At 41.8% G+C, this 463739-nt stretch overlaps 33 protein-coding genes and 7 long non-coding RNA genes across 49 annotated transcripts in view; 22 read left to right on the top strand and 18 right to left on the bottom strand.

Annotated features, from left to right (window-relative positions):
• LOC306966740 (cell adhesion molecule CEACAM6-like) overlaps positions 1–3407 on the bottom strand; it is a gene marked incomplete at its 5' end in the record, with an annotated part of 6982 nt that extends 3575 nt beyond the window's left edge. The window contains one exon of the mRNA XM_079561555.1: positions 3353–3407. Within this exon, the coding sequence (XP_079417681.1) occupies positions 3353–3407 (55 nt within the window). The remainder of the gene's footprint in view (positions 1–3352) is intronic.
• A 2348-nt stretch (positions 3408–5755) lies between these two features.
• LOC306967099 lies at positions 5756–8654 on the bottom strand. The gene is made up of 5 exons (XR_013793165.1): positions 8565–8654; positions 6259–6513; positions 6054–6174; positions 5923–5954; positions 5756–5844 (listed from the first exon to the last, which is right to left on the bottom strand). It is a non-coding gene; the product is annotated as an uncharacterized lncRNA (long non-coding RNA).
• A 49842-nt stretch (positions 8655–58496) lies between these two features.
• Positions 58497–60454, bottom strand: LOC306966741 (cell adhesion molecule CEACAM5-like; the record flags this gene model as incomplete). The annotated part of the gene is made up of 4 exons (XM_079561556.1): positions 60207–60454; positions 59695–59967; positions 59360–59611; positions 58497–58612 (listed from the first exon to the last, which is right to left on the bottom strand). The coding sequence occupies exons 1-4, from the start codon at positions 60331–60333 to the stop codon at positions 58497–58499; spliced, it is 768 nt and encodes a 255-aa protein (XP_079417682.1). The 5' UTR covers positions 60334–60454.
• Positions 60455–74334: 13880 nt separating this feature from the next.
• Positions 74335–76973, bottom strand: LOC306966742 (cell adhesion molecule CEACAM6-like; the record flags this gene model as incomplete). Its single annotated transcript, XM_079561557.1, has 8 exons — positions 74335–74450; positions 74910–75161; positions 75236–75327; positions 75406–75505; positions 75674–75847; positions 76029–76307; positions 76585–76911; positions 76967–76973. 8 exons carry the CDS (start codon positions 76971–76973, stop codon positions 74335–74337), a joined length of 1347 nt encoding a protein of 448 aa, XP_079417683.1.
• Positions 76974–83884: 6911 nt separating this feature from the next.
• LOC306966053 (cell adhesion molecule CEACAM2-like) lies at positions 83885–90122 on the bottom strand (the record flags this gene model as incomplete). Its single annotated transcript, XM_079560687.1, has 6 exons — positions 83885–84210; positions 84283–84561; positions 85276–85408; positions 89537–89619; positions 89694–89785; positions 90118–90122. The coding sequence occupies 6 exons, from the start codon at positions 90120–90122 to the stop codon at positions 83885–83887; spliced, it is 918 nt and encodes a 305-aa protein (XP_079416813.1).
• Positions 90123–91651: 1529 nt separating this feature from the next.
• LOC306966054 (cell adhesion molecule CEACAM1-like) lies at positions 91652–93171 on the top strand (the record flags this gene model as incomplete). The annotated part of the gene is made up of 4 exons (XM_079560688.1): positions 91652–91808; positions 92152–92427; positions 92520–92777; positions 93047–93171. Coding segments are annotated over 4 exons (816 nt in total), but the record flags the coding sequence as incomplete, so codon positions are not given.
• A 582-nt stretch (positions 93172–93753) lies between these two features.
• LOC306966056 (uncharacterized protein) lies at positions 93754–95548 on the top strand (the record flags this gene model as incomplete). The annotated part of the gene is made up of 4 exons (XM_079560690.1): positions 93754–93902; positions 94013–94044; positions 94114–94154; positions 95114–95548. 4 exons carry the CDS (start codon positions 93754–93756, stop codon positions 95330–95332), a joined length of 441 nt encoding a protein of 146 aa, XP_079416816.1. The 3' UTR covers positions 95333–95548.
• A 6164-nt stretch (positions 95549–101712) lies between these two features.
• Positions 101713–103026, top strand: LOC306966489. The gene is made up of 3 exons (XR_013793112.1): positions 101713–101745; positions 102593–102844; positions 102922–103026. It is a non-coding gene; the product is annotated as an uncharacterized lncRNA (long non-coding RNA).
• Positions 103027–104064: 1038 nt separating this feature from the next.
• On the bottom strand, positions 104065–104834 carry LOC306967141 (uncharacterized protein). The gene is made up of 5 exons (XM_079562048.1): positions 104744–104834; positions 104631–104675; positions 104485–104559; positions 104321–104395; positions 104065–104240 (listed from the first exon to the last, which is right to left on the bottom strand). The coding sequence occupies exons 1-5, from the start codon at positions 104802–104804 to the stop codon at positions 104149–104151; spliced, it is 348 nt and encodes a 115-aa protein (XP_079418174.1). The 5' UTR covers positions 104805–104834; the 3' UTR covers positions 104065–104148.
• A 1671-nt stretch (positions 104835–106505) lies between these two features.
• On the bottom strand, positions 106506–108836 carry pafah1b3 (platelet-activating factor acetylhydrolase, isoform Ib, gamma subunit). The gene is made up of 5 exons (XM_079561817.1): positions 108418–108836; positions 108260–108349; positions 108040–108156; positions 107814–107936; positions 106506–107154 (listed from the first exon to the last, which is right to left on the bottom strand). Exons 1-5 carry the CDS (start codon positions 108496–108498, stop codon positions 106894–106896), a joined length of 672 nt encoding a protein of 223 aa, XP_079417943.1. The 5' UTR covers positions 108499–108836; the 3' UTR covers positions 106506–106893.
• A 244-nt stretch (positions 108837–109080) lies between these two features.
• Positions 109081–111230, top strand: LOC306967181. The gene is made up of 4 exons (XR_013793170.1): positions 109081–109134; positions 109455–110743; positions 110816–110922; positions 111018–111230. It is a non-coding gene; the product is annotated as an uncharacterized lncRNA (long non-coding RNA).
• Positions 111231–111741: 511 nt separating this feature from the next.
• Positions 111742–114848, bottom strand: tlr21 (toll-like receptor 21; the record flags this gene model as incomplete). The annotated part of the gene is made up of 1 exon (XM_079562097.1): positions 111742–114848. The coding sequence occupies one exon, from the start codon at positions 114846–114848 to the stop codon at positions 111930–111932; it is 2919 nt and encodes a 972-aa protein (XP_079418223.1). The 3' UTR covers positions 111742–111929.
• A 1122-nt stretch (positions 114849–115970) lies between these two features.
• Positions 115971–116523, bottom strand: cnfn (cornifelin; the record flags this gene model as incomplete). Its single annotated transcript, XM_079561719.1, has 3 exons — positions 115971–116094; positions 116180–116316; positions 116400–116523. The coding sequence occupies 3 exons, from the start codon at positions 116521–116523 to the stop codon at positions 116002–116004; spliced, it is 354 nt and encodes a 117-aa protein (XP_079417845.1). The 3' UTR covers positions 115971–116001.
• Positions 116524–118653: 2130 nt separating this feature from the next.
• cxcr3.2 (chemokine (C-X-C motif) receptor 3, tandem duplicate 2) lies at positions 118654–120355 on the top strand. Its single transcript, XM_079561818.1, has 2 exons — positions 118654–118810; positions 118923–120355. Exons 1-2 carry the CDS (start codon positions 118775–118777, stop codon positions 120018–120020), a joined length of 1134 nt encoding a protein of 377 aa, XP_079417944.1. The 5' UTR covers positions 118654–118774; the 3' UTR covers positions 120021–120355.
• Positions 120356–121601: 1246 nt separating this feature from the next.
• Positions 121602–124674, top strand: LOC306966478 (C-X-C chemokine receptor type 3-like). Of its 2 annotated transcripts, none has more exons than XM_079561246.1 (3): positions 121602–121700; positions 122471–122832; positions 123686–124674. In XM_079561246.1, the coding sequence occupies exons 2-3, from the start codon at positions 122476–122478 to the stop codon at positions 124412–124414; spliced, it is 1086 nt and encodes a 361-aa protein (XP_079417372.1). In that variant the 5' UTR covers positions 121602–121700; positions 122471–122475; the 3' UTR covers positions 124415–124674. The 2 variants fall into 2 exon arrangements, with proteins under 2 accessions (XP_079417372.1, XP_079417373.1); XM_079561247.1 differs by lacking the exon at positions 121602–121700 and adding an exon at positions 121912–122023.
• Positions 124675–127520: 2846 nt separating this feature from the next.
• On the bottom strand, positions 127521–129977 carry cxcr3.1 (chemokine (C-X-C motif) receptor 3, tandem duplicate 1). The gene is made up of 3 exons (XM_079561693.1): positions 129890–129977; positions 128954–129380; positions 127521–128329 (listed from the first exon to the last, which is right to left on the bottom strand). The coding sequence occupies exons 1-3, from the start codon at positions 129901–129903 to the stop codon at positions 127586–127588; spliced, it is 1185 nt and encodes a 394-aa protein (XP_079417819.1). The 5' UTR covers positions 129904–129977; the 3' UTR covers positions 127521–127585.
• Positions 129978–136053: 6076 nt separating this feature from the next.
• On the top strand, positions 136054–138658 carry LOC306966224 (nuclear factor 7, brain-like). The gene is made up of 6 exons (XM_079560906.1): positions 136054–136493; positions 136858–136953; positions 137029–137259; positions 137350–137372; positions 137452–137570; positions 138036–138658. Exons 1-6 carry the CDS (start codon positions 136083–136085, stop codon positions 138572–138574), a joined length of 1419 nt encoding a protein of 472 aa, XP_079417032.1. The 5' UTR covers positions 136054–136082; the 3' UTR covers positions 138575–138658.
• Positions 138659–138862: 204 nt separating this feature from the next.
• On the top strand, positions 138863–154122 carry LOC306967215 (zinc-binding protein A33-like). Of its 3 annotated transcripts, none has more exons than XM_079562141.1 (8): positions 138863–139084; positions 139161–139569; positions 139845–139940; positions 140008–140238; positions 140422–140444; positions 140525–140643; positions 140722–141559; positions 153997–154122. In XM_079562141.1, the coding sequence occupies exons 2-7, from the start codon at positions 139168–139170 to the stop codon at positions 141273–141275; spliced, it is 1425 nt and encodes a 474-aa protein (XP_079418267.1). In that variant the 5' UTR covers positions 138863–139084; positions 139161–139167; the 3' UTR covers positions 141276–141559; positions 153997–154122. The 3 variants fall into 3 exon arrangements, with proteins under 3 accessions (XP_079418267.1, XP_079418268.1, XP_079418269.1); XM_079562143.1 differs by having other exon boundaries at positions 138872–138996; XM_079562142.1 differs by lacking the exon at positions 153997–154122 and having other exon boundaries at positions 140722–141625.
• LOC306967139 lies at positions 142432–145072 on the top strand. The gene is made up of 5 exons (XR_013793167.1): positions 142432–142557; positions 144097–144286; positions 144363–144526; positions 144615–144824; positions 144897–145072. It is a non-coding gene; the product is annotated as an uncharacterized lncRNA (long non-coding RNA).
• On the top strand, positions 147127–148000 carry LOC306966946. The gene is made up of 3 exons (XR_013793139.1): positions 147127–147197; positions 147324–147471; positions 147817–148000. It is a non-coding gene; the product is annotated as an uncharacterized lncRNA (long non-coding RNA).
• Positions 152844–153932, top strand: LOC306967259. Its single transcript, XR_013793174.1, has 3 exons — positions 152844–152862; positions 153013–153130; positions 153209–153932. It is a non-coding gene; the product is annotated as an uncharacterized lncRNA (long non-coding RNA).
• A 280-nt stretch (positions 154123–154402) lies between the features above and the next one.
• Positions 154403–170983, top strand: megf8 (multiple EGF-like-domains 8). Its single transcript, XM_079561073.1, has 44 exons — positions 154403–154794; positions 155316–155505; positions 155582–155745; positions 155834–156043; positions 156116–156296; positions 156387–156475; positions 156567–156780; positions 156904–157087; positions 157182–157327; positions 157419–157529; positions 157690–157841; positions 158004–158105; positions 158232–158379; positions 158725–158888; positions 159189–159392; positions 159480–159677; positions 159763–160011; positions 160101–160219; positions 160297–160428; positions 161302–161415; positions 161529–161612; positions 161705–161944; positions 162070–162254; positions 162332–162545; positions 162621–162858; positions 162932–163064; positions 163140–163390; positions 163482–163592; positions 163689–163807; positions 163885–164110; positions 164255–164426; positions 164511–164674; positions 164761–164896; positions 164977–165208; positions 165493–165619; positions 165695–165905; positions 166168–166382; positions 166592–166787; positions 166866–167034; positions 167109–167301; positions 167383–167553; positions 167641–167771; positions 167840–167972; positions 168067–170983. Exons 1-44 carry the CDS (start codon positions 154771–154773, stop codon positions 169570–169572), a joined length of 8652 nt encoding a protein of 2883 aa, XP_079417199.1. The 5' UTR covers positions 154403–154770; the 3' UTR covers positions 169573–170983.
• A 159-nt stretch (positions 170984–171142) lies between these two features.
• Positions 171143–172522, top strand: LOC306967131. The gene is made up of 3 exons (XR_013793166.1): positions 171143–171254; positions 171487–171776; positions 171855–172522. It is a non-coding gene; the product is annotated as an uncharacterized lncRNA (long non-coding RNA).
• Positions 172523–208831: 36309 nt separating this feature from the next.
• On the top strand, positions 208832–262856 carry erfl1 (Ets2 repressor factor like 1). 2 transcript variants are annotated; one of them, XM_079561928.1, is made up of 7 exons: positions 208832–209151; positions 221802–221949; positions 251313–251386; positions 252588–252822; positions 254748–254925; positions 258045–258174; positions 260460–262856. In XM_079561928.1, exons 3-7 carry the CDS (start codon positions 251326–251328, stop codon positions 261263–261265), a joined length of 1410 nt encoding a protein of 469 aa, XP_079418054.1. In that variant the 5' UTR covers positions 208832–209151; positions 221802–221949; positions 251313–251325; the 3' UTR covers positions 261266–262856. The 2 variants fall into 2 exon arrangements, with proteins under 2 accessions (XP_079418054.1, XP_079418053.1); XM_079561927.1 differs by having other exon boundaries at positions 208840–209151; positions 251313–251419.
• A 2042-nt stretch (positions 262857–264898) lies between these two features.
• On the top strand, positions 264899–300510 carry arhgef1 (Rho guanine nucleotide exchange factor (GEF) 1). 4 transcript variants are annotated; one of them, XM_079561868.1, is made up of 32 exons: positions 264899–265164; positions 280236–280313; positions 280390–280503; positions 282165–282263; positions 284626–284668; positions 284931–285036; positions 285159–285299; positions 287169–287198; positions 287611–287722; positions 288670–288748; positions 288889–288921; positions 289211–289390; positions 289622–289766; positions 291760–291771; positions 292316–292480; positions 292959–293149; positions 293219–293365; positions 293449–293531; positions 293757–293882; positions 293957–294071; positions 294350–294450; positions 294596–294670; positions 294765–294840; positions 295352–295516; positions 295622–295709; positions 295837–295938; positions 296021–296073; positions 296169–296312; positions 296404–296529; positions 298069–298250; positions 298681–298785; positions 299935–300510. In XM_079561868.1, the coding sequence occupies exons 2-31, from the start codon at positions 280263–280265 to the stop codon at positions 298753–298755; spliced, it is 3159 nt and encodes a 1052-aa protein (XP_079417994.1). In that variant the 5' UTR covers positions 264899–265164; positions 280236–280262; the 3' UTR covers positions 298756–298785; positions 299935–300510. The 4 variants fall into 4 exon arrangements, with proteins under 4 accessions (XP_079417994.1, XP_079417992.1, XP_079417993.1 ...); XM_079561866.1 differs by lacking the exon at positions 264899–265164 and adding an exon at positions 276528–276594; XM_079561867.1 differs by lacking the exons at positions 264899–265164; positions 288889–288921 and adding an exon at positions 276528–276594.
• Positions 300511–302631: 2121 nt separating this feature from the next.
• Positions 302632–305346, top strand: cd79a (CD79a molecule, immunoglobulin-associated alpha). The gene is made up of 5 exons (XM_079561253.1): positions 302632–302738; positions 303445–303768; positions 304678–304793; positions 305022–305084; positions 305196–305346. The coding sequence occupies exons 1-5, from the start codon at positions 302699–302701 to the stop codon at positions 305310–305312; spliced, it is 660 nt and encodes a 219-aa protein (XP_079417379.1). The 5' UTR covers positions 302632–302698; the 3' UTR covers positions 305313–305346.
• Positions 305347–305628: 282 nt separating this feature from the next.
• Positions 305629–327923, top strand: lipeb (lipase, hormone-sensitive b). 3 transcript variants are annotated; one of them, XM_079560964.1, is made up of 15 exons: positions 305664–305757; positions 309699–309745; positions 313382–313623; positions 314248–314532; positions 316107–316197; positions 316492–316518; positions 318633–318778; positions 318924–319109; positions 319501–319653; positions 320253–320397; positions 320486–320713; positions 321016–321195; positions 322685–322872; positions 323783–324049; positions 324805–327922. In XM_079560964.1, the coding sequence occupies exons 3-15, from the start codon at positions 313384–313386 to the stop codon at positions 325204–325206; spliced, it is 2538 nt and encodes an 845-aa protein (XP_079417090.1). In that variant the 5' UTR covers positions 305664–305757; positions 309699–309745; positions 313382–313383; the 3' UTR covers positions 325207–327922. The 3 variants fall into 3 exon arrangements, with proteins under 3 accessions (XP_079417088.1, XP_079417089.1, XP_079417090.1); XM_079560962.1 differs by lacking the exon at positions 309699–309745 and having other exon boundaries at positions 305629–305757; positions 324805–327923; XM_079560963.1 differs by lacking the exons at positions 309699–309745; positions 316492–316518 and having other exon boundaries at positions 305629–305757.
• A 1718-nt stretch (positions 327924–329641) lies between these two features.
• On the top strand, positions 329642–385012 carry tmem145 (transmembrane protein 145). Its single transcript, XM_079561220.1, has 15 exons — positions 329642–329835; positions 344839–344913; positions 345560–345637; positions 350822–350908; positions 351708–351809; positions 365741–365825; positions 367085–367156; positions 368880–368948; positions 372115–372195; positions 372474–372552; positions 375359–375452; positions 378940–379112; positions 379863–379983; positions 380872–381060; positions 383081–385012. The coding sequence occupies exons 1-15, from the start codon at positions 329725–329727 to the stop codon at positions 383321–383323; spliced, it is 1659 nt and encodes a 552-aa protein (XP_079417346.1). The 5' UTR covers positions 329642–329724; the 3' UTR covers positions 383324–385012.
• Positions 385013–386172: 1160 nt separating this feature from the next.
• On the bottom strand, positions 386173–387736 carry mrpl17 (mitochondrial ribosomal protein L17). Its single transcript, XM_079561464.1, has 3 exons — positions 387369–387736; positions 386654–386722; positions 386173–386562 (listed from the first exon to the last, which is right to left on the bottom strand). The coding sequence occupies exons 1-3, from the start codon at positions 387540–387542 to the stop codon at positions 386308–386310; spliced, it is 498 nt and encodes a 165-aa protein (XP_079417590.1). The 5' UTR covers positions 387543–387736; the 3' UTR covers positions 386173–386307.
• Positions 387737–390879: 3143 nt separating this feature from the next.
• Positions 390880–392123, bottom strand: LOC306966867 (trypsin-1-like). The gene is made up of 6 exons (XM_079561683.1): positions 392028–392123; positions 391804–391951; positions 391492–391739; positions 391247–391383; positions 391068–391169; positions 390880–390995 (listed from the first exon to the last, which is right to left on the bottom strand). The coding sequence occupies exons 1-6, from the start codon at positions 392065–392067 to the stop codon at positions 390948–390950; spliced, it is 723 nt and encodes a 240-aa protein (XP_079417809.1). The 5' UTR covers positions 392068–392123; the 3' UTR covers positions 390880–390947.
• Positions 392124–396134: 4011 nt separating this feature from the next.
• On the bottom strand, positions 396135–397397 carry LOC306966869 (trypsin-1-like). The gene is made up of 6 exons (XM_079561685.1): positions 397325–397397; positions 397101–397248; positions 396789–397036; positions 396512–396648; positions 396333–396434; positions 396135–396260 (listed from the first exon to the last, which is right to left on the bottom strand). Exons 1-6 carry the CDS (start codon positions 397362–397364, stop codon positions 396213–396215), a joined length of 723 nt encoding a protein of 240 aa, XP_079417811.1. The 5' UTR covers positions 397365–397397; the 3' UTR covers positions 396135–396212.
• A 2433-nt stretch (positions 397398–399830) lies between these two features.
• LOC306966219 (trypsin-1-like) lies at positions 399831–401096 on the bottom strand. The gene is made up of 6 exons (XM_079560901.1): positions 401024–401096; positions 400800–400947; positions 400488–400735; positions 400208–400344; positions 400029–400130; positions 399831–399956 (listed from the first exon to the last, which is right to left on the bottom strand). Exons 1-6 carry the CDS (start codon positions 401061–401063, stop codon positions 399909–399911), a joined length of 723 nt encoding a protein of 240 aa, XP_079417027.1. The 5' UTR covers positions 401064–401096; the 3' UTR covers positions 399831–399908.
• Positions 401097–403932: 2836 nt separating this feature from the next.
• Positions 403933–405185, bottom strand: LOC306966852 (trypsin-1-like). Its single transcript, XM_079561669.1, has 6 exons — positions 405114–405185; positions 404890–405037; positions 404578–404825; positions 404313–404449; positions 404131–404232; positions 403933–404058 (listed from the first exon to the last, which is right to left on the bottom strand). Exons 1-6 carry the CDS (start codon positions 405151–405153, stop codon positions 404011–404013), a joined length of 723 nt encoding a protein of 240 aa, XP_079417795.1. The 5' UTR covers positions 405154–405185; the 3' UTR covers positions 403933–404010.
• Positions 405186–406422: 1237 nt separating this feature from the next.
• LOC306967365 (trypsin-1-like) lies at positions 406423–407689 on the top strand. Its single transcript, XM_079562359.1, has 6 exons — positions 406423–406479; positions 406556–406703; positions 406768–407015; positions 407156–407292; positions 407370–407471; positions 407544–407689. The coding sequence occupies exons 1-6, from the start codon at positions 406440–406442 to the stop codon at positions 407589–407591; spliced, it is 723 nt and encodes a 240-aa protein (XP_079418485.1). The 5' UTR covers positions 406423–406439; the 3' UTR covers positions 407592–407689.
• A 1274-nt stretch (positions 407690–408963) lies between these two features.
• Positions 408964–410975, bottom strand: LOC306967364 (trypsin-2-like). Its single transcript, XM_079562358.1, has 5 exons — positions 410894–410975; positions 410659–410812; positions 409738–409997; positions 409260–409396; positions 408964–409189 (listed from the first exon to the last, which is right to left on the bottom strand). The coding sequence occupies exons 1-5, from the start codon at positions 410931–410933 to the stop codon at positions 409037–409039; spliced, it is 744 nt and encodes a 247-aa protein (XP_079418484.1). The 5' UTR covers positions 410934–410975; the 3' UTR covers positions 408964–409036.
• An 891-nt stretch (positions 410976–411866) lies between these two features.
• On the top strand, positions 411867–414180 carry LOC306967363 (trypsin-like). Its single transcript, XM_079562357.1, has 6 exons — positions 411867–411948; positions 412331–412487; positions 412782–412880; positions 412967–413130; positions 413629–413765; positions 413947–414180. Exons 1-6 carry the CDS (start codon positions 411909–411911, stop codon positions 414097–414099), a joined length of 750 nt encoding a protein of 249 aa, XP_079418483.1. The 5' UTR covers positions 411867–411908; the 3' UTR covers positions 414100–414180.
• A 189-nt stretch (positions 414181–414369) lies between these two features.
• On the bottom strand, positions 414370–431731 carry cblc (Cbl proto-oncogene C, E3 ubiquitin protein ligase). The gene is made up of 14 exons (XM_079561915.1): positions 431606–431731; positions 430937–431495; positions 422869–423015; positions 422635–422791; positions 420425–420546; positions 419993–420130; positions 419411–419498; positions 418901–419032; positions 417078–417260; positions 416563–416676; positions 416387–416433; positions 416180–416266; positions 416039–416079; positions 414370–415163 (listed from the first exon to the last, which is right to left on the bottom strand). The coding sequence occupies exons 2-14, from the start codon at positions 431302–431304 to the stop codon at positions 415030–415032; spliced, it is 1758 nt and encodes a 585-aa protein (XP_079418041.1). The 5' UTR covers positions 431305–431495; positions 431606–431731; the 3' UTR covers positions 414370–415029.
• A 4437-nt stretch (positions 431732–436168) lies between these two features.
• bcl3 (BCL3 transcription coactivator) lies at positions 436169–453446 on the top strand. Its single transcript, XM_079561929.1, has 9 exons — positions 436169–436840; positions 437177–437297; positions 447329–447434; positions 450905–451106; positions 451406–451494; positions 451576–451653; positions 452354–452521; positions 452761–452851; positions 452925–453446. The coding sequence occupies exons 1-9, from the start codon at positions 436450–436452 to the stop codon at positions 453107–453109; spliced, it is 1431 nt and encodes a 476-aa protein (XP_079418055.1). The 5' UTR covers positions 436169–436449; the 3' UTR covers positions 453110–453446.
• Positions 453447–454769: 1323 nt separating this feature from the next.
• On the top strand, positions 454770–459175 carry tomm40 (translocase of outer mitochondrial membrane 40 homolog (yeast)). The gene is made up of 9 exons (XM_079561191.1): positions 454770–454835; positions 455216–455442; positions 457201–457361; positions 457466–457567; positions 457636–457741; positions 457934–458056; positions 458147–458223; positions 458307–458409; positions 458501–459175. Exons 2-9 carry the CDS (start codon positions 455235–455237, stop codon positions 458638–458640), a joined length of 1020 nt encoding a protein of 339 aa, XP_079417317.1. The 5' UTR covers positions 454770–454835; positions 455216–455234; the 3' UTR covers positions 458641–459175.
• Positions 459176–461160: 1985 nt separating this feature from the next.
• LOC306966057 (meprin A subunit beta-like) lies at positions 461161–462671 on the bottom strand (the record flags this gene model as incomplete). The annotated part of the gene is made up of 2 exons (XM_079560691.1): positions 461161–461618; positions 462575–462671. 2 exons carry the CDS (start codon positions 462669–462671, stop codon positions 461161–461163), a joined length of 555 nt encoding a protein of 184 aa, XP_079416817.1.
• Positions 462672–463739: the final 1068 nt, after the last annotated feature.

Raw genomic sequence — 463739 nt, forward strand, 5'->3', positions numbered from 1 at the left:
TGGGATACATATGGCTAATTAATAAGTGCTTAGGTTTGGGGGTTAGGGCATTGAAGATGGACCAGGGGCGGGCAACATCGGGAAGTGTGCCATATCCGGCCCCCAGCATGTGTCCTCCAACCGCTCACAAATGTATTACCACCTTTAAAGGTGCTATATGCGACTTTAGAAGGGGAAAAAGAAAAATCTTAGTATTTGGGTATATTTGACCTTTTAGTGACTCAGTGGCTTAATAGGAGCAGCGCGGCACCTTTGCTTTCCCTCACCGTGGCCTTTATGACACTCCAGGATCAGTTGCTTTTATGGTTTCGTACCAGAAACTGGCCAGAAACCCCTAAACAATGGATTCTGGAAAGCAAAGGTGCCATGAATGCCACTGAGTCACTAAAAGGTCAAATATACACAAATATTAAGTTGCATAGTGCACCTTTAAGCTCTCCAGAAATACTGAAAATAGGGTCATTTATTTTCTTTTTTTAAATTACTGCAGACGACCCCAGGACACTGCATTTAGTCTACACAATATTTCTACACAATATTGTATTGTTGTGTTGTTGTGACTTAGGACCATATCTGTAAAGTAGTAAAAATAATTAGCCCGACATGTATCACACCTGCTTACACCTGCTGTCGGCATTGATATAGGGAAGTGTGGGTGAAGTGTCTTGCCCAAGGACACAGCATCGGTATGCACTGCTGGTAGAAGATTGAAGTAACAATGTCTCGACCAACTGAGCAAATTCCTCTACAGATCAAAGACATCAACATCTACCGAAAGGCCTCAATAAAAGAAAAGAAAAAATAGACTTTCGTGTGAACCTTTATCACTACTGATTTAACTCAACAGTGTTTCATTCAGGTTATGGGCGCTACCATTATCAAAGAGTTCACTTTGGATAACCTAATGGAACAAATACAAATGTATAGTCAACACTTCGGGTACAAGCTAAACACACATAAAACAGAGGCTATGATGATCGGAGCGGTGGATAATGAAACTAAGAGTACATTTAATTTGAAATGGGACTGTGACCATGTAAAGTACCTGGGGGCATATATACCAAAAAGCATGCAATATTTAATAATCATTATAAGAAACTAGTTAACTAATAAACTAGTCAGTCATACATTACAATGGAAAGAGCAATAGTAATCAACGTTAAGGTAAAATGGGAAGAAGAGTTTCGTAAACAAATAACTGAAAATGAGTGGGAACAGGTTTGTGCTGGAGTCAATAAACCCATGGGTTCCTTATTTTGGAGCGAGTTCCCTTGAAAAATAGTTATGAGATACTTATTGACTCCAGAAGGTGTGAGTAAATATAAAACGGCAAACAGCAAATGTTGGGGGAAAATGTTAATTACACACATATTTCCAATACTTGTAAAATAATATAACCTTACTGGAAAATATTATATTACGAAAAGTTCCAATAAATACAATTTTAGACGAAAAGTATATTATTAACATTCTTAGAATTACAGCTTTAAAGATCATAACTAAAGAGTGGAAAAGAGTAATCCACTGGATATTAAAAACATGATTAATATTGAACAAGAAGTAAAAAAAAAGAAGATAACTCACAAAATAAGGAATATGGACAATGAGTTTGGCAAAAAATGGTTTATAGAAGAAATGGACAGTACACATTGATTATGCAGCGGCTGTTGATTATATTGTTATTAGGCCGTATTTTTGTTAAAGGGGTTCAATAAATGGAGAAGAGAAGAGAAAAACATGGCTGAACCTTAGAACAGTGTTACAAATGTATAGTGTAAAGATCATTCGAATAGATATAAATAATAATATAAAAACAAGCATGTGCAGTAGGCCAGGATTAGTGGGAGTGTGTTTGGGAGTGCTGGTGAGGGACGACTGGGGCTGCAGCCCAGTGTGGCATGTTTGCATGCATGGTTCGCATGTGGCATGTGTGTGTAAACAGTGGTACAAAAGACAATCTAAACTAAAACTCTTTCCTCATTGTTATTTTATGACTGTTTTTTTTGTTTGTTTTTGTTTCGTATTTTTGTGTGTTTTTTTGTATATAAATTATGGCATATTTGTTTAAAAAATTTTAAAATGAAAAAAAGGTCTCTCTCACATGGTCTTTGAAGGTGCATTATGAAACTTTTCTATGCAAATTTTTTTTTTGTGCTAATGCATATTTGACCCAGTGGCCGTCTGGGTGGTTAGAATGGCGCCTTTACTGTATCATTAGAGTGGCCTATATGACGCTCCAGGACCGATTCAATTGTTGTTGTTTTTTAGAGTTTTTGGCAGGTTTTTCCCTCCTGATGGACCCTCTCACCAGAAAACAAAACAACTGATCTTGGATTGTTGTAGAGGCCTACATGATCGAAAGTAAAGGGCCTATGCTAATCACCCATACAGCGGATGGGTCACAGAAGGTCAATTATGCATAAATATCAAGTTTGTTTCCATATGAAAAGTTCCATAATGTATCTTTAAAAAAACAGTATTTTTGAGACATTAAATAAATCTTTTAGTAACATCAACAGGCTAAAACAAACGTACAGTATAATGCATGGTTGTTTCAGATTTACTGCTCATAACTCTCCAAGTGTTGTAAAGGGTCACACAAATATACATGCAAAAATATTTATTTAAACAAAGGCATTCTGTATTTGACATTCCTCTAACCTTATCTTAAGAAAGCCTTTTACAAGCTCTTAACTGGCCATTAGCCAATTCTGCAAATGTAGCCAACTTTATGTCACTATTGTAATGTAAACACAATGAGGCAACTGTGGTCAACTGATACTTCACCCAGAACTAAACAAACACTCAGTTGTCTTTGCAGTAGTTTTCATTTTCTCATTTTGCATAGAAATTGTAGCTTTGACATTCTGCAGTTCTTCTAAACACATCAAAATGAAATAGGCTCCACGTACAAGAGGAACATTTCGCTCCTAAAGTGTTTTTCTGCTTCCTTGAATCTTGGCAAAGAACAAGAACATTTTGATAGTATCAGAAATGTTGAAGACTAAAGGTGAAACGTGTTCTCTATGGATAAATGCTGTGAATTGTTTTGTTTACACAGTGTTCTGAGGCAGAAGGAGTTATATGATTATCTCTGATAGATAAAAGCTATTGATCTTTGTTTATGTGTGTCGGGCTGGTCGAGCTCTGACCTCTCTGCTGTTTCTAACTCTTATCAGAGAGAGAGAAGCTACTGCCATATCTTATCTCTTAAATAGACACCTTATCAAGTCAATCCCTATTTAATTCTCCTACCTGATTTGCATTTGTTGCATTGAATGGAATGTGAATTATAAACATCATAGGAAAGGCCTTTGGCACTGTAATAACTAGGATGGAACTACCATGGTACCTATGGGGATAGTGGGGGGCAGAGGGAGTATTTCATTCTGCAGCTCAGTTTCCATATTATTCGAAATACTTCCAGAGTTTTCGTGCAATTTGCCTTCTTCATACTAGGTCAGGGTTTGGATTAACCAGGTTACCATGACATTTCTGTAAATAGCATGTTATTACCCCAGGTGTAAGTTTGCTGGCTGGCAAGATGATTTTTTTCCTCATCCAACCTTGGAGCCTCCCCACAGTGACCACTTATTTCTAACACTATCGTACCTCAAGGAGTTTTTTTTTTAGGTCTATATGATTAAACACTCTAACACATGTTTAATCACGATTGGGCGCAATTACATTTCTCAAAATTATCTTAGGGACAAGAAGATATATGCTTCAGGGCTGGATTTGGCTCACTGCCCCGTACTACACGTTTGGTACCACACTATCCTCGTGCCATGCTATAAATTAAAGTACTCCCCTTGTTTCTTTCTCTTCACTCAGCAGCATTGTTCACCCAGTTTGCCCTCTCTTTGATCAGCGAACCAGACCAACCCCTCACCTTGCCTGCCCTTGGCCCAGCGCTCGTCCCATCAATGATTCACTCGTGCAGTAATTGGCCGATTGTGGCACAACGATAACATCAGGCGAACAAGGCATCAGAACAACTCCAGCAGATGTAGCCGTGATGAACTGTCGCAGAATATCTACATTACACAGCATCGTAAATAACAAAGTCCATTTATTTTCACACCACGAGCATCGTAAAGTATTTATTTCGCACATAAATTATGAACTCAGATGAACAGTTATTGGGCCCACAAATAATAATTAACAAGGGAGGAGATGAGGTGCGATTTTCCATTTGATTAAGTGCCGACCCTTGGAGCGTTTGAGAGAAATAAATAAACATAAAGATTTGAGACAAGACTAAGCCCAGTAAAACTGCGCTATAAAAAGTTGCGATGTACAGTACAGTAAACGTTACTGGGAGACGTTGTGATAGCCCACATGCTAAACCCATACTGTAGAGGCAATTGTTTGTTTTACGCCATATAAACCTGGAATGGAGCCGTGAGATATAGTCAGTAAAACAGATAAGTTCATTTATGAGAGAATGGTTCTATAAAAAAGCAAAAGATTTATGTTTTAGTCTTTGCTTGAGGTCAAACGATAGGGATTTGTCTGAGCTGATGCTGATACTTAAACTCCAGAGCAGCTGACAGCCTTTGAGCTCTGCTTATACTTTGGGGCCAATATGAAGTGCAAATTTGAAGCAAAATATTTTAGGGTAAAGTAAAAATGTTGGGTACGCCTACATTTTTCCCTTTCTGGTGAAACTCAGAAATTTAGAATATCGTGCAAAAGTTCATTCATTTCTGTTATTCAACTTAAACTGTGAAACTAGTATATGATGGACTTATTACACGCAAATTGAGATACCTATATATATACAATTTTGAAAATGGCCTATATGCCATAATCATCAAAATTATAATGAACAAAGGCCTGACATATGTCACTTTGCATGTCATGAGTCTATATCATATATTTACAATGTGAAATGGGTGCGTGTATCACATTTTAAGTTGAATTACAGAAATGAATGAACTTTTGAACGACGGAGTTTCACCTGTATGTGCACCAGGACGTCATTTAGGTGTTCTACTTGAAAACACTCAAAAACACAAAAGAGGTAATTGCCAATAATTCAATATTACTTTCACGATCTATGTTGTTTGGCACTTCAATTAACTATGACTTTAAATCTTTGATAAAACCATTTGAGAATGAACTTGAAAGAAATCAAACTGCATTATTATTTTGAGCTAACTCTCTCCCAGAAAAACAGGAAGATTATTACTGTTTTTCAAAGTTACACTTCGCTCTACACGATGAGGAGCCGACTGCTGCAACCAGAGAAAGAAAAAAAAAATACATTGACACAGTGCATTTGCTTCACAAAAGTATAATAATCTTTTGTTATACATTTTTAATGCGACGCAGTGAGGATAATATGAGTAGCAAGGTTATGAAAAAGTAAAATAAAATGAAGTGTTCAAAGTAGTGATAGTCACATACTGTAAAAGTTGAGCCTGAACAATAGCTGATAATCTATTGATCTGTTCTTTAGTTTTGTCGGTAGCTTTAATCCCAGCCACAATTTGAACTTGATCTAGAAACAATCTTGTTCTTCATAGAGGAAAAAAATTACGTCAACAATACATTGATAGACTCTTACAATATGTTTGGATAATAAAAAAAAAAAAAGGCTAAAGCTTCAGAGTGTAGTTTTCTCCGTCTGGTCTTGATTTCCCTTTTTCTGCAGAGGCAAACACTCAGATTAGAAAAGACGGCACAATAGTAGACACCCTTGCGCCGCCCTGCTCTTACAAGATGTGAAAACACAGAAGATCTCACTGACCTTTAAGGGGACAGCGTACAAGTCGCTCTGTTCTGGCCGTGTGATCTTATAGATATCACAGTACTGCGGCTCCTTCACGCTCTGCTTTTCTACAGACACAGAGCACATGCAAAGCTCAAGCAAAGGACGCAACAAAACAATAGCGCCGAATTGCGATCGATGCAAACCTTTTAGATGCGCTGGATAATTGCTGTTTAGCCTGAATGACAACGTGAGGAACATGAGGAAAAAGTCAGTTTTATGATGTAATTACAGTGACATGGCCCATTATGCGAGCGAGCATTAATGTGCTTTCTACCTTTTTCTATTTTTTATGCAGAACACAAGCGTCGCGCACAGTATTGCAATCAGGAGACAAGCTCCCGCTGTTATAAGTATAGCCTTCACAACCACAGCTGTACTGGCGCAGTTTGAAAAGTCTGCAAAACAGGAAAAAAAAAAAACCCACATTTGTAATTTACCTTCTTGCCACACATGTATGCATAATTACTTTTGTCCACGACCTTGAACTTTCAACTCGTGGCTGGCTGTCTGACTGCGACTCGTAGCCAGGTTGACCGCGGTGCAGGCGTAGGTCCCGCTGTCTGACTCTCGTGCCGACCGGATGACGTAGATGGGGCTCTGGTCGCCGGTGGGATTCCCGTTGAAGTGCCAGGCGTACCGGGCCGAGGGCACGGATTCGGTGGAGCAGTGGAGCGCGGTGAAATCTCCGGCGCGCACCGAGCCGGGGCCGACCACGGTCGTCCTGTCAGGCCCATCTGTAACACGGAGAGGAGCGATCCCCGCTGAAGCGCTTTTCACAATCAATATGCGATGTAAACAGGGTGTAGTCTTGTTAGGGAGCATATACGCTACACCACTGCTGCGGAGGTGGGAATAACATTTGAGACCGCGGAGATCTCTTGACATACGAGAGACCGTGCTGCACTGAGGATGCACGAAAACAACAATGTTTTTTACAACATCGTGCCTCTCAACTTCATTGCACGGACAGAATGTGCTGTGTGTGAAGATATGGTTGTGTAGGCTCTCAGGAGGCCAGGGGTTTTCCATCGTAGTACAACTGAATATTGTCAACTGGACTGAGTAGATAGATTTAAGGAGGTTTTGCTTCTATCATAACACGATTCTTTTTTCACCCTGGTAGTGGTCATAGCCTGAACTGTAGTGGGGCCTTGGACATAATTTGTTGCCACTGGGCTATATTCCCAGATCACAGGAGCAGCAGGGCAGTGTTAATTGAACTTGGGAACTAACAGCTCTCAGTTTTTCCCCAGCCTGAAACAAAGTCTATATTAATGAGGGAAAGTGTTTTAGTACTAGCAGGAATAGGTGGGGCTATGGCAGCCCTGATTTCTCCTCTCTGAAGTGGGAAGAGATTAAATAGCTTTGTAGCGTTCATAGTATCTATGAACGCTATCTATTTGTGTTACTAGAATAACTTTCAAGGTTGAAGTCTCTCAGCTGCTCTTTCATCCAAGGTGTGGCCAGTGTGATGCACCTGACAGGTACATCGCACTGACCACGCCCCCTCCCACTCGGGGGGGGGGGCGGCGGCTATTTGGTCAAAGTTGATGGTGTCAGTTCTCCATTTTCTGATTTTGATGGCTTCTTTTATCCGCTTGAATTTGTTGGCTTCAGATCCGGTGACCCATGTCTCACTCCATAATGGGATTATTTATTTTACAGTGATCGGAAATAGCCGATTTGAAATTCTTGACACTTGACACAAAAATTGACACTTCACCACACGTTGGTGATACTTCTGTGGACGGCTTGCAGATTGCGGCTGAAGCATGTAAAGGTAAAATAACTAAATATCTCTAATCCTAGTGTCTGACTAAATGAACCTTGAAAGTTATAAGAGGTAAGACTACAAGAGTGTGAAGAACTTCTGAAGATAAAAACGAAATGTTCTCTTCTCAATCATTATCTTCAATCAGAATAGTGTGAAAAGTTTGAGAACCACCGCTGTAGTATATAGAGGGTAGATGAAATGAAAAAAGGAGGGTGTCAGCCAAGCTCACCTCCATCATGTTCAACACCTCCCACCCACTGCACGGGACTGTAGAGGAGCTGTGCAGCTCTCTCAGTGGCAGACTGAGACACCCTCAGTGCAGGATGGAGCGCTACCGCAAAGCCTTCATCCCCACTGCTGTCAGACTGTACAATAAGACTGTAAAGTAACATGTGCAATAATCTTTGTATCAGCTGCACTTTATTAACTCTTCTTCTTGAACGCCGACTGTAAACAAGTGAATTTCTCCTTTGTGAGATCAATAAAGGTTTATCTTATCTTATCTTATCTTAAATGATTTGCTTTGACTTGGATTGTTGAAGGTTCCGTTTTGAATGAAAATGATGAAGGGAAGTGCATTCCCTGCTATATATTTGGAGTACGTAAGTGAGTGTTTTAATCTCATTGCAGTCATGTTTCTCAAAACCATCTCGGGAGCCATAGGGTACATACTGTACGTGGTGGAGCCTGACATCACAGCGGACTCTATCAGCGAGTATCCTTGTAGCACTTGTTATCCATTAAATTTATTCTACAGACAGGGTGAGCAGCACGGAGTAAACAAATCAGACAGGCAATCCCCATTTGTACAAAGTGAACAAACTTTCCGTAACCTCGGGCACCATCTTGATTTGAAAAAGGGAATTTGGCCAATAGGAAAATTCCCTTCGTCGCGACTGAGCGCCGGTGCAAATATGAGTGGCCTTTGGGAGCACTGAGGGAGAGGAAAGGCTGTGGGCGGCTGAGGGACCGCTGGGAGGTCCTCTGTATCGAATATTAATGTAAACTCACGTTGGACGAACAGTGGGAGAGGCTGGCTCAGTTGGGAGCTCACTCCGTTTGACACGTTGCATCTGAACGGCCCCCGGTCGTATCTGCTCACATTCAGTACGGTGAAAGAGGCGCCTCCGTCAGTGAAGTGGACTCTGTCGCTGGACGTAACTTCAACAGTGCCGTTTAACCAGAGGAAAGACAGAGAGGAGCCAGAGGCAAAGCAGGACAGGCTCACAGAACTGCTGTACTCCATCATCACTGAGAGGTTTGATGCCACTTCCACAGTGTGTATCGGCTCTGCAGGCGAATGTCATGCACAAAAGTATCGTTATCATGGACTTCTGTGCCTATTACAGCAATCCAACCTTACCTTGTACAAAAATAGTTGAAGTGTGTGATGCTGCGTATCTGAGAGTTTTGTTGTTATGGGCCTGGCAGCTGTAGTTACCACTAAAATCGACATTCACGTTCTGTAGCTGGAGCTCTGGCTTAGTGTACGAAAGCAAGCTGCCGTTAACAAACCAAAGCACTTGCGCTGGTGGTTTGGAGTCAGCCATGCAAGAAAATGTCACATTTGCACCTCCTTGATGGTACTGTTGTGGCGGGAATTGCTTCATGTTGACGTTCTCCGGACCATCTGTACAAATGAATGCAAAGAAATGAGTTGCATTCACGGATTGAAGCAGGCGTAAATGGCAGAGAAAATTAACTAGTCATGGTTGTCATTTATCGGATGTGTATGTCACTGGTTTCACACATGTAACACAATTCTGCAAAATTAAACAGCAAGGCGCGCAATAAAAAGCAAATTAGCGTCAACCACTCATGCCGTGATGGTTGTAATAATCATGAATCACGGAGCACATTTTTATGCAAATGGTGTCAAACCCACGGGCAGACGGTACATGCGGCGGGGCAACTCACAGCTGACAGAGAGGAGCAGGGCATCGCTGGTGCCATTACTGAAATGATTAAAGGCGCGACACAGGTAAGGGCCCTGGTCAAAGTGGGTCGCGTTAATTATGGTGAGAGAGGAGCCGTCGTCAGTGAGGTGGACCCTGCCGCCAGCTGTGAGCTCGGAGCTGCCGTTGAACCACTGGAATGATGGGAAGGACCCGGAGCAGGAGCAGGAGAGAGTCACAGAACTGTTGAACTCAACCAAGTCCGTGCTGCTGGGAGTTATGACCACGTCGGCAATGTTCGCTACAGAGAGAGAGAGGCAAAAAAGTTCAGCTTAGTTAAGTACTAGGGATAAGGGTATTATACTCTTGATTTTGCATAAGAGCATTAACATTTGAGAGAAAAAAACTACAGCATAAGTGGGTTTGAAACATATTAAATCCTACTGCAGATGGATTATTTTGTTGTTTTAAATCAAAGGTGCATTATGCAACTTTTTATGTGGGGAAAAAAATATATATTTGTGTGTATATGACCTTGCAGTGACCCTACGGCTGCATGAGTGGTCAGCATGGCGCCTTTGCCTTCCATCAAAGTGGTCTCTAGGACGCTCCAGGATCAGTTGTTTGGAAGGTTTTCACTGCAGATGGACCCTCTCCCCAGAAAACCTAACAAAACAATTGATGCCGGAGAGTTGTAGAGACCACTGTGATCGAAAGTAAAGGCGCCATGCTGACCACTCATACAGCCGGTCACTGCAAGGTCAAATCAGCGCATATATCAACTTTTTTCCCCACATAAATAGCTGCATAATGCACCTTTAAATAAATAATTCTAGCCTTTGAATTTTGCTAAATGCAACCATTCAAATTGCTATTTAATTTCAATTGCAGATAATTATCCAGCTCTGGGCGGTAAATCTTTGGGCTTCAACTGATGTTAAACTATGATTATGAAACATTGCTGTTCTTCTCACATAGGTGTCAATGTGACATCAGGAAAAGGTCATGTCATGTCCCTGAAACCATGAGACATGAATATGCTCCTAGCCTCTTTCCTGATGCATTTCTCTTTTGGTATTGCTACAATAAATCAAAGTAGTGACCACCTTGAGCATTTTGATTTGAAGTTTTATGACAGGAGTTTGTTCTGGTGCAACCTTCTCTATGTAACACAGACTTCGGATTACATTGTGAAAATGGACACGCTTAAGCCCTTTGCAGAAACCTGGACCTCTAAAAAGAGACTTATCAACTGATGCACAGTAAGTTTGGCCTTCAGTGTAGCAAGCATTGTTCTGATTTGCTGTTTATTTTGGTTGGTTTGTTCACAAGGCTTGCCAGCAATATCAGCGATGTCGAAGAAGATTTGTTTAGTTTTCTTCTTCTACTTACACTTCACCACAGTTATGGAGGCAGATTGAGACGTTTCATTCCTCATTGTTCTGTTGTTGTAGGCCTGACAGCGGTACTCTCCGCTCTGGCTCATCTGGAGGTTCACCAGCCTGACCTCTGCTCCGGTGTGAGGCAGGAGATCTCCATTCACATGCCACTGGATGAAGGCGGGAGGCCCAGACGCTGTCAGGCACAACAGGCTGACATCTGCTCCTTCATCGTAGAACTCTTGTGATGGAGACACGGTGAGGTTAATCTTCTCTGGACCAACTACAATGGAAAAATAAAACGTCCTGTTTAGTTTTCAGGAGGTGATGTAAAATACTGGACTTACAGTCATGGGCGCTGTAAGGGGGTGGAAGGTTAGGATGATTCTAAGGTCCCAGGCTGAAGAAGGGCCAAGAAGACCAGACTCTTTTTATTTTAATTTTTTAAATGTGCTAGGGCCCCTCATGCACAAATACATGTGTGTATTTTGTCTAACAAATGGGGAATACTGTACTGTACAAGGTTTGGATAAATATGAATTAATATAAATAAATCATAGTAACAGCAGACCCATTTCTTTGCTCTCAATCATAGCTGCTTTGGAGAGTTATAGGTAAAGATGTTGCACATATGTGAGTGTAGATCACATTTCACCAAAATGACATAGAAATAAATGGAGGGACTTCCTGAACCCTCTGAATACATTACTTACAGATGACAGTTAGGCTGAATGGATCACTGGTCTGGCCACTGACAGGATTAAAGGCACGACATGAGAAAGGTCCTTGGTCAAACCGGCTCACGTCTACAAATGTTAGAGTGGAGTTTCCTTCACTGAGCTGGACTCTGTCACTGACTGTGACCTCAGAGCTGCCATTGAACCACGTGTAAGACAGAGAGGACCCAGAGGCAGAGCAGGACATTTGTACAGTTGAACTGCTGTGTTCCCATATTTCTGTAGCGTTGGAGACCAGCTGGACGTTCGACACTGGCTCTGTGTGAGAAAAAAGAACACAATATCATACAACGTGCAGTAAGTGTGTGAGCTTTCAGGCCAGTGTTAATTTACATATTTTATTTTAGTTTTAGTCTTAGTCTTTTGACTAAAATGTAATTTAATTTTAGTCAAGATTTAGTCAAAAAAAACTTTTCAATTTTAGTCTAGTTTTTGTCGACTAAAATTGCATGTCAATTTAGTCGACTAAAATGAAGACTAATTTAGTCGACTTTGTATTTATAATATTCATTATAATCATATTTAATCGTGGTCCTCGGCTTCATGCAGCTGCTCCACATGAACAAAGCTCAGAGCTGATCATTTGGCAGTGATTGTAAATGATATGAGGCTCTTTCAGACGGTCAATAGAAGTTTGGATGATTTTAGTCTCTCCCTTTCATTTTTATTTAGTCTTATTTTAGTCTTAGTCTTAGTCTTAGTCTTAGTCTTAGTCTTTTGTCGACTAAAATATCTGGACATTTTAGTCATAGTTTTAGTCTCATGAAAAACTTTTAATTTAGTTTTAGTCCAATTTTAGTCGACAAAAATATCACTTTGACTAAAATTAAGACTAAATATTTTAGTCGACGAAATTAACACTGTTTCAGGCACTTTCAGACCAACAAATATGACTTGATTCTGACACCCAATTTTATAATAGGGCCCTGGATTTGTTAAAAAAAAAAAAAAAGCCTATCCCCTGAAAATAAATCCTCAACACACTAAGAGAAATTGCATAAAAAAATATAATATATATAAAAGTTCTAAACCCTAACTTGCCCAGTACTGTGATGGCTAAAACAGCAGAAGTTGCAGATCTCAGAGTTTTTCCGTTGAAAGCCTGACAGCTGTAGCTCCCACTGTCACTCATCTGGATGTTTTGGAGAGTGTACTGTGGTCCAGTATACGACTGCAAGTTCCCATTCAGTAACCAGCTTATTTCTGCAGAGGGTTTGGAGTCCGCAATGCAATTCAAATCCAAGTCCGATCCTTGTGCAATCTCTTGTGATGGAGATGTCGTAAAGCTAAGATTTTCTGGCCCATCTACAAGAAAAACAAACAAAACATACCATGAATTGTTATACTGTGTTTTAGTTGCTTTTACCAGATGAAATACTCACAGCTTATGGAGAGTTGCACTGGATCACTGGTGCCATTACTGACTGCGTTTGTCGCCTGGCAGCTGAATGGTCCCTGGTCATAGCGCCACACAGAGGCTACAGTGAGAGTGGCGCCTGTGATTTGGACTCTGTCGCTGGCTGTAACTTCAACACTACCATTGAACCAGAGGAAAGACAGAGGAGAGGAGCCAGAGGCAGAGCAGGACAGACTCACAGAACTGTTGAACTCCACCAAGTCTGTGCCACTCACTGTGACCCTCACGTTAGAGACGGGAACTGTGGAAGTCAGAACCCAGATGTTGAATTAATGATCTTTAACTGTGTTTGTCCAACTGTGGTACCATAGATTTAAGCGGCACTCAATAGGCTTCTCAATGGGTCTAGTCTTGGTTTCATTTATAGTCCATATGTATTTTTGTGTTCTCTTTTGGGCTTGTGTAGAACAGATTATTGTTTAGGCCAATTTCAGACTTAATTTAGCCCTTGATTATTTTTTGCAACAGATCTGTCTTCAATCTGGTGCTTTTTCAAAAACTCTTACATTTTCATAGTTTGTTTAGATAATTTGACAACCACTGGTCTACATTTTTCATACTGATTGCAAGCCAGCTGGAAAGATGCCACTGGATGTTTTGTAAGGTTGATAGCACACTCACCTGAGACCTGAAAGATCTGTGTTACGGTGTAAGTTTCTGCATAGTAGTTGTTATTATTCACAGAAATGGTTGTTATAGCTCAGATTTTACAGTGCCTTACTCATTTTCACTTTTACTATTTAACATACTGATTCTTTTACTCTGACAGTTCTGTTTGCACTGTATGCATCTGATAGAAACATAAAGGGACTCACCGTACACTTGCAGCTTGCACAGTCCTTTAATGGCTCCTGCTCCTGGCGGGACGATGGTGACTGAGTACTCCCCATCATCGCTGACTGTGAGGTCCCTGAGCTCCAGAGACCCGGTGGATTTGAACAGAGTGATCCGATCTGCATACGCTGCGTTCGTGTTGTTAGAACTACTGGACACTATTATGTTGTTGTTGATTCCAGATGTATCAACAAAATTCCAAGTAACAACCAGGAAAGGTGACGCCGGTGGAGACAGTGTAGTTGTAAAAATAAGTTTCCCTCCAGCAGTAGCCGTCAAGTCGTCTGGGAGCACTCCTGCCCCGTGGCTTAGACCTGTGGTAAACATTTGTTATACTGAATATAATGATAGTAAGTCTGTACACGGTTCACATGCAAATATACAGGAGAATCTCAAAAAGCTCACCAAGGGTTCCCAGGATAATAAGAACTATTGCCGGTGTTTCCATGTCTGTGGCGGGCTGCACATGAGATTGAGATGCCTTTGAGATACAGGTGTTGTAAATGCGTTATGAGGAGGAGGGGATGATTATGCCTTCACTCATTACCACCACACACACTGTACACACTGCATTCTCCAACATACATATCAGATGCACGTATTATTGACTACACTGGGGATTTTCATATAAAAACAAGTAGTGCATAATGCCACTATAATATGTATATTTTTGACCACTTTATGTTTCATTGTTCACACAGAACGTTGCCGTCTGCGTTTGACATAGGTGTACTTCAGTTGTGATGTTTTGTGAAACTGCCGGTTTGAATGGATGCAGTGTAATGCTGTGTGATGCCAGGTTGATGGTTAACAGTTTGCATAGTAGTAAAATGCACTGCAGATGCCAACATTTTTGTTTGTTGCCATAGTTGCTCTTTTAAAGCTTCATCTCCAATGAAACTCAAAGACCTCATTTATGAAGTAGATTGCCATTAATTTATTGGGCACACTTTGATAAGGTATCAAGTTAGATGACAATGTAAACTATCCCTCCTATCATCTTGTACATTTTATCAGGCTGATTACACCTTCACTGGCTTTATATGTTTGGCTGCACTGCAAATAAGAGGTAGCTAAAAACAAGATAAAATACCAGCATTTCAAGATAAAAATACTTAAAACTAGTCAAATTATCTGTCCATGCAGCAATTTAATTTTACTTAGTAAGAAATCTTAAAATAAGATATCAAAATCTTGAAACAAGCAGTACAAAATAAGCACTCCCAAGACTTATTTTAAGCTCAGAAAACTTATTTTTAGATTCAACTATAAGGAAAATATACTTATTATGAGCATATCAACTTTTGTTTAAAGTTAACCTTGCTTAAAAAAAAAAGTGGAAATTATCCTGAAACAAGTCAATATATCTTAAAATGAACCAAAATTGATCCTAAAACTAGCTCTAAAAACCTGAAACCAGTGCTTGTTTAAAGGATGTACATCTTACTGAAATCAAAACCAGAAGAAGCAATATGAAAACATCAGCATTTATTTTTTTCCTCAATGTGTCATGTGGCAGTAATTTTAGAACAATTCAAACAAATTGATTCTTTATGGATCAAAATAAAATACAATTTGTTACCAGAGAGTCTGGTCATAAGGGGGGCGTCAAGGAAAAAAGGTTGGGGACCACTGCTGTATCCTATACTCATGGGAAATGAACTTCTTTTAGACTTTCAAACTTTTAGACACCTGTCTTATCATCCTACACACTCAGACTTTTCTATAATACTAATGAATTAAATGTGCGTTTTGTACTGAGACACTAAATAGAACAAAATAAAGAATGCACAACAGGGCCATTCCTATGAAAATAATATATTGCAAATTGCAAATTCTCATAAGTAGTTTTAGGTTTCTCCTGACAGACTGCCTTTCTAAAATAAATCTAGTGCCAAACACTCATTTTGAGTCCTTGAATTAAGTCTTTTTTTAGCTCCAAAAATCTCTAATCAAGATTTTCGACGTTGAAATAAACAATATCTTATTTTAACTCCTAAAAAAACTGATTTAAGATTTCTGAACTAAATAAGACAAATAATAAAGGTCTGTGCTAAAAATAAGACTATAATGCAAATTCGATGGCTTAAAATAAGTGAATAACTCTAAAAGTTAGTGAAATAATCTAGCATGACTAAAAATAAGATTTAAAATCTTGCCAAGTTGTTGGGAATTTGCAGTGTGTACTCAGTCACTCTGCTGGGTGCTGTTGAAGAGGCAGTGCAGGAGCACACCCTTGTGGAAAAAATACACTCATGCAATCTGATAACAGTTATGGTTTATTGTGGAAACTTGTTGATAACATAGTTTTAATCTTAGTGGCACATGATTATTGAACCTTTTATGGTGTTACATAACAGCAGGAGTCAGTTTATGTGTGTTGCCTTTTAAAGTAGATTAGTTTTCAAATAAACTTAATGGATACGTTGCTGAATGCTGCACCAAACTTCTCTACTCATTTTCCATGATAAGTTTAATCGAGGTCAGCACAACACAAAGCATCATGGACACAGACCCAGAGGTGGGAACTGCAGAGTCTAGATCAGAGGAGAAACACATTAGTCTCTCTCCAAACTCACACAGAAAATATGGGAGCAAGAGGTGCTTAAGTACCGCGCAGTCTATGCACAGCTGAGGCCGAGTGTCCAGTGGCAGGGTTTGTTGCTGTGCAGGTGTACTTCCCCAAATGATGCTCCTCCATCTCATCAATGCGGATGACATTTCCTTTTATTGACACGTGTTTGAATGTCCAAACGAATGAGGCGGAGGGCAGAGAGTCAGCTGAGCAGGTGAGGGTCACCCTGTCCTCCAGTTCAGCCCCATTCGGCTTCTGCATGATGTTTACAGGATCGGGTCCATCTGTGAGCAGAAATTCATCTCATTCAGATCATTTGTTTACTTATTTATGCACCAAGCAGCACACACTGATTCACTTCACAAATCAAATGCTGTGTTTCTTATGCCTACTACAGTATTTGGAAACTTACTTGGTACACCTACCTACATGCAACTTTAAGTATAGTTTCACTAATTGTGTTTACTTACAATAAACCGTAAGCTTGCATGAAGCCACAGCAGAACTGGCTTCGTTGCTTGCATTGCACTGAAACTGCCCTGAGTCTCCTCTGTCCACGGCGCTGATGGACAATATTCTGTTTCCCTTAGAAAAGCTGAATTTGTCTCCAGGAAGAAGCGGCTGTCCGTCCTTCATCCACACTCGGGCCTCCACGCTGCCCTCCGCATCACAGGTCAGATTCAGAGAGGACTGGCCTTCGACCACGTCCACTGTGGGACAGTCGATGGAGGGGCTTGACACCATACCTGTGCATATAAAATATGACAATGCATGTGTTTTTCTGGCAAATCAAATGGCTTTAGCTCAATCATTAGCTCAGAAAACTGAAATCATCTGCTTTATAGTATGTACTGCAGCCTATATGCCGTGTGAAGGATGACCAAATTGTTCACTTTTGGTTGTATAGGCTTTGGGACTTGGGGCTCACTTCCCAATTTGACCAAAAAGTGAGAGTTACATATACGACAAGTTAATTTGTAAAGGCCTTTATAAAGTGAATTAATTGTTGTTTAAGCCTGTATGCAGTTACCACATTTTATAATACAAACTCTCAAAACTCTTACCCTATCACATGACTACAATTATCTTTCTCTGGGTATATTTGATTAAGTCCATTACTTACCGAGCACCTTGAGCTCGGCGGTTCCATGAAGCTGCAGTGCATTATCTGTGATGATGATTAACTCATATTTGCCACTGTCTTGTTCCGTCAGGTTCTTCAGCACCAGAGAGCCCGTGGTTTTGTCCAGACTGATCCTGTTCTCATACCCGTTCCCCACCACATCCACGTCTGTGGAGGTTATTATGTTGACGGTGCCGTTGAAACTCCACGTCACGGCCACAAACGGCGTAGCGGTGGGTTGCACTGATGTGGTGAACGTGACGGTCTCTCTCGTTGGCACACGCAGCAGGTCAAAAGTGATGACTCCAGCTCCGTGGCAAATGCCTAATGCAGTGGAATGCACATTAGAAAAAAGTGGTGGCTGAAAAAAGGCTACACTTTCTTACCTGAGAAGAAAAGCAGCAGCAAAGTTGAGCCGAGTGTCCTACCCATGTTGAACGAGGCAGTGTTTACGCACGAATGGAAAGTGCAGTGTCTCCGAGCGTGTCATCAATAAAAGCAGCCTGACGCTCAGAGGCCTAATATGATTAATTATTACCCTGCTCTCCAGACCTTTCTGTCACTAGGCCCATTAAATAAACAATGCTTACAGCAAAGCAGATTCAAGTAAAATAGAAATAGTTGTTTCTGAATCTGTACCTCATGGGCCCCTCTATGTCCAAAATGTTATAGCACCAGAACTGCTGCTTTTTTTCACAAGGGGTGAGAAGAGAAACGAAAATATGTTTGCAAATAAAAAGACTTGAACTAGAAGTAAAAAATAGAACAAATAGAAATAAAACATTTTGTTAAAACCCTACCTGAGTGAATGAGTGCAACAGTCTGAATTATGTTTTAGCGTTGATGCAATAGGACAACAACTGATGAAAAAAGATGAACAAATATATATAACCAGATAAAAGAAAAATAATATTGAAATGTTTATTTGACCCCCCCCCCCCCCCTTTTTTTTTACATATCTGCCTTGAAAAGGCAAAAGAGAAAAACAAGAAATCATTTACAGTACAATGTCAACATAAATAGCAACAGAGCAAAATCGAGCATATGTTGATTAACCCCCACCTGAACAGAGCACATTTTCTCCAGTTTGGCTTTACCCAAATCTAAAAGCTTCTTGAAACGAGTGTCAAATTAGTGACAAAAACAAGACGAAAATGAGGATGAAAATGTAACAAAAATGTGACTGAAAAGTGATGGAAAAGCTACGAAAGAGGAGGAGAAAAAGGACGAAAACGGAATAAAAAAGCCACAAAACAGCAACAGAAGAGTGACAAAAAGTGATGAAAATGTGGGGAAAAATGTCAAAAAACATGACGACAAAAAATAAGTTTAGATGACTTTTAGCTTAGCTTTCAAATGAGGCGTTACTCTGGCCTGAAGGCTGTGACCTTATGGATTTGGGTAAAGCTGAACTGGAGAAAACGCACTCGGTTAAGGCGGGGATTGAGACATGTTCTTTCACTAATTATTGCTTACTATAAACACAACATCTTCCCATATAATCACTTAAGTCTTTATTTGAGGTAATGTAAAAGTAATTGAGTGATGTTATAGTAGATCCATGAGGGGTCAACGTGCTTGGCTCCATGGTTTGGCTGCTAATCAAGTCCACTAGAGGGCAGCAAAGTGTTATTATTACATCTTCAGTCGCTATTTCCCCAGACCTTTTCTAAACAATAAGATGTCATGTAAAAACGTAACAGGTTATAGAAGTATGAAAGTAAAAAGTGAACAAAGAACAATATAAAAATTCCTTAAAGTGAGGTTATAAGGTTGTAACATTGATACAATAATAGCATACACTGGTGTTACTTTAACTTTGATTGTAACGTGTCATATAGAGCTTGAGGTACTAACCAAATTAAAACTAAAATATAGTTTAAAACAATAGATTTCAGCATGCATTCTAACTAAAGCCATAGAAAAACAACACTTCCCTCTGTAAAGTTTGAAATAATACCAATCCTTCTTGAAACTATTACACTGTGTAGGCAGTGATTTACTTCATTGTGGCTCATGGTAGTGTTTTTTTCTTCTTTCTTCTCATTTCCTAACAGAGACACACAGGAAGACTTTCTCACACAAGGTCAATCACGAGGTAAGCTGATTTTTATTGTGAACGTACCTCTCGTAGTAAACATAGCAGCCCACACCGACAGTAACTCCTACGATCAGCATGCACGCTATGACAACTCCTGCGATGGCTCCATCAGAAAGACATGGATCTGGTAATCAATTTAAACAGATAGGGGAATGTTGACACCTTTGCTTTTGGCAAGAAAACACTACATTCATTATCACAGCAAAGAGATGCTGTACATTGTCAGATCACTGAGACGCTCCACCACACTGTGATTTACAATGAAAATACTTCAAATAAAAATGTGGAACGTTTATTACAGCCACTAGTTCCCGATTTTAGCCCAATTCAAGCCTTTTTTGGCCTCGATGTAAACTTTTTAGTGTTGTTTTTGTTCTCATTGTGCAGCCCTGAAAATAATGTTCTCCGGTGTTCTTTACCTTGTATAGACAGGGTGTGTTCCCCAGACAGCGACCTGCCTGTGACTGCGTTGGATGCCTCACACTTGTATTTGCCGCTGTCAGATTTGTCAAGGCTGGGTATAACAAGCACCTCTGAATTACTAAGTAGCAGTTCATCGTTGAACATCCAGGAGTAAGTCGCTCCTGGCACAGATTCCGCAGAGCACAATAGGGCAAGAGACTGTCCTACTTCAAGCTGCGCCGGACATGTGATTGTAACGTCATAGGGACCATCTGAAAAGAAAACAAAAATCAGTTTGTTAATCTTAATATTCGTATTAATAGGATTTACACTAATCTCTCAAGACAAAGAGCAATAAGCTAATTATTAATCAAGGACCATACATTGGTACAACTGAGATGAATTATCATATACAGTCACCTGTAGCCTGAATACTAATGCATTATGTTCAGAGACAAGCTTGAGACATTACCTATGTTATAATATAAATACAATCTACTGCAATATGTGACTGGCATCACCAAAGGGACAAGATACAAGCGAAAATTAATTTCCTTTTCAGGGTGGCTGAGTACGCCCTTAGAGATGGTGAGGAGCTTGGAATAGAGCCGCTGCTCCTTCACAGCAAGAGGAGAAAGCTCAGGTGGCTCGAAGAATTGCTCCAGATGCCTTTTGGCTGCCTCCAGAAGAGGTGTTCCAGGTGCATCCCATAGGAAGGAGGCCTTATGGAAGACCTAGGACACGCTGGAAGGACTATGTCTCTGAGCTGGCCTGGAAACGCCTCGGGATCCACAGGCGCAGGTGACACGTCTGTGCATAGAAGTCTGGGCACCAGACTCAGATTACTACCCCTGTGACCCACCTTAGATAAAGCGGCAGAAAATAGATGGAAATTCATTACCATTAGTTTAATTTGTAACTAAACTGTGCGTTGTTTTCTAAGGAGATCCCTACATTCTTCGTTATCTTTGCAACTTTCAAAGACATGGTGAGTCTGTAAGTCTAAAACTTGCTAAAGTGACTGAGAGTGAATGGTTCATCTGTCTCAATGTGTTGGTCCTTTGTCGCGTATTATTTATTAACCACAGGCTCCAGTCGTCTATAGCAAGTGCTTTAACATGAAAGAGAGCAGTGATCAATATTTTACAATGACTGACTCACGGATAATCGGCAGGTAAACTTTTCCACTGGTGCCGTTACTGACTGCATTGGTCACGTGGCATCTGAATGGTCCCTGGTCATAGCGCCACACAGTGACTATAGTGAGAGCAGCTCCTCCATCAGTGATTCGGACTCTGTCACTGGCTGTAACTTCAGCACTGCCATTGAACCAGAGGAAAGACTGAGAGGAGCCAGAGGCAGAGCAGGACAGACTCACAGAACTGTTGAACTCCACCAAGACTGTGCTGTTGACATTTACTGTAACATTGGACACTGGATCTGAGGGAGGGAGAACAAAACCTTTTAGAAAAATACTAAAATTGCGATTAGGTAAAAATGCACTTCTTGAAGCAATAAAGTTCACAATGTTTAGATATATATAGAGGAGCATAAACATTTGAGAAAATACTGAAATGTAAAGTACTAAACTAATCTCATGAATTTAAGAGCATGTTTGTACAGTTCTTGTGATTTGATACATTTGCATTAAATGCAGCTCTGGCTTGAACCAGAAACACTTTGACAATTAGGGCTGTTTTGTAAACTACTCTCCACATGTGTACTCTGCGAGGAAAAACTTTCTCTTATCAACTCAGTCTCACTCAAATGCATATACATTGCACATACATCACATACATTTAAGAAAGGTATATAAATGCAATATCTGTTGTTATATTCAAATACATCAAACAAACAATAGTGAAACTTTTCCTTACATGTTTAACCTCTTAACCTCAACCTGAACATTTTCTCCAGTTCAGCTTTACCCAAATCTAAAGCTTCTTGAAAAAAGGCATTAAAACAGCGACAACAACTAGATGAAAACGAGGATGGAAACACAGTAACAAGAGAAGGAAAAATATCCATTGACATCAGTTGTGTAGGTCTGCAAGAAGCTTTTAGATTTGGTTAAAGTTAAACTGGAGAAAAATGTGCTTGTTTCAGGTGGGGGTTAAGACATTAAAACTGTGGGATGTTTATTCTATTACTATGCAATTTCCACTTGCCTTGTACACTAAGGGTTGCTGTGCCGACCATTTGTGGTCCTGCCGCTGGAATGACTGTAACTCTGTAAGTCCCAGCATCTTTCTGGACCAGGTTTCTGAGCTCCAGAGATCCAGTCGAGATGAGCAGAGTGATCCTGGCTTCATACTCCGCCGAAGTAAAGTTAGCTGTATTGGAGGTGATGATGTTTTTTGTGCCAATTTGCCAAGTTATAGAAATAAATGGAGTTTGTGTAGGAGCCAGTGATGTTGTGAACATCACAATGCCTCCCACAGGAGCTTCCACAGAATCAGGCAACAGCCCCGCTCCTGATGTAAAACCTGCAACAATAACAACATAGAACATTAGAGTTTTGTGCTAGACTTGTGATGTTAAACATGAAATAATTTAGAAACATTTCTTACCCAAAAGACCTCCAAGGATTAGCACTTGTATAGTTCCCATTGTGCACAGTGTGAAGAATGATGGTTTATGTCATACACAGAGCACAAAGCCTGGACTGAGAGGAGTTTTTACAACCTCCCACCCCTCCGTGTTATCCTGGGCCTTGTGTACCCTGGTTACTTATTGTGGAAGTACCCTCTTATAACATACATGTAATGAGACAAGACAAAGAGTGTTTAATTACAAAAGGAAAACAAACTAAAAATATGATTATCATCATATTATGCTTGTTTGTGTATGGTTGGACATATAACAACAGTTATACGCGTGAGAATTATTACATCCTGGCACATTTAGATACAATCAATCAATCAATCAATCAATCAATCAATCAATCAATCAATCAATCAATCAATCAATCAATCAATCAATCAATCAATCAATCAATAAATCAATCAATCAATCAATCAATCAATCAATAAATCAATCAATCAATCAATCAATCAATTAATCAATGGTTTTGTATAGCCCAATATCACAACAGGAGTTGCCTCACAGGGCTACCCCGAACATTAAGGCAGTAAAACAGAGCAGTAAAAAGTTGACAGCAGGTGGGGACGAGCGGTGCGGGTGTCCCCTGTCCTTAGACTCTCCAGCACTGCAAGGAAAAACTCAAAAACCCAAAAACCCAGGGGGAGAAGAGAAACCTCGGGGAGAACCACAGAAGGAAGGATCGCAGAACATCCAGTCCTTGTTGGAGCTTCAGTTCCTCTTGTCCAATCCCAATAAAATACTAACTATAACAAATACCAGATAATTTGCTGAACTTTCCAACATTTAGTGAAGTGCTACATTTCAGTAAAACAGACCGGCAGAACTGAATACTGAACTAAATAAGTTCCTCTGAGTTGTGGTGCAGCAGGACTAATGTGGACAGGCCCATGTTACAGAAGAAGCTTATGAGGTTAATTTCTTCAACACAGTTACTATTGTAACTTTTTTCTCCAAAGTAAAAGTAGATCTACCACAGTCTTGTCCAAATCTGTCATGGTCCACCTTGACCCACCATGACTCAGAGGAACTGGGACTAACATGACTCTACAGCAGATACAAATGACAAGGGTTTGTTTATTTAGAATGAGAGTAATTCATAATTAAGTAATATTTTAAAAAATATACAGGATTGTTCACAGTAATTACAAAGGGATACTTGAATTTCAATCTTTTATTCTTAGATCCAGCAAGAGTATGGGAGTTCTGTCTAACACAGAATCTCCATGACTTCCTTCTTCACTTCTCAGTCTGTGATTGAAGAGGCCTCAGCCTTTTTGCTGGAAACAAAGAGCACATTGTATATAGCGTCATGATACTCTCACTCATGGTGTCTGACGAAAGTTAATTCACATTTACACTGAGAAGGCTGGAAGGGCGCCCCGTTGTGTCCAATTGCGTCCAAATTCCCGGATCTGAAGAGTTTAACCTCTTAACTCCCGCCTCAACCGAGAGGATCTTTTTCCTCACGTCATCAGATTTTTTTCCATCATTTTTTTGTTGGGTGTTCAACTCATTTTTGTAACTTTTTTGTCACATTTTTGTCATCTTTTCGTACAAATGTTTGTAATTTTTTTTTCTAATTTTTATCACATTTTTGTAAAAAAAATTTAGCACATTTTTGTAATTTTTTTGGTCACATTTTTGTCATTTTTTTGTCATTTTTTTTGTCACATTTTAGTTCACATCTCAGTTTTATTGCTATTTTCACAGCTTTTTTCCAGAAGCTTTTGGACTGGGGTAAAGCCAAACTGGAGAAAATGTGCTCGGTTCAGGTGGGAGGTAAGGGGTTAAGAGTGGTTCAGGATACATTTCCATAAAATAGTTTCTTAAAAACTGTATACATTACGCTTCATCTGCTTGGAGATAGACAATACAAAAGTCATTCAGATTCTCATCATTTTAAGACAGGATGAAAAAAAATTGATACTGTAGTCTAAATATCCTGGTGTGTATGGTACTATACAGCAGTATGTCAGCACTTGGCACAGTGGCTGAGTGGCCACTGCTGGAAAGATGTCATTTACCTGCTATAACCTACAATGATTAATTATAATTGCTGTATACGCTGCAACTCTTAACATTCCTTCTTGTGCCGAGGTTAAAGTTCTGTGGATGCACTTTATTGTTATGTATTGCTTGGTTAAAGTTGAAGCTTCTCCAACTGTTGTGGGTTTAGTTATAACCTCCAACTGTAGTTTATAAAAGACCAAAAATTAGTCATTTGTACAATACATTTTCTCTCCTGTCTGTCATAAAGTAAAAGGTCACAAATATCTTTGAAATGTAGTTTATACGTGATTTTTTTTTTTTTATGAATAAAAAACTGAAAAGTGGGATGTGCATAAGTACCGGCCCCCTTTCCTTTTAGTGCAACCAACTGCCTTCAGAAGTTGCCTGATGATTTCTGAATGATCACATGTTGACCCAATGACTAAATAAAGTCTACCTGTGTGTAAGCTAGTATCTAGTATACAGCTGCTCTGTGATGGTCTCAGATGTCTGTTAAGAGACTATTGGGGAGCAGACCAGAGCTGTTACCAAGAAGCCTATGATGACCCTGGATGAACTGCAGAGAGCTACAGCTCAGGTGGGGGAAACTGTTCACAGAACAACTATTAGTCGTACACTGCACAAATATGGCCTTTATGACAGAGTGGCATTTTTAAAAGAAAATCATAAGAAGTCCCATTTTCTGTTTGCCAGAAGCCACATGGAGTTGTCCTGTGTACAGTTTCCCCCACCTGAGCTGTAGCTCTCTGCAGTTCATCCAGGGTCATTATAGGCTTCTTGGTAACAGCTCTGGTCAGTGCTGTCCTTGTTTGGTCAGTAAGTTTAGGAGGACGGCCGGGTCTTAGGTTTGCAGTGATGCCATACTCTTTCCATTCTTGGATGGTGTATTTAACTGTACTTTGAGAGATGTTCAAAGCTTTGGAAATCTTTTTATAACCTAACCCAGCTTTAGGCTTCTCAATAACTTTATCCCGGACCTGTCTGGTGTGTTCCTGGACTTCATAATCCTGTCTGCTCCTCAATAGTCTCTTAACAAACCTCTGAGACCATCACAGAGGAGCTGTATTTGAAGTGAGATTAGATTACACACAGGTAGACTCTATTTAGTCATTAGGTCAACATGTGATCATTCAGAAATCTTCATTCAACTTCTGAAGGCAATTGGTTGCACACAAAGGAAAGCTTCTTCTTTTGCACATCCCACTTTTCAGTTTTTTATTCATAAAAAAAAAAAATCTAAATCATGTATAAATGTCATTTCACTTCACTTTGTGTGTCTTTCACATAAAAAAATCAATTAAATAAATGTATGTTTATGGTTAAGAGTATGGCAAAATGTGAAAAAGTTATAGCATACCACTGTATGAACATGTCACATGTAAATGCCTACATTTCTTCATGTCATAACAATTGCGGATTAAGAAAGTTGACAGATGATGGTGATTTAATTTGACAAACATTCTGCATAAGTGCGTATTCGGATCACATGTCATGATTATTCTCAAACACATTCGTATTTTTAGTCAGTGTTGATTGTGTTAAATTGTGAAGTATTTGAAGTACTCTTGACAGACATGCTCCATCTTCAGACCTGTGTGTGAGACATGAAACACTTAACCTGTGTCTTTTTCTCAACATGTTTGAAAAATTACATCTGAATACTCACTTGTGTTCACCTGCTTTCTGTCTAATCTAAAATACAATCCATAATACTGTCAATTCACAGAACATAGTTACATAAGAAACTATTTTGTTCTAATACTTACTTTTGTTGAACATGTAAAACACTCCTGCAGCCGCTCCAGCAACAACCACTACTGATGCAACAGCTATTCCAATGATGGCCCCAGTTGAAAGACCCGTTTCTGGTCCCTCTGAACAGAATGAACCAATCACAATATACAGGATATCATGAAAGACTTACTATAAGACAAAAGTGCATGAAGGACAAAAGTTATTACTCAATATAGAGATTTTTGCAGGTCGAGAAGATGTGTATCTCTTAGTGGTTGGGTTAAAAGCCTGACAGCTGTAGTTTCCACTCTGCTCCATCTGGATGTTCCTCAAGTTTAACTTTGCTCCAGTGGAAAACAACCTCTCTCCATTTAAAAACCATCGAAGCTGAGCTTCAGGTTTAGAGTCAGCTGAGCAGGACAGAGAGACGTCAGAGCCCTCGTCATAGAATTCAGCTGATGGGAAGGTCGTCAAGTTAACATTTTCAGGTCCGTCTGTAGAAATATAAATGTTTCATATTAGTTTGCATAATATTAGTGTGGAAAGCGTAAGTATTTTTGAATGAATAACTGTATAAATAACAACTCACAGCTTACATAGAGTAGTTGTTCATCGCTGGTGCTGCTGCTGGCCGGATTAGACACGTTACATGTGTATGGGCCCTGGTCATAGCGCAGCACACCGACTATAGTGAGAGCAGCTCCTCCATCAGTGATTTGGACTCTGTCACTGGCTGTAACTTCAACACTGCCATTGAACCAGAGGAAAGACAGAGAGGAGCCAGAGGCAAAGCAGGAGAGTCTGACAGTATCGTTGAACTCCACCAAAAATGTGTTGTTTGCTTTTACATATACAATAGTGACCCCATCTGTGTGAGTGAAGATTAGACATAATTAGGAGAATATGGGTAAAGTTGGGCATTTTTTGTTTAGAATAAAATGCTAAATGCCTATATTTAAAAAACTTTAAATGTGTACATTGCAGCAGTGGAAGATAAAAGGTTAAATATGTAACATAGAAGTTATAATTTAATTCTGCCTTAAACACATGTAGGTCCTATGACACATTTTTCGCGGTGCCATGGGTAAAGTGGGACACTGTTATAATCAATCAATCAATCAATCAATCAAAGTTTACTTATATAGCACCTTACAACAACACAAGGAAGACCAAAGTGCTTCACAGACAGATAAAACAATATTAAAAAATCAATCAATCAAATAAGTGCGATTTAAGTCTTAAAAGCTAGTTTGAAGAGATGTGTCTTCAATCTAGACTTAAAGAGGGACAGCTCTGTGAGAACACGCAGACTGAGGGGCAGGCTGTTCCACAGTTTTGGCGCTACAACCCTGAAAGAACGATCCCCCCACTGTTTGTACCGGGACCTGGGCACGTCCAGAACCATTTGATCGGCAGACCGGAGAGTTCTGCTGGGGCGATGTACGGTAACCAACTCAGTCAGATATAACGGAGCGAGACCGTGGAGGGCTTTAAAAACAAACATTAAAATTTTGAAATCAATCCGAAAACGGACCGGGAGCCAGTGCAGGGAGGAGAGGACGGGAGTGATGTGGCTGTGTCTAGATGAACCGGTGAGAAGACGGGCTGCTGCATTCTGCACTAACTGTAGCCGGTGGAGTGACGACTGTGGAAGGCCAGAGTAGAGAGTGTTGCAATAGTCCAACCGAGAACTGATGAACGCGTGCGTTGCCTTCTCCAGGTCTTGGCGCGAGAGAAAGGGTTTAACTTTGCTCAAAAGGCGCAGCTGGAAAAAACTGGCTTTGACAACAGCATTTATTTGTTGTTTAAAATTCAGCTCTCGGTCAAAGATGACACCCAGGTTCCGAACTGCATCGCGAACTGGACCCAAGACCCTGGAATGGCATTGAAGGACATCCCCGGAACCAAAAAGAACAAATTCAGATTTTGCTTTGTTCAGGTGGAGAAAGTTCTGAGCAAGCCATAGTTTAATGTCCAAAAGGCAGCTATGGAGTGATTCGAGAGCAGAGGCAGTGTTGGGGAGTACCGGTAAATAGATCTGGACATCATCAGCATAAAGGTGAAAGGACAAGTTATGTTTAGAAATGATGGACCCGAGCGGAAGCATGTACAGTGAGAATAGGACCGGGCCAAGGATGGAACCCTGTGGCACCCCAGATGACAGCGGGGCAGAAGAGGAGGAATAATCGCCGACCATCACAGCAAAGCTCCGGTCCGTCAGGTAGGACCTGAACCACTGCAGGGCCGTGCCCTGAACACCAACATGCTCCGCGAGCCGGGAGAGGAGAACTGCGTGGTCTACGGTGTCAAACGCCGCAGTCAGGTCCAGCATCATTAAAAAGCATATACAAAAATGGTACTTTTTGTATATATAAAAACATGATTAATATTATTGTAGAAACTACTTTTATTTTTATATTAAAAGGTTATAAATAATAATAACATTAGAATGACTGCGTGAGTGAGACTGTGATGGACCCGTGTTCTGTGCTGTTGGGGCAGAAGGGACCTGTCACTCATGTCCCAGTGTAATATCAAACCAGGAGCCTAAACTAAAAACAAGTGTGGCTGAACGATGGAGAAGAATAACTTAATATTGTAAAGTTGCTCAATGGGAAGAGTTCATTGTAAACAAGAGCGACAGGACATGGAGTGGGTGGTTGGGTGGGCGGGAACTGCTTTTAATCTGTAAAGCACTTTGTGTTACAACCTTGTATGAAAAGCGCTTTATAAATAAAGTTTTGATTGATTGATTGATTGATTTAAATCTTCAGTCCGAAATCAAATAACTTAATAAAAAAAAAAAAAAAAAAATGTTGCTCAATCAATCAGTGAATTCATTAAAACTTTATATATTGAGAGCTTCTCGTATTATATTGCTACGATTTGAAAACATTTAAATAAATAAAGAAAATAAATAAAATCCACAAAAATGCACTGGGACCGATAATTATGTGATTTTGAGTTGTAAAATGTTAGATGGATTCCCTTGTATAATTTATAAAGAAAACTCTAGTGTCTGTTAGATCCAAAAGTTATACAACCTAAAGATCATAAAGCTGAAAATGCTATGTCATTATACTGTACTCTCAACTTTTGTACTACCTGCTATAGATTATGGTTTGTCACGCCCCATACAGTGAAGTAATATCCACAAAACTGTTGTTTGATCCTGCATATTCCAATTATTGGGTAGGTTATGTGTGTACTTTTAGTAATAAAATATGACACATAAAAAAATGATTATTATTAAAGTTAAGTGTCCCATTTTACCCACATTCACTCTGTCTAAATCGTAAAGAACTATTGGGAGCGATCAATAATCATCAAACAAAACAAATCTACTAAAATGAAATATGTAAAAATAAGGAATTGAAAATGTTAATTACCGTATACGGTCAGTGTGATGAATCCAGTAATCGCTGGATCACCTGCTGTCCGTATAATGCTTACATTGTAATCTCCACTGTCCTTTACAGTCACGCTCTTGATAGCCAAAGTTCCAGTTCTGACAAGCAGGGCAACAATAAGCCTGTTTTCATACTCTGGATCAGTCGCGATACTACCATTAGTAGAATTCACAATGATTTTACTGCCAAAACTCCATGACACAGAACTAAGCCATGGTTGTGTTGAATTCAGAGACGTCTCGAATAAGGGCAAGCCTCCTGCAGATTCAATCATAGAGTCCTCAGGTAACACACCAGCTCCTGATGATAAACCTGTTAAAGGAAATAACAGCTCTGAGTTGACACTTAATACAAAACAATACAGTAAACGATGAATAAATCTTTAATTAGCTCGAGGATTCTGTTCTTACCAATCACAGCATAAAGAATAACCACTATAAGCCTCATCTTGTAGGTATAGCTTTACCTTTAGTTGCACACAGTGTCAATAGACTACAGATAAGGAAGTACTTTTATACTACTGTTTGCCTGCCATAATATAGATTAATGATTATACACGGCGAGAAATATCAAGCTCATCACAGCTCAGGTCTGTTTTTATTTTGTGTTTTGTTTTGGGCTCGAATCTTTTCACAAAGCTTCACTCTAGTCCATCCGTATATCGTCGTGTCATTTCATGTAAAAAAGCATAGCGAACTTTGCCATGTATTTTACATGTGCATATTATAACTTTGATGAGACAGCCCCCTGCTGGAGAGGGACTGCCTGTTCAGTCCTGAGCCAAAAAGAGAAATGTGTGATCCTCCAGGTTATTTTATGAATAATCCCCACTCACGCCCCCTGGAGGAAAGAGCATCGTCCTAGTCAGAAATCACTGGGCTCAAATTGTTTAAGAGTGGCTCAGTGGTTCAGGAAACATCAGATCAAGGCTAAAACAGAGTGATTTTCAAACTATTTTTCTATTACTTACTTTTCAACTGCTTGAAAAAGTATGTGCATGAATGAATAATATACCCTTCACATAATCAGATCTTAATTTTAAGACTTAAAATGCTGAAAAGAAACATTACTGTAGTCTAAATATTCAGGTGTGTACAACAATATAAATCTCATTTTATCTGCTAACTATAATTGACATTGACAATGACAATGACAATGACAATTGACAATTGAGCTCAGGTCTCTTTTTGTTTTGTGTTTTGTCTTGGGCTTTAATCTTTTCACACATTTTCTCTCTGTCATGTCATTCACTACATGTAAAAGAGAACAGCAAACTTTCCCAGATATTTTACATGTCCATATTAAAACTTGGATTAGTGAGCCCCATGCTGGGTAGTGTCAGTGTTCAGTTAAGAGCCAAAAAGAGAAAAGCGTGATCAAGGTTGTTCCATGAATCATCCCTCCACGCCCATCATGGAAAGAGCATAGTCCTATAATCATTGGGCTCAAACTGTGCAGGAGTGGTTCAAAAGGCATCAGATCTCAGCTAAACACAGTGATTTTAAACTATTATTTGAATGATATATACATTCTCTTCATCTGCTAGTAGATGAATAATAAGTCCTTCACATAATCAGATCTTAATATAAAGACAGGACTATAAAGGTTGCGTGTCTAAAGGCTTAAATGCTGAAGAGAATCATTACTGTAGTCTAAATATTCAGGTGTGTACAGCAATATAAACTCCTTTTATCTACTATCTATAACTGGCAACGATTAATCACTATTTATACACAGCAACTGTTGTTAGTTTTTGTGCCGAGGTTAAAGTTCTGGTGATTCACTTTATTGCTATTGTATTGCTTGGTTTAAGGAAACAGGCCACCGTTTTAACATACTGAGATATGTTCTTACCTGAGCTCAGACGAGTTGAGACGTAACTCTCTGGTCTTTGTGCGTGCGCTCAGTCACGCAAAATGACCAAAGATGTTGTTAGCATTTGGCTTCTCCCGACATATTCCTGTAGCTCCAAACGGGGGTGAAGTTGGGAGCTACCAGGCTCTTCCACGGGCACAAAGACCAGACAGGTACGTATCAACTCGTCTAAGCTCAGGCAAGAACATATCACCGTATGGAAAAAACGGTGGGCTGTTCCTTTAAAGCTACAGCTTCTCCAAGTGTTGTGGGTTTAGTTATAGACTCTCACTTTAGTTTAAAATAGACCCAAACTTCTTTTCTCCTTTCTGTCATGACGTTAAAGGTCTCTAATATCTAATAAACAAACACAAAATAAAATTCATAGATTTAATTATGTCATTAAAATGAACTAAACAAACACATTCAAGTATTAACAAGTTGCAAAATTTAATCAGTTAACAATTTTACATTTCTATTTCATAACTGAAGGAACTTCATTTTTTTCCCCTCTACAAATAGACTTTTATTATACACGGTACAATTGTAGCCACAGGCTAATTTTCATTGGTTTTCTCACACTCACAAACACACTCTCATTCATGGCCTATTGTACATATTTTTAGTCTGGCCCAGGGATCGTACTTGGGACCCTCTAGCTGTGAAGCACGAGTGCTAACCGCTGCGTCCTGTCACCTGTACTGGGCTGTTAGTGGACGTAGTGGACGTTTCACCATAAACAGCTTGTCAAGCTGAATTGTAAGTTGCAGGTATGTGTTGTGTTAACTTTGACAACATATTTTAATTTAGTTTTAGTTTTAGTTTGTTGACGAAAATATCCTCTAATTATTGTCAAGTTTAATTTTCTTCAATTTTAGTCTAGTTTTACTTGATAAAGATAAGATAACCTTTATTGATCTCACAATGGAGAAATGTACTTACATTCAGTTCTTAGAAACACTCAGGGTGTGCAAATAGGCAGAAAATGTGAGAAAAATAAACAAAAAAGAATAAATATTTTAGTCGTTGAAGATTACACTGCATTTCATACAGATGTAGGAAGGTTTAATCTTGTCATTGGCACCAGCGTTTACCCACAGGTGGTCCGGCTCCTGAATTTAAATAGTGCAGAACAAATGAGAAGTCAAAGGATGATTTGAGCAACATGCTTCCCTCCTCCTCTCTCTTTTGCACTTTTTAATATGTGAGTGTGGCTGAATGAAGACTGTTGTGGACGATACGTTTTTATTATTTTGATATAAATGAGTTGACAGGTTTGTCTCATCCAAACACATTTCATTGCATTGTTGACTGCGTGTTGACCTGCACATGACAAATAAATCTAAATCTTGTTTACTCTGAAATCTATGCTCAACTTTTTGCATCTGCTTCACTCAAACACTGTTTAGATATTGGCTTCTTATCCTCGATGGTGGAAGACTCCCATAAGACTGAGAGCCTACATAAACATGTAAAATGTATCTACACCAAAAGCAAATTACTGTAAATTCCTTTCTTCATGTCAGAACGACAGAATTATCAGCCAATCTAAATTCAATGTACAATGGCAGTGCTCCCCCCAAGGCCTGCTGTATCTCAGCCGCTACCCCTTCGCTTTCCACGCCTTGGAAAACTGCTAATGTAAGACGTTTCAGCCACTTAGAACAAGTGCTGGCTCAGTCTAAATCTTCACCTAAATCTAAATCATGCTACAGCCCATGTATCATCTTTCCTTTTAATCCACAGCCAACTGCTTTTTTTCCGCAACTGCAGACAAGAACTTGATGGCATGTAGGAGATGATGACCCTTTTACCCCAAGCTTTTTTAGTAGGATGGATTTTAGTCATGGATGTTGCCACAAACCCCCTACATCCCACTTCAACTGGAAACACATTTATCTTCCAACCTTAAAGCTAAGAGTCTTTACCCAGTGTCGTTGTGTCCTTGGGCGAGACACTTCACCCACCATGCCTCCAGTGTCTGCGTACATTGGTGCATGCATAGGTAGGACATGGCTGGAACCTGTAAGGGGAGGATAATAATTTTAACATTTTTAAACTGTATAGTCCCTTTAAAGACAGATGGACCCTGTATTCGTACTCTGGATCAGTCACAATACTACCATTAAGTCAGAATGTTTTTACTGCCAAAACTCCACAATACAAAACTGTGGCGTTTGTGTTGAAGCCAGTTAATTTCCAGATGGGAAAGAATATAAGGATTTTACATTTGTATTTAATAATTTAATGACTCACTTTTTCTCTTCAAAGGGACACTTCGAAACATTTTGGACTATACTGTTGCCATTAGTACAAAACATGCTCCTGTTGACCAGCTCGACACAGAAAAATACTATCACTGCAAGGAATAATCAAAGAATAGATTTGGATGAGGACCTAGCCTATTTTGATCTCAAATTCTATTGACTTTAGTCCCATCTCCATGGAGACGAGCTGGAGATGCACCCCCTCCCGGTAAAGATACAGTCATGTCTTATGAGAGCTGAGCCGCTCACAGCAAAAACACATGTTTGTGTGTACATTTATGACGTGTTTTTCCAATGATGAAATGATCTATCATAAAATAAATGCTAGTATTTCAATTTTATTTTTTAAGTACAATTCTACGCGGTGTGCCTTTAACTAGATATTGTACAGACGACTCTACACACACACAGTATAGTCAGTGTTTAATAAAGCTTAATTGAAATGTCAAAAAAAAAAACATAACACATATAAATACATTACACTGTGTACATATTATCATCGAGGAGGCTAGTTCAAATTGTCATCTGTACTGGGTAGTAGATGTTTCACCTTTCACCACAAACAGCTTGTGAAACACTGGGATTATACTTTGTCGGTGTTTATACAGATTTCGAGGGGAAGGCTCAATCTTGTTATTAGTTGTAACTCTAAAATCTACTCCGCCATTCGCATCTGCTACACTCACACACTGACTACATTTTCTGCCGATTGAACGACCCTCCTCAAGATGGAAAGCTACGCAAACACAAACATCGCAAATGACAAAAGCTGAATGTGAAATAAACCTACATTTCCTTTGAGTCACAATGTTTGAGCAAAACATTTTTGACGGACCACACTGGTGATTCACGACATGATTTGAGATTTGGTTCACACAAGTCATGATCATTCTTGTACTTGTTTGTTTAGTTCGTCTGTGTTGCAGTTGCCTGTATTTGAAGTTCTCTCATAGACATGCTCCATCTTCAGACCTGTGTGTGAGACATGAAACACATAACCAGTGTGTTTTTATCAACAGGTTTCAAGAATTAAATCTGAATACTCACTTCTGTTCACTTGCTTTCTTTCTAATCTAAAATACAATACACAACATTGTCAATTCACAGAACACAGTGACATAAGACACTATATTGTACTAATACTTACTTTTGTTAAACATGTAAAACGCTCCTGCAGCCGCTCCAGCAACAACCACTACTGATGCAACAGCTATTCCAATGATGGCCCCAGTTGACAGACCCGTCTCTGGTTCCAGGGGTCTCTCTGAACAGACTGAACCAACCACAATATTCAGGTTCTCATTACAGAGTTATTGTAAGACAAAAGTGCATGAAGGGAAAAAGTTATTACCTTTTACAGAGATTTCTGCAGGTCGAGAAGATGCGTATCTGTTAGTGAGTGGGTTAAAAGCCTGACAGCTGTAGCTTCCGCTCTCCTCCATCTCGATGTAAAACAAGTTTAACCTTGATCCAGTGGAAGACAACCTCTCTCCATTTAGAAACCATTCAAACTGAGTTCTAGGTTCAGAGTCAGCTGAGCAGGACAGGTAGACGTCAGAGCCCTCCTCATAGAATTCAGCTGATGGGAAGGTCGTCCAGTTAACATTGTCAGGGCCGTCTGTAGAAATATAAATGTTTCATATTAGTTTGCATGATGATGGACTGGAAAACTATTTGTGAATGAATAACTGTATAAATAACAACTCACAGCTTACATAGAGTAGTTGTTCATCGCTGGTGCTGCTGCTGACCGGATTAGACACGTTACATGTGTATCATCCCTGGTCATAGCGCAGCACAGTGACTATAGTGAGAGCAGCTCCTCCATCAGTGATTCGGACTCTGTCACTGGCTGTAACTTCAGCACTGCCATTGAGCCAGAGGAAAGACAGAGGAGAGGAGCCAGAGGCAGAGCAGGAGAGTCTGACAGTATCGTTGAACTCCACCAAACTGGTCTTATTTGCTTTTACTGTCACACGACCTATTGGGTCTGTTGCTCAATGGGAACAGCTCATTGTAAAGCGACAGGACATTTTTTTTCTGACTGAAACGAAATCTTCAGAAAACTCCATCAAAACTTCATTTATTGTGAGCATCTCATGTTATATTGTTTTAATTTGAGATGTATAAATAAAAAATAAATTAAAAAAACACACATAACACTCAGGATTTTCCTCAAACATTGGTAAAGTGGGACAGTAATAAACATGGGATTTTGAGTTTTATTTTAGAACTAGACTTTTATTATACACGGTACAATAACAACTATTAAATAAAGTTTCTTTGCAATGTCAAAAAAACAACAACACAAATCTGTAAATGCTTAAATGTCTTCATGTAGAAAAGTAAGTTGACTGACGATGGCGATTCACTGCTTTGACTTGACAAACATTCTGCATAAGTGTGTATTCGGATCACATGTTATGATTATTCTCGTACACATTTGTTTTTTCCTTCTGTGTTAAAGTGGTACATTTTGAAGTATTTGAAGTTCTCTCATAGACATGCTCCATTTTCAGACCTGTGTGTGAGACATGAAACAGTCAGCGTCTTTATCAAAATGTTTGAAGAATCATATCTGAATACTCACTTGTGTTCACCTGCTTGTCTTCTAATCCAAAATACAATCCATAGTATTGTTAATTCACAGAACACTGTGATATAAGACACTAGTTTGTTCTAATACTTACTTTGTTAAGCATGTAAAACACTCCTGCAGCCGCTCCAGCAACAACCACTACTGATGCAACAGCTATTCCAATGATGGCCCCAGTTGAAAGACCTGACCCTGAACAGAATGAACCAACCACAATATACAGGTTATCATTACAGAGTTATTATAAGACAAAGGCGCTTTTAGGAAAAAAGTTAAATTACTTGATACTGAGATTTTTTCAGGTTGAGAAGTTGTGTATCTAAGAGTGTCCGTGTTAAAAGCCTGACAGCTGTAATTTCCACTCTGCTCCACCTGGATGTTCCTCAAGTCTAAATCTTTCCCAGTGTAAGGCAAGTTCTCTCCATTTAAAAACCATTCAATCCAAGCTTTAGGACTGGATGTAGCAAAGCAGGACAAAGTGACGTCAGTGCCCTCCTCATAGAATCCAAAAAATGGATATGGACGGGTGTGCACACGTACATCGTCAGGGCCGTCTGTGGAAATAATAATGTTTCATATTAGTTTGCATAATATTAGAGAGGGAAACTTAAGTATTTATGAATGATTAAGAAATACCAACTCACAGCGTACATAGATTGGTCCTCCTGAACTGCTGCTGCTGACAGGATTAGACACGTTACAGATGTAAAATTGCTGGTCATAGCGCAGCACATTGAAGATAGTGAGAGCAGCTCCTCCATCAGTGATTCGGACTCTGTCACTGGCTGTAACTTCAACACTGTCATTTAACCAGAGGAAAGACAGAGGAGAGGAGCCAGAGGCAGAGCAGGAGAGTCTGACAGTATCGTTGAACTCCACCAACCTGGTCTTATTTGCTTTAAATCTCAAATTAGTGATTGGCACTGTGGGAGTGAAGATAAGACATATTAGGGGAATATGGATAAAGAGGAGCACTGTTTGAAAATTCTTCATTTTTTAGTTTAGAATAAAACGCCAACTGCTTGTATTTTTTTTAACCTCTTAGCCACCACGTGAATCGAGCTCACTTTCTCCAGTTTGGCATTTCCCAAAGCTTCAAAAAAAGTGATAAAATCGCCCCAAAAACACGACAAAAAAACAACAGTTTACAATCAGTTTTCTTTCTAATGAGGTGTTACACTGTTGCTCTCCAGTCAAGCTTTTAGATTTGGGTAAAGCCGAACTGGAGACAATGCGCTCAGTTAAGGAAGGGGGAAAGAGATTAAAAGCTTTTCAACCAGGAGCCTAAAGTAAAAACAAGTGTGGCTGAACAATGGAAGAGAATAAGTTAATGTTGTAAAGTTGCTCAATGGGAAGAATTCACTGTAAACAAGAGCGACAGGACATTTCAATCTTCAGTCCGAAATCAACTCAATGAAACTCAATTAAAACAAAAAAGCATTGGTCAATCAGTTAATCAATTAAAAACCTCATTCATAGAGAGCTTCTCGTGTTATATTGCTCTAATTTGAAGATGTCTAAATAAAAAAACACCTAGTACGCAGGGTTTTCCTCAAAAATGCACTGTCAAACAAGTGGGACAGCAACAAACATGGGATTTTGAGTTGTTTTATTTTCCCTTTCATTCCCTTATTTCATTTAATTACAAAAGTCTACGTATCTTACTTTTAGATTAAAAAGTTATATAACCATAAGATCATAAACCTCAAAATGCAATGTCATTATACTGTCGTACACACCGTCTCTTACTTGTTATGATTATAGTTTGTCACGCCCCATACAGTGAAGTAATATCCACAGAACCATTGTTTTGATCCTGCATATTCCAGTTATTGGGCTATGTCTGTATTTTAGTAATGAAATATGACACATTACACAAAACATTATTAAAGTTAATTTTCCCACTTTACCCATATTCACTCTATCTAAATCATTAGGATCAGTCATCATCACCATCATCATCATCAAACAAAACAAATCTACTAAAACTAAATATGCAACAATAAAAAAATGAAAATGTTTATTTACCGTATACTTTCAATGTAGTGAATCCAGTACTCGCTGCATCTCCTGCTGTCGGTATAATGCTTATGTTGTAATCTCCACTGTCCTTTACAGTGAGGCGTATGAAACTCAGAGTTCCATCAAAGGGATCTAGTCCATGGGCCAGACCAAATATCGGTACCGAAAAGGTGGCAAAGGCTATCGTTGATTTTTAAGTAGGTCCATGTCTGAGGTTTATATTTTTGTATGATAGCCTTTTCAGAGTTACAGCTTTATCATAGTTTTCAGCTGTTGAAGTGAACCAACGCCATGTCAAAAAAGTCGCTTTTGACACTGGTCCATATTTTGGTTGAGGCCATTTCCAGCCCATTAGATACTGATTTACACCATTGTATTTGGTATCATTGTAAAGAAGACATTTTCATGTTTCATTTGAGCCCAAATGTACTACGCTGTGACTATTACCGTGGTAACCATAGCTCCTCAAACTCAAACCTGAGGACGTTTTTTCACCATTTTCACAAAAACAGTTTTACTATGTTTAACGCTGTTTCTTCAAGGAACATCACAGAGACAAATGTTTGATATTGGGGAACTCTCTAGACTCCGAGGATTCAGGAAATGTATAACATGTCAGTACTTTCTCAACTTAAGGCCTCACTGTGAGCCACGAAGTAAAAGAATGTCCACCTCACATGAGCCTCTCCCATTGAAATAAGCCTATATCTGCCATTCTAAGGTTGGAACAGCTGGTGAGACTTTCTGTCCAGGACAGGCCAATGCAACTTTAAATTACATTTGTGGAGAAGAACAGTTCTGTATTTTCACCAAAAAGTTGTTCATATATTATATATATTACAGCTATTTGCTTTCACTACTATACGGAGTCCTGTACATTTGTCTAAAATGTCTCAATAATCCAAGATAATTCCAAAGGTTTGTCTTTGTAGACACCACATGGTTATGAAGCTGAATTTGCCATAAACCACACGTTTACTATGAACATCACCCTTTTTTACTGATTAGTAAATTAATAAAGTAAATAATTTGGTAAGGTCATTTCAGTAAAGTTGTTTTACTTCATTACTAATAAATCAAATATAGTAGTATAAAGATGGTGAGGTGTGAGGTGTTAAAACCAGGACATGAAGAGTCAACACAAAACTACAGCTTAGCCTCATCCAGAACTAAATCACAGAGGCAGTCGACTAAGCAAAACAGTCCATATTTTTATTTGATTAAACAATTTCTCTTTTTTTTGTGTGTGTATGTGCTGTATTAACGTATTTGAGTTAATTTTTTATGTTGTGTAATTAATTTATTGTCTTCCCAGGCATATTGAGTCTGTGCACATGAAATATGCTGAATAAATGAATAAACAAAAGTTTACTTGTTAGTTGTTAGAACTTAAAGACACAGCCAGGAACCGGAGGGTGTCCGGTTTGGGAACCCCAGGATCTCAGGTGTTGTTCTGTTGGCTTCATCAAACCAGGACCTTCAGCTGCCCTGGGGCGGTTTGCAGCCGAGTGTGAAGTGGGATGAGTATCAGCACCTCCAAATCCGAGGCCATGGGTGGCTTTCCCTCTACAGGTCGGTGGAGAGGCCTTGCCTCAAGTGGAGGAGTTCAAGTATCTCAGGGTCGTGCTCACAAGTGAGGGACGGATAGAGCATGAGATCGATAGACGGATCAGTGCGACATCGGCAGTGATGGTTGTTACTGTGACTGTTGTGGTGAAGAGGGAGCTGATTTACTGATCGATTTATGTTCTACCCTCACCTATGGTCATAAGATCTGGGTAATGACCAAAAGGACAAGATCGCAGATACAGGCGGCTGAAAGGAGTTCCCTCAGTCAACTAAGAGGAGCTTGGAGTAGAGCCGCTGCTTTTCCCATCATAACTTAGCAGGTAACAAACCTGTTGATGATTGTGGAGGTTTAAATGTAGAGTTGTGCCCATATCCTGAATTGTTCTTCATGCTCTTCAGAAAATGCTGGAAACAAATCTTTTGGCGATGGCACTTATTGAGTTGTCATCCTGGACTGTGCCACCTCTGCAGGGTTCAGTATCACTTCAGGCTGACAATAGTTATATCGAGCCCAGTCAAATGCAACTAGAAAACTGTCCCTCGGAAGCTCAGCTGGCTCCACCTCTGAAACCATTCCTGTTTGGGATTGTCTCTTGTTGCCTCTTGTGCACATTTTATCTCAACACCTCAACAACTGTAGAGTGAAAAAAGAACATGCAAATTGTAGCATGAGAATACTTTATCCAGCACAAGGAATGTATCACAAGAGTCCTTTTGTTGAAATTTGTGTTTTTGAAGATACTTCATATGCTCAGACTGGACTCAACAAGGTGCACATGAATGTTGTATGAGGAGATGAAAAACAGCAAGTATGCAGGGAAGTGGTGAGGACAATGCAGAAGAACAAGGGTCTGAGGCCGATTGATTCTAGATTTGGACATGCACAGAGTAGGGATCGAGGTCCAGAAGAAGACAACGAAGTGAAGATTTATGGATATTCCAAACTTTTACAACTGTTTGTGAACTGTAATTCAGATAATGCATTTCAATTGGGGCCACAGATCGAAGTTGTACGTTATTGTCCCTTTGCAATAATTAACCATTTAACCCATCCATCTGCCCCTGGAACATGTCAGGAGCAGTGGACAGCCATGCTCATGTTCAGAATCACCAAGTTAGAGGATTATCTGCATCTTTTACGTTGATGGAAGAAACCAAAGCACCCCAAAAAAATCTGTCCTGACACAGACAGAGGATGTAAACTCCACACAAAAACACCTAAATTGAACTTCATGCTGAGAGGCAAGAGAACGATAAGCACTAAGACTAACCACTGAGGGTATGCAATCTCTCCTGCGCATTCAACACTATTTGGGCCAGATCTTCCACCTGGCGCAAGGACAGCGCTGCTCCAAACAAGACAAGACCCACATTATTTTCCTAGGTTACATCGTGCTGCTTCATGTTCTTCCTTTAGTGTTATGAGCTTCTATAAGCTCTATCAGGTCAAACTAAAAACTTGAGTTAACCACTGTCCGTGTCTGAGAGAAAAGATGTGAAGCCGGTCCTGTTGTGGTTCCAGTCTGTACTTAGCCGTAATTCACCCCCACTCTTACACCACTTTTCTCCCTCGACCCTTCCCGGTCGCGGAGTCTGGTTGGAAGAAAACACAACATTGCCATTGGTCACGAGTCGCCATTGTCAACTGTTGAAGGAAAAGCTTGGTTCTTGGATAACCAACCGTCTAACCAACTGCAGTTTGTGTGTCTTCTTGGACATAAAGGTACTCCCTTCACTCTTTTCTATCAGCATAATGTTTTTTGTACAAGGGGATTCAAGAGTGACTGAATGTCTAGCTGTCACCTCACAGCAAGATGTTCCTGGGTTCCTGATATCCCAGGCCATGTGGGACCTTTCTGTGTAGAGTTTGCATGTTGTTCTTTTCGTTTCATGTCCCCTGAGTTAATTTTCTGTAGAATCCAGTTCTAGTACGGTAGAACACCTTGGTACTTCTAACCTAGCTTTTGACTCAAAATCTAGCGATAGTAAACCCCCTTTTGTCTTTGTCCCCAGGGCCATTCGACGGCACAACTCTCTAGAAGCAAAAGATAATGGTGTCTGCAATGTTATATCGCTAGAAATATTATTCATTTACCAAATACAAATGTAAAATGATGTGGTTTCAGTAGTGAATGAGACTGTCAGTGAGTGCATTGTGTAGGCTACATAATATGGATATTTTTTTTTACAATTTAGGATACAGTTTATACACTGCTCACAAAAACTTAGGGCACACTCAAAAAACACAATGTTTCTCCAAGTCAGTCAAATTTCTGGGATATCAGACTGTCCAGTTAGGAAGGCACGCTTATTGTGCATCAATTTCACTTGGTGTTTTGGAAATGAAACAGACACAGGTGGAAATGAGGCAATTAGCAAGATCACTCCAAAAGAGGAATGGTTTTGCAGGTGGTGACCACAGACCATTTCCCTGTCTTCATCCTTTGTACCGTATTTTTGGAACACTTTTGCATTTGTCCAGTGTTCTCACCACTAGAGGCATCATGAGGAGCATCTACAACCCACAGAAGCTGCTCAGGGAGTGATGCTCATCCAAAATGGCACGTCCATTCGTGCTGTGGCTAGAAGGTTTGCTGTGTCTCCCAGCGCAGTGTCCAGAGCATGGAGGAGATACCAGGAGACAGGCCAGTACACCAGGAGACCTGGGGGGGCGACCGAGGTCAACAACCCAGCAGCAGGAGCGCTATCTGCTCATTTGTGCACGGAGAAACAGGAAAAGCACTGCCCGAGCCCTACAAAATGACCTCCAGAGGGCCACAAATGTGCATGTTGGTCCTCAAACGGTCAGAAGCCGACTCCATGAGGGCGGTATGCGGCCCTCCATTTCATTGGAGGGCCGCACAGCCCTCCATGTGCGAGCCAGAGGTTCCTGACTGGCATTGGGGACCGGGATGAGATCCTCAGACCTATTGTAAGACCATATGCTGGTGCTGTGGGCCCTGGGTTCCTTCTGATGCCTGATAATGCCAGGCCACATGTGGCAAGAGTGTGTCAGCAGGTCCTGCATGATGAAGGTATTGATGTTCTGGACTGGCCTGCCCGTTCCCCAGACTTAAATCCAATAGAGCACATCTGGGACATCATGTCTTGGTCCATCCATCAACGCCACGTGGCACCACAGACTGTCCAGGAGCTGACTGATGCTCTAATCCAGGTCTGGGAGGAGATCCCTCAGGAGGACATCCGTGGTCTCATCAGGAGCATGCCCAGGCGTTGTAGGGAGTGCATTCAGGCACGTGGAGGCCACACACACGACTGAGGACGATACAGACTCGTTTGGAGGAATTTCTACAGAATTTGGATCAACCAGTGACCTGAGTTGTCACTTTGATTTTGACTATAATTTTGGATCCAGACCTCCAGGGGCTGAGAATTTGATTTCCATTCATCATTCTTATGTTATTTTGTTCTCAACACATTGCCCTACACTATGAATAAAGATTTTCATCCGAAAAATCGAATTGATTGACATCTAGGATGTATTTTTTGAGTGTGCCCTAAGTTTTTGTGAGCAGTGTATTATACAGAATAATTGTAATTTTTATAAATGTATTTTCAAGTTGCATTGGCCTGTCCTGGACAGAAAGTCTCACCAGCTGTTCCAACCTTAGAATGGCAGATATAGGCTTATTTCAATGGGAGAGGCTCATGTGAGGTGGACATTCTTTTACTTCGTGGCTCACAGTGAGGCCTTAAGTTGAGAAAGTACTGACATGTTATACATTTCCTGAATCCTCGGAGTCTAGAGAGTTCCCCAGTATCAAACATTTGTCTCTGTGATGTTCCTTGAAGAAACAGCGTTAAACATAGTAAAACTGTTTTTGTGAAAATGGTGAAAAAACGTCCTCAGGTTTGAGTTTGAGGAGCTATGGTTACCATGGTAATAGTCACAGCGTAGTACATTTGGGCTCAAATGAAACATGAAAATGTCTTCTTTACAATGATAACAAATACAATGGTGTAAATCAGTATCTAATGGGCTGGAAATGGCCTCAACCAAAATATGGACCAGTGTCAAAAGCGACTTTTTTGACATGGCGTTGGTTCACTTCAACAGCTGAAAACTATGATAAAGCTGTAACTCTGAAAAGGCTATCATACAAAAATATAAACCTCAGACATGGACCTACTTAAAAACCAACGATAGCCTTTGCCACCTTTTCGGTACCGATATGCCAGATTTTGGGGTTTGGCCCATGGACTAATCCAGCTTAACCTTGTCTTCATACTCTGAATCAGTCACGATACTACCATTAGTAGAAGTCACAATGTTTTTACCGCCAAAACTCCATGATATAAAACTAAGTGGCGTTTGTGCTGGAGCCAGAGACGTCTGCAATATGACAGAGCCTCTTACAATTTGAATCCTAGAGTCCTCAGGTAACACACCAGCTCCTGAAGATAAACCTGTTAGAGGGAATAACAGCTATGAATAAGTAAATACAAAACGATGAATAACTTTAATTAGAGGATTCTGTTCTTACCAATCACAGTATAAAGAATAACCACTATTTGCCTCATCTTGTGTCGTTCGCTTCACCCGTTTCAGTAGCACACGATGCCAGTGTAAAGTGCATATAAGGAAGTACTTTTATACTGCTTTATATTTGCCTGCCATAATGTTCTATGGTTAATGATTATACACAGCACGAAATGTCAAGCTCATCATTTAAGTCCTATTTCTTTTTGTGTTTTATGTTGGTAACTGGGTTTGAATGTTTTCACAAAGCTTCACTCTGATTGTCATGTTACATGTAGAGGAGCACAGTGAACTAAGTCGTTGCCAGATATTTTACATGTCTATTCTCAAACCTGGATAAGAGAGCCCCCTGCTGGAGAGTGACTGTCTGTTCAGTTATGAGCCAAAAGGAGAACATTCTGATCGTCATGGTTATTCCATGAATCATCCCTCCACACTCCTGATGGAAAGAGCATAGTCCTATAATCATCGGGCTCACATTGTTTGTGTAAGAGTGGTTCAGGTGGTTCAGATCAAGGCTAAACCATTTTTCCATGAATGATTTTAACTATATGTGGCATTACATGCCTGGAGGCGGGCTTTCCGCATTACATGCCTGGAGGCGGGCTTTCCACTTGAGGGCCCGAGTCCTCATTGGTTGCTAGCGCTAGTCGGCGAACCATAAAAGTGCCCCCTTTTTGTCGTTCCCCCTTTGACCTCACGCATGTGCCCGCCCACCGGCACTCCACTTCCGTGTTTACAGACGCCGCACGGCAGGTAAGAGGAGCTCACTGCTTCTCTCCCCAAATTCTAGTCTTCATTTACTAATCAGACACTCTATTTTTAGCACGGACAGTCGCACGTACACACGCGGACCCGCGCATCTCGCTATAAAGCCGATGGTAAGCATTTCCCAAGTTTTGGAGCACTAGAGTCCCGCTGGTGGTTAGCATTAACGTAGCATTCTATTGTTATAGGCAGCCAGTGTAGCTCTCTAGTCGAGTTTCTCCCCTCATAGGAGCTGCATTTCAGCTCAAAGTGGTGAGTAATGTCTGTGTCTTTGGTGTAAGGGCTCCAATATTCCAATCTAATGTTTCGTCCTCCACTTTTCACTCTAGACGCTGCTGTTTTGCTCTACCTCACAATTGCTGTACTGCTGCAACCGTTAACGCTGCTCTCGCTATACTTCCAAGTACTGCTTCGCCTGTTCTTGCCGCTGTCCAAACCTGGCCGTGCCTGTTCTGTAATACTCCGTCAGTTTCCTCTCCGCGACTCCATCGCGGGTGGACCACGTTTCCTGTTCCAGTTATGAACCGCGTTTTGAGCGCTGTTCGGCCTGTGCATTGACAATCGATGCCTACATCAGAAGAACTCAAACGTGCGCCTAAAGCAAGGAGCGCTGCCACGTTGCCGTGAACTTTGTTTCTCGGACAAGCGACTGGGGACTGTGGACTTTTGCTTTAAAACGCAATTTTAACATAACTTTGTTCCCCTAGGAGCGGACGGCCAAGCCCGTGGTGGTGGTGGTGGATCCCCTGGTGGTGGCCCCTTTTGGTTTGTGTTGCACTATTTATTGGTTTGTTTTGCTGTGTTTTGATCTTAGTTTTAGGTTGGCCCACCCACGGTTGTCCTCACTCAATCCCCAGCTAAGCCCCCACTCCCAGGTACTTATATCAATTGTGTCTTTTAAAGGACTTGGTACCATTTTAAGAGAAAAGAAAGTGCATTTAATAAAACTACATTTTAACTTTGTTAATACAAATAAACATTGTCAAATTAAACTGAACAGTCTCCTGCCTCTCAGTAAAAGCGAACCTGTGTGCTGTAACGGTAACTAACTTCTCCAGGCGAAATTCCTGGAGTGGCGTTGTTGGCCCTTGTATCGTAGACACTAAGAGCTGTACCCAACAGTTCGCAAAATCTACACACCCCCCTCCCGCCACATTTGGCGCCTGTCGGCAGGATTTACTGTGTTGAGGCGGAGACTTGTTCTGTTCATTGTTTGTTCCAAGCAGCAGTATTGGTTTTTGTGTGTTATTTGAGGGGCAAAACAGCAGCCATCACTCTGAGCATCCCACTGTAAAAAGTGTCCGTAGCCATGGAGGAGGAGCTACGGCAGTTAAAAGACATGATCGCTCAGCTCCAAACCGACAATGAGAGGTTGCGCTCGGAGCGCACGCCTGTCGCAGCCGGCCCCAGTGCTGGAACCTCTGCAGATTCCGCCCCTCCTTCCCAACTTGCCGCACCAGTTACTGAAAGGTTAGTTTTTATACCAAGGGACCGTAAATGTCCCATGTTTAGGGGAAGAACAGGGATCAGTGTGGGCGAGTGGGTCGAGGAGGCGCGGGCCTGCATGAGGGCACGACATCTGTCACCCGCCGATCAGGCATTCTTTTTGATCGACCACTTGGAGGGAGAGGCACGAGAAGAGATTAAATATCGTCCTAGTGTTGAGCGTGGTGACCCTAACCAGATTATTTCTATACTCCAAGAGCTTTATGGGTGCACTGAGTCCTACGTTGCTTTACAGGAGGCCTTCTTCTCCAGGAGGCAGCAAGAGGGGGAGACCTTGTTGGAGTTCTCCCTCGCTTTGCTTGGTCTCATGGAGAGGGTAAAACAACAGGCCCCGGGCGATATCCCAAATGCTGAAGCATTACTGCGCGACCAGTTCACAGAACATGTGCTGGATGGTTCTTTGCGTCGTGATTTGAAAAAATATGCGCGCCAACACCCGCGGGCAACTTTGCTTGATGCAAGGGGGGAGGCCATGAGGTGGGAGCTGGAAGGTTTGCCGGCTAGTATGCGGGGCCGGAGCAACTCGGTGCCTTCTACACTCGGAATACAATACGCTATGCGTACTGGGCCTCGGACGGAGACTACTCCCAGCCAAACAGAGGTAAGTGAGATGAAGGAGATGCTGAAAAAGCAGCAGGAACAGCTGGATCTTCTGACACGGAGTATTACCCTGTTACAAACTTCTGCACCTCAGCGCAGTCATTCGCCCCGGCGTGGCCCCCTTATTTGTCAACGGTGCCAGCAGCCAGGTCATTACGCCAGGGAGTGTGATGGAACTCGCGTTCTCCCCGGCTCTCATCCCTCAGCGCCGGTACAGTCCCGCTTTCATCAGCCTTCGGGAAACTAGCGCCCCCCGTGCTGCAGGGCCAAAGCTCGGGTGGGGCACTATCGGGCTCGACTAATGCTTTTAAGGAGCTGTCGGACGCCTCCAAGTTGATTGCGTCTTGCCCACACCTTGATGTGGGCATGGCGGGTGTAATTGTGCAGTGCTTGGTGGACACCGGGTCAATGGTTTCCACCATAACTGAGAGCTTCTTTCATAAGCACTTCGAACCATGGGGAGAAGAGCGCCTGAAAGCCTGTCATTGGCTACAGCTAAGGGCAGCCAATGGCCTTGCCATCCCGTACATTGGCTACCTGGAGCTCACAATTGAGCTGTGTGGTAAGATTATGCCCCACTGTGGAGTATTGGTCGTTAAGGACCCTCACCGTGGTGGTACCTCCCAGGTTCCCGGGGTTTTGGGGATGAATGTTCTCCGTCGGTGTTATCAAGAGTTGTTGGGACAGCATGGGGCGGCTCTGTTTGATACCGCCCCTGTCACCGCATCCCCTACACCTTTAGTGGAAGCCTTCCAGAAATGCCATGCGGCTGATGCGAGACCTCTCCGGGAGGAGCCGGGCAAGGTCCGGGTCAGAGGAAGGGGGGGCAGTTCGCATCCCTGCAGGGTCAGTTAAGGTCGTGCCCGCTACCTGTTCCGAGCAGTACTCGGGTACCACTGCTCTGTTTGAACCATTGAAGTCTGGTCTGCCCGCTGGATTGCTGGCATCCCCAGCACTGGTTCCAGTGATCAGGGGAACTGCCTTCATTCCAGTTGTAAACGTTGGAGACAATGACATTCTCCTTTACTCACGGACTTTAGTGGGCACTTTAGATAACGTGAACGTGGTTAGTCTCCCGGCCGGGGTGACTGAAATTCCGCCAGTTACGGCTACCATCTCTTCTCAGACTTCCGCGACTCCGGTACTAGACCCACTTGATGCGTTGGACCTGTCAGTTCTGTCTAGTGTGGAGCAAGAACAGGTACGGTCTTTGTTGCAAAAGCATGTTTCTGTCTTTGCCACCCATGATCAGGATTTGGGGTGTACAAATCTGATTTCCCATGACATTCCCCTGCTTGACGATGTTCCCATACGGCAGCGATACCGTCGCATTCCACCCTCTGAATACGAGCTGGTGAAAGAACACATCAACCAGTTGCTCGAGGCCCAGATTATTAGGGAGAGCTGTAGCCCATATGCGTCCCCAATCGTATTAGTCCGCAAGAAAGACGGCAGTCTGCGTCTTTGTGTTGACTACCGCCAACTTAATGCTAAAACACGGAAGGATGCATTCCCCCTCCCGCGGATCGAGGAGTCCCTTGACTCACTGAGTGGTGCCCGTTGGTTCTCGACGATGGACTTGGCCAGCGGGTATAATCAGGTTCCCGTCACAGAGGCAGATCGCCCTAAAACGGCATTCTGCACTCCATTTGGGCTCTTCGAATGGAACCGCATGCCATTTGGGTTGTGCAATGCACCTGGCACCTTTCAAAGATTAATGCAGCGAATCTTTGGTGACCAACAGGGCCAATCCTTGCTCCTCTACATAGACGACATTGTAGTGTTCTCGGCTACTGTGGAGCAGCACTTGGAGAGGCTAGACAAGGTGCTAGGTCGGTTGCACACTGAAGGGCTCAAGGTCAAGCTTCCCAAATGCAGCTTCTTTCAACGGCAGGTCAGCTACTTAGGCCACGTCATTTCTAACGAGGGCGTGTCGCCAGACCCTGGGAAAATAAATTCTGTTGCCAATTGGCCAATCCCTGCCAATGTGTCAGAGCTCCGCTCATTCCTGGGATTCGCCAGCTATTACCGGCGTTTTGTTGATGGGTTTGCCAAAATGGCCGCTCCACTGCATCGCCAGGTGGCCGAACATTCCGGGAAGCACAAGAAGAAAAACTCCCCCGCTTGTGCTGTCTTTTGGGACGATGAGTGCCAAGGGAGCTTTGACGCACTAAAGGCAAAACTTACCAGTGCCCCTGTGCTCGCGTATGCCGATTTCTCACTGCCCTTCATACTGGAGATAGACGCAAGTCATGTTGGCCTTGGGGCGGTACTTTCCCAAGAACAGGGAGGCAAGGTGAGACCTATTGCCTACGCTAGTCGTGGTTTGAGGCCCCCTGAGCGCAATATGTCTAACTACAGTTCCATGAAACTAGAGCTGTTGGCGCTCAAGTGGGCCTTGACTGAGAAGTTCAGGGAGTACCTGCTTGGCCAGAAGTGTGTTGTCTTTACTGACAACAATCCCTTAAGCCATCTGGGCAACGCAAAACTTGGAGCGGTTGAGCAGCGCTGGGCGTCGCAGTTGGCCTGCTTCGATTTCGAGTTGAAGTACCGGTCAGGAAAGTCTAATAAAAACGCAGATGCTTTGTCCCGGCAACCACGGCCCACCCCCCAGGAGGGGATTGTCTCGGCCCCAGGCACTTCCTTGCCCTTGACATTGCAGCAAGCTTTTCAAGGAACAAGGTTAGAGGCGACACAGTCTGTAATGGCCGTCTTTCCCACTCTGGCCCCTGTTGACCTGCAGGCGTTACAGAGGGCTGATCCGGTTATGCAGGAGATCTGGCCTTTCTGGCAACAGAACCAGAGGCCCACTCGTGAAGAGCGGCAAAACTTGTCTCGCCCAGCTCTGACCCTGCTCGGAGAGTGGGACCGCCTTGTTGAATTGGGTAAGGTGCTGTATCGGCAGGTGTTTCGCCCTGACGGTGGCGGAGCTTTCCATCAAGTTCTCTTGCCCAGAGCCTTAGTGGAAGATGTGCTCACTCAGGTCCATCAGGAGCATGGCCACCAAGGAGTGGAAAGGACTTTAGCCCTGTTGCGCGCCCGCTGCTACTGGCCCGGTATGACCCGTGAAGTCACGCAGTGGTGTCGGTCCTGCGAGCGGTGTCAGTTTAGTAAGGATAACAACCCCACTGCACCTGCCTTTATGGGACACCTACTGGCTTCCAAGCCAAACGAGATTCTCGCGGTTGATTTTACCTTGCTCGAACCTACTTCGGCAGGCCTGGAGAACGTCCTAGTGATTACGGACGTCTTCAGCAAATACACCTTAGCGGTTCCAACCCGCAATCAGCTTGCCTCTACGGTAGCACAAGTCCTGGTTTCAGAGTGGTTTGCAAAATTTGGGGTCCCAGCCCGCATCCACTCTGACCAGGGCCGTAACTTCGAGAGCTCGCTAATCCAGCAGCTATGTAACTTGTACGGGATTGTCAAGTCGCGCACCACCCCATACCATCCAGCTGGCAATGGGCAGTGCGAACGTTTCAACAGAACGCTACATAACTTGCTGCGTGCACTGCCTACAACTCGGAAGAGGGACTGGTGTTCTTGCCTGCCACAGGTGCTTTATGCTTATAATACCACTCCTCACCAGTCAACGGGTGAGTCCCCTTTTTTTCTGATGTTTGGGCAGGAACCACGCCTCCCAGTTGACTTTTTGCTGGGTCAAGTGCAAGACCCTGTGGGAGGAAGTGTTCATGAATGGGTGCAAGAGCACCAGGCCCGGTTGCAGATTGCCTTTGACGGAGCGAGAGAGAAGTTGCGACTCGCTGCAGCTCGAAGAAAGGCTAATCATGACAAAAACGTGCATGAGGAACCTCTTAAGGAGGGTCAGCTCGTGCTGTTGCGAAATTGCGGCACTAAGGGTCGTCATAAGACCCAAGATCTGTGGCATCCAGCTATCCATGTGGTTATTCAACCTCCACCGGAGGTCGGTGTCGTGTACGCTGTTGCCCCCGTAGACCAACCGACCAAGGTTAAAAGGGTGCATCGTTCGTTGCTGAAGGCCCTGGTTTGCGATGAGGCATATCCCCCAGCCCCGGTCTTAAGCCCTCCGATTGCGCCCGCAGTGTCTGTCTTGGAGGACGAGCCTCCTGCTGAGGGTGATCTGTTCCTAACGCTCCAGCAGCCGGTAAACCCGCGGCTACCGGCTGGTCAAGTGGCTGTCCCAGCCTCAGCAGGACTTCCCCCACCCATCCCGAGTCCATCGGAACCTCCAAGGGTTATCGTTGCCACCTCTGCTGTTCCTGGCCCCAGTGAAGAGTCTTTGCGTAGATCTTCTCGGCCAACAGCCGGTAAACATCACAATCCTCATAATCTTCCTAGGCCAGTTGTCCGGCAGCTGCCGCCTTGAGACCCCCGAGTTCTTCCTCTGTGTGCAGTAGAGTTGGTTGCTGGAGTCATCGACGGGCCGCCGATGCAAAATGGAGGGGGTGAATGTGGCATTACATGCCTGGAGGCGGGCTTTCCGCATTACATGCCTGGAGGCGGGCTTTCCACTTGAGGGCCCGAGTCCTCATTGGTTGCTAGCGCTAGTCGGCGAACCATAAAAGTGCCCCCTTTTTGTCGTTCCCCCTTTGACCTCACGCATGTGCCCGCCCACCGGCACTCCACTTCCGTGTTTACAGACGCCGCACGGCAGGTAAGAGGAGCTCACTGCTTCTCTCCCCAAATTCTAGTCTTCATTTACTAATCAGACACTCTATTTTTAGCACGGACAGTCGCACGTACACACGCGGACCCGCGCATCTCGCTATAAAGCCGATGGTAAGCATTTCCCAAGTTTTGGAGCACTAGAGTCCCGCTGGTGGTTAGCATTAACGTAGCATTCTATTGTTATAGGCAGCCAGTGTAGCTCTCTAGTCGAGTTTCTCCCCTCATAGGAGCTGCATTTCAGCTCAAAGTGGTGAGTAATGTCTGTGTCTTTGGTGTAAGGGCTCCAATATTCCAATCTAATGTTTCGTCCTCCACTTTTCACTCTAGACGCTGCTGTTTTGCTCTACCTCACAATTGCTGTACTGCTGCAACCGTTAACGCTGCTCTCGCTATACTTCCAAGTACTGCTTCGCCTGTTCTTGCCGCTGTCCAAACCTGGCCGTGCCTGTTCTGTAATACTCCGTCAGTTTCCTCTCCGCGACTCCATCGCGGGTGGACCACGTTTCCTGTTCCAGTTATGAACCGCGTTTTGAGCGCTGTTCGGCCTGTGCATTGACAATCGATGCCTACATCAGAAGAACTCAAACGTGCGCCTAAAGCAAGGAGCGCTGCCACGTTGCCGTGAACTTTGTTTCTCGGACAAGCGACTGGGGACTGTGGACTTTTGCTTTAAAACGCAATTTTAACATAACTTTGTTCCCCTAGGAGCGGACGGCCAAGCCCGTGGTGGTGGTGGTGGATCCCCTGGTGGTGGCCCCTTTTGGTTTGTGTTGCACTATTTATTGGTTTGTTTTGCTGTGTTTTGATCTTAGTTTTAGGTTGGCCCACCCACGGTTGTCCTCACTCAATCCCCAGCTAAGCCCCCACTCCCAGGTACTTATATCAATTGTGTCTTTTAAAGGACTTGGTACCATTTTAAGAGAAAAGAAAGTGCATTTAATAAAACTACATTTTAACTTTGTTAATACAAATAAACATTGTCAAATTAAACTGAACAGTCTCCTGCCTCTCAGTAAAAGCGAACCTGTGTGCTGTAACGGTAACTAACTTCTCCAGGCGAAATTCCTGGAGTGGCGTTGTTGGCCCTTGTATCGTAGACACTAAGAGCTGTACCCAACAGTTCGCAAAATCTACACACACCCCTCCCGCCACATATATATAGGCCTACATACTTTTCATCTGCTTATAGATGAATAATAAATCCTTCACATAATCTGATTGTATTAAAACAGGGCTTAAACAGCTGTGTGCCTCATGGCTAAAATGCTCACAAGAAACATTAATGTCGTCTAAACTTTCAGGAGTGTACAGCTATAGATCTCACCTTATCTACTAACTATAACTGACAATGATTTATCCCTATTTATACGCTGCAAGTCTTATTAGTTTTTCTTGTGCCGAGGTTAAAGTTCTTTTGATTCACTTTTTTATTATTGTATTGGTTAAAGCAACAGCTTCTCCAACTGTTGTGGGTTCAGTTACAGGCTCTCACTTTAGTTTATACTAGACCCACATTTTTCTGTCCTTTCTGTCATAAAGTAAAGGTCACAAATATCTAATAAGCAAATGCAAAACAAAATTCATTTATTTAATTACCTCATTTAAAATGAACTACACAAAACACATTCATGTATTAACAAGCAGCAAAAATAAGCTCAGATAGCAATTTTACATTTCTATTTTATAATTGAACAAATCACTACAGTTTTCTTTTTTCTACAACTAGACTTTTATTATACACGGTGCAATGCGATGTCATAAAACACAAAGCTCCGTTTAACACGTAATTTGAATGAATACACAGAGGGTTTGTTTATTTATTTATTTGGTTGGGATGTATCTGTGCAAAAATACTTTAAATGCCTAAATGTCTTCATGTCACAACACTTGGGAAATAGAAAGTTGACTGATGATGCTGATTCACTACTTTAATTTGACAAATATTCTGCATACGTGTGTAGGAGATTCAAAGCAGGAGATTCCGACAGTATCTTTGAACTCCACCAACTTGGTGTCGTTTACTTTTACTTTGACCCAATGGGCTCGTCCTGTGTGACTGAAGATAAGACATATTTGCAGAATATGGGTAAAGTGGGGTAATTTTTGAAAATTCAGTTTTCGCAGAATTTTTTGTTTGCAATAAAATGCCTATATTTTTTAAGAAGATTCAAATGTCTACTTTGCAGCAGTGGATGAAATAAGGTCAAATATTTAACATAGAAGTTATAATTCAGCGTCAAACACGTGTAGGTCCAATGACACATTTTTCAAGGTGCCAGGTCCACCTGTGTTCTGATGCTGAAGCCTGTGCTGTTGCTGCAGAAAGAACCTGTCACACATGTCCCAGTGTAATGCATGTCCCTTCTGCATGTGGACCCTGCTTTTATACTCTGAATCAGTCACGAGACTATCATTAGTAAAAGTCATAATGTTTTTACTGCCAAAACCTTTTTATTTTGTATATGTTTATTTGATAGGGACAGAACAAGAGGCATTGTTACAATAACCAATGCCATGTTCATAGGCCTTATAGCTAAAAGCTAGTTCGCAGACCTGCTCCCTAAGACAAAATAGTAACATTTACATAAATCATTACAAATAATACAATACAACATTACATCACAAATAATACAATTTAGAAAAGGTTTGCAATAAAATATTATAAACGTCTGTTGTGTCCACAAGTTTGATTCAGTTTGAGCAACTGTTTAACTTTACTTTTAAACTCGCTCAGGTCTGTTAAAGTTTTCAGATCAGCAGATAAAGTGTTCCAGATCTGTGGCCCTTGTACCGCAAACACTGTCTGTTCAAGAGCTGTTTTGCATCTGGCTGGTCTGCAGTCTCCACTGACAGTAGACAACTGACAATGATATAAAACTAAGTGGCTTTTGTGCAGAAGCCAGAGACATCTGGAATTTGGCAGCGAATCCTGCATCTTCATTCAGAGAGTCCGCCAGTAACTCACCAGCTCCTGATGACAAACCTGTTAAATGGAATAACTATGAATGAGTTGATACAAAAAAAAAACATGAATAAAACTTAAATTAGCTTGAGGATTCTGTTCTTATCAATCACAGCATAAAGAATAACCACTATGAGCCTCATCGTACGTAGTTAGCTGCACCTTTAGTAGCACACAGTGTCAAATGATTATAGAAGTACTTTTACACTACTGTTTTACTGCAATAATATTCTTAGATTAATGATTATACACAGCACAAAATGTCAAGCTCATCACATCATCAGGTCTGTTTTTATTTTGTGTTTTGTGAGTGTGAGTGAAGATAAGAAGTATTATCTAAATCGTAAAAATGTCTGATGGCTAATGGAAAGGATCGACCAACCGAAGATTAGATGACATAGATCAAACAATGCAAATCTACTAAAATAAAAATGTAAGCTTGAGAAATGCAAAATGTTGATTACGCTGAATCTCCTGCTGTCGGTATAATGCTTACGTTGTACTCTTTTCTGTCCTCTAAAGTCAGGCTAGTGAGACTCAGAGCTCCAGTATTGACAAGCAGAACAACCTTGTCTTCATAGTCTAGATCAGTCACAAAACTATCACTTAGAAGTCAGAATGTTTTTACTGCCAAAACTCCATGATATAAAACTAATTGGCGTTTTTCAAGAAGTCAGAGACGTTACGAATATGGCGGTGTCTCCTACGCTATCAATCATCGAGTCGAATCGGGTAAGACACCAGCTCCTGAGGATAAACCTGTTAAAGGGAGTAACAGCTATGAATGAGTTAATACAGAACAAAACAATGCTTAAACTCTCTCTAGGATTCTGTTCTTACCAATCACAGCACAAAGAATAATTGCTGTTGTGTCTTTTTTTGCTTTACCCGTTTCAGCAGCGCAGTGTCAATATACAGTTCATATAAGGGCGTGCTTTGCAATATGCCTGCCATAATGTTCTTGGATTAATGATTATACACAGCACCACTAAACCAATCTTAAATGCTCCGAAGACATTACTGTAATATAAACATTCAGGTGTATATGGTAATTGACTGGTAATACAGCAATCTAATCTCATTGCATACCTGCTATAACTGACAAGGATTTAATCTATTTACATGATGTAACTTTTCTTCTTGGGGTTAAAGTTCTGTGGATGCACTTTGTGATTGTATTGGTTGTTTATGATACAGGTGAAATTCGGGAAATTAGAATATAGTTCAAAAGTGCATCTATTCAACTCAAAATGTGAAACTAATATGTGATTATTGACTCATTATATGCAGAGTGACATAAGTCTTCTGATGATTATGGCTTACAGTCCATTTTCAGAATATCCTAATTTTTTACAAGCTGAGCCATATAATCGATATGACAACAAATAAAGGCCACAGACTTTAGATGTAATGAGTCCATCATATATCAGTTTTACAGTTCAAGCCGAACTACAGAAACCATGCACTTTTTAACAATATTCTAATTTTCCGAGTTTCACCTGTATAAGTAAATAAAAGGTCACAAATATCACATAGGCAAACACAGCGACACAAAGACACATAAGAAGAGAAATTAAATACCATGTGACATAAACAAAGATTTTAATTTTGTATTTCATAATTGTATGAATTATTTGGCTCTACATTATTTTAATAATAGACGTATGAAAAACAACGATAGAAAAGTTGAAATATTTAACAGTATATTCATAACTATTAAAGTTTATTCTCTACTTGCACATGACCCATAATGCTTTGCGCCTTGGGGGGTAGCTACGAGCTGGAGGCCTTTGAGTGCGAGTGACGCTACAGCCAAACAATGATGAAAAACAACTTCTGCTGTGCTCGTAATTTCTCCAACAATCGAAAACGGAATCTGGAAACACAAAGAGCCCAAGAGCTTTTTCCCCGATCGACTTTTCAAAATCAATAGGTAAAAAAGGTACAGATTTTTTTAAGGTATTTGGAAGATTCATATATTGTTTGCATTAGCGACCCCCATTATGGTATGGCACAAGTAGCGAATAGCAACTTCATATCCACATTTGATTAACACAATTTGAAATGATGAAGTTGTGCATTCATCGTTCATCATAGACGAGGTTTGTTCAAGTTGTCATTTGCACTGAGTCGTTTAGAGCAGTAGTTTCCAAAGTGGGGGTCGGGACCATCCTGTGGGTCGCGAGCACTGAGCTGCGAGATGAGTTCAAGATGTAAAAAAGAAAAATATTGATCATGTATAAATAATAACAACATAAATACATGCCATTTCAAATCGAGCAGGCTGCCCATTAGACAGGAGGAGGGTTTAATCTCGTCACTCACCTCCTACATTACCCTGAAATCTACTCTAAACTTGTATTATGTAGGAATCTGCTACATGTAAACACTGACTAGGTTTTTGCTCGTTTGGAAATTAAAAAAAAAAGTCTTTAGTGGAAAACTCCAGCACAACTGAAAGCCTGCACAAATGTATCTATGGCAAAAGCTTTTGACTGGTGATGTTGACTATTCACTCCTTTAACCTCTTAACCCCCACCCGAACCGAGTGCACTTTCTCTAGTTCGGCTTTACCCAAATCTAAAAGCTTCTCGACTGGAGTTTACAACCTACATGCCAGAGTAATGCCTCATTTGAAAGCTAAGACCTACAAAACTGATAGAAACTCTTGTTGCATTGTCGCCGCATTCATGTCACATTTTTTGTTGCTTTTTTGTCATGTTTCCGTCACTTTCATGTCGCTCTTTTGTCACTTTTTTGTTGTGTTATTGTTGCTTTTCCGGCACGTGTTTGTTGTGTTTTCATCGTTGTCTTCATCGCGATTTCTACGATTTTTTTCAATAAGCTTTTAGATTTGGGTGAAGCCAAACTTGACAAAATAAGCTTGGCTCAGGTGTGAGTTAAGAGCAATGGGCGAGGAACATTCTTCTGCATGGTCCTTATGGTGGGGAGCTGACATTGCTGTAATACCAACCTCTGGTGGCCGGGGGCGACTCTAAGAGACACTTGAGCGCGTTGTTTCTAATGGGACTTCAAACCTCCCAAGAACAGTTTAAAAGCCTGGCCCCTAAAAATCGCTTTGACAAATGTGACAACGCTGGTGTAAGTGAAATATTTTTAACCACACTGGTTTTTGTTTATCCGCCCAAACTTTGGAAGCATCTTCAGTACATTGACTGGCTCCAGAACCTGTCAATCAAGCTCTTGAGCTCTGTGGAGGCACCGCCCGCCCCGCGAGTGCAGAGCTTCCCGCCTTTTAGCCCTTTTGAGGAACAAGCTGCAGAGGAGGAGACAGAGCGGCCATTAAGGTTCGCACAGGACACGGGAACCTTTTTTCAATGAATGGGGCTGAATGGGACCCGCTCATCTTTATTATATTATATCTATGGCTAAGAGGTTAATTCTACAAACAGTTCATTCTACTTAGTCACATGTTTCTGTCATATATGTCATGAGTATTCTCGTATACATGTTTGTTTTCTTCGTCTGTGTTAAAGCTGCCAGTGTTCGAAGTATTCTCGTAGACATTCTCCATCTTCAGATCTATGTGTGAGGCACAAAACACATAAGTGAGTGTCTTTTATCAACATGTTTTATGAATTACATCTGAATACTCACTTCTGTTCTTTTGTTTTCTGTCTTTTCTAAAATAAAATCCATAACATTGTCAATTCCCAGAACTTGTATAGTAACATAAGAAACGATTTTGTGTTATTAATAACTTACTTGTGTTTAAACATGTAAAGCGCTCCGGAAGCCGCTCCAGCAACAGCCACTAATGAAGCCACAGTTATTCCAATGACGGCCCCAGTCGACAGAACGTTCTCTGGTGTCTCTGAACAAAATAGACCAATCACAATACACATGTTATCGTTCCAGCCCAAGTGTTGTGACATGAGTTTCGATTATGAACATCTTGATGCTCAATTTGACGTGACCATTTCAGAAAGAGGACAGGAGCCACTGAACTCTACCAGTGATTGTTGTTGATTGGGTCCACAAACCTGCAATATGATTCTTGTGACTTAAGTCCTTTCAATATCAATCTCACCTGCGAGACTGAATAATGACAATGAGCCTCGTGCCTGTTTTGTAATTAATGTGGATAGCACCATTTAACCACATCCAGATTACGTTATAAGGAAGAATTCTACCACAGACCACTGACCTGTCCTCCATCTCAGTTGTAAACTGTTTGTGTAAATATTATGTAAATATTATGTTCAGTTTAATTCTACAAATTAAACTGAACTTTACAGAAGGAAAAAAATGATCCAGTTAATTTTTTACCTGTCACATGTAATGCGTGTGATGCCTCTGATGATTTCAATGTAATATCATTTGTAGCTCGACAGATGTACTCTCCACTGTCTGAAGATTTGATATTTTCTTTAGTGTATTCATGTGATTGAACTAGAATCGTTCCATCCTTTATCCAGGTGTATTTAGCCGTTGGCACAGACTCAGCCGAGCAGCTCAGTTTTAATGTTGATCCTTCTTGAACCTTCCCTGGGTCTGAGATCTGAACATTTTCTGGTCCATCTGAAAAGTAGGGAACCATTAAAATCTATTTTCTTTTTCCCAATATGAAAAGAAATACCAAATAAGGAACACTTAAGACTCACAGTTTACATTCATTGTAAAATCAACACTCTGGCTGCTGAAGGAGTTACTGATTCTACAGGTGTATCTTCCAGTGTCTTTTTGGGCCAGGTTTCTAAAGGACAGCACTCGCTTTTCCTCATAAAAGACAATGTTTTCAGAGGGTTTTAGCTCGACTCCATTGATCATCCACTCTCTGATGAAGATGGAGCCAGAAGCATCACAGGTTAAATTCACTGATGCCCCCTCGACTGGAACATTGGAGGATGACGTGATATAAATATTTGTGATATTCTCTGTAGATGAAAAAACAACAAAAAAATGTTCTAAACATTTATAGATTAAATCATGTCTCTGCCAAATCATGTGCACAGTCTTAATTTAGTGGGTTGAGGAGACTCAGATTTCCCAAATGTTGCAGTTTTTGTTTTTGTTTTTAAAAATGGTGAATTCAGTGTTAAATCATGTAATCATCATGTAATTTCAAAACAAAAGGGCATGAAAAAAAAATGCACAAAACCGCTGGTGTTCTTACTCAACACTGAGATTTCTTCAGGTTGAGAACTTGTGTATCTGAGAGTTTTGCTGTTAACAGCCTGACAGCTGTAGTTTCCGCTCTGCTCGATCTCCAGGTTTATCTGAGCTCCAGTAGAAGAAAACATCTCTCCATTTATAAACCATCTGAACTGAGCTTCAGGTCTGGAGTCAGCTGAGCAGGAGAAAGAGACGACAGAGCCTTGTCCATAGTATTCAGCTGATGGAGAGATTGTCAAACTGACTCCTTCAGGGCCGTCTGGAAAAATAAGATGTTTTCACATAAGTTTGCATAATATCACAGTGGGTGACAATTTGTGAATATGCAACTGTTGAAATAACCACTCACAGCTTACAAAGAGTTCTTCATCACTGCTGCTGCTGACAGGATTAGACACGTGACATGTGTATGATCCCTGGTCATAGCGTAGCACAGTGACTATAGTGAGAGCAGCTCCTCCATCAGTGATTCGGACTCTGTCACTGGCTGTAACTTCAACACTGTCATTGAACCAGAGGAAAGACAGAGGAGAGGAGCCAGAGGCAGAGCAGGAGAGTCTGACAGTATCGTTGAACTCCAACAAGTCCGTGTTGTTTGCTGTTATACTCACAATAGAGACTCGCTCTGTGGAAGTGAAGATAAATTGTGTTCTTCTATTTTAACAAAGTTAAAAAGTTACACCATCAACCACTACAGAGCAAAACAGAATTATTAAGAATTGAATCACACTGTGGAATCTTTGTCCTCTCTAAAAATATATGTAACCGGTGTAGGGTTTGTGCCTTGTGGGACACCGTATTGCGTCACGCCCCTTAGCTTCCGCATTCCTATGCAGCCGGTGTTAGCATTTAAGCGGCTTGTAGACCGGTAGACGCTGCTCTCTCCCTCGCCAGACTGCCACCCGCTATACTGCCCTTTCATAGCTGCTGTAACCCGGGTAGGTCTGCGTGTTGTAGTGCTCGCGGTGAGTGCATATATTGGTGTCTATGTGTTGCCAATCCCGTTACTATGTTGTAGATGCTGACACGGGTGGCCCGATGCATGTCCGTGGCTTGGAGAGCTAATGTGGCCAAAACATAGGTACTCGTAGGTAGGCTACATAATACATATGTCATTGTCATGCCATGGTCACATTGTCGTGCATGTTCGTTTTTGTTAATATTATGTGTTTGCTCCGTAGACGCTGTTGGCCATTGCTGTTTTTATTTGGGTCTAATTAATGATTGATTTACATGTTAAAACTATAGGTTAATGTGTTTTGTTTTCGTTTTTGTATTGTAATCATTTCGTATTATTGGTTCGATTTTGGTTTTGTTTCTGTCTCCTAAGTTTTGTCTTCTGCTCCAGGATCTGGTCCGGGCGTGGTTGCCCCAGACGGTGGGGGGTTTGGTGGTAGTCCTTCACTCCTGCTCCATCACTCCGCGTGTGTTATGGTATTTTTGCACTCCCTCACATATTTGCACGTTTTAGTTTGCCCTAGTTTTGATCTGTTTTGCTTGTATGTGTGCGCGTGTGTGTGTGGTACACGGAGCGTGGTGAGTACTGTCCCCAACTTATTGCGCCCCCACTAGGTGCATCTGCGGTCGGCCAGTCCAGGGCATTTTTAAGCTAAGTAACTAGTCATTTTTCACTAGTTATCTCTTTTAACACTTTAGCTGTGTTTAAATAAATTATGCAGTAGAAAGTACATAAATAAATGAAATATTTTTACAATCCTAACTCGACTGTGTCTCTTTTTGACCATCTACTGCATCCTTTGTACTTGTGTTACCATCAGTCTTCACCCTTCGGTTACATATATTTGATTCTTCTTTTTGTTATAGAACATAGAACCTCAAAATTAAGGACAATCAATAAATTGGTATAGATCAAATAATACAAACACAATAAAATTAAATGTGGACAATTTTTAAATAAGCAAATTGTTGCTGTGGGGTCAAGTAATGCAAAACATTACTTACCGTATACGTTCAATGTAAGATCCCCAGGAATTGATTCATCTCCTGTTGGTCTGATAATAACGCCGTACTCTCCAGAGTCACTTAGAGCCAGGTTCCTGAGCTCCAGAGATCCAGTGTGGGGATTCAGAGTGACCCGGTCTTTATACTTCGGATCAATAGCGATATTACCACTGATAGAAGTGACAATGTTTTCACTAGCACCAGTATTCCATGATATGTAATTAAGTGTTGTTCCTGTTGAAGTCAGTGATGTGGTGAAAGTGACTGATCCTCCTTCAGCTGCATTCACAGAGTCCTCAGGCAACACACCAGCTCCTGAGGTTAAACCTGTCAAAGGGGAAAAACAGCTCTGAATGACGTAATAGTGAACAAAATAATAAATTAATTAAACTTAATATTCAGATGATTCTGTTCTTACCAATTATAGCCCAAAGAATAATCCCTGTTCGCCTCATCTTCCGTGGTTTCTCACTTCAGCAGGAACAGAGTCAGTGTAAAGTTCATATACTCTGCTGTTATAAAGCCATTTGTCTGTCATAAACTTCCTGGATTAATTATTATACACGGCGCCAAATGTCAAGTCGGTCATTTAAACCAATGGCTTTTTGTGCGTCGTATTAATCATTGGACACAATTTTTTTATTTTCAAGCAGCTTCACTCAGATTGTCATTAAAAAAGGACGGTCAACGATCTTTTTTTACTCTGCCCGACTAAAAAGCTTGATTTATGAACCTAAACAAACAGATAAGAGCCGCCTGTTGGATAATCACTGCCTGTTCAGGTATTTGCCCCACGAAAGAAGAAACACTGTGATTTTCAGGCCTGTTTCATAAATGTCTGAAAAAAACTAGTGTGGAAATGTTTAAGTCTAGTTTTATAGCGTATTTACAGTTTTATTTACACTTTAAATGCAATTAATACAAAGAAACGATAGACATTTGTAAAATAAATTATCAACTAGAAATGGTGATGAATTAAGACAATTTTCCAGATAACTTCCTCATCTTTGGGCAAAGCTTAATAAGTTTTGTGCTGAACTTCTGAGGTTTTATACATAATCACATGTTTCTGTCATATACATGATCAGTGTTCTCGTACACATGTGAGTCTTCTTTGTTTGTGTTTGTGTTGCCTGTATTTGAAGTATTCTCGTAGACATTCTCCAGCTCCTGATCTGTGTGTGAGGCAGAAAACACAAAAATCAGTGTCTTTGTAATCAACATGAATCACATCTGAATACTCACTTCTGTTCTTTTGTTTTGTGTCTTTTCTAAAATAAAACACATAAGATCATCATGTCACAGAACACAAAGAGTAAAATAAGACACTGCATTATTAATAACTTACTTGTGTTTAAACATGTAAAACGCTCCTGCAGACGCTCCAGCAACAGCCGCTAATGAAGCCATAGTTATTCCAATGACGGCTCCAGTCGACAGACCTCTCGCTGGTCCCTCTGAACAGAATGAACAGAATCACAACAGCTATAATTTTACTGCAGATTTTAACTTCATTGTTTTGTGTTCACAACTTGACATACAGTGGTCATATAACCTTGACAGACTAATCTCACATCTTTAAGTGTTTTGAACTCACTCCTGTGATAAGGCAATACACCTCTTAACAAAACTATAGTGGACGAAAAAGATCTATTTGCGCTGACAAATGATACATCCGGATTTTGTCTGTTATAAAATAAATTATATCACAGACCCCTGACCGGTCCGTCACTTCAGCTATAAATGATATGTGTCAATAATAATCAAAGTAGTTCAACAAACCACACTGTACAATACTGATGAAATAACTTTACAGTTATAAAATCTTTACCTGTCACATGCACTGCACGTGATCCCTCTGCTGATTTCATTGTAAAATCATTGATAGCTTGACAGATGTACTCTCCACTTTCTGAAGATTTGATATTGTCTTTAATGTATTCATGTGATTGACCCAGAGTCGTCCCATCCTTTGTCCAGGTGTATTTAGCCGTTGGCACAGACTCAGCCGAGCAGTTCAGCTTTAATGTTGATCCTTCTTGAACCTTCCCTGGGTCTGAGATCTGAACATGTTCTGGTCCAACTGAAAAATAGCAATGCATAAAGCAAAAGTGGTGTTTCTCAATAAATGACAGAGCAATAATGTAAAGTGCACTGAGACTCACAGTTTACATTCATGGTATAATCATCACACTGGCTGCTGAAGGAGCTACTGATCCTACATGTGTATCTTCCATTGTCTTTTCTGGTCAGGTTTCTAAAGGACAGCACTCGCTTTTCCTCATAAAATACAATATTTTCAGAGGGTTTTAGCTCGACTCCATTGATCATCCACTCTCTGGTGAAGGTGGAGCCAGAAGCATCACAGGTTAAATTCACTGAGCCGCCCTCCACTGGAACATTGGAGGATGGTATGACAGAAATATTTGAAATATTGCCTTTAGAAGAAAAAACAAACAAAAAAATATTCATAGAGGTGGTGCCAACATTTTTTAAATGCATAATAATTACATTGAATCATGTCTCTGCCAAATTGCCAGTGCATAATCTCAACTTAAAGGAATAGGCCACCGTTTTTGCATACTGAGATATGTTCTTACCTTAGCTTTGACGAGTTCTTTAGGACCTGTCTGATCTTCACCCGTGCCTTCAGTCACGTAAACACAGCGCAGACGGCGTTAGCATTTAGCCTCTCCCTCTCTCCTCTATAGCTCCAAAACAGGTCAAGATAGAAGCTACCAAGCTCTTCCACGTTTTCCCTATTTAAATATGGTTACATGACGTGTTACACTACAAAGTGTAATTACACAAAATTAAACAATGCGGATTTTCTAAGCGGATAAAAGGGGGGACTATATTGTAAGGCGTAATAATACCAGGAGTAGTTTGGCATCCGCACAGTAAAGTGAAGATTACTGCGCAGTAAAGTTGTCGAAGCTAAGGTAAGAACATATCTCAGTATGTAAAAACAGTGGCCTATTCCATTACTGTGTTGACGAGACTTGGATTCCCGCGTCATCATCTCTAATGTTAACGAACTATCAATCAAAGTCCGGCCCTCATTAGTATATGAGATTTCTAAAATGTTTCTAACAAAACCCTGCCTGGTCCGTTTAATTGTAACTAACCCAGTGTTATCACAGGAGCAATATCTAGCTGTATAAAGTTTTTTAAATATTAGGCACCAGGCTTTACAGTTGTTTAGAACATGTCTAAAGTGCATTGCTATCTAATGGAAAACTAGCTTGTTTTTCTGCCCACATATGAAAGTACAGCAATGTCGGCCCCCGAGCGTCGCGGTCACAAAGCAGTGCAACCAGTGGCCATCGATGCAGACTTAACATGTGTGTGTTACACCTGTAAAAAAGTAACTATAAAACAATACCGTCATATAGACATTTATTGTTGAAAAAGAAAGAGGCCATGAGACATAAAATGATATCATTATGAGAGGAAAAGGCCTCATTGTGAGTTTTGAAGAAGCTAAACTATATAACATGTTTAAATCTGAATTACGTTGTAAACTCATGAGGACATTTAAAAGTATGATCAGTCGAACTTATGATTTTTGCAGGGTTAGTGGGCTGTCCAGTCCGTGGGTGCGAGGGAGAGTGCGTCTGAAAGTCACAGCTCTAATTTCTCTGATGAGTGAACCTTTGAAGGTGCCCTCACTGAGGTCTGAGTCAAAGGGTGTAGGCTGGGAAGCGGTTTTGGAAAGGCCCGCCCAGTCCAAATATGGAAAATATGGACGTGCAACCGTTTTTGATGAGCTCCAACTGGTCCTGCAGGTGGGTCTGATAGAAAGGAGGGGAGATACTTCTGTTGCTCAAAAAATCCAAAATGTAGTTTGGGATTTTCATGATTCATTTAAAACCTGGAGTTTTGGATAATTAATGTTCTGTAATAACCCTAGTTCTGTAATGAATGTCTGTGGAAAATGAATACCTGTCACATTCACTGTACGCGAAGTCTCCATAGATTTCTGTGTGACATCATTTGCAGCTCGACAGATGTACTCTCCACTGTCTGAAAACTTGATATTTTCTTTAGTGTATTCATGTGATTGACCCAGAGTCGACTCATCCTTTGTCCAGGTGTATTTGGCCGTTGGCACAGACTCAGCCGAGCAGCTCAGTTTTAATGTGGATCCTTCTTCAACCTCCATTGGACCTGAGATCTGAAAACTGTGTGGTCCATCTGAAACATAGCATTACATAAAGTCAAAGCTATGTTTTTCAATACAGCATACGCAAAGTGCACCGAGACTCACAGTTTACATTCATGGTATAATCAACACTCTGGCTGCTGAAGGAGTTACTGATTCTACAGGTGTATCTTCCATTGTCTTTTCTGGTCAGGTTTCTAAAGGACAGCACTCGCTTTTCCTCATAAAACACAATGTTGTCAGAGGGTTTTAGCTCGACTCCATTGATCATCCACTCTCTGGTGAAGGTGGAGCCAGAAGCATCACAGGTTAAGTTCACCGAGCCGCCCTCCACTGGTGGATTGGATGACTTGACAGAACTGTTACTTATTTTACCTGTGAAGAAAAAAAAAACATGACACGTTTGCAGATTAGTAAAATATGACAGTACATTTTTCTTAATTAAATTTGAAAGTGTCACTGTGGCGTCACTGACAAATTCTCTGCACATCTCATACTTGATTAAGTTTTACCAAATCGTACAGTGAAAAACACAACAGTTTCACAAGCAGTGATTTTACTGTTAAGACTATGGTGCAATTCTAAAACAAGAGAGCGTGAAAAAAAATGCACAAAACCGTTGGTGTTCTTACTCAACGCTGAGATTTCTTCAGGTTGAGAACTTGTGTATCTGAGAGTTTTGCTGTTAAAAGCCTGACAGCTGTAGTTTCCGCTCTGCTCCATCTCCAGGTTTATCTGAGCTCCAGTAGAAGAAAACATCTCTCCATTTATAAACCATCTGAACTGAGCTTCAGGTCTGGAGTCAGCTGAGCAGGAGAAAGAGACGACAGAGCCTTGTCCATAGTATTGAGCTGATGGAGAGATCGTCAAACTGACTCCTTCAGGGCCGTTTGGAAAAATAAAACATTTTCTCATTACTTTGCATAATACAGTATTCGAGTGTAGACCCTTTTGTGAATATGTAACTGTAGAAAAAACAACTCACAGTTTACAAACAGTTCTGCATCGCTGGTGCTGCTGCTGACCGGATTAGACATGTGACATGTGTATCGTCCCTGGTCATAGCGCAGCACAGTGACTATAGTGAGAGCAGCTCCTCCATCAGTGATTCGGACTCTGTCACTGGCTGTAACTTCAACACTGTCATTGAACCAGAGGAAAGACAGAGGAGAGGAGCCAGAGGCAAAGCAGGAGAGTCTGACAGTATCGTTGAACTCCACCAAAACTGTGTTGTTTGTTGTTATTGCCACATTAGTCACTGGCGCTGTGGGAGTGAAGATAAATTGTGTTCCTCTATTTGAACAAAGTTACATATTTTTGTTCCCCTTAGAGAACATAAACCACTAAATAGCAAAACAGAATTACTATGAATTGAATCACACTGGGGCATCTTGGTCCTCTCAGAAAATATATTTGATTTTTTTTTGTTACGTTAGTGCATAGAACCTCAATATTAAGGATCAATCAATAAAATGGTATAGATCAAATAATACAAATAGAATACAATTAAATGTATAAAAATAAGTAAATTTCTGCTGTGGGATCAAGTAATGCAAACCATTAATTACCGTATATGTTCAATGTAGCTTGTCCTGTAATTGGATCATCTACTGCTGTTGGTTTGATGGTAACGCTGTACTTTCCAGAGTCACTTAGAGCCAGGTTCCTGAGCTCCAGAGATCCAGTCAAGATATTCAGAGTGATCCTGTCTTTAAACTCTGGATCAATCAAGATAATACTGCCAGCAGAAGAAGTGACAATGTTTGTAGTGCCCTTATTCCATGAACAAAAATCAAGTGTTGTTTCTGTTGGAGTCTGTGATGTGGTGAAAGTGACTGATCCTCCTTCAGCTGCATTCACAGAGTCCTCAGGCAACACACCAGCTCCTGAGGTTAAACCTGTCAAAGGGGAATAACGGCTCTGAATTATTTAATACAAAACAAAATAATAAATGTATTCAACTTCATATTTAGATGATTCTGTTCTTACCAATTACAGCACAAAGAACAGTCACTATCAGGCTCATCTTCCGTAGAGGCAGTGCTCAGTGTCAATATAAAGTGGGTAAAAGGAAGTGCTTTTATACTTGATTCAGTATTATACACTGCTCCTAATGTCAAGCCAATTACAGTTTGTGAGAGGTACAGGACACATATCTGATTTACATGCCACTCTTCTCCGATTGTCAATAATGAAGGACAGTCAGCTTTACCAGATATATTTAGAGTGTCTGACCTAAAACCTGGATTTACATACATTAACAAAACAAATAGATTAGCTGGATAATAATCACTGAATGTTCAGTTATGTTCACAAGAAGGAGGAAAAGCCTGATGTGCAGTTTATTCCATCAAATATTTTTTTAGCAGAAGCATATTTATAATTCTGAACACAGTATCATTCATCTCCTTATAGACAGATAATAATCAACATTTTAGCTTGTTAAAGTTTCTATCGCAGTGCATTCATTATATATGTTTACAGTATGTCTTCACTGAAAATGTGTCCCCCTCTTTCACATCAAACAAACCTGATGCTGCCTTTATACTTTTTTAGACTGGACAAAAAAGTCTAAATGCCCAAAAGACACAGTACTAAAGGCCATGTCACACTGGTTTAGACGGAAGAAGGGTGTTCTTGTCACAGGCACCTCCTTCTTTATCCTGAAATCTACTTTAAAATTGGATTATGTGGAAATCTGCTATATGTAAGGACTTCGGCTTGTTTTAACCCGGCAGTGCTTTGAAAAACTCTCTATTATGGAAAACTCATGTACGACTGGAATCCTGCACAAATGTATCAGCGAGAAAAGCTTTTGCCTGTTTTTTATTAATTTACTTGTACAAACAGTCCATTCTAATTAGTCACATGTTTCTGTCATATATGTCATGAGTATTCTTGTAAACATGTTTGTTTTCTTCATCTGTGTTAAAGTTGCCAGCGTGTGAAGTATTCTCGTAGACATTCTCCATCTTCAGATCTGTGTGTGAGGCACAAAACACATAAATGAGTGTCTTTTATCAACATGTTTTATGAATAAGACACTATGTTGTGCTGTGAATAACTTACTTGTGTTTAAACATGTAAAACGCTCCAGAAACAGCCACTAATGGATGTCCCCTGTTGACAGAACATTCATTGGTGAATCTGAACAGAATCAACCAATCACAATGTACAGGTTTTCATTACTCCCCAACACCTTGATGCTCAATTGTTCATGACATTCTGGAATTTGACGGAATAATTTCAGACAGAGGCAGGAGCCATTTAACTCTACAGGTTTGTTGACTGGGTCCACAAACCTGCAATAACCTTGAATTATGACATTGATGCTTGTTTTTTAATTTCATGTGGATACATCCAGATTATGTCCGTTATAAGGGAAAATTCTACCACAGACCACAGACCTGTCCTCCATCTCAGTTGTAAAATGTGTAAATATGATCTAATAAGCCCAATAGTTCAACAAGCTATACTACACAAAAACATGATGCCAGTTGATTTTTACCTGCCACATTCACTGTATGCGAGGCTTCTGAAGATTTCTGTGTGACATCATTTGTAGCTCGACAGTCTGAAGATTTGATATTGTCTTCAATGTACTCATGTGATTGAACCAGAGTCGTCCCATCCTTTATCCAGGTGTATCTGGCCGTTGGCACAGACTCAGCCGAGCAGCTCAGTTTTAATGTGGATCCTTCTTGAACCTCCATTGGACTTGAGATCTGAACATTGTCTGGTCCATCTGAAAAGTTGGGAACCATTAAAATGTTCTATTTCCCAATGTGAATAAAATACCAAATAAGACTCACAGTTTACATTCATTGTATAAGAAACACTCTGGTTGCTGACGGGGTTACTGATTCTACAGGTGTATCGTCCATTGTCTTTTCTGGTCAGGACTCTAAAGGACAGCACTCGCTTTTCCTCATGTAAGACAATGTTGTCAGAGGGTTTTAGCTCGACTTTAAAATCTCATCCTTTCTACTTACCATAACTTATGATTATTATTTACAATAGACCTGCTGCAGTTCTTAACAATGCACTTTATTGTTGTGGTGTTGTTTGTTTCATTGTCCCTACTTCATTTTGGACCTGACAATGACAATTCTGTCTCCTTTCCGGCATCTGATAAAAACACTCAAAATATCTATGAAAAAAAAACAAGAAGCACTCATGTATTTATGTCTTTATACTTTTTTTAGACTGGACAAAAAAGTGGTCTCAAAACGGTGGTGTCTAAATCAGATGCAATAAAATAAATCACACATTGACCAAAGATGTAAAATGAAATGCATTTTCAGGCCTATTTCATAAATGTCTGGAAAAAAAACTAGTGCGGAAATATTAAAGTATAGTTTTATTGTGTATTTGCAGTTTTATTTACACTTTAAATACAGTTTATACAAATAAACAACAAACATTTGTAAAATACATTATCAACTAGAAATGGTGATGAATTAAGACAATTTTCCAGATAACGTCCTCATCTTTGGGCAAAGCTTAATAAGTTTTGTGCTGAACTTCTGAGGTTTTATACATAATCACATGTTTCTGTCATATACGTGATCAATATTCTCGTACACATGTGTGTCTTCTTCATTTGTGTTTACATTGCCTGTATTTGAAGTATTCTCATAGACATTCTCCAGCTCCTGATCTGTGTGTGAGGCAGAAAACACAAAAATCAGTGTCTTTGTCATCAACATGAATCACATCTGAATACTCACTTCTGTTCTTTTCTGTCTTTTGCTTTCTGTCTTTTCTAAAATGAAACACATAAGATCATCATGTCACAGAACACAAAGAGTAAAATAAGACACTGCATTATTAAAAACTTACTTGTGTTTAAACATGTAAAACGCTCCTGCAGACGCTCCAGCAACAGCCGCTAATGAAGCCACAGTTATTCCAATGACGGCTCCAGTCGACAGATCCTCCTTTTGGTGTTTTTTTGATTCCTCTGAACAGAATGAAGCCATAATGAGACACATGATGTTTTTACTGCAGATTTGAACACATTGATGTTAATTTTTTTTGCCGTTCACAGTATTAGAATTTCAAACTAACACTTTTCTTTAGACACAATTTTAGCCTCTCTGTTCTCAAACAGAGGTCAAAGAAGCAACTGTTGTGAAGGAGATGCCATCCATGAACAGAAACAGCGGGCTTCGTTTTAACCTTTCTCCAGTAGACAACTATCTGCTTCACGTCAGGCCTGGAGGCTCTGTCATGTTAATGAGGCTGCAACTCAGCCCAGGACAGATCAACAGGCAGGTAATGAGCAGTGATCAGAGGAAATCAGGGCCGTTCAGATTAAAACTCAGGTGTGAGTTGGTTCATTTACTTAGAATTACAAAGACTCATAACTACAAAGATGTTTACCCGCAGGTGAGAGTAGCTGTTAATAGAGGGCAGGACTGAGCTTAAACTTTAGCGTCGCTGACGAAGCCTTTTGGATGAGAGGCGAAAAAGATGGACAACTCCTGTACGACTGAGAGCCTACACAGACATTTATTTGTTGTTGTTTTGACCTGAATATAAAATGATAATTGCTTAACATGAGGTTAAAAAAAAGTGTCCTCCAGCCTTAATTGAATTTATGCAGAAATTAATACCTGTCACATTCACTGTACGCGAAGCCTCTAATGATTCACCCGTAATATCATTTGTAGCTCGACAGATGTATTCTCCACTGTCTGAAGATGTGATATTTTCTTTAATGTATTCATGTGATTGACCCAGAGTCGTCCCGTCCTTTATCCAGGTGTATTTAGCCGTTGGCACAGACTCAGCCGAGCAGTTCAGTTTTAATGTTGATCCTTCTAGAACTTTCCCTGGGTCTGAGATCTGAACATTTTCTGGTCCATCTGAAAAATAACAATACATAAAGTAAAAGTGTTGTTTCTCAATAAATGACAGAGCAATAATGTAAAGTGCACCGAGACTCACAGTTTACATTCATGGTATAATTAACACTCTGGCTGCTGACGAGGTTACTGATTCTACAGGTGTATCTTCCAGTATCTTTTCTGGTCAGGTTTCTAAAGGACAGCACTCGCTTTTCCTCATAAAACACAATATTTTCAGAGGGTTTTAGCTCGACTCCATTGATCATCCACTCTCTGGTGGCGATGGAGCCAGAAGCATCACAGGTTAAATTCATTGAGCCGCCCTCCACTGGTGGATTGGATGACAGGACAAAACCATTTGTAATTTTTTCTGTGGAAGAACAAACACCATAAATCAAACATGTTTTCAATATAGTTTTTGATGTAGGTTGTTTCAAAATGTCAAAATAGTGAAATACTATTGTTAGAGGGGCCAAATGCAGTGGACACATTTTTTGACACATTAACGATCTTAACCCTTAATCTGCAGCACAGTGACTATAGTGAGAGCAGCTCCTCCATCAGTGATTCGGACTCTGTCACTGGCTGTAACTTCAACACTGTCATTGAACCAGAGGAAAGACAGAGGAGAGGAGCCAGAGGCAGAGCAGGAGAGTCTGACAGTATCATTGAACTCCACCAAGTCTGTGTTGTTTGTTGTTATTGCCACATTAGACACTCGCTCTGTGGAAGTGAAGATTAATTGTGTTCCTCCATTTGAACAAAGTTAAATAGTTAGAACCTCAACCACTACAGAGCAAAGTAGAATTTAATCACATTGGGGCGTCTTTGTCCTCTCTAAAATATATATTTGATTCTTCTTTTTGTTACGTTAGTGCATCTAATCAAACAGTAAATTGGTAGATCAAATAATACAAATAGAATACAATTAAATGTGACTTTTTTTTTTTTAAATAAGCAAATTGCTGCTGTGGGGTCAAGTAATGCAAAATGTTAATTACCGTAAATGTTCAATGTAGCTGTTCCTGTATTTGCTGGAGCTGTTGCTGTCAGTCTAATGCTAACACTGTACTCTCCAGAGTCACTCAGAGTCAGGTTCCTGAGCTCCAGAGATCCAGTAAAGAAATCCAGAGTGATCCGGCCTTCATAGTCAGGATTAATCTGTATGGCACCAGCAAAAAATCTGACGATGTTCACCACGCTAAAATCCCATGCTATATCATTAAGTGGTGTTCCTGTTGAAGTCTGTGATGTGGTGAAAGTGACTGATCCTCCTTCAGCTGCATTCACAGGGTCCTCAGGCAACACACCAGCTCCTGAGGTTAAACCTGTTAAAGGGGAATAACAGCTCTGAATGACCTAATACTAAACAAAAGAATAAAAAGATTAAACTTTATATTCAGATGATTCTGTTCTTACCAATTACAGCCCAAAGAATAATCACTGTTCGCCTCATCTTCCGTAGTTTCTCGCTTCAGCAGGAACAGAGTCAGTGTAAAGTTCATACAAGGAAGTACTGCTATAGAGCTATTTGCCTGTCATAATCTTCCTGGATTAATTATTATTCACTGCTCCAAATGTCAAGCCGGTCATTTAAACCTATTACTATTTCTTGTACTTTGTGTTATACTAGATCCAAATCCTCACTCCGATTGTTAATGAGAAGTGACTGTCAACACTGCAGATATATGTATTTAAAAAAATTGATTTGAGAAGATCCACTTATGCCTGTTCAGTTTTGTGCACAAAGAAAGACTATCAGGGGAGGTCTGGCTAAACAATGAAGCTTTATTGTTGATTTATGTTGTGATGTTTTCAACTCAACGCACAATACTACTCATTGACAAATAAGAATTAAGAGATGAGCTCAGTTATTGCTTGTTAATGTTTCTATCTCTTTGTAACTCTGCATTAATTATATATGGACAAACAGTTTGTCTTCACTGAATACATACTTACTTTATATTTTTTAGACTTGACAGAAAAGTAGTGTCTAAATGTCAAAAAGACGAGGTATTATAGAAGTGCACATGATCAGGTGTAACTGGAAATACAAAAATTAAAGGCTGATAAAGAAATGTCAGCAACAATGAATTGGGTTCAATTTCACATAATAAATATATACAATACGAAAGTGAAGTCTTAGATAACTACAGATCCCGGTCATATATTCTGGGGGCATTTTCGTAGATATGGTCGTCTTCAGTGTAAAAGTTGCTCCCTCTAGTGGTATTTGGAGGGTCGCTCCTTTTTGCAGTATCTCCTCCTGTGTCAAAATGAGTAACATTGTAAACAGATCTTTTTACCAATATTGAATGGAAATACTTACTGTTTTTATGTGGCCCTTTACCAGCACTAAAGGGAAAGATTACACCATTGTTGATATTACTTAAGAGTATGTATAATTGTTTATTATTTTATGTGATATAAACACTGTAATGAAAGATGGAGATGACTTACTGATATCTATAAATAAAGACACCTCCGACAGCAGCTCCCACAACAACCACCAAACATGCAATAGTTATTCCTGCTATGGCTCCAGGCGAGAGACCCTGAGGAGCTTCTAAAGACACAGAATCAACCAATCATCATCAAGTCTTGCACATATTTGAGAGTATCTTTCATTTATCAAAAACAACAATAATGAACTTGTGGGAAACATACTTGTCAAACCTTACTCTTAATGTTCCAGCGTCTAGTCCAGTGTTTGTAGTACATTTACCTGTTATCAGCACCATGTGTGATGCTTCAGATGTTTTAGTTGTGATGTCATTTGTGGCTCTGCAGATGTATTCTCCACTGGCTGAAAATTCACTCATGTTTTCAGTGAATTCAGATGAATCAGCAACAGTTGTTCCATTCTTAGTCCAGATGTAACTCGCAGCTGGTACAGATTCAGTGGAGCAGCTCAGTCTGAACGCTGTTTGTACTTGGACTTTTTTTGGACCTGACACTTCAATATTTTCTGGTCCATCTGTAAAAAAACATAAACAAAGAAGTGAAATGACCAGAATAACTTTATAAGCAGTGAGTTAATGCCGTACATACAAGTCACCACCATGTAGTATGTGTCCTCCTGGCTGCTGACGGGGTTACTGATGTTGCAGCTGTACCTCCCACTGTCTTTTCTGCTCAGGGATCTAAAAGACAGGACTTGATTTTGATGATAAAACATTATGTTTTCAGAGGAATTTAGAGGTGAACCGTTCTTCATCCACTCTCTGGTGAAGATGGAGCCAGAGGCGGCACAGGTTACGTTCAGTGAGCCGCCCTCCACTGGTGGATTGGATGACAGGACAGAACCATTTGTAATATTCTCTGTGGAAGAACAAACACCATAAATCAAACAAGTTTTCTTACTAGTCATTGATGTTGGTTGTTTCAAAATGTCAAAAATAATGAAATACTACATTGCTACTTTACTATGGTGTAAATTTAAAACAAACGGGCATGAAAAAAGATTCATATAACCAATGATGTTCTTACTCAACAGTGAGATTTCTTCAGGTTGAGAACTTGTGTATCTGAGAGTTTTGCTGTTAAAAGCCTGACAGCTGTAGTTTCCGCTCTGCTCCATCACCAGGTTTATCTGAGCTCCAGAAGAAGAAAACATCTCTCCATTTATAAACCATCTGAACTGAGCTTCAGGTCTGGAGTCAGCTGAACAGGAGAAAGAGACGACAGAGCCTTGTCCATAGTATTCAGCTGATGGAGACGTCGTCAAATTGACTCCTTCAGGGCCGTCTGGAAAAACAAGATGTTTTCACATAAGTTTGCATAACACAGCGTATTAGAGTGGAGAACCTTTAGTGAATATGTAACTGTAGAATTAACAACTCACAGCTTACAAAGAGTTCTTCATCAGTGATGCTGATGCTAAAAGGATTAGACACGTGACATGTGTATGATCCCTGGTCATAGCGCAGCACAGTGACTATAGTGAGAGCAGCTCCTCCATCAGTGATTCGGACTCGGTCACTGGCTGTAACTTCAACACTGTCATTGAACCAGAGGAAAGACAGAGGAGAGGAGCCAGAGGCAGAGCAGGAGAGTCTGACAGTATCGTTGAACTCCACCAAGTCTGTGTTGTTTGTTGTTATTGTCACATTAGACACTCGCTCTGTGGAAGTGAAGATAAATTGTGTTCCTCTATTTGAACAAAGTTAAATAGTTAGACCCTCAACCACTACAGAGCAAAACACAATTATTAAGAATTTTGTCACACTGGGGAATCTTTGTCCTCTCTAAAAATATATTTGATTCTTCTTTTTGCTACGTTAGTACATAGAATCAATAAAATGGTATAGATCAAATAATACAAATAAAATTGAATTAAATGTAAAAAAAAAAATAGCAAATTGCTGCTGTGGGGTTGAGTAATGCAAAATATTAACTACCGTATACGTTCACTGTAGCTTGTCCTGTAACTGATGCATCTACTGCTGTTGGTTTGATGGTAACACTGTACTCTCCAGTGTCACTTAGAGCCAGGTTCCTGAGCTCCAGAGATCCAGTATAGACATTCAGAGTGATCCTGTCTTCATACTCTGGATCAATCGAGATTCCGCCAGCAACAAAGGTGAGAATGTTTGCAATGCCCTTATTCCATGATATAAAATTAAGTGGTGTTCCTGTTGGAGTCTGTGATGTGATGAAAGTGACTGATCCTCCTTCAGCTGCATTCACAGAGTCCTCAGGCAACACACCAGCTCCTGAGGTTAAACCTGTTAAAGAATAACAGCTCTGAATGACCTCATACTAAACAAAAGAATAAAATGCCATCCATTCCATTTTCTTCCGCTTTATCCGGGGCCGGGTCGCGGGGGCAGCAGTCTCAGCAGAGATGCCCAAACTTCCCGATCCACACACACCTCCTCCAGCTGTTCTGGGGGGACCCCGAGGCGACACCAGGCCAGCTCGGAGACATAGTCCCACCACCGTGTCCTGGGCCTTCCACGAGGCCTTGTCCCACTAGGACATGCCTGGAACACCTCCCGCGGGAGGCGACCAGGAGGCATCCGGAACAGATGCCCGAGCCACCTCAGCTGGCTCCTTTCGACGTGAAGGAGCAGCGACTCTACTCCGAGCTCCTCCCGGGTAACTGAGCTCCTCACCCGATCTCGGAGGGTGCGCCCAGCCACCCTGCGAAGGAAACTCATTTCGGCCGCTTGTATTCGCGATCTTGTCCTTTCGGTCATTACCCAAATCTCATGACCATAGGTGAGGGTGGGAACGTAGATCGATCGGTAAATCGAGAGCTTTGCCCTCCGACTCAGCTCCCTCTTCACCACGACAGACCGATACAGCGACCGCATCACTGCTGACGCCGCACCGATCCGTCTATCGATCTCACGCTCCATCCGTCCCTCACTCGTGAACAAGACCCCGAGATACTTGAACTCCTCCACTTGAGGCAAGGACTCCCCACCGACCCGAAGAGGGGAAGCCACCTTTTTCCGGTGGAGAACCATGGCCTCGGATTTGGAGGTGCTGATCCTCATCCCGGCCGCTACACACTCGGCTGCAAACCGCCCCAGAGCACGCTGAAGGTCCTGGTTTGTTGAAGCCAACAGAACAACATCGTCCGCAAACAGCAGAGATGAGACTCTGAGGCTCCCAAACCGGACACCCTCCGGCCCCTGGCTGCGCCTAGAAATTCTGTCCATAAAAGTAATGAACAGAACCGGTGACAAAGGGCAGCCCTGGCGGAGACCAACACGCACCGGGAACAGGTCTGACTTACTGCCGGCAATGCGAACTAAGCTCCTGCTGCGGTCATACAGGGAACGGACAGCCCTTAGCAGAGGGCCCCGGACCCCATACTCCCGGAGCACCCCCCACAGGGCACCACGAGGGACGCGGTCGAACGCTTTCTCCAGATCCACAAAACACATGTGGACTGGTTGGGCGAACTCCCACGAACCCTCGAGTACCCGATGAAGGGTATAGAGTTGGTCCAGTGTGCCACGACCAGGACGAAAACCGCATTGTTCCTCCTGGATCCGAGGTTCAACTATCGGCCGGATCCTCCTCTCCAGCACCCCGGAATAGACCTTACCGGGGAGGCTAAGGAGGGTGATTCCTCTGTAATTGGAACACACCCTCCGATCCCCCTTTTTAAAGAGAGGGACCACCACCCCGGTCTGCCAATCCAGGGGCACTGTCCCCGACCGCCACGCGATGTTGCAGAGACGTGTCAGCCAAGACAGTCCTACAACATCCAGAGACTTAAGGTACTCAGGGCGAATCTCATCCACCCCCGGAGCCTTGCCACCAAGGAGCTTTCTCACCACCTTGGTGACTTCAGCCCCGGTGATGGGCGAGCCCACCTCCGAGTCCTCAGCCTCTGCTTCCTCATTGGAAGACGTGACGACGGGATTGAGGAGGTCCTCGAAGTACTCCTTCCACCGCCTGACGACATCCCCAGTCGAGGTCAGCAGCCCCCCACCCGCACTGTACACAGTGTTGGTGAAGCACTGCTTCCCCCTCCTGAGGCGCCGGATGGTTTGCCAGAATCTCTTCGAGGCCGACCGATAGTCTTCCTCCATGGCCTCCCCGAACTCCTCCCAGACCCGAGTTTTAGCCTCCGCGACCGCACGAGCTGCAGCACGCTTGGCCTGCCGGTACCTCTCAGCTGCCTCAGGAGTCCCACAAGCCAACAAGGCCAGGTAGGACTCCTTCTTCAGCTTGACGGCATCCCTTACTTCCGGGCGCCACCACCGGGTTCGGGGATTGCCGCCGCGACAGGCACCAGAGACCTTACGGCCACAACTACGAGCAGCCGCATCGACAATGGAGGAGGAGAACAGAGTCCACTCGGACTCCATGTCCCCAGCCTCCCCCGGAATCTGGGTGAAGCTCTTCCGGAGGTGGGAGTTGAAGACCCCACTGACAGAGGGATCCGCCAGACGTTCCCAGCAGACCCTCACAACACGCTTGGGCCTGCCAGTTCTGACCGGCTTCCTCCCCTGCCAGCGGATCCAGCTCACCACCAGGTGGTGATCGGTTGACAGCTCAGCCCCTCTCTTCACCCGAGTGTCCGAGACACGCGGCCGGAGATCAGATGACACGACTACAAAGTCGATCATCGACCTCCTGCCTAGGGTGTCCTGGTGCCACGTGCACTTATGGACACCCTTGTGCTCGAACATGGTGTTCGTTATGGACAAACTGTGACTAGCACAGAAGTCCAATAACAGAACACCACTCGGGTTCAGATCGGGGAGGCCGTTCTTCCCAATCACCCCCTCCCAGGTCTCACTGTCGTTACCCACGTGGGCGTTGAAGTCCCCCAGCAGAACAATGGAGTCCCCAGTCGGAGCACCATCTAGTACCCCTCCCAGGGACTCCAAGAAGGCCGGGTACTCTGCACCGATGTTGGGCCCGTAGGCCGAAACAACGGTGAGAGACCTGTCCCCGACCCGAAGGCGTAGGGACGCGACCCTCTCGTCCACCGGGGTGAACTCCAACACGTGGCGGCTGAGCTGGGGGGATATGAGCAAACCCACCCCAGCCCGCCGCCTCTCCCCGCGGGCAACTCCAGAAAAATGGAGAGTCCAGCCTCTCTCCAGGAGTTGGGATCCGGAACCCAAGCTGTGCGTGGAGGTGAGCCCGACTATATCTAGTCGGTATCTCTCAACCTCCCGCACAAGCTCAGGCTCCTTCCCCCCCAGTGAGGTGACGTTCCATGTCCCGAACGCCAGAAGCTGTGCATGCGGACCAGGTCGTCGAGGCACCCGCCTCTGACTGCCACCCAGTCCTCTCCGCACCCGACCCCTACGGATCCCTCTGCGGGTGGTGGGTCCACAGGAGGGCGGGCCCACGTCGTCCCTTCGGGCTGGGCCCGGCCGGGCCCCGTGGGCAGAGACCCGGCCACCAGACGCTCGCGTTCGGGCCCCAACCCCAGGTCTGGCTCCAGGGTGGGGCCCCGGCTGCGCCATGCCGGGCGACGTCACGGTCCTTGAATATTGTACGTCCATAGAGGTCTTTTGAACTGCTCTTCGTCTGACCCGTCACCTCGGACCTGTTTGCCATGGGAGACCCTACCAGGGGCATAAAGCCCCAGACAACATAGCTCCTCGGATCATTCGGGCACTCAAACAACCCCACCACGTTAAGGTAGCAGTTCATGGGGTTGAAGAAGAATAAAATGATTAAACGTTATATTCAGATGATTCTGTTCTTACCAATTACAGCCCAAAGAATAATCACTGTTCGCCTCATCTTCCGTAGTTTCTCGCTTCAGCAGGAACAGAGTCAGTGTAAAGTTCATACAAGGAAGTACTGTTATAGAGCTATTTGTCTGTCATAAACTTACTGGATTAATTATTATTCACTGCTCCAAATGTCAAGCCGGTCATTTAAATCTTTTATTATTTCTTATTCTAGATCCAAATCCTCACTCCGATTGTTAATGAGAAGTGACTGTCAACATTGCAGATATATGTATTTAAAAAATTGATTTGAGAAGATCCACTTGTTGGATATGTCTGTTCAGTTTTGTGCACAAAGAAAGACTATCAGGGGAGGTCAGGCTAAACATTGAAGCTTTATTGTTGATTTATGTCGTGATGTTTATAATTCTACACACAACATCATTCATCTACTCATTAACAAATAAGAATTAAGAGATGAGCTCAGTTATTGCTTGTTAATGTCTAAATGTTAAATGTTAAATCTATTTGTAACTCTGCATTAGTTATAGATGGACAAACAGTTTGTCTTCACTGAATACTTACTTTATATTTTTTAGACTTGACAGAAAAGTAGTGTCTAAATGTCAAAAAGACGAGGCATTATAGAAGTGCACATGATCAGGTGTGACTGGAAATACAGAAATTCAAGGCTGTTGATAAAGAAATGTCAGCAACATTGAATTGGGTTCAATTTCACATAATAAATATATACAATACTAAAGTGAAGTCTTAGATAACTACAGATCCTGGTGCATTTTCGTAGATATGGTCGTCTTCAGTGTAAAAGTTGCTCCCTCTGGTGGTATTTGGAGGGTCGCTCCGTTTTGCAGTATCTCTGCCAACTCCCGTGTCAAAATGAGTAACATTGCAAACAGATCTTTTTACCAATACTGAATAAAAATACTTACTGTTTTATGTGTCCCTTTACCAGCACTAAAGGGAAAGATTACACCAATGTTAATATTATTTAATAGTATGTATAACTGTTTTTATTGTTTTGTGTGATATTAAATACTGTGGTGAAAGATGGAGATGACTTACTGATGTCTATAAATAAAGACACCTCCGACAGCACCTCCCACAACAACCACCAAACATGCAATAGTTATTCCTGCTATGGCTCCAGGCGAGAGACCCTTAGGAGCTTCTAAAAACACAGAATCAAACAATCATCATCAAGTATTGCACATATTTGAGAGTATCTTTCATTCATCAAAAATCAAAATAGTGAAATACAATATTGCTACATTACTATGGCGTCATTTTAAAACAAAAGAGCGTGATGAAAAATCCACAAAACCGCCGGTGTTCTGACTCAACAAAATAATACATTCATTAAACTTCACACTGATTCAGTTCTCACCAATGACTGCAAATAGAATAATCACTGTTCGCCTCATCTTCCGTACTTCTCGCTTCAGCAGGAACAGAGTCAATGTAAAGTTGCGCTGTTATTATTCACTGCTCCAAATGTCAAGCCGGTCATTTACACCTATGGATTTTTTTGCTTTGTATTAATCATTGGACACAAATCTTATTTTCAAGCAGCTTAATTAAGATTTTCATTAATAAACTATCTTTTTACTCTGCCTGAACATAAACCTGGATTTACCTAAACAAACAGGTAAGAGCCCCCTGTTGGATAATGACTGCATATTCAGTTATGTGCGCCAAGAAAGAGGAAAAACCTACAGTTTAAACAAGACATTTTCGAGCATGTATGGATTTTTTATCTAATATTTATAATTGCAATAACTTTATTATGATTATTTGTTGACTAAACTGCAGCACTAACATTTCCAGTTGTGTGATGAGGGTAAAATGCACTTTATTGTTGTGGTGTTGCTTGTTTGGTCTTTGGTGTTTTGGACCCTACAACGCACACTCTCTCCTTTCCTGTCATGATTCGTCTTTTGTTCCCCTGTTTTTGTGTGTTTTCTTGTCTTTGGTCTAGTCCTGTGTTTTATTTTGACGTGTGTTCTGTCCTTGTGTTCGTGCTTTACTTCCTTTGTGTTAATTGCCTGCCCCGCCCTAAAGTGTTACACCTGTGCCCCGTTTCCTTATGTATTTATACCCCTGTGTTTCATTTGTCCTTTGTCGTGTCATTGTCCACGTCAGCCCCGGTTTGTTTGTCTTCTCTGGATTTTATTATTTTGTTTTTTGTCATTCATTAAACTTCACCAGTTTTGTTGCAGTCCTGTGTTTTTTTTCCTCACTCCACCTCAAACCATGACATTTCCAGCATCTGACAAAAACAATGGGAAAATTATGGAAAGTTTAATGTGTATTTACAGTTTTATTTACAGTTTAAATACGGTTTATTCAAACAGACATTTGTAAAATACATTAGCAAATAGAAATGGTGATGAATTAAGACAATTTTCCAGATAACGTCCTCATTGGCCAAAGCTTAATAAGTTTTGTGCTGAACTTCTGAGGTTTTATACATAATCACATGTTTCTGTCATATACGTGATCAGTATTCTCGTACACATGTGTGTCTTCTTCATTTGTGTAAAAGTTGCCTGTATTTGAAGTATTCTCGTAGACATTCTCCAGCTCCTGATCTGTGTGTGAGGCAGAAAACACAAAAATCAGTGTCTTTGTCATCAACATGAATTACATCTGAATACTCACTTCTGTTCTTTTCTGTCTTTTGCTTTCTGTCTTTTCTTATAAAATAAAAAGCATAAGATCGTCATGTCAGAGAACACGAAGAGTAAAATAAGACACTGCATTATTAAAAACGTACTTGTGTTTAAACATGTAAAACGCTCCTGCAGACGCTCCGGCAACAGCCGCTAATGAAGCCACAGTTATTCCAATGACGGCTCCAGTCGACAGATCCTCCTTTGGTTCATCTGAACAGAATGAAGCATCATGACAGACATATTGTTACTGCAGATTTTAACACAGTTGTTTTGCATTCACAACATGACAGAGGTCATGTGACTATGTCGGTGATTGACTTTCATTGGTGATTGTGTCCACAAACTTGACATACTAAACTCACATCAAGTGTTTTGAAATAATTGCAGTCACTCCTGTGAGACTCCTGTGATAAGGCCATGATATACATATGTTTCTCATCAATAATAAATATAGGACCAAAAAAAGTGCACTGAGACTCACACATTACATTCATTGTATAATCAACACTCTGGCTGCTGACGGGGTTACTGATTCTACAGGTGTATCTTCCAGTGTCTTTTCTGGTCAGGTTTCTAAAGGACAGCACTCGCTTTTCCTCATAAAACACAATGTTTTCAGAGGGTTTTAGCTCGACTCCATTGATCATCCACTCTCTGGTGAAGATGGAGCCAGAAGCATCACAGGTTAAATTCACGGAGCCGCCTTCGACTGGTGGATTGGATAACAGGACAGAACCATTTGAGATTTTCTCTGTGGAAGAACAAACACCATATATCAAACAAGTTTTCTTACTAGTCATTGATGTTGGTTGTTTACAAATGTCAAAATAGTGAAATACAACAGAGCTATATTACAATGGTGTAATTTTTATAACAAAAGAGTGTGATGAAAAATGCACAAAGCTGATGGTGTTCTTACTCAACACTGAGATTTCTTCAGGTTGAGAACTTGTGTATCTGAGAGTTTTGCTGTTAAAAGCCTGACAGCTGTAGTTTCCGCTCTGCTCCATCTCCAGGTTTATCTGAGCTCCAGTAGAAGAAAACATCTCTCCATTTATGAACCATCTGAACTGAGCTTCAGGTCTGGAGTCAGCAGAGCAGGAGAAAGAGACGACAGAGCCTTGTCCATAGTATTGAGCTGATGGAGAGATCGTCAAACTGACTCCTTCAGGGCCGTCTGGAAAAATAAGACATTTTCATATTAGAGGGGAGAACCTTTTGTGAATATGTTGCTGCAGAAAAAACTCACAGTTTACAAAGAGTCCTTCACTGCTGCTGCTGCTGCTACTGACCGGATTAGACGCGTTACATGTGTATCGTCCCTGGTCATAGCGCAGCACAGTGACTATAGTGAGAGCAGCTCCTCCATCAGTGATTCGGACTCTGTCACTGGCTGTAACTTCAACACTGTCATTGAACCAGAGGAAAGACAGAGGAGAGGAGCCAGAGGCAGAGCAGGAGAGTCTGACAGTATCGTTGAACTCCACCAAGTCTGTGTTTGTTGTTATTGTCACATTAGACACTCGATCTGTGGAAGTGAAGATAAATTTTGTTCCTCTATTTGAACAAAGTTAAATAGTTAGACCCTCAACCACTACAGAGCAAAGCAGAATTGAATCACATTGGGGCGTCTTTGTCCTCTCTAAAAATATATTTGATTCTTCTTTTTGTTACGTTAGTACATCTAATCAAACAGTAAATTGGTAGATCAAATAATACAAATAGAATACAATTAAATGTGACTTTTTTTTTTTTTAATAAGCAAATTGCGGCTGTGGGGTCAAGTAATGCAAAATGTTAATTACCGTAAATGATCAATGTAGCTTGTCCTGTATTTGCTGCAGCTGTTGCTGTCAGTCTAATGCTAACACTGTACTCTCCAGCGTCACTCGGAGTCAGGTTCCTGAGCTCCAGAGATCCAGTAAAGAAATCCACAGTGATCCGGCCTTCATAGTCAGGATTAATCTGTATGACACCAGCAAAAAATCTGACGATGTTCACCATGCCAAAATCCCATGCTATATCATTAAGTGCTGTTCCTGTTGAAGTCTGTGATGTGGTGAAAGTGACTGATCCTCCTTCAGTTGCATTCACAGAGTCCTCAGGCAACACACCAGCTCCTGAGGTTAAACCTGTTCAAGAATAACAGCTATGAATGACCTCATACTAAACAAAGAATAAAAAGATTAAACTTTATGTGGTAAGATGGGCTTTGGAGGTCTGTGTTTGGGTGCGCTCTTACCTGTCGCCCCGTCGCGCTGGCTTGGTGGACTATATAAGCGCTCCCATTCTCGTTCGCTCCGTCTTTGCCCCACACGCTCTTCCGGGTTCTCTGTGTTGGCCGCCTTGTCCTCCAGCTTCAGGTAGTTCCCAATCTATGTCCAAATTCTTAACATAACGCTTTAACGCAAAATCCGTTCCTTAAGCAGCCGCTTTGTGTCACTTTTTAGTGCCGCTGTTGGCCGTGAGCTCCGCATCGCTGCGCTATATTGCTTGGCACCATTACTGTGCGCGCAGCGTGACTCCTTCGTGCAGGTAACTATCACTTCAGCCCATTCACTTGTCCATGCGGACTTCCAACAGTCTTAAGAGTCACTACTAACCAGCGCTTTGGTTATAGCCACGCTGCAGGCCTAGCCAACGGCTTGGCACTCTGCTCTCCAAGTCAACCAGCCGTGGTCCGTGCGCATCCACGCATCCTCAGCGGTATGTTTTTCCTTATGTGGCATGGTGAGGAATGCAGGTCAATAGTTAGTCAAAACGCCACCTAGGATAGGCCTAGGACCCTGCACAAGGCAGACACAGGTTCGTTTTACCTTTTTAAAGTAGGGCAGAGACAAAACCTTTAATATAAAAATGTATATTTTTATTTGACAGTTAAAAGGCCAATGTTCTTTAAAATCGCACAGTGGAACAAAATAAAGACAACCCAAACAAAAATACAAACCATGCAACAAACAAATTGCAAAATAAATCAAACACCCGTTATATACAGTTAAAAATATACAATATGTACATGGAACTGTTCCCGTTGAACAGATGGGAACAGTTGTGGGAACAACTGCGGAAACTCGTTGGTCGAAATAAATGGAACTCAAAAAGGTTTTACCAGTTTGTGTCATCCAGAACAACAGGGTGGGAGGAGTTTCGCTACTGGAGCAGCGCGTGGATGGTGTGGGCCAAGGCTGTATCCCCAGCTGACGCGGGAGGTGGTCCCGCTATGGTGGAAACGCACCATGTTAGGAGACCGTGGATTAGAATTTGAAAAAGAGGAGTCAGGCAGAAACCAGCAACTTACCGACAGGAAAAGCACCGGTCTCTAGACCCCGGCGGAGGTGCACTCCCAGCCTCCGCAAACAACGTGCGCGATACGCACCACACTAAATAGACGAGGAATTAGGACGGGCAGGGCACGGCCAGACGGGTCAAAAAGGCAAGACGTGCCGCTTACCCAACGTCCCCGCTGATGGCACAACGAGCCTTGTCGCAGCCTCTACGGGCCGCAGTGACACTGGGGAAGGAGAAGAACACTCGTAAGTGTCTGCCATGCACAGTACCGTGGCATGAGAAGCAACTATGTGCCAAACTCACCGGAGAGGAGTAAGCGGTGATTCCAAAAGCAGCAGCCGAATATGACAGCCGACCAGGCGTCAACATGCGCCAGAGCACTGGAAAGAGCACAGTTGAGCGCCAAGTGTGCATGAATTGTGCATAACAGGCGGCATACAAAACTCACCAACGTAGGGTAAAAGCAGTGAGTACTGCGGTGACCACGGCGTGTGAAGCCACCACAAACGCTTCCCAAGGCGCAACTCCGTGGACCCACAAACCAGCGCGGGGAAGAGGCAAGAGGGATCTGATCCGCCAACCCAAGCCTAAATCCCTTCGGGTCTCCACCCCCCAATCATTGCCAAGCCAGGTGCGCGAGGAGGAGCACCAGGAGGAGCGCGAGGAGGAGCGCCCCAAGAAACAGGTATGGGGAGGGCAGATGCCCTCCACACTGTCACACTTAGATGTTTTTGTAGCTCCTGTTTTCACTTGGGTTTAGTTTAGTTTAGTAATCCAAATTCATTTTTTGTAGGTGTCCTCAGTGGTCTGCAGTAGCACTGGCACGTTTTTTTTTTTTTTCTCCTGTGTTGCGCTCTTTTGCGCATTACGCACTAGTGTCTTAAAACGGACACGTCCTGCTGCGGTCTCTGGTGTGCCTGGAGATTGGCACCGCACTCCAGACCGCTAAAGTGCGTCCACTGCTTACGCCCTGGGTTCTGTTTGCCAGGTAGGCAAGAGGTTTTAAATATCTGAACCTTTATTTTGAAAACGTGAGCTCCTTTTAAACAAAGGGTATTTTATTAAGCAATTGTAAATACATTGAACACAACTGAAATTGAATGGAATGTTTTCTACTAATGCAAAATAAAGTCTGTAAACTAAATGGAACCAGTGCCTTTGCTTCAGTATACTTTCTTGCGAGCCTCTAAGCTGTAGTACTCTTTCCCCAGAAAGTCTGGGGTGGCGTTGTTGGAAAATCTATACTATTCTAAGATTATAATTATAAATTATAGCCTGTTAACAACGTGCCAGTGCCACTGCAGACCACTGAGGACACCGCTGAGGATGCGTGGATGCGCACGGACCACGGCTGGTTGACGTGGAGAGCAGATCCAAGCCGTCGGCTGGGCCTCCAGCGTGGCTGCACGAAGGCGTCACGCTGCGCGCACAGTAATGGTGCCAAGTAATATAGCGCAGCGATGCGTAGCTTACGGCCAACAGCGGCACTAAAAAGTGACACAAAGCGGCTGCTTAAGGAACGGATTTTGCGTTAAAGCGTTATGTTAAGAATTTGGACATAGATTGGGAACTACCTGGAGCTGGAGGACAAGGCGGCCAACACAGAGAACCCGGAAGAGCGTGTGGGGCAAAGACGGAGCGAACGAGAATGGGAGCGCTTATATAGTCCACCAAGCCAGCGCGACGGGGCGACAGGTAAGAGCGCACCCAAACACAGACCTTCAAAGCCCATCTTACCACATTCATATTCAGATGATTCTGTTCTTACCAATTACAGCACAAAGAATAATCACTGTTCGCCTCATCTTCCGTAGTTTCTCGCTTCAGCAGGAACAGAGTCAGTGTAAAGTTCATATACTCTGCTGTTATAGAGCTGTTTGTCTGTCATAAACTTCTTGGATTAATTATTATTCACTGCTCCAAATGTCAAGCTGGTCATTAAAATCTATTATTTCTTGTACTTTGTTTTATACTAGACCCAATTCCTCACTCCAATCGTTAATGAGAAGTGACTGTCAACACTGCAGATATGTGTATTTAAAAATGGATTTGAGAAGATCCACTTGGATATGCCTGTTCAGTTTTGTGCACAAACAACAACTATCAGGGGAGATCAGGCTAAACATTGAAACTTTATTGTTGATTTATGTAGTGATGTTTTTAATTCTACTCACAATATCATTCATCTACTCATTGACAAATAAGAATTAAGAGATGAGCTCAGTTATTGTTAATGTTTCTCTCTCTCTTTGTAACTCTGCATTAATTTTACATGGACAAACAGTTTTTCCTATTTGACTCGTTCACATCAGGAAAAACTTACTATATATTTTTTAGACTTGACAGAAAAGTAGTGTCTAAATGTCCAAAAGACGAGGTATTATAGAAGTGCACATGATCAGGTGTAACTGGAAATACAGAAATTCAAGGCTGATGATAAAGGAAATGTCAGTAACAATGAATTGGATTCAATTTCACATAATACATATAATACTAAAGTGGAGATAACTACAGATCCCGGTCATATATTCTCGGTGCATTTTCGTAGATATGGTCGTCTTCAGTGTAAAAGTTGCTCCCTCTAGTGGTATTTGGAGGGTCGCTCCTTTTTGCAGTATCTCCTCCTGTGTCAAAATGAGTAACATTAAACAGGTATTTTTACCAATACTGAATTGAAATACTTACTGTTTTTATGTGGCCCTTTACCAGCACTAAAGGGAAAGATTACACCATTGAATTGTTAATTTTTATTTTATCTTGACATTAAATACTGTAGTGAAAGATGGAGATGACTTACTGATGTCTATAAATAAAGACACCTCCGACAGCAGCTCCCACAACAACCACCAAACATGCAATAATTATTCCTGCTATGGCTCCAGGCGAGAGACCCTTAGGAGCTTCTAAAGACACAGAATCAAACAATCATCAAGTCTTGCACATAATCGAGAGTATCTTTCATTCATCAAAAACAACAATAATGAACTTGTGGGAAACAATGCTTTTAATGTTCCAGCGTTCAGTCCAGTGTTTGTAGTATATTTACCTGTTATCAGCACCATGTGTGATGCTTCAGATGTTTTCATTGTGATGTCATTTGTGGCTCTGCAGATGTATTCACCACTGTCTGAAGATTCACTCTTGTTTTCAGTGAATTCAGATGAATCAGCAACAGTTGTTCCATTCTTAGTCCAGATGTAACTCGCAGCTGGTACAGATTCAGCGGAGCAGCTGAGTCTGAACGCGGTTTGTACTTGAACCTCTTTTGGACCTGACATTTCAATATTTTCTGGTCCATCTGTAAAAAAACATAAACAAAGGAGTGAAACGGCCAGAATAACTTTGTAAGCAGTGAGTTAATGCCGTACATACACGTCACCACCATGTAGAACGTGTCCTCCTGGCTGCTGACGGGGTTACTGATGTTGCAGCTGTACCTCGCACTGTCTTTTCTGCTCAGGGATCTAAAAGACAGGACTTGATTTTGATGATAAAACATTATGTTTTCAGAGGAATTTAGAGGTGAACCGTTCTTCATCCACTCTCTGGTGAAGATGGAGCCAGAGGCGGCACAGGTTACGTTCAGTGAGGTTCCTTCTTCTGGCAACTGTGTAGACGAAGAGACCAGGAGATCTGAAATAATCTCTGTTGGAGAATACATGATTAAAAAATATGATCAGTGTGTCCTTTCAACTTAATAAAATCACATATCTAACTATTCTAGCTCTTAGATTATATAGTTTGTTTCTTTTGACAGGAAGAGGCTTATTAGTTATATTAAGTTTGTTTCACTCACCCCATACGTTCAATGTTGTAAGTCCGTTTACATGCTCTCCATCAGCCATTGTAATAGTAACATTATACTCTCCAGTGTCACTCATTGTCACATTGCTGAGCTGCAGGGATCCAGAAGAGATGAACAGAGTGATCCTGCCTTCATACTCTGGAGCAGTGGTGTTAGTATCAGCAGAAGTGACAACGTCTTCAGTGCCAAACTTCCATAGTATTGAAGTAAAGTTAAGCGATGTTTGTGTTGTATTGAGTGATGTGGTGAACATTACAGTATCTCCCACAGCTGCATCAACAGGATCATGTGGCAACACACCAGCTCCTGATGTTAAACCTTAAGGACAGACAACATAACACTGTACTCAAATGTTTAACTTAGCTTAGTACAGTACAAATGCCTTCCAATACTGGGTTAGAAAAAAAAATAAGCCAATGAGATAAAATGTCAGCTAAGCAGTGAACAGTCCCATCAATCCCATAGCCAGACAAGCTCTCTGATAAAGTTGAACAAAGTAGACAAAGTAGAACTATACTTCATTACAAGGGTTTCTTATTTTTGAAACAAATCGACAGAATCATTGCTCTTACCGAATGCAGCTCCAAGGATAAACACATGTAGCAGGTCCATGATAAATACAGACTGAGAGGATTTTTCTGTTATTTACCGTCAGCGAGACATAAATGCAAATTGAAAGGACTTTGGAGGAGGAAGAACAATGTTCACTTTTACAACAGTTACCAGCACTGGCCGTATATCTGTCCATCACAGTGTACTTCATTAATTATTACCTATTATTGTATGTGTATGTGTATATGTTGTATTGTATTGTATTGTGTGCCGTCCAGTTGTAAGAGGCATTCATTCTTTGTTAAATGTTACAACAAGGCAGGTTTGTTGAAATATTTATAGCCTTTTGTATTTTATGCTCTTTAAGGTTTATTATTTTGATTTCCCTCTCATGTAAGTACGTCTGAAAGATTGCAACATTACGAGAGAAAGAGGGAGCCTTCTTGCTTTCTGATGTGGTTAAATGTACACTAAAATTGCAATAACAACTTGCTACTACTAGGGGGCGCTCCTCTGCTGCACGGATCCGGACTTCGTTCATTCTCATGAGTCATTTCATCTGTAAGAGCACCTTCACTCTCTTTTACTGTCACACTGAGCACTGAAAGCAGCAGAGTGAAGCCGTCTGACATACAAATGGGACTACTCACGTTGTTCTGTGTGATTGGAGTCGCCTTTACAGGTAAAACAGATTGTGCACCAGCAAGTGTAAATCTGTTACTGAAACAAAGAAAATACTGTGTTGATTTTGCAGCCTGGTCACAATTTTAACACACCTCTATGTTCTTTGTACTTTGTTGCAGGTTTAACCTCAGGAGCTGGTGTGTTGCCTGAGGACTCTGTGAATGCAACTGAAGGAGGATCAGTCACTTTCACCACATCACAGACTTCAACAGGAACACAACTTAATGATATAGCATGGGATTTTAGCGTGGTGAACATCGTCAGATTTTTTGCTGGTGTCATACAGATTAATCCTGACTATGAAGGCCGGATCACTCTGGATTCCTTTACTGGATCTCTGGAGCTCAGGAACCTGACTCTGAGTGACACTGGAGAGTACAGTGTTAGCATTAGACTGACAGCAACAGCTGCAGCAAATACAGGAACAGCTACATTGAACGTATACGGTAATTCATCCTTACATGTGCATCATTACAGACCAATTTAAGAGAGCAGTAATTCTTTTAGGTTTGTCTTCAAGGGTAGAATTAAAATTTTTGCTTGAGTTGTTTACTATATTTTACACTTTAAGTAGTCTAATAACAGTAATTAATTTTTTTTTGCAAATGAAATACTGTCATTAAGTATTCTCATGTAGCATACATAAGCTGTTGCTAGAGAGGACAAAGATGCCACAGTGTCATAGCATTTTTTCATGAATATGTTTTGATTGTAGTGGTTTGTAGTCTCCCCAGGGAACAGAAACTTTATTTGAGTACAGAGGAATACACTTTATCTTCACTCCCACAGAGCCAGTGACTAATGTGACAATAACAACAAACAACACAGACTTGGTGGAGTTCAACGAAACTGTCAGTCTCTCCTGCTCTGCCTCTGGCTCCTCTCTGTCTTTCCTCTGGTCCAATGGCAGTGCTGAAGTTACAGCCAGTGACAGAGTCCGAATCACTGATGGAGGAGCTGCTCTCACTATAGTCACTGTGCTGCGCTATGACCAGGGACGATACACATGTCACGTGTCTAATCCTGTCAGCAGCAGCACCAGTGATGAAGAACTCTTTGTAAACTGTGAGTGTTTTCTTTTTTACAGCTATGTATTTACAAATAGTCAATTTACCCACTTTAATATTATGCAAACTAATGTATTATTATTTCTTCAGACGGCCCTGAAGGAGTCAGTTTGACGACGTCTCCATCAGCTGAATACTATGGACAAGGCTCTGTCGTCTCTTTCTCCTGCTCAGCTGACTCCAGACCTGAAGCTCAGTTCAGATGGTTTATAAATGGAGAGATGTTTTCTTCTACTGGAGCTCAGATAAACCTGGAGATGGAGCAGAGCGGAAACTACAGCTGTCAGGCTTTTAACAGCAAAACTCTCAGATACACAAGTTCTCAACCTGCAGAAATCTCAGTGTTGAGTAAGAACACCAGTGGTTGTGTGCATTTGTCTTTCACGCCCTTTTGTTTTAGAATTACACCATAGATTTAACGCTAAGTTCTTGCAAAACCTTGTTGTTTTTAACTGAAAGATTTGATAAAACTTTTTTCCAGAGGCACAACAATGACATTTTCAAATTAACTGAAGACAAAACTTTATTTAATGTAATATTTCAATAATAATTTGTTTGGTGCCACCATTATCAGTGACCAATAAGAAAACATGCTGATTTTGCTTTTTCTTCAACAGTGAATATCACAAATATTTTGGTCACGTCATCCTCCAATGATCCAGTCGAGGGGGACTCATTGAACTTAACCTGTGATGCATCTGGCTCCAACTTCACCAGAGAGTGGATGATCAATGAAGTCGAGATAAAACCCTCAGAAAACATTGTGTTTTATGAGAAAAAGCGAGTGCTGTCCTTTAGAAACCTGGCCAGAAAAGACACTGGAAGATACACCTGTAGAATCAGTAACCCCGTCAGCAGCCAGAGTGTTGATTATACAATGAATGTAAACTGTGAGTCTCAGTGCACTTTGCTTTATTGTTCTGTCATTTATTGAAAAACATAGCTTTGAATGTATGTGATTGTTGTTTTTCAGTTGGACCAGAAAATGTTCAGATCTCAGACCCAGGGAAGGTTCAAGAAGGATCAACATTAAAACTGAGCTGCTCGGCTGAGTCTGTGCCAACGGCTAAATACACCTGGACAAAGGATGGGACGACTCTGGGTCAATCACATGAATACACTAAAGACAAAGTCAAGTTGTCAGACAGTGGAGAGTACATCTGTCGAGCTAAAAATGATATTACGGGTGAATCTTTAGAGGCTTCGCGTACAGTGAATGTGACAGGTATTAACCTCTATAAAACCTATATAAAGTAATTTAGGGCTGGGTGAATTGGGGGAAAATACATAACTGTTACTGCCACTTCATGCTTGTTAAATAAATATGTTTTTAAGCTTTTCTAATGTGTTTGTTACAGTTTATGTAGAGCAACTTAGTGGCTGCTCAACCGGCTGCATCGTTGGAATAGTATTGGGGTGCATTGCCGTCATATTACTCGTCGCTGGTGGAGTTTTCTACGCACTCAAGAAAAAGTAAGCAAAAACCAAACCAATCATTATCATTTTTATTTCTGCGTAGTTCTGTTGGAGCTGTTCAGACTCTGACATAATGTAATGAAAACAGTTATCATTATTCCTTCCAGGAAGCAGAAGCCAAAATCAAACACTCGCACAGGTGAGGATGATATGGACATTAAATACAGCTAAAAATCAATCATCGTTAATATTCTTCGCCTGTTTATAGGTGGTGAAGGCCAGGACAACTCCACGTTTGCACAAAATCAGGTAAAACATTCATATAATTGACATAAACACATTGAAGCAGTTCAAATTGGTCTTGACCCTGGTTTGTAGTTCGTAAGAGCTACACGACATATCGGCAAATTATCGCGATCCCAGTGTTAGATCCTATTATGAAAAGACGCAATATATGGAAAATCTTTCATCTGATCGAGAAGTGGGCAGTTTTTACACAGCCTAGAACAAATTAAAAAGTTCAGTTTTAAGTCAATTAATTCCATTTAAGCCTTGTTTTGATCCTGCTGCTTTTAGTCGCCTTTGACATTTGACTTAGAATTCATGATTAGGCTAAATGGTCATATCATGAACCTGGTCCTAAGTCCTTCATGATTATATTGTACATTCTAATTTTATCAATCTCATTCTGAACTCTTCACATACAATGGTTGGCTTGATGGCCTGTTTTATTACTCTTTTTATTCCAGTGCATGAGCGTTTATTACAGATACTCTCAGACTTTGAACCAGGAAGCAGATGTTGAGATAAAGCTGTTGCTAGGTGATGGTTACTATGCAAGCTAGTCAAGGCTGTAGGTTATAGTCGGAAAAACCTGAGAGTTTACATATGGAAAACTTTATCTTTATTACAAATTCCCATGAGTTACTACCACAGCATTAGATATTCTTCCTGGGGTCCTCTGTGTGAAATACGGCATTTTATGAGTAAAAGGGGCTTAAAATCAGATATATGGAAACATTTGGGTTTAATTTTGTGAATATATTTGTTGACACAGTTCATGCAAAATGTATGTGTATACTTAAACTACTACTTAAAGGATAGAGTGAGGGGAAAAATTGCTGTTACACATTAGAAATGAGGAAAGTTTATTCAGTGAAATGATAAAACGGGTCCTATGCAGATTGGACTATTTCTTTCCAAGTTAAAGATCCCTCCTGTGTCTCTTCTAAAGATAAAACATAATGTAATTTCTGTGTTTGTTTTAGGAGGTCAATTACGCTGACGTGAGGTTTGTGAAGAAAGGCGGTGCCGTCGTGCAGCTCGGAATGCAGAACGGGTCGCAGGAAAACACGGAATATTCAGAGGTGCGAAAAAACAACAACCCACCGGTGTCCCGCCTGCCGACCTACGACGCGCACATGCAGCAGGGGAGAAGGCACGCCCCCGAGCCCCCCACAGAGTACGCCCAGGTCCGTCCCAGATAACACCGCTGCATGGGTTTGCAGCAGACACATGAATGTGAGCGGAGAGAGGCAGAGGGGCAGTTGGACTTGAGTCTAGCAGGTTAATGACTGACAAGGTCTGACTGTTTCCCATGCACTAGAGTTGAGCTGTACATAAACATAAATACTGTCTGAGGACATGATATTAAGATTATGCAAATTCTGTTATGTGACACTGTTTATAGCAGTTCTGTTGAATCTTAGCACTCCTTTGAAAATTATTTATTGTTGGATAAAAGAAGAGATTTCTATTATGCTGCCTTGTTTTTATTTTTATTTTATATCAGGCTATGTTAAGTATTTAATCTCAGAATTCTCCATGCCCATTCGAACGTCACATTCTTTTGGGTAATAATTATACATTGGTTTCTTTCTAACCCGGATATGTTTGTGAGTGGTGAAACAGCAGGTCATGATTTGCTTTGTGCCATTAAACGCCTTACACGTGACACAGTTCAACAGACTCAGGATAATTACAGTGTATATACATTGATGATTTGTAAGCACACCATGGCTGCTCTGTGTGAGTGCGTGAAGTTCACAGTTTTGGTTGAATGGATGATCTGACTCTCAGACTGTTCAAACGCCTGTCATTTATCACCACGGCTGTGAAAATGTAACGCTGCGTTTTCCGTGACATGTTTCCATAACATGTTCAGCAGGTTGTATATTATTCCCACAGCTTATTTTTTGAATGGAGAGCAAGTTGTACACATTTTACTGTTATAGCCTATGATCCAGTTTTCTAATTCGACATCTATATTTTTTACGAAAATGTATAAATCAATAAAGAAATACTGTGGCAAATACAAAGCCTATTCTCTTTTTCAATTAAACAATGAACATCTGATGTAAGGGGAAGTTCAGGGGAAGTACAGACTGACTAAATAAACGGTGTGAACTTTTCTAGTCATGTGAACGTTTTAAAGCAAGGTGATCGGAATCGCTAAATAGAGATAAGCGGGAATATGAAATAAAGATGACCTTCGTGCAAATAATAAAAGTATAGATTGCATTTATAGCACTTATTAAGGTCAGTGCATTTGAATGGCTTATCAGTCGTTCTCAGCTGGTGTGGCGTCTGGACCCACCATCACTCCATGACCACAAATAAGAATTTTGCATATTACAGTGTTACAAACCTTGAAATACTGCTCACTTTGCATCTGTTAAACATTACATACAACACTGTGTTTTCCCCATAGAGTGTTGTTGATTTAATCATTGAATAAACCTACAAAGCTGAAACTGTGGTCAAAACACATACGGGAGGCCGGGTATGGTTGTAACACTTTTTGCTTCAGCACCTGCAACTCACTGAATTTTCGAGCTCGAGCTTTATACAAAGCACCCACATTTGCTTATACTACAAATAGCACCAATTCAAGCCTCTGCAAGAATATCACAGACCTTGTGAGTTGATGTCAAATTCATGGTGTTCCTTTGTTGCAAAATACCTCACTACCGGGGGAGGTTGTAACACATGATGGGGTAAGTTGTAACAGTTAGACATAAGATATAAAAACAGAGGCCACGTCATGTGATATGCTTCAAAGACAGGTTTATTTAGATAAAAGAACAATCCAGAACAATGTCTCTCGCTCTCTCTAACCTGTCATATGCTTAGTTTACACTCCGTAATACAGGTCTGCTGTCTGAGTCAAATAGTCAAATAGTCTGAGTCAAATAGTCAAATAGTCAAATAGTCAGCCAACACCTCCTCCTGCATCTCAGAGAAAACTCTGTTGATGCTTCAGTAACCTGCACAGGGAAGATCACTGGACCCCGGTCTCTCAGCTTCTGCTGTGTTTTGCAGCATCTGCTCAGTTTTATATGACAGATCCCATGTGCCTTTACAAACTGATCTGACTTGCCATTCTTTCTGACCACATCAGATGCTTTATTTCAAACATTTGCAGGCACACCTCTGTCAGTCTTCCTTTCCCACTGTCTAGGCATTCTGTAAAAGTATTAAAATCAAGTGTTATTAACTGTATCTAGGGTTTGAAATTAGCAGGGGAAATGTGCATCACATTTTGCTTGAGAAACTACAATTTAATCTAATGTAAGTCATATGGTTTAATGTGCAATAGTATAAGCATTAAACAAAATATAGTCTCGGTCAAAATATGTACTTACCCAAAATCAATTTTCCCTATAGAATCTGCATGCACCTGTTTACAACCTTGACAATCACCATGTGGGATCTGATAGGAAGTGGGTAAACACTGATTTGACCATTTGACTCCTATCTTACCCCTGAATGGTGGAATTGGTGGTGTTACATCTCTCCCCATTTTACAACCACACCCGGTCTCCCCTATAGACACAAACTCAGGTGGTGTTTTTCTGTTAATAAAATAGTGGTGAAAAAATTGTTTCAGTTGAGAACCACTGTGCTTATCACTGTGACCAGACAGATCTGCATTTAAGACTTGTTTCAAAGATAACACATGCATTTGTACATCATAGATAGATCACAGATTGCCAAAGAACAGACCCTTCCTCTTTAAATGTGGGCTGCTGTTCACTAACTAACTTCCCCAAACTGAGGTGATTCATAGGTCATCACGTTGAGGTTGAGACAACAGGAGAGAGAGAGGACTTTGGACAGAAATGAGGTTACCACCTGAAGTGTCGTGTGAAACAGAGACATCTAGTGTAAATGTAAAGTCACTGCGGTTCAAAGCGTATAATGAAAGAATGGCCTTGGGTGAAAGGTTTTGACAGATGTAATCTCGAGATTCCAGATGCATGCAGGGAATGGCCGATGTATTTGTGAAGCAGTGCAAAGCCGATCCGTGTCATATTAAGAATAACTATTTGACAACTTAAAGGAAATGTGCTGCTGTGTGGATTAAAAAGGCACTACACCTACAACTTAACCAGGGTCGCCTTAAATCAGCAGTAGATGAAAAGGCACCAGCACAAAATGTATTATATGGGGAAATGCCATCTCTCATTTGAAAGCTAAGAACCTCCAGAACTGGACCTTAACAGCTTGAGACCGCTCTAACAGCACTGATTAAGGCTTTATTTTGGACAGATAGTGATTGTGGAAATAGGAGTGAGTCCCTTTATGTTTTCCGAGCTGAAATTTGGCCCTAGGATATATTAGCAACCCTGATAGTGGAGCTCATTTGACTTCCTGGTTGGGTAATCATCTACAGAAACAAAACTAAAACTAAACATAAACGACCTCTAAGCCTGTATCATGCAAAATGCTTCTGTACTTGTGTTTGCTTCAAATGCAGAGACACAGATAGGTCATGTTTATATATTATGCCCTTGCTATCCTGCATACATTTAAACTCTGCATTTTTCGCGGTTTGTACAATAACCCCAAACCACCAGAAGAGGGCAGCATTATGTTGTTTTTTTCTGAACCAGAGTAACTACTGGAGCACTGGGATAACCCTAACAGGCCCTGTAGCTGTCGCTGTTCACTAACAACCCTAAAGATAACGCATAATAGTCATTCATTCATTCATTTTTGTGTAAATGCATGTCTGTGATAGAACTATAAGATAAGAAATGGGAAAATATGGAGCCCATCTTGTGATTGTCAGAACAATCTGTTTTTGTACCTTTTCTTCCCTTATAAAAATAATAATAATATTTTTTTCAAAAGCTAGATTGTATTTAGTTTGGTCTATGTGACATGGGAAATGTGTTGTTGAGCCTCATGAAAATCTCTTTTTCTGCTTATGTTGAGGATAAAAACCTTCAAATTAAATTGAAACATGAATAAAATATGTTCAAATCCAGTCTTCCTGTTTGACATTAGCTTAACAGAGGCACACTTGTTTATTATGTAGCCTGAATATATGTAAGTGCTGGAAACTTTTTGGCTCATGAAATATGTTCTGCAAATTTATGCTGATGTAAAAGCAAAAACACATCTATGAGTCAACCAACTGTCTTTTTTATAATGATGACAAACAAGGAAAAGGTTTTGCCAAAGGAACATTAGGCTCTCATTCTTTCTCAAAGTTGTCATAAAACTGTCTTCAGGCCTGTTTGTGGCTCACAGCATGACTATCGGTAATATAAAAAATATTTTGTGCACAACATATATTTCTATTAAGGACCAGGGACAATTTGAAGATTTCTTGATTGAGATTATCATATATATACAGAGATGTTTGGAGTAATCTATTGCGAGGTAGAGTGTATGTTCTCCCACTCCTTCTAGGTTTAATCTGATTTATTTCATAACTTTTCTTCTATTATTGCAGCGCGTCCTCTTAAAAAAACAAATGTGTTTCATAACCCGGGTGATGTCAGAGTGAAAATACTCCGACAGTAGTCACAATAACTCTGTCATCATTTGTCATAGTGTGTTTGGTCATTTGCAGAACTTCACCCAGCTCAGTAAACTCACTTTGTAAGGTTCCCTTTGTGATCCGGGATGACTGAAGACCAAACAACCATGAACACCTGCAGATAAGACGGTGGGTGCAGTGGTCATGGGTGGTCATGGGTGGGGGGGTGGACCGTGTATAACAGAGTGGAACGGGCATCAGCATCAGAGAGAAAACACAGTGGGGATGAAGAGACTCGCGTTTGCCACTGTTGCGTTGCTGCTATTGTGTCAAGGTAGGATTTGGCGTTATGTCTTTCAATGTTCTCATAGACTCTCAAATTTATACCATTTCACCCAGTAGCCTATGGTATCTGAGCAGTTGCCCTATTGTGGGAATTTGATAGCATAGTTTTCTCATGTCTTTGTGTATTATTGTATAGGCCTACATATTTATAGTACATAACAATTTGAGAGTAATAGTATCTTCAGTATGTTCAGCCTTTTGTCACAAACTGCATTTGATTCAGACCCAAAAGGAATCCTCTCTTCTTCGTTTTTTTTATCTCCACAGATGCTGGTGCTCTGCAGGTCAAAGCCTCCGCTAACCCAGTGGCAGCGGGTCAAAGCGTCACTCTGTCCCTGTCCCCTCTCACCGCTCTGAACAGTGGGAGCTGGGCCGTGGGGGACATGCTCATTCTGACATGGAATAAAGACCAGGTGGCCGTGTTCTCCAACCACTCGGGCCGGGCCTCCCTGGACGACGAGAGGGCCCTGACGATAAAGTCCCTCAGTGTGGAAGACTCAGGCGTGTACACCATGGAGAGCACTGACCCCGAGCTCAGCGCATCTGTCAGCATCACTGTCCTGGGTAAGATCACTCTTTAGACATGCTCAAGACCTTTGTTTGGAATTCGAAGATATCCTAGAGATGCATAGTTAAAAAAGAATACATTATGTGCATGATTGCCAAGATTTTTGTAAGTAGTCACCTATATTGGGTTGTTGATGGCTACTTTTCTTTTTTAACCCTTTAATGTTACCCCCACAACCATTTTAAAAAAAAGAAGCATTTTCTAACCATTTGGGAGACAAACAACTTTTTTTTTTAACTGGTCCAAACCTGATCTAAATCAATCTAAAACTGGTCTAAACCAGTGTAAACCAGTCTGTACGGGGTCTAAACCAGTCTGGAAGTTGTCAAAAGAAGCACAAACCAGTTCAAACTTGATCTAAACCAGTCCAAACTTGATCTAAACCAGTCTAAGCTTGATCTAAACCAGTCTAAGCTTGATCTAAACCAGTCCAAACTTGATCTAAACCAGTCCAAACTTGATCTAAACCAGTCTAAACTTGATCTAAACCAGTCTAAGCTTGATCTAAACCAGTCTAAGCTTGATCTACACCAGTCTAAACTTGATTGAAACCAGTACAAACTTGATTGAAACCAGTCTACCCAAGTCCAAACTAGCATAAACCAGTCCAAACTAGTCCAACCATTATCAAAACTTGATATTTAGAGTATTACACACTTGGTAGAGAATGGTAGAGATTGGCAGAATTAGAAGCAACACATGATTCAATAAAGTGTGCTCTACCAAACAGTTGAGCAAACTATTAAAATGTTTTGCCTTAACAGAAATCTCCTGAAGAACTGCCAAGGTAGAATCATTTTGCTGAGGATTAAGAAACGAAAACTAAAAACAATATTAAGAGTAGTTAATGGACACTACTTCCTCATGTAAAATACGTTATGAAGTTATTTAGTGATTCTGTAATCATGTTAAAACATTTTTTGTAATCCCCACAGATCCTATATCAAATGTGACTGCGAATGCCAGCGATGTTCCTCTGATTGAAAACTCCAGCACGGCTGTTGCTTCCTGTTTGGTCTCCTCTGGGTCCACTGTCTCACTCGTGTGGTTCAATGGCAGCTCTGAAGTCACAGCCGACAGCAGAGTCCAGCTCACGGAGGGAAACTCCACTCTCACCATTGTCAAAGTCAACCGCTACGACCAGAGCCCGTTCACGTGCACTGCTTTCAATCCAGTCAGTAATGCCACCAGTAATGCAGTCAACCTCACTATATACTGTGAGTACAATGTGATTAAAGGACCTGTACTTGAGTTTTTTCCCCTTATTGTAGTAAATTGGTATGGTCTTCCTTCAGTATAGACCAGAGATGGGATGGAATCATATTTCTCAGCAATGTAAGAGGGTAGGCCTACAGAGCAATCAGCTAAAGACACAAGGTGAACAAATACACTGAAATTTGAAACTTGAAACAGACATAAGTTTGAGAAAATGATGTATTGCAAGTTTTTTTCAATGTATGTTTTCATATAAAAACTAAGTAGGGAGAAAACTAGTCAAAAAACTCAAAATAGACCACTGTGAATGATTGATGTTGGGCAATCAATCAATGCTACATTGTTATTGTCATTTTTATTTATTCATTGGTTTATTTGGTCGTGACAGTGCTTGTTAATGAACATACATGCGCACTCTTGCACATGTTTTAGTGATAGGGGAAATCGGAGTACCCGGAGAAAACCTTTGCAGACACAGGGAGAACATGCAGACCCCACACAGAAAGGCCCTGTCCAGGTGGGAATCGAACCCGGGACATTCTAGCTGTGTGGCATGAGCGCCAAACCACTGCGCTTCTGTGCCGCTCCTTGAAAAACAACAATGAAATTCCGTCGGAGCATCACAATGTTATGAAAGTGCATAATAACATGTGCAGAGATTTTGATCAAACATGGCCCTGCAGGCTTTTATCAGTACTGCGAGGAGTAACTCATCCCTGCGAAGAACTGGGATGTTTGAAAAGGGGGAAAATTGAGAAGTGTAACATTTACTTGCCCTCTCTTTCATTGTTTGTAAATAAGAAAATCAGGTACAGAGCCTTTAATCTCAAAATGTTTTTTTTTCCACAGATGGGCCTGATAACATGAACCTGACACTTGGATCCCACATTACTGGATCCACTGTGACCGCGGTGTGCACGGCTGAGTGCAATCCTCCTGCACAAATGCGTTGGGCTTTCAAAGATCAGTATTTGAACACCACAGGCCCAGTTCTGGTGTTGATCAACGTCACTGAAGACCAAAGTGGACCTTATTCCTGCTTTGCATCCAACAGTGAGACAAACCTCAGCCACAATGTCACAGGACACCTCTACATAAAAAGTGAGCAAGGAAGTAAAAAGTTTAAATACTGATCTCATATGTATTTGTATATAATGTCCGGTCTTTACGTTCAACAGATGCCAATTCAGGATTGCAACCAACTGCTGTGTGGCTTCTGACACTGATCTCTATTGCTGGGATGCTTTTTTACAATCGGTAATATATGAAATGTACAATTATGGATATTGTTAATCACTAAATTAAATTTCAAATACGGAGGAATTGGGATCGAGAACAAATTCTGTGATCCTGCACTACCTCATCTCCTTGCACATGTTGATAGCTGTAGCCAAATATGATTGTGTGTATCCACATAAATCCACATAAAATACATTTATTTTTTATCACAAATGTAAGTGTTGTTTTTGGAATGATGTTACCGTACTATCCTCATAAGGCATAAGAAAATATCTGGAGTTGCACAGGATTCATTCGCCCTGTTACCAATCCATCCGCAGCAGTGATTTGCTACTGCGCTTGACTGGATGAGTACCCATGAAGTTTCTAAGGGAAGAAAAATGTTTCAACACACACACAAAAAAAAAGTTGTTCAAGCTCTGACATGTATATAATGTCAAGTATTTGATAAGTTGTGTCAGAGATAGCAGAACAATAGCACCAAGAAGGGATAAGGGCTTCTCTTTCGTCCCCTTCGGGAAATAAATGGACGTTGATATTGAGCAACATGTGAAAACCCCTGAATGAACTGAAAGCAAACAAAAAGAGGCACAATCCAAGTACAGACAAAGATCTAAGATTCCTATGGGGGAAAATGTAGTTTGTGTTACAACTAATTATGTGCTTCTATGTCAGTGCTTCATTATGGGACCCCAGGGTATAAATATGAGACGCCAAAATAACCATGTCTTATAATGATATACTTGACTTCTCTTTGTATGGGGAGTTTTTGTAAACTAACCTTTTAAGTTGAATCAAAAATAATGGGAACATTGAAACAGTACGAGGCTATTGTTTACTCTAGATCAGGCGATATCAAACACGGTTTGTGTGTTTTTTACATTGTGGAAACAGCTATAGTTAATAATCTCCTCTCAGTCAATAATCTTCTTTGCAGCAGACCATTCTTTATTATCTTGCTTAGTTATCTTAACACACAATAAGTCTGTATTGTACTAAACAAGAACCACAAACACACTCTTCTAGGTGTTTATTATAAAAAGAGATGTGACGCATGCTTACAACAAAGAAAATGTACTACTGCTATTAATATGAACAAGACGTTTACAGTTTATAGGCTATACCTTGAAAGAGGAAAAAGAAAGTAGGCTTTGACTTCTTGTGCTTCAGATGGGGACAATGGGGGGTAAGTTCCTCTGCCTCTCCTTAAAAAAGCGGCATTTGTGTTTCCTGTTTGTCCCTTGGCACAGTTTCCTCCCTTTTCACAATAAGATTAGATAAAAATAGTAAAGAGTAAATTATGCAAAATGAGTTCAAAAATAAGGGGGGAACACTCACAATTCACACGTCTGTTTTTGCGTCGAGCATGCTTGGCACAGAAGCACAGGTTCTTCTCCTCCCATCTTCCATGCACTGGTTAAACAAAAAGTACCAAGAAAAAACTAAGAAAATTCTTCATGTACTTTTTTGGGCTTATTTGTTTTTCTGTTGTTTTTCTTTACCTTTGCATTTGCACAGTGAGTCAGGAAAATGTGTGCTTGGATCCACAGAGATGACTGTTTTTCCAAAAACAGATTCTACAAAACAATGCACATCTTAGCACATAAGGCACAAAGAATTCAATTAGAATAGACTTAAATCAACGTACCATCATTGACTGGCTTTAAAGAGGTGTCGTGCTTCTTATGATTGCCTGAAACATAAAGAATTATTTGAGGAACTGACCAACATTGTAAAAGAAATTGGTATATTAAATATTACCTTTAACGTGCTCTGCGTATATTATAAGCAAAAGAGGGAGCCAAATCCATTGTGGTCCCATGGTCTTTCAAAGTCCTGTGTGCAGATCAGAGTACAAGTGTGAAAGGTGTGCCTCATACCTCTTTATAAAAGACAGTGTCCGTGTCAGTAATCGTAACCGGGTCTATTCAGTGCCTGCCAGTACTTTGAGCCATTTGAGTCAAATCTTTTACAGTAGGTGACAGTGAATGGGTAAAAAGCAGTGTCTTTGCCAGAAAACCTGCATGATTTTTATGACTAATGATCTTTGATGATGGAAAAGAGAGATATCAATATTGTGTTACATTCCAGTGGTTTTGCTTTAACAGAGCTCATAAATCAAATGTACATTGAAGTTAAGCCACGGTAAATATTTCTCCTTTTTTGTCACCAGTCTTAACTAATGCAGCGTCGTCCAACCTGAACCTGGGAGACCTCAAAAATTCCCATGGCTGTCCCCTGAGATTCTCAAATAAAGAAAAAGAAATGCAAACAATCTCGAGAGAGAACTGCAATGAACGGATGACATGTGTTTTACGAGGTTTAGTGGTCTAGCATCCATCCATCCATCCATCCATCCATTTTCTTCCGCTTTATCCGGGGCCGGGTCGCGGGGGCAGCAGTCTCAGCAGAGATGCCCAAACTTCCCGGTCCACACACACCTCCTCCAGCTGTTCTGGGGGGACCCCGAGGCGACACCAGGCCAGCTCGGAGACATAGTCCCACCACCGGGTCCTGGGCCTTCCACGAGGCCTTGTCCCACTAGGACATGCCTGGAACACCTCCCGCGGGAGGCGACCAGGAGGCATCCGAAACAGATGCCCGAGCCACCTCAGCTGGCTCCTTTCGACGTGGAGGAGCAGCGACTCTACTCCGAGCTCCTCTCGGGTAACTGAGCTCCTCACCCGATCTCGGAGGGTGCGCCCAGCCACCCTGCGAAGGAAACTCATTTCGGCCGCTTGTATTCGCGATCTTGTCCTTTCGGTCATTACCCAAATCTCATGACCATAGGTGAGGGTGGGAACGTAGATCGATCGGTAAATCGGTAAATTGTGATGTAGCATAACTTCATTAACCTTATTAACTTCATTATTGATATTGCTGTAATAGTGTAACAGAAGCGGGTATTGCCCTTTCATATTGCCCAAGTGCGTGTTCAGGAGTAAAAAAGGGTAGCCTACTTCTTGGAGTAGCTTTATCTCACAATACTTTTCTTGTGTAATATTGTTTCTGAAGTAACTGTGCTTGAGTAGAGCATCTTTCCACCATGAGTAAATGTGTAATGAGAAAACCATAACGTTAACATTTAAGCCTTAATTCACACTAAGATTCTTTTTTTTTTCTTCTTCTTCTTTTTTTAGCAAAACACCAACACTTTTTACACTCAAATAGCTACTTTAAAAAAAAAAAAAAACTTTTGTTATAATTTGGGTCACTACTTTTTACTTTGATTTGATCAAATATACTTTTAAAGAAAAGTTACCCTAACTTGAGTTTTTTGCTACTCTACCCACCTCTGGATAACTTTCCAATAAATTATAGAAATTGCAGGAGTGCTGGAGTCAACATTATATCCAATGGGTCACTATGAAAAAGGCTGGGAACCACTTAACTTGAGCAATGAATGATAATGTTTGAACAAACTACTACAAACTGACATTGCCTAATCCAAAACCTGATCCAAACTGAGCACATAGAACAGGAAAAACAAGACGTTGTCATTAAGTAACACATCATCTTTATTATCAGCAAGGGGTAATGCATATTCAGGCATGTAGTTTTTGCAAGCTTATATTTATTTCAATAGTAAGGAAAAAAAGCCCTGTAATATAGTGCATTAATCTGTATAACATACAAAATTGATCCAGCTCAGCAACTCATCAACATACCCACACAGTACAACAAAGGAATGAATAAAAAAAATGCAAGTTTGTAAAGAACATGAAATAATAGTGAAGAGAAGTGTAAACAAAAACCAAACGTTTGTTCTTATGAGTTCTTTAACCATTAGAATGATGTAGCACAGTATTTATGTTAGGATATGTTAGTCTAAAATATGGAATTGACAAGAGTGAATACAAATGGGAGAGTATTAGTGCACCCTTGAATAAAGGAGGTTTCTTCAAGATTGTTCAGTTTTCTGAACGCTTATCCAGCAGAAACTTGATATGTGAGTGTAGAGGTTCACACACAGCCTGGTAGCCTTTGGGAGTCAGGTGAAGGTAATCGTACATGTCTTGGTGGGAGATGCTTCCGTTGGAGTGGACAAAGCCAGGGTCAATGTTGAGGAAAGAGGCGTATGGAAGAGAAGATAAGGCCTCCTGCACCAGCTTGTTCACACTGGCATTCTTCTCACGCAGAGGATTTGGCATTTTTCCTCGGGGCAGGACACCCTAAAAGTGCAGGTGGAGAGGAAAACATTATTGAGCCAAGTTCATAACCAAAGTATGATTTACAGAGATAATATCTCTTGGGGTGTTAATAGTTTGTCGAGTGACAGGGGCAAGACACTGCAGCTGAATGTATAAAAAATAAAATTATAACTTGTGCTGTTTTATTTAATACTTTCATGTAGAAAGACGTAACTTTTTCAGAGGGGATTTTGAAGGCTTTATTCAGTGTATAAGTTAGATAGCAAAATTCCTATTTTGGCTTGTTTTATGGGGTTCAAAGCTCAATAAATCAGGCTAAAAATTAGATAAACAAATCCCTCTGTCAAAAATACAAGACAGGAAAATGTTGTGGGGTAGACTATGTAATATGGAGATGTTGTTGCAATGTAGCAAAAGTAAGTTTTGAGAAACTGCCTTTGAAGTTACATTATATAAAATACAAAAAATATATATAATTGAATCAGTCCAATAATCTAAGGCCTTGTGACACTGAATAACCTATATTTTTCTTATTTCCAGGTTAGAGTATGATAAAAGAGCAATTTGCCCAAAACCTCAAAATTAAAACACACATTCGTTTTGGAACTTTTTGGAAATATTTGTAATTTTGCTGATGAGGATTGAGAACGGACTGTGTAGAAAACAAAAGTATGACATACGAGTACAAGCGTGTGAGCCTGCGGGAGCTTGTTCTTGATAACTTGGACAATGGCCATAATGCCTCCACAGATTTGTTCAGCCGTGTGACCATGGTTGTTGGTCCCTACCCATAGGATTATAACCTAGGGGGAGAAAGCAAAAATAAAACAATAACTCACTTGAATAGGAGAAAAAACACAGTTAGTGTAACCACAAAGGATCAGTTGTTCAAAGAAACATTCAGACCTTTGGGCTGATGTTATCAAGTTCGCCATTGGACAGTCTCCACAACACATGTTGCGTTGCATCACCACCAATGCCAAAATTAAGCGAATGTAGAGGAGAAAACAGCTCTCGCCAGATCTGGAAAAGAATAAGACACATAAGACAAACACACAGTATATTAGACAATAAACATCAATAACACACTTCTGAAATAAATGTATGGAAAATAATCTGTATTCACCCCAAACTGATGCAGCAACTGAACAAGAGAGTCCCCAACAAAGACGACCTCAGGTTCCTTTCCTTTCCCGTCAGACACAAAACGTTCATGCTGCAAAGGCAAAATGCAGTTAAGAAGAACACTCTTAAAAGGTTATTAATGACTTCATTGTTACACACCATAGACATCCATCGTCCATCTCCATGAATGTCTCCACAAGGGGTGGGTGTGGCGGCAGGATTTGGCTCCTCTGCACTCATAATTTTTCGTTTCTAGTTTTGGTAAGAAGCTGAAGCCGTTTCTTTGGTGTTCTTGCTCTTACATCCGAAATGTTCACAAACACATTGCTTCAGAAACGCACAAGAGGCTATGAGTCCAGCAGAATTAGCTTCTATAGCTAGCCCTCTGATGAATGCCAGCAGCACACAGTACCTGAATCTCCTCAGATTTCTACAATATCATTTCTAAATGGTTAACTTAATACTTAAATAAATTACGTCTGATGCCAGGTCAAATTATACTTCTGCACATATAATAGTCACAAACAAAAATTATCGATTGTATTAACATCACCCAGATCCAGGAAGTACACGCTTGATCTTTGTCGGCTGTACCATAATTACGGAGGGAGGGGGGGTGGTGTAATACAAAATTAGTACGTATATATTTAATTATTTATTAATTTGAACTTTAACAGTTTTCTAATAAAATAAATAAACGGACGACAACCTATACATTGCGTACTTAAAAGTGTAGGAACAGAGAACATTTGTCCCCTGCCCGTGTATGAATGGACTCGTCCGGTCTGATGTAGCTAGCTGCTCATGCGCACACCTGTGACACGATGTTGCTGAGCAACGAGACCTTTTCAGGAGAGAGTCTACTGTGAACTTGAGGTACAACTTTTTAATGATTTTATTGGCACCAAACGCTTACTAATTTGTGTTTGTGTGCTGTATGATTCTATTTACCAAATGAGCAATTCGCCTTCCTCGTAATCTGTAAATTTGAGTTCCAAGCTCACCTGTCATGACACCTGTTGGAAAACTGACATTTAGAAATTGTGCTGTCGCTAGTATTTTGAATATAAACTTTTTTCACTGTTGTCCAAACTGCTTGAGTTAGCATTTTTAACCGTGGGTTTGATTAGCTTTAATCAATGTGCAAATGTTTTACACACTACAAAATATTCTAAGATTATACTCTGTATTTACAGAGTCGTGTTCAGCATGAGTCATGCGTGTGGAAGAGCATCCTCATCCAAAGACAAAGCTTCTAATGTCTTTTATAGAAAGATTAAACCCCCCATGAAGGATATCGTGACAAGGAGCAAGGTGGATGCAGACTGCAAATGTGGGAAGTGCAGAAAATCAGATGGCCAACACAAAATGAAAAAACTGCGCACGCGGAAGGAGAGGGATCAATTGCGAGATGGTGGAAAAGAGGTCTCAAAGGCTAAATCTTATCACCCTTCCTATTGTCATCCTTTCAGCAAAGATGTGTCCCATGTCCACCAGTGTTGTCATAACACTTCTACAACAGGTAGATTTCCAAATATTGTCACACATGAGCCAAGCGTCATCACAGACAGCCGTCTCATAGGGCATCATGGCCTATTTAACCATGAGGTCAAGTCTATTGATATTGAACGCCTCCTGAGTGAGCAGAGAAAACTGGACAGAAATGAGAAACTGGCAGTAAACAGAGTGAACAGAAATTCCAGGTTACATATTTCAGCATTTGCCGCTGATCCACCTTCAAATGAGAGACAGTGTATGTTAGATGAAGAGGCAGGACGATTTAAAAAGAAAAATCTGCCTACTACAGAGACTTTTATTCATTCCCAGGAGCAAAAGAATAAAACATTGGAGTCCAATAGTCAGCGTTCTGATCTCACACCAGGGCAGAGGCCAAAGAAAAGCCAGACTTCCACTGAAACAAACATAAATGACGAATCACCAAAGCGCAGCTCTTCTGACGCTGTAGTTAGTGAGGTTAGGGAGGCTCAACCTGCCTTATTTGAAAACAGCAGTGAATCGCACCAGACTCCAGGTAGCTTTATCAAAAACAATGCTTTACCAGGATCTGTGGCATCTGTAATAGAGCACACTCCAAAGAAGCCTTCTTCAGCTACTAAACCAACCCAAGCCAGTCATCCAAGCCCTCAGCTGCCTTCCAACCCTACCATGGCAGAAGCTTCTAACAGCCTTGATGCACAAGAAGACAGCCTGGTCTCTGATTCTACCGCAATGTATGTGAGGGCCATAGCGGCAAGTCTATGCAATAACGTGTCATTCTCCCTACTGAGGAAGAGAAACCTGGTGGCAGAGAGCAGAGATACGCTTTTGAAAGCACTGCGGCAGAGGCATGGACCTCGACTTCAGAGGAACCTTTTGAAAATCCAGCAGCAGTTATATTCCTATGGGCGTGAGGAAGGACGGGGAGAGCTCTCGGAGCCGTGCCACATCCCAGAGTTTGCTGATGATGAAGGGCCCTTTGCTGCAGGTCTTGTGAACTTTGTTATTTGTTTCATGAGTTTGTAAATATTCTATTTTTAACTGATTTGTTCTTTTTCAGATGAGTTCACGACACAAGCCACACGTTTTGCCACTTCCTCATTCCCAAAAACAGAAAGAGTGCACTTTGACTGGAACTCCCTAGATTGGTCCAACCCACTTGATACGGTAAGATTCCACACAACACAGAAAACATTTTAGTATAGATAGGTCATATTTTTAGGAGAAAGTAATATTTGCCCCTTTATTGTTTCCTTGTAAAGACTGCCGACTGGTTAGGGATCCCTGCTGAGAATCCCATTGATCTTGATGACACCTTCAGTCGTAGATGCTCCCCGCTGTTTCCTGTGGATTTTGTGTTGAACAATTCAAGGGAGACGGAGCATCTGTTCCCTCCGTCTCCCTCATCCTTTGGAGATGCTCCTAGAAGCTCTGGTCATGGGGAAGACTTTTTTATCAGCGCAAAAGGCAAAGAATTAGCCGACATGAGGACACTAGGATACAGAAGAAGCCCCCGTGCCAGTGTTGTGAATGACCACTACAGCTTTAACCCTCGCCATTCAGGGTCAGTGCCCTTTCCCCAGGTGCACAGCTCATTTGACACTCGCAAATACTCTTATGGCAAATCTTTCTCGGAGGATATTCCATATTTTCAGCGGAACAGCTCGCACTTCAACCACTCGAATCTCCCTTCAGCTTCCCCTGTGCTCAGCCATATTAACATAGCGGACTACCCTCCATCTTACATGGTTGAGAGAGATCCTTCACTGTCTACAGGCTCCGGTGTCCCAAGCCCTGGGCACTGGTCCTTTCCTCCTATGAGACTGTACTGAGCTTATTATTAAATGTGTTTTTGTTCCCATCTGTCTTTCAGTATTACATGTAAAAGAAATGTCAAAGAAAAATTATGAATATTTCACATTTTTTTAATAGTAATGTTTTGCTCAAGCACACAATTCAGAAACAAGGGATATGATCGAAGTTTTGCCAAATATTGTATGAAGCAAGCAATGACGATAACTATACCATTGGAATATAAACTATGAAACACATTGCATATTGTCTACTCTAAGTTAACATTATAAAGAGGCATTCTGGGCCAAGGTGGCTTTCATTTGTATTGCTAAAATAATACATCACAGTTTTGTTTGCACAGCGGTCAATAAAAATTCTAGTCAAGGTAACAAGTACTTTGTGTCATCTGACATTTCACTCTCAGAATGTTGTGCTCTGTTGTGGGAACTGTCGGTACTTTCAGTTTCACATTGGCTGTTGGCTTTCATCGCTCTCCGTAACTGACTCCAAAACAGCTTCTGTGCCTGTGCTGGATCCGTGCAGTCGGAGCCAGGCCACTGCAGATAGGTCTTCTTGAGCATGACCTTCCTCATGCGATGGTAGGAGGACATCTGCCTCTCTGTAATGCCCTCCAGAAAGACGAGCAGCAGGACGTCCCGGTGCTCGTCGAAGAGCCGATAGCTGGCCAGCTGAATTTCCAGTGAGCACCACTCGCTCTGGAGAAAGTTTCTGCTCACCACACAGATGGTTTTGCGGCTGCTGTAAACTGCAGAAACAATGTTATCCACAATGTTGCGTCCGACTTCAAAGTCTCTGTGATGCAGGCAGAGTTTGAAAGAGGAGCCGTTTCCCTCGAGATTTGGCACCAACTGCTCATAAACCCACAGTTCATCAGAGGAATTGTAGGAGATAAAAGCATCGTATACACAGTTTTCTTCCTCATCTCTAAGCCTGCGCCACTGCTCACTAAACCATGCTCGAAACACAAAGTAGCTGTACTTCAAAGTCCAGTAGAGCTTCACAAATACAATAGGAACAACTGTAAAAAGAAAAATCACAGCTGCAGTTGTGAAACAAAGAAACTGTCCAAGATCCACATAGCACACATTGGTGGGAAAATTGTAGAATCTGACTTTTGTGGTGTCTTGGCAGGGGTGATCAAGTAAATACACCACCTGAACTGAAGGATTATTAACGGTCCAGTTTTGCAGCAGCGAGTTCTCACAGGTGCAGGTTAGAGGGACACCGCGTATGTCCATGTACTTCAGGTTTTTAAGACTTTCCAAGGTATCCACGTCAATGCTGTGCATCACATTGCGGTTAAGCTGTAATGATTGTAATTTGGTGAGGTTTCCAAAAACTTTATTTGAGAAATTCTGCAGCCCCATGTTTTCAACAATCAGTCGTGTCAGATTTCTTAGGTTTTTGAAAACTCCCGACTGTAATTGAACTCCACCCACACAGCAATATTCCAGATTTAAGAAATCTAGCTCTGTCAGATCATCAAAGGCATCAGGGGCAAGGTGAGATATGTGATTGTTAGTGAGATGCAAGGTTTTCAAAGAGTGGAGGCCACGAAAGAAATTTCTTGGCAAAAGAGTGAGTCCAAAGGGCTGCTGTCTGCCTAAATTAAGCTCTCTGAGTTGGTTGAGATTTATAAAGGGTGAACTGGTAGTTTGAGAGAGAAAGCGAACCAGATTGCTCTCGAGACTCAGCACTTTGAGTTTATCAGAGAATGGATAATAAAGGGAAGTGTCTATTTCTTTGAGACTGTTGTCATTTAAGAATAGTTTAGACAAACTTGCCAGTCCGTGTAAGCCCTGTTTTTCAATATGAGTGATTTTATTGTCCCCAAGGTCCAGTGTTTTCAGATTTCTTAGACTCTTAAATGTATTGTTAAAAATCACAGAAATGCGATTTGAAGCTAGGTTGAGTGTTTCAAGGTTGAGAAGGTTTTGAAAAGTTTCCCTGAACAAATCCGTCAAGAGATTATTGTCTAATCGTAGATTTTTAAGCTTTGTAAGACCATGAAGGGCGTTCCTGCCAAACCATGCGATCCGGTTGATGTTCAGACTGAGATTCACTAAATTGGGCATGGGATGAAAAGCATAATCCTCAACAATGAGAATGTAGTTGTAACTATAACTCAGATATTTCAGATTTTTAAAGGGCCTTTGTCCCTTGCAGAACTCAAGTTGTTTAAGATTATTATGCTCCGCCTTTAAAACTTTAATGCTTTTGGTGTAATTGAGAAACAACAGACAGTTCGTTTTGTTCAGTTTGTTCTCGGACAAATCCAACTTTTCAATGTATTTAGGACAATACTGAAGCGAGGTTGATGACAGACTGTGTATCCCGTTAGACTTCAGTGTCAGATTTGTCACATTATCCACCTTTCTACCTAAGACTTTGCAAAACTCTTCAAGCTGACTGTCGTTATTTAGACCAGTGCCAGAAAAATCCACACTGTCAGCGCTTATATTGCTAATATTTAAAAAGTGTATTATATTTACATTTGTGGCTTGCAAAGACAAATGGTTTAACTGGGCCAAATCCACTCCTTGAAAAGCATCTGCCGAGAGCCTTGGGTTAAATGATAAATCTAAATATTGTAAATGACTCAGAAAAGACGGATGGCATCCCAGAGAGGACAGGTTATTCCTACGTACATATAGGTTTGACAGTGAACGGGGTAGTGATGCGTTTGAGTGCTCAAGTGAAGTCAATTTGTTCAAAGAAACCTTAATGGTTGTTAGATTTTGCAAGTGAGAAACAGAGGAAACGACCTGTGAAAAATCAAAAAGATAATTTTCCTCCAAAATTAACATGTTCAATTTCAAAACGGTTGAAAAAATGTGGCTCGGGAGGACTTTTATCTTGTTCTGTGCGAGTGCAAGGTGTCTCAGGTTGTGCAGATCTTGGAACAACAAGGGTTCCAGATGGGATATGTTGTTAAAGGTTAAATTTAACATCTGAAGTTGCTGCAGGTTTTGAAAGGCGCGTTCATGGAGGGTTGATATATTATTTTGATCTAAACTGAGCTGCATCAGATTTGGCAAATGAGTAAAGCTTTGGCCTGGGATCTGTTCGATGTAATTAAAACAGATTCTGAGATCAATGGCAGACGGCGGCAGGTCAGCCACAATTGTTGATACATTTTCCTCCTTCCTTCGGTGACAGATGAATGTCTTGTTTTCGCTGTGCGCAGTGTCGCAGTTCTTAAAGCTGTAAGTCGTGACCAGTTGAGCAGCGTGAAGCACAAGAGCGACTGTCAGCAGCTGATGAGTTACTCTCTTCATTGAATTCATTTTGCCCTTTATATCCCTTAATGTTACAGCTGTTTCCACAATTGAACGGCACTGAAACATAAAGACAAACAGCACTTTGTAAGGTTGTACAGATAAGTATACATGGTGAATAAGAGTAATAACTGTACACCTTTGACTCAAATTTAAAGCATTCATTAATTCAGTAATCATTAATACTACTTAATACTTAATGGCACAATGTCCTTTAAACATTGTGCCATTAAGGACAGATCCAACTTTTTTGTTACTAAAGGTAATTTTGTATTGACTTCAATATTTGCATTATGTCACATTTATCAATTTATCAGATGCCTTACCTTGACAAGATGCTTGGGCAGTTTCCAGGGAACAGCAGAGCTTTGTTGCTCATGTCCAACATGCACGTCCAGTTTTGTAATGCCTTCAGTTCCTCATCAGACACTTTCATTTCTCTTTTATCCTCACACACCTAGATCTGTGGTTTTCTCTTTCAGGGCTGGCATCAGTGAAACATCACCATTTTGTCCAAATCCATATGGGCTTTATACACTAATATGTCCGGAACCTATTTATTTAATGCAGGACTGCGCAATATATTGTTACAGTATCATTGCCACGATATAAGGTGACACAATAGTCCAATCTTTTTTGCAAACACAGCCTAAAACAAAACACACAATGACTTTAAATGTGCAAAAACACGTCAAAAATCAATTGAAAAGCTTTAGTTATATATGGTAGTGATATTGTTATCGCAATGCTCAACACTTATCAGATATTGTATTTTCTTTCTCATATTAAAGTAATGAAGTTTTCCGTCTGATCTACATTGTAGAGTGTAAATCTTCATTTCTGAGAGAAAAATGCATACAAGTCTGCTAAAAGGTTTTATTTCAGCATGTTCAGATAAATTATGCCATAAAAATCTTAACATTGGTACATGGTAAATCTTTAAAAGTTGGAGCTGCAGTATTTACAGTTTCAAATAAATAATCTGTGCATTTCAAAATAAAAGCTGTTTAGGAAGGTAATGTCATACATCTGACAGTTTTCTACTGTTTATTTGAACTCAGACAAAAATAGACGTAGCACTTCCTACTTTGTAGTGGTCTTTGTTCACGTGTTCAGACAGCTGTACAGAGGTGTTTGTTTTTGACTCTATATTTTAGTGTCCTCTCAACTTCTGCTCCCGGGCCATCTGACATAATCCACACAATGGACAGCACGCCATCACCACCCAGTCGTCACACACCGAGCCCTGCATTGAAGCACAGCCATCTCATCATAAACTCTTGGGAAATATCTTTTAAACAATCTTTATGCAGTATTTCCGTAAAACTTACACTAATGTGGTATCTGCTGCGGATGCTTGTCCTCAGAGCGATCATGGCCCCTGGGAGGAAGGGAATGCAGCAGCTGTCATCGTTGTCCTGAGCCACCTTACAGCCCAGGATGCATGGGATGAAGAAGGCACACAGACCTGTGGGGAAGCGGCGTGTTAAAGAACCAGTGCCAAGCATGAATGAACACAACAGGTGAGGGCATCCGCAAAAGTGCACGTACAGATCCCACAGTCGTCACAGCAGTCACACACGTTGGAGTTCCACTCTGAAGACCCAGAGGAGACGGTGTACTGTGTCACCGTGACCTGAGGCTGGGTGTTGATCACATTCGGTTGGTATGCCATGGCTGTAAAAAAGAATAGGGAAGAAAGCATGACATCAAATCACAGTGTATAAAATCCACAGCGACATAAGAAAACATTTCATCAGCCTTCAAGGAAATAAAAACATTCTCCCGAACTCTCATAAAGATGACATTTCTTGGTTGTAAGAAGCCTTCTAATTGACTAAGGACACCCAAAACCACCCAAAACACCTAAAAATGCAGCAACAAAATCTCAATTTGGTCAAAAATTTACTGAAGCAAATGTGAAGCGAGGCTGACAATGTTAATCCTACCTCAAAAAAAAAAAAAGATTTCTCCAAAATATGCCGTCTGCTCTTTTCTAAAGCCGCTTATAGAGCACTGACCAGGCAAACTAGAGGTTTGTCCATAGCTCTTATACCCCGATATGACATCACCTGGAGTCCTCTTGAGTCCAGTTTCTATGCTGATATGATGTGGCCAACAATGAGAGCCAAGCCTTTGGAAAGACACAACTGAAATGTTTGATTTAGGGGTGGATATGCACTCTTTTCATGGGAGCACCTGTGATGGCGTATTTCTTATCGGTGCTCCTTAATTATCCAGCAAAGCAGACATATTGTGCATATTTGCCTTTAAGTGGCTTTGCTTTTAGTGCAGGTGTGGTGTGTGTACACACGGCGGGCCCTGTACGTATACGAAAGATTCAAAGGCACCATCCCCATTGAAGCAGGTTCATGAAAACGTGTGTGTTTATTAGGAAAGTATTATGTAAGGTATTCAATGAAACAATATGTAATTCATTTCAACATTCAGAGTCAGCATAAAGGACATGCTGCATGTGTACATTTCCTTATCAGACAGAACAGTATATAGAGTGTATATCTCTATAGTAGTCAGTGTAAATGAGAATTGGTTCTCTATTGACTTTCCTATTAAATAAAGAATAAATCAATTAATATTGTGAACATGGGGAGAAAACTGTTGTGGGTCAATCTCACGACACTGAGGCTAGCACAAGGGCACAGCTGAACCCACGAGTACAAGTAAGTCCCTCATCAGTCAACAGGATTTGTGTCTGTGCAAAAATATCAGTGATTTTAGAAGGCAACATTTGTCAGGGATCTGTCTGTATTTTTGTACACAGAAATAACAGGAATAAAATGTGTCCATGACGACATAACTCGAAATATTTCCACTCACAGCAAACACACAATTGTTTAGTCATTTCCTTAGTTATTTTTATTTTTTATAAAATGTCTGTAATAAAACATTTTAATGGGTGAAATTTTACAGTGTGTGGCTTTAAGTAATTTATATTGCAAATACTTTCACATAAATAAGTAATAATTCGACGGAGCAAGTTTTATATTTATTTCATTATTTTTAGTCAAGTAAAAAAAATCGCCCTCGTTGATCAGAAATATTTCACAACATTAAAAATACCAGCTTTTCAGACAAGACAGGAAACTACTGCATATTATTACTCAATCAACTTCTAAAATCGAAAGTATCACGTTGCTCATAGCAAATATGTTCACGTTTATGTAGATTACAAGTTTTGACTTCAAATATTCTTTCCCCCAGTCCTCGAATAATACAAAACAAAACAAAATCAACTGTAGTGACTGTGTTTTCATTACCTTTAATATTAAATGCAAGAGTAATTTTACCTTTTTTATGTCATTATGCCTATTTTGTATCTTAGCAGTTGACAATCTTTACAATCATTTCCTGTTTGGACATTGATGCCTATATCTGTACTTTGTGGGCTCAGTGTGTTCATCATTCTTGCATCGGTTTCTTGTCATATTAAACGTGAGTTACTGTTCTTTATTTCTAAACACTAATCTGTATTTCTTAAGACCGCTTACATGAATGTTTCTCATCTTCGACATAGTTTCTGTTCTTATTTTCTCACCATAGATTATTGACACTGCTGAGACCCACTTCTTCTCACAACTGTCACACTTTGCAGAAACATTTGTAGACAGCAGTTAGTCATGTGCCGCTGTCTGTCTGAGAACAACTTACAATTGTTTTTCTAAATGTATGCTGCACTATTTTTCCTCACACAGTCATCAATTCCTACTATGCCTTTGTGTGCATCTGTCTAAAGGGCTCGGTTCCTGAATTTACTTCTCCTTTTTTCTTGGCGCCTCAACTGGACAAGTGGGACAAATATAGTGAGAAGAAGAGGATCTTAGACCATAGTTTGTTCATGAACAGCATGCATTCTCTCATCTCTGATTAGGTTACAGGTGTTCTGCTGCGTGCTTCTCCAGAAAACCATGGATCCGGCCACACCAACCCCAGATGATTACTGGGTGAGTTCTTTATGCATTACACAGCATTGCATGATTTATTAACATCTCTTGGTTTGATTGTCTACACACAACATATTCAATTAATGTAAATCTTGTCTGTTCTGTTTGTTAGGAGGATATAGGCGACTATGACAACTACACATATGTGAACCCAGGCTTTGTTGCTACGCCCTGCAGTCAGGCAGATGCCTATGGCTTTGCACAGAAATACTCCCCTGTGATGTACAGCCTGGTGTTCGTTTTGGCGCTGGTCGGGAACATTCTGGTGCTATGTGTGATCCGGCGCTACAGAAGTTCCCAGAGCGGAGGAGCCTGTGCCTTCTCCCTCACTGACACCTTCCTGCTTCATCTGGCTATTTCTGACCTGCTGCTGGCATTCACCTTACCCCTGTTCGCTGTGCAGTGGGCTCATGAGTGGGTGTTTGGGGTGACTGTTTGTAAGATCTCTGGAGCCTTGTTCTCTCTCAATCGCTACAGTGGCATCCTGTTCCTTGCGTGCATCAGTTTTGACAGATACCTGGCCATTGTCCATGCCATTAGCTCTGGCTGGAAGCGCAACACATGCCATGCTCAGATTGCCTGTGCTTTTATTTGGGTCATTTGCCTGGGCCTTAGTGCTGTGGATATCATTTATAAACAGGTTGTGCCAGTGGACACTGGGAAGACCAGGCCTTTTCTCCTTTGTCAGGTGTGGTTTCCAGAGAAGTCAACACAATGGCAAATAGGTCTGCAGCTGGTCAGTGTGATCCTGGGTTTCGGACTCCCTTTGTTAATAATGCTCTACTGCTACATTCGGATCTTCAGATCGCTGTGCAATGCCACTCGCAGACAGAAGCGCAAGTCCCTGCGCCTCATCGTGTCCTTAGTGTCTGTGTTTGTCATCTGCTGGGCTCCTTACTGCTGCTTCCAGCTGACTGACAGCCTGCTGAAACTGGAGCTGCTCACTCCCAGCTGTTCTCTCGCACATGTGCTTGATGTTGGGACTTTGATCACAGAAAGTGTGGGACTGTCGCACTGTGCACTCAACCCTGTCTTGTACGGCTTTGTGGGTGTGAAGTTCAGAAGGGAGCTGGCCCGAATGTGCAAAGGTTTACTGATAGAGCAAGGCTGGCTGGGGATGGAGGCATGGAGGCCCAGGAAGCCAAGAAGAACCACAGGGTCATGCAGCTCTGCAGAGAGCGAAAACACATCTTATTCAGTTATGGTGTGAAGACGTTAAAGGCAGGAAGTAAAGAGAGATGGGTATTCAACCACACATGACAAAGTACGTGAGGGTGTGAAAACTGCAAAACTGTGTTAAGTGTGCGTCATCTTTTAATGATTACAACATAATATGTGCAGCTGTGAGTTTGTACCATCATTTATGATTGTGACTTGTTGAATGCAGTTTTATAAAATAAAAACTTTACCAAATGAAATACATTTACTAGAGCCTAAACGTTACTTCACTTTGGAGTCATCAAAAACGTAAGGCAGATGTTGTGAAACTTCTCTATTTCATATTTCAGAAAGGCTTATTCAGCAGTTACATGTTGTAGTTTTAGTGCAGAAAAGCATTGCAACATTTGCAACAATGCATTCATTACCTAAAGTTCTCACAACTGATGTGAAATATGTGTTACTTATTGTGCTTATTCATGTGAAGAACAAATGAATGTAAATATATAAACTTGTGTGTGTGTGTGTTTCTTTTGTTTAATAAAACACATTTTGTATAAATAATTCTATACCACAGTTGTTGTTTTTTTCCAATTGGATTCCATTTCATTTAATTTTATTTTGTCAGGTGACAATTGAAAATCCTCTAAGATATTCAGAAAACGTTTGAAATAGATCAAAGAACTATTTAACACGTGTATATTTAACCTCTTAACATCGTGTGTCACTAATTCAACGTACCTCTTCCTGCAAGAACTTAGCATTAACTTGAAAGCAAAATCTCTGAGTGAGAGGCGGGACATGGCCACACTGCAGACCCTCCAGAATATCCTGAAGACACTTTCTCTCTGCACACCTTCATGACTCAGACCCAGAGATGTTTTTTTCCTATACGCAAACTACGCAAGGTGCGTAGGGCCCCTGCAGCCGCAAAGGGCCCACAAGCCTTAACGTTGTTTTATAAATGTGTTTTTTTCTTCTATTGCTGTTTTTTTTTCTATTATAATTGACACATTTCAGGTTGAACATTTTGTTATTTCCTGCTATGTCAATGTTCAATAAACCTAAACCTAAAAATGCTGATAATATATATTCTTTTTATATAATTGGAAAATTATATAATAATAATAATAATAATAAAAAATTCTGGGACAATGTGACATCAAGCTCATAGAGAGATTAATATAAATAGATCCATGATAGAGATACACTATCACTAGCTAGTTATACTGTACACAAATACACTTACTAAAGAGATTGTTAGTGAGACCAAATCCCATTCAAACAGAACAAAAGCTCACCAACAGCGCCATCTGGTGGAACACTTTGTTGCAGAACACTGTAGTATCTGCTTTGTGTCCAACGCTGTTTTTTCTTGCGTCAAACAAAGCAAAATAGTGACGATACCGGAACCTTAGCCAGCCCTCCCTTCAAACTAAAAGCACATTTAGAAATTAAAATATATATATTTTTAATATTTTTGTAATTTTTGTGATAACTTTCTTCATCCGCTGGGATCACTTTAGTCTAAAATACGGTGCATATCGATGTCAAGCCCGGAGGAACTTATTCAAATGTAATATGGACTTTATTCTGAAAATCACCAGCACGAGTGTTTTGTTTTCTAGACTTACTTGTAGTCAAATGAACCGAGCTGTGCGCGGACAACCTGTACTGTCGGACTCATGTCTGGCTGACCCAAACAAACCTGTGGGGATAATCTGAGTACCTGGTAAGGGATTTCAATCAGAGACATAGAAGACAATAAAACAAGTGACTATGGGCTAATATTTAAGGCTCAGTCGCAAGTCGTCGGTTTCTGCCAGTGCCATGCGCGCGCTGGTGTGTTTTTACACTTCAGTCAATCCACGTAAATGCTTTTGGCTTTGTTCAACATACTATGTCAAACTGTATTCCCGCCCTCGACACCCTCTTATACATTTTTTTCTGGGTTGACGCGAGCACGACAGCTGCAGAGTCGCTCCAAAAACAGACGTCGTCGATCGTTCATAAACTCTCTGCCCTCTGAGACACATCAGTTTCTGTTTACATTCTGTGTAGGTATGCTATTGTCACTGTCAATATTATGAAAGCGATTATTTACAGTCTGAGAAGCTTTTGAGAGGAAAAGATAATGCGACAATGGGGCTTATTCTTCAGTTATTGCACTCATTTGTATTTTTTATTGAACTTATTTGTATCTATGTATACGGGGTTGTCCATCCACTTCCTGTTTCATCTGATCCACCACTCATAGAAAAAGTACACGTCCTACTTTGCATTACGTGATGAGGATTAAGAGGTGTGTGGAAATTGGACTTTTCAAGCCCCCACTTCAGCTGTTGCCTCATCCCAGTGACATCACACCATGTGAGCGCTCTGGATCTTCCCAATAGGGAGGTTTTGCAAGATTTCACGCTCATGACAAACAGAAAGCAACCTATGTAAGAGTCATAAAAGAACTACTGTGTGCTCAGTCTGTCTCTGTTCTTGTCTCCACAGAGCATATGGATATGGACTTGGAAGTTGAACTTGGGGGCATATTTCTCCACAATGGCTCTTACAACTATGACAGCGACTACACATATGAAGATGACCTGGAGCCAAGAGGAGCTGCGGCGGTGCTCATCCCTCTCCTGTTCTCCATAGTGCTGGCTGTTGGTGTCCCTGGTAATGTTCTCGTCATGGTGTTTCTGGCCCTGAAGAGACAGTGTTGGAGCATCTCGGACATCTTCATACTCCACTTGGGACTATCGGACGTCCTTCTACTGATTACACTCCCTTTCTGGGCCGCCCAGGTTGCTCAGCCTCTTGGATGGTGCTGTGGTTTGTTTTGGTGCAGGATCAACGGAGCGTTGTTTAATGTAAGTACTAAGGTTTAAGTACAGACGAGCGTGATTTCAGGGAGTTGTTCTGACAGTTCTTCTTGGATGTTGACCATTTTTTGTCATGTGCTAGTTTATAATGTCAGAAGTGATACATGAACTCTTGCTTTAAGTAGAAGTAACGTGGTTTTAAGTGTGGGTTTAAACTTCCTCACCATTATTTTCTCTTTGCAATCTTCAGCAGTGCATAATGTTGCTGCATTTCATTATCCATTAGAACATGTTTTTAATATAATATACACTTTTGTAATAAAGGAGAAGAAAGAAAGTCAGAAAACTTGCTGCAAGAGCTTACACCATACAATGTGTCTAGATAGTCGGATATACGTTACCAAATTCGAACATTATTGTCATTAAACTTCCTTCAAAAGTGAAAAACACATATATATCAGGTGTACACATAGTGGTACGGTGAGCTTTTCCAGGTGGTACTGAAGGTTATCTGCAATTGTGGGGTTTATTTACATAAAGTAGATGTCATTCATGCTTTCAAGTCAGGTGTTTTCCCCCAGTTTAAACAGTAATTTGTCAAATTAAGCTCTGATTAAACCCTTTTTAGATCCAGGTTAGTCCTGATTGATTTGATCTTGAACTAGGCCTGGCGGTACTCGGTAGGCTAAGTATATTATAAGAGACTACTTGGTGTGAAAAGTTTGAGAACCGCTGACATATGGTGTCCGCTATCACTTCCGTAATACTTCTCTTCTACTATTTGACTCACGTTTGACCCCGAATGCATTTCTCTTCTAACACCCCTTGTGAGGATTTCTGGGAACTGATGTGAGAAAAGCAGAAGTGGAAGTCAATGTGTCCCCTTATTTTCTCTCTGTAGATCAGCTTCTTCGGTGGACTGCTCCTGCTGGCGTTCGCCGCTGCGGAGCGTTACCTCAGTGTCATCCGCTCGGTCCAGCTGTTAACCCAGAACACACCTCGCCTGGCCCACATCACCTGCGTGCTCATCTGGCTCGCCTCCATTCTCCTGAGCATCCCTGACTGGGTTTCACTGATTTACTCTGAAGAGCTGAATACGGATGGTGAAAAAGTCTGTTCATGCTTTGCCAATATCTACAGATCAAAATGGCAGGTTCCATCCAGGGTCATACACCATGTGACCTACCTTCTTCCTGTCATTGCTCTGATCGTCTTCTTCTACTACATCCTGATGCGGCTACAAGAATCAGCTAAGTTTCGGGCCATAATGTTACTCCTTACTCTTGTTTTAGTCTACTTGCTGTGTTGGACTCCATACAACATCACACTCATCGTCGACACGTGGAAGGGACGCTCAAAAGCACACGTCCCAGAAAGAACTCCTCTCCTGGCTACATTGGCTCTTGCCTGCGTCCACGCCTGCCTCAGACCGCTCGTCTATTTTGCGCTTTGTGAAAAATTCCGAGGGAAGTCTTTAGAGATTGTTAGATGCCGGAAAGAGGAGTGTACGGGGGATTTGTGGGAGTTGGGAATAGGAACTGAAGATATGCCAGAACAGAGCAGTGATCCGGAAGAGATGAAGCAGATGAATAACAGCGGGGAGCAACAGTTACAGTCAGGTCAATGCTGACGAATGTGGAGCGCTTAAAGACTGTTACGCAGCGGTGGCCTTTAGAGGGAAGGGAAGTCAGGTCATGAGATACAAGAACCATTTGTAATGGTGACACGGAAATATTTATCTAAGTTAATCATGCTTTGCACTTTACATGGGGCAGTTGACACAACGTAAAATATCAGGTAGCACTTAACAACAACTTGAGTATGAAACAGAGGTGGGTAGTGTAGATTACATTTACTCAAATACATGTACTTGAGTGACTTTTTGAGTAAAGCATGAGTAAATGTGTAATGACAAAAGTTTACATTGAGAAAAATGTATTTGATTTTAATTAATCATGGGTATTAATCATTTTTTCGTTATTAATGGTTTTAGAGTGTCTGATCCCATCAACACTGAAACATAAATCCGACTTTTAACTCAGTTACTTTTTACTTTAAGCTATAAAAGATATTGTGTTACTTGAGTAAATGTTTAGGCTCATCGACCCACCTCTGGTACAAAGCAACAACACCTACAGTCATTCAGTGTTAAAACACATAGCATTATAGAACAGTTTCAAACCTATTGAAAATGTATAAATGTTGGTTTTGCATAAGTTATTTGAACATTGATTATTTTTTTTCTGTTATGCAAGTAAAAGTAAGCAGTGGTTCTCAACCTTTTTCTCTCAGTGACCCGTCTGCGGCCCCAGCACCCCTTTTCCAAGAGGCTGAATAACTATATTTTAAGGAGAAATAAAGTTAATTTCAAAGGTTAATTATGATAATCCAGAACAATAATTAATTAAACAAAATGTAAACTAAAATGCTACTCCAGTTTAGGGTCCTAAGGGTTTAGGTTGGGAATCACTGCATATCATGGCTTTTTTAATCCTGAACCTCTTCCGTTTAAGCTGAACAACCACAATGAAGAACTATGTACAGTATTGCATCTTTTTGTCAGATATTTGGCATATTTTGGCACTACCATGTTAACCATTGGGATGTGCTTGTACCTCCCTCGTGTAATCTAACCAACAACTGGCACCAAAATGAATAGTTTAGATAAAGACTTGGAAATGCCACTGAGGTCACAACCATAAAAGGAAAGTGAAAATAACTCGTAGCTTTATCACTTTGTACTGTTACTTTTATTTTGTTACACTATTTGAATGTATTGTCTTAATTGTTACGCAGGAGTTATGCTGTTTGCTTGTTGCAGGAGCGTCTTTGTCAAACTGGCCTGGTTAGTGCGTGTTCTCTTTAGACTTCTTAAGAGTGCACAGCATTCTTAAGAAGTCTAAAGATATGGCTATTATTTTGTCATACATGTTTGAACAGGAGAAGATTATTCACTGGGAATTTCCCCTCCGGTACATCCAGCACGTTAAGAGTCTTTCTGTGTGTTTCAGAAATACACATGATGTCATTAATCAGGTGACCATGAGCAAAAGCCAAGGAGAATCATGGGAAACGGCAGCTTCTCCTGCCTTCCCATTGTACGGAGAGGACTGTCGCTTCCTTTGTCTATTCATACGTTCATTGCATGTTTAAGAAGCCTGGACTGAGAGGGGAAAAAAAACATGTAAAAAAGGGTCAGTTTTGCGGAATACAAATCAGGTTTTGTTTTACATGGGGAAAAAGTAAATATGGGTAAATAAATATTTATGTACATTGTATTTTTTCACTAAATAAACTTGAAAACTGTATAGCTCTGATTGAGCCATCTCATTTTCTATATACTGATGTGACTGATACTGACTGTAAAAGTAGTAAAATTGACTACACTTATAGTAAATGGAAGTAGGCTTATAATAATGAAGTAATATATGAAGAAGTAAATGACAGCCAGTAACAGACGAAGCAATAAATCACTATCACTATCACTAAGCTATACAATATTCACGGGGCACTTCTTGTTTAACATAGCGACAAACAATTACTAAAGCTTTAGCAGGAACACCCACAGTCAGAGAAGAACTGTGTCCTCAGAGCACTGTGACTCATGGAGGTACGAAGCAACAACAATACATTACTACAGTAAATGAGAAATTGTAGCAAAATGCATTGAAATGGAGTTAATGTTTATTGAATAGGTGCAGGAGCAGGACCACGCCTCAACCACACTTTCAAGCATTCACCAAACCACGCCTATAATTACCCATGAGCCATATAAGCCTCGTCTTCTCAGTTTGTTTATTCAGTGCTATATAATTTCAGCACTGATCCTCCTGCTTCGAGGGGGTGTCCCAAAGAGCAGGAAGACTGTGGGTGGGGGCCCCTGTGAAGGTTGGGATTTTATCAATGAGTTAGACCCGTTAGGATTGTGTTTGGACTATACAACAAACTATTACAAATTTGCAAAAATAAATTAAAAAAATGTTATATATATATATATTTCATTGTGCAACCTCCAGTTTAACTTTGTGCATTAAGGCTGTGCTTCCTATATGCCCTTTAACACTTCTGCTCGCGGTGCTCGGTCTGTGGTTTTCGCAGCTGAAAAGATGAGTAGTTTGACTAACCACCCAGATGCGGATGGGGTGCAGATTTCTGATCAATTGCTTCTATTTCCTGTTTAAAAAGAAGAAGACAATACAAATGTTTCTGCTCAAACCTCTTGAGGTTTTAAGCAGTTCTTTCATGTAAAAAAAAGAAAAAAAAAAGCACACTATTGAGGTAAACGAAGATCTGCTGCTGCAATAGGAAAAAAAAAAACATGAGTGGTGGAAAATATTCATTTATTGACATAGAGAGGGGGAAGTCACTTTTTAAGAAGGTAGGCATAGGTAAAAAAGCATTTAAAAAAACAACTTTACAAAATATGTACACACAAAAATGATACAAATACTATATCAAAACAAGTATTAGAAGTTGTCAAAGATGCACAAAATAGCATAAGTCATAGTACTGCATGCTGTGTTGGGGAAATACATCTAGAGTAGACTATAAAAGATACCAGATGAAAATATTTGCAGGCTATATACAGAATTAAGAAAGGAAATAAATGTAATATACAATTGCCTTTTTCCTATGAGTCCAAAGAGGTGAAGTAACCCATCCAATGAAAAAAAGAAATATCTAAAATGTTGCATCTTTTGAACCGTGAAAATTCCTCAAAATGACAGCCACAACAGGAAAAAAATAAAATAAAAAAACTACCTCTGCTTGAGCAAGTGCCACTGTTCATGCTTGATCTCCTTCAGACGGCGGTTGAGTTGGAAGTGTCTCCGGACTCGGACCACATGGAGCTCTTCCGACTGCTGGCCGCGGACTGGAAGTGCATTCTGGTCTTGATGTTGCAGCCCATGAAGCTCAGGATGTCCAGGAGCTGCCGGCGGAACTTCACCCCCACAAAGGCGTACAGGATGGGGTTGAGGCTGCAGTGGAGGTAGCCCAGAGACGACGTGATCATTGTGGCTTTCTCCAGCCCGCTCCTCCCCTCGCACGTCTGGTTCTCACTTTTGCCAGAGATGAGGGTGTCCACCATGAGCGCGATGTTGTAAGGCGTCCAGCAGATGAAGAACACGGCCACCACAGCGACTATGACTCTGGACGCGCGCTGCTTCTGAAAGCCATGGGTGCCGCAGCGGAGCCGGTGCAGGATGCAGGAGTAGCAGAAGATGAGGATGATGGAAGGCAGCAGGAAACCCACAACGTGATAGATGAGACGAGTCACTAGACGGACCGTTCCGGATGTTTCGGGCCCGAACATGCTGTAATTGTGCATGCACTCGGTTATGTCGTGCCGTCTTACATCCCTCTGAGCTTTGTAGAACATCCAGTCTGGGATAGAGAGGAGCAGGGAGAAGAGCCACACAAGCAGACAGCTGGCATGGACCACACGAGGGTTCCTCCGCGAGTACATCTGCGTGGCATGGACAACGGACAGGTACCGGTCCAGACTGATGCAGGCCAGCAGGAAGATGCCACAGTAGAAGTTGATCTGAGGAGAAAGGGGGGGGAGAAATGTCAAGAAATGAAACACAACTTACAGATAATATCATGAAGTGAAAACATTAGTTTCACACCTTTGTACATGTGTCAAAAAAGAACTAGATTTGGCCTAATGAGTCAGTGACAGACAGAGCTGACTGATAAAGTAACCTTTAAATGCGTTGATGTGATGATCACTTCACTGAACTGTCTGGGTGTACACTGCAAAAAGTAATTAACTAGATCAGTATAAACATCTCAATTTGAGCATAATAATCCAAATTTTAGTTGTTTTGACTAGTTAATAAGTTCTTGGGCATTTGTCCTAGATTATTTCACTTGTTCTGAGATGTTTCTGACTCGTTTCGATACATTTCGTCCTTATTTCAGGTCATTTTCTTTGCCAATGGGGTAAGAAAATTGATCTTGTCTCATTGGCAATTTTGCTTTCTTATTTCAAGCGAGATTTACCCTAGAACTGGTCTGAAATGTCCTCAAACAAGCAAAGTAAACTTGGTCCGATCAGATGTCTAAATGAGTGAAAAACAACAAAAACAGGATACATTTCCTCAATTCAAGTCATTTAAGCCAATGCTTGATATTTACTTTTTGCAGTGTAGGATTTACATCTTACCGTGAACACTGCCCCAATAACCTTGCACATGGGTGTCCCAAAGGTCCAGCCGCTCACAGCCTCTGAGGCCCAGAGAGGCAGTGAAAGCAGCAGCAGCACGTCAGCCACGCACAGGTGCAGGATGAAGGTGTCCGTCACACTCCATCTCTTCCGGCTGCGGAACAGCACTCCCAGCAGCGCCCCGTTCCCCAGGATGCCCACCACAAACACCAGCGAGTACAGCACCGCAATGAATGTGGCCTTGAAGCTCATGCGGTCGGCAAGATCACACAGTTCATCAGAAATATTTAGCATCCCAGTTCCATTGTTAATGGACATATTAGTTCCATTGGTTTCATAACCAGGCATGTAGTTGTAGAAGTCGTCATCCCAGAAATCGAGCAGCCCGTCATCTGCACTGATAGAGATCTTATCCTCCAGGGATCCCCTGAAAAAGAGATTCTGAATGTTAGGTGGACTGATTTAGTATGGTCAAAAAAGGGGAATTGCATTTGAATTAGAATTGATGCATGGTTGACAAGGGGAAAGTGCATTTCCCAAACATGAGTGAATGCTCTTAAGTGTAGAAAAATGAACTTCAATAAAAAATACAAATAAATTTACAATTTACACGCTTCACAACGATTCAATAATGATACTATTTTGATGAGGAATTGAGAATGCACAGGAGGAAGCCACTGTAGGTGGTTTGATCAGTTATCTGCATGAAAGTGTTGATTTTGTGATACATCACAGTCGACATGTGCCACATTTTGACAATAGATATCATACAACAAAATCTATGGTGCCGTAAAGTGACACCTTTTTATGATTTTTTTCCCCCCAGTGTATATGAAATTAACAGCCATATCAAAGTAACATTGTGCTGTATGTGATATTGGTTATGACAGAGAAAATATAATGCAATATAAAAGCAATAAAATGTAACTAACTTACCCTAAACTATCCATTGCTCAATAACAGGTCTGTCTGTGAGGTACTTCAAAAGACGATATGACCAAAAGCTCTTTCGAGAGCCTCTTTTGAGAGCCTAGAGGAAGTCGAGAGGGGAAAAAGTCACCACATTTGTATGCTATATAGGTGAGGGTATCACTACAAAGAGAGCAATAGAAAAAGCCTCATATCATTTCTGACTTATTATGAATTTTGATTGATTGAGCAGTTTCAAATTTCATTTAACAGTTTCTGCACATGTAATGTTTTGTATATTTGCAGCAGACAAAACTGTCCCGACAAGAAACAACAGCTACTGACATCAATACTTTAAAAAAAAAAAATTAACTAATTATGTATAATTCATTTTAAGTGTCAAATAAGTTGTTTTTTAAACTTGCCTTAGTATTTCAACTGCTGCCTGCAACTAGACTTCAAAGAGCCCATACTAATAAATGTTTGACTAAAAGAATTCAGTTAAATTGCAAAAACACAAAAACCAAACAAACAGCAAACCCGCTTAATGATCAAGACATAATTTCCATGTTTTTGCCCTTTGCTTTGCACCTATAGGGACTTTTCCACTGAGGCGAATACTTTTTAATGTGTGGGCACATGGGCTGTCACTTTCACCAACTGTGCTCAGTTTCCATTGTTGTTTCACTTAAACTGACTTAAGTTATCTGGAAAGTGTGCTGAATAATAACCTTTTTTAATTAAATCACTACTTTATTTGATGCAGCTCACCTCTTCCGGCTCTTACCCTTTCAGAATTGCACATTTTCACACCTTTTTTTAAAGCACGCAAACATGCACAGACTACACCTGCACCGACCGAGGTTTCAGTATACAGTTCCTGTTATTAATGTCTCTTAAGCACTGTGTACTATTCATTATACATTTAGCAGATAAAAACATGAAGAAATAATTTTAAAAAAAGTTCTTTGTGTGTAATGTTTCATGTTGATGTAAAACGGACAAAACATAAACTGTGTATCGTTCCAAAAGATTCTCCATACACAAGAGATGAAATAATAATTCTTAAGATAAAAGTCTACAAGAACATGTATATATATTTTAAAAATTCATTAAACCTTGCTCTTCATATGTCACATGAAGCTTTTACCCAGAGCGCTTTAAGGAAACATTCACACTCTCATTCAAACACCAATGTACGCAAACACTGGGGGCAAGGACACAGCGACAGTGTGAGCCAGGATTAATAAAAAGTACTTCGAAAAGTTACTCCAGTCCATACATATCAACATAAGTACCTAACATTGGTGGAATGACAGCTCAAAGTGTTTGCTGAAGTAAAGCTTCAGCTACAGGAACAAAGAATTTCCTTCTTTTGTTTTTTTCTTTTTAAATGAAAAAAAAGGATGAGGAGACAGCGGTGACTGTGTGCACAGAGCACATATAGTGAGAGCAGCTGATCATCAGTGCTCCTCTCCCCTCCAATCACAGGTAATGCTGTGCATCCTCACAGTATCCTCAGATTACTGCCTTCAGGGAGCAGACTGAGCATACGGCACAGGTCCAGCCGACTGAAGAAAAGCCTCATCCATGGCAGGCTGTTTGGAAGCTGATCTCTCCCTTTTCTTTCCTAATTTCAAATGTAAACTGTGCATGTGGTGGGCTAGGACCAGGCTACTCTGCGCTACATACAACTGCCTGAACTCTCTACCTTCCCCGTCCCGCCCTCTGCAATCCTCTATGCATTCACACACTGTGGTCCTCTCCAAGACTCTCAAAGACACAACATAAATTTATTATCATATTGTTTTTTCTTTAGAGTCCCTTTTTGATCGTTCAACTCTTGGTAAGTTTAAACATGCTCTATAAATAAAGTTGATTTGGAGGATTTAAAAGTAATACAAGTTCAATGTATAAAGATGTATGTGGTGCTGCCCACTGACTTTGTTATTGTGATGACCTGAAACACAGAGACCAATGCAAAAATAAAAGCGTTAAACCGTTCAAAACAGTAATGTGGTGAAGCAGAAAGGCAGAAAGAAGTAAAGGCACTAAAACGTAACAAAGTAAGTTTTCATCATGGAAAACAAATGTACCACAAATATTTGTACTTTTTACTTATAATTTTCCACTATTGCTGATCTCTATATGCCTTTATGTTATTTGTTTGCATGGAAACGCCTTTAGGGAACTGAAATATCTTGTTTCTGTAAAGACTAAAGGTGTTGCTAAGATTTAGGACACCAACGTTTTTAAGTTTACATCAGCTTCTGGTTTGCCTTTGCTCTACATTTACCTGCATGTGCTACTTCTGACAGCTGTCTCTCAATGTTTTTTTTATACATAGTGAGCTGCATTTATCTCCTTATATTTTACACTATTACTATGTCACTCAGTACTAGTATAGTCAATAAACATTAGTATGTTTTGCTTTAGTTGCTGCTCTCTACATTTAACCAGTGGTGGTCAGTGCTTGATTTAACTTCCTGAAGAAAAGTACAGTCTTTGCTGTAGAAAAGAGCCACCACTATCTTTTCATCATAGGCTTTTAGATTTGAGAACATTGTCGCCTTTTTGAGGGCCTTTCTAGAAATGTAATGGAGTAGAAAATGCCCTGTCTTATGTGATGATCTGGTCTGTAGCAAAGTCACAAGCAAATGTGTCAAGCTGATGCATTTAATATTGAATTACAACAAGATGAAATTTTAAACTTCAATCGATTTTGGAAGCTTTTGAAAAGTCTGAAGTGTTTCCTTGTGTTGTGGTGACGTCGTGATGAACACTGGGGTTTTGTGAGTAACAAGGTCGACCTATGACTTGGCGCTTGTCATACCATTAAGTTGGGACACCAGTGAGCCACATCATAAATATCCTCCGCTGCCTGCTCCGGTGGCTTCCTATATAAAGCATTGTTATCAATCCTGAATGAGTTCATTGTGGTCTATTACGTGAGCAGTCTATTGTGTCTTGACACTTGTGAAAAGTGCCCCCTAACCTACCTTATAAACTCACTGTGAGGAACTGGGACGTTAGAAATGTGTTATGAAATCTAAAAAATGAAATATCAGGTAAGATTGGCATAGACTTTTTGCCCTGTACATTACAATTACAATTTAAATGTGTTAACAGCAACAAATATGATGAGAGAGAAAGAGAGTAGGGCTAGTGATTCTCAGAGGCGCAGGTGGGTAGTACTCTGATATAGAGAAGAAAAAGTAAGACTGAAAGAAAGACTGAAAGAAAGAAAGAAAGAAAGAAAGAAAGAAAGAAAGAAAGAAGAAAAGAAAGAAAGACTGAAAGAAAGAAAGAAAGACTGAAAGAAAGAAAGAAAGAAAGAAAGAAGAAAAGAAAGAAAGAAAGACTGAAAGAAAGAAAGAAAGAAAGACTGAAAGAAAGAAAGAAAGACTGAAAGAAAGAAAGAAAGAAAGAAAGAAAGAAGAAAAGAAAGAAAGAAAGACTGAAAGAAAGAAAGAAAGAAAGACTGAAAGAAAGAAAGAAAGACTGAAAGAAAGAAAGAAAGACTGAAAGAAAGAAAGAAAGAAAGACTGAAAGAAAGAAAGAAAGACTGAAAGAAAGAAAGAAAGAAAGAAAGACTGAAAGAAAGAAAGAAAGAAAGAAAGACTGAAAGAAAGAAAGACTGAAAGAAAGAAAGAAAGAAAGACTGATAGAAAGAAAGAAAGAAAGAAAGACTGAAAGAAAGAAAGAAAGAAATAAAGACTGAAAGAAAGAAAGAAAGAAAGACTGAAAGAAAGAAAGACTGAAAGAAAGAAAGAAAGAAAGAAAGAAAGATAGAAAGAAAGAAAGAAAGAAAGAAAGACTGAAAGAAAGAAAGAAATAAAGACTGAAAGAAAGAAAGAAAGAAAGACTGAAAGAAAGAAAGACTGAAAGAAAGAAAGAAAGAAAGAAAGACTGAAAGAAAGAAAGAAAGAAAGAAAGACTGAAAGAAAGAAAGACTGAAAGAAAGAAAGAAAGAAAGAAAGACTGAAAGAAAGAAAGAAAGAAAGAAAGACTGAAAGAAAGAAAGAAAGAAATAAAGACTGAAAGAAAGAAAGAAAGAAAGAAAGACTGAAAGAAAGAAAGACTGAAAGAAAGAAAGAAAGAAAGACTGAAAGAAAGAAAGAAAGAAATAAAGACTGAAAGAAAGAAAGAAAGAAAGAAAGAAATAAAGACTGAAAGAAAGAAAGAAAGAAAGAAAGAAAGAAAGAAATAAAGACTGAAAGAAAGAAAGAAAGAAAGAAAGACTGAAAGAAAGAAAGAAAGAAATAAAGACTGAAAGAAAGAAAGAAAGAAAGAAAGACTGAAAGAAAGAAAGACTGAAAGAAAGAAAGAAAGAAATAAAGACTGAAAGAAAGAAAGAAAGAAATAAAGACTGAAAGAAAGAAAGAAAGAAAGAAAGACTGAAAGAAAGAAAGAAAGAAATAAAGACTGAAAGAAAGAAAGAAAGAAAGAAAGAAAGACTGAAAGAAAGAAAGAAAGACTGAAAGAAAGAAAGAAAGAAAGAAAGAAAGAAAGACTGAAAGAAAGAAAGAAAGAAATAAAGACTGAAAGAAAGAAAGAAAGAAAGAAAGACTGAAAGAAAGAAAGAAAGAAATAAAGACTGAAAGAAAGAAAGAAAGAAAGAAAGACTGAAAGAAAGAAAGACTGAAAGAAAGAAAGAAAGAAAGATAGAAAGAAAGACTGAAAGAAAGAAAGAAAGAAATAAAGACTGAAAGAAAGAAAGAAAGAAAGAAAGAAAGACTGAAAGAAAGAAAGAAAGAAATAAAGACTGAAAGAAAGAAAGAAAGAAAGAAAGACTGAAAGAAAGAAAGACTGAAAGAAAGAAAGAAAGAAAGAAAGAAAGAAAGAAAGAAAGACTGAAAGAAAGAAATAAAGACTGAAAGAAAGAAAGAAAGAAAGAAAGAAAGAAAGAAAGAAAGATAGAAAGAAAGAAAGAAAGAAAGAAAGACTGAAAGAAAGAAAGAAAGAAAGAAAGACAGAAAGAAAGAAAGAAAGAAAGAAAGAAAGAAAGAAAGAAAGAAAGAAAGAAAGAAAGAAAGAAAGAAAGAAAGAAAGAAAGAAAGAAAAGCTACATTGATTTAAACAGCTGCAATTAATCTACTTGTATTAAAATCCTGTGTAAGTGTTTCCCAGTGGGGCCCCTCAGTCCCTCTGCTGCCTGTGTCAGCTCCGCCCCTGTTCTTCGTCCGTCTGAGAGCTGCGCCGAGCTGTGAGGAGACACAGGCTCCAGACAGCCTATATAAACTTTGGCCAGGAGTAATGACTTTTTTGTTGCTTTTACACCGCGGGCAGATTCAGAGGAGCAGATTAGAGGAAAGATTGTGTGGGGAAAACCGCACGTAGTAACCCCGCAATGTTTTATCACCGTTTCTCTTCATGCCTCCTGAACTAATATCTAAAACCGAAAAAATAAGGCCAGTTGTTGTGAAATAAAACGTGGGCAAAAGAGTGGGAAGAGGAGACTCAGTTTGTGGATCAGTAAAGTTAGTGTTGAGGCGCGTTACACCCGCACATACTGGGAGTGGACCCTCTTACGTGATTATTGATCCAGTTTCTCCTCTCTCCAGCAAAGCTTCAACGAAGTCACAATAATTACCATACGCACCTCTTCTTCTTCTTTGTTTAGGCCCTATTTGGAGTTGATGATTGTCTGTCTAACGCATTTTTTCCATTCCCCAATACCCAAGGTGGCGGAACTCGGTACCGGACGGCTCCATGTTCTGTTCGAGTGGGCCGAACCTCTTGATATTGAGTACATATTTTTGGCTACTCTACCCATCTCAGCTCAGTTGTAATATGTCAAAATAATGTTCTAGTTTTAGTGGCCCGGATGAACTCCAAAAACTTCAACTTTGTTAAAATAAAAAAACAATACAGTTGGATTGGGGGGAAAACAACAAAAACAACAACTTTGTACAAAGGAAACAAACACTTGTAATACCGTGAGTAGCCGCTAGAGGGCAGTGCTGTTGCTGTGTCTTAGTGCGTCATACACGGAAATAGAACTTTCCAAAGAACAACACGAGTAAACTCTCTGTTTTATGGTTCTTTCTGTCACCGAATACCTAATATACATTTGTGCATCGCAAAAGGGGAAGGGAAATGTGAGTATACTAAGTAGGCCTAGGTGCTTGGTGTCATTTGTTGTTGTGTCTTCGGACGAAAACGAAACTATTTATCGGGCGCCTCTTCTTTCCTCACAGCCACAGACCTCGCACACAGCATGGACGTGGACATGGAAGACGAGGCTTCAGATGCCCTGCGACAGGACCTGACCTGTCCCGTGTGCAAGAGCATCTTCGACGACCCCGTGACCCTGCCGTGCACCCACTCCTTCTGTCGGGCGTGTCTGCAGGCGAGCGGTCAGGTCAACAAAACGTGTCCCGTCTGTAGAGAGCTTTTCACTGACGACAAGGCTGTAGGGAATCGTGTCCTGAAAAACGCCTGCGAGACCTTTGCGACGCAGACCCAAAGGAGAAGCCCCCCCAGGCCGAGTGAGTTCAGCTGCGCCCTCCACTTCAAGCCTTTGGAGCTGTTCTGCGAGTGGGACGAGAGGCCGGTGTGCGTGGACTGCGCCACTCTGCACGGCACGCACCACCTGCTCAGCGTCAAGGATGGGGTTCCCCTTTGTAAGGTATGACAATTGTACAGATTCTCATCACACATCACTCCTTTCTCACGTTTGTTATCAAGAAAGTCTGCATTTCATAAGCAAGGAGTCATGTGACACACGGCGCATCCCCTGGGATCTGATTGACCACAAACAAAATTGCCATATAAGAAGAAATATGCCTTACAATGAAAGCTGAAATCTTTCTGTGTGTTGATCTCTAGAATGCACATGAACACATGCCTATTTTCATGTGTAGGTTACTCATGTGAACCCTTGTAAAAGTAAATATCCCACCCCTCAAGGAGAAAACAATGCATCTTTATGGACTCATCTTGTGTGGATACAATGGATGATGTTTTACAATTAACTCGCATCATTTTTACAGAGTGACCTGAATGAGAAAGTTGAGTGTTTTGAAAGAAAAATCGAATCTTTTGAGAAAATGCGGCAGAAGTTCGTCAAAAGTGCAGAGTATATCGAGGTGAGCCCGGCGTCGAATAGTTGCATTGCGTTATTGGGTGCGTGCAGAAAATGTAGTGTCTTTTGTTCTGTGCAGCAACAAGCAGGGGAGGCAGAGGATCAGATCAAGACAGAATTTGAGAGGCTCCGCAACTTTCTTCGCGCTGAAGAAAACAGGCGACTCGAGGCTCTGGCCACTGAGAAAGAGCAAAAGATCATGAATATGCAGGAAAAGATATGTAGAACAGAGGAGGATCTAAAAAGTCTTCATGAACATGTGGAAACTCTGAAGAAGGGGCTTGACTGTGAAGACCTCCCACTTCTGATGGTAAGGGCAATCTAGAAAAAGCTACAACGAACTAATAAATCTGTTTGTTTTGATGTCGCAAGTTGCTCCAATCTTTCTTTTTTTTAACAGAATTTCCAGAACATTAAAATACAGTAAGTACTAGTAATAAACACAACAATTATTTGCTCCAATTGCTTATAATATTTTTTACATTGCATTTGTGTCTGACAGAACACACTGGACAAGGAGCCTCCCGCAGTTTGAACCTAATAGTCTCCTGCTCATGAGCAAGCATGTTGGTTCTTTAGGCTTCAACATCTGGAAGAGCATGAAGGACTGTGTTCAGTATTGTAAGTACATCCTGATCATTTCAGGTCACTTGGTATTGTAATGATCCTCCACTCCGCTCCTTTTTATTCTTCATCAAACTAACAAGCAAAATGCACCATCTTTTCACTTATCCATTCATATAAAATATGCATCTCTATAAACCTAAGCAAACTGTATTGATGCTTGAGGGAAAATGCTCAAGATCGAGGTTAAGGTTTTACAACAAATATGATGAGGCTGAAATATAAAAAAAAGATTAGTTGGTAGATACTAAGACAAAATGCATTACACCTGTGCACATTTACAATATGAATATTCAAGAAATAGTCAGTATAAATACACGCTATAGAAGGAGGTGGGATAGATAATGCATCTCTCTGCCATCTCCACATGCTGTAAACCTACTACCGAAGATGCTGGAAGAGATATAGGAAAAACAACAGTGTAACATTGTTTTTATAGAAGCTGAATTTTTGTGTTTTCAGATCCAGTTGTGCTAGATCCCAACACTGCCTCCCCGTGGCTGTCCTTGACACCAAACCTGACCGGTATAACGGAAAGTCCAGAGCGTCTCTCTATCCCTGACAACTCGGATCGCTTTGACCCGTGTGTATTTGTCCTGGGCGCTGAAGGATACAGCTCCGGGAAACACAAGTGGGAAGTCACTGTTCACGACAACCCCAAATGGATTGTGGGAGTTTGCAAGAAATCAGTTGCTCGGAAAAAGATGTTTACAGTTTCAACTAGTGCTGGAGTGTGGGCCATAAGGCTCAGCAAAGGAGTGTACAGTGCATTAATGAAAGAACCTAAAGAGCTGCAAGTCAACTCGCGTCCAGAGAAGATCCGTGTTAGACTAAACATGGACAGGGGAGAGGTGTCATTTTATGATGGAATAGCAGAAAAACACTTAGTCACTGTTACATTTAAACTAGAAAAGAGTGAAACACTTTATCCGATTTTTGGTCCAGGCCTCCAGAGTACGCCCATGACTATTGAACCAGGAAAAGTAACAATACACACCTGATGTTGATGAATGATATTAGGATTTAAATGATGGCCAAAAACATAATAGTAGTATAATAATTTATGAGAGGCAGAAATATACAATCATCATTTTTATTGTGCACAGATCATGTATTTTAAGTGACAACCTCTACTGGCTTCTTTTGAGCACCAATGATTGTTTTTCTTTAAGGATGTTTGTGTGTGTGAATTAAGAAGATTTGTTTTTGTTGTATATAATGTGCGCTCTATTGTAATTAAAGTTTTGTCACTATCAACAGTGTTGCCAGTGTCTGCTCATTACCGCCGCCTGTAGTGAGTGTTTGTGGCCGCCAGAGGGCAGTGTCGGTGCTCTCTGCGCGCTGTCATCGCAAACGTGAATGCGGAAATAGATCCACACCCACATCGAAGAACGCAAAGCAAGTTGTTTCCTCATTTTGCTCGGTACATTTTATGATTTTAGTCTATTTTTGTAATCCAGTTTGTCCTTATCCATCCGCTTCGTGAATCCCTCTTGAGGCTTTTTCTTAAGGTGAGTTGTGTATCCAATGGCGCTATCCTGGGTTGGCTTGAAAACGAAACTAACTTTGTGAGACTCCATTACCTAGGGTCAGCATGGACGTGGACATGCACGACGAGGCCATGCGACAGGACCTGACCTGTGCTGTGTGTCAGAACATCTTCAGTGACCCAGTGCTCCTGCCATGCACCCACTCCTTCTGTCGGGACTGTTGGCACAGGAGCTGGCAGGTCAACAGGAGCTGCCCCATCTGTAGACAGTCTTTCACTGAAGACCAGGCCATAGCGAATCGCGACCTAAAAAACGCCTGCGAGACCTTTGAGAGGCAGACCAACTGGAGAGAAACCCCCAAACCGAATGAGTTTTGCTGTAACTTGCACCACAGGCCGCTGGAGCTGTACTGCGAGAAGGACGAGGAGCCAGTGTGCGTGGACTGTGTCAAAATGCACAGCACGCACAACCTGCTCAGCCTCAAGGATGGAGTCCCCTTTTGTAAGGTGTTTATTACACACACACATACAGGGCTTGACACTTTTTACTCATGGCCACTGTGACAAAAACACATCCAGAATCAGTTGAATTAGTTTTGCTTTTGTTTTGTTACTTACATGTAAATTAATCTACAACATAAAACAAATATGGTACTTGCAGATCTTGTTTAGGTGTATCACACTTCATATTCTTATTGTAAACAAATTCAGATCTTAATAAACTACTGGATCAAATCAAATGCGAGCAATAATGACTAGTCATTTTGATTTAACCTTTTCAGAAAGAGCTGCAACTTAAACTTGACATTTTCGAAAAGAAAGTTGATTTGTACAGAAAAATGAAGTACAGACTCAGCAAAGCGGTGGAGTACGTCAAGGTAGGCACAGTGTTATCAATAGTCTTTTTTGACGCTGTTTTAAACATTGTTATCAACAACATCGCAGCAACAGGCGGGAGACGCAGATAAGCAGATCAAGCAGGAATTCGAGAGGCTGCACAACTTTCTTCATGCAGAAGAAAACATGCGAATTGAATCGTTGACCAGGGAAGAGAAGGAAAAGATCGCAAATTTACAGGGAAGGATTTCCAAGACAGAAGAGCACCTAAAAAGTCTGAAAGAACATGTGGACACTCTGAAAAAAGAGATGGGAAATGAAGATCTGCCTCTTCTGATGGTAAGACTCTAGAACAATCTTAGCACAAGTAAATTCAACATTCCAGTTAGGTTGATTAGGTTTTGTAAGAATGGTTCTGTTCTTATAGCACACACAAACATAAAGGTCTGGCTATAGGAACAAAAGTAGCGTAAATTCAACATTATTTAACATGCTGCTCTGTTGTTTTTTTTCAATTTACAGAATTTTCAGAAACTAAAGAGAAAGTAAGTAGTGGTTGTACATAATAAATGAATAATAGTGAAATATATTCATGATGGTCATAATTATTATGATTTTTTATTAGTGCTGAGTGGACAAAAACTGACCCCAAGGTTTATCATAATGACCTTCTGGATATGAGCAAACATGTTGGCAATTTAGGATTCAATATCTGGAAGAAGATGAAAGAACATATTAAATATTGTAAGTCAAAAGCAACAAATTCAATTTATAGAATCACAATATATTACTAATATTACATTTGATCATACCTTCGTGCAGATCCAGTTGTGCTAGATCCCAACTCTGCCTCCCCCTGGCTTTCCTTGAGTCCAGACTTGACCAGTATAAAGGAAAGTCCGGAGCGTCTCTCTGTCCCTGACAACTCCGATCGCTTTGACCCGTGTGTATTTGTCCTGGGCGCTGAAGGATACACCTCCGGGAAACACAAGTGGGAGGTCACTGTTGGCGACAATCCCAAATGGATATTGGGAGTCTGCAAAGAATCTGTGACTCGGAAAAAGAAGATTACTGTGTCAACCAGTCGGGGGGTGTGGGCCATAGGGCTTATTAAAGGGGTGTACACTGCACTAAAACCAGAACGTCAGGAGCTGGCTATAAGCCCACGTCCAGAGAAGATTCGGATTAAACTAAGCATAAATGAAGACCAACACGAAGTGTCTTTTTGGGACGCAAAAATAGCTAAATTTTTGTTTTCTTTTACTTTCAAGATGGAAGAGGAAGATAAAGAGAAGATTTATCCAATATTTGGGCCTGGGCTTGACAGTACACCTATGGTTCTAGTTCCAGGGAAGATCGCTGTATACACATCCTAAATAGAATTAGTCATTTAAATAAGCCTGTTTCAAAAATTGCACGGATTTTGATTTGTTTCTGATTTTTTAATTAAAATGCCAGGGCTTTTTTGGGGGGACACATTTTCGTTTTGTTCTTAATTTCTTATTTCTGTGGGTGATGGATCTGGCAAACATGCCCAGTATAGCCTACTTTATAATTGTGTGTAATAGGCTATTTCTGTGTCAGTAGACTGTTTTGACTTGCTCACATCAAGAGAGTTAAAGTCCCTCTGTAGTGTTTTACAATCAAGCAAATTTAACAGGCAATGGGGATACAATGTCAAGAAGAATAATGTAGCACCTGGCCTGCTCAGTATCTGAGGATGAAACCCGTGTGCAATTCCCATTAAATACCTATTATAAACTGATACATTTGTGTGTGTTTTTATTGTTTATGCTTCAGATAAGTTAACAACTGCAAATCAAGCATTTGTGATTTGTGTAGGATGCAGGGCAACCCATACAGATGTTGATTTTGATGTGATGCCTCTGGAATGCAGTATTTGGATAGTGCTGCTCCTCTGTCTTTGTGTTTGTAACCACCAGAGGTCACTGTTAGCCATAAACAAACGGGCTCTTAGCTAGAGCGCTTGGTATGTAAACAGAACGTGGCCTCAGAGAGACGAGAACTGGTCTCCGTCTCATTTCTTTTGCAGAGAATGCAAAAGAAATGAGTTTGATACATGTGGTACTTTCTGCTTGTTGTTTGTTATATATAGCACAGGTATGATACTGCATTTGTTTTGCATTCTCTGGTTTATGAGAGTTCTTTACTGAGACTCAAAAAAACAAAAACAAATCAAAATACACTGCAAGTCATCTTCATATTATTGACTTTTGCTTGGTTTAAAATATACCATTGTGGTATTTTGTCGAAATGTGGACATTTCATCTGTGGAAGACTAATATAAGATTTGTGTCATTGTGTGTTATTCGTTTCCATATTATTTTTGGTATTTAAGTTGTGCTTTGTTTTATCATTCTTTTGTCTGATTATATGTTGTTGATTTTGCTTCTTGCCTGCTCTGTGTCCAAATTGTTTTCCCACATCGTTTAGAGAGAGACAGAGACAGAGAGGAGAGCGCGTGCGCTCCAGAGGAAGTTGGTTTTGAGCTGCGTGGAATAAAAGTAAGCTGAAACTTAAACAAAATTATTCAAGAAACAAAGATTTCTAACTGTAACCCGCCTGACCCACAGATCACCCAGTCAACAACATTTAAGGGTTTGTAAACCGAACTTGGCCACGAAGAGAGGGGAATTGGTGAGTATGATCATGAATACAAAGTACACTTTTCATGAGGCTCTATTAATAACGGTGCTCGCTGGGGAACCATACAGTTTAAGCCTACCTAAGCTTAGCTATTTCGATCGCTATTAACTAACGCTATGGAGTAGTTACTGTTGACTTAACACGTGTGTCCCCATTAGCGTGAACCTGGCCCCCATCATACTCAAATTTAAATGAAAAATATGTCAATCGTTTGTGCTGTTTTGTGCTGTAAATATCTTTGTTTGTGCTGTTATCGTTTTTGAGATATGGATGATTGTTTTTTGCATGCAGTGTGTGTTGCCGTGCGCCTCTGACACGTGCGCGCGCCTCAGAGGAGGACGAGGGTGACGCCTCAACAGGGGCGGATGTAGAAAAAAAAAAATCACGGGGTGGCAAGCAGGGTCAGGGATAATTTCTGGGGTGGCAACACATTTTACAATGTTGAATGTTTTTTGCTTGATCGCAAGGTCATTTTTCCGTTTAGATGCAGGCTGAGCCCCCTCAAAAACATTAAACAAATTGTTCATGATGTATGTAGGGGGTTGCTAACTCAGGTAAAATGTAAACTTTTGTAATAGAAAATAAATGAATAAAATCATCATCTTTGGAGCCACCTGGCTCTAAGTTGTTAGAATTCTTGTCCTTCTTGTCCATTCTTGTCAAAAAAGTAAGAACTAAGAGTGAGGCCTCTGTAAGCACTCAAGCAGCTTCTAGAGCAGATGTGAGACATCACATGACAATGGGGTGGCAGCTGGGACCCTCTAGATCCGCCCCTGCGCCTCAAGGCTCTAAAGTTTGTATTACTTTAAAAACCAAACCAGCACAAACGGAAATATTACAGCACAAAACAGCAGAGATGTAGAGGAAGCGGTAGACGCCATTTTTTACCCGTTTTGGAACTTTATAACGAGCAGGGTGACCTTAGATCTGACCAATAAAACAATCATCTATATTTAAAAAACGGTAACAGCACAAACAAAGATTTTTACAGCACAAAACAGCACAAACGATTGACATATAAATAGAACGTGTTAAAACTTCAAATTTTCTAATGAAAATAAACTGTCCTGGAAACCTCAAATATCCAACATTAAAACAAAGATTGCCAAATGCATTTCTATCATGATTAGTCTATCAGTCTGTTGGTCCTTGGTATTGCCATATATTACCTACGGCTTTGAAGTCAGTCAAATGTTCATGATGTGGTACTGCATGTACAAGCTCCTTGCTTCTGCCTACTCCTTTTGAGCATCATACCTGTTATTTGTTTTTTTTTGTCATGTCATTTGCTGAATACTCAGCTGCTCAAATAAAAAAAGGATTTTTGCTGCTGTAGCTGTTTCTGTTAATAACTAATTTTTCCTCCAAACCGGCTTGCAAAAACTGTGTAATCATGGATGTTTTAGTTATAGGACAGTAAGAACAGTCTCAAAAATAATGCAGCACAATTGTGTTATCAGGGATATGTTGTACAATTGAAAATGTGGATATGACATCTTTGGTCTTGTTTTATCCATCGGTATCTTGCAGGCTGTGCCAGCGATGGCCTCCCCCCTCCCTGTTTCTGTCATCCTCTTGGTTTTGCTTCTGGTCGAGCCACCGGTGTGTCATGCAGGTGACTGTAAGGGCCACAGACAAGTACTAAGGGGCCCACCAGGGTATGTCACGGATGGACCAGGGAACTACTCTGTCAACGGGAATTGTGAATGGCTCATAAAAGGTACTGGTGTTTTAGTTAATTCTGTTGATAACAAAGTAACACTGACATTGTTAATACGTTCCTTTCTCTCTCCAAGCACCCAGTAATGGCCACAGGATTGTGTTGAATTTCACCTTTATGGACACAGAGTGTACTTATGACTACCTGTTTGTATATGATGGAGACTCATACCAAAGCCCACTTCTTGCCAGTCTCAGTGGCAACACTCTGCCACAACCTATCGAGGCAAAATCTGGAAAGGTATTTTGACATGGCCTCTATAACTGTTGGATATTGGGTACATTCTTTTTCAAGTTTCCTATTCATAATTATTCTAATTTTCTTTCAGATGCTACTCCATCTCTTTAGTGATGCCAACTATAATCTATTAGGCTTCAATGCGACATACACTTTTTCTCAGTGCCCTGGAGCGTGTGGTGGTCATGGTCGCTGTGACGCTTCAACATCAAAATGCCACTGCCAGCAGGGTTGGGGAGGAGCTTCTTGTGCAACCCCTCTGTGCACTCCTGCCTGCTCTGTACATGGACAATGTGACAAGGTTGGGAGCGATGAATGAGAGTTATATTTTCATAACAATGCAATGGGGGTCATTCATAATGCTGTCTTCCAGAAAGGGGAGCGATGTCTGTGTGAGCCGGGCTTTCTGGGGCACAGCTGCCAGCTTGGTCTCCGAGATGATTATGGAGCAGGAGAGTGGTGGCGTGTTAGTGAGGGCAATCCTTACACTCCTCCCAGAACTGGTTCTGCTGGGGTCTACCTCTCTGCCACCGGATCTATATACTTGTTTGGTGGTAATAATAATAATAATAATAATACATTTTATTTCAAAGCGCCTTTCAGAACACCCAAGGACACTGTTCAATGGACACATTAAAAACATTAAAAACAAGAGCAACAGAATAAAACAGTACAAACGATTGAGAAGGTGAGCGCGTGGCTAGGTGGTGTAGGACTGTCTGAAAAGGTGAGGTTTGAGTTTGGATTTGAAGAGTGGCAGGGTTCAGAGGTCGGAGGGGAGAGAGTTCCAGAGCTGGGGAGCAGAGCGGCTGAATGCTCTGTGCCCCAGAGTTTGAGTGTGGAGGAGGAGCGGAGAGTGCGGGCAGGAGTTGCGATGTGGAAGAGGTCAGATATGTACGGAGGGGCCAGGTTATGAAGTGCTTTGAATGTGATGAGGAGTATTTTGAAGTTGATTCTTTGTTTTATTGGAAGCCAGTGGAGTTGTTGTAGGACAGGGGTGATGTGATGAGAGGTAGGGGGTCCGAGTGATGATTCGAGCTGCAGAGTTTTGGAGGAGCTGCAGTTTCTGGAGGGATTTGGAAGACCGAACAGAAGTGAGTTGCAGTAATCAATGCAGGAGGTAACGAGGCTGTGGACGAGGATAGCGGTGGTGTGGGGGGTGAAGACGAGAGATGTTGCGTAGGAAACATGCAGACTGAGTGATATTATTGATGTGAGACTGGGAGGAGAGTGGACTGTCAAGGATGACACCCAGACTATTAACCTGAGGGGAGGTAAGGACAGATGAGTTGTTGAAGGGAATAGGAAAACTGTTAGATTTGGAGAGAGTGGAGGAGGTGCCTACGAGAAGGACTTCTGTTTTGGAGCTGTTCAGTTTGAGGAAGTTGGAGGAGAACCACGAATGAATTTCTTGTAGACAGAGGGCAAGGGAGGATGGAGGAAGAGATGAAGATGGTTTGGTAGAGAGGTAGAGCTGGTTGTCATCCGCGTAGCAGTGGAAATGAATGTTGTGTTTACGAAGGTTGTGACTGAGTGGGAGAATGTAGATAATGAAGAGGAGGGCCCCCAGGACAGGGCCCTGGGGCACACCAGCAGAGACAGGGAAAGTGAAGGACTTGTGGGATTTGGGTTGAATGAACTGTGTGTGGCCAGAGAGATAGGAAGTGAACCAAGCAAGGGGAGTGTGGGTTATGCCAATGGAAGAGAGTCTGTCAAGGAGAGTGGAATGAGAAATGGTATCAAAAGCTGCGGTGAAGTCAAGGAGGATAAGGAAATGGCTTGAATGGAGGGGAGGATGAAGCTGGAAAATGTAGTTGTAAGAGAAGAGTAGGGGTGTAGTTGCTGATTTCAATTTCAGGGCGTTTTCACACAGGCTCTAGTTACGTCGACCTAAAGGGGATTTCAACCTGAGAGCAGCATTTTTAGGCCAGTGTGAATCCAACCGCAGCACTTTACGTCGGTCTAAACATCCGCTCCGAGAGGTCGAGTGGTCTGAGTCGCTCTGTGGATCCGTGTGGGTGTGGTGTGAATGCGGCCGACATTGTCTGGTGCAGGCGCGTGTGAACGGGCTGAACTAACTTTGGGGTAAATGCTCTTGGAACAAGGACGGCCTCGGGCTGACCTACTAGGCGCTCCAATATGTGTGAAAACGGCCTAAGATTAGTGTTGTTTCACAAACATTAAACATTGTACCAGCATCATTATTATCATCATTCATTTATTTTTGTTATTTTATATATATATTTTATATATATATATATATATAAATAAATAAAAAACTCTTCCTCACCCTCCGCGGGCGGTCTCTTTTTCCTCCTGCTCGGGTCCTCTACCAGAGGCCTGGGAGCTTGAGGGTTCTGCGCAGTATCTTTGCTGTTCCAAGAACTGCACTTTTCTGGACCGAGATGTCTGATGTATTTCCTGGGATCTGCTGGAGCCACTCCTCCAGTTTGGGGGTTACTCCCCCGAGTGCCCCAACGACCACGGGCACCATATATATATATATATATATATATATATATATATATATATATATATATATATATAACCGGTGGTTACAGTGGTGTTGCCCGTGGAGATCTGGTGGCTTACAAAGTCCCATTGTATGTGCCTTAAAAACCCAGAATGTAGTTGGTGTGAAAGTCGCTGTAGAGAGTACCAGCCTACTAATCCGGTAAAAATCTGATGAACCTTTCTAATACATATTATAATACATATGAAGTAATTGCAATACCTAACATAGTACTTGAGCATCTTGTAATGTTGGAGCTTGATAGAAAATCATATATCTTCTCCATAGTGTGGGAGCACTGGTTGCCTGGGCTTAGCACGCTTCCTGTCTGACTGCCAGTCCTGTGTGGTGTTCAGTGGCACACCGGCCTCTCTAGCCGGTGCCCCTGGTGAATTTGGCTGGTGTGTTCAGAATGAGTCCTGCTTACCTGTGTCAGGTGAGACCTAGGAAGGGAGGAAGGAGTTTCCTTAATAGTTCCTCACATAAAAGCTTGTATAAAATAAAGGGAGTTTGGACCTGGCTCTTGTTACAGGTGCTTTAAGTGAAACTGAGTGACTTTACTACACTGAGCTGAAATGGCCTTGACAACTCACTGCCTGTTGCCGTTCCAGTTCCATGCTGTGATGTAGTTCAGTCATGTTGTTTCACCTCTTGTATTTGTATGTACATGTAATAAGAGCAATTGGTTACCCCTGTTATTGAACACTGATGACAGACAGGGTTGTTTGTATAGAGGTCAGATGTATCTATGTGTGCTGACCTCTCCCTCTTGGTCTCACAGAGCGAAGTGCGTGCCGCGTGGACCAGATCTCGGGGGCGTATGGCTGGTGGGGGGAGCGTACCCTTTTCTTAACCTCCCTCCACTCCTGTCGCACCGAGAACTATGTCCCGGGACTGCACCTGCTCACCTTCCAGCACCCTCGCAACGACTCCCAGCCTGACAAGGTACGGAGTTGTGATTATACATGTGCTCGTCATATAATTAGAATATCATTAAGTGAAAGTTGTATTTTATATCCATTCATTACACAAAGACTGATATATTTCAAGTGTTTATTTCTTTTATCTTGATGTTTATAGCTGAAAACTAATGAAAATCACAAATTCTGTATCTCAGAAAATTTGAATATTACTTGAGACCAATACAAACAAAGGTTTTTTAGAACTGTTAGCCAACTGAAAAGTATGAGAGCATTCAATACTTAGTTGGGGCTCCTTTTGCCTGGATTACTGCAGCCATGTGGCGTGGCATGGAGTCGATCAGTCTGTGGCACTGCTCAGGTGTTATGAGAGCCATGCACGTGGGAGCACGCACACTTGTGCAAATAGACTCCTCCAGAAACTCTTTCGTTCAGGTGTTTGTGAATGAGTAAAAGTGCGAGTGGCTCGTCTGTTTGTTCAATACGATGTCGTTACGTTTCGCTTTTTACAGTGGGTTAGCTGCAGCAGCTCGGTTGCCTGGTAATACTCATGCATGATATAAGGCCATAGTCCCCAGGCTGCTCTGCACAGCGGCCTTCGAAATAATTTGAGCGCGCAGAGCAGCCTGGGGACTATGGCCTTATATCTTCGCATGGATTTGGGGACCAATCACAGAATGAGGAGGAGATGATGGCGCCCTATTTGACATACGGAAGCTTGTAGTTTGTTTACTGATTATATATATATATATATATATATATATATATTTGTGGTGGACAAAGAGCAGAGGAAAGCCGTTATGGTCGACATAGCGATACCAAGCGACTTCAACATCAGGAAAAAGAAACATGAGAAACTAGAGAAATACCAGGGGCTCAGAGAAGAGCTGGAGAAAACCTGGAGGGTGAAGGCATCAGTGGTGCCCGTGGTCGTTGGGGCACTCGGGGCAGTGACCCCCAAACTGGAGGCTCCAGCAGATCCTAGGAAATACATCTGACATCTCGGTCCAGAAAAGTGCAGTTCTAGGAACTGCAAAGATACTGCGCAGAACCCTCAAGCTCCCAGGCCTCTGGTAGAGGACCAGAGCTTGAAAAAAAAAAAAAAAAGAGAGACTGCCTGCGGAGGGTGAGGAAGAGTTTTAGTTTTAGTTTTTTTTATAATAAACTCTTCCTCACCCTCCGCGGGCGGTCTCTTTTTCCTCCAAGCTCGGGTCCTCTACCAGAGGCCTGGGAGCTTGTATTTCCTGGGATGTGCTGGAGCCACTCCTCCAGTTTGGGGGTCACTGCAGATCCATGGTCACTGCCCTGAGTGCCCCAATGACCACGGGCACCACTGATGCCTTCACCCTCCAGGTTTTCTCCAGCTCTTCTCTGAGCCCCTGGTATTTCTCTAGTTTCTCGTGTTCCTTTTTCCTGATGTTGAAGTCGCTTGGTATTGCTATGTATATATATACATATATATATCTATTATAGAAAACGCTATCTCAATGGCCGCCGCCTGGGCGCCGCCATGTTTATTTCCCATACCGACTTTGAAGCTAAGCAGGGAAGTGCCTGGTTAGAACTGGGATGGGAGACCGTTCCTCGGATGCTAAGCAGGGAAGGGCCTGGTTAGGACTGGGATGGGAGACCGTTTGGGAAGACCAGGAAGCCTGGCGACAGTACTGACTGTGTGCGTGGTTGGTGGTGCTGCTGTCCGAAGACAACCCGCTGTCACAAACACGCGAGTGCACGAGATCTGACTGCCGTGCGTGTGCGCGCATCCAAACAGGGCGATGTCTGTGTGCGCGCGTGTGTGTGTGTTCGTGCGTGTGTGTATGTATGTGTGCGCGCGCATCCAAACAGGGCGATGTGTGCGTGTGTGTGCGTGTGTGTATGTGTGTGCGTGTGCGTGCGTGCCCAAAACCTGCTCAAACACGAGCCTCTAATCACACGCGCTGCTCCGACTGATTGTGTGAGTCAAAGCGAAAATGAAACTACAACTTAACGAGCGCATGGCCTGCACTGCGTAGTTTTTTTTCTTTTTTTTTTCCTTTGCTGCTGTACCATTTCTTTTCTATTTTGCTTTCACGTATTGTGAGCCCAGAGGTACATTTTATTCTAAAGCAGCTTTGCACACATTGCCCATTTTATTGTAAAGTTATAAATACTGTCTAATAACGATCATTAGGCTATTTCAGTTCAAAACCTACCCATTATTTTTTTTATTGTACACTACCGTGATGCACCAAACCACGGGTCCTGCACCGTGAACCAAACCGTTAAAGCTGAACCCCTAATATTTATCAATAATTATTCCACTGTCTCTTCAATCCTGTTCCCCGAGTTTTGCGAAAATATTGCCGTAGTTTATAAGAAAGGAGCACGGGTGCATCAAACACTCCAATTGCAGTTTGTTTGAAATTGTTTTTTGCCTTCATTCTTTTACTACTTATTTGTAGTGGCCATAGTTTTTGGAATGGGTTGGGAACCACTGGTCTACAGCTCAACTGTGTGACGGGTTGGACATTTCTTTGTAATCACTCACAATCTCAGAATATCAAATGTGGAGACTACCGAGGCCCGGCCGAAGGCCGGGTCTCAGCTAGTATATATATACATGTATAAATATATATATATTTTTTTTAGGGATCCAACATGACAGCAGCAGACGCGACGCGATCTATCTATTGTTAAGCTCGAAAGTTTACAGCGTGTACGTCATCGGATACAATTGATACGATGATATGATTGGCTATGGAAACATGCAGACACATATGATAGACATTCGTAGCGCCCAATTAACGGCTATGGATGATCGAAGACCACATCTTTCCTACGAGAAAATGAATTGGTGGTCCCCAGACTAAATATAACTTGTGATATTTTGCCTCGCGATAGCCAGGCTTGCAGCTTGGGGGGTTTCTGAGTAGTTTTGAATGTTTAACTCCGTGTGTCTTTCCCACATGCACCTGTCTCGCCGCGCACACGACTGTGGCGGGAGGAACAGCACGGGGATGGGTGGGATGGGCCGACTGACTCCGTGCGTTCTTGTGCGGGGTAGGGGGAATGCTGCCAATGCAGGGAGCCTTTTATTAGTTCATATTTGAGCATGCGTGCTTAGTGTGGCCCCGTTAAGAAGACCGATAAGGCTGGAGCTTATCGGTCCAGATGGACAGGCACAAGTGGCCCTGGGGCCATTATGATACCGGATGGTTCCGTTGATTTGGGTGCAGAAACTATGTACATAAGTTGAACATCACGTCTAAATGCTCTAAAAGTATGCCTTTTTTTAAGCAACTTATGACACATCTACTGGAATTATGTTGTGTCTTCTTTCAATAGGTGAAACAAGACGAATCCTGAGTGTAAACCCCACTTACGACTGGACATGCTTCAGCTATGCTCTGCTTAACGTCTCCCCCATGCAAGTGGAATCCTCTCCCCCTTTGCCGTGCCCGCCGCCTTGCCACACGCTTCAAAACTGCAGTCTCTGTCTCGGCTCACGTGGCTCTGACGGCGGCTGGCAGCACTGTGTGTGGAGCATGGCTTTGCAGCAGGTGAGGTCATGTCTGTTCCAGTCTTGTTTTTGTACGAAATACTTTCCTGCATCATTGGCAAAGATCAAATTTAACACTGACTTAAACTTGTATGTGTATTCCAAACCAACAGCAAAATACATGTACATGATTGAAATTCCAGACTTATGCATGAAGACATTTCTAAAAGATTTCTGGAGACTTTCTGAAGCCACTGTCTTATTTTGTTTTTTAGTGCATGAGTCCCTCTTTTGTGCCGCTGCGGTGTGAGGCGGGACAGTGTGGTCGGCTGCTCTCTGGCGGGGACTCCTGCTCTCCCCAGTGCTCTCAGCTCACTCAGTGCTCTCAGTGCATCGCTCGGCCTCAGTGCGGCTGGTGTGCGGCAAAGGGAGGCAATGGGGCTGGCCGCTGCTTACAAGGGGGACTTGAGGGTGAGTGGAACAACTACACAGTGTTTGTAAGGTACTAATTCTTTGCTAAATCAAATGAAACATCTCCTGACTTTCCAGGTGTTAGCGAAGGTGTGTGCCCTCAGAGGAACAGTAGCTGGTCTTTTCTCCGCTGTCCAAAGGAGGATGAATGCGCTAATGGGCACCATCACTGTAACAGCACCCAAGACTGCCATGACCTGCCAGAGGGATATCACTGCACTTGCAAGCAGGGTTACATACTGAGCAGGTAAGATTACGTGCATATAATTGCAATAAGGTTAGATGTCGTTTTACTGATCATCTTCATCTTTTTTATCCCAGCATTTCTGGACAATGTGAACCAGTGTGTGCCCAAGGCTGTGTAAATGGGACATGTGTATCACCTGGCATTTGTCAGTGTCACTTCGGCTTCGTAGGAGATAACTGCTCCTCCCAGTGCAGCTGCAACAAACATAGCAACTGTGCTGGCGTGAGCAAGCCGGATGTTTGCCTCGAGTGTCACAATAACACTATGGTATGTATTAATCAGTTGTAAATATTTGCACAGTTTTTGAGCTCCAGATGTTGCATCACTCTTCATTCCATTTTGTTTCAGGGTAAGCACTGCGAAAAGTGCAAGCCTTTGTTTGTGGGCTCTGCTAAGGGGGGAGGAACCTGTCGTCCTTGTCGAGAATTTTGCAGAGGAAATAGTGCAATATGTCTGTCTCATGATGAACTGAAGAAGGCTCAGGAAAATCCCAGACTCTTTCCTCTGGATCAGAGCAGTGTACGTTTATTTTCAAATCTTTATGCCACGGAAGTTCAAATGTTTTAGACTCTTTTTGTCATTCTGAATGTTAATTCTTTTTTCAGATTCAGAAGTGGGTCTCAGAAGGCCCAACGGAGGAAAATGCTGTGTGTGTAAATTGTCAGAACAACACTTATGAGGACCAGTGTGAGAGAACTGCCTCTTCTGATGGTAAGAAGTAAATTCTACATTATTTAACACTGCTCTGTCTGTTACAACATAATAAAATTTTCAGAAATTAAAGAGAAAGTAGAATCGTAATAAATTAATAATAGTGAAAATATATATTCATGATGATCTTAATTTATTTATTTTTATTAGTGCTGAGTGGACAAAAACTGACCCATGGTTCATCATAATGACCTTCTGGATATGTGCAAACATGTTGGCAATTTAGGATTGAATATCTGGAAGAAGATGAAAGAACGTATTAAATATTGTAAGTCAAAAGTAACAAATTCAACTTATAGAATCACAATATATTACTAATATTACATTTGATCATACCTTTGTGCAGATCCAGTTGTGCTAGTTCCCAACTCTGCCTCCCCCTGGCTTTCCTTGAGTCCAATCTTGAAAAGTCCGGAGCGTCTCTCTGTCCCTGACAACTCCGATCGCTTTGACCCGTGTGTATTTGTCCTGGGCCCTGAAGGATACACTTCTGGGAAAAACAAGTGGGAGGTGACTGTTGACGACAATCTGAAATGGATATTGGGAGTCTGCAAATAATCCGTGACTCGGAAAAAGAAGATTACTGTGTCAACCAGTCGGGGGGTGTGGGCCATAGGGCTTAGTAAAGGGGTGTACACTGCACTAAAACCAGAACGTCAGGAGCTGGCTATAAGCCCACGTCCAGAGAAGATTCGGATTAAACTAAGCATAAATGAAGACCAACACGAAGTGTCTTTTTGGGATGCAAAAATAGCAAAATTCTTGTTTGCTTTTACTTTCAAGATGGAAGAGGAAGATAAAGAGAAGATTTATCCAATATTTGGGCCTGGGCTTGGCAGTACACCTATGGTTCTAGTTCCAGGGAAGATCGCTGTATACACATCCTAAATAGAATTAGTCATTTAAATAAGCCTGTTTCAAAAATTGCACGGATTTTGATTTGTTTCTGATTTTTTTGTTAAAATGACAGGCCTTTTTTGGAGAACACTTTATCGCTTTGTTCTTAATATCTAATTTCTGTGGGTGATGGATCTGGCAAACATGCCCAGCATAGCCTACCATATAATTGTGTGTGTTGCTCACATCAAGAGACTTAAAGGCCCCCAGTTTTGCTTTATCAAGCAAATTTAACAGGCAACTGGGGCTACAATGTCAAGAAGAATAATGTAGTACCTGGCCTTCTATTGCCAATATCTGAAGATGAAACCCATGCTGTGTTTGCAATTCTTTTTCTACCATTAAATTCCTATTATAAACTGATATATTTGTGTGTGTTTTGTTATTGTTTATGCTTCAGTTCAGTTAATTACAAATCAAGCATTTCTGTTATATGTCTTATTTTTCACGTGTGCAACAAGAAAACATCTTAGTTTGTGAACCTGTTCTCAAACAATGGCAATAAAAAATATTCTGAGTCTGCTTTTTGTAGGATGCAGGGCAACCCAAACAGATGTTGATTTTGATGTGATGCCACTGGATGGCAGTAGTTGGATAGTGCTGCTCCTCTGTCTTTGTGTTAGTAACCACCACAGGTCACTGTTAGCCATAAACAAACAGGCATCTCTTCATCCAGCAATGCCCTACTCCTGTTCATTAGTTATCAGTCCTCTGTCGGCCACTTCTTGCTTCTGGCATGATATCTGAAGGTTAGAAAAAAGAAAGGAACCAGGCACTGATGGATTTAACCTAGTGATCTCTCAGTCTTCAGGTTGCGCATCTGGATTTGGCCGAGGACGGCTGCTAGCTGTAGTCGGCTATTCGGTATCTGGCAGAGCTCGGTTAGCTCCAGCCTCCAGGCAGCGAAAAGCTGCTCGTTAGCTTAGCCTTTTTAGCTAGCGCGCTTGGGGGGACACCAGAAGCTACGCGAACCGTGCCACTTTATAACCTATTCAAAAATGTAAACCGAACATGGCCTCGAAGAGACGGGAACTGGTGAGTATGATTATAAATACAAGGTACACTTTTCATGAGGCTTAATTTAGTGACGGTGCTGTGCTAGCTGGGGTACCTAGCATAGCGGTCTTTATTAGCATTGTTTTGATTGTCTGCAGAGGCAACTTTCAAAGGACACAAGACTTTGTTAGCCAGATGTTGCATTGATGTGATACAATACAGTAATAAAACTATAACGATCTCTATTAACTAACGCTGTGGAGGAGCTACTATTGACTGAACACTGTTGTCCTCATGATGTTGATCTGACTGACTGTCAGTAGGGTGATTCATTATTTTGGTTTCAACTCAACCTATGACGTTTATTACTGTCTTTGATTATCCTTTGCTGCTGTAGCAGTTTCTGTTAATAATTCATTTTGCCTCCAAATCGGCTTGCAAAAACAGTAAGAACAGTCTCAAAAATAATGCAACACAATTGTGTTATCAGGGATGTGTTGTACAATTGAAAATGTGGATATGACATCTTTGGTCTTGTTTTATCCATCGGTATCTTGCAGGCTGTGCCAGCGATGGCCTCCCCCCTCCCTGTTTCTGTCATCCTCGTGGTTTTGCTTCTGGTCGAGCCACCGGTGTGTCATGCAGGTGACTGTAAGGGCCACAGACAAGTACTAAGGGGCCCACCAGGGTATGTCACGGATGGACCAGGGAACTACTCTGTCAATGGGAATTGTGAATGGCTCATCAAAGGTACTGGTGTTTTAGTTAATTCTGTTGATAACAAAGTAACACTGACATTGTTAATACGTTCCTTTCTCTCTCCAAGCACCCAGTAATGGCCACAGGATTGTGTTGAATTTCACCTTTATGGACACAGAGTGTACTTATGACTACCTGTTTGTATATGATGGAGACTCATACCAAAGCCCACTTCTTGCCAGTCTCAGTGGCAACACTCTGCCACAACCTATCGAGGCAAAATCTGGAAAGGTATTTTGACATGGCCTCTATAACTGTTGGATATTGGGTACATGCTTTTTCAAGTTTCCTATTCATAATTATTCTAATTTTCTTTCAGATGCTACTCCATCTCTTTAGTGATGCCAACTATAATCTATTAGGCTTCAATGCGACATACACTTTTTCTCAGTGCCCTGGAGCGTGTGGTGGTCATGGTCGCTGTGACGCTTCAACATCAAAATGCCACTGTCAGCAGGGTTGGGGAGGAGCTTCTTGTGCAACCCCTCTGTGCACTCCTGCCTGCTCTGTACATGGACAATGTGACAAGGTTGGGAGCGATGAATGAGAGTTATATTTTCATAACAATGCAATGGGGGTCATTTATAATGCTGTCTTCCAGAAAGGGGAGCGATGTCTGTGTGAGTCGGGCTTTCTGGGGCACAGCTGCCAGCTTGGTCTCCGAGATGATTATGGAGCAGGAGAGTGGTGGCGTGTTAGTGAGGGCAACCCTTACACTCCTCCCAGAACTGGTTCTGCTGGGGTCTACCTCTCTGCCACCGGATCTATATACTTGTTTGGTGGTGAGCGTTACTGATTTCAATTTGAGATTAGTGTTGTTTCACATTAATTTTTAAACATTTAATTGCTGCATGTTTTTTTTTTTCTATCAGGCTTTGACCTAAACAGGGCTCTTGGTGACTTGATTAAGTACAACTTCTCATCTAACCAGTGGGACAGCAGATCTTATGGTCACTCCCCTGTAAGTGCCATGATATTAATTTACTTTTTAGTTTGTTTATTTTTTCAGTGTCTGTTTCTTTACACCCAGTACATTTGTTCTCGGTTTGCAGGTGGCCCGGCATTCCCACACAGCTGTTGAATGGTCTGGCAATATGGTTATCTTTGGGGGGGAACTCGCTAATGGCTCCTTGGCTAGTGATGTCTGGATGTATCGTCCACTACAAGATGACTGGCAGCAGCTTGGATTTTCCTTTTCACAGGGCGCTCCTAAACTGGCCAATCATGCAGCAGCTGTAGTGGAGAACCATCTTTATGTTTTTGGAGGTGAATTTTTTGATTTTATTACCAACATTGTACCAGCATCATTATTATCATCATTATTATTTAAAACATTTATTTTTGTTGTTATGGTATATATATTAATTTTTTTTTACCCTTCTTGTAAAGGACGCACTGAAGAGGACATGTTTTCTGCAACTTTGTATCGCTTTGGCCTCCATGGGTCAGGGCGATGGGAAACCGTTCAGCCCACTGGCGGTAAACCTCCTGCAACTGCTGGTCACTCTATGGTGTTTCACAGCCCGTCGAGAACGCTGCTGGTGTATGGCGGGCACAGACCCACCACGGCCAGGTATATAGCCTACTGCATATGTCTTCTGTTAATCAACATTAACCCACTGTTGATGACATTTTTAACATTTGATATGAATCTTTATTTTGTTTAGGTTCAGTGTGAGGGTGAACAACACTGACATTTTTCATGTAGACAGGCGATTTTGGACATCATTGCGTTCCCGCTTTCCAACCACAGGTCCCAGAGAGAGAGCCTTCCATTCAGCCGCAGTCATCGGAAATTACATGGTCGTTTATGGTAGGCAGATTCATTTGTAAGAATCACAGGGGGTTGTCCTGGCCTGCATGAAGGTACATTCATTTTTTTTGTTCATTCTTTCTGTTTTTAGGAGGAAATGTGCACATCCACTACCAAGAAGAAAAGTGTTTTGACGAGGAGATCTTTTTTTACCATCTTGGCTGTCACCAATGGGTCTCTGCTGGGGAAAGTTTTTTACATGGTAATACATTACATTTGGCCAAAAATAAAAGCATTTAGCTTTTATTTAATGTTAAATAAAAGCGAAATGCATTTTGTTATAGTGAATGCTATAGACATTGCTTTAAAATAAATACCCATTCACCCAAAGCTCATGTGTGCTTATCTTTATGTTTACGAAGGTGGTGAGGCAGTGAGAGGTCGTTACTCCCATGTCTCTGCTGTAATGGACGGACGAGTGTTGCTTGTCGCCGGTGGTTACAGTGGTGTTGCCCGTGGAGATCTGGTGGCTTACAAAGTCCCATTGTTTGTCACCAGTGATCAAGGTGACAGGGTGAGTAAAGTTTAAGTCATAGAGAAATGGAGGAAATACATATAAGGTTCTAATAAATGCCCACCCCATACCTTCCTTGTCTTATTCTGTCGACATGAAATTATTGACATACTTTTATTGTTATATCACAAATAAATGGACTAAGCTGTCTTTTCTTTACAGGATGCCGTCTGTGCTGAGGCTTTAGATGAGAGTATGTGCCTTAAAAACCCAGAGTGTAGTTGGTGTGAAGGTCGCTGTAGAGAGTACCAGCCTGCTAATCCGGTAAAAATCTGATGAACCTTTCTAATACATATTATAATACATATGAAGTAATTGCAATACCTAACATAGTACTTGAGCATCTTGTAATGTTGGAGCTTGATAGAAAATCATATATCTTCTCCATAGTGTGGGAGCACTGGTTGCCTGGGCTTAGCACGCTTCCTGTCTGACTGCCAGTCCTGTGTGGTGTTCAGTGGCACACCGGCCTCTCTAGCCGGTGCCCCTGGTGAATTTGGCTGGTGTGTTCAGAATGAGTCCTGCTTACCTGTGTCAGGTGAGACCTAGGAAGGGAGGAAGGAGTTTCCTTAATAGTTCCTCACATAAAAGCTTGTATAAAATAAAGGGAGTTTGGACCTGGCTCTTGTTACAGGTGCTTTAAGTGAAACTGAGTGACTTTACTACACTGAGCTGAAATGGCCTTGACAACTCACTGCCTGTTGCCGTTCCAGTTCCATGCTGTGATGTAGTTCAGTCATGTTGTTTCACCTCTTGTATTTGTATGTACATGTAATAAGAGCAATTGGTTACCCCTGTTATTGAACACTGATGACAGACAGGGTTGTTTGTATAGAGGTCAGATGTATCTATGTGTGCTGACCTCTCCCTCTTGGTCTCACAGAGCGAAGTGCGTGCCGCGTGGACCAGATCTCGGGGGCGTATGGCTGGTGGGGGGAGCGTACCCTTTTCTTAACCTCCCTCCACTCCTGTCGCACCGAGAACTATGTCCCGGGACTGCACCTGCTCACCTTCCAGCACCCTCGCAACGACTCCCAGCCTGACAAGGTACGGAGTTGTGGTTATAAATATCATTCTTTCTATTTAAACTTGCCCCCCTTCCTTCCTTCCACTTTACTCTAAAACTAACAACACTCTTCATCCTAAGATAATTGTTGACTTTTTACTTTTTTACTCACATTGCTCACAATTCTCTTCTTTTCTTTTCTGTTTTCCAATACATATGCTATATTTCCTTTAATAGTGAAATAAATAGTTTTGTAACTTGTGCCTTCTGTAGAGAATAGTGCTTTCGTTGATGTGTCTCCATCCTCTGCTATCCTACAACCAACACACCCCTCCCGCTAGGTGTCTATTCTCCGCAGTACCAACATCATCTTGAGTCCTACAACAGAAATGGATGTAGCTCTCCAGTTTAGGGGCTTTATCCACCCTTTGTGGGGCGCTCCTCCACCTGCAACCCCTCCAACAGAGACAGTTTTCATGTGGGCTCGCATTCAAAGACTGCATTTTGAAGCTAAAATGGCATCTGGACCAAACTCCAGTCATCTGGTACATTTTTTGTTTTATAATAAATTGTTTATTGTTGTCACCACCTGTTATTTCTATAACTTTGTCTGCAACATGTTGATTAAACAGGAGGTGGTGGGCCGTTGGGCAGCTCAGCAAGAAAGGGAGTCAAAGGTTTTGGCTCGCTCAGATGGAAGTAGACTGTTTTCTAATCTGACCAGAGGAAACCATTACCTTGTTCAAGCTGAGGGATATCTAAATAACTCTGGCTCGGGACAAACCAGTGAGATGGCTCTGACCTGGAATAGAACATTGTCTGGTGGAAGCGTGAGTTCTGACACAGTTTAGTCTGCGCTAGTCTAGTTTTATATTATTATTTATATTTACTTTTCCCACGTTTTTCACTCTCCAGGAGATTTCCTTCCTGTTCCTCGAGCCGTATCGCTCAGGTTCCTGCTCTGGCTACATGTCCTGCCTGGCCTGTCTGTCTGACCAATCCTGTGGCTGGTGTCCTTCTCTGTCTCGCTGCTTACTTCGTGACAGCCCGGATTTGGAGCCTTGTCCTGAAGCAGATGGCGGTGTTGTTCAGCGCCATCTGCTGTTGGCTCCACAGCACTGCACACTGTGTGAAGAGTACAGGGACTGCTCAGCTTGTACTCAGGTATAAACAAATGTCTTTGTCACTACAACTTCACAAATATTAATACTTTTACAGAATGTTTTTCAACAAAGACTAAATGTGACTTGCAGGACCCTTTCTGCGAGTGGCAAATTAACTCCAGCAAAAAGGGAGACTATCAGTGCAGCCGACGTGGACGGTTAGACGGATCTATACGTGACCCAAAAGGATGCCCTAAAGTCTGCAACCAGTGAGTGATATTAGATAAGAGTCATTAGATGTGATATCACTCTCTAACCTTTCCTTTATTTATCCTTGTATTAAAAGGAGAAAGACGTGTGGAGAGTGTCTGTCTAATTCCAGTCAGTGCGCCTGGTGCGAGTCTGCCCAGGCCTGCTTCTATTTTGCAGCGTACCTCACAAAATACCCTTATGGCGAGTGCAGGGACTGGTATGACAGGTAAATATGTTCTCTAAACATTAACTCTTCAAGAAGCTGTTTTAGTCACACAGTAGGTTTTATTTTCTATAGCCCTGAGTTATCCCGGAGTGCACAATATATCGTAAAAAAATATTGGACCACAGTATATGTTGATGCAAATAGCTGCAATATATTTCAAAAGTTGTCCACCGAACCCAGCCTTAAAGGAACAGGCCACAGTTTTTCCATACTGAGCTTAGACGAGTTGATTCGTACCCGTCTGATCTTTGTGCGTGCCCCTGGAAGAGCATGGTAGCTTCCAACTTCACCCCTGTTTGGAGCTATAGGAATATGCTGGGAGAGGCCAAATGCTAACAACAAATGCCCTCAGTCACGCAAAGACCAGACAGGTACGGATCAACTCTTCTAAGCTCAGGCAAGAACATATCTCAGTATGTAAAAATGGTGGCCTGTTCAAAAAATGTGTGGAACTTATAAATGTGCAAAGTTCAGTTTTAGAAATCATTTTCCTAATTAAGCCCATAATCTACTTTGGCTGTCTGTGGATATATTATTTTCTCCATTCACTGGAACACTGGCTACAAAAACACAATGACAATTATTTCACTTACCAATTTAATGCTATGTGTCCATTTATGATTTCACTTAATTCATTTCATAATCGTTTCTCAAATAACTTGATATCAACAGTAAATTGAACTTAAATGAATTGAGCTTGTATTGATTGATTTTATTTCATTCTGAATATTTGTTTTTTGGCTTTGTTGTTTTGGCTTTCTTAATTCTGAACAGAGAACTCTGAGTTGAGTCAGAATGTTAGTTCAACCTGCTCTGTGAAATAAGGGCAAAATGTCACATTTATTACCATCTTTATTTACCCTGTTTTTTCAGTGTTCATTCAGTCCCTCAATGTAAGCAGTGTTCGGCTTTGAGCACTTGCACAGACTGTCTGCGGACCTTCCAGTGCGGCTGGTGTGGTGATTATAACAATCCTACTATTGGAAAGTAAGTTTTGTGAATTTAACAAAGCACTGCACAAATCACTGTTTTTAACATATTATTGTGTACAATAGCTGTTCACAGTTCCTAATCATTTCTTGTTAATTTTTCTTTGTCAGATGTCTGAGAGGAGACTGGGCAGGAATGGATGACCCTTCAGTTTATAACTGCAGTGTAGCTGTGGCTGAAGCTCGAGCTGCAAAGTAAGACAAGATGAATACCATGCAATATCTTTAGATCTTTGCAAACAAAACTAATCTGTAAATTAATTATTATTGAAACTTTTTCATTTTAGCCCCGAGCCTCAAACATCAGCTCCGCCCCGACCTTTGGAAATGGAGATAGAACTTGAACATCTGGAAGATGAAGATCAGGATGCGATCTGGTCCTATCCCACCTGCCCAGACGTTGAAGAGTGCAGACTGGGTTTACACAACTGCCATCCGTTTGCCACCTGCATTAACACCCCAACGTCTTATGAGTGCCATTGTGAAAGAGGATTTACTGGAGATGGCACACTGCATTGCAATCAGACGTAAATCATTTCTGTTGAGCCTCTGATATTATAAGAAATGATTAGTATTATGAACATAAAGGTCAAAAATGGGATGATTCTTCTCAAAGGGGCATTTTCTAAATTGTATAACTTTGTTCCCTCAGCTGCTACAATGAGTGCCGTGAGGGCCAGTGCAGTGGCAGCCCACGTTTCGAGTGCGAGTGCTCTCTCGGCTGGACGTCAGATCCTGCCACTCTGGTTCTCAGCGGTGTTGAATGTGACGTGGACTGTGGCTGCAATTTCCACTCCACTTGCATCACTGCGCCTGGGATCTGCGATGAATGCCAAGGTACAACTAGTTCTGTAAGTTTTGTTTTCAAGCAGCCTCTGTGTGTTTCTCTCTAACCCTCCTGCTGACTGTTCCAGACTGGACTACAGGCCCACACTGTGAGCACTGTCGCCCGGGCAGCTTTGGGTCAGCTCTGGCTGGAGGAGGAGGTTGTGTGCCCTGTCAGTGTAACGGTCACGGTGACCCACTCCGAGGGTACTGTCATAACCAGACAGGCCAGTGCTACTGCACAGACAACACCCAGGGACCGCACTGTGAGACCTGTCTGCCTGGTTACTATGGCGACCCCATGTAAGTATTTGGGAAAAAAAGGAAATAATCTAATTTCATCATAACAATCGTTTTAAATCCTATATTTTTAAACAGGAACAATGGCACATGCTACCGCCAGTGCCAGGGCCGTTCTGTGCTGCTTTCCCCCACCTCCACCTCGCTCCCTCTTTCATCTTCGTTGGGTTGGCGAAGTGGCACCGAAGGGAAAGGAGGACTGTCACATTGTCTGTGGGTTCTGTCCGTGACTCCAAACTTGGCTCCTTGTCTTCCTCGCCAGCTCTGCCCCCCTGTAGCCCTCACTCTACACCCAGACTCCCATACACATTGCAGAGTGAGTGATGTTGAGTTTAAATCACGTGCATTCATTTGTACACATTTGTAACTTGAATGAATATGTTTTACAGAACTCTTATGTTTACGTCTTTGACGGGCTGCCTCGTTTTCTGTCCAATGGTGTTGTTCACTCGGATCACAATTTGATTGGAGCGTTTTGTGGTACCACCAGGACTGAGCCCATAACTGTGGAAGCAACCTCAGGTAAGTAAGGAATGGTGCAGTGGCTAAATGTACTACGGTTCATCATGACTTATTGGAAAATGTGCATTCTTTTAGGTGTTATTTCAGTTTATTATGAAGCAAACGTCTCTTCAAACAAGCCTCAAGGGTTTAACGCCTCCTTCTGGATTCACCGATGTGACCAGCCTACCGAGGAGGGTGAAGACGGGGCATCAGTTTGTCCAGGCGAGGCACAGTGCGTCAGAGGGGTCTGTCAGTGCCCTCAAGGATATGGTGGCCCTCGTTGTGACCGCCCAATTTGCCCACAAGACTGTGGAATTGTTGATGGACGAGGCATTTGTAATACGGTAAAAACAAAACACTTAAAATAATACATCCGCGCCTTGTTTGTATATATTGTAGTTATTGACAAAATGCACTGTATGTGTTGTTTCCCAGACGTTAGGAGTTTGCATGTGCTCACATAGCTGGGCTGGCTCTGACTGCTCTTATCCGCGGGACTCCAACAGCCTGATTTGGGAAACATTGTTTGACACACAACTCACAGCGGTAAGTGTAGAATGTAGTTACAGTCTATATTAGAGGATATCACATTGCACGGACAGTTCAGTTCAGCGAAACAACTTTTTTTATTTTATACCACAGAACCAGGCTCATAGGTTTCTCCAAAGAATGGGGCACTCTCTAGTGTCTGGACCACAAGGCAACCTTTGGATGTATGGAGGGCTGTCGCTATCAGAAGGCATACTAGGGAATGTGTACAGGCAAGTGTCTGTCCTACTTTATGTTGACTGTTTTATTTCTGTTTTCTTAACAAACTTTAAATTGTGTTTTGGTTTAGGTATGCAGTTGCCGAGCATCGCTGGACCCAGATGTTAACCAGCTCAGTGGAAGAGGGTGCAACTCCAAGCCCGCGTTACCACCATGCATCTGCTTTACTGACCAGCTACGACTTTGGATCTGGAAGTCACAACTTTATGCTTGTGGTCGGAGGGGTCACTCACAGCGGTGTTGCCATGGATACCTGGAGCTTAAACCTCAGCAGTCTAGTCTGGAGAGAGCACAAGGTTTGGACTGCCATGTTTTGATGCCACCTAAATAATTACAGTTCACAGCATATTCTAATTGTAACTAAAACGCCTACTGATTTGTATACATCAAATTAAGGTTTAAGTTGTTCTCCATTGATGTAATTATTTATCTTTTCACAGAGCTCCGTTCTTCCCTCGGTGGCAGGTCATACGCTGACCGTGCGTAGAGACTCCTCTGTGCTATTAATTGGGGGCTACTCTCCTGAAAACGGCTTCAACCACCATCTGCTGGAGTTCAGCCCTCATTCTGGAAACTGGACAATTGCCCCCCACACTGGCACACCACCTACAGGTATTTGAGATACAAAAATGTATCATTTATTTTTGAACAATTTGGAATATGTTGTTTTGAAATATTACTTCTTCATCTTTTTAGGTTTATATGGCCATTCTGCTGTGTACCATGAGCAAACCGATGCAATCTATGTTTTTGGAGGCTATCGCTTTCATGTGGAGACTGTAGAACCCTCAGGAGAACTTTATAGCTTGTACTACCCCAACCTTACCTGGTCTTTGCTGGTTCCATCACAGGGTAACAAGGTAAAAAGTGAACCCTGAAATAGCATTTTTAGCCAGTGGGCATTTCTCACACTGTGTCACTGAATTACATTTGTTTCCTTCGACAGCCACTGTCTCGTTTCTTCCACGCTGCTGCCCTAATTAAAGACACCATGGTGATCATTGGTGGCAGGACACAAGCAGAGGACTATAGCAACTCTGTGTCTTTGTACCAGATCAATTGTAACACTTGGATACACCCAGGTACCATTTTATAATCAATCTTAAGAATATGATGTCTGCCTTGTACATAAGTTGACTGTTCTATGCTTTTACATTTTCAGTTTCAGTTGTTGGAGATCCAGTAAATCGCTCCGTGTCTCTTGCCGTGACCAGCTGGGGAGGCCGTCTTTTCTTGTCTGGAGGCTTTAATGGCGTCACACTCGGAAGACTTCTCACCCTCACTGTCCCAGCGGATCCCTGTGCCCTTTTGCCCACGCAAGACGCCTGCAACAGCACCACAGGCAGTTGCATCTGGTGCAGAGGAACCTGTGCCTCTTCAGATATTGCAGAGAGGTAACTATATCTAAATATCTGTGTATTAAAGATCAAGGTCAGCTTTAGTGTCAGTTCCATCACATGTAGAGCTGATACAGTGAAGGGAGGGAGGGCGAGAAAGGGATTATGCACTATGCTGAGGGTGAGACAGGGGGAGTAAATGTCCTGAATGGAGGGATGAGGGGCACTGATGATCTTCTCATCTGCTCTCACTATGCTCTGGAGGCTCCTACATGCAGGCTCCATATTTTTCTACATCCTGAAATGATCAATTATGAACATATTTTTGTGATTTTTTTTAGAATGGGCTGTTTGGCCGGGCTGTCTCCGTGTTCTCCGACCCCGCGTCAGGCCGATCAGTGTCGAAGATTGAAGACCTGCAGTGAATGTCTCGCTCGTCATCCCAAAACATTTACAAGCACATCTCAGGTATTCTCCCGCATCCGTCCTCTTCCCTTTTTAATAAGTAAGCAGTTAATAGCAGTTCTTGTATGACTCTTTCAGCAGGCTCTGCAGTGCAAATGGTGTACCAACTGTCCGGAGGGCGTTTGTATCAGCAGTTCAGTAAGCTGCACATCTGAACACGACTGTCGGATCAACCAGAGAGAAATCTTTCTGTCCAGCAACTGCACTGAGACCAGCTGCGAAGCGTCTGACTGCCCCAAGTGCACCGCCTCCGGGAAGTGCATGTGGACACGTCAGTTTAAACGCACAGGTACTTCAGATGCTCTATTGGTGTTTTCGTTTAGAAGATTTGCTTCGTGGTTAATATAGCTCTAATAGCCTTCAGACATCGCTGAGGAGACTAAATCAAATGGGACATTGCTTACAAAACCTGTGATAGAAAGAAAAACACACACTGCCAAAGAAAAATGCACACTGCCAATGGTTCTGGAAAAATCACTGCTCTAAAAGTATGCCTTTTTTCGATACTCATAATGCATCTAGCACAATAATATTGTGTCTTCTTTCAATAGGTGAAACAAGAAGAATCCTGAGTGTAAACCCCACTTACGACTGGACATGCTTCAGCTATGCTCTGCTCAACGTCTCCCCCATGCAAGTGGAATCCTCTCCCCCTTTGCCGTGCCCGCCGCCTTGCCACACGCTTCAAAACTGCAGTCTCTGTCTTGGCTCACGTGGCTCTGACGGCGGCTGGCAGCACTGTGTGTGGAGCATGGCTTTGCAGCAGGTGAGGTCATGTCTGTTCCAGTCTTGTTTTTGTACGAAATACTTGCCTGCATCATTGGCCAAGATCAAATTTAACACTGACTTAAACTTGTATATGTATTCAAAATACAAAATACATGTACATGATTGAAATTCCACACTGATGCATGAAGACATTTCTAAAAGATTTCTGGAGACTTTCTGAAGCCACTGTCTTATTTTGTTTTTTAGTGCATGAGTCCCTCTTTTGTGCCGCTGCGGTGTGAGGCGGGACAGTGTGGTCGGCTGCTCTCTGGCGGGGACTCCTGCTCTCCCCAGTGCTCTCAGCTCACTCAGTGCTCTCAGTGCATCGCTCGGCCTCAGTGCGGCTGGTGTGCGGCAAAGGGAGGCAATGGGGCTGGCCGCTGCTTACAAGGGGGACTTGAGGGTGAGTGGAACAACTACACAGTGTTTGTAAGGTACTAATTCTTTGCTAGATCAAATTAAATATCTCTTGACTTTCCAGGTGTTAGCGAAGGTGTGTGCCCTCAGAGGAACAGTAGCTGGTCTTTTCTCCGCTGTCCAAAGGAGGATGAATGCGCTAATGGGCACCATCACTGTAACAGCACCCAAGACTGCCATGACCTGCCAGAGGGATATCACTGCACTTGCAAGCAGGGTTACATACTGAGCAGGTAAGATTACGTGCATATAATTGCAATAAGGTTAGATGTCGTTTTACTGATCATCTTCATCTTTTTTATCCCAGCATTTCTGGACAATGTGAACCAGTGTGTGCCCAAGGCTGTGTAAATGGGACATGTGTATCACCTGGCATTTGTCAGTGTCACTTCGGCTTCGTAGGAGATAACTGCTCCTCCCAGTGCAGCTGCAACAAACATAGCAACTGTGCTGGCGTGAGCAAGCCGGATGTTTGCCTCGAGTGTCACAATAACACTATTGTATGTATTAATTGGTTTTAAATATTTGCACAGTTTTTGAGCTCCAGATGTTGCATCACTCTTCATTCCATTTTGTTTCAGGGTAAGCACTGCGAAAAGTGCAAGCCTTTGTTTGTGGGCTCTGCTAAGGGGGGAGGAACCTGTCGTCCTTGTCGAGAATTTTGCAGAGGAAATAGTGCAATATGTCTGTCTCATGATGAACTGAAGAAGGCTCAGGAAAATCCCAGACTCTTTCCTCTGGATCAGAGCAGTGTACGTTTATTTTCAAATCTTTATGCCACGGAAGTTCAAATGTTTTAGACTCTTTTTTGTAATTCTGAATGTTAATTCTTTTTTCAGATTCAGAAGTGGGTCTCAGAAGGCCCAACGGAGGAAAATGCTGTGTGTGTAAATTGTCAGAACAACAGTGTTGGGGACCAGTGTGAGAGCTGCCTCAGTGGATTCTTCCTGTTGCAGGCAAAGTGTGAAAAGTGAGTAGAATTAGTTTCTGTTGTATTTAAAACCTTGAATCAATATTAAACCATACATTGCTGTGCAGGTGCCAGTGTAATGGACATGCAGACACGTGTAATGAACATGACGGCACAGGTTGCCCCTGCCAAAACAACACAGAGACGTCATCGTGCCTCAGTAGCTCACAGAGTGATCGCAAAGACTGCTACAGGCAACAGGTATGCGTTTATGATAATTGCATTATTAATAGAGTTTGGCTAACTTACAGTTTGCCTACTGCTTTCCTTTTCTTTGTTTTTTATCTGTCCCCAGTGTGCCAAATGCAAGGACTCCTTCAATGGCACCCCAGTAAATGGACGACAATGCTATCGCCAGTTCAATGTGGACACAGAGTGCTGCTTTGACCCTACTTCACAGACAAATTGCTTTCACGATCCCAGCATCCGCAATCTGCCTATGGGACGCACTGTGTTCTTTGCAGCCCAACCAAAATTCACCAACGTGGATATTCGGGTCACAATCGATGTGACGTTTGGTGAAGTGGAAGTTTTTGTGTCCAACTCGCATGACACCTTCATTGTGGACGTGAGTACCAACACAGGCATTCACACAATCAACATCGACAGAGGAGAGGAATCTGCAACTCGTTTAGCGACTACTGGGATTGACAAGGACTCGCCTCCATCTCCAATCAAAGTGTATGCGAACGCCTCGTCCAGCCTTGGGGGTCCTGTGCTTTCTCACAACCCCCTGCAGCTTCAGGCCAAAGCACCTGGAGGAGACAGAGAAATACGGGAGGAAAGAGCAGAAGGACTTATCACCTACATTACGGTGTGGAAACCTCAGACTGTTTTAATTGTCCGTAGTGTTCGAGATCGAGTGGTGATAACTTTTCCCCATGAAGTTCATTCTCTGAAGTCCAGTCGTTTCTACATTGCCCTCAAAGGTGTAGGAACTAAGGAGCGATATGGGGAGTCACAAGGGCTTCTGTTTTTGAGACAAGACCAAGCTCATATAGATCTTTTTGTCTTTTTCTCTGTTTTCTTTTCTTGCTTTTTCCTTTTCTTGTCAGTTTGTGTGCTATTGTGGAAAGTCAAGCAGTTTTTGGATTTCCGTCGGGAGCAGCGTCGACATATCCAAGAGATGACCAAGATGGCATCCAGGCCTTTTGCTAAGCTGACTATATATCTTGAGCCCGAGGAGCCCCAGCTTGTATACCTGCCTTCAGCCGGTGGAGGCGTTGGGGGCAGTACTGTATCTCTAGCTCATGCTCGCACCAGTAAATTAGGGGGAGTGGTGTTGGGGCAGAGAGGTCGCGCAGGAGCTGTTACCTATAAACATGAACCGGGCTCTGGACCCACTGGCCATCATCATCATCACCTGGCCTTGACTGGAAGTGGAAACAGCGGTCAACACTTACCACTGCACTACCTGAACACCCACCATTACGCCGGTACGACATCTGGCACCCCTGGGTCTCATCACCACCACCCGTCCACATACAGCGGTTATCAGCACTTCTGCCGCTCAGACCCCTTCCTGTCCCAGCTCATGGGCTTTTCATATTCCTCCTTTAAAGTTGGTCCTATCACACTGGAACCCACAGACGACGGCATGGCCGGGGTGGCCACTGTACTCTTTCAGCTGCCTGGGGGTCTGTTGGCTCCAAATCGTGCCTGTTTGGGCTCAGCACTAGTAACTTTGCGCCAGAACCTGCAAGAATATTGTGGTCATGGCAACAATGGTGGGCATCCGGGGGCAGGTGCAGGGCGCAAAGGTCTGCTAGGACATCAGCACCTAACCACTATGGCAATGTAAGAGTAAAGCTATAGTTAAAAGAACAGGAGAGATGAACATGGATGTAGTGCTCATAGTAAATACATCACTGAAGAAACATGGCTAAAGGTCTAAGCTAGGTCTGCCATAATAAGCATTCTGAACAAAGTTGTACATACACTGTAATACGTGCTTTATATTGTTTTATGTATTGCTTTACTGTATTTGAGTGCTTCACACGACCAAGTCAGCAATCTGCTTTCTCAGAGTTTATCAACCGAAAGGAGTTGCATTCTGTGTTTGGTAAGATTTACAAAAAACTATGGGGATGACTGATACAGCCGCTGTTATATAAATCTGGTCCTATTGGCACCGACTTGCATTAGAACCAACATGTGCTTTATACATGAGGAAGTGACAATCAAACGGCCCTCCTGTCAAGCAAGTGACACAAGCAATGCTAAGAAAAATGGACAGGATTTTTGATCGTCAAGTGCAAGAAGAACTTTGATCATAAGAGGTTAAGAATTCATTGTGTGTTTGGCATATGCATTTTGGTTGAGCAGACTTAAACTTAACTTATACCTAAATATTAGTATACTGTATCTTAATTTATTTATCGTTTTTGTTTCGCTCATCTGCCTTCACTTCTTGCCTTGTCAGTGAGTCAACTGGCTATTCTTGTGTATGGTGCAGCTCCCCATGAACTGAATAGATTTGAATTATCATTTCATTTACAGGTAACGAAGGAAGTTTTTGGTGTTAAGTAATGTTTGTAATGTTGCTACTCAAAAACGATTGTTCTAAAAATGAAGAATTAATGTGGCATTTTGCAATATGTGATCACAATGTTGCTAGACATATATTGGTGTGTGGCTAGTTTTACTGGACTGCTTTCTGCTGGCACCCTGCTTGTCTAAATAACCGTCATTGTAGCTACAAATTATGCCTAACTTGGAAAAGGTTTGAGGGAAAACAGACTGGACATTGTTGATATTACAGTTAATACATTTGTATTTTAAGTTCTCCTGGTGAGAAATATTTTGAAACTTGGCAGAATTTTTAGTGCTTCAAGATCAACTGAACCTGCTCACTGTTTTTTTTTTTTTCTTTCTTTGAATACTGTTACATCTTCTATTTCTTTTTATAATTTGCACTGCATGGAGGCAAATGGCCCCCAGAGTTCTTGTGAAACACTAAGAGGGGTCAAAGATCATTCACAATAACAGTGAATGGTGCTGCTGGAATGTTAATATTCCAATACAAAAAATGTAAAATAAGTCACTGCATAAACCCTAATACCCCAACTTTCACCCCGCCCAAATGAGCATCGTCTGTTTTTGTTGTGAATGTTCTTTTCAAACCATATTTTTGTACATATATTTGTGTTTTGAAATAATGGAGCAGTAATGTAAAACAAAAATGTGCATACAGGCTCTTTTTAGGGTCAAATAAAATCTATATAAAATACTATGTGCATTAATATATTTTCTATATTCCATAATGATTCAAACAATTTTTTGATATTTTGTTTATAACACTTGGCTGTTGAGGCTGTTACCTTGGCAACAGGAACCCGCTCATCTGATTGGTCGAAAATTAAAGGAAGTATGTTCCTCTTCCTGTGTTATCATTGCATCTGAAATGACCCATCAGACCTGCAGAAAATGCAAGCCTCTTCCTTTGTAGACTGACTCGGTGATGGACTTAGGTCCATGGTTAATGTCGTTTTCATTCACGCTAGGGTAGTTTGCCGCAGCATGCTTTCTGTCGCACGTCACAGCACAAGCTTCCAGCTCGCAGGTAACAGCGACTGTCTAGAACCGAACCAGAGCTAGTGCAGGCGGCTAATGTTTGGTGCTAGTAAACCCATCCCACGAATAGGACGTTTTCTGTACATCCTAATCCTTAATGTGTTTGCAATGTGTAAACGCTTCGTGTTCCTCTGATCCACAGCATAACGATGAAGGCTGTCAAAATCAAATGCGAACCAGAAGAAGATTACAATGAGGTTTGCGCCAGTGAAGGTGATCTTGACATCCAAATCAAGGAAGAACCTGAGCTGCACGAGATCAGCGAGGAGCAAAACGGACAAACGGCCCAGTCTGATGAATATGTGAGGACTACAGTGAAACGAGAACCAAAGACATTACTGAAAGAGGAGACACACAGTGACTCCGAGTCATACACCAAGGACTGCTGTAGCAGCACAGCAAATACTGATTTAAAGGAAGAAGTTTGTTCACGTAAGTTTGAAGTGTAAATGAAAAAAGCTCTTATTTTACCTAAATAACCTGTTTTTTTAATTTTTATTCTCTTCTTAGAATCATCAGACTTCTATCCGTGTCCATATTGTGACATTTCCTTCACTGACGTCAGCTTTTTCGAGAAGCATGTCAAGTGGGTCCATCAAAAACAGTATAGAGAAAACATGAACAATTGTTCTGTAACCCTTAATCTGCCTCAGCACACATGCACCAGCTGCAGCAGCACTTTCAAATCGAAAGTGGAGCTTCGGAACCATGTCAAGGCAGCTCATTCTTCCCCTCCTCCTCGCAGACTCTACCCATGTCCAACTTGTGCTCGTAGCTTTCAATACTTGAAAAATTTAAAAAATCACTGCCAAAGCTGGCACGATATGTCTGTAACTACAATAGGTGGGCATCTCAGTTGCGGTGACTGTGGAAAGAGTTTCAGAAACACCTGGGGTCAAGGGCCTCATCTGTGCAATGAATCCAACAAAGAAGCCACTGAAGAAGATGGAGATAAGCCTATCTGTTTGGACATAGGTGTGAGATGTCCTAAATGTGGAAAAATACTGGGTACACCTCAAAGCCTTGAGGTCCACATGCGCATACACACAGGGGCCCGGCCCTATGTCTGCAAGGACTGTGGGAAAAGGTTTGTGGAGCGAAGTGCTTGGAACCACCACATGAAAATACATACAGGGGAGCGGCCTTTTAAATGTCAGGTTTGTGGGAAGACCTTTGTACGTTCAAATCACCTTACTAACCACTTGACTACACACACAGGCAAGAAAGAATTCTCCTGTCCAGAATGTGGGAAAGAATTTGGACTAAAGGCTACTTTAAATCAGCATATCAAAACTCACTCCAAAGAGAAGCCTTTTGCATGTCCTGTGTGCTCAAAAACATTTCGAATGCGCAGAAACCTGAGAATTCACAGTAAAGTCCATAATACAGAGAAAGCCCACCAATGTGGGGACTGTGGGCTCAAGATTGGGGATATAGGAGCTTTAAGAAAGCACTTGCGCTCACACACGGGCGAGAGGCCATACCACTGCACTGTTTGTGGAAATCGATTCATCCGCCTCACACATCTAAGGAACCACCAACGCACGCACACTGGTGAGAGACCTTACAAGTGCAATGAGTGCGACAAGAGTTTTGTGCAGTCTGGCGACCTTGTGAAACATAAGAGAATCCACTCGGGGGAGAAGCCTTTCAAATGCCCAGAATGCCATCGCTGCTACACTTCATCTGGAGACTTGGGAAAGCACAGGAGGATTCACTCTGACCTGCGTCCCTACACCTGTCAGGAATGTGGAAAGACCTTCCGCTTGTCAGGACACCTGAAAGCCCACACACGGACTCACACTGGAGAGAAACCTTATTCCTGCCCCATTTGCTGGCGCAGGTTTGCCCGTTCTCACCATCTCTCTGGGCACATGGCAAAATGCTGCTGAAACTAGATTCACCTTCTATTGGTACTTTATTCTATGTTCTCAACTCTTGACTGAGTTTTCTAAATATTATTTTGATGTGAAAAGCAAAACAAATAATTAGTTCTTGTGTGTACTACATACCATAAGGCCTTTAAAGGTTTTCATTAAATTACACTATGGGAGAACACAAGGTCGGTTTCTGTTGTGCATGTTGTATTTTTAATGCATTTGAACTTGTGTTGCTGTAGCTAAGTTGTTGTCTACCCTGGCGTAAGTTATTCATTTGACAATTTCAGGCACTTTAGAGGCCTTTTGGCCATGTTGTTTGTTTGTTTTTATTCTAACAAACCTGTCATTAAATAATAAACAAATTAAAGCAAACTGTACATTTTGTTCTGTAAGATTGTGTAAGATTATTACGATTATTAAACGAGAGTCTCAAGTCCAACTCAGCTTCTTAATTAGCCTTTACGACCTTTGACTGTTGAGGACTGTAGTTAGTTACATACTATACTATGGTAGTTACTGTCAGTCTCCAACAGGAGCGTCGTAATCATTTACGCACGTGCTGTAATCAACAATGTGCGCGCGCACTTGGTCCCTCCCAGAAGCCAGGCCGTGAGGAGGAGGCGAAGAGCGAAGAAATGGAGGATTTGAAGAGGCAAGGTTTTGTGACTTGACTTCGACTGAAATATATATGCACTTATAGATGTCCACACTTTTTTAATCGATAGTGCAAATAAATGCATGGTAGACATAACTTAGGCCTACAAACTAGTGTCAGGGACCTTTTTGATTATATGCGCCATGTCTCTTGCCCTCAGTCTCCTACATGAAACTTATGCTCGTCGATAAAACAAGCTCCTCTTGACCCCGGGACTGTTGCGTGTGAAAGGTGAAACATTTAATTGATGTATGTGAAGTGTGAAAAAAACATGACATAACTAAAATGTAACAGGTCTAGGCATAGCCTATTATGTAGCCAAGCCAAAAAGCAGAAATATCTTAGCACTGTTTCACCTCAGGGTGAAATACAAGTGTCAAATACAAGCGTCAAACCAAACAACAATGTAGAGTTGACACTATTGCAGCTGTTGCTGTGCATAACCTATAGCAAAAAAAAAGGGAGAATGGCAAAGGCCTCTCGTCAGTTTTCCCAAATCTTGTGAAATGTAAAATGTGGGTGTATTTGCATGCACTTACAGGTAGTGTTGCATGCGTAGTGGTAGCCAGTTTGTGGGCAGCAACCACCTGATCAAGATTTATTGTGAAATTGTTTTGTCCACAAACGCCCTGATAATGGCTTCTTGATGTTACTGATGATTAGTTTAGTTTAGTTTAGTTTAGTTTACACTGATCTAGTTTAATTGTATTTTCTGCCAATTTTCAGAATATACCAGAGGTTCGACCCACCGCAGTAGCCCTCATACTAGAATTGTACAGAGGTAGGCTTGACTTTGGATGGCTTGACCTGTAACATATTGTGTTTCTGGTGGATCGGTGGATCCTAATGTTCAGTTAATATACAATAAACATTTACCTTCAGAGCAGAAGGGGGCGGTTCAATACTTGCTCCAGGCCCATACTCCTGTGGCCAGATATAGCTCACTTCAGTCACTGTGTGGCAATGTGGCATCTGATCTAAAAATCTGCCACAGTCTATTGTACCTGATTTGGTATAAACCTATATGAACCTATGTGTATTTTTTAGGACTGATAGCAATTTTTTTGTGATTTTTATGATTGTCATGATTACTGTATTAATCTATATTTGACTTCAAGCAAAAAGAAAAAAATAATGTAACGTTTCAATTGTTTATTATAATGTCATAGGCCAGGTGTTCCATTGTTCCCTTTTCATATGAATCATGAAAGTGCAAAGGTATATGATGGAAAACATTGAATTTTTCAGGCTTATGCTGTATTTTGTTTCTGATTCTTTCTCCATTGTTTGGGGACAAAAGTGAATTCTGTTGGTAAGTGGTCACGGTAAAGCATGACTCACTTTCATTTACACTGGATCAGTAGGACAAGGGCTATGGCTGAACTTGTCTCGGTCAATTCTGCCTGAATTGGCCTATTATTTTTATGTCCGCAATTACGAGGACAGAGCAGTAACTACAAGTTCTGTGCAGATAACAAAGATATATTTAGGGGTAAATAATATCGACTGTACCTTTGTTTAAAGCTGGAATCAATACTTCTTAAAGCGTGTCCATTTTTCATTTAGCAGCGTCATGTCTGTGCGGAGGAGGGGTGGAGAGATGAATGGGTGGATCCTCTAATTCCCCCTGTTGCAGTTATCATAATTGTTGAACAACCACGGTTTTTAAAGATCGGGCTCCGGGAGAGGCAGGCCGCACAAAGAAAGTTAATAGATTTTGAAAATTGAGATAGATTGCACGGCAGTCGTTTTGGGAATGTTCCATCGGCGTGGCAGGCAGATGGACAAATATGATCTAGGGCCGGAGTTAGGGGGGCAATGCTGCACTCAAAAAAAACAAGGCAGCAGAGATTGTATCCTGGCAAATGAAGGTGTTAGTGTTTACTCTTTCTGTGCAGTGTGTCATCGTTTGGAGCCTGATAGCCGGATACATCACCGTCAGAGGCCTATTCCAGCTCCCGAGCAGATGAGTCTTCCCATAAAAGAGCCGCACTGAAACCGAAAAGCAGTTCCTCTTTCCTGGCACCAGGGGGAAATGGATAGCTGTGCAAGGCAAGTTTCTGTGAGCAGGGAAGCTGAAAGTTTGGGCCATTTTTTCACCCCCTTTTTTTTTTAAACTGTGGCATCTATGTGGGCTGTGCTCTAAAGAATGCTATACAGAAAATGAGCGGCACCTCCTCTGTCATCATAGCCCGGTCATTTGTCTGCAGAGGAGGCTTTTACCACCGCAAAGGGATATTTTACGGCACTGATTTACCCAGAGGGCTCTTTATTTGTTTCCATCCGTTTTGATATCGGTCATTGTTTTCATATTTACAGCCTTTTCTCTCCTCTCTAGAAGTCTTTCCCATATCCAATTTTCACCTTTCCTCGCTCCAATTTTCTGTCATATTTCGGTGATTATGGTGTGGTCCTTTCCTCGCCTAATTCTGGCTTTTTAGACTTGCTCCCCAGCTCCTATTTTCTTCTGCTTTCCCTGTGCTTTCAAGGATATTATGTATGATAGCCGTATATAGACAGAACACATGGGCGTATCAGAAATAGAAACAAAAAATGTATTAATGCTTCCTTGTTTCAATTCCAAATGGTGAAACACATTTTCAATCTTTACCTCTTGACGGACAGTTGCTGGTGTTTTTAGGTTGCTGTGTGCGGATTGAATTACCCCATATTGGATCCAGTTGCACGGATTTTCTTTTTGTAATGTAATTTGAGCTATCCAATTTTCCTTGTATTTACTGTCTATATTTTGTCAATTTGGCAGTGGAACGGCCTGCGTGCGTTGGCGCTGGGTGTCACCGGTGTCGTCGCGCTACGGTGGTTTTGGTGTTGGCTGGCCTCGGAGGTCAGTGTGTGGGAAGAGGAGGTGGCTCTGCAGGGCTTTTGCTGCTGCTCTCGGCCTGTCCCTTTGGGCCCGCATGCACTCCTCTCATTCATGAAGGGGTCAAAGCACGGGTCAAAACGCACTGTTTGACTCTCCGCAACACACCAGCGCATGTGGGCGGACATGAAACTGGGTATTTTGTGGGCCTTTGGTAAGCGGCAGCTGGTAGCGGCTTTACTTCTCGCGTCTCAAGTCCAAATGTGCCTAAAAGCATGGCTCACACAAAGGGAGAAGAGAAACAGCGCCATTAAATTGTGCTGAGAGTGGGTTGAAGAGTTACACATAAAGGGATCGAAAAATGCTGTTTATTCCCTATTAGTATCACCGCGTTGACAGGTTAGAGAAAAGGCAAGGAAGATTTCGCCCTCCCTCAACCAACACTCGCAATAATAAAAAAAAAAAGAAACTCTATCTTTCCAAGACCAATGTTTTCCCCAACCACTCATTTGGCACAGTGGCGACCAGCGGAGGGGATCTTTTGACCAGGGCCAACCCTCCTCCTCTCATCCCGCCGTAACCTCTTGCTCCCTCTGTCTATTTAGCAAAAGGGGATAGAGATGTGGCGAGTGCCCGGGACTGACAGTGTGCCCTCCCTGCTCAGTAAATATGAACTGCACCCAACAGACAGCCTCATTCATCACAGGGGAAGGAGAAGAGAGGAGAGGAGTGGAGGGAGGCGGGGTGGGGGGGGAGAGGACCAGGAGAAATGTCCCAAAGACGGAGGCACAGAAAGGATGGTGGGAGGAATAGGAAGTAGATGGAAAGAAAGGAGAAGTGTCGGGGTGAGCTGAGTGGGAGAGAGAGATAACATGCTGAAAAGGGGGGAGAGAGGCCGGGGTGATTGAAGGATAAATAAAGGATAGCGGATGTGCATGGGGAGAGCGAAAGAAACCTCAAGCTGATGAAATACAGAAGGACATTTTCTATCTCATCACCACCAGATCTTCTGTTGTGATTGCTGCCCTTAAGCTGCGTGTCATGCGAGCAACATTAAATTCTCCTGCCCTCAAGTCCATGAGCCAGTTTCTCTGTCTGACTTGTTGCATTTCGACCTTGAATTTTCGCTCCCAAGACCTACCAAATTCTCACTGTCGAAAGTTATACCAAAGCCTGGAGTTTAACTTGGGGCTCTGAACGACTTGAATGTGTTTTAATGTGATATAGTCTTACAATATGTTTGTTTCAGTTAAGACCACACATTATTTTAGGTTCAATTCCTGTGAATGTTTTGAGAGATGTTCATGTTGTGATTCGGTGATAAATGATTTGGTATTGTCTAACAGCCTGATGTTTGTGTAGGCTCTCAGTCGTCCTTGCATTTATCGTCATAATAGAGAATGAGATTATGAGAATGTCTAGTTGAAGATATTAGAAAATCTCTTGTGTGAGTGGGGCAGATATAAACAATAGCGAAGCAGCAGATTTGCTATAGTTACCTCTTGAAATTCTATATGAAACTATATGATGAAAAAAAGTTGGAAGAGCGTAGATTAAGACATAGTGTATTGAATTTCTTGCTCTTTTGTCCATTACCAGTTTCTTTCCTTGTAATATATATATTTTTTAACATTTTTAGATTGTTTGCATGAAGATGTAATTAGCATCTCTAACGCCACAAGAAGACAAGAATCTCTGACGATAGTGGAGGTGCTTTTCACTGTACAGGGTTTACCCCAATAATAATTTTCCATAGTTACCAAAACTTCTTTAGTTTGTGCTGTTGCCGCTGTGTAGTGCCTCAACCAAAAGACAAATTCAAAACCATACCTCCTCAAAGGATATATAAACACAGATAATTTCATATGATGTCTTTACATTTAAAAATAGCAAAAGAACTGTCTTTGCCCTTTATGGTCCACGTCCTCAATTTCCAACAACTTCCCCCTCTTCACTCCCACCAAAACCACGTCCTCTCCATCTTTTTCCACTTCGGCGAGAGACAGGAGCGAGGGAAGATGATGTGTGACAGATGCCACATTTCGACTTTCTGTCAGAGAGATTAATATTGACACAGTGTGTTTCTTACCAGAGGCCTGTGCTGTGTGTGTTGGGCTTTGATTTCATTACCCTCTGCTCAGCCACTTTTTTCTTAAGAATCAGACAATAACAGATGTGCTGACTGAAATGGAGACACTGATATCGGAGGGGCTCAGTGAGCAAGGCATATTGCTGCGTGCGTCGGCCATCAGTCCTGTTTGCCGTGGAAGTGTAGACCCCCTAAGGATGCCCAGAGCACATAGATCCTTCATTTTATCAGCCCCTAGAGATTGACAGCTGCAATACATGAAGTTGTCCTAGTACTAGAAAGCCTCTTGCCTCGCTATGACCCCATACAATCAAGTTATGCAATTTGTTAACATAATTTCTATTAGTTGCTACCAGGGTAATAGAGCTCGGGATTGTGTCATCAAAACCGCTAAGATGTTTAGGATTCCTGGCACTTACCCAAAGAAAACTCAAACATATTGAAATCATAATGGGGTTAATCTCTGTTCCATACAGAGCCGTGCACCCAAACCTAGCAAATCAATTGTTATAATTCCTTGTTGATTTTTACGGTTGCACTGTACACTCCGCCTCTTGTTCTCGGGCCAAAGCTCATACCCGCGGCCCTCATTACCAACTTGTAAGCCTCTGAGAACTTTCTGCACCGTTATCGAAACATTTCTGAGCTGGATACAAGAGATGGATCCTACAGCTTCCTGATTTTGTAATTTCAAAGCAAGGGGTTTGCTGTTAGTGGGAGAATAAAATCAATACAGCTCTCTGGAGAGGTACTAGGTGTAGGCTCGGCGATATGAGAGACGGGATCCGAGCATGGAAGCGCCGCCGAAGGAGGAGGAAGAAACAAGGGAGGAGCCACGCAGGCACGAGTGAATAAACAAATAGAAAGCAAAGCAGGAGAGATAATGCAAGAAGGAGACAGGCGAGTGGTGGGGGAAACAGTTGTCGCCAGAGACTTTTTATTGACTTTCTCCCCCCCCCCCCCCACCCCTTCGCCGGCTCACGTGACTACCAGATAAATTCACACACACCGCGAGAGAAGGCTACTGAGGAGAGTGAGAGAGAGAAATGAGAAAATAAATTACTCTGGAAAGATATGACGATAGGCTACACGCAGCTTTAAATCTAAAAGGGAATTCACGACACACTCCACCAATTTGTCACTGGGCTTTTTGCCTCTTCTCATTTCTTTTTTCTTTTTTTTTTTTGTACTTTCCCCTTATTATTTTCCACCCCCTCAATACCCCGATGCCCTTAATTTACCCCACTTTCCCCACAGTAGGCCTGCTCAATCCTCGCTTTTCCAAACATATGCTTTACAATCCGTGCGTTGCGGCCACTGTCACATGAGAATTCTGTGCTTTTGTTTTCTCTCAAGGAGCGTACAAGTCTTCACGTGTCTTGTTTGTAATTTATGACTAATCCATAAATCTATCTACCTGTGCCGCTCTTTCAATAGGCTTCCCCTTCGTCTGTAACTACCGTCAGATCTGGACCCCTCCCCGCTCCCCCCACCCGCACCTAATGCTCAATCAAAATTGGAGAAAAAGGAGGAAATGAGATGCATCGTAGGGGGAAAAAAAAAAAGAGCAGTCCCGCGGTAAAGGATGGCTGGAAAAGAGGTGGAAGAATGGAATGGAAAAGCACGAAAACGCAGACTTAAAGTATACCCCCCTCTCTTTTATTTAATTTAGACGCCAGGCGAAAATCGATCCTGCCATTCGATACGCAATCCGAATCAAGGCGAATTAAGCGGGCGGAAATTAACTCTGAAAATATTTTTGATGGAGTGGCTTGTAGTCTCTCGGCCAAATGGACTGCAAAGTGGAACAAATGACAGGGGCCTAGTGGTGGAGACAGCGCCGCTCCATCTTCCATTAGGCCGTAATGGGATAGGTCCAGCCCCCTAGCTCGACTCGGCTGCATTAATCAAAACAGCCGCTATATGAAGATTTATGGTTCTCCACTCCAGCGAAGCCAGCGCCGGAGCCAGTTCTCGGTGTGTATGTTTGAAGGAGGAGGAGAAGGGGGGTGGGTCGCCTGCCCCTCTCTCTCTCTCTCTCTCTCTCTCTCTCTCTCACTCTCTTTCTCTCACACCCTCTCTCCCTTTTTCCGTCCTATAGACTTTGCCCCCTACCTGTGGGCCTGCACGCATGCCGCACACATGCAGCTTTAATCCAGGCGCTGTGTAATCGCATCTTGTCATTTTATGTCAACAAGCGTGACAAGGTCTGATTCCCCGGCTGACGCGGTAATACACTGTAATAGTCTGTTTATATGCATACGACCACGCCGCTTAATCTGGTATTATGTTAACTGATGTGGGGGGAAGTAAAATATATGGCTCTTGTGACCTTCAGGTGACATTATCATTACATTTTTTTAAGGTAGTTGCCCTTCCTGTGCCGCCTGCCGTCATGTTGGGTGAGAAGGATCACAAAGCACTGTTATTATTCACAGGAACATAGTTAGGTTTGACATTTTTTTACCCAACTTATCTTCTCCACTATAATACCATGAAGTTAACTAAATATGACATCCTAACTAACTGTTATCCTATAACTGTAGGTTTCCCCTTACGCATTAAATGTTTGCTCAAAATATTGATTCGTACTTTACGAGGCAGTAATAGCATGGTAATAGGATAGCAATACTATGGTTACTAGGGGTAACGGGGATGCATTTCTCCTTATTACTACCAAGAAAGTACTAACAGTGTTTCCTTGTAGTTTACAGTCTTTATATGGAGTTAGCTGAGCATTAAGATGACCATGAAATAAAGTTAGTGTGTGCGTGTGTGTCCTGTTTTATGTGAGTTTTATGTGAGTTTCACTTTATAACTGTGTGTGTGCTACAGGACGTTTTTTACTGAAGAAATGTTTGCCATCCGCTTTTTACAATACCCCAAAAGAGTGAATTCAGAAGCTGCCCAAATCAGACCACACTATGATAAACATGTTTAAGACCATTTTATAATTTGCCGAGCATAAACGTGCGTTACTGTAAAATAGATAAAAACACATTCTATAGGCTTCACCGCTCTGCCATCCCTGTTCTCTCCATCTCCAGGGCGTATGGCTTTCCTCTCGTCACCCTTCACCCATCCTAACCAACATAACAAACAGCCGACGGGCCAAATGGGCATCCTGAGGCGTCCAGCGGTGAGACTTTAGATTACAGCTGCCGTCGCCGATGCACCTCTCTCCGCAGCGGCAGCCCATTAAGGAGCGCCTCGCCCGGTGATCTGGCCACTGCTGTGACGCGCCGGAGGGACAGACAGGGGGAGACAGTGTGACGGGGAAGAGTGCACAGCCTCCACGCAGCAGCAGATTGGCGCTGGGATCGTTCCAAAAAACTTCTGGCAAGTTTTGATGAGATGGGACTGATCGGACCCACTGCTGAGAGACCTTGTTTTACTTTCTCTTTTTTTTTTTTTTTACCCCTATTGTCTTTGAGAGAGTGTGTGTGTTTCTCTCCTGGATGAACTCCAGGATAGATGGATCACACTTCTATCTATTCACAGGCGCGATTCTCTATTACCTAACTTTCACCGCTCTCTTCCATTCTCCCCTCTCTTAACCCCTGTATCTTGTCGGTGTTTTTTTCCCTATTATTTGTGTCCCCTCTCCTTCTCCCCTATCTAGTTCCCTATCCTATTCCACTTCAGCCTGCATAGTCTCTCATTCGCTGTCCTCTGGCCCCCTAACTCTCCCATGCGGATAACCAAATCAGCGCGGAGACATCTCTATATCCATCTCTCCTTTCCCCCTCTTCCCCTTTTTTCTCCTCCACCGCCACCTTTTTTCCTCACGCGCACAGGGGAAACTCGCTGCCAGTTTCAGTCTGCCGAAGGGTTTATTTAAATTAGAAACGCTTCAATCTCCCCACTCTCCCTATTTCTTTCGCTTTTCTTTTTTCTCCGCTCCCAACCTCTTACACTAAGCTGGGGGTTGACTCGCACCTTTCCTTAGCAGCACCCTCTAGAGTCCCGTCAGCGGCAGGCAACTTTGTTTTGTTGGATGGAGTGGGCTGAAAGAAGCGGGCCAGGGGATGTAATGAGGAAGACGAGAGGAAACGAGGGAGAGGGAGAGGTGAGGGGTGGAAGAGAGGGACTCCGAGGGGTCAGTAGAGACCTGTTAGTCAGCGGACTTTAGTTCCTTCTTTCTGGCACGGCTCATTCCACCCAGATTAAGACCTGCAAATGGCTTTAGGCGAGTGCACCTGGTTTTGGATCTCTTCTCACACAAAACTGTTACCTGCACTGTTTTTCATTATCGCCCTTCTTCTGCCGTGTAGATTACAGCGGTGTCTGTGCATTATATCATATGGTGTAAATAACTTTATGCAGATTTCGTATCTGTTAATATTGTATTTATATTTTCAGCTGTACCAAAACATTTGACAAGTGACAATAAATTCATTTCTGATTATCATAATATCATCTGTAAAAGAGCATGCACAGTCTGAGAACTGTCTGAGATTTGTTTCCAGCAAAAAGACAACACGTGGCCAGTGGCGGCAGCATAATATGTCAAATACAATATACTACAGTATTTTCACTGGTCAGAATACGTATATGAGCAAATGTACCCATCACCTGAAAATGTCCATTCAATTTGAGCATAAACTCAAATGTTAAAACTACAAAATGCTAAATTTAATCCAGAATGTCTAACAATGGAATTATGCACATCACATGTAGAGGTGTCTCGTCTACAACTGAGTCTCAAACAAAGGTCTAGAATTTACTTCTATGACAAATAAATGTGTTTTTGCCATGTGTTTGGCTTAGTATTTGTTTGGAATTACTTCAGTCCTATTTATTTATACCTGATGCCTTAGTCCTATTCATACCTGATTCAAAATACCAAACTTTATCTTGGTAGGACACCATTTAGGACAAACAAAAGTATTAGTTACTGTGTGTGTGTGTGTGTGTTTGTGTAGAGTTTTACTGTAGCGTAGCACGGACATCTTTCAGTGCATCAACTAATCTCCCTTTAATTGCAATGAAGCCACTGGGTCATATGAAAACTGTGTATATTTAATTAGCGCCCCCTCATCTTCTCCCTTCGCTGTGTAATGACTGACCAGGAAGAGGTCAGTCATCTCACCTAATCATCTCCTCTGTTAACAGTGACCCCTCTCTCCGATAATCCTCCAAGACTCCCACAGCGGGCTCTAATCCCCCCCTCGCTCCCTTCGCAACCAGCCGTGGGACTACCCCTCTTCTCCCCCCCTCCTCCTAACCCATTAACACGCAATTATTTTGGGGGTCTGACACGGCGCGCGCGCAGGGGAGGAAACGAGGTGTGGAGAACACAGGGGGGACCGCCGCTCTAATCGCTGAGTGACACCAGACGAGCTCATAGATCATGGACATTATTAATACCACTGTTAAACACCCCATTCAAGGACCGGCAGCAGTCAGACCCCTCCCCTCCCCAATCATAGCTCATTCCCGGGACACATCTTAATACGGGCTGTCATTCATGCTCGGTGAATCGGCATCTATTTCATTTGAGGCGTTTAAACAATGCCGCTCATTACAGCACGCGTTTGAATCAGATTTGCAATTACAACTCTCAATTGGAAGTACGGGTTATTACTCACTGACTAGTTTTCCTATGACGGCGCCGCTGCTAATGACGGTAATTCCAGGTTTTGGAGGTGATTAGCATGTATACAGTGAGGTGAAAGATTTGCTGTGACTCGCCGGTAATGACCAGGGAAATGTGGCCTTTATGCGGCAGAGGGGGCCCATCCAAGGCGAGGGAGATTGAAAAGGCGGAGTGCGCGCGTGTGACCTGTCCGTTTAACCGCCGCGGTGCTGGGGAGATGGCAGGGGGAGAGCCGGGGCGTCCCTCGAGAGCAGGGTCTGGGGAAATCACACTCTCAACCAAACAAATAGCAGCTGGCTACAGAGGCACACACATGCACAGTGTTACTTTCCACATCCTGGTTTTGTGAAGTATCTTCAAAACACAATGCTCAATATATTGCCAAATGATCGGTGTGGCAATTCCATTTCGCAAGAAGTCACAATATATCACAAAGTCACTGAGGTCTGAGTTTTACACTGTTTCTCTCTACACAGCCTAAAATGCATAGTAATTTAAAAATGTACTGTGTTGAAATGGTTTAGAAATATTACAATAATATCATTATAGCAACATTTAAGACAAGTTATTAAATTGTATTTTTCTCATATCATGCAGTCCTAATTTAGCAAAAGTATTCAGTGCCATAAGCAGTCATATGTTGTAGGGAAGTTGCCGTCATAAAGGAATCAGATCTCTTGAAAAACTGACGTCAATGGTTTAAACAGGTCTCATTTGTGAAAAGAGCCTTTTTCATTCATTTTTCCATGAAATTTTACCCTGAAGTAACCAATGAACACAAGAAAAAGCAGATCAGGCAACTGCAGACAAAGCTTATTTGCACCAAGAATGATCAGACATATTGTTATTGTTTTATGTTGAAGTGAAAAATCAGTCCAGCTGTACATTTGGATGACTTTCATGTGATGATTTCTTCAGTGATTATTTCTCAGATTGTACCATTTATCAGACAGACTTTTTAATAAAAATCGACACAACAACAATGAGCCGGTCTTTTTAACGACTCTTTGAACAGAACGGACCCCTGTAAATAGCCATAAATCCCACCACTGTTTTGAAGGATCAAACAATAGTTCCACAGGGCTACTTGATTTGTCATTTATTGGACAGTCAAGGCCATTGTTAAATCATAACAAGCCATTATATCCCTACACCGTCAGGAGTGGTGAATGTCTTAACAAAACGTTTTCCTTCCTGTTCTTGGGCTCACCACAGTGGTTTAAATTTAAAACTGTTTATATTTTGTACTTTTCATGCAGGCACAACAACAATATGAAATGCGTAAAGTTCGCAAAGGTGCATAACATGTGTCGCTGTCCGTGGTGCTGAAACATAGTACTCAAGAGGGAGTCCCACGTGTGACGATAAACAATAACTATGCACTCACGGGTGTCCAAATACCACGAACAAATACTTTCCATATGTCACAAGAACCCCATACTTTCCAAAGTTACCTCACCTGCACCAACAAAGGACTTTGAAGCCGGGTAAACGGTTACTTTAGTTTCCCCTGCTCCATTAGCGCTGCTCAGATCCCTTTAAGCTCCACTTGTGCCAGCTCATTGATTCCTTAACTAATCACTCTAATTAAACTGCCTTTTATTCATTCAGTGGTTTACATGCAGCATATACCGCAAACATTTATAGGATTAATTGCCACACAGCGCTAGAGAAAATTCTCTCGATGTGCCCGGTGGATTTTAGGACGTGTGACCCCCATGTCCTGTTATAGTTTCCAAAACTTTTCGCAAGTTGAAAAACCTCCACGCACTCACTGCTGCAGCCGCCGCCACCACCACCACCAGCCCCGGCCGACCGGTCTTTGAAACTCCCTTTGTCACCTGAGGAAATTGGTTTCCTGTTGGCGCCGCGTGTTATAAATGCGCGTCTTTGCCTATGAGTGATTCAGCCCGAGAGGATGCGCACCCTCATTATTTGAAGAAATTAGAACAACGCTCTCGTTAAATAATGAAATAACATCGCCAGAGAATTATACGTTGTCTCAAGTGTCTCCTCTTGATGGATGCGTGTTTATGACTCGTTCCGCCACGAAAATCCCTACAACGTTTCTTTCCTGATAATATATCAATTTATCAGCAGAGATTTTTATGTTAATTTCCTCCCCCCCCCCCCTCCTCCCCCCCTCCTCCCTGTAAAATAAAGTATCTTCCTTCCAAACGATCTTGAACTAATTAAGCACGCGTTAATTAAAAATGCAAGAGAGACAGAAAGAGAGGGGGGAGACGAAGAGGATAAACGTCGAAGATTGTTATGCAAACGTTGAAGTTAATCAAGCTTTCAAATTATTGATAACATCCTTAGAACAGTGATCGATAAGGAAGACATTAAGTGGCAAAATAAAGCGGCAACCATTGAGCTCTGAAAGGGTGCGCGCGCGCGTAAAAAAGGCAATGCGCAAAAACAATTAGGCCCGTAATACATAATCTCACTCCGGATGACAAATAGGAGATGTTTTTGTGTCTCCTCAAACTTATGGCGCCGCTCTTGGGAGACAGTGGGTCTTTATCACGCGCGCAAACGCCCGTAATCAAATGTGGGCGTTCAAATTGCATTGTGAACTCCAAGAGACCGAGTTATTGACGGGCGCTGATATGAATATTTCCCATTTTGCACCGCTTTCTTAGCAGCCGGCTTCCCCTGTGTGTTTCCATGTTTTGTCCCCGCTGCTGTTTACGCCCGTGTCAGAGCCTGTGTGGCATGTACTTACAAGGCGCTTCATCATCCCACCAGCGATAGGAGCAATTCACCCATAAAGTGGGTCTTTCGCCTATAAATAATATTCAAGTCGCTCTATTGTTAAGTGAAAAGTTGACTGGTGTTTGATTTTTTCGTATTTTTTTCCTTCTTCTTCTTTTCCGCGGCGACCTCGGGTTAGGACTCATACATCACGGGATGACAGCTATAGAAAGGCCCTAAATTAGCAACTAAATCGAATATTGATCAGCTATGTGCGGCCCTGCGAGTCGCGCCTCCTTGCCGTTTTTTCAGAGAGAAAGAGAGAGTGAAAGGGGGAGAGGAGGGGGTGAGAGCGGCAGATAGAGGGGGGAGAGGGGCGCGGGGGGCGGTGAAAGGTGCTTCTTTCTCCTCGCTCCTCTCGTTCGCTCTCTGTGTGAGTTTAAGTGTTTGTGTTGTGGGCTCAGAGCAGAAAATGTCCTCAGATTGGATAGAGGTTTGCTATGGAGTCACACGTGCATTCATAATGTAAGTTTTGGGAACTTCACGTCACATGGCGCTGGATACGTCCAGTTTCCCTTCACTACATCATGATTTACTTCAAGTTTAAATGGAGACCCTACTTACGCACTCGCCTACTCCGCTATTATGTAGGCTGTAGGCTGTGTTGACGCTGTTGAATCGACTTCCCTTTATCCCCTGCTGCTCGTGAGGAGTGGGAGGTCGGTGGCGCGCGCGGCGGGGACGTGGTTGATGAAACGATCAAGAGCAACTCCCCCTCTTCCACTTTCCCTCTCCCGGGGAAACGTTGTGTGTCCGTGGCGCCGGAGCCCAAGGCCGGGGGGAGTGGGTGGTCAAGGTTGCGCCGGGTCAGTGAGATTAGCCCCCGCGCGCTGTGTAACAAAGGGCTACGATCGTCAGGTGACGCGGAGGCAGTATCAAAGTATCGGCTGTAGGACAAGTGGGCCGTAAGACAGGGATGAGCCGCGGATTACTGCGGCCTAATTGGAAAGGATGCTTTCACTCCATTAAAGGTGTTCAATCGGATCCCTGGCTGTTTGCTCTCTGGTCATTTAGTTGATTTAGTACGCATCAACTCCTGGCCTGTCCCGACTCTAGCACTGCGCACTCAGTCGTTTGGGGGTCGGTTTTAAAATATGCATAATAGTGACCGCTGCAGAACAGCCGCCAATATACTGATCCAAGCTGTCGCTGTCCGTGGTGCTGAAATACACTGACCGTTCATTGCATTGGCCTGAAACTTCTTGGAAAACTTTCTTTGAATTTATGGTTTGTTTTTTTCTGAATCGTCATAAGATATTTTAACAAACAACAGACTATAGCCAAATATTGTGTGCGTGCATTTTTATTCTTAAGATTTTGCCCCGCTAACCCCGCTGAGAGAAGCAAAACAGTGGCAGACAACACGGCTAAGTCAAATGACAACGGTTGATGCAAATGTGTTGTTGGTTATGCGGAAGCTCCCCGTCACACCTTGTGGTAGTGAGTTTAATAATTATCAGCCTCTTCAGCTGAGAGTTGCGTATGTGGAAGGCAGAACGCTCCGCACTAAAGCAAATGAAGAAAAGTTTGTCGATAAGACGCCCTCTCTTCCTCCTCCTCCTCCTCCCCCTCCTCCTCCTCCTCCGCCGCCGCAGCCCTCAGTGCACACCTCACGCGCCTCGCGGGCTACTCACAGCTCTTCGGAACTCAGCTCGAGGACATTCCGGGAACCATCTGTTTCCGGCTGAGCACGGGCTGCGCAGGAAGCCAAACACACAAATTTGCGAGGAAAGGTGCTTGTCTGCCAGAACGTGTTGTGAAGCGTCTCCCTCCCCCTTTGTATAATGTGACTTATAGAAGTAAAATGCTACAAATAAACCACACGTAACTTGTCAACAGCCAGAAAGACTAGGTTTCTACTGAGATCTGCGACTAGAGGCTTATCACACCCCACTAAATTTCAGGTGTCTGTTTGCCCTGATAATTTGTGATGTTGCAGCTCGAGGAAGTTAAATGATACAATATGGCAATAGGCCTAGAAGGGATTGATAGTTTACTACCTATAGTAGAATGACAAGGCCGAAATAAGTGTGAATTCAAAGTTGAGCTAAGTGGAAGCTAACAGGATATCTCCATGTACATTACTCAATAACGGATGCACACCACACAAAACACAGTGAGGTCTCACAGAGACTGAAAGTATCTCCAACAGGGAAGAGAAGGAACAGAGGAATGGGGGATAATTGCATTAGAAGGAAAGAGGGCCAAAAGGAAGGAAATGATTAGAGGAGAAGGGACTAATATCCGATAAAGACAGGGAGAGGTGGAGGAAGGGACGGGCCAGAGAGGAGGCTCACTTACCGCCCGCCGCTCAATACATACTGACACTCTCCCTTTGTGTCAATACGCAAACACCGCTGCCTGTGTGTGTGTGTAAGTCTCACAGCGCTCTCCGCTCTGTCCACAGTCTCAGAGGGACTTAACTGTCATCGTCCTGCATACCTGGCATCCATCTTCAACTTCTGTCATGACATCTTCACTTTCAATTTGGTTAAAGTAGGGCAGCAAAATTTCATATGTCATTTTATGTTTTGAAAAATGTGTAAATGTTCACCATCTGTATAGAAAATCATCAATGTACTTTTAGACATTTTATTTGGACTGTTCCCTGCTAATAAGTTGGACACATGATCATGACAAGTAATATCAGCATAAACACAAAAATCCTGTTTTTACAGTATAGTGTATGTTTTAAACATGACATCCACATCAAGCTTGAATAGCAATAGCTGAGGTTATTTTTTTTGGTCATTTTGTCAGATTAATCACTCATTAAAACCAACAGCAATATTTAGACATATGACAAGAGTGAATTGTGAATAGGGATTGAGATCTTTCCTAAACAATCCTAAAACTTAACTCTATTGTTTCTCATTGTCTCTCATTGTTTGACATTGTTTACTTTGTACAAAAACAGCTTTTAAAGAACATTTTGGATAATAATGCACTGATAGCACTTTATTAGACTCTCAAAGACATTTTTATAACTTTATGCATCATTACTTTTCCACCATTCTCAATGGTAGTAAGCTACACATATATAGCCAGAGAACAGAACAACAGAACAACAGAAGTTGCTTTCAAACGGCTGCATAAATATTACTGATTAACAGTGATATCAAACAGTGAAACAAACAGTGAAGCAGCAGTTTAATAGTTGACCAGGCATGTTTCGACTCGCTTTCACAATGTTTAGGCCCACGGCTCGTGGGGGTCTGTCTGCAGATAACATCCAGTGTGACCATTGCCAACCACTAACACATCATTAATAGAGCTTATAGCAGTTGGTATTACCACACTGTACCGTACCGTACCGTACCGCACCGTACCGCACCGCACCGCACCACACCATTCCATAGTAACCAGTCCAAGATCAGATGGGTTTAGGCATTGTCAAAGTATTATGCCTTGCCTTGTTTCGAGTGGATAAGTTCATTGGCGATCTTCTACCAGTTAGCATTTTACTGGACTTCAGGCAACAATTGCCTTTTCATCACTTCTGAGGTTATTTAGATTATTTTAACCACAAACATTTAGCATAAACCTCTTCATAAGATATAGGATTGAATACTGAGTATTTGCTTTGTTTGGGCAATTTATTCTCTCAACCTCACACTCCTCTGTTTCACCTTGGCTTGATCCAGTAAAAAGTCGTCCTATCTCTGTGCATATCTCCCCTCGTGGCTCCCATCTATCACCAGCCTCCCCATTCTCCCTCTTCTTCCAGGCGGCCTACCTTTCTTGTCATTGACCCCTGCCCTGGGTGTCTGGGCATCGACTCGCCTCTCTCCGTGTCACTGGAGCTCCCTGTCAATACTTACCAGGTTTGGCCACCCTCTGAGCTGTGGTCAGAGAGAGGGGGAGCGCGGCAGACACACGGGATGCTCCACAGCTTCGCCAGATCAAATAAAAATGAATGAGAGCGAGAGTAAAACAAAGAAGGATGGGGAAGAAAATGATAGAGGCGGGCGCTGTGCGAATCCTATTAGGTTGTTACACTTTGCTAGAGCCTACTTCACTTTTTGGCAGAAGAAGCTTTATATGAGCCGTACTTTGGAACTTTTTTATAGTGGTCTTTGTCTCCCTTTCCTTGGACAGACAGGACTCTAAATTAGACTGTGTTGCTGTTCATAAAATGTAAACCTCAAAGTTTCCACGGTGTAAAGTAACCTCAGTCCGCCCATCTCGAAAACGACTCTATTTGAGAAGAAAAATCTCCTAACACATTTATAAACTGCTTTTATAACTAATTGGTTAAGTCTCAAATTAATATTCTAATCAATGTTTTATGTTTTATCATCACAAGTTTTAGATCATAAGTTACCACGTATCAGAATAGCCTCCATCATAGGTCATTGTCCTCCCATGTAGATTGACTTTCTGTCCAGATTGGAAATTATTATTTTACCTAGTCTGTGAGCAGTTCGGAACAGTTGGGACCAACTTTTAAGCCGATGAAATCATGGAAGAGTTAGGCCTATGTACCTTTCCAGGTAAATCTACCTGGATTTCTTCCCCTTATTTCCTTTAGAGGTGAAGATGTTTATTATCGTATAGAGAAGAGGTTTGCAAGTGTTAATATTGTCCTATTTCCTTATGTACGGTGCCATGATTATAGCGCAAGTGTCACTGCCTGTTTTACAGTCTGGTCCATCTGCAGCACATTCCCCCTTTCCTCCTTACGCTTTTCATTTCCTCTAATCTCTCATTCTGCCCAGCTCCGGCTCGTGTCACTTTGATTTCCCTATCCACTGGCCTGTGCTGAGTGCTGTATGTGGCCAAGCATGTGTGATGTCTGCTAAAAGAGCATGGCTTAATTGTGTAACGCATTCACAGATTCTTATGTGTATCAGCAGTGTTTGAGCCTCCACATGTTTTATATTTGTATATTTATGAATGTGATGTGACACAGTAGTTATATCTCTGAAATGACAGAGTCACCAATTGTTTCTTTATCATTTTTACAAAGATATTCTGTAGCTCATGCAAATAAAACTTGCAGCAGATGTGCATGTTCATGCATACATATGAGGTTTTCGTGGTACATGGGACATATCCCTGTGTGCTTCAGTGCGTGTGTGCCTGCGTCTGGCCTGGCCTCTATATGAGAGTAGACAGTGTGTGCTGGGAGCAGAGCAAAGAGAAGGACGGGGCGGCTGTGGGGGGAGAGGCAGCGACGGCCGGGGCCCCCTCTCGTAGACAGTTTGACTGATGACATGCATTAAACAGTTAATCTGTCTGATTGAATGTTTGCTTCCTCCAAATTGAAACATTAAACAACAAGGCGAGAGAGAGAGGCACAGAGAGGCCGGAGAGCAGAGAGGGATATGGCTTCATCTATTGCCCAAATCATGCAAAGCATGAGACTGGAATATATAATACTGTCCTGAGAGCTGCAGAGGCAGCGGCGCAGGAAGAAGCAGATTGGAAGGGACAGAGAGAGGAGTGTGAATGAGGGAAAGAGAAAAGCAGTGAAGGAGAGGGCTGTGGAAAGGGTTACGGGCACAAACACATGAGTGAGATTGAGAGGATGCAGTACAATGGGCCCGTGGAGAGGCTGTGCAGAGCCAACAGAGCAGCTGACACAGGAACACTGTGTTAATAGAGCTGTGAACAATTAAAACATTAGTCTCTTTCAGATCCCTGTAAACAAACTCACTTTACCCTGAGCTGCGAGTGTCCAGACACCTTGTGGTCCACCTCTGTGCTGACAGGAAGAGAAAAGGCAGTCGTCAGTGTGTGCTGTGTGGCTTTTACTTCCTGGGGTCACGACCCCTCTCAAGAGCCTGGTACCTCTTTATGCTGTCAGCCTGCTCCCATTGGGACAGACAGAGATATGTGCACCCTTTCAAACGGACCTCCAAGACATAATTCAACTCAACAATTTGGCTGCGCACTAAAATAATAAACAACAAAATAGTTTCATATCTATGGTAGTTCCTCCTGAAATAGTTTTTTGACATCTGGTGGCCCTGCACCAGTGAGTTTGGTTTCGTGATTTAATTTTTACGGCGCCGCAGAAGAAAAGATAGACGGAGGGAGCGTGAAGCCCAACAATCAGACAGATAAACGATAGGTTAGCTTTTAACAGAGCTGTTGCCACAGAAATGCTGCTGGTAGATTGGGAGAAATTGGGTGACCCCTGGCTGGTAATGTGATATGTCATTTAGCCTTAGCCTGACCCTGTCCCCTCCCCAGGTTCAACGCTGTCCCTCTGGCCAAAATAGGCTTCCCTTCCCTTTGTCTCAAGTGCATATTCTCCACAGACCAAATGACCATCATTTTCCCCACCAGCTGATTTGGTGCCGCTCTGTACGGAGGTATAATTGCACAAACAGACATCCACTAGGTCTTGATGAGCACATGAGCTCAGAGCCACTTTACCATCAACTGTCCGCAGCGGCACACAAGGGGAAAAAAAACAACAGAGGAAGATGAAAACATTAATGGATAGGTTGCAGGATGGACGGATAAATTGATAGATCTTTTAGAGAAGGTCAAACTTCTGTGCCCACACGCGGGACCATCATGAAGAGAAGAGAAATTGATTGCGGCTCACAAAGGCGCTAAAATGACTAGAGAAATTATTTTCTGGGCAATGAACATTCTCGGAGGTATGGAGGGGGAAGACGAGCGAGAGAAAGAGCAGTGGAAAAGTGCAGGCGTTTCTCAAAGGAACAAAGTGGCTGGAGCAGGCGGCTGTCAAGTGGCTGTTGTGAGAAAGCTCATCAGGTGTGTGTGGGCACTGGTGGAGAAGGACATATGTGGATATCTCTGTGCTCTACTGTACATTCCTCTGCTGTACATTTGATTCATAATTTACTCAATATATTATTGGGTTACTATAAACGTACATTTATTGACTGTGTACATTGTTAAGTAATGTGGAAAATGTACTTGAACAGTTGAATAATAATGTTTAGCACATTAACAAGAAGGTGTGCAGCCTCCAGGTGTGCGATTTCTGTATGTCTGATATCAAATAACATGCACAATAGGATAATCCTTCAGCCATCGGTTCCCCTCCCCATGATCCAGTCTTAAGCTCTAGAGTCGAGACTCTGGCCTGGTTATCTAAGCTCTTCCAACAATGCAAGGATGGCTCAAACCAATTTCCATGAAGAATGAAGAATTCAAGTATTGATTGGATGCACACTTTTCTGTCTCAAAAAGACAGCACAATCACAACTCGACCCGGCTCCATATTGAAAACACTATCACCAGTTTTACCTACTCAGTGAGTTCCCTATATGAACATCATACCTAATTTGAAAGAACCTTCAGTCACTGATCTCTAACTACTGGAGGCCTGTACAGCACCTGTCAGGACTTGATCAGGTACAGGTGCTTTATGTGGTCAGAAGGGACAACAACCTAAAATATGGGCCTGACTTTTCTTTTTGATCGAATAATGGACTTGAAAATACACACTACCCGACCACAAACAGGTCAATATCTGGATGTACAAACTAACTGTTCTGATCTGGGGTTGCTGCAGTTGGCCAGGTCTAGATTCAGCAACACTATGTCCCCAAAGAAAGAGATCATCTAATGACTTGAACATCCTGAACGACCAGGTTATTCCAACAGTGGATTTCTTCTTCCCTGATGGCACGGGGCATATTCCAATATGACAATGCTAGGATTCATCAGGCTCACATTGTGAAAGAGCGATACGGGGAGCATGAGACGTCATCTTCACATGGATTGGCCACCACAGAGTCCAGATTTGAACCCCATTGAGAATCTTTAGAATGTGCTGGACAGGCACAAAAATGAAAAATGATTTATTAAACATGTATGTTATCCATATTCAATATTTAATGATATCCTGACCTACTGCGTATGTCTAAAATAAAGTTTAAAATAAGCTTTACTGACTGACATACAATGCAAAACAGTGGCATTGTATACCTTTTTTTTGTGTGAATTGTCACCATTTGCTTTACACTCTGATGCCGCCTCCTCTGGTACATTCAGCACCGGCCTCTTGGGAAAGCACGAAAATGCAAAACAATAAACTGAGTGTCCCCAGAGAACGAAACTAAACGAGTCTATCACATTACAAGAAAGTCCTCACCTCCTAAAATTGCCACAATAATGAATTAATCTTCTGAGCATCTTTCCTCTGATGAGTGCTATAAAAGTGACGCTTCCAAATATTAAGTCTTATTTGCTGACAATTAATTCTTGTTATTGCACCACTCAATTCTTTGTGTTCCTTTTCGTCGCCAGACTTCACTTATCTTCTGTTGGCAAAGATGAACAAATAGACTGAGCTTCCCCAACTCACAAATGATATGCAGATGCCGACAAAGATGTATCTGGTGCTCGTGTGTGGATAAACAGTGCGAGCTTGATTGCCAGCACGGAGAGGGGCCATTACTGCGAATCCGTAAGCTAATCATAATGAATCACTTACTTATTAAGCGTTAATTATGGCGCTCAAAAGCATCCCGTGCAGCCGAGGCGGCGTTCAGAAAGTGGGGGTACGGGCCACGTTAATTTATTCTTATTTATTAATTTCCCTAATTAAAACTACAAGGCTGTGCAATAGAAGTGTTTTCTTTGGTGGAAACAAATGGAGGCTCGGGTAAAGCGAATCTGAAACCAGGCGTGACGCAGTGTAAACATTAAATCATGTGAAGTGATGGTGCTTGTTCAGCTGTTCATTATTAAAATGGCTTTATCCAATTGGGCTGTCCCGTTATTCTTTATGGTTGTATCCTCTGCCGGCCGCCCGCTCCCATGATGTGCATGGCAGGTTTTACTAGAGCATTATTGCCAACATGGTTTTCTTCCTTCAGAACTCGTGAGGCCCAGTGAGATTGACTCGGATGTGAAATCGTCTTGTTCAGGAGTAAATCCCCAGTCGTTACATCTTACATTGGTAATTTAACAAGACTCAATCAAGATAATGCATAACAGAGGCCACTAAATCGGCACAGATGCACATTTTCTGTTCTTATTTAAAGGGCCAGATGTTAAGTTTCATCAGGTTGTGAGTGTGAGTGAGTTTGAAGATGAGAAACAGATGATGTCTTATCCTGGATGACTGAGAATTCTCGTTAAATTCAACCTCTTAACCTCCACCTGAAATGAACACATTTTCCCCAGTTCAGCTTTACCCAAATCTGAAAGCCTCTTGAAACGAAGCGTCAAAGTAGCGACAACAACAAGAAGAAAACGAGGATGAAAACGCAACACAAAAGCATCAAAACACAAAAAGCAAGTGACAAAAGAGAAACAAATAAGCAATAAAAGGTGATAAAAAAGCGATGAAAGTGAGACAAAAAAGTGACAAAAATATGATGAAAAAGGCAACAACACAAGGATAAAGTGCCGTTTAGATCAGTTTTGTAGGTCTTAGCTTTCAAATGAGGCATTGCACTGGCCTATAGGCTGGTCAGGATCAGTCTGGATACCAGGGGGATCAGTTTGGATACCAGGCTAGCTCTGACTAGCAACGTTAAATATTCCGAACACAGTTTAAATGTTTCTTTTATTTGTGGCTATTTATGTGATGAATTTAGGCAAGGTGAATTACAGATTTGTATAGATATTTATACACTAGATGGAAAAAAAAAAAAACAACTAAAGATGTATATTAACAATAATCATTATTGCCGCTGCTCAAAGAATGGTTCCACTTAAGATACACAGACTGCAATCACTTTCAATGAATGAGTTCAAGATGGTTTTGTCAAGAGCCAGTCAATTGCCTATTTTCAAAGCCTTGTTTCAAAGCATTAACAGACACATTGATGCATAGCCTTTATTCACCTTGAAGAATGGGTAATTTGGTTTAGTGACTTCGTTTTTATTTTTATACTTGTTTAAGTCAATATGGGTAATTTTGCCACAAACAAACCCATCACTGATGCACCTTCATATTTCATTATTGACGTCTCCGGTAATCATGTTATTTTTCAGATATCACGTGTATAAACAAACCAAGCAACATCACCCAATAATTCCCATGGTGAATGTAATAATAATCTCTGAATACATCCTTTTGATAATCCATAAAATCAGATACAGTTGCCCCTATTAGGACACCGACTTACTCTGCCTCTTTAGACCCTTTACTGGCGCTAAACAGCTTCTCCTATTTACTCAAATTCATTCATCTGTCTCATTGTTTTCCTCCCTCTTTTCCACTATTCCTTCTCTCAATTTCCTGGCCCTTCAGTGCGTCCCGGAGCGCTGCACCTGAGCGGGTGGGGTGTGGTAATGGCGGTTAATGCTCAGTAATATGGGCCAGATATTATAATCTCAACACTGTCACATTGCGTTAGGCCCAGGAGACTGATGTGTCAATGCCACGGAGAGCAGGTGACGCACGGGGCTCAGGAAGCGTGGCCCGGTAATCGCCCAATACAGACACACTGATTTTAGGATGGGAGATCTGCAGTACAGTGCTTTGGTTTCAGCACAGTGAGGGGAAGTGGACAGCTGGAGTGCACACAGGACTACACCTAAGCTTCTGGGCCTGCTATACTTTATGTGTGACCTCTAAAGAAGGGGCCTCATTATGTCCAAAAGTCAGATTTAGTTATTGAAGAAGGATTTTACTAAGTCAGTTCTAACTTTTTTTTCACAATCATCCACATGTCTTTATCCGGCAACCTTTCAATTAGGGGTATAAAACATTATGCAAGAATATGGGTCATGCAGCCACTTCTCAGCCATAAGCACCTGTGATAAAATGGATCATGAATCCGGCGCTATGAACTACTATGAGTGCAAGTGCTGTTCATAGCAGCATTAAGGCCATCAGAGATGTGGAAGGTGAAGAAAGACAACCGAGTATCGGGAGTTTAGCACACAATTGTGGTCCTAGGGTACAAACCATTTTGTTGGGTCCACACCACAAGTACTTAAAGTGATAGTTTGTAAGTTGAAATGTTTTACAAATGTGATAGATTGCGAATAATTGACCACCTGGGCCTGCAATTTTATGCAACATAAGTAATACTAGGAGACAGGAGCTTTATTGTTTACTTCTGAATCGACTAAATCAAAATTAATCAAGTTTAAATTTAGAGATGACCCTGAGTACCACCAGAAGAAGCCCAAGTTGTACACATACCTCAGTTTGAGAACTACATGGGGATTTAGCAATCAGAATACATTTTCCACAAGGGGGGTAATAAGCTTTCCCTGCTCACATTTTGGTGTTGAAGTTGCTATTTGTCTTTTGTAGTGCTTTCCGTTTACCAAGGTGACATTTATTGTGACGCATTGTCAGGATACGATTGGACACTTGCCCCTGAATTAGAAAGCATTGGTTTTATAGGGCCGACTACTAAAACATGAGAAATAGGCCCGCCTGGATCTTACACATCTTCATATTGCAAGTGACAATATTATTTGGTCAAGCCATGGATTATGTTTGATCAACTGTCCCTTCGCTTCCCAATACAAATCCACTCATTACGGCAGCTCTGGTATTGTTCAGCTGGTCCACCACTAAATAATCTGTGGCCTTTGTGCGCGGGATGGCAGGGGAGAGCGATCCATCACTCCGGGCTGTGCAGTTCCGCCGCGGTGGCTGCTCGGCTCGTCAGTGATTTATGCGTGTGTGTAATTGAGTGTTAATAAAAAGTGTGTCCGGAGCGCGTGTAATTGTGTGTTTTCAGGCCCTCCGAGTGTGAGCCGGGTGTAATTGGCTGTTATCGATGTTGTGAGTGCATGTCATGGCGAACGCGCCGATGGACATCTTACCGTCTGGTGATGCTTGTCCTAAAAGTTTTTTTTCTTCTTTGATCTCTGTATTTTGTCTAGAAATCTTAAACTCACCCATTCACTGTTGGTGAATAATACTTGTTAAGTGATTGAATCTACACCCTATTTGTTTACTATTCATTATTTAGTTAGAAGCATTTAGTGGCTCTGGTTGTGGACCTAGTTTGTAGAACCCAGGCCGCTCTGGTGCATGTGATGTGCTCCTCCAGGTGAAGACACTACAGGGTCATAATTCAAACCTGATACATTTTTAGGTATTCCTCAGTAAAATAGGTGTAGTGGTGCAGCATCAGTTAGAGCTAGAGCAGGTTTGGCTCCTGCACCGGTGGCATCTTTCCAAGTAGAGTTTCCATGTTCTCTTACGCTTGATGTCTTGCCGTAGTCAAGTTGCACCAAACATCACTAGATGCAAAGCAACACAAAAATTAAACATTCTTCGCAAATACTCCTACATTAAAGCCACACTGCGTCATACTTCACCACAAAGAATAGAAAAAAGTGATCATTGAAAAAATGCCAAAAAAATGAACTCACTAATGATGTGTCTTTGCTGTGACCTGACTAACTTTACACTTTACTGGGAGTGCGACGTCTCCAGCTCGTCTCCACAGAGATGTTGAGTTAAGGCAGCCAAATATTAGACAGTTTAAGCCCTTATCCAAATCCATTCTTTGATTACCCACTGCAAAAATAGCCTTTTCTATGTCCAGCTTGATGCATGTTTCGTATTGCTGGCAAGTGGCTACAGTAGAATCCAAAATCTTACGCAGTGTGCCTTTAAAGTGCTCTTCTTCAGGACAATACTGGCCGTTGGTGGTTTGCTCTCCCCTCGCACCAATGCTTACAGTTGCCCACTTTGAGTTCCCAGTGGAGGTAGTAAAGCGCAATATAAATGTGTACATTTTGTTAATGATGGGAATAGTGTCTCTAAAATAACTTTTCTATAATACCCATACATTGCTTATCCTGTTAGTCATATGCAGCCAATAGGAATGACAGCTTGTACTGCACTTTAGTCACAGAATACTGAGTAGCTCTATATGTGCCCTGGGCTGTGTGCTAGTGTATGGCATAAGAGTGTGTGTACATATAGTGTGGTGCGGCTGCTGTTTAATTGATGCGGGCTGGCCATCGATCCCTCCCGCCCAGCCTAATGAAGCCCTGATTGGTTTGTGAGCGCTGGCTGGTTCTGCTCAGCTGCCTCTGCCTCCTGCCCCTTTCTGCACACATACACTCACACACACTCACATACACACACACACCCTCTAAATTCACCATCACTCTCTCCACCTCTGTCCCTGTCTCCCACTTTACATCTCCCACCGTATTTTCTTATTTTTGCACTTCTTTTGCCTCTTTGTTGGCTACAAAAGAAATCAATTCTGAGGCCGAATCCTAAAATGACATTTCAATTCACAGTTATTTGCCAGAGTAAGGACTGAGCTCATTATTTCTTTTCTTTTTTACCCAGCTAAAATTTTCAAGATGATTCCACAAGTCTCAATGATACATTCCAAAGTTGTGTGGTTGAACTTGACCCCAACTTTGCAGCACTTTTCTGATTGATTTGTAAAAGTTAAGCGCCATAATGTCACATGTGAAGCTTCTTGGGCAGATTCCTATGTGTAACTATATGACGATCATACTCTCGATTGGACACAGTTTTATTGCTTTTGTCACTAGTAAACTCATCTGCCTTCATTATTATGCTTCTGCCAGTTCTATTCTTTACCAGTGCCAGTGATCAAACTGACCACCTTGTGAAAACTTAATGTTGTGTGATCTCAGGAGCTAAGCAGGTTGGACGTGGTTTAGTACCAGGATTGGAGTCCTACTGTATGTGGGTGGTGTGTGGATGAATGGTTGGTGATGGTTGGACTTGCCAGTGGTACAGATTGGTGCAGCCACGCCTCTGTCAGTCTACCCCAGGACAACAATGGCTATACTTAAACGGCCTATCTCGAAAGAGTATGGTGTGAATTAAATATTGTCCCCTGTGAAGCACTTTGGGTCACTTGTTTCATGTGAAAAACACGACACAAACAAGAATCGCTTCCCAAACTTACAGTGGGAGGAAGATGTATGTGAACCCTTTGGAATTTCTTACATTTCTGCCTTCATTGGTCATAAAATGTGGTCTGATATTTATTTAAATCACAAGAATGAGTTAACAGTGTCTTCTTAAACTAATACCACCCAAACAATTATATGTTATCATATTTTTATTGGCCACAACATGTAAACATTCACAGGACAGCATGGAGTAAGTAAGTGAACCCTTTGATTTAATGACTGGTTGACATTTATTTGGCGGCAATAACTTCATCCAAACATTTCCTGTAGTTGCAGATTAGACGTGCACAGCGATCAGGACGAATCTCGGACCATTCCTCTTTACAAAACTGTTGCAGCATTAAGATTCCTGGTATGTCTGGTGTAAATCTCTTTCATGGTGTTGTGTATTCCGCCCAAACTATTCAACTTTGGTTTCATCAGCCCACAGTATATTTTGCCAGTAGTGCTGTGGAGCTTCCAAGCGCTCTTTCGCAAACTTGCAACGTGCAGCAATGTTTTTTTTAGACAGCAATGGCTTCCTCTGTGGCGTTCTCCCATGAACCCCATTCTTGTTCATCATCTTTACAGAGCAGCCTCCCCTTGGAAGTAGAGCTGAACTGTCTGCATTTGTAGATATTTTTTCTAACCGTGGATCTATAACATTAAGACTTTTGGAGATGGTTTTGTAACCTTTTCCAGCTTTATACAAATCAATAATTCTTGATTGTAGGTCTTCAGAGAGCGAGGCATGGTTCACATCAAACAATGCTTCTCAACTCTAGTGTGTGTTTTTCAGTGCCCAGGGCAGCTTTAAGCCAAACCTCAGTGATTGGACTTCAGGTTGGCTCACACCTGACTCTAAATGTCTACATAGCTTTGTCTAATTAGCTCTGGGAGGATCCTTAGCTAGGAGGTTCACTTACTTATTCCACACTGTTCTGTGAATGTTTACATGTTTTGGCCAATAGAAATATTACAACATAATGATAACATAATTGTTTGGGTGGTATTAGTTTAAGCAGACACTGTTTACTCATTCTTATGATTTTAATAAAGTTCAGACCACATTTTATGAGCAATTTAGGCAGAAATGTGAGAAATTCCAATTCCTTTTCCTCCCACTGTATCTCTATCTGTGCCCTGTTTCAGGCTATCAAAAACATAACTAAACTACCACTAAATTCACAAAGCGTTTTGACCAAAGAAGCAATGGCAGTGGAATCTGTGGAGGTAGGAGTTTGAACCACCAAAGAAGATCTCACCAACCATTCTGTATCCCGTGAATGTATTGTGTATAGATATTTGAGACGTAGTTGAGCACACTGGGCCTTCACACCTTTATTTATAAATCGAAGCATCAACAGAATGAGTGAAGCCATGCAGACTAATCCCTGCGTGTGATTATATGACAGTCCTGTGAATCTTGTCCACTTTGTGTCATGATGTGTTCCCCTCTCCCTCCTCTGCTCGCCTCCGTGGCGTCAGTGGCTGTCGGAGCTGGGAGCTGTCACACATGCGGTTCGTCAGATGCCCATCCGTGTCTGTGCGTCAGTCGACGGTCGCAGACACAGGTATTACAGCACACAGTTAATGGCTTTGTCAGATGGCCTTTTCACAGCCGCATCAGGGAGACAGACAGGAGTGCTATCAGTCTGTGTGTGACACTGTGCAGCCACTCAGAAGGAGCACCAGGAAGCACAGGGCCGCACTATCCTACAGAGTCACACGTGAACTGGGTCTTCTCTCATCGCCCTCAAACAAAGACGCCATAATTGTGGGAAATCTCAAAGGCTCTTAACTATTTTCTTTTATGAATTGTGAATGTTGTGAAATCCTCTGATAAACATAATGCAAAATGCAAAAGTCGTGGCCCCATCTCATTTCTCACAAACGTGCACCCACATCCAAATTCCGCCTGTGCATGAACTTATGTGCATCTTTTACAACTTTTAAACCACAAAGTGAAAGTGTAGCTTACCTTCACTGCAATGCCAACAAATCCCAGGGCTTTCTACCAGGTCGATGTTTGATTCAAGTGATTTATACAGAGTTTGTGTGTGTGCTTAAAAAGTTCTATTTATTTCTAAATAATTCTATACATTCTGGTGTAGTTTCTAAAGTTATATCTTTCTTTTGCACTTTCTCTGTGTAGGAAGGAACCAGCACCGGAGTATCTGCTGGATGACTTACTTATGAGTGTACACCAAACGCAGAACTCATTTTCCAGGAGCGTGTGTCTTGGTTTACGGTATGTATCTACGGTTCGTGAAGCAATCTTTGAGGATGTATTTTTATCCGGAGATCCTATATTATTATGTCAACTTTAACGGTGACTGATGATTATTATGAGCACATTCGTTCAGTTTTGAGCTGCACAGTTTTACATCAGCAAATAATTGTGATTGTAATAAAAAGCGACACAATAAGCCACAAGACATTGTTAAGTAAGACATACACATTCTTTGCTAAATCAAATAAAAACTCACAGTAAGTTAAAGATGTTTTTGGCCACGATTATCCTAATTTTGTTTCACCTTGTTTTATTTTGGACACAGTTTGTTGAAAGACACTTTATTAAGACAGTATTCAAGCCTTTATTGATTGTCCCTATAATGTGCAACCCTAGTTTTATTGTTGTATTTGTATTACACTATGTGAAGCACTGAATTGGATTGGATTCCATAAAAAGAAGCAAACAGAGAAGCCATGTCACTAACGCTCACTTCACACTATCTGTTCACACGCCGTTTTGGAGGAGAAGCGTGTTGCCAGTGACCAACAGCGCATTGATCCAACTGCCTCCCCGCCAGCCTGTGCGGTGTCTTTATTTTGTCCCTCTGATAAGGTGCCCCACACCTCTGGCCTCTCATATACCACCAAAACCCTTCGCCGCGGATTTCACCCACAAGCACCGGCAAACCCCAAACGCGGCGACTATAAGTGGTGTGTGTTTACAGCTTGTTCATTTCCACTCTCCCAACTCTCCGAATGGGCGCAGAAAAGAGGCTCAAAAACAAGGGACGTGTGGGGAGGGAGAGAGAGAAGAGAGAGAGAGAAAGAGCGCAAGTGTTTTTTTTTGTCCTGGAGAGAAATAGCCCTCTAGGTTGTAATTGGAGGCAGAGAGGGAGAGCAAAGGAGTGAGGGAGAGGAGGGAGGAAGAGACAGGAGAAATTGCTTGGCTGGGGCTGTGTGGGATGATAGTGTTTTTGACAGGTAAATAAGGCTGTGATTGTCGACAGTTACACTGCACCTCGCTGACCCGCGCGCGCACGCAACACCGGCCTCTTCCATCTATATTTCACTCTGACACACGTGCTGCTGACTCGCGCGTCTCTCCGGGTCCGCCACCGCCGCACACTACTTCAAACACACACGCACGGGGCTGCACAACACCACTTCCAGGTTTAATATACAACAGTGCATAAGGCGAAGGATTTACAAACGGGCCTGGAAGTTAAGGTGAAGTTGATGCGGGACTTAATGCTTCACAGTGCTGCAATGTTATTTATCTTTTCTCCCATAGCCATAGGTATACAATAGCCAAAGCGACAAGGCTAAGTATTTCCCTAATTTGACTTTCGTCTTTGGCCCATCCTTTAGAAACCAATAGCTTAGGTTGGTCAGGACTGCTCAGCTGAAGGATTTATCCCATTGTATAGTTTTAGCTAGAACACTGTCAGCATTAAGTACTGACCATTGTTCAGAGTGTATCAGCCTACAGGACCAAAGAAGCAGAAGCATAGAGACCAGATGATAGTACATTCAAGAACAAATGGCAACCTATTAGTGTTATTATAGTGACAATTTAATGTAGGAGACATATATCTCTCTGTACAGTATTTGAAGTAAAATGGTAGAAGAAATTGGTCACATTTATACAGTATAGTGAGCGTCTGCCTCCACAGGGAACTCAAAGCGCTTTATATAAAGGAACCACACACACATTCATGCACCACAGTGTAAGTAGACACTGAACCAAGGAAGGGTTAAACGTGTAGCCCATGGACATAACGACCATAAGTATACACCAGCGGGAGCCATGATTCCAGCCACCAGTTCTAACTCATCTGAGCCCATGTCTCCCCAGTGTTACTCAATACTAACAGGGCATCCTTTTCCAAATCACTTGTTACTTTTGGTTTTGTAACTATTAATGCTCACAAGTGACACCTGAGTGTATGGTCACTTAGGGATTCCATGATAGTTAATGTGATAAAAATGTTGGTTGAATTTCTAATTATCACAACATTTAACTGTCTGATCAAAGTTTTAGCACATAATACAAAAACAAAAGGTTTAATGAGTTCTCCAACATACATTTGTTTACACTAACACCCCTTGAGATGGATCATAGAGTCACGGGATCAGTCAATGAAAACATTAGACAAATAACTGTATTACCAGCAGAAGCACAGCGAGTTTCATGATGTCATAGAGTTCATAATAACTCATTTCATCCTCTAGAGTCTAGAGGTATTGGTATCTTTCTACTATATACTGTAGTGCTTTAGGTTTAAAATGTACTATTCACTCACCCTGACAAAGCTGACAAGTTCAATAATCACCTTGGATAAAATATTTCTAGCAGTAAAGTGTTGGTGTGTGATTTGAGTTTCTTCCCTCAATATTCTTAAACAAACTGTCAAATGGATTACAGTACAATCTTACGCCAAATATTTCATAAAATCAACCACATCCAAGTGATAAATATAACGTGATATCATTTTACTACAGTTTCCTTTATTTATTGTTCAGGGTGTTTGGCCTGTAAGCTTTGACCGTATAAGCACAAAGGTGTAATGAAGAGGCAATGCTGACCCCCCTCAGGCCAGTGTTGTCTGAAGTATAGCCTACATGTGCCACAGCTTCGGGACAGCAACGGGAGGCACAGCTTTTTTGTTTTGTTTTTTGCTTTGGCACAGCTTTGTTTAATCAATAGATGATTGACATATTTGCATTTAAGGTAAAGGCAGGATTAAAGAATAACTTTCTACAGATAAATGAACATTAATCCTTCAGATTAAATTGCAAATGTACCCTATTAGAAAAGAGAATAAGAAATGATTTCACATTTTTTACTATATACCTGCATATTTGTGTTAAAGTCTGAGATCGCTATAACCTATGACCATATATGAGACAGTTACAGTGTATGGATATAGGTGAGCAGACAGATGTGCAGCAGCAGCAGCTCCTCTTCCTCAGCTCCTTCCCTTTCCTCCCATCTTCCCATTCTCTTTTATCAAGTCAACAGCCGCCTCCCTCACCCCCCTCCCTCGGCCTGCCTCCTCCCCCCTGCCGCCCCTCTCCTCTCTCCCTCTCTCACTTCAATCTCAAGTGTTTTCAATTTTATTCTAGAGTGGAATTAACTACCCCCGATGTCAAATTGCCCGACGAAATCGATAATAATATCTTTACAAAAGAGGATATTCCAGTCTCTCGCGTCGGCTTTTGAAAAATGGAAAATTTAGCCGAGATTGATTCATTAGTGACACGTTATAGGACGGTATAAGTATTGATCGCGGCCTGTCATGTCCCATCTCGGCTAATCGAAGCTGAGGCGCTCTGTCGATGGGCGCATTTTTTCATAATTCCGTCGCCGGGGAGAGAGAGAGAGAGGCTGAGGGAAGAGTGCAGCCGGCAGAGGCGACTGGCGAGGCACACAGACACGAGCAGGGGATAGGGGGCATCTCAGAGATAGGCGGGGGGAGAGGGGCTACTTGGGGGGAAATAGGTATGGGGGCAAAGAGTGGAAGACAAGAGAAATAGCCTACAGTTTAAAAAAAAAAAAAAGAAGAAGAGAGAATGGAGGAGGGATAGGTCCGTCCGTGCGCTTTTCTGCATGTGTCCAGCCGGCTCTAAAGATACGGCCTTCGGCGTGAGCCACGGGGAGGGACTGTCCGTGTTAATGGGGCAGGTATTGGGGCGTAGATAATTAATGCATTAACTAATTAAAGTCAAAACCGGGGGAGATAACGAGGCAGAGGGTAGAGAGGGAACCGGCAGAAAAAGACGGCGGGAATGAAAAAAGCGGAGAATTAGGGCGACAACAGGGGGAAGAATGGGTTTTAATAGTGCGCACGGAGCAGTGTGAAAAGGGTATGAGAGGGGAGGGGTGGGAATAAATAGAAATTGAATGGCTTGGGTGCGAGCTGAGAGAAGTTCTGAGGCGGAAAAAAAAAAATATCAAGATGGGAGTGAGCGAGAGAAGACACAACGACAATGATGGAGAAACTTTTGATAGTTGGTGCAATTCGTTTGGAAAGTTGGCATTGGCTGCGCTCGCGGGGCTTATTGGCCCGACATAATGCCACTCCTTTGGGAGTCTTGTCACGACCAGCGCAAATCCAGGGACCCGTCAATCAACAAAAGAGTGTTGTTGGGAAGGGGATGGAGTCCACCTGTTTGTCATGCGCCCCCGAGCATCCATTGTCTGTAAATCCCATCATCAGCAAAACTATATGTCAAAAACATGACCATTTCTGCTCGTTTCTGTTTATTATGTGGGTGCAGGCCAGAGTCATGGGCAAGTTTGGGCATGGAAGAGGATTCAAGACGTAGGGTGCAAAGGTCTGAATAATGGCCTGGTCTGACAAAAGAATTCTATTTGCACTTTTTAAAAGTTCTGTTTACCAATTTAGCATTTAGAAGAAACTTTGCAGGGGGCAGAGAGGACCTGAAGATCCACTTGAGGGAAAACAAGCCAAGCCACTTTACGCTTGGGAAGGATACTGTATATCTAACTTCCAACACAGTGGGCTTTACAAGTGAAAACAATTGATTATGACCAACTAACATGCGTGGTCAGAGGAAGTCCTTTAGGGCAGAGAGCATAGGTGTCCGGGAGCCACGAGAGTCAAGAGGGGAGGACGACCCCCAAACCTAAATCACCCCCATGATCAAAAAGTGCAGCTTGTGGAATGGCTTGCGGGATGGAATCAAGAGAAATGAGATACGCCGAATTAGACGAGATTGGCCTGATGGGCTTGGATTAGAAGGTAAAGGAGGAATGGGGATGACGAGAAGAGGTGGGGAGGCAGTGCATATGTGCGGGGAGGAGGAGGAGGAGGGGGGGGGGGGGAGGGGGGGGGGGGGGGGGGGGGGGGGTGGGGTCCTGGTAACTTGGCAGTCTCAGGGTATCTCAGGTTTTCCTCCGGCCGGAGAAAGCGGGTCGATATTTTAATTGTTATTGCTAGCATGGAACGCACGGAAGCGGGGGCCTGTACGAAAATTTCTCATTTATTTGGTATTCTTGTTTTCTCTCTCCTCTTACCCCCCCCCCCCCCCCCCCCCCACCCCCCCCCCCCACCCCACCCCCCGTCCGCCCCCCCTCCATGTGTCTGAGGGTTGAATGGGGGGGTGGGCTAATGGGGAGGGGGGTTCCGCCTTAGCACTGGGGGCTATGAATGAAGATGTACGGACTGCATGGGTAAAAATCACCGTTCTTCTGCCCAAACTTTATACTGACGCCCCAAAGCGCATCATATACCCCCACCACCCCACCACCCCATCACCCCCTCCCCCAACCAGATGGCACCCCCCCCACCTAAAATGAAAAAAAAAAAAAAAGTCTGTCATTTTCATCAGCCGTCCAACCAAATATTATCAACACTCCATTCCCAGAGATCGAATCTTATTTAAGGGGCGACGGGATTCGCCATCTGTTTTCAAAATTTCATTCCTCCATGAACTTTATTTTCCCTCGACTTCGGACAAAATTATAACCCGATCGATCCGCTGTTTCTGTGGCCACCAGCCGACCACCAGCCGACTACATATAGCCTACTCTCCACGGCTCTCTCCTCTCACACACATTATTTCGACCTGGAACACGTGCGTAACGGCGTGTGAAGCTGATAGAAACTTAAACGCTCGGGAGGTCCGGACTCGGCAGCTACCATTCCCTGCTCACCGTGCGCGCTCTGATCCCAGTTTCATCTCTCGCCGTTACGCACCACCCTCTTTCCCGTGTTAACTTTTGGACAACTTTTCCTTTTTCACCCGCTTCCTGCTTGTCCCAACACACCGCTTTACCCCCTCCTCACCCCACACGCGCTGCATTAATAATTCGCCCATCCCAGCCCCGCTGTACACCGCGCGCTCCCATTTGTTAAAGTGCTCAGACTCCCGGCTCTGCACGTCGGCAGGATTCCCAACAACCCAAGAGAGAGCCGCACAAGTCAATGAAGGTGCATCGGTGAAGGTAAGCAGTCCACTTTACTCTTCTCGTAAGGACATGTGGCATTAATAATTGAAAAATACGCACGGAATTAGATTCTCTTGACAAATATGATACACTTTGGCGCGAGGGGAAACACATTGATTGATGTTGAACGCGCGGAGGAGTTGTCAAACTGCGCGTTTACCTTTATTTACGGGCACATACTATTCCTAATGTGGTGTTCTGTGTGTTTAGAAGGCATTTTGTGATGGATTTGAGAGGTTATTGGATTGGGAAAGTGACGTGCGAGGAAAAAGTGGTGGTGCGTGTATGTATTGCTAAAAGTTGCTTCAAAACGGTTCAAGGGGGCGTGCCCTGGGTGTGCATCTGTCTGTTTGAAACTTAAGAGCTCTTTAGTGACTACTGCATAAGAGGTTTTTTTTTTAGAATACTATGTCATCTTCGTCATTCTCAATTTAGTTTAAGCCCAATAGCTTTCTGTCTCTGCCACCTGTTTATACAGCCGCACAGCTGGTCACATTAATCTTGTTTGATGTGCGGTGATAAAGAATAAAATACTTTTTCTCTCTATTCAGATTCTGTATTTACGACCAGGAAATGATGAATATTAAATTTGGTCTGGATTTGGAGGACAGTGACTAAACCATATCGCACGTTGTGAAAGATTTTCTTTGCACATGTCTTGTTTTTGGAGACATGTTGTTTAGACTAGAATTAATTTTGTGTGAGATCTATTTGAAATCTTAACTAACATTACCAGTGTATACCATCTACAAAAGATTTGTCATTGACCATCAATATTTAACGTGATCCAAACAGAGAAATAGTAAGAGAATGTGAGTTACTGTATGTTGCCCATGATGCTAATTACGGCTATCACTACTGCTCTGCCCCAATAATAAAAATCGGTCTAAATGAATTAAAATGTGTAATTTGAAAAAAAAAAAAAAAGCATTTCTCTTTCTCTGGGTAACTGAGATGTATGCTGCAGTCTAGTTCATTCCGACCTCCAAATATCTCCCTTCATCACCACAGACTTTCCCTTTGTCCACTGGGGAACCTTTAGATTTCCTGAGCTTATTGTAACCTGGACTCTGGGTGACCTGCTGCATGACCCCTTGAAACTTGCAAAGCTGAAGATTTTTCTCTCTGTTTCTTCCCTAGCTGCTGTCTTCCCCCCCTGTGACTCCAAAATAACTTTTCACATTGGCGCTGATGATGAGTTCATCAATATGACAGTTCCATTCTAAACAGCGTTATAGTCAAGCTCGCTGTATGAATCGAGGCGCAGTGAGGGCCCACCACGACAAAGCATCCTTCCATTGATTAGGTGTTAGCTTCTCCGCCCCCTGTGCCGTTTGCAAACAAGCGTCTCTTCGCGAGGTATTCAAACGACCACTAAGCGCAGCAGCCAATATTTATAGAGGCTTTAACAGGTTGATTATGGTCGCAGGGGATCGTTCTGCTGGGGATGAAGACTCCATAAAGGGCCCCGGCGGAGTTAGTCCCATCCACCGAGCGTCTGACAGTACAGTCAATGGCCCCAATCATTCCTCATCTGCTTTATGGCCATGCAGACATTTATCGCTGTTATGGGGTTAAAACACAAACATTAACAGCGGCTGAGGGTGTGCAGCATTTAATCAAGAGCCACGCTGTGTAAAGTCCATTATCCACTTGGTGATAGTTTTAGCGCGAGTGTCTGTACGTCATCCATGCATATATCTATTCTCTGTTTTCCCTCACCCTCTGCCAGGGCAGGCCCTCATTGACAGCAATCTAAGCAGATGCCCAGATGTTCTTCTCCCTGAACAATTGCTACAGCTCCCATGGCTCAAGCCCAAAGTATTGGTATAGGCCAATCAAGAGATTACCCTTCATGTGCCCTCAGTTTGCTGGGTCAACTCATGGTGCAGCATGGACAGAGCAGCAGCTCTACTCCAAGCTCCTGCCCATCAAAACAATCTCAAAGAGAACACCCCTGCACCCTAGCCTGACCAGCCAGCCCCTTAACCTTTGTTTAAAAGCAGAAGCTTTTGGGTCTGCTTTAGTGGTTCACCTGAAGCTTAGCAGAAGACAGCGTTGTTTCTCAGTCTTATCTTTGGGGGTGACAGTGGCGCAGATAGTAGATTCGAAAACCCACAGGAGCGTGATTTCATTGTTTCCTTTTGCAAGACACTTCACCCACCTTGCCTCCAGTGTCTCCGCACACTGGTATATGAATGAGAGTTTGAATGAGTGAGTTGGTTCCTTGATGTAAAGCACTTTGAGTGCCTGAAGCACGTAGAAAGGCACTATATAAGTGTGACCATGTTACCATTTTGTGTGTATTATTTGTTAATTTTTTGTTCTCTGATTGGTTCATCCGCCTGACAACCATGCCCATGCAGAGATGATGCCAGGTCCTAGACTGCATGCAAAGCGTGTAGTCTGACTCATTGCATCTCATTTTGGCTACACATGGGCACAAATGACGAAATATGGAGACCGTTGCCATGGAAAATAGGAATTCAAAAATAAATATTTTGCAAATGGTGAAAGGATTTCAAAATGGCGACAACAAAAGAAAAATACTGTATATACTGTAGATAAACATTTCAATTGAGAGCTTTGCTTTTTTTCTACAATATGACAAACTAGTGCATCAACATTTTACTTTGACATTATTTCAGTGTTTCAGTTTCCCGCTCCCATGGGCTTGTGCCAAGACATTGAAACTGTTGATTACTTGGACACAGAATTGTGAATTGTCCGTCATCCATTGTGTGGGAGACAGTTGGTAGAGTGGGTCGTCTCATGAGCGGAAGGTCGGGGTTTGAATCCCAGATCCTGAAGATGCACACTGTCATTGTGTCCTTTGGCAAGACATTTCACCCACTTTTCCTCCAGTGTCCAGGTGTATGAATGGGTGACTGGTTCCTTGCTGTAACGTGCTTTGGGCCTGTTGAAGGTAGAAAAGCGTTATATAAGTTTAGACCATTTACCATTTCACAACATTGTCCTCGTCTTCCAACGGTTTGTTCTGGTAATGCAGCCCATCTGTACTTTCATCCCATCCACAGCAGTTTTCTTTCAGAAGCCTCGCCCCTGTTTTGGAGTTAGTGACCCCCCTCGGCTCTCCTCTCCTCTTACCCCTTCTCCCACTTAACCCCATATTTCACAGCTGAACTACGGCTAATTTCCCCCCCAAGTCCCACGAACACTGCGCTATACTGCTGGAGCACGCTTAATTACCCACAATTAAAGGCGAACGCTAACGAGAAAATTGCTCTGTTATGAAATGACTTCAAAAGAACTAGAGTAAGTAGAATAGATTGGAGGAAAGTTGTGCGGTATAGCCCCGGGTGGCAGGGAAGAGCTGGTGTGCGCGTGGTTGTCCCCGAAGCTGTCTCTGTGGAGGCTAAGCTAAGAGTCCGACGGCAAGACCCACAGCTGTAGACTCCAGTATTCAACAGATCAACTCGTGCTCCAATGTGCACACTGGTGATGGGGAGTGGGTTGTTGTGAACTTGCGAGAAGACGATCGTTCCTATTTATGAAGTAGTGCTGAAAGAAACATATTATTCATTTTTATTTGTCACTTTTTAGACTAACATTACACTAAAGTTTAAAGCTAGAACGCCATATTGTAAACAGAAAAAGAAAAAAAAAATACGCTCATGTATATTGTTTCTAAATGTTGGACTTACAGCGATGAATTATAGAATAGACTATGTTTATAACAATGAAATGATTATTTCTAAACCTGATGTAAATTACTGATGTATACAATATACAATATACAATACACAGCATGGTAGCATGTCAAAGTTAGTAAGTTAGTTAGTGAGGATAGTTTCAAAGGGACCGTGCATGTTTCTCTTCTTGAGCCTATGAAGCAGGAGACGTCCAGATTGCTGACAATTGCTTGTAGCTTAAATATTTGGAGCATTTTGTGTGTGTCTGCTTTGAAATTTTCCCTAATACAGCATCACAGACTATACATTGTTTAGAATATATATTTACTATTTTGTTTGCCGTTGTGTCCATGTTCAAACATTTGAATATGTCCCTCTAAGCCTCAGCATTTTCCTTCGGTTTGATTGACACATTTCTGCCAATCATCTTCCTGATGTTAAAATGAAACCACATTGAGATACTTTGTAGAAAACCTAGTCCATACAGAGTCATTTTGATCGTCATCCTCTCATACCATAACCCAGTCTCGTGTTCCTGCACAGTGAGACCTCCAGATGTTATTCCCTGTCCATCGCCTGCCTCCCCCGCCCCCCTCTCCAACCTCTCCACCGCAATCCAATCTAAAGCGGCCAAAATGAAACAAATAAACACTAATTCGGATTATTTAAGTCCAGTTTACCTCGCTTGGCATTGGTATAGGAGACAGGCCGACGGGAGCTATGGTTTGGTGTTCGGATAATTGTAACAGTGCTAGTAATAATTGCGGCGGCTACAGTGATAACAATTAGATTTGATTTCATTTGAGAATGCCTCCACAGCTGCTCCCCGCTGCACCCCCTTAACCCCCTTCTTCCCCTCGGACCCCCTCCCTCCCTTCCCGCGCCCCGCTCCTCTTCCCCCTAGATTAAAGTGGGTGTGTTAATTCCGTGGTGTAGCGATCGAACAGCTCTGGCAACAATGGGAAATGGGCTATTGATCAGAACAGCTCAGATTAAGACTAGGCACTCGAGCTCTTTCTTGCTCTCTTCCCCCTTTTCCTTTTCTCTCCATTTCCCACCTTCTTCTTCTTCTTCAGCCTGCCGTCCTGTCTGTCCTGCTTGTGTCATCTCATGCCCACTGCCCCCCCCCCCCTCTTCACTGCCTTTTACCCTCTCAAAGGGGAAGAGCTTGTTTGCTTATACATTGTTCCATTTCGACACACAAGAAAAGCCTTCTTAGCACTTTGTCTTGAAACATCTCACTAGTGCTTGGACTCCACCAAGGCTTTGGGAGCTATCCTGCATAGCAACCAGTTGTGGGCTCAAAGCAGCCATCCCCTGACCAGCGCCACAATATATGCTGCCCGGACTAAAACAGAAATTTGATATATACAATAGTTGGTCCACCTTTGATTACAGCACCCATTCAACGTTTCAATAGCCTAAGCTTCTATGATGTTATAACATTTATTTCTGTCCAGTGCATTAATTTTTCACCAAGATGTTGATGTGATGGAGAGTTGGACCTGAACTGTGTGAAGTCCAGCACATCAGAAATATTCTCAGAGGGAGTTAAAGGATGGAAACTGTGATGGCCAATTCATGCGTGAGCCCAATGAATCCTGGCATTGTTATTGTGGAAAATACCCGTGGCATTAGGGAAACAAAATCATTTATGGAATAACCTGGTATATATTTGGGTTTTGTCGGGTTAATTCTCTCCATTGACGAATACCATGTCTTCAAAAATACTTAAATTGTCTCGAATTAAAGATTTTATTTTTATTTTTATTTTTATTTTGAGTAAGTTTGGGCTAGTCTAAAACTAGATACAACAAAAAAGATGGCTAATGGAACAACTCTTGAAATAATACTATGTACAAAGGTGGTCATTTTCCCAGTGCATCCTTGATACAAGAAATTAATGAACAATTACTGAAAAATGAGCTGCAGCAGCTGTTATGAACATATTCACTGCCTTACCCATTTACAAACATGCAAAATCACACAATGTCATGCTCAGATCAGACTGTCCTGCGACAGAGGCAGCTTTAGCTCTGGAAACATTTGACCGATAACAGCTGGATCCTTGTTACAGCTTTGGGAAACACTCTTTACGCGTCTTGCTTGTGTAAAGGTGTTTATGCGATGGTTGTCAGTGGAATAGAAGGCACCAAACAAGAAATAAATGCCATTTTAGCCCGTTTTTTCTTTAATCAAAATGCAGCAATTACGTTACAACTTACGAATTGGAATTACGATTATTCTTCCTACCCACCATGCAACAAATCAGAAAAATCCAAGCCAGATGAAACGTTGTTGATAGAAAAACACTTTTCCATGATTAGGGCAAGACAAGGCAGTTTCATTTATAAAGCAAAATTCATACATGAAGCATGAAACAGAACTACATCAACAACAACAATAAAGCAACAAAAGAACAATAAAAGAAGAAAAAGGGTTAAAGAAGGGAAAGCAGCACAACTTCCAAAGATTAAAACTATTGTGAAACGTTAAAGTTTTGAGTTCAGTTTGAAAATTGTAAGTTAATCTGGCAGTAGTTTCCAACGCCTGATTGCATAAAGGCGGAAGAATATAATATGGTTGCATTTAGCGGAAGTCCTCTGTATAGTGCTTACATGCAAGTCCATTAACAAACCAATATGCCGCCGTATGACATCCGCTCACATCCAATCCCACGCACGTCCGTCTCGGCTCGGCCTGCGCACTGCCACTATTAAAACCGTCCCCATCAAAAAGAGCCGGCACGCCAAAATTAGCTGTCATGATAAGGCTCCGGGCTGGAACACATTGGATTTGCATTGAATAGATATAAAACATACCAAATGTGAGGAGACAGCAAATCCATACAGTGAAAAGTGAGCTAAGAATCCCCTGCTCTACTTATATTAATTAAGTCGGTCAATGGGGATGTGATAGGTCAGTTATTCATCCTCTTGCAGCGCGGGGCCACTCTGTCACGCGTACCTCCCAGGTGTCAGAGCAGAGCAGCGGTGCAAGATCAGTGGTTGGAGGTTAGCGGCGTGTTTCATATTTGTTTTTGCCCTTTTGGTGTTCGGGGATGACACAGACAAATGCCGCTGTAGGGAAGAGTGGAGAGAGGACAGTGGGAGGCTGTGAAGCAGTTGTGATCCCGATAAAAAGTGGCTGTTTGTTAAATGTGGTGTCTTTTCTGGATGCATTTTTTTCCCACCCATGTTTGACATTGCAATTACCATACGATGTGTTTTAACATGAGTGTGTCAGGATTCTTCAGGACTTGTTATTTGGTTATGGGTCCTGTTGTCCCTGTTGTACCTGCATGTCTTCAAATATGAGCACATTTTGTTTTTACTGGTTTCAGATTGTTTAAATTTGCCTTTTCCTTTGACTAAGAAAGACAAAAAAGTTTGCAATAAATCAACATTTCTAAAGTTTCAATTATTGTACATAAGAAATGTCAACTAAATATGGTTGTCTGTGAAAGGCGCTATACGAATAAAGTTCTTCCTTCCTTCTTCCTTCCGACATAAGTCCAGTGAGTGGTTTGCACTCATACCTTAGTTTGCATGTTCTCCCTGTTTCTGGGGGCACTCGAGTTTCCCCCATGAACCTAATACATGTGGCTAAAAGATCCAGGATATCATATCCAAGATCTTGAGATGGGTGTCCGAGCATTGCACTGCGGTTGCCGACATTGCTGGGGACAAGAATATAGTATATACGATAAACATGTATTAGCTTAAGATTCAATAGACGACATATTATTTTTTACACCAGTAGTTCTCAAAAAGTCTATATTACACTAACGTTTGTCTAAACTGTGTGAATTATCTCTACTCAAAAGTCTAAAATAGCAGACCCTTCCAAAGTCTGCGAACCACAGACTTAGACAATCATTTATACTGGCTTGTCCCTGTTTGTGAACCGGACTCTTTTCTAGGCTGGTCATGTGTATCTCAATAGAAAGAAAAAGAAATTTAGGAAAGTAATGAACTGTTCTGATACTGTTCTCAGTCGTCCTGTCAATCACCAGCCCTTACTGTCACAACAATCGCTTCCATAACGGCATAAGTGTAATCATTATTCCCTACTCCGCGTGATATTTTCTGTCTCGCCGCGCCACACACCGCGCGTACACAGGCAGGGACATGCACTGGCACCACGCACACACCAGTGGTCACGTCGATACAGCCATGACCCCCAGGGGAGCCGGCGTATTGGCAAAGCTTTCATCTGGCGCGTGTGTGTGTGAGAGTGTCAGATATATCCCCAGCTACGCCGATACAATGTAGACTTACTGTAAAAAAGAACGAACATAAAGAAAAGAAAAGAAAACGCCCCCCTCTGTCAACGCTGAACACCCCCAAAAATCTGATCTGGGGTGCACGAGGGGTGCGTCAGGCCCCTGCTGGAGTGGGCTCGCAGCCGTAACGAGCCGTGATTTAAGGCGCGCGTCAACAGCGGGCGCTAGAGGGCGGTAACGAGGTGCGCGGGCTGCCTGTGGTGATGATGAATGTGTGTGGCTCTGCCTTTGACCGTGGCCAGGGTTTATCGCTGTTGCATATTTAGTGGCTCGTAGTTCGATTTGATCAAGTGTGTAAACAAGGGCAATGCGAGGCCCATGCATTTAATGAAGCAGGCCCTATTTTGATTTAATCCCATCAGCGGAGGGAAAAAAAGAGAAGACATGGGGAAAAGAAGGGGAATTTGTGGTATAGGCTATTATTTGAGTTTTGATCTATACTCGACAATTCGGTGCAAATTTTGGTGTCAGCCGAAAAACACAAATTACCTGCTATTTATAACAAGGCGAAATCAATGAATATCTTAAATGTTGTCTTTCCTGTCAGCAGGTCAAGTTAAAGCCTAATCATACCCCCATTACTGTCACTTCAATTAATTAGGCTACTTCAATTAACCTCCCTCATTGGCTACGGGCCGCGGATGTGAATCTCATCCCTCTATATGCGCAAGGGGGAAATAATATTCTTCTGAAAAGTAAACGTTTGATGAATTGAAGACGTTTTGGTCTTTACATTACATTGATTGTCTTCACTATCATTAATAGAGCAGCCTATGTTGAAATCAAATGCTATTGAGTCACGTTTTCTTTGCGCTCTTTCCAGTCCCGTTTGTTGTGCGCGCGTGTGTGTGTGTGTGTGTGTGTGTGTGTGTGTGTGTGTGTGTGTGTGTGTGTGTGTGTGTGTGTGTGTGTGTGTGTGTGTGTGTGTGTGTGTGTGTGTGTGTGTGTGTGTGTGTGTGTGTGTGTGTGTGTGTGTGTGTGTGTGTGTGTGTGTGTGTGTGTGTGTGTGTGTGTGTGTGTGTGTGTCATGCTGTGGCTTTGTTTGCTAAAGTGAGTTCCAAAGGTTTACCTAATTGATTATTAACTCGCTGATTGGGAATCAATTAAATAATTAAAGTTTGTTAAGGGCAAAGTCGATTTCCTGGCACAGGCTCTCTCCACGATCCTCTCCTTGACCATGCGGAGAGTGTGTCTTATGGCAGAAACTCATGCCCAGTGGTTAAAAAAAGAAAAACGCGGAAAGTGCCGCTTTTCGGGTGATTTGTGTCACTATTGGTCGTATGGAGTCAATTGGTAAGATGGCACCATATAGATATAATTATCACAATTTTCCCTTCAAGAATTACGTGATCTAAGTTGCATATGTTGGTGCCCATGATGTGAAGCAGCGGCTCATGTCAAGCCTAAAGGTTGCTTTCACTCTGTCTTCAAGTTGTCGACGTCGCCGATGCAAACCGGGACTTTTCTTGGCGGCAAAAGTGTGTGAGAGCCGGCCTTAGTCCCTCGAAAACTCTCGAGCACCTCATATACGAGACACAGGAGCGGAAACGGGTCGAATCCTACTTCAAATTCTCTTTCCTCTCGGCTTGTCGACCGGGGAAAACAAACCGACCCGAGGCGCAGCGAATGGGGATTTACTAATTAACTACACACACACACACACACACCACGGTGAAGGAGAGAGAAAGAGAGAGAGAGGAGAGGGATAGACAAAAAGGAGAGCGGGAGAGGGATGCACTCCTCCTCCGCCTCCTCCTCTTCACTCCCTCCCCCTGAGCTCTCGTGCGCGGCTGGCTCGAGCTGCGAGAGTATAGAACTGCCTCTCACGGTCGCTTGGCTCGCTGCGCTGACAGTGCGTGTGGATAGACTGGTCACGGAGCTTCAACTGCGCTTTCAAACCCAGAAAAAGACTCCAGGTATGATTTATAATCAGTCTTCGAAACTGTACTTTTAACTTGTATTTTCTGCAATGGTATTGGCATATCCCTCTGTGCGCAGTATGTCTTTGTAGAACTTCAAAAGTTGTGCGTAAAAATGTCAGCATGATATAATTCTAAAGGATGATCAGAGTGCATTATCTTTTAAAGAAAAAAAGGGTCATACATTTGTCTGAAAGCATGTGTTTCTGTGTGTTTTTTCCAAAGTTGAGTCTTTTGGCACATTCGTGTTGGCGCGCCGTGCCACGAGCGTGTGTCTGGATAAACGCGAGCGTGGCTCAGTGGGAATACTTCTTGGGCGCGTTGAGCTGTCGGCGTTGGCCCGGATTAGCCTTTAAATGTCTCTATTTGTTAAGGCGCCCGGCTCTCACCTCCACGCGGCCGTATCAATCAGTCAATTAAACAGTCAGTCACACGCGGCGCGCTCCCGCTCACCCCGCGCATTCACACTCGACTTTCAGTGCGAAGTTCTGGCCTTCCTCTGCACTCCTCACTGACAAGTTCATGCAAATCCCACCATTTTCTCTTCCCCCGTGTGGAATTGAGGTTTACGTGTGTTTTTTTTTTTTAGTCTGTTTTTCAAGGCATTTCTCGTGAACGTGTTTGATTTGACAAAAATGTGACCCCCTTGTGGATTTAATGCAGTCGATGCTTGTTTTTTTTTTTTGCGTTGAAGTTTGGCTCAGCGGTTTCACACACTCGCCAGGGAGTTGCCTCCTTTTGAGAAGCGCGCGCGTCAATACAGAAGCAGAAAAATATTGGGAATAATCTGTATTTGGACTCTCTGCTCTGCACACATTTGATTTTTATTTTTCATTTGAGGTGTTTACCCCTTTACAACTTTGATGCATATTTATGCGCGCCGTGGGTGTACTCCATCAATTATTTGTGGCAGTATATTTCCAGATAAACAGTGTTTGTGAATCAATACTCGCATGTAACTATTGCAGATTAAGAGATCGATCAGTGGATCAGTGTGGTGTTTTTCCCCCCCTATGATTATTATTAATATATTTATTTTACCAGCGTCAATTCAACTTTACCAACCGCTATCAAGTTGACCTGCGCACGAGAGGGCAGTGAGTCCAAGGCATCGACTAATTCATGCCTTCATGTAATAAAATAATGATAATCATAGTAATAGAACTGGTAATGATAATAACATTAACAATCATCATCATCATCATTATAATTCTAATAATCGTAATTAAAGGGACAGCTGATGTGCTGGAGTTGCGTAAAAGGTCAGTTTCCAACGAGTTTGAAGGCCTTGTCGTCGTATATGAGCATTTATTTCAACACTTGTCATTATATTCCCAAATCTACAACCCCCCGGCGCATTTCTTTACTGATCCTCACCCGCCATCTCTTCTCTGTTATCGATGTTTGGGAAATAAATCAAATAATTAAACTACTGTAAGAAAATAAGCCTTCGCTCGTGGCGCATGCTCTTCGTTCACGCTCTCCTCGGAATTCGTTCATTCAAAACGATTTGCAATTTACGACTAAAACTAAAAGCGTGTGGAGTTTTCAGATCCCCTAAAATGTTTAATGAAAATTACAGTTTGTTTAGACGACTTGTAAACACTTGGATCTAATTACATATAGGTACCTAAATAATAATAATAATAATAATAATAATAATAATAATAATAATAATAATAATAATAATAATAATAATAATAATAATAATAATAATAACAATAGGCTAATAGTAATAGGCTAATAATAATAATGATAATTATTTTATTATTATTCAGATCACTCAGATTAATTATATTTATAACGTCGTTTACGTTGTTAAAAAAAAAAAAAGTTTAAAAAAAAGCCTATAATTTATAATTCCCCCACATGGAGCAAGTGACGTATTTTTAGTGAGTTTCAAATTAAAATGTTTGCAGTTAACTTTTAGATTTCATATGGGTTAATTGCCGGAAAACATGATGAAACAAATATTTGTTTGTTTGTTTTGTTTTGGGGGTTTTTGGTGAACCGTTTTAATCTGAACGGGATGTGGTTGAAGCTGGAGGCCTGTAGTTTCCTGTGCCTGTTTTAACATGGCTTCTTTTACGCCTTGCTTTGTACAGATCTCTCTTACATCTAAATTTCGTCTTGGACTTAATTCCCCTCGTCTGGCTGTCGACTTACGTGCCTCTCTCCTCTTCCCTTTCCTGTCTCATTCGGAACACAAACTTCTGACAGGTGTTTGATTTTTTCCCCTTCATTTTCCCTTTTCAAAAAAAGCTCTCATCCTTAATGTGTTGTCATTTGGAAAGCAATTTCGCATGATCAAAGTGCGGCTAGTTAGTGCGCTCAATATCCTCTCCAGCGCGCTTCTCATACATCGATAACGAGGCACGGGAGGCTCCCGCGCGTCGAGCTGCGTCCTGGGCCTCTCTTTCTCAGCACACTCACCTCGAGCGTGTAACGCGAATATCCTCATACCAGGGCCTTTATGCGTCCACACGGTGCATACTGCACTAGGGGGAATATGTAAAGATATATAGCGTGCGTCATGGCGCCTCGCGGTATTTCTATTTGACGCTAAAGAGTAAATAATGTGATTGATCTGTGGTCTGTAGGGCACCACTGGGTCTCGTAGGGACATAGTTCAAGCACAGAATCGACTCCCCTTGAATCGACACCCCCCCTCCTCCTCCCACTCCCCATTTTTAGGCCTATGTACTTCAAAAACAAACTGTTTTTTTATAACAATAATAGACCCAATGTATTATTTATTTATGATACTTTATGATCACTTTCTTTTTCCAGTAACTTTTCCAGTGGTGTGACACCGACAAGTTCCCTTCCTCCTCATCGTTTCCCGTTGATAACAGACGCAAGGGCACTCCGTCCAGAGCCAGAAGAGTGGGCTTCAGCCTCAGGCACATCTCTGAGGCGGGGCGACGCGGAGGTCCAGGTGGGTGAATGTTGTGGAATTTATATATCAACTTTTAGTCTTTGTCAGACACACGTCCATGCATTATTTGTAATAGTTTGCTTGAACACAGGGCAAAAAAAACATTTGACAATCAGCTGGAGCATCAGTACTAGGCTACTAATTGACTCTTACAGAATAAGAATATTATTTGTAACTATCTTTAGGTAGCTGTAATTGTTTAACAACCTTTAATCTCTCCGAGATTTCGGATCCAATGAACCTACAACGCAAAGGTTACATTTGAAAAACATAATCTACATTGTAGTGCTGTACTAAAAGAATAAAGTGGTTTATTTATTAATTTTACTTAAATTGTGGAACAAATGGTGTCACTGCTGTGAACATTAGATAAACCATGTGATGCATCAGGCATCTTCAGCATCAGATTTTATTTTCCAGATGTTTAGTTCCTTCTGTACTAAACAGCTTAATGTGGTTCTTTTGTAAAAAAGTGTTTGCGGCTCAGAGACGTCTGAATAATCAAAGGTGTTCAATGCGCCATGCATAGCCTGTGGCTATAACCGATCACATGCAAGATTTTTCCTCCAGCCAGTCAATGTCGGAACACTTCCTCCGGCTCCTTCTGCTCTCCCTAATGCTTCATGTCCAATCCTGGAACCGCTTCAAATTTGTGTTTTATTACTTATTATTCAGTGAGTCACTTGAGCCTGCACTACTCTGAGTCGATAGGGCAAGTGAAGGACTCTATCATATCTTCCCCCTGCATCACTCAGTGCCGCTCCTCTTCTGTGGCCCTCTCTCCCTGCCGCTGCCACACCTGGTAACTACAAACTTGTACACAATAATAACAGCCACATGTCTCCATCTATCTCTCCATCTCGCCTGTCGGCAGTTAGTGGAGTGGCTGAGAGACTCGCAGGCGTGAAAGGTCAGTTAATCAATGGCTCGCAATTTGACAAATCCCTGCGTCTCTTATCATCCTCGCGGGCGTTTAGGGCCCCAAAAGAAGGACCACAGAGATAAATGCTTAATCCTGACCGCAGCACGAGAAGGGGCCAGGCGCGGGGCTGGATTCAGTGGCACAGGGAGAGAGATGGCAGTGCAGTGGAGAGGCAGGAAGGTGGGCAGAACTTGAGCAGTAAGAAAGTAAAAAAAAAAAAACCAACGAAACGTGGAAGTGGCTGGAAGCAAAACTGGAAGGTGAACAAATACACTGGCATTTGGAAATGACAGTTTCTCCTTTTGCTGTCACTGTAAGAAAACTAGCAGAGGACTTGGCGTATACTCTGAGATCATCGACTTCGCCTCGGGGTTGACAGGTTGCGCACTTAGCTGCTGGGCTGACATCGAAATCCTGCTCCGTTTCAGGCTCGGGCGCCGTGTGTAAAGTTGAGAAAAAGCCGAGCAAAACAAAGGTGTATGAGTGCTCCAATTCTCCTGTGGCATGTTAGCCCGCCCGCAGCAGTGTGCAACCAACAGGAAAATGAGCTTTTGTCCACAAGGCTGGCCTGCTGTTTTCACCGCACATTTTTTTTTCCCCCTTCTTTCAACTGCAGGGGTTTGGAAGGTGCCATGTATATTCTTTTCTGCCCCTTGACTAGAAACACACGCTCCAAAATGGAATATCTCTAATCCCTAATGATGTGAATGGCATTGCACTCACTCAAGGTCTGACGAGACACGAGAGAAAGCCACTTGAGCAATGGGCTGCGCACTTGTCCTTTATCTCAATCTCAATACAGGCTCAATGTTATTCAATTGAGATTAGCCGCGCTGGAATGACAAGCAGATTCCAAGTATTGCCAAAGCACTTAGGAGGCAATGACGGGAGCACATCGACACAAGCGCGGACGCATGTAGGAGCCAGCCAGTTGTGGTGATTGACTTGGACGAAAAGTTTGGGGTCAGAACAGGGTTAAAAGATTGTAGAAAAGAAAGAAATTGCATATTGTTGCAACAAATGTTCACTAATGAAATATATATATAAGTCCCAGTATGGTTGCAAAATCACTGAGGTCGTCCTTCTGATTGAGATTTCCACATATTTTGCTCATAGAGTCTAAAACGATAATGCATGATCATTTGAAAATGTGCAGAAGTTTAGTTTGAGTCATGATTTGTCTAATTAAGTCTGATTTCAGCTTTGTTTTGGTCCTGATTTAGTACCGTTTTGTCTTGCTTTGACACGATTTGATGATCGGAGATGCCACAGAGAGCCAAATTCCCCCCCCCAAAAAAGGGAAAATAAGTGGGCTACTACAAGAATAAGTCCAAGGAGGAGATTTACGAGAGAGAAAGATTAAGTCAAGTTGTCCCCAGTCAGTCATTAATCCGATTTAAGAGCAATTAAGGTGAGACTGATTCCTTCCTGGAGTGAAAGAAATAGATGGAGAGGGCAAGGAGAGTGGACGCGAATGGAGGAAGGCGGCCGGAGCGGCTGGGAAAGACTGATTGATGGACAGAGGGGGAAATAAAACAAGTGTTTGAACTTTGGTTGTTAGCGGTTAGTGAACAATTTGGAACAAGACACAAGACAAATTCGATGTCAGTTTAAAAAGGTCCGTCAGTCGCGCTAAATTGTAATGAATTTCTCTGCATATCTCTAAGTCAGGGGTCAAAACGTATCACAAATAAACCACGGAGAGTCAATGTGACGTTACAGTATTAGGTGTTTGAGAATGTTGCCTGTAGGTTCTTCTTTTCTGGTTTCTAACAGTTGTTTTCAGATTTACTAATGCAATGAGCTGATGGGAGGCTAGAGGCAGACATTGTATTTAGATAATAGATACTCAAATGAAGCATCCACAAATTACGAAGCTGATATTTCATAGCAGGGATTAGGTCCATGCTCACACTATGCAACACCAAACATCAGAACATTAACAAGTTGTACATTCTTTATATGTACAGGCTTGAACAGTATTGAGATATCACCTGAAACACAGTGATGCTTAATAAAAATCCTTCTATTCAGACCAAGCAAGTCATTTGCAGGGTGCAGTAATGTGCACTCCTTTTTTTTTTTTTTCAAAGCATCTATTGCGTCATTCTACTCTCCAAAAACTGCTGCGTCTTTAGGCATCATTTGTTTTGTTCTCAGTCGTCTGTCCAAGTCTTTTCTACGAGACTGCACTGTTGCCTAAAAACCTTAAAATGCGGTTTAGAGCAGTAATTTACCAGGCGACTACATGTCTCTTGGTCTGAACAGACATGAAAAACACGTGGGCAATTGGAGAACTGATGCGCTGGATAAATCCCACACACATTTAGACAAACAAATGATCTTTATGGAGTCAATGCTGGAAAGTGTTCTGAAGGGAAAGGATTTCAGACTCTCTTAGACCCTCTTCCAACGATCGCTGGCATAAATGTTTTCAATAGCTAGCCATTGCCATTTTCTTATGTTTAAAGTCTGTTAAGCTTGAAATACATGTGATTATTGTTTAGTCTTCTCTCAATGTCTTGTGGGCCTTGATAAGTTCCATATTATGCACCGTGAACTGAATCTTACATTTAAAACACAAAAAATTGCAACTTCCGACTTCACAATTGGATTTAATGGATCCATTTCTATATCTATTTTTATTTCAAATTGCATTACCAGTGATTTTGAAAGCAGCCATTCTATCTGCACACAGTTTGCACGTCCGAGTATTCCCGTGCGTTGCAGTGCCACGGAGGGTAGCTCTGAAGTTGAGAGTAAGGTCAAAAGCTCTGGCCTCTCCCACTCACCTGCTGGCGACACAGAAGGGCATAGAGAGGAGAAAAAGCTTACGAGACGCAGAGCCGCGTAACAAAGTGGTGGACCATGGCGTTGAATGAAAATGAAAGGCACCTCCTCCACCTCAAACAAACCCTGGTGTTGTTGCAGATGTGTATCGGAGGTCCCGGGGGCGACACCGGGGTGCTGTAGCCTCGCTGTGTCTATAGGGAGATGGTGCTAACGATAGCTCCGACGTGTGACATGAACACAACAGTGCATAAATCAAACGCACCCAAACGCACTTATCTCCCACTCAGGCGGCAACCGACTCGGCACAGGAGGCGAGCGCCGGCGAAGTTAAGTGTGAAAGTAATGGGAGCCTTTGTGGATGCTTTGTTTGATGATGGAACAGAACACAGACTACATAATTGTTGTGGCGAATAACAGTGGGATTAGAGTGTGTTATTATAAAGCTGGTTAAGGCGAAGAAAAGAGCAAATTGAAAGTTGAGATGATGGCTTTTGTTGCGCGGCATGCATGGTGTGAATGGGAATGTTCTCATTGACGAGCATCCACGCTGATTGCAGACGACTTGTTGTCGCATGGTTGATCATTTCAAGCCATTGTATGGTAATAGTCATTGGACGTTTCATCTCCCAATATTCAGCTTTGTGGTGCTTTTGTAGTAGGTATACCACAGATGTTGAGAATGTCTGTCGATGTGTTTTTACTTTACTTTTTTTTTTATATGATTGTCTCTTGTTGTTGCCTTTCATTTCAAATACCAAGTTTAAGTATGTAAACTGCAGATATTAAAGATGTATACACACATACTTACATAGTCCAGTCTTGTCTAGGCCTATTTCAAATGAAAAGGCAAATTGCATCAGAAGCTCTTCCTGGTACTTCATTTATTTGGCTTGACAGTTCAGTAGGCTGTGTTTAGATAATGATCACTCTTGAGCCAAAGTCAGGACATTCAAACTGTCAAAAGAGTAGGTGTGATTGTCCACAAACATTAGGGCTAAGTTTGGATTATATTTATCAAAACCTTTTCCTTTTAGTCATTTCTGTTTGATTTGCATGAACTTCATATTAGGCAGACCTGCATGCGCAAACACACATTTGACTACACCACCACAACCAAAGAAATTCAACACATTTCCAGCTTCATTCCCAACAGTGAGATGAATATGTTAGTTTAAAGAGAGACTACACTATGCAGATATTGGGCCCATGGCTGCGTTACATTCAGAACATTGCAAACATTTGTCCCTTTCCTGAACACTATCAGGTTCACAGTGAAGTTCCTGTATCAAGTGACTGTAGCCTATAAGATCCGCCATCATACCGTTTCATGCTACGCTGAATGCCTTCGGGATTGAGCCAGAATGGCCACATTGAGCGCCTGTGTAGAATCATATGGGACATTGACCATTGTCCTTTATCACTCCTCGGGAATGAGCACCGGGCCTGACGGATCGCACCGGGTTTCATTCCATCTTTTACCCTCGTTCTCCTCCAGAACGTCTCCTATTTTTGCATTGCCGTTGTGAGCACCAATCTGCAGGCCATCAGCGCTCCCAGATTGAGAGGCCATTTGGCTGCTGTTGACAGGAGGGAGCAGCTATCGACAGGGTCCTGCCGCGGGAGGCGTGTCTCAGCCGCCGCGTCCAAAGCGTTTGTGGCGTTTAATACACTGTAGCAGTAGTCGTCGCAGCCCTCGCCCTGCGTGCTACTGCCATCCGGATCAATATGCACTGGGTTAGAGAGAAATGGACCATCTGATGCACACTCCGGCAGGGGGATGAGGGGGAGCGGGGAACAGCGGGGAGGGGAGCCTGGATACAAGAAGGATTTAGAGGGAAGACTAAAGAGTGGAGAGGAAATGAAGCATGGTTTTAAAGACCTGCGTTTGCATTCTGTTTGGGAGATTTTTTTCTCCCCATACTTTATTTGGGAATTAAATGTTTTGAGCAACACAATCTGCTGAAAACATACATAATTTGCTGTCACTTTTAAATAAGGCCTTACAAAACTGATGTATTTAGGGACTTCGTTATTTAAACGATCAACTACAACATTCATAATTATTGTTGTAAGCCAACTACTATTAATCCACTTAGCAACCGTTTGTGATTGTTTGTGATTGAGGTGGCCAAAAAATGTTCAAATTTTGAGTCTTTAAATCACAAAACATGTAATGCAAACCTAGTTGATATGTATGATCCAATCCTATTCAGTCCACTTTACATTTGCAGTTCACGCATGTTTACAAAGTCAGCCTGAGCTTGCACGTTCACTCTGACAAAGCGACAAAGTAGCTGGACTTAGTCAGGCCACGCAGAGTCCGGAGTGGACTCATGCGTGCACCGGCAGCGGCAGAGCGTTGACCAGTGCTTGGAGAAAGCGCCTGAAAGAGACGTTCAGCCGGGAGAGAAAACAGATCGGAGCGAGCCAGGATAGACGCTGGCAAAATAGGGGAAGACTCTAGACACCAGGGAGGATACACAGAGGAAAGGAAAAAAGACATTCGGGAAGAGAGGAGAGGAAGATAGGAAGAAAGAGGGGGGCCAGAACAGAGAGGGGTGCACCGGGGGTGGGGAGGGGGGGGTGCGATGTGGAGGGGGGGTAAAATTTCCATCAGGTTTTCAATTGGGGCGGATCAATAGTGTATTAGAGCTCACCTTGACCCCTTCTCCACTCCCCCCCACCCCCCCGCTCTTCTTCTGCAGTGGCCCGGCGTGCGCACAGAGCTACTCTCCTTCTCAGCAGGGGGACAGGCAGTGGGGAGAGATTGCATTACGGCCACTCTTTCTCCTACCAAAGTGGCAGAAAATGGCACAATAAACGCAAAAGCTGACAAGAAAGAAAAGAGGGAACAAGTGCGTCGCGGCAAAGGGAAACAGGACACAGGAGAAGCTGCGGTGAAACAGAAGGTGCTTAGACTTAGGTTTCGGCAAGACGCGTGAAACGAATAGACACTGCATTAGAGACAAGCACTGAAGACGGATCTGTGTAGATGGTTTTGTTTTGTCGCTAGTATTAATCTCAAGTGCTGAATATAGATGAAGATGAAGTTTGTTTGCATGAAGCAGATCTTTTGTCAAGTCGAGTCTTGAGGCTGAGGTGCAAAAACTGCCCAGACTCTGCAACTTTTCATTTCTTTTCTTTCTAACCAGGAAAGTACCCCATATTTCAGAATGTCATTTTGTTATGTTGTGTTTAGAGTGTGAAAGGAAACCAGAGCAAACCTACACTGGGTGAAAATGCCAACTCCCGCAGGACGGTTCAATTACACATCAATATGAGACTTTTGACAGCGCTTTAGTATAGGCCAGTTTCATCATAGGTGATGCTGATCCACCTCTTCTCAAAGACAGGACACCCTTGTGGGACAGGCCGCCTTGAGGACATTTAAGAGGACAGGGCAGGGGGGCACTGGGAGCGCGTGCAGCCGCTGATGGAGACGGAGGGAGCAGGTGAATAAAAAAATTGATCTGGGGGAGTTTAGCATTTAGACACAGTTTACAAAGCCATATGAAGTGGAGTCAGGGGAGCGGAGGGGGGCGGACACTTAACTTTACAATAGGTCAGCTTTCACTATTTGACTAACTCCGGCGCCGTCTCGCCTCAGGAACAAATGGCAAGCAGCGTTCCCCGCGATCCGTCTCTGCGTGAGCGCGTGATTTAGCTGTTTAGACAGGAGCTTGTTTGTAAAAGCGCGGGGCCTACTAGCAGCACCATCCTCATCTCTTCCCCACATTTCCTAATGCTGTTCCTATTGTCACCCATCTCCACTCGGCTGCACATGCAGGCGCAACAACATACAAATACACACACGCACAGGCGCACACACTCTCGCACGAACCCCGTCCCACTCGCTGAGGGGGAGAAAAGGCGAGGAAAAAAAAAAAAGGAGAGAAAAAAGAAATCGATCGCCGGGGATAGCGGTGCGCGTCGGAGGATCGTATCTTGTCAAAATAATATATTACCCTCATCCCCGCCTGATCGATGCGGTGGATTAGGGACGGAGGGGCTCTTCTCTCCCCCCGCTGCCCCCGCCTCTCGCTCTTCCTCGCTGCGTCTGTTCCTCCACGGCGCTTGGTGCAGTTTAATATTTACCTCCGTGAAAGAGCGGCCGCGACGGCTCTCAGCCCTAATTGATTCCGACACATGGGGCTCTGTGCTCAGGCTGCGGATGAGAGGAGGGGAGGGCAGAGGCGCATGGGGAGAAATGGGAGCGGGATGGACCTGGAGGGAGGAGAAATGAGGGGGGGGGGGGTATATACGTATGCTGTGTGCAAAAGAGTGACATGAAAGAGCTGCTTTTAGGCGGAAAAGTGTAAGTGAGTTTTGTTAAACAACTATGCACTTTTTCTGTGCAGTTCCAGTGAGCTTCGAACCCTCAACTGAAACCTTCACTCCCTGGAGGTTTGCAGTGCAGTCCTTGGGCAACGCACTGCCCAGTTTGAAAATGTGGAAATGTGTTTGAGTGTTTGTGTGCTGGGCCATGGTCAGATGGATTGTATTGGCAGAACTTCCCTGTTACAATAGTCAGCCTGCTCCAGGACAGCTGTGACCAGTATCTTAGTGCAGACAAGTGAATTAGTACTGCACCAAATTTCTACTTCTTCAATGTTACATACATACAGTACAAGCATGAAGCACTGGCTCCCAACCTGCTTTGTGTCGCTTTATATCCCGTTATACACCAAGTGCCCCCTACCTCGAGGGTGCTGTTGATTATTTACAGTTATCAACTAATCTTTGTGTATTTTGTTAAAAGTCACTCAAATTCAAACCTTTTACTGCCATTACACATTAAAACAGCACTAAGTAACTTGTTTACCTTAATAAATCCTTTCCGTAGTCCCTCTGGGCGTAATACAAGTGTTAATAGGATGATTGGGGGGTCTTTCATCTCCTCCTGGTGTCTCTGGCCAGAAAACCACAATTGCAACTTCGCTGCCTCTGGGTCGGGTCACCAATGCACACTAATGTAATCACAAAAAAGAAGCTAGCATGCTAACGGGCAAAGCTAATTGCGGGCTAACACCACTTAAACAGTATTTACAGCCAAGTTTGAGTGAAAATAATTATCTCCATTGTATAATTGGATGTACAATATCCCTCTCTCCCTTTGTCTTCTCTGTCAGCGTGGTATTTACCCTCCAAGACAATTAATGAGTAAAAAAATGCAACTACGACACCTGCAGTGGCACTTATGGCCTTTAGGGGCATGAGTTACTTAGCACTGCTTTAAGATGACCTTTCCTGATCGTGAAAAACTATCCAGTTTAGTCCTTTTTAATATGAAATAATTCCAACCACCCTCCACTGAGTGCATAAGAGAGCACATCCCTCAAATATTCATAGCAATTTTTACCATTTCAGTCAGAACAATGAGGAAGTTTGCTTTTCAAGACAGCAGCATACGGACATTGAATGTAGCATTGTAGTCTTCCAATTGCTGTATTTTATGTAAGTTGTATGTAAATATTGGTAAATGATCAGAACAGGAAAAAGATGACACAAGAAGCTAAGCTAATGACCACCTTGAACCTCGTAACTAAAAAATACTGTTACTCGCTCTTCCTGGGATGACCATACATCGTTTCTAATTGGGGTAATAGGATGATCGTTGCAGGCTCATTTGGGACAGTGCGGAAAAGGCTTTGTGGAAGTCGAGGAGGCGCAGAGGAAATATCGCAGAGGTTAACGGCAATGAGGCTGGAGACAGATGGGGATGTTTGTAGCACAAATGGAAGGCAGAGGGACGAATGGAACGGCTCGAGCCCAGGAAATGAATCAGGAAGAATGAGGGGAAGCGGCATGGAGTAGGTGGAAATGGGACAGCCCCATGGAAGAAGCAGGCACCGGGCCGGGGCAGCAGGGAGGGGGGCCCCCGCACAGCAAATGAGAAGGATTAGGAGTGCGACATGAAGATGGATAGGACGAGAGGAGTGAAACATGAAGGCTACAATGCATGGCGCCAATAAAAGGCCAGGGAGAAATAGGGGCATGATGGAAAAGAGAGCCGGCGCAGTGCGGGGGTGACAGGATGATATCAGGTGGGATAGACAGAGCAGCGCAGGAGTGATAGCAGCGCGGGAGCGAGGAGAGGGGCCATATTTCCCGCTGAAGGAACTGGCCTGTCAGGCTGTTCCGCCGGCCACGAGCGCCTCCATAAAACACAGCAGCAGGCGGCTCGTGAGGTGACTTATGTGTATATCTAGGCTCTGTCAATATTTCTTTCTGTCTTCCTTCCTCTGCGCTCACCACTGCCCTCTTTCACTGCGATTGTGCCTTCACTGTACCACTTTGCAGTGTCCGCAGCACTTTTAACCTCTTTTGAAGATAACAGTAAGTCGCTGCTGATTCAATAGCCAGATGACTTCTTATATTTGAGCAATCACACGTGTTATCTTGCACAGAATTCTTCAAACCTGTCCTCAAGTAAATATTGACTCCACAGTAAGTTCATATCTGAGTCATTTTCACCACTTCACCCACTTGTGTTCATTCAATACGTTATTTACACGGCTGAAATATAAGGTAATCCAGTAATCTTATACTGTGTTTAGGCCCAGGTTGCCCATGTGTCAAATTGTTCAAATTGTTCTCTTCAAAGATTTGCATTCATCTTTGTCATTTGTTCCTGGTGTCAACCTTATGCACTCATACATCCAGGTGTTCATCCTAAAGGCCTTACTGAGCCCTGGGACTTAACATAGAGACTGCAGTTACACGTACCTGAGGTGGCAGTAGTTTGTAAAATAAAATGACAACTTCCGTCTAGTCTCTTTAAAACCACACGGTGTACAATTTCATCCTAGGCCCTTTTATTGTTGAAAAAAGTCCCAACCAACATGAGTGTTTGCTGTGAGCGGCTCTGGCTCACCACTCTTTAGAACTGACTAACTTTACTGGGAGCGGGACGTCTCCAGCTCGTCTCCATGGAGATGTTGACTAAAGGCAGGCAAATATGAGATCAGATAGGTTAGGTCCTCATTCAAATCCATTCTTTGATTACCCACTTCAAAATAGCATTGTCTGTGTCGAGGTGGTCTTTCGGAACATGTTGGCAACAGCCAAAAGCATGATCCAAAATGTCAATTTCATTTCTTCAGTTTTGTTGTTTTCTGTTCTCTGTTTAAGTATCTGTGACATGATGTGCTTAATACCAAGTCTTTTGGATGCATATTTTTTAATTGTTAATCCCCAAACAACTTAATGCTCTTAAAGTTGCCCTCAGCTCTAAAAATGGTGATGACCCCTGCTATAGCTGTCATTACAAAATCAAACCCAGGGCCTTTTTACTATGAGGTTCCTGCACTACCATGCTGCCACAGATTTTGCGACAGATTATGCCCCTTCTGCCTTTGTTTTCTGCCTTAACTTTCTTGGATTTGCATATAGCATATTAAAGAATGCTTTGATTTCCGCGCTGATATCGCTGGATGCGCCTCATGTACTTGTAAAAGTCCTGAATATGTACTCTGGACTCTTCCTTCCACATAATGAGAGGTGGGAGATGTTCCTGGGAGCTCTTGTTTGGCAGAGTGGCTCGCGGACAGTTCACTTGGCAGGCTCCCCTCCCCAGTGATCCTCGCCATAATCTGACACTGATGGAGCGCCAAGGCAAATATTCCTATTGATGTTCCGATCACAAAGTCTTTCCATAAGCAACAAAGCGGCTGGCGGCCACTGGTGTTTTGCATGTACCACACCTACAGTATGGAGCGCCCTATTCGCATGTGCATGTATGAGGCTGGTTGTTGGTAGTTGCGCCCCAGAACACAAGCACCGGGTGGTAGTGTGATTTATTCATGCGGTCCCTGCGAGCGCTGCACCTCCTCTTCCTCATTTGGCAGGCTCCGGCATCCCCAGCACAGGCCCGAGGAGCGGAGCGCGGGGGGCCACGGGGGGCAAGCATCCCGTAGATACATCGCCCCAGTCTACTACCGCTGGACGCTCGCAAATTAGACATGCACTGCAATTTATCTATCTATATTCATCCGCAACGCGAGAAGTGCTAAAGCAAATACGCGCTTAACTCTTGGCTATGTTTTGGAGATCAACTTTTTAAAGAGGAGATGCTCAGCGTGAGGCCAGGAGTTGGAGAAAAATATGGGGGGGAAACACATTTGAGGAGTAGACGAATTTGTTTCGCCAGTTCAAAAACAACATTCATCAGATGCAGGTGTTGAACAAAATGCAACTACATGATGTGGATTTATTCAGCAAAAGTTAGTTTACAAGTTAGACACTTTCACTCACTGCCAGCATAACTTTGATGATGTTTTCTGTTGAATTGCAGAGTTAGTGGTGGAGTGGATTACTTGGGCTTCTTTATGTCGTACTTAGGTTCATTTGCAATTGTAGACTTTGTTCATTTTACAATTATTCATGCTTTACACCCAGTTTAGACATAATTGAGTGCAATGTATGTCCATTTCAACCATTTGTACAGTAGACCTGTTTGATCATGATCTTTGCCTGAGGATACTTGGAAGGTCAAAAACAATTTAGTCTTGGAGAGGATACTTGGTGCAAAACGTTTCAGAGATCTAAAGGGAAGTTGAATAGGAAAAGGTTACTGCTAGTCAAACCCAAATGGGAAGGGTGCAACTTCTGTATTTTGATTCACATCACATCATTCTAGGCCCTGCTGAAAATTCCATGGTAACTATGTTAAGCGTCAAAATTCAGATTTTTTTTTTGTCTTGGTTTATGGCTAATACCTTGGTTATTACGAAGACAATCCACCTGTAACAAAGAAGGTCACAAAGTTCAACATCTTCTCTGTCAGCGCAGAATGATGACAGTGTACATATGTAGAAAAACATATGCCTGGTGTTTTCCAATTAAAAGCCATAAGAATGAAATGGTGGGTTTGTGAATCCAATCAAATAATGATCAGGTACAGCTTTATCTTTTTGAAGATTTCTTACAAAAACTGTATCGATCTCATAGATTTGTACTGGCCTCCCTCCCTCCCTCCATCATCAAAGAGCAAAACGTGAACGCAACCTATATCCTGTCTTCACGTGTGGTCTTATTTAAACAGTTTAGACCTACAGACATGATCTGGCATGCATAGGATTTTTGTATTAGTTTTCTATAATCACAACACTTTCTATATAATGTTTTTCCAAAACTGTGCAGGTAACGAAAGGTAAATAAAAGTCGGCCCGGCTGCCATAAATGTAGCACAGACGTTTGCATGTGGACATAGTTTTGTGGCGCCAAAAGTGATGGATTAGTTTTCCCCGAAAATGAAACAGCACATCCACCCTCTGCAGTGACACCAAAGTCATTATTTTTCACCAAACAAGCTGAAAATTTCCAATACGTCTCTGCCACTTCCTCCGCCTCTGCCATATTCCCGCTGTTTTCTCTCTCTCTCTCCATCTCTGTTCTTTATTTACCGCTCCCTCCACAGTGGTTTCGGGGGAGCGGTAACAGAAGTGTCACTTGTCATTATTGGTCTAATTCAGTATCCGTCATCTCGCGCTCACTGTATGCAGCACATTATACGGCGGCACAGCAGGTGTACTAGGCACTGAGGTGGAGATTCGATTTGACACGCGCACACAGGCGAGAGAGAGAGAGAGAGCTGGGCTTGTCAGGGGTCTCAAAGAAGTGCGAGGATAGAGAGATTGAATTTTTTTGGGGGGGGGTGATTTTTTTTGGTTGAAAGTGTGTCAGCATTACACGGTTGTATAGGAGCTTTAGTTTCAGTGCAAATGCGTTTGTCTGTAAGGTCAGTGTTCTTGGACGTCGCAACCACATAGTGTCCTCTGAACTGTTTCAGATTAGACAAAATAATAATGGAAAATGGCTGTTGGGGGATCACTGGGGATTGATTTCTATGTTGAATTGATGGTATAAATTGTGTTACTCAACTTAATGGTTCATTTAAATGTATGTCACTTGTTTTGTTGTAAAAGGACTGAGTAGTTTAAGTTATAGACTTGATGAGCAAAAATATGATGATGTTTCCATAAAACAATAGTGCAAACAGTACATTCCACATCGTTTAAGTTTCACCAATACCTTTCTACTTATTAGATGACTTTTACATCATCTACTGGAGCCCGTCTCCTCTGTTCACTTTCCAAAAACACTTGATTGATAGACTTTCATTACACTCTAACAAAAACAAGAATCCAAAAGGGAGGAACTGTCAAACTTTGAACTTGGTAATTATTATAGCTTCTAACAAACATGGTTCAGCTTTAGTTGCTGCAGAATACTTTTGGTGTAATTCATTGACATTAAAACCAAATGATAAATATCAGCCTCCAATATATTTCTTTGAGAATCACAGTGTGTACCGTATTTTCCGGACTATAAGTCGCTTCGGAGTATAAGTCGCACCACTCAAAACAAATGCATAATGAAGAATACAAAATATAAAAGTCACTCCGGAGTATATGTCGCACCGGCTTTGGACCGTTTACAAGCCTCTCCCGGCCCCCTCTAGCGGCTGTCAGTGTGAATATAACAAACGTGAAATATAATATTTTTATATATAAGTCGCACCTGTGTATAAGTCGCACCCCCAACCAAACTATGGAAAAAGGGCGAGTTGTAGTCTGGTATGTGTGATGTGTGACGATCTCTTCAGGGGTCCTTTTTATGAGTTAGTTACAGTAATACACGCACCAGAAAACAACCTATGCTTTGAGGATACTCAAAGGAACACTGTGAACACATTGCTGTCAGGCTGATATTTCATCACACAGGTCTTCTTATGCTTCTTACACGGATTTACCCAAGTGTTTGTGTTCAGCGAGTTCAGAACAAAAAGAAAATGAATCTAAAACTAGGATTTCTTGAGCTGTCGGGAAGGCCTCGAAGGCTCACCTCTGAGGTGTTGGTTGGACACTGGACACCCCTTCTTTAGATTTTGACCAGACGTTTTTGGTGAACCCATACACATCCTGCGAGTAAAAAAGATAAACAGTGCTACTTGCAGTGCACTCTGGGTGATAGAGTTTCCCCCAGCCCGCTCCGCAGTGGGAGACAGAGCTTTAAGGTTTGTGACGAAGAAGTTTCCCCCTCTTCTCTTCATCAGTGGCAATTTGTATGTGAGCGCTCACCCCAGTGGTCCCAGTGCGCACGTGGTGGATTTCATCAAGTTCTTAACCCCACCAGGCTCCAAATCCGCTTAGCTCCGTAAGTGTTTTAAACTGTTCCAACAACCAGCGCGCACCGTGTGAGTTCCAGACCTCCACTCTAACTGCATTCACTCATCTATTTGTGCTTCATATAACACCTGTCATTTCCAGCGCGTATCGAGCTGCGGCGCTCTCAGAGGGGATTCACTGCCATTGGGCTGCGGCTGTTTCCAAGTTCTTACTGCCACGGTTATCTGATTATTTCCACTATTCCTTTTTTCATTAAGAGCAAGTTACCAACATAGACAATGAGTTTATGCGATTAAAGTATCCACCAACTTTTCATCTTTAAAAGTTTGGAATCAGTGGCCGGCTGTGCAGCAGATACTAAAGCAGTAGCATGTTCATCTAGTTTGCGCAGGGAAATTCAGTGCTGTGGTATTTGTATTTCATTAGCCTCCACAACATAACTGCCGATGTCATATTTTAACACTTTCGGGAATTGAGGCAGTAAAAAAGCCTCAGAAACCTCATGCAGATGGCTTTGACAGAAAGTGTTTCTTTGGTTGTAACAAGCCTTGTGACTTGCTGAGGAAGTACACTAATGATGCAGCACAGTCTAGAGAGTAGAAACAATAATCTCAATTTAAAAAGTGACTTTGGCAAATAAACTATTGGAGTCTGGCGATTTGTTTTTTGTGTGTGTGTATGTCTTGACTGTCATGGCTTTTATATTCTATTCTTTGCCATATCAAATAATTGTCCTTTTACTACTTCATATCATTCAAAACTCCTTTGGCAAAGCCCATAATATTTCCTTCAACCAGAAGGTGTTCATGGACATGTGCCCTGCTCGTTTGGCCTAATAAATACAATCCTATCACGCAATATGTGTTTCCCGCTGAGCTTCTTCACGCGCATTTACCTTTTATTATTGATCCATACAGAGCAATGCACATAAACATAAAGCTTTATGAAAACGTGCTTCTAGCTGTATAATAAATGCACTGCTTTAGGCGTGGCATTGATTATTAGTTATCAATCTTGCAGAGATGATCACCACCGAGGGAAGCTTTTTATTTTTCATCATAATCGACAGACTTTATCAATATCCAAAGCTTTTCGTCCCTGGCATCGGAAACCAGGCTGCGCAACGAAGTCACAGATGGCGTCGGTGTGAGTGTGACAGCAAAGATGTGCGACGTCAAGCCAAGTTTTCCAAAGTGGCAGCGGAGGAAAGAGGGAAGGAAGGGCTGAAGGAAGAAAGTGTTTGAATTATGATCCTCCTGTAGCCCTTATGCTCGAGTGGACACGAGACAGAGCGCGCGGGCCGTGATGGCGAAGTGCAGAAGAAAAAGATGAGAGGTGAGCCCCAAGGTGCGCAGGAAGCCGGCAGGGAGGGGCTGATGATGAATGGACCGGGCGCGGGGATAAGAGACGCAGCAGCATGAAAGACTACTGATGGTGCGCCCCGGTCCTGCGCTGCTCAGGGGATGATGAAACGTTAATTAAAGTAAACGAGCTACCTGAGCTCCGCGGCTAACCCCGCTGTCACACACTCTGTCAGGAGACTGCGCCGCGATGGAGGCACGGGGGGAGCGCGGACTAATCCCGCTGTGGCTTTAGTTCGAGCTGATGGCTGCTGTCTCTGTTTTACACATGACACACGACCCCATACGCAGATACCCCCGCCCTCCCCACTGATCCCCAACTTTGTTGCCCTTCGACTTTTCTTTTCATTTTTTGTTCCCATTTCAGTAACTTAAGTTTCTTATGATATTTAATTTGATTGTAAAGTACATGTTGTTATATATTTCAACATTTTAATTTCCGACTTGCTCTGATTTTGACTGAACCTACGTTGTTCCAGTTTCAGACCTGCTGCGCGCGTCTTGAGTTTTGAGCGACTCATCAGCACCAGATTGAGCTTTGTTCAAATTCCTTCAAACACGAGTCCCGGGACATAAACCAATTCCAAGAAAAACGATTAAACAAAAACATCAATTGTATTGAAGTCCTTCATTAAAAAAATAAAATAAAATACAAATCTTGCCTATTTTTACTCAACGCACAATGTCTTCCGCGTAAATGCGAAATAAACTTTATTAAATCAAAACGTTTCATGGCACGGATCCACTCAACACATGTGTACAGGCAATTTTAATTTTACAGCCACATCACAAATACTTCTGATATGTTCAAAGGCTATGAAAGACGGCGATGATTGTAAGTAACAACGTGCGTAAAGGCGCATAAAGCAGTTCCTCCTACGTTTATTCCCGTTCAGAACTGGCAAGGTTTATATCCGCCAAGATCACCTTTGCTTCTTTTTAATGCTCATATTCATTCAATTAATCTGGGCTCTAATTCGTTTATATATTTATTTACTCGGTCTCGCTATCACTCCGCGCTTTTTTTTCATCTCTCTCCAACGATTATCCCAGAGTCTAATTAGAAATCGATGGCGCTGGGCCGCCGGGTATTTGCTATGTGTTTGTGGACGTTGAGAACAATTCCCCGGACAGAGAGACTGGGAGAAGAAAGAGAGAGGAAGAGGAAACGCTACAGTAACGCCGCGCTGAACTCTGCACACCCACAAACACAAACACACACACACACACACACACACACACACACACACAGCCGGCTCGAGCGCTCCCAGCTATTCTTCTTACTAAAAAGCATTTGGAGGAAGAAAAAAAAACACATGCATGCAAACGGGGGAAAAAAATGAAAAGAAAATCAGTTTTAACGACTGACACGAGGGATTGCAGCAGAAGAGCTGTGGAGTGTTTCCCGTCTTTTAGGAAAACAAACAACGCGCAAAGAGGAAAAGTGCTTTAAATTTAGATGATGGCCTTCAAACTGAAACGAAGCACACACACGAACAAACATATTATTATTATTATTATTATTATTATTATTATTATTAAACTCGAATTAGCGCAGCATATAGGCCCCAATATCCTTGGCCATATTTTTTCATTTATGATCAGCTATTGTATGTTATTCAGTAGCCTATACTTCTTCCAAATATAAAAGGTAATGGATGAATGTTATTTTTATTATTTTTTTGCCGCTTGATGACCCCTGTACCCAATGCGTAAAACTCCACTCCTGCGCGCGTGTTTTGATCTCTCCACATTTATCACTTTCCACTTGGCAGATTATGAGGTAAATCACATTAAACCATTTTCTCCTCCCCGCGTTTTCTCATTTCTTCCTCTCCATCCCTCCTGTCCGCCGCTGCGTCTTAATCTCACGCTACCGATCCGGACACACTTTTCGTGCTCCGTGCCGAGCCCCATGCAGAAAAGTCGGTCGAGATGCGACGTCTCGAGCGCCAGTTACCGGAGCCGATCGAAGCTAACCGGATCACGGGCTGCCACACGATAAAACAAAAGTGTTCCAAGTGGGGGGAAAAGGGATGAAAGCGCGGGAATGAGAGACTTTTATTAGTTCAGCCTTTACACCGTGCCGTGTTTACCGTATGTGCTGCGCGCTTTATTGGCTTGCCCCCCTAATCAGTTTTACGGACGCGGTTGTCTTTACGCGCGCGGTGTGTTCATCATCCCCCCCAAATGAGATGCACGCGCGTTTCCCTTGACCCCCGCGCGATGCACACACGCGCGCGCGCCCTCTGAAGTGGCTCTCCCTCCCGTCAGGAAGTGTCATATCGGGAAATGTAGCGTTGGACTGTCACCCCCCTCCCGCCTGACGAGGAAAAGTGAATCTCTCGCCTCTTCTCCTTGTTGCTTCGCATTTCGTCAACCCCTGTGATGCTTTGCTTGTGCCAAAACCATCAGCGAGTGTGTGTGCGTGCGTGCGTGTCCGTGTGTAGCAGTAGTAGCAGTAGTAGCTGTGGTGTAGTCATATATTTGAGACCCCATCCTCGCATTTTCTGTCAGCCTGTCTCTCCCCTACATCTCGCGCGCTCATTAAACGTCCCATAGCAAACACACAAGTAATTCACACTCCGCGATTCTCTCTCTCTCTCCCTCTCCTCCTTCTCCTTCTTCTTCCTCCGCGCCTCGCGCTCCCCTTGCCCGTGGCTATATGATCGTGAAAAATGTGTTTACAAAACTCGCTCTCTCGCAGATCAAACCATACGGACGAATCAAAGACTTTAGAGAGAGGAGACAGAGAGAGAGAGAGTGAGAGAGGCAGAGACTATGGAGAAGTGTGAAAGAGACGCAGCAGCAGCGGCGGCGGCGCGGGGTTGTGCGCGGAGAGAGGAGGCCTGTTCATTTTAAAATTCTCTGTGTGTTATTCTGCTCCTTCAGAGTGCGCGTGTGTTTGGATGTCTGCCTGCATCTCCTTTGGTAATACTATATCTTTAAGGCCCCCAAAACAACTATCCGCGTCTCACAGTTAAACATGAGATAATGTAATATTGATGTCTCCTTGTCTTTGCTATAACGCAATCCTGGACCCATTCTGGCTGGACAAAGCAGCATGAGCCAATGGTGCCTCTCCACTTAAAAGCATTACTGCGACCCTGTAATACATTTTGCAGAGATGCTATACACGGTACACAAATAGCAAGTCCCTGAAGGAATAAAGTAGCTGTAGTTGAACCACTGGAGACGACGGATGCACATTGGATCAAGTGCCTCTCGAGTTGCTTTGACAGGAGATACAGGTGAGCTGTTTGTAACCTTAGTGCTCTTTTAATAGATTCAATTTTTAAAAATAGCAACCGAACACAACTGAAAGGCTTATTGGATGGGGCACAAATTGTGAGCTAGAGTATGTGTCATCATTCTTTTTTGACTGACTTTAGACTGGCTGTCCCCAAACAGTCCATTCTTTTATGAAATGTTGCACCATTCTCTGCTCAAAGACAATAAGTTTTAAGGTCAACTCATAGCAACCCACCACAGAAAAAAAGTTACACCTGGGACACGTTTGACTTCTGGGCAGCTCCTTGACAAAGTGATGTTCCTTTAGATATTACAGAAGATTTACTCATTTAGTCATTCTTATATAGGGGACTCTGTTGGAATCCTCCCACTTGGAAATGTCAGCTTCATTCTTCAGACTTAAAACATACCATTCTCCTTTTGTCCATTGGTTATCCAAGTTGGCACCAACATGCAAAATTGTTGCTTTTATCTCGTTGCCTCATCCTTGTGACTTATCGGATATACTAACCACAGAAGCTCCGTGTCCTTCAAAACAGTAGTGAAGAAGATGCCACACTTTTTTCATTGTGTAAATTGTAAAGAAATGACTGCATGCACCGAACTTGGAGCAGAAGGTAAATGTTTTGGCTCCTAGCTGGTTTGGAAATTGCAACCTCTTATCCAAAGACCTAATATGTGTTTTTTCGGGAGCAAACATTACTGAAATGTTTTTTTGGAGATCGTATATTTGATTAGACTTTTAGACTCTACACCTCTCAAGTCCTTGTCCATCCCCCACTAAAGTGCTCTATTGGCTCCACTTTTTGTACTATTTTAGGCGATCATCTTGCATCTGATGTTTTTGTCTTGATGGAGACGGAAAGGCACAGTTGAGTGGGGACACAGAAGAGTGTGTGGAGCAGTTGGAAGTGCCGAAGGGCGGGGGGCAGACAGACAGTCAGGGGGAGCGATTATAGCAGGGTTTATGTATGAGCTATTGATTGAGTCGGTGGTGACTTCTTGAGTGGTTAATTCGGGAAGTGAGAGCGATAGAGAGAGTAACTCACTGACCAGAGGGAGGGGTACGGGGCTAAAGAGGGGGATAGAGTGTCATGGGGATGTGTGCGCAGACAGAGGGAAAAGCATTTTCCTTTGCTCGAGTCTGATAAACAAAACAGGCTCAGTTACTTAGTCTTCCTTATGCAAAAGAGAAAATACAGCACAGTTAAAACAGCCTCTCGCGTGGGCTTTGAGTACAAAAATGACAGGTATGTCTTTAAGTTTATGACAACACAACACACCTTCCATTCACAACAGCCATAGGACACTCATCTGCTCTGTGGAAACAACAGATGGTCCTTGTTTTCACTTTAACACCTTATCTGGGGAAGTCAAGAGCATCAACATGGACCTGGAACTTGTCGGAAACACTGCCAGTAGCAGCGGTTCTCAACTGGTGGGTCGGGAACCAAAAGGGGGTAGTGGAACTTAAGGGTCCTGAGGCTTTCCCAAAGAACTTTTGATTTCAATGAAAACACTGTCTAAATGATTTATGCTCAGTCGTTTTGATAAGGATATCAGCTCCATGGCTTGATTAAAAGTTAAATCAACAACAATATGTGGGAAAATGCAGTATTTTACAAAAAACACGTTGAATCTCTCAAAATAATTTGGATTGGATTTTTTTTTTTTTTTTTTTTTTTTAAAGTGTCACGTCCTGATATTGGTTCACGGTGCCACACAACCTTTCAACCACTGGCCCATGTGCGCGTGCGTCCACGTTATTGCGTCGTGAGTGCATAGGCCTATACTGCACCCCACATTGTATCATTTGCATAAATACGTAATTTGCGTAACAGATTTGTTGATGGAATAATACCAATTTTATACTTAATAGTTTTTGTGCCGTTGCATTGCAAAGCGCGGGCCTATAACCCATATTATAATCTGGGCCTCCCTCCACAGTCTGGGAACCTCTCATTTAGACCACTTCTCTCCGAGTCAATTTAACTTGAAGTCGACTGCACAATTGGACCGGGCTAACCACCTCTGCTCGCAGGATATCCTGTAGTCAAATTGCTAAAAGCTCCCCGCTGTGCGCGCGTGTCGGCCCTCTAATGAGTGTTTGCGTACGCATGCGTGAGTGTGCGTGAATGAAGGTCAGCTCGCCGGCGCAGTTTCTTTTCCTATTCCTCTTCCCTCTCGCGCAGGTTTTGATCTCTCAGCCGCGAGATCAAAGGCACTCTCTGGCTATTAGTCAGCGCGAGCCATTGATCCCTCATCGATCCACGCGAGACACAGCCGCCCCGTGAACACCGCGCCGGGCTCCCCAAAGCTCCTCCCGCGCCTCGCTCCGGGAGAGGCACAACAGCAGAGAGGGAGGTGTGTGCGCCTCGGTTCTTCTCCTGGCGCGGGCAGAGCCAAACTCCAGCTTTTTCTTTGCCGCGGGACATGAAACAATGAGGCTCGAGCCGGTTTTAATAAAGCGCGCTTTCCCTCCTTTCAACTCTGGCGCGAGGCGGACGAGCCGGCAGCGGAGAGCGATCGATAATTAATGACGATGAATAATTTAACCCTATCGATTGATACTTTTTCTTCATCCTTTTCCCCTTCTTTTCCTTATTTTCTTACGACGGTCCATATCATACTAATAGCGTGGCTTTGGCATCTCCATTCAGCTCACTAAAAACTTGTTGGATTTCTCCGCCGTTCATCAAAGCGCAGCCCCTTTCCTTATTTATCAAGTTACGGCATTACGCGCGTTGTACAAGTCGTTGAAGCTTCAAAAACTAAAGGAAAGTCAATCATAACAGAACAGCAAACCAATTCTGAGTAGTTTAAAGACATCTACGGTGTTACCTTATTGCAATCTTTTGTTATTGTGTTTATCCAGACTTTGTGATGTTGATCTACCTGGATGATTGAGGATTCTTGTTTTTGATTCAATCTATGGCACTGGTTGTGTGCACGGTCATGTGGCACCATAAAGCTCTGAAGTAGAGACAGTTTTTTTTCTTGATCATCCATCTCTCTCGGCCGTCGTAACGTTGGTGTCGTTTAGGAGCTTATGTACAGTGGCCTCAGCTTCTCCTATACCTGATAAACAGATTCAAACCGAATTACATCTATTTCAATTATTTCAACCACTGTAATACATTCACACACACCCTGCTTTCATTATAATTCTATCAGCCATCTCTCAGTTCAGGCCTCTTTCAACAGAAGGTCTTGAGACTCTTTGCGAAGTTTTGAGAATCCCATTGGGTTCCGATTCCACGGTTGGAAATCACTGGACCGGACCTTTAAGGGGGGAAAATTCAGTGGATCAGGAATTTTTATAATAATTGACTCCAACCAGTTTTCAGTTTGAAGGCTGGAGCACAATGTAAGTGGAATAGCAAGTGCCAGTGACATATCACTGTCAGCCAGTCATAATTAATTGGATATTGATTGGTTTAAGTGTTTCACGGTTCAGAAGCAATCTGTTCGTCAAAGGCAAGAGGCTCTCATGTACCATCACTCTGGTTTCCTTTAGTTCAGAAAGTTATGGAAGCAGGGGGGATAAATTGCTATAGGCTGAGCAGTTAAGTAGCTTCTAACTGCAAATTATATTGACAAAGCGGTAACACCGTGTTGACTTTTTGGACGGACAGAATCTCCTCTCGTCCTGGCGATCACCCCTCCCTTCTCTCCTTCTTCTCCCAGTTTCTCTCCTCTTCGTGCTCTAACAAACCCATCGCCGAGTCCCTCTGTTCTCGCACCCCGAGGCTGACCAGTGTGTCAGAGCTAACCAGGGAGAGGAACAGAAGCAGGCAGAGAGACGCTTCAGCACAGCCTTTTCAGGGGCAACCATGAAAAAAAAAAAAAAAAAAGGAAGATGAGACACATGTACAGAGTCCGTTTCATCTGCAGCAGAGGCCAGACTCTTCATGCTTCTCATTTCTTCTATCTTTTTATATCACAAGCCATCACTCTTTCCTTCTTTCGACAGGGCTGGAGACATAATGTTGCCTGAATGTCATCCTCTCTGTACGCAGTCCCCCCGCAGAATGCAAAAAAAAAACTGAGCCCTTGCTACAGTGTTACTCAGAAGGTTTCCTACTCACTCCTGACACTGGCCTACTAACCTCGGATCAGATTCAATTCAGAAAGCGTCTTTCTCACACTGTACAATTTACACTAAGGGGATGATGCAAATGTTTGGACTTTTCTTCACAAGACAATTTCACATTTGGGTTCAATTTAAGCATGCAAATATGACATCTATAGTTCTGTTCTCACTTACACCCAGTCCTGGAAATCCATAGATAATTTCAAGAGATTTGGAATATCTCTAGTCTGTCAGGAAGCTGAACTCTCCTCTTCCCTGCCCTCCCTCCCTCTGCTTCCTCTGGATGAATAGTTTCTTTATAGAATACTTAATGTTTGCACCAACACAATTTGAATTCCCTACGTCCTCTACATGCAGCGTTGTTTACGGAACATGCCTCTGCTCTTCACTCTTTTAATAATAATGATTAAGTTTATTCGCAATGACAATCGAAAGTATGTTCAATCTCTTTTGCAAACATCAAAATATTCTCGCTCCATGATGTGTAAAATGTTTATTTGTTCTTTTATTAGTGTAGCTTTTCATAATTCTGTCTTCTCTTCAATTATGTTGCTCTTTGCAAAGTTTAAAATTGTGTATCGTGAGGTGAGTGTTAATAAATAAAATAAAAAGTCTAATCACAATTCTGGCCAGATAAAATCGTATTCGACATTTTTCCAAAATAGTGCAGCCCTTGTGGCAACCTTCAAAGAAAGTAGTCGAAGGATAAAAAACAAAAAAAGTTCCAAGCTCCAGAAAAACAGAAGGTGTAGAGTATTGAGGATGTCCCCCAACATAAAGGCTTACAGCTTTTAAAAGAAGAGCATTGGGGGGAATAGGCGCTGGGGGAAGAGGTGTCAAAGTCTTATAAATACATTTGAGAAAAAGAGAGAAAAAAAATGTTGCTTTTCAAGGCAACCGTTTACTCACACTTTCAAGACTTGACAGGATTCTTTTTTTTCTCCCCCTCAACAAAAACTACACTCACCGCCCGGCCCTGACCTCCACTCTAAACGTGAGGCTGTCCGTCCTTGTTCTCGTACAAAGAGAAACCTGTCCCTAAAACATCCTACAGCAGCGCTTCACCGATGATCAAACAGCTCTTGACTCACGCGCTCACCGGAGACTTTGTACTGGGCTGAGTGTGCGCTGAGGTAGGCCTTGTGTGTGGGAGCGGCTTCCCTTTGAGCTCGGGATGGGCTATTATCGCGGCGTTTACGGTAGCGCCGCGGTCCTGTTGTACTTTGCAGTCGCACGGTGTCATCCGTCTTCCGCGGAGCGTCTTACAGGTGGCCTCTTTGTGGGAGACTTTGCTTTTGTTTACGCCTCCTTGCCTGAAAATAAAAGCTCGTTGTATGGCTATTGTGTGCTGTTATCAGTGCGCCGGTAACTCTCTCTCCTTAGTAAACAAATTGCTTGTTTCTCAGGGATGTGGGTCCATATTGATTTGGTCAATATGGGCGACGTAGATATCTTATTTTCTGGGCAGTCAATATGTACCGGAGAGAGCCACCAAGTTGATCTAGTTACCAAGTGTTACTAAAGAATGTCTTTGTGTCAGTTCCAAGCATGAATAAATGGTGACAGTTCCATTCGGATGGCCTCTGCACAGACTTGTTAAGTACATATGTATCATGCTTTTGCAGTTTCTAAGTATTTGAAACGTTTTAGGTTAGTTGCGTCCAAATTTTGCGTGTGAACATTTGTACGTCTGAATCTGTTGGCGCTCCATTTCAAGAAATATTCCAATACATCTACTGTAACCAAACATTTTACATGATAATACACATCATTTAACAACAAACCTACAGTATGTATTTTAAGCTATTACTCTCCATAGACACAAGTAAAATATTATTGTAACTACACTTAGCTCTGCATGACTCTATAGGACTGATATGATGAGGATCAGACTGGTTGCACCTGCGTAACCAAGGAAAAATGTTTTAAAAAAATGGGACACATGACATTTTTAAGTACACCTGCAATCAAATGGGTGTCCACATTGAACTCTGCATTACAACACGTGCATGTTGAAACTTAAGAATCTGTTGAGAAGCAAAACATGTTCAGCTAAATTACTTCTTGAAAGTGTTTTCTACTGAACTCCTGGACGACAGAGAGCTCACACTGACAGCTAGAGCTTTGTAATGTTCCCTTATTTTGTCTAGCTTAATGATTGATGCATCATCAATGCATTAAAGTCACTCCTGGAAATCCTATCATCACACATATGTGGAGATTACTTTTTACTCATTTTCACCAGATTTATTGGCATAAAACCATTTGCATTCCAAGCAATCCCTAAAGTTTACTTCCCTGTATATCTCCACTCGTGTATTCAAACTCAGGCCAGGGAAGAAATCTCCCTAATCAAGTTATGAGTGTGAATAAAAATCCCATACAAACTGTCTCTTGTCTTATAGGACATACCTGCGTATTAGGCCCGAGCTACTTGTGTTTACCGCACCTTCTCACTCTATTACAATCTGCCAGCGCTCGCATCTGACAGCCAGTGCATGAATGTGCGCGCACAAGTGTGTAGTGTATTCCCTCGGCTGCTAGTTATAATGTTTCTGGGGGTGATGGGGGGAACTTGAAAGCCCTGCGCTGCCCAAATCAAAACTAACAAGGAAATGATGGGGGCTCCTTTATCTCCTCTCTGGCCTGGGGGTCCGAGGAGGGCGAGTAGAGTTAGAGAGAGAGAGAGAACTGGGGAAGAGGGAGGGGGTGGAGGACAAGGGAGAGCGAGAGGATGAGTGAGCGAACTGAGGGAGGGGGGGGGTGGCGGCCCAGCTCAGCCCGGCTTCCTCTTTGATTTGTAAAAAATGCATTACCTCCGAAATCAAACGGAAAATTACTGCGCCAAAGAGGCAAAACACACCGAGCAGCTATGAGAGGCTGGGATACGGAGGTGGGCGGGGCAGACAGACGGAGGGGGGAGACGGAGGATAGGTGTGTGAGAATAGGAAACAGGTGGGCAACAGGAAACGCAGCCTCACCTGTTGGGGTTGGAGAGTGTCTTTAGATTGTAGGCAGTGCGTAGGAGGCAGCAGTGGTAGACCTTGACAGATGTGCTATACAGTAGATTCGGTCCTCAGAGGCTATAACTTACACACTGGGCCAGGAGAGAATGAATGAAAGAGACAGAGCACTACAGATGACCCGTGCAGCCCATAGGGAAGTGAAACGTATAGATCACTGCCTCAAACACAAACAATGCCTTACTTCTAAACTCCACTCAGGTCACCCGAGACATGAACGATACATTGTGGAAGTGTGTACTTGAAAGAAACAAGGATGTTGTGCTAGATGTAATATAGGGGGCTGGGAACGGTCAAGATGTAGGAGGAGACTTTATTCGGCGTGGACTTAAACAAATATAGTCCCTATTCTCTTAAGTGAGGAGTTACGAATCAATAAGTATACAATCATGCAACGCCAAAGCCAGTTATAGCCCGACAACGAATCACTGTTTCACTTGTGGGTTCAAGGCAAAGTGAGCCGAGTCTCTCAAAGTGCATTTTCTCATTCATTCGACTTCGGTGTGTGCGTGTGTTGCTCAAGGGTGCATCAACAGTATGTAGTAGAAGTTCACAAAGTGGTCAACTGGACTAAGCTGTTTGAGTCATTTTTTGTTGCTGTTCCCCTCCTTTGTGTTATGTAGGCACAGCTCTGTCCGTGATCTAGAAGGAAGTGAAGCTCAAACAACTCAGTCCAGCTGATGACTTAGAAAACCTCTCCTGCAACGGAAAGCTCCGGGATGAGCGACTGCTTTTGTCTCACAACCGCTCAGGATCCTCGCGCTGCAAAATCCCTCCCCGGGGCCTTTTGCGGTCAAAGGGTCAGGTCATAAGAGATATTATTTGAGCAAATGAAATGGTAAAAAACAAAATCTATGACTGGGAAAAGGTTACAGGTGCAGACAACACTGTAATTCCTGTTTATTTGTATTTGAACAGGCCTTGGCTGATGTTTTGAGGTGGTGCTTGGTGTGAAAAGTTTGCAATGTGCTAGGGCTATCGGGGTGTGTTATACGACTGCAATAGAAATGGATGCATTGTGGGAAAGCAATTGATACAAAAAGAAATAGGCTCTAATCCTATCCGCAAAAGTCAGTCATATTCTGTCAGACCGTTGCGCAGTGCTCCAATTGATGGCAGAAAAGAGGGGTTGAAAACAAGAAAGATGAAGAGGAGAGGGCGCAGAAGGCGAGAGGAGCTACAATCCAAAGGCAAGGAGGAGGGCGAGCACGAAAGTGAGACAGAGAGACAGAGAGAGAGGGAGAGAGAGAGAAATGCCCGGAGTTAGCGATAATAATTTATACAAACACACCTTAATAATTCACGTTCCATTTCAGTGCTGCGGGGGAAAATCCAAAATTCACAGAGCATAATTAAATAGAAGCAGAAAGAGGAGGCAAAGGTAGCGGGGCCGGCATTAGAGAGACGAGTGTAACGGCCGGGCATGTCTTCCATCTGAGGTTTGTAAAGCACGCCCGGATGGGAAAAAAAAAGATGCGCTATCCCGAGTAGACGGCCGTGTCACACAGGCACTGAAGGCTTGCAAATCCAGTCAGAAGATGTCTATATGCGGGAGCTGGGGAGAGACAGTTGCTAAGTGCTTTTTAATAATCACTACAGGCTTACAGGCTGTCATCAAGTTTGGAGTATGTAATCTGTTCATTTGCATAAGATGAGTTAAATTAGAGGCTGGAGAATATGTCCATATGCTGTCAATATGCAAGGGTCATTTCCATCCATTCTGCCAGTTTGAGTCAAATGAGCCAAATGAGTCATATTTTTGCTGATTAGAATGAGATGAGTGATAAATTAAAAGTGGTTAATGGTGACTGAAATGGCCAGATAATTATGTCTAAAGCTACATGAAAATGAAAGGAAGGGATTAAAGCATCTCCACTTCCAATGACACATTTGCAAATAGTCCTTTATCATTGGAATCCATCGCCCAAAGGAACAAACCCATGATCCTTACACTCTTTCTGTGTCTGTGACGATGCTAACAAATCAGAGTCTTATCAAACCATGCAGCTGGACACGTCTTCATTTGCGATGCTTCAAGATTCATCCAAATCTCTTCTCAAGGGGCAAAAGATGCAGGATGGTTATATTGGTGTGTTTTGAAAGGTTGCCACTAGCTGAGCCTTTTGTTTGATTATATTAACGGCATCAATCTACATACAGGCCCAGAGTTTGACTTGAAAAGTGTGTTTTAGAAAACATTCAGGTGCACAAAGGTGAACTTTAGATATTTACTTATTCTACTGCGCTCATGCTTGCATCATTTCATTGCTCAAAGATATTGAATATGCCCAGTTCAAATGTTTTAGTGAGTTGATCGTGTTTTTTCTTTTCTTCTAAACTTTTAGCCAGCAACTAAACAGACCAGAAGTTGAAAGTTCTTCACACCTTCATTACAAAACAACACCATCCTCTGATTCTACCGAACAGCACTGGTTTTAATGGGTAATACGATCGAGTTGTTGGACGAGCTCTTCAAAGTTTGATGTAATCCCTCCTGTTGTAAATGCACTACGGGGATGTCCACCGCGTTGCATCAGACGCAGCCTCGGGTGGCCACACAAGATCACATCCATCAAACAGCGGGTCCGCAGACATATAAAACACAACCTTAGCCATATTTCACCATCGATTTAAGGTATGTTTACGAAAGCCTCACGCTCCTTATGCAACGCTCTCATACCAGAGATCAGAACTTCTCAACTCGGTCAAAGAAGAAGTGCGATACGAGCAACTTGGCAACGCACCGATGAGCGTTTTTGTCCTAAGCCTCGTGTGGTCATCTTTGTGCAGGTGTTGCAGAGGCATGGACTGCAACTGCGTCAGTGATCTGCTGCTGCCTCCGGTGCCCACCCTTTGGACGCCAGGTCAGTTCATCAAACCATCTTCACTGTGCAATGGTGAGTTGTGGGATTCTGTCCAAGAACTGCAGACACACACAAACACACACAAACTCCCTTTCACACATTAGCCCAGTTATGATGTAGAAATGTGACGTTTCAGTGAATTTAACTTGATGTGATTGTACTATGTTGCACAGTGCTACGATAAGTTGGTTTACTTTTCTGCAGAAGATAGTCTTCATTCATGTACACAAACAATTTGTTGCCACTTTTTAATGTCTCATCATCTTGTTTCATGCAACTGTGAGTGTTACGCAGGGTACACATGAGCATTTTAGGTTCATGAGTGACATATAGACTGCTATCTTTGCAGCATTGTACACTCAGGTAGCAGATGTCCAAACCTATCTTTATCATGGTAATAAATCAAAGCAGAGATAATATAAAAAGCCTTTATTTAAACATGGCTAGATAAGATAAAATTGCCAACGCGTTCCTCAGGGCGTTTTTACTTTTACCTTCTTTCTTAATAGCCTTAAGGCCACAACCCTTTTAGATAGCATAAGTTCTAAAATTACTTTTATCCTAAAAGTTGATCTCAGTTAGTTACAGTTAGTGTTCATTTTATTGTCTCAACCTGAAAGACTGAATCAAACCTAATAAGAATTACGACTTTGTGGTTGCTGATGCCAAACCCAAGAGAATGTTTTCCTGTCTTCCTCTTAACTTGCGCATTGCTCATGCATCCGATGTTCTTTCCATAATTCTAAAATGGTGTACAGGGAAATGTTTGCGTGCAGGGAACCATGAAAAATGTGCCTTTTGCATTTTTGCATTAGCCTCGGAATAAGTAGACTTCAACTTGACTCCTTATACGCTCATGTTTTTAGCAGGCTAGTTAGCGTCAGGGTCACTGGAGGATTAGCAAACTGACTATCAGCCATAAACCCCCGGCCGTAACTTGCATACCCTTTGCTTTTCGGATTCAGGCACCAGCTACATCAATCCAGAACAGCTGTCATCGTCGGGCTGACCAATCTTTTGAAGCTATTGGGCATTAACGCTGGCTAACATTGCTCTAGGCTCATGCTGTGATATTAAACACACCATCCTTCACCTTCGCTAGCCATCAGTCATCCGGACAGCACATCCCCCCGGTGTACAACCTTAACAAACGACATCTTCTCCTTTTTTTTTTCCTCCCCCCCCCCCTCATCCTTTCCAGGGTTTGCGTTCCCAGACTGGGCCTACAAGCCGGAGTCCAGCCCAGGGTCTAGACAGATCCAATTGTGGCACTTCATCTTGGAGCTGCTGCAGAAAGAGGAGTACCAAGGGGTGATAGCGTGGCAGGGCGACTACGGAGAGTTCGTCATCAAAGACCCCGACGAGGTGGCCCGGCTGTGGGGGATCAGGAAGTGCAAGCCACACATGAACTATGACAAGCTGAGCAGAGCACTGAGGTAAAGGAGGGAAGACATTTTGTTTTTCCATCTAGTGCAATTGGACATTAACGTGTATTTCATCTTAGGGATGCTGCCAGGTAAAATTATTCTTAAAACATTTTGCTGTAGATTAATGACATAAATATATTGTTAGAATTTCTGCATAAAATTGACCAACATTTCCGATATTTCAAGGGACAAATTTAACTCCATTTAAAGATTTGTTTGAAAGTACAAATTACGTAGAACGACATACAACCCTGAACATTTCTTTCTCTCCTTTTCATGAGGGACTGTCAATATCCTCAATTCTATCCTCATCTGGGGATAACTAAATACAAAGTCTACCACTGGGCTACCAACTCAAAAATTCAATAAGGATTTCAAATCGAAGACCCAGTTTGAAATCACTTAGAAACAGCTCCGCTCCAAACTTGATGATTTAAACAATAGCACTTACACCGCGCGTAGTATTTTCCTATGCAAATATCCCACCAGCAGCGCTGCCCCCCCCCTCCCTCTGCGTTCCTTTGGCCTCTTGTTAATGGGGGCTGTCGTCAGAGTCTAATTGTTATGAATTGGCTGGGGCCACAATTAGCCTTCTTAATTAGCCTCACTTAATTGCTCAATTAAGGGCCACGGCACAATCGCCACGCAAAGCAAAACTCATACACATGATTGCACTGGATACGGACGCGCTGTTTGTTGATATAGTGCATAATGAAGGGGGTGTGTGTAATGCTGAGGTTGTCTAATGGATCACACACGAATTTTATAGGGGGTGTTTTCATGTCATCCCTGTGGGTTCTCCTTTGCTTCCGTACAGGGCTCAAAAGAAAGTAGGTAAATGTCTGAGGTCGGTTAAGGTCTACATTATTGCTCCAGTTCTCCGCATTTGACCCACCCTTCAGTGCGATCGGGGTAACCTGTCAGAAGCAGAGGGCAGTGTGGGGTCCAGGAGTCCAGGACCTCTTCCGTATCTTAAGCTAGGTTTTCTGGAAGATTAGCCTATTCATATTTAAAGGAAAGTTACACAAGTCAAAACAATAGTTGTAACAGGAAATGAGTTGGCATTTCTTCACCCCGCTCCAAGTTTTACACCCCCCAAAATCTCCACCCCGTCTGAACACAGCTTCACCCAGATGGTGCCGTGCTTTGCCCATAAACCTGGCATCATGGCAGGCTCTGCTCGGTGACACCTCGGCGGGTGGCACAGGAAACTGGCATGACAACTGGCTCACTCAACACGCCCAATGGGAGACACCTGAGGTCGTTGCCATGGAGACGGCACTTGTTGTCATCAGTGTGCTGTTGAGCTGCCACAAACAGGCGGCACAGCTTCAGGGCCATGTGCACATTGACACATCACCTTCAGATTCAGGAGACCAACTGTTCCCACTCCCCAAAAATCAAAAGAGAAGACGTAAATGCGCAAAATTCTAAATTAATAAAATAAAATAAAATGTATTTAACATACTATTTTATTTGTTGTCTGTTGCTCTGAAAATCCCAACATTCATGCGAGATCTGTAATATGTTATTCATGTTATACCAGCAAGTGAAAAGTGAAAAGATGTTTTATTATGCTGTATTTTCGTCCGTATTTTTTTAAGTATTCAGCCTGTGCAAGGACTTTTTGACTTTTCCTCTGCGTACGGCTGAATAAAATATTCCTTTAAAGCGGCACATTGTATTGAATGAAGGTGCTGAGATGTGAATTGATCCGGAGAAGGAGGAGACGCATAAAAACAGTGGGAAATCAGCATAACTCCAGCCCTACAGCGCTCAGCTCCACTTGTTTGCTTATTCCTTTCTGCTAACGATACCAAAACCTTGGTGTGAGCTTTATACTAATCCTCTCCTTCTCTTTCCTTTTCCTCTTCCTCTTTGCTTTATCCCGTCACCGCGCCGCCCTCATGTCTGCCATTCTCTCGTCTCTGCAGGTATTACTACAACAAGCGCATTTTGCACAAGACCAAAGGGAAACGCTTCACGTACAAATTCAACTTCAGTAAAGTGGTGCTGGTCAACTACCCCATCCTGGACATGGCCAACTCCCCGTTCTTTCTAGCCCAGAACCACTTCAACGGCGGCTCCGCGGCGCCCGACTGTAGTCCAGAGGTACGACTGCAAATACAATACATGTAGACCACACAGAGGCAAATGTGGGTGAACATATAGTATCCTAATGTTATGATTTGTGAAAAGAGTCATTTGAAGATTCTTTCTAAAAAAATATATTAAAAATTTCAACAATACATTTCACCCAGAATGTGTAAGAAACAGTGTATGGGTTCCTTTAAAAATAAAAATAAATATAATTCAGTAATTCTGCTTTTTCATGATTTTGAGTGGGGTACATTGCAGGGGGGCGACTTCAGCCACTTTTTATTATCTTTTTTTTTTTTCAATTATGGCCCTTAGTTTTCTAGGACGGCACAAAGGCTGGAAGTCTAAAGCTTAAAGAAACATTTAACATGAGAATTATACACGTACATTTAAGCGTCCTGGTCAACTGCATGAGCTACTTTCCAAATAATGTGCTCATTCAATAACTGATCATATTTGTTGGTGAAAAGTGAAATGTAACTAACCTCTCTGAGCCCTTCCAATCAGAAAGCCAGTTGCAGATATATTTAAGTAACCTCGATAAATTCAACAATGTGTCACAATACAAAAGTGCTTATTCTGTAATTAATTTCATAAATAGGAGCAATAGAAATGTCAAAAAATATCACACATTCCCTTAATAATTCATTAAGACTGGCCTCATTGACGTAGCTTGACTTTAGTGTTTCCCGGCCCCTGCTGAGCTTCTGCTCGGCGCGAGCGTGGGTGGTTTTTCATTGTATCTATCTTTTATTCACTACCTCTAATGGTGATCGGAACAGAACGGAGATCACGGAGGATTTGCCCTGGGAGATTGTGCAGTTTTAACAATGATAAAGTCTATGTGAATGAAGGGAAAGGGTAAGAAAACACCCAAGCTCGTCGGAATGAAGAAAGATTTTGTTTGAGCAAATAAATCAAGCCAACAAATCGATTTCGATATTTATTCCCCCTGAACTGACCAGGAATTGTTTGTGAATGATAAAAACAATGCGGCCACCAGCAGGGAAAATGAAAATAATCATGAAATAATAGCATTTTCTATTTAATGGACAAATTGCTCTTAAATAGAAAGACATTTTACAATAAGATAAATTAAAGTAGATGTCCATTCATTCATTTGTATATTACAACAATTCTGGAACAAAGCCGGATTTCTTCTCAGTGGTACTTAAGAATTTTAGTATGAATAATTTTGATAATCCTTGTGGGGCAGTTTTAATCAAAATCTACAATTCATTTTTTGGCATAATAGGAATCTGGTTTGGAGTTTAGAACTGCAACATGGAAACTGTTGTATGTTTGAGGTTCACTTTTTTGTTTTTAATATGAAAAAAATATATATATTTGAAGTAAATAAAATCGCAGTGTTTTTTAGTTTTTGCCATATCGCCCAGCCCTAAAAGCTAAGCATATTGTTTCCTTGTTCATAATTCAACGCAAAGAAGTTTTGAAACTGAATAGTGTATCTTTTTTCCTTCAGTCCTCAAATTGCCCTCTGATTTGGTTTCCACTCTTTCTAATTTCATCTCACGTCAAAAAGTGCACAGAAGTTGAAAGTACAGTGGAAGCGAGGCATCCATCACTTTGCTTAAGTCAGGATCAGGACTCCGGCGTCTGTGCCGGAGAGGGAGCAGGGGCCGCGGTTTTAACTTGTCCTTAAAACAAAGGCGAACACGTTATCCCCCCTCATCCCGCTGTCCCGACGCCGTATCCATGAGCCATCGATTGAAAATGAAAGCCATACAAAGCAAAGGGCCCGCCTCAGATCAGATCAATGCAGGGTCATTAATGCGGTTTGTTAAGCAACCGAGATCTTTGGCGGCAGCATGGGAGTACAGTCCTCATACTATCGATCCGTACATGAAAAAACACCTCCTTTGTCCCATCTGATTTGACTGTTCCATTTGTTCTACCTGCTAGAAGCTAGAATTTACTAAAAAACACAAATTAACAGTAATTAAGGCGAGACACGACATGCAACACTGAATTTTTTTGAATTTCAGATTTTGGGCCAGTTTGCTCTTGTATAAACTTTCACTTTGAAAAATGAATGTCCGCAATGCAGTATTGCAGTCACCTTTGATATGGGAAATTGTGACTTTAAAGCCCATATTATCAAATATATTTTTCTCATATTGTGGCGGCAACATTTTTACTTAGAGTCACTTAAACTCCGCATTTTCCAGTCTTGTATTTATTATTATAGATTACTGGACTTATTCATTGAGCTTTAAAAAACAAGGAATTAAACATTTAGTTGTTTTATTTTGTTCTGCTTTTTTGTAATAACAAGCTTATTCAAAAAATATATCCAAAATCAAAACAAAGCCATAAGCTTAAACTTGGCTTTTGTCTAATATTGAAATGTCAATGCCGAAAATATATAGCCAAATTATTATTTTTTTCTTTTTTTTATAAAGATTTAAAAAACAACTCGCAATAATTTTTTGCTCATATTTATGTGGGTGATCTGCAGCAAACGTTTCAAAGTGATATCTCTAAATGTATTCTTTTTGCCCATTTCTCCTGCTGCGTCCCGTAATTTTTTAAACACATTTGGTATATATTTATGTATTCAGCCATGTACTTCCATCGTAGAAAATTTTTTTTTTCAGTTGTCATCTGTACTGGTTGTTTCGAGTAGTGAATATTTCGCCTTCTTTCACCACAAAATGTACAAACAAAAGGTGGTGGATTTACAAATGTACAACAGAAGTAAAGTAAAGTACAGTAAAGTGGTTTCAGTGCGCCGGTGAATTCTTGTTTACTTACTGCACTACTAAAATACTATTTAGTACTTGAAAACTCAGCCGTCAGTCTTTATCCTTCCATACATAAACTTATGTCCTGGCCTCCTTCTGACTCTCCTCGTCTTTGAACCCCCCCGTGCCCCCCGCCCTTCCCTTTTTCCAACCCCAAATCCCAGGGCGACCCTTTTCATCCTGTCCTTGCCCCGTCTCTGTCACTGTTTGCATCACGCTCCACAGGGTGCCGCTTGTCAACACACGTCTTTAACCTCCTGGCGACATATGGCGACGGATTTGAATGAATACATGCATCCATTTAGGAAGTCTTCTGTATCCAGCTAATTTCGAGTCTATTTCATCTGCTCTCCTCTTATTGTTTAGGCTATACAGTCGCTGTTTCCACGTTTGCCCGACTCCAGCAGAGCCACTTCCCTGTTTGATCGAGGCACCGCTGCACCGGGGCCCGAAGGAGACAAGCTGAGGCTGGACACGCTGCCTTTTCTCAGTTCAGGTAAGAGGTGGAATAAATCTAACAGTGGCCTTAAAAAAATACATGCAAATAGATAAATGCAGAAAAACGTACCTATTATGAAGGGTTTTGTCCCAAAGCAGCAGAAAACAACATAATTCACGTATGAGTAGAGTCTCCATGTGATCCTGAGTTTAGACCTAGCCATGGTTTTCAGTCACATGATTTCTTATTGTTATGGATGCCAGTTTGAGGATTCAAAAGATATGTATTTTGATGGAAAAATTGTTAATATTTTCATCATTTGAGACCCTATGTGTGAATTGTGAATTGACAAATTGTTTCTTGATAGGCTTCCTTTGGCGGCAGTCAGTGTGTTCTGTATATTTGTGATGGCCTAGTACTTATATAAAATGTATTTAATATAAATTACAATTTGGGTTTTTCAACTCACAAATATAGTTGTCTGTCAACTATTCCTCAATTTGGAAATAATCAAAATAGCATTTTTAGTATATTTATCCTCAAGCTCTAAAAGGCCCCGGGTGAATGAGTGAGAGAAAGGCGTGTTCTCTGCCCATGTTTACAATAGCTTATCAAGTTCTCTTACGGAAATGGACTGAAAAACCCTTGAAGGATAAGCATACACAATATCTATTACCCATAAAGACGCATGCACAGACGGAGCTCCCTAACAAAGAGAAAAAAGGCGTGGATAGAGAGAAGAGAAGGCAGAGGAATGAGGATGTGGTTGAGGCAGTAGCATTTATTGTTAAAGGAAATAGGAGAGATGGCTGTCCCAGTGCAGCTCGCAGCGAGGCGGCGCTGCAGGTGAGAGCAGCCAGGTTAGCTTCTGAATTATGCACATCATTGTCTGTAAGAACAAGTTGCAAAGCCAAAGAAGTCTTCCACCCAAAACAACATTACATTTTTCCTGCTCTGTTGTCGCTGGTGAGTGTCAACAGCCGCGACTTGGGATTATCTTTAGCTTGAGTGACAGCGCGCGTTCATTAATTTATGGCCTTATGGAGCATATGTGCATCAGAACGTGTACGAGTTGTGCTACAGCTCGGGGTGAACTTCATGCACTTGTTATCACACGAGCTGCCCCCCTCCCGTCCTGTTTGTCCTCGGGTCCTTTTCCCCCTCTCTTCCCCATCTTGCCCTCCTCTCCCTCCCCTGTGTCCCCGCTGTCCTAATCCCTTCCCAGGCAGGAAGGCCCTAATTGAGGGTGCAGGCTTGAGTTTGTGGCCTGTGGGCGCCCATTACTGTGTTTTCATAAGCAAGTGAGGCCTGCCTGACTGATTCAATATTCATGTGTCTGCCAGCTACTGCCGGCCCAGCACGCCCAGACTTCACCACTGTCAAATTAGCCCTGCATAGTAAATAACAGGAGTGGAGGATCGGGAAAAGGAGAGGCAAGAAAGAGGGGAAGAGATGAGAGCGGCGCCCCGAATCTTTGAGTTGGTTGTCAGTTGGAAGGAAGTACAGTTGGTAGTGAGGCAACACTTTTGTTTGTGCATTAAAATTGAATCGTAGCAGCACCGCGGAAAATGTATACTTTTTTCCCCTATCCTGTTGCAGGATAATGCCGAGTCAAATAGAGTGCAGTATTTCATTTGTGGCTCCTTTAATATCCTTTGTGTAATTGATTATGATATAGATGTGTCAAGGAAGTTTCCTCCGTGTTCACTCACTCACTAAGATCCCTCATCTATGCCAGGTCTGTGTCACTGAAGGACAGCTTTATCTATCAGGCTGTCAGGAAGCTGAACTCGCCTTCTCTCACTCTGTTGCCCTTTTGTGAACCTATTGCTCTGCATTTAGTTCTAACTTTTGTTTTTGGCACCAAGGGGTGGGGAGTAACACCATTTCAATGTGCTTTTCATGTGGAAAAATTGACAACAGAATTAGAATTTCATTCGAAACTGAATCCTGTGTGTCCAAACATAATAACACATTTCATACTCGACTTTACCAGTCATGTGACTTCTCCTTCCAGACATCATCTGTATAGTGCATATCCTCTATAAAGCGAACTGAGCTAAGGATGCAGTAGGCTACAATAATTGTGATTTCACACATGTCCATTAGTTAAATTTGTACAGCCGTGTCCACATGTGGTTCTCTGAAGTGCTACACTATTGGCATGCATAAATGAACCATCACATTTTGTTGAAAGTAACCGTGCCAGAATTGGCCCCCGTGGCTCCTGATTAGACTTGCTAATACCACAGAGTATAATTAGTGAACATTCTTGGATGTTGTGTGCCAGGAAACCTTTGCCCTTTGAGCTAACCCTCTCTGTATCCTCCTCTGTCCTATAGGTGCCCCTTGCTACACCAAACCCCCGTCCCTGCTTGGTCCCTACCCGCGCAGCCCACCCTTCGACTACCCATGGGGCTTCAACCCTTACCTCCCGGGGGCCTTCTCTCTCAGCAACTGCCCCAAACTGCCCCCTGGCTCCCTGTACCCCTCCCAGTTCTACCCCAACCCTTTACAGAGCACCCTCTCGCAGCTGCCCAACCCATTCTCATCGCTGCTGCCCCCGGGGGAGACAGGCAGCGGGGGCGATCGGGGACAAACAGGCGGGACAAACGGCACGGCGGGTGGTCAGCCCCCCAGACTGTGCCTCCCACCCTACCCGGGGAGTCTGGCGCTGGGACGCTCGGATGTCGGAAACGGGACAGCTCTGGGGGAGAGAGACAGGGCAGAGCCCGGCACTCCAGTTCTCAGCCTAGGACTGGGGGCGGTGGGTGTCGGGGTGACAGGGAGCGACCGGCAGAGTCCCACAGAGAGGAGGGGCGGAGGCGGGGTGAAGGCAGACCCCGAATCGGACTCAGACCTGGAAATAACGGATCTAAGCGACTGCAGCTCGGAGAACGAAAATGAGGAGTTCAGCGTGGGTAAAAGTTTGAATCGAGACAGGCCCCCGGTCGTTACGGAGGGGAAGAAGGGGAGCAGCCTGCCCCCTATAACTTCTCGGCCTCCGGTGCCCATGTCCCCCCTCCCTCTGAAGAGCCTGATGCCCATCTCCCCTCCTCCCCCCTCCCTGCCACCCTCACTATCCCCCGCTTTGGCCCTACATGACCGGCACAGGGAGACGGACACTCTCAAAATGATACACAGCTAATACTGTGTCGGCCATCTTGTTTTCTGCTCTGAACTACTCTCTTTTTCTCTCCTTTTCATTGGTACAAAGACACTGCCCCGTACTCGATGAACCCTGATGTAGGCTATTTCCACCACGAACTATGTTCTGGACTCCATAAATTATTGTCGCAACTTTCCCCATATCTAAGAAACTCACTGAATTATAGGGGACTTTATTTACAAGTGTAAGAATAACCTCACAACCATTTTTTGTTGTTTTGATCTCTCATCCTACTGTTTTGTAGACCTGCTTAGAGGAATAATTTTCTGAAAGGAGGCATTGAGGTGGTAAATTGCAGCACAGCTTTCCCCTGTCTAGACAAACATTAACAAACAACATCCCTACACTTACATTTCACAACACGTAAATGTCAGATCGACCCCATTTTTTTTTACACTTATGTCCCTTACTTGTCTCCCCCGTCTTGAAGATGTGGTCAAATACTACCCCCTAGTGGGCACTTTCAGCAAACGTCTACATCGTGATTAAAACAACATTGTCCCCAGAGAGCTGCACCTTACGTTGATGTTTTTATTGAAATGGTTGAAAATGCCTATTTATTTTAACGTGGTATACTGTGAATATTTTACTTGTGATTGAGGCACCTCCTGCACATTTCTAAAGGAAAGAAAAAGAGAAAAGGAGAGCTCAATCTATATTTATTTCTATGAACATTTCTGTGTATATATTTTAATATTGTGTACAATACATTAATTATTATGACTATGATAAATTAAGCCGTATTGTTGTGGTTTCTGTATTTAAAATGTTGGAAAAATTATATGCTGTGTGTATCAAAGTTTAAATTATTAATGGCAGATGAGCTGATGTTTTTTTTTTTTTTTTCTGTGCGCAGGACACAGTGGAATTGTCCGACTTCCTCAGCCCTGGTTAATTGCGCCCGTTGGTCATTTTCGAACCACCCACAAACCCTTTGGGCCGCTAGACTTATTTTTATAGCTTACATCCAGCCAGTGTACTGTAATTAGTCAAATGTGAAGAATATTGGCTTTCTTGTTAAACTCTCCCTCCTTAATCTGTTTTTATTTCATTTATTTATTTATTTTTTTGCAATCAATGCGTTTTGTCCATGCCAGCAGCAGCCGGGCCAGTGGCTTTGCTCCTAGACATTTAACACACCAAAAAAAAGCGACAGCCCACTTCATAAACAATTTAGCGGCACATTCCAATGGCGGGGCATCTGGGTGCTTCAGTTTCCACTCAAAAGTGTACAGCTTCACGGCATCTTTTGCCCCATGGTCAAGTCTTCAATAAGTCGTGAATGCACCTCTTGTAATGTTTATGTGATGTTTGTTGAGTTGCTCCAGAAAATGGCTTCACGCTCGCCTTCATAAAGAACAACAGACCAATTTGAACAAGTTGAGAGACAATGTGCAAAATGTAAACAATAATAAAACAGTGTGGTTAGGCAAGGGTTGTATATTAAAAACAATCTTCAAGTGTTGAGGCTAGAACACGTGTGAGAACCTCAAGATCATTGAGTATTGGTACATGTTTAGCTGCACTTTACAGCATAGTATTGACAATGTGGTAATAGCATGGGAACTAGGAATAACAAGGGATTGTTTGTGGACTTCCCTATTTGTGCATTATTATTATTACTACCAAGAAAGTTACGGTTAGAATTAGGTTTAAGACAAATAATACGAGATAAATTAGTATTATTATATATTATTTTTAATATATTATTATTTTTAGAAAGAATTATATTTCCATCCTATCACTATGCTAATACTGTGCTGTAAATTAACGTGCTGCCCTTTTTTTCTTTTTTAAAAACTTTTTCTTCTTGGTTTGGTGAGAACTTTTTCTTGCATATTTACACTGACTCTACATCCTCCTCAATGAGGCTTGAGGGAAACAACATGCACACTGGCTTAACCATTCTATACAATTCCAATTGACCTTTGAATATCTAGTTCCGACACCAGACACAGTATGTTCTATTGCAAATGAATTATGAACATAGTGTTGTTTTTACGTTTTCCACATTGTCCACTAACAGCTGTAAATATTCTTATGTGTGTGTATGTGTGGAGACCTTCAACAATGCAGTTGTTCTACCTGCCATCTCTCTTTGTTTTACTGTAAAGAGGAACAAATGAAAAGTCCCAAAAAATAAAAAAAAAGATTATCTCCAAAGCAATAAACATTATTCTGGATATAGCGTTCTGTCATTTTGTCAACATTTTAGAGAAATAAGGAACTGTGAGGCTAAGCATTTATTAAAGACCTCTTGTACACACGCGGCACTCTCAGGATTTCAATGTAGCGAAATGACAAAAGCTTCACATCTCTGCTGCAATCCGGTGATAGGTAATTTAAACCGGCCTTTATTATAGGACTAAATCTCTGTTCCATTTAAGAGAGACATCTCAAAGAATAACAGTTTGTTCGCTGAATGTGGCGATGACTGCTGGCACTTAAATGCATGCCATTAGAAAACCTTTTATCATCAAGGGAGGAATTACACAACAAGAGAGAAGTAGTTTTGGCTTTGAGCTGTGGAGCGTCAACAGAACAATTTGCAGAAACCCCATGATAAGGCAAAGAAATTCAGGGGAGCGGGTGTATTAGAAGTAATTTCAGACAACAGACGTATCCAACAATCATGAACTGTCTATCAAAGTACATCCATGGATATAATAGAGATCGTACATACATTACCATGGCATTGTAATACACAGCATGCCATATGGGCACTGGAAAAAGGCCTCAAGCTAAAAGTTTCAAAGAGGCTCCTGCTCTGATCTCCTATAGATGAGCATATGTGCAGCCATGATACCATTACATGAATAAAGGGTTAAATGAAAATCACAAGAGCAGAGATTCACAAAAGTCTAATTGAAGAAGATCCACCCCAACATTGTTTTCCTTTGGTCAAGGAAAATGAAAATTCTCACTGTGTGATCTGAGAGGAGAAGACTGAAAGTGCTCACTGTAGACCACTGTACAAGCCAACTCTGCTCTGCTCACAAGACATAAAGAACCAGCCTAAAGCATGAAAACAAAAGACAAAGTGGCATTAAGGCATTGATACTTTTAAGAGCACATCCACTGTCAGGTGATTCTTTGTTTAGTCAGCCACACATTTTGTTAGTTATTTCATTTAGATTTTAAGCTTAATAAATAAATAAATTGATTGAAAGAGATAACAATTATATTTATGTATATAGCCTACGTATTTACAGTATGTATATATGTAGAGCTGTACGAATTTCCACCACCAGGTGGAGCCATAGGGCCGTACAATAAGTCCAGGTGAGGTGAACTTTGATTTTCCCTTAGATATACAGGTAATGTCATTTTGTGACACACTTTGGTCTGATGTGACATGAACTGATGTGCGCTGACTCAAAAAGCCTTTACAACTGAACACTCTGCAGAACGCAGAAGATCCACGATCTCATTATAAGTTTAGTCATTTTTGAAAATATTTTAGATAGCAGTGGCAAAGGTAAATAAACACATAAAAAGTAGGCCTACTCAGTACCTGAACATGAGGGGATAGAGATGACAGCAGTTGTAACACCCACGGTGCTGTGGGGAGAGGGGAAAGGTTTCTATGTAACACAGTGCGGAAACAACTGGCACTACTTTTCTTCATCTTGATACAGGAAAGTTGGGCATAAACCGTAACAGTTTTTAATAGATCATCTAAATGCAATGTTTCCTTCGATTTTGCAACAACATATGGAACAAGAGTCGGCGCCGCCAGTCTTTTGCCTCGTTTGACTTTTTTCACATTTTGACGCGCGTACTTCCGCGTACAATGTTTTTCCCTCACTGACACAGAGGCAACTTTCGAACAGGAAACCTATCGGGTATTATACCTGTCGCTTTACCTCGATCCACGGGTGAGTAAAGTCTCGACTAAATGTTCGCGTTGGACGGAAATGGCTTAAACTTTTGCTGCTTTAAGTGCCAGTGCGAGCGGGCTGTTTTACCAATGTACAGGCTTATTCCTGAGAGTGCGCAGCGGACCATGTCGTTCACATACAAGGAATGCTGTGCTCGGCTGGTTCGACACCTCGATGTAGATTTGACTCCGCTGTTATATACCCTTGTAGCCTAGTTAATAATCTGAGTTAGGCTCATAGTGTCAGCTATTGGCGTCTAATCTCTTTTCTGTGACGCGCGCAAGACACGCGTATAACTTTGACTTGCTCTATTACAAGTTGCTTGTGGACTTTCTGGCAAAGTCATCTGGAGCTTTACGATTTGACTTGAGGTCTTGACTTTAGGTTTAGGTCCTATCTTTGAGCCACAAATCACTTTGATATTCCTATAGGGAGTTCTGCTGGGTGCGCGCAGGTTTTAGCTGTTCTTTTGAAACTCTCATCATGATATTGGCTATTGGAAAATATGTTGTGATGCCTTATGTAGATGTAATTGTACAGTTGCAGTTGCCAGTGTTTCTAACAGTTGAGATGTGTAGTCCGGACAGCTGGCTTGCAGATTTGAAAAGGCCCATTTGTAGTCCTCTTTATGACCAGGTTTGTTTATGTTAGGCAGAAGGCATTAGCAGCACTGTCTCACTCCACTCTTCTCCAGCACTCAGACATCAAATGGGCCATATAGGCTACAGTAGAGTGGGGTGCTCTCGCAGACAGTTCAATAATTAGTGTCTGCATATAATTGATTAGCCCTGATGATTTTTGCCGTGTGACACAGGGGGGCACGGTCTGCAGAGCGAGGGGCGCATGGGCTTCCTGTTCTCAGGAAACTCTAATTATTGTACAAGCAAAGCCGCTCCATTATCACGGGGCAAACATTAAGGACAGATAGGAGGCTGCGCTTGCCAGTACAACGTCATGTTTTCATTAATCACAGGCAAACCGTCCTCTGCCAGGCGGTCAAGCACGCTCTTCCTGGCGTTAAACTGCAACTCAAGTAACAGGACTGCAAATTTTTAAAGCAAAGAGTGTTGCAGACAGCAGTAATGTCTTCTTTGCAGGTTCACAATTTGTTTCTAAAATAACCCCTAATGTTTTTTGTTAAGTACACACGAGCAGTTGTTAGAATAGTAAACCTATGGAATGTGCAATGGTAGAAAATATGTATATTAGTCCTTGGATTAACCCTCTGATTACTAGTGCTCCTACTTTAAAAACTCTGAAGATCTCGGTCTTTTCATTATTCAGTGTAACAGTCATTTGTTGATGTCCTCATAAAGTTTAGGAAAAACCTGTTTTGGTTTGCTACTCTTTATTTCTTTTTATTTGTAAAGTCACAGCTGGAGTTTGGAGCGACATTTGCCTTTTGCACCCCAGAGGCCTCCCCATGTGAAGCGAGCTCTGCCACTTCCTGTTCTGTTCTACTATGTCTACAGGGGCATTGCACTTGTCATCTCTCGCTCTCTCCTCTCTCTCTCACACCACATTTTACAAGTGGAGGCTTGTCTGGAGCCCAAAGGCTACCTTCTCTTCCTTTTAAAGGAATGTTGACTATTTAATCTGTGTTGCTGTGCCACCCTCACCCTCCTGCCTTCTTCTCTTTCCTATTGTTACGGTCCTACATAAACTTCCCCACATCCATCCACTGTCTCTGCCCTGAGATAAAGTGGCCTATCGCTATAACAACACGTTGTAACAGCCAGTATAGGAGATAGCAGCAACAGGAATGGCAGGTAATGGGCTGTGCAGAGGCTCGAGGCAGTGCTAAAGGCCTGTTGCGGTGTTGCAGGCAGGTTGATAATTTACCGTAGTGAAGGCTGGACTTCAAAGAGAACACAGGTATTCCTCTCTGGCTGCTGTGAGATTGACGCTCAAACAGCACATAATGAAAGACAGAGCACCCTGTGCTGCTCTAGTGGTGGGTCTGACTGTGCAGTGAAAACCTCTGATTCCTCGTGCACTGGCGCAGGGGTGAGGTGGGGTGAAGAGTTGCTGAACACAAACACCAACTGTTTGGGTGTGTCCCTCAGTGACACAGAGAAATACCAAAGAAATAGATAGCTTGATCGACTCATGTCAGACCTTGAAAAATGTTGGACTACTCGAAGGTCAAGTTAGGTGCTAGGGGAGACTGAGGAGGGTTGGATCCACAACAGTCTGCACCGATCCGTCTATCGATCTCACGCTCCATCCGTCCCTCACTCGTGAACACGGCCCCAAGATTTTCGGATTTGGAGGTGCTGAAGGTCCTGATTTGATGAAGCCAAAAGAACAACATTGTCTGCAAACAGCAGAGATGAGATCTTGAGGTTCACAAACAGGACACCCTCCAGCCCCTGGCTGTGCCTAGAAATTCTGTCCATAAAGGTAATGAACAGAACTGGTGACAAAGGGCAGCCCTGGTGGAGACCAACACGCACTGGAAACAGGTCTGACTTACTGCCGGCAATGTGAACCAAGCTCCTGCTGCGGTCAGTGCAGTCTTTGCAATAATTAAAATTGGTATTTTTCTGTTTTTATTGAATATATTATTGAATTTTAGAAGAACTTATCTACTCATTGTTCTGGAGAGTGCATGCTTAATATCTTGGTGAAACGTTAAAAGCCTTGGTTTGACTTCAGTAAAGTTAAATGTTTTATGTGACCCAACCCATCCCACTCTTCCCTATACTTGTTGAAAAAAAAGAAAAGAAAAGTAAAGCAAAAACAGTCTTTTATTATACTTGGATAGCATGCATGCATTCAGTCAGGCATGCATAGTGTGCATAAGCCTCTGCATGCCAGCTTTTTTCTGGCAAAGGCATAAAAGAAATACAGCAGAATTAATCAAAAGATAAGGGGTAGGTGTAGAAGTTCTCTTAACTTCCACCTACTCCATGCAAGCACAAATGTCATGTCTTTTATTTTCCTTTGTGAGCCTTGTTTTTATCCAAATGTTGCACAAATATCCACTTACAATTTATAGTGTATTTTTATATAGTCTATAAAGGTGATAGTTTTTCAAAAACAAAGATGAGAATTGTGAAGGATTTTGTATTTTTCTGAGTTGTCATTGGCACAAAGAGACACTGACTTGTGTCAACCCTCAGAGATTATTGTTAATATTATTAGACTTCGTTATAACAGAAAAACAACTTAATCTAGGATTGAGCATGCCACTACACTATTGTAAGTCGCTTGAGTTTTATCCTGTAATAATTTATTGTCACTTTTAGGGCCATTCTCGTCTCAAATAACTCCAAATAGTATGGTGGTATGCAAATAGTGTCACTCTGAATAAACACTCTGAAATTTGGACATGGGATATATTGCTATGGCAGGGTTCCTAGCGGCACTGCTTAAAGAAGTTCTCAATTTGTGAGTGGGCCTGGGCTGCAGATGTGTGCGACTGTGTTAGTTCTAAGTAATGTTGCATCAGAGTCATTTAGGATAATGCTTTACCGTTGTGATTCACCTTCATCTCAGATCAAGGTTTCATCCGCACAGCTTTATTGCTCACTTTCTACGGAAGGTTGTAAAAGTGCTGGTATCCTATCTCTCTCAGCTGCACAGACCTTCGCTTTTAGTAACTGGACTGGATTATTAGCATGTTGCACACTGCCATGACAAACATTCCCTAACATTCAATCACTAATGGGCAATCGAGACAAGAGTTCAGTTTTTGGGTTGTGGGAAGCCGGCAAAGTTCACTGGCTCTGTGCTTTCAAGACCTTCAAGTTAGGGCTCCGCAATAAGAGACCAAATTGGATTTAAATGTTAAATAGAAATAGAGATAATTCTTGCGACATATTGTGCGTTCTCAGATATGTTTTTTCCTACTACGTCGATAACAATAATTTGCCGATGTATTGTGTAGCCTTACTGCCGGCAATAATAACAAAATTGATTCTGTTGATATTGACACGGCATTGCTAGACAACATCAATACTTTCTAGTGTCGTCCATTGACTCCATCAGGCTTCACCGCGCGTCCCATTACACCACTTTCGGTACAAGTGTGTGAAGTCAAACGTATGTGATTCCAGTCTTTGGAGATCCGTTGCCACTTCTGCTTAATAATCACTCCCTTATAGTGAGATCTACTGCTCAGAATCCTTGACCGAAGAACAGTCTGTGCAAGCGCGCCTGAGCCTGTGCAATAGGTAGAGAGTGGAAATAGTGGTAAGTGCGTGTCTGTCCAAGTGTTGAGTCAGAGGGCTGAAGGCTGGCAGGCCGATGTGTTGGAGGGTGAGTAAGGGGGTAGAACACAGAATGGGCCCTTTCATTGGAGGGGTCAGGCTGGAAAAAAGCAGCCGTCACCTCTGTCCATGTGTTTACTCTTGAGCAGTGACAGACACAGGGTTTGGTGGGTGAGAGGTCCCCAGTCTTTTTTAGTGCAGGATAGCATCTAAGTGTGACTTTGTCCACCTTTCACATGGGAGGGTCTTTGTGCATTCTGGAAACTGGACAATGTATGGTTAATTATCACAGTGTTATTTATAACTCTGAAAATGGTCTGAAATGCATTTATTACTTGATAATTTGACTTGACTAACTTGACTGCTGTTGGCAAAAACAAGTGGAACTAGATTGGTAAAGGTGCAGGGTAGATTTTTGCTGGGACCAAACACTAATTGAATGTAGACTTACTACTCTGCCAAAATGTTGTGTAAAGACTAAATTCATTATCAGAGATTCACCTGTCGTGTATGATTAATGGTCTCAGGATGTCTCCAAACGGCCTCTAGCAACCAAGAAACTGACTCTCATTTGGACCAAATGCTGACAGCTTATTGGAACAACAAATGAAAATGTGGTTATGTGTCACTGTAAAGTTTTTAATGGACTTCTAAAAAAAAAAGAAAAAAAAAGTGACATAGCCGTGAACAATATGATATGGCCCAGCCCTAAGACAGGTCTGCTGCATCTACCAGGTTTCCTGTAGATCTTAGTGGCTGGTGATCAAGTTCACTAGTTTTTTTCTTTTATTTGACCTTTTTTTAAAGCCAGACATATTATTTAATTTCCTTGTTGAAAACACCATAGGCAAGAGAGTTTAAATTCAGCGGTGGGGTTGGGACACTGTTACAAAGCATTAAGCAAAGCAGTCATTGGAAACGTTGATGCTCAGAATTGCTTATAACCTTGAGATGAAAGGAACAGCCAAATATTTGTAGACTTTTCTGTTCGTCGAGCCTTTTGTCGCCTGCGTTTTTGATATTGTGCTGCTGCTGTCAAAGTTGAAATTAAAGATTTGATATGAATAATGGTTTCTTGTGATTTGAATATTGCATTTGCTTGTATAGCAAAAGCAATCATTACATTATGTATTGTGCAGCTTACTGAGAGTTTAGACCAATTTATTCAAGGGCTTTGCTCAACACCAAATTCAATGCCATACCCATTCATTTTTCTAGTTCATTTATGGTCAAAGATAAAAGAATGTTCTCTCGTTCTCTGGCATGATGTTAACTGCGAAGGTATTTGGGCAATGTTAAGCCAACAGATTTAATAAAATTCCTTCAAAAACTCTCAGCTACATGGTTTGGTGGTGACTCTAATGTATCAGCATCATAGACACAAAGTGGACGTGTAGAAAGTAACAGCCAGTTGTTCGAGGTTTCAAACGTGAATCAAAGTTCAACAATCGCAAACACGCACATGGAAGCGGTTAGGGCTGGGCTGGAGGTCCGCTGCGAGCTGCCAATCTATGCCAGTCGATTGGCCCTGGCCTATCAAATGTTTCCATGCGGCCGCTGACCTCTCTACACGGGTGAGGGGGTGGGGAGAGGGACGCCTTTTGGCAGTGGTGTCACTTTGTTAGAGCAGAGGAGTGATGTCAACACGGTCCAGAGGAGGAAATGATTGGCGGACTGCAGTTTGGGGGACACTGGTGAATGTGAAATAGACACAAAAAAAGGATGACCAATTTTATACTTAACATCACCATATGATTTAAGGAATGTAAGTATTACCTAAATAACGGCAGCACTTATAGCACCGTTTATTCAAATTGTGATTTCCATTTGACTTCACTTAATCTTAGCTGTGTCATGAAATATTTGGTACATGGGGCATACAGCTTCATTGGATTTAATGTAGCAAATGTAGCATATTTTTGCAGTGCTTGGTAGTATTATTCAAGTTGCTTTACCAAAGAGTGGTCTCCCAGCGACCTATATCAGGAAACTATTAGCTGTGCTCACTTCCTTTTCAGTTGTGTAAAGTGGTCTGTAGGTGGTCAAAGGGGCCACCTGAGAGTTCACACTTGCAGCAGAGTTCTATTTATTGCTTGAACTAAACACAATCCAAAGACTTTACAGAGAATTTGGTGAATTACATTCTTTTGTTGCGCTGAAAACAAAGTATTGACAAAAGGGCAGACTCTCCCGCGAAGCTGTGAAAGGACCTGCTGTGTTTTCCGTGCGCTGTTGGCTGTAATCTTATTTTAGCCACAACGTAATGCTTGTTAAATTACATAATTGGGCCTTGTCTGCCCACTCTGAATGCAGCGGTCTGTCTTGGTGCACACTTCTACAAGGAACCTTTTGCTTTCAGCACTCGGGGTGGAGGTGAGTTTAGAGAGAGAGAGAGAGAGAGAGAGAAAAGGGCAGCGATGGAACACAGAGGGTGGAGGAACAGCTTGACATGTTTGACTTTCTCACTTATGCCACGCAGAAGCCCCTCTTTCCTTTTGTACTTCTCACAGTGTATGAAACAATAGCAACTCTACAAGCTATTTTTCTGCAGTTTTAACACATGCCTGCAGTGTTTTCAACGAGGAAATGATCAAGTCTGTCTCCATTACTATTGTGCGAATATCAGTTTAAGTGACTGCAAAGTGTCAAATGCTCCTTTCAATTTTATGTTTTGTAATCTACGATGCATCAATGAGGTCACAGGACTATCTTTTTTTTTTTCTCATAGTTCAGTGGATTGTTGCCTTAAAGACTTTAAAAGAGCTATACCCAATTGTACAAAGAAACAGGGTCACTCAAATTTCAAATTGCTATTTTCTGGCCTAAAACTCATCTCAAACTTTCCTAATGCATTTACAACATCAACATTCGTCACAGGGACAGAGTTTAAACCAGGTTTCACAACTTTCAGGGAGAAAACTGTCACCTCACTGTAAAAAATGCCTACGAGCCTGACATTTTATGGCTGTTTAAAAGGCTTAAAAACCAGTGTTTTTTGGATAAATGTCTGATTTTACCATATGCTAAAGGACAAGACAAATTTTATTCCAAAAAAATAAAAAATAAATCAAGGATAGCTCCTTTAAGCCTGAACAGTCAAATTTCAGAAAGATGCTGGAAGATCCAACATTGCCTCTGCCACTGCCATTGACGGGCCGGCAATTAGCTTCTCACAAACACTGTAGTTACGTCTCCAGGAGGTCGTGCAATGTTTATAACCTGCTAACCCCTTCGTTCTAAAATCCGTATGATTCTATTGGGTTGCCAGTTCATGTTTGAGTCACGTCTCAAGAAGAAGTATCACATTGCCGTAATGATGTAATGTGGAACAGGCCTGTCTGTGCCTCATCTGCTGCTTCACTTATAAACTGTCTAAGCCACACTAAACACTGACAGCTGCATTAATATTAGCGTTGGTTGCTTTTTGAAGTGCATCTCCATTTGTGCAGCTTAAATTTCTCCGGACTGATGCGTTCGCTTGCCTGGACACTTAAACCCATTTGAAGACCTGCCAAACAAATATCCCCGCCGTAGGATCTATAAAATGTTCCTTATCTTAGAGCTTGTCAGGGCAGAATAACTGTTCTAATAATTCAGTCAACGAAATTGGCATAAAAACGGATTGTTTCATTTGATACTTTGAACAACATTGCTAGTTGAAAGTTAGCAGATGTTTTTTTTTTTGCTAGCTTAAAGGTTTACAGCTTTATTGTTGCTGCCATTGTGTCGTTAAGCAGGACACTTCAACACCCTTGCATCTTGCATGTGTTTCGTGATTGGGGGTGTTCGAGGCTTTGTCAAGGGGTAGGTTTAAATGGAGAAGCAGTGGATTGCCTTTGGAGGAACTTTGGCTGCTGTAGTGTGAGGTTGGTGATGAAGAGTGAATGATGCTGCAGACGGATACAAAAAACGAATGGAACGAGTTTTCCCTACTTAGTGTTGAGAGTTACACATAATTTCACATCTGAAAGAATTCCAGAAGTACCCCTATACCTAAAGCTGGAAACAAAAAAACGGTTTGTGAATAAGAAACAGACCGATTGTGCTTTAGCATAAATGTGGAAGTAAGAAACTAAATCCGCAATGTATTCTATGTGGTCTATCCTTTATTTCAAAGTCGACAGAGGAGTTTGTCACAAGGAGTCTCCTGTGTCGCTCAACACTGTATAATGAAAATTTAAACTAAAGGTCTTGAATTGAAGTCTGGTGTCTGGTTCAAAGGTTTGATAACAGTAAACTTGTACTTTGTGCCCTAAATACGCATTTAAATGAAGCAAGTGAAGAATTGTAAGGGATGGAGTAGGTATTGTGAGGTGGGAACACATAGCGATGGAAAGCATACCTCCATGGGTTGAAAACAAGAAAGAAAAAGATGCAGCTTAAAGAAATCTCATACGCCCAGGTTCCTGTTTGGGGCACACACACAGGTCTAAATAAACAACTGGGTCTTGGCTAGTTATGTGAATAAATGTCAAAGAGCTGTTTTACTGTTCGAAGTCCACAACCGCATTGACTTTGCCTCTTTCAAACTCTCATTTGTAATCTTGCCATTATTTGCAGAATGATTAGAAACGTCTGTAGTTGTGTCGGATGTGGTTTTGTTCCTCTCACAGCACAATACCTCTTTTGTGTCGCTGCAGGTTACAAAATTACAGATGGCTTTACGTGAGCAGTTTCCTAGTTCTTACATGACTGCCGAGCCGACGGGACTGTGCTGCAGACTGTTGTGCGTTTTTTCCACCATTGCTACCTTGTTTCTCATTTCCTGCCTCTGTGTGTCCCCTCTTTTAATTTCTTCTCCACCCTCCTCCTCCCTCTCCGTGAGGCCCCTCTGCTTCTCTTTCTGTTTAGTCTATAGGATTTGTATAGGCTGTGGTGCTTGCCGCCAAAGTCCTGTTTTGTACGGCGAGGAAAGTAATGCAAGAAGTAAAATCCGTAAAGGGCAGCTTGGCCTGTTCAGTTTCTTTCTCCTTCCTCATTTGTTATCACCAGTCTTCCTTCATGCTTCGCGCTAACTTCCTTTTATGGTTCCCATGTGAACGTAGCAAAGCGTGGCACCAGGCTCCCCCCCCCCGATACATGTTTTATACCAGAGACGTATGAAAAACACTTTTTTTTTTTTTTATCTCATTTTCCCCATTTTCTCTCCCCATCTGATAGGTCCTGCAGGAAATGGCTTTGATAGCTTCCTGAGGAAATTACACCCACTTCCTGTCTATGTGCCTATCCAATTCAGGTTTTTTTCTTCTGCTGCTTTTAGGTGGTTGACAGGGGTTGCACGGTCTACTTAGGAACACCCCCATAGACCCAGGCTAATGGCGCTGATGAGAGAGCCAGATAAACAGCAGCACAAACAGGGCGAGATGCAGCAATTAGCCGCTAGCCTATTTTAGTCCACTGCCCTCATAGTAAAGAGGACAGGACATGGCCCATTGTGACCACCTCCATGTGACCCATACAACAGACCACATGTCTGACAGGTTTGGAGCGGTTCTGCAGAGGGTTCCTTCCTATAGCAGGTATAGCACTAATGCCCTAAACGGATGTTTTAAATAGTACACAATACATTCTGTAAGTGTGGGCAACATAGAGCGTGACTTTAAAACAATGTAAACGTAACAAGTAGTCATTCCGATTCAAGTTGAAAGGTCTATTTGTATATTTTACTGTAGTAACTTGTTTACCTTAATAAATCCTTTTCGTAGTCCCCCTGGGGGTAATACGAGTGTTAATGGGATGATTTGGGGTCTTTCATCTCCGCCTGGTGTCTCTGGCCAAAAAACCATGCTTGCAACTTTCCCTGCACTGGGTCGGAGTCACCAATACACACTAATGGAATTACGAAGGAGAAGCTTACAGGCTAGCGGGCAAAGCTAACTGCAGGCTAGCACCACTTAAACAGTATTTATAGCCAAGTTTGAGTGAAAAAAAATATCTCCATTGTGTAATTGGATGTAAAAAATCTCTCACTCCCTTTGTCTTTTCTGTCAGTGTAGTATTTACTCTCACAGACAATGAGTAAAATAACACATGCTACAACACCTGCACTGGCACTTATGGCCTCTAGGGGCATGAGTTACTTAGTACTGCTTTAAGTTTATTTTCACATCAACATGGAGCTTTTCTCACTTGTACTTAAAGTGGTCAAGTTTTGCTGATTATGTATTTTGATCTGACAGTTTTATAATCATGTTTCACCCTTTATTCTGATGTCCACTTTTACCCAGTGTTTGCTAAACTAATGATGACTGTTTGACTTCATTAGACGCTCATTAGATCTGTATTCAAGCAGGAAACTCCCTCTTCTGCTGGTGAGCCCTGGCCTCTCATGGGACATTTTGTAGAGTGACATTTTCTTATTTCTTACGTTGTAATGCCCATCTTTTTTGTTTACTATCCTTAAATGTTCCCTGTTTCTAGTGTTGTTGTACATATTGGCAAGGCAAGGCATGTTCATCTATACTGCGCATTTTGTACACAAGGCAACTCAATGTATATGATGATAACACATATCCATATTAAGCATGATAATAATAAGCATGAGATAATGCATTGCAGGCAGGTCATGTTTTCAGTTCATGGGTTTGCTACTTTAGGCTTTCTGCCCTTGACATTTCCTGTGAGATTGCAGCTGGACCACAATCAGCACAGGCTCACGGTGTTTATTTAGTTCCTTGATGAGGCATTTTGAGAAGTCCTTTATTTAAAGGGACTATACGGAGTTTAAAAATGTTACATACAATGTTACATGTTCCAGCCATGTCCTAATGTGTAGAATGAGCCCAGACCTATTCACCACAACTGCCTTTAAAATCCTATTAAGCTTGTGCCGTCATGCACGAGCTTAATATAGAAACTGTAGTTACACGTAAGACCTGAGGTGGCAGTAGTGAGTATAAAATTATCAACTTGCATCGAGTCTCTTTAAAATGATGAGCTTAAGAGTATGACTTCCTTTGCTTCCTTTGGCTTGTCAAATACATGACATGTCAATAAACTGACTTAATTTGATTCCTCCATTGTTACAAAGAGGCCTTTTTTATGGGAAGACTGATATGGTTATAGTCGTTCTATTGTATTGTTGTATATTGTTAAATTTGCTTTAAACCTTTTGCCCTTCACACTGACAGCCAGCGTCATGTGATTACAGGAGCTTGATTGACAGGTGCTCCCTGCTTCTTGCACTATGGATGCTGAAGATGCCCTATTTGGGGTGAGGTCCCATCTTTTGGCTTCAAGGGATTCTATCAACAGCCAGTTATTTGGACAGCAGTCTCACAGTGGGGGGTTTGCATACGGGGTGAAGCAGGAGTGACGGGGGTATTATTAGGCCTGTCTCGAACCTGCCATCAACACCAGGAGCAGAGATTTTGATAGATTTGTTCAACTGTTCAAGAGGTGTAATAAAAGGTGCTATCTTTGAAACAAAAACAAATAAATTTACTGTTCTGTGTTAAAGTAGTTTAACCAATATTTAAATAATATCACAGTGTTCTTATCAAATGAAATTTATAATGATAATGATAATGCATTAGACCTGTATAGCACTTTTGCAGATGCTCACAGACGCCTTTCAATTTTGATTCACATTCTTCTTGGTGGTAAGCTATCGTAGCCACAGCTTCCCTGGGGTAGACCGACGTAAGTGAGGCGTCGATCTGCGCAATCGCCCCCCCACCCCCCCACTCACAACCACCACCAACCACTCACTCACACACTTTTTCACCCAGGCTTCTTGGTTTTCTCCCGTGGTCTCCCAAGTACCAATCAGGCCTTACCCTGCTTAGCTTTACAAACAGGAACAGTTTGGAGACAGATATCAAAAAGTAAAATAGAAAAAGAATGTCCAAATGACTTCTACTACCCAGCAGATGGGTAGTAGAAGGAGGGCCCTTCATGCCAAGGAAAAACTCATTAACCCGGTGGGGAGCCTTGAGGAGAGCCAGATTGAAGAAAAGATCCACTCCCATGGACGGACAGGCTATAGACAGACCCAGGCTGTATGGGAATCCAGATTCCAGACTGTGGAGCTAACGTCCAGCCCTTCTTGGCACTTCAGATCAGTGGGGAAAAGGCGAAGGACATGAAGGTCTGGACGAGTCCACGTGACTCTGAATCTGAAACAGAAGCCTGTCTCCAGAAGGGAGTGGGACGGGAGACACCATGTGACAATTAAAAGACTACAGCTAAAGCAAATATTGTTAGTTTATCAAGACATTGGAGATAAGTAATCCATATTCAAGACAGTTAAGTATACAGTTAAAAATAAAATGAAGAAATCTGTTTTGTTCATCATATCATGCAGTATGGCTCGGCGATACGATGACAAACTTGAACCCTATGACAATCTACCAATCAAATCTCTGTATAACACAGTTCTTTGCTCAAACACACACATTTTCCTACACAGACTCTTCCTATTGGTTAGTCTCCTGACTGACTGGCAGATTTAACCAATCAGAAAGAAGTGTGAACTTCCAGAAGCTGCAGATTTAAATGAACTGTTAGGGGCAATGTAACAATACTAAGTGCACATAATTCGTGATGAAATTGCCCACCCTTATCGAGCAGCTCTATCTCACACACATGAATGTACAGGGCAGCTCCCGCATTACATAGCGATGCCCCCCTCCCACATACGCACTCGCTCTTAACTCACACACACACACACAAAGGCACGTACGCTCGATGGCTATCATTAGATTGATGCCACTTGACACTTAGTTAGTGTTGGAATGCGAAGTGAGTGAGGGCAGCTGTACCAAGCCCCTGTCCGCAGCACCGCCTGGACAGAGGCAAGTTAACGATAACCTCCGCTAAATCTGACTCACACCCACGTAGACCTGTACGGCAACTAGCATGTATGTGCAGCGATAAAGGTGAAGAGGGAGGCCTGGCGCTATTAAAACTTCAAACAAACTGCTTGTTGCCTGATCTGTGCCATATGCTGGAATGCAACATTTGGCTCCTCCTGGGCACAAGAGACTCCCACTCCCAGAGACGGCAGCACAGATGACCTCCCACTTGATGAACTTTTCCCTAGTCGCTACTGTACGCATACCTTTGCCCAAATCAACGGAGATAGCAAGCGGTATGTCTTGTAATGAGGAGGCTGGGATACTGTCAACACAATGTGAAACAGGCAACAAACAAAGTTAAATTCCTCATTTTATTCTGGTCCAAAATAACAATGCAACACAATTAGAAGCACTTCTTTTTAGGCTCTAAATCTGTTCCTATTAAGTTAAAGGGGCTAAGCTGGGACATTGTGAACTGTCGTCATGTGACATTTTCTTGTTCCCAGGAGGCTTAGCACCCCCCTCTCCTACTTTAGAGACTTTGTAGGCTCAGTCAAAAACTAGAAATGAGCAGTGTTACAGACCACACTGTCTTAATAGAGACAACAAATCCCCCTTTGGATTTTAAGTTAAAAGCAAAATTCTATCCACCTTACACCTTACATTCATCCTAGTGTCTTGTTTTCCCTTACAAAACAACAAACTAATAATAGGCTATAATAATAAAATACCACATTTAATGCGACAAATGAATAAACACAGCGTCTACATAAAGTATTCATGCAACGTTGTGCTTTTATACCATCTTTTCTTTACCCTCTTGAACGTTGACAACTCCGCGAGGGAGTGTTGTAGCTAATTGGTGTTTTTATGGTTTTGGGTAAGTTGCCCGCTGACGGCCCGTGCATGTGGCCCCGCTGCGGTGCGTTCGTGTGTGTGTGTGTGTGTCCCTGTCTGTTTTGCTAACCCCTCCTACACATGTTGCTCTACTGCTGGCCCTTTCTCAGCCCACTGTACATGACCATGAATGACTGCATTCTCTGCAGCCTATCTCCGCTTCACCCTCCCATCTCTTTCTCTCTCTCACGTTTAATTCGCTCTTTTCTGCCAGGGCTTACCTTGACCTCTTTGCAGGTTTTCGCCCCCTGCCTGTGACAGTTTGCACATATTTATTCAGGCCATTGAGCTGCGGTTATTTACAAACTTCCATCTTTGTGTAAAGTTTAACCGCAAAGTGATTTCTCAGTTCCAGCTCATAATACTGTACGCAGACATTCAGATCCGTCTTTTAAGTCGGACAGTGGTAAAGGCTTATGAGGACGTTTTATATGTTGGGGTGTTCCCTGGTGGCGGCTCTGCGTCTGTGGCCTTTGGGGGACAGAATACAGGGGTTGTGTGTTTTGTTTGTGTGCTTTTGGGAGTGTGTGTGTGCGTGCAGGGGAAGTGGCGCAGGGCGTGGAGACCGAGGGGGAAAATTGGTTACCGCTGGCTGTGGCGCTTTTTTTCCCCCTCCTCCCGTCCATTCATGGATTTCAAAGGCAAAGTTTGGCATTGGCACTGGAGTTTGCATCAGTGTATGTAAATAGAAAAAGGCTACATGCTATTGTTAATGAATGCAGGGTATGCAAGGTAGAAATGCATATAAATAGAGTACATTGCTTTGGCCAGGACTTGAATGCTAATGAATCTGCGTTTACTCCCTTATTGATCTTTCTGACAATCCTGCTGAAGCAATTTAACCAAAATTATACATATTTTACCTTTTTTCTTTTAGCGTTTCACAATTTCAGTAACTACATTCAGTAATTCAAGTGCAGGAGCAGCTTATTTGAGGTTGCATAATGTTAGTCTGTCTGCATTTGCTTATTTTAAGCTTCTATTTTCGTGCCTGTTGCAATCCTGCTTTTGCAAATTCATGGGGTCTATTTACTTTTAGTTTTGTGTGTTGTCTGTCTGTATGTGGGTTTACGTAAGGCTTCTGTCTTGAATTTCAACTTTCAACAGCTTCTCCCCGCTTCTAATGCTTCCCCCTTTTGTTCATTTGTGTCTCCTGTAGCAGGGCGCTCACAGCTCTAACCCAGCCATGAGCATCATCGGGGCCGAGGACGAATTCTTCGAAAATGATCTCAATGATGTGAGTCAAATTTCACTGCGAGATAAAAGCGGTATTGATTTAATATTAATCAGGCTGTGTTTTTTTTTTTTTTCAGGTGGGGGAAGATCAGTGTAAATATTTCAGTTCTATAGATAAGCTGAAGGACCACCCGGCTCACCTGCTAGCCTTCATCCAACATGTCATCCTGCAGTTCGACCCTGCGCCTTTGGTAAGAGCTGGAGTGTCCACCAAAGCATTTCAAAAATGGTAGAATGTTCAGCAAAGTGATCCAATTGATCAACACATCATTTTCTTTCTTCTATGACATTTTTTGTCTGTCTCAGAGCTTCTTCTTTTACGACCGCATAGATCCAGTCATATGTACATGCATTATGGCTTTCCTTCCCCTTTATCTAAGTGAACCTGTTTGGAAATATGAGTTGCACAATATGTCACAAATGACATATTGCATTATCTATTTATAAGAACCTCCTTGTGTTCTACAGCAATGTTTTACAAAAGTTATTTAGAATTTTTATTTAGACGTCTATGTATAAACATGGGTAATAAAGCAAGTATCACAAGGTAAAACTGTTGGACATTGAATATCTACTAAAACATGTGCAGCACAGTTAACCTCTTAACTCTCACCTGATCCAAGCACATTTTCTCCAGTTCAGCTTTACCCTAAAAGCCTCTTGAAAAAAACCATCAAAACAGCGACAGAAACAAGGATGAAAACGCAATAAAAAAGGGACAAAGCGGCAAAAGAGCGACAAAAACACATGACGAAAACGTGATGGAAATGCGACAAAAAAGGGACAAATGTGGTGGAAAAAGTGACGAAAACGCCAAAATACCAACGGAACAAAGCAACAAAAACACGACAAAAATTCTTCAACAATGTGATAAAAGCGTGGTGACATGACATGACAAAACAGTTTGGATCAGTTTTGCAGGTCACCGCTTTCCAAACTCTAGTTGAGAAGCTTTTAGATTTGGGTCAAGCCGAACTGAAGAAAATATGCTCGGTTAAAGTGGGGGTTAAGAGGTTAAACACTATCTACACCATTAGCACTGTAACTTACACTGTATGAATAAAGACAATCTTATTTTAAATATAAGGGGTAATCATACTGACCTGCACATAGGATGTTAACAGCTATTTATACACAAAAGGCATTGCTCAACACCCGTGGGGTCACATGGGAAATACAAAGAACTTTTGCCTGCAGCTACAGGCAGTAATTACATACCCTTAAACATCAGTTTTGCTGCTGCCAACTAATAGCATTACACTTAGCTGTGTAGAGCATGTATTTTTGTTATTTAAGTGATTGCATTGGGATTAAGAAGGACTTCTTTTGTGCAAAGCTATGTTGAGTTAATGTAGTTAAAGAAACTTCCCTTGCCCATTAGCCTCATTCTTGACAAAGTCAAGAATGAGTAAATGAACCAAGCCAACACCCAGTGCACACGGAGCTCCTTTCTTAAGTGGTCTTATGAAGAATACGCTTCACTTTTTTGTCTGTTTTGTTTTGGGTCCATGACCCAGCGACATACCATTATGCCTCATACTCTATGATACCTCATCTCACACCTCCCCAAGGGCCTTTTGTCCGTAGCTGTCCATGTAAACAATGAGAAAAAAATAACTGTTGTAAACAAGGAAGGAGAATTGTGTAGAGTTTCTTTCAGACCCACTTTGACCATACTTACAATGCTGATTACATAATAGTTACATATCTCAGACGTGCAGACCTCCGCCAACGCATCTCTCCGTTCTAGATTTTCGGGCTACATGCTCTAATGAAGTATTCATAAAAGCTGAAGAACATACAGTACAATGTGCACCAACTAATCTTTGTGCCTTCATGTCTTTCCCCTCAGCTGTGTTACCTCCATGGAGCGCTCCTTAAAAACCTCAGTGCCAAAGAGACCAAGAAACAGTTTGTGGAGTTTCACAACAACTTTTTGGACAAGGGCGCAGTAAGTAGCCCATTGCACAACGTGTACTGTTAGAGATTGTGGGTAATTAGGTTTTCCGCTGCCCTGACCTTAGCGCAGCTGGGACAAAACAGTTTTTTTTTGTATTCTGTAATATTTCTGTGTATTGTGTATGCATTGTGAAAGAATATACAATGTGACAGTGTCTGGAGTTGAGACATATTTGGAGGGTGAAAAGTCATAGCTTACTTACGGGGAAGTCTTAAATGTATTAATTTACCGATGCTAAAGATAGAACGTGGCATTTGATGAGTTCATTTATTGTCAGCAGCACAGTGACTCAGTGGTTAGTGGTTACTCCTTACAGTGGGGTTCTCAAACTTTAAATCAAAAGGTCAGAAAAATGAAATTCACAGGAGTCAAAGGTCCGAAAACTGTATTCTCATTTAAATACCGTATTTTTTCGGACTAATAAGTCGCACCTTTTTTCATAGTTTGGCTGGGGGTGCAACTTATACTCAGGTGCGACTTGTATATCAAAATATGTAATTTCACTTGTTTGTTATTTTCACACTGACAGCCACTAGAGGGCACTGCTGGCTTGAGTACCAGTATCTGCTAAGACTTAACACAAATAAGTTACGCTTACTGCAATGAAGAAAGGGTAAAAGCTAGATGGCCACAGTGAGAGGAATGAGTTCGCAAATGGGTGCTTGAACAATGTCCTGCCGGGACAGTGCACCAGGGTGGCTGGTGCGACTGATACTCCGGAGCGACTCATATTATGTTTTTTTTCTTCTTCATTATGCATTTTTTGGCTGGTGCGACTTATACGGGTATACGTCTCCTCCTATACTCCTTTAAGTTTGCTCTTGAAGGTGTCAACAGAGTCAATTGAGTGCAAAGAGGAGGGAAGATCGTTCCAAAGCCCCTAGGAGCAACGGCCTGGAGGGATCGGTAACCTCTAGTACGGTGACCGATCTAGTACGGACTTAGAGTCCAGAAAATACGGTAGTGAAAATGTAAAATACATAGTGCATTGTAACATGAGGAAAAAAATGCATAATACTGAGTGTATATATGAGTGAAACGCAGCCCTATAATGAAACACTCAAGAGTTTTAATGAGAAACATGGCACTGTCTGTAAGCTCCTAAAATGTGGTACACAGGATGTTGTTGCAAAACAAAGGGACTGATATAAATGTACAGCACTCAGACAGCTGTGATAAGAGCTCTTTACAACGTTCATGGTTGAAAATGCACATTCACTATGATGAAGTTCTTTACAAAATGAAAAGCCTCATTGCAGTAAAGTTGGATTAATCTGCCAAATTCTTGTTTTACATCACTATGTTTCCAATAAGAGGAGCTCTTCACGTCTTCAGCATAGCACAAAAAGAAAGGTGTATTAACAGTTGCAGTTCTATGACCAGTTAAGGGTGTTGAAAGAATATAAATTATAATACTCTCTTTATTTAATGATTTTGATACAAGCCAGTAATCTAGACTCAACCTCAAGAGCTTATTGTTGTGCCATTCCAGCAGACTGTGACTTATGACGCTGTCCCTACAGGCCAAAACTGCAACTGCACTTATGGTAATGCAACAAGCTCTGCTATGGCAATTAAATTCACAGTGCTGAGATGCCACCGGGGTCCAGACCAAATGAGCTCGAGTTCTGCATCCGGATCCGAGTTTGAGAAGGGCTGTCTTACAGCCTGACCCACCGGCATTGAATTATGGGACAAACGCAGAAGGCAAATTACATACAAATACAAGGACAATAAAGTCTAAAGACAATCAGTATCTTTGGCTCTGAATTGATTTAGTTGTGAATGACCTGGGATTTGTTCAATATACAGTAAAATTGCTGAGGACCTTTCAGAGACGGAGATCTTGCAATACAAGATCTCTGCATTGCTTATTTCTAGTTTTGGTTTGTTGAGATGACAGTATGATGGGACATGGACAGTGTACACTCCTGGTTTATAGATTGTGCTCTGTCAGACTGAGGAACATGGTGTTCTGTTTGTTTACAAAAGCATATCAGGTCCAGTCTGTTTGCTCTGTGGATGTAGGGCCTTTTCCCATTGCTGTGCTCCCCACACCTGCCCCACTGTCTCTTATTTGTCTTCATGTTCATAGTGTTGCTCATATTAGTGACTTCTGCAGTTTTGTCCCTTTGCTTGTGGCTGTAGGAAAGTTGTTCAGATAGGAGGATCCTCTGTTTAGGCCCTTATCTGAATCCACTTTTATTCAGCTAGATTTTGTGTATCTGTCAGAATTTTTCTACAATTGAGCTTTGTCTTTTTTTATTTCTGGTGTTAATCTGACCCCTAGTGGCACATTTGTGTTGCTGCATTAGGCAATTTTATCTGTAATGTGTATTTTCCCCCCTTTTAGATCCTCAGAGTGGCGGTACCATCCAATATATCAAATGAATTAGGTACGTGAACTTTTAATCTTAAAAGTTAAACTGTTTTCAAAATGTGTACTCTAAAATTGTTTTGTCATTTAGGCTGTTTTTATTATTAACTGAATAAATGCTTGAACAAAAAATCTGTTCTTTGCTCCAATATATTATTTCTCCTGCTTGGATTAAAGATTATGAAATGTGTTTATTATTTCTTTATTTCTTTGTGTACTATACACATGTATTACCGTATTTTGTTATTTCTAGTCTTACTATTTTTATGCTGTTATTTCAGACCGGAATCGACCAGAGTTGCTTCCAGAAGAGACTCAAAAGCGTTTTGTTCACGATGTCCAAAGCCTACAGACTGGAGAGGTGGCCAAGCAGCTTGATGACTTTAGGTAAAGATAACAAATAAATAAATTCCACTTTGGCACACAATATCATTTTCTTATTCTGTTTATAGTGGCATAAACTTAATAGGTGGCATTGGTTAATTTGAGCTCTGCTCTATTATTCTTAGGCAAAAGAGGATGATGGGAATGACCCCAAATGAAGCCGAGCTGATGGATGTGGAGAGCCACTATCCCACAGATCGCATCCCCATGGAGATGAAGGAAAAGTCTGTAGCAGAGAACATACTGGACAAGATGGCCGAGTCAACGTAAGCATTTTCATTCACATTATCTTTATCTTTATATTACAGACTATATATTGTATATATAATCATGTATATCACTGTGATATATTAATATTGTCGTAGATTATCTTAGTTGTACCTACAGTTTTTCTTTTTGTTACGCATAATAAGAGAGTAGCGTTCATACATGTCTTATATTGCAGTACCTTGTGTTTCTTTTTTTCATGTTGTTAAAGGCCCTGAACCCAATTTATGTCTTATTCACTGGTAGTGAAACGAAATATGTTTTCCTCCTTCAATACATTGAGAAGACTGCCCGTGTATTTATAAAGCATTATTATTGATTGTGAGCTTGAAGGCTAGATTTTGTTACCAATACTATTACAGTGTCCATGAAAAGTGTCCCTGAAAGTTGTAAAACATGCTTATAAATCGCTTTGAAGAATTGGGATATTAGGTACGCATTAGAAATGTTGCAGATGACTTGCACTCCCTCTTACATTGTTATATAAAAAACACACACAGTTATAGTTAAGTGGTTAAATAAGAATATTTTTCAATATTTTACCTTTATTTAATCATGAAAGTGACTTCTCTTTTTCTTTGGAATCCTGGCCCCAGAGGGGAACGTATTGTACATGTTTTTAGTGTTAAATATTAAACGTAGACCAGGATGGAGGACGGAGTGTGCTTTGCCACGTTGGCAGGAAGGCTCCTCAGTGGCACTGTGCCAGCCAGCTCTGAGAGGGGCTATGGTGGTGGAGGGGTTACGAAGCGGAACGGCAGATTGGAGCGAAAAGGCCAGAGGGGTTATTGATGCAGCCAGAGCCACTGCCCTGGACGCTTTTAAAGAAAAGAACCCAAAGATCTAGGGAAAAGTTAATCTATCCTTGACCCTGTGGCCATCTACTACGTCTTATCTTCAACAAGAAACGAGTCGGACAGACAGGGAGAGGAGGCCATCGCTGGGGCACAGAGCTGTCCAACTTTATCTTGTCAAAGGAGAACATAAGTGAACAGTAGCAATGCAAGCATGCTCTGAGCAGCAGTTGATACGACCATACCAACAGTGCAGAGGACACACTACATTATTAATAAAGATGTGATGAAGCAGCTCTTTAGTCCCTCACTCACGATCACACAGTGGGTATCTCTATTTCCAGTGCACAGACCAGCCATTCACTCCATTCAATCGGCAACAATATACTCTCTATTGACTTGACTGCTGCAGCTTCCTCCATCTCCCCCTTGCTCAACTTGGCCACAAGAGTGATCCTACCCCATCCCACTTCCTATTGGTCTGTCTGTTGACCCCAATCACAGAAGCCGAGCATTTGATTGGCTTCTGTGTGGGAATCCCAGGGAAAGCCATCCCACCCTTTATGTTCATAGCAAAACCGGAGTATCCCATTTCCTCCCTGTTGCTGTTACATTGCATCAGACAAAAAAACGGGATAAATAGGCATTTCCGCTTTGTTGGAGTAGTGCTGACTTTGGATCACAGATGGTGCACTCGGCTTCAAGAGATATTTGAAGATAGAGTTTGGATTATTTAGACTATAAGAAGAAGGTTTGCTATTACGGGTACTTGTTTTTGAGCAAATAGAGGCGCAACTCCAAATGCGTCTTTTTTGACCATTTCTTTCTTTTCTTTTCTTTTACACGTTTTGTAGTATGTTCAAAAGCTTTTGTCTAGAGCAAAAAAATAGAAAAATCAATTCTCCGTTGACTCAGAAAGAGCGATTCAGATTTCACCGACCAAAAACATAGTAGGTATTCATCTGTGAAAGAGACAGATAAAATGCCACTTAAAAGAAGCAGGTTGGTTCAGAGAAATTGTTTTAAAAACTTCTGAATGTATAATCCATGACTAACACTGTGTTATTCCTGCAGGCCGACTATTGTCTCGGATGAGGAGAAATGGTATGTGTGTTTTTATACATATTTTTTGCATGTCAAACTACTTAATAGAATATAACTTGCAAAACAACAGATTAGTTTGAAACACAAGTATAGTGTGTGTTAAAGACCAATGAAGAGTCTGTAGTGTGTAGCCAAGATTCTCCCCCAATTTTTTCTTTTCTTCTTTTTTTTACATTTTCTGAAGAACTTTATGGTCTGGGAAACGCTCTATAAATAAATTTAACTCATAATCTTGCAAAAACAGTGCTCAATACCTGTCATTTATTTTTATTTCTAATTGCAATTTGCAGTTTAGAGGCCATTTCAAACAGTTTTAACCACCTCTTTTTTTCTGTCGTAAATGTATTTGGTAATAATGAATTCTGTCATCTTGTTTTCAGTTAACTATTATATATCTCCCTTCCTCTTCCAGCCAGTCCATCTTCTCGGCTGTGGCCTTCTACATGAAGCATCTGGGAGTCAAGACCAGGGCAGTTGACAGCAAGAAGTCGAGAGGCGGCTTCTTCAGGATACCACTGGGAAAGGTACGCCTTCCACTCTCATTGGAAACGTATGGCTCTGTCTGGCCGTGCTGACCATTGCATCCTCGATGGTCAATGAAATGCCTTAAAGGGATTTTTCAGTATTGTTGACATAGGGCCTCATTTCCTAGTTATCCAGAGTGTTGTTGATTTCTGGAGAATTGTTTATTTATTTTTTATTCATGCAGTCCTTATATTTGAAGAGTCTAGTGGTGCTAGGCTAGCGCATATCCAGCGCATGTCCATGGTAAATCTGTCAGTCTGACCCAAGCACAGTGCACCTGAGGCAAATCACGTATAACACCAGACTACCAATATAAATGTCTGTGTTGACTGAATAATTTTTGAAATACAACAATTTTGCTTTTAAAAGCCTTAAAAACTTGTATTTGAGCAGCATCAGCTTCCTGGTCGTAAGCTACGCAGCAGCGGAGTGATCTGCTCGGTTACCGGATCTACAGTAGTTTGTTTACCTGAGGCCGGCTGAACTGAATGAATAAAAAAAATAATATCTCCAGAAGTCAATAACACTCTAGATAACTAGGAAATGAGGCCCTATGATAAAGAGACCTAATGACTCAGTACAGACCGTTAGCTGCTCTATTGCACTATGCGGTATGTCCGCACTTAGATCCACTGCTATCACTTGTGTGATACTTGTGTTTGTCTACCATATTTTACCTCTTATTTTTTATCTTATTTATTTTGATATTCCTGTGCATGCCCCTAAAGCCTTATAGTTTAAAGTTTTATCGCTTAAATTTATCTAAACTCTGTGTTATATGTTTTTATGTTTAATGTAAACCTGTTTACAGTTTGTAAACCTGTTTACAAACAATGGCAATAAAGACGATTCTGATTCTGAGGTCAAACATCCTGAAATATCCCTTTAAGTGTTTGGCCTTGGATGAATACGCATTTAAATGCTCATGACTTTCAATGTTTTCCAGAGTAAAAGGGACGACATACCGAAGATTAAAACCAGACCATTTCCAAGCATTCCGAGTTGGATGGGTGGCAATAACAGTGGTATGTATTCAGTTCATTATTTATAACAAGCAGCACAGGCCTAATTCTATACTTTAGTATTTATTGTGTTACAATACGCTTCTGTTTACATTAAAAGTGGTTTTGAGAACATGTCGTCTTGCCCTTCTCTGCTGTTACAGCTGAAACCATCAAGCCTAAACCAGTTGATGAAGGTACCGGTCTTAAGCATCTAGAGTTGATCCATAACCTCCTATTAACCCATTAGCATGTCTGCATGTCCCAAATGGCACTCAGTGGGTAGAGTGATTTTATGGTGCACTGACAAACAACCTTCTAATTTCCACACAGAGCAGCGGATTTCACTAACATTCACCTGATCCTAATTGCACTAAACTAAACTGATATTGTTTCTTGGTTTATTTTTTTCCTTTTACGCAAAGTATCCTATTTCCTTGATTTATTATTGATTATTGTTCTTATTCTCTTCTCTATCTTCTCTAGTGCCTCAAGATCGCAAAGGCCCTCCCTCCCTCAGGTCCCCTGTAACGGAGCCAGCCACAGGGAGCAGAAAGTCTGTCACCGGTGGAGCCCCGATGGTGCAGGGGCCCGGGCTGGAAGTCACTGACGCTTCAGGGAACAGCAGCAGCGTGGCCAACAGTCCGGAGGCTTCAAATAGTGATGGTAACGATATGTTTTTTTTTTTCTTCTAATGTAAAGAAACAGGAAAACAATAGGGGAGTTGCTAAAGTCAAAGCACTGCCAAATCAGTATATTTGAAACGATTTAAAGATATGAATTGTAAATTAATATATATACACTGCCCGACCAGGATGTAAATAACCGGGGTTGTGTGTAGTATTGTTGACATAAATTTGCTTTTTTGATTTGCCTATTCTTTTCATTGTCTCCCAGGCCATTTGCTCAATCGTCTCGAGCCTCCACCCATTTCAGACGGAGGCGACTCATCCCCTGTTGCGCTTGTAGGAGGCCTGAGCATAGTGGAGACTCTGTCTTCCAGTGACACGCCCACAGAGGAGAATGTGAATGAAAAAGACAGGTAGGCTAGTTGTAGTAGAAGAGTAGAAACGATGATAGGATTACATAGAGCCAGATTACTGTGAGATTATATGAACATGCAGTCCAGAGATCCGTCAGATTGAAGGAGTGTGGTGAGGCTCCTTCAGAAGTCTGTCCCTGCTGTGTGCAAGCTTTTTTGTCATGCTGCTCGTTGCTCGCTAGCTAACAGAGCCCGGACCTTTGTGACGGACCGTGTGATGAGGTGAACTCAGATCCTCTCCTACAGCTCTTCCCCTCTCCTCCCTGTGTCTCCTTTACACTTTTGATCTCATAATAGCATGTGTCACTTCCTCTTCGGTCTCCTGTCATTCCTCTTCAAAAGCTTTTGTGCAAGCCATGTTGCCTACACGTGTCATTTTGTGCAATTGTCTCGTTACCATGGATTCAGGATGGTTAGTCTGTTGCACTGCTAATATTTGGTAGCGTCCGAGATGGTTTTCCACACTAAAAGCATGATGGAGGTAACTTACGGTGGAATGTAGTTTGTCTTTGAAATCAAGTTTATACATTTGTTTGATGTGCAAGTCCTGTGTGCTTCCAAAGGTGTTTTTGTCTCAGCTAGGGTTAAATCTGCCTTGCTTGTGCTCAGTGTTCACTCATTGGCCCTCATTTATCAAACTTGCATACGATGAAATCACTATGTCTCCGAGCTGGCCTGGTGTCGCCTCGGGGTCCCCCCAGAACAGCTGGAGGAGGTGTGCGTGGATCGGGAAGTTTGGGCATCTCTGCTGAGACTGCTGAGACTGCTGCCCCTGCGACCCGGCCCCGGATAAAGCGGAAGAAAATGGATGGATGGATGAAAATCAGAGCGTATGTGGGGTGTACGAAGAATCACCGCCTGTTTTGGCATTTATCAATCTGATTATCAAATCCTACACCAGTTCAGGAGGTGGTGTACATGATACACCAATTTTCACTTAACACTAAAGAGCGCTGGAAAACGGCATACATTTTATTGCCACATCACATATAATCCTCATTAGTGATTTAAACATGAAACAAGGCTACAGCTTTAATGTTTTGGGCAGACTTGATTCAATTTTGCGCTGCATCGACATGCTCCTCCACACGACGGGTTCGAGCGCAGAGGCTCTGCCCGGGACTCACCTGGGTCTGCGTGAGGCCATGCTCCGTGTTCTTGCTGGTTTGAGCGCCGAGTCTGTGGACCGTCCGCTCGTCCCGTCTTAGGGCTGTCTTCGGTCCGGACGGGTTTGTTAGGTTCCGGTCGGCTGTCAGCTCTCCACGCACCTGTTTCGTCCCAGAGGAAAGCTCTGCTTAGGCCGAAAGACGCGTAGTCCTGCCCGGCTCCAGCGCTGAGTCCGCAGAGCTGACCAGCTGCTTTTCACTGGTTCAGATCATGGTCCAGAGCCTGTACTGCAGCGTTATATCCAAGCTTTCTTCTTTTTACCACACACTATTTTTTCATGTGGTCTAATTTTATACCTTTTTTATATTTTGGCTATTTAGGCCTACAGCTTTTTTTAATAAAGATCACTTTTTATTATTAACCTATTTATTTTCCCCTGTTTTTTTTATTTCGTCAATGTGATCTTGGATTGGCTATATACAACTATTTAGCATTTCCTGGTTAGAGAAATGTTCTTTTTTGCCGTGCTTCGTGCTTCGTGCCGTAAAACCCGTGGGTGTGGCCTCCTCATACATGAATATTTTTGGGCGTTTCATCCAAATGACGCTAGGATTTCTCCGTGGCATTTACCATCAGACACTCTTGCATACGGCGAGTTCTGAGCGGAAAGCACAGGTTCATAAATGTCACATGCACACTGCCGTATATCGCAAATACACCTACACATACAGCATTTTTGTACGCAATGTTGATAAATGAGGGCCATTGTCCTAGGGATACAGCATTGATGGTGTTTTAGGAATCGAGACTTACTAGGGTTGTAATAATAGGCCACTCTAATTGATGAAATGGTTGTGTAACAATGTGGTGCCCTGTGTTTTTTCAGACGGAGGACAAGGTGGGTCTCCGCGCCCTGACAGAGTGTTGGACATGCTTCAGGCTGTACACTATTATACCTAGTACCATTACAAGCACACACTACTCTCATGTTTCTAGCACACAGTAACTTACGTGGTTTGATAGTTGGGAAAAGGACGTTGTAGATGTGGTCTGAGTAATGGTCAGATAATTGTGTTCATATACAGTAGCTAATTGATTACATGGTGGGATATGTGGAAGCAATGCATGGCTTTGGTAATGGGTTTCCATGAACTACCTTTTAATATGAAACATATTCAACATGTTTCACTGTTTTACATGCATGTTATTATCTCCACATGCATATTTCCCCGTTTTATTCATTTTCAAAAATAGTCCACTTTCATTTGTTTACTTTTCACACTTACGCCCCACTTTTGATTCATTTTTTCCCTATTATTGGTTTATCAATATTTCTCTTTTCTTTCATCATCCTCCTTTACTGCCCCTTTATGCTCTTTTCACTATCTGTTTCCATCCACCCCGTGCCCCTCTCCTCCCTTCTCCTCTCACGCCTCCTACAGTAGGAAAGTAGCCCGCAGTGAGAGTGCTCGTGTGGACCGGCACTCCTCTCGGCGCCGTGGCTCATCCAGGGCCAAACAGTCGCGGTCCCGCAGTGATGTGGACCTGCAGCCGCCCTTCACCACATCCTCCTCACCAGCCCCGCTCAGCCCGCAGCACCTCCATCCGTAAGGCGGGCATCGCTTCTATAATAGGCCTCTCAGAAGATGTGCACAGCAGGGACAGTCAAAACTCACAAAACACTGTTTCAAAGATGTTTTTCTGTGATTTAAATTGGTCTGTAAGTGACAGACCGTTAGTAACTGTCAGCCAGTAGTCCGATTCACTCACACACTGGTCTTAAGGGAAGGCGCCTATTGAGTTACATCAATACAGCTCCCGGGAAAGAAGCACAAGGCCATTATTAAGTGTTGCTGCTGTTCATCAGCTGTAAACCAACTGTAAACCACAGCCAAAGAATTGGTCTGTGTAAAGCCAATGGACGTTTTATATGGACAATACAGTGGAAGTATATGCAAAATCTGAAATTAATCACAATTTCTACTGCAATTTATTATGAACCAAACCTGAAGTATACTGCACTTTTATATATATATATATATGAATGTAAAAACATTGGTTACTGCAAGTAATTTTCTTTCTTAGTTCCGATGGACTAGTTTTAGCTGCAGATGGGCCCGGTGCCTCTCCCACCAGCCCCTCTCCACAGCTGGAGGAAGTGGAGCCCCGCCTCCTGGAGTTTGAGCCGGATCCTCCAAACTGGAGGGAGCTGGCCGCCCCTGAGGCAGTGTCCAGCCTCAGCAAGAAGGAAATCAAGAGGCAGGAAGTCATCAATGGTGAGACAAAAAGATACACACACTTTTTAAGATGTTTTCTACTTATAATGTCTTTGTTGTCTTTCACAGAGTTATTTGCCACTGAGCATGCTCACGTGCGGATGTTGAGTGTTCTTCAGATGATCTTTGCCAAACCTCTGGAAAGGGAAGAGCTGCTGACCGCTGATGAACAGGCTGCCATCTTCCCCAACCTGGATGAGATCATTGAAATGCACTGTGTGTTTTATATTAAATTTTTTGTTTCCGGTATTTTAATGTTTTAGCCTACAGTAAGATATTATACTATTTTTATCATTTAGATAACTTTTATGAAAATCTGAAGAAACTACGCCTTGATGATGGCTTCATAGTAAAATCCATCAGCACCACAGTGCTCAAGAGGGTGAGTTAATTATTTGAAAAAATTAAACACAATCTGGAATGTACTGCTATTGAAGTAATCCTGATTGGCCAATTCTGTGCTAATCTTAATTCATCTGAGGATTCTGGGAAATAGAAAAGTTGTATAACCAGCTGATGACAAAAACAACAATACATACTTTGTGTGTTGGAGAATGCTGTGTGCTTTTGCTCAGAAGTATGTGCTCATAACTCTTGTGTGCTCCAGTTTGAGGGCACAGAAGGGGAGTGGTTTCAGAAGCTGACAGCGCGGTCTTGCAGCCACCAGTCATGGGCCTTGGACCAGATCAAGCAAAGGCAGAAGAAAGACCCACGCTTCAACTCCTTTATACAGGTCCGGCGCAGAAGCATCTATCTGCTCAGAGATATCAAATCTGTGCTCACTTTTTTTCTGCCTTGTGTTCCCAGGAGGCAGAGAGTAAACCTCAATGTCGCAGACTCCAACTTAAAGACATCATTCCCATAGAAATGCAGAGGCTCACCAAGTATCCACTGCTGCTTGAGAACATTGCCAAAAACACAGGTGGACCGATTAGCCTTTGGTTTTTTGATATGCATATAAAGCAGAACCACTGCCATGTACCCTACTATGAATAGCACATACGACCTTCCCCTCATCTTTTTCAGTACTGTTGCTTTAAGTCAAGAAACCAAATCCTTTGTTAACTACAGCTACTTATACCATCCATCAATTGCCCTCTGTCCATATTCCCGTGCAGCTTCGTGATTTGTGCCTTGGTCTTTGCATCAGCGTAGAACCTGTATTTACCTGTGTATGGTGTTGTTTGTTTTTCTACACAGAGAACTTAACGGAGAAGGAGAGGATTCAACAGAGCGCGGAGTGCTGCAGAAAGATCCTCAACCATGTCAACGAGGAGGTCAAATCAATGGAGAACCTATTGGTGAGTAACATGGCATCCATCAACTCTGCTCAGAGCCATGAAGTGACTGTTGTGAATTCATTTTAAGGGACCAAAGGGTATCTGGCTGGTGTATTGTTTTCACTGTGGTGCTGTTCTGTCTGTCTGAATGTAATCTCTTTTTCAGACTTTGAAGGAATACCAGAGAAAACTGGACACATCGGGACTTAAGCCCAGTAATGAGCTCTACACTGAGTACAAGGTTTCAGCTGAATTATGGCTATAGCGAGTATATTTTATCCTTTTTTTTTTTGTATTACTTAATCAATTTCCCATTTCTTTTTTTTTTTTTTCAGAACATTGACCTAACTCTGAAGAAGATGCTGTTTGAAGGATCTCTGACGTGGAGAGTCACCAAAGAAAAGGCAATCGGTGAGAAAGATTTGCCTTTTCACAAATGTTAAATGTAATTTTGAAGCTGCATTACGCACAAACTCCTTCACTTGTGTTCTCCGCTATTACACTAAATTATACATCAAAGAACAGTTTGAGGCTCTAGTTTGTCCTGCATAAAAAGACTTTGATTGTTTTCTGCTGTTGTATTTTTTTCTTTTCTTTTTCAATACAAAGAAAATGACTGAAATGAGTAGTTCGCACTGTTGATTGTCAGTAGGGAGTTCAATTATTCTCAATGGGTCTACTTAGACTTATTTCGAGTGACCCAGATTCCCAGCTCATCAAAAAAAATACAAAAGAAACATTTGTAATCCGTCAGTGATTAAGTGAACGCCCTTAATTGCATCTTACTTTGTGCACAATTTTCACATCTGCATCCACAGTAGTACCTTTAAAGTGTACGGTGTAACACAGACACCCTATTGTCGGTGCAACCTTCTCCCTCTCTGACCTCTGTCCCGTCCTGTCCTCTTTCTGTCTCCTGCAGAGGTGCAGTGTGTGCTGCTCGGGGACATGCTGGTGCTGCTGCAGAAGCTGGATGATAAAATGGTGCTGAAGTGCCAGAGTAAGAGCAGCATTGCAGTAGAAGGCAAGATGATGCTGAGCCCCATCATCAAGCTGGACTCGGTGTTCCTACGTGAGGTGGCCACAGGTCAGTTCCACAAATGCAATTGTGGTAAAGAAACTGGCCACTGTGAAGCTCATCTCCTGTGTGTTCTTTTGTTTGGCGCTTTGTTTGTTTTTTTCCGTTTTTTAGATCAAAAAGCTTTTTATGTCATCTTCACGTGGGAAAGTGGGGCACAAATATATGAACTAGTAGCGCAGTCTTTTGCTGAAAGAAAAACGTAAGTACCTTTTAAATAATTCTTAAAATGAAGGTAAAATGCATATCACAGCTGTGTTGTTTGTAGTGTTAAGTAGGCTGAGTCGTGGTGTAATTCTCACATAATTTGTATCTGATTTGTTTAAAAGATGGACTGAGGTTATCAAGACAGCCGTAGATGACCTGAAGAAGAGTGGGGCACCGATGAAGCTGACACTGCCCTCTGTTGGCGCCCCCTTCAGCCCTGTCGCGTAAGTGGGAAAAAAAGTAGTCTTCGGATGGTGAATACTTTGTATTGAATCATCTAAACCTCCACCGTTTGCTTCTCCTCAGGTTGTACGCTCCAATGAGCCCGACAGAGAATGGCAGTCTGAAAAGCGGCAGTGGTGAGATTTTTCTGCCGATTCAAATGGCAGAGCCGTGTTATTGCTCCACATTTGCGAAGGCTGTACTTGGACTTCAGCTTTGTGTGTGTCCGCAGAGCGAGATAAGGACAGTTTGACGGATGAGAAGTCCTCAGACCCCAGGCACTCGCTGATTGATTTCCTGTCAGATAAAGGCTTCGACTTGATAGGCCACTCCAACAGCGATCAAGTAAAGGTGGCCAATAGTGCTCTGGATGAAGGTGATTTGTGTTTATCCTTATATTCTTTTTGTAAAATCTATTTCAGGCCTGTCTTTTGTGAATGCTGACTGAATGACTGTGCTCTTTGTAGTTATGTCCCTGAAAAGACTATTGCTCGGCAGCATTAGTTTCTCAGAAGATTCACCTCTAGATGAAAAACTTGAAGAACTACTATTGGAGAAGCCCAGTGAAGGAACTCAAAGTAGCCAGTCGACAGGTGGGCTTTAACTGGTCTTTTAAAACTAAACAAGCATGGATAAATCCATGAAGGACTACTTATATTGTTCATATACTGTACTTGACCAATGACCATACTATTGAAAAGCCTCATTCTCAGTATTTTAAAAATAGCCACTTCAGCACAATAAAGTGGTTTTAGTGTCAAGGTTTCAGAATGGAGAAGGGCTTTACCAATGAACTAGATTAGTAGAAAACTGTGTTGAAGTCTGGACGGGATTTCTTTACATTTACTTTACAGTGGTATATAATCACTCAATGACATTAGCTATCAATCCAACTAGGACTGCACAATTACATAATCGGAGGCTACAAGTATTTTTGTGATAGATTGTCATCTTAAAACAACCAAATCTGTCTGTTTATTTGCAAACGTTTTTATAAATGAATGCCATTCTTGTGTTCAGTTTGTCAGTTCATATTTCAGTCTTTTCTCAAGCGTTAATCCTTCTGAACCAGAGGTTACATTAGCTGAAAATGCTCCGGCATTTACAGAACATTTTTAGCTTTGACGTAAGATTTAGAAGGATTGAAAATCAGGTCGTAATGAAAGTCCAGGCGCAGCGCTGCTCTGTCTTCAGGCTTCAAAGCACAATGCAAACTACTACTGTCTTTCACCCACCGTTTCTTAAACATAACGTTAAATAATGTAAGCTCCAATATGCATTTGTAATGGTGAGATATGAGTCTTAATATTGACGAGCAGCTGATGCTCTGAATAAGTTTTGACACATTTTTGTTGCAAAATTCATGTTCTATGATTCTGCTCAGATCTTGTTTAATTTAGCTCCATTTATCCAGCAATCTCAGATTTTTCCTAACATAAATAATAGGTTAAAATGCTTATAATGATTTATCACAACGGATAAAAATAGCTCATGACGGATTTTTTTTACGACCCTGTCTGTCAAAATGATGGAGAGAAATTATCCCAAGCAAAACTACTGTTCTGAACTGAATTTTCATTTTAAAAACCACTACAAACCTAATGGCAATCCCAACGAGAATCACCTAAACAGAAATGCTCTAAGATGATGAGCACATACTGCACTTTGGCACAGGCGCTTTCAGTTGCCCTGTGTACAAAATGCGCGGAATAAATAAAGTTGCCTTGCCTTGCCACTTTGCCAGAAGAAACTAATGTTGTTGATGGTATTAGACCTTATAATAATACTATTTCTAACACCCAGTGATACACTTATTTTTGGTTTATCATGCTAGATTACACAGTCGGAATGTGTTCTTTTGGTCTATGTTTCAGTGTAAACCGTGCTGATAAAAGAATATGCTCTATATTATGTCCCAGGATCAAAGATGAAGAGCCTGGTAGTTTTTATTTCAGGATTACATAGACTTCCTGTGAATAGTTTTGTGAGCTTTAATTAATTGCCGTTTCCCTACTTTAATGTATTGTATACGTTTTGCTTGTTGCATATGGTGTAAATAACGCATTTATCCCATAATCAAATTCACTTCCACATTATTGAATTCCTGCATGTTTTTTTTTTTTTTTTAATAGAAGAAAACCCAAGCTCAAGCACAGGAGCCGAGGAAGAAAACGATCACGGTGGTGTGAAAGAAGGCGGCGAGATGAAGGCAGACGATGAGAGCATCAGTGCGCCCTTGGTGTTGTCCCAGGAGAGGATGGAGGAAGTGTGTAGGAGGCTGCACAGTCTGGAGAAACATCTGAAAAGTCTCCAGGTGAGAGGAGCCAAATGGAGCCTTACAGAGATGAGAATATAGAGAAACTGTGTGAAAAGACATGACAGGCTCAGATAGAGAGATGACAGAAGATAAGAGGCAGAGCTGGGCATGGAGGGTTTTCACTGCGGATAACTTAAGTAAGAAGAAAGCAGTGGTACACTCGGGATAAATGGGGCCAAAATGGCACAAAAGAGAAACTGGAGAATAGAAAACGATTTAACCACTGCTGTTATTGCTTTGCTGAAAATTGCCTCGTGAAATTGGACTTCTCTGAAAATGGCTATTATGTCCAGCACTTGCAATGGGATGTGTCAGAGAACGGCGAGAGACGGAGAGGATGTTAAGAGGGGGGAGGTTGAGTTATGAGGGGAGCGGGGGAGTGGTGTCTCCTCAGGTCCTAAGGTGATATTGATTTTGTGTGGCACAGGCTGTTGAAGAGGAGCACCATCGGCTACAGGAGGCCCTCTCCAAGTTTTCGCTGGAGGGGGGGAACTTCCATTAAGATGCCAGCACGCCACCTGCTGGTCTTTCGGTGAGGAATCTAAAACGGGTACAAAATAATAATAATAATAAAGACAAGTTTAGGGGTTACAGCGGTTGTGTCTATTGTTAAAATTCTGCAAGTGTTTCTGATGGTAAATGCCCTTGTTGATGACATTGCACTTGTATTATTAAATTTAATCTTGTACAGTGGTTCTCGAACTGTGTTACTGTACCACTCATGATATGTGGCCTTCTTCAGGTGGTACTCACCTGCAATTTTAGACCATACATTTCAATTAGAGATCATTTAATCTATGCTGTATTTATGTTTTTAAGTTAATGAATTCCTGATTACAGGGTTTGATACAGCCCCGGCGGTATGAAACCCTTTAAATGATGTGTTATTGGTGTGAAAAGCTTGAGAACCACTGATCGAGAACATTGCCTGACCCCCCCCCCCAAAAGTGCCCTCCCAAAAAAGCAATTAGCTATTTAGCTTTGAATACAGCACGCATTCTCTGTGGCATTGTTTCAATAAGCTTCTGCAGTGTCAAAAGATCCAGTGTTTGTTTTCACCAAGAGCTCGTATTGATGATGGGAGAGTGTGACCACTTTGCAAAGCCTTCTCCAGCACATCCCAAAGATTCTAAATGGGGTTAAAATCTGGACTCTGTGGCCCATCCTTCGACGCCCCTAGGACGCCCCGAAAGGAGCAGTGTGCGGCGGCAGTACTGCGCCTGGGGACCTATCTCCAGATGTGGAGCCAGGCTGAGGGTCAGAATCACCTGGCTGGAGGATTCGTCTATTGCACATGTTTTTAGTGGTAGAGGACAGACATGGGAAAACTCCACACAGAAAGGCCCCGTCCAGGTTGGAATCGAAAACAGGACCTTCTAGCTAACCGCTGCGCCGCCATGCCTCCATCGTGCCATCAGGGAAGAAGAAATCCATTGACCTGGTCATTCAGGATGTTCAGGTAGTCAGCTGATCTCATTCTTTGGACACATAGTGTTGCTGAACCAAGACCTGACCAACTACAGCAACTTCAGCATTTTCTTTTTTTTTAGGTTTGGCACTGTAAATGTATCTTTCTCTGTGTATGCGAATATATGGGTCAGTGCATATTTGAATTACAGTATGTAAAATGAAATGATTCTGAAAAACAGATATTAATCTTACATTTGCCATCTGCTTACAGAGTTGTTCTGGTGCTGAGTTGAAGTGCAAGAGTGACTCACAGGCCTACGTGACTCCTAACAAGTCTACCAGCAGCCCTCTATAGTATCACAGGAGGTGTTCTGCCTGTGGGGGTTTGGGGGTTTGTGCAAAGTGCAGTGGTCCAGTGACAGAACCTGGGAGAAGGGTGCGCTTGTGCATGTGTGTCTGGATGAGTGAGTGTTTGACGGAGAGCCATGAAGAGAAGCATCCTACTTTTCAGTGGGGTGTTGCTTTTGTGGAAAGGTGCCAAAATCAAGCAATATTTGCTGTGTAAAAGATGCTGCCTGTGTAAGAAGAGCAGTAGAGTTTTTTTCTGTAGCACGCATATGCACACAAAGGCATGATTCCTCTCATTACCGCTTGAAGCACAATTTAAGAGAAACATTGGCTTCGCCTGCCAAGATAAACAGTGCCAGGTTGGAACCCTAAGGTGATTTATAGCCTTTGAAGATGTTTGTAAAAACTACTGCCAACATTTTTAGTTCTTATTAATGCCAAAGTATATAAATGCACTTTTTGTTAAGAGAAAAAAGCCTTCTATACTCACACATTTTTGCAAACCTTTACAACATGTTAGACTTAAACTAGTGAGTGTGAATGTAAATGCATTGGTGTGTGTATGGGTGTTACATTTTAAGATTGGTTGGAGGCTTCTTGCTGTATTTAGGTCAAATAGAGGGTCAGTACCTAATCATGCTGTTAACAGTGGAAACAGGTTTTTGTATTTACTGCTCTTATTTATTCCTTATAGCCACATTTGATTCTGGGTGACACTGTAACGCACTGGGCCACACAATATAAAGCCAATAGAATGTCAAGATAACGGAAGGCAAACCTAGAACGTGTAAAGGATTTAATTGGACTACAATGACAGATATGCGGAAAGGTTCTTATAGAATGTCGTTTTGAAAGTGGTCACAAATACAGTGTAGAGAACAACAGCTTTTGCACTCACTAGATGCATCTAATCTCCAATGCAAACAAGCCCAGTGCAGTCAGAATATCATCTTTCTGCAGTACTTTTATATAGACCTAAAGCTGGTGAGTTGTCATTTGTATAAGACAGGTCAGGTTCCTATTCCTAAGTAGTAAAATCCTTACTTTTGTATTAAATTTGTATGTATATTTTATCCAGAATTGATTGTTCTTAAATGCATTAATAATGCTATAATAATTTCTAGGCAGTAGCAAAACTGTGGCCACGTTCACAGGACCAAAGACGACACACCGTTAGATCCTCAGACGTACTGTAATCCAAGCTGTTACCACATGCCTTATGTGTATATTAGGATGTTGCGTTCTGGTGGCGCGGGACCAGTAGCTCAGTGGTTGAGGCTTCAGTCTGTGGCATATAGGCAAATTGTACTGTCATGCTCAAGGCGTTTCCAAAGCATTAGAAAGAATGACAGATTTACAACAGTAATTGTGCAAAAAGCTGATGAAACTGCTGCCGTCGGTTTGACCTGTATCAGACTGAACATATGGGACCATTAGCTGAAAATGACAAATATGAAAATGTAAATTAAAGCAGCTGGATATTTTTAGACGCAAGGAGACGGCGGATGCTGTACTGTAATCATGAACATTCATTATGTATTCTTCTATAAATATGCAAAATATAGCACACTTTTTACACAACGCTGACCATTACTGTCCTTTGTCCCAGTAGAAATGTACATAGTATGAAGGAAGGAAATACTTACCACATAATGTGTTTTATTTAGTTTGGCACAACCATTCACCTTGGTTATTGTGAAAGCATGATCACGTTTTATTTTCTTCACCGACTGCACACTTTGACCATTTCTTGTACATTTTATATTTACTTAAGATTTTGGAGAGGTTTTTGTCAACGTTTTTGCTTGTCTTTCGAAAGATAGTTATTGTACCGGTATTTAAATTCTATGCATTCGTCTATAGCGCAGAGGGAGATGGGAATTGTCTACACTTCAGGACAAATGAATTACGAAATATCTAGCTATACAGTGTTTATTCCAGTTGCACCGTCTTAACTGAGGTGTACATGTTTTTTTCCAGACTTCAAAAAAAAGAAAAGAAAAAAAAAGGCACTTCCTCTTTATCTCCTTTATCAGATGTTTCCCTCTTGTAGCTATAAAATGTATTTATAGCATGGTGCCTTGTTCTAACAGTTTTAATCTTATTAAGGGCTTCTTTTTCATTTTCCTCTGTCACAGATTCTCATTTTGCAGAGACGTTTAGCATGAATGCATTGTGCCTCTTGGGTTGGAGATTAGCAGGTTGTTGTAATTGCCTTGTTGACCACACCTAGTCTTACTGCAATGACATTTGAGCCCTCCACTCACTCTGTTCACTCTCCACTTTGAGTGTGCAAGACATTTTTTTTTTTTGTGTATTGGGGTTTTGATTTTATTGTGCAAAAGACTCATGATGTAAACTTAAGGAAAATTGTGGTACGTTCTGTTTTTTAATTCTTCTTTTTTAAATAAATTGGGGGAACTATTTTAATGCTTGGTCATGTGTTTTTTTTGTATTATTTAGATTGATGATTTAATTGATGCTCTACTATATATTCCGATTAATATATCTGCTTGAATGACGACCCTGGTTAAAAAATGTTTAAGGGGTGTTAGTGGAAACAACTTTTTATGCAAATGAGGGTATTGTTATTCAAGTCATTCAAGCATGCATCCTGCTCAGAAGAGAAGCTCAATAGTTTGAACGAGCCACTAACTGCTTGTGGGTTCAATACTACGGTCAGGAAGATGGAAAGATTGGCAATACTTCTTTTCTGCAGCTCCTATGGTGAGACTTTATTTCTTTTCGGGATATTCTGATATGGACCAACTACTTTGGAATTTGCAATTTCTAGCATTTTGAGAATCTGGATTTGTAGCTGCATTCATAGGCCTTCTCTCTCTTTTTTTTTTTTTCCTCATTAACAACATAACAGGCACACATAAAAAACAAATACAAAACAATAATTAAAAAGTGAAGGAAAAAAAAAAGGAAAACGTGTTATGACATGGTGTGTGTATTTATGTTCTGGCAGTTGTGCTCCAGTGAGCCCAACTTCCTGTCATAACAGATGGCTGTACACTGGTCTCTTTGTATTTAATGTTATGTGATCTGGGAGCTACTTATATGTTTGAGCATTAGTTAATAGGCAAGGTGATCCTTCAACAGAATGAAAGAAAATGCTCATTTGCTGTACAAAGAGAAAAAAACGTATCAATGACTACTTGAGGTGCTTCGCGAGATCATCAAAATGCAGCTTCTTAAGCATAGAAATGTAGAAAGCCTTGGAGGAGCTACTTGGAAACTGGTGTAGACAAAGAGCTACTGGAGGCTTACAAGCTAAAGAGTTTGGAGAACCCTGGCCTACAGAGCAACAAACTGAGTGTCAGTATAACATCACGCATGCTTGTTTTATGCTGGCCCTTTTGCATTTGCCCTAACTATAGGACTTCTTTGATTTTAACAGTGTTATACATTGTTTCTTGTCTTCTAGTGCTTTCTGTGCAGTGTAAGGTGACTTTGCAAGCCGACCGTCCATCCATTCAAGTTGAAGTCTCTCACAGAGCTGACCTGGAGTGCTGTTTCACCCCCAATGGGAAAAAAGAAAACTTTGTCTGGGTCAAAACCTCGCAGCACGCAAATAAAACTCTGGAAACGCATATCGTACAAGACGCTGAATTAAAGGAACAGTTTGTTAAAGGAATACAATGTGGCGTTCTCACCTTTAAACAAGCCAAACGGGAAGACACTGGCTTTTACCGTTGCTTTCTCAATATCAGTAAAGTGGTCACACATGGCACATACCTGCAAGTGTATGGTAAGTATTTAGTTGCAGCTGTGTTATTATGCATGTATGTGACCAAGGGAGATGGAGTCAAGTGAGCTCGAATTAGGGCTAACTCCTCATAAGCCATAAATCTTGTTAACCTTAGTCTCTCCATGAGCTAAGTGGTCATGCATGCAGGGGCTTAGTCCACATCACATCATCAAAATATAGTACACTGTTCTTTGGCAGTCTCAAGTTTGCATATACAGTAAAGGGCACAATTCCCAAAATTGGTAGGAAGATGTTTGTGATTGTTCTCATTCGTCCAGGAACTGTTCATCGTATGAAGCTTAAACCGTCAACTGGACTGGGACATTCCGACCACAAGAGCTAAGAAGAAGTTTCTGCGATTCGAAACGAAACGTCCTCACCTCAGCCTAACCCAGTCCACGATTTAAGCTTCACGACGATGAATACTTCAAATGAGAGCCTTCACAAACACAGTTTTTTGGATGGTTTTCAGCCAAATCCTGCCAATGCATGAATAATAACATAACCACTGACAGGTGAACGTGAATAATAATAATAATCCTTCACTGCAGCACAGATGGGTGAAGCAGACATCTCCAATTGATGATAGCTCACTGATGGTGTTTTGCCTGATGTCAATATAGCACAACAGCTCAACAGAGCCTAAAATTAGAACCATGATTTAGTTCGAAACAATCTCCCCACTCGCCTTATCTGGAATTACCAATAACCTGCTTCCTCCAGTAATACGACATTCTTGCATTTCCAAAGCTGTAGCCTGTTTTGCTTATAAATAGTTTTGTTATATAAAGCTTAAATCCTGTCTTACAGCGTTAATCAGCCAGTCGGGCTTGTTGTTTACTTTTGCAATACATTGCCCTACACCACATGAGTTTAATTTGTTTTACGATAATCCTCTTGTGTGCACAGAACCTCTAGAGAAGACCATAAACCTTAGTGAAAGTGTCAAGAATGGCATCCTAACAGCTGAGGGGATCCTGCTGCTGCTCTGTGTGATGCTGCCTTCAGCCTCTCTGCTTTTCAAGGTTATCCTTCCAGCCTCTTTCGTAATCCATTCTGATATTTCCTACTATTACAACACAGCAGTATGCGCAATGGCTGATTTCCAGGATTTCTTAAAAGTGTTAGTAACATGGCTCTCCTTTCAACACACTGAAAGAATGTGTAATCTATGACGGAAATGACTGTATGCATTACATGATTCCATTTTTTGACACTTTCCCACACTATGCCTTTACTTTTCCACCCTGCAGTCTAAAAACCTGAATGATCTGGAGAAAAAAAAAGTGAATAGGGAAGAGGAGAACATTTATCAGGTGAATTACAATGTTCTAAAACTAGACCAACTTACAACTTACTTAGCTACTCGACATAATTCTGCAACACACAGACACATGAAACAATGTACCTTTTTCCTCTTGCTTTAGGGTCTAAACTTGGACGATTGCTGTGTGGGATATGAGTATGACCAAATTGAACGACCACAGGGCGGGTATGAAGACGTGGGCAATAATGAAGAGGACTTTCAGCTTGAGAAACCTTGAAACCTGCTTTGAAGATGCTCAGTTTTAATGTGTGATTTTTCTTGCTCTGTTGCAATAAAATGTTTGCCACCTATGCTCATAGTCACCCACATAAACCGTGCCTATAGCTAGCCTATGTTAGTGCCTGCTCTACTTTGACTTTCTTTTGTGTGTCTTTTTTTTTATTTTTTATTTTTTTTAACCAATATTAATAAATTTGCCTGAGTTGTTATTGGTGGCGTGATCATTGTAGTGCCTCGTGCCGGTGCGCCTGTTCTCATTGGCTGCCATTGTAAGGGGGCGGGCGTTCGCACTCACAGGTAGGTTATGAAGGGACCACTGTGCAGGCGTTTCGCGTAAACAGAAGAGTGGGCGAAGATGGCGTCGGGCAAGAAGAGCAGTGGGCACAGATTTGAGAAAAGTGTGAATGGAAGACGCTCGTCCAAACACAAAGAGGGTCCAGTCGGTGAGTGGTTTCCGTTTTTTTTCAATTCCCACTGTCCGGAGTCCAAATGACGTTCTTTGACGTCCGTGCTTTGGTCATCTCCTACTAGCTTTAGCCGTTAGCTCGCTTTCCTGGGAAATACGTAGGACATGGGAGTCTCCTGCTGTGCCAGCTGTGTGCGGCTCTCTTATATTTCTGTGACCGTTATAGCGGATATGATCTTCAGAAAGGTCCGGTATCATCTCATTTAAAGTCACTTCCACAGTTAAGCATCCATGTAACCAATGTTTACTCCCTACAACGTGCACCGCTAGACTTCTCACGCCGCTGTAACATTGCCAGTGCTGTCATGCCATGGAAGGAAAACGCATTTTCTGACCATGACATGTGGACTTTTCTGACTGCAGATATGAACGAAAGCGTATGAGGGAATGCAGGGGTTTGTTAGTGCATGGGGAGGGTGTTGGTTATGTATTACACGCTGTATTAAAAGCGCTTTGATAGCCTCATTGGTGACGCAGTCATGAGTTAGCTTTTCTGACGTATATAACCCACAGTGACAAATATGTATCTTGTGAAACAAAGTAACCGTCTCTACAGGATGATACACATGCATTTCCTTTATCTTGTTTTGTCCAGATCTATACTATGATATGTTATACACCCTCTTTTACCTGATAGATGATAAACTATGTATCCTCTTGGGACAAGGACGGATACACTGTTTTTAATTGATCTGACTCTCCTTTTTTCTCATGGAATTAGCATGACAGATAACTACTGTGTAAGATTATGCATTGGAATAGAGCAGCAATGCCCCAGTCTTTCTTGCAAAATCAATAATTCACGTTCACAAATTGCACTTTTATGCATTCTTTGTCCTAATTTATTTTAATAGCTGAGTTTAACCAGGGGGAAAAAGTGTCCCTAAGCGTTACAACTGCCCCATTTCATAAGTGTGTCAAGTTATCCGCTTTACTTTAGGTGCGAAGAACAAAAGGGAAGTCTTATGTGTTTGGGTTGATGCTGATCATTGTTGCGAGTTTCCTGTTTTTTTCCTTTAGCCACGTCTTTGTGAAGGAACTGTATCTAGGAGAAGGGTCACCTCCATAGACCCCTCCCCACATGTTTTTTTTTCTTTTTCTTTTTTTTTTTAAAGTCATCACGTGACTATATGTTGTCAGTGGTTCAACGGCAACAGTGGGACTTGTCTTGTTTATCTTGGAAATGAATTACAAGGTTCAGTAGTCGATGTACTTATGTACAGTACTTGTGTACTGTAAATGCAGATAATGAGTTCCTTTATGCAATCAGTTCTGCATTTGGGGGGGGGGGAAATAACTACAGTAAGACATTTATTCCTTCTCTTACACTTATTCTGTTTGCCGCTGGCCTTAATCAGATGGCTGTGTCTAGGAGTAAGGAAGCCTCCCAATATTAAACAATAATAATAATAATAATAAATTTTATTTATAATGCACTTTACATTTGACACCAAATCTCAAAGTGCTACAGCATAGTTAAAAACAAAACATCATAAAATACAACACAACATATATTAAAAGACAGGACTAAAAAACGAAAGCATTAGCTGTTAAAATAAGCTTTAGTAAAAAGGTGGGTTTTAAGTCCTTTTTTGAATGTGTCCACTGTCTGTGGGGCCCTGAGGTGGTCTGGGAGGGCGTTCCACAGGCAGGGAGCAGCGGCTTCAAAGGCCCTGTCGCCCATGGTTTTGAGCCGTGTCCTGGGCATGACCAGACGGTGCTGTTGGCCTGACCGGGTCCTGGTTGACGTGTGTGGTGTGAGCAGTTCGGTGAGGTAAGTGGGGGCCACACCGTGCAGACAGTGATGGGTGTGCAAGAGGACCTTGTATTGTATGCGGGACTGAATGGGGAGCCAGTGCAGTGTACGGAGGATGGGGGTGATGTGCTCGTGTTTTCGCACCCTCATCAGGATCCTGGCAGCGCTGTTCTGAACATACTGGAGCTTTTGGAGGTTCCTGCCAGGGATCCCGATGAGGAGTGCATTACAGTAGTCCAGCCTGGAGGAGACAAAAGCATGAATGAGCTTCTCTGCAGCAGGAAGGGAGAGGGTGGGGCGCAGTTTGGAAATATTACGGAGGTGAAAGAAGGCAGTTTTGCAGATGGAGGTGACATGATTGTCAAAAGAAAGGTGGGGGTCAAATTTAACCCCTAGGTTAGTGACAGAGGGAGAGAGGGGAATGGTGTGTCCAAAGAATGAAACAGTGGTAATTACAAAATAGATAGACTGAATTTGAATACAGTTTTCATATTTTGTAAGGTTTATTTGCATATTGGCGATACACTTCATTTGTTTATCAATTATAGGCATTTCTGGACTTAACAACAGGATCAGTGTTCAGCAGTATTAGGTCAGTGGAAAGACACCTTTTTTTGTAGAGCACAAAATAATTCATAGTGCTGTGAATCTTAGATAATTTGTCAGCAGCGGTTCTAAGCTGGTAGGTTTGGACCAAATTTAAGAGTGTTCGTCCTCTGTGTGCCATGTCACTTTCACAGAGAAAAAACACTTTAGGAGTCTGTTAAAATGAATGGTGATTTTGTTTTGATCATGATTTCAGCTTTAGGCTTGTTTTATGCTTTAATGAATTACCACTGATGTGGAAATGCTGTTTTCAAAAAATCTTTTAACCGATTAAAGTGTTTTTTATGAGTTGTAATCAATATCTTTTGGGGTAAAAGGGCCACAATTTGCCGCCATATGATGATGGTGATGATGGTGATGGTGGAGCCTGGTGGCCACTTGACAACACCTGGAGAAGCACAGCTTTGGCTTCTGTTAAATGTCTCATTATCCACTGTTTGCATGTTGAAATGTATTAAATCTAGTTTGATTTAAAACAAAGGAAGTGTGTGAGCCGGGCGGTCATGGTTTTCAGTGTCCTAGCTTGAGTACGTCGTCACCAACACTATCAGCAAGACATCTGTCGGGAGCATGACCAGAGAGGCCGTATTGCATGCTCATCACAAAATATTAGCGTCGCTAGAATTGTTTCAAAGCAGCTGCTACGGATTTTATTAAATGAACTGTGAATTAAACAAATTGAAATGTCTTTTATAAAACATTACCTTTGGTTTCAAACCCAATTTAATGAGAATAATGACTATTTGTCCTGCATAAAAAATGTCAAAATACAAATGCAACTGCAGTTGTATAAGGTTTTACATTTTTTATAATTATTATTATTGTAGCATTTTTAGATACTTGTATGTCAATTGCGTTTTTTGGCTTAAAAAACTGCTGTATCCAATTTGTTTTTAGATTAATTTCTTCTCATTCCTCTGTTTGATGGAGCGTTTGAAGGAATGTTTGTGGGATTATAAATACAGTATTTGAGTATTAAAATTATATTAAAAGCATTCAATTTGGCTTGTTTAAACCCTGGTAAAATGCAATGATGAACACACAAGGTGCACAAGCCTTTAATTAGATTATATACTTTAGTTTATGGGTTAATAGACTAATGGACATAACGGTAAAGCTAATGACTCTACTTAGCGACACAAACAATTATGCACAGTGTTGTGTTTTCATTCATGGCCTCATTAAATGAAAGGGGGGGTTCAGCTCGGTGATGTAAATCGGAGTTGTTTTGAGCTGTCATCTCGTGCGTTTGTTTTTCTTGCAGCCTTTTAGCATGGTTCATGTAGGTTGAAGGTCTCTGGAAGGAAAGAACCAATGAGAGAGCAGCGCACACTGAAAAGAAAGTTAACAAGGACAGTGGTGTCAACAAAAAGACGAACACGTCCTCCTATGGTGCTTAATACGATCTGGATGCATAGAGTGTGAGCCAACAAACTCCAGGGAGCAACAAGAAGAACAAAAGTCCTATCTCTCCAGTGAGCCGCCCTCCCCTTGCACTCTCTCATTCTGTGTCTCTCTTTTCTTTTCTTTTTTTCTTTTCCACGCTGCTCTTACAGACGAGAGGATTCTTCTGACAAGGACAAAGTCTTGAACTCACATGCCGGTAAAAAACAAAAACTTTCATCATTTTTCTCGTAGCTCTTTATTAGTAGACCAGTAGTTTCCGGTGGTAGTGTGTGTAAGGACAGTTCTCTGTGTACAATAAATCCATACACTGCAGTCTGTTAGCCCCCAAGGAGTCATTACAGGCTTGTTGTACATGACTTATTTACGCCTGCTTTCATCCATCTTTAATGCACGGAGACGAGGTGCAGCCTAACGGGCGCGGGGGGCTTACAGTGACAAAGAATGTCCGCCGCACACTGAGGGGATGTTACAACAACATGCCAAGCGTATTGACAAATGTCACAGGGGCCGTTTATAGATCAAACCAACATCTTTCTGATGCCACTACAGTTATTCAGTGAGGTAAGTTTCTGTCTTTGCGAGGGAAATTACTACAGCCTGTTTGCAGAGTTTGCCAAAGATTTAATATTCCCTTCAATTGCATTTATATATTTTATAATAACAGTGCTCAAAGATGGTTGTGCTTGAAGACGTTGCATTATAACAATAGCAGTGAATTTTGCAAGCAAAAAATATATATAGACTTTGAAGGGTATATGTGGGTGAACAATGAAGGAGGTGTTTTTGGTATAAGATTGACAAAAAAAAACTTGACAATCGATTGTGATCTATTGTCAAGATCTATTGAAGTGCTTACCATTGTTGGTAACATATTTTTGTGTGTGTATATATATATATATATATATTTATGATTATATATATTTATGATTATATATGTTATGTCAACTGTTTTTGTGAAAGGAAGCAACCACTGAAGGAGCTGGTGGTGTGGCGGTGGATGATGGCAGGGTGGTGGCCGTGTGATGGTTGTGGCTGGTCCTGGGTGTGGTGGGACGGTGACATGGTCTACCACTATATTGACATGTTGCCACGTGAAAGAAAAAAATGTGATTGGCATACTTGGTTGGAAAAGAAAACGCAAATCCAAGTATTGCACCCATAATTGGTTGGTTACTACAAGCAAATATGCACTACTGGAATAATGTTTAAAAATTCAATAAAAACACATACAAATCAGGTTTTTCAAACCAACGAATTGTATTTGTGGTCGTCCTGACTGAAGGTGGCGTCCTGTCACTTGTTGGAGGGGGTTTGTGCGTCACCGGCTCGGCAGCTTTGTTGCGTTGCTGGTGTGTTGTTGCGTTGTCGGCTGCTGCAGCTGGGATTGGCTGGGATCCTTGTGCTGTTTGTTGACATCAGGTTGTTGTACATTACCACGCTACTGGCTCCAATAACATTAATGAAATTATGATAATTACAGGGGTGAGAACTTATAAGTTTACTTCCTCCCACTCCTTTTTGAGTGTTTGGACTTTGGAAGAGTAAATTAGACTGGTGCAGCACAGAAACTTCACTTGGCTTAACTTTTCAGTATTTGCATAAGCTCCCTGTAGTTGGGGCGATGATATGGACAACCTCTATTTGTGTATTTGAAGTGGACCATATGCTGCTCACCTTACTGCAGAATGTCTTCCTTGCTGTTGAATTATTAAAGGCCCTGTACCTTATTGTTGAATTTGTTTTGCTCCCCACAGTTGATTGTAAAATCTGAGAGATAAAAACGGACAATGTGCTGTTTGCATCAAATCATGAAGCGTTTTTTTTTCAAGCACAAGGATGCACAGTTAGCAGGCAGGGTGCTGTTGGCTTTACTGTGACGAGGATACCACACTCATTGGTATCCTCGTGTTCCACTCATTTCCCTATGAAATGAGTGGAACACGTTTCCATATAAACACTGGTAAGAATAAGGATGTTAGGAAGGAATTGGGGAAGTTAGGCATGGGTTTAAAAACCGCCGATAACTACTTAAAATGAACAAACTTCCCCTGTCATGGGTTGAAAACAGGAAAAATCAAGTGTAAGGCTTTTAAACAAATTGTTACCAAGGACTTAAGCAAATGCTTCTAACTAAGGCATAATTTTCTTGGCTATATTTGGAAATGCCAAATATAATTCCTATCACACAAAGTCATTTTTGTTTGGTGTGGTCTCCCTTGAAGTCATGGGACCGGCTTATGTCAGATAAAGTAATCTTTTCTCAAGCTTGAATTGATGTGAAATTTTGCCTTGAGCTGTTAAGATGATGAGAAATCATGCAAGGATCATGCTTACAGTACTGTACTCTGCCAACTAAAGGCCCTCCACCCGATTTTTTTCTATATGTGTAATAAAATGTATTTTGTCCGTCAAAGCAGATATTTGTGAAAAAAGACTGCCTGCAGTAAATTGGTTTTGTTTTTGCGTTTTTTTCTGTCTGCGCCTTTTTCTGTCTGCGCCTTTTTCTGTCTGCTGCTTAAAGAAATTCTTTATTTGGCCAATATGGAAATTAATGGACCAAAGTTTATCAAATAATTGTATTTGTATCAGGGTTTTATGTTTTGCTCCCCAGCTCGTTTCTAATTGAGTTCTATGTTATCGTGCATGCCTTTTTATCAATCTATCGAGGAATCCAAGATGAGCCTAAGCATTGTTGTGGAAAGGAGCTCTCGGATGTCTTGGCAGTGGGCCACTGTAACAGTAGTAATCCCGTGGGAATATGCCTAAAGACAAAATCAACCGCCTGTAAAAGGCAAGGCAAGTTTATTCGTAGAGCACAATTAATACACAAGGCAATTCAAAGTGCTTCACAGTTGCATAAAATTACAAGAGTGGAGATAAAATGCTTTCAGTTGTCATATGTCTGGGTAAAAACTGTTTTCAGCCTGGATTTGAACATTGTCAGAGTTGAGGCCTGTCTCACATCCGCGTGAAGACTTCCAGATTTTAGCTGTGTAAAACAGAAATGCAGCCTCACTGTGTTTATTCCTGACTCTGGGAAATACCAGGAGACCCCTCCCTGAAGTTCTAAGGGCCCAAAATGGTTCATACGGCTCTGAAATGTCAGATGTACTTTGGTGCTAAACCATGAAAAGACTTGTACACAAGCAGAGCTGTCTTAAATTCTATTTTCGTTACAGTAGTCTAACCTGCTGGAGACATGCTGGATAAGTCTCTCCAAGTCTGGTTTTGACACTATTCCTCTGATCTTAATGTTTTTCAGATGGTTAAAAGCTGCTGATGTTATTGCTTTGATGTGGTTGTTTAAGTTCAGTACCGTTTGCTTTCACAATATTGGGCCCACTCATGCGAGGACTTGCGTATGCGACCCACTGCCTGCCCCATGTGATCGAATTTTATCAACAAATGCGGTGGACAGCTAGAGCGAAGTGATTCTAGGTCTTATTTTTTGAGTGATACTAAATTATCAAGGGGAGAAAAGGTCTATGATTAAAGTGCTAGTAGCCACAAAATCTGACCTTTTTGAAAGCCGTATGTCCCTGTCACCCATATACAAGCAGTTTGTTTTTACACCGCCGTGCTATGGTAAGAATCCTCCCCGGGCCCGTGGGATTTACTGCTGCAGTACCACGGAGCGACCTTTGAGTGGACTGGAGCTCTACGTGCTACACTATGTATAACTATGTATAAGGTGGGTTGTTTTATGCATGGCACTATGGGAGCCTCTATGCATGCTGTCCCCCATTGCACTATGCATTAGGAACCCCTCGGACAGCCAAAGAATTACAAATTGAACGTCCGATTACTGTAACCTGTAATTGTTTTTTTGCAGTCATGGACACCAAGGCAGTGTTTGCAGCCCTGTACAGCGTGTGCGAGGAGAATGCCTCCTTTTTCTCGGGAGGGGCCAAGGGCTCTCAGGGCGATGCTGCACGGCGACTTGTGGACACCATGAGCCTGATCCAGGAGCACGCCCGCAGCCTGGAGCCCGTCATCTTGGGCTTCGCTGCAGTTTACCATCACTTTGACTTTGACCCACACATACCAGCCAATGGCTATCGCTCATTGGTCAAGGTAATACAAAACAGGAAACCAAATATTGCAATTGTTTTGAAAACATACTTTTCATTCTCAAAATACTTTATTACTGTTAGGCTCCTTTTTATTTCATTCCCAACTTACTTTTTTGACCCTGCCCTCTAGTCTGTTTTATCCTCATATTTCATTTTCTTTCAAGGTTGCCCAAGTTTGCCGATAGATTTCTGCTATAAAACTCTTCTCGCTGCTCCCGTGTCTTGCATTGATGTTGATGAAACATTGATCCTGACCCACAGTGGCCACAGCCCACCACATGCAACACGAATGAATCAGCTACAGAAAATAATTAAATCCTTTTTCTTACAGTGCCTCCATTTCCACATATTTAAGCCTTCTCATCTCTTGCCTCACTGACTAATCTGTACCTCCCTGAAGCATAGAGCTGTTCACATGCCCCACTCTCTGCCCTGTTATCTCACACTACACCTCTCACCTACTTTTCTCAAGTTTACTGAATGGTGGGAGATCAGCTGCTACTGGCCAATGTAGTCTTTGCCATGTCTGTGTAGCTTTATGACCGGATTCTGCTTTGTAATTGGGTCCACAGAATTCAACTAAAGTGAAGTTAAAAGCTAATGTGAGTTTCAATTCTTTTTAAAGGTAGTGAGGTGCTGCCTTCTGCACATCATCCACAAGGGGCGCTACATCACTGTGAACCGACGCAGCATCTTCTTTCGGGTAGCGCACAATGCAGGAGAGATGGAGGCCTACTGCAATGCCCTTTGCCAGCTTCGCGCCCTGCTGTACTTAGCCCAGCGCATGCTTCACGACAACAGCCATGGCAACCTTTTTTTTCACGACGAGAGTGGCCTTAGTGAAAGTTTTGTTCGAGAGTATGCCTCCATGCACAAAGGCTGCTTCTATGGCCGCTGTTTGGGCTTTCAGGTGAGAGAAACTGCTTGAAAACATTTTAACATTTACGAACAGCTCTAAAATGGCACACTCCTAAAGGGCATATGCTGTGCTGGATTGACTTGTAGCTATTAACCAAGTTTATGATGCTGTTTTTATCAAAAACATCTCTGAAGTGGTTTGTCTCGCTCTCCAGAGCATAAAGAGGTGCCCACTCGAATATTTCAGCACATTGAAATCCATAAGGCTCCACTGATTTTAGAGACAATTTATCTCAACCAGAGATACTGGGGCCTTTCTTGTGTGTGTTCTCCCTGTGTCTGTGTAGGTTTCCTCTGGGTACTCCGGTTTCCCCCACAATTAAAACATGTGCAATAGGCAAATCCTCCAGCCAAGTGATTCTTACCATCAGCCTGGCTGGAGATTACATCTGGAGACGGGTCCCCGGGCGCGGCACTGCCGTCGCCCACTGGATGGATCAAATGCAGAGGACAAATTGTCCTACGGGGACAATAAAGTATATCTTATACCTTAACCTTAACCTTAAAGGGACTATATGGAGATTAAAAATGTTAAAACCAAGTACTTTCATCCCCCTACATGTTCCAGCCATATCCTAATGAGTAGAATGAGCCCAGACCTGTTCATCACAACTGCCTCTAAAATCCTGCACTGTCACTTATGGTCCGAAGTGCCGTCATGCACGAGTTTAATATAGATATTGCAGTTACGTGTAAAGCCTGAGGTGGCAGTAGTGAGTATGAAATGACCAACTTGCATCTAGTCTCTTGCCTTAAAAACAAAAACAAAGAAACAGTTTGCAACGAGCTTGCATTTTGTGACTGGCGCCATCTCATACAGACATTCCTTAAAAGGTGCGTTATGCAAGGTTTTCTGGTGAACAGGTCCGTCAGCAGTGAAAAACAATTGCGATATTAGGTGATGCAATAGCCGCATCGCGAGAAGCCACAATATATCGCAACATCAATAAAGTCTAAAGAGATAAAAATGTACAATATCCCTCTCTCCCTTTGTTTTTTCTGTCAGCGTAGTATTTACTCTCACAGACAATGAGTAAAAAAAACAACATGCTACGACACCTGCAGTGGCACTTATGGCCTCTAGGGGCATAAGGTAGTTCTGCTTTATCATTCTGTACTCCTTTTTAGAGCTGTGTGATGTTAAAATAGAAAAAATAACTTTTCTCTTTATTATTTATTTGGTCGGACAACTGGGACAAATAACTTTTCTTTTTATTATTTATTTGGTCGGACAACTGGGACTCATGCATTTAAATGTTATTTATTATTATATAACGATAGAATTCAATATCGTACCGCCCTAGCACCATGCTAACCACTCATACAGCCACTGGGTCACTACAAGGGCAAATACACACAAATATAAACTTTTCTTTTTTACATAAAAGTTGCATAATGCACCTTTTTAAGGGAGCTTTGTTGACTTGTTCCACGTTCATACACCTTCTATATTAACAAACCAACATACAGTATAACCTTATGTTGCCTCATTCCTGACAATAATATTACTCCTTGTGTAGGACTGTATTAAAGTGAAGGAAAAATAAAACTTGTTTCTCTCTACAGTTCACTCCAGCCATTCGCCCGTGTCTGCAGACCATTGCTATTGGCCTTGTGGCATTTGGGGAGAACTACAGGCGGCACCAGTCTGGAATAGGTCAGTGTGATCTTTTTGCCATTTCCATTTTTACAGAAAGTCCATTTCCATGCGTAGACTGTATTCACCCCCTGCTGCCCGTACATGCGCTTTAGCCCTTTAAATGGGCACCTTTTTTGATGTCGATAGTCTTTCATCTCTCTGAAGGTAATTGCCGGCTAGTGTTTTTCATCGATGCCAGTGATTTATGTATAGAAAGTTAGACACTGTGTACACGCACCCTTACATAGACCAGTATAAATATTTAACTTTCAAAAAGCTTTCATGATCTTTGTGCTCTGTGCTGCGTCACAGTGGAGTCAGGCGGCATTGCACCTTACGGTGAGTTGCACTAATCCTTCATCTTAGACCCTCTGAGTGAAACATGTGCATTCTTAACTTTGGCTGCTGTAACCTGAATTCACTGCATTGCAGGCAATTCTACCTTAACCTCTTCCAAATGGATTTATTATGACTTTTTTTATTTTTTTATTTCAATACAGTACTATTTTCTCATTTCTATGGTTTACAGGAAAGCTACAACAAATGATTCAGTGCAAATAATACCGGACAGGATTCACACCCTTTCACTTTTTCCACATTTTATTATGTTACAGCCTTATACCAAAATAGATTAAATTATTTTCAAAATTGATTTTGATTTTCCTTGATGTTTCTACAACTTGACTGGAGTCCATCTGTGATAAATTAAACTCCATCCATCCATCTTCTTCCGCTTTTTCCGGACCGGGTCGCGGGGGCAGCAGTCTCAGCAGAGATGCCCAAACTTCCCGATCCACACACACCTCCTCCAGCTGTTCTGGGGGGACCCCGAGGCGACACCAGGCCAGCTCGGCGACATAGTCCCACCAGCGTGCCTTCCACGAGGCCTTGTCCCACTAGGACATGCCTGGAACACCTCCCGTGGGAGGCGACCAGGAGGCATCCGGAACAGATGCCCAAGCCACCTCAGCTGGCTCCTTTCGACGTGAAGGAGCAGTGACTCTACTCTGAGCTCCTCCCGGGTAACTGAGCTCCTCACCCGATCTCGAAGGGTGCGCTCAGCCACCCTGCGAAGGAAACTCATTTCGGCCGCTTGTATTCGCGATCTTGTCCTTTCGGTCATTACCCAAATCTCATGACCATAGGTGAGGGTGGGAACGTAGATCGATCGGTAAATCGAGAGCTTTGCCCCCGACTCAGCTCCCTCTTCACCACGACCGACCGATACAGCGACCGCATCACTGCTGATACCGCACCGATCCGTCTGTCCATCTCACGTTCCATCCGCCCCTCACTCGTGAACAAGACCCCGATACTTGAACTCCTCCACTTGAGGTAAGGACTCCCCACCGACCTGTAGAGGAGAAACCACCTTTTTCCGGTGGAGAACCATGGCCTCAGATTTGGAGGTGCTGATCCTCATCCCGGCCGCTACACACTCGGCTGCAAACCGCCCCAGAGCGTGCTGAAGGTCCTGGTTTGTTGAAGCCAACAGAACAACATCGTCCGCAAACAGCAGAGATGAGATCCTGAGGCTCCCAAACCGGACACCCTCCGGCCCCTGGCTGTGCCTAGAAATTCTGTTCATAAAGGTAATGAACAGAACCAGTGACAAAGGGCAGCCCTGGCGGAGACCAACACGCACCGGGAACAGGTCTGACTTACTACCGGCAATGCGAACCAAGCTCCTGCTGCGGTCATACAGGGAACGGACAGCCCTTAGAAGAGGGCCCTGGACCCCATACTCCCGGAGCACCCCCCACAGGGCACCACGAGGGACGCGGTCGAACGCTTTCTCCAGATCCACAAAACACATGTGGACTGGTTGGGTGAACTCCCATGAACCCTCGAGCACCCGACGGAGGGTGTAGAGCTGGTCCAGTGAGCCACGACCAGGACGAAAACCGTATTGATCCTTCTGTATCCAAGGTTCGACTATCGGCCGGATCCTCCTCTCCAGGACCCTGGAGTAGACCTTACCGGGAAGACTGAGGAGTGCGATCCCTCTGTAATTGGAGCACACCCTCCGATCCCCCTTCTTAAAGAGAGGGACCACCATCCCGGTCTGCCAATCCAGGGGCACTGTCCCTGATCGCCACGCGATGTGGCAGAGACGTGTCAGCCAAGACAGTCCTACAACATCCAGAGACTGAAGGTACTCAGGGCGAATCTCATCCACCCCTGGAGCCCTGCCACCGAGGAGCTTTCTCACCACCTCAGTGACTTCAGCCTGGGTGATGGGAATATGGGAATTTTGGAATAAGGCTGTAACCTAACAAAATGTGGAATATGTGAAAGGTGTGATTACTTTCCGGGTGCGCATGAACGTATTTGTCTTACCGGTCCCTTTAGTTTGTGTGCAGTGTAGTATGATCGTGCATCTCTGATAGTATTCTTAAATATTTGCAGTGTTTTTCTCTTTGATTTATTTTAAAAAATGTGTTTCTCCATAGGAGTTGCTGCCAGCTCCTTTTTTACCTCAGGAAAGTATGCCATCGACCCAGAGTTGAGAGGGGCAGAATTTGAGCGCATAACTCAGAACTTGGATGTCCATTTTTGGAAGGCCTTCTGGAACATAACTGAGACAGAGGTCTTATCTGTAAGTAAAGGTTTACAGCAGTAAATCGTGTCATCCTGTATGAATTAATAAGTCCATTCATATCTCAACCTCAGGAGAACTATACACTACAGTGTTGAGGTTCAGTGTATAACTTTGCATCTTTTACTTTTTTCCCCTTCTGCAGAGTCTGGCCAGTATGACGTCCACAACAGTCAAGGTGAACCGTGCCCTTTCCGTGCCCCCCGTGCCCTTTGACCTCCCCTTGGCGACCAATCACAGAGCATCTGTCACCATCGCTCCACCATCTGCACATATCGGATCTGCCCCGGTTCAGATGAGGCTGATCTCTTATGACCTGCGGGATGGGCAGGTATGTTGAGCAATTCGCCTCATCAAATATGCCATACTTGCTCAAACAGTTTTTAAGTTGCAAAAGGAATAATATTTTCTTCTGACATATTGGTAAATGCATTGTGCTGTATGATCCCCCAAATCCTCTGGCTTCACACTCTTTTCCTGCTCATTAGTCTCGATCATGCTGCAACACGACAATATTGTCCCTTTTAACAATGTGGGCTTACATCAGCAGAAACCTCAGTCTTGGCCACGTTCCCTCTCCTGCTAGTTTCTGTTAATGAATTAAAATTGGCCACAGGAAGATCTCACAGCTAGAAAATTACTGATTGTTTTGTTTAAATGCTTTTTTTCTAATCGTTCTGTTCGCCTAAAAGATGCACTAACAGTTTCCATGTCCTTCTCAGGATAGCGAGGCATTGATATCTTTGACCCGCTCTGAAGGGGGCGCTCTCTCTCTGTCACTGGGACTGAAGACCAAGCGGCTGCCCTCGTCTCCTTTCCTCCTGATCCATTTTCACGGGGGAGGCTTTGTGGCTCAGACTTCCAAGTCCCATGAGGTGAGAAGTTATTGTATTATTTGACTACACATCACTATCTTGTTAGTTGACACATGGGCAAAGGCAGAACCAAAAACATCACTTTCTTGGCTTAGGCAACAATATGTGAGGGGGAAAAAAGGGATGAATATTCTGTGCACCATTACCGTTAATTGGCCTCTCTTTCTGATGTGGATACGTCATTAGCCCTGTTCATTTGTTGTGGCAGTGGGCTACTTATAAGTAAAGCTCGACAAGACTGTGTGAAATTGCCTCAGACATGGGCATCCTTGATCTGCAGCTGCGTAGCAACCAGAGGATGAGAGAGCAGTCACAGAAGGGGTGAGGGGGCTGTCATGTTGAATTAAAGCAGAACTCTACAACCTTACGGAGCACTGTTACCCTGAGCACTAATAGGAGACATTTCCAACTTTGACTTTGATTGCATCCTCTTCTTGGACTAGTAGCTTGTCAAATAATGTTGACAAAAATTGTCTAAAACTGTGGGGAGAGTCTGTGTTGTCTTTTGTCATCACTGCGAAGAAAGTCTGTGCTTGTAACTAATATTTACAGCCTTATGGTTATTTTTCCTCTTAACATGTTGAGTGTGTGTTTTTCAGCCTTACCTGAAGAGCTGGTCCCAGGACCTGGGCGTGCCCATCCTCTCAGTTGACTATTCTCTGGCCCCTGAGGCGCCTTTCCCCAGGGCCTTAGAGGAGTGTTTCTACGCCTACTGCTGGGCTTTACGGAACCACCACTTATTAGGTACTTTATCCAACCCCACAAATGTGTTACTTACTATGTACATACTTATTCCTACAACAAAACATTGCTCCCCCTTTTTCTTTCTCAGGATGGACTGGAGAGACTGTGTGTCTGGTTGGAGACAGTGCTGGAGGGAATCTGTGTGTGACAACATCGATGCGAGCTGCTGCCTATGGAGTGCGAATGCCAGATGGCATTGTAGCGGCCTACCCAGCTACCCTGCTGACTGCCTACGCCTCACCCTCCCGTCTGCTAACACTTATGGATCCCCTGCTGCCACTCAGCGTGCTCTCCAGGTGTCTCAGCGCCTACGCAGGTAGACATATCTACTTTTGTGAAAAGATAGACACGAGCTCAACTTTTTGCCAATAAAACAGCAGCTGCACATAGTATTGTAATATTCATTACATAGGAGTCTTTAATAGTTCCAGTACATCTTAAAAAGAGTTGTAACTAACACAAAACACCAGAACAATGTTTAACACAAACATTTGCCTTTTTACAGTTTTTAATGTATATTTGAATATATTTCAAAACTTACAGGGCTAAAAAGATAGAATTCAACTCTTGTTGTTTGTTCCTTCATTTGAAAAGGCATGTTTTGTTGTTGTCGTGCAGGTAATGATCCGCAGACAGAGAAGCAGGTGGAGAAAGCCAGCACTCTGAGTATAGTGAGGAGAGACACAGCTCTGCTGCTCAGAGACTTCCGACAGGGAGCGTCCAACTGGATCCACTCTCTGCTGGATTCAAACAAAGCCTCAGCCGAGCCCACTGATGCTGCAGAGCCAGCAGCCACTGGTACACTCACTTTGACATGCACTGGTCCTGTTGCTGTTGTGCTGCACTCCTCAGGGGATCATCTCATGTTTTGTTCCCCCAGTCTTTCAAAGTTGTATTGCAATATTTTGACTTACACCAATGAGGGCAAAATTCAGTGGCAGATGCAGACCTGCCAACCTGTAGGCATTTTGACACCCAAGTACGACAGCGCGATGTGTGTTTTAAAAGTACCGAAAAAGCAGCTGACCCATAAAATAAAATGTAATAGTTTCGTATTCAGCTGTGTGGAGTTTGTGAAGGGGAGGGCTGTCGAGGCATTTTAGCTAAAACCCTTCCAAGCTAAGCATCGCATAGCAGTGATGGTAGTGGTGTCATTGTGCATGCGCTGTTTGGAGGAGGGAGGCGGCACATTTCGCTTCGTTTCTTTTAGCAACTCAAGTAATAAGGTAGGCTAAAGTTCACCGTGAGTCTCGCCGTCTCTCTCCCTCTGTGCGAGTGCTGCACATCGTGGTTGGTGTGGACAAGGCAGTGAAGTCGGAGAGGAGACATACAGGTGACACGCTCTCCTCTGTAATGCCCATGAACCAGCACTGTTGTCTTTTAATAATGACTGACTATTCAAAAGTAGTTATAAAGGGCATGACTTTTTGTTTTTTGATAGGATGGAGTCAATCCAAAACAAGGAATCTTTAAAAACTTTCAAAAATTCCTTAGGGCATAATGAGTGCCTCTAGTTTTCCAGGTTTTAGATGTTATTCATTAAGCTGTAAAATGACCATGTCACAAAAAGGGTGTTATAACATTGTTTCTCACATGTTGTAGTGTGATTTGCTTGTCTTGGTTTAAGTTTTTTATCGTGTTCCTCTTTCTATATTGACCCTTGAGTACCGATTCCAAATAAAGTTTAACCGAATTTGTCTTGCCATCTATACTAAGCACTCAGTTATCGCATTATTGCTACTTCTATCCCTGATGAGCAACGCTCCTCACGGTCTGTTTATATCATTGTACATCTTTGGAGCAGCTTAGCCCTGACAGTAATTGTTCATTGTAACCACTGTAAATCTGTTGGCAAATAGTGATTTCCCTGGTGTCCCACAGCTGCAAGTCCAGACTAATGAGAATGTCATTGGTGGTGGGTGTGCAGTATTAACAGACAATCATAGTGCTGAGATGTGTTTTTATTGAAGAAATGGGAGATTTGTTGTGCTTAGTAGAAAGCCAGTTCTAACTATACTATGTGGTGTTGTTCTGATGGGAAATTGGTCTCACCATGACAGCGGTGTTTTAATTTCCTTCACCCACGTTTCACTTCTTTCGCCAATATATACCAATTTGCACTGTTGGCTTTTAACCGCTGACTGTCACCCAGAGGACGTGCAAGTGGGAATGGAGATTAAGAAGCACATAGAGGCAGGAACTGTGTGCTGATGATATGGTCATGTTTTTTTGCCGCCCTTTAGCTGATATTGAACTGGAGTGTTTTGTCCGTCTTCTCCTCCTCCAGAGCCCGTGAGGAAGAGCGTATCCGAGGCGGCCATTTCTTCTCCTCACGCAGACCCTCCAGTGCCCTCCGAGACCTCCGACTTCTCAACCAGGAAATTATCTGTGAAGAGCCAGACATGCCTGGACCTGGGATCCCACAACAACAGCACTTCCCAGAGTGCACCATTACTGAGCGTTACTGAGGATCCTGTAAGTCTCGCTCTGACATGTTTATTGTCATCCAGGATAATGTGTTCTGTTAAACACTGGCAAACACTAGCTGAAAAAAAACATGGTGTCAGTGGGGGATGGAAAGAAAATGTAATAAGTGAAAATATAATTTTAGCTTTCAGACAACTGAGGACCATTTCCTTTGTCCCTTCTTTTACATATTTCTTGTACAGTCAATGAACAGAATTGAAGTTTCTCATATAGAAATTCTTTGTGATTCTGATTGAAATACCAACAGTTGTACACAAAGGTGTTGTTGAAACGTCAAACATATTTGTTTTTTTTAATCTTGTAAATATGAAGTGTTCAAGTAGGACATTCAGGCACGAAGCCAAGGTTTCATCTTGTTCATTTTGTCACAAAACAAGTACCCATGTTCTGTTTCCAATATCCAGTTGACCAAATGTACATGACGCATGTACTTCCTGGGCACATTAACAGACTACCAGATAATGATAAAACTTCTCACATTAAAACAACAATCTTTCCCAGGTGGAAACACAGTCGTTCAAACCTGAGGTCCAGGTGCACTGATCTCCCATACACAGCCTCCTTCACCTCTCTCTCAAGCCACCATGGCTATTAATCCAAGAGGAAAGTGTCCTTGTCCTCAAAAGGGTCTGGTTCATGTGTAGATATATACATCAGAATACAGGCCAGTAGGTGTTTTTACAGTGGGGTTGATAGAGGCACTTTTCAAAAGATTGTAATGTTTCCCCATTGTACATTCTGTACTACACTTAATGTCATAAACTCCTGCTTTCCTATCCTTTGGGTGTACTCGCCAGGAGTTAAGCTATTACAGGGTCTCAGTGATGCACTGATGCTGTGTTTGGAACATGTGTTCAGATGAACCACAAGGATGACTGACTTTTTTTTGCGTTTTCAGATTGTAGATGTAAATTTCTACCTTTCAAAAGAAGATGATCCTGCAATGGCTCTTGACCTGTCATCTGTGGCTATACCACCACCTGCTGGAGAGGAGGGCAGTGAGTCTGAGCACCCCAGGGAGTTTCCTTTGGGCTTTGAACCTCTGCGCTCAGAGCAGCTGGCAGAAATGAGGCTGGACAGCTCTCCTGTGGTCAAGGATCCCTACTGCTCCCCTCTGCTGGCGCCTGATAACATGCTGAAAGGACTGCCTCCTGTTCACATTGTCGTGAGTGCCATTTCTAATCAATATGAGAGTTGTCCGAAGATGCAGGATACTAAACTGTTACAAATCCTGCAACACTTGATTACTTGATTACTCTGAACCACACTGTATTCAACAAACCTTTTACTTCCACTCTACAGTTACTACTAATCACAAGCTTGACTAAACTGTTGCTGTAATAAATGTGCGCAGCATTTCTTGTGATTATTGCAGGCCAAAATGTCTGATTTTGTGGGTCATTTTCTTTGTTTTAAAACAATATGTCTCTAAACCAAAGAGACTCTGGGGAATAAGAAAATACTTACCTAGGCATTATTTTAAATGTTTGTATCATCTAAATACAGAGCCATGTGCGTCACCTGACGCAGACGCAGCGTTTATCTGTCAGATAAAAATCTAATGCCAAATAAAGATCCAAAGGGTGAGAAATGAGACTCGGTCTGAAGGAGCCCACAGCGTCGCTCGCTGAATAGTTAGACCCAAGCGAGTGTGAGCAGGACGGGGAGCAGATGTAAAAGTCCACGCTGAGCCCCGCTTCAGTTGCTGATTTTGAAGAATTTGTTTAAGTTATAGCAACATGCCAAAATCCTGGTGGGACTCGTTACTTTATTTGTATACTAAAGTGGAGTAGAATGCTGTAAGTTTAGACATGTTGGTACATTTATCAATATAATTGCACAGAGAAAAATGCTCAAGCTACAAATATAAAAGAAGTGTGAATTTGACTCTGCTTTCCCCACTTCTCTCGCCTCTCACAGGCCTGCGCGCTGGACCCCATGCTGGATGACTCTGTGATGTTCGCCAAGCGGCTGAGGAACATCGAGCAACCCGTCACTCTGTGTGTGGTGGACGACCTGCCGCACGGCTTCCTCAGCCTCTCGCAGCTCTCCAGAGAGACCCGCGAAGCCGCCAACGTGTGCGTCGAGAGAATCCGCGCCGTCTTCACCCAAAAAGACACCCCTCCCGAACCACGCAAGCACCGCAAGCTGGAGCGGACAGATAGGGGAATGTCCGCTACTTCTGGAGAGTCCAACTCATTGTTCGCAAATCCCATTGAGGAAACGGAGGCCGTGGGGAGAGGAGCAAAGATTGCTGACGGAGAGGACTTGGTTGCCGTGGTAGCCCAAAATAACACTGAAGCTGGGGGGATTGGAGCGTAGCTTGGGTAAAGGAGAGGACCAAGGTTTTTGGAGGAGCAGTTGCGCAAAAGATCATTGTACACAAGTGAGTGACTTTTGCTGGAGGAAAGGAATCATTTCTTAGGAGAGTGAGGCAAAACTTTACCAAATGCAGACTTTCATTAATAAATGCTGCTGTTGTGATCCAAGCGATCTACTTTGCTGCACACTCTTCGACCAGGCTGGCTGTGAGGGCTGCTTAGCTCGAGCAGAAGCTATGTTGAGAGGAACGGATGATTCATCGACGTCTCCGCAGCGATCTGTGGCCCTAATGCGAGAGCGCCAGGCACACTATATGCTTCTATATAGGGGCATCCGCATCAAAATGGCCACTTGTCCGTTAGGAGCCACTCGAAATCACACTTAATAACCTCACATTGTGTTTTCCATTACCACTCTTTGGCAGCCACTTTGTGCAGAGCTGTTTTTTTTCTAGCCGCAAATGGAGTAATACATTTGAAACTAAAGCGACAAAACAGTTCTGAGCCAGAGCAAATTGTTTACCCAAGTTTCTGGTTATAAATTAAAGTATTTTAATGCAGTAGCTTTTCTTTGTTTTTATCATATTTTGCTGTATGTTTCTTAGACGGAATTACAGTTTACTTTGACTTGTATACCACTTTATTGTATCTAATAATCATATGCTGATTTTATACTTTACTTTTATGTCTGTAGTCAGTAGGGCCTACTGATTTTAACAGAAATATTGCATTGGAACTTTTTTTTTTTTTTATGTGTGCGCATACAGTGTTCGCCATATCTTGCATTATTTAGACGCACAAATTCATAGCAGTTTTTGGCGAGGTTGCAACATGTGTAATTCCATATTCTTCCACCACGACAAACGGGTGGTCTGTTTGTATTTTGTTGTAAATGAACTGTCCTTTTGTGAGGTTATTTACCCATTTCAGGTCCCACTAAATATAGCCGCCGACAATGTTGCTTTTGTTCTGCCCTTGCCGGGTAACGGGCCTGAGGTTGCCAGGTCTGTGGAGAGGGATGCTGTGAGATGAATAGGATTTAGCCGGAGCTCCGAGTGCAGAAATCCTTCGACGCGGTAGAAGTGGCGGATTTTCAGCGGCGAAGTCATGCTACGGGATTAGACCTTGCTCGGTTCTGTCAGCTCCCAGTACTTAAGGCAATATTTTTAGTCATAGTGATGGAAAGAACCAGGGCTCAAGCAAAAAAGGAAAGTAATATACTCATCTTTTCAAGAAGCTATAGGGCTGAAAGTTTTTGCGTTGGGCTTTGCTAGCTGCTGTGTGTGCACTTTTGCTTTAGTCGTTTTGTTGGTCTTGCAGTGTAGGAAGTTGCAACCTACACGTCAAGTTGTTTAATGTGTTTGTGTGGTGCTTCAGGAAGGACTGGGGGCAACACTGAATGGGTTGCGTTCCCGACCAGAATTTGATGTCATGATTTCTCGAACTCATTTTCTTGCTGTGATTTTATAACCCAACACAAAATCCACATGACTGATCTTTATAGCTTTTATTATTGGGATTGGGTCCACAAACTTGCTGTATTAAAGGGGCTGTACCCATTTATTTATACTCTTAGTAAGGTGAAATCCATTTTTGCCCTCTTGCTGTCTATTGTGTTCATAGACATCTGTGTGGCATCCGCAGCATCTTCTGGGCAATTACAAACCCGAAAGTAGCACATGATCTTTTAGTTTCGTGGTTTAAGGTGCTTTTAACTGACAACAATCATTTCTCTGATTGAATGATGGCATCTTTACTTTTACTGACAGACTGAACACTTTTTTTTTTCATGTGGACATGTTCTGTAACAGAGGGATTAATCCAGGGCAAAACTTCTCCATTTTGACAGTAATGAGGCAAATTCCTCTGCCTCTTCAATTATAAACCACACTCTTTCAAATGTTGTGATGTCACATGAACGCAACCTATTGAGATGTGAAGAATGGCGACCACACATGTTGGTGGCGGGCTCTTGTTTGCGCATCGTTTTACAGCAGTGATGGCACTAAACTGACAAAGAGCTTTTCATCAGCGGTCAGTGACATCTGAGCGATGGCGGCTTTTGTCTGTGGTAGGCCAAAGGTGCTACTCCAAAAAGCTTCCTATTTTTCTACACAAATAAATGGGTGAAAGAAGGTTTTGTTGTTCACTAGACTAGACCTTTAATAGGTCTTTACAAACTCGCAGTGTTTTATATCAAACACTTCAATATGATGGCTGGCTGGTGCAACTCGCTTGTGCAATATGTCTGATTACCTTGATTGCAGGTAAGCATATTTAGCCACGTGTAATTCCTGCAGAGGGTTTCAACTCAGAAAATACTGTGATTTCAATAATTTAGCCAATGCACTTTATTCACCAGCTAGTGTTGTCTGTGGAGGTGCATGTCGGTGTCAATGTCAAGGACCTCACATTCACTGTGTCCCCATTGGCTGAACTGCTATGCACTCATGGTAGAGTTTAAATAGCCTTAAAAAAAAAAGATAAGCCATAGCCTGGAACCAGCTGTTATAAGTAACTTGCATTTGTCATTTTTACTATTTTATTACACACCACAAGTGCAAACCTGTGTAAAAAAAAGAATGTACCATGTTGTAGATTTTTACATTTTGTGTTAATCAGTTTGACTGCAGTGTGTTTATTTGTACGTTGGCAAGTTTCATGTCATAGTTAAGTACTTCCATGAATGGGCTGGATTCATTTCTGATTTCTGTCTAAATAAATATATTCTCCCTAAGTGGCTGTTTGCGTGTTTTTCCTGAAGCATTGACTGGAAACTAGAAAACAGATGAAGCAAACTTGACTTTATCTGCATAAATGTGGAGATGAACTTAAATGATTCGCAAGAAAACATTAAACTTCACATCCTTTCTGTAGCAAAAGTTTTTCTGACTTTTTTTTTTTTGACTTTTTTGCAGAATTATGCCACTGAGATGCGCCGCAGATATTTTACATTCTGTTGTTTTTACCCTTGTGGCCTGTTGAAGGTGGAAGTTATCCACCTAAAATTCAGTGTAGGCACACGAGCCCAAAGCAGAGACCGCAGTCATTTCAGAAAAACATATTTTGTCAGTTGAGCTTTTTAGTGAGGGCAGCTCACACCTAAAACATCAGGAACATGACAGCACTGACAACCTTCACTAGATCAATAGAACTCTGGTGCCAGTATAATCAAACCTGCAGTCACAGCATGCACATTTACCATTATTGACCATTTTGTGTCACTGTGTGTACTGTCCTCTTTGTCTGTGGCATTTTGTTTTGTGTGTCTGATTACTGTTATTTTATGTTCTCGTCTCCTTGTTTTACTAACTATTTTTGTTGTGAGGCCTTTCCTGCCTGTTAACATCAACCTGTCCTGGGACTTCAGATGAAAATTAGCCTCTGTGGCAAACTCATATTTACACGTGGACTTTAAGGAGTCATGTAAACATAACTGCGTGGTCTGCCTGACAACATGCTTCTGGAGGAAGTTAATAAAAATGTCCCATTTTAAAGGCACACTGTAACATTTTGGCTACTGTTGCCATCAACACAAAACATGCCATCTCCACACAGTAAATGATATTTCGGCTGTGGGTAATCAAAGAATGGATTTGGATGAGGACCTAACCTCTTTAAATCTCACATCCCCATGGAGACCCACTCCCAGTAGGGTCACAGTCATGTCTTAGCAGAGCTGAGCCGCTCACAGCAAAGGCTCATGTTTGTTTGTACGTTTATGAGGTATTTTTCAATGAGGAAAATCTGTCATAAAATGAATGCTTGTATTTCAATATTATTTATTAGGTAACATCTGACTCGGTGTGGCTTTAAGTAAATGCATTAATAGAATAAAATAAATAAGTTACTATCTGTGTCCCTATAAAGTCTTACTTAAAAGGCTGCCTTTATCAGACATTGACAAAGTTGTTGAGTAATGTTGATCCTATTTCATGATTTTAAGACTAGGTTATAAACATGTTACAGCCTTTTCAAACCTAAACAAATGTTGTCGGTGCATTTGTATGCCGGTCTGCCGGTGTTTTTGCACGGTGGCGCTGCAGACGGGGTCATTAAACTCGTGAGGTATAAGCTAATGTGCTGTTGATGCGCCTGTCCCTCTGATGAGCGCAGTATCAGTCTGTGCAGAGAGCCCGCCTCGTCCGCTCGTGTCTGCGGCAGTTCATTAAGAGTGTGACCTCTGATCAAAACATGATTGTAATCCCTGATGGCATTTTTGAACACGGACGTGCCGCATTATCTCAAGGCACGAGCGGAAATGTGCGCGCGCTTCTGTAGGCTACCCGCTGGCTTTAGACGGGGGCCACATCCATTTAACGGAGGGACCACGGACGAAGTGAACGCGCTGTTTACTCCCCCCCTCCCTCTCGGTGTCTCTCTCTCACTATCTCTCTCTCTTGCGCGCGCTCCCGTCTCCAGTCTCGTCGCCTGCTCCGTGCGCGCGCGCTCCCCTCTCGTGGAAGAGCCGAAGTGGAGTCGGTGCACACAGACGAGCGACAGCGGGGGACAGGGAAAGATGGAGGGGAGGCTCGGGGAGAGACTCCTGTGGCTGGCCGCGCTGTCCAGCGTCCTCTGCGTGGATGTAGCCCTCTCGAAATATGTCAAAGGCATCGTCGACACGAAAGAGGTGAGTGCGCGTGCGGTTTCCCTCCAGAATGTTGCCGTTTGCGACAGTGGCACGGGCACACTGAGGAGACTCTACTGCGCATTTGCTCGCAGGTGTCCGCTGTGAACTGTGCGCAAGGAGATGAAAGGACTCCGAGCTGCACACTTTTTGTAGCGCTTGTTGTGGGGCTTCGCGAGCAGGGAAGGGACCATCAAGGCTCCCCCTTTTTCTTGCAATTGCACGCGGTCTGCATGCATTTTGGGGTGACGTAGCCTGTGTTTCTCCTGAATGTCCATATGTTGGCCAGATGTGTGCCGTGGATCCCGTCGCTAAAGTCACCCGTTAAAGTCTGACGATGTGCTCGTGCGTGCCCTGTCCCGTGTGCGTCCCGTTTGGTGTTTTCTTGGGCGTTCTGCCGTTACAGGTGTGTGTCATGTGTCTTGTCTCTTGAGGCGGACAGTGGCTTGTTTTCGGGTGGCTCTTGTGCACGCCGCTGCTCGGAGGCTTAAACCCATCGGTGCTGCTGACATCACTGCAAGACTGACACATCCACTCCAAACGTTGTCAGTGTGAGAGACATATATAGTCTATCCCCGTGTCAGGAGTTTGCGGATCAAGTTTGAGATTTAAAAGAAAAAAGAAAGAAAAAGGAACGTTTAGCTATTTGAAAAAAAACTCCCCTCTCCAATCTGAATATAGGCTATGGTTTTAAGAAAGACATTGCTGATAAAATGTTTTTAGATAAGGAAATAAACAAGAATTCACTCTTCACCATTAGGCTATGTATGAGACAGCCCATATCGTAATATATAATTCATGTTGGCTTTAAAATAAAGAAAATACATTTACCCTTACTTCTTTTCTTTTATTGGACATTAGTTGGACTTGAACTGAAATCAAAGCCTACATTGAATAAAAATAGCGAAGTGTTACAAACCAAAGATATAATTTAACCTCCCCAGGACGATGGCTTGGATGAGAAAAGATAAAGTCAGGCCGAGGCACACACACATCCATCACCTGTGTTTGGAATGCCCTTGAACGCAGCAGCTCCAGTCCCCACCTGCTCCAGAGTGCTGCTGCCAATTGGCCGCACTGGGTCTGTTCCAAGTGTACATCAACTTTTTAAAAGCCTTGCAGTAAATAAGAGAAGAGTTACAGCTACACCACCTGAATATTGTTGTGGCGAAGTCAAAACACCAGAAAAAGATTTGGGGTGAATCCATTAGAAATGCACTCTCCTGCGGTCACGAGATTTGGTTTATGGCCGAAAAGATTAGATTGTGGGTAAAAGCGAGTTTCCCCACAGGGTGAGAAGTTCTGTTATCTGGGAGGAGCTCATAGTAGAGCTGCTGCTCTTTCACCTGGTGAAGCCGTTCTAGATGCCTCTTGGTCGCCTCCCTGGGGAGGTGTTCTGGGCACATCCCTCTAGGAGGAGGCCCCTTGGACACACTGGAGGGGCTACATCCCTCACCTGGCCTTGGAACACCTCAGGATCCCCCTGAAGAGCTGGAGGACGTGTGCGTGGATAAGTCTGTGCATCTTAGCTCTAATGCCTCCACAATCCAATGATGGATACGTAAAGCAGAAGGTGGATGGATTAAAGTAGTCTACTGCTGAAATAGTCATTAGTTGCGATAACTTAATGTAAGAAGCACCTCACCTGTGTCAGAATTGGGAGGCTATTAGATATACAATTTAACATTTCCAAATACACATTAGGTAGATAAAATGTGTAAAAGTTTTCCTCAAATTTGACATTTTATAATAGAAAACAAACAACAATATTTTATTAAAAATATTTATTCTTTCCACCAGTAATGAATAATTCTGCTTGCTGTGCAAAACTAAGGGTGCTGCTGCTTGAAAGGCACACGGCCACAGCGAAGGTGACATATTAAAGACCTCAGTCTGACCCAAGGTTTCCTCTTTCGCTTCTCCGATACTCACATTAAAAAATGGCACTTCCTCTGCCTCAAAGACCTGTAAATTGTCAAATGTGATCATCCACTCCACACGGATGATCACCGGGAGCTGCATGTTGTATGTATACTATATATATATCAGTCAGCAGTATTTTGCTGTCTGTACATTGTTGAGTAGAGTGGCAGATGCTGAAAATGTTTTTTGAAAATGTTCTTTGAAAAGTAGTGTCGAGGTCAAGAAATGCTAAGAGGTTAAAAAGTGATTTTTAAATGCAGTATTGTCTTATCGAAATGTCAACTGAATAACCTTGAGTGTCTTTATAAATGATATGCTTTAAATATTTTAAATATCTACAGTGAGTTTGATGGAAGATGTTTTGTTCGCATCAAGCCTATTGTCTATTTTTGTATGATTATTATTGAAACTTTTGGCTTCGTTCTAACAAAAGATCTATAACCAAGGCTATAAAATACTGCAATAGGCTCATATCTGTCTGGTTACTCATTCAGTCAATCACATGGTTGTCTTGGGTGGGAGGAAAAAAGGAGCAAATACAGTGAGAACACGTTGGGTATGCAGGTGAGGTCACAGTATGGCAACAACATGGTAACAGAAGCCAAACGAGTGCCAACATAATGCTATGACATGTGTTATTTGTTTTGACACTTGGCATGGAACGTTTGGAAAATGATGTAAGTGCACATCCCCTCTAATGTTCTGCTTTCATGGGCTGAGATTCAACTAGAAATATCAATTTCATTTATTACAGTAAAAAAACAATATGAAGATGTTACGTTGTATAATGTTACAAATTAGCTTCAATTCTAATTTCATTTCATCACAAACTTCTGTTGAAGACGTCAATCAACAGAGGATATGCAATCACATAATTTTAATTCCAAATCCTTTAATAGAATTGTATTTGTAATAAGTCAATGTTGGCACTCTTTTAGTAGTTATCTATCTGCAGTCATTTTTGTTAAGACCTTGCGACCCACTAAGAATGGTTACTCACTTTTGGGCTCTGACCCACCAGTTTTGAACCACTGCTCTATAAAACCCCAACTTCCCCGACCTCCTTTGATAAACCGCATGAGAAGTGCGCACCTAATCCATGCAGCTTGTTAGAGCCGCGTGCCAGTAATGAATGGTGATGTATCCAAATGACTGTAAAGCTCTGAACAGGTCAGGAAGTCTGTGCTGTCAGATGAAATGTTTCGGGAGGTAATGAAAATCCATGGATTGCAACCACAATTTCCCATTATTCATTTTGTTCGAAATAATGATAATGAGCAGATGCCCTTGGACGTGTTCTCATCTAAAATTCAACACCTTAAAACTGTACAGCGCGCCTCTGATTGGGTCGTTCCCTGTGAAATCAACAGTCCAGGTCAAACTCTGATAGACTGATGGAGGTCCTGATGAAATATTTCTGGGTGTCCATGTTTTAATTATTTTCTCCCCTTATCTAGCTGTGAGGTCCTGTGAATTTTTAACGACTTTGACCAACCACGCTTTCAAAGTTACTCTAAAGTCATGGACTCCGTGGAGTGTGGAGTATCCTGAATCCGTTCTGCCGCATGTCTCTTTAATGAGTTCATTGAAAGGAGATCCGGGCCGTGTGTGAGCGCAGACACCTGTCCGTGTGGAGGGATGCCTTTGGTACAGCGCGGCATGGTTTAGCTTGGTCTGCTTTGGTGAGCTTCGACTTGGCATTATTATTGCATATTTAAAATGTCTTAATCCACAATGAATATTTGAACGATTCATAAAACAAACAAAAAAGTTAAAAATTATGTTTTAATTTATTTTGCAACTAAAATGAAAAGTGACTTGAATGATCACAATGAACAAATCTCAAAGGAACATTCGATTATGTTCGTGAAAATCTGCCAAATGAATATGGAAATACAGTATTTCTTCAAGAGAAATGTTGATTCAGGCATTCCTGTGTTGTGTCTTAAGTCCTGACCCACCCTTTTCAACCATGTTCTGAAACATATATTGTTAGCCCCAGAGCATAGTCATTTTTGTTTTTAGATTGAGATTATTTAAAGGGGCTAGATGCAAATTAGCCATTTTATGCTCACTACTGCCACCTCAGGTCTTTTGCGTAACTGCAGCTTCTATATTAAGCTCGTGCACGACGGCACTTCGGACCCGAATGAACACCTTTTTGAGTGACAGTGCAGGATTTTAGAGGCAGTTGTGGTGAACAGGTCTGGGCTCATTCTACACATTAGGACATTGTTGCAACATGTAGACAGAGGAAAATACTTCATTTTAACTCTGTATAGTCCCTTTAAATTGACTTTGTGTTTCATTCAACTTATGAAAACCTAAAAAACAACCTATGATTTAATTCTTGTATGAATGTAGCTGTTCATATTTTGAAATTTCAATTTGTAATTTTGAAATTTCAATTTTGAATTCTGAATTTTGAATTTTGCATTTCAAACTGTAATGCTCTCACGTGTGCTAGGACTGTGCCACGATTTTAATACATACATTTCAAATCATACTGCAGTCAATATGTTTTTTTTCCCCCCAAAATAATTGAGCCCCTGTTTATCCTCTTTAGTTAGTGCAGATCCTCGGACCACTTTAAAGCCTTGTACATCACTCCCTTAAAATCAAACGGATCTGAAAGGCTTATAGCAATGCGAGTGTATTTACGCACCCGGGTGCATTGTGTAACAGTGACTAATGAATCATTGAGAGGCCCAGCGGTCCGGGGGTGACTCGAGTAGCTGATCGGTAATTAATTGTTAATGAAGCTTAGCACGAAAACACCGGGATCTGGGGAGGAAAAAAAACGACAGAATGCTTTACCTGAAATCAGAGGGCCTTGAAGTATAGAGGACGCGGGACACAGAGAGAGAGATACAGAGATGGGGAAGTTAGCGGACACTGCATCAGGCCGATCCCCTTGATTAATGGGCTGTAAAACATGCACCACACCGGGGGGAGACAGCAGCGGCCCGAGGGGGGGGGTGGGCAGATGAGAGCATTAAAAGAGGATTAGGAGCCAAGTCAGGAACCTGGCGTTACCCTTGCGCATATTAGCATCATACTGTAATTGACATGCCATCTGTGGTTGTTTAAGTTTTATTAAGCTATATAAAATAATAATGGGCCACCGCCGGTTTGTGGCGCCAGCGTTGCGAGATCAGTGGGCCAAGTTATTACAACCCAAGGTAATGAAAACACGCAAAGTTAAGAGTTTGTTGAGCTTGTTGTCTACAGGGCTGCACAATGCGGAGGGGGGAATAACTTTTTGAGAGATGACCAAATGAAAACGAATCCTTTCCGGTCCGGATCATGTCTGCGAAGGTCAAAACTTCACGGTTTGCTGGTTTATTATGTGATAATGTGATAAACACGTCTTTGCCCTTTTCAAAGAACATTTGGGCACAGTTTGGCTTGATTACTTCATTACTAACTGCGACTAATACGCTTGCAATTTTGATGAGTTGTGTAGCTCTAGAAGTTTGTCCACAGTGCTAAGTAGGGCCGGGTACCGTTAAACCGTACCAGTAAGGGATCGGGAAAAAGTTTAGGTTCGGCTCGTGTTGAAAGAATGAAAGCATCGAAAGAAAAAATCTTAAATCTTTAGTGTTGTTTTAGCTGAAATAAATGATTTCCCCCCCCCCCACAATTTTTTTTTCTTGTTTTCCCAATTTTTACCCCTATTTTTACACATTTGTATTGCTAATATTTTCCCTATTTCCGCCAATTTATTCCCCATTTCCCCCCCATATTTTTGCCACAATATCTCCCAATTTTTTTGCCAAATTATTCCCCTTTCTTTTTTTTCTTGACATTGGAGATGAACCAGATATTGTACATTTACAGATCTTCCTCACATTATTGTTCTGTTTTCTGGCTCTAGACGACAAATATTTTAGTATTAGGTATGGAAAAAAGTATCTGTATCGAAAACCAAGTATCTACAGTCCATCTTCATCTTGATCTGCGCTACTCAATGAATTCACGTTATGTAACATCACAATTCTTCCTTCTTCCAAGCCTTTGCAAAGGAAGTATTGTCACCGAAAAGGGTAATGAAAAATCCTTCCATTCTAATATTTACTGGAGCCATTTCCATGATACAAAATTATATTGCCTACATTAGTCAAGACCATAAAATCCTATTATTCTACCAACAGGCTTTTTTCCACCCTTAACAATGACTTTCACGCTCAATTTACCCAGTCAGCCTTTAGACTGGAGCATATGCATCTCATTTTACTTTGGACACAGGCCTTTTGAGACATTGCTGGAAGGACAGTCTTTTTGTGACTGTGACAAAAAGGAGATAGATTTTTTTTTTTCCCTCTTCTTCTACTTCTTCTTTCATGCGTCTGTCCAGGGCTGATATGTGACGCTCAGCTCTTCAAACATCTTTGGGATAGATGTGGAGAAAGCTGTGAGCCCGCGCTTATCTTCTGAAGCCAGTTTGTGACCTCACTAATGCCCCCGCGGCTCATGGAAGTAAATCCGACAGCCAGGTTCAAAATGTTCTGGAAATCCTGTCGGCGAGAAATGGACTTGTTCCTCCTCAGTCCTGTTGAATGGTGAGGGACATACAGGGTTCGTGCCTGATTTCGCGGAGATGAGGCGGTTCCATGCAGACGGCTTGTCGAGGGAAGAAAGAGAGAGGGAGGACAAGATGTAAACACATGCGTGCGCTGTGCAATTTGTATTAAAAACCTCAGACGAAAGCACTAAAATTATTCATGTCTAGCTTTTGTGTAATGGCAATGTGAAAACATAAATCAAACTTGAAAACCAAATATTGTAGCCTTGCGAGCCATGATCCCGTCTTTTTCACATTCTTTCGGTGCTGCTGCATGTTTCGTTCCATATACTCATTATCATTCAAATCAAACTTCATAACTTTTCTGTTTCTGAGTCACATTTTGATTCTATTGAATGATTGAAGTCTATTCAATTTAACTCTGCGTGATGCTCTTGAGAGGAGTTGCATGTTCTGCCCTTGCCTGAGTGGGTTTCTTCTCCCACTAAAAACATGTACAATAGCCAGGATGAGTGAGCGTGTGTTTGTGAGTGCGAGTGTGGAGTGTGGATGTAAATGAACCCTTGGCTACGGTCTGACGTGTCTGGTGTGTTGCTGTGTGTTGCATGTGTAGCTCTGTGATGAACAGAAGTGAAATAAATGACAAGCTGTGAAAAGCTACGATCTGGATATTTAGAATAGAATGTAATTTAGGTAGAAATTCATCTTTGGCTCACAGACACACAGAAATACAAGACTATGGACAATACAAACATGCCCAATAGGAAATATAGCCATATATATTCCATATATATTATTGCATTTCTTTTCTCTTTTTTTCATAGCTATAACATAGAATATCCTGTGGTGCTTCAAATATCATGAAAAATGGTCTTGATTGTTTGCAGTCTACAACTAAATCCCCAAAACAGCGCAGCACTCAATGTGTGGAGTATTAAAAGTCTTAAAGTGATTTTCTATGGTATTGTTTTTTGTTTTTGCTTTGACTTTTTACTTTTAATCCATAGAATTGAACTTGAAATAATAATAATATTTATTTTTAGCGATTGTAGTGAGTGAGTGGTTGGTGGTAGTCGGAGGGGCCGATGGCGCAGACTGGTTGCCTCGCTTCCGTCAGTCTACCCCAGGGCTGCTGTGGCTACAATAGTAGCTTACCACCACCGAGTATGGAGTGAACGAATAGTGCAATGTAAAGCGTCTTTGAGTGTCCAGAAAAGCGCTATATAAAACCAATGCATTATTATTATTTTTTCCTTCTATGCGCTTTTGTCATGTTCCACGTGACCTCGCTGCTTAAAGTCCTCCTCAGTGTCTGCTGACCACCACTCTGTGAAACTACTCCTAAACAAATCAGCCAAAATAGGGAATGTGTAAGTTTGACAGTTCCTGGCTAGAAGTTGAAGAATTTAAACCTTTGTTGAAGCCACTCTAAGATGCCGTGAGACCTTCAAGGTCTTAGAAAAGTCTTAAAAAGGTATTACATTTGACTTTGGGATTATTGCAGATACCCTGATCTAAGTTTTCTTTTTTGAGTTTTGCCTGTAGTGTCTCTCTCCTCTTAAAGACCACAGACATTTTAGATAAACCTCAGCTCAAACAAAATAATGTTTTACTCCAGGACTATTTAAGGCACAAAACTCTTCCATTGCCTTCCTCCAAACTCCAGTCCAGTGGCTTTAACAGCCCAGAATTGGATGTAAGCCTGACATGAAGATAACTGAAACTGACCAAACTTGAGACTGCCATTTTTTGATTAGGTTTCAATTAATTGCACATCCCTAATTTCACACTTTTTGCCCCCCTTTAAAATGAGCCCTGGTGCACTCACGGGGGGAAGTTTACTTTTTTGTGTGTGAAGTTGGAACGCACCTTAAGGTTGGCTGGGGGAAAGAGGGGACATGGCTCAAAAAACCAAGGAAAAGGTTAGAATGTGGAGGCAGGAGGGAGACTTTTTGGTTGGAACACACGGTGCTGCGGTCTTTTTTGCTCTTCTGAAAATATATTCTGTTTTCTTTCAGCGAAAACAGAAAGCTGGATTGAAAGTGGAGCGTGGGTCAGGAAGACGGGTCTCTAGGCCACAGCACTTGAGGAAGAAAACTTCTGCACTCACATTTTCAGAATAATGAAACAAATCAATTCCTTTGGCCTACGTAACATCAGCTCCCATAGTTTTTGACAAATCTGCGAGCAGCCTTTAAATAAATGTATGTGTGTTTTTTTTTCTTTTTGCACTGACTCGTGTGCATTTCTAATATAGAATCAGTTCAGTTTCTATTTCGTCTGAGGCACTGAAGCAAACCCTAGTCATTCTGCGTCTGTGTGACTGATGGTACAGTATAACTTTTTGGCATGCCACCTTACTCTATTTCTTCGCTCGCACTCGACTTGCATTTAGATTTTTAATGGAGTCTGGGGGATGTCGTTTGCAGACCATAAAATACATATAGTCTTTACTTTATCATGCATCACATCTTATTACATTTTGAATAGTTTTCTTTAGTCAGACTCAAAGGTACGATTGCAAAGATGATCGAGACACTGTCGGCTGTTTATTTCAGATTAATATTGCATAAGCCTATTACTAATTTCTGAGGTGAACACTTAATTGCATTTATCTTCGCGGTGGGCGGTTCCTTGCCGCGCAATCAGATCCTTGTTAATTTAGTGTTGCTTTAAACCGTGGCTTGGAAATGAAGTGACATAGAGGGGCGTCCTTGCATAAGCCCACTAACTTACTGCCTCCTATTAGTGGGTGTTTTGTTTTCGTTTGGACCAGCAGTTGGCCCTTTTTTGTTTTTGATGTCTCCCTATGGCAGCTGCGTAACAGAGCATCATAGTTGCTATGACGATATGAGGAAGTGACATTTGGTCCAGTGTGTGCGCGTAAGTGTGTGTGTGTGTGTGTGTGTGTGTGTGTGTGTGTAGGTGTGTGTGTGTGTGTGTGTGTGTGTGTGTGTGTGTGTGTGTGTGTGTGTGTGTGTGTGTGTGTGTGTGTGTGAGGGCATGCATGAGTGCTCCAGTGCCTATATCCTGCTGTAAAGCTTGTGTACCTCTCTTCCATAAAGGGAGGCATTGACAGATACAGCATGCAGAGGGTTAACCTACACCGCCTGAAACAAGCAACCCCCCTGCCCGTCAGTGGATGGGGCTATTATTTCACTTAGATACTAAGATGCCAATTGATACTCATTTGACCTGATTCTGCTGTGCCGGTTTGGCATGCTCATTCAGCTGAAAATGCATCAGAAAAATTCAGATATTTCCCCATGGATTTATTTATTTATTTGTTTTCGAATAGCATGCACAAAGAAACTAATAATATTGTGTGCTGAGCGTTCTACAATGCAGACAATACCGTGGACTTCAGTACGTGTTGTATGTTGAAAAATATGACTTTATTTATAGAAGTATAGAAGTCAAATTGGGTGGCTTTAGTTTTTGCATTTCTGCCCCCCGTACAACCTCAAATTCCTCATTTTGATCCATCTCATCTTTCGATTCACTTTTCTTTCTTCATAATTTTTTTTTTTAGATGAACTTAAACTTAAATGTAGGCCTACTGCGCTCTTAGTCACGGGCAGAAAGTTGGCACATTCACTTTTTGAATACATTTCGATCTACTTCACTGCCGAGCTGAAAACACCCCATGTGTCAGTCCGCCTTTACTCCAAATTTACTGTTATGCCTAATCCGTCGTCTCCCGGGGGATTCGGCTGCAGGTCAGCGGGTCACGTCGGCGGCCAGTCACCATGGCAACCCCCCTCAGCATCACCCGGGACAACAGACGGTGCTCAAAGTGCGACTGTGGTGTGACTTCTTCAGTTCGCCCAGAGTTATGACCTCCCCGGGCTCTGGTTAGGGAGGGGGGCTTGAAATATTGCCGTTCTTTTTGTTTGCCGTGATCTATGGAGGTATGGAGGCTGCGGCGGCCATGCTACGCTGCCCCGCTAGCACTTTATTTCCCCCGGCCTGAAGAAATGACCAGGCTTGTTTATGTAGAGGGGCGGATGGGCTTCCGTAATTACTGTATAATGGGGCGTGCAGGAGTCTGTTGGTTGGTTGGCCATCAAGTGTACAGAGCAAACCAAGCCTTAAGGTCAGGTTGAATAAAGGAGAAGGAGAAGCGCGCAAAACAGATTCTGAGGGTGAGCCGGGGCCACGCTGACACCACAGTGCATCACATTTACAGATATAAAGTGAATACTTAAAAAAGAAACTACTTGTGTTGCTGCTCTCTGTGACAAAGTATTCGGCACAAAGCTTTAAATAATCCCCCCTCCGTCTCACGCCCTATTTTCTATTTTCAGACAAAGCTCATTCTCATTGTTTTAGCAGTTTTCTGGCTGGTTTTCACTCCGTGTGCGATGAGTAGCAGCTTCCTTTGTTTTTTAATAAGCTGATTAGGATTGTATAATTAATTACTGTACGGGCACACGCTGCGACTATTAATAGTCACCTCAGAAAAGAGCAAGAGGAGAGTTTGGTGCTAGACTAAAAACAAAAAAGAGTCAAAGAAATTCACGCTCTGTTTTCAAGATCCACTGTGCCTGTTTTACTGTATTTGGCACAAAGGATTATGCATGTCGACCGGCTTTATGACACGGACCACCCACAAATTCTGTCATGTTGCCTGTCACACTGTACAATGGGGGAAACAAGACTACATCGTGGGCTGTGATGCTGTGGGATGAAATTGTCTCACTTAAAACGGACTAGATTTTGGTAATGCTATTTCATTGTCCATCTACTACAAGAACTATGTCAAAAAGTCCATGCCTCTGCTCTCCACTACGCTGCCGTGTGCTGGGCCCCGAGCAGCACAGAGCGGGACAAGAACAGACTGAACAAGCTGGTCAGGAGGGCCAGCTCCGTCCTGGGCTGCCCCCTGGACTCTGTGGAGGAGGTGAGGGACAGGAGGGTGTTAGCCAAGCTCACCTCCATCATGGACAACACCTCCCACCCACTGCACGGGACTGTAGAAGAGCTGAGCAGCTCTCTCAGTGGCAGACTGAGACACCCTCAGTGCAGGACGGAGCGCTACCGCAAAGCCTTCATCCCCACTGCTGTCAGACTGTACAATAAGACTGTAAAGTAACATGTGCAATAATCTCTGTATGTTCTTGAACGCCGACTGTAACAAGTGAATTTCTCCTTTGTGAGATCAATAAAGGTTTATCTTATCTTAAAAAGGTTTCTTAACCCCTTAAAACGTGGTAAAAATGTGGCAAAACTGTGGCAAAACTGCCCTGGCTGTAAACTCTCCAGTCAAGAAGCTTTTAGATTTGGAGAAAATGCACTAGGAGGGGGTTAAGGCAGAACTAACTCATGCCCCTAGAGGCCATAAGCGCCTCTGCAGGTTTCAGTTTTTTTACTCATTAATTGTCCGTGCGAGTAAATACTACGCTGACAGAAAAGACAAATGGAGAGAAGAACATTGTACATTGTGCCACAACCTGTGTACCGTTAGCCTGTTAGCTTCTTCTTCGTGATTCCATTAGTGTGTACTGGGTCTCCGATCTGGAGCAGGGAAAGTTGCAAGGGTGGTTTTCTGGCCAGAGACACCAGGGGAGATGAAAGATGATTCCATAACACTTGTATTACCCCTCAGAGGGACTACGAAAAGGATTTATTAAGGTCAACAAGTTACTTAGTTCTTCTTTAAGAGCATGTAGTAGAGTAAATGCAAGTACTACTCGCCTCTATGAAATGATTATACAAAACTATGGGGATCAAAGGGACAGTTACATCGGTACAGTATGTGTACCACCAACTCTTTTAGGTGAGACAGCATGTAATCTGTAACTCTGTCCCTCAAGTGGGTCTGACACCCTCCGATATACTGTACATTATCAGTTATTTACTGCAGTTTGTATCTGTACATCAAGATCCCGTCTCCAGTAACTTGTCAAAATGCCACTGAGGACTATGAATCATTTTGCTGATTAGTTTTGATCACAAATCTGTCTCCGCTGCTTCCAGGTTGCACTTTGTCTCCGTCGCTTGTCATTTTCTGAAATAAGTGCTTTTCGCTTTCACTAAATTTGCGGTAAACCCGACTATTTTCAACTCTCCATCTGTCTCCTGGGGCTCGATTCTCTGGAGACGCCAAAAAACAGTGCATGGACAGGTTTGGGTGATGCTGTGTGATCAGCAGTTTGATACCTATCTGAGAGTATATGTGCCTCCAGCTGTAGACCTGTACACAGAGACCACATATGCCGCTACTGCAGTGTCTTACATAAGCTCTACAAAGTACACCATCAGCACTATCATCTACCGCCAGGCTCATTGTGAATAATATTAAGAACAGAGGTTTTCCTTTTTACCTGATAATGTGTTTACACCGCGCAGAGCCACAGCCCCCCCGGCATTAGACGACAATCTCCAGCGCAATTTCCAACACTTTTCAGCTCATTCTTTTGCTGAAACTTTGCCCTTTACTTTCCAACTCGTCGGCGTTTTGCTTTATCGCGGCGCTAATGTCAGTTTTTATGCCTGCATAAGCTCAACCATTGGATTTGGCATTTTCCTGAAAGCCTGAATGCTGGATTTACCGAGACACCCTGGATTTTGGATTGCACTTCTGTCATTGTTACCATGCAGGTTTAACCAAGTAAATAGGTAAGAGCCCCCCTTTGGATAGTTATGGCATGTTCGGAAATGGTGTGGGCCCACAGTAAATGGTCAGCTGACTATCTAAAAACTGTGCCACGTTGATGAATCAATATTTCATTCAGTCTGAGGAAATTGACGATGCCAGGAGTTTTCCAGCTGAAGTAGTGGTTGAGAAAGCAGCAATGCTTTCGCTCATGGATTGACCTACAACTCTTAGTGGTGGGATTTTGACCATATTATCTTTCTCCTAAAGATTTCCACTTCTATAAATGTGTCATTTAAACCTTGAGTTATTGGAGAGTGCTATATAGATAAACTTGGATAACATCACTATCACTACAGTATATTTTAACAGTAAATTTAGTTTTTCAATACCGATACCTGAACACCGAGATGCCAAATGGTAATGTAAAAGTGCAATCCGAATGGTCCAAATTCTTGGACTGTCTTAAATTATAACTTTAATATAGAGATATTCCACCTGTGTTTGAAGACTGCCTTGTTCCAGCCTAGCCAATTCAGCCCAGCCAATACAATGGCAGCTCTACCATACCAACAGCAGCAAGCTGAAGGTTCAGTACCCCCCACTCAGTTTGCGGCTGTGAAGGACTTTGTTTTTACATATAAATTGAATACACTCTCTCATCACCCGTTTGTCTTAATCCTCATTTACCTGCATGTTTATGATCTAGATCTATGAATGGAACTGGTTTGACATTAATACTTACTGTTATATCTCTTTTTGTTTTTTGTCTCGTTTCTTTTTATGTTATTTAAGTATTTCATTTTATTTTATTTTGTCTTTTCTTTATTTATTTTATGCTTTGTATATATCCACTTATGTGGTGATTGGTTGTTGTGTTTTTTGTTTTGTCTAATAAAAAAAAATAAAAAAAATACCGATACCTGAACAATACTTTTTCCAATACCCATTCTAAAATATTTGTCACCTAGAACCAGAAAACAACACAATAATGTGTGTACGTGTAACATCTGCAAATTTCCTACATCTGGCTCATCTCTGCCTGCCTGCAGCGGGTACAACTCCCGCTCCTCTAAGCGACTTCTTCTCTGTTCCGAGGATCCACACTGAACTGGGTAAAACAGCTTTTTCCAATGCTGATATTCAAAACTCTCTCCCGCTTCAGGAACACATTCCCATGAGCTCCTTTAAACTGGCACTGCCGAAAGCCTAACCTAAGAGTGTGCATGTCATTCTTGAACTGAATGTAAATTGTTGGTATTTCGCTTTAATGGTTACTTGTTTTATAAATGTCACCGGGACCTGTTGGTCAGGTCTCCCTCGGAGAAGAGATTTGTCTCAAGGGACTTCCTGGTTAAATAAAGGTTAAATACAAAAAACTAAAACTAAATCTCAAATGTCAAGAATGTATGAAAAATAGGTAATATGGGAGGAAGTTGAGAGAAATTGTGAAATTAGGGGGGAAAATTGGACAAAACATTGGAAAAAATAGGGGAAAATGTAAAAGAAATTGGGAGAAAAAAATATTTATTTGAGGTGAAACAATCAAGTCACTTCCTTTCATGCTGTCCCTGGACCGACATTGTCGGTACACTGTGGTTTACTCCTGTTGTTCAATTACAAAAGAGAACCATAAACACTCTCAGATAATTCGTTTGATGAATAAGTCATTAAAATGGTCATAATTATGGTTATTATGTAACACATGTAATAATGGAGCCACAGGAGGCCACGCTAAGTCAATCACGATCACTGACATTGTGCAGTGGCTAAAAGTGTACGACAACTCAACACACAACAAACCCCGATGCTGCTCGTCTTTTTAAAAAAATGTTGGAATTTCGTTGGTGACCTAAATAAAATCCGTCGTGATTCAAATCCCAGCCCACTGTTTGAGAACGCTGCTTTTGGCACAGTATTTTTAGTCACATTTGTGTTGGTTTTCCTGTTTGTTTTCCAGGACTGGGTGTTCCTCACTCGATTCTGCTTTCTCACCGACTTTGGACGTCTGGATTTCCGGTTCCGATATCCAAAGGTAGGATTAGCACACTCAAGGAACATCTTATTTCTTTCTTTCCATTAATTCATCATTACTCATCGGGGGACGGCTGCACAGTGTGATCCAAACACACAGCATCCCGTTTTTTTAATGATACTAGAATTTCAAGTGTCTGTATATAAAACCAGCAAATATTTCCATGACTGGGAGCGGTACATTGAGGTGTTAACTTTTGAGCTGTGGTGTTGAAAAAAGTGGATTGTATTGAAAGTAAAAGAGCAGTTGCTTTATTACTTTATTGTATTACTGCTATCTGATTTAAAGAGAGTCTATTTTTCCCTCAAAATATTGCTTTTATACCTTTCCCACGTGACCTTTAGAAATCTTGCAGTCTACAGTCTTGCCGTCCTGTTTATCCATTCCTCAATGTCACATTCTGGAAGTCTTTTCTTTGCTCTCATTTTTCCTCCATCCCCGTCCCCTCCCCTCGTGCTGTCACTGTACTCCCAGTGCTGTCTGCTGTGTTCCTCTGCTCAGCTGTGGCGCTTGTTGCCTGCAGACTCTAGAACCACCCCACCCCACAAAACGCCATAAATCAAGCCACCTCGCTCCTGTGTGATCTACGCACATCCCTGGCCTCCCCCCGCCTCCCCCCTTAATCTGCTCTCTCTCCTCCCAACAGTCACGATGCTGTCAAAACATACTGCTCTACTTCGACGACACCTCTCAGTGGCCCGCCGTGTACAAGAGGCCAGAAAAGGTGAGAAAACCACTCTGCGCTCCTCTCTATCACTGACAAGACGTAATTAAGCCCAAGGCACTCGGGCATTAACAAATTCAGGACATCGATGTGGACGGACCTTTGGTTTTTATTTACTGCTATTGAGCAGAGCGCATGGGTTTGCTCTTACTGAAGAGTTCTAAAACTGGACGCCCTTCGCTCACAGCCAGTAATGTATTATTGATTCCATATGCAGTGATCGGGCGCAGAACAATCCATATTTGTGCTAAATTTTGCCTTGGTCAGCTGATGACCCCCCACTATCACTCTATTTATGATCAGCGAACCCAGCAAAATGAAAATATTTATTCCCAATTATTTGGAATGTAGCATACTATTGCTTATTTAAAGGTGCATTATGCAACTTTTATATGAAAAAAAAGTTTATATTTAAGCGTATTTGACCTTGCAGTGACCCAGAGGTTGTATGAGTGGTCAGCACAGCATCTTTGCTTTCCATCACGGTGGTCTCTACAACACTCCAGGATCAATTGTTTTGTAGGTTTTCTAGTCCAGGGTCCATTAACGGTGAAAACCTTCCAAACAATTCATCCTGGAGCGTCCTAGAGACCACTGTGATGGAAAGTAAAGACGCCATGTTAAGCACATATGGCCGATGGGTCACTACAAGGTCAAATACGCACATAATATCTATATATTTTTTTCCCACCTAAAAAGTTGCATAATGCGCCTTTAAACATGAGGCATAAATCCTGATCAAAACAAGTAGGCACTGGTCTTTTTAAACAGGCCATTTTGTTTTGTATTTTTTCAACTGTATTGATTATTGGGCTCTGATTGACTCTTCAATTCAAGTAGCTTTGCGGTCAATTCTGCCACACGCATATGCAGACAATGACAATATTATAGGGAGTGAAGTCAGCTGGACTGCAACTAACGATTATTTTGTAACCGATTAATCTATCGAATATTTTTACGATTTATCGACTTTTTTTAAAATCACATATAGCTTAAGTGGCGCTGCTTGAGGATGTGTTGATGGAGTAAACTAAAGGGAAATGTTTGTTGTTTCTATTCATGACATTTACAATGTACAAAACACTACAGACCCTAATATAAAAAAGTAGGATTTCATCAAAAACACTACTATTTGCTCCATTTAACCCCATTTAGTCGTCGATTAATCAATTAGTCGTTTCAGCCCTAGACTTCACACCAATCGAATGGACCCTAGTTGAGTCCACTGAGAGGAGCATAGTCCAGGTTGATATCCAACGAGCATATGACGGCCTCTACAGGTGGACAGGCAGCTTGTGAGGCTTAGCCACTGGTCTGGGATATCGCACCTGTTTGTCTTCTGAGATCTGGAGCAGATGACATCCCTATCAAGTGTTTTCTTAACGTTCAAAAACCCCCGATCCACCAGTTAAGAACCACTTCTATACATGGCTCTCTGGGACTGACAATGCACGAAAGGAGCATTTCATGTGATGGATTAATAGCTGAAATGGTACACACTCCATTGTCTTTACAGCTGTATTACACCGGGCTAACAAAGTGATGGGCCCATTTGTAATATCCATTCTCTTCATGCAGTGTGGATCTAATAACAGGCTGATTAATGTACAGTATATGAGAGTGGATACAGCAGTCTCTCTTTCTCTCTCTCCAATTTTATATTAGTGCTCACCAAAGATCCTTTCCACTGATGAGAAAAGAGATGATATTGATAACATAGCAAACTCTTTTAGATTGATAAATCTACCCTCAACATACGTAGTCAAAAACATTACCTTAAACGTGTATCCTTGAATAATACTCGCCGTCTGTGAGGTTCATTTTCAACAGTATATGTGCAACAACGTTTACTAGCCAGATACTCGTTTTTTTGTTCATCTATTTTCTAGCTGCTCCTAGGAGGAGTGTTCAGGACAGCCATAGCCAAACCGATTTCCTGTTTACAGTTTCACTCGTCAAAACTGTCTTTAAAGCTCTGCACACGAGAATGCATCAGTACTGCAGGGAGAGGAGCAGTGGTCCACAGACAGGTGTGTCTCCATCTTAGAGCCACAGACGTACTTTTGATGACTGTGAATTCTAAATTCTTACTTGAGAAGGAAGATGTTTTAAGAGAGGAGTAAAGGAGGATATTTTTGTCAAAAAGCACAGTTTTACATTCGACTACCAGAGCGAGAACAAGCGCCTGAACACAGAAGTGAAGAGTTCTCAAGTCAATCAACCCAGTCAGGTCGACAATCTATAAATCTCGTCTCCTTTTTATGCTGAAATTCACCTTAGCTTCTGGCAGTTTCACCGCAGTATAGGTAGAAAATTGCAAAACTAATACGCATAGTTTTATACCATGATAAATTACTGTATTTATTCTAAAACGTTGTAGGATCTTAGCCCATAGCCCTAATCTTGAGTCATTGCGACATTCATCTTATTTCACTAACACTCATTGACCATACAAGGAAAACTCTATCCTGGCGGAGACAGCAGCATAATTCTTAGTTTCACTCTTCGACTTTTGTTGTAATAAATCAGCATCTGAAGCTGTCACGGCTTCAATTACTTGAGGATTAATCACATCTTGCTGTTTTGGACTTGCAGAATAGCACTGCTCCCATGCTACTTACAATGCAAACAGCTGCGGCATAAAACTCACAGCCAGGGGCAACAAGTGGTAATGAAAAATATTCTAATTAGTTTCCAAAATAAAAGAGTGAAGAAAATAAACTCCATTGTCTGTCTTAATAATGATAAACTTAATATGCGCAGTGTGTTTAGCGTTGAGATTTAGTTTGGGGATCTCTTCGACCCCTAGTGTTTCTCATTAATTAACTAAGAAGACTGATGATGTATCACACTATTTGTTTTTCCAATAGTCTTCAAATGAACTAAATTTATTAACCTTGGACCATTGAGTGTGGTGTGAAAATCGATTATAAAATATCCTGCGTTATGTACCCTTTGAGGACGCCAATTAATGAGTAGAACATGCTCCTGGTCAGAAATCACAATTTTAATATTGCTAAGGCTGCATTTAAGACAATAACATGTTTTGAGCCACTGGCCCTTCAGGTGGTACTCATGGTCATCTACAATTTTAGTCTCTGAGAACCTCAGGCAGGGGACTCCTGCAGAGTCAAGACTAAACATGGTGAGGCTGCATTTCAGTTTAATGCCGCTAAAATCTGCAGCTGTCCCCTTGAGGATGTGAGACAGGCCTCGGCTCTGAATGCGGCAAACTTTGCGTTTAATCTAATCTAATTATTTAGTTTAGTTTAATTTTATTTATTTGAGCTGTTTACGCTGTTTATTTAAGAATTATATTCACGATTTTTGGATAGATTTGATCTGCCTTGATTTTGATCTAAGAATAAGTGCTTTTGTCATTAAAATTGCAGAGGCTGAGTGCCACCTGAAAAAGCCCAAGTGCCACAGTTTAAGAACCTCTGCCATTACAGCAGTCTCTGTTCTCTGAAGGAAAGGCTCCATCCCACGTTGGCACGACCCGTTCATGCATCTCCTTTAAGCCGGAAAGCAACACAGCCTTGAAGACTGTTAGTATCTTCGACGGTGACAGTGTTCTCCCACCAACTCGCTCAGCAGATTCTGTCATAGCGTTATTAGGCAAGGCCCTCCACTCGGCAGTGCCTACTCTTGTCGCATTATGTGGCTGCCTGGTTGGTACAGAACAGCTTCTGGCAGACTCACAGTTTGATTGATTTTCCTTTTATCCCTAAAAAGTTGAAGAAGACCAGCCAAAAGTAAAAGCCATTATTGATTGGCGGGAAATACAAAAAAAACAACTTGTCAGCATAATTGTGATTAGCCTCAATGCATCAACATTGAATAAAAAGGCTCAAAAAGGGAAAATGGAAATTGCAGTTTTATCCTTGCCTGCGTATGACAAATCTTTACTAAAAAAAAAATGCTTGTCAATTCAGATGTAAAAGTTAAAGAAGAACTAAGTAACTTGTTTACCTTAATAAATCCTTTCCGTAGTCCCTCTGGGGGTAATACAAGTGTTAATGGGATGATTGGGGGGTCTTTCATCTCCCCCTGGTGTCTCTGGCCAGAAACTGCCTCCGGGTCAGAGGCGCAATACACACTAATGGAATCACGAAAGAAGACGCTAACAGGCTAACGGGCAAAGCTAACTGCGAGCTAGCGTCAGTGAAAAAAAGTATTTGAGTGAAAAAAATATCTCCATTGTGTCATTGAGTTGTGGCACAATGTACAATATCCCGCTCTCCCTTTGTCTTTTCTGTCAGCGTAGTATTTACTCTCATGGACAATTCTTAATTAAATAAAAGCAACATGCTACGACACCTGTAGTGGCACTTATGGCCTCTGGGGACATGAGTTACTAAGTTCTGCTTTAATGTTGTCTTTCTTAAAACAATTATGTTTTTACTCCACATATTCTCCACATATAAGAACACAAGGAAGGGATCCACTGACTCAGAACTCACTGAAAAACTGAAATGGGGGCAGACACGGAAATTAATGTCATACTCTAAAATGTATTTTTTTTTCGGTCATGATGGTAGATGTTTATTGAAGTCATGGCATTACTAAGGACAATTCTGCCTGAAGTATCAGTACCAAACAGACGCCTCAATATCTAGCTTGAGGCAAAAATGTGTATAGCTGCAAGCAAACGGGTGGCTTTAAAGTTGAATTTATCCATTTCCTCCCCCCGAATGATTAAGTATAATTGTAGCGTTGAACTTCATGGCTTTCATCCAACCGGGTTATGAACACGCCCCATCCACTCCTACCTTGATGGTCCTGTCAGGTTTTCATGCCGCTTGGTAAAGTGCACGGGTCAGAGCCGCCTGCTGCCACACGAAAGCGATAATTAAGTCACCCAGCTGTCACGATCCAACAGAGTCAGTGACTTTATGTACTCTGAAAATTCACCTCGCGTTTCAGTAATATCCGTGTTTGAAAGTAAAACCTTGAACACAACTTCCCCCATAAATTTGGATCGCCGTCAGTGCCCACTCTTGCCTCCAGCTGAGATACGCCCATCAATATGACACTTGCTGGTATATATTTGTCATAAAACTTTCAAAGGCCCCATAAAAAAACAGTCTGTGGGTCGCTTTGAATCCCCCTGGTCACAGTTCGGACGCTCCTGGTTTAAACATGCTTTATTTTCTGACGCCTTTATCTGTTCTCTCCCTCCAGAACTGCTACCAGAAGGAAGCGGTGTTGCGGCCGGAGAACAACCAGGTCATAAACTTGACCACGCGCTACACGTGGTCGGGCTGCATGGTGAGAGCGCTCGTGTACACTCCCCGGCTGTTTCGGCAGTGTAGCATTTAACACGCTGTCTTCATCCTCCACACTCCAGCGCTTCTCTCCGACACCTCTGACCCCCCCTGTGTTTTCTGCAACGCATTATCACAACAGTTTTCCTCTTTTGTTATGCTAAGAGGAATATGTAAAACACGGGTGAAGAAAGTAGGCAGAGCTAATAGCCATAATGTGTTTTTATAACATTCCACAGCTGATGATGCATAACTGGGATTCATGTCAACGCCAGAGGAGAGTCAAACATTTCGAAATTGTATTCAAGTAAGAGTACCAGTACAGTGTTGCAAAATGGAAAGTAGTGACACACATCATTTCCCATGTAGTATGATATGACAGGACATGTCTGATTGATCCTTTTATTTCCTTTATTTCCTTATTTCCTAACTATACCCAGTAATAAATACAAGTTATACTGTGCTCACACTGTTAACATAAAGCATCTGTCACCTATATTGACAGCAATGACAAAATGTTCTGTAAATGTAACTCATTGCTACCCCATCTCTGCACATCACGAACACCCTTTTTTTGTGTGAGAAATTATCCCTTTGTGTCCTTTCAATAGAGACTTGTTTGTTTGCCACATTAAGGAAGTGTGATCGTCGTGCTGCGTCTTGAATCGCACATCTCCGTCTATTTCGGGGTGTGAAATATGTTTTCATGCGGCTGTCTCAGGCTCCCCGCCCGTCTGCGATAATCCGGCGAGGCTCTGAGGTAAAGGGCATTTTTTGGAAAACTGATTTTGCTGTTTTTTTAGGTGGAGGGCGACGGGAGCGACGAGGTCCTGAGCTGCGTGGGGGGGCGCAGTTTCCGCTCGGTGAGGGAGCGGTGGTGGTACATCGCGCTCAGCAAATGTGGGGTAAGTAATGGCCTCTGACCCTCTCATGTACGCGGCGCTGTGGTGTGGTCCTTTATTGCAGCGCGGGCAGGTGTTTGTGCGAGTGCGGGGATTGTGGGATGCTGCATCTCGCGAAACAATGGTACCACAGTGATGCTGCTCGGCTGAGATGAAAAGGATGCCTGTGTTTTGTAGTTCAGGCATGTTTCTTTTGAAATCGGAGGCTGGAAATTAGGGCTCTGTGGTTGAATGGAAAAAAAAACGATGGGGAGAGGTGCGAATGATAAGAAGGCATGCTGTGAAGGAATAATAATGCAGCAGTTTTTTTTTTTTTTACCAAGCTACTATTGCAGTCACGGCTGTCCTGGGGGCGACATTGTTGTTCGTAGGTTGATACAATAACCAATCACATGTCACAAGAGTGAAACGTCATACATAGAACCCTTACCCGGCCCGAGCCACTAACCTTAAGGAATAGGCCACAGTTTTTCCATACTGCGATATGTTCTTAACTGAGCTTAGACGAGTTGATGGGTACTTGTCTGGTCTTTCTGCGTGTGCTCAGTCACGCAAATAGACCAAAGACATTGTTAGCATTTAGCCTCTCCCAGCATATTCCCATAGCTCCAAACTGGGGTGAAGTTAGAAGCGACCAAGCTCTTCCACGTTTTCCCTATTTAAATACAGTTACGTGATAAGTCCAGGCAGTAAAGTTGAAGTGCTCCTAACATTACGTCTTACAATATAGTCCCCTTTTTTTTCGGCTTAGAAAATCCACATGCTTCATTTTGTGTAACTATACTTGGATCGTGAAGCTTTTCATGTAACTGTATTTAAATAGGGACAACGTGGAACAGCTTGATAGCTTCTAACTTCACCCCAGTTTGGAGCTGTAGGAATATGCTAAGAGAGGCTAAATGCTAACAACGTCTTTGGTCTATTTGTATGCGCACGCACAAAGACCACACAGTTATGCATCGACTTGTCTAAGCTAAGGTATGGACATTATTTCAGTATGTAAAAACGGTGGCCTGTTCCTTTATTACATCTCTGAGTGGATGATGAATGTTCACTGTGTACTAATTCACCTACGACAAATAATTTTACGTGCTGGGGAAGACTTGTGTAAGTGAGGCTGGCCTAATCTCACCCTCTGACCAACACACATATATGGGTGGGGTGGGTGTCCTGCCTAAGGGAATTATGACAGTTTGCGGGAGTCAAGATTGGAATCACAAACTTTCCAATTATAAGACGACCCGCTCTGCAACGAGCCACTGTCGCCCTGGACTGTTGTTTGTATTTATTGTGTTAAAAATACAAAATAGAAAGTTCTAACCTTGAAAGCCAGTTGTGGATTTGTATTCCAAATCTATAGCTATCCATCCAACAACAGAGCTCCCAGGATCATTCTGGCGCTCAAACCCCTCCACCACGTTAATGTGGCGGTTCGAGGAGGGGCAAATCTGTAGCTATATTCACAAAATTTTACCTCACTAAATTTTGTTCAGAAACTGCATGCAAGCAACTTCCGAGTGAATTGTCTGGAGGCTGCTGCTCTTCCTCTTACATTCTTTCTCTATTAGGGGTTAGTTATGTCTCATCTAAATAAATAAATAGATCAAGATTACATGGCAGGCAGGGAGTTACTGACACTTACGAGCAACATGTTTAAAAACATCACGTTGGAAGAAAAGACATTCGTGATGCCCTGCAAGTCTGCAAAAAGTTGAAACAAGTTGCAAATCAGTACTTGCACCTCGACGTAGATGTTACAGTAACGATAAAACATCCTGCTCCCACACTACACCCCTGTGCATTATAGACTGGGCTTGCAGGGAAACGAAGCAGTATGTTTGCTCAGAAAAAAACAATGCACAATCAAATCTCCATTGTGGAAGTTGCTCAAATGATGTAGCATGTTAATGAAAACATCGAGCAAAAAATAAATCTAGTAATGTTTAAGGATTCCTTAAACAATAAATCTGTGTTTATCCAAGAGAATAAGCAGGCTTACATAAGAAGCCTTACATCCCTGCAGTATAGCTGTTTATTTATTCATTAATTCAATAGTTTCAAAGGCTGGCGAATAAGACTGATAATGTCTTTTTATTCCAAGTTGCAATATAGTAATGTTTATCTCTATGGTTGTGTTTCATATTTCATATTTTGTCACTGCATTGCTTCAGTATACGGTACCATCACACCAAACTAGAATAACTGCCTCTCTGTGTCTTCATTAAGTACTGAATGGCAGCTTTAGTAGTCGTACCTGGCCGACTATTCCCATACTAGCCATTACTAACTGAGCACAAATAAATGTACGTTCACATTCGCTGTGGCTACGCTAAAGCATGTATAACCCACAATTGCTAACCTAATAGCCTTATGGACGTGTAGAAAGTAGTATACAAATCTACAGTTGGGAAGGACGTTGTGGTTTGTGGTGTCACTAAACTTTTCACTGTATGTGTATGGTCCAAACAATATTAATAGTATTCCAAATCTCTGAAGATACATCACTCTGTTTAGCACCAGTTCACAAACAGCCCCCAGAGGAAGCCTGTATCAAGGGTATTTTAATCTATTAGGCTTTAACCGTTGTACTCTCCTCCTAAACAGCCGCATTGTCATTTGCTCTGTTGTATTGATTCATACAGAATAATTGTTGTATAGGGAACTGCGAGGCTTGCGGAAATTGATTGAAATTGCCCGTTTTCTGCCCCAAATGTATTTTCTAAGTTTAACTCACAGTCATTATAATCTAAGAAAGATGTTTTGGAGTCAGCCGGAGCTGCTGATATTGAAACGGGGGAAAAAGGAAAACAGACACAAACCACTCCGCGCCCCGAGGAAGACTCTGATGTTTTAAGACTTGTTTTTTTTGCTGGCTCGTCATAAATTTTATATCAACTAGAGTCTAATTTTCACCAGGGCTTTATTTACTTATTTATTTGTGTATTTGTTTATTTTTACTATACCAAAGCCAAGGGGACAAAAGTCCTCTCAGTGATTTATGGTGGTGCACGTAAATACCATGTAGATGTTGAGCACAGAGATGAGCAATGGAGGATGCTTGAGTGGATGGTTTAATGTTGGTGATATATAAAGTGTAATGGTTCAGATCAGGTATAAATGGTGTGGATAATAATAATACTACATTTTCTTTAAAAGCGCCTTTCAAACCACCCAAGGACAATGTGCAATGGACACATTAATGTCATATGTTTCTCAGTTTATTCTAACAGAGCTTATATCGGGACATTAAATGTCCTTTCACTAATATCAAGTAATTATTAAAGGGAAATACTGTTTAAAGGCATGGGCAATGGGACGTTAATTAATGACCTTATTTGGACAGTAACAACTGGAAAGCTATTGTTTTGTTTTACCAGTGTCCTGACGTATATATATACAGTATATATATATATATATATATATATATATATATCTGTACATCAGAGGATTATAGGTGTGTTTGTTTTCATTAATATTGAAGGCGTATCATGCACAAGCAACTATTTTGAGCTTTGTTTTAATGTTCCCTCATTAAAAACATATCTGAAGTGGTATTTCACTCCATTCACGCTGTTGAAATCTTGATCATTTTGGTTGTTTTTTACTTCTTCTGAAGCGCTCACTATAATCGGTGTTTTTTTTGTGTCATAGATGAAACACAAAACTGTCTTCAACATTTTTAAAGTCCATTATAAATACCTTAAATACCTAAAATGACCAAACAAACTCTCCTAAGACCTGACTTTACTGTGAGCAGGATCGTCTCCAGCTCGTCTCCATGGAGACGTTGACTAAAGACAGACAAGTATAAGATTTAAATTGGTAAGGTCCTGTCCTCATCCAAATCCATTCTTTGTTAACACACTGCAAAAATAGCCTTTTCTTGCTCATCATTTGGAGCATGACTGGCAACAGTATAATCCAAAATGTTTCGCAATGTGCCTTTAAGTATCAGAACTAAATATTGTTTGACAATTTAATTTTAGACCCGCAAAGATACCGACAGCCCAAAGGTGAACTGGAAGCATATGGAGTATCATCAGACAGCAGTTCATGCTGTGTTTGTATATGGTGCACATTGATTTCACAATTAAATCATAAATGTTCAACAGCTGCTGCCATAACCTCCAACACTGATACAGCCTCCGTCCATCTGCTGTGAGTGTTCATTATTCAACTAAACTTTCTGCAACTCTATGACTCACACGAATCCATTACAAAACATCAGTTACATGTTTATTCACGTTGACTAAGTGAGACTGGAATTTTAGAAGTTGTCATTTTAGCTTTTTGCAACATCAAAGAATGTATTGTTGACCGAGCTGTGAACAACATAAGTTTAACTACTGCACTGGACTTGGTATTGCTATGGTAACAAAATAGTAATATATGATTTTACATAGAATTTCAAATTTCCCATTAATTCAATTTGGTATTTTTATGTCATTGGTTGATTCCCCTTCCATCCTTGTCTGTCAATACCCCTTAGAGACCCCGTGTAAAACGGTGCTAAACATGCCCCTGGAGTCGAGAGTGCACTGTATCCTATTGATCGCTTCCACTTGAGGGACTTTTCAACATTTGTGGCGGTTGTTCTCGTCAGCGGCTGTAAAGAGGCAAAGCCGTAGCTGTGGGCTGTACACTGTGATGCCTTTAGACATCTGTAGGAGAAATAATGAATTTGTGTAATGACAGCTCTCCTCCTACACACCGGGGCTAACAGTCAAGGGCGTCCTTGCAGAAAGAGAGCAGCGTTTGTGCAGTGGCTTTGGTTTGGGAATGACAGGTGAGAGCCGGCGTCATGACGCGAGTCGTGAGATGTTCTTGTGTGCTTGTTGTCATTGCATTATTCAAGGTAGTAAGATTAGTGTGGGAGTTTAGAGACCAGCTGTAAAGTAGTGGTGGAAGGGTTTTGAAGGTCGGCACTTGAACATTTGAATATGCATAAACCAATCACGCCGAGCCAACCAGCACAAAATTAGGCAATTTGTTCAAAACGAAAAGCAGCAGATCTTGAAATAATGTTATTCGTAAAAGTGATTTCAAACATCTACTACTGTCAAAAATGGGAAACAAAAGCACTTTCTCTCCGTAACTCGCAAATGACTTTACTGAATAGCTCCTCGCATTCGTCCCGGTGCCACGGTCCTCTTGCATCTTCGCGGTCTGTTTTGGTGCTGTCAGCGCGCAGAGAAGAGGATATGATTAGAACGGAAGCTTCCCGCGGAGAGGAGTTTGGTGCACGCTGACAGACACGGCGCCTAATGTTGTTGGACGTCAGCGTAAAAAGCACACACTATGCCAGTGCCCACCAGCCAAATCATCTCCGCTCGTCCCGCTTGTCCAAAAACTCCACGCTTCCCCCCCCCGTCCACTTCACTCCACGACGTGCACTCCAACGCCGGCTGTTGCTGAGCTGGGACAAAACACTCTCTAATTACGCTTCTCCTCCTTTGTTTCCATTTTCTTTCATTCATTCAAGTTATTCTGAGCACTTTTTTTTTTTTGTTATCAACCGCGGCCTCTTCCAAGTTCTTTATTCCCACTACTAACTCTTCTAAAGTATCAGTCTGAATCTCCAGCAGCTCCATAAACCCTTCCTCTCTCAATCCCCAGATAGAAACTTGCACACAAATTTAATGCTAGGCTGATTGCATTTATGGGCAATTTCACTCGGAGCTGAAGAAAATTGTTATTTTAACAAGGCAGAAGGCAGTTGTTTCGGATTAGCTTTGGATGGCAATGAATTCCAGATATGCGTTTCTTATTTTAGGCAAATTGGCTAGTCAGCACCAAGGATAACCCAATTTGCATAGAAATAATGAGTTTAATAGAATGTGAGAGGGAAGTTTGAATGAGAATAATAAATAATGCAATTTGATTTCTTGTATTTAGGGGAAAACATTTAATTTAGCAACCATTTCTTTGAAGTAGGAGCTTGCTGTGAAAAGAATGAAAGAATGAATAAATACATAAATAACATGACAACTTGGAGTGTAATAGCAGAAACTTTGGGATAAAGATCATTCCCCAATGTTTCCGTGTTGGTCAAGAGTGAAACGGTGGCTTGTAGCACAATGAACATTCTTAATCACTGAAGTCTCCCTCTTCACAGACCACAGACAATACAGAAACCAGTTAAGGACCGCAATGTAATTTACTTACTCATCAATCCACTCTGACCTCCAGCAAAAGTAATCTGTGGAAGACGGAAATTGTCCCTCACATTACACGTCCCGTATGAAATACTTTCAGTGTCTTATTAACATGCACATGAGCTGAGGAAGCATCATTTCCATTCAACACATGTTGACTGAAACATTCATGTCTCCTCTGAGAGCTTCACCATAAGGCCTTGTTTGTGCAGCCAAAGTAATCATTATAAACCCAATAATGGGGAAGCTAATACAGTTTCACATGGAGGGATTTGGTTCAACATGTAGTTGTTCTCCTAGGGCCTTTGTGAATGTTTCGAGCTAAATCTAGACTTGATTCAGTGAATTTAATTGGTTTAGGCATGTTAATAATTTCAAGGTTGCAACCTCATGAAGCAAACAGCAATCTCTCCAAAACACCTGCAGACATAAAGCAACAGCAAAACAATTAAGTAAGTCCTTCAGTTAAATATATAAAGAACAAATACTTGAGATTTTACAACAACAAATTGGCCAGTGCAAAGTTCTGAGGGGCCAAACCAAGGGGGAAAAAGTACTCTATTCCTAAACAACTTGCTCTGATATATGTTTGCATTAGCCTTATTAGCAGCTCACTTATTTGTAAATATTTCATAAAAACTGACGGAAATATTTCCACACCGGGCTGTTTTACGACCACTGCTCATGCACTTAATGCAGGGGGAAATGTAAACACCCGTGCGCTGGGAGAAATTCAAGTGCCAAGTGTCCTCTCTTCTTTGGGGAAAGCTCAATCCTGTTCCAACAGCTCTGCCCCCTGTGCACGCTGCGGCTCTTTGGAGAAATGCTTTTCACTGTTTGCTCAGGGGCGAAGTGGACAGGCCTGAGAGCGACCCCGACCCCATCCTGCCATCAAACAACAGGGAGAAAGAAATGTGGCCCGCGCCGCGAGCCAGGATTTATCACCCAACATCAGCGCTGCCACCTCGCTAATGCTCCTGTGGATAAATGGATCAGAACTCTGCAGCCGGGGAGCAGCACTGAGGACAGGGGATTTAGAGGAGGCCAGGGACAACACAATAAACACCGGCGACATAGTTTAAACACGGAATGCAATGTGACTATTTCAAAGGTAAAGTTTGTTTGATGCACTCTTACGGGTCAAAAAAAGACAGTAAATCTCTCAAATTGAACTTGTTTTTCCCATATTCAGTCAACTTTACTTTCATGATTAATTATAGATAGGTTCAATGAAGGTCCACAGATTCATGGAGCTTGAACAAAGCACAGACCTGCTCCTTTGGCAGTCAATTTAAATGACATGTTGCTCTTTTCGTCACTGGATCAAAAAATAGTTGACACAAAGAACAAGAAGACAACACTTATCACTATTTCTGCAGAGCCTGTAGGTTTTCTTCGCAACTATTGGATGTTGCACACCCGGAGCTGAGATTGTGAGGCACACTTATAGACAACAGCTACATGGAAAGGCGCGCGAGACTCCCGAGAAATCAAAAACTGAAAATTGAACTCAGAGAGGGGCTAACCACTCCGACACAGCGCGTGGCAACAATTTCTATTAATATAAAAAGCTTATACATTGCGGTTTATCTGTAGCGTGCAACTCCCACAGCACTGGGGGATTAAGTTTCCGCAATGTTTGCAAAGGGAGCGTCGCCGTTTAAGATTCAGCCTCTTTACGCTGTCACCTCTCAGACTTTTAAATGCAGTTATCAGACGCCGAGGCGAGGCGCTTATAGGAACAAGATTGCGCCTTCGCTGCGCCGTGTATCGGCGCCGAGCATCAGCGTTTACACTGCTGCGGACCAACGCACTGCGCCTGCATCGCTGTCGTCCCCTCCTCCTTCATACCCTCACCTGTTTTTATACCTTCAGCCCCGTCGCTCTGCTTAACTCCCGCCGCTTTTGCTCTTTGCGCCTGTATTGATTTTGTGGCAGTTGCACGCTCCACGCCTCTCAACCTCTTTTGATAGAGGGTGTAAGATGAAGTCTCAGGCTGCCAAATGAAATCAAAGTCTTCTCTCTGTCTCTTTTTTTTCTTTCCTTTTTTTTCTCTTTGCTCTTTCTATGCGGCGCTTTTCCCTTGCTTCGCCGCAACAGGCACTAACCCCATTGACTTTGAACAGGCGTGCGAGATGAGCTCGGTTTTTGGAGTGATTGTCAGCGCAGTGCGGCCCCCCCAACCAGTGATCTCTATCCGCCGTCTCTCTCTGCGGATGCACTCACCTTCTCCAGCGCGCTTCACTACGCCGCTTTGTCGAAGGAGCAGGCGGAGATTTACATGATCGGGTGGCTTAGTGCACAAGTGTGATCCGTTTTACATATTAAAAAAAAAACTATAAAGAAGTGGAGAGAATATTTCATGACTGGATTAAATCACGAGTTGTTTTAAGAAAAAGTTTAATAACACAATACAAACCAAAGGGCTACAAAGTATTGAAGAATACACATACAATCTTAGTAGTCGAAACCCAATTCTAACCCTAAAGCCACATCTTGACCCTCAAACAGTCCTTCAAATAAGTGAGGACTACCCAAAATGTCCTCACTTTTCAAAAATGTCCTCACTCTGTTGGTTAAAAACTCAAACTGGTCTTCACAATGTTATAATTACAAGAGCACACACACACACATGACTAATGACTCAGTTAGTAAGAGTTATTGTCCACAGATCCACAGGTCAGTGTGTTCAAATTCTGGCTCTGACTACGGTTGTGTCCTTGGGCGACACACTTCACTCGTCTTGCCTGTGTGAACACTGTGTCCGAGTGAGCGGTTTGTAGTGGTCAGAGAGGCCGTGATGACGAAACCTTCTGTTGGTCTGTAAATGCAGTAAATTAGAATAACTGCCTTGTATAAAATTGCTCTCTCAAAATGGCTCTTGAAATAGGCCTCTGTCTCTTTAAGAACCTCTGACCCTTTCCGACACGCCCCCTCCACACGCTGTCTGTGGCATCAGTGGGGAGGGGGTTCTGCTGAGGAGCAGTGGTTGGTTACTCGGCTGGTGACGAAAGCTCGGAGGCGTCTCCAGGAGGTGGGGGCGTTCCTAGGAGGACTCAGGCAAACCTATCCCTAAAATGGCCGCCATCAGAGTTTTTACAGATTACTCAAAAATACGTGAATGTGCCAAGGCAACACTTCAGGCATGTTTTTAATGAGGGAATGACATAATAACATGATGTAAAGCTTGAAAAAGTAGATTTTGCATAATACCCCCACTGCAGTTATGCACAAGACCTGAGGTGGCAGTAGTGAGTATATTAATGTAAATGGTAAATGGTCTCAACTTATATAGCGCTTTTCCACCTACATTAGGCACTCAAAGCGCTTTACAGCAAGGATCCAGTCACCCATTCATACTCTCATTCATACACCAATGTACGCAGACACTGGGGGCAATGTATTTTTAATGGCTATCTGCATTAACAGCCTCCCCGACCACCATCAATCTCTCACTCACTGAGGGAAGAGAAGAGAAGAGAAGAGAAGAGAAGAGAAGAGAAGAGAAGAGAAGAGAAGAGAAGAGAAGAGAAGAGAAGAGAAGAGAAGAGAAGAGAAGAGAAGAGAAGAGAAGAGAAGAGAAGAGAAGAGAAGAGAAGAGAAGAGAAGAGAGAGAGAGAGAGAAGAGAAGAGAAGAGAAGAGAAGAGAAGAGAAGAGAAGAGAAGAGAAGAGAAGAGAAGAGAAGAGTGTCTCGCTGCCTAAAGACATGGCGATATGAGGAGCTTGGATCAGACAGCCTTTTGAACATAAAGAAGTTATGCGACTTAAAGAAATACCTATCACTCAAATTAGGGACGGGCGTTGGTGTTATGTAAAATCACTTTTTTAAGCTTTTTATCATGTTAGTGTGTCATTCCCTCCTGAAAAACATGCCTCCAGTGTCGCTCAGATTGATTCATGTATTTTTGAGTAATCTTTGAGTCTCCTGCCAGCAGCCATTTTCCTGCTGTTTTGCTGGAGGGGACGAGGCTCCACCTGTGGACGAGGCCCCTCCCATTTTCTCTTCCTCGGTTCAGCCCACAGCACCTGCCCCTCCAGACTTAGCTTTAAATGTGTCTATTTGAAATACTTTTGTAAGAAACCCCTGGCTTATGTTGTCTGTACTCATTTATATATGCATCAAAAACAACAACAACAACAACGTACTGAAGGGGTGTGCTCAAAGGCAAAATCGCAGCATCAGGAACAGTGTTGCTATGAGGGAAACATTTTTTTTTTATTTCCTGCATTTTCCCAACCAATTTTGGGTAGCATAGTTATTTGAGTTTGCTATAGAATGGTACTATGTGCCTGAAAAAAACATTATATCCCACCTCGTAACTTAGCAGTTTCTCCAGTTTAGCAATACCCAAATAAAAGCTTCTTGAATAAAGCATCCACATGGCAATGAAAAACAAAGATGAAAACACAACAAACACTGACAAAAACATGACCAAATAAAAGGCGATAAAAATAAAACGACAAAAACAAGACAAAAACTAGTATGAAAACTCAACAAATAAGCCACACACAAAAAATGACAACAATGCGAGGGAACTTTTGTGGGCTTTAAATGAGTCCTTGGCCTATAGGCTGTAAGAAGCTTTTAGATTTGGGTAAAGGCGAACTGTAGAAAACGTGCTCGGTTAAGGCGGTGGCAAAAGGTTAACCAAATAAAGCAATCATGAGGCTTCACGTGCCGAGCATTCCAGGCTGTTGTTTTTTTTGTTATTATTTCTCTCTCTCTTCTCTTGTCCATATTTTTTGGTTTATGAATTAAATTGAAGGAAAGGGGGAAAGGAAACAGATAAAAAAAAAATCAAATGTACTATGCCAGTCAGCCTTTCCTAAAATCTATGTGAACATCTTATTTACAACACTTGTGCAATACTGGCACAGATAGACGGGCCTAACATTCAAAATTCAAACACTTTCTCGACTTATTGATTTTGTTCGAGCAAAAATGTACCATGCAGCCTCATAAAAAAAACGAAAAGAAATATGCGTCGGTAAATAATTCACAAAGCGCTGCTATGACTACCCATCTATCCCGCCCGTCTCTCCGTCCTTTGTGATAATGTGGGTCGTCCTCGTATTGGCAGCGCGCAGGAGGCTGAGCAGCTCGGGATTATTTTATTTTCTCCACCTGAGGGATCCCGAGGCGCCTGCTGGAGAAACCGGTTCACTATATGACACAATTACAGCTGGCGCTATACTAACGCCTCGCACCTCCCTGTAGAGACGGCACTGTTTTTCTCTCTCATTTGGCGGAAGAAAAAGGGGCTGCGGAGATCTCGCCTCTGTTTGAATTTGAAGCGAGTAGGACACAATTTGCGCGTTAAAACACCCGTTGCATGCAAAGAAAGTGCCCGCTCCACAGAGCACCGTGCCGTCTCGTGAATACTGATGTGCGGATGGGAACCACATGGCACTGGCTGTGAGCTGGGGACAGAGGGGGAGGGGGGGGGGGATCTTAGACAAGAATAACAGTGGCGTGTAGTGCTTAACTTTTAGATTCTTTCATGTATGTAAAACAGAAGCACGTTTTCTTATTATTTTTCTTCCATGCCACCGCCCGTTCGACAAAAACAAGTTTTCGACTTTCCATGCTTTTGTTTTATTTAAATGTGCTGCTTCAGAATGTCAAAACGCGGCATCGAACTTCGACCAAAAATAATGAATTTTGAATGCTTTGCTATGTGGGATGAGCAAAATATTGAATAAAATAGTACTGCTAGTGTGTTGTGTACCTTTCCTTTTGCTTTTTTTCACTGTGCAGTTTATTTATTTTTATAAGGAAATGTGTTATTTGGGTGATATGGGCTGGGTTCCTGGATCAGTCCAAAGGAAATGTGAAATGGTTAGACAGTGGAATGGACTTATTAACCTGCCTGAAAGTAGAGTTACAAAAAAAGTCTTCAGAAGTTCCCCAGGGCTGCAGAGCTCCGGACTGTCTTTGCCGATGCACAACTCCAAAGCTAAGGACTTACTTCCAAATTTAAGATGTATTTGAAACTGAGTTATATGTAAAGGCAAATCTGACGAGGAACCAAAGATCTTTGATGGCTCAGCTGTAGCCTGGCCTTAGCCATCCGTAAACTCTGGCCAATTATAATTTCCCTACATGCACGTCTGGGTCTGATCTCAGTGGCCGCGTTACATCGGTTGAATTTCAACCTACCAGTCAGCGAGCGGGGGAGGCGGGTGTTGTAGGTGACGTCAAGCATTTGCGCCGCATTTGCTTTGTTGTAGTTTGGCAATGGCGGCGGATACGAAAGTAATGGAAGCTCTTCAATCTGTTGGAATATAAGCCTTGGAATATGCAAGGAATGCTCCCAAGAGTTATTATAGAGTTATGATAGCTGCTTCACTCACTCGTCACAACCAAACGCTAGCGAAAATCATATCCAATCGTTTCAAAGGAGTTCACCCCTCCTCCCACCTGATAACGAAGCTCAAATTGTGAAGATCCAGACCCTCTGTACGAAACAAAATGAGTACAGAGGGTCTGGATACGAGGGTATGGTTAAACCAGGCTAGCTCACCTGTGAACTGGCATCTTTCCCCTGGCCTTAGACGCTGGCAGGTTCAGTCAAAGTCCTGAAGAGGGCAAACTCTGTGGATTGCGTGAGTTAGGTACGAGGGTCTTAGAAATGTATTATTTGATGAATTATTTGTTCAAAAGCCTGAAATGTTATGTATTAGTGATGACGGCAAGATGAAATGGTGGTTTTTCAATTGGGTTCTTTTATCTGTAAAGCCTGGATGAGGCAGCAGACTTGTTTTTGTTTTTTTTAAAGTTATACATTATACAGTTCTTCCCTTCATTCGTTCATTGTTATTTCCATTTGGCCCATTCATCATTGTCACTATCCATGGCAGGATGACCAGGGCAATCACAGCGCAGTTATCTGGAAGACTTGTTTATTGATTACATGTTTGAGACATATTCTGCACTGGGACTCTCACTGTTTCTGAGCAGCTGCTGTGCCAGTTATTGTGGAAGCTTCTGTTTAAAATCATGCCGTGCAACATTTTACCCAATGCATAGAATAAAATACAAGCATTTGTTATTAAATATATTTGTATTGTTGAAAAATACCTGATAAATGTGTGTTTGCTGTGAGCGGCTCACCTCTCCTCAGACCTGACTGTAACTTCACCAGGAGCGGGGACGTCTCCAGCTCGTCTCCATGGAGATGTTAAAAAAAAAGTCAAATATGAGATTTCAATAGGTTAGGTCCTCATCCAAATCCATTCTTTCATTACCCACAGCAGAAATGGCAATTTTCTGCGTCCAGCTGCTCATTAGGAGCATGTCTGTATTGCTGGCAACAGTGGAATCCAAAATGTTACGCAGTGTTCCTTTAACTTGTTCACATACAGAGTTGCCAAAAAAGTCTGTCACATTTGTTAAGATTATCAACAGCCCTCTCCCTCCTTTCTCCATCTTTTTTATATAACTTTGCTGTGTGTCAAACTATTACACCGTCACTTCGGGACCTATTTTTTTTCTTTCCACAATAAATGTCAGCACAATAATTAAGGGCGTAATGATATTGTTTCAGAAAGTCAATAACTCTAATTGCTTAGTGCTGCCCTGATGAAATTCCAGGGTTTTGTATAATTTGCTTACTGACCTTTGATTTATGTACCACTCCACAAAAAACAATCACTTTCTCTCATAAGATGAAGGTAGCTTGATTTCCACATTTGTTTGAGCATTTCTACCGACTGGACACGTCATTACTGTTTAATCTCTTTTTAAAAAGCTGTGCCTCATTCTGTTCTCCTGTCAGGGCGATGGTCTGCAGCTGGAGTACGAGATGAACCTGACCAATGGGAAGTCTTTCTGGACCAAGCACTTCTCCGCGGATGAGTTTGGTGAGAGCAATTACAAATGGAAACACAAAGACTAATAGTGAGAGAGAGAGAAAGAGAGATTGCTGAAGGAACGTCTGACGGCACGAGCCAGCACCACTTAGCACGGCCAATAAAGCACAGTGAACTGAACAAATGACAATAATGAAAAGACGTCTGAAGGAGATAATGATGATAGATGAACTGAGACAGAGGCGTGAGGAGGAGAAGCACCAAGAGCAGAGGTGCTGTACTGGTGAATTATTCATATAATTGCGCCGGGGCCTTGACTTTTACTGTAACTGCGCTTGTAATAACTGCAAAGAAGGCAAACTAAGGCTGCAAGAAAAGGAGATAATGGGAATTCATTTTTAGTCTATATTATAAACATTGACAGTATGCAAGATAATGGTCTGCTGCTTTATTGAAGATACATGTGTCTTCTGTGTGTGGCTTTACACAGATCTTAAAGCAAAAAAAGTGTGAAAAGAGCGACAAAAATGTGCCGGAAAACAATAACACGAGAAAAAAAGCAAGACAAAAAGTGACAAAAAAGCCACTTATAAGTGACAAAAATGAGATGAAAAAGTGATGAAAACACGATACAAAAGCAACAAAAATTACCCCAAAAAGCCATTAAAAAGACGAGAACAAGGCAAGGCATGTTTGTTTATACCGTGCATTTCGTACATAAGGCAACACAACAAAAACACTTCCAAAAGTGACAAAAACGCGGCAAAGGAGCGACAAAAATGTGCTGGAAAAGCAACAAAAAAAAGGAACAAGAAAGCCACAAAAGAGCGTTAAAAAGGTGACAAACATGCGATGAAAAAGTCACCAAAACTTGGGGGGAAAAAACCCTACAAAAACGCTTAAAAATGCAACATGTTTTGATGGTCTTAGCTTCCAAATGAGGCATCGCACCGGTCCATAGGCTGTAGGATCCAGTCGGGAAGCTTTTAGATTTGGATGAAGCTGAACTGGAAACTGGAAAAGGACTAGATGCAACTTGGTCATTTTATGCTCACTACTGCCACCTCAGGTCTTACGCGAAACTGCAGCTTCTATATTAAGCTCTTGCATGACGGCACTTCGGACCCGAATTAACACCTTTTTGAGTGACATTCTACATATCAGGACATTGCTGGAGCATGTAGAGGGAGGAATATACATAATTTTAATAATTTTAAACCACGTCTAATCCCTTTTAAAGGCGGGAGGGAAGAGGTTAATACATTTTATTAGTGAAAATGTAAAGAGGGATTTTTGTTTTCTGTCCTCAGGGATTTTGGAGACAGACATCACCTTCCTGGTCATCTTCTCCATGGTGTTCCTGCTCTCCTGTTACTTCGCCTGTGAGTATCTCTATAAAAAGCATGCATTAAGTCGCTAATGTCCTCGCCTTGCCTTTTTTCAACATGTTTCCTTGATGGGCTAAGAGTACATTTTGCTGTCTTGAAAAGAAGTAAAAGGCAGAACATGAACCCATTTTCTCCCAAGGCCGGGACTTGGTTTCATGTTCAGGTTTAAACGCCTGAAAGGGTGAAGCAGGAGCAGCTGCAAGGTTTACTGAAGCGAGTTTGTCCTCAAGGTCAGAGCTTAGAGCAGCACCAAGGACACGGAACTTGTTGCGCTGTGTGTTATTCCAAGGGTGTGGCTATTTCACACACATCCACTTTCTGTCTTCTGCCATTATTTATTGGCAAATGCAGCATATGAAAGCTTCCTCCGCTGTCATTAATATTAATGATATGAATAATGCACATTTTTTTTAGTATATCGGGCCGTTTCTGGTAAATCACTAAATCCGAAAGTGAGCCAGGAAAGAGTCTGTATTACGTGTGAGCTGTAGTTTTTGTGGATGTCTCCGGAAACTGGCTGGAGGCTCAGAGACGCTGCGGTGTAGGGCAATACTCCATTTTACCTCCTGCATACTAAAAGAACACCATACTCTGTACGACTCTCAGAAACGTCTATCTCAAATGTTATTGCTTTAATGGGGCTAAAATCGCGCTGTCTACATTTTTTCCCCGGTATATTCTTACAGTGCAGAAGTATATGCTTTTGAAAAAAACACCCCGTTTGTTGTTTATTTTTCAATTAGGGCCCTGTATGGCTCCTGTTCAAATAGCAGGAGTGTCTGGCTCAGCTCTGCGCTTCCCTGTGAGGTAGCGGCACATAATGAGCTGCAAATGCATCTTTGGACTTTGACTGTAAAGGAGATGATATAGGCTTACACAACTCTCTGGTGGCTTATGGAACAGTGTAGGTCTTGCTTTGGGAATCTCTCTTACGTGGAAGAGATTTGTCACCAAAGAGAAAAAGACACTAACTTTCGCATCAAGGGTTGTCATGTGTTTACCTTGGAATTAAGACTTCTTTTATATTGTTTTTTTTAGTTCAATTCTGTTTTCTGGACTTGCTTTTCATGGGTTTTTCATCAAATTGTCATATTGTAAGTGTCACAGTTTAACACTTAACAAGAAGCAATATTTTTTTGTGTGATTTTCCGTTACCTTCTATAACGAGCACAATGAAAACACATTTCTGACCATCAGTTGACACAGGGATGGTAAAACACATTTCAAATCTAATTACAGGTGCGCCTTATATAAAGCCACTAAAAGCCTCGGGCATTTGATAGTGACATGTTTTTGAACAATGCAAGCGTCCCTGAGGGAGAGATGGGAGCACAGTGGCTCTTTAGCAGGCAGCTGTGTTAGTGTGGGAGCATTTATGACCCTTTCTCCATCCATAAATCCCCCCCCCCCCCCCGCGCCTCTGCCGTTCCCCGCAGTGCCCCGGCGGTAAAAACGTCTTGCTTAAAGGCCCATTAAAAACATTTCTCCACAGACACAGAGGAGTGGAGGATGCATTAGATGGGTGCATATTAATCGCCTCTTCCCTCGTATTTACCCGTTTGCCGGTTCCCCCTGTTCCTCCCGCACTTCCCTCGCTCTCCGCTGCCATCTGCTCCCATATCTCCATTCTTTTCATCTCGATCCCCAGCAGCACACAGCGCCGCACACCTCCATCACCTCCGTCTCATTCGGATTTCTTGTTCTCCTCTCTCTGCAGACAATCTGAAGGGGAGACAGCTTCTTCACACAACCTACAAAATGTTTATGACAGCGGCAGGTGTGGAAGGTAAGAGCAGCTTTCCACTGTGCACACAAGCTTTAGCATATGCGCATTCAGTAACGGGGAGAACTACGCAACTTTCCTCAGCTTCAGAGCATGATTGCCAAAGTCTCGTGAAATATCTGACCTTCCAAATACCACCAGGCCAAGAAGAAAATCAGTACCACCTGAAGTTGCCCAAGTAGTACCATATAAAGAGAGGTATTAGTTGTATCCAAGTACAAATAACAATAAAAAACCCAACAAATTTGTCTCTCTGGGCACGACACTCATCAAGCCGCTGTATGAATGCGATGTGCATTTTATAATCTCTGATGTCTGAGTGTCCATTGGCACTGGTTGTGAGCGAAACCTTATTCCAGGCCGATTGGTGGCCCGGGGGCCAGATCCGGCCCATCAAACAATCTGATTTGGCCTAATAATATCCTTTAAGGGTTATTGTGACGCAGCCGCTAATGCTACTGTGGCTATGGCGAACATGAACTGCAGATTACACTCTCACTCAGAGAATTCTTATTACCTTTGCACTGCTTCCTTTAATAGTGTGTTAACGGCTGTGATGGAGCGCTAAAGTACGTCAGTTTGTTTTCATATTATGCAGCCATGTGCTTCTGGTGTGTGTCAGGCCTTCAACATAATACATTTGAGCTGGAAAGGCCTTTAGACCCCAACAGAAATAACAAGTGCCAGTCACAGTGAGAGTTATAATTGCTGTGTTTTTTAGAAAGAAAAGCAAACTGAAAATGCTGGAATTTAATTAAACTTTTTATGTTTTACACTTGAACAATGATGTTTCATTTATATATCCAAAAAATATGAATACATTTGGTGGCTGTGGTGGTCTTGTCAAATGAGGCTTATGATCTGTCCCATTTAAAAATGTAATTGAACAGCCCTGTCAGTCACTCAGGTCATTGTGGCTGGAGGATACAAAAAATAATGGAAATGCTTTCTTCGTAATCGTTTGCATTTTTATTTTACTTACATCAATACAATTTGTTTTTACTTTAGTTGATAGATATACAATATTAAATTCAAGAAGTACTTGATTGAACGAGAATTCTCCACTAAAGTCCACCAAATCAATTTTCGAAACGTTGGCCATTTGAGTCTAGAAATGCCCAGCTGTGTCGATTCAGTGGACTCTGTTTACCTTTACTTGAGTTTTGTTTTTCATTTTGAGTTTTTCTACCCATCTCAATAGGCAACAGAATAGAAAAGTGTGTTACTTATAGACTCCCTGATAGCCCATCACCGAAGCCGCTCGCTTCGATGCAGAATCTCATACCTTAATCCCCTCTTCAGGCCTGTAGATATCATCGCCTTATTAGCCTCTCAATAGAAACCATTGCCAACAGCAGAGCCACGCAGCAGTGTTCACCGGAGCATGCTGTTACCGACAAACACCCCTTTCCTTATTCGATCTATGCATTCCCCCTCCCACTTCTCTCCAGCCCTTATCTCGCCTCGCCTCCCGTCGCCTGGCTGTCTCCTTTCTAAATGCCTCCTCAGTCGTTCAGTCCCAAGCCTTCTTTCACATCGTAACAAGCTTTAACTTTATCTGCCTAAGCTAAAGATACACACAACAGTCCTAAACATGCCAGGAATAGGCTCCTTCAGGAGACTTGTCTTCATAGAAAGTTTAACTGAGTCCACTGTCGTCCTCAACCAACGAAATATCGACTCAAAGCAGAAAACAGAAGCACTTTGCACACATAACCTTGCCACCTGTTGTTGTTATCGATTGCAACTTCTAATTAATTACTTTCAAACCACAAAGGCCTTAGCCTAAGCAATTAACAAGATTTTCCTTTTACCCCACTTAGTGCTCAACGTTTCTTCAGACTCAAAATAAAAAAAAAGTGCTTTCATGTTTTCAATAGCGACATACTGTGATCAGGAACAAGGTAAAAAATAGTGAAATGGAAAATTCAGTAGTCCGGTGGCACTTAAAACATACGTAGAACATTTGTATAAAACTTATGGAGATTTATGGACGTGTACTGAATTGCAAATAGCTTTTTGTGCTTGAATCCCAGATATGCAGCCTGAGATTTAGCCTTTCACTGACTGTCATATACTAGCAATCGCATTTACATTCAGGTCAGTGCAGGTCTTAGGTCACCATATAATTTATCCCGATGGACGTTAGATAGAATAAAACACTCATCCATTGGTTTTTACCTCCAGGTAATTCTGGTCCACAAAGTCAACAATAGCCTTGAATAGGAAAATCAGACGCTGTGTGAGTCGTTGCTGATGCAAAGGCAAAGCAGATCTGCTCAAACCTTGTAGCTACTCAGTATTCATGTTTATCCTCGATCAAGTAAACACCAGCAAAACCTATAGACATTATACACATTACTGGAGTTCAGCTTTGTTTGGTTGGATCGTCTGTGACAATGAGGTTTGTTGGCAGAATAGCGTTTTAACAGCGTTGCTATTGGGCGACTAAGCACATGCATATTGCACTCCTTCGTCTTACAAAAAAGAACAGAGACATTTAGCAACCTGTCGGGGCTGGGACTCAAACTCATGATACAGAGGAAAGCTTTGTGTCTGAGCACTGACATAACCCCTGGCTCCCCCTTGCCAATATTTTGTCAAGCCCTTGCGGATGAAATAAGCATAAACTCTTTATCATTCCAGATCATGTTAACAATGGCTCACATTTGTATTGCTCTTTACAAGCATGACAAGCCTCTCAAAGCACACTACTGTCGTCACTAGCCCCTCTTACCACCACCAATCAATTACTCGCTCACTCACTTACTCCGTTCTCCAAGGCAAGGTGGGTGAAATGTCTTGCCCCAGGACACAACATGCACCTGTTGACGCCGGTTTCGATGTCACATGGGCCATGGCTACGCAAAATAACATTACTTTCAAACAAATCAAATAGCAAATAACCCAAAAAAAAGGCAGCGTGGTGCAATAAATGCTCTAAGCTGTTTAATATCTCCCCAACGTGGCGTTTTCCATCATTAACAAAGGCTTATGGAAAAATCAATGCACACCCACACATTACTTTACAGCCCATGTTGCTAAAAAATATTCCGAGGTTTTATTCTCATCACGCCCCATTGTCTCACCTCATCCTCTCTGCACGTTTTGACTCTCGTCCCTCTCCCTCATTTCTCCCCTTGGTGCACCCCTGCTCCTGCTCTGCCAGTGCTCAGCCTGCTGTTCCATTGTGTCTACTGGGGCCTGTACGGACGTGATGGAGTTGGCAACGGCAGCCTCAAATTACTCGGTAAGTTTCTCCACGTATCGCCAGCCCACCGACCGACCGACTGACTGACTGACACCGCGCCTGCAATAATCGCTCCGTGCCAAAACGCAACGGATGAGAGGCCGATGATGGATGAGGAAGAGTAATAGCCATTCTGACAGGCCATGCATGAATTTGTGTGTGCACTGACCCCATTTTTTTCTTAACCAGTGTGATATTACAGATTCGGGAAATGGTGTTCTAATTACAATCTTTTGTCTTCATTTCATTTTTTTTTTTTTACTTACGTCGGGCTCCAGGGAAATTACTTTTCTCCGTGAGTTTCCTGCTCTTCCTCCTCATGCTGATTCTGCTGGGAAAAGGGTTCACCGTCACCAGGTAAGACTTTCTGTGTGTCAATAAAGTCATATTTATGATTAGCGTGTCATGAATAGTATTAAGAAGAGTGAGGTGTGTACATAAATAGATGCTGAATAGAGCTACATGATGCACAGTCCATATTGCAAGAAGCCACAGTATGGAAATCTTTCATCTGAATTTACACTTTTTGCTGCTTTAGCCTGAAATTCACACTGTTTTTGGTCCTGTTTTTGTATTTTTCTTGTAAGATTTATTTTGACGCACTTATGATATTTGTTTAAAGTGGAACTAAGTAACTCATGCACCTGCCACTGCAAGTGTCGTAGCATGTTGAGTTTTTTTACTGACAGAAAAGACAAAGGGAGAGAGGGATACGGTACATCCAATTACACAATGGAGATATTTTTTTCACTCAAACTTGGCTGTAAATAGTGTTTAAGTGGCACTAGCCCGCAGTTAGCTTTGCCCGTTAGCCTGTTAGCTTCTTCTTCGTTATTCTATTAGTGTGTGTTGCGCCTCCGACCCGGAGACAGGGAAATTGCAACTGTGGTTTTCTGGTCAGAGACACCGGGGGGACATGAAAAACCCCCAAACATCCCAGTAACACTTGTATTACCCCAGAGGGACTATGAAAAGGATTTATTAAGGTCAACAAGTTGCTTAGTTCTGCTTTGAGTTCAATGGGACATACTGTGTTTCAATGTTTGTTTTGTAATATATTCTAGAAACTTGTCGGACATCACAATTACTTTGCATATTGTGCAGCCCTAATGCAGGACTTGTTCTTGAAAGATTCAGATCTACAGAACATTGTACAACGGAAGCAACAGTAGCAGTAATAAAACAAGTAGCGATAGAGTTTGTGATCGAATGTCAAAACTTGAATGTTACTGGCAACATCTGCCAAACAGTATTTGTTTAAGCCAGCAGCACCCTGTAGCATTTTCTACACCAATCATACTGAAAGGAAGAGGTAACAGACACGGAAAAACTCTCATAAATGCATTCAACATGCAGTAGCCTCAGAATACTCAGAATACATTCACAAAGAACTCAGTGATGTGTAATGTGACAATCCCCAACCAACACAAACTTTCGAAGATGATGTAAAAAAAATAAAAAAAACATTGACAAATGGTAAACACTGGGGAATATATATTTATATCCAGGCACCAAATTGTGGGTAGAATATATCAGACGGTAAGATAACATTTTGTCTTCAAAGTTTACTTGTTAAAAGCAGAAAACAACTCTGACAGGGGCCAAATTGTCATGGCTTGACAAGTGGGGCCTCTCCAAAAACTGCTGCTGCTTTGGAGGGCTCTTTGTTGTCACTATGATGAAAAGTCCCAATAGTGGTGCAGGAAGTAACATAGGTATCAATAATAATGAGGTGGATTGATTGGTGATTACTGGTTTTCCTCATTCATTTGACCTTTCATCTTCATCTTCATCATCACATTACTATATTATTGTCTTCACTTTTATGCTGTCTACGTTGGGGCTATTGTGTTGAAGCCTGGCTGTCACAAAGTGTGGGTGTGTTTACTATTATAGGCCTGTCACAGTCAGACGCCCGCTGTCATAGTCGTAACACTATCTCACCATATGACAATGTTGGCCGTCAATCAAAATGTCACCCTGAGCCACTCGCTGTGATGAGCGTGTGCACCTGATATGTGAAGTGATAAGCGCAAGCGCACTGTTATTTAGACACCTACCGCGCCGATGATGCAAACCTAATGGTGTGAAAAAGTCTGGATGTGCTTCTGCGGTGGCTCCTCTTCTCCTCTGCACTGCAAGCTGATGGGTGATTTCTGAATTTTGGCAGGCGTTAGCTGACATTTACTCAGGATAGGCCCACACAATAGATGATTTATGAGAGCTGTCCCACTATGGATCATCAGCAGGTACTTGTCCTCCACCTGCCTGGACTGGTCACTGTTGGCTTTATCCACTGCTCACAGATTAGTAACATATTAGTAATGTTGTCATCATAATCACACCAATCCATGCACAAAGAAAGCAATTGAGAGACAATTTCAAAGAAAGCACCAAATTTAGAACTTCCCAATGTTCTTTAACTGTGCTGTCTTGTTGGGGTCGCAATATTGGGCAATGGTAACGCATCAATATCTTCCTTGCCTGTGAAAAAACAGACACAATACTCTAAGGTAACTTGCTGAGATACATTTTTCTCCAAGTCTTGAAAATACTGTTTCTACCTTTTGGTAAGTTCGGTGTTGGTGTTGAGTCATCGCCTAATTCTCTGGTGAGCGGACCTACTTTTTGGACGGTTCATCAAATTTATGTTTTCCGCGCTTAACTGTTTAGCAAAAATTACGCTTCCAGGATCTGAGGCGCCTTTTGAAACCATGATTACACCCTCCTCTGGGCTCGGTAGATTCTATGATCTCCAACACCCCAGTGACTCATCTTCAAACCGCATCTCAGTGGAGCTCAAATCGCGGCGGTAGCACGCTAACTGATAAGTTGACAGTTTTGTGATAAATACCCAAAGACTTTGATACGATTCCTCTGGTGTGTGCGATGCTGAATTAGTCAGTGGCAAAGGATGAAGGAAATTCAGAGGAAGGCTTCACACCGAAATGGACCGAGACGAGTGCCGTGTCAAAGCAGAGGCATTCATTTTCATTTGTTCCACTTTGGAGAGAGCAGTCAAGCCTATCCTAAAGTCTTCTGTATTTTACAACACAAAGGGGATTACGACAGACCCTGGTGCTAAGTTGTCAGAGCTTTATGAAAATTAATGTTCTCAGTGAGAATCTGTGGCCCATTATCATTCTGTGTGTTTATTTCTCAGAGCAAGGATCAGCCACAGCGGCTCAGTCAAGTTGAGCATCTACATGACGGTCTACACCATCACCTACGTCATCCTGTTCATCTATGAAGCTGAGGTACTGTGCATATATACCCATAATCAATGTACATTTGATCATTTGTTTCGATAACTGAAGACCGAGCCTTGTTAAATACATGGTTACAGTGTTTGTACAACCCCTTGTTGCAATATTCTTTTTAGCAAATGAACAGAAACCCTTTTCTATTCAAATTTCAGTTCCAAGTCCTCAACCCTCACCTCAGTGCTCTTGTCTTTTGACTTTTTTGAAAACAATCATCGCTCATTGACATCAGAAACTAACAACTTTCTGTTCAAGACGCATTCAACAGTGTCAGAATTAATGGCGGTTCAGCAGTAGTCATGCTTTTTGTCCAAAACATTGATTTTCTACTTCAAAAGGGTGAGAGTTGCACAATTCTTAACAAAAGTGTATGTTTGATCATACTTGTTGCACTTCCTATGGTCCCTTGTATTTCATTTATTTGTCCTATGGTCCCTTGTATTTCATTTATTTGTCCTATGGTCCCTTGTATTTCATTTATTTGCACTTGTCGTGACTTATATCACAAAGTCAAAAGTGTGGCCCAGCATCCGATGGTTCCCCTGAACTTCAAATCAGATTTGCACGAGCACGGTCTCAGAGAGTAGCAAAAAGAAAAGCGAGCCCTAGTTATTACTGGTTCCAAAATCTCAAAGCAAACTGAACATTTTTTTCTTTTTTTTTTCAAAACCAGAATCACAATCTCTGCGGCTCACTCCAGTGTCCACAATCGTTCTACTGCTTTTCAACTTTCTAAAATAATCTCATGAATATTTATACAGACGGGAGCCCACAGATCGGCGTGGGCTGTAATAGCTTTTACCGTCAAAACGCTCATTACACTCAAGCCATTAATCATGAATACATTTGGAGTGCTGACAGTATACGGACTCCTTTTACTTATTTCTATTTTATTATGTAGCCGTGTGACTGTAACATCTTGAGTCGCTTTTATTGTTTTAAGTTCTACAATAACTGTCAAACGATAATGAATTAAAAACTGAAATTCAGTTAGGTAAAAAAAAACATTTAACAGTATTCAGATGACAACTACTGATCCATTCGAGTGCTCTCCGTCAGACACGGCCCTGCACAAAAAACAGTCGCCACAGAAGAAAAGTCGCACACACTCTAAAATTCTGTTGGACCGCCTTTAGCTTTGATTACTGCACACATTCGCTGTGTTCCAATACGCTTCTGGGACGTCAAAAGATCCAGTGTCGCATTATTTTTCGCACAAGATCTTTTGATGATGGGAGAGCGTGACCACTGAACAAAGCCTTTCCAAGCACATCCCAAAGATTCTCAATGGGGTTGAGATCTGGGCTCTGTGGTGTCCAATCCATGTGTGAAAGTGATGTCTCATGCTCCCCAGCGTTATTTCCGGCAAAATCATTCCTTTGACAAACCTCTTTTCCCTGATGGTATGGTAACGCGAGCTAAAAAGAGCTCTTTGGTGACTAAAACATGTCGAGACGTTTATGACTTTTTTGATGATGAGACGAGGTGAAAAGGTGAAATTGGTTCGTCAGACGTTCGCAATCAGGGCTTGAGCGCGGAGTCGGAGAACCCACCCTCCTGTCTGAGCGTGCGACTGCGATGCCACTGGGACTTTATCTTTTCTCAGGACAGTATTTTTATTCAATACGGCAGCAGTATGAATGCCGAAAGCATGTTTGATGAACGAATGTGCAGGCGGCGCTGTTCATAAACAGCCTCAAAGCGATGACCAGAGGATGACGAGAGAGGCCGCTGTAGGGAAAAGCCCCGTTCACAATGATGACACTTCTGCCTATTGTGCGTGTCATCTGTCTCTCAAGAGCTCAACCTGTCAACCTTCATCCCAATTTCCAATTCTTATCTACCTAAATTATTTCGTTTTTTCTATGAAACTGACTAAAACTAGACTAAAGCTTGACTAAAGGTATCTCGTATAGAAATGACTAAGACTAAGAAGCATCATTGGCCAAAAGACCTCAAACTAAAGCTATCATGGCTGCAAAAACGACACTGATGCCACTCTTTCACAATGTGAGCCCGATGAACACTGGCATTGTCATCTTGGAATATGCCCGTGCCATCAGGGAAGAAGAAAAAACCTGTTCATGTTGTCAGCTGATCTCATTGTTTGGGCTCATAGTGTTGCTTAACCTAGACCTGAACAACTGCAGCAACCCAAGATCATAACAGTTTGATCAAATCCAAGGGAGGCAACCTTTTTCTTTTCTTTTTTTCCCCCCAGGCTGTGTAGTAGTGCTGTTTTTTTTTTTTCAAGCTTCGACTATCTGACTATGCATTTAATCAAAATCCACTTCTGACTGTAGATGATTATATTAAAACCTATGATACAGTTATTGAGTGCTTTGTCGAAAGTTCATGGGAGGCTGGAGCACCCCGCCTGCGTGCGCTGCATGTCGATTCCGCACCCATAGCACCGAGCTTATGAATAAATTACACGTCTATACATCAATGCATATTCAGTGGGTTGTGATGAAGACGCTCGCTGGCCCTGTGGATTAGAGGCTTTGAATACAGGATGGTAATGACCCATTGGGGAAACTGCGGAAGAATCAACGCTATTTTTAACAGCAGGACCTATAGCTGTCCCTCACTCTACAATATGGCCACGGGAGGAGGTGTAATTTATCTGACGCCGGCACCCGCTGCACGGCCCCTCTCTGTTGAAGCGCTGCCAACTCACGGGAGGCCGACTAAAAATACGCCAAAGTGGGTTAGTTTTTTTTTGAAAATGAAGACATGACCTGGGTGTGCGGACGGGAGCCGGCTGTGGTTGGCTGGATCTTAAAAAGCTTCGCGTGTCAGGCCCGCTCTATGCATTATGCACAAACGGTAACCCAGTACGGCCAAGCGCAGACCAGTGGCCAAGGCTGTGGAAACCGGGCTCCAGCGTCAGCGAGTGGAAAACACATACATGTTACACGCTCAGCCGCTGTGGCCTACTTGTGGAGAAGTTTCAATGTCAAATACGCACACATGTGGCAACAAGCCGATGCGACTGTGGGAGCTAAGGGAACAATAAGTCATTTGTCCCCGATCATCATTCATTTGCAATATCCTTTATTATTCCCCGTCATCCAACTCTGAGTTTTCAAGTGTCTGTGTACATTGGTGTCTGAGTGAGTGTGAATGAGTGACTGGTTCCTTGCTGTAAAGCGCTTTGGGCCTAATGAAGGTAGAAAAGCGCTTTGTAATTTGAAACCATTTACCATATTATTCACCAAGAAAATACTGGTCCTGTTTCCTGGCCTTCATACTGTCGTGGGGTAATGGTTAAGAATCATATTGCCATTAAGTGAACGTGTTTCCATGTAATCACCATACGTTAAGGTTGGCATTTTCCCTGCTATTACCATGCAATTACCATGCTGTGGATGTGCATATCATTAAGCTCTTTTCCTGTACAGTTAGCTTTGAATCACTCCCTTTCTTAGACAATCGTTTTCCCATTTTGCCGTAACATAAGTTTCTTTGTGTGTCCCAGTTCTTTGACCCAGGCGAGGTGCTGTATGCCTATGACAGCCCAGCGGGATACGGCCTGATGGGGCTGCAGCTGCTGGCTTACGTGTGGTTCTGCTACGCTGTCCTAGTCTCACTCAAGCACTACCCCGAGAAGCAGCCCTTCTATGTGCCCTTCTTCACCACCTACACACTCTGGTAACATCTATTAATATTAACATTCCGCCATATATACTGTACGCGCATAAGAAGCACGCCGCATTTTTGAATAATTTATAAAGCCCTGCATGGAATGTATGAACGCATTAGCAGTCGAGCTGTGGAAAGCTGTTTATTTTACCTTGACAAACTGCGTCCCTGCTTTTAATATCATAGCCGTTTGAGTGGTAATTGCACTTAAGAGCATGATTGCATGTTTTTCTTTATTTTTTTATGCCTCAAAGGCTCTCTTCTATTGGAATAATTAATACCTCCGTATTGTATGTGGACCAAAAATCATTTGAATCTTTTTCCACACTTCAACACACACACACACACACACACACGCTCATTCATACCCATCTTAACGCAAATAGAAGGCGAGATTACAGATAAATATTATCTCCGTGTCTTACACCAATCTCTCGGCTCATTATCTACGCCTTTCCGCTCTTTTTCATCCTACATTTTTCTCATCTTCTCTGTTAAATGTACCGGTAGCATTCTTTAATAAGGCGAACCTATAACTCATTAGTTAATCATCATGAGCTAACAATGAAATGATTATGTATAGATGCCGGTAAAGTTAATGATATACATGCTTTAAGTTGTATGTCATTCGTAAATATTCATTATTAGGTCATAATTAATTCATGATTCTCTCAGAGTTTCGCCTTATCATGAACTGGTTCCAATGTACTTTCGTCCCGCCATCAATCTCAACCTGCTCCTCTCTCTCTCCCCTTTCAGGTTCTTTGCCGTGCCGGTGATGGCCCTCATCGCCAACTTCGGCATCCCGCGTTGGGCCAGGGAGAAGATCGTCAACGGCATTCAGCTGGGCATCCACCTCTACGCGCACATCGTCTTTCTCGTTCGTACCCCACGCACATGCACCCACATCATATATACATTCTTCCTACCCAGTCAGTGCTATTCAAAGGGTCATTACTGCGGCTGTCTGTCATACATTATTCACTATCCTTGAGCTTTAACTCCGCCGCGCTGATTGTCGCCTCTTCACATCATTATCTGCCTCTTCCTCACCTCCGACACATTGTTCTTTGCTAATGGCCTATTCTGTTCGCGCGGAATCCCTTTTTATATTCCGTTATCAGTCGAGGCTTTAAATCCTCTCTTCCCACTTCGCCGAATATAGAGCCGAGTGTGTCTTGAATCAAACTCATGAAAAAGAAAAAATCGTATCATCTACGTATATTACACAAAACATGCATGACTATTATTAATTATAGTTTATACATTTTATTTATCATTATCAGCGTGTATGAAAAGAGCATTACAGTATTGTACTCTGCCATACTCTGTCTGCACTGGTGTAGAACATGTTAAATGTAATGTAAAAATACAGTAATGCTTACTGAGAGAGGCTAATTTGTTGACCAAACTAGCAATTTTTAATGAGGGTAAAAAACGAGTTTGTCGCAAATGACTTGTTGTTGTTGTGGGCACTATGTATACACTTGTATAATATTCCTCGTGTATATTGTAATTTCTGTTAATCAAACCATTTAGTAAAATTTCTCAAGCGTAATAATAGCAATTGAATGGACTATTAATCTTCTACATGTCAGTATACAATCATTTTCGCCAGACTCTGAAATTAAACACATGCACTGTGTAGCGTGTTAGTTCCCTAGTGTAAATAATGATCCATAATTTCTAATTTCATACATTTCAACAAATGAATATTTTTTTAATGACACAATCACAAACTCTAAATGCCTATTTTCTTGCATCCAAGGTCATAACACGTCCATCAGCCGCCAATAAGAACTTCCCATACCATGTCCGGACGTCCCAGATCGGAATCCTTCTGTCCAGTCCCAAAGCAGGAGAGGGCGCAGAGAGTTTCCCTCATCACGCCTATGGAAACAGCTCCTTCCTGGGAGACTCGCAACCCAATTTCACAGAACTCTTTTCCATCCAGTCAGTAAGTGCCAAAGATCATTTGCGCCTATGTCTGCATGTTGCTAATTACCATGTTTTGCCTTTAGGGGAGCTATCAATCTAAACTTGCTCATGAGCCCTATAGCCCGCTGTGTTTTGTAAGCCAGTGAGTTAAAAGGGATTATTTCTCAACTGAGCCATCCATCAGTCACTGCGTGTCAGCTGAATGACAATGAGCGGCGCGCACCATAACACAACAAGAAAAACATTGTGCCAGTGAGAAATAATGGTTATATAGGAGGTTTGACAAGGCCAAATTAAGGTGTCGTGTTTCCTGGGATGAAATATTGAACTCAGGGAACGTTCAAATCTGAGGCCCGTCATGCAGAACAATAATAAATTGTCGAGGCATAAGCTTAATGCAGGTACTGCACTGTTCTTTCTATGTCAAGTCATGAAAGTAATGTGAGAAAGAAGGGAACAAAGTAATGCATTAGAAGTAGTTTGGGAAAAGGTATATTTAGTACCATCAAAAGAATATTAATCTGTATTTTATGTTGTTCAAGTTGGTACATGAAACAAGTCCTTATGACAATGAGAAGTAAGTCAGATTTTTGCAAAGCAAGGATAGCTAAAAAAAAAAGTAAATAAGGCCTTCCACTTATTTAGTGCATTTTAAGAAATCAAACTTTACGTGGCTGCACCAATGGTATTTTTGACCACTACCAATCACTAACTCACACGTCACACTTATACATATAGGCAAGGTGGGTGAAGGGCCTGGCTCTACACAAAGACAGCATCAGTGGGACTGATTGAACAATCTTTTGGATCTAACCACTGAGCCACTGCTGCCCTACGATGCTTACGATGCCTGGTAGTTCAACTCGGGAATACCAGGTGCATCTTGGTGGTTTGGCTATAAAGAACAAAAATAATATAGAGACTATACTACTTCTTTGTAAATGTTTATATCACTCCTCTCAAACCTACTCATAAGTATATTTTTATCAATTACTTATTCATTATATTGATTCATTTTAAATATTTATTTTGCATATTAGGGTGGTCCTTAAAATAGAATTTTTCCAACCCTTGGAATTCATTGCAATAGTAGAAAAAACTCTCCAGGTGAAATTTTTCCTCAATTGGATAACATTTACCCCTGCCTCATCGACCTTGAAGTTTTACCTTGGGGAACCCTTAGAGATGCTTTGTGTTTAGGAATGAATAATGCCAATGTGATTTGAAATGAAAAGAAAGAAAGAAAAGAAAAGAAAAGAAAGAATCCGCTCTGAAAAAGTATTTTCAACAAATATATCAACAAAATAAAACCTTCAATTTAAACCTGGCTTGATCCATTATTCAGATTTCGTTGCCAAAAAAATGGGAATTTTGGGCATTTTTTTATGAAAGCATAAAATGACAAAAAACGTATTACTTACTAATTACTTACATATTCATGTCAGTAATCGACATTTTTATCTCTTTAAATTTGAACATTTTCCCTATTCACCTGCAGTGTCTCGGCTTAACAAAATGTCTTTTACTTCCAATACCTATTTTGTAGTTCTTGCAAACAAATGTAAATGAATTGTACATGCAATTTATATATTTTAACACAACATGGAACACAACTGGAGTCTTTTTTAGTCTTTAGAACACAATTCTGCAACCTCAAGAATCCACAGGCTGCTTGACCCATCTAACTTAGTGCCTTCTAGGGGCAAACTTCAAGGTCAATGAGGCAGGGGTAAACGTTGTTGGAATTAAAAAATATATATATATCAGGACAGTTTTTGTGACTATTCAAACACAATTCAGGGGTTGGAGCTCATTTGAAAATTTACATGGATTAAGGACCCCACCCTATTGCACATTCACCAATCATAGATATCCCATTAGCAAGTGCAAAGTATGCAACAGCTTTATTATTCAGGAAACTCTAGTGACAACTTTGATTGGCCCTATATAAACACAGCGTGGCAGGGGTCAGACTGATGTGATTCCTGTAGCGTCAGACAGAGCCTTCGCAGTAATCAGAACTTCATGCATATTTCCAGGATCCAGTGAAGACGGTGGAGGAATTGGTGACCCGTAAAGGACAGGAGGTGCCAAGGAACAGCGAGCAGAAGATCATCACCACCGCCGCCGATCTGACGTCAATACTGCCTCCACCCCCTCCCCCCATACCCCCCCGGCCCACCGCGCACTCCTCCCCGCCACTGCCCCCCCGCCTGCCCTCTTTCACCGAATACTTCAGCATGCAAGGCGGAGGGGGGGCCAGCTTCGGCACCAAGGCATAAGACACGCAGAAGACTGGGGGTATTGGGGAAATGCAAGGGAAGAGATAGACTTTATTGTGTTTTCAAAGACGCAGCCAAATACAGGTTTAGGAAGACGAATCATCTGAAAAGGAGATTTTTTTTTTATTACTTTTTTTTTTTCCACCTACGTTTGGAAAGATCCCGAAGTCCAACGGAATAGCCGCGAGATAGAAGCGCCGGTCTTTTTAAAGAATAAAGAAGCAATAAATATTTGATGCTGACCAGTAAAAGGCACACGGGGGGAAAAAGATGACAAAGTGGATGTAGCCGGGCCAGTCCAACGATAGCGGTGCAGTGAGTGGAAATGAACAAAATTCTGAAATACTTCTCATTCAAAAATTTATGAGAAGTCGGCGGTGTGCCTGCAAGACTGTGTACATAGCTCTAAATTGATCCAGCTGCCACTCTGTCCGGATTTAAAAATTGATTTCAGAAATTTTAGAAATATGTCCTGATTATTTTTCATGAAATTTCAGTCGGGGCTCTGACCATCAAAGATATTTTAGCATTACTTGTACAAAGATGATGCTTGGTCATTGTTAGGAACATGTTGAAGAAGAGCAACTATAATTTTGTAATTTGTCTTAATTTGATCAGATGCCTTTGTTTCAAATGATGTTGATAAATGTTTATGTAAGATGTCACCTTTGCTGTGGACACTCCTAGCTCTCTTGGAAAACATGCATGTTTGTGTTGTATCCCTCCAAAAAGGTGATCTCTAATTCTCCATAGCTTATGGTCCGTATTGAAATGGGTATTTTGTAAATACATACAATAGGCTTCAATATATTTTTAAAGGGATATCTTGTTGTTAACTATTTTTTATGTGATAATCCATAGAGACATTTGTTTAAAATTTGATTTTCATTCTGAAGTGAAGATAATGCCTACTCATAACGTAGCCATTCAATGTGGTATGTAGACAGTGAATGTATTGATACAATGCAGCACAAAGGCAGTGGAAATTTAAATATTTAACTTAAAAAATAATGTTTAGTCAAAATACTATAACTGTAAAAGCAGGATGACACTAACCTGGCCAGCCATCCCATTTCAATAAATGTGAGCCCCATTTTAACAACGGTAAACAGTCTACTCAAACTAAGTGAGACAGTGTGAGCACTTATCTCACATACTGTAGGAATGGGTCTGGCTGCGGTGGTTAGATGCCATACCTCCGTCACAGTGACTTTTGCCCCTGTCTAGTTCCAGAAACATATTTTTTTCTAAAAACTGAATGTTCATATGTGCAATACAGTGATCAGATGATTTTGTAGCCGCTGATATAAAACTGTAGATGGACTGTGAAGACCGCTACACAACTGTACATTCTGTCTGTCCTGCATGGAGCACTTTAATGTTCCTCGTCTGAGTCTTTGTTTCTTTGTGATGATGTCGCCTTATAGACTGCTTTAAACACCTGTATTAACATCATTAGTGGTATTCTGCACTCACTTTTGTAAATACCAGCAAAATGTCACTGACTGTAATTATGGTGGTGTTTTGCTGTTATGATTTAAGAATGCTGTACAGTGTCAAGGTTAAAAAAAAAAAATAGATATACAAATTTCCACCAGCTCTCTTCTTAACCAGTGAAATGACACTTACAGTAACAGTTAACCTTGGCCAGACAGCACGTTGGGCAGAGCAGTGGTTCTCGAACTTTTCACACCAAGTACTGCCTTATAATGTATTCCAAGTACCACCCCGTTAAATATTTGAACTCTTTGTGCATCAGCAGCAAACTTTGGTTTTGGTCAAAAAAAACAAACCAAACCTTGTCTCAATTGTACTAAGTTATGTAACTGACTACAGACCATGATAAAAAAGTCTTACTTAAATAAATCAGTAAAGCATAAATATAATGATCTATAATTGAAAAGAATAAAATGGCAAATTACTGAAGACCTTGACGACCGCTCTAAAAAGCCGAAAAGTTTGAGAACCACTGGAGCAGAGCATTGTACTTCAGTGCCGTCAAGTACTAGGGGGGCCCATGAAGGAAGCCAATTTTCTATTAAAAATAATTTAAAAATGGGTTTACGGGAGGCCATATGATACGCTGGGCCCCAGCAAGTCTGTTGACGGATCTGTTGTACTTTACTGTAGCAAGTACACCGATGTTACTGGAGTACATGTTAGGACTGTGGTGAATCATTTGTGAGAGTGTAGTCTGAAGTATTAGTCTGTGACAGCAAATGATACTTGAATTCAGTGCTAGTTGTTCTTTCTGGTTATGTGTCTGGTTTATATAGGGCATGTGAGCCATTCTTGTCTGCAGTTGCCTGTTATATTTGCCATAAACTGACTTTAAACAAAGGATGACGTGACAGACTGTGAACCGACACCGTCATTGTCTCACCCTTGTGTATTCTGACATCAAGTGACACGAGTAGGACGCTTGGGAGAGAAGTGAAGAACAGTTTCTGTATGCATGAGAGAAAAGAGCACAGCTTTTAGGCTCCGCAGAGCGATCTGGTTAAGAGCACATCACTAAAGCACTGTTTAAATATATTTTGATGGTGTTCAGTGACTATTCTGAATATTCTGTACATATACACTTTTTGCCAAATTAAAAGATGGTTTTAGTAAAGTATTTTCTGATTGTTTGGTGTCTTTCCATATAAAACAACCCTGCTAATATTCGCAATGCTGATTATACAAGGCATTTTATTGATTAAAGTCTAAGCCATCTAGATTTGCCAAATGCCAGTGTCTTAAGTTATTATTTTTTTCATCAACATAAATCATTCGAAGCTCAGCCAAAAAAAGTTATATTTGTTTTGATATTTTAATAATTCGAAATGAAATAAACAACAAGGTTTTTTTACATTGACAAAACAGCGTAACAACCATTCTTTATTTATCCATCAAAGTTGAGTTTCTGTTCAGTCTCTTCAAACTTTCACCAGCCCAGCAGTCAGTCTTTGCTCTTTCTTTCTCAACAATAAAAGAGGTTTTAATTAGGCCTTTGCGGCCAACTGCTGTGCCATGTCCTCTCTGTATCCTATGAGCAGTTGGTTTATCAGAGTCAGTTTATTATCTTTCTTTACAGGGAACAGTGGTGGAAAGGGGTTTCCTTTGTACTCCAGCACCGCCATCTTTGATCGGTCCAAATTTTCCCTGTTGGGAATGCGCACAAGCCTTGTATATCCATTAGTCTGAGTTTCAAATCGTGGAGCAAGAACCTTAAAAAGCTTTGGGACCAGATCCTTTTCCTAAATAGGACAAAGTAAAAATCAACTCGGTTATAAGAACATTCTGCGGCACAAAGACATCGCCATAGACAAAGGTTTTGCAGATAAATACCGTCAACCAAAAACTGGCCATCTTCATCGCTTTCTCATCAGTGTCTCCCTTCTTTGCATAGTCTATAAGCTGTAAGGAAAAACATGTACAGTATTAGGGCAGGGCGATATGGCCTAAAATCAATATAAAAAAGCAATATCACAATAACAATATATTTGACGATGTAATTGACAGCCTTACATCCATTGGGAAGATTCATTCAGGCAAACTAATTTCCTCACAAATATGATCTACTCAAGCAGTTTACATCCTTCATTTCATTTAACTCTTGAAGCTCCTGTCCCCGTGGTCTACAGTCAGTGTGATGCTGCTCTGATGGAGCTGAGCATAACATGAATTATATAGTGTCCACAATGATATAAAAAATTCCAACGATATCAAAAACTTAAATAGCGATAACGATATGGCCCACCCCCTATACAGTATGGTATTGTAACATTTCAAAACACACTGATATACATCCATGAAGGCTGATATCATGAATGAGGCAGACTGAATAAGATTATGCTGGAAGATCCATGAATGAATGTAAATGAGGTAAGGTATTCGTGTCAAATTACTTGGTATTTATAGTTTAAGTAGTACAATTACTTCGGGGCAAATGACTTGATGCCAATAACTAGACTAGAATACACTTCAATATAACAATATGTCAACTTGGCGTGATGACGATGATGATGATGATGTTGATGGGACAAGCTTATCAGATCCTCACCTTCTCGGCGTAGAAGCGGACCTCGTCTGCTCGGCCCACGGTGGTTTCTATCCTCTCGTATCGAACTAGTCCCGTCAGTATGTTCCGCAGCAAGTTTATTCTGGACTCAGGACCCAAACCCATTTTTCGGGCCATTCGGCCATGGGATATCAACATTTGCAACGTGAGTCGCATCTTGCCCGCTCAGATTCCTCCACAAGCTCTCGCCGTAAAGTTGTAGATCTATGAATGCACAGTCTATCGAGTATATACACTAGCTAACTAATAACCACTTGAATACGGTGTCCTTGGATAAATGGAGTATTGTAGCTGAATTTCCTAGGTCAAGTGAGTCAACATGGCAGGCTTTGACAGCAACCGTGCGCTGCTAAAAGTGTCCGGTAGACACTAAGTGGTGGCAACGATGGTTCCGCTTGCGTTCGCAGCGCTCAGATCATAAACTGAACAAACACTGATCAATAATACCTGTATATCCATGGCTTAGAGATAGCCTTATCGATCTGAAATTATCTCGGGTCCGTCAATAATACTAATCAATTCTTTTAAAGGAGTTTGTTATTATTTTACAGCTAAAGTTATAAAATCCAACATTGACTACAGGCTTAACACAAATTTATTTGACAAGCTTTGGGCCCCAACTGTAGTGCTTTTGAGCTCCCCCAATGGGCACGGACCCGTCTTTGGGAATCACTGGTTTACAGTCATATTTTGAATTATGCTATAGTTGAGGGAGAAACAAAAAAGCACAATGCAAAACATTTTGGATTGTACTGTTGCCAGCAATACAAAAAATGCCGCTATGACGAGAAAATGATTTTGTTGTACCAAGCTTATTTTTGCATTTAGCCTATTCAAACCCAATATTTGGCTGCCTTTGTTCAACATTTTCAAGGAGACGAGCTGGAGACGTCCCGCTCCCAGCAAAATGACTGTCAGATTTTAGGATGAGCCGCTCAGGGCAAAGACACATGTTTGCTCATTTGTGGGTAGATTTCAATTATGAAAATGTCTGTACTGAAATAAATGCTTGTAATTTATTTTATGTCTTTGGTGATATATATCATGTTACATGGGCTTTAAAGTGAGTAAACATGTTTCCAAAGTACACACAGTAAAGACATGTCTCAGACTTCTACAGTCTATTTGTATTTGGAGACTTTATTGTCCCCATATAGACAACATTGTTGTCTGTATTTGACCTATCCTTCAATGCAACTGTGACAAACTGTGGGTAACCACAGTGCAGCACCCGGGACCTATCTCCAGATCTTGAACTAAGCTCATGGTCAGAAGAATAATCAAGCTAGAACCTAGTGTGCATGTTTTGGGGGATGTTTCCTGCATTATTCCATTCTTCTACCAGTAGCCAACCTCAAGGCAAGCTGTCAGGAGCTTTGGAATCACCAGATCTGGTTCAGAATCTTGGTCAGGATAACTAGCTCCAGGATTAGCCTGCTTGTGTTGGTTGTTTCGGTGGCTGTCACAGAGTGTTGGCCTTGCAAAGTCCCAGCGGTCTTTTTTCACTGCATTCACCAAACAAGCGTATACATGTATGAATGATAAAGACTCACAAACAATGTCATCCATAAAAGTTGCCTACTGTACTCTCTGTCACTTCTATATTAGCCTCTTATTATGTTGTAATACAAGAAAGATGCACACTTTGGTTACACTTTATTTTACACTACCTTGATACATTGTATCTAACCAAATTTGGTACAATGCAATCTGCTTTGTAACAATGTGCAATAACTTGTACCTATGCATACATACAATAGAGTTATGTATATTAGTAGTTCCGAGGTACATAATGTAATAAGACATGTAAGACCCTTAGGTTTAGGGCTTAAGGTTTGGCTTAGAGTTAGAGTTTCATGTCTTATTACATTGTATATACCTCCATACTACAAATACATATTATTCCATTGTGTATGCAACCCATAAGTTATTACACATTATTACAGATTACATTGTGCTAAATTTGGTTGGTATTATCAGGGGAAGTGTAAAATAAAGTGTTACTGTTTACTACTACTTACTACTTTAGAGACCAGATGAGTTCAGACCACCATAAGGCAAGGCAGGGCAAGGCAAGTTTATTTGTATGGCACATTTCATGTACATGACAACTCAATGTGCGTCACAGTAACACCAAGCATAGTAAAAATACAATAAAAAACATTAAAAATACAATAAAAGCATTAAAAACACAATGAAAATCAAGAAAACAAATCATTAGTTACAATTTCATTAAAAAAAATAGGCTGCAGTAAAAAGGTGTCCTTTCAGGGTTGAGGCCTGTCTCAGATCCTCATTGAGGCTGTTCCAGACTTTTGCTGCATAAACCTGAAATGCAGCCTGACCATGTTTAGTCCTGACTCTGGGAACCACCAGGAGGCCCTTCCCTGACGATCTCAGGGCCCGAGGTGGTTCATACAGTTGTAACATGTCAAAGATGTACTTTGGTGCTTGACAATGAAGGGACTTATACACAAGCAGGGCTGTTTTAAACTCTATTCTCTGAGCAACAGGAAGCCAGTGCAGAGACCGGAGCACTGGACTAATGTGGTCGTATTTCCTGCTTTTGGTCAGGACTTGAGCCGCAGCATTTTGGATGTCTAACAGCTCGTTTAGAGAGGCCAGTGAACAGGCCGCTACAATAGTCTAACCGGCTAGAGACAAAAGCATGAATTAGTCCCTCCAAGTCTGGTTTGGACACTATGTTTTTTATTTTGGCAATGTTTCGTAGGTGGTAATAGGCCGCTGATGTAATGGACTTAATATGACTGTTCAAATTCATGTCTGAGTCCATGATTATCCCGAGATTTCTAACTTGACTTTTGGGAGCCAGTGAAAGAGCTTCAAGATGACCAATGACAACCTCTCGGTGTTTTTGTGGGCAAAAGACGATTATCTCAGTTTTATCTGTATTCAGCTGGAGGAAGTTATTTTGCATCCACGCACTAATCTGTTTGATACAATGACACAGTGAATCTACAGGCCGATGTTCACCCACTCTCAATGAAACATAGATCTGCGTATCGTCTGCGTAATTATGATAAGATACATTGTTACCTGATATTAATTGACCAAGCGGAAGCATGTACAAATTGAACAAAAGGGGCCCCAGAATCGACCCCTGGGGAACACCACAGGTCAATGCTATTAGGTCTGAGACACAGTTTCCGATGGCGACATAGTATGTTCGTTTAAGACGATTATTTCTACTCATCTATACATATATATTACATTAAGAATTTGTAAAGTGTTCAGTGTTGTAAAATGTTAGTACGGTTATATCTAAAAATGAGCAAAACCTAGAAAAAAGTAAACAAGAAAAAGCTTGTATTCTTATATTTTCCCTTGAATTATAGATTTAATAAAACTATTTAATGTGGACTAACTTGTAAATGTGCCATATATGGCAACAAATAGTAAGTACTGCTTAAACTACTTCTATTAACTCAGCCAAGAATATATGAAATGAGCAGAAGTAGGAAGTTGAGTTAATGTTTTTATTGACAAAGATGAGGAATGTCAGTGGTCTCCACGCTGTAGAGAGCAGGATCTTTGAGCTGTTTAATAGCTGGCCATGGTGCTCTCCAGCCAGTCGTTGAAGAGGCAGACCTGCACACAGACACACAGTTACTCAGAGGCATAGCACACATCACTCACAACTCACAGCGGGACGGCCCGTACCTTGGCATAGACTCCAGGGTGGTCTCTCTCAGCGCAGCCATAGCCCCAGGACACCACTCCCTGCAGCTCACCGTTGCACACCACGGGGCCACCAGAGTCACCCTGAAGAGAGAACTGGGCAGTTAGTACACTGGCAAACAGAGAGGTACCACCTGTGGTCCATGTCACCGGCCACTGACCTGGCAAGAGTCCTTGCCTCCCTCCAGGTATCCAGCACAGAACATGGCGTCAGTGATCATTCCGGGGTAGGAGTTGTCACAGTCTCTGTCGGACAGGATGGGGATGTTCAGGCACTGCAGCTTGTCACCGCTGACGGCTGCAGACAAAAGACAAAAGAGCAAGTTTTCTTCAGCTTAGGATTCAGGCGTCTCGGCTAATTTTTCTTGACAGTATTTTATATGAGCTTTCATAGAGTGCTACTTACAGCTCATGGTGTTGCCCCATCCAGCGACACGGCACATGGTTCCAGCGGAAGCACAGCTGGTGGGCAGAGCCACAGTCTTCACGTACTGGTTGAGGGTGGCGGGCTTGCTCAGCTTGATCAGCATAATGTCGTTGTTGATGTTGTAGGAGCTGTAGTTGGGGTGGCGGATGACGCGGGAGGAGGAGATGAACTGCTCGGTGCCCTCGTTCACCCTGATGTGGTGCTCTCCCAGACGCACCTCAACACGGCTGCAACACACTCAGAGGTCAGAGGTCACACCAAACACTGTGTCCGGACAATTCAGATACATACGACTTGTAGCAGTGAGCAGCAGACACAACCCATTCCGCGCTGACCAGAGAGCCGCCACAGAAGTGGTACCCAGAGTTCAGAGACACGGTGTGAGCCTCAGTGTGGGGCTGGCACTCAAATCCTCCGACGATCTTGTCGTCCTCGGCAACTACAAGTGCATCACAATCATAGTGTTCACAAACAGTATGTGACAGATGCTGTACAAAAGCAGTGCCTATACTTACAAGCCGCGCCAATGAGCAGAATGAAGACCAGACACCTCATGTTTGCTGAGTGATCTTGTTGATGACTGCACTTCACCTGGACATGGTTTATATACTCTCAGAACCTACTGTAGAGCAACGCCCCAAGGACAGTTTCAACCAATCAGAGCCATGGGAAATTGCTCCAACCCACCACCAACAAAAGGAAACATACATGAAAATTAAGAAATAAAGAATTGGAAAAACAATTAGTTACTGCATCAGATTCACGTAGTCGCTCTAAAAATAAAGCTAGTTGGATAAGGTCCTCAATCAAACAAAGGTTGTCTTAAATTTGATATAAAACCTGAGTGACATCAATGACAGTGTGTTTATACAGTAAATGGGTGCAGTCATTTCACAATAGATGAAATACAAATATGACAAATACATTTAGTGAAATGTAAAAGAGAAATTGCATATACAACTCAAATAATTTTGCTCAATTTCAGACTAAAATAGTCTATTAATTTCTCATTGATGTGTTTAAACTTTCCACTGCTTGTATAAGTTGTATAAGGGGACAATCTCTGAATCTCTGCAGATGGTTTGGTTCACAGCCCAGCACATGTTCTGAGTCAGGTCTTCCAGTGTCAGAGCGCAGTGCTTGTTATCAACTATTTGCTGTTATTGCAACATCAGAATGTGCCAAATGTATTCACCTTGAATACAGGTGGAAAATATGGAGGAGACTGGTTTAGGCTGGATATGTTGTTTACGTGGAGCAAAAGAAAAAAGATAATCTTTCTACCTTCAATCACTTGTCAAGAGCGTCAAAAACACAATTAACTGTCAAGCTTTGAAAAAATATGATGCAAAAAAAAAAGTTGAACTCTCAATGCAACAATGAAATAAATAACGCAGCAGAACAGTGGAAACATTGGTCCTCATTCATGACAAGTTCTTAACACATAAATTTGTTCCCAAGGCCGCAGATTTTTCACATTCACAAAATGTGTTCTCAGCTGAAAGTGTTATTCTGGAGGAACTCATTTGAAGAACAGTTATGAGGAGTCTTATTAAACAAGCGCATTTTGTCCAGTTCAGCTTTACCTGAATTTTAAAAGCTTCATGACTGGAGAGCTTACAGCCAGTGTATCGCCGCATTTGAAAGCTAAGGCCTAAAAAACTGATTGTAACTCTTTTGTCGCCCCTTTGTTGTCAGATTTTTTAAGCATTTTCGTTGCTTTTTCGTCCTATTTTTGTCGTTTTTTAATTGTGTTATTGTTGCTTTACCGGCACGTTTTTGTTGGCTTTTCATCACTTTTTTGTAATGTTTTTGTCACTTTTTGGTTGCATTTTCGTCCTCATTTCCATTGCTATTATGCCAATTTTTTTCAAGAAGCTTTTATATCTGGGTAAAGCCAAACTGGAGAAAATGGGCTCGGTTCAGGTGGGGGTTAAGAGATTAACAGTATGTCTGATATTTTTGGAATATTATCATTGCCAAAAAGTCTAATTCTCTTTCTAAAAAAATATTTCATTCACAAATAAAATTACCATTTTAGCTTAGCTTTTAACTGACATAATTATATATCATATAATTATATATTTATTTGTAGCTTCATTAATTGCTTTTACTTCGGGATTTTAAACTTTTGGAGTGTTTTTAGATGGTTTATTATATTTTTAGGCTCTCTCAGTGTTTCCTCTGAAGGGGCCCTCTGGCTCAGGAGCAGTGATAGTCTGTGGCTGTGTGGGTGCTGTCCTGTGGGTGCTCAGGTGGAGGTGTGGTGTCTCTGTCCTGTGGGTGCTCAGGTGGAGGTGTGGTGTCTCGGTCCTGTGGGTGCTCAGGTGGAGGTGTGGTGTCTCTGTCATGTGGGTGCTCAGGTGGAGGTGTGGTGTCTCTGTCCTGTGGGTGCTCAGGTGGAGGTGTGGTGTCTCTGTCCTGTGGGTGCTCAGGTGGAGTTGTGGTGTCTCTGTCCTGTGGGTGCTCAGGTGGAGGTGTGGTGTCTCTGTCCTGTGGGTGCTCAGGTGGAGGTGTGGTGTCTCTGTCCTGTGAGTGCTCAGGTGGAGGTGTGGTGTCTCTGTCCTGTGGGTGCTCAGGTGGAGGTGTGGTGTCTCTGTCCTGTGGGTGCTCAGGTGGAGGTGTGGTGTCTCTGTCCTGTGGGTGCTCAGGTGGAGGTGTGGTGTCTCTGTCCTGTGGGTGCTCAGGTGGAGGTGTGGTGTCTCTGTCATGTGGGTGCTCAAGAAGAGGTGTGGTGTGTGTGTGTGCGTGCGTGTGCGAAAAATTGTGATCTGTTTGTTTTTAATATTATGATGTAAATAGGACAAAGCAAAATATCATGAAAATTCTGATATTGCAAAAACAACTATAACAAAAAGAAAAACAGTCTCAAGTACTCAAGTACATGTACTGCAGTACATTGGAGAATCTGGGGCATGTCTCTTTGGAATTTGGCTTCTTAAAAAAACAACAACCCTGAAGCCTCTTAAAGTCGTATTACTTACCTCAATGTCATGCTGCTTTAATATAATAACCCACATAGATTATAATGTTTATTCAAATAACTGACACACATCATATGGTTAAGATGTTCTTTTTTGTCCTGCATATGACCCATCCTCCAATGCTAAGGAGCAGTGCACGACCGCTGCATCGACCATCCACCTATTGTGGAGTTTAAAAATGTTAAAATAATGTATTTTCCTATACATGTTTCAGCCATGTCCTAATGTGTAGAATGAGCCCAGACATATTCACCAGTGATACCAGTAACTAGTTACTTAGTAACGGATTACTGTGGAACAGCTGCCCCTCAGTCTGCGTGTTCTCACGGACCTGTCCCTTTTTAAATCAAGATTAAAGACTCATCTTTTCAAACTTGCTTTTAATACTTAGAGCACACTGAATTGTGCCTAGGTTGTAATTATTTGGTGTTTTTAAAATGTTTTTTTTATCTTTCTGTGAAGCACTTTGGTCCTCCTGGTGTTGTTGTAAAGTGCTATAGAAAAAAACTTTGATTGATTGATTGATTGATTGTATCTGATTACTTTTTTCAGTAACTTGTAATCTAACGCGTAACTACTTCCAAACAAGTAATCAGATTTAAGTTACTTTTCCAAATCACTGTGAGTTACTATTTTGTCATTTTCCTTTGGAGAATTTGAATATACATTTCTTTTTGAATCTCGACGAATGAAGTAGCATAATGTGACAAGTCATGTTTTTAGCCTAAAAACACTAACATTGGTTAGGGAGAGAGATGGAAATACGTCACTTCTCCAGTCTGCATCAGCTTTGTTGATGTTGTGGTTGTTGTTACTGTTAAAATGCACTTCCAATAAACTGAGTGTTGGTAAAAGGGTTTGTCATTAGTGTGTTGTGATGGTGGAGATGTTGCCGGCCGCAGCTTGTAATCTAACTTAGTTACTTCGAAAATCTAGTAGTCAGCAAAGTAACTAAGTTACTTTTCAAAGAAGTAATCAGTAATCAGTAATATATAATTTTTTCAAGTAATCTGTGCCACCACTGAATCATCACAACTGCCTCTAAAATCCTGCACTTTTAACTTCGGGTCCGAAGTGCTGTCATGCACGAGCACCTGCAGTTAAGCGTAAGACCTGTGGTGGCAGTAGTGAGTATAAAAATGACCAACTTGCATCTTGTCCCTTTAACATCGAGCACCACCTCATAAGTGTGACCTTCCATGACGCCATGAGGCATAAAAAAAATGATCCGGAATGAAAATTAAAACTCCTGCCTGGTGGGTCAGGAGTTGGGACCCAAAAGTGGGTCACAAGCCTTTTGTAGAAAACAGGTTTTTTGATATGTCTGTTCAAATTACTGTAATTGGGCAGTTTTTATCCTAATTTTTATTTTTTTGTCTTATTTAATGCTTATTTAACTACATTTTTGAGGAAAAGACAAAATTTTACATGATGCTTTACAGGTGTAAGTCGTAGTTGGGTCACGGCTTAGGGTGATTGTGGGTCCCAATACCATACCATTTGAGAACTACCTGTTTAAATGAAATGAGTCTTCCTAATGTCGGCTAACTTGTTAAACAAGCCATATTTTATTGTATCTATCATTTACTTCTAATACTAACTCAGTCAAGAATATATGAAATGAGCAGAAGTAGGAAGTTGAGTTAACGTTTTTATTGACAAAGATGATGAATGTCAGTGGTCTCCACGCTGTAGAGAGCAGGATCTTTGAGCTGTTTAATAGCTGGCCATGGTGCGCTCCAGCCAGTCGTTGAAGAGGCAGACCTGCACACAGACACACAGTTACTCAGAGGCATAGCACACATCACTCACAACTCACAGCGGGACGGCCCGTACCTTGGCGTAGACTCCAGGGTGGTCTCTCTCAGCGCAGCCATAGCCCCAGGACACCACTCCCTGCAGCTCACCGTTGCACACCACGGGGCCACCAGAGTCACCCTGAAGAGAGAACTGGACAGTTAGTACACTGGCAAACAGAGAGGTACCACCTGTGGTCCATGTCACCGGCCACTGACCTGGCAAGAGTCCTTGCCTCCCTCCAGGTATCCAGCACAGAACATGGCGTCAGTGATCATTCCGGGGTAGGAGTTGTCACAGTCTCTGTCGGACAGGATGGGGATATTCAGGCACTGCAGCTTGTCACCGCTGACGGCTGCAGACAAAAGACAAAAGAGCAAGTTTTCCTTCAGCTTAGGATTCAGGCGTCTCGGCTAATTTTTCTTGACAGTATTTTATATGAGCGTTCATAAAACTTTGATGCTATAATCGGCTGGTTATTAGAGTGCTACTTACAGCTCATGGTGTTGCCCCATCCAGCGACACGGCACATGGTTCCAGCGGAAGCACAGCTGGTGGGCAGAGCCACAGTCTTCACGTACTGGTTGAGGGTGGCGGGCTTGCTCAGCTTGATCAGCATGATGTCGTTGTTGATATTGTAGGAGCTGTAGTTGGGGTGGCGGATGACGCGGGAGGAGGAGATGAACTGCTCGGTGCCCTCGTTCACCCTGATGTGGTGCTCTCCCAGACGCACCTCAACACGGCTGCAACACACTCAGAGGTCAGAGGTCACACCAAACACTGTGTCCGGACAATTCAGATACATACGACTTGTAGCAGTGAGCAGCAGACACAACCCATTCCGCGCTGACCAGAGAGCCGCCACAGAAGTGGTACCCAGAGTTCAGAGACACGGTGTGAGCCTCAGTGTGGGGCTGGCACTCAAATCCTCCGACGATCTTGTCGTCCTCGGCAACTACAAGTGCATCACAATCCTAGTGTTCACAAACAGTATGTGACAGACGCTGTACAAAAGCAGTGCCTATACTTACAAGCCGCGCCGATGAGCAGAATGAAGACCAGACACCTCATGTTTGCTGAGTGATCTTGTTGATGACTGCACTTCACCTGGACATGGTTTATATACTCTCAGAACCTACTGTAAAGCAACGCCCCAAGGAAAGTTTCAACCAATCGGAGCCATGGGAAATTGCTCCAACCCACCACCAACAAAAGGAAACATACGTGTACTTTGGACATTCGTGAATTTGGGGCGTCTCCCTTCTCTTATCGACCTTTCCCCAGAAACTGTTATGAACTTCTTATTTAGAAAACCTTCAGACAAATTACTAAATCCAACAAATCACATGAAGTACAATATAAAATCATTAACAAGCTGCATGTGACTCCTTTAATTCGGTGTAAATATGACACATGTCCAAAATGTTGTCTGAAATGTTAAAAAGGACACAGGAACCTATTTCCACTTAATGTGGACCTGTCCTTTAATTGCATCATTCTGGTCTTTGGTTGTTCAGGAAATTGAAAGTTTTTTGGGATTTAAGTGTCACTCGATCCTATATTGTGTAAAGAATTGTGTGCCAGAAACCAAACCAATGCCCATAATGTTGTGTGCCGCTCGCCTCCCCATACTACAAGTCTGGATTAAAGAACACTCTCCTACTTTAACTCTTTGGCGTGGGAAACTCTTCACACTGTTTCCATACAGATTGCATAATGCACTGGATGGAACTTTGGACACTTTTGTAGATGACTGGTCTCCCCTTAAAGACTATTTTGGACATGAATGGCAGGCAATAACATGTATTAATATGGACTGAAAATAAGATGTGGACAATTATTGGATCCCCCAATAAGTATTTAAATATGGTCTGTGGTTTGATGATGCTTAAAAGTGTTTATTTTGGCAAGTAAAAAATAAATAAAAATAAAATGAAAAATAAGGCTAAATATACTTGTGTTGTGAAATGTATCAATGTGAGCACAAAAAAATAAAAAATAATAATCATGAAATCAATTGGAGGTTTATAGGTTTGTATGAGCTTGATATAAAAGTAATTTAAATGAATAGTGTGCTAAACTTAAACTTTGACAAAATAATAATAATAATAATAATAATAATAATAATAATAATAATAATAATAATAATAATAATGATAATGATAATGATAATAATAATAATAATAATAATTATTATTATTATTATTATTAGTCTGCGTGTTCTCACGGACCTGCCCCTTTTTAAATCAAGATTAAAGACTCATCTTTTCAAACTTGCTTTTAATACTTAGAGCACACTGAATTGTGCCTAGGTTGTAATTATTTGGTGTTTTTAAAATGTTTTTTTATCTTTCTGTGAAGCACTTTGGTCCTCCTGGTGTTGTTGTAAAGTGCTATAGAAAAAAACTTTGATTGATTGATTGATTGATTGTATCTGATTACCTTTTTCAGTAACTTGTAATCTAACGCGTAACTATTTCCAAACAAGTAATCAGATTTAAGTTACTTTTCCAAATCACTGTGAGTTACTATTTTTTCATTTTCCTTTGGAGAATTTGAATATACATTTTTGTTTGAATCTCGACGAATGAAGTAGCATAATGTGACAAGTCATGTTTTTAGCCTAAAAACACTAACATTGGTTAGGGAGAGAGATGGAAATACGTCACTTCTCCAGTCTGCATCAGCTTTGTTGATGTTGTGGTTGTTGTTACTGTTAAAATGCACTTCCAATAAACTGAGTGTTGGTAAAAGGGTTTGTCATTAGTGTGTTGTGATGGTGGAGATGTTGCCGGCCGCAGCTTGTAATCTAACTTAGTTACTTCGAAAATCTAGTAGTCAGCAAAGTAACTAAGTTACTTTTCAAAGAAGTAATCAGTAATCAGTAATATATAATTTTTTCAAGTAATCTGTGCCACCACTGAATCATCACAACTGCCTCTAAAATCCTGCACTTTTAACTTCGGGTCCGAAGCGCTGTCATGCACGAGCACCTGCAGTTAAGCGTAAGACCTGTGGTGGCAGTAGTGAGTATAAAAATGACCAACTTGCATCTTGTCCCTTTAACATCGAGCACCACCTCATAAGTGTGACCTTCCATGACGCCATGAGGCATAAAAAAAATGATCCGGAATGAAAATTAAAACTCCTGCCTGGTGGGTCAGGAGTTGGGACCCAAAAGTGGGTCACAAGCCTTTTGTAGAAAACAGGTTTTTTGATATGTCTGTTCAAATTACTGTAATTGGGCAGTTTTTATCCTAATTTTTATTTTTTTGTCTTATTTAATGCTTATTTAACTACATTTTTGAGGAAAAGACAATATTTTACATGATGCTTTACAGGTGTAAGTCGTAGTTGGGTCACGGCTTAGGGTGATTGTGGGTCCCAATACCATACCATTTGAGAACTACCTGTTTAAATGAAATGAGTCTTCCTAATGTCGGCTAACTTGTTAAACAAGCCATATTTTATTGTATCTATCATTTACTTCTAATACTAACTCAGTCAAGAATATATGAAATGAGCAGAAGTAGGAAGTTGAGTTAACGTTTTTATTGACAAAGATGATGAATGTCAGTGGTCTCCACGCTGTAGAGAGCAGGATCTTTGAGCTGTTTAATAGCTGGCCATGGTGCGCTCCAGCCAGTCGTTGAAGAGGCAGACCTGCACACAGACACACAGTTACTCAGAGGCATAGCACACATCACTCACAACTCACAGCGGGACGGCCCGTACCTTGGCGTAGACTCCAGGGTGGTCTCTCTCAGCGCAGCCATAGCCCCAGGACACCACTCCCTGCAGCTCACCGTTGCACACCACGGGGCCACCAGAGTCACCCTGAAGAGAGAACTGGACAGTTAGTACACTGGCAAACAGAGAGGTACCACCTGTGGTCCATGTCACCGGCCACTGACCTGGCAAGAGTCCTTGCCTCCCTCCAGGTATCCAGCACAGAACATGGCGTCAGTGATCATTCCGGGGTAGGAGTTGTCACAGTCTCTGTCGGACAGGATGGGGATATTCAGGCACTGCAGCTTGTCACCGCTGACGGCTGCAGACAAAAGACAAAAGAGCAAGTTTTCCTTCAGCTTAGGATTCAGGCGTCTCGGCTAATTTTTCTTGACAGTATGATATGATATGAGCGTTCATAAAACTTTGATGCTATAATCGGCTGGTTATTAGAGTGCTACTTACAGCTCATGGTGTTGCCCCATCCAGCGACACGGCACATGGTTCCAGCGGAAGCACAGCTGGTGGGCAGAGCCACAGTCTTCACGTACTGGTTGAGGGTGGCGGGCTTGCTCAGCTTGATCAGCATGATGTCGTTGTTGATATTGTAGGAGCTGTAGTTGGGGTGGCGGATGACGCGGGAGGAGGAGATGAACTGCTCGGTGCCCTCGTTCACCCTGATGTGGTGCTCTCCCAGACGCACCTCAACACGGCTGCAACACACTCAGAGGTCAGAGGTCACACCAAACACTGTGTCCGGACAATTCAGATACATACGACTTGTAGCAGTGAGCAGCAGACACAACCCATTCCGCGCTGACCAGAGAGCCGCCACAGAAGTGGTACCCAGAGTTCAGAGACACGGTGTGAGCCTCAGTGTGGGGCTGGCACTCAAATCCTCCGACGATCTTGTCGTCCTCGGCAACTACAAGTGCATCACAATCCTAGTGTTCACAAACAGTATGTGACAGACGCTGTACAAAAGCAGTGACTATACTTACAAGCCGCGCCAATGAGCAGAATGAAGACCAGACACCTCATGTTTGCTGAGTGATCTTGTTGATGACTGCACTTCACCTGGACATGGTTTATATACTCTCAGAACCTACTGTAAAGCAACGCCCCAAGGAAAGTTTCAACCAATCGGAGCCATGGGAAATTGCTCCAACCCACCACCAACAAAAGGAAACATACGTGTACTTTGGACATTCGTGAATTTGGGGCGTCTCCCTTCTCTTATCGACCTTTCCCCAGAAACTGTTATGAACTTCTTATTTAGAAAACCTTCAGACAAATTACTAAATCCAACAAATCACATGAAGTACAATATAAAATCATTAACAAGCTGCATGTGACTCCTTTAATTCGGTGTAAATATGACACATGTCCAAAATGTTGTCTGAAATGTTAAAAAGGACACAGGAACCTATTTCCACTTAATGTGGACCTGTCCTTTAATTGCATCATTCTGGTCTTTGGTTGTTCAGGAAATTGAAAGTTTTTTGGGATTTAAGTGTCACTCGATCCTATATTGTGTAAAGAATTGTGTGCCAGAAACCAAACCAATGCCCATAATGTTGTGTGCCGCTCGCCTCCCCATACTACAAGTCTGGATTAAAGAACACTCTCCTACTTTAACTCTTTGGCGTGGGAAACTCTTCACACTGTTTCCATACAGATTGCATAATGCACTGGATGGAACTTTGGACACTTTTGTAGATGACTGGTCTCCCCTTAAAGACTATTTTGGACATGAATGGCAGGCAATAACATGTATTAATATGGACTGAAAATAAGATGTGGACAATTATTGGATCCCCCCAATAAGTATTTAAATATGGTCTGTGGTTTGATGATGCTTAAAAGTGTTTATTTTGGCAAGTAAAAAAAAAAAAACATAGATAGATAATCAATGTAGTTTAAGCTAAAAATAAATAAATAAATAAAAATAAAAATAAGGTTAAATATACTTGTGTTGTGAAACGTATCAATGTGAGCACAAAAAAAATACAAAAAATAAAGAAATCATTTGGAGGTTTATAGGTTTGTATGAGCTTGATATAAAACTAATTTAAATGAATAGTGCTAAACTTAAACTTTGACAAAATAATAATAATAATAATAATAATAATAATAATAATAATAATAATAATAATAATAATAATAATAATAATAATAATAATAATAATAATAATCTGTCTATGTGCATATATAATGTACCTTTGTTTCCTGTGTAAAACCAGTGGGAATGTGTATATATATGCAATACCTATACATGAGGTGCAAAATTGACACTGCAAACATAAATGAAGAAGCAGTAGACCTGCAAACAATTACTTATCTATAAATACTTGCTATTACTCCTTTCATTTTTGTTTTAATTGATCTACTAATTAATTGTGTTGTTGTTTATTTTATTTTGTTCCTGTGTACTGTTAAGAAAAACAAAAGAAAACTGAAAATAAATAGTAAAAAAACAAAACAAAAAAAACCTTCATGAGGATGAAACCTTTTGTGCCAAACGTCTGGTGTTAGGGCCATTTTCCACAATGAAGGATGACGTGGACCCGCCCTCCCTTCACTCACCACCCGCCACAGGGTAGTGAGGGAGCCGCTGGGGTTGAGTGCAGAGGGTTCTGGGGGGCAGTCAAAGGCCCATCACCAGATCTTGTCCAGAATATTGGTCAGGATGACTATAGCTCCAGGATGAACCTGCTCTGCCTGGGTTGGGTGCTTTTGTACAAATGACTGTGAAAGAGTGCTGGCCTTGTCATTGCACAGTCCCAGCTGTCGTCTTTCACAGCATTCACCAAATATTCATCAAAAACCTGAGAATGTTAAAGAGATGGAAACAGAGTAATCAATAAAAGTGCTGCTGAGAATTCTCTGCACTGTCACTTATATTCTGTCGAGGCATTAAGTTATTATTATGGTGTGTACAAGTAAGATTTAAACTTTCAAACAAAACATTAGAGTTGTACATTTATTTATTTAGTTCAATGCGATACAATAACTAGACTGGTGGTTTTCAAACACTTAAAGGGCCTATAAGGAGTTTAAAAATGTTAAAATTATGTATTTTCCTTCCGGTACATGTTCCAGCAATGTCCTAATGCTGGGACATGTAGAATGAGCCCAGACCTGTTCACCACGACTGCCTCTAAAATCCTGCACTGTCACTCAAAAAGGTGTTAATTTGGGTCCGAAGTGCCGTCATGTGCGAGCTGAATATAGAAGCTGCAGTTACGCGTAAGACCGGAGGTGGAAGAAGTGAGTATAAAAATGACCAACTTGCATCTAGTCCCTTTAACATCGAACACCACCTGATCCATAATGAAAATTAAAAAAAGTTTAAGTGGTACATGTATCGGTTTGAGAATCACTTAACATTATTTGTACTCATCTCTATTATGTTTGCATGCAGTATTAAGTAGGTATTCACTGTTGAAAGTTGCTAATAAACTCAATATTTTACATGATTTTTTACAGGTGTACGTGGTAGATGGGTCGTGGCTTGTCATCAGAGTGATTGTGGCTCCCGATACCAGAGCTACCTGTTTAAATGAAATTAGTCTTCCTAATGTGGGCTAGCTTGTTAAAACATGCCATATTTTGAAACATGGTGTAACCTGTATGCTTTAAAGGGACTATATGGAGTTTAAAAATGTGAAAATTATGTATTTTCCTCCCCCTACATCTTCCAGCAATGTCCTAATGTGTAGAATGAGCTCAGACCTTTTCACCACAACTGCCTCTGAAATCCTGCACTGTCACTCAGAAAGGTGCCATCATGCACGAGCACCTGCAGTTAAGCGCAAGACCTGTGGTGGCAGTAGTGAGTATAAAAATGACCAACTTACTTCTAATACTAACTCAGTCAAGAATATATGAAATGAGCAGAAGTAGGAAGTTGAGTTAACGTTTTTATTGACAAAGATGATGAATGTCAGTGGTCTCCACGCTGTAGAGAGCAGGATCTTTGAGCTGTTTAATAGCTGGCCATGGTGCGCTCCAGCCAGTCGTTGAAGAGGCAGACCTGCACACAGACACACAGTTACTCAGAGGCATAGCACACATCACTCACAACTCACAGCGGGACGGCCCGTACCTTGGCGTAGACTCCAGGGTGGTCTCTCTCTGCGCAGCCATAGCCCCAGGACACCACTCCCTGCAGCTCACCGTTGCACACCACGGGGCCACCAGAGTCACCCTGAAGAGAGAACTGGACAGTTAGTACACTGGCAAACAGAGAGGTACCACCTGTGGTCCATGTGGGGACTGGACACTGACCTGGCAAGAGTCCTTGCCTCCCTCCAGGTATCCAGCACAGAACATGGCGTCAGTGATCATTCCGGGGTAGGAGTTGTCACAGTCTCTGTCGGACAGGATGGGGATGTTCAGGCACTGCAGCTTGTCACCGCTGACGGCTGCAGACAAAAGACAAAAGAGCAAGTTTTCCTTCAGGCGTCTCGGCTATTTTTTCTTGACAGTATTTTATAGGAGCTTTCATAAAACTTTGATGCTATAATTGGCTGGTTATTAGAGTGCTACTTACAGCTCATGGTGTTGCCCCATCCAGCGACACGGCACATGGTTCCAGCGGAAGCACAGCTGGTGGGCAGAGCCACAGTCTTCACGTACTGGTTGAGGGTGGCGGGCTTGCTCAGCTTGATCAGCATGATGTCGTTGTCGATGTTGTAGGAGCTGTAGTTGGGGTGGCGGATGACGCGGGAGGAGGAGATGAACTGCTCGGTGCCCTCGTTCACCCTGATGTGGTGCTCTCCCAGACGCACCTCAACACGGCTGCAACACACTCAGAGGTCAGAGGTCACACCAAACACTGTGTCCGGACAATTCAGATACATACGACTTGTAGCAGTGAGCAGCAGACACAACCCATTCCGCGCTGACCAGAGAGCCGCCACAGAAGTGGTACCCAGAGTTCAGAGACACGGTGTGAGCCTCAGTGTGGGGCTGGCACTCAAATCCTCCGACGATCTTGTCGTCCTCGGCAACTACAAGTGCATCACAATCCTAGTGTTCACAAACAGTATGTGACAGATGCTGTACAAAAGCAGTGCCTATACTTACAAGCCGCGCCGATGAGCAGAATGAAGACCAGACACCTCATGTTTGCTGAGTGATCCTGTCGATGACTGCACTTCACCTGGACATGGTTTATATGGTCAGCCTCATGACCTGCCCTGCTCTGCTCTCCACTCCCATTGGTCAGAGAGACAGCCAATCACTGAGCAGAGATGTCTGGGATGGGTGAGAAAATTTAAAACTGAATAAACTTGTTTAAAATAATTTTGTGCATTTAAACATTTGATATATGTCACTACAATACGTTTGTTTGTCTTGTTTTACAAAACGGTGTCACTTGATGAATTATGAAATATTTCTCAACATGTAGTAAAGATGAAAAAAAATAAAATCCACAAACTTCCATATTGCTGCTATGCATCCTGTGGTGAATAGTGAAATAATGCACTACAAAGTTCTAAGTCCTAATATTCAAAAAATTCAACACATTCCTATTTGATTGTAATGCTGTGAAACATTGCCCTGGACATGTCCTCACTGGTGTGAATAGATAAGTGTGAACACGTGACATGCAGCTGTCTGATTCTCAGAGACCAGATTAAACACAAACATAGCAGTAAAACAAATACAGCAAAATACGCAAAATGCTTTTATTATTATTATTATTATTATTATTATTATTCACTCCCCATTTTATCATATCTGGACCTCTTTGATTACAATGATTGAACATTACTTTTTTTTTTTTTTTTAAAGGCAGCGCATAAAGATAGTTTTTATTGTAATTATATTATATTATGATGGTACATGATGTTGACGGCCTGAGCCGCCCCGGATCTTACAAACTCACAAATGGTTTGTGCCTTTGTGGCTCTTCACAGTCTCTGATTAGTAAGCCACTACTGAGCTGATGCAGCAGTGGCCCACAACTCCTCATGCCCCAGTGGCATCAAAGGAAAGGTGAAAAGCAGGACAAATTTCACTACAGAGGCAAAACCTGTTATTATGATGTAAAACAATACAATTGTAATAAACATCGCAAGGATTTTGTTTATGTTGGTTATAATAAGGCAGACTGACATTGGGCCTAATTCATGAAGGTTTTCTAAATAAAGTTCATAAGTGCCACTTTTAGAAGTTTCTGGGGAATGGTAGGTAAGAGAAGAGAGATGCCCTAAATTTGAGAATGTCCATGTACAAAGTACACATGTGTTTCATTTATGTTTCCTTTTGTTGGTGGTGGGTTGGAGCAATTTCCCATGGCTCTGATTGGTTGAAACTTTCCTTGGGGCGTTGCTTTACAGTAGGTTCTGAGAGTATATAAACCATGTCCAGGTCAAGTGCAGTCATCAACAAGATCACTCAGCAAACATGAGGTGTCTGGTCTTCATTCTGCTCATTGGCGCGGCTTGTAAGTATAGGCACTGCTTTTGTACAGCATCTGTCACATACTGTTTGTGAACACTAGGATTGTGATGCACTTGTAGTTGCCGAGGACGACAAGATCGTCGGAGGATTTGAGTGCCAGCCCCACACTGAGGCTCACACCGTGTCTCTGAACTCTGGGTACCACTTCTGTGGCGGCTCTCTGGTCAGCGCGGAATGGGTTGTGTCTGCTGCTCACTGCTACAAGTCGTATGTATCTGAATTGTCCGGACACAGTGTTTGGTGTGACCTCTGACCTCTGAGTGTGTTGCAGCCGTGTTGAGGTGCGTCTGGGAGAGCACCACATCAGGGTGAACGAGGGCACCGAGCAGTTCATCTCCTCCTCCCGCGTCATCCGCCACCCCAACTACAGCTCCTACAACATCGACAACGACATCATGCTGATCAAGCTGAGCAAGCCCGCCACCCTCAACCAGTACGTGAAGACTGTGGCTCTGCCCACCAGCTGTGCTTCCGCTGGAACCATGTGCCGTGTCGCTGGATGGGGCAACACCATGAGCTGTAAGTAGCACTCTAATAACCAGCCGATTATAGCATCAAAGTTTTATGAAAGCTCATATAAAATACTGTCAAGAAAAATTAGCCGAGACGCCTGAATCCTAAGCTGAAGGAAAACTTGCTCTTTTGTCTTTTGTCTGCAGCCGTCAGCGGTGACAAGCTGCAGTGCCTGAACATCCCCATCCTGTCCGACAGAGACTGTGACAACTCCTACCCCGGAATGATCACTGACGCCATGTTCTGTGCTGGATACCTGGAGGGAGGCAAGGACTCTTGCCAGGTCAGTGGCCGGTGACATGGACCACAGGTGGTACCTCTCTGTTTGCCAGTGTACTAACTGCCCAGTTCTCTCTTCAGGGTGACTCTGGTGGCCCCGTGGTGTGCAACGGTGAGCTGCAGGGAGTGGTGTCCTGGGGCTATGGCTGCGCTGAGAGAGACCACCCTGGAGTCTACGCCAAGGTACGGGCCGTCCCGCTGTGAGTTGTGAGTGATGTGTGCTATGCCTCTGAGTAACTGTGTGTCTGTGTGCAGGTCTGCCTCTTCAACGACTGGCTGGAGCGCACCATGGCCAGCTATTAAACAGCTCAAAGATCCTGCTCTCTACAGTGTGGAGACCACTGACATTCATCATCTTTGTCAATAAACGCTTTGAATCATAATTTCTGCCCCAGTCATTATTTATCTCTGTACCTCCTTCACAATACATTTAGCTAAAATATTAATATCATATGTGCAGAGAACAGGAGTGAAATGACTCCATCACATATTTATTTGCTCCTTCAGGAGGAAGTACTACTGATTGTACATATTTGCCAACATGTTTTGCTGGCTCAGTTGTACAGAAGATTTCCATAATGGAGAATATTTGTTCAAGTTATCATCTGTACCAGTTGTTTAGAGTAATAGACGTTTCGCCTTTCACCATGGAGACTTAGCCAACCACTTCCTAATCTCTCTTATTTATCAAAATGAAGGGTCTGCTACTGCTCCCACGGCGTATGTGCATGTTATTTTAGTGCGCAGAGAGAAACATTGGATGGACTGGCCCATGTCAGTTTGTGACAGTTATCCAACAACAGGCGGCAAAAGTGTCAAATGTTTTTTTGTGGCAGAGGCTGGGACAGAAAGAGAACCAGGCAGTATTCTTGTGTAAAAGACTTTGCAGCAGGGTTTTTGGCGACCAGTATGTTTACCTGTGCAACGACAGCAGCTTGACATGTTCTCTCCTTTGAATAAAAATGTCACAGCTCAACAGTGTCTTGGCATCAAAAGAACAAGTATATTTCTGCCCAGGAGCTTATCTTTCCAGCTTTTCAGTGCGGCAAGAGGCAGTGGAATTGAACATACTCACTATTCATATAGTGATAATAACATTGAGTTCAGTTTATCAAAGGTAACTCATAGGTGCTACAATACAATAATTTTACAGAATTCATTTTGTGGTACAAGAAGAAAAGTATCTTTCCTATTATATTAAATGCAGCATGATAATAAGTAATGTTTTTTGTCATAATATGGTGTCAAAAGAAGACTAAAATACTAAATCAGGACCAGAGCAAAAATGGAACTGAACTTGAATAATTGTGACAAAAATGGAAATTTTGCACATTATTAATAAAGGGTGTTTTAGCCTGCGTAAAATATGTCGATTTTAGTCAAATGAACCACCTCAATAATTTTGCATTACATTGTTGCTTTTTGTGATATGGATATTGGCTCACCTTTATTGTGAATACAATCATTTGGCGATATATTGTGAGACCCTAATTGTAATATGAGTATTGTCTTATGGGCAGAATAATCATTACAGTAGCTGAGCCAAGGAACGTATAAAGTACCAGCAACAATTACCCATACTGTATAATCCCTTTGACATTTCAATCCTTTTGATAAAGTAAAGTAAAGTAAAGTAAGGTAATAAAAGCACGACAATGAAACATTATTTTGTTATTTTAATTTTCTGGTTAGTTTTTGGCCTCCTATGTGTCTTGCTCTTGGTTCCACATCTCTGTTGACAGACGAGTCTAGCTGTATCTGTCGAGAATGTCCTCTATCCAGGTCATGAGGGAGCAGACCTTGGTGTAGACTCCTGGGTTGTCAGGTTGAGCGCAGCCGAAGCCCCAAGACACAATGCCCTGAAGCTCATCGTTGCACACCAGAGGACCTCCAGAATCACCCTGCCATGTACAAAAATATGAATAACAGCAGTAGTAAATGACTTCATTGGTATATATGCATGATACAAACCTGACAAGCGTCTTTGCCTCCTTCCGGGTACCCGGCACACACCATGCGGTCAGTGATCAGTCCGGGGTATGAATTCTTACAGACCTCATCTGACATGATGGGCACCTCGACACACTGGAGGTTAAAGGGGTTGAAGACTGCAAAAAGAGTTTACACAAATATAAGCAAGTGTGTAAGACCTGCGTTCTTCAGTTTGCCCCATATAGGGCTGGCTCCAGAGGTAATTTATCACCACTGAGCGTGACTGAGTGAAGGAATAAGGTACCAATTTGAACTCTAAATGTGAAACCTGGAAAGTGTAAAAGAAATCACCTATAACTATCAGGATCTTTATGTGTTCTGCAACATCAGGAATTCATTTTATTCTCAAATATTTATTTATTATCTATTTATTTGTTGTAATTCAGGCCTCCTTGTGATTGTTGTACATCTGATAAACCACTAACAGTGCATGCTACATACACTGCCTTTAACTTACCCTCATCTGTGTAGATGTTGCCCCAGCCGGTCACCGTGCACATGTCCCCCGCGTTAGCGCAGGCCTTGGGCAGGGCGATGGGCTTCACATAGTCATTCAGAGTGGCGGGATGAGACAGCTTCATCAGCATGATGTCATAGTCCAGGGTTTGGTAATCGTAGCTCTGATGCCAGTAGATAGCATCCACTGTCATGTACTGCTCTGTGCCCTCATGCATCCAGATGTGGTGGTCGCCCAGAACAGCTATCAGAGAATAAGGGCTGACAAACAAGTGGGAAATTAATTAGTGTTTGAAAATAACAAACTATTTACAATGGCTTTTTTCAGCTTTAGATTTCATATGTCACCAAAACTAACTAATGATTACAGTTGGTAGAGCATTTCATCAAGATTTGTTGAGCCCTAATTCTTATGCTATAAACGTGTGTACTTCAATTCTCATTCTGCATTGCTGTTGTGTCCTTGAGCAAACACTTAAATTGCCATGCCCTGTGCGTCTGTGTTAAGTGAAAGCACCCATCAAATATATGCGTTTTGAGAGTGAATGGGTAAACAAAGAAAAATGTAGCCAAGGTCCATACACACACAAAATGTAAACTGCTTGATGATTTGGCAGGCTTTATGTGAGATACTGTGTAATGTGACTTCGGGGGTCATTATCAAGGCAGGTGCTAAACAGCGAGTGCAAGATGGAAAATAGGATCTAGCTATTCGTGGGCACGTTGCATCTAATTTACCATTTGCCTGTATTACAGTAATGGAGCCCCAAATCCATTATGCAAATTAGAGAATGCTGCTGAGTAAAAAATGCCTAAATAACCCTGCTGCTGATCCCATTTTTGTACGAGCTTCTTGTTTTGCACATGAGCACATGCTTGGTAAATGACCCCAGCTGGAGTGTGTAAACTATGTTGTATTTACTTTTGCCAGCAGTGGGCAGCAGAGACGACCCATTGGTCATTGATGAGGGACCCTCCACAGTAGTGGTACCCGATGTTGATGGAGACCTGCCAGCGATGATAATTATGAGTGCACTCATACCCTCCCACTATCTTGTCATCAAAAGGGGCAGCAGCTAGTGGAAAAAAAATGACATGTTTTAATGACATGTTATAACATTTGTCTTTTAAATCATTGACAATACTGAAGACATTACCTGCAGCTCCCAGGAGCATGAGCACAATCAGGCTGACCATTGTGACTCTAGCGTTCCTCAAACCAGGCTGGACATGAGCAAATGTCCATCCATTCTATTTATGCCGATGCCTTTTGTGTTACCCCAATCACTTAAGTTCTTACTGCCCCACCCACTGGCACTGTGTCCTCTACATCTGCACCGGCTCCCAAAAAACAACCTTATCTTCAATGTGACACACTTCTTTATCCAAGAGTTTGACCTGTTTTGGAAAGCCAAACATTTTCATCTTTTCAGCATGTGGATTTCTCCTCATATTTTATACAAGTGGCCAAAATGGCAGTGTTGTGCTTCTATGTTAGTAATATTACAGTGCTAAAGCTTTTTCAGTACAGCCAAACAGAAAAAATAAAAACAACAGATGATTATGTTCTTACCTCCATTGGCTTTTATTCAAGGTCACCGCTTGACTTTTTTATTTTTTTTAATCCATGTGCCTCAAGTGAGACAAAATTACCGGAAGGACCATTGTCTTTGCATTTTAATGTATAATGGAATCACTATAAGAAAGAGCTGTGCATCTGCAACACAGAGTCATAAGTGTCAGTATTCAAAATAAAACACATGGGTGCATTTTTATTTGTAGTACTGTATAACTGTGTGCATAATTCATTTTTTAGTACATATTCTACACCATTGAAAGGTTGGAGTACCTTTTTGTTTGTGTGTTTGGATCCTTTGCCAAAAATGAGTGACCCATGAGGAAAACCAAAACAGGTGCTAAATGTGCTCAGCCCATATGGTGTGTTTAAAACCCGACTGGGCAAACGACATAACCACGGGGGGTGTCCTGGCACGGCAGGAGTCAGCAAACATGAAGAAGCTGGAGCGATAAGAGGTCATGGCTGGAAGGACACAGATGTGGACAGAAGCCAGAGGGAGGTGCAGATGAAGGCGGCGGTAGAGACGATCGAAGGGTATAAAGGCTTTAAATACAAGTGAGGGAGGGTGCAGGTGTCTTCTGATCTAAAACACCATGAGGCTGCTGGCTCTGCTGCTGCTGGTGGGAGCTGCTGGTAAAGACACACACACACACACACACACACACACACACACATACACACGCACGCACGCACGCACACACACACACACACACACACACACACACACACACACACACACACACACACATACGCACGCACGCACACACACACACACACACACGCACAAACAGACGACTGAAACTGAAATAGCTTGATACAGGCTGTGTCTTATAAATGGGAAATAAATGCATTTGACAGATGTGCTCAAATTCAAAGTATTGGTGCCACGATTCTCATTCTAGTCTCATTCATTTGTTGAAAATATTTTCACATTAGATTAGAACAAGTTTACTGCACCAGTGACACAGTAACAAATGGTTAAAAGCAATATTGAACGCGTGTTCATGTGCATCAGTGGCAGTTCCTCGAGAGGATGGCAGAATCATTGGGGGGGAGGAGTGTGAGCCCCACACGCGTCCCTATATGGCCTCTCTCAACTACGGATACCACTTCTGTGGAGGGGTGCTGATCAACGACCAGTGGGTGCTCTCAGTGGCCCACTGCTGGTACAAGTAAGTACTTTGCAAAAGAGATGCTCTATTTGTCTCTTGAAATAACTGTACCTCCCTGCAATACACAACATTAAATAAATTAAAGTGCTATGTGTGACTCCACTTTATTCTGTATTAAAGTAAAGTATGTTTATTATGTTTATCAGAAGGCCACAACAAAGAGCATTGTTACATTTTCAAATGCCCTCAATGTCACGTTTATAGACCAAATTTGCAGACCGATTTAAACTTCTAATGAACATCATTTGCAGTAAAAGCTTTTCCTGCTACCTTTAAATTTGTGTTTGTTGTCAGTCCGTATGCCATGCAGATCATGCTGGGAGAACACGACCTCCGCGTGGCTGAGGGAACGGAGCAGCTCATGAAAACAGACACCATCATTTGGCACCCCAGGTGAGCCCGCATATCCCCCCCGCTGCCATTCTGCACAAATACAAGGATATCTAAACATAGCTCACCATACATCACTTTGTTCTCAGTTATGACTACCAGACACTGGACTACGACATCATGCTGATCAAACTGTTCCACCCGGTGAAGGTGACCAAGGAAGTGGCCCCCATCCCTTTGGCCACAGGCTGCCCCTTCGACGGCATGGGGTGCTCGGTGTCGGGCTGGGGCAAGACTTCCACTGATGAGGGAGGTGGGTTCATTACAGCGGATCAAATAAGTCAAAATCACTTCTGTTTGTCACTTCTAAATATGTTACCTGGAGGATGCTGTGCTCAGTGAAATGATGTGCAGTAAAAAAAACAAAAAAAACAAGGAATAATCAGAAAAACAAAACATTAGAGCTCAGATATGTATTGCAAATGACAAAAAGATACAGCTCGGAACACAATCAGATCAGTCAGATGTTTCTTTGGGCACATAGTGTTGCTGAACCTAGACCTCAACTACCGCAACCCCAGATTTAGTTAAATCCAGGTGAAGACTTTTATTTTTGGTCAAGCATTAGAAGGTTCTCGCTATGAAAAGTTTGAGAACCTGTGACCTAGTACATAACGAGGCTTTCACAAGCTCATATCTGGTTCCATCTGGTTGATCTAACCACAACCTGCTGTCTCTGGTGAGCCTAACTTTTCCACTGAAGCGCTTGCAAACAGGTCGCACCCTTCATGTGTTCCTTTGTCTTCGACAGCGGCTTTGCCCACACGTCTGCAGTGCTTGGACGTTCCAGTGGTGAGCGACGCCGAATGCGAGAAGGCCTATCCTGACATGATCTCGCGTAGAATGATGTGTGCGGGACATTTGGAAGGAGGCAAAGATGCGTGCAATGTAAGTGTGCTCCTGTGCTCAACACTGACCAGTTCAGGGCTTGGCATTTGAACATTTTTCAAGTAATTTGGGATTTTCACCAGTCACAAGAGGGTTGAATAATGTTATTTAAAATACATTCAAATTCAATATTTTTCAAGCCAAAGTAATAATCTTGTTGTATTGTGTATGTTTTATTTAGGGAGATTCGGGCAGCCCTCTGGTGTGCTATGAGGAGGTGCACGGTCTGGTGTCATGGGGACAGGGGTGTGCTCTGCCAAACTATCCCGGAGTGTACGTCAAAGTGTGCGAGTTCCTGCCCTGGCTCGAGGAAACAATGGCTGCCTATGCATGAAAAATCAAACAACATTATCACCTGTAAGAGCAGTCTTTGAACATGGTACATACGGCCAATAAAACGCTTTGTACCAATTCACATTTAATCTGATGTTTTTTCACATACATTCATTTTTTTTTGGTATTTTAATAATAAATGCATAATTAAATATGCAAATATGCATTTATCTTTGAGATTTGAGGGGGGTAATTCAGGAATGTTATTGCTGGCACAGGCCAACGGTATCACTATACTTGTCAATTTTAAGAACCACATTAAAATCAAAATAAACCTATACTGTAAATAAGGAAATAAACATAATTTAATGCAATAAAACAATTAAATAAAAAGATAATAGTTTGTTACTTTCAGAATATATATATTTTAAATATAATTTAATTCTAACATATTACAATCTGCTACTTCATTCGTAAGTGCTTTTGCTGTACATTGCATGCTATTCTTGCAGGAGATTGTGATTGTGGTGAAACCAGTTCTCAACACTGATTAACCAAAGTTTCGTTTTAACAGTTCTCAGACAATTGCGATTGTTGAGGGAAGATTCTTCAGAACAAACAAAGGTAGTGGATGTTTAATTGCTATTTGATGAACTAAATCATCAGTTCATTCACGCATTTCAGACATCTCACACATCTCAGCTGAGCCCGACTCAATTTCAGTTGAACAAGTCTCTCATTATCGTTGTCATTCTGGTCTGTCAATAAAGATGCGGCGCGGCGGTAATGAAGGCTCCATGAGCAAATTTGTTAAGAAAAGCACTCTATATTTAGAATAGCCGTCACCGATAGCGCCGCGATTACTTAACAGTTGGTGGTCTGCGTCGCCCACACGCCTCTGTGATCATAAAGTTGCCTCGACAGTGTTTTTTTCCATAAGTGCGACTTATTGTGAGTTGTTAGTTGTTTGTTCCACACAGTTGAGTTGGGGTCACGAGGACATAGTTCTCGTCATCTCCCCGAGGGCGCTCTTGTCCTTTTTGAGAGCGGCACTTCTCAGCTCTCCGTCCTTATCCCGTCGCTGGTGTTTGGCAGGACTGGATGGTCCGAGCCAGGCCGCTGTACCTAAGACAATGAAAAACACAAGCACATGTTGAGAAATCTTGTTTATGGAAAGATTAAAACAGCATAGTCCAAATTTGGAGGACCAGGGCGTTAATATTTTTAACCTCTTAACTCCCACCTGAACAGATCCTATTTTCTCCAATTTGGCTTTACCCTAATCAAAAAGCTTCTTGGGAAAAAAGCACCAAAACAGCCACAAAAAATGAGAAGAAAACAAGGATGTAGACGCAACAAAAATGTGACAAAAATTCAACAAAAATGTGACAAAAATGTGCCAAAACTCAACCAAAGAGTGACAAAAATTCAACAAAAATATGACAAAAAGCAACAAAAGGTGACAAAAAACTCAACAAAAATTCAACAAAAGTGACAAAAAGCTCAACCAAAAAGTGACAAAAATTCAACAAAAACTCAACAAAAACTCAACAAAAATGTGACAAAAATTAAAAAAACAAAACAAAAACAACACAGCAACAATGCAAGGAAAAAGATCAGTTTTGTGGGTTTTCAAATGAGGTGTTACACAGCCAAAAGAGGACAGAATGCATTTGGTTTAGGCGGGTGGTAAGAGGTTAATTTATTCATTCATTTATTTGACAATGAGATAAAGGTAATTAAATTATGAGGCTATTTGTTACATCATCACTTACCGGTAGTACCATAATTGAATCTCACCATCAACTTAATGTAATGTTTATGAACAATGTGTGGGAATCTTCTGTGCCTCTTTTGGATCAAATCATTCTTATTTCATAACATGGTTTAAAACTCACAAATCATTAGAGCCCTTGCTGTGTACAAAGGTATAACCAATATATTTTCACTGTGCAATAAAAGTTAGTACCGTTTACAATGAGTAACGGCCCTTAACTTACATTCAGTCTTTGTTGACGAGGCTTCAGTGAGACACTCTGCACTGTTATGCATAGAGAGAAGTGAGAGACGTTTAATGGACTTTTAAATCATATGAGTTATATCGCTCATTAAATGGGCTGTCCTCCTCGGTAATATCTCACCTGCTGGAGAAAGTACGTTGTTTGTGCAGTTTCAGGCCAGTGGAACTTTTCTTCTTTTTCTTCTCACTGAAGTCACCATTCTGAGATCTAATCGAAATATGACAACAACATTTATACACAAAAATAAATACACATAAATAAATAAAGTCACCACGGCAGACTGTGAAGGCACATTACATTGTAATTTTCATGTTTACTGTTGCCGACCTTTTAGTCTTTCGCTGTGTCACTGGTGCTTCACCTTCGCTCTGTGCCTAGTGCATAGAAAACAACTGTTACCAGAATGACACAGTGGCTCCCGCACGTCTTAGTGTTATAAAGGAATATGAGATGAGACCTTTATGAATTTGAGAATAACAATTCTTAGTTTGGATGTGACTTACTGAGTGGCAACTGGAGTGTTTTGTATGGCTCTGGGGAGACCTGCTTCTTTTAGGGGGCAGAGGAGGCACAGACACAGGGCGGGATGAGGCGGTCTGGTAGTCCAAACTTGAGCACTGTCGTTTTAAGAAACACAGATCCAGTTAATTTTCTGTTTATTTGTATGAATAAAATATACACTGTTATATTGTTAATAATGATGTCTGTTTCTGGTAAAGGCTGATCACATCATCAGTTAATATAATCTTAGCTGATGAAAAATGCGCACAGTAGCCTATGGTCTTAGGCTGCAGCCTGCTGAACACTGGGACATTGGACTGGGTGGTAAAAGCTGTTTCTACCCAGCTGTTTGCCACCTCCCCACTAAGAGAGGTGGCATCTAAAAGTGAAAATCGTTCATTTGATACAAGCTTAATACACATGATACTTACTCATTCAGAACAGTCAATATAACCAAAATTAGATTATTCTAAAGCCTGTTTTAGATAATACACAGTTTCTGAAAAACATACTGTACCTTTAATGCGGTCATTTCTTTCACCACCAGCTCAATGTCTTCGTGGTCTTCCTCCTCTGTCTCTTCTTGTCGCTCCTCTCCCTCAGCTGCGAGACAGTCCGTTCTGTATGGCTCCACCGTGATGGACTCGGTGCCTTTAATGTCACAGCGGCAGTACGGGCACGTGTGTCCAGCTGACTTCTGCTAGAGAGGAGTGACATGTTCAGGTTATTTAAGCTTCATTCAGAATACATTGCATGTAAGATTTCACATTTAAAATGGCGCATATGAAAACGCTCAAAGCTACCAGACAGTGTAATGTTATGTTGCATAAAAAATATACAAAAGAAAGCTACGACTATAGTAAAGGCCTGAATGATCCATTATGTAAAACTGCTTTATCACACAACATACAGTATTAGCAGCCCACAATGCTGAATATAGACGCATAGTAACAGGAACCACAATAATATGGTATTATGGCTCCTGTTACTGTAAGACATATAAAAGAGGAAATAAAAACTAAGGGGTAGCCCCCAAACAGAATGCAAACTATAATACAACATCTACAACCACATCTATATTTATACAGGCCGGTATGGTCCGCTACTTTTTCGTAACAGTGGCTCCTATTTAACCAGTGGCCACATTGTTAACCCCAGCACACAAACTACTGTATTATAAAGAAAACTTTTTTTTTATTCATTTCAATGCCAGGAGAAAGCTCCTGTTGGCCTCCTGTTGTTTTGTTTTAAGTAACAGATTTAATAAACATCAGTTTCAATGGGAAATTAAAATAGATTAAAAAGCCATCGCTTCATTATAATTTAGTCACTTTCATTTGTTTTATCTCAGAAGCTTCCAAGATCCCAGTTTTGGTTCAGAATTTCTGATCTATACTGTACAGTATTTCTACTGGCAAAAACAGTACACACATTTTTAGCATTGTATAAAGACAGTAAAAAAAAAAAGAAAATATCTTGCTGAATGCCAATTTCTGTGTGCAGAGTGTTGTGTGAATGTGTGGTGGAAGAAGTACTCAATATTTTTTTTACGTCAGTAAAGGTATAGAAGAATGACAAAGGATTATTTTAGTCATTTGTATCAAACCAGGCCTACAACATGAGTAACCACGAAATCTGGTCAAAAACAGGAACTAAACCAAGTCTAAACTGGGACTAAACCAGTTCATACAGGGGTCACTTTGTAAATAAAAGACTTTTACTTTTAACCCAATTAAAAAATGTAGTGGATTAGAAAATACAGAAACAGGCTCTAAAATGTAGTGAAGTAAAAGTAAAAAGTATTCATCATAAAATGTACTTATGTAAAGTAAAAGTGCTTGTAATTTGTGCTTTTATACTTGTACTTTTTACTTTGTTACTTTCCACCACTGGTTAGCCGTGATCAAAGGCCGCCGATCTACCGAAAGGGCAGCTGTGGTTACACATGTACTGTAGCTCAACACCAGTGGAGTGAATGGAAAATGTCCCTTGTGAAGCGCTTTGGGTGACTTGTGTCATGTGATAAGCACTAAATAATCACGATTGCCTTGTATCTGCTGTTTTAGTTCATATTCAAAGTTTGCAAGGTTTGATTCCCTGCCTCTCCGAAGCCCAGCCTTAAACCTCATCAAAACCATGCTCCTACCCAGCAATCAAACACTGGCAGCTGTGGCCTTTAGAATAAAAATGTTTGTCGCTCGAGTGAACACAGTCGTTACAGTAATAATGTGCTGTCATTTAAATGTCAGAGGCTGCTGCTGCTGCTGCTGTGACGTGTGTTTCCCGGGTGTCGTCTGTGAGATACGAGGAGTTAGTGACGCCGTGATGGAGGCGGCCTACCTGCCAGCCCGACAGGCACGTGTGGCAGAGCAGATGACCGCAGGGCAGGATCCGCGTGTCCTTGTCCCGCTCGGCGCAAATCTTACAGAGCTGGAAGGTGCTGCCGATCTCACAGTATAACTCGTACTGCTCCTGGGGGGGGGGGGGGGGGGGGGAATAGTATTTCTTTTGATCACTTTCAGAAAGCATGAAAATTACAAACTGCACATGTATTTTCAGTCTGCCTGGTGTGACCTGCATTTGAGAATTTAACTAACACTTCAGAATTACACTTCTCCATTCTGCGATTTCAATTTACAGGAAGTGTTTCGCCATTAAGTTTAAATGAACACCGCAAAGCTATGGAATTAGCAACACTATCGACAACATTTAGATGCTGCTATATTTACATTTACAGTAAGATCATTTGTGTTGGATAAGTGCAAGTTCATTTGGGTTTTTTCATTCTTTTCTTAGAACTGTCATAGTGTATCACATTTACATCAACCATGAGTTAATTGAGAAACATACTTCTGTGACTTTGACTTTGCCCTTTTGGGATGATTCACATAGACACGTGAGGTCAGGGTTGACATCGCGGCCGTCTGGGTACAAATAACTGAAAACAGAAAGAGGTGGTACAGTCGTAAGAAAACAAACAAACATGTGAGAGCCAAAATGGTGGAATAATGTGGCAGATATAATCAATAACAGTAATTTATGGAAAGTCTGAATATCGCAAAAGATTTAAATATGGCACATTTTTAACATGTGCATGTTGGGAATGGTAAAATAAAGGGAAACAAACACATACAGTAATTGTCAACAACAAACTGTAGTGGTTTGTCGATTATGTTTTTAATGACCAACAGAAAAAAAATAGTCATATGACACATGCACAGCTTCTGTTAACGTTTTTAAAGCCAAAGGGCCTGGTGTTATGCCCCAGTACTTCTCTAAATGTCATAAGTTATAGTAATTAAGATAGATAGATAGATAGATAGATAGATAGATAGATAGATAGATAGATAGATAGATAGATAGATAGATAGATAGATAGATAGATAGATAGATAGATAGATAGATAGATAGATAGATACTAGCAGCACTGACCAGCCTTCCTGGTAGCCCTGGATCAGAGCCAGGTACAGGGGAGTGTTCTGGGGGATGGTCTGGATGATGTCACCCTCAGTGGTCACATGACCGATAGCCCACTCCCCCATTTTAGTGCAGCTCAGTCTGAAAATGTAACTGAAACAGAAATACACTCTTAATAATCTAAAAACATATTAAACTAGTAATGTAATTTTTGGACAAAGTAAACACATGTATAAAGGATGGGCGACATGAAAAGAGTTCTAAAATAAACACTAGAAAGACTGTTCGCTGATGCTAAACTATTTATAATGAATGTTAAGCACTACACATGCTTGTTGCTGTGCATCTCGTCTGCCTCATCTGACTCTGGCACTTGAGAGACCTCCAGAGACACAGGAGCTGGAAAAACACTTGTCATTTTGATTTATGAACTGAGGTCGTGCTCACCTCCCCGGTCGGTGCAGGTAGTGCTCCAGGCGCCTCACCACCTGGTCATAGGTGAGGAAGGCCATGTAGCCGGGATGGGTCACCGCTAAATAGTTCCAGTTACGGATCAAGGACTTCCAGGGCTGAGAGAGGACAAAAGGTCAACGTGAAGTCAGCTTTATGCTGTTTATTCAACCTAGGAGCAACACTGCACGTTTTGAGCATTTGCTATTTCGGTGGCTTCAGGATGTATTACACCTATACATCCTAACACACACTCCTGTATCTATGAAAGGCAGAGCAGGTCATCACCACCCAGTTCATTTGATCTCAGGAGTCGTCTCAGGGCTTTTCACATAATGGATTACTGTAGTTATTTGTTTTGGTAATTTTGGTAATTTCATTAACAAGCTAATAACTATATTTGAAGAGTTCATTCGCAAAAACAGAAAAGTGCCATTGAAACGTGTGCTTGAAAGTTTCTATAAATTCTATAAAGTCACTAGTTCCTAATGAAATGTACACAACTTTAGTTTCACAAGTGTCATCTGGAGAGTCCAGTAATGAATATCCAAAATAATATCAAACAAAATCAACATGGAGGAATCGGGTGGAGCGGTAGTGCAGTGGTCCAGGGGTTCGATTCCCACCTGGACGGGGCCTTTCTGTGTGGAGTTTGCATGTTCTCCCTGTGTCTGTGTAGGTCTCCTCTGGTACTCCAGGTTCCCCTACCACTAAAAACATGTACAATAGGCCAGGATGAATGACAGTATGAGTGCGAGTGTGGGACAACAGATGCAAATTAGCCCCAGACTACAATCCGGCGTGGCATGTTTACATGCATGAGTCCCATGTGCGTTCATTAACATGCACTGTCCCAACCAAATAAACAAATAAATAAAGCAAATAAATAACTAAAAAAGAAATCTGCTTTAGCCAACAAACTCTTCATTTGATGTTCTCGAAAGAAGTTGCAAAGAGAGGCAGGTCTACAAGCCTGTATTACCAAGTTTCTCAAAGCGCTACACTAGGGGTGTCGAACTCGTTTGGCGCTCACAGCGGGTCGCAGGCCTCATATATTGCACTTCATCAGCCTGTGTCACATGTTTCTCAAAGTGCTACATAAAGTCCTTATTCATTCACTCCACACTCGATGGCAGTAAGTTACTATTGTAGCCACAGCCGCCCGGGGCAGACTGACCATTTACCACATGGCTATAAAATGCTATTTATATCCTGATCTCAGCATCTTCTGCTGGACATATGTGGAATTCTTTCCTTTTTTAAATTGAAGCTGCCCCCTCTGTAATGAGTAAACTGGTTATTTCGTTAAAAATCCATAACTCCGCACAAGACTGGGCTAGAGACTTGCTTTCTTTTTTGCTCCTCAAAGGGCCACATTAAATAATCTTGCAGGCCGCATGTGACCCACGGGCCTTGACACATGTGCGCTACACTGTCATCATAATTCATTTACTCCATACTTAGTGGTGGTAAGCTACTGTTGTAGCCACACCTGCCTTGGGGTAGACTGATGGAAGCGAGGCTACCAGTTTTTGCCATCGGCCAATCCGACCACCACCAACCACTCGCTCACACGCACACAACATTCACCCTATAGTGAATGTAGTCCTAGATGTGGCACCAAAGAAAGCCAAGAATGCTAGTCAGGCTTGTAAGAGACAAATTGGCCGTTGCACATTGAATAGTGCGTTGCATAAGGATTCTGTAAGGCTTTGTTATGCCAAGGGACGCAGATAAGCGGTTTTCAGGGGCAAATATCTGAAGATGACGCCAGGCATAGATGTTATTAATAAGGAAGGCCAAAAATGGGCAGCACAAGAGGTGTCCTTGATAGGCTGTTCAGGGCCAGAAAAGTCTCTAACACTAAACTTTTAAAAATGTTCTAAAAAGCACAATTTGAGAATTATGATGATTCCAGTTATGATTGGAAACCATAGAATTTTGTGGTATGTTTTGTGGTATTATGTTTTGTCTGTTCTATTATTTAAATACTAAAATATAAATAAGATCTAAAAGCTCTGGACTAATTATTTCAACTAGTTTTTACTTCTACTTGAGTGAAAAGAGTGAAAGTAATCTTAGTAATATTTGAGTTTTGGCCTCTCTAATCACCTCTGTACATGAACAGTGCAGTTTCACAAAAGAGCAGCTACTGCACAACAGAGAACATTAACTCTCTGAGGTATTTTATTGCAAATGTAACATACCTGAAATAACCTTGTGAAGATGTCGAATTCAAACACAGATATGTGGTCGTTACAAGTCAGGTCGATTGTAGATTTCAGCGCCATGGCCTCCATCCCCTCTTCAAACGGGTGCACACTCTGCAGCCTATTTTTAAAACTGTTCCACTGCACTATGCACCTGTGGAGAAAATGCATTCAACGTGACAACAAGGAAACAACACGGCAACGGTCAATGGTTCAATTGCCCACACTGACTTGGAACCAAACGAACGCTTCCAGAAGTCCTCGGCCTCAGTTTTGGTGACTCTGAAGGCGTCGCCGTGGAAACCTCCTCCGGGACACAGGGCCTTGAGCTCCCACAGCATGTGACTGAAGAGCAGGGTGAGCTTCGTCAGGTTTCTCCTGTGATTGCAGACAGAAAGCACACAGCTATGTTCATTAGCGCTCATAGATGGTTTGCATTTGCTGGGTTTCAGGTGACATCACAAAATTCAAAAGGCCTTTTGAGATAATGGATTGTGTTACAAGGGCCGGACAAGCCATTAAAATTCAATTATGGATATGACTATTGAGAAAAAATGAAATTGCCTTGGTTAATTTTTGCTGACAGAGAAGACATTAAACTTGAGGCCAGTTTTTGTCTGATAATATATAACTAGTAACTACAGAGATAATGAGATATTCACAGAAACCAAGTAAAAAGACAAAAATAATACCATAGGAATCTGACCTGTCCTAAAATGTAATAATGTCAATGAATGATTCAGGTGCTAAAAAATAATAGTAGATGCAAGTATTTATTTGTTTACCAAATGCATACATTCCATTTGTTTTGCCAGTGTTGGCTGGGTTTAATTTTATATCTCAGTAGACCAGCTTTTTATGAGTGCACTTTTAACGGTTATGTGGTATATATGCGGCGTGTGGTGTGAAAAGTGAGCAAATGTGTGAATCACTGAGTGCAAGATTATATATAGTATAAGTGTGAGGATATTTATGACACTTTTGTTTCTTAGGTAGATAGCAGAATGACATTTTGTTGCATTGTAGTCGCAATATCTAAAAACTGACTCACTATAAAATAAGCAGAGCAATATACAGGAAAAGTGCAATTGTAAAACCTATTTGCATATAAATAAAGTAAATGTCTGTAAAAGTACCAGCTCAGACAGAATGCCCTGTTTGAGATCAGTGACTTAGAAACTATTAAAAACTCGTGAAGACTGTTTCCGGTCAACTGGAGAGTGTAAAACAAAATATACTTTATTAAGTTAACAGATGTTGCCTGCGGTAGTCTATTGTTTCGACCTCGGATCAGGTATTTTCTATTATTCCACACACACTCATACTGTACATACACACAACCACATTCAGAGGTCCATCTCACAAACAGGATGCTGTGTGCTGCAGCTCGTCTATGCACCACAGAACGTTCCAGTGGATAGTGTTACCTCACAGTTCGACGTGTTGTCATATTGTTATTGTTTGCCCAATCTGTTTCTTTCCTTTTCTAATTGGTTTACATTTGCTCTAATGTGAACACAGCTATAGTAGTAGGCCAGTAAGCCCAAAACCTGCAGGTTGGTGGTCCCCAACTGATACTTTTCTATGACATGACACTTCACCCACACACTTTTCCATCCGACACTCAGATGTGCTAAACTAATAGCAAACAGATAATTCATATTAAATTGAGCATCTGGATATTTCAATGATGGACGCTACACTAATAGTCGATATTTAAAGAGGGGGTATTATGCTTTTTTCAGCCACATAGCACCAGTCTATAGCACACTACAATGATGACGAAACCTTCTGTTGGTCTGTCAATGCAGTAAATTAGAATAACTGCCTTGTATAAAATTGCTCTTTCAAAATGGAGGTAGCAAATGACTTGAAATAGGCCTCTGTCTCTTTAAGAACCTCTGACCCTTTCCGACACGCCCCCTCTACACGCTGTCAACACTGCGCTCGTTGTCTCGACATTATTGAAACTACGATCGGTGCATTTTAATTTTTATTGTTGGAAATGACCTACTGTTTATCACTTTGTGAACAATGGCCACACAGGATATTATTTGGAAACGAACCTTCCACACCGGACGCTTGGAAGGGGCTCTTGCCTGAAAAATAACTGCTGTTTGGAGGCTCTCTCTTTGCTACTGCCATGCCCTATGGATCTCTAACTATACCCCCATGGACGACACCAGGATCTGCAGGAGCCCATACGATTCAAAGACGGACATTATCTGTGCAAGTGGACAATGGTTTTTCGAGGTTACCCCGTTAGCTTGTTATAATCGACTACAGCTCATTGTTGATGAAAAGTCTGTAATAAACCACAAATGTGTAAAGCCAGGCTCATTGTGTGCTCATCGTAAAGGCTGCTTCGAGTAGTTGCCGGCTTTATTGACGTTATTTGTGCATAATATGCTGCCTGTTTTCAATGAATGTTGTGAAGGTGAAGGTTGTTAGCTTGCCGTGGCTAATAGTGCCTTAGCTCCGGGAGAAACCACTCGGCTACGACTCACTGTAGATGAAATGTGAGCAATAAACTACACAATCAACAAGCCAGGCTCCGTGTGTGATCATCATAAAGGCTGCTTCAAGCAGTTGCCTGTTTTAGTGACGTTTTCAATGCATAATATGCTGCTTGTATTCAGTGAATTTTCCCGTTAGCTTATCGCGGCTAGCTTGTTAGCTCCGGGAGAAAACCACTCGGCTACGACTCACTGTAGATGAAATGTGAGCAATAAACTACGAAATCAACAAGCCCGGCTCAGTGTGTGATCATCATAAAGGCTGCTTCAAGCTGTTGCCTGTTTTAGTGACGTTTTCAACGCATAATCTGCTTGTATTCAGTGAATTTTCCCGTTAGCTTGTCGCGGCTAGCTTGTTAGCTCCGGGAGAAAACCACTCGGCTATGACCCATTGTAGATGAAATGTGAGCAATAAACTTCCAAATCAACAAGCCTGGCTCCGTGTGTGATCATTGTTAAACGGTTCTTTATGTGTGTGGTGGTTTTATTGACTTTATTTGTGCATATTTCTCGTTTTCACGTGATGACTCGAGGTTTAGCTTAGCATTAGCTTTCTCCGGAGGCTCTGTGCATCATCAAGGCCCAGCGCAGAACCAGACACTGAAATAAGTGTTCCTGTCACCGGTTTGAATCCTGGGTGTTTAGGTAACAGAAACACTGATGTGTGTCTTTGTAAAAGTCTACTGTGGCTCCGGTTCACAACACATGAAGCTAATCCTCCATGATGACTCTGTTTACATCTTAGGGCTAGACACTGCGGGGAGGGGGTTCTGCTGAGGAGCAGTGGTTGGTTACTCGGCTGGTGACGAAAGGTCGGAGGCGTATCCTGGAGGTCGAGGGCGTTTCCTGAAGGAATCAGGCGTTTTATCCCTAAAATGGCCGCCATCAGAGTTTCTACAGATTACTCGAAAATACGTGAATGTGCCAAGGCAACACTTCAGGCATGGTTTTAATGAGGGAATGACTTAATAACATGATGTAAAGCTTGAAAAAGTCGATTTTGCATAATAGGCCCCCTTTAAGTGGAAGTATACGGCTGGGCGGGCAGCCTTTTCAAATGCCATTTCATGATATGAATTAATTATGACTGAGTAGCTTTCTTACTCTAGCCCCACACAACAGATTATATCAAAATTCTAATTGTAACTGTAACTGCCCAACCCTTAGTGGAAGAAAGACTACAAACAGAAAGGACAATGTGAGAATAAAAAGTGGAAGTGTGTAGAGTAGGAGGAAGAGTAGAAATGGCATTATAATCAGGGGTCACCACAAAAAAACCACACAGAAGAAAATTGCACCAATTTTAAGCCAGATGCATTTCCTGTCTCAACCAGTCACCAATTAAATGTTAATATTATCTAGGACATATTACAGAAGCAGTAATTCATTTGACTGACCAAGCAGAACCACACATGAAAAGGGCTGTTTTTAATCTGTAATTACTGTAATAATATGAATATGCAGTAAGTCCCAATGGAGCTGTGTGATTACCAGACTAAAACGTCTCATGTGATAACACTTGCAAACGACACGGGTAAATATCTTGACCAACATGAAGCAAAAAAAGACCAGACAGCAATAAAATGCAGAAGTAAGGCAGATTTGTGTGCAATGGCCACATGCACAGGAACATCTGAATGTGGTCAATATATTTAGTGTTACTGTAACAGATACAAAGCCATTGAGGTTCTGAATTCCAGAGTGAAAACATTTGAAGGTAGAGGAGCACATGACTAGTAACGGCGGTAATATAAGGGGTTCTTGCGGATGTAGCAATAGAACAATAGAAATGGAGTATTGCCTGTATAAGTAGTAGCAGTAGTATTAGGAAGGCAAAACATAGTTTACTTTCACTCCAAACCAAGACACGGATTCATTTGTTGTTGCTTTTGCTGAGTTTTCCACATTAGCATGAAAATAAATAGTATGGGACAAACTTTCGAATTACTATTCTGAACAGGCCATGACAACTGAGCCCAAATCTAAACTGAAACGTCGCTTCAAATCACTGCTTTTTCAAACTATACACCAAACTCTGTGGCACATGCACACACAAAAAAATCCAAATACAGCCAGTATTTTGGTGACCTGAATTTCAACTACAACATTTGCTATACTCAGTTGGTGATATATGTATACAGTGGGAACCAGATGTTTACATACACTTTATAAAAAGACAAAACAATTTCTCACCGTTTGACACAAAACCAGAATTAACTTTTATTTTTTTTAGGTCAACTAGGAAAAAAAAAAATCTACTTTGAATGAGATAGGTATATGTATTTTAGAAATGTTTTCACTACCTTTTAGAAAATCTGAAGATAACATACACTAATATTACCTTTAAACAATTTGGGAAAGCCCAGATGACGATGACATGTCCTTGGAAGCACAAGTCTGGTTCACCCTTGGGTGCAATTTCAAGATACCTGAAGATGCCTCTTTCACTGGTTCAAACAATGATGGAAATGACCAGTCAGAAAGAAGTCGGGTTCTGTGTCCCAGAGAGGAACGTGCTGTGTCTGAAATGTGAATATCAACCCAAGAACAAATGCAGAAGACCTGGTGAAGACGCTGAAACTGGTGAAGCAAGTACTGTACCGACATGGGCTGAGAGGGTACTCTGCCAGGAAGAAGCCCTTAGTCCAAAACAAAACAAAACATTCAAAAGCCATATTGGAGTTTGCAATTAAAAAAGGATAAAGTCTTTAATTTTTAGAGACATTGCCTGTGGTCTGACAGGGAAAAAATGGAACTGTGTGGCCATAAAGACCATCATGACGGAGGAAAAAGGGGGAATCTTGCAAGCCTGAGAACACCATCCCAACTGTGTAATACGGGGGGGGGGGGCAGCATCATGCTGGGGGCTGTTTTGCTGCGGGAGGTACTGGTGCGCTTCACAAAATAGATGACATCATGAAGAAAGAACATTATGTGGAAATACAGGAGCAACATCTCAAGACATCAGCAAGGAAGTTAAAGCTTGGCTACAGATCTTCCAAATGGACAATTCCCAAATCAACTCCCAACAAACTTATTCCTTACAAAGTGGCTTAAGGAATAAAAAAGTCAATGTTTTGAAGTTATCATCACAAAGTCCTGATCTCAATCCAGTTGTATGGGTGCACGCAAGGTGGCCTACAAATGTGTCTCAGTTACACTAGTTCTGTTTGGAGGAATGGACCAAAACTCCTGCCAACTATTGTGAGAAGTTTTTTTTTTTTTTTTTAAAGTAATATAAAACTGTGTAGAAAATTCAATGTCTCATTATTCTGGCATTTAGAAAATATAAATAATTTCTATTCTATTCTAAAAAAAAAAGTAAAAGTAAATTTTGGTTTCAAGTCAGATAGTGAGAATAAAATGCAAATGTGTATTTTCTGAAGTGTATGTAAACGTCTCTTTCCCGCTGTAGCTGAAACTCTGAACACTAGAATATCATTCAAAAGTTCATTTACTTCTGTAATTCAACTCAACATGTTAAACTAATATATGATATAGACTCAATATATGCAAGGTGACATATGTCAAGCCTTTATTTGTTATAATTTAGATTTAGATAGATTTAGTATGGTTGTAAAGAAATTAAAAATCTCAAAGCTCTCAAAACAAAGAAAGGCTCGACATATGTCACTTTGCATGTCATGAGTCTATATCATGTATTAGTTTTCACATTTTCAGTTGAATTACAGAAATAAATCATCTTTTGAACGATATGTTAATTTTCCGAGCTTCACCTGTAGATACTGTCCAGAACACGGCCTCTGGTAGAGGACCCGAGCTTGGAAAAAAAAGAGAGACTACCCGCGGTGGGTATATATATATAGTATATATACACAGTACAGGCCAAAAGTTTGGACACACTTTTTATGTCTTGGTTTTTCTGTATTTTCAACATTATTAACACACTATGATTCTCATTGAAGGCGTTAAACTAAGAATGAACACATGGGATTATGAAGGAAATAAAAACAGGTGAAATAACTCCAACTCCAAATATGTTTTATAACTATTCTAAATTGCCGCCCTTAATTCTTGGCATTTTCTCCCTGAGCTTCATAAGGTCGTCTTCTGGGATAGTTTTCAACATGTTTGAGAAGTCCAAACCATTTCGGTCACAACATTGACCGAGCAAATGTTAAAAGTGTAAAGCAGTAATGAAAGTGACAGGCGGCAATTTGAAAGAATTTATGTCAACATTTGTTCTGTTTAAAACACAATTCCACATGTGTTCACTCATAAATGAACGGCTTCGGTGAGAATCTGCCATAGGAACAGTTTTGAAATGAAAGGAAAAACTAATAAATAAAGAAATAGTGTTTCCAAACATTTGGCCTGTACTGTATATACTGTATAAAAAAATAAATATTTTTTACTTTTTTTATACAGTGTATATATGGGAGGTATTTTGCCGTGGGAGTGAGACCCCTCAGTCCGAATGACATCTCAGTGTCGGTACTGTCGATCCTGGTGGAATGGATGGATCAGTGGGTCGATGTCTCTCTCACTCTTGGCGTACAGCTTGATGTTATTCATGTAGAGGAGGTAACTGATGTTATAATGTTAAAGGCACATCGCGTAATATTTGCCAGCAATACACAACTTGCACCTAATGACCAACTAGACACAGAAAATTATATATTTTGTGGTGGGTAAGCAAAGAATGGATTTGGATGAAGACCAAACCTGCTAAAATCCTAATTTAGTAAACATCTCCATGGAGACGAGCTGGGGATGTCCCCAGTAAAGTTACAAGTCAGGTCTGAGGTGAGATGAACCGCTCACAACAAAGACACTGGTCTTGATTGTTGACTTTTTGAAATAAATAAATGTAATAATAATTTGATAAAAATATCTGTAGTAAAATGTATTTTGTTTTTTTATGTACAGGGTGAAATGTTCTGCAGTGTGGCTTTAAGTGTATGTTAATAAACATTTATGAAACCTACGCATATAAACCACGCCGTAATTTATCATTTATATAAATTTACATCTGCAAATATAATGATTATATTTTGCGCTACCATTAAACACAGACATAGAGGCAGGGGAGGTCAAGTGTCTTGCCCAAGGACAAAATGGTTCGGCGCAGTCAGGAGCTGGGTTTCATTGAAAGGAAAGAGCATCATTTGGAAAATTGCTGCAGAATTGGGAGGAGACATTTGGGAAACTGAAAAGCTAGATTAGAACTCAAAATGCAAAAGTGTGCACTGCGTATGCCCTCCTGTTCTCCAAAGTAAGCAACAGAGCAGTGGAAATGTTAGTTGACTGTTAGTTAGCTGTAACTCACAAATGACATAGAGATGTAGTAGAGATTGATCTGGAAACGCACCAAACATTTATCATTTGTCCTTTGGTCTAAAATGGAATAATTTGTATTGTAATTTTGCATGACATCCTCCAAACACAAACCAGCACCTGCACAAACATTGTGGAGTGGAAATGATAAAAGCCTTCCATCCAATTTGCAACTTGCTCACAGGAGCCCAGTTTTGTTTACATCCAAGCTGTCTCCTGCCATTAATATCTTATAAGAAATGCCACAGCAGTTACTCCCACTCTGACTCTCATATCTTTATTTGTCAGGAAGAGAGCTGACGGGGATTCAGATGCAGTTTGCTGTAGATATTTTGATTGCTGCACTGCTCCGATAAACTCCCGTTCAAACAAGTGCAAGTGTATCTCAAACAGCTATCTTGAGGCTGGGACAGATTACAGTAGCTTCAAAGAGTGACTTGTGAAAACACAATTCTATTATTTAGTGACAATGTGTGTAGACTAACCTGTAGCTTGAAGTCTCCTCAAAAATCCTCTCCTTCCCCTCTTTGAACAGCAGCAGCGCCTTGTCAGTCTTATCCAGTAGGTTCCTGAGGTGTATTCGTAGGTACCGTGCCTCGTCTCCCTTGGGTCCTGGGCCACTTGTGGCCGTAAGGTCCCGGTATGGCTCCCACACCTGTAGAAGCAAAGTGGTGGTCTCGCTCACCAGGTCCGGCATGTAGGGAGGGCTGATCTTTAAGCCCAAACGTGGGTCCGTGCACATCTCATAAAGTCTCTCCAACTTTTTCAAAGCCTTATCCAGAAAGCGCCTCTCGGTGTTGGTGAGCATATTAGAGTTTGAGGTTTTGGAGGGTTCTGAACTTGCGGCGGCCATTGTTGGACAAAAACGTGAGCTATAATTATCAGTCACAGGATGTGTGAAATATCAAGCAAATAGTATCATTTAAAACAAAACTGTTCAGTCCAAGTGTCTTTTTGCAGATTTAAAATACCTATGTTCCCATTGTAGCAAAACAGAAATTGTCAAATCATCCATCTGCTTGATTCGACTTTCTTCTCCAGGACCTTGCAGCAAAAACGAAAATTATACACTTACAACATTGTGGGTGAAATCCTTACCAAATCAGTCATCTCTAAAAAGGTAAAACAAAAGAACTACCAAATGCTCTTCTTACCATGTGCATGTCTAAGCCATCTACACTTTCAGGTCAACAGCGGAAAACCTTTTCTTGTGCAGCTTCTTGATGTCTCTGCCTGTACTGTCACCTCAGCCTTTGATTGGTTTCCTGTTGAAGAGCCAGACAAGCAGGTTTTGTTCTTTGTGCAGAAGGAGCAGTGAGCCGGGCTGAGAGGCAGAGGAGGGCGCTGACACCAGAGGGTGGGGACTTGAACTACAAGATATGAAAGTAACTGAAAAGTCATGTGTTACACACTCACAGACAGGGCAATTCAGCCAAGCATGGCTGAATAGGGCACGTTTTGCATTGTCTCAAAATACATTATGGAGACATTTACATATAGTTCTTTGAAAAGAAAAGAAAAAATCAGCAAATTGAGAAACATGTTAAAATAAAATATAGGATGTGTGGTGCTCTTTTAGTGGGGCTTTTGAAATACAGGGGGATAAAGAAAATAATTGATAATAACATTATTAGAAGTATTATAAATAATAATAATAGTACAAAATCCTTCACAGAACTCACTACACCGGCCACAGACTATCCTTGGTAACTCACACATCCCCAAAACATCAGCGAACCACCTCCACATTTCACAACGGTGCATTTTCCATCATAGGCCTTGTTGACTCCTCCTCTCTCTTGGTCACATTGCTCCAAATGATTTTGTTCCAGAAATGTTGAGGCTTGTCTCAACATTTGTAGAATAAAATCATTGAAACAAATGTGACCTTTTGGCCACACCCATCACAACAATCATAGTCAACAAGGTCTAGATGAAGAGTTCAACATTCATACTGCGAAATCTGGAGGTGGTTTGCTGATGTTATGGGGATGTGTGAGTTACCAATGCACTGGCAACCTGGTCAAGACTGATTTCAGGATGAATGCAGCATGTTATCGAAGAATATCAGAGGAAAAGTGTCACTCATCAGCCATGAAGCTGCGCATGGGTCGCACTTGGATGTTTCAACAAAACATTGATCCAAAACACAAGGCCAAGTCGACCTGCCACTGGTTCAAGCAGAATAAAGTGAAGGTTCTGGAGTGGCCATCTCAGTCTCCTGACCTCAATATCATTGAACCACTGTGGGGAGAGCTCAAACATGAGACAGCCCGGGAACTTACGGGAACTGGAGGCCTTTTGCCAAGAAGAAGGGTCCACTTTACCAGTAGATTATATACAGAACCTTCTCCACAACTACCATGTCATTGATGCTAAAGGGGCAATACACAGTATTAGGAACTAGGGTGTGTAAACTTTTCAACAGGGTCATTTTGGTATTTTATTTTGTTGGTGATTTTAAATGAGTTCACACATTTTTTTCTACAATAAATGGCTACACAACATGTACCATGAGTGAAAAAAAGTTTTTGTGTTTTCATTCATATTCTATGAGAAATGATGAAGTCCTTCTTACAGCCTTGACCATCGCCAAGAAAACTATCCTCATGAACTGGAAATAAAAGCAATTGATCACATTGGAAAAATCTTCTACTTCAGCACTTTTCCACTGACTTCTCCTCCTGATACAGAATCAGTCTACACCAAGTCCTCCCTCTCAGACTTCATACAGAACGATAAAACAGTATATCATTAATGAAATGATAAAAGTTGCATTAACCTTATGTTTCCGCTTGTGACTGTGATGGTTGACTGATGTGAAGAAAAAAAAAACACCCCACAACATCCCTCAGCTTTTAATTCACCACAAAAGCCCAGACTCTCACATTGATACAACACACAACACTAAGTGAGCTGGTAGTAGCCTCTTTGCGTCACACCTGAACAGGCAGACATTTACATTTCAATCAAGAGGGATTCATGTTGTCAGGGAAACCGCTTTCATGTGTGAGGAAGGGCCAGTGCCCGAAACGTTACATACGGTGTAAATAATAAATACTTTTAGGGTGACACTTTTTTTGTCCTTGTGTTCTACTTTGATCCTGCACACTATTCAGACTGGATGTGTGTGTTTTTCTAATGCTATTGTCAGGGAAACCTCTCTACATGATCAAATGTTAGTGCCCAACTGCCCATTGAAGTGATTATAAAGAATTTGACACATCATAATAATTCCCACATGTATGTGTGTCTACTGTGTTCATGCATGTATATATACATAGATAAAACATACGCATAATGATAATAATGATAATAATGATTTTGTAATGATATTGTCATTAAAACAAAAATATATAATAAAAATATATATTAAAAAAACAATAATAATAATAATGATAATAATAATAATAAATAGCATTATCATTGTTATTAAAGTGTAAAGCACTACTCGCCCTCACCATCTCATTCATCTGCAGAAACATATCTTCATGATTTATGCATTACTATGTTTAGGCTGGTTTCAGAAACACAGTACATGCCTCAACTTAATGTTTGTTTTGTAATGTAATGTATGTTATATGTATGTAAGAGCAAATAAAGAAAAATAAATAAATATATTTGGGTGAGGAGCTCAGTTACCTGGGAGGAGCTCGGAGTAGAGTCGCTGCTCCTCCACGTCGAAAGGAGCCAGCTGAGGTGGCTCGGGCATCTGTTCCGGATGCCTCCTGGTCGCCTCCCGCGGGAGGTGTTCCAGGCATGTCCTAGTGGGACAAGGCCTCGTGGAAGACCCAGGACACGGTGGTGGGACTATGTCTCCGAGCTGGCCTGGTGTCGCCTCGGGGTCCCCCCAGAACAGCTGGAGGAGGTGTGTGTGGATCGGGAAGTTTGGGCATCTCTGCTGAGACTGCTGCCCCCGCGACCCGGCCCCGGAAAAAGCGGAATGGATGGATGGGTGGATGGAAGGAAGGAAGGAAATAAATATGTAATAATAGTGTCAGAGGTATTTGTCAGTTTTTTGGTTTACAGTTAAAATTAAGTTCACTTTTTGTTTATTAGTTAGTAGTTACACATCTTGAGTTGTGTATTTTCTAGTGATTTTTACATTATTTTTGGTTTCTTAAGTATGTTTTCTTTGTATAATGTATTCTTCTATATGCTAAGTTAATTCTAATTTGTTTACTTTTTGTTTTATTTTATTTGGTTATTCTATCATTGTGCACCCAGTCCAGCACCCACCTGGGTGGACTATGTTTTTTTTAACCAATAGAATAGGAGAGGCAGCAAGAAGGCCCGGCATATGATGCTTTGCTGTTTGCCTTCTAATCTTGAAAATAAACCCTTTTTTGAAACTACAAGTTTATTTGGACACTGAACTCTTTTGAATGCTGCTGCGTAAAACCAAAACCCATGGTGCGTCAAAGTGTTGCTTTGTCCTAAGTAAATGTCGAAGTTTGAGTTCCCTTTTTGCTGACAAATAATCGCTATAAATAGTCATAACAATCATTATAATTACAATAAGGAATAAATAAATAAATAAGAAGCAGAGGAAGAAGAAGTGGAAGAATATATCTCCTATTCTTTTCTTTATTTAATTTCAATATAATCATTTTAGAATTACAATCATTTTTTAAGGTCAGTTATAGTTTTTACATCCCTCAAATATACGCATGTGCATACGAGTTTTGGCAAGTACAAGATAGTCGCCAATGTGTAATCTTATCCTGCTTTGTCGATTGTGGTGCAGAAATATCCCACTGAGCAGCATGTTTTGCGTGTCGTTTACATCGTAATTAAAGCTCAATTTACCGAATTATGCAATAAAACATGTAGCCTTGCTGTAGCTAAGTCACACTTGGGAAACAACTTTTCTTTTGCTAGCTTGTTGCTTACCTTGTTTCACTCTTTACGCGGCGCGAGAGACCATGGTAACGTTTTACTTGAATTTCTTGAATAACCGCACTGCGTTTATTATATCACTAGGGGGCGCCATCGGCCATTTTGACATCATCCGATCCCAGGCTGGTCAAGACGTGCAGAGGCAGGTGAACGGTTCTTTTATTTTTACAGACCAAAATATTCGTTTGTAACACAACACCAGGAGGTCAAGTAACGAATATGGTGTGAGCTGCACCTGCACAACACGCTCGTGCAGATCCTTGGTGGTGTTTTAGGGACTTTAGACTGAAAATGGCTTTCCGTTTATTGCCCATCACTTCACTGTTCGGAGGAAAGTCCCAAAGTGGCCCTAAGATTAGACAGACAATGACAGAAAAGCATGAAAAGTGTAATTTAAGAGCTGTTTTTTTTTCTTCCAGATTATGACACTGGCCTAGTCTATGAGTGTATCCACCAAAATAAATGATGTAGCCTTTTTTTTATTATATATATTTAGGCTGATTGAAGTGCCATTAAGACTATTTGTTTAAAATAAAGAAAACAAGCCTTTGATTTTTTTTGAAGCAGATTCATAGACAGATTCGTAGTTACACAAACTACAATTCCCCCTATTCTTAGCAGGGTTCTTTGGTATTCGATCAGTTTCACAACGACTCAGTTTCGAGCTTTCTGCTAACGCAATACATCGCAGCACAAGCACTTATTAAGCAGTCGACTCACTGCGTTGTCACTAAAGAAAAGCGCCCCTCAACAAAATGTGACTAAACTTCTTCAAGGACGTGCTGAAGAGTCGGGTCTATTTAGGCTACAGTAGACGTGCCACAGACGAAGTAGCTTTCGGTTTAAAGGGAAAGCACCGCACGCGCTTGCCTGTGTGAGTGATTAGTTTATTATGAGGGCTGGCAGCTGTGCTCTACCTGCAGTGTAGGTGCGCACAGACCAGCAGCCCACACCACACTGAGCGGTTCACTTTTCCAACATGAAGATGAACTTTGACTCTGTGGACATGCGCTGCACGTTTTTGGAGCAAACGACTGAAATGGGACTTTAGTCACTAAATCAACACTATAATTTGCGGTTTTACTATATCTGTAAGTTGATGCCGATGGTCATGACCATGTACGGTGAGCAGCATTCGCTCGCCGCAGCACCTTTGGATTTACGCACGACGCACAGGGCGCGTGGGAACAGCGGACCCACCAGTCCAGAGTCGCGTGTGACCAGCGGCGCGCCAACTTTTCCTGCGTGCACAGAAACAGACGCTTTGGACAAACACGTATCCAAAGTGAAGGAGGAAAACAACGAAGTGTGTAAACAAGCAGCCAGTGCTCCTTTGACGCTTCCCTTCAGAAAACGCAAGATTCCCGCGGTGCTAGACAGCACGGAGAACGGAGATGGGTCAGTACGGGCAGCTCAGGGGCATGAGTGGACAGTTGGAGCCGGGCCGTCTGGATCCATCGTACGCGTGTGGCCTCCTTTTTCCAATTATGGTGAGACTAAACTCTTCTGACTTTTTAGGTGTAAATGACATTTTAGCGTTTGCCAGGTCTATGGAATGCTGCGTATTTGTAAAATTAGTGGTTTTGTTTTTTCTTGCGGATGCATTTAGATTCATGTGTCCTTAAGTTACATTAAACAGTTAAACCATTCAAAATGTTTAAGGTGACCCACACTTCTCTTTTTGTAAACAACATTGTACACTTTTTGATTCATTAAGATACCCGGGTCAGCAGTTTATACATCCTCTTATTACAGCCCTCAAAGTCCAAACTCAATGGCTGACTAATCTAACATCGATTCTTTCTTTTGTTTTCTGTGTTGTCCAGGCCCATTCTTCTGTGTGCCTCCCGTCTCTGTTCCTGAGCCCATCAGTCCTGTCCCCCACCACATGGACCACCTGCAGTCCACCATTGCACTGGCCACGCGGCAGGATGAAGATGGAGACACGTATGAGTCTTTTCTTTTACATGTGTTATTGATAACCCTTTAATTCACTTGTACGTCACTTCTGTCTTCAGAAGCTATTCTTTTCTTTTTAATTAAACACATGCAACCAACTTAACCATTTTGTTTGCAAATGCTAGAAGAAGCTTCTGAAGGCAGAAGCAGAATGTCCTCAACTCTGTCCACCAAGTCATGTCGATAATAATGTATATGTACATCTCAACTAAATATCAAAAATAAAACAACAAGTCACAACACAGTCAATTACAGCAATCAGTCAGAACCATGAAATACAGAAAGTGGAAAGTACTTTTCAATACATAAAACTATTCTTGCATTTGCATCGAGTTGCAATATAAAACAAAATAAAAGACTACACAGTAGTGAATATCTAATAAATGGACATAACAGTAAACTTGAATGTAATAATAAATATTTACTATTTTACCAATACCAACTATTCCCAAAAATAAGTTGAAAATGAAAGTGGAGTGGTCATATGGGGCTGAACAACTGCATCACTAAGAATTCATCTGATCACTTACCTTAGAAGTTCCTCTGAAAGCAACAGTCATTACACAATGTGGATGTGGTCTTAGAAGCCTGAATTGGGACAAGCTGTCACAGACAGTCCTGCTGAATGGCCAGCCTCTCCCACCTGCCTCAGCACCTTTTCAACTTCACTACATTGTTGTTTTACCATAACAGACAATTGCCATAGTACACACCTCCATATTTATTTTAATGAATTAAAATAGCAAATAAGCTGAAAAACTCATTCAGATTCACAGTGAATGCTTGGATTAACCTGACGCCCTTTGCTGGCAACAGTGAGGATGTTCAATTTTGAAAAGGCAAATAGGCAGTGTTTGAACGTCACAAATAAAGTGGTTCACAGTGCTCAGTGAAGGCAACAACATGTGGGTGAAAATGTTCAGCTAACGTGTGTGGAGTGCTGGCACTCCAGGTAAGTAGAGGTTTTGTTTTTCCGTATTCAGATGACCTCACCTAATGTGCTTGTAATGAATGAACAAAACTAAACAGCACATGGACCTGGTTGTGTCTTGAACTGCAAACAACACTGGAGAAAATGTGGAACCTTTCAGACATATCAGTGTCTGAAAGTGTCAAGAAACTTAAATACTCTCTTACTGAAACACCAAGAAGACACAGTCGGGAAATCTTGCTCAAATGCCTAAGTTAATCATTCTTGGTAATGTAGTGCCTCATTTGCATCAGTTGAAAACTGCCCCGTGATGCCCAGAATTGAGCAATCCCATGACATATAAACACTTGTATATTATAATGTGTTTGGCACTAAGGACCAAACCCATGTGACATATCATACATCAGCTGATACTGTCAAATCATCCACTGCTATAAATACAACTCAAGACTCAAGAACTACTACCCACTATTGCCATATTGCATATTTTTAGACATTGTTGTTTGTATAGTGTAATATACAGAGTAAAGCAAAACATTTCTGTATTCTTTGATAACTTCAAATTTGATTAGGTTTATTTGATAGGAAAAGATTCCAACCTCAGACAAATTGGTCTGCAGTCCCTCCCATGAATTATCATGCGCACAGCAGAAGTTAATTTGCACAACACTTGCAGCCTGCCAACACTGAACAGAGCGATGGAAGGACTGTGACACTTACAGACATTTACACAACATACTGTATACGCATTACATAGTATCTGCCAAATTAGACACAAGACATGAGTAGAGTGCCAGTGGTAAACAAAAGAAAGTCCAAGTAAAATGTCCAATTTAGTTCAAATCTGCAATAACGTTGTTCTGATCTGAAACATGATAACAAAGCCAGATAGCACCAGTGGGACACAAGTCTCTACTGTTAAACAAGAACACAATTCTTCATTAAAAATGCACATTTAACTCTTTCAATAGTTTTCAAAATCCGTGTTTAACACTTTAGTTTTTTTTTACATTAATGAGATATTTCAGGATTTTTGACATAGGGCCTCATTTCCTAGTTATCCAGAGTGTTGCTGATTTCTGGAGATATTTTTTTTTGTAATTCATGCAGTTCTTATATTTGAAGAGTTTCGTGGTGCTAGGCTTGTGCTAGGCTAGCACATTTCTATGGTATCAGCTAGCCTGCATCAAAAACAGTCTTATGCACTCCACAGAGCACCTGAGGCAACTTATAACGCCAGACTAACGATATAAATGTTTGTGTCGATAGAATAATTTGCATCACACGAATGATTTTGCATTTTGAGGGACTATTTTCTAGCAGATCACACCGCCGCTGCGTAGCTTATACAACCACGAAGCTGATGCCGCTCAAATATAAGTTATTTTAAATGCAAAATTGTTAAAATTACTCTATCGACACAGACATTTATATGGTTAGTCTGGCGTTATAAGTGATTTACCTCAGGTGCACTGTGGAGCGGGTCAGACTATTTTTTATGCAGGCTAGCTGATATCGTAGAAATGCGTTAGCCTAGCGCCACGAAACTCCAGAAATCAGCAACACTATGGATAACTAGGAAATGAGGCCCTATGTCAAAAATCCTAAAATATCCCTTTAAGTACAGTTGAAAGTTTAGTTATTATTATTATTGTTTTTTAGTTTATTAGTTTATTTCGACTGGGACAATGTGCAAACAAATCTGCCGTCCCTGAGCAAGTGAGTTACAATACAAGATGTACAATATAAAATGTACTTAACCACTGATTCATTCATTCATTCATTCATTCATTCAACCATTCACACCAATACAACCATTAGTGATGTTTTTACTACAATAAAACAGCATTAAAGGTAATATTTACATTCACGGTTACCTATGCTGACACAACTGGTTTTCCAATATCACTTTCCTTGTATTTCAGAGTCAGAATTGAATCAGAATTGCTTTTATTGCCATTGTTATGATCAGATTCACAACTAGGATATTATTTCCGGTCCATCGTGCAAAATAAAACATATAACACATAACTTAGCTATATAATGAGCTATAAAAACGTAAAACTATAAGACAATAAAGGCATGCGTAAGAAGATTAGATTTAACTGTGATGAAGACAGAACATCTGCATGAGTGTATTCACAGATGTGCAGGTGCATTAAGTGTTAGCAGCAGATATGAGTGTGGACATACTTGACTCAGCATCCTCTCATTCACATTACGGTTCTCTAATACTGTACTAAAGGCTATTTCAAATGGTACATCTTTTTGAAGACGTTTGTATAAGCTCTCAGGCATGTTGCAGGCATGTTTCAACATAGAAAAAGCATTATTTTTAAAAGTAGTCATCTGGACTTTGTTTTTTGATTTTTCTGGTTATAGACGTTTTGCTTCTCATGCATGCCACTTTGTCGGTTCTATCTTTGTACTGGTCAAAAAATGGATATAGTATAACCTTCAGGCAGGGGAAGTCTAGTCTAGTCTTACAAGTGCCATACTGTGTGGTGCATAAATGTGTTGGATCACATGAAGGTCATTTGCTTGACCTCAATGCCCATGGTGATGTTGTGGGGAAACCAGAGCACCAGGAGGAAATCTACGTAGGCCAGGGGAGAACATGCAAACTCCTCACAGAAAGCCCCCCGTCCAGCCCGGGCATTAACCACTGCACCACCGTGCCACCAATATGACGCAGGTTATCTCTTGAGACACGATTTCTCTTCAAATAGATCAAAACAGCTTTTGTTAGTTATGGCTGTTTCCCCTGGAGCTTAAGTTAAGTTTGTTGCACAATATCTACACCCCAAAAAAATGTCTTTCTATTCTTCTTCATCTTTCTGGGATGCTTTACAATCGTGGTGCCTGTGGAGTATGGTGTGATGTTTGCACAGAAGTTGTCTGTCACTGCTTCTTTTGAAGTCTGTGCAGATTCTACAGAAAGAGCCCCCTGCGCTGACTCTGTGCAGTAGTGAGTGACTGGAGGTGAGCATTCGCCTGTGTCTTACGTCAATCCCCTGTTCTCAGCGCAGTTTGAGCTTCTTTCATTTCGGGAAAGCCAGAGTGAAGCGACTTTGAGACAGCCTGTGGTTTTTCTCAGGTGTTTGTGTGTCTCTTTTAACTCTGTGTGCTGTTTAAATGAATGGGCTCCAAAAACCCAAACATCCGCTTCGTACTTCCTCATTTACCGCTTTCTCTCTATCAACTTTGCCAGTCTCTCATTGGCTGGTTCACATTTGATAAAGGCTGTGTGCATTTAGGATGTTTAAAATGTGTTTCTAGTGAACTTAAAAACATTTTCTCAGTTTTTGGAATAACTATAGGCAAAGCAAGGCAAGTTTATTTATGGAGCAGAATTCGTACACAGTTGCATCAAATTACAAGAAGGCAGAAAAAAAAAATCAATCCATAAAAACATGAATATAATAAATAATTATTAAAGGAAAATGGCTGTCTACAGGCTGGATTTGAACATTGTCAGAGTTGAGGTCTGCCTCACATCTTCTGGAAGAGATGTGCTTTGGTACGAGACCATGAAGAGACTTGTAAATAAGCTGAGCTGTATTAAAGTCTGTTCTCTGAACGACAGGAGGCCAGTGCAGAGACCTGAGCACTGGACTAATATGGTGTATTTCATGTTTCTAGTCAGGACTCGAGCAGCAGTGCTGTGGATCTAGTGCAGCTGTCTATTAGCTCATTTAGAGAGGCCAGTAAGGAGACCTTTATAGTTGTCTAACCGGCTGGATTAGTCTCTCTCAGTCTGGTTTAGACACTATGGGCCTGATCTTCCGTTTCTAAACACAGACTATGGACTAGACTTCATCAGCTTCATTCCTGGCCCAGTAAGTGGGCAGGACAGACAACCATGGCAATGTTATGCACAGCAGTGGGCATAACATTGCAGTTTTACCTCCTACAAACCGTACTAGACTAGAATATTTTCCGCTACTGTGGGCGGTGGTGGGTGTGGGGGTTATGGGGTGCTTTTGTTTTGATCACGCTTTTGCAGAGTGGAGCCTGCCCCATGCTCTGTAAAACTGGCACTAGAGTGGGACCATCGATATATTCGGGAGATGGACAATGTTTAACTCACAGTGGGAGAAATAGTTTGGAGTTTGTCCCACGAGCGCTTCACAGGATGCACAAGACAATGGGCGATGTTAATATAAAGAAGAGGCAACAGTAGAGAATGCACTTGTTGTAGTCAGCGCTGTTTGTAGCAAACCACGCCCTGAGGCTACCTGCAAAAGCACTGGCACTCCGTTGTTTGCACGCAAGATACCAACTTCGTCTTGAGCAACGCTATTGTTTCACCTGGCAGAAGATCAGGCCCATATTTTTAATCTGGGCAATGTTTAAAGACTTCAGGTCTGAGTTCATGAATACTCCTAGATTACTAACCTGATTTTGAGATTATAGAGAGAGCCTTTCTCATTGTTTCTGTGGGCCACAGATAGTCCAACATTGTAGGAATAAAACATGCTTAATTCTTTGTATTTTTGTACCAAAAAAGAGAAAGAAAACTCATCTAAAGAGTCTTGACCACAAATCCGAAGTTGTTTTTTGTTGTTTATAGTTTTTTTGGTCAAGGCACTCCACTCACCTTGACTGTATCAATGTGAAACTGTGACTGTGTAGTCACAGGGGTTGGATGGGTTGTTGGCACACACTGTATCAAACTGCCCCAGGGCAGGTATAGCCACCTTAAAATCGTCCAGAGTAAAACGAGATGTGAATGACCAGAGCACATCTAGCAGCAAGGTCAGTGTCAGTCTTGGTCAGTGTCTTATGTGCATCTTATTATTGCTAAGCTGATCCACAGACCACAGGCTCCACTTTGCCCCATAACCTTCACCCCAAACAGGATACCGCTGGCCGATGTATGTCTCTCTCTCACACGCTCACACTGGAAGCAGTGTGCGTTAGTTAGAGTGTGGTGAGCTGGAGTCCTGCCTGCGTCAGAGCCTCTGGGCTTGAGGTTATCTGGGGCTGTGGTCTGCCGCACTTCCAGGAACCAGAAACAGTACAGTTTCATCTCAAGAGAAAAGAGAGCTGGATGCTGAAGAGAGACAAAAAGAGGTAACTCAATGGCTGTTCTCTTCTGAATATGAATTTGACTCTAATTTAAAATGCTCACGGCAACAGTCCTTTTTAGGAATTAAGGAAGTTCACTTACAGTAATCCACACCAGTGCGCAGCAGGTGTTAGTGCATAATGCACCTGCACCACGTTCAACAAAATGTTTAAAGCTGTATGTTTTTTTGAGAATTATGTAAATTATTCTTAAGAGCTGAATTCTTAAGAACCTGTGGCAGTTGTCTCAGGATGTTTGAATGCCAATATAAGATAATAGTTATATGGAATGCTTCATTTATTATACTAGTTTCATTTAGTCACACTGTGGTTACCTTTCAGACACCACTGCTTCCCCCCATGTCCTCCCTGTGTGCATAGCTAAATTGCTTATACTCTCTAGTGTAGAAGTGTCAAGGGTGCACACTGTCATGTCATTCCCTGAACTGGAACTATCCAATCAGGTCTTCTGACTGGTCAGGGACAAAGAGTCAAGTTTATGACTCATGATTCATGATTCATCTTTAAATTGACCTGCTGCACTTTCATACTCTCGTGGGCAGTTCTGCTGAAGTTACAGAAGTCCATACACTGACAACCATTTCCTTTAAAATTGTGCAATTTTTAAAAGAACACAGAACTGAAATATAGTATATTAATGTTTGGTATTATCAATTAGGGGTTTTGTTTGACAATGACTTGCACTAAGCGAAAGACCATAAAAGGCTCAATCACAATGTGCAAAAGATAAGAAAACAGCCAATGTTTGTGACAACAGGAAGTGACATAAAAGTCATCTGGCTCTTACTGGAAGAGGCTTCATTTGACTGCATTAATGAGAAAAGTGTAAAAAGCTGCTTCACTGCTGGCTCTGACTTGCCCCTGCCTCACTTTCCTGCCCTCCATATAGCTTGGGTTTATTCTGTCACTTCACGCATGACCCCATGACAGTAGCTTCCTCTTCAGTGTGATAAAAGTGTGATAAGAGCACTGGTTTTCACAGGGGCTGCATATCTTAAAGAGAATTAGTACAACTGACAACTTCCACCATGGTCCCTCTCCCCAAACAATATGTCAGCATGGTATGTTTTTGAAGTTATATTTTAAGGTCCCTGGAGGGTCAAGAGAACACTTATGTGATAACTCATCCAGGTGATCTTTAAAGATACTACATGAAGACTCTGTTGGAACTAAATCAGAATAAGAATATGAAAGTGTATGTCTTTACATCAGCAAAAACCCATGTTCAAAGGATTTCAGGAGAAGAGGAGCGTAACCAAGATCCAGAACCATCGGCTGTCGAGGTGGAAGTGGTTCCCAGCTACAGATACCTGGGCGTTCAGCTGGTTAAGCTGGACAGTAGGAGTCACACAGAATACATGTATCACAAGGGGCAAAGCAGACTATTTCTTAAGGATCCCAGGGTCATTTAACATCAGCCCACCCTCGCTTCTCATCATTTACCACACAGCAGTGGCGAGCACCCTTTTCTTCGCTGTAGTTTGCAGGGGAGAGGGCATACAGGCAGCAGACAGGAACATTGTGAACAAGCTTATTAAAAAAGCAGGCTCTGGGGTTGGAGCCGAACTCCCAACACACTGTAAGTTGTGATTAGTAAAGGTTGCTCAAAAAAATTGCAGACACAAATTGCCACAATTTAATTGAGTAACAGTTCTGTCATATTAGAACAGATAAAGCGTACTCTAAATGATCAATGAAACCTTACTCTTTTAAAGGTGAAGTTTGCTTTGAAAAGAGTAAGGTTTCATTAATGACTTAGAGTAAAGTTTACTCTAAATCAGTAGCCCCTAAAATACCTGAGCCCTTATTGGACCTGCTGTTATGGTCCGGACTTTTTCCAGAGTTAGACTTCTTTCAGAAACCATGAGTGACAGTAGCATGACACTAAATACATTGTGGCCATTATATTCAGTAAAAAGGCTTAGGCCTCACTGTTCTACAGACTGACAGGCGAAGAAGGAAGTCATGGAGCTTCTGCTTTAGACAGAACTTTGCGCATGTGCTGTAAATTCTGAAACTAAAGTAAGTAGTGATTAAATTAAACATGAAAAAATGTTGTTGTTTTTTAAACTAAAAAAAAAAAAAAAATCCCAAAATTGGTGCAGATAAAGGTTGAAAAAAATGTCCATATGTATTATCTGATGTAGAGTCATGTGTGTCCCAGTTCCTCTGAGTCATGGTGGGTAATAGTGGACCATGACAGGACTGTGATAGATCTACTTTGACTGTGCAGTCAACAGTTACTAAAGTAGCTGGTGTTGAAGAAATGAACCTCATGAGCTTCTGTAACAGGGACCTGTCCATATCTGTTCTGCTGCACCATGACTCAGAGGAACTGGGACACACATGACCCTAGTCAGGCAATATATGGATATTTTTTTAAACCTTTATCTGCATCAATCGTATGATTGATGCAGATAAACATCTGTTTAATAATTATTCTCTAAATTAAACATAATTTTATGTTTAATTTATTCACTACTTACTTTAGTTTCAGAATTTACAGCACATGTGCAAAGTTCTGTCTAAAGCAGAATCTCCATGACTTCCTTCTTCACCTGTCGGTCTGTGACAGACTGAAGAACAGTGAGGCCTCAGCCTTTTTACGGAATATAATGGCCACAATGTATTTAGTGTCATGCTACTGTCACTCATGGTTTCTGAAAGAAGTCTAACTCTGGAAAAGCCCGGACCAAAACAGCAGGTCCTATAAGGGATCAGGTATTTTAGGGGCTACAGTTTAGAGTAAACTTTACTCAAAGTCATCAATGAAACCTTACTACTTTGTAAAGAGTAAGGTTTCCTTGATCATTTAGAGTAAACTTTATTTGTTCTAATGACAGAACTGTTACCCAAGTAAATTGTGGCAATTTGTGTCTGCAATTTTTTTGAGCAACCTTTACTAATCACAACTTACTGTGCAACAAATGGCTGAGGGAAGAATGCTGACGGTTTAAGGCAAACAGTTGATGATGTCCACATTTGTTCTTTTATATGTGTGAATGATTGATTATGTTGTATGATTGCAGCAACAGTGCAATTCCCTGCAAGGGATCAATAATGTATCTACTGTCTGTCTGTTGGTCTGGTGGCCAGTTGTTCGATGGGTAGGAGCGAGGATAGGCTTCAGGCTCCAACTACCAGCTACTGTATTCTATTGTCGTGTCCTTGGGCAAGATACTTCACTAACTTATGTATGGTGTAGTGTATGAGTGATTGGTGGTGGTTGAAGGAACAGCAGCCATTCTGTACCTACTGTTATAATAATAATAATAATAATAATAATGCATTGGTTTTATGTAGCACTTTTGTGGACACTCAACGACACTTTACAGTGCATTATTCAGTCACTCCATACTTGGTGGGGGTAAGCTACTATTGTAGCGACAGCTGCCCCGGGGTATACTGACGGAAACGAGGCTACCAATCTGCACCATCAGCCCCTCTGACCACCACCAACCACTCACTCACTCACTCACTCACTCACTCACTCACTCACTCACTCACTCACTCACTCACTCACTCACTCACTCACTCACTCACTTACACGCTACATACACCCAGGCTTCCTGGTGTTCCCAAACGGTCTCCCATTTAGAACCAACCAGGCCCTGTTAAGATATGGTATATTATAAAGGCAACATTACAAGGATATGCAAATGAAGAATAACGTAAGACGATGAAATAGAAATCTAAATTCAAATCTAAATTTATATAATGTATGACCAAACAAAGTGATGTGAGTTGGTGGACTTTCAAATGTACATTAAAAAGCAGGTACTGTATAAGTACTGTATATACAGAATAATGGAATAATGCATCAAGATTTTGTATCTTCTGCATCTGGAAAATATAGCCAGCAGCGGGATAGACACCTGTACTGTTTTCAAGAATTTGATTTTTCATAGAATAAGAATGGTTCATAAACATGCTTTTGTATTCTAACGTACTGGTTAATAAGATGAGTTTATTTATTTTTTATTGTTCTGTTTTGCAGCCCTCTGCACATTGCTGTGGTTCAAGGTGAGATAGCGATTGTCTATAGACTTCTTCAAATCCTGTTGGGGCGGAGAAGTCCTGATATCTTCAACAACCTTCGGCAGGTAAACCTACAAACCACCTGCCATTCTCCATTATGTATTATATCATTTTGTGTTGCTATTTCGATGCAATCATAGTGGAAGTCTAGGCCAAATGACCATTATGGCAATATGAAGTGCAAGAAGCCATAATAAATCATGAAATGTCCTGAAGCTTTCCATCTTTACACATTTTTTTGCAAACACAGCCTAAAACAAACTGTGCACAAGTTCATAACTTTACTTTAAATCTCATGAAACATGCGTGGTTGAAGTAAACATTGCAATAATATCATTAGCAGATTTTTTTCTCTCTCACATTGTGCAGCTCTAAAAAATAATCAAATATCAACCAAAGAAATAAAAACATTATCTGCTCCTCCTTTCTGATAACAGTAACACTGGACAGAATGAAAGAGGAAGTGCCTGGGTATTTAAAATGGCTTACAGTCAGAATGTGCAATGGAATTCACCAGTAACTCTTGCTGTTGTACCTGTGCAGGCCTCATGCCAGCAGAGTGCTGGAAGTGACCATGCGTGCTTTCCACTGTTCCTTTTTGTTATCTGCTCTGCATTCTAGGGCTGGATTTCCTAACATGACTGGATTTTTTTTTCTATGAGCAGGAAGAATTGTGAAATTCTCATTGAAGATAGTCACAATGAATCTGAAAAATAAAAGTAGGAGTTTTAATGAAAGTTGAATGACTTCTTGTCCATTCAGTTGGCGCAGTCACCAACTGTACATAAACCTAAATTGAATAAACCATTCCCAAGTTTTCTCATTGTTACTGAGTGCAAGAGTAAAATTTTCTAGGTCTGTCTCTCTATAGTCGAAATGTTCTCACCCATTTGCCAGCCAGATTACATCCTTTATATCTTTGAACAAAAAGCACCTGAGCGGTGCCGAGGTTTAGTTCTCAAGGCTGGGGTTTCACACCACACAGGCTTACCAGAAATAATGCTGCCTCTATCATCAAATGCTGTGTTTCCTCATCCTTTATTGCTTTGGTTATTGTATCCTGTCTTTGCCCTGTATATAAAAAAACATGCACGCGACAAACCACCCGCTTTTCACACATATCTGCTTTACACACTTAAACCAAAAAGGGAGATTTTCAGCCACTTCTTCTCACAGTCATTTGCTTACCAGATTGTGTGGTTTTTGATTGAAGAACAGACGTCAAGACTAGAGTACTCTACTGCACAGCAGTAAATAATGACTGATAAACGCCACAAAGATAGACTTTATTTTTCTCAAGGACAACTTGTGCCCCTGAGCAACCTGTCAGTAGCAGTGCAGCGGACACCTATAGCAACTATCGTAGCTATTTTCCCAAAATGATGTCAAATCCTGGGTTTCTGTGGTAAATATGAGTGAGTTGTACTACCAGAAGTGTGTGTGAACACTAGTGCAAGTGCACAGTAGTATGACAATACAGACATCTGTTTTATACGCCCACTGGTCATGTTTCCCTTGAACTGTGCACTGACATCAGTCACTGTGCTGTGTCTGTTGCAGAGTAGAGCTTTTCAAATGTATTTGATAATCCCTAGAGCACTAGACCAGACGGCCCAGCATGCAATGATGGGCCGTGTGATCCCAGTGCGATAGCAACGCAAACTAACCTGCTCTGTTATTTACTTGCACAATCCAGTAATGTGTGAACGTGAGCATGGTGCGCTTTAGTATCTCTGCCGAGAAGTCACATGACCCCACCCCTCCCCGCTCTGTTTCTCAACATACCTAGCGCTGAGGTTCCGAGGGTAGTTTGCCGGGACTTTCCCTTCTGCGTTCCTGTGTTGCTGTGCTGTGTATTGTTCTTGTGCGTATTTCACACGCACTCTGCCTGTGTGCAGAGACATTCAGTCTTTCTAATCATAACTGATATATTCTCTCTAACTGTCAACAACACTGATAGAACAGTTTAGCATGTTTTTTGTGCAGCAGGTATGTCTTTACACTGGTGTGTTTTGTACATTTCCCTGTGTTTTGCTTAGACTTTTAGCAGGGAGCAATTCTTCATGCCCGAACTCTTGTGGTTGTGCTTTCCCTTGTCATGTGGATCCAGGAATGTAAAACAGAGCAAGCACAGAGGAGGGGAAGCAGAGGGATTTTCCCTTGTCATCCTGTCTTTTCCCCGGACTACCCTCTGCCACTTCCGACATTTCCTTATTCCAGTATTCCAACCCCACCTCCCTCCATTCATATCACTGTTATTTGCTTAGTCATTATTACAGGAAGCAAAAATAAGTCGTGACCTCTTAAGCGCATTGAGGTGCCTTGTGTAAGAAATGCGCGGTATAAATAAAGTTGCCTTTGCTTGCCTTGCCTTAGTACTGGATATACCGTGAGGAGATGCACCACTATGCTTCTTCATTAGTCATGCACGAGCAAAATATCTCAGTGTCCGTAAATGCTGGTTATAGGAAGTTCAAAGTACACTACCCCACAGGCTGCTTGTTGTCTGCATGAGGCTGTTTATTTTTATATCTTTGTGTGTGTTTGTGAGTCATGGGATTCAGGGAAACTTTGGCCTGGGGGGGGTAAAACACTGGCATTGACACATTAGAGAAATTCCACTCAGCCCTCCAAGTGCTTATCTATTTCCCTCAGCATCCCTTACTGGAAAAGGCCTGGACACAAACAAAAGTGAAAGTCCGATTCAGACAACTGCCCATAACTGCGTTGCATAACTTTGATAGACGCTTAAAAGTCCGAGTTGACTGTGAACAGCCTGTCCACTTTTTAGCACAATGATCCACAGGGCGAAACATGCTGACATCACCCAACGGAACATCCTTGATTGCCACAGGGCTCACTCAAAATGACTAAGTAAACCGATGAGTGCATTCTTTTTTTCATTATTCCCGCATTTCCTGTTAGATCAATGGTGTCAACAAACCGGTTATGTTTCATTTTAAATCAACTATCGCTGCTTATTAACTTAGGAGCTGTATATCTCTATCTTTAGTTTGGGAGTGCGCTTTAATTATTGTGATAAGATTATAAACAAACGAATGAATGATGACGATATGTCATATGGTTGTTAAATAATGAAGCAATATAGGAAATAAATAAGTAAATATAGAAAGCACAGCAAAGAAAGGGGTTTTATGATATTATATTTGAGTATGTAGTAGTGTAATAATGTAAGTTTGTGACCCTGTTTTTGTACATGTAGATTATGGTCACTTAGGTATTTCCTAAATAGCATGAATCGGTAACGCCTTATATTAAGGTGTGCTCCTTAAGTATTAATAAGGTATTAACAAGCATTTATAATATGCTTGTACAGTTTTAACACACTGCTTAGTATACTTTTATCTGCTAGCATACTAATAGGCCATTAATAATACGCTTATTCATAGCCACCCTTACCCTAATTACTAATGCTTACTATATGAGCACACCTTAATCTAAAGCGATACCCATGAATCCAATTGTGGTTATATTATACTGTATTTGATTTATTGATGAAGATGTTTCTTTTCAGACCCCTCTTCATCTCGCAGTGATCACGCAGCAGGCCAAACTGGTGGACGCTTTACTCAGAGCAGGCGCAGACCCCAAGTCTTTGGATCGAAACGGACAGACGTCTCTGCACCTCTGCTGTGAATACGACCAGGGGGACTGTCTATCCGTGCTGCTCTCCCACCACGCGGCCCCCAGCTGCCTGGAGACACGAAACTATGAAGGTATATTACAGTGCGCTCTAGTTCTGCTCACAGGTCTGTCTGACTGTGCCTTGTCATGTTTTCGATAGCACAGCTTTTCTTTTATTAGTTGACTGTGTGTTAGGTCAGGTGAGGGGACTGAGCGGTTGCGTTGAGTGTGTGGGCGAGTGGAGGACATTTCCTTCCTCTGTGGTTGGTTTTGAGTGAGCTATTTCATTGATAAACTAGGACACAGAGGACATTTGCTGATGAACCATTTGTGCCGTTCATGTATGGGCTAAAATGTGTCCTAAAGTATATTTTTTAAATTGTCCTTTTAGGTCTGAGCCCTCTTCACCTGGCAGTGCTGCGGGGTCATAAGGATTTGGCTACAAAGTTGTTAACTGCCGGGGCTGATATTAATGCTATGGTGAGTTTGCAGTCAGCCTTTTGCTAGAATGTATTTTTTGACTCTTAACATTGCTCTAACATTGTTTTGTTTTTGCTTTAGGATATTAAAAGTGGCCTAACCCCCCTCATGCATGCAGTAGAGAGCAATCATGTAAACATGGTTCACTTCCTTATTGAGGTAATGTGCACTTGACTCAGCTGCTCTTTTAGTCTTGCATTTTGATTAGAATTCTCTCAAAAGTGTAATATTGTGTAATTGCTACTTACAAAGTCAGTGTATTACAAAATAGCCAGTGTTTTTTGTAATTTGTACCTATTTGTAAAGCAACAGATGATGTATTAAGAGCCTTTATCGACAGTGGTTTTGATAATGTAAAGAAAATGTAGTCCTAAAAGCGAGACACTGCAGGTGATTATATGATATAAATTTTAAACTTTTCCTTTTGATTACGGACAAAATGTATTGCAAGTTTTCTTTCAGTTTCAATATGAAAATAGGCAATTTTATTTCCAAAAAATATTATTATTGTGGCAAAAAATGTAAACAATGGATAGATAGTCATGTTTAAATGTGACTGACTGTAGCGTCTCCTCTCAGATTGTAACATTAGTGAGTCTGTCTCAGATTAGTGTGGAGTTTTTTAAATCGTATGTTCGATTTGATTCTTCTTTGTTGCTTTATAAATGTGCATAATGCATATGAAGCAGGATCTGTCTCTGATGCAGTGTTCTATATTAAATTGCTTGCTTAAGCCATATTACCTGGCCTAAGACCTGAATCTAAGATGCTCTTTTACTCGTCAGATGAGGATTTTTCATTGATTTTTTTCATTTCCTGTGCACAGAATGGTCTAAATTGTACATGTGTTGTTTTGCAGAATGGCTGTGATGTCAACAGTCAGTCGTACAGCGGGAACACGGCTCTACATTGTGCCTGTGGCCGAGGGCAGGTGGACACAGTGCGGCTGCTGCTTAAAAACGGAGCTGACAGTGGTCTGAAAAACTATCACAATGACACTCCAGTGATGGTGACCACTAATAAAAAGGTGAACAGCTTTAGTATTTATTTCTTCTGTGGAATTGCTTTTGTTATATTTGTTATATTTTACAATGATTATGTATTGCTGCCATTCCAAGGAAAGAAATTGTGAGTAAATCCCTCCACCTAGAGGCCAATTCAATGCAGTGCAGTGATAGGCCGAATATGAAAACAGCTGTGGTCTTCACCATATCACAGATGTGAGAAGAATACAAATCATTAACAAACTTTTTTTTTACAATCCAGATCACAGATGCATTACGTGGAAGAAGCTCTAAACCAATACGGGTTCAAGATGAGATCCATGTAACATCTTCACCTACGCAGAGGAGCAGTGGTAAGTAGACTACATACTATAAAGAATATGTAGTATTTTTTAATCTAATGAATTTACTGTGCTTGTGTTGTAGGTTCCCCCTCTCCAAACCAGAGTCGGGGAAGCTCACCATCCTCTGTTCTGCCCATGCCTCACCAAAGGCACTCACAGTCACCAAAACCTCCAGCTGTAACCCTATATTCAATGCCTCTTCTATCTACCTCTGCACTTTCACCGAGCAACATTTATCCCACAGTCAGGATGGACTATAATACATAAATGTGTTCAAAGGAAGACTTATTAAGCTGGATTTACAGTTTGGATTTGAACTCCCTCAGCTGCCCTTTTTCCTCAACATTGTTGCTGGCAATAATGCCTGACCTAATGCTTGAAAAGGTTTGTGCTGGAGGCACCTTGGACAATGGTCAACATGATACAGACTGCCACATTGTATATAATGTTTCTTATATTTCTGCTGGTAAATTGGACATCTTGAATGATGCGGTTGGACTGCAAAACCTGGAAAGCTGATGTTGCACTGAAAAACTGCTTACTGTCTTCAATACGTATGCCTAGCCAACTGTTCTGTATCTTGGAAGTATTACTTGTATTTTAATAAACATGTCACGTCAGTTTTTGGCCTGATGCTGCCTGCAGTACACGTGACAGTTTCATGTTTTCTGCGATGTTAAAAGACCAACATTGGAGGAACCAAGTGATCTTTACGTGCCTTGGTGAAGCTGGACGTCCAATCTTGTATTAAACTATGAATGAACACATAGAATTGTGTAGGAGACAAAAAAGGTTGCAATAACTCAAAAGGTATGTTACAGTATATTTGAAATGCTTCAAAATTGCCACCCTTTATTCTTGGTATTTGCTCAATGGGCTTCATTCTTCACAACATGGACCAAATGAGAGAGAGCGAGTCAGCCCTCCCCTCAGCGTTACCGTAGAGACATGCAACCACCAAATGCATATGCTGAAAGAGCTTAAAGTTACAGTAGACCAATTATTAGCTGATAAAATGTAAATTCTTACAGGCTATATGTTGATGACATTTTCTATTCCTAATGCAACAACATTGATGCTTTGTACATTCCAGTTGGATGTAACATTATTTAAAATAATATCATTTGTAGGTTTCATATGTGTCCACACTTTTGACCTCAAGTATCACTTAAAATTAGATTTATGATTCATTTGTTTTGTTTTTTAATTGATTCCTGGCCTTAATAATAATTAATAATGTATTTGATATATACAAAAATATAAGCATAAGCATCACTGCAACACCCCATGAACTTCGCTGTACCTACTATTTTGTAAACATGTTTTCTGTCATGGGCGTGGCTATGGCAATTAAAGTTTTGTTTGCAAACTGCACTTGATTAATAAATTAAAAACAAAGTAGTTGATATGTTGTGTTGTTTTTATGGTTTAGTAGCAGTAATATGCAGTTATTAGACGTGTCCACTGTATTTTTTGTTGGTTTTCATGAGACCAATGCTTGGGACCCCCATTGCCCCCCCAATCAAAACTGTCTGGAGCTGCCACTGTTCATGAGGTAGGAATTATTTTGGACTGAAGCTGAAAGACTTAAATGTGTCTTTGTGCCTTGATTTTAGAGCAACATTGTAGCTATCCGTACTCCTTATTGCTTTGTGAAAATCTTGAGATGTGTACATTGTTGAGGATTTAGACCGACTAGCCTATAAAAAATACATTGAGGTAAAATATAAGCCTGCAGACTAGCTCTACACTGATTCAGTTCATAGATAACCACAGTCTACAACTGTATTCATTGCGAGAGCTACCCTTGGTATGTCATTCACAGTCATTCACTGTAATGCGTTTAAGGGTTCAGAGTCTTTGACCAATGGGTTTTTGCTGTGATCCACAGACTAAGAGTGTCAGCCAATCCGCTGCCAGGGTTTGGGAATGGGCGGGACTTGCCGGCTACGATCACGGATGTTACCTCGAACTTTGCTGTATCGGATCTAATGTAAGTAGTAAGTTCATAGTAACGGCACTCTTATATATCACAGTATGTAGGATCTTTTGTACCACAGTAAGTCGCAATGTGAAGGGTAATGACTGTAGCTTTCACTGACAGGAGGCTCCCTTTGCAGGATCCACATGGCTGCTTAGCTAGCAGGCTAACTTTACCTTAGGTTTCAGAGATCAGCATGGCTAGCGTTAGAGGTTGTTTCATGTTATTAGTACACACAAAACTAACAAGGATATAAGAATATAGCATATGAAGCAACTATAGTACTATGTACACAAGCCCATTGCATAATCTGTCCCTTTTGTCTTCTTACTTGAAGGGCTTATTGGAAGTGACCTGCAGTCATGATTCATTAACAATTTGCTTCTCTGAAGTCTGTTTCAGTCACCAAGAATGGGTAGTGTGCTGGCTGCTACCTCTCCCAGCCCAGCCCCTCCTGCGCCGGGAGGTGGCCCCGCTGGACCAGGGCTGATGTCTGTTCCTCCGGGGTTCACCATGCCCTCGGTGGCTACCCCTTCCTCCCCAGAGCAGGCTGCTGCTGAGGGAGAAAGTCCACTTCCAAATCCAGGCACATATGAAGAGTGTCACCGCAAATGTAAAGGTTAGAATATGACAATCAAGATGCATTGCTGTGAGCGTGGTAAAGAGCTAAAGTTTGTGTACTGTTTTATGTTTACTGAGTACTGTGGGACTACAATATTCCTTTGCCCAGATTCAGCCAACATGAAGATACAGTGTCTTGAACTTTTGACAGTGTACAGGTGAAACTCGGAAAATTAGAATATCGTGACAAAGGTCATTTATTTCTGTAATTCAACTTAAATTGTGAAACTAATATGAAATGCAAAGTGACATATGTCTGGCCTTAGTTTGATGATTTTGGCTTACAGCTTGTAAAAACCCCAAATTCAAAATCGCAGAAGATTAGAATATTATATGAAATCAATTAAAAAATGATTTGAAACAGACAAATGTCGGTCCTCTGAAAGCTATAATCATGCATAAGTGCTTAGTACTTGGTTTGGGCCCCCTTTACTTGAATTACTGCCTTAATGCGGCGTGGCATGGTTGTGATCAGCCTGTGGCACTGCTGAGGTGTTATGGAAGACCAGGATGCTTCAACCATTTGAAGCCCATGTCCAGGATTGTCTGTGTGTGGAGGCTCTTGATGCACTGACTCCAGCCTCAGTCCACTCCTTGTGAAGGTCCCCCACACTTCTGAATGGCCTTTTCCTGACAGTCCTCTCCAGACTGAGGTCATCCCTGCGGCTTGTGCACCTTTTTCTTCCACACTTTTTTGTTCCAATTTTCTTTCTGTGCTTTGATACAGCACTTTCAGAACATCCAACTTCTTTTGAGCCTTTCCCTCCTTGTTGAGGGTGTCAATGATGGTTTTCTGCACAACTGTCAGGTCTGTAGTCTTCCTCATGATGGTGAATTCTACTGAACCAGACTGAGAGACCATTTAAAGGCTCAGGGACTCTTTGCAGGTGTTTTGGATGAATTATCTGATGAGAGGGTGACACTTAGAGCCGACAATACAGTATAGTCCCTTTTCAAAATATTCAGATTTTTAATTTGGGGGTTTTACAAGCTTGTCAACTGGCAGTGTGACCTGGAGTACCGAGGGGAGAATTTCACCGCAGCCATGACGCTCGGAAACCCAGATGTTCTTGTAGGATCAGGTACAAAGCTGCTACATGAGTTACTTGCTGATATATTTGACAATATAAAGCCAAAATCATCAGGCAAAGTGAGATATATCAAGCCTGCATTTGTTATAATTGTGATAATTATGACTCACAGCTTGTAAATAACCCAAATAAAACATCTCTGAAAATCTGAATATTTTGGACTGTAAGCCATAATCATCAAAATGATATCAAACTAAGGCTTGACATGTCACTTTCATGTCATCAGTCTATATCATAGACGTTTTTAAGTTGTATTACAGAAAGAAATGTTTTCACGATATTCTAATTTTCCGAGTTTCATCTGTAGATGGCCCTAAACTAGAGTATTTGACCACTGTCTCCAGTAGCTCTCAGAGGCTTTCTACATTTCTACATAAGCATGATGAGTCACACTTTATTTTTTACCAAAACATGTTGGACACACAATCAACTTTAATATTTAAGAAACATTTTCTTAACTCAAGGATGAACTCAAGTCACATACTTGCACAAGTGTCATCAAAGTAGCTTGGGGGATTAAAAACAAGCTCATCAGATGAAAAGAGAATCTAGCATTTCAGCAATACCTTTAGTCCTCCCTGACAGTCTTTGCAAACAGGGCCAGTATAAAGGGTAGCTCCAGATTACCTTTGGTGTAATATATGCTTTTTTTCTTTGTTTTGCAGAGGTCTTTCCATTGCAGATGGAAGGAGTGCGGTTAGTGGTGAACAAAGGTTTGAGTAACCACTTCCAAGTTAGCCATACCGTCACACTTAGCACTGTGGCAGATTCTGGTTATCGATTTGGTTCCACCTATGTAGGAAGCCAACAAACCAGCCCAATGGAGGTAACTACTGTGCAGACACATCGCTACAGCCTTATTGTGGACTATTAGAATATATTACAATTAACTAGATCGGATAATAATACCCATATTTTTGTTTTGTCTAGTCCTTTCCAGTGATGGTTGGAGATATGGATAATACTGGCAGCCTGAATGCCCAGGTTATTCACCAGCTCGCATCTGCTGTTCGCACCAAAATTGCAATTCAGGTATAGAAAGTGAAAAGCTTTGTAAAAATGTCATCATTGTATCATTGACCTCATGCCCTGTGTTTCAGACTCAACAGCAGAAATTTGTCAACTGGCAGTGTGACCTGGAGTACCGAGGGGAGAATTTCACCGCAGCCATGACGCTCGGAAACCCAGATGTTCTTGTAGGATCAGGTACAAAGCTGCTACATGAGTTACTTGCTGATATATTTGACAATATAAAATGGGAATTAATTTCACAACGTAGCTTTCATGCATCGTCTCTGAAATAGTCCAGTACTAGGAATGTTCCCGAAACTGAAGTGGACTTAAAAAAAAATCTTTTTGTGTGCCTACTGTAAATATGGATTTCTTCTGTCTACCCAGGTATTTTAGTGACCCATTATTTGCAGTCCATCACACCCTCACTGGCTTTGGGTGGTGAGCTTGTCTACCACAGGCGGCCTGGAGAGGAGGGAACAGTCACTTCCTTATTGGGGAGATACACAGGTTAGATCTCCCACACTTCTTTTAATGTGTTCCAAACAAATCTCCCTTTCATTGTGACCATATATTTATTGAAGACCTTTTTTTTTTTAGGTGACAACTGTGTAGCAACGCTGACCTTGGGAGGTGCTGGAGCTCATGCTACATATTATCACAAAGCTAATGATCAGGTATTAATAGATGCGTAAACAAATGATGTTTTCAGTCCACCTGTATGTACAGTCTAACAGTTTTTCATCCTTTGTCTTCACAGTTGCAAGTAGGAGTTGAATTTGAAGCTAATACACGGATGCAAGAGACGACAGCTTCATTGGGTTATCAGCTAGACGTCCCGAAAGCTAATTTACTATTTAAAGGTACATCAAAATCCTTCTGCCATTATCTTTATAGTGACTGCGGTTACTTTGTGTTAATGCCACTGGTCGTGTCCTGTCCTTTCCTTTCTAGGCACACTTGATAGTAATTGGGTTGTTGGAGCGACTCTTGAGAAGAAACTGCTCCCTCTGCCTCTGACATTAGCCTTGGGGGCTTTTCTTAATCATCGCAAAAATAAGTTCCAGTGCGGCTTTGGTGTCACTATTGGCTAGAGGTCAGACAAGGAGCCGTGTTCACAGTTTGGACACGTAGAAACAAACTGATGATGAACAAGGCAGTTGGACTGAGAGACTCGTTTCGCCATTTTGAAGGCTGGGACAACAAAAAGACATTAATGGAATGGTCAAGCCATGCCTATAATAGCACACTGTCCTTCCAGTTCTGTGTACTGGTGTATCTGTACAAGAATAGAAGTGTTTTAGGGGGCATCGATGAACATATTGTTGGACAAAATAAATGTAATTACTTTTTATACATCCATTGAGTAGTACTTTTTTTTTAAACAAACATCAAAAATGGACCACATCTGTGGGTTTGGGTAAATGGTTAAAAGGAGCTGATGTAATTAAACGATGTAAAGTCTGGCTACTGTGCTGTCATACTGTATGCTGAACTAATGCCTGCTGTAGAAGCTGCAAAAGAATGTCCACAATGTTAACATAGTTCAGACGGTTGTGCTTCCCCAAAATAGGTCTGCTGTCTTTGATCTTTGTTTTCCTCATTACACAACATTTGGGGAATAAATCGTGTTACTTGAATTTTGTTTCATGATATCTTATTTTTAAAACGGTGAAATAGTCATTTTGAAGTCAGTCGTACTATGTCTGCCTGACAGTCTTAAGTGGAAGAACAATTTAGATGTGATTATTGTGTGTGGGGAGGCCCGTATTGTATAGTAGACTGGTCAGCAGCCACTGTTGGATTTACACTTTGATTTTAAATAGTAAATGCAGACGATGTGTACCAAAAAGAGTGTTTGCAGTAACGCCCAGCCCTTTAGAGTAACTTGTCAATCATTTAATCAAAGCTACAGTATATTCACATGGAGTCTTAAGAACAGTGTGTGGTTTTTGATGCCCATAGCAAAAATAGACGAAGTAATCATAACATCAAAGAATGTGATGATTTCTGGAGGCAAAGGCAGTTTTCCGTTATTGATTCTATTGAAACATGACATAAATTAAGAATTTTAAATTAAATTAATAAAAGTTATATCAATTCAATTTCCCTTTTCCACTGCTTTATGAGGTGTTGGTTTACAGAGGCAGCGGTCCCAGCAGAGATGCCCAGAATTCTTTATCCACACACACTTTCCCCAGCTTCCCCATGTCTCTTCTTAATTAAACATTGTAGGTATTAGATTAGGCTGATGTGTGATGAGTGTTTGTGACTCAATCAATCAAAGGGCTTTTATTCATTTTATTCCCTATTTTCACCTCTTTATTACAAAAACATGAGACATACAAATTTGATGGGTCAGTATTTAAACAAAGTTAACATTACCAATAACATTCATAATCACAGCGTGTAGTCTAATTCATGCCTGATAACATAAAAACACAGATACAATACAATGTATGATCATACCATACAACCAACTCAGAAATCCCATGTAATTCCCAACACCCTCCGTAGGTCTTCTCCTGCCTAAGAAACACCATGCCACTTTATTGCATTAAAAGCAGCAAAAGAGCAAGGAAAATAAGAACAGGCGAAGAAATCTTGTTTGGGGCAAAGCCAAAAATGCTGTGAAAGCAACATATTTACTTAGTAGCATAATAATAAGAGTTATTGAAAAACATTATGAATGTTCATATTCAAGATTATGTTATCAATACCTTTTGTCCACTGTGGTTTTGTGGTAGTGAGTGGTCCTGCAAATAGTTATGTTTTAATTTGGATTCACTGTCAAAATAAACTTTCACAAACATCCAAATGAAAATAATCCTGAATCCATAGATGCTACAGGTAAATTTCTCTTACGTGTCAGGAGTGGTGTGAGGCGGCTTGGGTGTTGTCCTGCAAAAATAAGATAGATCAGTGAGAGAGGGAAATAAAGGGAAAAAAGAACAAAAACAAAACAGGTATAGGTCATTGACATATACTGTCAATGGTATAGGTCCTTGAAGAACTAAGTGAAAATAAATAGATGCACTCTACAGTTTGTCCAGCAGAGGGCAGTGTCCCAATTTGGAAAAACAACAAGTATTTGAAGGGGCCAGTCTTGCTGTGTGTTCACAGTGCTGAATGGGGAGAGCACGTTGTACTTCATTCAGACTTTACCCCCTCTGCTCTTTTGAAATGAGACACTTACTTTGGTGAGCATGGGCCGTTATCATATTCATCGTATTTCTCTGGATATTCTGGGGGGCATGGCAGGTCATCAATGTAGCCCAATGGACTGATATCTAAAATGATACAATACAATATATAAATAAAGTAACCCATTTTCATGATCACAAAAAGTGTGTTATACCTTCAAAGAACAAATTAAACACAGCAGTTCCTCCTTTCAGGAAGTTTCTTCTATGCAGTTCGCTCAGTTTTATAAAACGAGTCAAACCAATGTTAGGGCCATAGTAGATCGTTTGATTAAAGTCATCAACAAAATATTTTCCATGATCTTTAGGATTGCCCCAGCTGTAGGTGCCTGTGTAAAAAACATGTTTAGATTTAAATCTCAATATTTCAATTCATTATTGAAACATTATTTCAATCATCTTATTTTTTTGTCACATACCGTTTACAGCAACCCGACTCAAGTCTGTAGTGATGCTTCTTTCAAATGACATGCGATCCAGGATGTTGGGACTTTGATCCACCATTTGCAAAGTCACCTGGTGATCTGGCACTGGCCATGTCAGTTCATCGTCATATTTACCAGACACAAGTTGAACAAACATTCCAATAGATGGGTTGTTAAAATATACCCCAAAGGAATATGCATAGCCCATAGAGGAATAACGTATTGGGCTATACATTGTGTAATCTTTGTTATTCAACAATATTTCTTGGAAATTATTAATCTGGAGTGTTGTATGTGGGCACTGAAGCTCAGACAGATTAATGTCATCAATGGAGATCCCTCCCTCAGATGGCAGCTCCCCCTTTTGCACCTCAAACTCCACCTGGAAGGACTTGGAAGTGTAGAGTGGAACATACTTCATCTTCCAATGCTTTGTTTCCGGACCTGCACAGGGAAACAGGTGCATTAATTCACATCTGATCTGAACCAAGACCAAAACAGACGAAAGGTGCCTATCATTACCATAGATCTTGTAAACAAGGCGGCGTTTTCCTGTGAAATCATCTTCACTTTCAAATTCTCTGATCCAAACATTGAGCGCGCTAGATTCAGTTTTGATGTGGTAATAATAAAACTGCAGACACTTGATGGTACACGCTCTCTTCGGAGTCACCCTCGTGGTCTGGAGCCGGGCTGAGTCTCCCTTTTGACCATTCACAGTGCTCACATGCATAAAGTGGCTCAATGCTGTTGAGTGTCTTGAATGTGTTTCTTTTTTTTTGTGGATACAAATGCGAAAATATCAATGACATCCACTTCTGAGACTGTTAATTTTTACTCCATGGAGATGAACTTACCATTTCTTTTCTCTGTAAAGCATAGAAAAGACGGTGTCAGTACCTGTTCTTTTAATGTTCTTTGGTTGAGGAACTAAAGGGAACTGAAAGATTGGTGAACTTTTGTGCTAAGGCTGAACTTTTTTTATATTATAAAAAAAAGTTATTATGTTAAGCTACCGTAATATATCTGCCAAGTGACGGACATGCAATGAACTTTCTTTCAATAAAACATTATATTGATGATTATACTACGGTTATTATGCTACTAAAAATAAGAACAAAAATATCAAATGAACCCTGCATGTATGCTCAACATTTATTACCTTCTGGATTTCCACTGGGCAAGCTGGTGTGATCAGAGCTTGGACCCCCAGTAACTTGCGACACCCTTTCCCACCTCAAAGGACTATTTGAGCAGGTTGTTACAGGACAGGCCTTCTCATGAGAAAAGTCACAATGGAATTGAAAAGCAATGCTTGACTCTGTAATAAAGGTATAGTAAATAAACAGTGAGAAAACAAGATTTAAATAGTGGCGTAAATAATGATATTGATGACATACCACATTTGTAAAGCATATTCAGTTCCCGAACGTCCGTGGCGCTCATCCCCAAAGATTGGCCAATAATGTCTGCGTACTTCATGTCTTTGGGGATCATAGTCGGTCCATTTCCATTTGAAAAAGAATACTGGCCATAATGCATGACAGACCAATAGTCATACTGAGTGCCATGAGTAGTATATTGGCCTTTCACTGCTTTCTTGAAATTATATTCCCATCCTAGTTGAAGATACACACACAAAACAGTCACTCCGCTGATTATTAATTTGGGAGGATGCATTACGATTTTAAAACAGCGCTGTAATAGGAGTGCAGCATCAGGGCATCAGGGCTACACGATATTGCGATAACAATGTCATCGAGATATTTGACTGAACCATTTCAACACACACATTGTGCCAAAAGAAGACTTACAAAAACACCACCAACATCAGGACCAAAACAGGGCGGCAATAATGGATGATAGACAATAAACAATAGAGCTGGACATGCACGCCCATTAAACAAATCAGGTCGTGGTTATATTGGGTGGATATATTCAGAAGAACATGTCCCCAGTCTCTCTGCAGTACACGCCCAGGTCTGATAAGGCAACTGAACCTCTTTTTAATGCACTCAGCTAGGCTTACACAAAGTCCTCATATGAAGAGCACATTTTCATTCATCTCTCTTTTGATTCCACCCCCAAAATCATTCTGGATATTTGTGACTGTACACTTCAGATTACACTTGTCAAATTAAAGTTGCATAAATTTGCTTGAGAAGAAGTGATTTTACATTTTTAAGGCACTGAGACAGATCTAGCAATAAACAAATCACAAGCATATGTTTTTTAATGGTACTAATCTGTTTTTTTGGAAATTAATTCTTCATATTCATATAGGACACTAAGTAAGTAAGTGCTTTATATCTACTCGTACAGACTCTTAAGTAATGGTAATTTCCCAGGCCATATACAGTGTCACAGGATGCAAAAACTGAAATCTCTCACTCATCCCAGCATGGCATTCAGAGTTAAAGGCAGAATCACATGTTCAACATCATTTGCGGTGTTTTTGAAGTGTCCCTGTAATTTAAATTATGTTGGGAAAACAAAAAAAGAACTAAAAACAAGAATTTGCGAACAAAATGTGCAATAAAAATAGAAATTCTGTGGCATAGAAAC

Source organism: Gobius niger (assembly GCF_951799975.1).
Source record: "Gobius niger genome assembly, chromosome: 8".
Taxonomy (NCBI): Eukaryota; Metazoa; Chordata; class Actinopteri; order Gobiiformes; family Gobiidae; genus Gobius; species Gobius niger.

Bases quoted from the DNA above. Each gene is read 5' to 3' on its own strand.
- LOC306967141 (XM_079562048.1), bottom strand. From the start codon at position 104,804: ATGGGACCACAATGGATTTGGCTCCCTCTTTTGCTTATAATATACGCA. The intron at 104,676-104,743 runs GTAATATTTAAT...TTTATGTTTCAG, and splicing joins ATACGCAGAGCACGTTAAAG to GCAATCATAAGAAGCACGAC. The intron at 104,241-104,320 runs GTGAGTGTTCCC...TATTGTGAAAAG, and splicing joins CAAAAACAGACGTGTGAATT to GGAGGAAACTGTGCCAAGGG.
- pafah1b3 (XM_079561817.1), bottom strand. From the start codon at position 108,498: ATGAGTGCAGAGGAGCCAAATCCTGCCGCCACACCCACCCCTTGTGGA. The intron at 108,350-108,417 runs GTGTGTAACAAT...TTGCCTTTGCAG, and splicing joins ATGGACGATGGATGTCTATG to CATGAACGTTTTGTGTCTGA. The intron at 108,157-108,259 runs GTGAATACAGAT...ATTCTTTTCCAG, and splicing joins AGTTGCTGCATCAGTTTGGG to ATCTGGCGAGAGCTGTTTTC.
- cxcr3.2 (XM_079561818.1), top strand. From the start codon at position 118,775: ATGGATCCGGCCACACCAACCCCAGATGATTACTGG. The intron at 118,811-118,922 runs GTGAGTTCTTTA...TCTGTTTGTTAG, and splicing joins CAACCCCAGATGATTACTGG to GAGGATATAGGCGACTATGA.
- LOC306966478 (XM_079561246.1), top strand. From the start codon at position 122,476: ATGGATATGGACTTGGAAGTTGAACTTGGGGGCATATTTCTCCACAAT. The intron at 122,833-123,685 runs GTAAGTACTAAG...TTCTCTCTGTAG, and splicing joins TCAACGGAGCGTTGTTTAAT to ATCAGCTTCTTCGGTGGACT.
- cxcr3.1 (XM_079561693.1), bottom strand. The intron at 128,330-128,953 runs GTAAGATGTAAA...CTTTCTCCTCAG, and splicing joins TTATTGGGGCAGTGTTCACG to ATCAACTTCTACTGTGGCAT.
- LOC306966224 (XM_079560906.1), top strand. From the start codon at position 136,083: ATGGACGTGGACATGGAAGACGAGGCTTCAGATGCCCTGCGACAGGAC. The intron at 136,494-136,857 runs GTATGACAATTG...TCATTTTTACAG, and splicing joins ATGGGGTTCCCCTTTGTAAG to AGTGACCTGAATGAGAAAGT. The intron at 137,571-138,035 runs GTAAGTACATCC...TTGTGTTTTCAG, and splicing joins GAAGGACTGTGTTCAGTATT to ATCCAGTTGTGCTAGATCCC.
- LOC306967215 (XM_079562141.1), top strand. From the start codon at position 139,168: ATGGACGTGGACATGCACGACGAGGCCATGCGACAGGACCTGACCTGT. The intron at 139,570-139,844 runs GTGTTTATTACA...TAACCTTTTCAG, and splicing joins ATGGAGTCCCCTTTTGTAAG to AAAGAGCTGCAACTTAAACT. The intron at 140,239-140,421 runs GTAAGACTCTAG...TTCAATTTACAG, and splicing joins AAGATCTGCCTCTTCTGATG to AATTTTCAGAAACTAAAGAG.
- megf8 (XM_079561073.1), top strand. From the start codon at position 154,771: ATGGCCTCGAAGAGACGGGAACTG. The intron at 156,781-156,903 runs GTGAATTTTTTG...CTTCTTGTAAAG, and splicing joins CCATCTTTATGTTTTTGGAG to GACGCACTGAAGAGGACATG. The intron at 164,675-164,760 runs GTAAAAAGTGAA...TTCCTTCGACAG, and splicing joins TTCCATCACAGGGTAACAAG to CCACTGTCTCGTTTCTTCCA.
- erfl1 (XM_079561927.1), top strand. From the start codon at position 251,326: ATGGACTGCAACTGCGTCAGTGATCTGCTGCTGCCTCCGGTGCCCACC. The intron at 251,420-252,587 runs GTGAGTTGTGGG...CATCCTTTCCAG, and splicing joins ACCATCTTCACTGTGCAATG to GGTTTGCGTTCCCAGACTGG. The intron at 252,823-254,747 runs GTAAAGGAGGGA...TCGTCTCTGCAG, and splicing joins AAGCTGAGCAGAGCACTGAG to GTATTACTACAACAAGCGCA.
- arhgef1 (XM_079561866.1), top strand. From the start codon at position 276,568: ATGGATGCTGAAGATGCCCTATTTGGG. The intron at 293,883-293,956 runs GTCCGGCGCAGA...TTGTGTTCCCAG, and splicing joins GCTTCAACTCCTTTATACAG to GAGGCAGAGAGTAAACCTCA. The intron at 294,671-294,764 runs GTTTCAGCTGAA...TTTTTTTTTCAG, and splicing joins AGCTCTACACTGAGTACAAG to AACATTGACCTAACTCTGAA.
- cd79a (XM_079561253.1), top strand. From the start codon at position 302,699: ATGGAAAGATTGGCAATACTTCTTTTCTGCAGCTCCTATG. The intron at 303,769-304,677 runs GTAAGTATTTAG...TTGTGTGCACAG, and splicing joins CACATACCTGCAAGTGTATG to AACCTCTAGAGAAGACCATA. The intron at 304,794-305,021 runs GTTATCCTTCCA...TCCACCCTGCAG, and splicing joins CAGCCTCTCTGCTTTTCAAG to TCTAAAAACCTGAATGATCT.
- lipeb (XM_079560962.1), top strand. From the start codon at position 305,670: ATGGCGTCGGGCAAGAAGAGCAGTGGGCACAGATTTGAGAAAAGTGTG. The intron at 319,654-320,252 runs GTGAGAAGTTAT...TGTGTTTTTCAG, and splicing joins AGACTTCCAAGTCCCATGAG to CCTTACCTGAAGAGCTGGTC. The intron at 320,714-321,015 runs GTAGACATATCT...GTTGTCGTGCAG, and splicing joins GTGTCTCAGCGCCTACGCAG to GTAATGATCCGCAGACAGAG.
- tmem145 (XM_079561220.1), top strand. From the start codon at position 329,725: ATGGAGGGGAGGCTCGGGGAGAGACTCCTGTGGCTGGCCGCGCTGTCC. The intron at 367,157-368,879 runs GTGAGTATCTCT...CTCTCTCTGCAG, and splicing joins GCTCTCCTGTTACTTCGCCT to ACAATCTGAAGGGGAGACAG. The intron at 379,984-380,871 runs GTTCGTACCCCA...CTTGCATCCAAG, and splicing joins ACGCGCACATCGTCTTTCTC to GTCATAACACGTCCATCAGC.
- mrpl17 (XM_079561464.1), bottom strand. From the start codon at position 387,542: ATGCGACTCACGTTGCAAATGTTGATATCCCATGGCCGAATGGCCCGA. The intron at 386,723-387,368 runs GTGAGGATCTGA...TTTTCCTTACAG, and splicing joins TCCGCTTCTACGCCGAGAAG to CTTATAGACTATGCAAAGAA. The intron at 386,563-386,653 runs GTATTTATCTGC...TGTCCTATTTAG, and splicing joins TGGCCAGTTTTTGGTTGACG to GAAAAGGATCTGGTCCCAAA.
- LOC306966867 (XM_079561683.1), bottom strand. From the start codon at position 392,067: ATGAGGTGTCTGGTCTTCATTCTGCTCATTGGCGCGGCTT. The intron at 391,952-392,027 runs GTAAGTATAGGC...ATGCACTTGTAG, and splicing joins TCTGCTCATTGGCGCGGCTT to TTGCCGAGGACGACAAGATC. The intron at 391,170-391,246 runs GTCAGTGGCCGG...TTCTCTCTTCAG, and splicing joins GAGGCAAGGACTCTTGCCAG to GGTGACTCTGGTGGCCCCGT.
- LOC306966869 (XM_079561685.1), bottom strand. From the start codon at position 397,364: ATGAGGTGTCTGGTCTTCATTCTGCTCATCGGCGCGGCTT. The intron at 396,649-396,788 runs GTAAGTAGCACT...TTTTGTCTGCAG, and splicing joins ATGGGGCAACACCATGAGCT to CCGTCAGCGGTGACAAGCTG. The intron at 396,435-396,511 runs GTCAGTGGCCGG...TTCTCTCTTCAG, and splicing joins GAGGCAAGGACTCTTGCCAG to GGTGACTCTGGTGGCCCCGT.
- LOC306966219 (XM_079560901.1), bottom strand. From the start codon at position 401,063: ATGAGGTGTCTGGTCTTCATTCTGCTCATTGGCGCGGCTT. The intron at 400,345-400,487 runs GTAAGTAGCACT...TTTTGTCTGCAG, and splicing joins ATGGGGCAACACCATGAGCT to CCGTCAGCGGTGACAAGCTG. The intron at 400,131-400,207 runs GTCAGTGGCCGG...TTCTCTCTTCAG, and splicing joins GAGGCAAGGACTCTTGCCAG to GGTGACTCTGGTGGCCCCGT.
- LOC306966852 (XM_079561669.1), bottom strand. From the start codon at position 405,153: ATGAGGTGTCTGGTCTTCATTCTGCTCATCGGCGCGGCTT. The intron at 404,826-404,889 runs GTATGTATCTGA...AGTGTGTTGCAG, and splicing joins GCTGCTCACTGCTACAAGTC to CCGTGTTGAGGTGCGTCTGG. The intron at 404,233-404,312 runs GTCAGTGTCCAG...TTCTCTCTTCAG, and splicing joins GAGGCAAGGACTCTTGCCAG to GGTGACTCTGGTGGCCCCGT.
- LOC306967365 (XM_079562359.1), top strand. From the start codon at position 406,440: ATGAGGTGTCTGGTCTTCATTCTGCTCATTGGCGCGGCTT. The intron at 407,293-407,369 runs GTCAGTGGCCGG...TTCTCTCTTCAG, and splicing joins GAGGCAAGGACTCTTGCCAG to GGTGACTCTGGTGGCCCCGT. The intron at 407,472-407,543 runs GTACGGGCCGTC...GTCTGTGTGCAG, and splicing joins ACCCTGGAGTCTACGCCAAG to GTCTGCCTCTTCAACGACTG.
- LOC306967364 (XM_079562358.1), bottom strand. From the start codon at position 410,933: ATGGTCAGCCTGATTGTGCTCATGCTCCTGGGAGCTGCAG. The intron at 409,998-410,658 runs GTAAATACAACA...CTTGTTTGTCAG, and splicing joins GCTGCCCACTGCTGGCAAAA to CCCTTATTCTCTGATAGCTG. The intron at 409,190-409,259 runs GTTTGTATCATG...TGTACATGGCAG, and splicing joins GAGGCAAAGACGCTTGTCAG to GGTGATTCTGGAGGTCCTCT.
- LOC306967363 (XM_079562357.1), top strand. From the start codon at position 411,909: ATGAGGCTGCTGGCTCTGCTGCTGCTGGTGGGAGCTGCTG. The intron at 411,949-412,330 runs GTAAAGACACAC...CATGTGCATCAG, and splicing joins GCTGCTGGTGGGAGCTGCTG to TGGCAGTTCCTCGAGAGGAT. The intron at 412,881-412,966 runs GTGAGCCCGCAT...CTTTGTTCTCAG, and splicing joins ACCATCATTTGGCACCCCAG to TTATGACTACCAGACACTGG.
- cblc (XM_079561915.1), bottom strand. From the start codon at position 431,304: ATGGCCGCCGCAAGTTCAGAACCCTCCAAAACCTCAAACTCTAATATG. The intron at 419,499-419,992 runs GTCAGTGCTGCT...TTCTGTTTTCAG, and splicing joins CAGGGCTACCAGGAAGGCTG to TTATTTGTACCCAGACGGCC. The intron at 416,677-417,077 runs GTACAGTATGTT...TTAAAACGACAG, and splicing joins AAGAAATGACCGCATTAAAG to TGCTCAAGTTTGGACTACCA.
- bcl3 (XM_079561929.1), top strand. From the start codon at position 436,450: ATGCCGATGGTCATGACCATGTACGGTGAGCAGCATTCGCTCGCCGCA. The intron at 451,654-452,353 runs GTAATGTGCACT...GTTGTTTTGCAG, and splicing joins TGGTTCACTTCCTTATTGAG to AATGGCTGTGATGTCAACAG. The intron at 452,522-452,760 runs GTGAACAGCTTT...TTTACAATCCAG, and splicing joins TGGTGACCACTAATAAAAAG to ATCACAGATGCATTACGTGG.
- tomm40 (XM_079561191.1), top strand. From the start codon at position 455,235: ATGGGTAGTGTGCTGGCTGCTACCTCTCCCAGCCCAGCCCCTCCTGCG. The intron at 457,362-457,465 runs GTAACTACTGTG...TGTTTTGTCTAG, and splicing joins AACAAACCAGCCCAATGGAG to TCCTTTCCAGTGATGGTTGG. The intron at 458,224-458,306 runs GTATTAATAGAT...TTGTCTTCACAG, and splicing joins ATCACAAAGCTAATGATCAG to TTGCAAGTAGGAGTTGAATT.